The following is a 549,244-nucleotide window of genomic DNA, read 5'->3' as shown; positions in this document are numbered from 1 at the left end:
GAAGTGTCATCTGGCGCTGCTACCACGAAAGCGAAAACGAACCATTCGTTTTTATTCCTCCTCCCGCCCCCGTTGGCTCGCATTGCCTTCGCAGAAGGAGAACAAAAGCAGCCGAGAAGATACGAGATTTGTCTAGAAGGTAGGTACGTACGTACGCAAATTAAAAGAAGGAAGCATGCATGAGAGAGAGAGAGAGAGATCTCCTCCCTTCGGCTGCAGTAATAAGGTCATGCCGTAGCATGTCGGAGGACCCACAAGGAGGCCCATGCAAAGTCTCCATCAGTATCTATTACGAAAGGAGAGGAAGCGCGTCCTGCGGTCATGACTGTTGGGGAGGATGTTGGAAAGCGGCACCGGAAGACCTTTGAACAGGGTGCAGAAGCTGCGTTGGGTACTTCTCCCGTAGCTTTCGGCCGCGGCCTTTGGCGCGCAGGGCTTTGGCGTGTTCTGGCGTGGCCGGAGCACACCACCGAGCTCCGGGCGTACCTTTTCCCGGCCCCACCCCCTCTGTCCCTTCCCTTGGGGCCCGCGCGCGTGGGGGACACGTCCTCCCCGACGTTGACGGGTCCTCCCGCGGGCCTCCCCTCCCACGTTCGCGGGACCCACACCCATCATTCCCGCTAATTACCGTGCACCCAGACTGCGACGACCCCTTCCTCTGTTTCAAGGAAACCTAAAAGAAGGAGCTGCTCGGCAACTTCTTCCGCTGCTTCACCTCTTTCCTTCTCCTTCTCCTTAGAGCTCCATACTAATCAGCACCAAACCAGTAGTAGATTTCACCGGGATCTAATGCTTAGGAAGTGTTCTCAGAACATATACATGCATGCAGCGTAAGCAAGCAAGATTACAGTGCATGCCAAAACTCGGAGGTGGGTCAAAAGACACATTTATACTTGCCGCTTGAAAAGTTTGTCTTGGTTCACTGCATCATCGGGAATGCGTATGCCTGCGCAGTTAAAGTAGGATGGCGATATGATCTTTATGGACGGAGAACGACTTCTCGGTCGAGCAAAATGTGGTTGTCGTCGAACTCGGAGTGGAGGTTCTGCATCGGTTTCTCCACCCAGCTGACTCAGAAATAGTGTACGTAATCATGTAAGCATTGCGAGAAATGTGAATTAGGTCAAGTTGATGCACTTCTCTTTCACCTCGGATAGACTGTGATGCTACTCTCTAATAGCCGTAGGAATCCATAGGCACGCGTAGCATTGGTAGTTTGAAGTTATCTGTATTTGGACAACTTTGAGGCAATGAATGATCCATTATGAATATGATAGAATAGATTGATTACTGCGTTTAAAGAATGAAGATGATTCAACGCCTGGATCATTAGATCATCGTGATGTTCTACCAGTCATTTAAATGTAAGCACCATTGTTAATGTCTGCTTGTGGATAGAGTGTTGAGGCATGGAGTCGAGAGAAAACAAAGTTAATCGAACGATCGATTTAGGATGCTTTAATGATTGATTTTGACTACTGGTTATCATTCGAAATAAAGACAAGAAGAATCCATGGTTCTCATTTTTGATCTAACTCTATGTTTCTCATGGCACACATTAGAAGCATTATTGTGATGTCATGGTAGGATACGAAATGATTTCAGAAGAAAGTTCGCTGTTAATTGCCTTGTTTTAGGAAAAGGTGATAAATCCATAAATAAAACCACTTTGTGACTTCATTTCATTAAAATTTGATGAACCAAATGTGAATTAAAACATCATTAAACTACATTGCAATAGTATGACACAGCTATTGGAAAAAAATAAAATAGAATATGTAGTTGTGAGCACTACTTGATTCAAATCAGAACTAAATTCATTAAAAAATAGAATTAATAATTTGATTTATGGAAGGAAATTAGCACAATAAATCTACTCCATCTCATATATCCATCACGTCAACGTAAACTACTACACAGGGATAATCGGAAATAAAGACAAATTATGCATAGCACCAGTCCAAGCAAGCCTCATTATATATGCAACATTATCGTAGAACAATGTCGTATGTTCTTGATGAAGCCTCCCGATTGCTTTTAGTGTCACACTTTGTTGGGTTCAACTCGAGAAACTAGTCAAACACATGAAAGGAAACCAGCTATGATGATCATGGGAAGAACAACGAAGTGGTAAACCATTAATATTTACCTTTACCTCTTAATTGTGGAGCATTACACAACAAAAAGAAAGGCATCATATGTGTGTGTATATATACATATGATCGGTGCAACATGCACATGCACGGCAAGATCATGGCGTCTGTTTAGCAGCGACATGCATCTCGGCATCAGTTTGGTGCATGGAATGGCAACAAGGGACGTAGGAGTCTGGGTTTCTCTTTCCGTGCAAGCTGATGCAACCAGGCATGCAATGGCATCGAGGCGTTACTGCTCGCTTTCTCTGAAGCTTGTGTTTGTTGTTGGCTGAGAAAGGCAAGGAGCTACAGTGGGTTGGCTCAATCCTTAGAGCGCACACATAATGGGAGCAGCCACTCTCTGCAGTCCACGTACCGTGCTGACACTTCTGCACAAAGCGTCGTCTGCGCGAGCAGGAGTGGCCGTGGAAGAGCCATCGCGAGAGAGAAAGAAGGCCACCGAAGTGAATGAGAGAGAGAGAGAGATCTGGAGTGGAACGTACGTGTTGACATATTAATAACTCAATGGCTGCACATAACAGGCATGAATACAGAGACGAACCCTTCTCTCTCTTTCTCAGTCATGACCGCATTTATGAGCAGAAGAGTTGCTTAATATGTGGAGGCTAAATGAAAAGACGCTACTGCCCATTTCCAGCTCTCTCTCTCTCTCTCTCTCTCTCTCTCTTACTGACCGTCTGTCCCTGCCTTCTCTGATCTGCCATGCAAGGTGTGCCAGCTTTAGTATGGTTAAGAGGGAGAATCTAATTTACAGTTCTTCAAGTCTTCTGTACGTGCTGGCAACTGCACTGAGATTAAACTGACTAGGCATGGAAGACTTTAGTGAAAGACAGAAGATACAGACACATACTGATACATAGATCCATTCTCTCTCTCTCTCTCTCTCGTGCACGGGACACAACGACAGTAGACAACAGTAACCTAAAGAAAGATGAAGTAAAGAAACTGATGGAAACCTCCGATTTGAAGTACCTTAGCATGCATCATCTACCTCCCTCGCTCTCGGATCCTAAGCTTAATGAAGTCTGTTACGATGAGCGCTGTCTCCATTGCCCTCCTCATCACGGTCCTCGCCATCTTCTTCTACCTCATCCTCCTCCTCTTCATCGACGCTCATCGTCTCCACGAGGTGAGGCGCATGGCCGCTGCCGAATGACCTCACGTGGTCCTTGAGAGATCGCTTGTGCTTGAAGTCGGAGCCGCAGATGCAGAACCACAGCTTCCCGCAGTTTTTCTCGTGGGTGCGCCAGTCGCCCCGCACCGCAAATGCCTTGCCGCACCTCCGGCACGCGTAGGGCCGCGCTCCGTGCTTGCGCTTGTAATGCGTCTGCAGCGTCCGGAAGTCCTTGAGCGGCCGTGACCTCGGGTGCTCGATGTTGTTCTTGCACCCCTCGGCGCAGCAGTAGCACGGCAGCTTCAACAGAGATGGTGACGGCACTTGCCTCGTGACGCCACGCAACGACTCCGATCCTCTCCGGTACTGCGAGCCGTGCCCCCACATGTGCATCTGCTCCGAAACTATCACACAGAGTTAGGATCGCAGGAACAGTATTAAAGGCTTGTAGAGACACGCGTGCATGACGTTCGTAGACCTGCATGTTGTTGTATCGGTTGAAGGTTTTGTTGCACACGGTGCATGAGAACTGGGTGGTGCCGATGAGGATTTCAGCGGGAGAGGGGATCCAGTACTGACGAGGAACGGGGTTGAAGCCAGCGGCGGTGGTGGCCACGCCGCTTGTGCTTGCACTAGCACTCGCATTGGGCGGGCCGATGGACAGCGCGATCGTCACAGGCGAGTCATCGTCCCCCCGAGTGGAAGACTGGGAGAGGTACTGCTGCTGCTGCTGCTGTATGAAGCTGGTATGTAACCAACTAGAAGCAACGGAAGTGGAAGTAGAAGAGGAGCAGGAAGAAGAAGCTGGTGAGGAGCAGGAGGAAGGGGTGCCTTGGCATCCAGGCGGCCAAAGAGAGAGCAACAAGACGGAGCGGTCTTCTTCCTCATCATTGGTCTTGGAAGACAAGGAGGTGCCACCTTTGGAGAACATGTTCGTCTAGAACGGAGAAGAGGGAGGGAGGATGAGGGAGTCGGAGAGAACAACAGGAGAGGAGGGGGTTTATATGGGTGTAGGGTTGGAGAGAGTGAGTGATTGGAAGTGAGGGCAGAGCACGTGCAAGTGGATGAGCATCGAAGAGACAAGGGGCCGGCCGAGGTGCGGAGGAGCGGCAGCATACACCATACTCCCTAACACGCACGCTCTGGCACCGACCACCGAGTCCGCGAGGGATCGGCAGCGTGCTTTCCGAGCGCCTTCTCCTCCACTTCTTCCTCCTCCTCTCTCACATCCTTCTCGGTTTCCTTCTGTGGACACAGTCGTCCTCGCCCACACTCCCTCTCTACCACCTCCTTCAGAATGCTAAAACCGTGAGATGGCGGGCCCACCAAAATGCCCAATCCAACATCTGGTGCAAACCGGAGTACGTCTTAGAGTGTGCTCATTGTTTAATTGCCGGCTCACTCTTAACTCGTGGTCTCGCTCTCTCTCTCTCGTGTGCACGCACGCGCCTGCGCTTAATCGAGCAGCAGCATCCCATGCAGTGGAAGGTGTACTAGTTTAATACAATCTGTGTACGTGGAGGGTGATGGGTACTCCATATCATTGATCAAGACAAATCAACGATTCAAGTACGAGTCGAGTGGGAGTAGGTGGCAAGCAACGAGAAGGTTCGAGCCTGATTTCAGGTTAACGCTGAAGTACTAAATCTAATACAATTAATTCTCATGTCAAACTTGACTTATTGTCTTCTTTTAATTTCAGGTCGAATTGGCTATATAATTAAAATATTAATAAACTGAAAATACATTACAATATCAACTCTATCAAATAAGAATAACACCTTAATGACACGTGATCAATATCTAAATACCATAGAGTCAATAATCCACACCCTAATGTCACATAGTTGAGTGGATTAAACATTATCTAATATTATCCACATTCTAATTCTCTGAATTATATTGACTTCCATATTAAAAATGATATTATCGTGAATGCTGTCGACATAGTTTTATAGGATTCGAGAAAAGCTGAAATAGCGCCCCTGTTTTCGATTTGTTCTCACGCAGGCCCCTATTATCCCTAATCCTCAAAAGATCCTTCGTTCCCTTCCTCGTCGCCGCCCGCCCCTGCTGCTCCGCTCGTCGCCGCGAGATCCGCCCTTCCCCATCCCACTGCGACTCTCTCGCGACGCTCGCCGCTGCCCCTTGTGCCACCGGCTACAGAAATGCAGCCGAACGTCTGCGTCTCCGCCGCCCCACGAAGCAGAGGAAGGGAGTGGGGTGACCTACGGCGGGGCCGACGCCTCCTCAAGCGGTTCGCCGCCATTGATCTCCATCCCTGCTTGAGCTGACGACTTCTTATGTCGATCGTTCTCGAGGTTGTCGTCAGCCCTGTCGTAGGCCACCCCCCTCCCTTCATCTGCTTCATTGGGCGGCGGAGGCGTAGGTACGGGTTGCCTTTTTTTGTCGGCAACGACACAAGGGGCAATAGTGGGCGTCGCGAGGGAGATGCAAAGGGAAGGCGCCATCGCACGACAGGTAAGGGCTCGTGCACGCGGAGGTGAGGGCCGCGACAGGGAAGGGCGGACATCACGACGATGAGCGGGAGAGCAGGGACGGAGGCGACGGGCGGCGTCGGCGAGGAAGGGTATTTTAGGGATTACAGAAAATAGGGCCGTATATGAAAGGTGAGGGGTGCAAAAAAGACCAATTCCATATATATATATATATATATATATATATATATATATATTATTACTGCCCACCGGCAATATAAGTCAATGGGCCAACGGGGCATCCCATCGCTCCCATCTGCTGTAAGTTATACGAGAGATCGACAGGGAGTGAGAGGCCATTCTGTTCCGTTCCCTTCTATAGCAAATCCTCTTCACTGAATCAGACCATAGACTCGGGAAGTGAAGGCAGAAGGAGATGGGGTCTCAGCTGCGGTGGCCCGTGACGTGCTCATGGCCATCCCTTCGCCCTCTTCCCCGAACCCTCCCGACCTGCGCTATTCGTCGTTGCAGGTTACGATCTTCTTGCTCTTCCTAAGACTTGTCGAGGATCTTTCTCTGGAAATGGATTTTGATGGTTGGGGCGGCGGCCAACGATGTCCGTGTATTCCGTTCCTTCGCTTGGTCGACGACTGCTTCATTCTTCTCGCGGAAAGATTTTCTCTTCGATCTTATGTCTTGTCAAGATAGGATGCGACCGGTCTCTCCAATCTGAAGTCGTGTTTTTACGCTTTTCTAGATTCTTTTGGAGAATCTTTATTCGGTTTGGGGCTTTGCGATGGATTTTTGATGCGGTGGTCAGTTGTATCTATGTGTTTTGTTCCTTGACTTGGTTAACGGTTAGTTTAGTTTTCCTGATCTTCGTGAGTTGCTACGAAAGAGAACGATCGGTTTCTTGAATCTAAAGCTATGTTGATTTGATCACCGATGAAGGTTTCTGTCAACTGTTTGTTTCTTTCTACCAATTCCAAATTCTTTGTGGGTTGATAATAATGATTAGGAATAAATGTGAAGGAGTCGATGAAGTCATTGGGATGGACGTTAATATTGGAAAGGCTTTTTTTTTTTTTTTCTTCTGTTGAGTGTGATGTTTACCTGCACCCATGGATTGCTTTTTTCTGTTGCTCTTAAAAGTTCGGCCCTTAGTTAATACTGTCCTATATTGGATAATTAGTTCTTTGAATACTGTTGTGGACACGTGGTTTATATTGACTGGATCTAATTGGTGGATGGTAATTGTATCTTTGAGCAGTCTTTACAAAAGTTATATTTCTTTATGCATAATGCTATTTCAGATGGGTGTCCGCACTCAGTCACATGTATTATCATCTAAAGACAATATTAATTAACTTCTTGTTGCAAGTTATGGTTGCACAGAGAAATCTCATGTTTTTTTCCATAACATTTATGTTAAAGCTTTTAACTAATATCTCACTAATGATATTGAGGCAGTGCGTCTTTCTTTCGAACTAGGAAAAGTTGATCATGATAGAGAAACACTAAGGTGAGGAGGATCAACAACTAACAGATTTTGTCTAGATTTAATGGTGTAATTTCCACTATTGTGCAGAATTTAGAACTCATAGCTTGACCTACAACCTTATTTGTTGGTATGATAATGTTTTGGAAGAAGCCAACTGAATGCTTCTTATGACAAAAATAAATCACAAGGAAAAACTGATAAAAATAGCTTGACAAGCTTAAATGCGTGAGAAAATTGGTAAGTAGATTAAGATCATGATTGTTTGAGAAAAGTCGGTGAGAGAGTTATAACAGCTTAATGGCTGCAGCAGGAGGCCTTCTTATGTCACTGACCACTGCAAGACATTTGTTAGAGGCCGATGATCCTAGATGTTTCTTAAGACTTAGAAGACCCTTCCCAACCAAGTCAACTAGAGCTTTTGTAAAAATATGACTTATTGTGCTTGGCTTGTATTGGTCAACATTCTCGCAATGTGATTGGCTTGTATTGGTCAGCATGTGACCCTTGTCATCAGTTGTGTCTTATTGTGCTGTTGGCGAAAAGATAGTCCGTGTTCAAAACCATTGAAAAGCGTAGTCCGTGATACTTGGTGAGAGTCTATATTAGGTAGTAACTATTGACTTTGCCAGAACAATTGTCTGGTCTCACTGTAAAATTTATCATAACTTAGGATTGTACATGTGGAGAGTTGGAACTTGTAATATTACAAATTAGAAGTTTAAATGTGGAAAATTGTCTGTGTGATTTGGACATGGTTGCAAGAATCTCTGATGCACTTGTAAGGCAAGATGAGTCAATATAGATGATGGGATTGGATGAGAGAAAGATAGAAAAAAGAAAACTTGGTCATCAATTTAAGGATAGATGCCATTCCTTTTGATTGTTCATTGACATCAGCCTCAATAGAGCTAAACTTCAGCAAGGAATAGACAAACTGATATTAATTGGGAATAATAGTCTCTTGTTATCATCATAATCAGAGAAGTTATCTTTGATTCTAAAGTCTAAGCTGCATCTGTGACCATACTCTGTCTCCAAAGTCTAGGCTGCATTTGAGGCCATGGTAGTTTGAGGAAACAAAGTTATTAAAAATGGCATACAGTTCTGCTTCTTTTTTGCTTGATGTAGTAGCTTGAGTGTATCGTCTAATCTTATGTGCCTAGTCATTGACTGACTATCAAAAGCAATTTGGGTAGAGAATTCTGATCTTCTTTTCTCACTTGCCATTGGTGATTCACCATTGCTTCAATACTTAAGATTAGGACTATCCGTTCCTCTACTAGGAGCCACTGACACCTATCAATTATTTTATTTGATCAAATCATAAGTTTATATATACAGTAAAATCTTTTTGTTCTTTAAGTTGATGCATTTTAATAATTAGGTTAGATAGTCAGTTGATGCAGTACAAGACTACCAGTCTCCTTTCTTTTATGGAATATTCTTGTTGCTTGTTGTGTAACTCTGTAATAACATGCAGTCTCACTAACAGGAATTCTCTCCATTTTCAATGTCATTGCACACAATCCTCAGTGACATGTGCCAGCTATTTACAAAAGTACTCTTCAGGTGTGCTCCATATCTTTTACTCACTGAGAACATTGTGACCTTATTATATAGGATTTCTTCTAGTCTTGTCATTTATCTTCAATATTTTAAAAATGGATGGAAACATCCGTTTGATAATTATACTTGATCATGCCGTTTTCACATTTATGAAAGATGTTACATGGAAACATATTTTCTTTAACAATTAGATGTGCCCATGCTGACACTGATGTTCATGACAAAACGTGAATATATACTTATAGTATGGCTTTATATATCTAATATGTTTGTAAAAGTTATTGGTAGAAGATATATGTCTTATTGTGATCCAGTGACCTTAAATATTAAGCATGGTAGGAAATTGTAATTCTCAACTTATATGGTCCATCAGTTTCTCTCTTCTTTTGGACCAAATCCTATTTACATTATTGTGCTCCATTTACCCTGTACTTTGTTATTTTTCATGTTCACCTTTCTATTAAACATAGTGTATTCCGCTCATACATCATTGATGTCAACATAGTTCTGTGATTTATCTTCCACATCATGTCTATTTCTACCAGGCACACATTTGAGATTTATGCAGATGGGCTATTATAACAAGCAAAAATACCTTATATTCTGTGTTTCTAAAAAAGTGTCATATTTTGTGTCTTTCTAGAATAGTGTTATCTTAATATCCCTTAGATCTGTCAAAAAATTGGAGGCTCTGTTCATAATGATGTTTTATATATAGGCGTTTGTCTTTAAGAATTTGTGCTTTACAAACTGTATATACTAAACATGCATGGTTAAGTGCAAAAGTTATTTTTTTCGTTCCTAATTATGTTTGTGCCAACTCGTGATTTTAAACTGTAAATAGGAAACATGCATGGTTAAATGCAAAACCTACTTTTTTCTGTCATGACATGTGAACAGTTTAAGCTGTTAGGCCTATCAGAGAACTGCGGATTATCGAGTTCCCAGAATTATTGCTCTTCTTTAATGTTTGGCCTTAAAAGTACAACAAGAAATTTAATTCTTCCTGCATGCAGAATGACCTAGCTTTCATGGAAAACACTTGCTTGCTTAATTGGCTTGCCTTAGAAGTTAGAATCTTACTACTAGCTTTTAATAGGTTGAGATTGTGTTGAGAGCAATCTTAAAATTCATTCAGATGTTCAATGATGAAGACTCTAATATATATCTTTTCTCCTTGGTGTTAATGAGAGGTTTATATGTTGAGAAAATGAGCTTATACACAATCTCATCCATGTGTTAATGCAAAGGTTGAATATGTTTTCGTGTTAATGCATTTGATCTTTGATATTTATGGCTTCTTGGATGGATATAAAGAACACAAACCGTTTATATTAAACTGACTCCATATATGGAGGATGTTCTTGTTATTTACTTAAACATCCAAAATTAAAATATAGTGACAGTTGATGAAACTAATTTGTGTTCATTTTTTGGTATTAAAACTCCCTGTTTCTTTTTCTCCCAGGAAAAACAATGGCCAAGTCAGCAACAAGATTGGATAACATACGGACTCTCAGTTTGCACATCTTGCGTTTTAGATCACTCATCACCAACTCTGCAAATAACACTAGCAAGAATATCATCTTTGATAAAAACTATATTGTAATGCTTACTTAATTACACCTACTTTTGCCTCCTGATATGTGTGCATTTTGCTTTGGTTCAATAATTTTGTTGCTGGATGATTGTGATGGCAATTTTATGCTTATTTCAATTTTCAGTAAGCTATGCAGGTGCTTATTATATTCCCTAATTCAATGATGCCACTACTAGAACCCATATATTGAGTCAATGGTGTACTGAAGAATTTGGCTTGTTTCATTGGTGATGTGAAATAGTAATCTCATACTTTCAAATTTCAATATCTGCTACTTGGTGACTGTGAGAACAATTCATAATTACGTGATTAAAGGAGAAGATTAGACTGAAGCTTTAACTGGCTATTCAGTGGGACTGTTTACTGCAAATCCTCATCATATGCTTCATCATTATCCTCATCATACAAGGGAATCCTGGCAACATTTAGGCTTAATTTTCTGTTTGTTCTTTCTTTTCTTTTACCTTTATGTGATATGTATCTGAGTTCTTTGTGGTCTTGAATACCTTGTATTAGGTGGTTTTCATACTGTAAGACTGAATGTGATGGGAACCAACTATATGAAGCCCTAGAAAAGTCGGGAACTTGAAGTTCTCTCGGTGATAGTATCTTGAACTCCGTAGATCTTCACCGATATAAGTTTGTTCACTTTTTCCTACAATTTGGCAATGGAGTAGTGGTTGCTTGTCTTACGATAACAAAACTTCCAACATGTGGACAAGAGAAGGGGGAACAATATCTCGGAGTCTCAGACAATAATAATATTTTATTAATTAGACCAAAATTTTGCAGTAACTTGATATAAGATGAACTTAAAGGACTTGAAGAGTTTATTGACAATGATAATAGCCAGTTTTTAATAATAAGCGGCTTTTCATTTGTTGATGAGTTGATGACTCATGACTGACAGATGTTGGCCCTACTAAAAGAACTTTATTGTTAAGCTTCACGTCATTAGTCTTTAATATCTTTATTTGTGCATCAAATTGTTTTTGTTATTGTTATGTTGTGAGCCATTTAAATCTAATATCTTCGTTTGTACAACAATTTGTACTTTTAATCTACGAATAATTCTCAGAAATGATTCTCTGATGAGAATAAGTTTTTTTTTTCAGAACAGTGGAAGAAATCATTTTGTCAAGAATCATGGATATTATTCATAGTCAGAAACTCAGAATATCTTAATGCTATCGAACCACTTCTAAACACTTGATGTGCGGTGTGTAAATTTCACAATCAAACATGTACATTATGATTATGGAACAAATTTATATCAGAAGCATTTTATGATTTTTAGTTCTGTATATATTTACTTTGGATAGTAATTGTGAAACAAGTTTGTACCAAAAGCATGTTACAATTCCTAATTGTAGTTCCATCTGTTCTATTTTCTAAGCTTGTTTGTCTAAACATTTTGCAGGTTTTTCAAGTTAAAGTACTTTTACGCTGCGTATCATTCTACTTTTTGTCCAGATTGGCATGGTCAAATACTATTCATTTAGTATTGAGGACAATTTGTACATTACCATGGTGTGGCAGTACCTTGCCTTTTGCTTGTTTGTCCAACTCTAGCTCTATAAACAAACCCATTCCTCTTCAGTTAAACGTATCTTTTCCATCATTCCAAGAACTTAAATGGAGTATTGCTCGACTTTATTATTTATTCAACATCCAGCTTGAACGAAATATTGGCATGTAAGTCTAGTAGCAGGATATTTCTACTAGCAAGTTACCATTAACTTCTGAATTGTCCTTTTCATACTTTTTTGCTGTTGACTAGCAAGTATACTTTAATTCTATACTATTAAGTGCCACTAAGGGAGCTCTAAATCATCTTTACTATATTGCCAAACAAGAATTGCTACTTTTTTGTGGCATGGGGGCAATGCATTTCTGGCATAATGTGGTTCCCTGTATGCTGGTCAAAACACCCTTGTGCCTAAGAACACTAATTTGTTTTTGCAACCTAAAAACACAATATAAAACTTGGCCTAATCATATGTCAGCACTCTTACACGATTTGAAATGACATGCCTTGATACATCTGGTGTGGTGCATCTTGATTCAGGCTGGTACATACCAAAATGACATGTTGATCCTTGTTGCCACTAGGAGCTTTTTTTTATTCAACTATGTATTAATAAAAGTGAAACTATATATACCACTTTCCAGCATGTTACAAATTTACACGATGAATCATCTACACTAGGTTTTTCTTGTTGAAGTAGTGGACTTTATAAAACTTTTACTAACGAGTTAAATCTAGAACCATTTTCTCTTATCTGCTACTCATATTACTTGTAATTGTAGGTTTTTTGTGGTATTACTTGTGGCATGTTTCTCATTCGTTATGATTGGAGGCATCCTATTCTACAAATTCAGGTTATCGTATATATTTTCATCTGGTCCTTGTCATCTTACCCTAGATGTTCTGTTGCTTTATTGTCTCTTATTGCCTTGATATTTATGTTGTCTTTCTTCTACATAGAGCAAATTTATGTCAAGAGTAGAATATGTTTTCTGTTGCATGTACTCATTCCAGAACTCATGCAAGTGTAATATTCCATTTAGTTTCATGGCTTGATTGTTGGACCATACTGAAGGTCTGTTGGTTCACTAACATATGTTTATTGGAAAGCTGAAGTTGTGTCCTGCAGATTGTAAAAAGATGACTCCATTGTAAACCAATTTATTGCATTTTGTGTGCTATGTAGCAAACTTGATTTTGTTTGTTCTCAATTTTTGTAGTAGGAATCATTTTGTGATTATAAATTCCTCAACAACTTGAAGGTCTGAAACTCAATAAGATACTTGCAGATTTTGGCCATTTGTATCGATCAAATTCTTCGGTGGCCTCCCTCCTATATCAGCCAAGATTATCCTTTTTTGAAATCATTACATCGGTGGCCCCAACAGTAGAAAAATGAAATGTGTTATCTTTTGGAAAAAAAAATAATATTGACCAACTACTCCATATTGATGGAAGACAATTTGCCTCAGCATTTATCTGAATAGTTGCATCGCAACTTGAATAACATTGCTCTTTGAATGAGAGTAACCGAGTATATGAAAGAAAAAGGATTATACGAGAATCCAGAGATAACATGGATTTATTGAGAAAGTACTCCGATTCTAGAGGGTATAGGCCAAGACCCTTCATTTACATATTTATAAAATTAAATTACTAATACATTTGTAAAGCTCATTATTAATATTTTTTTCCTACTCTTAAGTCCTAATAAAATAGGATGCTCAAATACAAAAAATACTCAAGGGACATGACTTCCTGTTTTAGAAAATTTGGAAGCCCATAAAAATTCACATGTAAAGAGACCTTTTGAACTCTCAATACTCAAAGTCAAACGGCTAAATAACTTTACTTAAGCCATATGATACCTGAAGTTGGATGTCTTAATATCAATGTGATTCAGATAGGACTTTAAAAACAACCACATGATAATGAAAATACATCCAAAAACTATAGGAAAAATAAAAGACCGAACCTTGACTGGATGACGCAACCCTGACTTAAATTAGCTTAACCCAGAACTTAAAATTGTCCTACACCAGTTAATTTTATTGTGTTCTTGTCCTAAGGATCTTTCTTCTGTCAATGTCTATTATCAACAAATGAAGCACTACCAGTTGAATTCCTGTACTCTGGATCAGTGCTCATGTGTTCTGGAGGATTGAGGATTGGCTGCATTTGTGATTTTGCTCCACTGTAGTTTTAGTATGGGATCTTCCTTTTTTATTTGATTTCCCATCCCATTCTCCTTTTCAGTTAGTCTGGAAGCATTACTTCAAGTTGTACAATTCGAGGAACTTGTAGGATTTGCATTAGTTTTGTCAGTATGATTGAAGTGTGGCATGTTCAGTTTGCCGGTTGTGCACCATGGTCCATAGCTCTTTCTATTTTCTTTAGGTAGGTCATAAGTTTTTGTATCTGACCTTGTTTTTGATCTATTAAATACATGGGAATGGATTGGAAGAAGGATCAATGAGAGGCTAACAATAGGCTTGTGGTGTGAGACTGTGGAATATGTTATTGTTATTACAGAAGTGAACAAGAATATAGATCATATGAAGTATAAGTGATAGAGAAAGTTGGAGGTTTGGAATTAGTTTGTGAGTTAGGACCAAGTTTACGATATAATATTAAATCTGTGATGGACAATTATATTTTATAGAAAATCATGATTGCCACAACTCCTAATCAGTTATATTTTATGGACCAAAATGATAGCGGATGAGTGTACGATAGAAAGAGAATTAGAAGAGAAAAGAAAGTTAACAGATTAGAGCAAGAAGACCCAGTTAGAGAGGAGACACCTAGGCCTTTGACCAACCATATCTAATCAATTAAGAAAAGTTGTGTTACCCGATATTTGTAATTCTCCATCTCCTAATCCCAACTATATAAGAATCTGAAACAAGCAAAAAGATTTTTTTTTTCTAATTTAGGAATCATGGAAGCCCAAGATCTCAAAGGGACTACAATAACTGGCTAAACTCAAATAATGATAGAATCACTTTCTTAACCAAACCATGGTTTCAAATACCGGTGGGTATAGTAGGTGTGGACTATGAATCACCTGTTTGTTTACCTATCTGACCATGGACTTGTAGCAGATCATAAGGTCCAACACCAGCCGATAGAATGTTTCATTACATTTTAGTGACACTAAATGGTGCATATCTGTTATCTCACTAGTCCAGTATCGATTGGTATTAGTTTTCTATTGGTTTTTCGAGTAATTCAGGTGGTACACATTGATATAAGGCTCGATATACCATATACCAGTGCCGTAGAGGTTTCAGTATTGAGATCAGTAATGAAACGAGATCTAAATTCTTGAATTATGCTATACCTAAACTGACTCCTGTCACTGAAATAACTTAAAACAGGGGTCTGGAAATATCATAAAATAATAACCTAGAATATATGGTTACTTTAAATTGCTTGCTAAGTTGCTATATACTTATGGGATACTTGTTAGGTATAATGGTTGTAAGATATTTTCTTGGATACATCTTAAAAACTTCCTTGAGATGTTTTACTTTTTAGGTAACTATTAAAAAAATACATGTTAGATTATGGTTTATGTCATTGAGTTTAAGCATCAGATTATGAATTTTGATGATAATTGTTTATCATTGAGTTCTTAATCTCTTTTCTACATTCTAGACATGTTTTATTGCTATAAATATTTTCTTTCATGATTTATAGTTATGCACTGCCAGAGCATTACTTGTTCAACTTTGTCATGTATAATTTTTAATTTAACTTATTTTTTATTATGATATCTGTGTTCTTTATTTTATTTTCTTGTCATAACTACATAGTCCTAAGCTGTAACATGTCATGTCAGTATCTTGTTCCTTTAACCACACTTCATTGATGACTGCTAAAATAAATGGCTAAAAGTTCATTTTTAAAACTGCAGAAAATGGGAAAGCCCAATCACTCAGTGTGACTTGATCTCAAACATAAATTACCTATTGTTGATCCCACTAAAAACATGCCCGGAACCACTCAGCCTGTCATTGACTTTAAATTTTTAAATAAATATTTTATATTTCAAAGTTGTCTATAAATACTTTTCTTCATTCTAAACTGCATCTCCTGTACTTATGGTTGTTAAATTTGCTTCTAAGATAATGTCAGTTTTTGAATTCTTTTTTTTTTTTCTTGACAAGCTAGTGTTCTGCTTGCTTAGATGTTCATTGAGATCAGCTTTATGCCTTTATCAGTTGTTGATTATCAGTACCTGCTTCAGCTGCTATCCTAGACATCTCTGTATAACTATTTGTGATCTGCTTATTTAGGAACAAGGATCAGTCTTTGGAAGATTGTTTTTGGGAAGCTTGGGCATGCCTTTGTACATCTTCTACTCATTTAAGAGTATGATCAAGTATCATAGCAACAAACTGATATTCTTTGGATGTTTTATGTTTTATCCCCAAGTTATCATAACTCATACATTTACCCTTTTTTTTTGTAACATGGTGGTAAATGATAATGGTCTAAAATTTAGGCTGTTATGTTGTTTGGCAGCAAAAAACTCGTGTTGAACGTATTCTTGGTCTTGTCCTTGCTATCTGGGGAATATTATTCTATTCCCGATTATTAAGTACAATGACTGAACAGTTTCGAGTAAGTTTTTCTTAAGAATTTTACTTTTATTTTTTAAAAATGCAAAGTGTAAGGTGTACCATTTCAAGCTAAGAACATATTCCTGCACCAATATATGCTGGCAGAACAACATGCAAAAGATTAGAGAAGGAGCACAGTTGCAAGTTATGGAAAAGGATCATATTATTATCTGTGGAGTAAACAGTCATCTGACTTTTATACTAAAGCAGCTTAATAAATTTCATGAGTCTGCCATTCGCTTAGGTACAGCCACAGTGAGGTAATATTATTTGCCTGTCAATGTACTCCATCTTAGAGATGTGTCCTTGGGAGTTGGGACATTACTCCTAAGTCCTAACACCATATTGAACACATTACATATCTGTAGGAAGCAAAGAATTCTTCTGTTGTCTGACCTTCCAAGGAAGCAGATAGAAAAACTCGGTGATAGCATCACCAAAGATTTGGACCATATTGATCTCCTGACTAAAAGGTGCAATATTGCTACTGAATTTTCGATGATATGTTTATCAAATATTATAAAACTTCAGCTTCATTAGAAATCAAGGATGATTCTTTACTTGCAATGTCCTTTTCTTTCTCCTGATTAATCACTTCTTATATGTATGCAACTGCTGCTTTGTACTCTCGTTTTGGTTTAATGAGAGCATATATTAAATCTTTGCTTAAAATTGATGTCAAATAAATTTGACATCTACATGCGTATTCTATTTAACAGTAACCAACCTTTATGGCGAAACATAATGGATCCTCAAATGCAGATTTGTCTTGTTACCACCCAATAACTCTTTGGTCATCATATCTTATCAGTGTTACTTAATGTTCTCTCTTTCACGCCATCACTACTTCAAAGCTTGGTCTAATGTGTTGGCAAGTGTTCATATCATATAGTACACAAGGGGTTCCTTAAAGATTGAAGTACTTGCAAGTTGCAAGAATAAAGATATATTCTGTCAATATTGGTATTGTGTGTCTGTGTGTTGATGCATTTCGCTCAAAATGTACCATGCAACCAGTTCATGTCATACCACTTACCGGAGACAAAAAAGAGCAATGAGTGCCAAACCAGTGAACCATGACCATGCAACCAATTGATATTATACCTGTTGCTGGAAATAAGAAAAAAAATATTTGAGTGCCAAACTGCTGTGGCCCATGCATACTTCTTGTCAGTACAGAAACCTGAGCAGCAGTGAAACTTCTTTACTTTGGTGGTCAATTAAAAACCATCTAAGCCTTCCTTTCTTTTGCATTCGTCACTGGTATATTGTCCAAGGATGTGAACCGAACCATGCCCGTTCAAAATATCTATCAAAATCCAACCCAATTTCTTTCTTCATCTTATCTTTCTACCACTATCTTCCATGGTGCTCATTTCTCCTCCACTTCTCTCATTGATGTAACCTTCTCTCATCTTATTGGGTGCCCGAGAAACAGACAATTTAAATTTTTTATAAATTGATTTTTTGCCCTTTCATTGACAACATAATCAGCAGGAAGATGATGTTATGTTGAACTTTTGTACGATATCAGTTGTTGGCTAATGTGGGCATGATACATGCGAAAATGGTGCCTTGAATAGAAGTATTATAGTTGGCTAATTGGATGATTTACAAACTAAGCAATGGAAGGAAAGTAATAACACGATTCTGATAAGTTTTTGCTTTTGTATGAAACTCTAACTGTGTGAGATGCCTTTTCAAAGTCTAATTTGATGACCAACATCTGAATTGCATTTGTGTGACTGAAGCAGATAATCTCATGCACTGCCCATAAATTATCTCGTGATTGATCTTCCTTTGTTTACAGCATTCTGAGCTGATGAGCTTTTGCAATATTTTCATCAACTATTATGCCAGCAGCTTTGCAAAAATTTTGAAAATGCAGTTGAGCAAACTTCTGGAGCAGTAGTCTCATAATGCATCTTTGCATTCAGCATCAGGGCAGTACTGGGATGCTCCATCTGTCCATCATATTTTTACTTAGTCTTATACACACCTCTTGCATAATAGAGAGGTACCATATCTTCAGTTCCACACTAGGTTTGTTTCAGTTCTTTGTAAGAAAGGTAAAATTGCTGATCCATATCAGATGAATATAGGATGAAGATCCATGTGAATTACCTCTAAAAGTGATAATTTATTTTAAAATTACCAATGTATGCTTTAGATCTCTGCATTATTAGGAAGTTTATATCATTTTTTTGGCTTCTGATACCATTGTTAGTTTGTTACCAAACAACACTATGTGGAAGCCTAGGAGGATTATGTTTGGATTATAACACTTAAGGTTCTGAATATTGTATCGTACCAATATACTGATCAGCTATTGGTACGGTACATACCGAGCTGCACCGAACGTATCAACATATGATACACTAAGATGTACTGATGTACTGCTCATACCGGTCTTCTATCGGACTGGTATGTACCGCTCATACCGAGTGATACGGTACAGTATCGCAAACCATGATAACACTACAGACATATGAAATGGTTGATAATTACTCTGTTTACTTTACAAAACCAGATATATTGACAATGATGCTGAATGTCATCCTGTAAACTTTATTTCATTAAAGTCATTAGCTTCTTCATAATATATTTCCTTTATTGTAATGTTTTTAGAAAATGTTGTCATTGCAGTTGCAGTCTAAGCTTGACAAAATCTTTTGAAAGAGCAGCAGTAGACAAGGCACGTTCCATAATTATTTTGCCAACGAAGAATGATCGGTTAGTATAACTTATAATTCTACTTATTCAAAATTATCAGGCTTTTCAATGAAAAAAATATTGTAATCAGAATTATTTAAGTCATCTTACCAAATTGTCTAAGACATTTATTTTTATGCTACAAGAAGAAATAGGTTGAGTAATTAATGCATTGTTGGTAAGTTGGAAGTAGCACCAGCCACCAATTAATGATAAATGGATGAAAATTGTTTTGATTTGGAATTGTCAATGCATAGTTAAGGTGATATTCATACCACCATATAACATAAGACACAAGGGTATGTCCATGTCATAGCCAGAGTCAACCCTGATGGTTCATCTTTTATTTTGTTGATTGACTGGATAGAAAGCATTTTGTTTCCACTGACTTAAAAATGGATTTCATCTAGTCCATGACTCCATGCAGTATTTTCTCCAAGGGTGACTTGTTTATGAGTTCCGGTGCAATTTTAAAGTAAGATGTGCATTACATGTGGTGAGGTCTAGTAAACTGTAGTTGCTGGTTTTATGAGAGGAGATCAAAGACAGCGGCAATTGTGTTGTGAGTCTAGGGACATTGAAGTATGTATTCCCTGATAGCTAAATGGTCCATAGTTGTGTTACGGGTTATGGCAAGAATCTTTCCTTGCGATTACTGGTATAGGACACCACTTGGCTTGAATCTTCAAGTTGGATTTTACACAAAAAGTTGCTTGCATATACTAACATTTTGTTTTGGTTTTACACAAACTGTTTTGAATTAACAGTTTTTGTTGAATAACATTTTGTTATTCAACAGTTGCTGGCAATTTGGTGTGGCAATTGCATATGAAGTTGCGAGTTGTCATATGGATCTCTTACGGAAGTCAGTGTAAACTCAAAATAGTCAAATCAAACAATGTTGTTGGAAACTGTAATATGTTTTCCTATAAATGACATAGCTAGAAATTTTCATTTAATTTTGACATCAAGAATGCTTGATCTTTTCGTGATATTCTGATGCTTGCTGTTTTCATAGTCTTGTTTTCTATGCCACAATGATAAGGGGAATCCATAACTAGGATCAAGAATTGTGCTCACTAACAACTCATAGTCTGTTATAATTGTTTTGACTTTTGAGAACTTTGCAATTCTAAGTAAGATTCATGTGAAATTTGTCAATGATATATTGGCCAGATGCAACTAATATGCAATAAACAAAATGCAGAACCCTTTTTTCATATGATGGCTTGCATACTGGAATAATACTAAGAAATCAGAAATATAGCACAAATAGTTGTTGATTATCCTATGAAAGACCTATGAGGTCTTATGAGATAAAAAACGGTGCATATTCTGGTTCTCGTAAAACTGACTTAGTTATGAGATGGAAAATGATGCTCATAAAATTGACTTAGGTGTCTTATCTGATTGGTTAGTGTATTGTTGCACAAGTGATCACAAGTGATGAGTCTCATGTTCTTGTCCACGTGTGGGTGACATACACTGTAATAAGAATCCAATATAAAAAAATTGACTTAGGTGTGTTGAGCTTGTCCGGGTACACGATTGCAACATTTTTCAAGCATCATGGGCATGCATTTCAGGGGATACATTGCAGCATCTGAATTTATGCTAAAAAATATTATTGCATCTATAGATGTTCACAAAGATTTCTTTCAGTTACATTTTTTGAGAATACTCTATGTTAACACACCAGTAGCATATTAGACTTTAACAATGCTGATTGTTATGTGGACTATTTCACTGCCAGTAGTTCCAAGTGATTTCATCCTAATCTACATGGAATTTCGTCTTAGTTCTTTTCTAATGCTTTACATGTTGATAATTTGCTTATTGAAGTTAATATAATCAGGTATGAAGTTGACACAGATGCATTTCTCTCATTGATAGCTCTTCAGCCTCTTCCCAATGTGGCATCTGTCCCTACCATAGTGGAGGTATATTATTTGTGCAGCTGAAAAATTTTATTTTTAAAAAGCAATTAATTGAAATTTTATGTTGCTAACAGAGAACAACCTCTTGATTTTTTAGTTCTTATGTTAGTTTAGTTTCTGAATTTCTGTAACATCGAGAAGTTAGTGCTCCAACATATGCTAATAAAAGTCCACTTCGATAGGAAACATAAAATGTTGAAATGATGGTGATAAGATCCAACAAGTTTCCTTCCTTGCCAGATTATTCAGGTTGTGGGGCATGATAACCTTGACATTGTCTGTGATAAAATCACACTAGCATTTCTTGCCATAATCTGGAATTTTGCTTGAGTCAGTGCTTATTTATTTATATTCGAAGTTGTGACCTTGACAATTATTTTTTCTGAATGTAGGCTTCCAGCTCTACTACATCTGAACTTCTTAAGTCAATCACAGGCCTGAATGTGCAGCCAGTTGAGATGGTTGCTTCCAAATTATTTGTTCAGTGTTCTCGGCAAAAGGGTCTCCTCAAAGTTTACAGACACTTGCTTAATTATCGAAGTAATTTTTTCCCTAACTGCATGATAATAATTGAGATCGACTAAAGAAAGAAGTGCTATTATTAGTGCAATAAAAATTAAAAAAAATGTTTTTATGCATTAGAAACTCTGCTTGTCAAACTGATTGCAAGATGTTCTTCTGTAAAATATTCTAAAATACCATATTTATGATGAAAATTTTTTATCCATATATTCTGTTAGGAAGCATTTATATGGTCATATATTTTATTTTGTTAAGTAAAGTATTACTTAAATGAACTTAATATAGTTATAAGTTATAATTCACTTATATGTTTTTTTAATGGCATATCTGTTTTTTTTTTAGCAGAATGTAGTAGCAAATGCCATATTCTGAAATGTTGAAGTTTCTTCTTGTTTTCATCCTTAAACTGTTAATATTGTTGATAACCATTTGCCACATTGGCATGTCCATTAAGTTGCTTCCTAGTTAAGCCTTCTACTTAATTTTCATTTCTTCCGTTTAATAAGATTACAAGCATGTAGCTCGCAAGATTATTTCTCATTATACAGTTAATACAGTCACCATCTCTTGTTTGATTGATTTTAGATGGTTTGCCATGTCAAAAATTTTTCTTGCTTGTAAGATGTTTGCTTTTAGTATTAAGAAACTAATCATTTCCTTGCTAAATCATTTTGGTCTTTGAAGTGATTTACAAATGTATCCGAGTTATTCTGGTACAAAATATTAAAGACAATGTATTATAATTCCAGATATTGACAATAAAGAAACCTTCTTTTGTACAAATGAAAATTGATGTCTTTTAGAGACATGATCTAGTAAAGGCTTTGCTTCTCTTTTTATCCCATAAAATGTTACATGACTTCTATTTGTCCTTGAAGCTTCATAATCTATCCATTATTCTCTGCATTAATTCATACTGGGCCTATTTTGGATTACAATTTGATAATTCTTAATGTCTGTTACAGTAAGTCTATATGAAAATGATCATGCTTGAACTAGAAATCCGGAGGATTAATGAGCTAGTAGATATCAAAGTCCCAGATTCATATACATCCTAAACTTTTTTGATTGCATGTTTTAACTATAAAATTTGGGGATTTGGTAGTTGATGGGTTTGATGTCCTCAAAATTGATCGACGGGGTGTCCAAATAAGATTATGAAGATAACATCTTTTCATTAAATAAATGGAATTCTTTTATGATTTTAGTAATGACAGTGGATTTCCTTACCTCCATGGAGTCTTGATGTTTGTTTTCCTTGCTTACAGAAAATGTGTTCAACCTTTGTAGCTTTTCATGTCTAATAGACTCCAAGTACAAGTATGCAAGACAAGCCATCCAGGAGGTAGAACTAAAAAAAATTATAAAATGCTTTTTTCTTCTGTAGATTCTGAGGTATAGTATTTATCTAATCATTTTTTTTTTACTTTCTCCAGGCAGTGGTGTGTGGCCTCTTTAGATCTGGAAAAATATATTTTCACCCAAATGATGATGAAGTGATTACACAAACAGACAAAGTATGGAACTATGGATATCCTTTGATACTACTGAACATCATATTAATTCATGCTTCTCTAGACATCAATCGTACAACAATGTCAATAAAGACTAACTGAATAATTTGTGTTCACCCATTGGCGGATGGTAGTAGAAGTGTAGAACTATGATAATTTTCTTCCAATTTATACTTCCACTGGAAAGGTTTCATCACACTAGTATTTGCTGCTAGACAGGGAAAAATTGTACTAAGTGTTATGTACATGAAGTGTTTTCCTACTACTAGGAGGCAGCAAGGCCATGCATCGAAGTTACTTATTATTCAAACATGATATTTATTTAATAATTGCCCTAGAGCATGAGCCTTGGCACCAAGATAAGGTTGTTCTTTTCCATCTGGGTCACTAGCGTTTTAGTTATAGGAACAAGCCAAGGGGAACAAACTTTTGACTTGCAGGAGTACAGGATGCTCATTAGCTGTGCTGCCCGTTTTGTATGATTCCCATCCCACAAGGATCCAAGATTTATGTTCAATTAGCCAGTAGGAACTTACTAGGGAACATGCAGAAAATAAGAAAGGCTTTACAGATTTGCTAGGTATATTGAGATAAAAGAATAAATGAAACTGATTAAGTACATGGTCAATATAAAACAAAGTTGATACTTGATACAAAGAAGGGCATGATCTTTTATGTTTCTACATGATGCCTAATGATTGTTTAGACGTTTTCTAGTGGTTCATCGAAACTATCACCTTCTTAATATAATTTATCAAATCTTATGAGTAAGTTTTTTGAGTTTATGCTTGTTGGTTAGTCATAACCACCAATTTCTCATATACTCTAATTAATCTGGTCACAACCTAGATGATCCATATTTGTAATGTTTAAATCATAGGACCAAACAAATTTTCTACATAAGGCCATCTAGCTAGAATAATGGATCAAAATTGGCAGGGCAATCAGTCATGATAATAAACCAAGCATTGTTATGCTTTTTAAATAAGTATTTTGTTAATTACAAATGTAGTAGGTGTTTTTCAGTTGGTAACATTCCTAGACCTTTATCATAACACGATTCACAAACAGTTTCCTTGTTTGCTATGCTTTTTTGTCTCCTAACTTTTATTTCAATCATAGCTGCTTCTTATAGCTCCTGTTTATGGGAAAAAAATGCCACAAATGTTGCTCCCGGATGCATCAAATTTGCAGCATACTTCAAATTATCAAAATCTAGAATGCTCAGAAACTGAAGTTTGCTTTGACACCAAGATTAGGAAATCAAGGCTCGAAAATATAGTAAAACGCCCTTCAAAATCAAGTTCCAAGGTATGACGGTAGTCAAATGGCTTTACAACAGTATTTTAGAAGATCATTCATTGCTTTTGACAAGTTCCAAACTTTGTGCAGACTAGTGATTGGCATCTTGGACCACGAGAGTGCATATTCATGATTGGATGGCGACCAAGAGTTGCTGATATGATTCGAGAATATGATTATTACCTTGGACCTGGTAGTACATTGGTCTGTTCCAAATACTTGGAAATTAATGCAAGTGTTATTTTCACATGACTATATAAACTTTAGAGAAGATAAGAAAGCATTTTTTTCACATGACTTTACATAGCACTTGAGAAACATTTACACGAATATTGTACAAGGTTATCTAGAAAGCTGTTGACCCAATTCCTTGCATTTGACCGTGCTATTTCTGTTCCTTTATTGAGCACTTACCTAAATAAACTAGAATAATGTTGGTTAACTTCCAAAAGATTCTTTTCATATCATTTGCAAATCTAATATATCTGGGAATTAGTGAATAAATATTTGAAATGAATTTTTAGTCATGGAAAATGCATACTGAATTTTGTAGGAAATATTGTCAGAAGCTTCCATCAGTGATAGGAACAGTATAGTGAACCCTGTGCTCCAAAGCCAATTAAAGAATGTCAAAGTTTCTCACAGGGTATCTCTCTATATATACATATTTAAGCATATCGTGTACTGTATTAGTGTGTTTGTCTGCATGTTTGTCTTGCTCTAACAGGCTGTTGGTTTGTGATGATGTTATGCATAGATGGGCAATCCCATGTATTATGAAACACTGAAGGAAGCTATATTAAATATTAGGAATTCTTCGTTGAAGGGGGATGATGTCCCTCTATCAATTGTTGTGATATCTGACAAAGAATGGCTTGCTGGAGGTAATTTCTATATTAATGCCCATTTTCAAAGTATATACTCAATTGACATATCTTCTTCACAGATCCATCCCAAGCAGATAAACAAACAACTTATTCCCTTCTTCTTGCTGAAATTATTTGCAAAAAACATGGGATAAAGGTTTGCTTGTTCACTATTGAAGAATTCCAGTTATTTGTGCCAGTGCATTTAATAAATTTGCTCTTCTGGACTTTTTATAGCATGCAGCATCTGATTAATTACCTACTGCATAAGATTTGTGTTACAAATTGTCTCCATACACCAGCACTCTTATATCTATTTCTGTTTTAAAAAACAGCACTCAATTAGTTCTTGAGATCATTTATTTGTTATTTTGGTTCTTTGAAAACATTTGGTTCTAGACCATGCAGCACAGGTTAAGCATGGATAAATATTGTGGAGCAACTTGTGAGAGAATTTCAGTTGCAAATCTTTATAACATTTATCTTTTTATTTCCTCTAATTATCTATATTGGTTCATAGGAGCCATATCAGAAAATTGCTGTAGATTTTGGCCTTCTTGTAAACTTTACAACAATAAGAAATTTACTGGTTGATTTCGGTTCCTGCTCCACTTCCAGACAAAATGAGAATCTGAGAAAGCATAGATCATCCATGTGCTCCCTTTTCTCCATTTGTGTTATTCTTCTTTCATATCGAATTAAATTTTGTTCTACTGCATTTGTTTGCTTTTCAAATTCCACTTCATAACTTGAATTCTCACACTCTTCTTTTTTTCAGGTGGAAAACCTAGTTGCTGAAATTGTTGATACAAGACTTGGGAAACAAGTAATTCTCTAACTTCATTAGCTACCCAAAGAATAAGGAATAACAATTTTATGAATCGTTTCATCTTCTGTGTAGATTTCAAGAATAAGACCATCCCTTTCATTTATTGGTGCTGAGGAAGTGATGAGCCTTGTAACTGCTCAAGGTATCCCTTTTTTTTCTTTTAAAGTTTCGTCACTTTTGGTTATGTTTGCAGACACCATCCCTACTGTTTATAAACTAAATAAAGCACACCCTGCCTTCTGGATGGCAGTGGCAGAAAGCGCTGAGCTGAATGAGGTTTGGAAAGACATCCTTAATGCTGAAGGAGATGAGATATATCTGAAGGTATTTTCTTATCTTCTTTAATTCCAGTCTCAATTGGTTGCATTCATTCTAATCTCAGGAGTTTCATTGTATTTGCCAAATTCTGCAACTGGAACATTTGTTCATAATGGGCCTGGATCAAACTTCATTATGAATGATTGTGGTTGGAGACGGGCCAGGCCATTACCAGTGTGTTGTTCAAGTAAATATTGTCTGAAACACATTATACCTCGCCAACAGGATATAAGCTTCTACATGAAGGAAGGTGAGACGCCATCTTTCTTGGAGCTATCTGAAAGAGCAATCCTACGCCGAGAAGTTGCAATAGGTTATGTGAAAGGAAACAAGCAGGTAGTTTATTTGTACTGCCTACCCACACAGTTTCACTATCACTAATTTGGATGCCATGTTAACTTCCTCCACATTATGTTAGGTTATAAATCCAAGAAACAAGACGGAACCTCTTTTCCTGGAGAAGACAGATTTGCTTATTGTAATCTCCGAGCTTGAAGGCGAACAACCGCTCATTGTGTAAAACGTTTCTTTTTCTTTGGAGTATATATTATATGGCAGTGAAGTTGGAAGATCTTCTGTTCATGGTCGTAGTGGTGGGTTGTTATGTGCAAGGATGATCGTCCACCTTTTGTGGCAATCAAAAGTATCAATATCGAAAGACAAATCTGTGCTCTGAAATCCTAGAGCATTCTGGTTATGCAGCAGCAGCTGGATTTCACAATCTGTATATTCTACATCCTTTGCTTTCTTTTGCTAGTTATGGCTTCTGTGCAGCTGGGATCGCTTCCTTGTTCTTCTTGAGAAGTGCAACACACTAACCCACTTCAACCAGATCTTGGCCCCGGTAAAGAGGCTCTGCAGTTCCTCACCCCGAGTACTCGACTCGCGAGATCAGTTTTGTCTCTCCCCAGTCCAGAGGTTTTGATCTTTACAAGTGTATGCTCTCATCACAGATCTTCTGTCGTTTAACAGATCCATGGTCCATGTTCATTTGCAGAATTCTCTCATGAAGATGTCCGTGCTTGGGTTGTGGAGATACTACTTCTGCCCGGCAGGTGTTTGATCAATTGCATGGATACGATGTCGGTTCAATGCAGGTTCATGCCATCCGGGCCTGCTGCGTGGGATATGGAAACTCCCTGGTGAGTTCTCAAGTAGTTCTTGCACTATAATGCTATCTTAATTTGATTCGTGCAAAAAGTATAGCATCATGTCAGAAGACCCAACCTTGTGTTTTTGGTGGGTTCTATTCCTAGTCACGATGGGCAGAGACTTGGTGGCGAAACGAAGTTTTCCAGCTCTCTTTATCTTATGATAATGAAGGGTGCTGTGTGGTCAAGACATGGATAAAGCATAGATGACTTGACTGTGCCAGCGTAATGGTGAGAGAGGAAAGTTTCTAGTGGCTCACTCTGTCTCTCGCCCCATTGATTGGATTTGGTACGAACATTTGGTTTCTGAGGTTGGAAACGTGACTCCATCCATCTGCCCAACCATCGAATCTCATGTCATTTGCTCGAGCACTCCACCACCAAAGGCGGCCCCCGTCTGTGGCGGGCGTCTCGATTCATCGTTCCAGTCAAATTGGCTCCAATTTTCCGGTCACGTGGAAAGCAGAAACGTCACGCAGATTGGCTCCATTTTCCACGCAAATCCGAGAAAACTTGCACCAGCGACATCTATAAATGCCGGCCTCCATGCCGCCACCGTTATCATCCGAAGAAAAGCCATCATGACGATGAGCGCCAAGGTGAGCTCCGTCGTCGCCGTGCTGCTCTGCGTCGCCGCGGCGGCCAGCGCGCAGCAAGCGTCCAACGTCCGGGCGACGTACCACTACTACTACCCGGCTCAGAATAACTGGGACCTGAACCGTGTTAGCGCCTACTGCGCGACGTGGGACGCCAATAAGCCCCTGGAGTGGAGGAAGAAGTACGGCTGGACCGCCTTCTGCGGCCCCGTCGGCCCAACCGGCCGCGACGCCTGTGGCAAGTGCTTGCGGGTAACAACTCCACGCCGCAGATACTATACGTTCTAAGCCGACCCATCCCAATCCACTGAAGCAGTGTTGGGAGAGCAAAAGGTCGAGCACTCGACGCTGACCCATGTCCCTGGCGAGCGTCTTGCAGGTGACGAACACGGCGACGGGAACTCAGGCTACGGTCAGGATCGTGGACCAGTGCGCCAACGGAGGGTTAGATTTAGACCAAGGCGTCTTCTCTCAACTGGATACCGATGGAGGCGGCTACAATCGAGGCCACTTGATTGTCAACTACCAGTTCGTCAACTGCGGCGACTGATCTGTTGCCTCTCTTCCACACCATCTCGTGCAAGCATATATAAATACATCGATCTATATAAATAAGCTTGCTTGCATGCTCAGTTCGTGATGCTGTAATGCTATCTTACCATCCAATAAAATGACAACGAGGAATGACTGCCTCTGCTGTCTGTCTTTGCATGACAAAGAAGAAGATCGTGGAATTCGCTGATGTGAGACGATAAACTTGGAACAGTCCTTTTAAACAAAACCATAGTACACTGCGGAACACTATTTTTGAGCACAAAAATATGGATTGAAGAGTTAAACAGTCTTTACCAATTACAGTTTTGGTGCCAGGGAAAGATTTCGCCATCAGTGGCTGCATGTTTCGACAATTCTAATGTTTCAGCATGCAGAATAACTTAAAACAAGATGTTGGAGTTCATCATGTATACATAGAGAGCAGAGGAGAGACCCTCCCTACACAGCAGGAAGAAGAGAGAAGAATGAATCTTACACACTGCCTTCAATTTCCCATTTGAAGGGGAAATTAAAGCAGTTGCTGGGGATCAAGAATGAAAACATGGTGAGAGGTAAGAAGAGATGATGAATCGTGTTTCCAACTATTCGGATGTGGAAAATCTAGGCTACACTCATGCAGCATCCCGGCGTCGAACTCACTGTCTTCTCCCAGCCTCCATCGAGTTCAGAATCAGGTTTGTGTCCCTCAAGTGGATCCCATCTTGGCCCTCAGATGAAACATAAACAGTCTCCATCTCTGACGGCCTCGACTGAAGAGGGTTTGCAGTCGGTTGATCGTTGTGTCTGGAGTCAGCCATTGCATGCAAGTATGCATGAGGAAACCAACCTGGAAGAAATACCAGATATGAATTAGGAAGACGGAAAATATATATTATGCAGTGAACTCACAGCAAGCAGCATTTTTGACGGAGTTTGATAGTTTTGGACATGGCAAACCAAGTTACTAAAGCCATTAAATATCGACATGTCGCTTTCCCTGTGAAATTTGGTGAAATGTTGATTTCGATATACAAATTCGTGAAATGCACATTAATAGCAAAACGTAGCAATATTAGGAATCCTATAAATGAATAATGACTGCCTAGAATTTGCAATACAGTACGCACATTAATAACAAAAAGTAGCAATATTAGGAATCCTTTTAAGTGAATAACACAAACTGTAACACTTTGGCTTAGCTCCACTTCCCAGTGAGCTAAGATTGATTTATAAGGGTCTCACATCGGATATAACCTAAGCCTAAGCGATTTGTTTGGGTCAATAGTTAAGGCTCAATCAGTGATTTTAATTTAATAGGTGCTCGGGCGAGGCCTGAGCGCCTTGTGTGTGGACCAGGCGATACGCTTCGATGAGGCACCACTTGGGCGCTTGCCCGAACCCAAGCGTCGAGGCGCTTCGGGCAAGCGCCGGGTCCAAATAAGCAAACTAAACCCGATTTTTAAGTTTGGTTCGGTTCAATAACGTAGTTTCTTACTCTCAAAAGCCACCCTTCATTATCGCGCTACCCCGAGCCAACCTTAGCGTTGCTTTTGCCTCCGCCGGCGATGGTTTATGTTGTCTCCAACACAGACACAGTGGACTGAGCCTTCCTTTGTCGTCGACGGACGAGTCTGACGACCTAGCAAGAGCTTGTAGCTTCCTTTCACTGTTGCTTCGTATATAGTTCCTTCCACTATCAAGGGAGAAGACCGCAGGTTCCTCTACCACCAACGGATGCTCTCTGGAGCTTTCGTCACTACAGCTACTGTTGTTCGCAGCTTCTGTCGCCGCTGTTGCTGTATGCAATTTCTATTGTTGCTACTGCTATTATCTGCAACTTTTACCGTTACTGCTATCCACAGCTTTTGTCGATGCCGCCACTGTTGTCCACAACTTTCACCGCAACTGTTGTTATTATCCTGTCATGGACTTAGCTAGAATTGTCTAAGTCATGAGGCACCCTTATAACAAAGTTACAGATTTAGCTAGAGTTGCCTAAGTCGTGAAGCACCTTTGTGTTAACTCCTCGGACTTAGCTGGGATTGCCTAAGTCAGGAGGTGTCCTTGTGACATATGTGTCCGCATAGGGTCAACATAGTTGCAACCTCGTACAGGTCCCGACAGACCTGTAAAATAGAAAGGTGATTGGATTGAAAACGAACGATGGATAAGTCCTGACGTTTCATGAAGAGGGAAGCTTTATAAGTAATTCAATGAGCACCTTGAGTATAAGAGAGAAAAGAGAAAAAGAAAAAAACGACTTTAGAAGGTAGAATGAACAGTTGCAAGTCCACAAACAACTGCTCACCGGGTGCTGGGCGCAAAGGCAAGTTCCCGTCAAGTTAACGTGTGAACTTATGAAGATTATTCAATGCCCGATAATATACCGAAGCCTCATCTAGTCCTGTGCCAACCAGGAGGTTTCAGAGTGCTGAGATGGCTATCATTTCGCGTGCAGCTGCGGTATGTAGAAAACAGGATGTGACACACAAAAACGGAACCATTTTGGGTAGTTTTGCCCGCGTAGTGAGCCGTCGCACTATAGCATGGCAATCTATTCGAACATGCATTTTTTTCAAGAAAAAATACACAAAATTAAGGTAAAACATACTGCCATGTCTTTGTACAAGCATGCAAAAGCGACGAACGGTTCGTTGAACGAAGTTGTTGCATATGCGTGACGACCGTTCGTGACAATTCACAATCCGACCACAACTGTCCTAAACTAATCCTTCGCCGTCGCTACTGCCAACTTCTCACCATTACTGTTGCCACTTTCCATCAGTTTTGATCGTTAGCGACGCTTTTATCTTCATTTGTTATTGTTAACAATTGTTTTCTCTCCCTCTAACTATGGTTAACATTAAGTAATATACTGTTAATAGTATATATTTAATTTAATATCATATTTTTTATCTAAATAATTATATTTTTAATTATATTATATATTTTTTTATATTTTAATATTTAAGAGCGCTTTGTTTCATTCGACGAGCACCTAGTGCCTCGGTTATTTCAAGACACGCCTAACACTTTTTAAATCAATAAGTTTAATAAAATTAACAGACGAATTATCCCATCAATCATCATCAGTATCTATACAACTGGTATTAAAGCCGACGGGGCATCCACTACTATTAACTGTTGGGTTGTCACACAAACTAGATAACTCAACGAGTTTACCTTTGGATAGAAATTGAATTAAAAAGAGTGATATTTTACATGCTAAACAAATATTTGTATGCATGAGGTGAGAAACTCACACCGGTACATGAAATGTACTAAGTACCATTTGTGTTTCTTGAGAAATCAAACTCATAAAACAGAGACTTGCAAATAATATAAAAAAGAGTACGTATCATCTACATCATAAGGTGGTGGGAAGAATTGCAGGTAACAAAATGAAGCAATTACCAATCCTGCATAAGGAAACAAAAAATATTCAGTAATATGGAATAACTTCAGCTTAAAAGTTTAGCTTGATTTCAAAACAAACCTAGAAAACCTCCTGCGAACACATCTTGCCAATGATGCCAGTAGTCATCAACTCAGGAAATTGCAATAAGAGATGCACAAAGCAGAGGAAGGAACACAATGCACAGTTTTGCAACGTGGCCCCGACGATCAAAAGCCTTGAGTTTGCCTGCAAGATACCATGATAGAAAACTTAGACCTGCAAAAGACCTTGATAAGAAAAGAAGTTAAATGTAATAAACTCAGTGATGAAAATAATAGAAGATAAAAATAATTATTAAAGAAGTTTTATTGAAGAAACTTTATTGAAGAAGTGAAAAAGCTTAAATACATTAACACGTCTCTCTCCTATTTATATAGATTAGAAGGAAGGATATCAATAGAGGATTTTCCTTAACAAAATAGAGAGATTTTCTCATATAATTGGGGAAACTTTATTGAAAAAATTTTATTGAAGAAGTAAAAAAACTTAAATACATTAACATGTCCCTCTTCTATTTATGCAGATTAGAAAGAAAAATTTTTCTCAATGCATAGATTTCCTGACCTACAGCTTCATAAATCTGGTCGTGGTCGACCAACGGCGGCATCCTTTATTGCGTCAGTTAAAACTCATAGTTATAAGTACAGAGAAGAACGAAAGAAACTTCACGCAAACGAAACTGATCACTCCTGTAAAGGATGAGGAAAGGAGGTGTACCGACTACGGCATTATGCAAATCATACACATTCTTCCTTTTGACGTAAATTCCAATGTATATTCTACATCCTTGCTTTCGTTTGCTAGTTATGGCGGCTTCTGTGCAGCTGGGATCGCTTCCTTGTTCTTCTTGAGAAGTGCAACACACTAGCCCAGGTAAAGAGGCTCTGCAGTTCCTCACCCCGAGTACTCGACTCGCGAGATCAGTTTTGTCTCTATCCAGTCCACAGGTTTTGATCTTTACAAGTGTATTCTCTCGTCACAGATCTTCTGTCGTTTAACAGATCCATGGTCCGTGTTCATTTGCAGAATTCTCTCGTGAAGATGTCCGTGCTTGGGTTGTGGAGATACTGCTTCTGCCCGGCAGGAGTTTGATCGATTGCGTGGATACGATGTCGTTCGGTGCAGGTTCATGACATCCGGGCCTGCTGCGTGGGATATGGATACTCTCCATGGTGAGTTCTCAAGTAGTTCTTGCACTGTAATGCTATCTTAATTTGATTCATGCAAAAAGTATCGCATCATGTCAGAAGACCCAACCTTGCGTTTTTGGTGGGTTCTATTCTTCGTCCCGATTGGTCGGGACGAGAGACTTGTTGGTGGCGAACCAAAGTTTTCCATCTTATGATAATGAAGGATGCTGTGTAGTCAAGACGTGGATAAAGGGTAGATGACTTGACCGTGCGCGAGGAAAGGTTTTAGTGGCTCACTCTCTCTCTCTCTCACCCCATTTGATAGGGGTAATAATGACGACATGACGTATCACGACGACGGCCTCGCCTGGGCGCCACTCTGCCTAATGAGGAAGGCAATAACGCTGACTCGACACGCGCTGACATCATCCGCTATCAGGCAACGACTTCCGACCCCGAGCGCTTGACCACGGTAGGGGAGGACGACAACCGACCTTCGCTCATACCCTGCGACAGTTCGGTTCTCCACACAACGTCAATAACAATGTCAGACGCCATCGGAGGTACGATCTTGCCTCACACAGGCAGGCACATCAGGTAACACTAAATTACCCTATAAATACCTCCGAGTCCTAAACGAAAAAGGGGGGACCTCTGGACGGAAAAAACTCCCTTCCACATCATCTGACTTGATCGTCGGAGGGGTCAGGCCGAGCTTCCGACCCGACCTGTGTGCAGGAATGAAGGCGAGGTCGCACCTTCCATACGCCGCACCGGCCGAGGCTTCCCCCCCACGTTGCATTCCCTCCGGACTGTCGTGACCGGCCACCCCGGCTGCCCCGAGGAGCGTCGCATCGGATCCCCGCGCATTCGGACCCGAACCAAGCCGCGTCGCCCCGAGACCACGGCATACTGTTGTTTCCCGCAACACCATTGATTGGATTTTTTGGTTCTAACATTTGGTTTCCGAGGTTGGAATCGTGACTCCATGCATGTGCCCAACCATCGTATCTCATGTCATTTGCTCGCGTACTACACCTCCAAAGGCGGCCCCGTCTGCGTCGGGCGCCTCGATTCATCTTCCAGTCAAATTGGCTTCAATTTTCCGGTCACGTGGAAAGCAGACACGTCACGCAGATTGGCTCCATTTTCCACGCAAATCCGAGAAAACTTGCACCAGCGACATCTATAAATGCCGGCCTCCATGCCGCCACCGTTTTCATCCGAAGCAAAGCCGTCATGACGATGAGCGCCAAGGTGAGCTCCGTCGTCGCCGTGCTGCTCTGCGTCGCCGCGGCGGCCAGCGCGCAGCAAGCGTCCAACGTCCGGGCGACGTACCACTACTACTACCCGGCTCAGAATAACTGGGACCTGAACCGTGTTAGCGCCTACTGCGCGACGTGGGACGCCAATAAGCCCCTGGCCTGGAGGAAGAAGTACGGCTGGACCGCCTTCTGCGGCCCCGTCGGCCCTACCGGCCGCGACTCCTGTGGCAAGTGCTTGCGGGTAACAACTCCACGCCGCAGATACTATACGTTCTAAGTCGACCCATCCCAATCCACTGAAGCAGTGTTGGGAGAGCAAAAGGTCGAGGACTCGACACTGACCCATGTCCCTGGCGAGCGTCTTGCAGGTGACGAACAAGGCGACGGGAACTCAGGCTACGGTCAGGATCGTGGACCAGTGCGCCAACGGAGGGTTAGATTTAGACCAAGGCGTCTTCTCGCAACTGGATACCGATGGAGGCGGCTACAAACAAGGCCACTTGATTGTCAACTACCAGTTCGTCAACTGCGGTGACTGATCTGTTGCCTCTCTTCCACACCATCTCCTGCAAGCATATATATATATATACATCGATCTATATAAATAAGCTTGCTTGCATGCTCAGTTAGTGATGCTGTAATGCTATCTTACCATCCAATAAAATGACAACGAGGAATGACTGCCTCTGCTGTCTGTCTTTGCACGACAAAGAAGATCGTGGAATTCGCTGATGTGAGACGATAAACTTGGAACATTCCTTTTAAACTAAACCATAGTACACTGCGAAACGCTATTTTCGAACACAAAAAATATGGATCGAACAGTCAAACAGTCTTTACCAATTACAGTTTTGGTGCCAGGGAAAGATTTCTCCATCACTGGCTACATGTTTCGACAATTCTAATGTTTCAGCATGCAGAATAACTTAAACAAGATGTTGGACTTCATCATGTATACATAGAGAGCAGAGGAGAGACCCTCCCTACACAGCAGGAAGAAGAGAGAAGAATGAATCTTACACACTGCCTTCAATTTCCCATTTGAAGGGGAAATTAAAGCAGTTGCTGGGGATCAAGAATGAAAACATGGTGAGAGGTAAGAAGAGATGATGAATCATGTTTCCAACTATTCGGATGTGGAAAATCTAGGCTACACTCATGCAGCATCCCAGCGTCGAACTCACTGTCTTCTCCCAGCCTCCATCGAGTCCAGAATCGAGCTTGTGTCCCTCGAGTGGATCCCATCTTGACCCTCGGATGAAACATAAACAGTCTCGATCTCTGATGGCCTCGACTGAAGAGGGTTTGACTGAAGAGGGTTTGCAGTCGGTTGATCGTTGTGTCTGGAGTCAGCCATTGCATGCAAGTATGCATGGGGAAACCAACCTGGAAGAAATACTTGATATGAACTAGGAAGACAGGAAAATATATTACGCAGTGAATTCACAGCAAGCAGCATTTTTGAGGGAGTTTGATGGTTTTGGACATGGCAAACCAAGTTACTAAAGCCATTAAATATCGACATGTCACTTTCCCTGTGAAATTTGGTGAAATGTTGACTTCGATATACAAATTCGTGAATATGGTATGCACATTAATAGCAAAAAGTAGCAAGATTAGGAATCCTACAAGTGAATAATGACTGCTTAGAATTTGCAATACAGTATGCACATTAATAGCAAAATGTAGCAATATTAGGAATTCTGTAAGTAAATAATGACGACTTAGAGTTTACAATACAAATTGTAACACTCTGGCTTAGCCTCACATCGCAAGTGAGTTAAGATTAGTTTATAAGGGTCTCGCATTGGAAGTAAGTAACCTTAGCTTAAGCAATTTGTTCGGGTCAATGGTTTAGGCTCAATAAAGTTAACAGACCAATTATCCCATCAATCATCAGGGTCTAAACAATTGGTATTAGAGTTGACGGGGCGTGTACTACTGTTAACTTTAACTAAACTAGGTTGAGGTCGGATTGTGACACAAATTGGACAACTCTAGGAGTTTGCCTTTGAATATAAATTGAATTAAAAAGAGTAACATTTTACATGCTAAACAAATATTTGTATGTATGAGGTGAGAAACTCACACTAGTACTTGAAATGTACTAAGTACCACTGTGTTTCTTGAGAAATCAAACTCATAAAACAGAGCATACAAACAGACACTGCATATAATATAAAAAAGAGTACATACCATCTATATCATAAGGTGGTGGGAAGAATTGCAGGTAACAAAATGAAGCAATTACCAATCCTGCATAAGGAAACAAAAATATTCAGGAATATGGAATAACGTCAGCTTAAAAGTTTAGATTGATTTCAAAACAAACCTAGAAAACCTCCTGTGAACACATCTTGCCAATGATGCCAGTAGTCATCAACTCGGGAAATTGCAATAAGAGATGCACAAAGCAGAGGAAGGAACACAATGCACAGTTTTGCAACGTGGCCCCGACGATCAAAAGCCTTGAGTTTCCCTGCAAGATACCATGATAGAAAACCTAGACCTGCAAAAGACCCTGCACATGGATAATAGAAATCCTTATAAGCAGAACTACAAAAAATCATTTCTTGTGGAGAGATCCTATACAAAGCCGATCCAAGTCTTGACTAGTGATGAATAACGAAAAAAGCTTACTCATGAAGAACATTGGAAAAGACTAAACAGGGTGGCAGTAATTAGAGCTTTGAGAGGAACAAGAAGTAAAACACAAATAACACATAAGTTGGAGTTAATTAAATGGTCAGGCCTACATTACTGCAAGATAGTAGTATTTTCAGATATAACAATAGTAACAACAAAGCTTATAAGTTCTAACTATTTGGCGTCTGCTACATGGATCTTTTGCCACCATTAAGTTATGTAAAATACTATATATTTAGTTAAGTTTAGAGTAGTTAAATTTTTATTTATAGTTTTTATTAAAGTCCTTTTAAGTCTTCCTCTAGCTATTCTCGTATCACTAACATTAATTATTTCACTTCTTTTGACAACCGTATCTGAAGGTCTCCTCAGCACATGTTCATATCATCTTAAATGATTTTTTCTTATCCTTTATTGAAGTGATACCTAATTATTCACGAATAAAAGTATTTCTTTTTCATCTTTCCTGGTAACTCCACACATTCATCTCAACATTCTTATCTTGACAATATAAACTTTTTGTATATGTTTTTTCTTAATTGCCCAAAGCTCAAATCCATAAAGTAGTACTTCAAGATACAATAATACGAAAACAGATGAAAATCTATCAGAATAGATTGACAAAAGCTGAAGTTAAAACCCTCAATGACAAGAAAACTAGTTGGCCAGTTTGATGCTTTAGCCGACCAATTTTATGCTTACATGACGAATGTCCACTTGGAAAACTCTTGTGCCCTTCTTTAATAACACTATTGTCCCCATGGCATATAACATTTGTCGTTATGTTGTCATAGACCTGCATATTAAGAGTATGAGCAACATTATTTTAAACAAAAGCTACATAAACTAGTATGTTTATCGATGGTAATAGACAAAAGAAAAATTCAGGACATGATAAGAAAAGAAGTTCAATGTAATAAACTCAGGACCCACAGCTTTTCCATCAGGAAAACATCGCCAAAAGAAATCTGGTCGTGGTCGACCAACGGCATCCTTTATTGCATCGGTTAAAACTCCAGTTATAAGTACCGAGAAGAGCAAGCCTGTTTACAGTTACATGCGCATTAGTCAACTGCAGAATGAAAGAAACTTCATGCAAACGAAACTGATCACTCCTATAAAGGATGAGGAAAGGAGGTGTACCTAGTACGGCATTATGCAAATCATACACATTCTTCCTTTTGACGTAAATTCCAATGATTATTGCAAAAGGTAATAGAATTCCAATCAACTACCAAGAAGATGTTATGGTTCCACTAAGCACAAATGTGATATTAAATGTAAAGACGTGATCCAAAACTGTAAAAAGGTGACGACATGTACCGGAACAGCCCAAAATGGTACTGTGTTGCTTTTCAGTGGATATCTCAGATCTGTCATCATGTCTCTTCCAACAAACCTATGAAAAGGTTCTATAATATTCAAGCATCCATCTATTATAGCAAGGAGTATGAGTATGAACCAGTCATGCATGTGAAATCTTGCAACTTGTGTTCCATGGGATCTCACTGTGTGAGTGCCTAACTGAATGTCTGGCATTTTTTCCTGAAGGAAGAAAGAAGAAAAAATCAGTAAATTAAACAGTAAAAGATGCTTAAATTCATGCAGTTTCCTCAATTATGTGTGATCTGCCCTCATCAGTTTGCAAATATACCCAAACAACACAGTTAATGCATCCACTAACAACAGGGAAAACTGTGTTTTCAAGAAATGATAAAGAAATGGAAGAACTTGAACAAGAAACATAAAGGGGAAACTATTTTCACTGTGAGAGTGTTAGATTTACAGAACTAATGGTAAATTGATTCAACATAACTGATGTGAAGGCTTGTTATTGTCATTGTTATGTTGATAATATGGCAAAACTTCTAATACAATATGCTTGAATTATACAATCTAAAGAATAGTTAACATTAACTAAAGCACAAAGAAGGATGATGACCATAAAGTTTGTGTCATGCCCCAACATGATTTAACTCTGTAATAAGAAAATTATATCGTGCATAAACCACTCATTAAAAATCCATATTTACAAAGGTAATTTTTTTATTAAATCAAATATTAATTGTATTTACAAGAATAAACTTTATCAACTAGAAAAAGAGGGGAACTTGTTGATAGTGCTATTTAAAAACAAAGAAGTCTCCCTCATGTTGTGTATGAATCACGAAAAAAAATCATAAAAATAGTCTTCAATGCTCATGAAACATCTTTAATTATTTTATACTAATATTTTCATATCGAATGACAATAAATCAATTCTTCATGAAAAACGTCTAAACTAACCTAATTGGACTTGAGTGGATTAATTTGTACTAAACCAGCTTAAACAAAACAAGATAACTTTGGAATCATCCTAAATCGATCATGAACCAATCAAAACAGGTTTGGTTGGTCAATTCCAAGGCGTAGATTGGGCCACGGACCACATGTGGTGCTGGCATTGGGCCCTTGTGGGCAACGAGCATGCTAAAAGGGGTCAAGCATCGGCTCGGGTTTGGTGCACAGTTTTAGGTGGGGCTTGGACTAGATCGCAAGGGCCTGAACTGGGGTCATGTGGGACACACGTGCCCATGGAGCAAAGGAGGGAAATGGGCTCGAGTATTTTAAGGTGATAATGACAAATTTTCATGAGTTTCATTAATTTGGTTTATTAAACATGATTCAATATTTGAAAATAACAACATAATTCAGTCATCATGATCTTAAAATACAAGATATTCACTATCCGACAATCCTGAATCATAATTCAAAATTTTTAAACTAATGAAGTTAGCATCATTATACATCCAAAATTTTTCAGCAATATAAAAAACAATAAACAAGAAAAGGGAGAGGACCTACCTCTCACTTCAAGATGATCCTCTACTTATTCCCTCTCGTTGTTTGTCAGAACAAGGGAGAGAGGGACATCTTTAAATAGGAGAGGGAGAGCACTCTAAAATGGTAAGAATAAAAAATTATTTTTGAATTAATTAATTTTATTTCAAATGCATTCGCACGATCAAGGAAATTAAATAAAAAAATAAGGCTAAAAACCTAATATGAAATTCTTATTTTAGGAAAAGCAGAAAAATATCACGTGATTAAAAAAAAAGTCCTACTTGTTATTAGGATTGTAAGTACAAACAATATTCTTCTACCCTAAATGATTCCACATACAGGGAAGGAAGATATGTGGGGAATTACTGGGAACTCTTTTATCATAAAGGGCAGCATGCAATCAATGATCCTTTCCACGAACTGAAAAGGAACTCTGAAGTACTAGCCCCTTAATTCTACATATTTTAAGCAATGATAATATTTGGTATTAGAAGCCAGATTTGTGTGTATAAGACCATTGAAAATATTTTCAGAAAGTTAGATGTGCTTAAAGTTGTAAACCACAATAGGGAAGACTTGACTTGTATTTTAACTGGAGTAAAGGATAAGAATCCTTCATATTACTAAAGAGTACGAGTGATCTTATTCAAGTATTTGGTGCACGGATCCTATCATTAGCAAAATGCAGGATTACCTACTAATAAATTTTAGAAACTAGGCTGTTGAATGGGTACCAGTGCCACCCGTTTGATAGAAATTCCCTTCTCATACTAACTGGAGTTTATCACAATACAAGATTATCATACACTCTCAACAGGTGAAATTGACTCCTAAGCTTATTCTAGTATTGTCACTATACATATACTTTTTGGTTTTTGGTTGACCTGCGACCTAAGTGCTATCCAGCTTGCAAAACCTCAATCAGAAGGATCTCCAGAAGCAAGTTGAGCCCTTTTTTAGGTTGAGATTTTAGACTTCTTTTCATTAGATGAATTACTATGTTTCTGGTAACTCTGCATCTGTCTCTTTTTCCTGCACTTGGAGAAGGGTGAAGTACTGATTCTTGGCCATGGGAAGTTCTATTGGGGGGTTGGGGGAGAAGACCTCGAAGACAAACAGAAAAAACGGAAAGCCAACCCAAACAAGTTGAGGGTGAAAGGACTCGGGTGCTATCATCTTAGAAACGCATAAATTTAGGCAAACTGTCTTTCTCATTAACTTGTAATCTTTTCTCACTTGTATGTACCTAATCAACTGATGTAACATAAGTCAGCATAAAAGTCAAACCAAATCTCTAATAAATGTATAACTTCCACAAAAACAGAAATAAAAAGAAAACCTTTGTTTTCTGTTTCACTGAAGCACACAACAGTCCCTCAACCAATAATTGCATTCCTCACTACTATGCCTACAGTTCGATTATCATCATAAAATACCAAAACTATGAAAGAAATGCAGTTCTTAAAAAAACAAAATTGTGTCCATCAATTCATTAAATAGGACAGCAGAACTTATATCTCAATACAACTGCTCAGCTCAAATGCAACATACACATGCAAAATACAATGGATCAATCCCAATAGACATCCCTTTTAAACTTTTTTCTCCAAAAACTCCATAGTATTTTGCATTTAAGGTTCCTATATCTCACGAGCAATGGGTCTTTTATGGACATACAGCAACATTCTAAATTCGTGGCAGTTCCTCATCGTTTGCGGAAAACTACTTCCCCCTACAACTCGTGGCCAATCCTTTCTTGGAACTTGGGTCAGAAAATCTACTTAAGCTGTGTTCTGTAGGCAACGGTTGTAGGCATCGCAAGAGATAAGGGTCTCAATCGGAGGAAAACTAGATCCAATGCCTAGGTCAAGATCAGCAGATCAACTCTGGCATTTTCACCATAGTCGTCACATCATCCGAACTCTTTGATAGGCCGATAGATCTCTCTAAAAATCTCTTCTTTTTTTTATTTGCAATTCCAAGACTCGGGAACCAATTCATCCGAAGATCTGGACATGCTGAAGGAGGACCGAGGAATTACAACCATCAGAAAACCAAGAACAGAACTCCAACATGCAAAAGCACAGATCTTAACTGCCAAAAAAGGCAGCAAGACGCTCCGGAAACTCGGGTTTTCCCGCACCCAACATTCCAAGCAACATCAGAAATGGCTGTCCACTCGGTGAAAATTCCAAGAGTGGGAAAGCAAATCCAACAAACCGCAGACAAGAATTAAGAGCAAGAAGAGTCAAACATTCAATCATCCTCTTACCGATTTCCTTTGTCGTATCAGAGATAATGTGTTGTGCGGACACGGAAGCAGCGGCTCGTCAGTGCAGGCCGACACCGAGCCCTCTCCTTCCCCGTCCTCCGCTTCTGTAATAGACATATCACATCAATCAAAGAAGCAATTCCAAGAAACAGGACGAATAGGTCAGAAAGGGACCCAACCCGGAATTTTCCGGTTCCTTTGGACTCCCAAACCAACCACGAGAAGGAAGACGACGTGGTAGAATCGTAATCAGACACGAGAGAGAGAGAGAGATGGCACTCTTCACACATTTAAGGGCACGGCGTTCCTTGCTATTTACTATGAGGGGTTGGGGCGTCCGTCCATTTACGGTGTTGCAGTTCGAGTTGTGTCGGATTTGGTTGCGAATCACTCGTAAGACACTTTGTTAGATTTGGTTACACCTCTCGTTAGGTTTGTCTTTGCCGTTGGATTTGGTAGTAGATATCGAACGGTTGTGTGTTCTTTTCTATTGGATCCGGTGGTAACTGTTTGTTTCATTATTGTATTGGAAAGGAAACATAATTGAAGAGAGAGAGAGAGAGAGAGGGAGAGAGAAGCGAGTGGTGGAGGTAAGACCACAGGACGGTGGCCGGAACTGGAGTCAACGAACGCGGGTTAAGGGATCGATGTGGGGAAGACAGTATTATCTTTAAGGAAAACACTTTGGGCACAACTCAACCACGAAGGTAGTGAAAACTATAATATGAAGCCATGATGGATCAAGAAAGTAATAAAATGTTCTTATCTCATATCACATACATTGTCTTAATCAATTTTTATAAAAGACTTGGTAGGTATGTTGGATAAGATTTTTTTTTTCATTCTATGTAGGCACGTCATATGCGTAAAAAGATATTTTACTTAATTAAGACACATCATTTTGTAATACTTATATTTTAAATGAATACACTATGCATTCGGAAGATGTTTTATTTGGTTGTGACATATTAGGCACTTTGACATAGTTTACGTTCTGAATAGACACATCATGTGCAAGGATCACACACAAGAAAATTTTTTGATTATGTCAATCAATTAAGGATGATCGTGGATCATTAGTGAGATCATCAAAGTGGTACAAAAGTGAATTATACTACAATGGCTATTCCAAAAGAAGCTTCAAATCCAATAATTTCAGTAATCTAACAGACAAACTTCCTTCACTCACTATAAGACAACATCCCGGCCATGGTTTATATATATGAAGTAGCATTCGGTTACTAGAAGACATATCCAAAAGAAGCTGAAGTGTGATGATTGGATCTCCACTTAGTAAGTAGACAGTCTATCCGATGCTGAAGTTTGTGTATGATTTCTTTTTTTTCATCCATGGTTGGAGATGATTGACAATTTCAATATTTTGTTGGAATCAGTAAAGTTCGATTGCCTGTAATCATCATCATCAATGCTCGAGAGAAATGGTTGGATACTTCCACATGATAAACCTTTTGTGAATGATTTAGTTCTTAACATGAATCTGAGTCCAGTAAAATTAGCATGCGGGCAATATTCGTAGACCACCGATATCTACTGGTCCGAGTAATCGTATCGGTTCGATCAGATCAAAAAAATTAAATTAAATTTTGATGATCATCCATCTGTATGATTATCAATAACCTCTCGCGCCGATCAGTATATTGGTAAACCATGTGATAATAGGTCTCGGACCGAAACTTAAAACCTTAGTTGAGAGGTCATGACTGGCTTACTATTGCAGAAAATATTCCTAATCAGGTGGTAGGTCAACCATTCTGTTTCCATCAAAAGCACTGTAATGTTTCATCAACGACAGAAAACTAGTGTCTATGGAAACAAAAGCAGGGAAGTTGATGAGAAAACCTAACACCAGGGGGCCTAAATTTAGCCACACAACTGACTATGACATCAAGGATTCATTAGGAATAATGAGACAGCACCGGTTACATTATTTGGGCATACTTCTACTCATTCAGAAATATAGATGATGGCATTTTACAGATCCGGCTCTTCTACAACACTATATGAAATTTAAGATTTATGTGTGTTTCCAAATTGTAGAACATACTAAAAATTGCAGCTAGTACTTTACAAGAGTCGGCCAACCAAGCATCAACAAGGAACTTACTCGAGTGAAAGTACTCCTTGTCGTCGGAAGATACCAAGTTGGCCAGCGGGGTTGTGCTGAACATCAGCGTAAGGGCCAAATGCACTGCCTCAGTTTCACGAGAAGGAATATATATTTATGGTAACTTGCAATGGAACATTTATGGCAGCCAGTAAAAGCTCATTTGACCCCGGTTACTGGTCAGACTCGATTAGCTGATCAACTAAAAAGATCCACTTCCATTGCTGATTTAATCGGGGAACACTGGAACATTCACTTTGGCACTGAAGTTTATGACTAGTGTACATGAAGTATTGGAGTAAATGACTGGACAAAGTATCAACCATGACTAGCCCGTAATGGTTGCCTATGACGCATCTCTTATTGCTAAATTGGCCATTCGAACACGATTCAAATTTGATGATGGCCTTCTAACTGCTTCCAGAATCCTACTATATGCTACCTTCACGGGGACACATGGAACTACAGGCACTTGCCTCTCCAGTTTCATCAAGCCACTGAATCCATCACTTCCCCTAGCAAGCCTTGTGTTGCAATTCTGACGACCAAGTCTTTGTTCAGTTGCAAAAGAAGATAGTGTTCTGGTTTTCTGGCTTGACAAGGTTACCCTTTTCAATGACTTCTTGTGAATCTTCCCCAAGGGTGGTCGGTGAGCGGACATTAGCTTATTTTTAGCTAATCTGGACTGGTCCTTAGAAGGATCTGAAGTTCTGCTTTGTTGCTCTGAATATCTAGAAATCCCAGCATCATCATCCTCCAAAGAAGATGCCACCGGATTAGGACGAGGGACTCGTTGCATGGCTGTTCTTCTGGCAGTCCTCCAGACAGGTTGGTGTGCTACACTTTCATCCGGACAAGAATAATTGCTAGAAGTATATTGACCAGCAGAACCATCTTCTAAAATTTCAATCTGGACAGGGTGCCCTATAATTGCTTTTCCATTCAATCTGCTCATTAGAGAAACCAGAGGGACATGCTCACCTTGATAGCTCGCTTTAACTTTCAGATTAACATCAAACAAAATGGACCCCATCTCTCTGCTTGCCTGAGCAGCATAAACAGTATCATAGCACTCATCAGATTCTTCCCAAAATTTCGTTCGAGCTCTGTGATGTGACCCATCAGCTTCCCAGCCTGATGTCGACATTGAATGAGAATCATTTTCCAAATGGTTGAAGCCAAAGTGGCTTCTCCTGAGACCCCTAGATGCTTTAGAGGCTAACGGATATGTTTGATTGTTATATCCATTGATTTCATCCTGAAGAAAATCCTCACCAATCAAATCAGCCTCATCAGAAGAATAGTTTTCCTCCGTTTTAATATGGCAAGAACCATGCTCCACATCCCTCTGGCCGGGATGTTCCATCTCTACCATTCTTGAACTGCTACACTTGGCCCCATATGCTGTTTCCCTTGCAGAACTGTTGCATTTCTCTGAACCAATGATACTGATCTTGTGATCCATTACGTCAGCTGACATCTTCACTAGATTACGGATGTTGCGTTTTCCTTTCATATGCCATTTGGAAACTCCCACCTCAGCAGAAGCATCTGCAGGATGTTCACGAGGATGGACTTGGGAAGTGTAGCCAGTAAAAGGCACATCGTCATTGTACATATCGCCAAATTTTTCTGAAATAAGATATGCAGAAGGGTCACAATCTTTTCGTCCAGGTGGAAGGGAACAACTAGCATCTGAAACCAAACCAATAGAATACAGCTCTTAAGGAAAACATAGCAAAAGAAATTAGCATCAAAGGTCACAGAAGGCTTAAAATGATACCCCACATCATAATTTCTGCAAATAATACTAACATCATCTTCACACCATCACAAATTATTTTTAATACCCAATAATGATTTGCAAATTAAATTCAAAACAAAAAGTGGCATTGACTCTGATCTTATACAAGTATAATTCAAATCAAGTAATGGAATCCTGAAGAAATGATCAAAATGAGCCAGATACAAGCAAGCAGGACTGCATTTGTCTACCACATATATAAGCCTCTAGATGCACCAACAAAAGGAAACAAGTTGCTATGCATATTTTTAAACCTCAAGGTCCAGATTGAATATGTTGAAGATTTCACCTGTTTCTAACAAAATGTCAGACTGTTAAGATCAAAACCAACAACCGATCAGCAAATCATAAATGGTATTTTTTATCTTTAAATACATCTCTGAATGTTTTGAAGTGGGCCTAAGATCATCAAAAGTTTCTGCTAAGTCTTTCAACCTACGCATCTGGGAAAAGATGCAATTTTCCATATTATAATCCAGACAAATCTGCCCTCTAATTGATCTGTCACATCCCTTTTTTTTACAACACAACTAAGAACAAGACCATCTGTCCAAGACATCCATCTAGAGCAATTATAGGCTGATTTAGTTTATTCAAGAGTCAAAATTTCACGTCTTATTCAAGATGAGAAAATTGTTTGAAAGACAACTAATGAGCTCTAGTAGCTTAAACTAGGAATTATTAAAAGCTGGAAGCTTCAAGTACTGCTACGTGGCGATATTGAAAAGTCTTTTCCACTCAAGTCTCAGATATAATACAATCAGAATGTCTACTCAGATTTGACACAATCAGAAGAAGTCTTCTCTGAAAATAAATAATAAAAAAAACATTTCAGCAATCATGCTGAGTAGGATACTCTCAAATTAAATTCAAAAACTATAAATTAACTTGAATCATCATGCTGAGTAGGAGTCCACCATTGCTCGTCAGACATCGATGGTGGACTCCCCCAACAATGAATGAAGAACCATACATCGAGTAAACTATACAACAACAACCACTCAGCTCGTCAAAATAGAGACACGTTCCTTCCAACAATGAATGGAAGAACTATCTAGCAGCCACATTTATCAACCCACTAATCCTCGAAAGGAATCACTCTATTAGCTCTTGTGTGTGTATATATATACATTACATCATTCATTTATAATTTCATTAATTCAAACATGAATCCAAAAAGACATTTAAATGTATAAAAAATATCCATACATGATATATCACATGGGAAACTCAGTCTGTTAATGGCTCCCTACCATGATGGACTTGGAGCTCTTTTTCATATGTCATCATATGCGTTATAATATCAAACTCGATGTCAATTAGTGAATAAACTTAAGAAATGGTTAATAGTTGTCAAAATTCATCCCTTAACATCAAATGAAATCCCTTAGATTCAATAAATCAGGAGATCAAGGGGTACTGAGCCCACTAGATGCTAAGATTAACCTGAACCCAACCTAAACCAATCCAATTTCTAACCTGATTTAGATTCAAGATGAATTTTCCTGAATCAATTTGAACCATTCTAGAACCATCCAAAAGCGGCTTCAACTGGTCTGATTTCTAGTTCAACCGGTTTTAAAAGCTGAATAGGCTTGAACTGACTCTAAACATTCTAGAATCACCCAAAACTGACTTGAAATCAGCTACCACATTGGTCATGCCATGTTGGACTGTGTTCAACATGTTGGGAAATGCTGGTCTAGCCTGGACCAGACCAGGCATCTGGGTCATACTGACTTGGTGGCGGGATGGGTTAGACATGACCAAAGTCGAGTCTGGTCCACTTTGGTCGGTGGTGGACCTGACTCATACCAATTCGGTCCCTGCCAGGCTGGAGCTCACTTTTGATCCAAGACAAGCTAGGGTCTGCCCCGGATCGAACCAACATTCATCCTCTTTTTAAATATGACTTCTCTTAAATTCAAAAAAAAATTAAACAAATTTTTTGTCATATAATCTAATGAATATGTGAACATATTTAATCTAATCTAACATGAATATCATTAAATTTTGTTTAAAGACACAAACAACATTAAATATGGTATATTAATTTTAACATCATGGTATAAAATTTTTGAAACAATTAAATTAACATTAATAATACTAAAATTTAGAAACATATGTTATTTTTAAATATAAATTTAATAAATATCATAATTTTATGAAATATTAAACAACTAAAGAATCAATATATTATTTCAAAATTTAGACCAAAAGAAAAGATGGAGAACATACTATTTTTTCTAAGGCAATGACCACATGGTTCTCACCAGTGGTCTTCCCTAACAATCAAACCTCTCCCCGGCCAAAGTTAAGATAAATAGTGAGGACATCATCTAAGTTTATATAGGGAATGACGAAGGACCTCCATTGATGTAGGGACGTTTGTATCCATATCAGATGCTATTTTTAAATAAAAATAAAATAGATTTTTCCTTGTTAGAATACATTGTAAAAGTATGAAATAAATCCTGAATGTTGAGATATGTTCCTTACGAGTGAATGAAAATTTAAAACAAAAATAATGATGGTGATTACTGACAACCTCTGCATATGATGGTAACAACATTACAACTACACAATATCTGATGAATGAAAGTAATCCCTTTTCGAAGAGTCTTTAACTTTTTGCTGATCATCTAATATAATATATGGAAAGAATCAAGATAACTTGTTAAAGTAGTCTTCATATTCAATCAATGTCTAATTTCCTATTTGAATGTTGAAGAATTCTTATTGTTTCTTACGACGGACATGAGTGGGAAAATATTGTTCATAAATTCTTCTTTAAAATTGTTCCCATGTGATAAATTTCCCTCCGTCTTCTAAGATCCTTCTATTAGTTGTCCATCCACCAAGCATCTGTTTTCCCTCTAGAATAAGAGAAGTAACCATCACCTTTTGCTCTTCCATACATCCATTAGCTTCAAATGCTTTCTCTTCCTAGTGTATCCATCATTCATCAAATAAAGGATAAGGTCTGCCATCAAAACCAGAAGAACCAAGCCTTCAAAACTACTCAAATCTAGAGTTAGCACCATGATTAACTCCAGCATGTCCTCTACACCATGATGTGATGGTGGCAGTTGCTAAAAATAATCTCTCATGGCAATAAGAACTTCATGATCAATCTGAGGGGCATTCAAAGCTTCAGGATCACCTAATGGATTTAATGAGCATATTGAAGCTGCCACATTATAGTCAGGAGGTTATACTTTTAAAAGGAACATTCTAAGACCCTAGCGCTTGCTGATCCTTAACCATATTCTTATAACAGGAAAAGATGTCGCATCTCATGACGAATTTTTTTACAACTCTACTCAAAACATGACCATCTTTCCAAGACGTTCATACAGAGCCATTATTGGCTAATTAATATATTCAAAAGTCAAAACTCATGTCTTATGAAAGAAAGGAAAATTGTTTGAAAAGCAATTAATGAGCTCTAGCAGCTCGAACCAGGATTCAGAAAAAACCGAAATTTCCAAGTGGTGCTACTTATCCATGTAGAGAAGTCTTTTTAACTCGAATCTCTGGTCTAGCATGTTTAAAAGGTTGCTCTAAAATTAGATAACTAACAAAACATTTCAACAATCATACTGAGTAGAAATCTCCTAAATTAAGTTTAAAAAATATAAATCAACTTTATCTGAAATGAGCAAGTAATCTCAAGACAACGTAACCGTGAAGCAAAGTCATTCAAAATCATATGCAATATGAATGAATCATAATAGACCAGACAAATGCTTGGACTAACACATCCTGAAGCTGAACTCTAACTAAACATTAATTCCCTATATTATTATGCTCACCTAAATATCGAAGTTGACTGAAATTAGGACTACATAATAAATCCAGTCAACATAGCATATAAAAGATATTATTCATACTTCATTGATATTTTGTGGTATTAATATGCTGAATTAATCATTTAACTTAAAAAGTCTAAAACTGACCAGAAACATAATTGATTAAGGATTTCCCGTTGCAGTGTCCTGCCTGATGCCCTGTAATGCCTGTACAGTATTCTAAGGTAATAATAGTATAGTGCATTGGTGCATGCAGATCTTGTGCCTATTTATAAAATCAAGAAAGAAAATAACCATTGTAAATATGAAGTGCCACAGCTCAGCACCTGGCAGCATGCGGCAGTCTTATTAAAATGTAATAGCAAGTACACCTGAGCCCTAACAAATCAAGTCGTTAGCATTATTAAAGATATCACTATAGAAATTGCTTCAGAATTCATCCATGACACTAAAGTGTAGAAGGCTTTGTCTGCTATCTGAAACAGTTCCAATAAACATGCAACACCATCAAACATGATACAAAAATGCCGAAATAGAGTAAACAGGTGTAGCTTTTAACCAAGTGAGCCTGCAACAAAAGTAAAGAAAAACAAACCAGAAATAAAAACTTAAGAGCTTGATTTATGATGAATAAAAAGACAAGTACATGATCCATTCAAGTCAGTACCTCCTAAGGTATCTCCATCCTCCATCCTAGTCTCCAAGTAATCCCTTGGGGAAGAATCAGATTCATCCGTCTCAATCATCTCAGATGTGCAACCTTCTGCCAGCGAACCAGGTTGGTTAAGGCAATTATCCAGTCCAAACTGGTCAGTTGGTGTTTGTGTTTCTTCAGAAGAATATCCTTCATCATCCTGATAATTAACTGAATCAGCAGGCAGATAGATGCATCTGCTTCGTTTTGCCCGACACATAACACCCAATTGGTCTTTTTCCCCTTGCATTACGACAAGATTAGGATAGCGATCAATCTGAGATGAATGAGAAGCCTGCAATTTTGCACTACTTTGTAAAACTTGATGAAGTGGCCTACGTCTATCGCGTTTTTTCACTAGAGATTCTTCAATTGTAGCACCATGTGACCTTTTCCTTTTGATTGCCAAGGTACTTTTGCTACTCCTGACATGATCCATACCTCCTACTACATTGTCAGAACAAGGAAAATCATCCATGTAGTTGTCAGAAGATTTCCTGGTAGTCAACCAAGAAATAGAGTGTGGGAGCTTTTTCTTTGGAGCAGTCCTCAGGCCAAAATCCTGTAGTCCTCTCATCCGAGGAATAGATTCAGAAAAATCTTTTTGCCACCCTATTTGCTTATAATTTTTTCCGTCATATATATTTGTAGAATTGCTAATATTCTCTTCCTCATGCAACAAAGCTGCTTTATTGGGAACTGTGGGAGACTTGTGAATGGAATATTTACTATGTCTCGAAGATTCATCATTTCTGGAGAATATATCTGATGATGACATGTTATTGAACTCTTTTTTCAGTGTAAAAGGTTTGCCGGTAACTCCATTTGACATGATGGCTTGTTCATGCTGATTCATCTCGAGCTGCTTTCTCTCAAGTTCAAGAGCATGGAGAATAGCATCTTCTCGACGTGCATATTTCTCCCTTTTCTTTATAGGAACTCCTAGAGAAGCTTCAGCCTTTTCAATGCAGGCATCAAACTCCCCACAGCGAAATGCCTTTACACGTTTGGATTTCTCCAAGTTATACCAGTCCCTGCATATAGGTCCATCTTATTATTAGTATATGTTTACAAACAAGATATTCTATTATCCATTGATCAACAATGGGGTTGCACACAGAAATAAAAAGGTAAACAAAATGCAATAATGTCCAGAAAATGAGCTAAGTGATAAATCTCACCTATCAAATCAAATCTAATTTTTAAGAACAGGGAGACTAGAAGTTTCTAAACATAACCAAACATTTAAACCAGAGGAATATATCACTATTCATCACCTCAAAGTAATTATGCTGTTTTATTTGTGTAAAGGAAGTTGAAATATTATCACACCAAGTGAAGGGAAGTTAAATATGAAGTTAACGACTTCCATTTCACCCTAAACTAGAAGTCAAATGATGTCATATTACGTAAACACCTATAACAAACAAGACAAGGGGCCAAGTGCCAGTATATTTAAATCATGATCAGAGCAGCAATGCTCAAACTAAACCTTGATTTCTAACACAGGCAAATATTAGTGGCATTTGAATCATATCAAGTTGCCTCAGATGTGATCTTCAAAATGAACCAGTTACTGAATCTTGATCATGTTTGCAAAATAAGCAGGCTTGCATGTAGAGAACTGTGCTAATATGTACGTAGTTTCATCAACATATCACAAAATATAAGCTAGAAATGATACCATCATATATTAAGCAACTCTAACTTGGAAAGGACATCCAAGATAAATAAGAAAAGTTGGTTCTTTATTGACCTTGCAAAAATGCATAGGATAGCTGACAAGTAACCTAGCCTTCATTGCAGATGCCAAAGAAATTCTCATAGCATGGTTGCATTCCTATCATTTACATTAACAACCAGTTCTCTTTGTATTAAGTCATATGGTCTACAACACTATTTAGCAAACAAATCTTCAATATTTATGAGGACAAGTCACAGACAAATTTAAATTCCACAAGAGACATGAGTTACTTTCGATGAAAACAAATTGGCTATTTGTTTGCTGAGAAATTCGAGAAAAGAGTGCAGAGAGAAAGAAAAACATGGTTTTTTATTGACTACGGAGAGCATTATGATATAATTTCTAGTGAGATAACATGGATTGTAGATAGAGATAAAGATACAAATTTATTGTAAGTTCACATCTACAACAACATACTTATGGAGAAACAAATTTATCATAAATGAATATCTTCTAACATTTATAAAAAAACTATATAGAGCATATCTTTTGTTGTTGAGATATCATAAATGACGAACAATACCTTATGGATTTGAGTGTTGGGCAGTTAAAAAACAACATATACAAAAAATTTGTGTCGATGAGATGAGAATGCTGAGATGGATGTATAGAGTTACAAAGAAAGATAGGAAAAAAATATTTTTTCATTCATGAATAACTAGGTATAGAATAAAATGAGAGAGAATCGTTTAAGATGATATAGACATGTAATTAGGAGACCTACGGATGCAGTGATTAGAAGAGGTGACTGATGTTAGTGGTACAAGGAAAGATAGAGAAAGACCTAAAAAGACTCTAATAAAAACTATAAATAAATATTTAAGTCCTCTAAGCTTAATTAAACATATAACTTTTTGTATATCTCAATGGCGACAAAAGATACATGCAACCGACCCCAAATAGTTAGGATTTACGGCTTTGTTGTTGTTGTTGTATAGAGCATATCTTTTACTAAAGAACACAAAGAAAAACAACTCTTATGCAATCGCATGAAAATAAAATTGAGCTGATATAAAAGAAACAAAAAGGATATTTTGAGAACTCTCAAACATCTTGCCAAATATTATCTTTTCCTAATCTTCCAACAAAGAGCAAAGAGGAAATTTGCCTTATTGTTTGGGTTAGATTTAAAGGAGAAGGTACACATCCTGAATAACTACAACTTGGAATCATAAGTCAATCTTCAAGTTTCATTTTCCTAACAAAATAAGCAAAGAAGTTTGTCATGTAAAGTAACAAGTAAGCAGAAGCATGGCAAGGCAAGTCAAGGTCGTCAGTTCAGGATTCACCCAGTGAAGTTTTACTTTGTCAATAAAAATAAAGAAGTACATGTATCTATATATGAACATCAAAAAGCTCAAAGGATGTTCTACATAACATGCATAATTAATGTAAGGCTTCCACAGCTCAGAAAGTTCTTAGCTTCAATTTAATTTTAGCTGCAGTCTTCCCCGAGTATCAAAATCTATGCCACAGTTGAATTCCAACTGTAGCAAAACAACTAGCGGTTCTTGTGAAAGTTTTGAAGTACACTATGGATTAACAAAAATTCCACAAAGAAAAAAATATTACAGAAGTCGAAAGATGAACAAGGAAAGCAGAAATCTCACACGCTGGCGTCCTCCCTACCCAGGAGTTTGACCGGCGTCCCGGACCTTGGCGACATGAGATGCGACGCCGACAGCTCGTCGGGGCCAAGAATCCTCCCCGGCCACCACGAGCCGTTCCTCCGCCGTACCCAAACGATCGTGCCGACGCTGCAATCGACTCCATTCCCCCCTCCATCCCCGTCCTCAGAAAACCCCATCTCGTCCCTTCCCACCCGCCCGCAACCGGTCCAGAAAACCAGAACGAAGCCCTAGAACCCGATACCACCGCGGCGGTGATCGAGGGGCCGTCGCCGGCCAATGGAGCCGGAGGATCGCAACGGCCGGAGAAGGTCCTCACAGATCCGATCAGTCCGTTCCCAACCAAGATTTCCATTCACATCAAAGAATATCTCATCCTTCTTTCCTCTCCGCTGACCTCCACTCCTTTGGATTTCCTCGAGGTTTTCATCATCACCACCTTCTCCTCCTCCTCCTCCTCCTCCTCCGCCGCCGCCGCCGTTATTCTACCACCGGATCGAAGAACCCCTCCGATCTCCCTCACCGACTAATCGAAGAAGATGCTTCTCTCCCCCCCTCTCTCTCTCTCTCTCTCTCTCTTTCTTCCTGCCTTGTTATTTTCCTTTTACTTCTTATTCTCTTGTTCTCCTAAGAAAGATGGAATGATAATTTAATTAAATTCAAAATAGTAAATGGGGGAAGAAGGTGACGACGACCTTCGGAGACCGCTCTTTAATTCTCTGCTCTCTGCTGCTTCGATAATTGTAGATTAAGAATAATTAAACATACAAATAGGAATCCCCGTGGGTTTTCGACCGGGTTTACTCGGTTGGCATCACGACCGTGCGATGGAAGATGGAGATGGAGCGGACCAGATTTGTCCTACGCCAGAGGACGTCCGTCGGATTGGAATCGGACGGACGGATGGACGTTCGTGGATTCGTGACATCCGCCGCATCGGCGGGGTTGTCGGTGTTCGGTCCGTTGATTGCCCGCAGTAATTAAACCCAGACGCACATGCCTAATGAACTTGCAGCACTGAACCGTGTCCACATGACTTCTTTATGCCAACGACGCTTAGCATGCTGATACATGTGACCAACTCATGGTTATGACTCAACCACATCATACATGTATGCGGCGCCATAGTTTGGCATGCTCGAGCTCGCGACATGATGTGTTATGCCGTTCGTATTGAAGATTATATGTGGCACAGTCGCGTGTATGCATCCATCCGCTCGGCCAGTTTAAGATTGGTTTCTCTGGAGGCGTATTGTATTGGTACATAACTCCAGTGTTCCCACTCTTCTCGGCTCTACCGAGAAACCCTACCGTAGGGCTTAGCGCGTGTGACATGGCGGTGAGGTTTCTGATCCCGCGAGCATCCAAAACCCTGAGCCATCACTTGTTGCGTTCCCCTCCCTCTCGGGTCGATTCCATCCCCTCCGAAGCCGGCGTCTCCGGATGCCTCCGAGCTCTTCACTCCGTCGTTTCCCGCAGCTCCCGCCCCTTCTATCGTCGTGGCATCTTGCCGCCCTTTTCGAGGTTCATGGTCTCCGCCTCCTCTCCGCGGCTGGACCTCGCCGAGGCCGTATCCTCTGCGCTCGACATCGATATCAGGGTTCCTGCCACCGTGATCACTGGATTCCTCGGCTCCGGGAAGGTCAGCTCCCTCTTTCCTTTTATTTCTCAATATCAAATGTTGTTGTTTATGGGTCTGTGGGGATGATGGAGAGTGGTTTGGTGTCACAAACTCAGAAAAGTCTTTTCATTTATTAATTTTTGAAGGGATACATAGTGGCTCGGTTAAATAGTGAAAATTGAGTTACATTAGAACTCAACTGGCTAATCTTGATGCTTTCTTGTTTTTATCTAAAGGGCTTAGGTATTGATCCCAGTAACTCAACTTTTCAATGAGATTCTTGAGGAATGAAATCTGTTACATTTTCCTTCAAGTATCTTGCAAATTATGCTTTTGGGAAAAGTATGACACCTTTTTCTGAGTACAATTGATCTAAGGCACAATTGTAAATAACACCAGAGTAATCCAATGTTGCTTTAGGGCCTCTATGTTGTCAATTTGAACACTAAGAAAAGTGATTTTTGTTTTGCAGTGGCTTTGCGACAGTTTATGAATCTTGTTATATTCTATAGTTGTTTATCTCTTGCTGTGGCTATGAAATACCTATCGGTTGAAGTTGTTGTCAATAAATGCAGACAACTCTACTGAACCACATTTTGACCTCACAACATGGGAAGAGGATTGCTGTCATTGAGAATGAGGTATTAAAAGTTTCTACATTTTTCTCTTCAATACTATCTACATATAAATTGACCTCCATTATTCTTTTCGATCTCATTGTTCTTTTGTTTCAATCATATAAATAAATTCATAGTTTTTGTAACAAACAACTTGGTATTGATGTCATTTCTTTTTCATGGAAATATTAATGTTACTTATTCAAAAAGTTTATTTTCTTTTGACATTTAAATTTCTCCCAACAATATATCTTCAGCAATGCTCCATTCGGAACACTGAATCTTTGTGGCAAAAACTTAAACTAATCATCATTGACTTCTATGGGTGTCATATCTTTTACTGTTTATCCTACCATTGCCCTTAACCTCATCCTGAAGTTCTTTCACATTATCGGCCTTGTGACATTCCAATCCTGTGTTCAGGTTTTCCTCTCTTTTACATCCCTGTACCCTCATCTGTATAAGCTTCTAATTGTTTGTTTGACTCTTATCATTACCACAGTGGTCAAACATTAAATCTAACTGTAGTTTGTTCTTTAGATAGTCAACATCTGTTATATTTACTTGTAAATGCAGATAGCTGGTTTTTCTTTTAGACACTTTTCAGGCTTGTATTTCTTAAATCTTACCTTTTTTGCATCTGAGAAGCCATCATTTGTCATCACCAGTCCTAATCATCGGGGTTAAGCTTTTTTTTATTGATTTCCATTCATGATATTGCATCTCAAGGTCTATGCAGGAAGCTGTATCTGTCTTTCTGTTTGGCAGTTAGGGAAAGCATGCAATTGTCTTTCTATTGTAGGAGTTAGTGTAATCCTGAGATTTACTGTGTCCAGAATCTGAGTACTTTCCCAATATTGATTCTTATTCTTGCTAAGGATCTGTAGTTGTTTGTATGTACAATTTTGTAATCACATTCTTATGGAAGCTGTCAAGCTATAGTTATACTTCTTTCAAATTGTGAAGTATTCATTTGTCAAGAATCTGATTGCTTGAATCACTGTAAACTCTGTTTTTAGTCTAGGCAGTGATTTAGCATTATCTTTAGGTTTTTGGTATTTATTCTTATCTTGCTCTCTATTCAACATGTTTCTGTGTGAACTCTTTTATTAAGTTTAGTAGTAAGCTTTTGATAAAATCTTTCTTGAATACCTTCATAAATAGATTTGAGATGCTAGACTGTTTGAATTGTTAGAAAAAAGATCTGCACGAATGTGCCATTCTTGTAATTGTTTTCCCATATTTCCATGGACAAAATGCAATCTTATCTTGACCTTGTGAATTTTTTCAAATGCAACATGTCAATTATTGAATCATTGGTGAGGCTGTTATTGGGCATTACACGCAGCACTTATCTTTATTGTGTGAATGGAAATGAAGCACATTGGATGATTTTTTTTTTATGCATTGGATGATTGATAATAAGCTTGTAAAGTAACTTATTTACATTTTTGAATAGTTGTTTAGGAATTAAGCATACATATCTGAATGGTCTTTTCTCTCTTGGCAGTTTGGGGAGGTAGATATTGATAGTTCATTGGTTGCTAGCCATTCTTCTGTTTCTGAGGACATTGTGATGGTTAACAATGGTTGCCTCTGTTGCACTGTGAGAGGAGACTTGGTTAAAATGCTTTTGAAGTTGGTGAAGAACAAGCGGGACAAGTTCGATCACATAGTTATAGAGACAACAGGTGAAGTTATTCCATGCAAGGTCATTCTTACCATATGTGAATAGTTACGTGCACTTTGTTCTACCTTTTCTCTGGTCATCTCTGCATAAGGATGCAATTACTTAATGCACACTTGCTGGACTTGATATTCCTAACGCTACTGCTCATTCTTAACCATGGTTGTTGATGCTTATGAAGTCAATATGATTCAGAAGGTTACTGTAGTCATGATCCACTTCATCGCCTTTTCTTTTTCTTTTGCTGCGTGTTCATTTTATGTAAAAAAAATTTCACCGACTTCATGGGCACATCTCACAAACACTACATTATGTGATTTTGATTTGAAGTCTGTGTATCAAGTTAAAGATAAGGACAGCATTGGAGTGAGAAGGCTACTGTTGACCCTTCAAAGAAGCTTCCTGTCTTCTATATAACCATTAACCGATCATGCTGAATAGCTTCAGTTTAGATGAAGTTTAGGTGTAGTTTCCTTTTGACTATGAGAAAAGAATATATGTTTCCAAAGTGAGATGCTGACTGGTTGATTCCATAAAAACACCAAATTTTCATGTGGCATCAACCCGTGAAGCATTCTAGGCTGACATACGAACATGAACTTGTGCTGATACACAGGTCACATTGCTCAGTTTCCATGCTCTAAGTACATCATGTAGCTATAATTAAGTTCTTAGTTGCTTACCTGTACATTCTTTTTTATATTGATATTTGTTTTTTTTTTTTGTGCAGGTCTTGCAAAACCTTCTCCTGTTATAGAAACTTTCTGCTCAGATGAATTGGTCGCACGATATGTGAAGCTTGATGGTGTTGTCACTTTGGTAGATTGTAAGCATGCTATGCGACATTTGGATGAAGTGAAACCAAGGTGGGTCGTAAATGAGGCAGTAGAACAAGTTGCATATGCAGACCGCATTATATTGAATAAGGTAATCGTATTTCAGCTGATAAGCTACTTTCTTCATTTAGCTAGCCATCAAAGATGTTTTAGCTTTTTCCTGAATTTATTCTTGCTTTTGCAGACAGATTTGGTAAATGAGGCTGAACTGGATGCACTAACTAACAGAATCAAGGTAAATTTTGTTCATGAACAAAACTTTCTCCAGCTAGCTTAATGTGTAATACTTTTAATATAATGATGTCATTTGTAACTGTTGCAGCTTATAAATGGGATGGCACAAATTAAACAAGCCAAACACAGCATTGTGGATATGGATTTTGTTCTGGGAATTGGTGGCTATGATTTAGACAGGTGTCTCTATATAAATCAGTTGTCCTTGAATTGATAGCTTTCTGAAGTTTAGCTTATCTGCTGTTGGCTTGCTAATTATATGGTTTCATTTAGCTAGGAGGTTTTGAGTTTTCATATTTTTGCAGAATTGAGACTGATGTTCAAGTGGAAGCCAGCCATGACAAGGGTCATCATTGTGGAAATGGACATGGTAGTGCCTTTTTTATGTAATAATGAAAACTTTCGTTATGACTGTATTTTGAAACGAGCTACAAGATAGTCACATATCAGTAGAAGAGGAGCATAGAGGTCATGTGGAAACTCTGGGGCACTAATTTCTAATAGTCATCGTCATTTGATAATCATAGAAACATAACCTTAAAGGTAGTCATGATATAAGTGTCATTTGCTATTCTGCATGTTCTTTATCTGGCATATAGGTTTCACTTTTGGAAATTATTCTCTCTGCTATAATGTTGTTGATTCAGTTGCTTGGCAAAGATAAAAGAAGCTATGAATACTATGAGCACTTATTTTCCAAATATCTCTCAATATTTGGCTGGGCAAATTGATTAAAGGTCATGGCCCATCATCACCAAGTTTCTCATGTAGACGTTCTGGGTAAAGATTAACTGAAGTCATTGGAAAGCATGAAAACAATACTTAATGTTTGTGTGATGCGATGTGAAGTAATTGTTTTTCTTTTTCTTTTACTTGAGTCAGCTGCTAGAACCTGTAGTGCATTGGCTGTTTGTGATGGTTTCTTGTCGGGTTTTCTTCTTCCAGATCACCATGGGGAACATGGGGGACATCATCATGACCATGTGCATGATTCATCTGTGACCAGCATCAGTATAGTTTCTGAGGGGACCCTGGATCTTGATGAGGTAGCTTTTAATCTCTTGCTGTATGTTAACTATTTCTCTATGTATGCGCTTCAGTTCTTGATCTTTCTGCATCAATCTGGCTGAAGTACATATGAATTATCTGTCTGTTGAAAAGTGAACATGAAGTTGTGATTGCTAACTAATTCAACTCTTAGGTTAACGATTGGCTTGAGAGACTTGTTGATGAAAAAGGGGAAGACTTGTACAGGATGAAAGGTGTTGTATCTGTAAATGACTCTACCGGTCGATTTGTCTTTCAGGTACTTGGATCTCTTGCTTCCTACCCTGCATCCTAATTTATCCGCGCTTGCAGATGCATATATCATATGTTGATTTTCTCGGTTGCCACTTGGAACAACTTTCCCAGCTGTTTCTGGGTTGCCACTTAAAACAACTTTGCCCAGCTGTTTCTTATCTGCTATCGTCATAATTTCTGTTCGTTGTACGTATCTCAGGGGGTGCATTCTATGTTGGATGGATGTCCTGCCAAACCATGGGGACCAGATGAAAAGAGGATCAACAAACTTGTGTTCATAGGTAGAAACTTGGATGAAGCTGCTTTGCGGAAGGCTTTCAAAGGGTGTTTAATATGAGTGCATGATCCAAAGATGAAACAAGTAGTGTGTTCCTTAGGGTTAAGATTGGATTGTAAGTCTCAGTGGAGTGTTGGAAATATCTTACACAGCTCGAGAGAGAGAGAGAGAGAGAGAGAGAGCCTATTAATCATCTACGCGACATGATTGAATTGTAATGCTGACATATTACATAAACTTTACCAGATATTATTGGGACAACTCTCTTTGCCTCATTTTTTTCCTTCCCCTCTCCACACGAGAGAACAACTGTCTTAATCTTTTTAGCTTCGTATGTCGTTTTTGTTCATCATGATCTGTTTTGCAGTGTGATCTCATCCACTGATCTACTATGACCCCATGAGCAGGTTCGCTGACATATGACACGATCACATACTTCATGATTGGAGTGGGACCTCCCACAACTGTTTGGTGGCCAGCGAAAACAAACGCTGGAGAAGAGAGAAAGGAGACTGATGTAAGGCTGGAGAGGATGGCGCCGACTGGTGATGACGACGAGGGAGGGGGAATAGAATATTCCCAGCCCCGCCAAAGACGTCGCCTTGCTTTCCGCAAAGGGCCCTCGCCGGCCCACGCCGACATGGCGCGCTCGCGTGCATGGCGGCACGAATCTTCCGCTTCCCGGTCTCGGCGGCGAATATGCACTCACGTGCTCTCGCTTGTGCTCCTCCGCGGGATCGCCGTAGCCACCGACGCTTCTGGGGGGCCAAGCGCCAAAATCTCTCCTTTTCCGCTGGTGTTGACGTGCTCCGCGGTGCAGTGGAATATCCGAATCCCTCGGTGCGGTGGACGAAGTCGACATCTCTCACTCGTTTGAAAGGGAAAGACTTTTAATGTCTTTATACTGCTTTCATTTCTTTCTTCGCTTCTCTTATCGTGTTGCGGGTTGTCAGATTCGTCGGCGAGAATCCTCCGGGAGTTCTTCTGCTCTCTCACTCTCTATTCTCCACACGAACACACTCGCATACATTCGTCATGAGGTTCGAGGATGGGATGATGAGGCACCACCGCACGCGATCGGCAGGAGCAGAAGCATCAGCCTACGAAGCTGCAGGGGCGACGCTGTCGAGAGATCCCAAGCCTCGACTGAGATGGACGCCCGAACTCCATGACCGGTTTGTGGACGCCGTCGCCAAGCTCGGTGGACCAGACAGTAAGTACTCCTCTGATCCTGTTCAGGCAGGATTAGGACATAATACACCTCCATGTCACAGCTTCTGATTCTTAGCATCATCACTGTGGTAGAGAACGTCTTTAAAGACTGATTCTTAGCCTGATTGAGTTAAGCAGCCCAATTCAAGTACTGCATCTGGTCAGATTATTCAATTATTACTGTGTGTTTTCGAGCTGATTCATGATCATATAGCATTTGGCACCGGTGCCGCTTCGTCGTTCCTGATCGCCGACGTGAAAATTTCTGCAGAGGCGACACCGAAATCGGTGCTTAGATTAATGGGCATGAAGGGATTGACGCTGTACCATCTGAAGAGTCACTTGCAGGTTCTCTTTCCTTCCCCTCTGTTTTCTGTTGATTGATCTATCCGTTCCAAAATCCTTGTTTCATCTTCTTCCGCTCTTCTTTTGCTCAAACTTGTGTTCCTTTATTGATCTCAGCCTGCATTTGCTACAGAAATATAGACTTGGAAGGCAAACTGGACGAGAGACGAAGGCGGAAACCTCCAGCAAAGGTATATATATTATATATACACACACACCCCTTAGTCAAGGATGCATTGCAAACTGGGTATACAATTTCTTGTTCCGAATTGGGGTTCTATGAGTACAGGAAGCAACCCAGCCGACACAAGCTATTCCGCTGATAGCAGTGTCTTCGGAGGACCAGAATCCGTAGGGTATGTTTTGTCCCTCGTTCTTCCCTCAACAGTTCACCATTGTTTATTGAGTGGAATTAGACGAGTACAGCCAAGGCGTCGTGCACACTCCACTAATTAAGATGATGATGATGATGATGATGGTACGGTTTGTATTTCCACTCATGGGCTGATCATAATCATGATCTGTGAAATCACACAGAGGAACTCCACTTGCTGAGGCAATACGGTATCAGTTGGAAGTGCAGAGGAAGATGAACGAGCAACTTGAGGTAAAGACCACTGGCACCATTCAGCAGTGTTACCTCATCGGATTCTCAAGGAAAGAACACGCATGGCAGGTACAAAAGAAGCTGCAAACGAGAATCGAGGCTCAAGGAAGATACTTGCAAGCGATATTAGAGAAAGCCCTCAACAGTCTGTCCCTCGACATGAACGCCTCTGCTAGCGTGGAAGCAACCAGCAGCTCCCAGCTCACAGATTGCAATCTGGCACTTTCAGGCTCGATGGACGATGCAACCAAAAACTCGACCTCGCTCAAGAGGAGTAACACTTCAGCCTTTCAGCTTCACCGGGAGGGAAGACAGGAGCACGAGGACAGCAAGCTCGGCACCGATGCAGGCACAGTCCTCTTGGATCTGAATGCGAAAGGAAGCTACCAACTGTTTGGTGTTGCCAGTGGAAGCGAGTTGAGTCTGCGAATCCAACCACAGGGAATATAGGTGGTCAACTGCCACTAACTGGTAACGGTGTTCAAAAATCCTGGGCTCGAATTCTGTCTTCGTCAAAATAAAGCTCCATTCATGTCAAGAAAATTGCAGTGCTGACAGATAAAAATAGTTATGATGGGATTCTGCAATTTTGATTGTGTTAATCTTACAACACGGACTTCTCTGATCAATGGACTCCACCCACCTATTCGAATTTTGAGGAGTTCGCACTTACATATCCATTAAATCATCACCGAAGAACTAAATTTAGAGAGAATCCAACCCAATTCGATCATGCCGCTGACTTCTTTTGAGCTCTCGGAAACAAAAGCAACATCTGTGTTGAGCTTTAATTGACGATTGACGAAGGAGAAAGGAAGTCCACGACGACTGTTAAAGAGCATCTAAGAAAATCCTGTTGGTGATGATTTCTTGGTCAACAAGTCAAGAGAGCACATAGCTTGACAAATACGCTGCATCATCAACTCTTGTTTTGTTGGTTTGAAAGACCATAACACTTCATGATGTATTTTCTTCTGCCAGGAAAAATACATCAAAAAGCTTCTTCTATGAGCCATTGGACTCACACAGGCTTCTCCTCCATCTATATATCGATTTATTTTAGATTTTATTATTATTATTTTTAAGAAAGAGATATTATAGTAAACGAAAAAAATTCATACGAAACGGCGATGATGATGATGATGATGAGTTGAGCACTTAAAATAAGCGGATCAATGATATTATCATCGTATCAATATTTTATGTATATAATTTTATAGGATGATGTTTTAAACTTTGAACCGATCAACATATTAAATTTGTGCTTTATATGCATTGTAAATTAGTTGGACCTACATTTAGTTTATGGCCCGGTCGTTGTAGCTGTCTATTTCATTCTTTTCTCATGTTCTTTGTGTTGTCATGACATTAGGAAACTAAAATGCTTCGACACTTGCAACAACACTCAAAATCTTTACATCTTTAACTTTATACATTATATCTTCATCATTATAATGGTTTGGGTCTAATTATTTCTAAAGTGTGAATAGAATTTTATTTGGTTAATTACATATTATCATGAATCTTATTAGCGTCCTTGTATTTAAAAAACTTATATTATGATCTTTATAATTTTAAAAATGAAACAAATAATCTTATTTATTCTAATATATCGATGAAAAATATAATAGGTGACACAATGTGTTGGATCGATATGAAAATAATGAGAAAAAATAATTTTAATATCTTTTTTGTCTCGACATAGACGCGAGATGTTGAAATTATATTTTTACTGATAAAGTCATTGTCGATCTAATACGTAATATCACATGTTATATTTTTCATTAATGCAGTAATATCGTCAAGACAAATGAAATTATTTATTTTATTTTTAAAATTATAAGAATCTCAATATAATTTTTTTTAAGCACAAGAATCATAATATTAATAGAATCTAAGTATAAAGAATAATATGTAATTAATACTTTTACATTCTCCAATATTATTATTATTATTTTCCAAGTGTGACTCAATATCATAACAGAAGCCATTCTTCAATTTTTCTTTGAAGGATCCTGTCAATGAACATTATGGTTCTTCTCGTTTATAATTCACTCTTCCAAGATCAGTGAACCAGACAGTAAGTAATCTGACTCTGCATGTCTTGTAGATTATATCTTGCTGACAAAATAGAAAGCAGCTATTCTCTTTCTGCCTGTGTGAGAGAGAGAGAGAGAGAGATCCAACCAATCCCACGCCTAGTTCTTAGCATCATCCATATGACCACCCCAATTTAAATACTTCCTCTGGCCAGATTATTCTACTATTACTATGTGCTTTGGAGCTGATTCATGATCACATAGAGTTGGCTCCAGTGGCGCACTGAGGATGCTTTGTCGTTCCTGATCACCTACGTAAATAATTCGCAGAGGAAACACCAATACCGGTGCTTAGATCAATAGGCATGAAGGGAATGACGCTGATGATGATAGGGTTGGTGTTTCCGCTCATTTGCCGACCATAACAGAGGAATTCCACTTGCTGAGACAATAGGGTTTCAGTTGGAAGTGCAAAGGAAGCTGAATGAGCAACTTGAGGCTCAAGCTCAAGCTCAAGCTCAAGGAAGATCCTCGCAAGTGATACTGGAGAAGGCCCTGAACAGACAGTCTGTCCCTCGACATGAACACGCCTCTGCTAACTTGGAAGCATGTTTCAGCTTCTTAAACACATTGTTCAAATCACAGCAATCTACTAAGAAAAAGCTTACCCTATCACAAGATAGCGAGTAATACACATGATCGAATAGGATGCTTCAGAGATGGGGTCTAACATGAAGATAGCAATCCTTGTTCCTCGTGCAAGGATCATCTACATAGCAATCGATGCCATCAGACTTATTTATGACCCATATTCCGCCGGCGAACTATCTACCTGTCGACAACGAGCAGCAATTTAGTGGTAACCGAGCGGTGCCGGTGAATCTTTGAGTTCCAATCCCTGGTAATGGATGTCCTGCAAACACAACGCCGTCACTCGATGACCGCAACAACTACAATAATGGCGTCGGAGAAGCAGACAGAATGAAGCGTACCGAAGCGAAGTGATTGACGTCACGATGGTGCGCCTCGTCCGCGCGGACGACCACGACCACATCCTTGAGAGTGGCGTCGGCGGGGAGACGCCAGTAGTCGATGGCGATGGAGGGGGCGGGGACGTTGTCGATCTTGCCGGCCTCCAGGTCCCTTAGGTACTCGGTGTAGGAGTGGATGGCCTCCTCCTCCAGGTAGCCGGTCACGCGATGGGCGAACTTGGGGGAGACGAGGTAGCCCAGGAAGTAGGCGTTGAAGAAGACGCCCTGCACCGCGAGGACGATGGCGCGCTCGTACCACCGCGGCTGCGCCACCTCCATGAAGGTCATCAGGTGCATCCGCTCGTTCTCCGCCTCCTCCAGCAGCGCGCGGATCCACCCGCCGCTCTGCTCGAAGCGGCGAAGGGAGCGGAGGTGGAGCAGCATGCCGCCGACCATCCCCGGCACAGCCGCCACCGTCTCCAACATCATCGCGCGGCAACCATACCTCCTCTGTTTCAAACAAGCGCGGTAAGAATAGCGGCAACTACTGACGAATGAAGCTTGCAATCGTCTTGATGAACCCGAACGGCAAATACATCACGAATCGATGAGAAGAGGAAGGACGGTGGCTTTAGGTCATCGAGGTTCCGATTTCTTGGGAAAGACGAACAGAGAAGAAGCGGCGTTACGTACCTGGAAGAAGATATCCGTGGGGACTCGGAGGGCTTTCACCAGCCAGTACGCGATCTTGTCGAGGAGGGTCGCGGGAACGTGGTGCTTCTTCAGATCAATCGAGACATCCGCCTTGTACGTCTCCCATGGCTACGGAATCGGTCGTACTCGATCAGATCATTAGGAACAAGAATCACCGAGAACGGCAACGAAGAAGAGATCATGGTCACTAACCCAATCGACGAACGGAATCGCTTACCATGAAGCAAGACCATCTCCAGGGGGTGCCGTCCACGTTGGTGATCTTGGAGGGCTGGACGCCCCAATAGCTCGCGATCGCATCCTTCGCGGCGGCGGAAGGCTTCGCCTCGCCCTGCCCTCGGTCTCCACCAACAGCCGGAGTCGCCGTGGTGCCGGCCATCCGGACGGGGAAGAGGCGCTGGTGCAACGGGGTGGGCTCCGACGCAGTGGCCCGGGAAAGGAGTGACGAGCAGGCCGGCCCTCCAGCAGCAGCGGCGCCGCGGACCGCGGAGGCGCCGGAGAAGAGGCGGGGCCCGAGGTGCCTGAGCAGCGTCGACCCGGCCATCCGAGAACTCATCATCATCATCATCTCAATCGAGACGCAACGAGAAGGAAAGTTGAGAGGGGAAGAGGAGACTGCTAGTCGCACCGGACGACGCCGACATTATATCGCAACAGCGGCGATGTGGTGGCGTTCGTGGTCTTCGTGTCGGTTCCCTGGAGTCTGTCACTCGCGAAACGTTTACCGCATACTAAATCCATCAATCGTAGCCGTTGATGGAAAGTCAATGGCCAGCAGCCGTCGACGAGGAAGCTGGCTGCGGGGGTGACCATTTTCTGTGACATATTGCGGAGGAGCGTATACGTTCCGAGATTATTGGTGGTCTATTGGTGGCATGCCGTTGCTAGGAAGCTTCCAGGAGGCCGACGGGGTTCCCATCAATTTACCGGATAAACCCTCCGTGTCAGAACGACAATGGTGGTAATTTGGTCATTTCAAGAGGCATGTTTTCTTGGGCCGCAAGGCAGAAGCCGCCCCCAAATGCAGGGAAACAGAGAGGGAGGGAGAGACACGGCGGAGCACGTGACTGTGTTGACTGTTGCTTTACGGAATTTTTTTTTTTTTTTTGACGAATTCGTATCATTAGACGCTTGAAACCATTTAATTGCAAAATATCCGTCCTTGATTTATCTTTGATATGTAAAAAATAAACAGTATAATATATTTTGAAGATGTAAAATAGTTTAGAACTTACGAAAAGAATAAATGTCCATCGTCTGAAGCAGATAATTCCTCACACACTTATAGGTCATACTAACGATGAATCGATCAAATATTAATTTATTATATTGATGCTAAAAAAAGGGTCTTTGAGACTTTGGTTCTTCTACGGGAGGAGAAAGCATTGGTAAAGATATTTAGTTCCATAGAAATAAGGAAACCAATAACTCGTAAGTTAGCTAAGTTTCTTTTACATGTAAAGATATCATTTAGAGTTCATCAACTTCGAAATGATAAAATCATGTGAGTATACCTACCGCTTAAAATAAATAATTCCTCCTACCTCAACGATGCTACACCTCATTTTATTTACCTTCTATTTCATATAAGCTATTGGAATTAGGATGATATTTCAACCGTTATAATTGAGAGTGAGTTAGTCTTTTAGTAGACTAATCTTTTATATATTAAAAAATATAACATGAGATTTTTATTTTTTTATACTAATACCTTTTTTTTTTTTTGCAAGAGATATCCTTTTTCATTTTTTCAATTAATCTTTTTTATCATATTCCAAAAAATAGGTCCGACAAATCGAAATAACATAACTTTCTCTTTTTCGATTGATCAATTTATAAGTTTAGAATATAGTAACATTATTCGAACTTATCGTAACTTAACTAACATAAAAATCTCTTTATTTGATATTTGATCATTTTTGTTCGTATAGAAATAAGAATATTTCTTTAAATTTATATTTTTATATAAATTTTGAGTCGATTTATCTCGATTATATTTTTTTATAAAAATATAAAAAAAATTACTAGAAGCCTATTTAACATTACCCACAAGCTATTTTGTGAAGGGATATTGGACCAATTCACTCTATATAAGGAAGACCCACAAGCTATTTTATGAAGGGATATTTTAGGATTACAATAAATAAAAGGGGACCCTATTAGTAAAAACATAAAAAGAAGAGGAAATTTTTCCAATAATTAGTCCAAAATAAAACTAATTGAACTTGAAAATCATCTCTTGTTTTTATTATTATTATTTGTCTTAATTTTTTTATTCAACTAACAATTTCTCTTTTTTTTCTTTTATTAAATGCCAGTAATATAAATAATAATAATAAAAGAGGAAATTGAGAAACGAGGGTTGAGCCTCGCTGCTTTATCCGCTCGGCTGCAGTTGCCGAAGCCGCTCCTCCCCCATCTCCTTCTCATTCTGCTCTCTTACCGGTCTCCGCCATGGCCTCCCTCTCTGTCTCCGCCCCCCTCAAGCACTCCTCCCTCCTCCCTCCTTCCTCTTTCTCCCTCTCTCCCAAAACCCTCCTTTCCCCCAGATCCCGCTCTCTCCGATCTATATCCCCTCCTCCCCTCTCCCCCATCCGAGCCCTTGTCTCTTCCGCCTCCCCCGCGTCGAAGCCCTTCTCCCATGGCAGCCTCGAATCCCAGGGCTACTTCTCTTCTCCGCTGTCCTCCCCCTTCGATTCCTTCTCGCCGGCTTCGTCGGACCCGCAGACGCCAGCCGCGGCCATGAGGGGGGCGGAGTCCGACGTGATGGGGCTGTTGCTGCGGGAGCGGATCGTGTTCTTGGGGAGCAGCATCGACGACTTCGTGGCCGACGCCATCATCAGCCAGCTTCTTCTCCTCGACGCCCAGGACCACACCAAGGACATCCGCCTCTTCATCAACTCCGCCGGCGGCTCTCTCAGGTACACTCGTGGAACTCGAAGCGCTTGATTTTGTGGCTCTTCCTTCTTCTTATCTTTGTTTGTGGTTGGGCGATCTGGAGTCGGACATCTTCTTGTTTGAGTTTATGCGGCTTAAACCAAAACCTTTTTTCTTGCAATTTAATTGCTATCTTTCAACTATGGGCTGTTCGAATGAAATTGACTTGCAAATAATTGAATACCGAGGAGATCTGTTTGACATTCATGTATAAGATGGTGAGATTGGCTGTAATTAGGGCGATGCGGCATGCTACTACTTGGATTGTGATGTCCAAAGCAATTTATTGTAGAAGTCAAACTTTCTTTGACGAATATGGTCCGTATAAGTAGGGAGTTGAAGCTAATTGATATAATTTGCATGATTCAATCATTGTTATAAATATTATAAATATTTAGCATTCTCTAAATAGGATACTAGAAAAATGACTTTCACCATATAGCTATTGTTGTTCTTATAACAAATATACTTCATATCGATCTCTTCAGGAGAAGTTCTGCCGGTCTTGAAGAATATCTATCTCTTGGTGATGACCTTGCAATGTAGAATGATTGGCTATTTGCTAAATGGCAGGATATGGCTTTTCTGATTCATGGTGCATACGGTGTGAGCCTATGATCACATCTGCAGAGAGCAGTACAAAACCATGATTTGTTAATGTACCATTCTATCGACTAAAATCTTTGTTACTGCTTCCTTCCCCTCTTGGATTTACAGGTGCTCTGGTTCTTTTCCTTAGTTGTGCAACATTTCTGTCGAACATTTAAGTGCTACCACTTTGTAATTTATGCACCTTTCCATGGTGATTCTGACAGATCTAGGTTAGTTTGGTTGACCATTGCTAGTTTGATACACGCTGAAACTGAGGAATGCAAATCAATTTTATCTTCATGATTTCTTATGTACTTGTTATGTCTTCCCTTTATGATGAAGTGCAATATTTTCTTGAACTTGGTTCGCAAGTGCTATTTTAGGAATGTAGATATATATATATATATTTTCCAGAATTGTTGTTTTGCATCAAGTTAAGGTGCAAACACTCTTTCTATTGTCAACCAGCCTACTGCCGAATGTAAGAATGTTCTATAACTACAATGAACATAGAATAGTTCGATTCGAAAATCGATGGTTGAGCACTTTTGCCCTAAATCTTTTTTTAGGATTCCTATGTTGAATTTCTGAAAGTCTAACAAAAATCTGTTCTTGTTCAGCGATGGATTTTTTTAATAGGAAGCAGCTGAAGATTTTACTCACATAACTGTCATTTCCTTCGATAAGATTCCACATCATAATGCTTGACATAAATGTTTACTTTATGATTCAATCTGCTGCGGCATCATGTTTTCCCTGTTACTTTTGACTTTTAAGTTGATATTATCTACAGAATCATGTCTACTGCATATTTTTATAATGAGCTTAAGGCTGTGCTCTTTTCTCAGTGCTACCATGGCCGTTTATGATGTGGTTCAGCTTGTGAGAGCAGATGTCTCTACCATAGCACTTGGTTTTGCAGCATCTACGGCATCTATCATCCTCGGCGGTGGTACCAAGGGAAAGCGACTTGCGATGCCCAACACACGGATAATGATTCATCAGCCTCTTGGAGGAGCCAGTGGTCAAGCCTTGGATGTTGAGATTCAGGCCAAAGAGATTATGCATAACAAGGACAACGTTACCAGAATCATCTCAGGTTTTACTGGTCGCACCTTCAAACAAGTTGAGAAGGATATAGATAGGGATCGTTACATGTCACCTATCGAGGGTGTTGAGTATGGGATCATCGATGGTGTTATCGACCGGGACTCCATCATTTCCCTTATGCCGGTGCCAGACAAAGTGAAGCCCAAACTGAATTACGACGAGATGTACAAGGATCCTAAGAAATATTTTACACCTGAGGTTCCCGATGACGAGATATACTAGCTGAGTAGTTTTCTTTCCTTTACTTTTTCTTCTTTTATCGTTCTTCGGGTTGGTAACCATGGACATGTGTTTCTTTTTACATGTTACATTTTTTTTTTGTTTTCCGCCGCACCGATGCAGTGATGATATTACCTGTTGTGAAGTTACCTCAGTGGATGATCTCTAGGCGGAAACATAAACTATGTTCAGTCAATTTGGCAAGTGATGTCTCTGCGATGTTTTATTGTGCAGTTCAAACTCTTCGTGGATCTTCTTTTGCCCCAACAAAGAAGAAAACTGTTTCAGGCTGGTAGTTCCGCTGGTCTTTTCCTGCCTGATGTGTTTGTTCTTTTATTTCTAAAACTATTTTATTTTAAGTGATTGAAATAATAAATGATTCTTTAGTAAACATAAATCTGAATAAATTCAAAAGTTTCATAATCTTGCAAATAAACGAATTTATAAACTATTTGCCAAGACAAAGTTCCCTGTAACCTCAACGCTTTCTGGATGCATAAGCTCGACATCTCATAAGGCTGACATTAAAACAAATAATTGATAGATACGTACTTCCGAATACTATGAAACAAATACTTGATACGTACTTTAAAAGACTGTAAACTTCAGATCTTATAAGGTGACATTAAAATAAACACTCAAAAGGTACTCTAAAATAAAATATAATATTGAACTGAATGATTATACGATAAAGTATCTAATATAGAATATAGTCTCTGTGTCTCATCTCCCAACGAATCCCTCAACATTATTATTCAATAGTCAAGTTTTGATATGCTAATGCTATTTCAACTAGTTAGTAACTTTGACTCTCTGATACTTACCTTTCCGATCACTTGTTTTGCACCACGTAAACCGGGTGGATGTCTATTAGAGTTTTAATAAATATCATCACATAACTGATTTTAGTTTTACAATCTTATCCTCTATAAAATTTGTTCGAATGTTTTAGTTTTTACTTAGGAAGTAGGTTTGTGTCACCTTCTCGATGTCAAAATGAAGCGAACAAGTTACCCTCGATACAACAAATCACTAGTGGCAAATATTTAATTGATTATTGTCCACTTCTAAATACTCTTTTGTAGGACTTTCAAAAATATAAAAGCTGCTCTAGTGAATTAACTAAGAGAATAGGGTACTTAATCTCACCCATTCTCTCTCAAGTTGAAAGGCCAACACTTGACTTCATGGTAAGCTTAGATAATCTTTTAAGAAAGAGCATAAACTCAAGATGCAAAAAAAAAAAGACATTTAAACAAATATTTGATAATCACTATAAAATACAAAGATTGACTTTGCAAGTGATAAAATGTCTATCTGAGCCCATCATGAACAAAAGTCCCCACAAACAAGTGCCTATACGATACTATTGAGAACCAAATAATATATCATTCTTACTACTCAAAAGCTCCATCCAAACATATGCCACTTGAGGTTCAAGAGTCCGAGAGGATTGATGTTTCAAGTCGAATCTTTAATTTAAGAAATCCTTTGTGTAAGTTACAAACTAGAGATTTTGTTTTAGGTACTCTTACCTTTGCACGACAATCACACACAAGCTTCACTTGAAAACTAAAAACGTTAATAAAATACAACTAAACCCCTTACATGTTGCATAAGGCACGAATAAGATCGAAAGATACCATTCAATAGAAACCATTTGTGAATTATTCACAGTCGGATGTAGACCATAGATAATAGATTGTGCTCTCACTAGTTGATAGGGGAAAATATTATTGACGTCATGATTAGCCTAACATGTCTGGATTCGTGAATGCAGGATTATCTAAAGTGACTCCGAGATGGGATGAAAGTATTGTGCTCTTGAGGTGGAAGTATTACGCTCCCAATGTGCCACCTACACAAAGACAAGGGTCAGGGGAGGTATCCCGACCCGATCCCTCCGACCTTCAAGTTAGTAATACGAAGTCTATAAATGTGAGCTCGTGTAGTTCAAGAAAGGAGAGAGTTCTCCTATCTTTTCTCTATTAAGGATGTGTTTTTATACCCTAAAGGAGGGGAAGAAAATTTGTAATGTCTTTCCTTATAATAAAGGAACAAATGAAGTTTAGGATTTTTTTCCTTGTTATTAAGTAAGATAAGGGAGTTTAGGATTATCTTCCTTGTCATAAAGGAGAGAATGAAGTTTAGGATTTCCTTCCTTAACATAAAATGTGTTCGTGATTATCTTTCTTGCCATAATGAATAAGAAAGAAGCCTGTGTTTCTCTACTCTAAATCTTGGTACATGTAGATGGATGGAGGATGACTTGGATGACACAAGGCAACTACGTGTTAAATGTTGGTAAATTCCCTATAATTTGTCCCCCCTCCCCCCGAAGGCGTGCTTCGAGGCTCTTGCAAGTGAGATTTAAAGCATGTTGTTCTGTTTTTTCTGTTATGGGAATGTTCGGGGATCTCATTTTGCAAGTTAAGTTTTCTCGATTCGGGTTTCTCGGGATTATTGGGCTCATAATTCCGTCATAGCGATTTTTCCTTAGTGACAATTTGGTTTCTCGACTCAAATACCTCAAACACATTTGGTTTGTACTTCTGTCGTGATAGACTAATTAGGCTTCTCGATTCACATGTCTCGGACGCATTCGACCTTACTTTTTCATTGTAGTGGATTTATTTCGGTGTGAATTAGGTTTTCTTGAGTCACGCATCTCAGGTGCATTCAGCCTTATGCCTCTATTGCGACAAATTTATTTCGATGTCGATTGGGTTTTCCCAACTTATGCATCTTAAGTGCATTTGACCTTGTGCCCCGTCGTAATGGATTTATCATAGCGCAGGTCAGGTTTCCCAACCCATATGTCCCAGGTGCATTTTTCCTTACGTTTTTGCCATAGTGAATTTATCTTAGTGCGGATCAGGTTTTCTTGACTTATGCATCTCGGGCTTATTTGGCCTTGCACCTCCGTCATAGCGGATCTTAGGTCTTCTCGCTATAATGGGTTTCAAATCTTCCTTTTGCCATGGTGGATTTCATATCCTTTCTCTACCGTAGCGGATCTCAAGTATTCCTACTGTAGTAGGCTTCAGACCTTCTTTCTGCCATGATGGATTTCATATCCATTATCCATCGTAGCAAATCTCAGGTCTTCCCATCGTGGGGAGATTCAAATCTTCTTTGTGCTATGGCAGATTTTATGTCCCTTCTCCACTGTAACGGTTCTCGAGTCTTCCCATTGTGACGGACTTCAAATCTTTTTTCCATCATCGAAGATTTCATGTCTTTTCTCTGTTGTAACGGATCTTGGGTCTTTCTGCCATGATGGACTTCAAATCTTCTTTCCGTCATGGCAAATTTCATATCCCTTCTTTGTCGTAGTGAATCTCAGGTTTTCCCGCCATGGCGAACTTCAAATATTCTTTCCACCATAGTAGATTTCATATTCATTCTCTACCGTAGCAGATCTCAAGTCTTCCTATCATGGCGCGCTTCAAATCTTCTTTATGTCGTGGTAGATTTCATGTCTCTTCTCCTCTGTAGTGGATCTCAGGTCTTTCTATCATGACATGCTTCAAATCTTCTTTTTGTCATGACGGATTTTGTCTCTTCTCCACAATAGTGGATCTCAAGTTGGGATGAAGCAGAGTGATGGTGTACTAAACTCCACCGTTAGGGAGCGGGGCACTCCTTTGGTTAGTAGTTTTATAGATCTCAAGGGATTCAAAGATGTTGGCATCGCATCGGTTGAGGGATTCTGATAGGTGTTGTTGTTAATGGCGATTGAGGCTTTATTTGTGATTGAGATAGCAACATTGTTTGATGGGCTAGATGAGGCAGGAGTCGGGCAACAACTTACAATATGCTCATAAGCATCTACACCCGATGAGCGAGGTTCAAGAACACCTCGATGGGAACAAGCAGGTGACTCGAGTTCATCCCTAGGGGTGAAGGGTTTAGGTCGTTGAACAAGCGCCTATGCCTCATCGGTGTCTACCAAGGTGAACGTATCCACATATGAGTAGGCGAGCAATTGCCCTCCTAGTAAAAGTGTTTTGGATTGGAAGCAGAGCCTCATCGCTTGAACATTCGTTGAGAGATTGGTAGGTGGACGTTGTTGCGCTATCGAGCCCTCCTTACAGCACCAAAACATTAGAGATTGAAGTCTTAGTCAGCCCGATGTGGTTCGGACCCATGTGTGCATAATTATCTGAAGTGGCTCCGAGAAAGAGGTGTCAAGCTCTTGAGATGGCTCTAAGATGGATCCAAAATCGAGGTGTTGAGCTCATGAGATGGAAGTATTAAACTCCCAAGATGGAGGTATTGCGCTCTCAAGGTAAAAATATTATGCTTCCAAGATAGAAGTGTTACACTCCCGAGGCGACACCTGCACAAAAACCAAGGCCAGAAGAGATTTCCTGATCCTTCCAATACTCAAAATAGTAATCAAAGGTCCTAGATATGAGCTCTGAGTAGTTTAAGAACACGGAGAGAAAAAAAGTTTATGATATCATTCCTCGTCATAGGAAAAGAAAAAAATTAAAATTATCTTCCTTATCATAAAAAAAATAGAATTCTTTTTTATTATTAAAAAAACCTTAAAATTACCTTGAAGAGAGAAAACAAAAATCGTGATCATCTCTCTTACCATAATGAACAAAAAATATATATATTTCTCTAATATGGATGAAAAATATCTTGAATGACGTGAAGATTGCAAGTCAACCGCTGATAAATTCTCTATCATCATGATAAAAAATGATCATCAATAGATTATGTCATCAAATCTGCAATTTGCACTGGGAGACACAGAGACAAAGCCAGAGATGTCACATTATGAAAGAACCACTAAGTGTATGGTGTCTTCAAATACAATTTTAAGAAAAGGGAAAAAAAAAAAAACTTAGGTTGCATGTGGGAGAGGCATTAGCTCATCTGTTGTCAGATCTCCAAACAATTTTCCAAACATGATAACTCGAAGATCAGATCATTCATAATGGGGGACGACTAATGGCTTGTACAAAAAGAAATGCTAAAAAAATATATTTTTTTTATTTTACATATTTACATCAAGATGTCAATCAAGAAATCAATCGATAGAGTGCTTGTCGGCCTTCCGTGAAGTATATTGTGCAGAAAGCAATAGTAAGGACAGGAAGGCACTGGCAACAAATATTGCGTCGAACCAGCGATGGTAAAAATCAAACTGTATGTCACCTCCCAAAACATCAGTAATAATTAACCTGCCACCAACATCAACAGGATTTCATTAAATCATTTTACCATAACAAAAGTTGAACAAAAAGCAAGCTTCTCAATCAAAGATATGTTCAACATTTCAGGAACATTCTGGCAGGAATATAGATGCACAACATTCTGGAACAAATGACGAAAAGACCCAGACTTGCTGATTGGCTTTTTTTTTTTTTTTTTTTTTCCTTCTTATCCCAAACAAGATGAATAAATGTACATTGACAGAAATGTTAAGCTCTGTAGAGATCTGCAAGGTTGGCTTCCTCAAGATGTATAGAGGAGTTGCCATTACAAAGATGCCTAGAGCTAGCCTTTGCAATTAGTTCTGATTTGAAGTTACAAAGAGGAAAAAGATTTAACCAACAAATAAAACCCAGAGAAAGACAATTACACAACAGTAATAGTCTAACCATTTGATCTTAATAAATGGGAGCAAAGAATAATTCTTCTTCATAAACATATTGGTTGATGTGGGCTTATCTATAGTATGCCTTGAGTGCTTCATGGCTCGTGGATTATAATTCATATGATGCAATTACCATGAAAGCATTTTGAAGGGTCATGGAAGAGGCCCAACGTAAAATTGAAAAGAGCAAACAATCAATTTGAAGAAAGCCATATTTCTATAATCACCACAAAGTACTAGAACCTCCTGCATTCTCAATGGCACACTGAGTTAAGAAGTTTCAAAGTAGATATTAAGATTTCCTTCATGCTCAAAGAAATTGGACTTCCAAGTGAGAACATTAAGAGTAAAAGAGCACGTTGTCAGATATTAAAAAGATTCGAATCTTTACTATGGTTTTCTCTATCCTATACCATTTTGCCTGGTCTCTGCAAGTATCACATACTGCAGAGTGAACATTTAGAGAGAAATAATAATAATAATAAAATCTAAAGAAAGGTAGTGACAAAAGTTTAGAGACCAAGTAGTGTGCTCGTTTGGTTGCATTGTGGGATGACTCTTTGTGGTATCCAAACTTTTTAAGTCAACAACTTTGTCCTTGTTAGCAACTCCCAGTACAAGCAAGTTTTATGTCAATGAATGAAAAAATGTGTAACAATTTACCGCAAAGTGAAGAATGAAAGAAAGATTATCTCAAAGGAACTGTAACATCACGAGATCCAGTACTTAGTTCACATTGCGATCACATTCTCGGACAACTTTCTAGTGAAGATAAGCATACCTGTATTCAGTTGCTAGACTTTTTCTAATAAGAAGGATCGATGACACGAAATACATGCCCATAATCTCAGACAGGAAAAGGACAACATTTGTAGATGATCCACTTCCAACTCTAGAAACTGCAAAGAAGAACTGCAAATAAAAGGATAAAAAGAGGTATCAGTCATATTGAAGGTCCAGTACAATCCCACAACACGAAAAACAAAAAAAAAAAACATGTCAATATATTTTCCTTATAACAAGCCAGATTCATTTTCAGTTTTGATCAGAACATAAATGACGAAATGCAGCATAATATTCTATGTAAATGTAGCATAATATTCTACATTAATGAAATGTAGCATAATGTAACCATATTCATTTTCCTTATAAGCCTTATATTCTACATTTTATCCCTGGTTAGAACATAAATGAAAAGGGTTTATGTATGGTTAGAACATGAAAAAAGTTGTCTCCTCCGAAAAGAAAAGGAAGTTTACCTTCATGAGATTTGTTAAGAAGCCTCGGACAGAAATGACAATCAACATCCCAATGAATAGCAAAGATATATACTGTTAAATAAAAAGATGACACCAGCAAATGCAACATCAGTCCATACAACAAAAGAATATAGAGATGAAAATAATATAAAGGGAAATGAAGCAAGCTTTGGTTGTGCAATAATTGCTTAATAAATCAAAACCTTCTACAAATTGCTGAATATATCGCCAAACAGATGACCATGATTTCCCAAGAAGAACAGAGGTTGAACACATTATTGATAGCTTTATAGTGTAATGGTTAAAGTCCAAAGTGCCATGAATGAGTTTTACGCAATTGCCATAACAGATTAAAAAATAAGACAATTATAAAACCAAGTATGCTTTATGCTTTGGAATTCTCAGCAATTAGGAATTATATACAAAAAGTTTGTTGCTCAGATGAAGATGTTGTGGATATATGAGTTCACCAAAATTAATAGAAGAAAAATATTAACATTCACAAATAATTAGATATAACTCTTAAATGGTGAAAATCATTTAATATGATATGAACATGTCCAAACAAGATCTACCGATATCTTAGATGTACTGAGATCTAAGAAAACTTTATTAAAAGCAATAAAGGAGGCCCCATTGTTTTTAGTTTAACTAGCAATATTTTTCTAGCTGAAGCTCAACGGTCAAAAAGACACAGGTCCTTGACCCTAAATAGTTGGGACATTATGGCCTATTATCATAAAAATTGCTCATCTATAGGTGAAGACAAGGTCATTAACTAGGCTTCTGTTTGAATTTGCTCATACAAGATATAATGTGGCAAGGTATTCCACCCAATCATTCAACTGCAGCTACACAGCTGACATTTATACCAAAGAATATATTTGCAGCATGGTAAATAGGTTAGTCAAACTTTGTTTTTTAATAACTCAGACATCAGATGTCAAGATGTATAGTTGACCACTACAAGACCATAAAATTTCACACAATGAGAGATCATGCAGCAAAATGGTATTTTTAAATTTCCAAGTAAAATTCACAGATTAGCCGATATCATCATTTGGAATACTGGACTACAACCTGCGACAGAAGAGCAGCATTGATTCCTATGTCAAACAATTGCAAGAATATACTGATCACCATTGTCACTGGATCCACAGAACCTGCCTGTCACATTGCAAGAAAGATGTAAATCTATCTACTAGAAGAACATACAAAAATGATCGTAATAAAATAAAAAGAAGTAATCAAACTGAAAAGTATCTAGTAGTAGAAAAATCAATTTAGGTCATAAAACAAATGGGAAGCTTGATACAAAGGTCATGTACAATCCATACCTCCTTAAAAACCACACTTTGTAGAGACTGCAAAAGAAAACCAAAAGGAATCAAACTAATGAAAGCAGTGCTACAGGAAAAAAAGAGAAGAAATTACTTATTTTAAAATGAATAGATACATAACAAAAAATAGGTCATCAAAGATGTCAAATGTCACTATTTGGCATTTGAAATAAGATATACTAGATATTATGATGCAACAGCATCCAAATGAGACCAATGCATGCTCAAAGACTGTCATTTGCACATATTACTGGAACTCTCATCTTATAAGTCTAGATATATGTAGCCTCATATGTGTCTTAATGGAGTCTCATGGATGCCAAGCTTCATGATCTATACGACCCTATTTTTCTCACTCTACATGTATAACATGTGCAGAGATTAGTAAATATATCTTTTTAGCTGTTCCCATGTTCCTGAATAGAGTTATGTAGGAAAACGAAGATACTGCATAAGAATTCACATTCATACATTCTCTTCTTTTACTGATTATATGAGACATTCGATCAAGATTATGCTTATTTCAACAGCAACAAGATGGATTTGTCAATTCCCTTCATACCTGTCCTTGGATTAAGATGCTCATTTAGTCCCTAGATTCCCTACTATGATGAAATGAGCAAGTTGTCTACATCATGTCGGATATATAGCAGTACTAATTCACTAAGTACTAACTCCAATCATCTAAACACCACAAAACAGTAAGATATAAGCCATGGAAGAAAGAATGTTGGGGATAAAAAATGAAGGCTCAGATTTTCACAAGCAACCATCACCAATTGCATCCAAATAACACATAAGTCAGTTGATACCTTTATCATCTTGTAAACACAATAAACAGACAAAGCATAGCCCAACAAATTCTGCAGGTGCCCTTTCCAAGTCCGTGAATAAGCAGCTGCTACCTGAAAGTAGCGTTAGTCAGACAGCCCAACAACAACGATGTAATAGGACAATATCATTAGACAATTCACATGACAAAGAATGACCAGCAGCAAGGTGAAAATTTAATCCAGAATATAAAGATATACAAACAGTGCAAAGTCAATGTATAGATTCTGAATTCATATTTTGTAATTAGAATATGTAAAATGGGAACTCCTGCAGTAACAATTGCAAAAATTTTACTGTTGGTGTTAAAAAAATGCAGTCTAAAGAACTTCCAGAAGTAATCTAAAGCAAAATTTTCATTGTTAAACCAATTAATTGAAAAGGACAATGAACATATATTATAGGTGGGCTGGGAACTGGCCCATTGGATTGATAAGTCAGTATTGGCTGGAACAAGCTAACGATCCAACATGATCAACCTGGGACTAACATGAAACATCTAGAGATAGCATCAAATAGGCTTGTGACAGGACCAGATAAGCCCATCTCAGGTTGATTAGGATCCTGGCTTCCTGAATTTTGGGTTTTGTATGCCGTCTCATGTTGATCTGAATTAGCATCAATCAATTTCTGGAACCTTGTAATAAATGCACTACAAAGATGAAAATAACTCAGTGACGATTTCTAACATGAACCCCAAGGCCCATGAGGTGGCTTCATGTTGATTGTACTAGTCTCAAGTAAAAGAAATCATAATGGAAGTTACGTTGTAGCATAAGATGCATCATAACTGAACATCTTTGCTATAGAAATTGAAGGGCGGACCAACACTAAGTGATGGAAATCAGAAAAAAAAATACTGAACCATGTGTTGCTTGATAAAAGTCACCAACCCATTTGTTGGAGGTTCTAGAAAGCAGTTTTGTCAGCACCATGGTTCCAAAATGACCGAGGTGCTAGCCGCTTGCCTAGGTGCTCACTTGAGCAAAGCGAGATGCTCGACAATATAAAAATTGGAAGTTGCCTAGCACTGGGCTCAAGCATGCGCCATGGTTCCATCCAATATGATTTGGTTCAGGCACTCACCTAAGTTGCCTAACAATTGGGCTCAAGCATGCACCTGGACTGCACCCGATTAAAATTTAATAGGAAATATACTTCATGTAACGAATATTAACAACAAACCTTAGCCTTCCTAAGTTCATATATATCAAGGAACAACTGCTTTGAAAGCTCTTCCAAAGCTTGTACCTCTGCTTCCCAGGTTTTGATATCTTCAAAAGATTAGCAAAAGAATTAGGATAAAGATATTTCTACCAAGAACCAAAAAATATGCTATAAAACTTTGTCTACAAAAATCTATGAGAAAAAGATCAACAATTTTCTACCTAGTGTTCAAACTTGATAGATGCAATTCTTCTTTTCCAAATATCATAGTAAGAAACATATACCAACACAAGAGCAGACATAGACTCATAGAGAATTAGAGATAATATCCATCATAAACACATTCCTGATCAAGTGGTACATAAAATAGAAACCAACATAAAAAAATAACTCATTGATTAAAAGAAAAAACACTAAAGAAATTGACAAGTAAAAGATTTAAGGACTAGTCTTTTCCTTAATGACTCCAGATGATTGAGACTTGAAGGCCTGTTGTTGTTATTGTTGCATCCTTAATTATAAGACAAATGCGACAAAGGTAGCATCAAAAGTCAAAGGAACCAAATAGAGATAAGTTTGGTTATATTTCCTTTTTCTTTCATTGGAGATGTCCAACTTTATGCACATTTATTCAGTTCTACATTATTGAAATGCTTAAAAGGGAGATAGAAAACCTACAGAGGTATTATCTAATCGATAAAAGGTGGCACTGATTCAAGAAATGAGAATGCAACATTTTAAAGGACAATAATATTCATATTTCCTATATTACAAACTCAACGTCTTAGCAACAATAAATGCTATTTCATATACTGTTGACCATCAACTATCATATTAGTGCACTACACATGATGTGCACATATCCTCATCTGTTTCCACCAAGCCTATTGCTTGCAACATTATAAATCTTACTCTTTGCTGCAACTGGTGCAACCAACTGTACAGTGGGCTCCCCACGTCTCAATTGTTCCCCAAAAAATTTAATGTAGTTACTGCTAATGATTCAACAAGTGTTTCCAGTCAGTTGTCAAAATGCCTGCAGCATTCGTAGGCTGTAACCACTGTGACAGCACAATGATGTATTTGACAAAATGCTGTTGCATCTAGAAAGACCTATACTGAAAATCTGGAGATCGTTTAGTCCGTGACCAACCTAAATCAAAAACATAAAGCTCATTATGGGCTTTAGTGCATAAGAAGCATGAGATCATTGAGGGCAAATTTGAACTTTAACTGATAATGAACAGGTTAAAGTTCCATGTTATATAAAGAGTTTCCAGTTTCAGTGCTCTCAGCTAGTTTCCCACTGAAGTAGTCACAGTTGGAACCTACTCTTGCATGTAACATGAATCCATCAACAAACAATAATCTGGTGCTCCAATTACCTCCAAGATACCTTTCAGACAAACTTCCAATCTTAAAATGTTCATTTCAACATAGTTTCATGGATATCATTGCTCTGCGATTCTCATCACCCATGCAACATTCTCCACCTACACCAATTGTTTCTCTTCTGCATTGTGTAAGATCCGTCTCTAACACCCCCTACACCAGAACCTGCCAGTCCTATAAAGAATGCACACTGGTAAAAAGTTGTTGAAATGATTGTGAGAAGGTAGTATAAAGCATAAACCATGGTTCATATTCTGCTTGGTATGAATAATACCAACCAACGTTTGTTGTACCACCCGAGTTGGTACGGTACGGGCGGTATAGACTGGTCCGACTGGCAACCGAGACGTGAATCACCCGAGTTCCCATCGGCATACCCTAGCATACCATGTGTTGGCACACCGGTACAAACTGATATATATACCAACCCAATATATCTCCGTGATGGGTCTGGTACTCGAAATGGTGAAACCTGGTACCAACCAAAATTTACTGATGTGACCAAGGACTGGTATTGGACCATATTGTCTAGCACTGATCAATATTATCTTTTTACTCTTTTTAGGGTGATACCAGGGGTACAGATCAGTATACGGCCAGTATTGTCCCAGTTTGAACAATATCTGACAAATATTTAAATTATTGGGAAACAGAATCATACCTTGCTCCCTTTGATCTTCTTGTACTGACCGAATGACTGTTCCAACTATGCGCTTTAGGAAAGAACTAGCTTTTAGCTTCTGCAAAGAAAATTCTTGATGAGATGCATACGTGAATAAAAGAAAATTATACAAAAAAAACAAGGTTAAACATCTTGAAACTTCATAAAGCACATGCTTAGTATATAAAGCAGAAAAAGAAACAATAGGATAAATTTATTTTCTTTCCATGTGATAATTCTTTCACAAGTAGTAGAAAAATGACCAAGACACAAGACTAGCTGACTAGGTAACAAGTATTCCAAAGAACTTGATTTCCAAACTTAATTTACAAGACTAACATAGAGAAACCAAAAAGCACAGCCAGACAAGATCAAAGGATCTGCAACCAAAATAAAAAGAATATACTATGATCCCACATTCAAGATTGAAGTGTCAGCTCTGCTTTGATATGTACCTATATACCAAGTTTTTAAATTTCTAACTGATACCTATATAAGGAATCTATCGGAACGGTGCAGTACCGATGCATCAAGCAGTATACCAACCCACACCGATGGATACTAGTCAAAGGCTAAGAACCAGTTGTCAGATCGGTAACCAATGCATCAAGCCGCTGCTCTGCCACCTCATTACCCCACTGTGTTGCAGCACTCTCCTCTGCTTCATCTCGTCTTCCGTTGCCTCCTTCTCCTCCTCTTCCTCATCCTCCTCCTCTCCACCATCTACTTCTCCTTCCATTCTTCCTCCTCCCCTCCACTCTTCTCCCCCTCTTTCTGTTTGGTCCATGCCCATCAGTACGTCAGTATGTACCAAGGCCATACCGGTCCGATAAGTGAACAAAACTTGAAATCTTGCTTAACAAAGCCCTAGTGACACAACAAAGAAATATGGTGTGCTCATTAACTTTGCTCTTGGAATACGGGGTGACATAACATGTGGGTGTGGTTTATGAATAGAACCGCTTTGCTTGGATCATGGCATGTAAGAGATAGACATGATAGGTTTGTCATTTTTTATTGTTGTTCTCTTTAATCATAATTAGATCGCTTACAATGTCAAATAAATTTCTATGATTATTTAAATCAGAACTTATGCATTTGATTAGGTCAAAAATAATGGCCGTAGAAGACCTTTAGATATCATTTTACCGTTTACTCCTTTGTCGCTCTGCTCTATCTTAAGTGAGTTACAGAATAGGAATGTCTGATGTGATTACATTTGTCTTTAACTGGGTTATGTCTATAAACAATGACATTTAAGAAATTGTCCCAGCTTTCAACAATATTATCCACACTCCACAAACACAAAGGTAAGGTGTCTTATGAATCAGGATGCAAAAGACCCAATAATGGTTAAGGTTTAGGGTTGTGCAGAAGTGCCAATAAAAAAAACAGTCCCAACCAACACTCAGTCTGATATATTTTTGGGTTTTCTACAATGACCGGTTCAGTTTTGTTCGAGAAAGTGAAAGTCTAACTTCTGGTCCGATTTGATTTGGCATTCAAGCAGAATTGTCCAAACCAAATAGTGCACACCAATATATGTGTATTAATATGAAAATATTTCAAACTTTTAATAAGAAAAGATTTCAAACTTAGAAATATTGAATCTAGCAGCGTTCGATCATATATAATATACTAACAACGTATTCTATAATCTATTTGATCCTTATGAATAGACGATACTTTATGCAAAGTGTAATTATTTATAACACAACATCTTAATAAACAATTCATTCTAGAATTAACAAATCATCAAACTGAAAAAGTTGAAGTTAGGTTCAACTTTTTTCTTATAGTTCTATTTGGCTAGATTTCAAATTCTTAGTCCAAACAAGAACCGTTCTTTTTTTTTCTTTTTTAAACCAAACTGAACCAATCCATACCAAGTAAGCAGAAAGATAGCAGGTAACTATGGGATTGGTGATGTACAAAGCAAACATATGAACTAACACAAATGAGAAGATGCCTAATCCAACCAAATCATCATATCTGCTCTCAACAGTAGCCAACTCAATGGAAGACCTATTGGGGAATTCCACATGCTATTTATCACATATCGAAGATTTTAAATGAAACATGTATACGTCTTTCGTAAGTGGTCCAAAAGCCCCTCAAATAAGTACACAATTAGGATGCAAAGTTAGTTTCTGTCACAATTGTCATTTATGATACATATATGAGGCCACATGTGTGCCACATGGCTACAAGTAAATCAAATTTCCCATAGATGTCATTTACAGTACGTATCATATGTCTTTGATATAAATTTAGAGGTAGCTAAAAAGGGGCATGATTGAAATTACAACACCAAATTAAATTCAAGGTAACCTATTATACCATATGCCTAGATATAACAAAAACAACAACAACAAAGCCATAATTTCCAACTATTTAGGGTGCATTTGTCAAGAATGAGATTCGAACCTATACCATATACTTAGATAGGTGGCTAAAATATTGCAACTATAGTTTCGCAATCATATAAAACACAACAGTAAGAATCTTCAAAAAGGAAAATTGGAACCAAAGTCCAAAGCTCATAATGACATGGAACCATGTGAAGTTTAATGCATGCCACCCCTGATCCCAATTAGAACCAAAGTCCAAAGCTCATAATTAGTTTCATACATAAAGAATCTTTTAACTTTGTGGCCCCTGCTACCCCTCTAAATCCACCACTCATCCCAATTATCCAAATGGCAAAAAGTTCGATGAATTAGACGAGAAAAGAAATACATGGGAACTAGGAGACGAGGAAGCGATATAGACTTTGTTTCCAACAAGAAAGTCATGTCCAAAATCATTTCGAACAAGAAAGTCATACATGCCAAATCATAGTCCTGGCCATTATATAGAAATCCAAATTCCACAGATTTCTCCATCTCCTAAAGATCAGATTTGGTGTTCAGTTGGGGAATTTCGAGCATGGGAATACATGGATGAGGATCTGTATAGGATATAGAATCCCAATGCAACCATGGTCGGCAAACTTGACCAACACTAACCAGTTTGTGACTCTAGATACTTTTAATTTGGCTATTTCACAACATTCAAGCTACTGCACCTTTAACTTTTGGTGTGGAAACACGAGAAACATTTCTGTTAGATGTACATTACCTCTTCAGATCCCTGAATCCGCTCCATCTCCATTTGGGATAAAATGATTTTCTTCTTCTTTGAAATGCAGGTCTCTATTGATTGCATCAATTGTCTCTCCAAAGCTTTAATATCTGATTCTTCAATCTCCCTAAAAGGAATTTCAAGATATCAATAATAATTCAATTGGACTGGAAATAATAAGTTTGCAGCTGTATTCAAGAATTAAGCATCTTGCATGACTAGATAAGCACTTCAGCATTATTGAAGCATCTTGCTTCTGAAGGCAATCAAGCATTCTAGCATGTGGTCTAACAGATGGTTACTCATTTTCACAACAGTTCAGGACGGAAGATCTGCTGAAAACAATCAACTAGAGTCTTTTTAAGGTATGGCACAGGTTTTTAATACCTTTTCAGGCTTCAGACAACTCGAGAGTACAAGACGACAGTGCACGGCTAAGTTTCAATTAATATGGTACCTCACAGATCAAGACTATGAAGTGCAAATAAGATAATTGTGAGCTGCACATTGTAGTATACATTGGGGAACCTCCCATCCCTATGCATAAATGTAAAGGAGTATCCAAGATCATTGAACAAGTAAGCTACGTAAAACACCCAAAAGGCTTAAACCACTAAAATAACAATAGTCCACTTACTATTAATTCTAAAAGGTAATTGCATTTGTCAAGTTCAACTCACAAAGCAGAACCTCCTTGTATGTATCATTTTATAGAAACATTTAACCAGGAAAAAACACATAAAGTAAATAATTCTATGAATTAAATACACCTGATGAATAGGGATAAATAACTGTATGGAAGATTAACAGCACCAAAGCCAGATAGTACGGCCATGACAGTGACACCTATGACACCAATTCTGCTAACTAACTGAGGTGTAGTGAAGAAACCTGCAAAGAAAAGAATCGTAGCATGCACTTTGTTAAAATTGGTATTCAGCAGCTTTAAAATATTTATGACATGGTAAGAGCATATTTTAGATGTGAACGACAGACCCAAAATTTCTTATTTGAACTTTAGGAGAAATAAATATCTTCCACCTATATTTGACACTCATGCTTGCAAAAAATGAATTCTTAGAAGTTAGAACAGAAATAAGGTACTACATGCCGTAATGCCATGAGTAGAAAGATAAAAAAAAAGAAGCTACCATAGGCGTGGAACTTTAATATGGCAAACCACAAACACACAACATTGACACTTTCCTTGACAGACGTCAATCAATTTCCAATCCATGCTGCAGATATTTCAATTTCTTAAGCAGCCACTACACTGGCAGACCAATTAAACTGGTAACTAAATTGAGTATCTCATCAAGGCCTAGAAAGTAGCTGAATTCTAGGCTCACAGTGGACCGTATTTAGGAATGTTAAATGCATAGATTAAAACTCCATGTGCATCTTAGATAACAACTTTGCCATTCAGAAAAAAGAATTCTATTTTTCAAGCACTAGTTTATTTATTTCTAGTTGTTGCATAACATTTTTTAATAAAGTTGTTTGTTGCAGCAGCTCAATCGAACTTGTAGAGCAAGTGATCGTATTAGGGACAAACTACTATTGCTGCAAATTTCTAATACATTATGACATTATGATTGTGACGTTAGAATAAATCAAATCACAAACAAATGCAAATGCATTTGTCCTATTTGTAAACTAAAACTGGTTAAGGATCTTTAAGGACTCGGAACCAGCCAAAGAAGTGTAACTTCAAAGGACAACATATGAGGTCAAGATGTCACGAGTCTGGGAAAGCCTAAGTCAAGACTAATGGGCTAAGTTAATGAAACGATTACCAAACAATGGAATACCTCCATCAAATAGAAAAGTTTTCGAATCAAACCTTTTTCTGGAGAAGGCATAGGAAAGTGAATTCCCAAGCGCCAAAAAACATAAAGAAATGCAAGCAAGAATAAGGTAGCTCCAAATGCAGCTCGTTCTTTCCTCACCGCTGTGATAAAAAAAAGTAATTTGTATCAATTAATACATCAATGAACCAAGCATAAACAAATAATACAAGCCAACAATAAATTATTGGACAACCACACTTAAACACTTTCATTTAATAAGATGTAAAGTTGGATGTAAACTACATTCACCTTGTTAAAGAGCTTGAGAGAGACCACACACATTTGAGATCCCATGGAGAACATAAAGAAATAAATACACAAAAGCAACATTATATCAGTGTTTTTAAAAACGTTAGGCGCCAAGGTCCCAAAATGCCCGAGGAGTTAGACACCCGCCTAGATGCCCGCCCGAGTGAAACAAGGTGTTCTAAAATATTAAAAATATATTATGATTGATAGATATGATCATAAAAATAAATATGACACAACATGGTTTCTACTAATGGAAGCCTATGCTAAACAGGGTTCTAACCAGTGCTAAAGAGAGAGTTCTAAAGAGTGGATCAATATGGTGCTAAATAGTTCTAAAAGAGGGAACTGAGAAGAGGAGTAATTGAAGGCTGTTGAGGAAAGAGAGGGCAGCGGACGAAGGCGGTGGCCATGGGGTGGGGGGGTGGGGGGGCATTAGTTGGTTTGATTGAACCAACTTGCGCATTTAATCGAACCAGGAGTGAACCCCGACCCAACTTCACTCGGGTGCTCACCCGAGGTGCTTGGGCTCAAGCAAGCGCTCGAGCGGTGCTTCATCGAAATGTCTTGCCCAGAGGTTTTGCGATGTGCTCAGGCAAGGAAAACACTGCATTACATCTTCTACTTGAAGTTCGAGACAATCGAGTTGGTAGGACAATATTAAACTATCATAAAAAAGGTTCATAATTCATATTAGTTTAAATCATCAAGTTAATACTTCGTATATCACAATTAAACAGTCAAATGACCTTTCTTTGTCCCACTGACCTCTTGGAGTTTTCTTAAGAATGTCAATTATAATACCAAAATCTCACTTGCGCACAGACCAAAAATCACATGCTGCAGCAATAACTTGGGGTCAAGTCAAACCCACTAGATTCTACCAGATTAATAGTCTAACATCTAGAAATATTCTGTGTCAGTGAAACATAGCTCAGTTGGAATCGGAATGAGCTTCCCAGACTGGGAAACAGCACATCAGTTATAGCTCACAACTACAGCAAATCAATTTATTTCTCCTTATGTATACCTCCCCTCCCCAAACTTTCTGTTAAGTGTCTCACCAATCATAATGGAACAATGACCAATGAGTAGAATGATAATAATATCCAACAGTCATATAACCCACTTTCTAGAAGTGAGAATTGGCTAGGATGATAATAACATCAGGTATAAAGATATAAGGTTGTTCATTCCAGAAAATTTTGCCTATATTCAAATTTCTCGTTACATTTTTTTTCCTTCTACATTCCTTTAAATTCTAAATAAGCATAGGGCGACCAATTAAAAGATACAGCCAGTATTTATTTTAAAAATGTTCATGACATGATTTCAGTATATATCACAAACATGAAAATTGAAAGAAGAGTTGCAAAGGTTAATGGGGCTGCAGAACATACCACTGTTCCTGAGAATCAAATAGCAATGATAATACGGCAATACAAAAACCAGCAACATGATCAAACAAAATAGATCAATCTTCCAGTTTATCCATCTAGCCCTGCAAACCAAAAGACTACTAGATGAAACGCATGTAAGCCAAATCCCAGATAAACCTGTACCAGCATCAAGAAATAAATGTAACCAACTAAGACAAAAGCATTTCATGGGGAGATCTATACGCAATGGAGTAGTATCAGCCAAGTGTCACTATATTACAGAAAGATCAGCCACCAAAACGGAAGATCTACTGCGAAAGGCCTAGGCAAAACTAAGAGAGAAAAAGAAGATAACTATATAGCTAAAACTGCTTCAAAGATCGCCAAGGAACACTTCAAGGAATTGAAATCAAAGGGCCAATCGTATTCGAAAAGACAATCCCTGGAATCAAGAAATGAGCCCCAGAATCCAAAGAACACTTCAAGAAATTGAAATCAAAGGGGAAATTGTATTCGAAAAAACGATCCCTAGAATCATGAAATGAGCCATGGAATCCGGAACCCTAGAGACGCGTAATCTTGATAGCAAATCAAACAAGAGGGAGAGACGGAGAGAAAGAGGCGAACTTCTTGGAAAGTACGGGGAGGATCTCGAAGAGGACGAGCTGAAAGAGGTTGCAGGAGAAGGCGAAGACGAGGCTGAAGAGGATCTGGACGAGGGCGCGCTTCTCCTCGTACTCCTTGTACAGGCGTCGGTTCAAGAACCAAAGCCCGCCCCATGCCAACAGGGACAGCGAGCCCACCACCACCGTTCCCTCGTACATCATCCTCCACCCCGACTCCATTGCTGCCGCCACCGCCGCCGCACCACCTTCTCCACGCTCCCTCGCAGCTCCTCCGGTGGATCTGATCTGAGGATTGTCCGCGTTTTGAACCATCGTCTTCTTTTGTGTGTGCGTGGAGGGCGGTCCCATGCATATGACGTGTCAACTTAGGGGTAACTTAAACTGATAAATTAGTAGACGAATTTTCGGAAAAAAAACCTGTAAGTTTAAGAATTTTCTATATACAACCCCCAATTTGAAATTGTTTCGTGGAGTGTCCTAATCCCATGAATATATTATTTTATTTCTTAATAAATATTATATATATATATATATATATATATATATATATATCTTCTTTTTTTTTAAACTCCTATCATCGTCTTTTACACTGCTCGAGGGCTCATCGTTGCCACTTGCAATCCTCACGCAAGGAAGGACTATCGTTGTCGACACTCATTGCTCTCGCACAAGGGCTCATCGTTGCCATGAGCAACCCTAGTTACTCTCCTTCGTAGGTCTTACACAAGTGTTCTTCGTAACCACTTGCAATCTTTGCGTAAAATTTGATCATCGATCAATATCATAATTCGTATCGGATGTTAATCTCTACTGTTTAAATTACTTCAATATATTAAAACATAAAAAAAATAAACATACAAATTTTTGGGGGTTTTAATCCAACATCGACAGTAAATATTTAATGATAATATAGATAAAATCATGCAAACAGATGTTCAACCCTCATCAATTATGATCCTACTTATGATTCATCAAAGTTTCCTGTTTCCAGAACCCTCGAGCTTTGCTCTACGGCGATGAAGAGCCGAAGCCCGTCAAGGAAGTAATCATACATGATCATGCCCCCTTTTCCTATTCAGCTCGAGATGCCAGTGGTTCCACTTTGGCATCTCAAAGGTACAACAATTCAGTAGAATAAAGTCGCAGGGCTGCAAGACATTGATACGCGGACCCAAACTTGAAGCAGAAACAAAGCAATATGCTCCCAGCATCATAGAACTGATACCTGGATTCGTGGGATAGCATCGCCATCTCAATAATTGGACCACCACATAGGTCTCACATGTTGAGACACAGAAACTGTCTGCATGAGCTTTCCAAGCAGCCTTTTTTCTAAGTACATATTCAAATCCAAAAACCACATCAGTTTCAAGTGTCACACACTAATAAACTTACTCAAAATGGAGTTGACAAATGCTCAATAGTCAACTAGGACAAAAAGGATTGAGCATAAATGATGATTAATAGAACTGAAAACTACTAGGGCCATCAAGGAAACTTCCACTGGTTCAGCTTCACCGGCGAACCACATGTTTCAATCATCTGCAACAACACAAAAATGGTGAGTTAGGGAGCTTGGGGGATGATCAGAATCAAGGTGACAATGCATAAGAGCAGGACACACCGATCGGGGATCTGGAACTGCTGGTGGAGAAGTCAGAGGATGTCACAGGTATGGAGATGGACAGCTGTGTCGTGGAGAACGATGACCGGTTTGATCTCTCGTCTTCAAGGTCAGACCAAGGACCTCTTGTCTTTGGCCACTCATCGAAGAAAGGTCGGAGCTCCTGACTTTGCTTCACCGGCTCCTCGGACCCAAACTCATTACCGAAGAAAGAATGCTGAGATTGGTCCTGCTTTGCCAATGAGCTGACTGTAACCTGTCCGAGATCGTTGAATGCAGGAAGCTGCAGGTAATTGCTCTCGAAGCCCAGGGCATTTGGCATCTGTGATGGCATCAATCCCCATGAGCTGTCCAGAGGAAAGTCCATTTCGAGGCCTCTTGCACTTCCAGAAACCTCCGGAAAGAAACCATGCTCGCCAGCCTCGGATTTATCTCCATAGGGATACCTGCATGTTCGAAGATAAAAAAGCATCATGTACTGGGAAACAAAGCATCGCCTTCTTGTAACTATTAAGATCTGTACGGAAGTTGCAAACGGAATAAATTCAGACATTCAACCGGTTGGGTTTTCTAGTTAAAATGACAAATGCTCAATATAAGTTGACTCTTTGTCAGTCAAAACTAGAACCGTAAAAAAGTAGCTTAGCAACCGATCCACAACTTTCAGAACTGGGAAGCGCTCTCTCTTGGTAACAGATACCAGAGAACAGTGAGTCATTTTCTTGATTAAGTTTGCCTACCAACTTGATTCGAGCAGGTCAGCCTATGTTGTACCCTCATTATATGTAATAAGATCAAAGAGCAGATTGCTGACGATTCTACCTGAAGGGGAATTATTATAACCATGCATCAGAATTGCAAAGGATCAACAAAGCATGAGCAGCCACATCACTTGATCATCGTCCGATAAAAATATAGCTGCATTTATTCTTCACATAGGAGTAAGAAATGCATAACAAAATCATCACCACCATCAAGCCATACAAAGACTTCCATACCAATACATTATCCATATATTGAGCTAATGAATTATCAAAAAAACATTACTCAATGCACACTATTTACAAGTTTGAATGGCTTATGGAAACTAGGCGCAATGCAGAAGGAAACGATGATGTCCAACAGATGAATCAGGTCAAAATTATAACAAAAAATGAAAGCACTATGCTGATTGTGATTTCCTATTTAGTCACCAGCAAGATGCAGCAAGCAATTCAATTCGATCAATCATTATGGACAAAAGCTTCAAAAGCTCAAAAAATTACATTACCAAGTGTAATAAGGTAGACAGAATAAAAAAGAAGTTACAGTTCAGTCATGAAAAGTATGTATATGAAACATTTGAACTAAACTTCTATTCCAGATGCTAATAATAACCAGCAAACCTGGAGATTTGAGACAAAGAAGGCAAGCATAACAGTAGGACGGGTAATTTGTCTATGAGAACAGGTGGCAGGTTTAGATTCTATTTCAAAAAATAAATGTCAGATCTTTCATATGACTTGCACTTGGGCAGGAGACAATTGTCTGGTAAGCCAGTATCACTAGCTGCAACTAACTTCTCAGAACCAAAAGAGAAGCAGAAAAGCTAGTCAGCTTACAACACTATTTCATCTGTCCATGAGACTGACTGACAACTAAGCGCAATTCTACCCACATTTTGGGAGCAAAAGAAGCTCCACAGACACATTGGCTTCCCTGACAGCAGAAAGCCACTGCCCTGCGGTAATCTGAGGCCATTAGCATTTAGTTCAGTACATCAGGCAAATGTCACACCACCACAGGATACGAACATGCATTTCTCATATACGACTCAAAAGCAAGATCAGAAGGCACGCCTCCCTGAAATCTAGAAGCAATAGACTTTTGACAGATTAAAACCAATAAGAGGACATCACAGTGTGCTATTCAAGTTGTTTCACTCGGTCCATAAAACAGAGTAGTCACAGAATGAAAGAAGAGACCTGAATTCTTTGCTGCCTGTTTCATGGGAACCCGTGCCAGGCTGCAACTGGAAGCAGCTCATGCCGCCAGAGAATGGAACCTGAGCACCGGTACCAGGGTGCATGGGGATGCTTTTGCTGTCACTTCCGCCGCTCCCGGAAGGGGCAAGGGAGATCACGGTCGATGCCGACTGCGACGGGGCGACGGGTTGCGATTCCACAGGCTTTCTTGAACGGTTTCGGCCTCGGTGCATGTGGCGCTCGCAGTATCGGGATTCAGGGTGGGCGTCCTTGGAGCACCGCCACTTTTTGCCGTCTGTCCGACGGCACCGCCCAGGCTCCGGGTCAAACTTTTTCCCGAAATAGGAGCAGTGGCCATCTGAAGCTCAAGCCCCCAAAAACACAGAAACAGTAATTAATGCTCGGAAGAATCATCTGACCGCCAGAGGACAGAGGCAGACTCTAGTGGAAACGGAAGATAACACGAAAACGAAAAGAAACCGATACGAGCCGAAGAAAGCGATGCGTACACAATTAGTCCAACAGAGGTTAAAGAAGTCCTAAAAGCTGAACAGAAATCATAAATCAGCTTGGGAATTCCAGGAAATAAAATTGCTAATGAACGATCCATCCCGATCAACAAGAAAGTCCACATGTAACTTCAACCAAAAACCTGCAAGGAGTATTTTTGCGATGAGATGCAAGACAAAGGCGCTAAAAAGCAGAGCAAGAGACGAGAAAGATAAGAACTTGATCGAAGCGACTGCTTAACTCGGAGGGTTAGAGATGTCGCAAGGTAGAAAGCAACGAGAAGGAACTACTAAACCAAGACTCTTTTGGATGATGAACAAGGGCCGGAACGGAGAAGATATGCGCCAAAAGCAAACAAATCCAAAGATTGAAACTTGATAATAAAAAAAATATATATCCTACGGCAATGTGGAGCAATCAGGAGCAACACGAAATGAGAGGAGCGCTATCTTACATGCGGGGTGTTGATATAAACGAGCGGCCATGGCCTCCAAGCTCCTACGAACCAGAAGCAGGAGCTCCGGCGGCACGGGAACCCCCATGAGGATGTGCTTGAAGATGAGCACCTGGACTCGCAGCTCCTCCAACTGCGACGCCGTGAACGGCGGCCGGCCTTCTATGGCCGCCGCCGCCGCCGTATTATTCATCAGCCACCCCGATTCCTCCCTCACCCCTCCTGCTCCTCCTCCTCCTTCCCCCCCTATCCTAATAAACCTGTCCCCCATCGCCTCCCCTCTGCAAGGCAGCAAAAGCTTCAAGAAACAAACAAAGAAAAAGAAAAGAGAAAAAGGAAGCACAGAGAGAGAGAGAGGAGAGAGAGAAAAGAAAAAGCAATGAAAAAGGACGGCTTCTCAGTCGTTCCCCCGAGAAGAGACAGCAAGGACGTACCCGTGAGGGAGAGGGGGAAGACAGCAGAAAAGGTTGGGGCTCGGGAGAAGGGCGGTGGAATCACCATCCGGTGCGCGAGGCACACAATAGGGTTTCGCCATTTCCGAGCTGGATGGATCGATGGGACAGCAGAAAACGCAGACGAGAGGACGGTGTTCTCTGTGACAGAGAGAGAGACACACACACAGAAAGCGACCTGTTCTGTTCTGTTGCGGCGACCGAGATGTCTGTAAGAGCTCTTTATAGAGCCGCTTGCTTCTTGTTTGTTACTTAAAATCGGTACGTGTTACTTCGATATTGTCGATATTAATTAGCACCAAATAAAGTAAGAAAAGGAAAAATCCAAATTAATTACCTTTAACTGCAGTCGCTATTTATTAATTTGTTCGAATCAACATAGTATTTATAAAATGTAAAATACCTAAAATACTTCTGTCATATTTGCGAATCATGAGCGTATTAATACATCTACTGTCGAATTGCTTCCTTGTTATGTCATGTCCGCGTCACGGGCGTTACCAGTCGCGTATATTTGTCGGATACGGGTAATGGTTTGCCATGTGGATGCTTGTTGTATATTCTTGTTTGAGCGTTATCGATTGACTGTGTTGTGTCCATATATACACATATATGAATATATATATATATATATAATGATTTAAAAAAAAAGAAAAATAATAATTTTGGCTGCGCATTGCATTTCCAACGTCATAAATACTCCTCCAAGCCTACACCCCAACCAAAAACCCTCGCGCTCTTCTGTACTTGCTTTGGTGTCTGCTCGCCTCCCCTCCCTCGCTCCGACGGCCGTCGCCACCATGTCCCGCTCCATCATCTCCTGCCCCATCACCACTGCCGCCATCGCTCGATACCCCATTGCTTCGTTCCTTTCCAAGCGCTGCCTCCACCTAAGCTCCTCCTCCGCTCCCGCTTCCGCCGCCGCCGCCGCACGCCCGTTAGTCGGTATTCGCCTTCTCCGCCCCTCTCCTACGTTACTTGGGCTGGCCGCGGTGGGAGTGGCCTCCCGCATTGGTGCGTTCCGATCCATGGCCCGCCGCGCTGGCGATTCGGGTTACTCGCCCCTGAGTTCGGGCTCCCGTGGTGGTTCTGGTTTCAGCGACCGCCCGCCGACGGAGATGGCGCCGCTGTTCCCCGGGTGCGACTACGAGCACTGGCTTATCGTCATCGACAAGCCTGGAGGCGAGGGGGCCACCAAGCAGCAGATGATCGATTGCTACGTTCAAACCCTAGCCAAGGTCCTCGGCAGGTAACAATCGTGTAACGCTTGCTCGTATTCTTACAACAAGCCCAGTAGTAATTTATTGAATCGATTCTCTCTTTGGCTGATTGATCGCGTCCTCTGCATTTCAAATTCTTTTCCACTGTGTTAGCGAGGAGGAAGCGAAGAAGAAAATATACAATGTGTCTTGTGAGCGTTACTTTGGATTTGGATGTGAAATTGATGAGGAGACATCCAACAAGCTCGAAGGTAATTGTCGTAGTTTAGTTCTCGGATGTAAATATCATTTCTTTTCTTTTTCCTTTTCCCTTATTAAAGAAAGTTGAACTCGCAAAAGTGTTTCATTTGCGGGTGATAAAGGTGTAGCGGTGGCGAGTGTAGCTTGTCTCAAATAAGTGGCGTGTGCTGTCTCCCAAGAGCAGTTTTTATTGCCACCTGAATCTTCTTCCGCCATTCTGGAAGTCCAAACGTTTTATTTGCATTAGCTTATCTGCCCATGCTTGTAATTTGATTCATTAGTCAAGGGAAATTCTCTCCCATTTCTGTGAGAAGCACCCATTGTAATAGGTGTCTATGATTTTGACAGGTCTTCCTGGTGTTCTTTTTGTGCTTCCAGATTCCTACGTCGATGCTGAAAACAAGGATTATGGAGGTAAGCATACTAGTTTCTTTTGAGTGTTCGTAGATGTTTTTGAATTAAGATTAGGTTGCATTGTTATGCGCTAGGTTAAACATCTTCTTCACTAGGTTACTTTCCTTACCTGGTTGCATAAGATCAGTTATATTTTGTTACTGATCAGTTGATAATTGTCAAATATGGACACATCTTTCTTTCTTTCTTTTTTTTTTCTATAAACCACATTATTTCAGATCGTCCTCAAGTGAAAGCAGTGCTATCTGCAATTCTTTGAGGAGATAGTACATCAATTACTTGTTGCTTCAACTGTATAATGCACCTCGGCAGAATTAAATGGTCTTATTACTGAGAAGCCAATGGGCACATTAACATTCTCCCTTATGGTGCCACACTTTTCATATTCAGGGAAATTGCAGACAATGTAAAACAAAACTTCATGATTTCTGTTCTTTGCATGTGCAGTTCTTTTTGCCACTAAAAAGTAGAATGTGGAATCAGTGATGTTTGATTATTTTCTACGATGGCTATTATTGTGTGTATTACAAATGACTTGGAAAGATGGTTTATGTTGTTATAAGGCTGCCCAAATAAGAGGATAACATCATGTCTACTGTTCCACAGTTTGAATTTTTTTTCTCCGTGGATAGTTGTAAACTAAGGGAGTTTTTAAATACCTATCCTTTCAAAGTTTGGAAACTGTGTATTTTCCTTACGAATTTTGATCTATCCCCCTAAACATTAGGATCCTTCACATATATCCCTCCCATTGACATAAGACTCGGGTTACCATGACTAATTGTAATTAGCATTAGTTATCTTGTGTTATAAGGATATCTAAATACTTAGAAGTACCTCAAATGTTCTTATAATCCAAAGAGTTGTAATGTATTAATGTCATTTAGAGTTTTCATACTATCAGTCGCATGATAGTTAGTGGATGAAATGACATACATGCAAGTTTTTAGGTTTTACAAAGATATACAGGGTGAACTCAACTTTAGAGGGATAAATATGAAAAACATTTATTTTGGAGGGAAATGTATGCTTTTTTGCCTAGGACTAATGGTTGTTACGACACCTGGACATCATGTAAAAGCTCTTGTGTATGCTACACTTTGCTTCTTTTGATTCAAGACAATAATTTTAAATATTTCTGCTTGATCTGCAATATCGCGTTAATCCATATATTATGTGATTGATGCCATCTGCTGGTTATGGATCGTCAGATATTGAACACATGAAGGAGATTATCATTCTTTGTGTTAGGTAGAAGCTTGCTAGACATTTATGACTTACTGCTTTTTTCTGCCAGTACAGTATGCCTGTACTGATTTACATTTTCTTATCCACAAGATTTCTCTCTAAAAGAATTAGACGAGTCACTTAAGAAAACACATTTGATACATAACTGAATTATCTTAGGAAGTAAACTGTTTGCTTTCACCATAATCACGTTGGACAAAGTGTACTCACTCCTACTATGTTTTGGTAATTGCAGCTGAATTATTTCTGAATGGAGAAATAGTTCAAAGGCCTCCGGAGAGGCAGAGGAGGATCGATGCAGCCACCACCCAGAGAAATGATAGAGATAGACCCAGATATAACGACAGGACTCGTTATGTTAGACGGAGGGAGAGTCAGCGATGAACTGCTCCCTGGTAGCAGCTAGATATTAGGCTGTATACACTGGGAATCTAAGCACTCGTCCCATAATGGTAGCATTATGGTGTGAGATGTTTGGTGATGCCATATCTTGATGCAATTTTCTTCATGGTGTTTTCTTCACCCTGGACGTGATCATGAATGTTTGATTTAAATAAAGACTTTGGCCTCGAGTTGTAGGATACTGCGTTTTGTTAGTCCAGTTGGAATTTACTATCAGATCAAAGCTCGGTACTTGTTTTGATGCTCAAAGCTCGGTACTTATTCTGTAGTTCTTTTTAGCTTGACTTGTGTCAAGCTATATATATATGATAGGAAGTTCTCGAATGTATTTTATCGTACATAATTCACAAAAAGATATACCTCATTTGCTTGTGCTTCCACCAATACAGAATCTGAGAAAGATCAATCAAATATATAGAGGATTGGTTGTATATAACACGAAATGTGAAAATGATTTCTCCATAGGAGTAATCTTATCCTTGTATATAACATGAAACATGAAAATTGATCAAAATCCAAAAACATAAAGGCAACCTTACTGTTTTTTAGGGTATAAAATGTGAAAATTGATGATAACATAGAACATCAGATGAAGATTTGGCAAGTTCAAGCCGAATAGTAGAGAGAGAAAGAGAGAATTATAGACTGCTTGCCTTGGAGGACCAGACAAATGAAGGCCAATTCCAAAGCTTGCAAGGATGGTGACTATTCTCATATTCTAGGCTCATAACTTTGAGCAAACGTTAAGCAACTAAGATAATTAGAAACAATTTTATGACTTTTTATGACCCCCTCTGGAATTGAACAATGCTGAGCTTGAGTACAAGATGTTCCTGATCCAACCACTACCTGATTTGTCCATACTCGATATCAACCATTCATGATCTTCTACCGCCTTCTCCGATAATGGCTCTAAAAACTCACATTTAGCTAATATTTCAGGTGTTGGCACTCCATCAACTAGATTTGTGTCTAATTTAGGCTTCCCTTTTGTGGATTCCGTAGGTCCTCCTGGATACTGCTCAAAGGCAATGGGAGAAGCTCCTGGGATAACTTCCTGCTGGAAAGGCAATGCGCTCGCGATTTGCAAGCAGAACTCCAACCACTGATAGATTAGTGGAGACGGACTTCTGACTCTGCCACCAATTTTATCGGTTTTGAATCTGGTAGCATAAGGTATCACCTGAAAGATTAAATACTCAATTTAGCATCTCATCAGTGGATTTTATATACTTGTGAAAATGGAAAGCTTTCGGGTAAATGCAGCTGACATTCTGCAGACACAAGTTTTGACCAATGAAACATAGCTTATGAAATATATTTCATCATAAAAATATCTTAGTGTAATTTAGATCATACCCATAGATCCGCCCATAGACTACTCCCTGACTTGGGAACGATCACTGCAACATTGGACATACGCTTGGCAACAGGAATAACATCACTACTCCATCCTACAGCAACCCATACATCTCCTGAACTAAATGCCTTTAGGTAGTGAACACTGTCAAATAGCCGAACCTACATAAGGAAAAGTGCATATTATAGTTTCAGAATTAAAGCAATGGCAAGCATTATTTGGAAACTAACATGACCAAATAGGAGTTGCTACCAAGACTAACTCAAAAGCTTAAATATAACTTGTAATTTATAATTACAGAAGTCTTTCTAAATGGTGGACTTTCACTTCTATAGTATACTAAATATTACAGGGTAGTTATTATGATTTAAACTGTTGTTGATGACTTCCTTATCATTTTGCTTCAGTAAAGCTAATTGATTTTTTTATTTTTTTCATAAGTCAAGAAAGAGAGCAAGAAAAAACAAAAGGTTACATTATATACTGGTGATCCTCATGGCCAAACCAGCTATATCAAGGACAATTAAGTGGTAGATCTAGTTGTCACATAGGTAGATAATGAGGCAGGAGCTCTTACAATAACTGTTTAGCTGGAGTCAGTAATGATGTATCGAATGGCAATGGAGATGGTGATCACATGTATTTGTGTCTATTTTTAACAATATTTTGTTGTATGATGCTGAATTTGAGTTATCACTGACAAGCTCATTTAAAGCTTCAGGAGGAAATGGGCTTCATTTAGCTTGTTCACATGACTACGCTGATTTCTGAAGTGGCTGTCTTTCAGTTTTGAGGTTGTTGCACAGATATAATTATCTGTGGAATATTATGGAATGAGAGTGCTTGTAAGTGATCATGTGTACATGGTCTCATGAGATGAAAATGTTTGTAAGTGATTCTAAGTGGCCTCTTCTTAATGGGCTATGCTTTATGTTTGCTCAATGAGATATGCAGTATGCTTTCAGATATGCCAGTAATAGTTCCTTAGCTGGCATTTGCAAATGCCAGTATTTTATTTTTAGTCGCATTTGGCCTTATACCAGCAGTTCTAAAAGTGAGATGCAACTAATGACATTGGCATAGCTCGCCTCAAAATGGTAGAATAAATGCTGGTGATTGTATTAATGGAGCTTTTACCAGCATTTGAAATGTATGGTAGATGCCTACTCTTTGTCATGCCCACCCAAACTCATTATTCTTTCTTCCCAATTACTTGAGTAAATATTAAACCTGTTCTTGACTATTCATATTGGTATTATAACAGAAATAACAATCGGGAAAAGATATTTGGGAGCAATGACTTGAATAACAAGGCAGTTATGCATAATTTAATGTGTCTCAACAATCTCTTGAAGAAACATCAACAGCCTGAATTCACAATCTTTACAGCATACCTGCCTTTGAAGCACTCTTAGATTATGTAGCACTGCTTTCCTCCCACCAACAACTTGGGTTTCAACATCCTTGGTGTTGTATGATGATCCCATATATTTCAACACTGCACCAATGACCTCCCTAGAAGAATCAACCATTGCAACCTTCCCAGCGAGCTCAGCTCTCCATAAATCACTCCAGTCCTGCAATAATAATTCAAATATCCTAGAAAACAGGATAAAGATAATCCGATATAAACTATTGTCTATGTTATTCAGATAATAATTACTTCATATGTAGGTATAAAGAACATATCAGAGGAAAAACCAACATCACGAACAAAGCCATAAATTTTCAGTTATATGGGGCCAGCTACATCAAAGGAAAAACAAATCTTCCATTTTTGTATGAAAAGGAATACAGAAATGATGCTCACATTTTCTTCAAAAATTGAAATTACCTCAATCGGTCTTAAATTGTGCCTTCTAAATTTCTCCTTCTTGTATGCTATTACCATAGGTCCCCAACGATATGGGGCTCCCCATATATAACCATTTGGATCCAATTCTCCTTTATCATTCCTGCATAAATGAACCTGAGAGATTTTCAATAAACTACCGTGCAAACTCTGCTACAAAAGGATTCAGGAATACAAGACATCTTAGCATTTAACAATAGTTCCACATCCATAACAATTATATGGCATCCTCATAGATAGCTGGCAAGCATACTACTGTGATAGTATGACAACTTAGTGATATATCAAACCCAGAGAACCATAATAGAAAGCTCTAAGGCTTAATAATCAATGGGAAAAATGAATCCAATTCATGGAACAGGTTCTCACCTTCCATTTGTTGCTTAAATTTTTAAACCATTCTTGTTCTTCTATATGTTTAACAGGTTCAATTAGACCCCTGATAATTGCAAAATTCAGCCAGGAGTCACCAAGGGAAATAATATCAGCTGCCATGGCTGATTTTGGCTGCAGATGACCTTTATCAGAAGCTGATGACAAATCAGAGAAGATGGATTCAAGACCTCCACGATATTCAAGGTTCATATGTAATCTCCTTCCTTGCACTTGAATGAAATCCTGTTTGCCATGAAGACTTAAAGTTAATATTACAAATTGCTACAAGCACTAGAATGATAAAATCACAACCATTTCCAGATATACTTGTATTTAAAAAAGATTGCTTCATGCAAACTTGCAACTAAAGAAACATAATTGAATTATTAGAAAAACCCAAGCTTGGTTTAATTTGCAGGATCATGAACATAAAACCAGTGGAGAGCATGTTATGAATAAAATACTAGCATCCCCACTTTTTCTTTCCAAGAAACATACTGAGGCACCAAACCTTAATCCACGAAGGTGGCAGGGATCCACGAAGGGCAACAATTCTTAGCGGCACAGTCAAAGCATATGTCTTCGACTTCCAAGCCTCCAATGCCGCTTTCAACTCCTCATTCTCCGCTGATTGTTCTATGATCGCATCGGAGCTCTCCGTTTCATTCACTTAAAAATCACAATTTTAAGATCACTTCGTCAGTAAGAGGGATCATTTTGCGGTTCAAAGAAACCCCAAAACAATTCCAAGACTGAATTAAAAAAACAAAGTTATACGCTCTAGAATGGCTATGAATAGCCCAAAGATACATACATATATTCACTCCAATCAACCTCAAATAAAACCAGATAAGGCAACAAGGTGGGATCTTTATGCAAGTACAATCACTTCCTGATGGAAGAAAAGAAAGGTTGGCACACCTGACGAACTGACGACGGTAGGGGGAGCAACTGCGGCAGAAGCGGGGGTAGAGGCGCGGGCGCCAAAGCCGATGAGGAAGGCAGCAGCAGCGGCAAGGTGAACCAGCAGGCCTAAATGCCTTCTGAAGGTTTCGGTGAGAGATAACAGCGGTAAGAAAGAATTCGTGGTCGCCGGTGATCCATCCGACGCTGGACGACGGAGGGCGGCGGATGGCCGAAATCCGCGCCTCGGCTTCGCAGTAACCTCCAGCCTTCGAAGGCACAGGGAGGGAGATGTCGCTCTACGGTTTTGAACGCGGAGGTGGGGATGAGAAACAAGCAAAGACTGAAGGAGAGCCACTGAATACATCAGAGTGAGCGAGAGGGAGTTCCGTTTGCGACCTTTGGGGACGAAGGGTTTGGGAGACTATTAGTGGAAATGTGGATCTTGTGGTGGGTAACTAAACCGGCCCATTTCAAAGGGCCCATAAAACTAAACCGGCCCAATTTAATGGACACGTTGCGGTGACTTGCTCCACACCAACAGAACCTGTGGGATGCGCGGGCCAGCGTGAATTGTGTGGACCCAATCAATTTGATCTGTCATTTGGGGCCTACAGCCGCCGACAACTCCATTAATATTCATTGCTGGTTAACGTACCGCACCCGATCCCAGGCCAGCTGACCCAATCACGACTCGGGTCTGCTACTACTCCGGTTATCTTACCCGCTCACATCATCGCTTCCGCCTAACATTATAAAGTTGGTTCCCACGCTACTATCACCGGTGAGCGGATAGAAGGACCCCACTCGCCCGTGACAGGATCAAACCGGGGGTATGTGGCCGCGGCGTCAAGTCTTTCTCGACTTGTTGACGCTTTGTTACCTTCTACGGATAAATTTGTACTCGCTAAACCCACCACGCACCCCACCACCGGACGCCACTCTGTAACTGTTGTTTCGTGCGTAATAAACTCCGCGCGTGTAACGGCCATGGCGTGAAAGCTACGCGCTCGCGGCGGCCACTCTGTCGTGGAATCTGCGCGGCCTCTGGTTCTGCTCACCCAGGCAACTCCGCGGGAAAATGACATGGCCGTCGGCGAGTGGGCAGGAGAGACGGGCCCCAGCGTGAATATGCGATATCATTGTGTTGTATGTTGTGGGCGGAAACAGGTGATGGGAGGCCGCTCGGTCGTCTCCCCTGCTCCCTCGGTCGAGTGTAGCAGTTGCTGTGGCTTCTGCAAGTTTGTCCTTTATAATTCGAGCAGAATGGATAGCTCGCCAACAGCTCCTCTTTCTCATCGTCTCCGTCCCTCTCTCTCTCTCTCTCTCTCTCTCTCTCTCTCTCTCTCTCCTTTTCCCTTGCTGTAGCAGGACACTCACCGAGTGTGATGCGAGAGTAGTGTAATAAAGATGATGCATATTTATAACACCAAATCTTTCCGTCCTCTGCAGCTCTGCTGCTGCTGCTGCTGACTGTGGTGGCTCGTCGCAACTACTCGGCGTTCCCAAATACCATCTGATTCTGGACCAACAAAAAGAAAATATCCTCTACCAGATCGATTTCTTATTGGCTTTTACTGCATCGGGATCGCGATGGGGATGGGGATCATGATCTGAAACCCTTCTGCAGCAGGGGAGGTGGAGAAAGGAAGGAGAGGCACCATGGAAGCGATTCGGAAGCAGGCTAGTAAGTTGAGGGAGCAAGTGGCCAAGCAACAACAGGTGCGTCTTGCCGTTCTCTTTTCTTCCATCTTTCTCTTTCTTGGCTATTCTTGTCCTTCGTGCTGGTTTGGAGATTGGGTCGAGTACGAGATGTCTAATTTTGATTACTCACTTCCAGATTGGGTCTAAAATGACGAATACCTGAGGATTTTGAGAGCATTCAGGCTTTTCATGTTGGCGGTTTTGCTGTCTACTGTGAGATTTGTGGGTTTAGGCAGTGGCATATCGACTATTTATATAATGGGAAGTAAGCTTCTGGATTTGTATTATGGATCTTTTAGGTTTTGCACCTTATCCGCAAATTTTTGAGACCTTAGGTTGATGATCTTGGAGTCTGATACGACATGAAAGAGGCCCTTTTGTGAATTTTTAGCTTTATCAGAATTGTTTAGCAGTCAAAAGCTCATCATTTCCTGCTTATTTGAGGTCAATCTATAATGCTGCTCAATTTCGGCAAAATAAGATCTCCAAACTCTGAAAATGTGGCTGTCCCAAGTCATGGAAATTTGATTATATATGTAGTATTCTAATTCGATGATGCATGCAGGGTTGCTGTTAGACATGGCTAAAATTTGATACTGTATGTTAATAGATTGAGGTGTCGCATCTCATCAAATGGCATGACATTGTTGCAGATACTTTTTAATTTTTTGATATCTCGTCAGGTTTCAGATTATGAGTTTCTAGTCCCATTGCTTATCAATATATACAGACACATTTAATGACAAAAGCTTTAGGAGAAAAACGAGAATGGCAGTCAGAGGTGGGAAGAACAGGGTTTTGAGATACTTGAAGAGAAGAAGGTGGGGAACCTTCTTGATTTAAGGATCTAAGAGTCTGCAGTAGCAGGTGAGCTGGCCAGGCATAGAAGAAAATATAAACGTAATTCTCAACAACCTAACTATATTTTTACATAACTATTCAAATTAGACAGTTCAGAAGATTGAACCTCTTGCTTTGACTGTTCTTCAGTATTGTTGTCGTTTAAAAGTATTGATATTGCAATGTAAGTAGCAAACCATACAATTCTCTTGTTCCATGGAATGAATTGATCTCGATAAACTCCCAAGTATGAAACATGAATTTGGGTTTGCTGTTCTCTCCTCTAAAGGGATGTGACTTATGAAATGGCATGTGAAAACTATCCTTTGCTTCGGGGACTAACAATTGTGATACTGGAAGATCTACTAAAAAGTTTTAGATAAAATTTTATGAATACATGCCTCATGAAATTATGGAATATAATATCTCTCATATAGTCTGGTGACAAGTTAAATCACAATCACATTCCTTTTGCTGCTCTGTTAGTAAATCTCTCCAGCTTAATTGTAATATTTAGTTTCTAATAAATGCTAATTTCTCGTTGAGCTTGATTCAACACAAATCACAAGATTAATATATTACGGATTTTGTCACAAAGCAAAACTTGTTCTGTAACTTAATAATTTAAACTATTGTCTTTTCTAAATATTATTTTTTTTTTTTTTTTTTTTTTTGAGACACTAACAGAAGTTTTATCATGTTATGCAGGCAGTCTTTAAGCAAATTAGTGTTCGTTTTAGTCATGATTCTTCTCTTGTTGATGAAGCTGAACTTCAATGTCAGCAAAAACTTCAGATGCTATATGCTTCTACAAAAGCAGCGAAGGTAAAGAAAGAAATTTGGCTAGGACTTCCAGTTTTCTTATTTTCTTTCCAGATATAGGAGATGAAATGCTATTTGAGCTGAAATTTTCATAATTGTTTTTTATTTTTAAAAATATCCCTTTTATATAGCATCTTCAACGGGACATTGTACGTGGTGTCGAGGCATTCATTGCTATTAGTTCTAAGCAGATGGAAATAGGTAATATATTGTTACATATTCAGATTAAGGTGCCACTGAAAATTTTATATTGTCTAAACTTGATATTTAATATTTACAGTAAACAAGCTAGCTGAAGATTGTTGCAAATATGGAACCAAGTATCAAGATTTTGGCTTTCCTTTAGCATCTGCTGCTCTAAACTTTGGTACTTCTCACAGTATGATGGAGAAAGAGAGGGCTAATCTTCTCACAATACTTGGAGATCAGGTTTAGTCATTTGACTCTACTTGTTGAATGATTATGGAACTTGAAGTAAGAAGTTCTTTGATTTGACTACAAGTTTTCACTTTTTGACTTAATCATACAGTAGCTTAAAACCAAGGGAGTCTCATTATATATATATTTTTCTTTCAAGAACTGTCTCAATATCAACATCACCAATATCAGTCCCAAGCTTAGAATGAAAAGAAATGGAGGGTTAGGTCAGGCTATTGATAGTCAGCATGAAACTATGTTAAATCTCATGTGAATGTGTCCCATTCATTTTCATTATAAGGCTGTGTCATCACTCAAATGTATCTTAACAACTAAACCCGAAGTGCTAAGAGTGGGGCTAGGATGTTGCTCACAACAATCTATCACTTTTGTGCCCAGATGTGGTGCAAGATAGATGAGTAGTCTTGCGTTGTATCAGATCAACAAAGATTATGAGTGTGACAAAAAAGATTCTTAGATATTCTCAAGTTAGAGGTGTAGATTCAAGGGGTGAGTTAGTGGTTGTGTAAGGAATTTCATAAGTTAATCACCACAAAAGGGCATGTTTTAAATACTAACAAAATTTTAAAAATAAGAGGAATTTTAAAATAAGCACACTAGCTAAAAACCAGCAAAAGTTAGTCAAATTGGTTAACTACAAGACCTATGATAGTCTTTATGATAAGGTAGATACTAAGTATAGGAAAAGAATACTTTTTACTTTGCTAAAGTTGGGGAAAGGAAGAGTAGAGATCAAGGTTACATTATACGAAGATCAACTGGTGCTTGTCAATAATATGAAAATTAAGGAAAGATGGTGAGATTTGTTATAAATTATTAAATTAACATCCTAGTGCTGAAGTAGCTTTAGAGATAGACAATGGTTTGAAGTTCGAAAATCAAAGATATTTTCATAAAATTAAAACAAATGAGATACATGAAGTTAAAAGAGAATGAAATTGGATAAGTGTGTAAAAAACTTGATGGTGTCTTTTGAGGTTTGGAAGAATTTAGGAGATAAGGATATGACTAATTTATTTAACAAAATTTTGAGGATAAAAAAATAACTGACGAATGAAGGAATAATTTCAGCATTAATTTGTAAAAATAAGGGAGATATATTCAAAGTTACCTCCAATTATTAAGGAATTAAACTAATGAGTCATGTTATGGAACTTAGGGAAAGGGTGGGTGATTGAAGGATAAGTATCACCTTAGATCATTGTGTATCAACTTGTATATTTGGTTCTTAAGGACTCCTTTTCTTTCTCCACAGGTCTATGAACCAATACGAGCAATGATAATAGGAGCCCCTCTAGAAGATGCCCGTTTCTTGACTTACCGTTATGACCGGATTAGACAAGATGTGGAAGCACAGGTAAATAGTATGATTAGGGTATTTGTCCATGGAGGTGAAAAAAATGTAACTAATGAATGAGTATATGCTGATTAGACAGCAGAAGTTCTTAGACGTCAATTGAAGTCCAAGGAAGTTGTTAAAACCACAGATGTTTCAGCCAAACTTCAACATGCAGAATCAAAGTTACAAGAACTGCGGACTACTCTATCAGCATTGGGCAGAGAAGCAACTGCTGCTATGATGGCTGTTGAGGATCAACAACAACAGAATACTTTTAATCACCTGCTTGCAATGGTACTGCCCATTCTTTCGTGGTCATAATTTTTCAACTTGTGCTCTTATGCTTTTTCCTATTCGTCATTTTTTATTTTCCTCCATATATTTAATTTCCATATGGTATGTTTGCATATGAGATTTAAGATACTGGGCCTGTCCAAATTCTTGATACTTGTGGAAGGCCACCTGAGAGAGAGAGAAGGCAAAATTGAACGCTTTGATGGAATATCTATTTAAACTTGTGGAAGAATTTATATTTTGAATTCAAATGAAAATTTTTACCTATTGCATGGGTTCTAAACAGATAAGTATACTGGGCTTTTTGTATAGCAGATAACCTCTCTATGAAGTTAATTGTTGCACACGTATTTTATGAACCTATACTGTATTATGGGGCCATTGTTGGAAAACTTACTGTTCTTCCATGTGGGAAGCCACAAACCGGGTGTGATCTCTATTGATCATTGGTCATCAGATGTGGGGTTACAGTTTGCACAAGATCAATCAAATTGGATGTCAGATGATACAACAAAGCCATAAAGTCCCATTGAGATTTGTAAAAGGTCATATGTATAGTTAAGTTAATAGTATTTAGTTCTTTATTTATATTCTTTATTAAAATCTTTTTAGGTCTTCTTCTACCTCTCCTCAAACCACTAACAGTAATTATTTCATTTTTTCTGACTACCATATCCTTCGAATCTATAGGTCTCTTGAGTACATGTTCCTTCTAACTTAAATGTTAATCTCTTATTTTATCCTTATAACTATACCTTTTCTTATCTTTCCTAATAACTCTACATATCCGCTTCAACATTCTCATATTAACAACACAAACATTTATGTATGTTGCTTTCGTAATTGTCCAACACAAACTTTTTATATTGGTTGTCAGATTATATCTTTCAGAAAGACTCAAATAAAGCTAAAACAGGCTGATTGATATGCGTTGAAACTCCTTAGTAATCTATTTCTCGACTAAGTTTGGCCAAAATCAGTCAAGTCAGGGTGGTTCAACCATAAAATATGGAGTTAGTCAAGGAACTTTCACATTAGATATTCCTCCTGCTTCCTATCCCTAATCTCCTATGTGCTACCCTAATTTGGGGCATACAACATTCAATGCCAGGATCAGCATTGCCAACATAAAAGCAGTCCTCGGATCTAAGCTTGTGAACCTTTCTCAGATTAAGGGATCCTTCACTAGCATCATCATTGATTAACATATAAAATGATGCAATATCTTGATCCATGTATTTAAAGAACTAGAACATGAATGCTGCAATTATATCTGAAACAGAACCATATAGGAACCTTTCCTGTAGCCTTTTATGTCTAGAGTTGTTAGGTTCTCTTAAAGACAGTTTTGATGAGGGTTTCATTTTCTGAATCGGAACTTTCATATGAATCATTTTGTAGCTATGTTAGCCTGGGAATGCTATTTGTAGATCATTGGTGGGCTATGACAATAACAGATAACTACATATAGTAGTACCAAATACCTGTTACTGTTTGGTTCCTATATGGCTTGTTTTTGCATATTTAGTCTTTATCGCAATTTGATTGAAAATGGTTTCTCATCACCAAGGAAGCAGAACTTCCCAGTAAACATGGGCCATCGTGCTTTAATGTATAGCCTTGATTATTTCTGCTGGTATCTTGAACCAGTGTTAACTGCATAGCAGTTAACCTTCTATCTGAACGTATCTGACCCACATATCTTATAAACACCATAGTGTAGTTAGCTTGAGTTAACATAGAATTCAAAACTTTAATTATGTCTTTCATATATTTTAAGCAAAAAAGATTCCACTTAAAGCCCAAAATGCAGATATCATAAATCTGCATGTGCCTGAACATAGAGGTAAATATTTTGAACATCACCAAGTTATTGATATACCAAGTTTATCAGTAGGTCATTAATGGTACTTTGTTCTCATCAGTTCCCATCAGTGTGCATGCTGGTAGGAACTTTTATCATTACAAGTTACTTAATGATTGATAACCTCATGTGTAAATATAGCGTACCCTCATAATATAGAAACACCCTAGTAAAGAGAACTTTTGAGTTAACATAGTATTCAAAGCTTTAGATTTACATCCTTATATATGTTTTCAAAGAAATTTCTACTTAAAGCACATAATGCAACTATCATATTCATCCTTGTGTCCTAAAAAAGAGGTAAAGATTTTGCAACATTACCAAATTATTGGTGTACCAAGTGTAATTAGAGGATCATCACCAAGTTTTACCTCTAGCATGACAGTCACATGTACATACATCTGTGCATGTGATGTAGGTATAGCCAGTGCACATACGCATATTGGACGTGTGTAGAATGGAGTGTCTAGTTTTACCTTTAGATTTACATCCTTATATATGTTTTCAAAGAAATTTCTACTTAAAGCACATAATGCAACTATCATATTCATCCTTGTGTCCTAACAAAGAGGTAAATATTTTGCGACATTACCAAATTATTTGTATACCAAGTGTAATTAGAGGATCATCACCAAGTTTTACCTCTAGTATGACAGTCACATGTACATACATCTGTGCATGTGATGTACGTATAGCCAGTGCACATATGCATATTGGATGTGTGTAGAATGGAGTGTCTAGAGCCAATTATATGGCTTCTTCTCTGCAGCTGACCTCTAGTTCTTGTTCTCATCAGCATGTGTATTTATATTTATGTTTACACATGATGGCCTGTAGATATACGTGTATGCATATGATTTTATCAAAATGAAAGTTTATGCATGTGATACAGGTACATATATATACATATATATATATATATATATATGTATGTATATACATACATATGTATGTATATACATACATATGTATGTATATACATACATATGTATGTATATACATACATATATGTATATACATACATATATGTATATATATGTATATATATATATTCTACCTGAAATTGACATTCTTATTGCTGATGATGTTCAGGTTGATGCTGAGAGGGCTTACTATCAGAGTGTTGCCAACATTCTAGATAAACTCCATGATGAGGTACCCAGCTAGAGTAGAGGAACTTTGTGACAGCATCTCGTGATTTCATATTCTATTTCTAGATTCCCAATACAATTTATACATTGTAATAATCATAAAAGTTGTTTTATGCTAATCAGCATGTATGACTGTTTACATGTTATTGCAGATGGTCCAAATGAAGGATAATCATGGGTCCGTGAGACAGGCTGCAACAATTGAGACCATACAAAATGACGATTCCAAGACAAGTCAATCGCATCATGTGTCTGTGACACAGGCTGCAACAACTGAGATTATGCAATCTCAAACAGGAAATGAAGATTCCAATATGAGTCCATCTCATCAAGAGTCTGTGACACAGGCTGCAACAACAGAGACTGTTCAACGTCAAACAGGAAATGAAGATTCCAAGAGAAGTCAATCTCATCATGTGTCAGTGACACAGACTGCAACAACTGAGACCATGCAATCTCAAACAGGAAATGAAGATGTCAAGACAAGTCGATATCATCATGAGTCTGTGACACAGACTGCAACAACTGAGATGCAATCTCAAAAAGATGACAATGATTCCAAAGCAAGTCGATCTGGCGATTTCCAAGTAAATGGTCAGAATCCAATGTATTTTGTTGCACAAGTAAGAATTCCACTTAAAATTTGAATTTCCTTTTTTTTAAATAGATTTGTCCATAGCTTGCAAAACCTTGCATGATGTAGAGGATAATTCCTTTTCCTTTGGCAATGTCCTTGCACTTTTTCTTTATAGCATTTTTTATCTTCAAAATATAATTTCTGTTGAATGCAACTTTTTGCAGCATGACCATGTAGAGAAATGCGGCAAGGACCATTTGTACTGAATATAAGTATCCAGTTATCTTGTGTTGGTACTTGGCAGTTTGTTCAAGAAGTTGTTGAATAATGCTGTGATGCTTTAAATTTATAGTTGACATGGCATAATTCTATATATGGTGGATTTATTTCTAATGAATCTGTGTTACTTGTTTGTGAGGGTAAATTCTGGATAATGATATTAGTTTGATTGATGAATTTCATTTTGGCATTCATCTTATTCCCTGTAATTTATGTAGGTTATCCACTCATTTGATGCGCAAGCTGATGGAGAGCTAAGTCTATCAGTTGGTGATTACGTTGTAGTTCGCCAGGTACATCTTCAAGAGATGGACAAATTTATCTGTATCATGCACTTTGGTTTGGCCTTTCCGTATGTCAATACTCTATTATTTGCATCGCTCTACTATTATCATATGTTTTGATTATGCTGAACTGCATAAATCTATGTGAATTATATTGGGTATTTAGATACATTCTCGTGCAATCTGAAAAAACTTTGGGGGTGAAATACATCTTCCGAATATTTTTTACTGTAGGTTGTAGCTTGGACCTTTTTTTTTCCCCTTGAAAGAAGACTCAGTTTGAAAACCTTTCTGGTTCCTGTGTGCTCCACAACTGAAAAGGAAGAGCCAAGTATGTTGTGCACATTTGCAGAGTTAACGTAGTTGCCCTCATAAAACATGCATCTGCAAACTCCATGGGACGATAGCATATCTCATAATACCATCACTTTGCAATCATGTATCATGAAACCTGAGATTGATTCCTTGTTAGGAAAACCTACCTGGGACGATAGTTTTTTTTTTTTCTTCATCCAACCACAATATATCAGAAAATGGTTATTCTAATATTTTCCCTTGTGATCCTCTGGCAGAAACCTTTGTTAAACTTTATAGGCACGCCCACATAGTCTGCAGAAGTTGTATGCCTCAAATATAAAAAGTAAGGATTACATAGAAGATAAAAACTTAATGGTGCCTTCTCAAGGCTTCTATGCTTGTGTAGGAGTTGCATGCCATTAGTTTTTTTTTGTTCTTTTTTCATTGTAAAACATGCACTGCAAATCTTGTATTAATAAATACAGTTTCTTTTCAACTTAGGGAATTGGTTGCATTTAGAAAACTGGAACAACAGACCTGAAAATCTATGTATAGATTTAATCATTTCAACAGAAGTTTTGATCGTTGCAAGGCTTCGCAGGTGGCACCTAATGGATGGTCTGAAGGTGAATGCAAGGAAAAAGCTGGGTGGTTTCCATCCGCTTATGTGGAGCGACGAGACAAAGCTCCAGCAAGCAAGGTGATAAAGACCCACTAGCCGACATGATCGCTGTATGCAAATCAATATTCTTGTAAAGATGCATGTTGTCCTGTTACAAAATCTCCTTGTTCTTTTGAGCCTGCCATTAGTTTCTCTAAAAGGTTGGAATTGTTCTGTGAAAAAACAGGATGTCTTGCGAGTGTAGTTTGCATACATGTTTGTGCTTAAAACAACAGCATGATGTATACATGTAAGAACTTTTCGTGCCTTTTTATTTTTTTGTTGGAGATGGATGTAGCAAATTGCTTGAGCTTTTTCGTTGCAGGATTATATTTTCTTCAGACCAATTATTTTTGTGATGTGGTGATGTAGTGTTCAGTGTCTGAGGAGTGCCAGTGAACAACAAAAGAGGTTTCATGTAGGAGCATATCTTGGTCATATTATGATTAACTTTTTCTTAGTCTTCTAATTAAAAGGGGTTTAACCTCCTTTTAGCCTTGTCATTTTGAATCTGCTCATGAAATGTATCTGCAAGCTAACATTATATATATATAATCTATTTATATTTAGAAATAAGACTATATTTTGATTCTTCCTAAATCCTACATCCATGGAAATCTCGTACGGATCGATGGAAGGCTCGTACATTTAGGTAGGGTTTGGCGTAGTGGCAATGAAATATGAAATGATCAACTTCACCAACCCCACCAGCTTCCAAACGATTCTCCAAAAAGATGTGGTGGGACCAGAAAGCCAAAATTAAAGTCTCAGCTCTCGAGACGTCCACTAAAATGGTCGCATACTTCTCCAGCTTGATGTCACCTGAAAGCGAACGTGCAGCCACCTCCAAGTCACTACTCGGCCCGAATCTCTCGGCTCTTCCATGGATCTAAATAGACATATATACATTCAAACCAACACAACACCTCGATCAGATTGAGGTAATCGTTGGTAAGAGGAATATCATCTGTATTAATTGGAAGAATCCTCCGATTTATGTATCTGATTATGGCTGAGAACCGCTCCGGGGAATCGCCTCCACCACCGCGGCGGACGTGTTGCTTCGGATGTTACGGCGCTCGAGAATCCACCAGGAAGGGAAAGAGCAACGAGGTCCACGGTGCAGCAAGTCTCGATGAAGCAAGGTGGGGGAGCAACCAGGGAATTCTTACCGATTTCAGTACCTTTTCCGTGGAAGAACAGCGGCGACGCCTGAAGCGGGCACTGGAGGAGGAGGAGAGGGCGAGCAAGGAGGCCGAGAAGGTGGTCCGGTGGGTAAAACAAGCATCAGCCAGGATAGATACATCAACTGTCAACGACTGAGATCAGAATCATCATCAGCTAAACCAGCAGGAGGTAAGAGCGGCTGTTACTCTCTGATGTAAGCTAGGAATTAAGTTCAGACCAAAACTTCTCTGCCTTCCGTTCAGAGATCAAGAAATCTGGACAACCAAAGAGCCAAGGGTTCAAGTCATCTGCAGGGCAGAGTACAAGCAATTAGTCCTCAACCTAGTTTTGACGGTTTCATTTCCTATATTTTCATAATCGGAATCCAATTAGATAAGCGTCAAGATTTCGTTGATATATATATATATATATATATATATGAATTGTCGATTCGATCCAAATCAACTTAAATATAGTATTACTTATCAGATGTTGTAGGTTTAGAGCGTGATAAAACATCCGAGTGAATATAGTATTATGCATTATAAGGGGAAAAGGTTATTCATCAAAATGCACAATGAATGCTAACGAGAATCTAAGATAGGTAAGATTATAGTACTCAGGAAATCTATATCAGAAGCGAAAGGAATTTGAATTATTAATATATTTAAATATTTTGAGTCAATGATTGTATGTCTGTCTATGGATAAATAATCTTATGAGGTTGAACCTTAATTTTTTTATATGAATTCATCGTGTTAGCTCAATGAATCAGTTATCTTTGGAACAAATTTACGGTCCTATGTTGGTCAGATGAGTCATTGATCACTCTTATATATATATATATATTATATATATATATATATATATATATAAGATTTTAATTTCTATCTCGTATTCCTAAGTACAAAACTACCGTCGTATTTTGCCAAGTAAACTTTTCTAGCATCAAAACTTCGACCTGATTGATCCCCAGACTGTAATCAACATTCTGTGAGCTAATCCTGAGCCTCGCTCTGAGCTCCTTCCCCCGCTGCCGGCCTTCGCGCCGGCTGCACGTAGATCGCCCTCGTCCTCAAGTACAGCGCCAAGCTCGACGCGAGACCGACCATTGTAATGCACGCCCACCACAAGAACGTCTTGGCGTAGCATTTCCTCCCCATGCAAAGCACCATTCCGTCACCGAGTACCAGTGGGACCATAGACTTGCCATTGGCATCATATATCAAGGCGGCAAGCAGGCCGTAGAGGAGAGATCCCAAGGGGATGTTGGTGATGAGGATGTTGTGGTTGACGCCCAGACTGTTGGGCCCGAAGAGCTCCGAAGTAATGCATACGGCAGCGGCGAAGATGAAACCGGAGCTGAGCGCGATGAGAGCTGTGCCGGCCAGCAAAGCATGCGTGTCGCCCACCTCCGCCAGCAGAAAGAACGCAAGCGGCATCGGCACCACAGCCGCCGCCAGCCACCCCGTCCTTGCGAAGTTGATCTTCCTGCCATTGAGCTCCAAGATTAATCAGAATTATATGCCGCGAGAACGAAGGCTGAAGCACGTACGTACCCGCGAAGGAAGTCGGGGGCCGCGGAGACCAGGCGACCGAAGAATGAACAAGATGAGTAGACCGTGACGAGCATCGTGGTCTGCGACTGCCTTCCCATCGACTGCGCGATCTGACCCAGGTTATTGCTGTAGACCAACCCTACCGTGGCGGCGCAGAAGTAGGACACGTAGTATAACCAGAAATCAATGCGGGATACAAGCCTCGTGGCGGTGTGCTCATCACCGAGCGCCGCCAGCCGGTCACAGCACCAACACCACCACCACCAACAAGACCGTCGCCCGTCTTCTCCATGCGAGCAGTCGTCGTTACCATCGTTGACGTTGAAGGCGTCACCATTGTTGACGCTGACGTCTATGTCGTCCTCGCTCCTTTGGACGAGCTGCTTTTGGAGTTCGAGGTCTTCGACACCAATGAAACTGAAAAGAGAGCTAGAGAATATGGTTCGGCGAGCCCAATCACGAGCACAAATCACGCCGGGGACGCAGAGCGGGAGTAGCAGGAGCAGAACGGCACCGACAAGGAGCAGGCGGGCAGTAGACGACACGGAGGAGATGGAGTTGAGGAAGAGGAGATAGAAGCCGGTGATGAAGGCAAGGATGTTGAGGAGAAGGAAGATGTATGAGTCATGACGAGCGGAGTCCGCAGGAGCCAAAAGGAGCAGATGGGTGGGAGGTTGGCGGACGATAGGGAGAAGGGCGATGGTGGAGACGAGAAGGGGAAGAGTGGCGTTGAGCAAGAGGTAGACAGAGCAAGAGCCACCGACGGCATTGACAACGAGGGTGTAGAGGGAAGCGCTGACGCCATTGAAGCTGGTGGTGAGGGAGAGAGCCAGAGAGCGGTTGACAGGGAAATTGCGAACGCACAACACGAAGCAGACTGTGTTGAACCAGCAGATGCTGCATCCTGCAAGCAGGCACAAGAGGAATACCTGATACCACTCAACAATGAAGAGTTAAACTCAGTTTCAGTCAAAGAGAAAAATCATCGAATACTGTAGATAATGAAAAGTCAAATCGATTAATTGTTCATGCAATCTGAAACGATATTGATAATTATTTTTTTTACTGAGTCTGTTCTGAAACCCCATCATCATCTTCCGCGTGTACATGTCGTACCCACCAGTCTTATAATGTTTTTCACCCCGACAGCAGTCTACCGGTGAGGTGTCCACGTTTAGTCGTAGGAAACAAGAAAAAGAAGTGCATCAGCCTTATTTTGGTCGTTGCACGTGAAACACGCCCCAACCGACTTCTATAGTTTATATTGCAGACTGGGTTGGCTGTTACCAGCTTCAGGACATTATTGATCATAATAATATGCTATCATCATGATTCTTCATGAACGAGAAAAACGTGAAGCACCCCGAACTGACTGATGCGTACAAGAGCAGCTGCAAATCCAGCCTGTGATTCATGTGCAAGCACTAACAAGAGTTCACTATTCTAATAAAAGAGCCAACCCTTATGCATCGAAAGTGCTCCTTCAATGCATCTTCGGCTCAAATATACTATTATATAAAAGCACGATCTGATCACTTTTTTAGACTAAATCTGTTCTCATAGGAATCGTGCCATCTGTTCACATGCAGCATTGATTATATGCCTCACGGTGTCCTCTGCGGACAAATTTCAATCCGAGGCTGGGGTTCATCGTCTCGGCCAATCTAAATGTCTCGAAAGCGTAAAAATCATATAATGACTGATAAAAAAAATTAATTATAAAAAATATTAATGAAAAATATAAATTAGGAGGATAATATAATATCAGTAAGGACTAAGAGAATTATGTTACATATATTGAATATCACCTACAATCTAATAAACTTAAATCTCTTGGTTGAATTAATGTCAGACCTAATGTATGATAACATTAATTAATTTTAAAATAAATTTAAAATTTATATTATATTATATTATATATACTGAGGATGACCCATAATCTATCATTCATGTATAGGATATGACAGCACAACCTAAATATGATGTATGTTAACGTGAAACAGAATTATCATAATCTTCATTTGGCATCAAAGATCGTCATTTGATTGAGATAAAACAAATCTCAAACTAAAGTTAACATTTTTTACTCTTTCGTTGGGATCACTAACAATATTGACTTAGAGGCTTATTCATCCAAACGCTGGGAGCCAAATTGGGACTCGAAATATGAATTAGCTCGAAGACACGGTCCAAATTTGTTCGAGAAATCAATAATAATAATAGTAATAATAATTTGATCAGCAAAAATATTTAAAATGACAGAAATATAAGAGTCTGACTAGTGGATTGGAAGTCAAACCATCTGCTATTCCTAGAGGCACGTCTAACCTACCCGTAGTCTGGTCGCTGGACGAGAACCCGAGCCTATTGGAGAGCAAAAGAGGGACCACCCTCCAACATTGCCATGTGTCGAGTCCTTAACCCATGTCTCCAACGGTGACTGCACAAGGCACCCCGTCGTCGAGACACAGACACCTGTCTCATCCGACGGTGGACGAACTACTGGCTTGGCGATGGATCGACCAAGCAAAACGGAACGGTGGGCAAGGCGCCCAACTCCGATACGATCGGACTCTGCTTTGGGTTCTCAGGAGAACTATCAGCAGGGATAAAAGGGATGCGATGAAAGGAGTTCGCCGTACGCTACCTCGCCGATCTCACGAGCCACCCCCGCCAATGTTTAATTAAAAGCAATTTAGTTCGAAGTTTTGAATCGAAAACCAAAAAAAAAAGTATAAAGGAAGTATAAATTATTCACCAAAAATTAATCGAAAAAAAAGAAAGGGAAATGAACTCACCGGGAAGTAGGGGAGGGAGATGCGATTGGTGATGAGGAGCCACTGGGCGCCGTACGCGCCGAAGCCGACGGCGGCAGCGAGGAGGAGGACGAAAGGGAGCGGGAGGTAGAGGAGGGCGAGGCCCGAGGACCAGCCGAGAGCCTTGCCGAGGTCGGAGGCGGTGGCCAGGTAGTTAAGCTGCACCTGCGATATCCCCATGGCCGCCTTCAAATCCGACGAATAAGCCGAAAAGTCGAAGTTGGTTCCCGTGAACGCCTGGATCCACACCGTCGCCATCAATACCATCCACTTCCGCGTCTGCCGCCCCATCATCGCCCCATCCTCCATCGCTGCCGCCGGAATCCGTTTTCGTCCTTCACGAGCGGTGGCGGTCTCCGATCGGTCGGGAATCGACGGGGAATTTGGGCCGTCGAAGGAAGGGAAGCCAAGAAAACTAACCAACCAAGAGATCAATGTAGCCATCATTCCCCGGAGCTCGTTGATTTAAACGGAGGAGCTTCTTCCGGTCTGATGTCATGGTGTTGCAGTCTAACAAACCGGCTTCCCTTCGCCCTTCCACTTACCCTTCCAACCTAAAAATACTGAAGAACTCGAGGAAGAACCAACGTTGCATCCATCGGCTATTATTAACAATACTTTATAGACCCAACGTATTCTGCATGATCCGATGATACAAGAAGTATGTGGAATCCAATTTTAGGGTTCAGATATTTAGATGTCTTATCATTCCCAGTGTCAAACCCGAGGCAACGATCGATTTGAGTCCCATTTTGTGTGGAATTGAGTCGACCTCTCTCTTGCAACCCCATTGGCTACCACGTCATCCAATGACGGTTGAGGTGTCGATCGATGACGTGTCGGCGAGTAAGGTATCATAACACCGGATCAGGTATGAATGATATTGGTAAGGATTTAAACTCAGGAGATTTCCCTCTCAGATCATCTTATACTTTGAAGAATACTTTGAAGAATAATTATGCATCATAAAAAATTATTTTTATTAGAGAATAATTAGCTACGTCCTCGTTAGATTAGTTTTTTATTCAGTATATGTTCAAAGAACCTTTAAAGAAACTTAGTAAATAATAATAATTATCAATTCTTCACTAATAAAAATCGATTTTATCGAGACTAAATTATATATCTCATTTCGTAACAAAAAATCAATCGAAAATGAAAATGATATGAATATATTTGGAGGTAATAACTAAATAAAAGAAGAATCGATTGATAAATTTGATAAAAAAATCTTAAAAAATTTAAAATTGACGATGCAATGCTGATTAAAACTCTTATAAGCATCCAATTAGTTTAAACGAGACATTTGAGAAACCGAAGGTATTTTTTTTTTATTTGAAAGATATATATGAACCAATAAAGATCAGTATAACTCAACTTATTTCACACTAGAGTATGGATCAAAACTCGACTATTCAACGGCAACGATGGAGAGCATACAAGAGCCAAGATGCATTTTGTAATTGAAGTAGAAGATTGTAGATTGTAGATTCAACAAAGGTGTAGAAATATAGCATCCACAAGCTTTGATGAAAACTTTTGAAGAATAAGTGGAAGAGAATGTCATAAACAAATTTATGAATAAGATGTTTGATATATATTTATGTATATACATGTCTTTCAATTTTATTCATGTTTTACATAATATGTAGAGAATTTACGGTTGGTTTGATAGCCTCATTTTAATTGATTTTTATGACTGTTCAATCTTATAGCAATATATTGAGTATAATCATTCCACATAAACAAGATTATTCAGAAATAAATCATCCATAAAATCATTTTGGGAGTTTTTCTGGCTCTACAAAGTGACGTAGAATGTCAGTCATTACATCATTTAGGAATTATCAGGGTGTCACTCGGTTGGATGAGCCTTTATAATAGTATCTGGGATTGTTTTATTATATTGTTCCGTAATAATATCATGCACTTATGGATATTTTTATATGTTTGTGATTTATTAAGTATTTATTAAAAATAATTACTCGTTGAATCGAGTTAAATGTTTTATTTTTTATTCGATAAAATCAATTATGTCCATGACACCCAGCTAATAAATCAATTAAGAGATGCCATCAGGTAAAAGAGCTCAATGAAGTTTTGTTTACGGTAAATAATTTTTATTTACATGTCCTATATATAATTTTAAAACAGTTACGATTTTTATATTCCAATGAAATAGTCGGGAGAGAGAGAGAGAGAGAGAGAGAGAGAGAGATGGCGTCGGGCGACATCAAGGGTTTCTACCGGCAAAAGAAGAAACATCAGAAGGGCGGCATCAGCAAATCCGCCTCCGCCTCGAAGAAGAAGAAACCTAGCAAATCAGGCGGTGGCGCCACTTTGGGGGCCACCGATCCTCAGACACCGGCTCTCTTTGCGCATGGCGCGTTTGATCTCACAGGTTGTGTGTTCCCCTTGCCCCTTTCCCCTTTTGTATTTGATTCCCTTTCCGGTTTCCGCTCTCCTTCCTTGCATCTCATACCATGTGCTATCTCTTGGGTCCGACTTCAGATGACTATGGCGAGGACGAGGAGAGGCTGAGGCAGTTCGACATGGACATGAGGTACGGCCCCTGCATTGGTCTGACGCGTCTCCAACGCTGGGAGCGAGCCTCTTCCATGGGCCTCCACCCCCCAGCCGACCTCCGCAACCTCCTTACTCGTGCGTCCGGGCCCAAGTCCCCCGATCTGGAGTGCCTCTGGGAGGGGCGTGTCTAAGGAAGTAGGAGGATGGGGAATTATTTCCGGTGAGATTTGATTTCCATGGTTTCTCGAAAAACAGACAACAATTTCGTCCCTTTCATGCTTCTTGTTTGTTAATAGTTCCATGATGACTGACAACTTACTACACAAGTAAACGAAGTAGAGGTTTATTAATGCTTGTTGCAAGTTCATTTACTCATTGCCATAGAAACCCTTTAGTTGCCTGATAATGCAAACCAGGCAAGTATTAATGTTATTTAGAAAGCCAATCATTACTGTTAAAAGGTCATGACACTGTCTTATGTGGAATTAAATTCACCTATAGCATCCTCGACCTCATTACTACAATTGTTTACTATGCATTCTGTAGTAAGAGCAACTCAATAGTATGCAAGAAATTGCAATCACTTGATATGCTTTTTAAGTGCCACAAAGTGTAATCTTTTTGTTGACACTTTATTTTTAAGCTAGCAGACAAGGTGATGTAGTTTGCTTCTTAACATTTATTATAAGTTGGAAGCATTTGGACTTCACATACTAGGCCAAAAGCAGCTCCTCTGGGTATTTCATTTGTTACAATTGAGAAGTACATTAGCAGGATAACATTCTTCTTAAAAGTGCATCTTCTTAACGAGAAATGAAATGTGGTTTTCCATCGTTTGAGTTTCTGCTTGCTCCTCCCCGTTGGCCGTGGTAGTTGGTGTTTCAGCAGAGCTATGTTGAAAATTACCTTGAGTTGTTGGAACATCGACGTTAATCCTTAGTCATGTTGAACATGTCAGTTAAGGGTATTCTTGCAGATATTTTCCTCGTAATCATGATGATTGATGGTGTCATATAAAGTTGATGAACTTTAGTAGCTTCACCAATGGTTTCATTAGTCATTATGCCTTTTGAGCTACCATAATTAAAAAACACAAGAGCCCCTATTTTTTTATCCTTCCTGTTTTCATTGAAAAATTATATGATGATTGATTAGATTACTTTTATTTGCAAAACACCTTTTCTAGGACAAAAGGTACGACTTGATTGCTTGACTACATCTATTAGCATTTGATTTTCCTTGCTACTTATTCTTAAATTTTGAGGAAATTATTGATGTTTATTGTTTCTAGCACTAAGTTGTATTTTGTTGATGAGAGTTTAATTGGGATTGATTTTGAACTTAAGTTATTAAATCTGAAGTCTTGGACCAATTGCTTATTGGAGTAATAACACTAGACAGAAATTCTGTTAGATAGCAAAGTTATATGTTGAAAGAAGAAATTGTACCCAAACAAATAAATAATATCTTTGCCCCTTGTGTAGGTGCTGTTTGAACCCTTGTGTAGATGCTGTTTGAACCCTTGTGTAGGTGATGTTTGAACCCTTGTGTAGATACAAGGAGTTGCTCTCCAAGAAATCCATATGCTTGGCATGCTACCAAATTGTGCCAGTGTTTCCAGATGTATCTCCCAAGGATATGCGAAGGAACTTGCACTGCAATCATTGTGATTGTTAGAGGTCTGATGGATAAGCCACAACGCTATTGCAAAACAACGAATAGGGGAAGCACAACACTAGTGCAAGAAAATAGAAAATATGGAATGAAGTAAGAAGATTACGTTTCAAGTACAAGAAACATGTAAATTGTTAAAAACAAGAAATTTCAGTTATGTTTAGAACATTTAAATAGTTAAAGAAGTATAAATATAAGGTACAAAGATGGAAGTCCATACTCCAAGGTTCATGCATGATCTAACTTGTGTTGAGTTGATTTGTTGAACATGTTCCTTGACTCTATAAGGTACTAAGATGGAAGTCCATGCATGATTTCTTCAATGCACTCAGATGAGAGGGAAATCTCCTAGGTAAAAAAAGAAACTAGTACCTTTTAATGTGATATTCAAGGACTACAATAGACTGCATGCATCACATAGACTTTAGAGTAGAGATTGAGAAAGAGATTCTTTTGAGTTCTCCTTCCTCTCTTACCTGAAATATCCATGAGGTGCCTTATGAAGTTAAATTTTAGCATAAATATCTTCCATGAAGATTGAGTTAACTAAATTATGACCTACACTTCTTTGACTTATACTTTAAGTATCACAAAATTTATCGAATTCTGGATTCCATTGTTGCATGTTAATGGCTGTGTACTTTCGTCTTTATTTTTTATGGGAGCTTTAGGAATTGCCCATATCCTATAGCGACAAACATATATGAATAGTTTAACATAGGAGAGAATCTATTGGATACATATGGCATTGTATCTCCGGAATAATACTACTCATGTCTCTCAAAGATAAGTACTTAAACCTTTACATAAGAGCATAAATCATGAAAAAATAGCTTGGAGTAAAAATCTATATATATGTAAATGCACCTGTCTCATGGCTAACCTAGTGGCTTATTATTATGACAATAAACGTTCTAAGAGATCGTCTTATGGGTTACATATTATCTTTTTCGATGGCTTGTGGATCTTAGTTTTGTTTAAACATATGGTAATTTAGTTAGCTCACCACTTCTATAGTCACATTTTAAGAGATCATCCTTATATAGGTCTGTCTCAGCTAGCTAAATGCGACCACTTATAACTAGTGAGCGAAGTTGTCATATGTCCTTGGAAACATCTTCACTAGGTTTGTGAGGATCTTTTATCGCATTTTGCCAAAAGTGGTGATGAGTGAGTTATGTGAAGATCCTCGAATGGGAAAGTGACATGTAGGAGCCATGTGAGTGCATATGAAATTTAAATAGGCGCTACTTTTTTAATTTGGATTTGATGTTTCTCCTGCATTGGTACAAAACAAGTAGTGTGTACCGGTCCAGGTGTGAACCAGTACATAGATCGCCCTCATCTTATGCGTTCTAATTCAAACCTTAAAAATAAAAATAAAAAATATACTCTATGGGTGGCATTCGTGAGCCCTTCCCGTTTCGCCTCCTGTAGTTGCCCATCGTCATGACGCCCACTGTCGATCAATAGTCATCCATTTCTCTTCTTCACTTCTTCGTCTTGCCTCCTCCCTCCTCTTTTTCCTGCATTGGCTCCTCTCCTTCCTCTTCCTTCGTTGTCTCCTCTTCTGGCGTTCTCTTCCTCCTACTTCCTTCTCTTCCTTTATCGCTTCCTCTCTTTCTTCCTTTTCCTCCATTCTCCTCTTCCTTCACCACCTCTCTTTTTCCTTTCTATTCCTCCCACTTCCTTCTCTTCCTTCATCGCCTCCTCTTCTTCCTTTCTCTTCCCCTTCCCTTCTCTTCCTTTCTCCTTTTCTTTTACCATCTCTTCCTCTTCTCTTTCTTCTTCCTATTCGAAAACACCGATATCGATCAATACGTACTAGTCCGACCCTACTTCTAGTTCCACACATACCATACATGCATAACTAGAATAGGATGTTATCACACCCTTTTATTTATGCTATCAATAATAACATAGTAGGGAAAGTGGGCCAATTTGAAGCATTTCAACTTGCTAAACATAATGATATTTGACACCTGTATATAGGTTATTAACACATACTCTCAAATCATACATGTATTTTCTATTCAAACTCATGTACATAAAAATATGTCCACAGGTGATCATCTATATCTACTTTGGCATGAGCCTATATCTGCTTAGCTCCTTGTCCATCATATGAATAGATTCACATTATCCTTTTCTGCAAAATAGGGTCTACAATGAGTGATAATTCAGTAAGTATAAACTTTCAATTTAACATATTAAGATGAGCATGCATTGTGCCATATATGCAATCTTTTAAAATAAAATTCCTAAAACATTCCATTGTGAACTCATCTTCTTATGACCTATTTAGCAATGTATAACCCCATAACGTGATAGATGCATAATAAAAAGGTAAAACTTTTATTCAAAATAAATTGTAATACATATGTGCAGAGTAGGTCATACTATATGCAATAGGTGATCATAGTATATCCAAGAACTTTCACATCATATTTATGTGGACTCTCATACCGCACGTCGTGCATACAAATGCATAAAATATTTCATGGTAAATAAATCTTCTTATGTCCATTTTGGCAACATACCAGCCTATAATATGATGGATGGATAACGAGATATAACTCTTATTCAAGGTAAATCATAATGTACGTGAAGTTCGTTACGCAAAACAGTGGTTTTTAGTGCCTATTGCTTCTCCATAAGATTTCAGTATATTCTTGATCAATAGGATTATCTTCAATAAAGGTTTTTAGTGCTCATCTCTCTTTTTCCTGAGTACAAAGCTTAAGGTCAATATTCTCACAAGAAGGATGATTGGAAGAATAAGATATTTCTGGGCTTCTAGATTTTGAAAAAGGAAAGTTTAATAAACTCTATTTTTTTTGGGATTTAATCGAAGTGTCATTAGCAATTTTGTTAATGTCAGATTTAACCACATGAAACTGGTAAGCATGAAAGTCAAAGAGATATCCAACGAAGACAGTATCAATGGTCTAAGATCCCATCCTTTTCTCTTAGGTTCAAGGATATTGAACTTGACTAGGGACTCATCTCGGTTACCTTTTGGTGCTTAGAGTTCAATTATTTAGCGTATGGTTGGTTTTTCTTTCTCGTGCTTAAGTTGGGCATGATGCTCCATTTTGTAGTGCCTTCTTGACTTTAAGCTGGTTAACCTCTACCCATCAACTTAATATGGTGATAGTTGAGCTATGTGATGGAGTAATCTGAATTAAGTTAGTCACTGCCTGTATGCTGCTTGATGTAGTCTGTATAAGAGATCTTTGGAACTACTAATCATTCCTGGTTTGTCCTGATTGGTGTTTGGGTTTTACTGGATGGGTTATTTCCTTCTTTTGAGCAGTTGCAATTTCTTGAGTTTTGTTTTATTTGTGGACAGGTGTTGCAGTTGGTGCTGACGGTCATAAATAGGATCCCAATGTTTTGTTTTTCTTTGAACTCTCTCCTCAAGTCTTAAAGCCTTTTATCAGTTCTTGTGTCATAAATGATATTGTATCAAGCATAAATGTTGCATTATGTATATACCTGTTGAGTTGATGTACATAAGAATTGTGTCCGCATGTGAATATTAAGATTTATATGGGTTTGTTAGTCATTGTGCATGTCATGTTGGTGGATTTTGCAGTCAACCACGTCAAAGTAATGGATGTTCTTGAAGATTGGTCAGACATTTCGTTGCTTCTGCACCTAACGCTCTGCGGATCTCCCTCTGTTCCTTGTGCGGTGGAAAGCCTTGAAGTTAATTCTCACAGAAGATCAGAAATTTCTTTTCCCCAACAATGTAAGTAAGTCTCAATCAGAACCTGAAATAGAATTAGATATGGATGATGCCTAAATGTTATCAATGTATGAACTCAAGCACATGATGCCAGTTGCTTATGTGCTGGAGTTCTTCAGATGCATGGACAAAACTCTCGTTGGTTTTTGTTATTCGTAGATCCGTGATCAAAAGTTGATTTAACATTTGAACTTATTCCCAGACCTGTCTGATTTATATCATCAAAACCCATCTGATTCATTGAAGGCAACAACGTGACAGTCTCTGTTCGGTGGTGACACACCATGTGAAGTCAATAGTGCATGATGATGGTGGTGACTAATAGATTGTTTTGGGTACATGAGATTGACAATTTTGAGCAGTGATAGAGCCTGCCTTTTCGTAATGTCGACACTAAGAACCTTTTTGTAATGTCGACACTGATAAGTACTCATCATTACTTTCATGTTATAGAGGATATTATCAATAGATATATGATGATAATTAATATTTGTTTTCCATTCTGGAGTCAATAGTACTTACGCCATAGAGTCATAGATTAGTGACACTGGTCACAGTTCTGGAACACTATTCCTCAAGAAGGCAATTACTTGGGCACATCTTGTTAATGACATTCAAAAGATTTAAGGATCTTGATGAGTGATGAATTAAAGGAAGAGATGTCATCATTAATATTACCTTGATATTTTATTTTGGTCAAATCTTAGAGTTTGACACCTAATCCAACATCTCAGCTGTTCTTTATGGGTGAGAGAATATTAGAATCAATGGAAGCAACTTTGACTTTGCCATAGAATTTTTATTTTCGATGCTTATAGCTTAAAAATTTCTATTGATTTATGTCTTCGATATACTTTATTTTTATCTAACTTTAACTTATATATTAAGACAGTAGGAGAAAAAGAAAATATCCTAAAATATAATTTTTTTCATTTATTTATTTGATATACTAACATAGTACATAGGCACTGATAGGCATTTATTATATTATAATTAGCATACGATAAACACAAGACAATGATCCTTGATTTGAATTTATCAGATTATAATTAATTATTTAGACCAGGCGGAGGTGGGAAGAGAGAGAGAGAGAGAGAGAGAGAGAGAGAGAGAGAGAGAGAAAATTAAATTAGCTTTAAAGGATAGAGTGGAGAAGGTATGGGAACTTAGATCCAAAATTAAATCGAGGTTGTCAGTGGAAAAGTCCATCCACTCTTAATTAAAGAAACTTATAATTCATAGCCTCTATTTATTATTCACAACTACTCACTGTTGTTGTCATCTTTGTCAACTCGTTGTCACTCCCTCGATATTATTGTTCGAGGAGGAGGATGAGAAAGAAAAGGATAGAGAAGAAGATACTGTTTTCATTTTTTATAAAGAAATAATTTAAAAATATTTTTAAAAATAATAATAATAAGAAGGGGATTGTAAATATAATAATAATAAGAAGGGGATTATAAATAAAAATCTTCTAATAGAGAGAGAGAGAGAGAGAGAGAGAGAGAGAGAGAGGAGAATTTAATCCTCATAGAAGGTGGGTGCTTATGGTGTAACATATTCCATGCCAAAAACGTTGACACATGTAGATAGAAACAAGAATCAAAATCGATCTTTGATCCAAAGTGTTCCATTTCGACTCATTCAATTACGGTATCGTTCATCACAGTTTTTAGTGGTGAAGTAAATAGAGCCATAAATTCTTCAATCTTATTCGGATCTTTTTTTTTTTTGGTTCTCTCTTGATTTTTAAGATTTCCCAAGAAAAGTCCAATCATTTGTGGGCTTTTTTAGTATAATTATCTCCCTTTTTTTTGCTATCTTTTTATCAATATTTTTTAAGATAAAAAAAATTCAAAATTTTAACTTTTCTCACCGAGCATCTCTTTTTTGTTTTATTTTCATAGTGTATCACTTATTTTCTAAAGGATGTGATTGTTCTTAGTCTTCATTTCGTTAGTTATTGTCTTTGTCATTTCATAACCATCTCTATCTCACCATTCTGGTCATCTTTGCCTCTCGTCTTCGTCTCGTCACAGCTTTATTTTACACTTTTCTCTACCTCTGCTTCTATGCTACCATTGTCGCTCTCATCGTACCTTATGCTACCATGCCATCAGGATGGTAGCAATGGTGACCCACAACTTCTGTAATGAAAATAATAATTTTTATTTAAAAAATAATGAGAATATTTACTATTGATAACCTTAGGCAATCACTTACTATTTGAAAAATAATGAGAATATTATTTTACTATTTATAATCATCTTCACCTCTGTGCCATCGTCGATGCTCTCATCGCACCTTATACTAGCGTGCCATCAAGATGATAGCGGTGGTGGCTTATAGTATCCACGGCTTTACGAAAATAATAAATTTTTTGATAAAATTAATTTAAACTATTATATATAATTAATTAGATAGAAAGACCCATCTAAACTTACTATTCATAGCTCCTATATATTATTCACAGTCACTTACTTTTCATAATCTTTTAAAAAATAATGAGAATATTATTTTACTATTTACAACCTTAGTATTATCAAATTTATCTCTTTTTTTTCTTTCCCAAAATCTCTTATTTTATCGCATTCCTTATCGATATCATCATCGTTGATGACACTTGATGTCGACACCATCATTATCAACATTGCTTACCGACATCGATCATCACACCCTCAACGTTGCTGAGGAAGAAAGAGGAAGAGGATGAGAAGGAAAAGAAAAAAGAGGCAGGAGAAAAATAATATTTACATCTATTTATAAAGGAATAATTCATAAATATAAAAAAAAAATTAAATAAATTTTATAAAATAAAAAAAAACTATTTTAAAATAAAATAATCTTCTAATAAAAAAAGGAGGGAGAATTTAATGCTCATAGAAGGTGGGCGCTTATGGCCTAACATATTCAAACTTGTGATATATGCAGTTAAGAACATGAATCAAAATTGATCTTCTTGATATAATTCAAAGTATGAGGTAATAATTACTCATTAAATTTTAGTGTTGGTTAGATTTTCTATATCTACTCATTAAATTTTAGTGTTGGTTGGTTAGATTTTCCATATCTACTCATTAAATTGTAGCATCGTTCCTTACTATTTTTAGTGGAGAAGTAAATAGAGCAACAGATTACTCAATCCAAATCCAATCTTTTTTTTGGGAACTCTCTTAATTTTTATCAAGAAAAGTCTAATCATTTGGGGGCTTTTTAATATAATTATATCCTTCTATTTCACTATCTTTTTATCAATAATTTTAAAAATAGATAAAAAAAAAACTTAAATTTTTACCTTTTCTCACAAAACATATCCTTTTTATTTTATTCTCGTAATGGATAATTTATTTTTTAAATGATAAAATTGTTCTTGGTCTCAATCCTATTAGTCATCGCCTTCATCATGTCGAGAGCATCTCTATCTTATCGTATTATCATTGCCACCCTCACCTCTCGCATTTCCCCGTCGCACTCCAACCTCACACTCCTTTTCATCTCTGTCTCTATACCACCATTAATAATCACATTGTACCTTACGCTATCATGTCATCGTTGTGATAGTGGTGATGGTCGGTAGTAAGCTTTAATATGTAGTCGGCTTTCGTAATGAAAATAATAATAATTTTGATAAAATTAATTAAAACCATTAAATATTGATGACCCACTTAAAAAACAAAGCACATGAAGAAAGAGGACTATAACAAATGGACCTAAAAGAAACACGGAGAGTTCATTGATAATTTAGACTCATGGCGGAAGCATTCAAACGTCAAAGACGAGTAGTATGGAGGATTAGTTGGATGAGATGTGAGGAGAGAACACATGCTTCCATGGAATCAATTATATTGAATGAAAGACCATGCGACGGAGTTTATCTATATATGATGCGATAGATCCGAAAAGATAACAATTTATATTTTCCATCTTTAAAGCTTAGAATTTCTATTAATTTATGATTTTGATCTACACGCAATTACAGAACTAACTCAATTAGGGCATAGAACGACATTAAGGATCCAAGTCGATCTCATTGTTGTCCGCTCTGACTTGTGAGTTGGGGTACGATTGCCAACTATTTTTTTGGTGGAAAATGTAAATAAACCCTCTAATAATTTCACATGCTTTCTTTGTCATCAATTTTATGGGAGATCAAATCTTTTTACATACTCTCTCTCTCTCTCTCTCTCTCTTAATTATCTTAACTATCACTCTTTCTCTCTCTTCATGTTTTTTTCAATAATTTTAGGGATAGGAAAAAAAGAAATAAAAACATAATTCATGTTTACCTTATCGTGTGTATATAATACATATATATATATATATATATTCATATTTTGAGTATTTTTCAATCAATATATATCATTTTACTCTTTTATGAATAGTATTATAATTTTAAAAAAAATATTTAAACTGTCTCTTAAAAAAATTTTATTGCTTATAATGTTTTTGGCATATTATAGTGTTTTTGCCATTGCAAGCACTGTAAAGTCTATTTGAAAACAGTTTAAATATATTAAATGGAAACAAGATACATTAGAAACTATTTATATATCATTCTGATTCAAATAGATATTTATAATAATTTATGAATAACATCACCCAAATAAAAATTAAAATTTGACTTGTTATAATATTTTGGTTACCACAATAAAAACACTATAATAAATACATAAATCATAACCTCTACCAACCAACTGTATATCATAATGGTTTATGAGTAATGAATGACACCTAAAAAATTATAATATGATATCACTTATAATATTTTTCAATAGTTTTTATGATGTTTATAATACCAGAATAAAAACACTGGAAACATTGTACTAATTTAAAATTGATGAGAAAATTTTTAAAAGATATTTTAAATTAAGGTTATTTGTTGAGGAAAAAAAAAGTAAAATAGGGATATATCCATTAAGAAATACTTAAAATATAAATATTTGTTTAAAATACACTGTATATATTCAATATAAATATTTCTCTCTCTTGACAATAACTACTTCAAAGTACTAAAATATTTTATTTCAGGATAATGACAAAAGGATTCAAACATCAAAGCATAATAGTTGCACTGTTTCAGTTTGTGGCCTCTATAAATGATGAGGCTTCCTCCTCTGCAGCACAGCAGCATCTCATCTCATCTCCTACGAATTGCCGTGCCTGCTCGCTCGATCGCAAGATAAATGGCCTTAAGGTTGAGCCCTTCTTGTTTCCTTCATGGCTGCGGTCCAAAGTCTTCCACTGTTGTGTTACTTCCCCCTTTTCCTTCCTCCTATAAACCCGGCCACTTTGCCATGCTTGCCGGGTGAGACTTGCTTTCCGGCAGACCTTGATTACCGATGACTACACTCGCTGTTGTCACTATTGTTGTTGTTGTTGCAGGATCAACAAGAAGAAGAAGAAGAAGAATGTTGTACGTGCCATTAGTCCGGAAAAGCTTGAGGTCGTTAAATCTATGGAAGGATGGATGGAGGATAACGTGTTGACGTTCCTGAAGCCGGTGGAGAGCTCATGGCAGCCTCAGGATTTCCTGCCGGATCCTTCGGGGGAAGGCTTCTTGGATGGGATAAAGGAGATCCGTGAGCGGGCGGCAGAGATCCCCGACGCGTACTATGTCTGCCTCGTCGGCAACATGATCACCGAAGAAGCTCTGCCCACTTACGAGAACGTCCTCAACACTTTCGACGGCACCCGGGACGAAACCGGGGCGAGCATGACGGCGTGGGCGAGGTGGACGAGGAAGTGGACGGCGGAAGAAAACCGCCACGGCGACGTCCTGAACAAGTACCTGTTCTTGAGCGGGAGGTTGAACATGCGGCAGATCGAGAAGACGATACAGTACTTGATCGGATCGGGCATGGTAAGGGTTTGAGCCAAAAAGGCTACGTTGCACGCAGGGTGACGGGGTGGGTAGTAACCACTACTTGCTCTGTGTTTTGGACAGATGATAGAGGCAGACAACGATCCGTATCGTGGCTTCGTCTACACGTCCTTCCAAGAGAGGGCAACCTTCATCTCCCACGGAAACACAGCAAGGAAAGCCAAGGAGCACGGCGACGTGCTGCTGGCGAAGATCTGTGGGCTGATCGCCGCCGACGAGAAGCGCCACGAGATGGCGTACACGAAGATCGTGGAGAAGCTGTTCGAGGTCGATCCGGAGGCGACCATGTTGGCGTTGGCGGACATGATGAGGAAGAGGATCAAAATGCCTGCTCGGTTCATGTTCGATGGGCAGGAACGGGACATCTTCCGCCACTACTCCTCCGTCGCGCAGCGGCTCGGGGTGTATACCAGCAAGGACTACGGGGACGTGGTGGAGTTCTTCGTGGAGAGGTGGAAGGTTGGGGAAGTGACGGGGTTGTCGGGGGAGGGGAGACGGGCTCAGGACTACGTCTGCAGTCAGACCAGCAGGCTTCGCAAGACGGAAGAGAGAGCTCAGGAACGGGCGGAGAAGAAGACCAGCATGGTGCCCTTCAGTTGGATCTTTAACAGAGAAGTTGAGATTTAAGAGTTGCACACTGCATGGTCTGTCACAATCTACACGCTCTCAGCAAAAACCATATATATATCTATAGCTTATAGCTATGTTTGTGCTCATCTCTCTCTAACTCACATCCCTATCCCTCACCTGTTTTACTTCATGTGTTTCCATAATAATAACAACAATCGGATGATCAGTAAACTCGGAAATAATGCCAGACTCCCCATTCTAAATATATTAGGAATCATCGATTCTTGTATACAATTTTCCGCACAAGCACTACGATCCTCGTGTTGTCGAGGAGCCATGGTTTGCTTGTCTCATAAAAGGAATCAGGACATACTGCTAATCGAGCTAAATATTCTGCTTTGTAACAATAACTCTCAAACGTCGTAGACCGCTAATGTCGCCAACCTGCTGAAGCATAAGCCATGTTTGCATCAGGAAGAATTGGCATGCCCTTCAATTTTCGTGCATGGTTCCTCGGCTCGCCATCACCGAAATCTCATGCCCTGTAAAAGCACATGAAGTGCATAGTTGCGGTTGGTGAATTCAAAGGGATATAAATGGATGAATTAGAGGACAGGCGACATGAAGCTAAATACCTCAGCAGGGGAATAAGGCAATCGATCATATGTTTTGGCTAAACACAATGCTTTTGTTTTTGGTATATCCTTCTGTAGATTCTAGCACCTTCTAGCTCTGCATGTATCTCTCTTTCTGTTCGTATACCCATGGGGTTGTGCAGCACCCATCCTTGGGTGTCACATAAAAAATTGTTGTCAATGGTATCGACATGCTCGAATACATCCAAACGAGCATCAAACTGGTTCCTCATGTCGAATGCCAATTCAAGCACATCTGATTGCACAAAGACCTACAAAAAGTGATAAGATTGCTATGTTGAAGCGCAAACAAGTTCAAAAAGCTTTGAAAAAAATAGAGGATTAACTCCCGCATTTAAATGGAAACACTGGGAGCAACCCAGCAATGAAAAGGTAGGCCAACAAATGAGATAGAAAAAAAAAAAAACATAAATGTTCTTAAAGTTTGCAATATTCATGAGATATAATGTCTATCACCTTCTGACTTGATGCGATGGCAGGTTCTCTGTAATTATCAGCTTGTCACTTAACATAAAAAATGAAATTCACACTTTCAGATGTCCCATTTAGATTCTGCACAAAGGCAATCGTGCAGCTGACTTAGCTGATTGGGTCGGACGAGTTAGCAGGCTGCTTGTGATGCAGTGATCTGAAGGATGTGTTTTCTAAGGAGTTGTAGCATATCATATCCAATGATGATTTTGGATCTTTTTGGTATGTAAGGGTTCACTGCCTTCACCTCCCTCCTCCACTATCCTCCCGAAAATTAAAAAAAAAAAATTATTGTTAAGCTACCTGAAAAATGAAGAGGGTTCTGAAAATTAAAATTACATGAAAGCAATTTGTAACTGCATCAAAATTTATTTGACTTGTCTTCTTGTGGTGAATACAGACATCAGAAGCCAATGAAGTACCGACCGGTCAATAACTTCACCAGAATAGTTAGGTAGAACTAGCAAAATTACATGGACATACCATTGGTGTTTAAAAAGTCAGTCATTTAACAAGCTGATTGATAACAAATAAATTCTCTTATTTCATCAACCTTTATGGTTCTTAAGGTGATGCTTTACCCTTGAAGAGTAATCAGCAAGGCCAACTTTTTAGTAAAAAATTGACCTAGCTATGATTTTTCTGAAAGTGATTAACTTTAACAATGGAAGGAAAAAGAAAGTTGTTCTGCTTATCCCAGGTATAAGTCATCACACCTTCAATTCAATAATTTGGAAGAAAATTTTGATTTTTATATATCTGTGCCGGCTATGTATTTCGAACTCAAATAGAATAGAAGCGCAAGTTAAGCGAGCCATACCTGCCCTCCAATGCTCAACCTTTTTGAGATGGAATCAACTAAGCTCGCCTGTACAACTCTTCTTTTGTGATGCCTTTTCTTGAAATGAGGGTCCGGGCACTGCAAGATCGAATGAAGGCATAAGCTCTCAATCAAACCCAAAATTTGGTCATATTCAAGACAAAGAAACAACTGCATTATGCAAAAAAGAAAAACCTGTCTCACTTCAAACTAGTGACAGAGAGCCTGAGTTTGCAGTATCAAGAATAATCTCCCTGTTAAATTCTAAAATGGGAAAACTAACTTAGGTAAAGCTCACCAGTATGGAGACCAGCATAAGAGGTCCAGGATAGGTGGAAACCAGTGGCTCGAAGGATACCGTGGCGTTGGCAAACATAAAATGACTGCTCAAAAAATGAACATCTTTTAGTTCCACAAGTAGCTTACAATCCTTCATTTGAATGATGTGCGAGCAGGTGATTTTATACACAAGAGCTCACATGTTTGCAAGACCCAATTCTTCGACCCAGAACTGTGACCGCTCCACTAGCTACATTAACAGCAAAAGACTATATTACTACGGAAGAATCAGATGAAGATAGCTTAAGCAGTAGCATTTAGAACCTTTTGACGTATCTCCAGCCCCAGATAATTTCTTCTTTCGGGGCAATTTTTAGCAAGCCAGATAAGGAATCTACCACTGCCTGCAAGGATTCATCGTCATCATCATTAGAAACTTTTGGGAATCAGAAATACTCGTAATTTTTTCACATCAAACGGGAAGCAACAAGCAAAGACCATGGCATCTTATTATATGAGGAGGAAAACGAAACAGATATAGTGACCATGCCATTTATTCTCACAGAGAACGACTTCATACCACTACCAATATCCACCATCAACGGGAGCGACGGATCCCTGAAAACTTCCTTCCATACCGGAATCTCCACTGGTGTCTGTGATTCACCCCATAATAAAAAACAGAAAGAAAGATAATAAAGGAGAAACAAAGAACTCGGACGTGAAGATTTGACAGGTGGAGTGATCAACACTCACAGCGAAAGAAGAACTGAGGGGATTCACATGTTGTCGAATCCGAATGTGACCTAACTGCCATAGAAGAACGGAATGTTCCATCAAGACGAAAACGCAAATAGAGGAGGGAAAAGAGAGTCTGGAATAGGAAGGGGAATTGGGATACATTAGGAGCGGCGCCGTAGAAATTCTTGAGGTTGAGGTCAGCGTACTCCACCTCAACCACGTCGGGGCTCCGCTGCGCCGCACTCGTCGACCTCCTCCTCGTCCACCCATTCGTCGTGCCCTCCTTGGGCTCTTCGCACCAGAATTTCCTGCAACAGCATCGGAGGTGAAGGGTCGGGGCGATGCGAAGAAACGGGGAGGAAGCCATGGCCGAAGCCGCCGATCCCAAGGTATGTGCAGCGCACCAGCCGCCGCCGGTACACCCGAAGACCAGCATCGTTGATCGGTTTATCCTTTCCCCTCAAGGCTTGGGTATAGGAGTTCGGGTTTAGGGTTTTTGGATTTAGGATTCGGGTTTCAGGTCCACAATTTGTTGTATAGCATTTAGAATTTAGAATTTAGGAATTGCTAGAGTTTAGTGTTTGAGAGTTATTTAAGGTTTATTAGGTTTAGGTCTTAAGGTATTGATTTCAGGATTTAAATTTTAAAGTTAGGATTTAGCATTTGAAATAGGGTTTGGGGTATAGGTTTTTTATTCATCGGGATTAGGATGGACGAGTCTTAGTGTTTGACCAACCGAAGTAGGTCACTTATTGATTCAAGTCCATTCACGGATAGTCCTTTTATACTCGAGTCCTCTTATTATACTTAAATATTAGGAAAATACTAAATGTCACGATCTGGGCCTGATAGGCTAACTGACCCATAAACTTTGTTTAGTCTAAATCACTAATTAAAATACTAAAACTAAAGTTGATAATAATATACTCATTAAATTCTTATAAGTGAATCTTAATCTTGCGATGTGGGACTAATTGGGAGTGTTACATGTCTTGGGTTCAACGCATCATGATCACAATTAAGTTCGAAAGAGACACATTATTTTTTTCATAACTAGTAGATGACCATATTTGAAGTCTGGAGTAAACGACTTATATTTTGAATAGGTCTTGTCGAGAACGCTCTCAACATAGTCTTACATGTTTGGACACGATAGAATCAACCAGCATCAACTCAGGACAAGGATGGAGAAGGATCGTAACATCTAACTCAAACAAATAAAATCCAACTTAACAAGTTTTTTATGTTTCAAAATTTAGGAATTTTGATTTAGAATTACATTACATGAATTTTGAACAGTGAGAATTCACTTAACATGATGTTACATATATATACACAAATTTTATCAGAAATCTAAAAGAAATGTTGAAGGTGATCATATGTTTACATATTGAAGAATTATAAACTGTATGCATTTAAAGTCAAAATGTTTATAGAATATACTTAATATTATTATATTTTGCTATACATATGTTCATTTTCATGATATACTATTGTAACTTATATTTATTAAATTGATTTTTTAAATCTGTTTTAGTTTGACTCGTTTTATACATGAGCTTTAACTCAACTTATATATTATAATAAATAAATTACAAACGAGTCAAGCCTAAACCAAGTTAAGACTTATAATAAGTCAAATCAAACTCGAATATTCTTTCAATCTCGTGTCAGGGTTTATTTAGTTGGCTCATCATTTACATTTACAAGATTACTTGTTCAACACGAGAGCAAATCCTATAGGGAGCGCGATGCATTCTCTATCCCCTCTTTCCTCTTCCTGTTTGATCTGTATCATCGTATTTTTATTTTGGTCACAATTACATATACATTACCTCCAGCGACAATGACACTCCAAATTTAAATACAGCATATATGTTAATACCATAATAGAGATGTTAACATTTTAGTCCACAATTAGTGAACTAAAAAAATGATGTTAAAATATAAAATAACTATTGACCGATAGTAATTACAAAACCAGAGTATATATATGGTACGAGAAAGTTATGATGGTTTTCGTGCGACGGGATTGAGCCAGCGATGCGTATGATCCACGAAAGGGCTTCGCCCATCCCATCGTCGGCCACGACGTGCACTAAGGCGACGAACGATATAAGTAGCACGAGTGCGCTCATACCAACATTAAAGCATTAGATCTTATCAAAACTCTAAAATAAAGTGTGCTTGAGAGAGAGTCCTTGTGTTGCACTTCTTTTTTGCGCTCCGAGTGATGAAAACCTCTACCGTAGACCTTTGAGGCAATGGTTTTTAGGCTTGGAATTTTTTGTGACCACTTAATAGTCAGCCACGTGGGGCTCGAGAAGAGGTTTCCAGATTGGGGTCGCAATAGTGATTCCGAGATTGTTCGAGAAAGTTACAATGGTTTTAGGTCGAGCCGACGATGTGTGCGACCCACACAAGGGGCTCCGCCCATCCCATCACTGCCTGCGACGTGCACTTAGGCGATGGACGACACTCACAACATAGATGTGATCATACTAGCACTAAAATATTGAATTCTAACTTTGAAGTTAAGCGTGCTTGAGCGAGAATAGTTCTAGGATGGGTGACCCCTTTGGAAGTTCTCGTGTTGCACTTTTTTTTGTGCCAATGTGACCCACGCAAGGGGCCCTGCCCATCCCATCGTCACACGACACTTAGGCGACGAATGATAATTGCAACATGGTTGTGATCATACCAACACTAAAGCATTGGATCCCATAAGAACTTCAAAGTTAAGCATGCTTGGATGAGAGTAGTATTAGGATGGGTGATCCCTTGGGAAGTCCTGTTGTCGGGGTCGAGCCAGCGACACGCACGACTCACGCAAGGGGCTCCGTCCAACCCAACGGACGACACATGGATGCGATCATACCAACACACTAAAGCACCAGATCCTATCAGACACAAACATTATGGATGCCATCATACCAACACTAAAACATTGGATCCCATCATAATTTTAAAGTTAAGCGTGATTGCTTGGGCTCTTTTTTGTGTTGGTATGACGGGTGATCTCGGAAAGTCTTTATATTGCACTCTTTTTTGCTCGTGATTGCTTCGGCTCATAGGTTATATATATATATATATATATATATATATATATATATATATATATATATATATATATATATATATATATATATATATATATATATATATATATATATGCAGAGATATTATGTACTGAATTATATTAAAAATTGGTGAAAAAGGAACAGAGAAATCAACTTCACCTATTAACAACCCGCCTGTCATCGTTCCATCAGTAACCATCCTAGTACTACCAGCAAATGGTCCTATAAAAGGACAGCAAAAGGGAAGGAGACGAAGGAAAGAGAACTTGTTCTTACCAGAATCTAATGAGAGGAGCAAGGCTTCGTCAAACCAGCAGCAGAGATTACTTAGCTCTTCCTCTCGGGGATATCATTCTTCCCGCTCTTGTTGCCCATTGTGGTGGCCTGCGAATATAAGAAAGTCCCGAAGATGGCGATAGCAGACCCCAAGGCGTTCAATGGCCTAATGGGATTCCTGAAGACCAAAACGGAGGCCACAATCACCACGACTCGCTTCATGGTGTTGCCGACAGAGAAGGTCAAGGGGCTGATTTCGTCGAGCGCCTGGTACGACGACTGGTTGTAGAGATGGTAAAAGATCCCGGACAAGAGCACCCAAAAGTAGAAGGTCCACGGGGTGGGAACCGCCACCAAGGCCCTGCGGAAGCCCTCCACCCACTGGGAGCCCTCGACGAAGATGGCGACGGGGAAGAGGTAGAGAAGGGAGACGATGCTGATCCAGCCGTAGAGGTTGAGACCGTTGACGTGCGTGAAGTCCTGCAGGCTCTTCTTGGAGTAGATGTTTCGGAACACGAAGCCGACGTTGCTGATGAGGGCGCCCCAGAGGCCCTGGGCGTCGAAGGAGACCTCGGTGACGGCGGCCAGGGAGCACCCGGCGACGATGGGGAGGACGGAGAGCCAGACCGGTAGGGGGTAGAGGCGGACGCCGAGGAGGGCAGAGAAGAGGACGGAGAAGACGGGCTCGGAGGCCTTGATAACGTGAGTGAAGGAGACGGCGACTTTGGAGAAGGAGACGCAGGCGGAGATGTGGCCGACGGTGTGGAACAGGGCGGGGCCGAGGAGGGCGAGGAAGAAGCGGCGGCCGAGAGGGCGGGGAAAGGGCTGGAGGCCGGAGAGCCAGAGGGCGGACATCCAGAGGGAGCCGGCAAGGAGCTGGAAGGAGGCGAGGAGCCAGGGGTAAGGGAAGACGTTGAGCACCTTCTTGTTGTAGATGTTGAACACCACGTTCTGGAAGTACCAGAAGCCGAACACTATGGCCAGATTCAGTCTCGGATTGCTCTTCTTCTTGACACCGTCGCGGCTGTTCCTATCATGAGAGCTGGCGTCTTCCGATCCTCCTCCCGTTGGATCTTGCGACTGAGGAGCAGGAGAGGCATTCGGATCTCCATCCGGATCAGGGACGCCGGCGGCGGCGGCGGCGGCTGCGGCAGCGACGGGCCTGAGACCTGCGGAGATTCTTTTGAGGCCGATCTGGAGGACGGATTGACGCACGGAGAAGCACAAGAAGGGGATTGTTTTACTTGGGAGGCCACAAATACTAGCTGCGCGGAATCTAATGGGAGCTACGTGCCTCAGGTGGTGGGTTTCTGTGTGGTAACGGTAGGAAGAACGAAGAGGAGATAACGATGGCGGAAGCAGAGCATGTACGGAGGAGATCATGGCGGTCGCTCGCTTCTCTCTTTACCCTTGGCGTCTGCAATGTGTCCCTCTGCCTCCCTTGGCCTTTGCTCTGCTTCCGTCTCGATCGAAATGAACCGCCAGGAGAACTCGGCCAGATATTATTGGGATTAGATGGGGAAACGGCCACTCGTAAAAATCACCGGGCCGCGGTGGCTCCCGTAGAGACGAAAGAGATTACTGATGTATACAGACACGGCACAGCGTTTGACATCACTAACATTTGATGGCTCATCGGACGGTCAGCAACTGCTGGGGACCAGTATCCGGACAGACCACAAACACAAGTGTACCGGAAGTAGATGAGCCATCAAAGTTTACTTAACGATGGGCTAACAAAGTTTACCTTATGCGTTAGTCTTCGAGTCTGCGGAGTGGCCGGCATCACATCGGAGATAAAAGCGTCTATACCCCCAAAGCTAGCTGCGTATAACATATCGAATCATTATAATGTTTTGTTTTGTCTTCACCACTTATCATCATCTGGTTGGGCCCAACCAAGTCCAACTAACCCCAAAACGAACATCGATTGTAGTCAGTTATACTGTTAGTTTACGAATTCAAATTGGAAATTCAAATCCTTCGATTACGAGCCCGCTCATATGCGACGTATAAATAGCTACCGCGACGATTTGGTTACCATTCCCTCCGCGGAAGAGGAACGCGCGCCTCGGGTCGATGAGGAAGAGAGCGGCATCAGCATCGGCGGCAGCCAAATCTGTGACGAAGGGTAAGTCGACGGGGCACGACGCCTTCTTCACTTCGCCCGATCCTTCCTCCAAACCCTACCATTTCGATCTCCCGTCGTTCCCTACTGCAACTGCCGCCTCCTCCTCCCTAAACACCACCCCTGCCTCCTACTTGCGCCACCCCCCATCACCTCCCCCTTCCGCCAAGGACAAGACCACTACCCTAGCCACCATCTCCGATCTTAAGGCCTTGGCCTCCTCCCGCATCGACTCCCTCAAGCGACACCTTGACCTATGTCGCTCCGACATCCTCAGGGACTTCGACGCTTCCAACACTCGCCTCTCCAAACGCTTCAAGGTACGAATCTTGTTACCTAGCTTTTCTTCTTTTGTCTAGATTGTCCGTGCTGGTATCATATGATTTAGTACTGGTTCTATCTTTTTCTGGCCCCTGATGTATTTAGAATGAGATTGATCTTTAGGGATTGCATGTTTCTTGATCTTGCCATTGATTACTGTCTAATTATCTTTAGGTTGCCCTGTTTTGTCGATGAACTGTCTGGATCTCATGCAAACAGGAGATTCCTCTGTGATATCTTTGTTCGTTTCTTCTGTGGCTGACGATAGTGTGGATCAGACACTGTTGTTGGTGTCAGCAATACGTGATTTGGAAATTCATGAAATATGTACGAGAGGATTTTGTTTTAAATATTAATCTTCCAATGGTTTTATACTCACCTATGGGTGATGCATGATCTCTTGTTGTTATTGTAAGTTCATTTTCCTTTACCTGACTAAACTTGCATAATGTTATTGTCCTTATTTTCTAGTATAGATAGTCTAGTTTGGTCCGGTATCCTATGGTTGATGCTATTGATGATCACTCTCTGGTTCTTCCGTGTATCTACATGTTGAGTCGGATATTCTTGTCTTTCTTACTTGAATTCTGATGTGGTACCAAGATATTTGTGTTTGGAGACATTATGTTTGTTGGTCTTGCTATTTTCTTAGTCTAATATTTTCTTGTCACCCTCTACCAATGTTTTTCTGCCTAGACATTGTGTATCTGAAGGGTGATTCTTGTGGTTCCTCTGCTATTTTTATAGACATTCCAGAATGTTCAGTAGAATAACTATTTGTGAATCTAGATTTTCCAGTTAGCTTATCATGATCTACAGGTGTTCCCTGAAGACCTTAGTTTGTCATAGCGGTAAAAGCTTGTTCAAACACAATCATAATTTGTGGAAATATTTTAAATGGAATGACAATTCTTTTATCTTGAACCAAATTCTTGTCTTCATTGTTTCATATAAAGAGATTTAATATGTACACTTTCTTTATTCTTAATGAAGGAAAAATATCTCAATAAGATTTAGTTGGACTGCCACTTATCCAAAAACTTAAGCTTATAAGAAAGGGCCCAACTTATAAACTCTAATGTCTGTCTCATGTCCAAGATGACTCGACACACAAATCTAAGTGTAAGGGTGATTAAACAATGGGTGAATTAAAAGGGATGGAGCTAGTGTTCATACTCATGCTTCCACTGGATCCTTGATAAAATTTTAGTTGAGTAACTGCTTATCCTGAATTCTTAAGATTGCAGGAAATTTCCCTACCTGTCTATGGACCCTTAACAAAATCTGAATCTACAGACTCTTATGTTTTAAGCTTTTTTGCCAAGCTATAGCTTGATTAAGTCAGGTAACATGCTGTCTCTGTAGTTTAGACATATAAGTGCTTGCAGAATCCTTTATTTAGTCTCGTCCTTCAAGCTTAAGTTTAGAAGAAAGATTAGACACAAGTAACAGGCACAAAAATTCTCTGGATTACATTACACATTGCAATTTTGTACTGGAATTGATCCTTTACTGTTTAGGTGAGCTACCGTTTTACAGGATCTCACTAGAAATTCATGTGATAATATTTTTCTGAAGCCATTTTTTTATAGATATAATCATTTCTTTCAATACTCTAAATTTATTCACTTTATAGTGGCATATTTTGAAGGTTGTTTTGAGCTTCAAACTTTTAGTAACTAAATTGATACTTGTCTCTAGATAATTACATTCAGACAAGAAACAACATTTTAGTGGCAATTCTTTATCCCTTTCTAATTTGTAGACTGTATTAGCTTCTTAGAATTATTTGGATTCGCATGATATCTTAATTATGTATTTGTTCTTATTGCTCTCTCTCTGTAGATCCAAACAAAAGCTTGCCTGCAATTAACAGAGGAAGCAGAAAAGGACTATAAGAAGATTGCTGATAGGATTAGTGAACATACAGAAACAATAAAGGTGCCATGATGTCCTCTCAGCTCTTGCATCATTTCTCCTTCCCAACATAAGTATCTTGATCTAATATTGTTTTCTCAGGCCTCATATGCAGAAGTTATCAGCGAAGCTCATTCCACAGCCTCTCGTGGTACATAATAGTTCCTAATGCCAAAATTTTGGTCTAGTTTGCTCTTCTTTTTGTAAGGAGGATTGGAAATTGCACAATAAATATGATGCTAAAAACAATCAGATATGTAAATATTGGCTCATCGTCAGAGTTAGCAGTGCTTAATTATTGAGGAGGAATTACATTAATTAGAATGTCATGTCTTAGTTATTCTGCAGCACTGAATTTGTAAGATATATAGCTTTTGACCAGTTCAACGTCGTTGGTAGGTTAGCAAAGAGAAACTCCCATGCTGCATTTTTTTTCAATTTAAATCCGATCAAAGAAGGTACAATTAATAGCAAGAAACAAGATCACGTGAACATGCCAATTTGCATCAGTTTGAGTGCTTCATCTTATTTTCTGTTGCTCTTATTTTCCATCTTTTCTATGACTTTGTCAGTTTGTAAGGTTTCCATCCCTGAGCTGATACAATCGATGGAGAAAGCTATTGAAGGATTGCGTAGTCGTTATAAGATTCCAGCAACTCCAATTTAATCAAATCTCAAAGTTTGCTTTGAGATTTTTCTGGGTATGCGCAGCTATTTTCTGTTTGCTTGTTCTCAAAATGATATAGAATCAAGAATTACTAATTATAGCACCGTGATGATGAATAGTTCAAGTTCTTTTCGGTCTTAATTTCTTGTATTTCCAATCACTACTACATTGCCAAGTTCTCCCTAAGATCACAAACTTTTATGCCTCTTATATGTCTACTGTTTACTTGTTCTCGAAGCGACTTACCTATTCTGTTTTCTTCCCAGACCCATTTTTCGCTTTACTCAGTTCCACATGCTAGCATACTTCCACATCAATCTTTACCGACACAATGTGTATATTTCAGGTTGCATTCTCAATCGCTGGATGGTTTGAAGGCCACTTTATGATTCGTGTGAATAAAAGATTTCAAAACCACTAACAGAGAAGTGTGATCACTGTTACGTGTAGCAGCTAGGTTTCTAGCTTGAGACTACTCTGTTACATACGATCAGTAATCTTGCCATCCCTTTGTATTTTGCACCAGAATGATTGATGCCTTATCTCAGTTGTTTCGACAGAAATCCCCCAAGGGTTCAGATTTGACATTTCAGCAGATTTAATAGTTAGACACGTAATTATATATTACTTCACATACTTGGATTTTATTAACAACGTGATTATTATATTTTAAAAATTTATATTAAGATCTTTATAATTTTAAAAATAAAATAAATAATTTTATTTGTTCTAACATTATTAGTTGTATTGACAAAAAAAACATAACACGTGATATCGTTTGTTAGATTGATAAAAGAATATTTTTAATATTTTTTTTATTTTTAACCTAAAAATATTAAAATAATTTTTATTAAAAATGATTAAAAATAAAATATATTAAAATTATATTTTTTTATCATTTTTGTACCAATCGTGTATGTGATGTTATATATTGTATTTTTCGTCAATAAGATTATTTATTTTTATGAATCTTACTATAAATTTTTAAATATAAAAAATAATACTAATACGATCCAAATACAAAACTAATATGTAATTCGCCGTATTCGCCACTCCAGACAAGCCACCAAGTTCAGTCAGACAGTAAGATACAAGAAAAAAAAACTTATTTATTTAACTTAATTGCTATTAAAAATTCGATAATACCGAATGGCTTTTCCATTTTAATTACTGTTATAACTTGTCTGTTTTAATGATAATTTGCGTGTCGGATAAGTACACTTTGACAAGTATCGATTGATTGACGTCATATAGAGGTTAGGTTGGGGAATCAAAGAGGCGAACTTGGCTCCTCCGGCCCACCCGTGTGTGCGTCCATCATGCTTCCAAAATAGTGCAGGGTTTTTGAGTGGCGTCTTCAAGATCCGTGCCTACTGTGCGTCAAGAGCCGGCCTAACCCCTTCTGTCTCGTTCCCCGGCGTCGCATGCGCTCAACAGCAGCCGAAGAAGAGAAGAGCAAATGCTGGGTGGCGTCTCGAGGCGTTGGGTCGCTTCCGCGGTTCGATCCGCCGGCGCTGGTTACTGCCGGATCCTTGCGCCGGTCTGCAGTTCCACCTCCTCGCCCCCTTCGTCACCATCCTTCGTCCTCCGTCCGCCGGTGAGAAAATATATGTTTTCTAGGACAGAACATACACTTTCGCTCTCTCTCTCCACCTCTTTTTTCTGTTCTTCGTCTTCTGTATTTTCCCATTTAAATTTCTTTCCACTAGTAAATTAATGGGTGTAGTTTATCCTGATGATGATGCACAACCTTGTACTTGTCGAACTACGATGGGGCACGTACACAAGATATAGAATGTTGTGATTTATGCTTTACCTTCCTACGAGTTTCTTTACTGCACTCGGACGAGCCGTAGTGCCTGCGAGTTGCTTGTTGAAATGGTGATGTAAACTTGGATGCTTTAGGGTGGCAAAAGAACAGATGAATCGGTCTGAACTGCTCTTTCAATTTTATCCTTAGGCAGAGAAAAGAAGTAAGAGGTCTAATAGAAAATGCAATCTTGAGCAAGCCACATCTGAATTCCTTGGTTTGGTCCTGATCAGATTAGATCTACTCCGAAAGAGTCAAATAATAAGGTACGTAAAAAAAGGCATATATTTTTTTTCATCTTTCATGGATGCTATTGTGAATCTGTGATGCCAGTTCCAGTGACAGCAGGCAGTCTAGGCTGCGATGACTGAACATAAGAACTGATATATAGGAAATAGTATTTGAGAAAAAGAGAATATAATGCAGCAAAATTTAAGGATAGAAGAATAGGAGCATTGAACACAACATCAAAAGATTAAGAAAAAAGGAGAAGATGTGGAAAAAACCAACATAGAGTGACCTTAGGCCTTGTCAAAAAAATTGTGGAACAGTGGTAAACTACTTTTAAGAAAATAGAAAGAACTTATTCACACTTAATAATGAGTAAGTAGAAAATTCTCTGGAGAAATGCCAGAGCTCAATCACATAGAACAACCTCTAAACCACCCATGTAGGCTCTCAAGTTGATTCAGAAGCACTACACCTACAGTTTTTTTCCTCTTGCACCTTCACATTCCAACAAGTGATTATATTTCTGGGATTAATGATGGATGTCTTTCAGGGGTGATGGTTCCTGTTTATACAATTGTATAATAGATATATACAAGAAATGCACTCATAGGCCTTATGCTTAATTGTCATTATTTTGTTGAATTATCACAAGATTTAGGAGTTCAAATTTCAGATATTTGATTTATTATTTTGTTATGTAGGCAAACAAGCTTGACGCTCATGGGGAGTTGATAATAACTCATAATGGAATATTCAAGCCTTGGATTGATGGAAATAAATATTTCTTAAGGTGCATGACAACAGTGGGCAACCCTGAGTTATCTTCTGGGCAAGAGAGTTCTGTTGCCTCACCTGAAACTGACCAGCCTCATCGCATCAAATTCAAAAGGCTTGACAAAACTGCTAAGCACATAATGAATGTAAGCATAGTGCAGTAGATGCCAAATTTTTAATGATATGCCTTATCTGATAGGTGGGCACCTGGTGCACTGATAAGCGGGTACCCTGTGCACCGGGCTGCCCTTTTTATCTCTCTGATTAGTTTGCTTGTGTTGTCCGTCTCAATAGTTTGAGAGATAAGTGTTGTGTTATTATGGTTATTGATATGTAGTAGTTCTTTCTGACACATGCAGATTTTAGATAAAGAAGCAGTGGATAAAATGAGAGATGAGAGAGATATTCCTGACATAAGACCTGGGTATATTATCCAGCTAAAAGTGGTATGACAGTTTTTGTGTTTTATTATAAATCTCTTCCTCTCTCTATTTTCCTTTGCGATTCATGATATCAACAGGAGGTGCCTGAAAACAAGCGTCGAATTTCAAGTATGAAAGGCATTGTCATAGCAAGGCGAAATGCAGGTCTGCATACCACATTCAGGCTGCGAAGGCTAGTATCTGGTGTTGGGGTTGAATCTGTTTTCCCATTGTAAGTTTTTTTTTTTTTTTTGGAAGAGCCTTATTCTATGTTTTAGACATTGATATGTGCGATCTAAATTTGCCATATTTTCAGCTTTTATTATCTTCTGCTGATTGTTCCTCTTTAATTTATCTTTTTGATTGAATGAAATGAACATTTTCTGTTAATGTAACCTTAGTGTATAAGTTGTTGACACTATTATCATGGTCATTCAATTCTTGTTCCATCTATTGAATGGGTCAGAACATACATGTAAAGAGAGACATATTGAGTTGCTGTTTGAGTGATCATGTACTGATTTTGTGACTATCGATTATAAATCTCATGAATACTAATAACCTTCTTTTATGTCAAGTATAATGAAATAGAACTTAGAAAAGAATCGAGTTTAGAAACAAACACATCTTGTCAAGAATGATATGATATCCAACATCAGAATCTGGATATCTTTTGCTTCTTTTCGCAATAAAAGAAACAATGGGAGGAATGCCAATATTTAACATTTTAATGTCTTCATCAGTTTATACATAGAAAAACACTGAGGATCTTGACAGATATTGAATACAGTGTATTGTGTGGGGTTTGTTATATGTGCAGTATTTGTCCTTGAGGATCCATTCGATGTGATTTTGCTGCATTAAAAAAACTCTGGTACTTATTGTTAGATATCCCTGTCTTAAGATTTCCAATTTGTGGACTACAAGTGTTATTTTACATTGATCAATGGACCGCTAATAAGAGGAGGTCAACATAAAAAGGTGGTCCATTTCACCAGGCTTCCCACCAATGCTGGACCTAGGGAGGTTAATGAAAACAGCCTTATCCTTGTAAGCAGGGAGGCTCTGCTTGTAACTAGAGCTCTAGATAACTAAATCACAAAGTAAAATCTTACCATGACACCAGGAGTTGGCCTCCCTGGAGGACAATAGTTTCACTTTAGTTGGTGTTGAACTTAGAAATTTTGTTATTTTCTGAGAGTTCTAACTACTACACCCCAAGAACAAATAAGAATCAGTATAACGACCTTTCCTCAAATCCCTCGATGGAATTAGTATAATAAGTGACTTTGATAGCATAATGGCAGTACCTTAACTGGGAATCATTGTCTTTTTCTTTTAACATCAGGGTTACATAATAGCAAAAGGGTAATATTTTCATGTCTAAATCATGTGAATTAACAAATTGGCAATAGGGTGAGTAGATGCTTTTATATTTTCCTTGCCCTATTTCTTTTATGTATACCCATGTCAATTTTGAGCTACAATATCTAACTAGATAATGTAAATCAACAAAATAGTGCACCCATGGACTTAATTCTGTATTTTTTTCTTTCACCATGTTTCTTTTTCTTTGCCCTTGTCCTTTTCAACCAATGATTTCTATTTACATCATGTGAATCAAGAAAATGAGATGCCCGCCAAGACAAGGTATATACTCTCTATTCTGGTGTTGTTCCTCTTGGTTTGCCCTTGTCCTTGTGGAGCAATGGTTTTCTTTTTTTTTTTGTCAACATCATGTGAATCGACAATCAGATTGTTAATGCATGCTTGGGTATAGGATATTGGATGGTGCAATTGGTATGAGAAGTATGTTCTGTTGGGGATTTATATGTTCTTTCTTCCCATATCTTTGTATGCACCTGATTTTAACATAGGTTAAAGCAATATGATAGTAGCAGGAAGAAACCAATGTTCAGAGATATAAAAAGGCTGTAACGCACTCAAATTTGAAAAGTCCTATTTGGCACTTGCAATTAACTTTTATTCTAAATTTATTTTGAAAAATCAATATTTTTTTAATAATGTTATATGTTTATTGTTTATTTTGTCTCAAAACAAAAAAGGTCCAAATGCAGGAACCATGTTTCCATCCTTGCTCAGGATTAGGAGGCTGTTGTAGCTTTGTACTGTGATGTAAATTTATATTCTTTGACCTCACTATAGGGAGACTTGTATATGCTTTTCCTGTCACCTTGAAGTGTATTGGTTTTTATTCAGTTCTTACATTATGTTTGCCATTTTGTTGCAGATACTCGCCTAATATAAAGGAAATAAAAGTAGTAGACAAGAAGAAAGTGAGAAGGGCAAAGCTTTACTACCTCAGGGATAGGATGAATCCATTAAAAAAATGATGATATTTTTTGTCATCTTTTGCATTTTGTTCTTTTGACAGTTCCATGGTTCTTATAGTCATGATTCTATGAATTCCATAATCAGTAGCTGAGGAGTCTTGTCTTCCTGATGCACATTCAGGGCTGTTTCTCTTATCGATGCTGTTTCTCTCTTATCAATTCCGAAACATTATCTTGCAACTCACCTATAAACTTTTGTTTCTGATATCTATGGAATAATGCCTTTTTCATTATACAACATTTTTCTTGAGGAGGAGGCAAAGCTTTCATTCTTATAGCGTGCATTTTTAACTATTTAGTAATTTGATGTATATGGCATTAAGTGAACTGTCAAATTGACTTGTTGAAACTTCAACTGGCCTATGGTAACAGGGACTTGAAGATCAACTTCCAAGGGGTACCGGAGAGGTATGCCTCCAAACTTGTGTTCCATCTTCTTACTTTTTTAGTCTTGCGGGTGGGTGGTGCCAATTGCACTCTTTTAGATATATGGTGCAACTCAACTTGATCGTCGGTGTGATCGATCGTGCTCCTCATTCAATGCTGATCTTTGGTAAGCTAGAATGAGATCATAAACCCTTGGTTGGATCTGGGACCTCTCTTTTAGTTGTAAACCCGACTTGGTGATCATGAATTCGTTGCCTTAAGTCGGTTAGGAGCGGAGTCCACCTCCAACTAACCACGAAGCTCGGCAAGATTGCCCGCCGCCGTGTCTCGCGCACACGATCCGGCCGACTTCAAAGGACGGAGTCAGCCCCACATGACAAGGGGCACCGCTAGATTTCGTCATCCCTGACGAACGCCCCCCCCCCAACCAGTGGCCGAGTCGAATGCGTGCACTGGTTGAGTCCTAAAAGAAGGGAATCTCGTGCCTTCCACGCTCCGTAACCAAGCCAAGCCGTCTGACTTTGGTACGCGGTCAACCGTGGCGGTGGGGGATGTAGCCTGGGCCTTCACGGCATCATCAAGGTGAGTGGAATCCTTGCCTTCCTCCCCAAGAAAAAAAAATTACTTTTTTTTAGATTGTATTTGTCATCCATGACGTAACCATCTCAGGAGTCTCTCGTCTTCTTGTTGAACGATCGTTGACCACTGATTAAGGTTGTTAGTGTAAACAACTTTATGTCATGACCTCGAGGTTGACGCGACTTGGTTCGGGGTCCGAATGATGAAGATCTTGCGCGGCGTCCCTCGAGATCTCCCGGTGGCCGATTGCGGTCCGGTCGGGTCGTCGCGTCAGGAGGAAAGCTTTGCCGCAGCGCCGGGAAGTGGCGACCCCGTTCTTGCACCTGCACACAGGTCGGGTCGGAAGCTCGGCCCGACCCCTCCGACGATCAAGTCAGTGGATGCAGAGGGAATTTTGGATGAAGAAGTCCCCTCTTCGCTTAGAACTCGGGGGTATTTATAAGTAGGTTTAGTGTTACCTGATGTGCCTGCTCGCAGGAGCAGGATCGTACCTCTGATGGCGTCTGACATTGCCGTTGGCGTTGCGTGGGGAACCGAACTGCCGCATGGCATGGGCGAGCCTCGGTCGTCGTTCTCCTTTGCCTCGGCCAAGCGTGTTGGGTCAAACGACGATGAAGTCGTTGTCTGAGAGCGGGTGACATCAGCGCACATCACGTCGGCATTATTACCGCGCAGGTTTTGGGCAAAGTGTCGTTCAGGCGTAGCTGACGTCGTGGCGCGTCATGTCGCCATTATTATCCTCATCCTCTGTTGGGGAGCTCTTAGGCAGATGGAAAGGGAGGTCTTAGGCAGATGGAAAGGGAGGTCAAACCATGGAAAGCGTGGTCAAACAGGGATCTATCTACATGAGGGTTTAAATTCGCTGCTGGTAGTACAACCTCCCCGTTATCGTACAACTCGTGCTTCAGCAAAGCAACGTATACAATTCTCGCCAGCTCAAATCATCTCTCGATTCTTAACCCACCCTGGATTGAGTTTGACCTTTTCTCCCTCCCTATATATACGCCACCACTCTTAGATTCCTCTCCTCACATCACGATCACAGTGCCTCCACAATAGTAATATACGCACCAGTTCGTTCCCACGAGCCATGAATCGTAGGGTGGCAGCAGCAGCGGCGCTGAGACAGCTCGGTCCACGCCTCTTCTCCACCGCAGCGATCTCCCGCTCAGCTGCCGGAGGGACCTGGGAGCCAACGTTAGGCGTTTCACCGTTGGCCCTGAGTAGGTTCCTCAGCACTGCGGCGTCGATCGGCGGGGACGGGGCGGACGAACGAGCCGGCGCCATAGCTTCCGCCAGTACGAAGAGGGAGGAGAAGGCGTTGGCGAGCTACTGGGGGGTGGCGCCTCCGAGGCTCTTCAAGAAGGACGGCACGGAGTGGCGATGGACTTGCTTCAAGGTTGGTCATCATCTACTTCCTCTCTCTCTCTCTCTCTCTCTCTCTCTCTCTCTCTCTCTCTCTCATCTGTCTTAGCGTCGACATGTTGATGAACAGCCGTGGGATACGTACTCGTCCGACGTCTCGATTGACCTGCACAAGCATCACATCCCGACGACGTGGGGAGATAAGTGTGCTCGTTGGCTCGTCAAGTCGCTCCGCGTCCCGACCGACATCTTCTTTCAGGTAAAGAGAGAAGGCTTTGTTGCTTCTCTATGATTCATCTCCTCCGCTCCAATGTCATATCTATATGAAAGTAATGTGTTGTTGCCGCAGAGGAGGTATGGCTGCCGTGCCATGATGCTGGAGACGGTGGCGGCGGTGCCAGGGATGGTGGGCGGAATGCTGCTCCACCTCCGCTCCCTCCGCCACTTCGAGCACAGTGGTGGATGGATCAGGGCGCTGCTGGAGGAGGCGGAGAACGAGCGGATGCACCTGATGACCTTCATGGAGGTGTCGCAGCCGCGGTGGTACGAGCGGGCGCTGGTGTTCGCAGTGCAGGGCGTCTTCTTCAACGCCTACTTCGCGGCCTACCTTCTCTCCCCCAAGCTCGCCCACCGCATGGTCGGATACCTGGAGGAGGAGGCCATCCACTCCTACACCGAGTTCCTCAAGGACCTGGAGGCCGGCAAGATCGAAAACGTCCCCGCCCCCGCCATAGCCATCGACTACTGGCGCCTGCCCGCCGACGCCACGCTCAAGGACGTGGTCACCGTCGTCCGCGCCGACGAGGCGCACCACCGCGACGTCAACCACTTCGCATCTGTACGTATCAACCTTCTATCTATGTGTTGCGCGCATTAGCTCCTTCTCTTATCCGTGTCGGTGCATCGGCAGGACATCCATTACCAGGGGCATGCGCTGAGGGAGCTCCCGGCTCCGGTCGGGTACCACTGATTTGGTTGTTCATCGGTACCACGGAATCTCGCCATCGCGTAATCAAGTGGTAGGAATAAAGCAGCTGTGTGTGGTCGTGATATCTAACCAAGCAGAACTGTAGTGACTTGGATTGTACATACAAGTGCAAGTTTGATTGTTATTTACTTTTGTTTCCTTTTTGTCGGTGATGCAGTGCCAAGTTTGGTATATGTCATTTGGTCGATTAACGTACGATCGCAGCTTTGTTTCATCACCTTTGCGTTGCCATCGCCATCCCATTCCGTTGTGCTTACGATGGCAACGACACAGAGGCGACGAACAATGGAGGTTATCTGTACTACCAATGAACAATGGAGAGAGAGAGAGAGAGAGAGAGAGAGAGAGAGAGAGAGAGAGAGAGAGATCCTGACTTTAATCGAAGAGAAGAAGTCTAGGAAACCTGTATATGGTGTTTCTCTTCGAGAGGATAACGAACAACGATTGAGCAGATATTTCGAGCCAAGTAGACGACAGCCATTCTCCTCTTCCGTGGAGAAATGCTAGTGTTAGGGTATAGCAGAGGAGATTATTATTTCCAATACCCATTTTAGCATTTATAATTTTATTTTTATTTTTTTATTTTTTAATTATCTCTTTTATAAATATATATATAAATATTTTCTTTTTTTCATTCTCCTTTTTCTTTCCTCCTCCTATTCGTCTTCTTTTCTTATGTAATCATCTTTTATTCTACTTCTTTTTTCTTCCCCCTAAAATATCAAAATATTTTTTAGGATCGTCAGCTTCGTCCCATCACCCTCACCTCCCTTCCCTTCTTCTTTCGACTTCAAGGCACTTGCGACAAGTTGACCTATTGGACCCTGTGGCGACTCCCCCATCGAGATCCTCGTTTTCGTCCTTTACGATGGCTTCCACTTCCTTCGGTGCAGTAGCATTGCCCCACACGATCACGCGCTCATCCATGGCTTTATCGCGAGGCCTTGCAATAACAGAAAAGATCAAACATAGAAAGCTAAGCCACACAAACCATGAAAAGGAAGACTAGGCTTAAAAGACCTCTCTCAATAAAACATTAACAAACATATGTCGAGAAGCCATCAACATGAAAGTTACCCAATAATGTCAGACATCATATATTATAAATTGTAGCTAAAATTCCAACCAGTTAAAAATGAATCCCAAATTTGCCTCCATGAATTATAAACAAGCCGAGAAAAGGTTGTACCACTGAATGATTGTCCTCTTTTCTTAGTCTCTCTTTAGGTTCTCCTCTCTAATATGTTTCCACCCTGCCAGTGCTTTGATTGTTCCACAGACAATAACAATAAGAGCAATGATATATAGCAGAAGGTGAGACTAAGTTTAGATCTGTATCATGCTTTTGGATAAGAAAAGGTAAAGAAGACAAAAGGACACACCATTCAAGTCACAAGAGATCTGCGGTGGAAGTCAGAGGAGTGTGGCTGCTGAGATATGGCCTGGCAATGGGTCTATCATGAACCAATCTATGGAATGGGACTGCTGGCGCTTGTGGGAGGCAAGTGAATGTTGGCTCTGGATGGTTGGGGGAAGTCACCATTGCCACCACAGCTGCTGGAGGAACAGAATCTGCAGGAGAGGAGGAGGAAATTTGTAAATAAAAAATATCAAATCAATTTTGAAATTCACATTTATCCCCCAGCTGAACTTTATCACCCCTGGACTTTTAGTGGATGAACTTACATGAGTGTAAATCGAGTATGCATGAACATATATGACTTATGCGTAATCAACAAAATCATCAAGGAAAGAGTCTGGTCACAGATCTGGTTGGGTGCATACTAATATAGCATATTTTGACATCCACCCCATGCGACACATAAGCTGTCACAGCAGACTCGGCGTGGCGTCCCTAAGTTGACGTGTCGCACCGAGCCAACTTAGCACCATGAGCTCGAGGCCAGCCAATCGCATGATGCCATCCCCCTGCACCCACTCCGCTCGAGGTTGTACGGGGTGGTGCAACCATGTACCAGGCCACACAGGAGGCGAGAAGCAACGCCGAACGAGACTGAATCGAGCAGATTAGATGACGCTTGCACCCAACGCACGGGGCGATCGCCTAAAGCGTCAACGGTCATTAAATACCAGCGTACGATGACGACCGAGGATCATTAAAACTGCTACGTACGACTGCACGTAGGAACAAATATAAAAGCCACCCCCAGGAACAGCACTGGGGGTTGGACCTCATACACACACACACACTCCAACTCATGCTAACTTAATCATCGGATGGGTCGACTCGGAAAGCCCTTCCGACGCCGACTTGTGTGTAGGAACCCAGCGAACGACGAGAGGAGTCACCTTCAACCTCCATCCGTGGGAACCTGGGTCGCAGCCCTTCAACCCGACTCCAAGTCAATACACTCCAGCTTAGAGATCGCGCTGGTGACCTTGCGCATTGGGACAGACCAAGCCGTGCTGACACCGCAGCCACAGCATAAAGGTGTAAAACACATACTACTTGGAACATCAATCAACATTATAACTGAGAGGTGCCTTGCATGCTATAGAAATGCAGAAGGAATTGGGCTAATCACCATGAGACAACTAAATTAGATCCAGTAGCAACATATGATTAATACAAGAAAGATACCGTAGACATCAGCCAACTGGAAGACAAAAAAGAAGTTTCTAGAAGAAACTTTGGATAGCACAGTGATTGTCATTAATCAAATGTTTCGATGATAATTTAAGATCCCTTCAGCAACTATCTCACCTTATTCTTTCAAAAACAAAAGAACATTATCAAAAGGAAGCAAGTCAGCTTTGCCCTAGAAGTGAAAATTTTCTTGCCTTGTGTCTCTTTTTAAATGAAAAGAGTTAGAGAACTGGGTGAGAAACTGAGTACATGTTGCTATCAGCAACAAAAGTCATATTCAATCATATAAAACAATACTTCATCACAAATAATTGCAAAAGATTCAGTTCAATTACAAACCATGTGTAAGTACAGCTTTTTGGAAAATCTATGATCAAACTGATGATATCTTGCTTCTGCGGCAATGATCAATACTAGAAAAGAAAAAGGAAAAAAATCCTCCAAGATCTTTGTCTCTTGGGTGTAAATTGTTCAAGAAAGAATCATTTTGAATACAGGACTCAAATGGTTGTTTGTCTCTTGGGTGTAAATTGTTCAAGAAAGAATCATCTTGAATACAGGACTCAAATGGTTGCAGAAATGGGCTTTAAACATCTGTGGTAAGTGGATAACTCATTATTTCCAGCATGATAAGCTACGTTGGGATGTCCAGATCAATACTAGTCAATGCAGAAGTTTCCTGGTGAACAAAAGATATTAATTACCTAGTCCATGATTACTAAAAAATGAAATATAGTAATAAGGAAGCCTATTACTATATTTTTTATTGACCTGTAGAAAAAATATAGATTTCCATATGTTCCTCTTTTAGAACATGCCGAAGTCGTGAACAACTTTCCAGCCTAGGAATCTCTCATATGATTTTGCCTGCTCTATAGCTGACACAATCCTCATGCTTCCCATGCTCAATGTGGCAGGACCACTTTTCTGCCTTGTTCTATTGAACAACATCCAAGTGATAGAAAAAAGATATGGCTATCGCCACTAATTGTCTTCACCGCTCAAAACACACACTTACATTTGTGTCATTTCTACACTCATCTCTCTTGTCAACAAATTTTTGGATTAAATCCCATCAGATTGAGCTCTTGTTCAAAACCAAAAAACAAAATTCATAACACCAAGGGGTACATTCTGATTAATCCTTTTTTCCTTCTGGTCCTCCTTAAATTCATCTTCTTCTTTAGTTTCATATTAAGATCTGACAACTATCTTTCTTCAAAATGACTAGCACTTTTACATAATAATGATATACAAGTGGCATTCAGAAACATTAGATTTCATGTCAAACAATGTTACAACAAATTGATCAAATTAAACCAACGGAAATTGCAAGATATGGTTGCACGTATCACAGCTCACTTCTCCATGATGATAAAGAAATGTGAGGATGAGGATGACAATGGTGATGGTAACTAAAATTGAAGTCTAGGTACTAGAATTTAAAAGAGTTCTGAGGTGACTAAGTAATGGTGATGGAAAGCCAGTGCTGCAAAGAAATGTACCATCTCTTGAATTTTCTTTTTCACTTATAGTATACATTGTGATAAAAAAAAAAATGTGCTAAAACCATGATCATTAAGTATCAAAAATATGGTGGTTACAAATTTGACAATGCAAGAAAGAGAGAAAGACGTATTGGCTTATCAGGATGCCGACATCATAATAAGCAGAATTCCCAGACAGGACAACATAAACCAATGGACTAATTTTGTTCACTAAACAGGAAATGAGTGTTACCAACAACAAATTCAGTGTTACATTAACGTTCCGTAATCTACACCATTTAGCACACAACCATCTGATTTATGGATTTCCAACATCGAACAGAATTTATCTACAGCGTCTGTTTCAAAAGAACAAATGCATCACAGAACAGGTAAGCAGAAGTAATCTTTTATTGGATATACCCTACAGTCGACCACAGAAATCTTCATGGTTTTCCTTGCTCGCACACACAAACACTGTGCATACTGGCAAACTGCAGTGGAACTCATTATAGTCCCACTGATTTAATCTTAGTTGCACAAGTCGCTCTCTGGATGAATCAAACCCCAATATGCATCTAAATTATCGACAAACTAACCAGAGATAACCTGAAACAGCGTGAACATTCGGGAGAATGGACCAGAGAACTCCCAACATTACTAACACACAATCCAACGAATCTATGAAGTTCCACAACCCAAAGAACAGGAAATCGAAGAAAAGATCTACATACAATATATCTAAATCGAAGAAAACGATCCCTCGCTCACCGATCGAGATTTTGAGCCCCGAGATCGGTCTGGGAAGGGCGCCGAAGCGGTTACAAAAAGGGTTCTTCTTTCACCGTGAGAAGGGGAAGATGGCTTAAATGGGCCGGGGCCCGGGCCCGGGCCCATGTGAACCCTGGGACCCACCATTCGGTTGCTTAATACGTACTTACGACCATCTTTGACCAAATGAATTCCAAGTTCTTAGACATCGGTTTGCAGGAACTATAACACGGCACGTACTGTTAAACCAAGACGACATCGTACTCGGACACGTCCGTCCACGCATACGTTTTCTTGCCTCGATTGCCTTTCCAACTAAAACTGTAACGTCCATAGGTCAATTATATTTACTCAGTGGTCTCAAGCAGATACAAAGAACCGTATAATACTGTTGGGAAGATGAAAGGCATGAGATGCATTTCCCAACTTCCCAAAGAAAGAATTCGCAGCAAAAGATGCCCCAAGTGAAAAGAGTGTGGGGTGGAGTATTTTTACTGTGGGTTTGGTGATAACCATATGATATTCCCTCATTTGGCCTTAGTTTAAATGATGAATGAATGAGTCCCAATTATAATACAACCACCTTGGATAGGTGTTGTATTATAATCTTCTCTCTCTGTCATCAACTTTACGTGATGGCCTTCTTATTATCATAAGCCATCAGAAGCCTGGATGAGTGTACATAAGCTGGTGAAATTTCTCTGTGAATACAATATGTTTAGGCTCCCTTTGATGATTGGAGAGCAGCAAGGATGGTCGGCATAAGCGTGTAGTCGATCATAATTTAGGTACCTGAGGAGTCTAAAATACTCTTCGGATGCAATGATGATAGAACAGATTATATAGTTTTATACAGACGAACTTGTCAGCACGCAAAAGGAAACCTGTTGAGACTTCGTGGAGGAGGAAGAAGGTTTCCTTGCCTCATCATCACCATCATCTCATTTCCCTACTTCTAGTTTCAGCTGCTGAGCTTCGTTGCCTCTTCTTCCAGCCACTATACTTCCTGGAGGACATTGAGATATCGGTACTTATTTTCATGCCTTTTTTTGTTCCTGTAACTCCATGAAAGATTATTATCCTCAACAAAATGTTGGTGATTCTCTTGAAACAATGCAGATATCCAGTAAGATGTTGGATGAGAATGGCTACTATGATCCCAACCACGGCTCCAACCCCATACAAGCATCCTTGGTTGACAGCCCCAACCAATCTGTCACATACAATGATCACAACAATGGGTTGGATGATGGCAATATCAAGCTCCCCACCTTCTCCCTCGAGGACCTCTCCCATCATGACAATCTCCCCTCCGAGGATGCAACTCCGGAGATTGGCCTTGACCACCTGCAACACCCGATCATTTTTGATCTGGATCAAGAGCTACAGAGCAACATCGTCGAGGAGGGACCCCCTCCTCCGGTGGAGAGCAACAGATGGGAGCCGTCCATGGAACACATCCAAGAGTCCTTCACCATGAACCACCACCGTATCATCTACGAGGACCAGCAACAGGGTGTGGCAGAAGAGGACCTCCAGAACTACGCCATTCCTTATCCCGATCCGCCGTACGCAGTTGCACCCGATCTCTTCAACATCCTGCAGCTTCCGGCGTGCACGGTGGCTCCCACGATGTTTCCTCCCACCGCCTCGATCTCCTTCGGTAACCCGAGTCTTCAACCAGCGTCTTTCTCGTTTGATGTATACAACAACGATGTCCCGGCGACTCATGACTCAACCCAGCAAATGGGATATCCTCCTCCTCCTCCTCCTCCTCCTCCCCCTCCTCCTCCTCAGTCTCGTTTGCTGAAGGACTTGTTCAGCTCACTGCCACAAAACTACGGATTGTTTTGTGGGGTCGATGAGAGGGAAGCAATGGTAGGAGGAGCCATCGGAGGGGGAAATGTCTTCCAAGAGATGGATTTAAGGCGCTACGATGGCATTGGCTTGGACTATGACCGGAGGGAGATGGGAGGGTTGGGTAAAGGTGAGGGGAAGACTAGCTTCGCCACAGAGCGGCAAAGGAGGGAGCAGTTGAATGAGAAGTACAAGGCTCTAAGGCTCCTCATTCCAAACCCAACAAAGGTATCGGAATCTTAGCTTCGACCTCTCCTTCCTCGCACTATTGCTCTATATCTCTGACCTCCTGCGACACCGTTTCAAGGCCGACAGAGCCTCCATCGTCGGCGACGCAATCGAGCACATCAAAGAACTCCTGAGAACAGTTGAGGAGCTAAAAGTGCTGGTGGAGAAGAAGAGACACGGCAGGGAGAGGAGAAAGATCCTGAAGATGGAAGACGAGGCCACCGCCGACATGGAGAGCTCGTCGATTCGGCCTCTTAGCGTCGAACGTGATGACCCACTTAGCGGCGGACTGAGGAGTTCTTTGCTGCAGAGGAGATACAAGGACGGCGCAGTGGACGTCCGAATCATCGATGACGAGGTGAACATAAAGCTTACACAGAAGAAGAAACCCAACTGCCTGCTTGACGCTGCAAAGGCGCTGGACGAGCTCCACCTCGATCTCGCCCACGTTGCCGGAGGAAACGTAGGAGACCACCATGTCTACATGTTCAATACCAAGGTCGACTTCGCATCATTTCTAATTACCCATTATATGCGTTCTTCTTCCATTATATTACTTCCTGTTTATTGAACTTTCTTTCTTTCTTCTTCTTCTTCTTCTTCGTCGTCGTCGTGCAGATATCTGAGGGGTCTTCGGTGTACGCAGGTGCAGTAGCCAACAAGTTCCTTCGTGTCTTAGAAGGACAACACGGAAATCAACCATGTCCCGTTGCATTCTAGTGCATGTCCTTCGATGTTTGTCCTGTCGTTTCTTGGTTCCCTTACACTGGTAAGAAAAAGAACTGTCCCAATCGGACAATCAACCATGGTATGTTCTATCGACAACAAAGACGATTTGAGTCTGGTGTTTAAGATCTTGACATATTTCATCATCATAAATTCATAGTAACACATTCAAAACAAATGTGACGCCCATTGAATATTTGGTTATCATGCAAAACAACTATTTTTGGTGGTATTCTTTGAAACGCATGCGTCTAAGATAGAAGCAATAAATAATATACTCAACAAGCCCTTTCTGTGCAATAATACAATATCCTATATCTTGGGCGGAAAGTGATACACATTATTCTCTAAAAAGAAAAAAAAAAGAAAAAAAGAGCACTGTGAAATTGATTCGTAATTGATGCGACCATTTAACGAGAATAGATTATAAGACATGATGCGTGTGGATCCGTCGGCGAAGAGGACACAGAACGCACGTAACACGTAAGATCTGATCATCCGATAGGTGTGAACCATTTCGAGGAACTCCTGCCCGTCGGATCCTAATCCGACAGCCCACGATCTCCTCGGTCGTATGAACCACTGAAAGAAGTCGCGGCGAAAGCACCCTCTTCCGGTCGATCTCCATCACACGGCCGTATCACTTGGTGTAGGATAACGTATGTAGTTCATACGGGACAACGACGCAGGAAATGGGAATAGAAAGCCAAGCCAACTCCTGGTTCCGATCCCTCGCGTTTTATTTCTTGCTCTCTTAATCTCCCCGTCATCATCTATTTACTATTTTGAAATAATTACCGTTTGCATTTCCTCTCTTCTTCACCCGTCTCTCTCTCTCTCTCTCTCTCTCTGATGTGAAGGAAAACAAAAGGAGGAAAAAAAAAGAAGGCGAAAATAAAGAAAGAAAATAAAAGAAAAAGAAAAAGGAACGGAATCTTGGTCCCAGAGGCGGCATCTCTTCGATTCATCGGCGAGGGAGATCGGAGGAGCTCCTTGACCCCAATCGAGGGTTGGGTCGCGGCGGTGTCGGTGGGGGAAGAGGTGACGATGGCGACCTCGAGGAAACCCTAGGTTTGGAGGTCCCGGTCGGTCGAGGATGAGATCTTCTTTGATGTAAATGGAAATTCTGGGTGGGGATCCTCTCTTCTTGATCGGATCTGTGAGAACCATCACCTGCAGCTGCAAACCGCCGCCGGCATCAGCGGCGGTCAGCCACTCGATCGCCGTCGCGGTCGTGCCGTTTCTAGGGCTTCGTTTTGGCTTTTGGATCGTTTTGTAGGCGTAGGGAGGGAGGAGATGGGGGTTTCGGAGGCCGGAGATGGAGGAGGGAGCGGCGTCGATTGCAGTGTCGGGACGATCATCTGGGTGCGCCGCAGGAACGGCTCTTGGTGGCCCGGGAGGATTCTTGGCCCTGAAGAGCTGTCGGTGTCGCATCTCATGTCACCGAGATCCGGGACGCCAGTCAAGCTCCTCGGTAGGGAGGACGCCAGCGTGTGAGATTTCTGTTCTGCTTGTTCATTTATCGACTTCTATGTTGATTTTATTTTTTTCTACTTGTTTTTCTTAATTTATGCATTCCTGTACCCTTCTCTGGATATCAAGAAAAGGTAGCATGGATGAATGCAGTACTTCAAATTTTCATCAATCTCGATTTGGTGTTTTCTTGGCTGATTCTTGCTTAGTATGTTCGTTCTTATGATTCTAATTTTCTCAATATTTATTTGCTATTGTGTATCAAATTTACTCTTTCCACGGTGCTGTGTGCTTGCAGTGCCTGATGCGACTCAGTACCTTCCAATTATCTAGTTCCGCTCTAATTTCGCAATCTTTTTATATGAAATAAATGCAAGCCAGCCTGTGGACCGATTGTTTTCCTACAGAAGAACTCTCACAATTAGGAACTCAACTGAGGCCTAGAGTTGGTCACCTACGGGATGGGTTGAAGCTAAATCAAGTGGTAGCTAGGAAGCTCTTTCTTCACCGTGGAAGCATTATGTGTCCATGCGGTTAGAATATGCATGTCATCGATAACATGCTGTTTTCTGAACAAAGTAACATCACTGCTGTGGGGTTCAGGTTATGCTTCCTGGGTATTGTGTGTTAGAAGAGATGGTTAAGCTTTAGAGATGGATGACTTTTTTTGTTCAATTTTTTCTGCTATCATATAAACTTTAGCTCTCATCGATGGGAAAGTAATTCTGTGAAATGCTTTTCCTTGGACTTTCCTTCGGCATGAACTTTCATCCACTGAACCTGATTCTTTTGAGGTGGAGAGAGCCCTACACTGTTAAACAGGAGCAGACACAAGTAGCCTGAGCATTGGACACTCGGGTTATAAACTCAATATGTCTCTAGCATTATTTTCTTCATTTGCATCTTCTGTTGTGTTTTCTCACCCTTGAAACGGAATGTAGAATTTAGTGCGGACCATGATCCCATTGATTTTCTTTATCATTTTCTATTAGCCTCTAATTCCTGATATAGTTGTCACCTCATCTAGATTGTTCTAATGATCATTCTGATTTTTCAGAAACAAGTATTGAAGACAGAATGACAAATTATATAGTAGCCGTCCTATTTCTAAATTCTGGAGAAGTTGCCTATGTTGGTTAGATTTTCTTGTATTTGAACCAAATACTTCATTTCTATTTTATAAAACCACACTATGAACTAGTAATTATACATTTAACTATAAACAAGTAGTCTTTTCCTGAGTACCTTGTGTTGGCTTTACAATTTTTTTGGCTAATTAATATTCCTCAGTGGCGCTACTTCTTGTGTAACAGCAAGATTTTACATGTTTGCTTGTTTTTCTTTAACATTTTTTTAGGTTGTTACTTTCTGATGTATCTTATTATCGTATTTTTATCAGTGCACTTCTCCAGCATCTTGGTTGCTGATAACTTGTCCATAAGGAATGTAACTTTGGTAACTAATACCATTTCTTTTGTCCTTTCCACATCCTCAGATCTCCATCTCGGAATTCTTATACTAGTACACCAATCCTGATTATAACTCTAAATCGACCATTTATACTTCTCATCCATCTCAATTATAAATAATAAGGATTAAGCTAAATCGTATCCTTTATTGCTCATTGGTTGTGTCCTTTACCATAAGCCAATCTTGTGGATCATAATCCTATGTGCTAGGCCAATCCAGAAAGTATGCACCTTGACTTACATTGTCATGCTTTTGCTGAATTATTGATTTGCATGACATTCTTTCTTGCTCATATCGTGTCACTCCATTTGTCCCTGAAATCTGCTGCTTTATTATCTTTATACTGGACCATAATATAACAACCACACTACATTATGCTGAAATTCCATTTGTTTCATATTTAACATCGATCACATATTCAAACCTGCCAAATAACTTTTTTTAGCAATCTTACCCTTTTTTCTTTCACTTCTTTGTTAGTTTCGTATCATAGTTTAAAATATTATCTGTACCAATTATTTACTGACCCGACAGACACTTGGGACATGAACTGAGTGATTTCACCTTGTTCAGTATGAGCTTAACCAACTTACCGTACTGACTTATCTGACTATCAGCAGACCGTACGAACTATACAGATGGTAAGCCTACTGCTTGGTTTGAAGTTCTTGACAGTTTTTGTAATTGTCTTATCCTTTGTTTTTTTGTTTTTTCTCTTTCTTTCTTCTCTTCCTTCTACCACTGTGATGTAGAACAAGGTAGAGAGAGGAGAGTAGTAGAGAGAAAGCAGGAGAGCAAGATAGCAAGAGAAGAGTGTAAGAGACTGGAAGAGAGAAGATTCAAGCCTTTTTTCATTTGAATCAGTAGTGTTTGATTCATTAACAAGCTCCACTATTTATAATGGTTTAGGAGCATTGGTATAATTAATGAATATAATAATTCCCAAGAGTAATCTACCAAGGAATTAGTATGATTTTTAGAAATCTAAAATGTGACTTCTAGGATACTTAAATAATAAGCGAGTGCATTTAATATAAAAGGAGTTCCTAGAAAGCAATGATTTAAAAAACGCTAGGTTCTAAGGTTCCAAAACGCTCTAAAATATTAAAATATAAAAAAATATATAATATAATTAATAAATATTATTACTTAAATAAAAATATTCTATTAAATTAAAACAAAGATTAGCAGTGTTAAAATCTAAATAGTGTATTATTAATCTAATAAATAAAGATTATTTTGAATAGTAACTAATAATATACTGTTAATAGTATATTTACTGTTAACAGTAGTAGGGAAGAGTAGAGACTGAAGAAGTCGCGGTGAGAAGCCGAGTTGCAGGCAGCAGACAACACCAGAAGCTGTAGAGTCGCGGATAGTAGGAGGTAGCGAACAGCAACGACAGTGGAGTCGCGGATAGCAGGAGGCAGCGGACTGGAACAACGACAGTGGAGTCGTGTCGCGGACAGCAGCAGGCAATGGACAACAACAGCGACCAGCAGCGAAAGCTGAGGAGACTTGGACGACGACAAAGGAAGACTTGGAGGCAACGAGAGAAACCATTGGCGGCGGAGGTAGAGGGAGAAATCGTCGACGACGGAAACAAAGAGAGAAGCGTGTGTAGGGTTGGGAGTCGGGGTCACGTGCTGATATAACTGCATGCGTTAGTTGGTTCGATCGAACCAACTAATACAAATTAAGCTGTTCGGCCGCCTTATATCAATTGGGCCTCGCTCGAAGCGCCCGACGCCTGGGCTCGGGCGAGTGCCTAGGTGGCGCCTCATTGAAGCATGTCGCTCGGCCCTTAAACGAGGTGCTCGAGCCTTGCCTTGCCCGAGCACTTAGGCAAGCACCCGAGCGCCTTTTTAAATCACTGCTAGAAAGACCAAAAGACTTTTCAATTTTCAACACAACTCTTGGAATTTCTAGCCGAACTAATTGATGACTTTTTTGTTGATATCTTTGTCTTGAATAAACTTTTTTGAGATCCTTTGCAAAACTCGATGGTTCTCCATCATTCTCCCTCTATAAAAAAGAACTTGACCCCGGAGAGTGATATGCAAGGTACTGGTCCAATAAGTCTGCTGCAAAGTCTTGAAATTCCCCCAAAGTAATCTAAGTGGCATCGGAAGTTGGACCATCATGCCACTTGATAAGAAAGTGTTGAGTAATGCTAGTAGTAGACGCAACAAGACGGTCATCAAGAATGACCTCTACCTCATCCCTGTGTTGTGGGAGAATCGGTGCTTTGGGAGGATTGTCACTTGCAGGAATATCGATAGATAGAGGAGGCTCAAAAGTACCATGATATAGAGTTAAATCCTCTACATTAAAAACTAGACTAATATTTAAGTCGAAAGGTAAATCGAGCATATATACATTAAATCCCAGTTTTTGGATAATGAGAAAAGACCAATGACTCGGGCATATAACTTTTTAAATGAGTTTTTAAGGAATCTCTCAGGACGAATGCGAACCAAGACAAAATCGACAACTTGAAACTCTTGACTTCTATGATATACATTAGTTGTAAGTTTGTAACTTTCATTACTTATGACAATTTTTTGTTGAATCTTAGCATGCAAATCATGAATATGTTGAGCAAAGGAGTATGTTGGTTTTGAGGCATGATACTCAAGGAAGGGGTGCAAAGTCAATGAGAGTGTGAGGAGTATAGCCGAGGACAGTTTGATATGCGCTTTTTTCGATAGAGTAGTTGGCTGAGTTATTGTATACAAATTCTGTAGTGGGTAAGTTGAAGTCCTAGTTTTCGGGTTTCTCCCTAACTAACATCTAAGAAGGTTTTTCAAGGAACGGTTAACAATCTCAGTTTGACCATCAATCTAAGGGTGAAAGGCTGAAGAGAACTTCAGTGTTGGGTCAAATAGTTTTCACAAAGCTTTCCAAAAGTAGCTAACAAATTTTACATCTCTATCAGACACCATGGTTAAGAGTAAATCATGTAATTTAATCACTTTTCGAAAGAACAATTCAACAATGTGTGAGTTGTCGTTGGTCTTGTTACATGGGACAAAGTGAGTCATTTTTAAAAATCGATCAACAACAACCAGAATGGAGTCATGATCACGAGCTATTTTGGGAAGTCCAAGGACAAATCTAAATTCACATTTTGCCATGGTGTATGTGGAATGGGTAAAGGGGTGTATAGGCTAATATTGTGTTTGCGAGTTTTAGCAATTTGACAGGTGTAAATGTAATGCTATGACACCACTAGAGCAACATCTTGCTGTAAGGAAGGCCTGTAAAATCTATCATCGATTAATGCAATGGTTTTGCCTCGGTCTAGGTGACCTACTAATCTACCCACGTGTATTTCCCAAACAAAAATGTCTTGAAGGGAGGATCGGGGAATACACAATCTAGTAAATAAAAAAAGGTAACCATCCCTAAGAATGAAGTCCATACATTCACGATGGTTTTCATCTTGGACTTCTCGATATATGTGACTAAAGTCTGGACATTGGGTATACTCTTCTTTTAATCGCTTGATGGTCAGACAATAAGATAAACTCTTGCGACAGAAGGTAAGATTGCCAATACCTAAGACATTGCACAATCGCGTAGAATTCTTTGTCGTAGGTAGAATAATGCTGTTTTGCATCATTGAGTTTCTCATTGAAAAGGCGATAGGCTTACCCTCTTGACTAAGAATTCCTTGTATGCCTATACCAGAGGCAACACAAGTGACCTCAATGGGTATACTAAAGTTAGAGTGCTTAAGAATAGGAGTCGTGGTCATTTTCGTTTTGATGTTAGCAAAGGCTTTGGTAGCGGCCAAGGTCCAAGAAAACTCACATTTCTTTAGACAATCAGTGATAGGTGTCATGATAGAAGTGACCTCAATGGGTTTACTAAAGTTAGAGTGCTTAAGAATAGGAGTCGTGGTCATTTTCGTTTTGATGTTAGCAAAGGCTTTGGTAGCGGCCAAGGTCCAAGAAAACTCACATTTCTTTAGACAATCAGTGATAGGTGTCATGATAGAACTAAACTCTCTAATGAATCTCTTATAGAAAGAGATTAATTCTTGGAAACTTTGAACTTTAGGAAGGGTTTTAGGCTTAGACCATTCTAAAATGACATGGATCTTTTTTGGATCAGTGGAAACACCCTAGGTAGAAATGTTGAAGCCTAGGGAATAGGATATAGGTTTGCATGAACGAACATTTTTTCTAACTGACATAGAGCTTAGCAACTCGAAGGGTAGTAAGAACCTGTTGAAGATGTTCCAAATGATTCTCATTGGTTTTAGCAAAGATCAAGATGTCATCAAAGTAGACTACAACAATTTTCCTATGTAGGGTTGTAAAACATTGTTCATGAAGCGCATGAAAGTGTTTGAGGCGTTGGATAACATTTTTTCTGAGTGAAATAGAGCTTAGCAACTTGAAGGGTAGTAAGAACCCGTCGAAGATGTTCCAAATGATTCTCATTGGTTTTAGCAAAGATCAAGATGTCATCAAAGTAGACTACAACAATTTGCCTATGTAGGGTTGTAAAACATTGTTCATGAAACGCATGGAAGTGTTCGAGGCATTGGATAGACCAAAAGGCATGACTAGCTATTCATATAGGCCATCTTGAATTTTAAATACTGTTTTCCATTTGTCACCAGGTCTAATATGAATTTGGTGGTATCTGCTTCTCAGGTCAAGTTTTGACAACCAACTAGATCCAGGGAGAAGGTGTAGCATATCCTCAAGTCGAGGAATTAGGAAGCTATATTTGATTGTTATTTTGTTGATCGCTCTACTATCGACATACATCCTCCAAGACTCATCTTTCTTTGGGGTTAACAAAGCAAGGGCATCACAAGAACTGAGGTTGTGTCGTACAAAGTCTTTAACCAAAAATTCTTCAACTTGTCTAACTCAACTCTCTCCTTATGATTCATTATATAATGTAGGAGGGAGCTGTGATCCTGAGACAAGGTCAATGACATGTTGAATTTCCCATAAGGATGGTAGCTCACCAGGTAATTTCGAGGGTATGATATCAAAAAAATTATTTAATAAGGATTTAACCTCAGGAGTTTGGTTAGGAATAGTACAAGGCTAGGAATTTTTTTAGCAATAATGGCCATACAAAATTTGTTGTCTAGGCTCTCTATTTCAAAAGATTTAGGATCCAGTAAGTGGAGTCCCTTAGTGGTTGGGGCTTGTGGAAGAGACTTGGGAGTGTTCCTATTTTGTCCTTTTCTAACGGTTTTACTGGTTGTAGAATATAGTTTTTGCCTTTATATCGAAAGGCATACGTGTTTTCTCTCCCATGATTGGTGACATCAAGGTCATACAACCAAGACAGACCTAAAAGAATGTGAGCAACATCCATTGGTAGGATGTCACAGTAGATCTCACCCTAGTAATCACTCATTTTGATTGGTACCGAACATCTTTTGGTCATGGGTAAAGTGGTTTTGTTAACCCAGGCTATTTAAATTGGTTCGGATGTGACTCTACTTTAAGGTTTAGTCTTTTGAAAATCACATTCTAATGAAATATACGATTTTTCTTTCCGACAAAAAATATTAGTAAAATTTTTAAAAATTTACTCGACATTGAGAGCTATGTGGTCCACCAATTCTGTAGGGGCAGTCGCCCCAAAGTCGTAAGAGATTGACATTGGAGGTGTAAGGATTCTTGAGTGTTGATCGAGGCTTTTGCTGCTAGTTGGAACACAATGTGGTGTAGGTCAGGTTTTTTGATGGGCTCTGATACCAAACTGATGTAGAACAAAGTAGAGAAAAGAGAGAAGTAGAGAGAAAGCAAGAGAGCAATATAGCAAGGGAAGAGTGTAAGAGACTATGAGAGAGAAGATGCAAGCATTTTTTTTCATTCAAAACTATAGTGCTTAATTCATTAACAAGCTCCACCATTTATAGGGATTTAGGAGTCTTGGTACAATTAATGAAGACAATGATTCCCAAGAATAATCTCCTAGAGAATTAGTATGTCTTTTAGAAATCTAAAATATGATTTCTAGGATATCTAAATAGTAAATGAGTATACTTAATTCAAGAGTACACTTAATACAAAAGGAGCCCCCAGAAATACCAAAAGACTTTTTAATTTTCAACATAATTCGTAGAATTTATATTTTATAGACCAACTAATTGATGACTTTTTTGTTGGTGTCTTTGCCTAGAATAAAATTTTCTGAAATCCTTTGTGAAGCTCGATGGTTCTCCATCATGCTGCCTTCTGATGCTCCTTGCTGTGTCACTACCATCATCTCCTCTTCCTCCACTCTCTCTTTTTCTCTCTAATCTGAGCAGTATGTTCAAATGCGACACATACTGAGTGTCTGTATGCTGGCCCGTATTACTACCATTACTGGTCTGACCATCTAGTATCAGACTGAGATTGTATTCCATGTTTAATATCATTGTAAACTTGTGCGCTAACTACCATAATCTTGGAATGGCTTCTGTAAGGTTTTGCTTGGTCTCTAGCCATATTATGCATCTACTGGTATCTCCTATTATCATTGCATTTTTTCCGTTAGATCACAGTCTTTCTCATTTCTCATCGACTATCTTAGCTTACCGTTGCTGGTTTGCCGCCTATGTTTCTTGTTTGCCTGAATCTAACTTTATGAAGACTATAATCTTACTGTCGTGTTGAAAAAGCTATTCCAGGCATTGGTTGTTTTGGCTGAAAGGCCTGACCAATTAGAGTTGTTATGTCTTTGCAGCCTCTAGGTATGTAGCTCTATTTCATTGCAATATATCCTCTTGCTTGTTGTCTTGGTGATTGTATTTTTGTGATTAGTTTTTTCAAGTTGTTTTGGTCTTGACTTTTCTGGCTTGTTTAATTCATAAGTTGTTGAATCTTGCAACAGTTCCATTATAAACTTCCCTACAATACTCCCACAGAGGATGTGTTTTATGAAATGGCATGGCATGAATGTGCTGACTGAAATCCATTCATATACATGACTTGCTCCATAAATTGAGCACTTAGGAGTTAGTGATTATGATACCTGAATATCCTACTGGTGACTTACGTTGGATTTTTCACAAATTTGTTCAGATTAAAATTAGGTTCGTTTTGAAGTTTAGGTCCACTAGGATATATTCAGTCTTGATTTTATTTGATTTTGGGTACAGTTGACTAAATTAATTTTATCTTTTAGTATTTTCTGGGAGTTCTCATTGTATTGTAATAAAATATCGCAGAGAAGTCGTTCTTGGAATTATTTGAAGCCTGTCATCAAATAAGAGTGTATGAGATAAAAGAGTTTGAGTTGATATCCAATATTCTTAATATGAAGGTGTTTAACTCATATTTTTTGCTGGCTTGATTAAGGTTCTTTCTTTCCTTTTTTATTCTCTAATAAGAGTCCTAATGAGGAAAGTAAAGGCAGGTTATGTGGTACTAGAAGAGTATCCATTCCTTCAAAAGACAGATTTTTTGAGATTGAAAAATTTTGTGAAAAAATTTGACTTGACCACCAGTCCTATCTGTCTTCTTTGCTTTCTTGTTCTTTCTCCTATCTGTTTCCTTTTTCCTTTCTCTTTCGTTTGTTGGAATGAATATTGCAGCAGGGGTCTTGTCTCTCTTTGAAAAGCAAACAACCTCAAGCCTGTTCGGAATGCTAATGACAGTTCAATGACCTAATCTTTTTTTAAAGAGACTAAGATGCAAACTACCAGCCTTATTGTAACCTCTAGGTGTATCTGTCCTTTTATGAAACCAGTAACATAGCCGTGGGGGTTGCGTGGCCACGTGCTCCGTGCAGGCGGGTTGAGAACAGCCCTCTATCCTACCTTGTGCATGTTAAAACTGAAAAGCACCACTGTACCTCATATTATTTTCCGTTGTTGCCAGTCTAACTAATCAGGTAGCAAATTCCATATGAGACTTCTGTGTCCTCACTTCCCATCCATTTTGCCTTGAAGTAGGTGAAATTTCGTGCTGTAAAGAGGGAATAAGAAAATTAGTTGCTAATCCTTTATTATATATATGGTAAGGATAAATCTGGGTTTTAAAACTTAAAAAAATCTTTTATTGATTTTGAAATAGGAATAACACAATATAAGATTGAGCCCCCTATTTTAGGCTATTATTATTAAGAACATGAAGATTGTTATACGAGTTTAGTCTATGGGTGTTATGATCAAAATTCTTTCTGTATTTCTCTTTACTATCTCTAAGAAAATAATAAATTTGAATACTCTCTGTGATATTTGTTGAGTGTTAAGGAAAAACATTCTTCCAGATAAACAACTCATTTGAGACGTGATTCTTGATATTTCATATATGTTTTGATAGAACAAAGAATAGTGATATATGTGTTAAGGGATTATAGCCTGAAAATGTTCTTTAGGTTGTTTGAATATTGCCACAATGGTCAAAGAAAATTCCAGATTTCTATATGTTTTGACAAGATTCATGAGATTCTTCAAAATATATTCATTTTAAACTCTTTTCTATTAGCCCAATTGCCATATTCAAGGTGTTGAATGACAGTTCTTTATGTGCTGTTTAGCAGAATTATATGCTTTATATAACCTTTATATCAATATCAAACTTTATTGTTTATATCCATTTACGGTAACATACAATATTATTTCATCATAACTATATATGGTGCATTCCCCCTCCATTAAAGTTCTAGTGCCACCCGTCTAAGATCCATCATGTGATATCTCTAGAAAATATATCAATAAGATTCTTCTTTAGTCAACAAATAACTGTGTAAATCTCTCTCTACACTCTTACATTCAATTAAAAAATAATTAATTTTTCCAATCAAAAGTAGCTGATGCCTGTTGTGGAATTTAACTTGGCTCAAAAATATGTATGATTCTCTTTTCCAGATAGTGTTGTAGACTGTATGATTTAACACAAAGATTCATGTTGTCGTTTAAATGATAGAGAATGCAACCATGTTATGAGAATTTCATTTATAATTTGCAATGAAGGGTAAGCTATGTGTCACCCATTTTATCATTTCTGCAGGTTAATATTCTTGTTTATCTTAGATTACATTTGCAAGTTAGAGTTGCTCGATATACATCTGCTAGGAGTATCTAAGCTTATCCTTTTTGGCTATGATGATGTACTTGCACATTAGCGAAGTTTTCTTTAGTTTGCTTTTAAGCAAATGATCAAGATTGACAGTAACTGATTCATTTTGGGATCCGCCACAAAGTATGTTATTGTGTGCAAAGCAAGGCTCTGTATATTATTATATTTTGAATATCGAGTTATGTCATATGCAATCTCATCGTTGACCAATGACATAGAATCTCTTGTTGATTTATATGTATATACTCATTGTATGATGTGTTTCAGTTGAAATATTTAAGGTGAACCTATTGGCAGGGACTGGTACAACTTAGAGAAATCCAAACGTGTTAAGGCATTTCGCTGCGGGGAGTTTGATGCCTGCATTGAAAAGGCTGAAGCTTCCTTAGGTGTTCCTATAAAGAAAAGGGAGAAATATGCACGCCGAGAGGATGCTATTCTTCATGCTCTTGAACTTGAAAGAAAGCAGCTTGAAATGAAGCAGCAAAAACAAGTGATCACCTCTAATGGAATTACAGGCAAACCTTTAGGTACTTTAAAAAGAGAGTTTATTAACTTGTCAGCTTCAGATACACTCACAGGAAATGATGAATCTTTGATAAATAGTAAAAATGCCATTCGCAAGACTCAGATGCTTCCCAGAAAAGCAGGTTTGTTGCATGAGGAAGAGAATATCAACAATTCTATGAAAATGGATGACGATCATAAAAATAGTAAGCAAATAGGAAGGGAAGAAGATATTTCGGATACCTTTCATCGGATGAGAGGACTGCAGGATTTTGGTCTGCGGATTGCTTCAAAGAAAAAGCTCCCCAAGTCTGTTCCTTGGTTGACTACCAAGGAACCTGCTGAGAATAACATGGATGCTTTTCCTAGTGCTGGGCATATAGTGGGTGGTAGAGGTCATGTCAGTAGCGTCAAAGATGCCTTGGAAATCAATAGAAAAAGGTCACATGGCGGTGTGATTGAAGAATCTCTAGCGAAAAAGCGTGATAGACGTCGGCCCCTTCATCAAGTTTTACAAAGTAGTGCAAAGTTGCAGTCTTCTGATTCTTCCCAGTTTATTCATTATCCTGACATTGTCAGAACACAAGGGAGAAAAGACCATATGGGTATTATATGTCGGGCAAAACGAAGTAGATGCATCTATGTGCCTGCTGATTCAGTTGATTCTCAGGATGGAGGATATTCTTCTGAAGATATGCAGATACCTGCAGACCAGATTGGAATGGATAGCCTTGACCGACCTGGTTCTTTAGAAGAAGATTGCACATCTTCTGGAATGATGAAGATGACTGACTCTGATTCTTCTCTAAAGGATTACTTGGAGACTGGGATGGAGGAGGAAGATTTTTTGGGAGGTACCATGCTTGAGTTGTTCATCTATTATTTTCTTTTTCTTCATCAGGGATGGATCAAGTTCTTGAGTTTGTGTTTCTGGCTTCTATTTCTTTGCTTTTATTGTAGATCGCTTGGTTAAAAGCTAACTGTTTATCTGGTGTGATGCTGCTGTGTCATCTTTGATGGTGTTGCAGATGTCATTACAAGAACTGGCGATGTGACTACAGGAACTCTTAGATGAACTCAAGTTCATTGCACTTTCTTTTTCTTAGCTCCATTTCAGAAGTAGCCAAAATCTTTTATACTTTGGTCTCAAGGATGAATTTTGAATCTTTTGTTTTAGTACCAGGTCCATTTAGAATAGCTAGGTATACTTATTTGTTGTTACATAACTAACCTTCTTTTTTATGTTCCAAGGATTGCAATATATTGCCACATGTTTTGTTCTCTGCTATTCTGACTGGCCATGTTGTTCATTTTCTGGGCCTTATAAATCTGCATGCTTTTTTCCTAGAGCACTGGATGGGCATTAATGGGCAATAAGAATGGCGTGGCAAGAAAAACCCTAATTAAACTATGTTTTCTGGTGAACCAAAAAGAACTAAAATATGTTTCCAGTATCTTTAATGGCCCCACAATATTTGTTTTGAATTGTAGCGTTCGCTGGTCTAGCTTAGTTTATTTGAAGTTACGAGTGCAGTTAAGGTCAATTATCTAACAGTTTTTGGGCTTGTTTATAAATTAGTTGAAGTATCACTTTTCAGTAGTTATAGTTTATGTAGCTGTAGCCTGAAAATGCAGGGATTAGTGGCTATGCATAATTCTGCATCAGGATGTGTCGGTCCATGTCTAATAAACTTTTAATAGCCACTGACCGATGCTTTACTTTAGTCCTTTTCTTCTTTTCTTTTCCTTATAATCCTCTTTCTGTCTCTAATTCCTTCCTCGAGACTATAAATTCTATTTCCTCTGCTATTTGCCTCCTTATCTTTTATCTTGTTGTTTATTCTTTTTGGAGATTAAAAACTGTAGATTGAGTAGATATGCAGACTTGTAAAGGATTTTAATATGAAAAAATGGAATATTGTTCAGATGCATAGGTTGAAAGTCGTTGCACAGCGTTGCAATAATCTTACTTCAAAAAATCCAAAGATGCCTTTAAGAGAAAAAAGAACACCACTAATGATTTTTCTGCTGGTTGTTTGCATAACATCCTTAAATCTAAATGGAAACAAATGATATTTTCATAATCTTTAATTTCGATCTTGAGGGGCCCAAATATGCATATTAACAATGTGTTTTAAATTGTTGGTGCATCTAGAGCCTTGTTATGGTATACAAACAAAAATTACAGTCCTGCTTGATTTTTTTTTTCAGGATTTGGCCATTGCAACTTCTAAATTAATGATTGTGTATTAATTTTAGTGTTTGGAAATAACTTGCGATGGTGTGAAGATGACGTTGAATTCATCTGCAGAATTGATGATTTGAGATCGCATGTTAAGTTTTATGTGCTTTTGATGCTAATTGATTTTGCTATAGTTTCCTTGAGAACCATGTCTTCAATGGTTTCTGATAGTGGTCAATTGTTTGAATCTGGACCAGAAGATCGTGACGCTTCTGCATCTCATAGTTCGGAGAAATTTGAAGATGTGGACAATGATGAAGTGCCTTTTCCTGGCAACATTTCCCAGTTGCATCCTTATGGACATTCTGCAGATGCTTCTGCTGAGGCGGGAGTTTCCAAGTGGCATATGAAAGGCAAACGCAACACCCGAAATCTCGTTAAGAGGCCAAGCAATGTAAGGGATGGCAAGAATTGTGTCATTGGTTCTGATAAATATGATGCTTCCTTAAAGGAAGCTGCATATGGAGCCAAGTATAGCACTTTGAAATTGGAGAAGATGGAACCTTTCAGCCAGAGGACTGTAGAACCAGATTCCTACCATATCAAAGAGGAGGATAATTATGCTTCTGATGATGTTGACTTGAGTGATGGGGATTTTCTTCAAGAACAAGTCATTGGATATAGTAATCAAAGATACCCTCTAGTCTCCAAAGCAGCCAGGGATTCAGGGAGACGCCGCATTGGCATGAACAATTTGGGAAGTGATTCTCATTTAATGATGACTCCAGGCTGGGAAGCTGATGGACCGTCTTATGTGACTCGAAGGAAGTATTGGGAAGAATCTGGTGAGTGCTATGATCCTGTTTATTCTTCTCATATCAGCAGAGAGATAGGATCGAATTTGTTTAATGTCGATCTGAAAGTTAAAGCAAGCTATCAAGGTGAGCATGTTCCTCTGGTTTCTCTAATGAGCAGATTGAATGGAAAAGCAATTATAGGCCACCCTCTCCAGATTGAAATCTTAGAAGATGGTTCCACTGGCCAATATTTTTCTAGCAATCCTGATGAAAGTACAGCACACCAACCTGTCTGGAGGACTGCCAGAAGAACAGCCATGCAACGAGTACCTCGTTCTAATCCAGTATCATCTTTGGAGGATGACGAAGCTGGGGTGTCTCTGTATTCAGAAATAGAAAACAAACATCTACCCGACATGTATTCTGGTCATTCCAAAAACCAGTCCAGGTCAACAAAGAAGAAAGTATTTCATGATCTCCGACCACCCTTGGGTAATAGCCAGAAAAAGTCATTAAAAAGAGCAAGTTTGTCAAACCAGAAAACTAGAACACTATCCTCTTTTGCAACTGAACAGAGAAACAGTAGAGAGAATGGTGATGTGAGGCTTGGTAGGGATCGTGATATATTGAGTGGTTTGATGAAACCAGAAGGACAATTGCCTTCAGTTACATGTGTCCCTGTGAAGGTAGCATTTAGTAGGATTCTGGAAGCAGTTAGGAGGCCATCAACTGCTGTGACCCATCATATTTGAACGGCCGATCCAACAATAAGTTCCATCATAGGTGACAATTTCATGCAATATGTCCAACTACCTGATTCAATGCTTCATGTACACTACTCACAAACACTTTGGCCCGAGGTGAATGTTCCAATGAAGTTTTCCGATTAGATCGGTCACAAAGGTGGGTCCTTATATTGATAAGCTAATTCTGTTTTACCAGTCACCAAGGGCAAACAAGCGCCCTGCTTGTTGCTGTAAAATGTCACATTGCAAGTTATATATTCGGCTCCTATGACAAGCTGCTCTTCTTTAGCATAGCACTTCTAGTCAACCTGGCATCTCGGTACTCAAAGGTGTGTTCTTATTCAAGAACTTTCTCAGTGGTGTTTGGTTGGCCGACTCGTGTAAATTACTAATTGCAAATTTTAGTATGTTCAACAGTTTGATTAGTATACATAAATCATAAATTTCAGTCATGTGAAAGAGCCAGATCTGTAAAACTTTATATGCATATGAGTCAGTTATTTATTGTCAAATGCTTATCAACTCTTTTGTGGATGCGTAGGCAATTTAGCTACTGCATTTGATGGAACCTGGTACCATCTCCCTGTTCCACATGAAACTGTCGTCAGCTCAGTAAAACTCCTCTGGCTTTTTTTTTTATATTTGGTTTGGCAACATCACATTTCTCTTCGATGTTTTTGTAGACACTGGGATGATTGGTGTGGTGTGAGGGAGAATTTTATACATCGCTACTGTTTCTCTTTTCAGGTTCTAGGTGATATGCTATGCAGCATTGAGGTAGCAGGACATGTTTTCTTTGACTTACAAGACATATCGGACAACCTCTTAAGTTCTTTTATTTATTCGTATCTAAAATAATTTATATATTTTAATAAATTTTAATCTTAAATTATACGTATTAGTATGTCACAGGTTTTATTTAATGCTTATTATTTATATATTATATTTTTAAAAATACATGAGTTATTTTAGATATGAATAAATCATAATAATTTAATATTAACCCAAAAATCTAACTACAAATACTTCTACCGGACATGGGGAGAAGTGCATGCCTTTCTATTGACTAACCGCACCCGTTGGATCCTTCCTCCTGATCTCATCACCGCCATTTAATTCAAACACGCCCCCACTTCGAATTCAAATTTCAAATCTTGGAACGTTGTAACCCTTCCCCATATTCTCTTCCTCGCTGCACTTCCATCTCTGCCCTCTCCGTGACACAAGCTCTGTGTCTCCTCCTCCTCCACCGCCATGGCCGCCGAGAGGAAGCTTCCCCTCCAATCCAGCGCCGCCCACAACTCCGCTGCGGGGGGCGGTACCGCCGAAGCCCCCGCACCGGCAGGGGGCAAGAAGACGATCGAGCAGATCTACCAGAAGAAGACGCAGCTCGAGCACATCCTTCTTCGCCCGGACACTTACATCGGCTCCGTCGAGAAGCACACTCAGCCCCTCTGGGTCTACGAGAACGGCGAGATGGTCCACCGCCCCGTTACCTACGTCCCCGGCCTCTACAAGATCTTCGACGAGATCCTCGTCAACGCCGCCGACAACAAGCAGCGCGACCCCTCCATGGACACCGTGAAGGTCGAGATCGACGTCGACGCAAACCGCATCAGCATCTACAACAACGGCGATGGCGTGCCCGTCGAGATCCACCAGGAGGAAAGGGTCTACGTGCCGGAGTTGATCTTCGGCCACCTCCTCACCAGCAGCAACTACGACGACAACGTCAAGAAGACCACGGGTGGGCGAAATGGCTACGGCGCCAAGCTCACCAACATCTTCTCCGCGGAGTTCATCATCGAGACCGCCGATGGGAGGAGGCAGAAGAAGTATAAGCAGGTAACCACGGTTTCTTGATCTGGACCTCGATTTCTTGATTACTATTTTTTTATTTCTGGCACCAAAAAGCTACGAATGAGGCACTCTGCTCTCGATTCTGCCACATCCTTTGCTGATGTTTCTGAATTAGGATTTCCGCTCCCGATCTTGACGAATCCTCTTTTCTGTATCTAGATATGGTTTCAAGAAACAGATGTTTGGCGCTCAGGAATTTCATGGTTTCTTTGTCCTGATCAAGCTTCTTGATCGAGTGATCTGATCCTTAACACTATGAACATGTGTTCTTTTCGGCTTTGGGTTGTAGGTTTTCTCTGACAACATGGGGAAAAGGTCCGATCCCTCAATTACCAAGTGCAAGGAAGGGGAAAACTGGACAAAGGTGACCTTTAGGCCAGATCTTGCCAAATTTAACATGACTCGTCTCGAGGAAGACGTGGTTGCACTCATGAAGAAGAGGGTTGTTGATCTCGCTGGAACCCTCGGCAAGTCCGTCAAGGTAGAGTTGAATGGGCAACGGATACCTGTAAAGACTTTCTCCGATTACGTCAACTTGTACCTTCAGTCTGCATCGAAGTCCAGAACTGAACCACTTCCAAGGTCTGCTGAGAACCTGCACTTCTCTCATTCTCATTTCAGCCTTTGATTATAAGAAAAATGATCTTTTTTTGGTGTGGATTGTTCGACCAGGATCGCGGAGAAGGTTAATGAAAGGTGGGAGATTTGTGTCAGTCTAAGTGAAGGGCAGTTCCAGCAGGTACACATGGAACTTGTGCTTGATGATTGTTGTATCTGCTACTGGATTTGACATTGTTTATGGATTGCATAGTGTCTTATCAGTTGCCTCTCGTTCATACAGGTTAGCTTCGTGAATGGTATTTCAACGATCAAGGGAGGAACTCACGTTGAGTGTGTTACTAATCAGATCACCAACCATATAATGACCGTCGTAAACAAGAAAAACAAGAATGCTAACCTTAAAGCACACAATGTGAGAAGTCATCTATGGGTATTCGTCAATGCCCTCATCAATAACCCTGCCTTCGATTCACAGACCAAAGAAACCTTGACTACTCGTCAGGGAAGCTTTGGATCAAAGTGTGAGCTCTCACAAGAGTTCCTTAAGAAGGGTTAGTTCTACTCCTGACATGCTGCTGTTCCAGTTTTTTCTCTAGACGGTGATAAAAAGCATTGCGATAATTTGAACAAGTTCTCTTTTTGCAGTTGCTAAATCAGGAGTCGTAAACACTCTGCTTACATGGGCTGATTTCAAGCAGAGCAAGGAATTGAAGAAAACAGATGGTGCCAAAAGGCAGAGGATTACAGGCATTCCCAAGCTCGAGGATGCTAACGATGCTGGTGGCAGGAACTCCGATAAGTGTACCTTGGTATTGACTGAAGGAGATTCTGCAAAGGCTCTTGCTGTGAGTCATTTCAGCCTATTTAGTCATGTACACTTTCAGCTTCCCATTCCAAAGCATAATCTCAATTCTCTACTTCATCACAGATGGCTGGTATCTCGGTAGTAGGCAGGAACTACTATGGTGTGTTTCCGCTGAGAGGGAAACTGCTGAATGTCAGAGAAGCTAACCATAAGCAGATAATGGATAATGCAGAAATCCAGAACGTAAAGCAAATACTTGGTTTGCAGCATGGAAAGGAGTATGATAGTACTAAAGGCTTGAGATATGGCCATCTCATGATAATGACAGATCAGGTTTGGTGTCACCCCTGTGCATCACTCTATTCTTACCATAATATAATTGCATTGCTGGCAAAAAAAGTTACTTCCATTTCTGTGCAGGATCATGATGGCTCGCACATCAAGGGCCTCCTCATCAACTTTATTCATACATTTTGGCCCTCGTTGCTAAAAGTTCCCTCATTTATGGTTGAGTTTATAACACCTCTTTTGAAGGTATTGTCGTTTCCACAATAGTCTGAAATGTTAGAGAAATATTATGTATGAGAATTAAGAATATATCTATCATCTTTCATGCAGGCAACTAATAACAAGAACAAGACTGTTCTATCATTCTATTCCATGCCAGAGTATGAAGCATGGAAAGAAAGTTTGGGAGGGAATTCAAGTGGTTGGTCAATTAAGTATTATAAGGTTTGCTGATTAAAGCATAACTAATCTCAATCTGATCTTCCTGAAGTATTATTTTCTCTGTTTATTGTTTATGGAGAGATCTTTGTTTGCATATACTCTAGAATTAGATTTTAACATTGTCTATCCTTGATTCAGGGGTTAGGGACAAGTAAATCAGAAGAAGGCAAAGAGTATTTTAAGGACATAGACAAGCACAAAAAGGAATTTGTATGGGCGGATGAGCAAGATGGTAATGCTATTGAGTTAGCATTCAGCAAGAAAAAGATTGAGGCTAGAAAGAATTGGCTCCGCCAATTTGAGGTAAGTTTCATGATTACTGCTAGCCATAGCCAATTGATCTTTCAACTCTATTCTGAGAAACACATTTTATCAAACTATTTCAGCCGGACAATTATCTTGATCAAAAGCAGAAGCTTATCAAATACAGTGATTTCATCAACAAGGAGTTGATCCTGTTCTCCAGGGCAGACCTACAAAGATCAATACCTTCAATGGTTGATGGCCTGAAACCAGGCCAGAGGAAGATCTTGTTTTGCGCCTTCAAGCGGAATTTCGTAAAGCAGGCCAAGGTATACCAAGGAAGGGGTGCCTTGAGTACTTTGCTTCCAAGCAGTAGTTTTAAGTGTTTAAAGACAAGTTCTAAAATCTTTTATTTAATGCATATTTCATTGTCGTACAGGTTGCCCAGTTTGTAGGTTATGTTTCTGAGAAGTCAGCATATCATCATGGTGAGCAGAGTCTTTCTACTACTATAATTGGTATGGCTCAAGATTTTGTGGGCAGCAACAACATAAATCTTTTGCAACCTGAAGGACAATTTGGTACTAGACACCAGGTAAATTTGCTCAAGATTTCTCTTTATATCTTAATTCGGCTCTATGCTTTCGTTTCTAACTCATTATTCCCCTCACCATTCATAGGGAGGCAAAGATCATGCCAGTGCAAGGTATATCTTCACTTGTATGTCACCTGTCACGAGGTTCTTGTTCTCCAAGGATGATGATATTCTTCTTGACTACCTAAATGAGGATGGGCAATCAATTGAACCCACCTGGTAAACATCTAGAAAGCACTGATTACATTCTATAATTTGATTGTTTGGACTCCCTTGAGCTTATCTATGACTCACATATTTTAATTGTCAGGTATATGCCTGTCATACCTACGGTTTTAGTCAATGGAAGTGAAGGGATTGGAACTGGATGGAGTTCCTACGTTCCTAATTACAACCCAAAAGACATTGTAGCTAACGTTAGGCGATTGTTGAATGACGAACCAACGCAACCCATGGACCCATGGTATCGAGGTTTCAAGGTATGTTCGTTTTTTATGCTGTCCTTTTCTACTTGAGGTTACTATAAGAGGAACATAAACAAGATTCGGTTCCAATTATTATATCAGGGTCGGATAGAGAAATCAGCAACAAAGGAAGCTGGTGTGACCTATACAATTACTGGTGTCATAGAGGAAGTTGACAACACAACACTGAGAATAACAGAGTTGCCGGTCCGTAGATGGACCCAGGACTACAAGGAATTTCTTGAGTCCATGATGACTGGGAATGATAAGATCAAGGAACCATTTATCAAGGTAAATTGCTGAAAAATGGTTTTTGTGTAAGTTCAGAAATTATACATGAAGAAAAGCATATGTGATGGTGCATTATCCACAGGATTATCGGGAGTATAATGATGACAAGACGGTCCACTTTGAGGTAACTTTGACAGAGGAGAATATGAACATTGCCAGACAAGAAGGGCTGGAGAAAAAGTTCAAGCTGACTACAACAATTGGCACCACCAATATGCACTTGTTTGATTCGAAGGGTGTCATAAAAAAATACGATAATCCCGAGCAGAGTAGGTTTCATTCTGCAAATATCAAGGTACACGTTCCTTGTCAACTTGAATTAGTTGCTAACACTCCAATCTTATTTGCAGTTCTTGAGGAGTTCTTTCATATGAGATATGAATTTTATGAAAAAAGAAAGGTGAGCTTTCTGTCATTGTTGTGCCGAAATTCTCTGGGTTGTTTCTTGTAGTAGATGCTAATAACTTTTCACCATACTAATGCAGAAAGCACTCTTGGACAACCTCGAGCTGGATTTACTGAAACTGGATAACAAAGCGAGGTTCATCCTTGGTGTTGTTAGAGGTGAGATAATAGTCAGTAACCGGAAGAGAGCAGATCTGTTCCTTGAACTGCAGCAGAAAGGGTTCACTCCTATGCCAAAGAAAAAAAAAGGCATTGATGCTGTTGTCGCCGGAGCTGTGGAGGAAGAAGAAGATCAAGAAGAAGAGAGCCCTGAGGTGGGAAAGGGTGGAGTAAAAGCCAGCGATTACGAATATTTGATGTGCATGCCGATAGGAAGTTTGACGTTAGAGAAGGTTCAAGAGCTTTGTGCAGATAAAGACAGACTAGAGGGAGAGGTTGATGAATTAAGAAGAACATCTGCAAAATCTCTATGGTTGAAGGAACTCGATGCATTAGAAGAGGAGCTGGATGTAAGTGTTGTTACTGATCTTTATGAAATTACTCTTCTGTTTCATTTGTCATGTTACAAGTTTGCCTATACGTTTTACAGAAGCTAGAACGAAAGGATGCTGAGGCTGAGGGGGTGAGGAAAGAGATGAGAATGAAGACCACTGCCGGTCTTGCACCCTCTAGACCAGGACCGAAGAAGCCAAGAAAGAATGCAGCAAATAACTCATCCGTTGTTGGATCGGAGGCTACTGCAACTGATGCGGGACAAAAGAAGCCTAGAGGGGCAACCAAGAGAGCTCCTGCTAAGCAGGTTGATTCAATTGCAGTGATGATAACTTCATATATTTGAAGTCCACTCTGTCTCAAGTCAATTTTGTTTTCTGACTTCCCTGTTAGCGTGTGGTGGTTGAGAGCGGCGACGAAGACGATGATATTCTTGCACTGAAAGATCGGCTTGCTGCCTACAATCTCGACTCTTCTCCGGATCACCACCCAGGTAGGCGCACTGGAATAGCATTGCGTCACATATATTATGGTAGCACATGGTGCAAGACTCAATGTCTGCTATGTTGCAGCAATGGAAACAACAGATGCAGTGGTCGGGCAGGGAGAGGACAAAAAACAAGCGGACAGAAATAGCGCTGCAACAAGGAAGGCAACTTCGATCGACCTGTCGGATGACGAGGATAACGAAGCTGGAAATCACATGCCCGCCATAGACGAAGACAACGATGAGGATTTCAGTGTGGTGGAAGCACCTAAAGGAGGGAAAGGTAGAGGGAAAAAGCCTGCCAAAGAAAAGGCTACCACGACCGCGACAAGGAAGAGGGGTTTGGCACTGCCTGTTTCGAGTCAGAAACGCATCACCGAAGTGCTTAAGCCCGCGGAAAATGCCACCACCAGGATCTCGCCACAGAAGAAGGTCCGGAAGATGAGAGCTTCTCCTTTCAACAACAAAAGTGGATCAGTGCTGGGTCGACTCAAAGGTTCACCCTCCGGCAGTGAAGACTCTGGCGGTTCCTCAAATGGCGGCCCTTCACCGATCAACGAAGTGGCAGCGGCAAGAACTCGACCGAGGAGAGCGAACAGTACGAGAGCTGTGTATGTGCTGAGCGATTCAGAGGTGGAAGAGGAATCAGCCGATTCAGACTTCGAAGAGTAGGAAGCTTAAATTGTATGAGTATAGTAGAACCGTGTTATTGTAACACCATGTTGATGTAACAGTTACTCGAGGGAAAAACTTGGACTGTATTCTGATGTTACTTACTGATGTGTCCACATATATTGGAAGTGGTCAATGGCAATGTGGTGGGGCCGGCTTCCATGAGCCGTTCGGTGAAGCCATTTCACGGAGAAGGTTAAGCGGGTAGGTACACAAGTCTCTTTTGGCATCGTTCTCGGGCCTTGAACCCATTGCGACATCCGAACCGTTTGATCTGAATCAGATGATCATGTGGACAGCACAAGTGCATCTCAGCCATACATGCCCCACCCCTCCGCCGCTCCATTTCTCTCGCTCGCTCGCTCGCTCTCTGGTAGCCGAGAGGGGGGAAGGGGGAAGGGGAGCAACGCCGTCCCCCTTTGTGACGTCGCCTTTGCGGACCTCAAATTCCTGGTGAGGCTTTCTGAACCTTTCGGCTTTGCCTTTTCCTTTTGATGCTTGCTCTTCCATCCCCTTGTAATGTCCGATCGCTTCGTTGATTTGCTGTAAGCTTCCAGCGTTTGGAATGTCGGTCTCCACTTCGCTACGAGAAAAGGAACCCTAACCCTGATTCCCCTATTGGAAGATTATTGTCATCCAATGAAGATCTGATCCTGCTGAAGAAGGTAGAAACCCTTGCTTTCGATTTTGTGAGTCAGCTAGGGTTTTTCGTTCCCTTCTTTTATCAGGTTTTGTGCAGGAGTTCCGATGGTACGGTGGAATAGGTGGGATTTTGCTGCTAGGATTTGGGGAAACAAGGGTTGTTTGCTTTCTTGGATTGACAGATTAGGGAAATGAGAGCAATTTTAGGAGGATGGATCTGAACCTCTACCTGGGGCTGCCTCGTTCCCCTCGTCCCTGCACTCTTGGTCTCGGTCCCGATCTCGCTCTCAGTTCATTGTACTTGCCGTCGTCTTCCACCACTACCGAGGACGTCCGTGTTCCAGTTCCCATGTCAGGTGCCGTGGAACCATCGGATTCTCACCCTCCATACTCTCCTTCACATGCCGAATACACCCCTGACATGCCGGCTGTTCTCCCATTTCATAGGATCGACACTCCAGAGTACACCCCATTCCCTTCCAATGAACGATATGGGGAATCCTCGTCTGCTATTCCACCAATTATTCGAGACCCTGAAGGACCTGATGTTCCATATTCTCCTTCCAGTGTACAACCCCTGCCAGCTCTGCAGGAACCCGATGAAACTGCAGTCCAGGATGATGACTCTCATATGGTCTATTACCCTGCGTCTCCACTCAGACGTGCTGATGAACCTGTGTTTTACTCGCCACCTTATGTTTCTGGATCGACAAATTCACAGGACCACGAAACAGCCACCTTTCGCTTTTACCCATCAATGCCCATGCAAACAGGTCAGATCCTGTGTCCGGAAGATGGCCCCTCTTCGAGGCCTGAGCCTCTTCACACCACTGAGGCACATTTCAGAAGACTGACCGAATCTAGCCTTCGATGGCCAAACAGACAATTTAGATCTTTGCTTCAGCATGCTGGTGAGAGGTCCAGTTTTCTGTCGCCATCAGTGCCTATTCGTGAACAGCCAGTGTGTGATACATTGAGCTCCCAAAGATCTTTGGAACATAATGGGAAGCATAAAGTGAGTGCTGAAAATGATACAACAGAAACTTCACAAGAGGAGAGGGAAGAGAAAGGTAGAAGTGCTGCTAACTTTGAGTGCAATATATGTTTTGATATGGCTGTAGAACCTGTTGTTACCTCATGTGGACATCTGTTTTGCTGGCCATGTTTATATCAATGGCTGCATGTCCATTCTGATTTTAAAGAATGCCCTGTTTGTAAGGGAGTCGTAACTGAGTCAAACATCACACCTATTTATGGTAGAGGGTCTCTGCAGCCTACTGTTGAGAAAAATAATGAGGATGAGGTGTCAGATCTTACAATACCACCAAGACCACGTGGAAATAGATTTGAAAGCTTTAGGCAACTGTATCGCCCAGTTTCAAGGAGACTGGGGGAGGGAATTGTATTGTCATGGAGACGCCTTCTTGATCAGCACATGCATAGAGAAAACAGGCACGAAGACCCAAGCCTGCAGGAAATATTTGACAGTGTTCATCGTAGAGCTCTAAGTAGGATGAGGGCAAGAAGACTGCAAAGAGAGGTAAATCCTGAAAGTGGATCTATCACTGAGGATCTTGGATTGCCCATAAACAATGTGCCAAACCCTATCAGAAGTAATACAAATTCTATCTTCCGAGATGGAGCCAATCTTTGGCCACAGAATTCCATGTATGACCATGGCACAGATAGAGAGATTGGTAATATGGTTGGACAAAATGCAAGTAGTAGCAATGGATATGGTCTATCTACTTCATCTGCTGATCCTTTAAATCTGGAACCACCAACAATCAGGCATCACGCTGAATCAGTATTGGCTGCTGATCAGGCCTCTGCTTCTAGCACCATGGCCATGATACAGGGAGATGCTGCTGCCACTGATGCTCTCGCAGAACCAAATAGTGCAGGATATTCTCGGTCCAGTAGAAGGAGAGTTAGAAGCAACACTTATGGTTCTTTTGATGTTGATGAAAGCACACTTCACTCATGTAAGAGAAGAAGGCTGAACTAGTCTCCTTGTCTTGTTGTTTAGGCATCTTCTAGTTATTCGCCTCTTGGTATGATTGTATGCGGAAATAAATCCAGTAGAGTGTTATACTTAGTTGTTTGGATAACATTTATATTTATCTGATTATCTTGGGTCAGGTTGCTATTTGATTTCCTTCATTTATTATACTCTGCACAACATGCATCCTGGAAATTTGATAACCTTTACGGCTGTATTACAATGTCGATGACTAGTTTCTGTATCTGAAATACTGATCTGATGGACTACCATAATTTATGGTTCTGATCATTGAGTTCTACTGTTGACTTTCCAGTTCTACTTTTGTGATGCTATAATAAAATTGGTATGCAGAAAACCTATTGAAATTGTTAGATTTTTATCTAGCTATTTTCTTTCAAATAAAATCATTTTTTTTATGTGGCAAGATGATCTTTTAGAGGAGACAGAGAATTCGTCAATCCTTTTATCAATTGTCTTTGTTTTTTTCTCTCGTGTGCATAATTGTGGAGGCATAGGTTCTGCATAAGCCTTTGTGCAAGTCCAATGTCTTTGATGTGTATCCAAATATCTTGACCGATATTTCTTTCATCCTTGTCATCCAAAGCCAAGATCAGTTGACTTTTTGGTTCATCTTGGTATTAGCCGTTAACCAAGATGGTCTCCTGAAGTGTCTACAGCCGTTAAACCAGTTAGGTTGGGTCGAGGAATGGTGTCATGTGCCGTAGGAGTGTACCAGTACCTTTCTCGCATTATGAGAATTGTATGTGCCAGTTGGAAGGCCTCTTGTGCCTACCAATCGACCTTATCATGTGCCGTCTTGGCAGGCCTGAAGCCATTTTGTTTGATGAGGAGGAACTTGTAGTGGTATTTTTTTTGTTGCAGGAACAAGCAGCTGTCAAATATGTTCATAATTCTGGGAATGTAGTTGTGATTGGTTATATTGGCAGAAACTTATGAATCTAGTCCATTTGATAACAAGCACAAAGTAACCTGCAACATAAGTTTCATCAAGTGTGGTTGTAAGAATTGCATTTCATATGGTCATTGGTAGAGAGGATGTAGCATAAAAAGTCTTCTGTTTTGGTGAAGAAATCTTCTGTTTTAATTTGAAAATTTGTTCTGATTGCTATGCTTTTAAATAGGTATCTGCATGTGTTGACTCCAGTAGCATAAAAAGTCTTGTTTAGGATATCTGTGAAAGATGTTAATCTGCATTTGTTGTTTATGTTCATCTGGAATCATGTCTGGTTACCAACTTGACAATTATGAAGTCATTTCTTTTTTTCCTGCCAAGACATTTGTATTTAAACAATCCAACCTATATCTACACAATTAGCTACTATATATATTTTCTTGATGTACTGTTACATTGATGATTCATTTGACTGCCATGAACATTAGTCATCAGATTTGTGGACACAATCAATGGTTCTGAGTTTATCGCATCATGACTAAAGTGGTCGGGACTACGATTTATCACATTGAAGTTTATTCAATAGAAGAAACTTGGACTGAATTGGATGATCACATTAATTAGGAGGACCCAATAGAAGTAATTAGGAGATGATTTTGATGTATTCAAACTCTCCTAATTATTTATCTTAGATCTTTGTTCTCGTCTATAAATAGATCGGACCTCTCAATGACTCAATACACAATATTCGAATATACGGATATACGAAGATATAAATACGATATTATTGAGAGATTAAAAAATCTTTTCTCATCTCTCCTTAATCATGTGAACTAATCAATGATAGATTAAAGATCTTTTTCTTATCTCTCCTTTATCCTTAATCCATTGTTTATAAAGACGAGTTTAATTCTTCTTGTAGATCCATGTATATCATTATAGCTTTCAGAATCGAATAATATCAAAAGATACGTATCGTAAATTTAAATATATTATTATTTAATTTTAAAATTTAATATTAAAATTTTTCATATAATAGTAACGTAAGAATGATTTTTATAAGGTTACTGACCCAGTCCTACTTTTAAGTTTACTGACCCAGTCCTACTTTTAAGTTGAATTGGACTGAGAACGAATCCACCTACATTGAAGAGCCTATGATAGTATCCCTTGGTCAATTGTCAATCAGGCCAATGATAAATAATAATCCAGTATCACAATGGAACCAAATCCCATCCAATGCTATCTGATTGGTAAGAAGCAACTAAATGCCACGAGATACATTGATTGCTGGATTATGATATGTATATTTCTATGGAATGTAATCAAGCTTTTATCTTCTTGAAAAGAATTCTGTACAAAGAGCTCCATCTCTGCGGAACTAACCTAATGCAACTTCGACGAATAATAACTATCCCACGACCTGCCCAACCATCTTCTTAATCAGCCTGCCGCATGCAACTTAGGTTCACACCCTCACTTCAATTATATCACCATCCTTGAGCTGGGTTTGTGGTAACACAAGCTGTCCATTTACCCAGACAAGCTTTCCATCCTGGCCTATTCTTCTAGCAGCATCGGCGGCAGTGCTACCAGATTTCATTCTCATTATTTCACCATGCGGCCAACGTATAACCACCACCTCACCAAGACCAACAGAATTAGATCCTCCGTACAAGCTCGATTGATGCTTTCGTTCTCTTGACGATGCTCCGAGCAAGATCTGCTCTTCCCACTGAAGCATTGTCCTCAGGAAATGCACCTTTATTGAAAAATAATCTCCGTGAGAACTTTGTGATACATGAGCAGTTGTATGGGTAAAATGAACATGGAAAAAAAAATATGCATTGTTATCCGGCCGGCTCTTTCCTGCTAGAACAAGTATCACAGTGCTGACAACATACAACCGTCAAAGGTAATCATGAAATGGGGCAGGAGTGTTGGTGATATTACAAAATGGACAGATTACTAAGATGTGATTGCTTGCTACCTCAGATTTGCATGTATAGTTTGTTCCAAATAATCTAGTTGCCCGAATGAAAAGCAAGCTCCAAAATATTGAGTTGATAAAAATTCGAACCTTGTTGGTGATGCCATCATCCGCAGGAGCATAGCTACCAGAGTAGAGGGTTTTCTCTGAGTAGTTTGAACCAGATGGAACAGCAAGGATTTGTTTCCCCTCAAATACAGCAGAAACGACCATCCAATACTCAGCTTCGTCCTCCTCCTTTAGATCTATTACTTGGATGAAGGTAGGTAATAGTCGTTGAAATTGGTCTTGCTGGACAAGAAAAAGAAAGTCTTACAATAATCAAACTGTTAGCTTGGAAATGAATATGCAATTTCATCCTGGTGGATAACTAATATTAATTTATCATTCAAGTTCTAGCTTTGTTCTTTCGCCTCTCTGTCATTTGAAGGAAACTTGTCCTTTTCCAATGCAAGGAGTGGCAGAAAATAAGTGAGAGATATTCAAATGCTTGAGACTAAAGAAAATTGCCATATTGATTTTTAACAATATTACTTGTGGGAGTTGGTTTTAGTGACACTTCTTAATAAAATCAGATGTAGTGTGACTTCCACCTTATGAAATATCCCATCTCGGCATAATGTATACTTCTCCAGGCATGTACACCAGTCCCCATGTCCTGGTGCGAACCACCACTGTTCGGAAACCTAAACAACCAACTTAAAGTTTTAGGGAAAGAAAACTAACAACAGAAGCAAAAGACATACTATCACAGCAAAACCCAATTACATTAAAGAATGGCAATTGAAAGGCAAATGTCACTGACCAATAGATTAGCAATTTCAACAATGGACTATTCTAATTCAAGAAAAGAAAAAAGATAATTAAATGTGGTTATATGATCTTTCACAAGAACTTTGATTGTTATTTTGACATAATAAATGTTGTCATGAGAATAGTAAGGGGTAGCATTCAGACAACCCTCACAGTCAAGATGATTGAAAGAGCAACTTTTGTTAATCTATCAATATCATATACCACAATGTATATTTTGATCGTTTAAAACAAAATATATAAATCGGATAAATAATCTGCAAGAGTAACATAATTACCTTCTTATAGAGTCTAGCATAAATTTCCCAACGCTTCAATTGAGAAGAAGATCTTATATCTGCAACGGCTTCAGAAGCTTCAAGAAAGCTCACAGCAACAAGTAGCTCCCTTTTATCATGATCTACCCTGGATTAGCCATGCTTACATGATAGCATTAGACATAAGAAGAACCTAGTAATGTTAATAAATAAATTAAGTTACAACAGATACCGAACCTGACAATGACTGCTGCAAGTAATTGACTTCCCTCCACCCTAAGAACAGGGTGTCCCACTTTAATGGAACTGTATTTCCAGGGGCTCTCATCTTGAGTATACACCTCATCCTCCAAAATATTTGATTGATAGGGAGAGACATTAGCTACAGAATCACTAGGACTTGTATAGTCAACCTCGTTCTCCTTGTATAACCAATGAGCAGCAAGTCCATATTCTGCATGGTCATGCATCCGCTAGATAGGAAAATGGTGTGTGTCAGTATTAGCACAAATCTAGAATTATAACTACATGATGTTCATAATTAATGCTTTGATAAGTGCTGTACCTGTGTTCTTATTTGCACCTCCAAAGGTGAGTTATCAGGACCCTGCACTGCAGTATGGAGCGACTGCAAGAAATGAATGAAGAATAACAGCATAAGAAGAAAAAAGTAGAACCGGGAAGAGAACTGGGAGACCTAGTCAACCAGCCAACTACCTCACATATACAATTTGATGCCAATGAAAACCTACATGCATGAAGTTTAAAACATATGAATGAACCTAATCAGAATTTCTAATGAAGAAAATCTAATATTACAAAGCAAGTCCAGTTTCGCACTCTCAAAGATCAACAAAATAGAGTAAATACATCAAGTGATATGCCCAAAAAACTGCACCTGATAAAGTAAAAAAGTAAATTAACTGGTCATACTGACATGCTCTTCAGCTTAGGAAAAGAAACAAATATTTTCACAACTAGAATTCTCACACAAAATGAACTACTTTACCTCCAAATAGTTAGACTGGACCATTCATCAATATTTCCATTTTCTAGGTCTTGTACGATAAAGACCAATCCGCTACTGATGTCTGCTCCCAGGCTTGCCTTTTTATCTAGCCAAGCTACTTGTCCACTCGAGAACAGCAATTCCCTTTTAAGGTTCTTGATTATGCATGTCCCTAGTCCTCTTAGATAATGTACCACTATTCCAGCCTCATCTCACCTTAGTTTATCTTTGATATCTAAGCTCTTTGTGTTTATCAAAGTGCAAAGTTTATGATAAATTCAGTTTGGAAGCACAGTATATGTGCAGATATCTTGACATTTAAGACTATTTGACATGGCATTACACAATTTGTGATATTGTAAAACATACCAAATAAAATGGACAAAGCTATCACCATTTAAACAAGTTCATGCCAATAAGAACGTGTGGCCTAAGAGATCTCTAATGCCCGTTAAGAGGTACCATCAAAATGCAGTTAATTGATTCCACATTGTATTAGCATGACTAATCATGCAACAATATTTACCTGATAACCACTAGGCTTCGGATTTACAATATAGTCATCAAATTCTCCATCAATTGGGGTCCAGAGCCTGCAAGCAGGTAGCAAATTCAACAAAGCAACAATCAACAATCTCACTGATTAACATTTTACTGGACAACCCTCACATACTTTGACACTTTAATCATTAGTTGGTAGCACTCTGCAGCATTGTTTCTAGAATACTGAAAAACATGCAATATCAGTTCAAATTTTGGAAGAGGGTCAACCTATAAACTCTATGGTTTATACAGTCAACCTATAAACCTATGGTTTATAGGTTGGAGGGTCAACCTATGGTTTATAGGTTGACCCTCCCATTACGAGCATTCCCTCCCAAAACTCATCCTTGGCCTCTCATAGCTCTATGGTTTGGGGCCTGCATGGTAGGTTGAAACAACAAACCATGTGGGCTCCCACGAAAGGCTGGTGAAAGGCCTATAGGAACAGAAAGTAGATGGGATGGAAATCAGAATTTCTTTACTGAATTTCCTGCAGATTAATGATCTATAGTAGGAAAATCTACTATACATCCTATTTACTTGCTCAAACAATTAACAATGTATCAACTACCAAGTGAAATCAATCAATTCAGATTATCTAAGAGGATAGTTAAAGGAACATTTAAGAAAACATTACTAGAAAAGTAAAGAAACTAATGGCTCTTAATTTGACTAGTGATCTCACCCTAAAAAAACTAGATGATGGAAATATCAATCTAGCCAACCCCAAATAACTGGGGCCTCTAGATTGCTGTAAAGGACCTCAAATAACAAATTTTCTTTTAGGAGTTCTGAAATGTTTGACATTACCCACAATAAAAAAATTGGTTCAGCTTACAAGTAACCAGAAATCTTACTTGTGTATAATGTCAAGAAGACAGTAGCAGTTCTTTACAGCAGGTCCGTGCAGTTTTCCATTCTTATCCCCAATAATCACCCTTAGTGCACGAGCATCATAAATTTTCCTAATGCCAACACCTTTGCGTTTCATCTTTTCAAAACATAGGAAGAAAATGATAAGCATATTCTAATACAAAAAGAAACATATATGAGAACCCATTTCATTAGACAGCTATTATACACTTCATCCTAGCAGTTACATAGGTCATGTTTTCCAAGACAATTGAAAGAATGCACAACTTTGTCAACTTAGAGATCCTCATGGAAATTTGATGGTTTGCACAAGGATAAAACAAAATTCTGTTCATATACCAAAACACTTTTGACATGCATATGAAATAGAAGAAACAAGAACATTAAATGTTATCCTAATACAGCCATTTTGAAGATGTTTTTTACCTACAAAATCTATTAATAATACACATGCATTGCACAACTAAATAAGAATCGATACACATGGGGGTATAAATTATAATAAGGTCATTTTAATTCAAAAATTATTAAGGGTATTTGCACAGTCATTCCTGCAAGAAAAATCAGGTTTAGGTGATTATTCCAACTATCTGGAGTAGGGAGACAAATTATATAAGGCATTGATTCAACAATTTTATGACATCAGTACATCCTTAGATTGGATATTTTTCTATTTTACCCAAATGTTAGTGAATTGTGACATTTCCAAAGCAGGATATATCATACAACACATATAGAAAGTAATTCTAAGACATCAATCAATCCTGACAATGGCTTAAACCATAGAATTGTCACTGGAATACTGTTAGTGTTTCCTTTAGCCATTTGTTTGTCTGGATACTTTGTCATTCAGGGTTTCTGTAATTTCAAGTTATTGACATTTGTCAAAATAATATGTTTCATGTTGGTTCCATAAGAATTTCCTTCACGTTGGTCTCCTTCAAAATACTTTTTCATTTCTCAAGGAAAATATGTAAACATAAACATATATGTATATCTCTATGTACCAGGCATGTCTCAAGCATATTTGAATAAGTAAAAAAAGATGAATGTGATTAATTAAATTTACTGAATGAAACTTGGATATACCTTGCAATAGATACTGTACAAGCTTTTCAGCCGACTAGAGAGAGAGACTTCCATCCCTGGTATGTAGCTGAGCAGTAGAAAATGTTACTATAAAACTTATAACTGATTCTAAGGTAATAAATATGAGAATATCTGCCCACAAGCATGAATTAGAATAATGATAAATATACCCATAAAAGAACCAGTTGATCATAAGGCAAAATCAGAAAAGGATAATGCAATCTTACGAGGTTGATATGTGTAACTCTCTTTCAAGTGCTTCCTCACAAATTGCTAAAGATGCTAACGCGAAAACTGCATCACTGAAAACCTTAGGCTTTGTTTCATGTGATTCTGAGCATTTACTAAGATTACTAAGAAAGTTAGTGCGCTTCTTCCGGTCCAGAAACAAATCAAATGGCAATACAGCCTGTAAAAGATCCTGCAGATAAACAATAACCAGAAATATTAGTAATTAAGTTATTGCAAAAAGTGAGAGACGTCACATTTCAAAAGAAATTGAAGAGTATATTGGTAATTCTACCTATGAGCAGTGAGATCAAATTTGTCCTTTATTTTCAACTAAATTGTTAATATTTGTTAAAATAAGTCCTCTAAACATTGTCAACTAAGAAGTTGAGAAGGTTTAAACCATAATAGATTAAGTAAGCACTTTTATATAAATATAAGCACTTATTCACTTAATTGTAAAATAAGGAAAAACAACTTATCATCAAATTATAATTGCCTGAATTAGTATGAACTCATGAAGCAACTATACATTTTAATTGTAGGATACAGGAGATTAAATAGAATATTAGTCTTTTGTCCTAACTGTCCAGAAGATAATTAGAAAATTTTAATTGACACCGTTTATAAAAAAAAGATAAATTTTGATGCTCATTTTACCTCATTTAGAAACACATCACATACTAACTCAAGCCTCATGGATAAAGCCTATAGAAGGTTGAGGCATATGTACCAAATAAAAATACTTGTGTTATGTGAACAAGATGTACTTTACTTATTGTGTCATATGCAAGGAAATTCGTCTAAATTTTTCAAAGATGACTTGGAGTTCTCTCCCTATAGTAAATTAAGCTGTTAATTTACCATTGAACACTCATATGTAGCTTTGGTGCTGCTCATTGTTTCATGGTCCCAGTTGCTATTAACCCCATTTTACATGTTCTGTTTCAGATTTTCAAAATTTTAAGAAAAATCAGGAGCCCTGTGGTTCACCTCTGACCTCACTATGAATCTAAACTTTTGTGAAAGCTTTCCTTGCTTAAAGTATCAGCATATTGTAGCAAAATAAACATCCAAAAATACATAGAGATAGGTCTGGTCTACCATGTTTGTGCTACCTTCTCCAGAAATGCTTAGGACATGTTTTGTGTCATTTGACTTAAGGAGAATACTAACATTTTTGGAATTTCTTTTACATCCTCCTCAGGAGAATCAGAACCACATAATTGAGCATTTGCATGCATGTAAAAACATGAAGGTCCTTGATTTTCTAGTAAGATACCAGGCATGACATGCTGATGAGGAACCCAGCAAAGTGCCAAGGCAATTCAGCAAAAAGACATCTGTGCTACTTCATAGTGACCCATACTAGACTGAGAAAGGTACCCATGATTAAGTAGAGAATAATTAATTATGGCCAATACATGGGTTTGCACACATGTAAACTGCCGAGATATCACTGATATGATATAGTGCAGCATTGCAGTTGTCCATGGACCAGCATAACCATTTATGCATTTAATTAAAAGATGACAAAGGAACCCCAAACTCAAGGTTGTTCTCTCACTCAAGTGTTTGCATCCTGCAGATCATCTAGTCGTCAACTATCTTGACATATCTTTTACTATGGTTGTATTATAGGTCCACATAAAAGTAACTCGCAGCAGCATGCTAAAAGAGTTGTATTTGTTGATCTCATCGGCTTAGTTATCTTTGCATCATTCATGACCTAACATCCCAAGCCATGACATGAGGAACCTCTGATTTACTTCCTTCAGCTGCTATTAGATTAGTATTGTCTTTCATTATCTATATTGTTCAATTTGCTTGACACTAAAATCTCGAACTGCTGCAATATTTGTTTTTATTTATGAACTAAGCTTTTCAATTTCCACTTTGGGTATAACATGCTTCCAGAGTTGTTAAATGACACAAATCATTTTCTTGCAGCTAAAATATTGTTTTCTTCATTTCAAAAATGCAAATTACATAACATGTCCTAAATATTGAGGATCCACTCACTAAAATATAGAAGTGGGAACATCTGTTGTTTCAAAGAAAATTTCAAGTCATTGAACTATTTATATTTCGTTTTAGCTTTGTATTACTCTTTACAATAGTATCTTAGTAGCTACATCCAGCACATGTCATATAAGTAAAACTTAGCTTGAAGGTCCTAGTTGTTAATTTGAAACACTGCAACCAAACTATAGAAATTCTTGCAAATCATACTCACTCTCATATTTTCTCTTTCTTCATTGTTTTCGATAGGCCAACCATCATGAAATATTATACCATCATCTTTTGATGGGGTTAGAAGGCCAGCCTTCATAGACACTCTCCTAAAATTACGAATCTTGTTATTTGGAGCCCACATGGAAGCAAGCTCAGCTCGGATTATCCTAAATACCCGTGGCTGCAAAAGATTCAACATGAATGTTAAACTGAAGAAAATTGCATGTTAGTTTAAGAGTTACTAATAAGCTATGTCAAAGTGAAATTTACACAGCTAAATGACAGCAAGGTTTCTCTTGCCTATCACTACTCATACAGCTAAAAATTATAATGCAGGAGAGAGAGTCAGACAGAGCAAGCTAACCTAATTCAGGAAGTATAACAATTGCTCCTGCATCTGCAGGTATTAGTTTGCATATGAATACAAGATAAAGAAAAAATTTTATATTGTAGATCTTTTTGGCTGAAAAAGAAGACAATTATTTCCAAACAAGCACTTCAAAGCACACATAAAGATGATGATCAATTGTTAACTTCCAGAAAGAGTAACTCCGTACTGTAATTCATGGCAGTGGTTAGTAAAATAGTGTGATGCCTTACCTTGCCCTGCAAAGAGTAAGCATGTTGTTCTACTTGCTTCATATTGCTTGGAAATTGATGCTGTATCAGCTATTTTGTCTTTCCATGTAGGGAATATAACAATATTGTTAATGTTTACTCTTCAAATTGGATTCATTTTTCAGTGCAAGCTTCTTATCCAGCAGTAGTTGACCAAGAAGTTGCAATTTACTCTTCTAGACTCAATGTCATTTCAGCAATTTTGTCATAAAACTAGTTGCAGCTTGATTAAGAAGAAAAAAATATTTAGTACCAATCTTTGCAGAACAGGATATTAGGAGGAAAACACAAAATTTTGTTAATAACCAATGAGGTTCTAGTTGAGGATAAGCCTTGGAACAAAATAGGTTGCTCCTTGTAACATAGATTAATAGGGTTTAGTCATAGAAACAACCTCTCTATTTGTAGTTGTAATCATGGTTCGTCTTACCGGTCCATACCGATGTACTGACGAGCTATCGGGATGATACGTACCGAGCTATACCTAGCCGTACCGAATATACTGATATATGGCACATGGGGGTGTACCAATTTACTGCCTATACCAGTCTACTATCGGACCAGTATGTACAACTTGTACCAAGTGGATAGTACGGCAAACCTTGGGTGTAATATTGCATCTTGTAATCTTGCATAAAGTTTCTTTTTGTATCCTTTCTTCTCTCCCTACTCTTTTTTCCCCACTTCCTACTGTAATGTCATTATGCCAGCCGCATGGACTCTAATGTCTGTACTGCACTGACATGTATGACAAGGCCACATCGAACCTTCAAACATGTTATTGTGCAGTTCTCTAATGAACAGTACATGGTGTAAGCAATCACAAACACGATAAATACTATATTTCACTCTCGAAGTGGATAATTTGTGGTTCTACCATCTCAATCTCTTCAACAAACACATGGGTTTAATTTCTTGTCATCATATCATCCAAATTGTCATGGTACAAAAAGAAAAGAAATAAAGGATATTAGGCTATCAGCCAAGTGCAAGTTTTCCTAGTGAGAAATAGCTAACAGATTAACCATGTTATTTACTTACATTAGACAAGACAACTAGCAGTTAATGCTTCTGAATGAGAACACAGTGGGTGGGACAAATTGAGAGAACTGAATGCTTCAGAATGACTAACAGTTTTTGCCATTAAATATGAAAAAAAAAGCATGACAATTGAGCAACAAATAATCCTGAATGTTGATCAACTAGGAAATCTTTTCATTTTTTTTCAATAGTTTCTGCAAGTCCATATCAGAAAGACACTGGAAACAGACCTGAAGGACTGCAAAGCACAAATCTTCCAGTTCTGATTTTAAAGCCCAAACACCTAATCTAGAAGCAAGAGAACACCAAACTGCCAATGTCTCCTGAGCCACTGCCTGAGCTTTGGGCAATGATAAAGCATAGCTGAAGGAATTGACAAAAAACTGAGAAATTTAAGTATATCAAGAAGCATTCCTTATGATAGTTCAGACACTGAAAAGATTGTACCATCATTTGGCTTACCAAATTAATATTTCAAGCTAGTATCCATGATAGTCAAGGAAAAGACTTCAAGACAAATCAGAAATAGAACAAATACAAATGTACTTTAAAGTTTAAACATCAGAATATTGAAAAGCTAAACAAAGTGACTTTAGAATGAGAACCTGGTTCTTGAAAATTATTTAGTTCCTCTCAAAACATAGATTGGGTTACTTCAGCAAGAATAGGTTCCTTGTAAATGTAACAATACGGATTATATGCACCAACTCATGATTCAAAAATAGATGCACCCAGTAGATTGGTGTTCCTTTTTCACCAAATAAAACATGCTTCTTTTTTTTCCAACAACTGGCCAAAACTGCCAAATGTATGTGTGATAACCTCAACTGGAGAAAATGGAAAACTTCGCAAGACACATATCTTATATCATCTTAAGATTTTACAACTAAATCAAGCCATCTCATATGCACATTCAGGTAAATATATATACCAATTCCATAACTACTTGAACAATATGATTTCTGTAAGTAATATGGTTGAATACTTTTAAACTCCAGATGGACAAAGAGAAACTGACGATATGATGAAATCATCCACATATTATAAACAAACAGCTATGAGAAAGAAAGATCTAGCAGTAACACCCAGCAAACTTACATTGTCCGCATATTATGCAAACGATCTGCCAGCTTGATGAGAACAACACGAGGGTCATCAACCATCCCCAAAAGCATAACTCTTAGGTTATTTGCCTACAGAGCAGGTTAAAACTTTCAAGATATTAATAAAATATTAATTTAAGTGATGTCTGTCAACATATATTTTCAAATGTGAAGTCAGTCATAGATGTGGATAATAAAATCAAGCAACATTTCGTACCATGATACAGTTAATTCACAAGATAGTTTGTTTTCTTTTTTATTTCTGTTTTTCTTTTTTGTTGTCCATATGCATTTACACGTGTGAGAACTCATGGAAGCTTTTTCTTACTTCTAGAGTAACCTAGACCAAGACACTGAGTGCCCAGTTAGGAAAAACTAAAAATAGGATAACCACATCATATTCAACATCATAATGTACAATGCAATAGTCGTAGAACACAGAACATTATAATAAACTGAAATGTCTAGTATTGCAACTTGTTGGTGTGTCATGACAAGATACATGGATTTAAGAATACCAAGAAAAAATTGTAGTTCTGTGCAGCATTTGCTTTTAAAAGTCAAAGCATGAAAGAAAGTATAGAATAAAAGTTAGTGAGAAATTAGCTCCTAGCCGCCTACAAAAATTGATGGGTAGCATGCCACATGCTGATGGCATATAACATAAGGCAAATGTAGCTTACAGTATTATGCAGCAAATTTTATTTTCAAGATATGAAAAGGTAAAAAAAAAGGTAACATTTGGCTTATAGAACTTGAAAAAGTTTATCATGCAAGATAAAAGATTTACTATGCAATCTCAGATAACCCCTGAGTACATTTAGTTGATTATGTAAGTGTTCAATATTCAAGTGAGAAAAATCATTCTATTGAATGGATAGACCAAAAGTATGCCCTATCGATTGATATAGATGCTGAACAAGTAAAGAACAAACAGGATCAACAGATATAACAAATAACAAAAGGGGGTTGATACAAGGAAAAGGAATAGTAAAAGAAGAAATAAGATAAGGTACTGCCCACAAACACTTTCTGTTCTTATAAGAAATTACATCATGTCTTTCTTCTTTTTCTTTCAATTGACAAACTTTTATTTATGGAACTCTCTAAAAATGCAGACCTACGCTGCAGCTGAATTGGACATGCATCAATGGGTTACTATGTGTGCACCTTGATGTTGTCTAATTAGACAAGTGCAAGAAAATCAGGGACATGGATCAAGCAATCACAGGAAAAAGACAAATGGTTATTATGTGGCATTTGGTAGAAATCAGTGGTCCCAAAACAGTCACTTTGTTTCTTATAAGTAATCTTCACATCACTACAAGCAGTTACTAGTAAACCTTGCAAACTTTACTTTGGTTAGCATATCAAGAATATGTCTTAGAAATATCACGCTTCATTAAATTGTCCAGTACATTCTTGGACTTTAATTATATCTTTTAACACTTCATGAGGAATAGTCAAATGATACCTGAAACAAATTCTAAGCTTAACGTGTCATTTTGGCATTCGTTGACAACCTAGAGATGTCTCATTATCTATGAATTTTCAGAGAACCTGGTTTGGATAAGTAAAAGGAAGAATGAAATAGTAAAAAGGAACATCACTAAATCATCTTTAAGTTTGTTATGCCTGAAATCTAGAAATAATCAAAACATCAAATGGCTCCAGAATGAAGCCAGGATGTCTCAAAATATAGTTCCAATTTCAGCACAAAGTACAAACCTAGTCCTTATCGGTCTACAAAACTTTATCACTATGCTCTGTACTTGTTCTTCAGCAGAAAAGCATCTGCTGTGGCCAATTTTAATTTTCTTTAGTTAATGAAAATTCAAACCAAAATAGGCTAGATAAACTTGTGCACCTCCTTGCATATGATGTAACTTAAAAGGACGAGTCAAAAAAGGAAAAAAATTCTTAAATATAACAATGTTAGGTGGCCCAACAGAACCTCAGTTATAATTTCGATACAAAAAGGTCTCATAATAATAAATGTTTCAGGAAAAATCATAAGATAACAAATTTGTTAAGACTATTTAAGATTTCATATAAGGACATTAAACTAGTGCATAAAGAGAGTGATGATAGCCATCTCAAGGACCAAGAGGTCCATGATGTTGGAAAAGAGAGCAGTGCTAATGAAATTTGATGACATTATAAGAGAAGTAAAATAAAAAACAACAGCAAGATCTGATAGGAAATGAGAGAATGTAGGGTGTGGTTTACAATGGCATGCTTTCTCTTTTAGCAGGAAAAGTCCAATATGCTAACTTCAACTTAGAAATCTGGCTTAGAGATAGACGTCAAAGAAAAAATACGTAAATCATTTCTCAACCTCTAGAAAAGAGCATCTTAACATGCTGAGAAAAGTACTTAAGAAAATAACTCAAACGACCAAGGTAATCGATGAAATTTGTAATTATACATGAACATTTATTGGTGTCTTAAAATGCAAACATTTTATGATACTAAAATATATACACACATAATGCTACATAATAAAAAGTTTTACATGAATATCAAATAAAATCCCAGAATTTAAGTTTCATGCTCCGTGGGTAAGATATATATCTATATAAGAGAAGAACATATTACCTCTTCAGAACCAAGGGTAGTTTGGTTTACACTTTCACGCCTATGTCTTCGTAACAGCTGCACAGTGCAATTGTTGATCATAAGCAAGAAATTAAGACATAGATGTTGTTCTCAGACACAGGGTTACCAAGAAAAATTAGCTGCATACTGTCACAGTTACAAGTACAATCCCAGCATAAAAAGACTGATGCACTTTATATTGCCTATTGGTTCAGAAATTTTTCATTTTGTCAAATTGCTGCTAGATGATATGAAAAGTTCAGACATCACAGTAAAAGATAAAATATTTTCATATGACAGTGTCTACATAGGATGTTTAAGTATCATTCAAAAACAAGTTGTACATGTGTCGGAAGAAATAGTACATATGATGTGCATTGCAGGAGAATAACTTTGGTCGACTGGATCTCAGTATCCATACTTCAGGGATTCCAAAACAAGAATGCTTGTAAAAATGCTTAACACTTGTCCCTTGCCAGCTTAAAGAAAGCCTTATATAAACTGAAGGCATCCAAGACATCATCTAATAAACCAGTAATTAGTAGCTCTCCATTCCAGACCCAACAGAACCTTCGCCACAATCACATGTTCATGTAATGAACCAATTGCTATCTGACTAAATTAAAGTCAGATTATGTTACAAGTTCTTGTAGAATCTAATATATGAGTTAGTGTGTACCAATGATTATAATTTAAGTCTGATATCAATATCAGTCAATGACCGAACCGATACAGTCCTGATCCTGTACAGTGTACCAAATGACAGTATGGGTTGATGCTGCTTGAACCACTAGAGAGAGAACCGGGGGGGAGGTGGTGACAACACATACGATAGGCAGCAACATAGACGAAGACGAGGAGGAGGAGGAGGAGAAGAAGAGGAGTAAGTGGCAGAGGATGAGAGAGAGAAGCAGCAGAAAAAAGAGAAGCACAACTGAATAGCTGTCGAGCATCTAAAATGAAAAAGAAAAAAAAAGAGAATCAACACTCGGACTGAGCAGTAAACTTGCCACCGTGTATAACTTCATATCAGTCAGCTCACAGATGGTAAACCTTGTTTCACAGGCAAAATTGCATGGCTTAGATAGCTTAACAAAAATATAATGGCATACCTGGTTTATATAGCTTAATTTTGATACACCAGCAACTAAATGTGCCACATCATCACCAAACTCTTCCTTGATTGTCCTGAGGTTTTCTAATGTGTCATCAGTCACATCATGAAGTATCCCAGCTACAACTGTGTTTACTGCCTGCAATAAGATTATATTTATTTTGGTTTTTAGGGGACAAAATTTGTTTGACTTCAAAATGCAAATCAAACATAGGATGATTGACAATTTAATGTATATTTATATATAAATAGCCTTCAAGAAAAACCTAGGTATAAGCAAGAACATAAGTATACAAGGGAGTATATACTCTATTTCCACTTATTGGAACCAAGGCAGCTAAAATTTTTCCTGTATGGATGCAATGTGTAACATAAGGCTCTCCAGTTTTTCTTAATTGGCCGAAGTGAGCTTTGCTTGCAAATGCAATAGCCTTCTGCACCTGGAACACAGAACAAAGAGTAAACATGAAGCCAGAATATATATATATATATATATATATATATATATATATATATAAAGTGTGTGTGTGTGTGTGATGATTAGGAAGAAAATACTAAACCTTTGCATCTTTAAAGATTGGGTATCCTGTAACATCTACTCCTTCCAATATTAGAGTATCTGCATTAAAGATCCTCATCATATTAAAATTTAGATGGCAATATTGACAGTAGTATTAAGAGAATCAGACAGTGCATTACAAAGAAGCAAGTCTCAAGCAAGAAAGCAAGATATGGTGGCGATCAATGATCACAAAGTATAGTCTATAACCATGCAAATCCAAACATAGAAATTTGGTCCTGTCATTGAGTAACTATAACAATCATTATAAACTTGTTTCACTGTAACATATGAAATCATTTACTATGCTTGATTACGAAAACCCAAAGAGATCATAAGCAATGGCCATAATATGAATCATGGCACAGATGCTGTAGAAGAAGTAAACTGAAACAGGTGGGAACTGCAGTTCTTTTATTTTCAACATTGGGACCACTGTGTTTCATTTTCTGCAATGCAGCAAATACCTTATGTTAGATGACGGGAAACACACCTACAAAGTCAGAGCATAGAAACTTTTATCTAGGACAATTACAGTTGAGCCTTAGTGTGAATCAAGTCCAGTTTTAGGCCATGTCAGAATTTCAGATTATAAACAATTTTCAATTTCCAAGAAGCTGTTCAACCTAAAAGATATAATCAAGATGACTAGGATGGTGATCTGCCATGAGGCATCCTGAACAAATTGCTGCTGAGACTGTGATAATAAATCAAAATGTCCATGGTCTGCCAAGATATTGTGATTAGATCATGGCCAATGCAATTATTGGTAGAGATTCTTCACTCTTCACGGATGAGAGATAAATGCAGCAAGAATTAGCTTGAGACAAGTCCTGTACTGGGTTAAGCTGGATTCTCATTTAAAATTTTAACATGATATTCCATTTACAGGAGATCTTTTAAGTCCCTAGTTAAGACAGATACTTGACTATTGTAGCTGTTTACCAGAATGCAAAAGAATTTAATGCATTTCAGACAGGATTTTGTCAGATTGTAGATTTCTTTAAGAAAAAATTTGTCCCATAATGTTTTCTTACCCTGCAGTTTTAATTAGCATTCAAGAATAGATGATCTGTAAATGAAAGCTCGTGACTGATTGGAAGGATTCAAAGAAGACTGGAAGTCGGTTTTGACAAGCCAAAACTTGTCTACTGTCTTTTTTTTCTCTTCTCTTTCCTTATTATTTCTGCTCATCTAAGATACTGCTGTAATAAATTCCTCTGGAGATAAACAAGCAAAGAACTATATTTCCCCTCTAGCCATAAGTGTGCATCAAATTGCAGTATGCGATTTGTTATTGGCAACTTCAAGGTGGATGAGAGATAGATCAACAAGAAAGGTGGCAACGAGAAGAGGATAAATAAATAGAAGGCACCTTTCCTTGTTCCCAGCGTGCATTCTTTAATCTACCTGACTCCATAAAATCATACCTCTATCACTGACAATAAAGATCACCATATAACAATAGCAAAACTGATTCATCATATCCAAACTTCTGTATAGCTGATCTCCTATCATCATAAATGCAAATTTTCAGGCATAGTCATGAATCAATCTTCTTTATAATTGGACAAACCAATGAATACAGCATCACCTCCTAGGAATGATCAACCCAAGAGTCTTCCCTAGCATGCAAATTCGAGCACCATTTCACCCCAAATAAATAAAGGTCTCATCTAGACAGTAATCAAACTTATTTTCTTGATAAAGAATAAGCAGACTTACATGTTTCTTTTTTTTTTTGCAAAGGGTAAATCGTGAAGGTGAGATTAGAGCTCAAGACCTTACGATAAGCTGTCAAAGTCTTTACCAACTAAACTAGCTAGCACCTTCAAGTCATTGGTCAGCTTAGTAGCTTCCCATATGCAGCGAGGGCCCTCCGCCTCCAATGTTTGTGTTCCTTAGTGCTCTCCACACCAGGGTTGGTCGTTTGTCCCTGCCATCATCCCACCCGAGGGCAAATCGACATTGGGGTGATGCCGAGACAAGCCCAACTGGTATCCGTTGACGCGTTCACAGTTGTCCTCATCAATGGGTCTCGACAATGATCCTTCAGCAGGTTCACCTATAGAAACCTTGTTACTACTTCTCCTTCCTCTAAATGATAAGGTTTAGTGGACTTCTCATGACGTCACGGGCCACCACCTCGATCTGAACACTTCACTAGACCATTCAATCGGTAGGAGCGATAGGCGATGTGTACAAAGGGTAGAGACATAGCCAATGCGAGCTGATGACTCGTGCTCAATAAGAATTCCTCGTTGAAAGCCAACAATTGCAATTATCTATCCCCATTACGATGAAATTTTCAAAGATTACCCAGGCTTGTCAGCCAAGGTTATAGACTCGTTGAATACATTAGTGTAGCGCAAGCAAACTTAAATGTTCCCCAACTAACTAAATCAACAAAACCATTATAGTAAACAATAAAAGCCTTTAGGTCTTCTATTAAGTCCTTCGCAATAATACAATTGGACCCATTATAGATAATTCCTTTCATCCATAATTAACATGTTTCAGCTCATAAAATGGATGATGAAGGATTTTGTTCAGATATTGGATATTTGATCCGATGCTACAGCTGCTTTGATCTTGATCTATTTACTTTCTTTTTCTTTTTTCCTACTGTCTTCACCTTCATTCACTAGAAAAGAACAACTAAACATTTGCAAGATAACATGAAACATGGATATAGATTCCTCAAAATTCCTCCCACAGTCACACAACTATACCATTTCATTCCCATTTTCTGTTACCAAAAAGATACATCACACGCATTCATCTATCCGTATTCCGTGACCTTCTAAAGACTAGAAGATCGAACTAAAGGTCAAGACGGCAAATCCGACGCCTCAACTGAGAACAACAAAAAGAAGAAAGAAGGCGAAAATATAAGAGGAGAAAGAAAGGAACCACACCAGGTTTTTCTTCCACCTTGGGCCACAAGAAATCGACCTTGGTGGAGAGGCACGCCCCGGAGGCGATGGCGACAGCCGTGACGGCCACTTGCGCGAGCGTCGACCCCACCGCAGCGTGGCTCGCGCCGGAGCCTCCGGCGGCCGCTGCGGCTGCGGCGATGGCGTTGCCGGCGGCGAGGACGGAACCGAGCGGAGGGGAGGAAGCGGCCAGCCGCGCGGCGACCTGGTCGAGGACGCAGCGGAATCGGGGGGCAGAGCCGCGGAGCGCGGCTGCCGGGAGCAGGAGGAGGCGGGAGCTCCGGTGGCCGATCACGGCGGTGCGGCCCAGTCCGGCGCAAGAAGACATCATCCGTGGAGGATCCGATTCTTTAGGGTTTAACGGTTGAGGGCTTCGTCTCACTCACTCCCTCCCTCCCTCGGTCGCATCTTTTCCGCGAACGATGTCGATGGGAGGGGGTAGTAAGCGGAGGAGGATGAGAGAGAGAGAGAGAGCGCGCGATGAGAGGGAGGAGGCAACGGTGTGTCCGCGTGTGTGGTTGGGGGGTGGAAGAGGAGTTGGTTTCGTGACGTCATAATTAGGAGGCACTCGACAGTATCTTCTGGTGAATAAAATGGGAAGGTTCCGTGGTCCCTTTTTGTCTTCCTCACTCTATTATCTTCTTTTCGTTTCCCCCGAAGAAAACGTTTCCCGGCACAGATAAAACATTTTACGTAATTCATGAATTAAAAAAACACTTTTTTGGACCTCACGTACTTCCTCCTCTCGGCTCCCTGGCTCCATCTTCTCTCCATCTCCGAGTCCTCCCTCGTATCGGCGTCTTCTTCTGCTACAAGAAAGCGACTGCCCGACGCGATGGCGGCCACCACCTCCTCACGCCCATCGGTGCCATGGTGGACAAACTACGCTGTCGTTGGTGAAGTCGTCGACAAGCCCTCGGGCGAGTATGAAGTGCTCTGCAACAACCTTCGTGGAAGCTTATGCGAACATGGGGCTCAGCGAGCTCAATCTCCATGATGCTGATAGGAACGTAGAAGGAAAGCTGGTGCGCAGGAACGATGGAGGAGTTCTCAGTGTTCAGGTGAGAAGGAACAGAGTGCTTACTTCTGCTACGTGCTTTACGATCCAGTGTTAGCTATGATGACTCGTTGCAGGTCACCGAGCTCAAGGGTGGGGGGGTCGTGGTCGGCCTGGCGTTCGATCACCGCGTCGCCGACGCCTTCTACACCAGCATGTTCCTCGTCGCATGGGCCGAATGCGCACGGCCTAAACCAATCTCCGCCGCTCCTTGCTCCACCCTCGCCGCCCGGCTCGCTATCGCCCCTCCCTAATCAGTAAACTCTACACCACCTTATCATCTCTCCCTCCTCCCGTCTCTCCTGACGGTCCATCCCATCACCGCTTCGTTAGCCGCATCTACCACGTTGCCGCGGCTGATATCAGTCGCATCCAAGCTCTGGCGAATTCGAATCCGGCCATAGCCGGAAAAAGGACTAAGATCGAAGCCTTCACCGCATTCCCGTGGCAGACGGTCGCCAAGGGCATGGGGAACGGCTCCGGCCGGCGCAGGGCCTGCAAGATGAGAGTGGTGGTGGATGAAGTCTTACTTCGGCAACGCCGTGACAGTCACCTTCGAGAATCTAAGAATCGCGGATCTCACGTCGATGGAGTTGGGCGAGGTGGCGGAGTTCGTGCACACGATGATAATGGAGGTGGCCACGCGGGGGCAATTCTTGGAGTTCATCGAATGGGTCGAGGAGCAGCGGCCAGAAGCAGTGAGGTCGAAGATCTACCAGGAGGAGGAGGGCGACGGGGCGGCGGTGAAGGTGTCGTCGGGGATGAGGTTTCGGGTGGCGGAAGTGGATTTCGGGTGGAGTAGGCTGGCGTTGGCGTCGGACCACTTCTCGTGGGCGTGAACGTGGGCCCTGTCATGCCCGACGCCGAGCGTGGGAGGGGAAGGAGACCGGTTGGTGTACACGAGGATGCAGAGGTGGCAGGTGGAAGCCGTGGAGGAGGCTGGCAACATGCGATTACTTTGTGGAGCTGCCGCAGGAGGAAGAAGGTCCTTGGCAGGTCTCCGTCTGTCGTATTCATCATCTGATACGGCTTGTTTGGTCCATAAAACTTTTGGTCTTCCCACATTTGCGGTGTAGGTTGACCTTGACTTCATCCGACTCAGCAAAAGTCAACACTTGGCTGGTCAACACACTGCAGCAAACAAGGTTGAAACGATATCAATGACGATCAGAACTGAACAGTAAATTCTTCACCCCACTGCAACAAAGACCAGACAAATTATTTATGAGAAGAGAAAAGAGAGAACAAATTTCTATTTTTCATCAAGTTGAGACAGCAGCATCATTCCTTTGTTACAATCTGCAACAAAGTTGGGACTGCGGCTGATGCTATTCACATTCCACCAAAAGCTTCTCATACAGGTAGACCTAACCCCGGTAGTAGCAAATTATTTAGGATTCATTTATCTTGAAAAGAAATACACACAAGCTTCATAAATTCTGTCCAATAAGGAGAACATAGAACTTGATCACAGTTAGTTATTTAACTCAATATTCTATACCTGCTGTAGCACAACACTTGGAACTATATAACCTCCGATAACATATCAAGCAGTAATCATGTCATATAGAATGAAAAAAAATCTAAGTGACGAGGCAACTGATTTTAGCCATATATGCTGCTTGCCTTGACTGCTAAAAGATCAATCAAGACAATCAGGCAAGGAACATTTTATGTCAATCTGTGAAGAATTCATGGTTATGATTCAGTCAGGGTTAGGCCTGAGAAGCAGTCATGATCTCACTTGCCACTCTGCTTAGAGTCTGATTGCCCTTCTTGTGGCTCAGAACTCAAGCTCCTGTGAGCATTATCATCGGCGTGTTGGCTGCTCTCCTTTATCACTAAATCTTCTTTTTCTTTTGTTGTCTGCCCGGTCCTCTCCTGCATATAGCAATATCATTTCTGCTGCTTGCAAATTGCAGGCAGAACAACTGGAAGCAAGTGAAGACAAAGTTTAGTACCTTGAGGGAGGCATTTTGAGCAACAAGTTGATCATATTCTTTCCTGATATGATCTACTTCTGCTCTGAGGGCTGTATTCTCCTCCTTCAGAACCTCAACACGCTGAGCCAATTCTTCATACTCTACCTGGAAGTAGAAACTTAAACCAATGGCAGCCACTTACAAACCTGGAGATTACCAGTCTCTCTGGATGCATAATACCTGCTTGCGCAACCTTGATCGACGTGCAGATTCCCTGTTTGACTGCTTTCTTCTCTGCCTTTTGAGTTCTCTTTCATCCTGAATTCATCAAAAACCATATATTTAAACAACACAAGTGTCGAAAGGCCAGTTCCATTAACACAAAGTTCAGCATCGTGCAGGAAAAGGAAAGGAGAAATGCAAATAAACTGTAGCATCACTAGCTCTGGAGAATCGGAAAGGCATATGAAGACAAAGGATAAACATAACAAAGGGAGTAAAAGGGAATTTTGAAGGGTGTTTAAGTCATTATATCTTAATTTTAGCAAATAAGTCTTGGATCATCAGAGCAACAAATTAGTAACAAAAGGCAGCAACTTATTTATAATGCAACAAAATGGAATAAAGTACCATTTCTCGGTTAAAGAAAACAAAATACCTTATTCAGAAATGTTATACTTTTTATGACCCAACGGAATGCTGGATATTTACTTCAAGGTCAGTGAGAACTATCTCTTTGTCTTGAAGAGAAACACAAAAAATGGTTCAATCTTCACTTGTTACATGTCAGCACGAACAGTTATCCGAGTATGTTCATTTAACAGAAATTTATATATGTAAAGCCAACCTACAGCTGGTATAAGAATCCTTAAAAATAGGACATGATATGACAAGGTATAATAATGAAACTATACTTGTCAAACATAATAGCTTTTGCTTTCTCAAGCTTATTCAGAAAAAATGTGTGGTTAAAACCTAATTGTAAGTGATGAATGTTAATTATGCAAGTATGGTTAACTTATTCAACAGGAATAAGCTATCTTTTGCATCACAATGCTCTTGACATGCTGAGGATGAAAATACAAAAGTGCATGTAAGTCTATGAACAAGAAAGATAGTAACACTAAATGGACCATAAGAATTGGCCAATATCTAGTACCTATTAAAATGATATTACTAAATACAGAGCTCTAGAAGTCCTATCATTCATGGGTCAACATCAAGTATCCGTCAAGTGCCCTTGTTTTAATTTCCAATAAATAGGATAATAATCCAAGTATCCAATGCATTGACAAAGAATAGATCTAGGATAATAATTTAGAGATACTTGTGAAGATCCTCCACTGTCAAACGGGCATCAAAGTTGCAAACACTAATTGCAGATATTATTTATTCATCATCAAATAAAATGTTTATCTAAGCTCAGAACAATAAATATATTACAGTCAAATAACTAGGAGTGAAGCTGAGAAAAAACCTGTAGCCAAATCTCTGATGCAACCTTTTCGTTGCCTCCAACAAGTGTACTAGTAACTGTTGCTCCTGAAGCTACTGTTGCAGGAACCTTCCCATATACTGGAGGGTTTACGGACGGTGTTGGACCAACCCAGTAGTCCAACCCTATATTCAAGTTTGTAGTGGGACCAGCAACTACCCCAGGTAATCCAGCTGCTAAAATAGGCATTACAGGGACTGTCTGATGTGATTTTGTCTGTGTTGATGCAGTAGCAATGCCACTTGTGCCATTCTGGGATGTCTCTGCAAGACACATGGATGATAAGTCATTAATATAAAATTCATTAAATTAACCAGGCAAAAAATTTATAGTGCCTACCATCCAAAGGTTCATGTCTGCCACCTGTCTTTGGTTCCGAGTCCTATACAATTTTCTCACAACATTAATGCTTGATCCACCAAAAGTATAGTTTTCAAACAACATAATATGGAAATTATCTCTATAATATGCAAGCTACATGGACAAACCATAAAAGAGAGCATTTCCACACTTAATCAACTGCTAGCATTTCAACAGAACATGCTTGCCTCAAAATATACTTGTTAATTCAATAGTGAAATTTAAACAGAAATTGGATAGACTTTAATTAGCAAAAAAGAAGGCTGACAGCAGGAAAAAAAATCTCATAGTCAAAATTTGTCAGAGTTTAACAATAAACAATCAGCCAAACATCCTCATAATAAGGGGTTAGCTTAAATAAGTCCTATTTTTCCATCATCTGCTAAGGTTGCTATTCATAACAATTATTGCTAGGTCACAACATCAAGAGTAGCTTTTTGATGTTTTGGGCCCTCTCTCATATGTATAACAAATCAAAGTAATATTAGACCATATTTTAATGACCTAACATGACCTCATTCCAAAGGACCTGATGAATAAGCAAAGACTAAGCTTGTCACTCAAAATTTAATAAAGCATATATTCTTACTCGAAGCAACCTATAAACTGTAACTGTTGCTCCAATTCTGAGCGGCCAATACTTTGAGCAAATGCTGAGGTTGGAGTATGCATGTTATCACATTAAAATAGAAAAATAATTCCCAAAAAAATCTGAATACACAAATTTGATATCTGTAATGAATATACAAATTTGAAGTCCGCAAATATTCTTATTCGAAGTAACCTATAAACTGTAACTGTTGCTCCAATTCTGAGCGGCCAATACTTTCAGCAAATGCTGAGGTTGAAGTCCGCATGTTATCACATTAAAATAGAAAAATAATTCCCAAAAAAATCTGAATACACTAATTTGATATCTGTAATGAATATACACACATTAAATTATAACTGGGCATCAACTGCCAGAATTTGACTCACGAAAATGGGGTCTTCAGAAACGATATTTTGTTCTTCCCACTTTATAACAGTTGATCTTAGAAGATGCCATACAACAATAGCTAACTTAATCTAAGGATACATGTAAACATTTGAAGTTCATTGTAGAAAGTTTATGTTTGACTAATGAAAACAGCTCGAAAAACTACACAAGTTAATAATTACTGTTTCTTAAATGTGCTATTATTTCAAATGACCTTCAGCATTCTGGTGTTTAATAATGCAACATTGTATGTTGCAACTGACAACAGTAGCCATCAGTTAAATTTGCATTAATGTATGGGAAACACAGAATATCTAATACAACACAGGTTCTGTTATGTGGTGACAGCTTATGAATGCACTACCAACAGGAAACTCTAAAATGTACAGTTTATATTGTTTTCCATAAACAATTAGGAAAGCATTACAAAGGAAATGACTCACATTCTTAGAGTTAGCATCACTTCCTTCACTTGAGTTTTCACTGCCGCTATCACCACTGGAAACAATCGAATCATATCAATTATAAAAGCAGCACATCACGATAATAATTAACCAGTCCAATATGCCTTTACCTTTGTGAGAAGATTCCATTAACCGCTCCTGATGTTTTATCCAGCTCATTCTTATTCTTTTCTGTTACCATATTCAAACTTCCAAAACTTCCCTTCAATTTTTGAATTGCATTCCTTTCTTTCCCTTCAGATGATCTTGCATCTCCTTCTGTGCTTGCAGGTATGCTTCCCTGTGAGATACAAAAGCATATCACACAACTCACCACCCTTATACTGAGTTCTAGATCACAATAAATTTTATAGTGTGGATTAGCTTGGGAACTCACATGGGCTTCAGCATTGCCATTTGGAGAAGTCATAGCATAAGGACTAAACGGGTGCAAACCCTACTCACAGATTAAGGAGCATAGCAAGTCATTAGTAACATTTGCAATGCACTGAAAAAAAAGTCATGCATTTCAAAAGTAAGAAGTCTTTTGCTTAGTCATGTTCTAAAATGACATACCGGTGGAGTAGATGGATGTGCATATATTCCATGAGGATACATAACATATGGAGGTGGTGGGGTCCCATAAGGTGGCATAAGGTGCTAAAAGGAGAAAAAAGATGATTAAGAATACATTTCACCAGTGTATCATAATTAAGTAACAGCAACATGAGAAACCCACCTGACTTCACTCAAAACCGTCACCACTGTCATCCTTCCATATTCACTCTTAACTTTTTTTAAAAAAATTTAGGTGCTTAAAATTTACACTCAGACTAACCAGGCTAATACCACAAAATCATACTAACTTGGAAGACTCCCACTAGTCAAAATAAAAACATCATAGATGAGAAGCCAAGAATGTTAAAGAAATTCACTAGACATACATAGGCATGTAGTTACTGATTTCATTTAAATTACTGAACTTAGCACATGTAGACTAATGCTGGTGATGGGATCGGCATAAGGAGAGGCGTGCTACTTAATGAAAGAAATCAATGTCCCTATTCTGAAGCAGTGTGCAGTAAATAAGCTAACTTCGTGCTAGATTGTTTGTCTTTGTTCATGAATCAATACTCTCAACAGACCTTTTCTCTTCCACGACAGATCTGTCCTCATATGGAACGAGCAAAATTTGGATAAAAATATCTTTTGTCACATTTAAGAGGTTACATTTTCCAATTGCAAATTGTCTCCCCAAATTTGAACTCCCCATATATACAACTAACCCAGCAACCAAGAGTCAGAAAAGTGCATCTGAAATTTGAGAGGAAAAAAAGGAGGCTTTTTTTTTAATGTAATAGAAGAAAGCACCTGAGGTCCCCACATGTAGGGATGAGCCTGAGGACTTGATACGATCGGAGAATGGAAGAAGCCATGTGGAGGAATCTGCGAGTATGCCTATTGGTGTCAGATAAAATACAAAGTCATGAGTTCACAAGATCTGTTGGGAGGTTCCCAAATGTCACAATTCACTGAAGCAAGAAAATTCCCATCATCACCTGAAATCCAGACCAGTCAGGACAGAGTGAAGCACTGGGATTGGAGCTTGTGGCCGGTGGCTGCTCCTGAGAATGGAGAAAAAAACATAATAAGTAGATAATTAAACAAATAAAAATCAAAGTCTTAGACTCTTGATTCAAACCAGACCATCGAATAGGATAAAACTTGCAATTGCAAGAGCAGAATAAAGTACCTGCACGGCAGATGTCTTCGGCCCCTTGGAATCCGTCTCGCTGCCTCCCATTGTCTAACTTCTCCTTCTAACTCTACGTAACACTTACTTTGACTCTCCTTTCTTCCTCTCCTTCTTTCCCTCTCAAGCCATCCTATTTCTCACTCGATCAATTCTAAAGAGCAATATTCTCCAATCTAATAACCGAATTGAAAACGTCAACAACCCAAACAATTCAATTCTCAATTTCCCTTCAAATCTCGCTGTAAAACCCTAACTCGTGGATATAAATACTAAAATCTTGAACTGAAAAATTCACCGACGAAATTCGAAACGGAAACAAAAACAGATATCTCCCGAAAAAAAGCACGATTCTATTGGGAAACACATAAAAAAACGTTCGATCGAGGAGGAGGAACATACTTACATGAAATCGAACACTATCGCAGACGAATCGGGACTTCAAGCTAGATCAGGAACCAAAAACCAGCGTAAATCTCTCTGTCTAGCGAACTGATCTCCGGCGGGGGAGGAGAACGAAGAATGACAGAAGAGAAGGGAGGAAGGCAAAGTGGCGGATCCAATGGTATTCCGATGAGAGCAATCTCTCGCAACAACCACGCGAGCGAGAGAGAGAGAGAGAGAGAGAGGGGGGGGAGAGAGAATTGTGTTGTTTGTTATACAACATGTAGTCCGTAGCACAAGCTAAGGAAACGGGGACGGATACGCTAAGCTTTGGGCTGACATGGGCCGGGCTTCGACAGACTCTACGATATACGAGTCATGGACAAAGTGGGACCCATCTCCATGCCACGTTAGCGATTCATGTGCGTTTCCCACAGCATTAGCACTTTTCTGATTTGACACGTATGCACACAATATAACAAGCTTCTCAACAGGCGTACATGTCATGACCAAACTACATGCAATTCACATAGATTACGTGCAGAGGATTCATTCATACATACTTGTTATAGTAGAATAAAAAGGCTCACACTTTGTGTTAATTAAGGTCTAAAGCGTAAGCAAACAATGACTGTAGAACACCAATCCAAACGAAGTAATATTGCAACATATGTTTATATCCTTGTCAACGTCTAGTTTTTGCACGTAAGGAAAGAAACCAAGAGATCCTTTCTTTCTTCCTCACCTCTTCCCTCCCCTACAACGGTCCATGTTACCGTTGTAGACCTCCCGATTCAAATCTTTTATACCCCCTCCTCTTCTTCTTCTTCCGCCCACCTCCATTCTTGCGTCTCCATCTTCCTTTCCAAGACTTGGAGGCTTCATAGTTGTCACAGGCAATGGAAACCCCATCATCCACGGGAAGGAACACAAGATCTCGGGCCGCCGCCGAATGCACTGTCGCAAGCAGGCAAGAGGAGTCGCACTCGAGATCGAGAAACGGAGAGGAACGGGCGGGGCTTATTGACGTCACCAACGACTCGCCCGTCGTCGGGCTCGCCGCTGGGCGGCTACTGGTGGAGAAGACGGCCTCGTCGTCGTCGGTCGAGAGCCGGGTTCCAGCGAGTAGGACCCCCGTGTCGGGCGAGGAGGTGCTCCGTGGCCAGGTGCGGACGCTGCTGCAGAAGGTTGAGGAAGACGCTGAGCTTATCGATAAGCTGCCGGTGGGGCATCCGACGCCGCTGTTCTCCTCCATCTTGGACCTCGCTAGATCGCCGATGCGGCTTCTCGCCCCGACGCCGGCCAATACGCCGCAGATCCCCGACCTGACTGGCTCGAAGGAAGGCTTTGCTTCCGTGGGGTTCGCATCGCCTTGTGTTTATCCAGAACAAGACGACCATCTAAAGGTATCCTGAGAAGAGCTCGCCTCATCCTTTGCACGGAGTTCCCTCCGCTATCTCTTCCTTTGATACATCTTAATCATCGTTTAGTTCCATGTTTGGCCATGGTTTTTCACGTCCTTTGATCTCCCATATATTGTTGTGCGTGCAGTTCGTTCAGGTTGTGGCGGCTTTCCGCGCAGAGGAACGCCTCGGTCCTCAAGAACTCCTCATCAACCGGACGCTGACGTTCGACTCCCCTGAGAAATCGGGCGACGAGGAGGAGGAGGAGTTGGATGGCTTGTGCGACGGTCTGAAGAAGATGCGGGTGCAGGATGTGAAGCATAGATTGGCTGAATTCACAGGGAAGCACACGAGGTTCATCTACAATAGCGACGACGAGATCGAAGGAGAAGAGGAAGTGATGGCTGCTTCGCCGAACGTGTTGGTGTTGAAGGGGCTGCCTACGCCGGAGGGGAAACACCTCCGCTTCCAGGAGGAAGACGAAGAAGACTAAGCTCGAATCTGCCATAATTGGACAGAGAACGGGTGCAATTTCTATCGGATAACATCATCTATTCAAGAAACAGAGAACGCTTTATATGTTCTTTACTATATCTAAAATTCTATCAATTAGATTTTTAATAAAGTTTACAAATTAATTAATACCTCTATTTCCTTTTGTTGGTGAATTTTTAAGCCGTAGCCGAGAAGTCACCGTGGCTTGATCCAATCCCTAATGCGCAAAGCCGCCCACATAGACACTCGAGTGGAGAGGGCGAACGTTGGGTCGAGTCGGGTTCGAGCCTCATTGGGCTTGTCGAGTCGGGTTCGAGCCTCATTGGGCTTGCCTCTATCTTGACGAGTGACTTGCCTCTCTGTTGTTGAGCTCATGCAAACAGGTCGAGGTCGGGAGGTGGATTTCTCGACCGATCGCGACCTTCCCTCCTGGCAAGCAACTTGCCTCATCGAGCGCGCCCATCTTTCTTGGCGAGCGACTTGCCTCTCCATCACGGGGCTCCTGCAAACAGGTTAAGGTCGAGAGGGAAATTTCTCGACTTGACCCTTCCGAGGCTTAAATTAGTTTTTGGTAGAATGAGAGAAAGAGAGTTGAGTATCCGAAAAAAGCCTCCCCCGGTGCTGACCAAGCGATGGATTTTTATATTTACACATGGGAATTGGTCGTACCTACTTCACTAATAACCGTTGATCCCTTAAGCGGCAAACACATATCCTCCATGCAAACACTTGTCGACCTGCATGGATCGGCACCGAGCGACGTCGCCCTAAGCTTTGCGTGGCATACCTGACAACTCTTATCTTGAGTTTTGTAGGGCAGTTTTGTACTCGACAACATCGTCCTGAGTTTTGCAAGGTAGCTTCATACCCAACAATGTCATCCCAAGCTTTCTAAGGGTAGCTTCGTACCCAATGATATCGTCTCAAACTTTTCGAGGGAAGTTCGTACCCAACGTTGCACTTTGCATGGTCTTGTACACGGGAGGATGGTCGTTTTGTCCGAGGTGTCACACCAACGTGATCCGCCACATCGGCTTCGAAGCTCCATGTTGGTGCTATTGTGGCTGTGAATTGCTGCCAAAGGGTGTGCTATCAAATTATGTCATATCATTTTCCTATAATACGAGAGACACTATATCCTCTTGGAAATTATTTCATTATATTTATTAGATCTCAAGGATGTGATAATTAATATTCACAACAAAATGTATTGTCTCGTGAGTTTTTTATTTTATTTTATTTTATTATTTATTTGTTTTTAAGCTCCAATGTGCATTATTAGCAGTACTTTGCGTGGCCAAAATGCAATGAGCACCCAAACTAATCGGGATTCCAAATCTGTGGGGCGGCAAAAAAATTTCCTACGAAAAGATTCCAAATGCATTGCATTTTGCTGCCATTGCACCGATCGAGCAGCACTTGACCTTCGTGCGACAAATCAGACAGCGTATGGGAAATGAACCCCGGTAGCACGGCCATTTCGAAGCGGGGTCCATCCGGTAGCCATGCATATCATTGCGGGACCCAGTTGATTAGCCAACGTAAGGCTCCCGATTATCTATTCTTTGTCTGGGCCAAGACAGATGAGCCAGTATTTCTTTTTCCCTTTTATATAAGAATAAATGGGAAGATATTTTTGGTGGCAGCGAAACGACCACCGCTGTCGCCGCTTCGTATTCCGACCACCCGAACACGAACCACAGCGCTACCAGATGGCCGCCCTCCTGCCTTCCTCGCTCCCAACCTTCTCCTCTGCCGCTCCTCAGAAGTCGAACAGACCGCATCGACTTCTATCCAAGACCCTCGCCCTCCCCTCCCTCTCCTGCTCCTCCGCTGCCATTAAAATCTATAGATCGTCCTCCTTCGCTGCCGCTTCCGCCGTCCCAGGCGAAGACCGTGAACCGAGAATCGCCGACGAGTGGGGGGAGAAGTTCGAACCAGATGCCGAGCCGCCGTCGGCGCCTGATCCCCCCAGAGACGAGGACGAATGGGGCACCGAACCAGGGGCCTCGGCGTCCTTCGCGGCTGGCATCACCGACGAGTGGGGAGAGAAGGCGGAGCCGGAGGTCGAGGCGCCGTCGCCGGCGGATCCTCCCGTGGATGAAGACGAATGGGGGCGAGAGCCCGGGGGAGCAGGGAATTTGTCGGGAAATGGAACCCCGACTCCTTCCGAGGATAACCTTGGGGACTTGAAGCGGTGCCTTGTGGACTCGTTGTATGGGACGGAGTTGGGGTTTAGGGCATCGGTCGAAGATAGGGCCGATATCTTGGAGCTGGTCAACCAGCTGGAGGCAGCAAATCCCACTCCAGCGCCGACGGAGGCCCCCGAGCTTCTTGATGGCAATTGGATTCTACTGTGAGTTGTTTGGATTTTTCTCTCCCTTCTTTTCCTGTTCCTTAGGGATTCAGATTCGTCAGTTCTCGTTGGGGCTAAGAAAATGACGGTAATTTAAATTCGCATAACAATACATTGCACAGTAATTGGTATGTCCTGTTCTTGATTATAGTTGTTTTCTTCTCGCGAAATATTCCTGGTCACCAAGAAAATAGACATTAGGGACCTGCGTCAATCAGACTGTTCAAGGTTGAACATGGGTTTGCATGTCAATATGTTAAATTTATGGCATGTAGAGGAAACGAAGATGGAATTGTGGTTACTGTAACCTGTAGATATTGGCATGATTCTCTACTTTTTCTGTCTACCAGAAGAGGGTCTTTCATTTAATTTGATTCATCCTTAGTACATGATGTAGGATAATCTTGAAGGTTCCTTTGAGATTCCTAAAGATGAATATGCAACTTGCTGAGTACAAATATGAGCTGTAGAAAGATTAAAGCTTAGCAACTACACTAAGCATAGTTAACTGTCAGCACTCAATTACCAGAGTTCTATGATCCATATCAATCAACAATTTCATGATGTAACAAAGGAGAGGATATGAAAGAAACATGCTATTTAAGGCAGGAAAATGACTATGAGATCAAGTAGCTGATGTGAACCCTGAAGGGTAGGTGCTGCATGCCCTCTAAATAATTTGCTACAATGATGAAGTTTCCGTTGGGTCATTACACTGAATCCGTCTCAACTTTTATGAGATATATATTCTGTTGCATATTAACAGCAGAGGCCACCTCTTTGCTACAAAATTTATGTTCAACAAAATAATTGTCTCGATATTGAAAGAATCATGGCATTAGATATAAGGCTTCATGTTGTGTGTACTATTTTAGCTAATTAGAGGTTGTCTTTTACTTGCTCTAGGTACACAGCATCTTCTGAGCTATTACCTCTTTTAGCAGTGGGGACAACACCATTGTTGAAAATTAAAAGGATATCTCAAGCAATTGACTGCCAGACTATGGAAATTGTGAATGCTACAACTCTTTCCAGCCCTTTTGCCACTTTTGCTTTTAGTGTTTCTGCTTCCTTTGGAGTTCGAAGTTCATCCAGAATCCAGGTATCCTCATATCAGTCACAAGTGATTTCTGATTATGTTTTTTTCTTCCCTTCAAGTAACTAGTAGTGCTCTTATCAAACACAGCTTAGACATACTTAGTATATTGATTTAGTTGGAGAAACACTTACTGTTCAGTTAGTGACACTAATACAGAGAAGAGCAACTGCACTTGTTGAGTTTGCATATATGTCTGTGTTAAATAGGAAATGCTTTTAGTGTTTGGATTCTTGAAACAATGGATTGAGGAATGACTTTGGAATGTGATTTTCGTTTTACTATGTTGAATCCCATGTTTTATCCAGAATACTGGTATCCTCATTTTAGTCACAAATGAATTCTCATTATGCTTTTTTTCCCTTCAAGTAACTAGTATTTCTCTTAAAATTCACAACATAAACATATTGTACATATTTGCTTTAGTTGGAGAAACACATACTGGTCAATTGTTAATACTATTCCAGAGAAGGGCAAACTGCACCTGTAGTGTTTGCATGTTGTTGGAATTGCTGTTAATGTTCAATTCTTGAAAAAATGGATTAAGGAATATGTTTGTAACCTTTTCATGATTTCATGGTTTGAGAAACTGTACAAAATTAATTTTAAATTGAAATTTTGCTCCATGTATCAACTTTAGAGCAAGGAATCCTTTGGGGAATCTTGATGCCCCTCGGAAGGAATAGTGTTATTTTGATGAGCTGAATTTTGAACAAGGTATGCAATACCGTACTGTACCGGTGTTTCGAGGTTGGCTTGGTATGGTATGGTACCGGCATATCGAGCGATACACCAAGGCATACCGAACGGTACACCAGGGCTTACCGAGTGATTTCCTCTTACTGTAGAACTATAGCATTGCTACAGAGTATTACTGTAGCACTGTAGCACGGTTCGTCTGGTACCGGGCGGTCCGCGTACCGGTATGCCGTCGGACTTTGCAATGCTTGTTCGTCTGGTAGCGAAATTTGCTTTTTTTTTCACAAGGAACTTCAAGCTTGTTCATGCCGGTGCAGGTCCAGTTCAAGGAAGGAACTTTTCAGCCTCCGGAGATATCATCAACACTGGATCTGCCGGAGAAGTTTGATATCTTTGGGCAGAGTATCAACCTGAAACCTGTTCAGCAGACGCTGAACCCAGTACAAGAGGCTGTTGCAAACGTCACTCGTTCCATCTCTGGCCAGCCACCTCTCAAAGTCCCTCTGCCTGGAAATAGAGCTGAGTCCTGGCTTCTGATAACATACCTCGACGAGGATTTCAGGATCTCAAGAGGTGACGGTGGTTTGTTTGTTCTTGCAAAGGAAGGAAGCCCTTTGTTAGATCAGCTGTGATAAAGCTGATTGGGAATATCAACTGTATCCAACCAAATCTTTAGCCAATCTTCCTGTTCTTTTTGACTGATCTATACCTAATTATATTTTCTGTGAAGGGGGATTGCATCACTCCCATGAACGCTATTCCATGATTTCCATCCATACACGAGATGCAAACGATCATCATATGAACTGATCAATTTTGATTCATCATGGATGTTACATCACATTTTTCTGGGGTACAATGAGCTCTTGACTGCAATTCTGCTGAATAATGGATACAATGAATCTCATGTTTTGATTCATAATTAGGTTGAAGGTGTGATGGTCATGTATCGAATAAACTCTTGTGGATTTTTCAGCAACTGTTAGGTATGTTTGGCTGAAATGATGTATCATCAGCATCAAATCTATAGTGGAGCTCCAATATCTAAATAGATCAGGCTGTTCTCATGTGAGGAACTGCTTTCAGTATCTAATTAGTTTCTTGCAGAACAAAAGAAGTAACTAAGGATCAGATCTGCTAACATTGATGTAAGAAGGCAATCGACATGAGTTCCAATTTGGACCAAGAGGAAGGAAAAAGTCCTCACAACCTGAGTAATCCCTGTATATATTGGTATATAGTCACAAGCACTCATGCTTCTCATAATAAAAATGACTGACCTATTGCCTTCAGTTGCCAACAGAGGCTCCTAAGATTCAAGTGCATCATTAGCAGCATCGATCATATTGCATTTATATATGCTGGACTCTTGAGTTTAAGAACAACAAATCAAGATGAAAAATATGCAACATCTCATTTCATGGGGTCGAACCAACTACATTCATATTGAACTGAATATAAAAGAAAATATGATAGTACAGTAGATGGTAAATATCATAGTTCGTCTTATCAGTCCGTACCAATGTACTGATCGATCATCGATATGATACGTATCGATATAGTGACACATAAAATGGTAAGACGTAACAACAAATCAATATATACTGTTCATATTGATCCTTCGTATCGATACATACCACCCATATCGAACGATATGTCATGATACGACAAGCTTTGATAAATATATACATATCCATATGGTGCATTTGTGATGCAGTATGAAATAACAAATGCAATACTTATATATATAATCTCACAGGTTTTGGCAATCCATTGACATCATGCACAGTTTTGGGTTGAAAAGAGGCAAGTGTTGGAACAAAAATGAAACTCAATACTGGATATTATCATGTTTCATTCTGAAGGACTCGAGGAACTTCTCAGCACTTTCTCTACTTTGGACATGGAACTTGACTTTAATGAGAGCATGAGGTGTTGAACTTAACAAGTCCTGGAACTCTCATCCCCTACTTAATTCAAGGTTCATGTGTTGGGTATGAAACATTTAAACAGCTCACATGTGATCTCAAGAGTTTAACAGTATAATATAACATAACAACTCGATCATCTCCAAATTTGACTCGCGCAATTCTGAATAGTTTTTAGCACTTCAGTAGTAGGATAATAAACTTACAAACAGGCATAGCACAGTTTTCAAGCAGCTTCCAAGCCAAAGCTAAGAATTCAAGATAAATAGAAAACCAGAAATGATGTTGCTACATACATATACATGATTTTCTCTAAGTCGAATTACCTTTGATGTAGCTCAATGCAAAACATAAAGGAATTTGTGTTGCATGTCCAGAGTTATATATGCGCACACAGTAGCAAGAACTCCATGAACTGTGTGTGACAAGAATGCAGAGGCCATCTTGCAGTTTGAATTTTCAGCACCAAAGACAATAGACCAAGCAACCAATAGCAGAAAGGCCGTAACATCACAAAGGACTAATCTGTGTGTCAAATGAAAGACAAGGATGCATCTAACATGATTAAAGCAAGTCCGGATGGAAGTTTGAGGAGTACTCTGAATTAAAGATAAAAACATTCATTACTCGGAACATAAGCAAACTAAAAATAAATCATTTAGCTAAGACAACAACACTGATCCTTCGACAAGGACAATTAGATCTGTTCGTATCTTAAAAATGCGACCCTGATATCGGAAAACTCAACCAGAGTTGAGTGACCATGGTTGTGAACAAACAAGACTATATATCCATGCGGTGTGAACAAGCAAGACCAAGGCAAAGTAGCACAGCCACGCATGCCGATTGACCGACTTTTGTGCTGCAAGACAGCTTCTTCCAGCTCAACTTATGTTCCTGCTCATGATCATGTTTACTCCGTCATGAGCAGGAAGCCATAAGCTAAACATCATCAGAGAAGCGAAAGGTATCGGTTACAGAATCACGGCAGCAGCGAGACAAGCAGTCTTTACCAAACAGAATCAGATGGCAGAAGAGGAAGAAATGGAGCAGGATTCGTGCCACAAAAGAGTGCAAGCAGTTCTTGTTTGATGTCCCCATGGCCCCTAGTGATCATGAAGAAGACAAGCAAAATTGTCTTGATGTGAAAGAATGACCTCCTAACACCCAACTGCCTCACCTAAACCTGAAGCTGAAACAACAGCTTGGAGAATTTAGTGCACCGAGAGAGACCAAAAACAATCTCCCTTCACAGCTGCAGTCACCATCCTAATGCTAACCCTGCTTAGTTGGTAACAGTAGGATCTGTGAACTTGTCATGCAATGGTGTGATAGAAGTCATCAAATGGACAGTTTCATCGAGACTGCAAGTTGTTTCAGATTAGAATCAGATTGCACGGTTTCTACGAGCTCGAGTAATTGCACGAAAGAAACATCAAAGATGAAGATCTCAGAAATAATCATAATTAATTGAAAATTTCATCATCTTGTACCTAAACGAGCATCCAACTGATCATGCACAACAAGAACAAGGCATTGACATGAGGATGATGAATTTAGTGTGAGTAGATATAGAATATTTGTTTATTGAAATTGATGAACCTCCAACTCCAGTATATATGTTTACTGCAGAGAGAGATCATGCAATGGCATTGACATGAGGATGATGAACAAGAAGAACACTACAATAACAAAGGTACAACAAACATAGGAACATATATGTATGTATATATATATATATATAGATAGGAGAAGTGTAGGGACTTAGTAGGACGGAGGTGGCCGAGGAGCGGCAGCAGATGCCCAAGCGCCGAGAACCTCATGGGGCATCGGACCATTAGGCAACAGATTTGGCGGCAGATTGTACAGTGGCATCGCCGCTGGATCCCATCCCCCATGTGGCTGCTGCGACGACGATCGAACGCCAACTCCACTGTCACACGGGTTCTGCGGCAATCCTTCTGTGCTCGGTGGAGCCACCGCCGTGGCTGGCTCTTCGACCACGAGCGGTAATTGCTCATATGTCGCGTTGGAGAATGTGGCTGCGACCATCATCACGGGGCCCGACGCGACCAATTCGCCCACAACATTGCCTCCCACCACCTGCCCCTGGCCGCAGGCTAAGTAGACTGTGAGCCCGGTGGCCCCGGGTGGCGATGGCGCTGGCAGGAAAGCCCCCGAAAGAGCAAGGATCTCGAGGCGGCCGTGGAGGGTGACGACCCCCGGCGCACCGGGCTGGCGGAGCGTGACGTCGGTCACGACCCCGCTGCCGTTCAGGATACAAACGCCACGCTGCCTCCGACGGGCGAAGGCGGCTACGGCGTCCATGATGTCGGTCCCGCTCGCGACCTCAAGGACATGCGAGCGGAGCGCGCTGGGGTTCTCCTGCGTGATGATGATAGGCGGCTTCGGCTTATTCTTGGACCCGGGCGGCCGTCCACGCGACCGGCGGCCGGCGGTGCTACTGGCTCCTTCGACAGAACCGGCCTCGAGCCCACCGGCGGACTGGTCCTCGGCAGTGCCGCCGTCGTCGTTGGGATGGTTGTTGCTGCCGCTGCTATTGGTGGTCGTAGTCGTGGTGTTCGGCTCTTGGTCTCTTCTGCCGAAGTGGTGGCTGCGGTGGTCGTCGACGCTGTTGGGATTGCCGAGATGGAGGGCAGGGACCGATGTGGCAGAGGCGACCCCGGGATCGATCCCTCCCATCGCCACAGATCCGTTCCACCACCGGTTCGCCAGCTCTTCAGCCAAGCACAAGCACAGCCCCAACGAGGAAAGAGATGATAACTATCGTATATGAAAGCTCTCTATGCTGTTCGCATAACCATCATTTCTCCAGCTTTTGTACTTCTCTTCGACTTTTACCCTTCAGAGTTCTGTTCATTCTTCATGCACATCTCTCACTGCACTCTTCCCTTTACTTCCATCCTTTCCCCCGTCGGTCGCTTTCTCTCAGCCAAATCTCATCTCCGCTAGACTCTGAGAAGGAAAAGAAAAAAGAGAAAGAAATAGCAGCACTCAGAAAACAATTACAAGAAGGAAGAAGAACAGAACCGCATGAAGCTCCTAACAAACACCTACAAGATTTCTACTTCTGATATAGAAGCCAAAGACAGCAAAGAGGAGAGACGATCCACAAAACTAGAGAGACGGAGGGAGCAGCTCCACAGGCTTCAGACATAACAAGAAGCAACCGGAGATGGTGTTTTTGTTCTTTAAAAGACTCTGCATCAAGTACAGGATAACCCACACCCAGAAAGCGACTCCCCTTGCGCCGCTGCTCCCACTCACCAAAAGCCATCCATCCTCCTCTGTATCTTCATCTCGCTCTCATCATTACACCAATAGCGAGAAACGTATATCGACTGCACTACTGGTATCCCTATGAGTCTACTCCCCATCTCGTCAATCTAACAGAGCTGATGGGGTGAGAAGGTCAGCGAGACGTTGCTGTCTGAGTCTCCTCCGCGTGAGAGACTGGGAGGAGCGTGGGAACACGTCGACGTCCCGAGTCCCGACGCAGCATCGAATGCCCGAATGTTAGGGAAGGAGCGGGGTAACGTGCACAAGAGAAAGGGTAGAGACTCCTTGGCACCAAGAAAGGTCAAGGGAGAGAGCAAGGCTCGCTGTTCCTCCACCGGGGCAGGTAGTCTCGGACAAAAACTTCAATCACGGTAGCTTAAACCACAAGCAGTCCGGCGTCGTTCCACGACCCCATCATTAATGGGCGACGCAGAATGACCCCCGTCGCTGTGTCGCTGTCGCTGTCTTCATACGATACCCTCACGAAAGGTGGAACAGATCATAGACTCCACCTTATAGTCACATCCATCCCTTAACTCTCATCCGTGACACCATTAATGCGTGTTCGCGTTCCTTACCCGACTAATCTAACAAAACATATTTGACATGCCGATATCGGCTAGACGTATAATGAATCATGATGTTATAACATTTCATTTTTTTTTTTTTGTTGTAAATTAATACATTAGTTGACCATCGAAAATTTTAAATTTATCAAATTATAATTATTTAATTATGTGAAACTTATCGATCTCACACAAGAATTATTGTCTATAGATAATTTTTCTATAGATCGGACGAATCGTGAAAAAAGAATAACAAGCACAAGATAAGATCCGAGATCGTCATTTTGTCAGTATGATGTGGTGATAGATTGAGACGGAGAAACACATAGATAGTGAGCACATCACTCGAGTACAACTGTTACATTTTTTCATTAAAGAGAAAAAGGAGAGGTCGACCTTACTAATAGCATATAAAATTTTTTTAACTACACGAGAAAATCTCGATTGAGAAAAATCCTTCCCCCTAACCTGTATAAATAAGAAATATATCAATAAACTTCTCGTCAATTTTTGTATTACATTCTAGTTTATCATAGTATCAGAGCTCAAGGGGGAGGATCCTTGGGCAATGAAAGTCTTTGACTGGAGAAGGGTGGGAAGACATTCTAAGGCACTAGTCGTCGTAGTCTGTCATAGCGATCACTACAATCTGTGAGAGATCTATAGTTCTTGTCGCACATCTGTGAGAGATATGTAAGTCTATGACGACACAGTGTTGCGGCTATGGCTTTAGGGAGTCGTAGTAAGGAGGGTCAATGTTGGAGGTGAAGAGGTCCGTCGATCAGATCATCAATGACTATAAGCATAGTTTGTTACAGAGTAGATGGGGAAACAATGTTGTTGCTACAAAGATGAGTGGAGAAGATAGCTGCAACAAGGTACAGAGATGGTTATGCTACTTCCTGGGGCGTTGTTCCGATGCAAACTAGGCCCAGCGAATGCCCTCAACCGCTTGGTTAAAGGACAATAGTCAATAGAGTGAGGTAGTCGGACGATGCTTTGCAACCAGGCAAGTGGGTCAATAGAGTGAGGTAGTCGTTTCGTCAACATGATGTGGTGATAGATCGAGACAAAAAGACACATAGATAGTGATCACATCACTTGAGTATAATTATGGTATATTTTCATTACAGAGAAAAAGGAGAGTCGACCTATCTGATAGCATATAAGATTTTTTTAACTGCATGAGAAATTCTCGTTATTCTGTTGAGGAAAATTCTTCCTCCTAACCTGTATAAATAAGAAATATATCAATAAATTTTTCATCAATTTTTGTATTACATTCTAGTTTATCGCCGTTGGAGTAGCAGAGGAGGCCAACTAGAAGCCTTTGGAGCTCCGACCAGAGTGGTGACGTCGCTACTCATTGGAGTTGGTGTGGCAGTGATGGAGCTCGAGGACTTTAGAGGTGTCGCAGGAGTAGTGATAGATTACGTTTGTGGGGAAGGTTGATTGTTGTGACAAGGCAGAGAAGAGGAGCACTAGCAGCAAAGAACACAGCTTCTCGCTAGTGAGGAGATGTCGTTGGATAGCGAGGAAGCAATGATAAGTCTTTGCTCTAAGACAAGGGCTCTTAGAGCAATGATCAACATCCTCGGAGAATCCAGTCCAGTACCAAATCCAGCTCACAAACTATAATATCTTCATGTGCGACTACTGTAGAAGCATGGTACAAGCTGTAAACAACCTTGACAAATCATTTGCATACTCGTATGCTTAGTCTTCTATCTAGTCTAATAAAAACAAAATAAGATGAAAGTACTACTGCTGATTATCTACAAAATATTAAAGTTATCATCGATGACTTAGCTTTGATAGGTCATTCCCTTAGTGACGAAGAAGTCATAATCCATACCCTTAATGGCCTAGGAGACGAGTACAAGGAATTGGCAGCCGTAATTCAGGCACGCGACTCACCAATGTCATTTGAAGAACTCTATGATAAGTTGATTAACTATGAGACGTATTTGAAGTGCGAGGACAGGTTGCTCAGACCAACCATCACAACTTAAGTCAGTCAAAAATCCAAGAGAAAGAGCAACCAGTATAATAAAAACGTCAACAAAGGTTTGGCCACGATGTCTCCTGACCCTATGGGTCCCAAACAAACTCTCCTTCATCCACATCATTAATATTTCTATCAAATTGGCAACTTCAATGACCATCAGCCCTAGCATCCTGATCTCACAAGCTAATAAATAGTCGTTTGCTAGTTGTGTGATAAGATCGAATACTACGCAAAAATCTATCGATCTCAACCCAGACTCCTTATTCCATCACAGTGGCCTCAAGTGAATCCATGACTACTCCGGCTACTAATCAACCTAATTAGATTGTGGACTCTATCGCCTCTCATCACATCACCTCTGATCTTCAGAACTTGTCCATCCACAACAACTATGACGAAAATGAAGATATCATCATTGATGACGATAAAGGAATTCCTATTACTGGTTCCACAATGCTTAATTCACATACCATAACTTTTACACTCGATGATGTTCTATGTGCACCTCACATTAATTAAAACCTTATTTCCATTTCTCAATTCTATAAACACAATAATACTTCAATTGAATTCTTTCCTGACTCTTTTCTTATCAAGGATTTGAGCATGGGGGCATCATTGTTCCAAGGCCAGAATAGAGACAACATTTACGAATGGTCGTCAGCTCTACAAATAACCCAGCCCATTGTTCACTCTTTGGTTGCAGCTCCAATTGATGTGTGGCATCGTCACCTTGGTCATCCATCGTCTCTTATCCAGTAGAAATTATTTTCTCTTTATTCTCTTTTCATTTTTAAATCGAGTAGCTTTATATCTTATTATGATGCTTGTCTTAGTAATAAAAGTCATAGACTGCTCTCTAGCACAACCTTCATATCATGCTTTAAACCATTTAAGATTATTTATACCGATGTTTGAGGCCTTGCCCCAACCATTTCTTTGACAAGTTTAAATTTTATATCATTTTTATCGATTATTTCACTAAGTACACATGGTTATATCATCTTCACCATAAATCTAAAGTTTTCACAATCTTTACCAACTTTAGAAAATTGATCGAGAACTACTTTCAGTCTATAATCAAAATAATTTACTCTGATGGTAAAGGCGAATATCAAGCCCTAACATCTTGTCTCTCAGCTTGTAGTATACAACACATCAAGTCACCCCCCATATACTCCTCAACTAGTTGGCTCTGCCGAACGTAAACATCGACATATATTTAAAACTGGTCTCACACTTCTACGCTCTCATGCCTCCAATCGTTTGGTCAACAACCTTTTAAATTGTAGTCTACATTATTAATCGTATGTTTACTTCAGTTTTACAATATCAGTCCTCATTTGAAACATTATTTCATAAACTTTCAAACCTTCATAAACTCAATGTATTTGGCTGTCTATGTTATCCATAGTTATGTCCATATGCCTCCCATAAGATAACATCAAGATCTAAGTCTTACGTCTTCATAGGATACTATCTTGAACATAAAGCTTTCCAATGTTATAACCTCTAAACCTAAAAAGTCTTTATATCATGTCACGTTATTTTTGTGGAGTCTACCTTTCCTTTTCAAAACTATAAGTCTCTTGTCATGCAAGTCACTCTAACAAACATTCATCATTGGAGTATACCTTTGATCCTATCGAATGAGCCTCCCATGACACCGTCTAATCCATCCCCTCAGGATCTATACTCTACTGCTACTCCAATTCAACAACTCTGCTTATTCCCTCCATTACTTCCCCCACTCTCTTCTTCTCAAGTTTCCCCTATTCATAAGGCAATATATTTAGAAACACAACCAGTGTCTTTACCTCCTTCTAGACCCAATGACACTAAAGTACCTCGGCTTGACCCGACCCATGTCAGTAACTCTCCACTGCCTATACCAACAACATAACATCACAATCTCATGGCCTCCGAACATCCAATGACAACACGCTCCAAGAGTGATATTTTCAAACAATGTCAAGTCATTGACCTACATGTAATCACAGAATCCTCACTTAAGACTATTGAACTCACCACATTCACTTAAGCCCAAAAATCTCCACACTAGCATAAAACCATGTATAAATAATATAATGCCCTCTTCCATAACTCAACATAGACCCTTGTACTCTTTTATCACACACAAAATATCATCGGGTGTAAGTAGATCTTTCGAATTAAGCGAAACTCAAATAGATCCGTTGTCAAAGGGTTTCATTAACGACCTAGTATTGACTTCACTAAGACATTTAGTCCTATTATTAAACCCATAATAATATGACTTGTTCTGAGTTTGGCCATCACTAAAGGCTGGCAATTACGATAATTGAATGTTAATAATGTCTTTTTATAGGGAACTCTAACTGAAAATGTTTTTATGCAGCAAACTCATGGTTTTATCCATCCTCAGTATCCAAGGCATGATTGTAAAATATAAAAAGCTATTTATAGATTTTGTCAAGCTCTAAGAGCATGATACATCGAACTTGGCTCATTTTGACTTCAATTAGTTTTATCAACTCCAAGTCTAATATCTCGTTATTTCTACGACAACAAAATGGAGGCACACAATTTATCTTCTAGTGTATGTGGATGACATTATTGTCATAGGCAATAATCCTATAGAGATCCAATCAGTCATCAAACAATTGATAGATTAATTCTCTCTTAAAGATCTAGGAACCTTGAGCTGCTTTTTGGGAGTAGACGAAACATATACATTTTCATGTCTCTTTCTATCACAAAGAAAGCACATTCAAGATTTATGATCAATGACAAATATACATAAAGCAAAAGAGGTTTCAACTCTCCTCTTTACTAGCGAATTAGTCAAATTATGTGATGGAAGTCCTACTACGGAACTCACTCAATACCGATAAGTAATTGGCTTCTTATAATACTTAGCTCTTACCTGTCTAGATATTTCATTTGTGATCAATAAATTATCATAATTTATGCATCGATCATCTACTACACATTGGTCTGCAGTCAAACGAATCTTGTGATATCTTAAAAGGACACTTAATCATGGCCTATTTTTTTGCAAACACTCTCTACTTCATCTCCATGCCTTTGCAATGCTGATTGAGTAGGAAACTTTGATGATTAAATATCTACATCGGGGTATATTGTCTTCCTTGGAACTAATCAGTTGGAGTTCTAAGAAGCAAAAGATAGTTGCACAGTTTACAACTGAAGTTAAATACCGTGTCATCGCCGCCGCTATTGTAGAACTCAATTGGGTCACGAATCTAATAAGGAACTTAACATTGACTCCACTCTTCTACAATATATTGTGATAATATCGGAGCTACATACCCATGCGCTAATCTAGTATTCCACTCACACGAAACATATTGTCATCGACTTCCACTTCGTGCGAGATCAAGTTGTCCGACATCAACTACGTGTTCTCACATACATACGGCTGATCAACTAGCATACTCACTTGCGAAACCTCTAGCCCATAAACTAATTTCATTGCATCGGTCTAAGATCAATATCCTTGACATGAGCACCATCTTGTGGGGGCATGATAGCAGATAAGATTTTCTGAATTACACGAGGAAATCTCGTTACTCTCCTCTTAACTTGTATAAATAAGAAATATGTCAATAAATTTCTGATCAACTTTTATATCACACTCTAGTTTATCACTTTATCTCACAAATAACTACTGCTAATTGATTGATCAGCAAAGTTAGACCGCTTGAATGAATATCTTATCCCCTATCGTTTAAAAAAAAAATTAAAAATAATATTTTGATATTGGAACTTGAGATTCCATCCTCAACTTTAATTTCAGAATTTATGTTATATTATTATTTTTTTATAAAAAAAATAAAGAGTAATAAAATGTCAATTTATTGGAACATAAATATCTTTTGCTTATCAAAGATGAAATTTTATTTTTTTATTTTTTTTTTCATATTTGAGAAATATGGTTTTATACGTTTTCACATTTACGACAGATTGATATCTGTCCACATATTCGAATCGATTAATATATTATTATACAAGTAATATATTTTAGGTTTAAATTTTAAATTATGTACATATTATTTGATATAATAATTTTTTTTAAAGAAATAGATAGGAATGAAGGAATTTAGGTATGAAGCTATCGTGATTTTTCTTATTGCCTGCCGTTGCCGCCGGAAGCCAAATGATTGCAGTGTGTAGTTGCTGTTTTTGGCAATGGAATCCGAAGTCCTTCCTCTGTTCTCTCTCTCTCTCTCCAAGTGGGGAGAGTAGAAGTGAAGACAAAGCTCTCTCCATCTCCAGATGGGGGGAGTAGAAGCGAAGGCAAAGCTACTGGGGAATGGCAGCCTTCACCAGCCGACAGTGGCAGCGTTCTCACTGCAGCCCGTCCCATTCGATTCCATCCAACTCACTGCCACCGCTCCTCCCTCCGCCTACGTGCATGGATTTGGTTGTTCCCAGAAAACTCGCACTGCACGTGCACCAATCCCGACGCCAATCACCTCTCTCTCTCTCTCTCTCCCCCCTTACTTTTTTTGTGCATCTCCGAGGAATTCCTTCGTTCCAAGCATTAAATCGATTGATAGAATACTATGTGGTAGCAAAACACAACTCTTTTATCTCGCAAAGAGTTGTGTTTTAGATAAATGATATGGGTGTGGATAAGGACATGCGATGGAAACATTTTTCGTGGCTGAATAGTAGTATACCATCATCTCAAGACCAAACTTTGGTTGGACGAAGAAATCATATGAAGTGACTCGAGCAATGTTCGAGTAGGCCCTCATGCCGCTCCAATAATTGAATCCAATCGTTCATGCAATTTACATTGAATCTGAGAACCATCTCTTTTGGACTCGTCAACTGCGTAAGCCAAAGACTGTCGGTGGGGTATGGAGGTGTCATCCTCTCCGATTCACGTAGAAAATTGGGACGCAATTTAAGTCAGTCACTACGAGAAGCGATGAAGAGAGGATTCATACGCAAGCAACTTCGTGGCGGCGCCCACCACGCTGTTGGAAGTCACACGAACCCATGTGAAGTAGAGATCGCGTCCTTCGATGATTGGCTCATTCGAGGTGTGCGCGTGTGGCTCACACAGTACGATTGTTGCCGGACAGTGTTCCATTTAAATTTGGTGCATGACATGGCAGCTGACACCTTTCATGTCTAAGTTGATGGGGGCATCTATATATCTATCTATGTATCTATCAAAAGAAGGTGATCATCTCCAACAACACCACCACTGCATTCACCATGGCAGTAAGAATGCCTTGTTGAACTCATCTTTACCTACGTCTCTTGGGTTCAACTTCTTACTGCCAAACTTTGATTCATGATATTTTTTCTTGACATGTACATCCCAAAAATCTTCCTGATTGCATTTTCCAGAAAGTCTATACACGAAAATTGTGCATGTATTTATTTTTGATGATGAACTCAATTGACATAGTAGTACGTAAATTGTTTAAGCATACAACTTTAAGTTCATCTACATTCATACAAGATAACGTTAACACATACAAGCGGATATTTCAGTAATCCAACTTGATGAGTGATCAGAACTTGCGTGGCATCAGTGCATATTTTCGCTGCAAAAGCTGCATCAGCGGCAAAAGAATGTGCGTTCTGTGGAAGCCTTTGGACGCCTGTTTAGAAGAATATGCCATTGTCTCATGTTAGAGTAATGAAACGAAAATTTATTTCTTCGAGTAAACGTAAACCGTAAATGGTCATCTCGTTCATCACTATCCAAGTATAGTGTGTTACAAGCTTGGCATCAGCCTACCTCGATTATGAAATGAGCCCAGAGTTTGTTCGATCGACTTTCCAGAACTCCCTTCAGGATTGTCAGCTCTAGTCGCCTAATGACATGCACAATTTCCAGAAAGAGCTCATAGTCATTGCACTGCACCTGGTGAGATACATAGCTTAGTAAGGAGGTGGAAAATAATAATTTACTCAAAAATATTATATGGTACCTCTATGAGGATTTGTCCTGGTTGGTCAAGGTTTTCAACTAGTATAGGCCAAAACTCCGGTTGCTTCCCCTCTTCACAGGCCGAGTTGGCTCCATTAGCTTGAGTTTGTGGTTTTGCAGAACTGCAAAGCTCACTTTTGGCCTGCAATTTCATTGTCCGCTGGTTCAGTAAAAATACCATCTATATGCAGTATTGTCAAAATTTTAGTCAGCATTTGTGTCATCCAGCTTTCTTTTTTTTTTCCAATAAAACAACTTAAAAATGAAAATTTCCTCATTGGTAATCAGTTGTAGTTGCAGCAAGGTCAAGATATATTATGTAGTAAACAGAGTTCCGGGCTCAGATATCCTCCGAAGTGAGCATCAGCATTATGTCAGCTTCTCTTAGTACTGTGGCATGGCTATAAAATATGGCTGCCATCTCACAGGTGAAGGTTTGTGCGAGAACATTAATCATATCCCTGGAGTGATGGGACGATTGTAGTTGTGGCTTGAATAGAGATATAATCCGCACCACTTTCTTTTGTCAAAAGAACCAGGGAATGAAAAATCACAAGGATTGATGCTACATATTTGGTGATCTCATGGTAGCGATAACCATATTTAGAGTCATGGACACACAAAACAATCTAATACCTCACAAGTTTAAGTTTAGCGAACCATGCCAATTTATAAACTAAGTGTGTGCACTCCTTCGGCAGCACCTAAGGGGCATAGTTTGAGATCCTAGAGAACCAGGTAAAGCAATTAAATGGTGCACAGCAACTACTATTAATGATTTTAGACAATGCTACCAGAAGTGCTTATGATCATCAAGACCTCCATGATGGTTTATCTACCTCTGTGTCCGCAGTTTGTTTCAGTTTTTCAGCCTGAGAAGAGATACTTTGCAGGAATACCATATGGCTAACAGTTCTATCCAACAATGCATCGATGCTGCACTGTACAGAAGAAGGAAATGGCGTTAGAACACATGATTTAAGGACCAGAGGACATGCTAGGAGTACTCCTTAACCAATGATTTCTTAAATGACTTACCTTTGATCCATTAGGAATAAGCTCGCGCAATTCCTTGACTCGCTCTTGGATCAACTGCCTGTCTCTTGGTCTTGGTTTGTGGCTGTTGCCATTTCTAACTCCTCTTTTGTTTATCATGGCCAACTTTCTGCTGTAGCGTCCTTTAGCCATGTGATTGTAATTATCTTCATTAGTCGACTTACAGAAACTCTTGCATGAAGAAATAGGAGAACTCATGAATCCATCAGCTTTTGATACAGATGTGGACCTCTGTTGACTGGTCGGCAGTACACTGCAAATGTCCAAGACACTGGATTCACTTTTGTTTTCTCTTGGGGAAGAATCAACCAGCCTCTCTGATAAGTTATCACTGAATGATCTCAAAGATTTGCCATCAAATGTGTCATCATCTGAGCCACAGAGTAAACTGCTTACCATTGCATCAAACAGATATTCTGTCTCACTTTCTTTAATTAGCCATGAATTAGATACATCAAATGTGTGATCATGATACTCGGATACCACACCTTGGAAGGTAGTAATTGAATTATCAGATCCATCGTCCATTGGTACTGTTGTATTCAAGAAACAGCCATTGTATTCTTCCATAGAAGTAATTCCAAGTGCCTTGTGTAGCTCTGAATCAATTGGAAAGGAAAGAAATCTGCCATTTACTAAGGAATTTGTCTTGCTAGCATAATTCTTTTCTGATTCCTTGTATGTCATATCTTCAGCACTTAAATCATAGCCATACTGCTCTTTGTCAGAAATTGATATACAATCTAAAGGATCTGGTTGTAAACTTATTTTTGTCTCATTTTCGGTGAACAAAAGATCAAACGTATCACCTTCAGGCATGGTATTTGGGTGGCTGAAGTACAGTGGTTCTTCAGTGGAGGCTAGCCACAGATGATTGCACGCTGCATTAATAACATTTTCATCTATATCTAGTATTGTATCTGTGTCAAGAATTTTCTCCAAAATGTTCTCTGACGATGGAGAATTATGGTCAACCATGAAAAAGGGCAACATGTTAGAATCAATAGTCCAAGGCTGTTGCACCTGAGATGAATTGAATGAACTGAAAATTGATGTTGAACTGTTTGTCAAGGAAGGCACATTAACTGGTGATAAGATGTTTGAACAATTAATGCCTGAATCTAAGGAATCACTAGTCTCCAAGTCATGGTAAAGAGCAGAGAATAAGCATTTAATGTGGAACACCAATGTTGTATCTTCCACAACCTGAATTTTAGAGGGAAAAGAAAATTTGTCAAGATGGAATATCCTGATAATTGGATATACCATGGAAATGATAAATAGTAGCAAAGCTCAAAAATAAAATGCAAAAATTAAACACTGAATGCAGTCAACTGGAAGCTATCACTAACAAAAAAAAAAAACAAGAGATTTCAAAATGAATCACCACTTTTAAGCAAATTTTCTGGGCTGCATTATATGCTTTGTCACTGATGGATGATGGGCGATGCCTTGGTTTAGTGACAAAGGATATTGCTTGCCTTAACAACAGCCCTGTTAATGTAATGAGAAAAAAAATGAAGACAATAAGATGCAAAACGAAGAATAGAAAATAATGGAGCTATCAATTAGTTGACCAAGAGAAAGGTCTCTGTAGCAAAACTGTCTAGGAAATGGCCATGATAAAGGTGACGCAAGATTTGCTTAATTGTGCTTACTTAAGTAAAAGAGTTTCTCTCTCCAATAGGAATAGGTACTGAAAACAGATAGTGGAATCATGATCCCAGAGTCCATATTGGATTGTGCTATGGACTGGTCAACAGAGGAGGTAGTTGTTTGTAATTGAAAGATAAAGCACTCGTCCAAGTAAGAATTTTTCTTGAAAAGTACCGAGTATATCTTTACCCGAAAACACCTTGTTGTACTTGGGAACAAAAGGTATTTTGTTTAACTGGTTGATCATAAATGCTTATTACCCAATCTACTGGGGAAGGTACTCTCATTAATGGTTGACATCTAATATCTCTAAGAACTGTAGGCATATACTAAATATAAAAACTAGATCTGAGGAACCAAATATTTGACTACAGTCATAAACTGATATAACCAGATCAAAGGAACCAACCGTTTCTAATGAACCAAGCTGAACAACTCCATAACAGGCAACAGGTACAAGCAAAATAGTCTGCAAAACCATCGAATCATCCAAATGTGTATATTAGTAAAGGCTTAGGCAGAAGGAAAGAGGATCACAATATTTAACAACTCTGAATAAAACAGATGACCACTACCTTAATGTCTGCTGCCAACTGCAGTTGCCAATCCTCGCATGACTGTACAAGGAAAAAAAATTTCCTCAATTTGCATTTCATTCCATGTAAGAGAATAATGGTAGCCAATTTTGAGATAGCTGTGACCCAACTAACAACTCACATCTAAGTGGTCTTCAGATTTCGATTCATCAGCAAAGATCCAGGAATGCCTCCGGGTAAGTGCCACTTTCCCCACAACCCTGTAAGACAAACATGCAAGCCTGTAAACTAAGAAATCCTCGTTGAGGATTCAAAAAGTGATACGCTAGAAGATTCCAGATGCAGGATTTTGGAGATCAAATTCCATGTTGAGTATTTTGATCAACAGGACTTGTATTTTCATTTAGACTATCAAATTGATAGGAAAAAAAATTCGAGCAGCAAAAATTGTTTTGATATTGATAGTTTAGTTTGCTTCAAAAGATAGATCTCGGCCATTGACATCACTGTGCTTCACTTCAAAGTTCTTTTGTTCTAGATGTCACTTTTTTTTTCTTTATATTCAGAGACTTTTTTATATTTTGAGGTTGCATTAGGTCAAGCATTGATCATCAGCTTTGGTTTTTTGTGGTCTTTCCTTGAAAGAGTTCCATGCACATCAGGAGCATGTCTCTCGGTTTTGACTGAAGACAGAAGAGGGAGAGAATCCTCAAGTGATAACTATTCTCATTATCGTATATTTGGACTATGCCAAACATGATTAGTAATCTTCGAAAAAGAAACAGATAATAAGATATTTAGAAAGGGGAACCTTCTTCCAGAAGTGTGAATGTAAGACAAAATCTAGACAGCATTTGCTTATTTCAGCTATAACTTTTTCACAACTGTGCTACCATTACAATATTACGTAAAACAATCCCAGAACTCCCAGCTTTATTAGCACTGAATTCGCACAAGAGAAAAAGCTTTTTAACAACTGAACTTCTCATTCAACTGAAATATTTTAGTTAGACATTTTTATTAATATGTCCATAAAATGCAACAAAAGCCAGTCTATTACTCCTAAACACCTAAAAAGCTGAAAAGTCCAAGATGACCATGGAACACCAAATTAGTTGAGGTTAAGGCTTACAACAAGACTTTGTTAGCTGACATATGCATACAAGGAATGAAAGAATAAACTATCTGCTTAAACTGACTGACAGAGAGAATTTTAATAAAAGATAAATAGCAAAAACATCTAGTATATTGAAAATAAGTTTAAAGTGATCTTTCATCCATTTCTGCATAAATCAGATGCTTAAACAGACACCCAAATGACTTAAAAGATCCAAACCCAGTGAAACCAGTAAAACTACAACATTATTATCTTTACCTGCAATGCTGGAATTGTCATCTTTCACAAATATGGAAAAAGTGGTAACAAAGAAGACAGAAAAAAGGAACAAAAATGACCTACCATCCAGAGTTTGAGATGTTAAAGTTCTTGAGATTAGATATATCGAAACACTAGAATAACCTCCTTAGAGTCTTGACTAGTAAGGTGACTAGTTGAGCAACCTAAAGAGGGCAAAAGGAAAATGGGGGTGAGAATAACTAACGGCTCAGCCTGCATACCCTTCCCCAAGTGAATAACGATGACATTTCATATTTGCCAACGACACCTTGATTGGATGAGTAGTACAATTTTGATATTGGGCATCATTAGAATCCACAAAAGAAATCATCCCACGGTTAATATGGAGGGATCCATCAGACAGAGTATCTTCCAATTTAATTCTTGCATTTGCATCATCAAAATAGCTATCCTCCCATGTCAACACCCTGAAATAATAATACATGATATGATAGATCAGCAAAAAAAATAATGGTGTTGGATCTCATAGATAGTATGAGAAGAGGTATGTAACCTAGGTGAAAGTCACACCGGAAGCAAATATTTTTGCTGATGCTTGTGACAAAAAAATAGTAATTGTCTCGACTACTTGTATACCAGATAAAACTAGAACATAAGTACCACAAACAGAAGTATCCAACCATCTCACAGTTATATAAGTAGAACAATAAACAAGTCAAAGTTATGCGGCAAACCTAGATTCGGTATAAGTTACATTATTCGGGGCAAAAAACATGTAAAAGAAGAAAAAAAAGGAAGCAAGTAGCATGCTCCCTAACATCTTCAATACAAAATGTGTATTTGAATGAAATATGTTGACCCAGGAAACCAGCTAGTCTAAAGGCAACTTGTGCCTGCAGCAGCATTATAAAATGGACATAATGACACCAAATTGATCATAATAAGACAAAATATGAAACTAAACATACCTAGATGCAAGTTAAGAAAAAGACTTGGTGAGCTTCTGAGTAAGCCCGGCTATAGGATACATATGCAGTAACAAGTTCAACGAAAACAGAACTAGTTAAGAACAGTTACATGGATATCCTTTTATCTCGAACTAGAGAAGCACACTGAATGATGTCTATATAAAGAATCTTACGTTCTTGTCTCCTGCTTAAGCTTCCAAAAGACAGCATAGTCCCACCGCGTGTTGTGACACAGATTCCTCAGCAACTGCCTAAGCATGGTGGTATTTCTCATTTACAAACTTGATATCTGACCTCTGAGAAGGTGAAATTTCAAGAAACCAGAACTTTCTCAGCTGGCTCGGTAGCAGCCCCGTCCTGCTTGCTTCCTCCGTAAACCAGCTCGTCCTTTGATCGGTGGCTCAGCAGAACCAAGTAGCACTAAGCGCATATTTGGCCCCGCGTGCTGAGTTATAAGTAGGTTGCGTCTCTGTTTGCACTCAAGCACCCACTAAGCGACACAAGAAGAACCAGTGACCGAGAATTCAAGAAGTCACTCGACACCGTTGTTCTCCTGGGCAGGATGGAGCCTGAAAAGCTAAATTTTCTATCTGATACAGAAGACTGCTAAAGCTTAACACCTACACAACACCTCCCTCGTTCATGGTCTAATCCGATGATTATCGATATTTTTCTTGTTTGTTAATAGCTAACACAGATTTCTATCATCTTTAGTGTGGCACCATGTTATCAACGTCAGGGTGTCGCAGTTATTCCAGGAAAAAGAAACCCCAGCATAGAAGCACTGCTATAGGCGTCTTGATGGCCTACTTTTTTGCAGAGAGACGAGAGATCTTTGGGAAAACCAAGAACTTCCCGCCCAAATCCAAACTTTTTAGCATCTACTCAGTTACGAAAGTAAAGATCTCGAGAAAGAGAGCAAATTAGCAGACGAAAGACAAAAGCATCACCGATTTCGCCATCCGAAGCCTTTTCCGCTGGTTGGAACGGTCCCTGAGCCATCCGAGAAAATCCTTTCGATGTAAACGTCGTCCCTACAAGATTTCTACCTCAGGGAGCAAAAAGCTAGAGACTAGACAATGGAAGATTCCGACTTGGATTCTTTGATCGTTTCGCGGGCGGATGGGGCTTCCGCGAGGGCGAAGACGACGTCTTACGGCTCTTCGCGCTCTCCGTCCCTTTTATGCGCCTTTTGCCGGACGTGATACCGACGAGTAAACTGTATTTAAGAATATGAGCAAAATTAGACGTACCTAATGTTTCGTACCCTTCGATTACCGGCATCAACTTCCTCTATCGTGAACGGTCTTTCAATGGGTCCCACAATAGTAAACGTACATTTAAACTCGTGGTCTTTTGCGATTGGCGTCGGGACAATGTGAAGGACAGATTACCCAGCGCCGCACCAGCAAAAGGTCCCACACGTGGGGCCACCCTCAGTGCAAGTAAGTCAGAGGGGTATGATCGTAAATTTAAGCGCCGATGAGCTTGGCGATTCGTGTCGGCATGATGTGCGATGACTTGTGGACAAGCATGATGGATTCGTAAATGATGCTTCGATTTTGCTCCCTCAAAATAACTATTGTCACTAAATCAAGAACTTGAGATTTATTGATTCAAGAAAGGCTAAATTATTGTTATTATAAGGAAATTGCACTTGAAACATCTTTGAACATGTCATGCTGATGTCTAATTTTGGTTTAAAAATAGGAAATCAAGATAGAATCTTCTTTTAGTTGTGACAATAGCAGGGAAGACTTTGTTTCGAAAGGCATCCCAATGTTAATTTAAGGATGGTTGACTCTTCCCGACAAGATTAGAATACTCATTGGGCGGCTGCAGGCAGATCAATCAAACACGCCATTTGATGCAGCATCAGTCGACCTCGTCCTGTCGTCGCTCGACACGACAAGGCTAATCGAGAAAGGGAGAGGCTGCAGCGAGAGAGAGAGAGAGAGAAGGGAAGAGCTCGCGTGTCTTCTGAGAAGGGCCCCACAATCTGTTAACCAATGGGAAGGCAAAGATTGCTAAATGGTGTCTCGGGTGGGACACATGGAACTACGGGAATGTTGTGGCTGTCTGCTTCACCTTTGTCTTCTTTTGAGATCAAAGAAAAGAAATATAAATTAAATGGAATAAAAATAAAAAAAGGGATGAGGTCACCACGCAACCACTGAGCCACCCACCACCCACCGCCCACACAAGGTTTGGAAGTCAGAGAACCCATTTGAGTGAAGCATCCATGTCAGAAGAGGGCAAAGATGGTATGGCACGCAGTGCTGAGGTGGCATGCACACTGAGAGAAAGGTCAGAGGGAAATGTTGGAAAATTGTCGAAGGAGATCAGCAAGATACCAAGACAGTTTCATGCTTGTCTAAAAGCAGATACCAAGACAGGTTTTGACCAAGTTTAGAGTTGGGTTTAGTGTTAGGGTATAGGTTAGATTTAAGTTTATGGTTAATTAAGATTAGTTTTAGAGTTAATCAAGCGATATTTGTTATATAAGGAGATCATATATTCCTGTAAAATCTTAGATCTATAGAAGTGGATGAATGAGATCAACTACATTACTCAGTGATCCGCATGGTAGATGCGACGAATACCTACTCAAATCATTGTACAATCTTCTCTCCACATGCATTAGGTGATAAAAAAAAGAGGTCGACCCTTCTTGCTATCCACACACTCCAAACTAGGATTATCAATTGAAGAGGAGAAAGAGAGAGAGGAGAATAAGAGATGGTAGACAAAAAATATCTAGTCTATGCCCCTTTGGTTCTCTCCTATTTATAAATGTTCATATTAACTAACAATAATAGATTATGCTCTATTGGATACTGGATCTCCATCAAATTACCCAAGTCTTTTGGATTTGTGGATCTCTATCAAATAATCTCTCATTGGCTCTTATTGAATCTTATTCATAAGATTCAATAATTATGGGGCTTACTGGATATCTAATACGATAGGGGCTCCAACGGATATCTCATATCCGAACCTTTATTCGTCGCAACACATATCATATGTGCGTGACCTTCCAGGCCCAATATCAAGTTGGTCATAAATCATACATGTCAAAACTCGTTTTGACTCAATGAATTATTATTTCTTATAATAACTCACTCGACTCATCGACTACGGACGTACTGTGCTACTATGTCATAGTCCTTAAACGATATAGGGGAATCCAATCCATTGGACCTATTTGTCCTTAGTTACCGTGTATCTATGTCCCTCATTCATCTAATATCCTAGAGATCGTATACCGAGTATGGTACTATCAGACCTATATGGAATCTACTCGAGTCTCGCTCTAATCGGATTCTTCCCGAGAACTATTTATCTGTCAATCTGAATGACCATGGCTAGAGATTTGCCTATGTAAGAACACATAGGATATTTCTCTCATGACACCGAGAGCGGATGATCCTCTATCAACACTCAATTATCTTCGTAAGGTTGTCTACTACTCCCGAAGATCAATTGTGCTAGATTTGAAACTTTCAGACCTATAAGTTTGGTATCAAAGAATGAAGTACTCGTATAGGATGTCCTTAGTGTCTTAAGTCTAAGGATCAAATACACAATTGAGACGACGGAATCGTTGTCTAACAATGAGGTATCATCAACCATCTAGTATTCCGTAAGTGGATCATTCTCTATTGAGCACTTGTACCATATTCTTAGTGTTTTCACATGAGCAACTATGAGACCTCGATCATATGGACGAGTACATATGACACACTATGTAATCTTTTGATGTACTTCTCGAGTAACTTATAACTGAAATTTTTAAGGTATGTGTTTAAAGGTGAATCAGTCTCATTATCGTAAGTGATGACACATGTGACACACTATACAATCTTTTTACTTATTATTAATTATTGATATTTTTTATTTTATATTACCTATTGTATATATTGTGATGTTCATAGATCTGTGCAATGGAATCGAATAATGACTAATGACACAGTGTGTCACACGTGTCATCACTTACGTGATTAGCTTGCAGGGCACATATGACTAGTAGATAGGCCTTTGCTGGGCTCTTTAGCTCCCAAAGATTCATACCTACCAAAGGATTACGAAGCAAGAGTTAAAGAAAAATAAAAAAGAATCCAGAAAAAAAGAATGACTATATCAGATGGGGCCAAGGAGTGGCTTCCACCAAAGGGCCTCCTCCTCACACTCCATCGGCCCAGTTGATAAGAACCTCATAAACTTCTCTAGGCCTTGGCTTCGGCAGTATTAATTAAAAGATAGAGTATAAATTTTTTTAAATAATAAAAAAATAATATCTTAATACTCGTGGCACATCACAAAATGAAACTCGGCTTCAATTCCCAGAATTCTAATTCCAAAGTCAACCAGAGGTTCCATAGTTTTCCATGGTTGACCCCTTCTTCCTTCTTCCTGTACTCGGACTCAGGAACACTCGCTTGGCTCTAGTGCTACACATACGATCCTTTCCTTCTTTCTAGCTTCATATAATTAACTTTTAATGATTAATTTGCTCCGAGAAAATCGATAATCTGTCTATTCTACTACTGTATTTAATTTCAACGTTAGCTTTCTGTATTTAATGTACTGTAATCATGAATCGTAACCTAAAATAATACTCTTTCCAAGTCAACGTCTTCGCCACTCGCCACAATGAAGTCGACATCGTACTGAGGCTTCTGTGCCGTCAATGTGTATCTACGTCTCACACTGAGACAAGTATCGCAACCGCGTTGCGTCTCCTTCCTCGAACTAGTATGGCCAGACTGAGTCAATGGTCTGTGCTAGCAAACCCTGCGTTCTATATATGTCCAGTGCGTCGTCCTCCCTTCACCACGCCCATTCCTTACTACAAATCACAGGCTCCTTCTTGCTGCGTGCAGAACGCAGAGAATGGAACTTCCCACAGAAATACGCTTCTCCCACGCAGGCGTCCCGTTCCGAGCGACTTTGGTAGAGAGAGCTCGTGCAGGGACGAACTCTGTATGCAGCTTGTGCCCCCACTCAATACTGGAAGGCTGCTCCTTCTATACCACTAATCCGCCCGACTTTCAGGTGCATGCCGAGTGCACCCGACAGTATCTATCCAGTCATATGGCGGCAGCGACGGTCGACGGCCGCAATACCTCTTTTGCTCCTCCTGACAATTCCCGCTCCCTGAATCCGGGATCACACTTTGGCCGTTATCCTTCCTTTCCTCCCTACCATCTTTTATCTTATTATCCTTATCCCTACCCTAGTTATTACGCTCAACCGCATGGCTATGGCCCTGCTCCTCCCCCTCCGCCGCCGCTGCCCCCTCACCATGGTCCCTGGAACTCGGTATTGTATCCTCCCGTTCAACCACAACATGTCTATGCTCCTTTTCCTGCTCCTCCCCGTCCCCCGCCGCTGCCGCCTCCTCACCATGGTGCCAGCTGGAACTCGGTTGACAACGCTCCCCCTCCCCTTCCTCCTCCTCCTCCTCCTCATCATCATCATCACAATGATACCTGGACTACGGTGCTCAATACTGTCCAAACATCTGCAATCGCGGCATTTATGCAGATGCTTTTCCAGTCCATATTCTCTAATGTGTTGTTCAATTAGACAGCTCGATCGAAACATCTTCGTCTTCCTTGTGTTTAGCGCACCTGCGTGTGTGTCTGCACGTCGATCTGAAGTATATGAATGATGTAATATATGTGTTTGGCTCATTACGGTGGGCATTGTAAGTTTTCCTATTCCAATAAACATGATCGATGTTATCCGTATGACAATGTTATCTATCCACTGTATCTTTTAGCCAATAGATGATGAAGGAACTGCATGGGTTGCTGATTGCTCGCAGACCCGAGGAGTCATCGTCTGCTCACCGAGCTGATTGATTTCCAGGACCTTAAAATCATCCTCGAAACTTCGACATCCGAGAATCTATAATAACGATAATTAAGCTTTACCTTATACAAACAATACCATTTTATTTTATTGAATTTGACTATTAATTCGGTGTTATCGTCTGACTGAAAGATATAATTGTGTTAGTTGAATAATAACTCAATTCAAATTTATTTTTGGATAATTTATCTAAAAAATTAGACTAATTTATTTTTATCACATGATATTAAGATTTTAATTTTACTCTTTTATTATTTTTTTGAAAGAAATTTAAATCGATTTGGACCGGTGAACTCATTCACTGAACCGGTCGACCCTCCTCGATGGAGTGACGACGACGACGGAGGAGCGGGGCAGGAATCAACGGGATGATGATGACTGGCCTACGACGACGCGAACGCGGTGGCAGAAGAGACGAGAAGGGACGACGCCGGTCCTATGCTTTGACCGGATCAACGGCGCGAAGGTCGAGACGCGCTGTCCCCGTACCACGAGATAGGCGACTGAGAAGGGAGTAATGAATGCATCGTCGAATGGCGAGCTGAGGACAAGAAATGCTATCGCATATGCATCGGACATGTACCGGCAACGAGTGACATGCCTCACTAAATCGTCGTGATACAAAGCTACATATATACTACAAAATACAGACGTGATAATTACAGATTTCACATTGCAATCACAAGGATAAGGCCGCGGTGCTGCTCCTGCTTGCTTCGATCTTCCATGGATCACTTCACCTTCTTTCTTTCTGCAGGAAGAATCCCCAAAACAGATCCACCACGGTTCCATTCCCACCACCATTTTCTATGTACAAATATTCTACATCCATCTTCTCTATCTCCCTCGACGGTTTACGGTCACCCATAGGATTCCTCCTCCCGCATATCACTTCACCACCTCCGGCGCCGGCACCGGCGGAGCCGCCTCGGCTCGCTCCACAACGCATTCTTTGCTCAGCTTCTCGAAGATCTTCGCTCTGAGGGCTCTCCCCGACTCCACCCTCTCCACAGGCTCTTCCCCCTGCGCCAACCCACCGTCCGCGTCGTCCGCCCACTCCAGTCCGCCGCCACTCGTCCCCGCCATCGTTGGAGTCGATGGCAGACTGCAGAAGCCGGCATTGAACCCCGCTGCGGTGCATCTTGGCGATCCGAACAGACCGTCACCTAGTTGTAAGTTCCAACAGCTAGGCGCTGGATTCGCCTGGGTGAGCTGTAGCTGCTGCAGTGCGGCCACGATCTCGTTCAGAGATGTTCCCACCGGCCACGACGCCCGCCGGAGTGCCGTCCTGCTCGGTGACATCGGCGGGGAAACCGGCGGAGACATCAGCGTCGAGGTCTTGGAGGACATCAGTTTCTTCGATATGTAGCACTCCAGCGCCTGCTGTTGGCGTAGCGGCGAACCATCATAGGACTCCACCGCGGGTAATGTTGGCGTCTGCTGATGCTGTGAAAGGACGCGGAGCTGGTCGGGCGCGTGGGCGAAGAAACAGACGCGGCGGGCGCAGGTGGTGCCGTCCTTGCAGGGCTGCGTTCGGTAGCGCGCCGGGTGGAGCCAGCACTCGAACACCCCGTGAGCGAACTCGCAGGCGTCACCGCGCTTGCAACCGCCCTTGCGGAAGTCCGGGCACGCCGCGCTGGAGTAGTGGTACTTCCTGGGGTCTCGGCGACGCGCCTTCTCACCAGGGTGGACGAAGGGACACTCGGTCCAGTCGTGGGAGCGGCCGCGCGCACACCGCCGCACCTTGAACTCATACATCCGGAACTCGTCCGACGAGTAGACGTCCACGGCCGAGTCGGGCTCCTCCACGTCCTCCTCCACCCATCCCGCCTCCTCGCCGTCGAACCGCAGCTGGCGCTGCAGCAGCGCGAGGGTGGACGCCCCGTCGGCGGCGGCCAAGAGGTGGTAGTCAATCCCCGCCGCCGGACTCTCGAAGGGCGACGACCACGGCGGAACAACGACCGTCGGATGACGACGGTCCCCTCCTTCTGCCCCCATCATCATCATGGCCATCATCTCTCGCTGGCTCTCCTGCTACCTAGTTTGTCGCAGCGCTCAAGGGGTGATTATAAACTACGAGGGTGAACCCGGTTGGGGTTGCAGTAACCGCGGTTTGGTTAAGCTTCGCGAAACCTGAAAACACGACGTCAAAACTAACGGCGCCCGAGGGGCCGATGCTTCGTCAGAATAACGACGTCAGAAAGAAGCGGAAGCGAAGAAAGACGGAAGTGGGACACGTGGATGCAGCAGACCGTCGAACCGTGGTTCGTGTAGCCGATCTGGGGCTTGGCACTGTTTTCTGTACGACTTGGGTTACAACGGTGGGCCCCTTCCGGAGTGCCAGTGAGAACCAAATCCTACGGCTCGATCCAATACCACGGGTGAGGAGAATGGTGCTGTGGGTCCACCAGTTTTGGCAGAGGATCTTATCCTCCTCCAGCATGGGAAGAACGCCGATGCCAACTGCAGCACTCGTGGCCGCATATTATTATGTTGGGCCACGGTCTTTCTCGGCTCCTACTGCCACGTGGCATGCGTGGAGAGGCAGAGCTGGGTGATGCAGCGACGTGGTGGGCGACGCGGGTCATCATGCGTGTGCCTGCTGCCTTTAATAATCGTGCGTCTCATCGGATCCCCGACGTCCTCGTGAATCTACGGATTAGGTTACCAACGTTCCGGCCTTCGAATGTACGCTGCCCGCACGGTTCCCCGCTTGTGGTGGGTCCCCGAGTGAGCCCACTGTTGCTGCAATCGTAAGGCAGCATGGATGCCTCCGGATAAGAACAGCACTCGGATTCCGGAACAAGGAAACAGGTCGTATTTCTGTGTGCTACCTACTGGGGGTTATCACACCTCCTCCTCCCATACTCTTCTTTCCGATGGCAACCGGTCGGGGGAGAAGAGAGAGAGAGAGAGAGAGAGAGAGAGACTCTGTGGGAGCAAAACAAGGGAACCGGAAGCTTATCCTTCTCGACTCTTATCCTTCTTTACTATGCAAGTTTGAGTTTTATATTTATGTAGGTGAAAACTGCACGATTTCGACCAGCAAATATAAAGTCCCAACGCATACGGAACGGGGCGATGGTGTGAGCGGGACGTGAAGCTGATCCCCAGCTTGCATGGGCCGAGCTCGATCCAAATACCCATAGTTTCATCCGGTAAAAGGCTGGTGTGCAATCGAGATCAAAACGAAGAGTATGAGATTTTATGATTCTAATTAATTGATTAAGATATACTGAGATCCTAATTAGATTCTCTCTTAATTATCTTAGATCTTGAACCACTATATCATATTCTAGCAATTCCTCATCCACACATTAGCAGCATATAACTCCATAACTCACATGCAGATTTCTGCATGCATGGCAGGTAGTAGCTATGATTGAAACTAGACGCTTTCTCCGCCGTCCGTTCTTCGGCGGCCAAACCTTACGAGGCGACTCACCGAAGCTGTGGGTGAGTGAGATATTTGCGAGTCTCCATCGATCCTGCCATGGCTGCGAGTTGCCGGGTTTCCAAGCTTGACTCGGCTCCACGTCACGTGGGTCCCTTGTCTCCGAAGAAACCGACGATCCTTGATGAGACGTCATGAGTCGCCGGCAACATGATTTTTAGTCTGAACGATTCTTTCCAACCTCAATATATTACGTGATAGATAGGACTTGAATTTCTGGCGTAATGTGTTCTTAATTATGAAATCTAAGAATATTTTACCCCACTCCAGTCTACATAACATGATTTTTTTATTAGATACTATCGATAGGGAAATCGATCATAATGAATGCAAGATTTAGTTACTAATGGCTCTTATATTGTTTCCTTTTCTTACTCTTTCTTAATAAACTCTCCAAACGTATCATTGTTTGGGTTATTCTTTTAGTATAATTTCTATCATTTTGCTTCGGCACATATAAATAGTTTAGAGTTATCGGATAGAAATGATGATTGATGCAGGAGCAATAAATGACAGTCATAAGTTAGAACGATGAACACCTCATCTGTGATCCACCTATGGCATATATTAATCTAAAAAGCCAATGCTATTTTATTCTTTTCATGAATCATGCATGAGAATAAACGTAACCCAGATGTATGCACTTGTCTTGTTCTACGTAAAATATTATGACCTCGAAGGCCAAGTTGAGGATGAGACAATCATGCATGTTGACCTTGTGGTGTCTCCACGCCAGTTCCCAGTCATTCCCAGAGCCGTCTTATCCTCGTCCTTACTGCGCTTCCTCCCTAAATTTGCCTGGAATTTACTATAGATTCCATGTTCTCATCCGCGACAGCAATAATTTACTATAAATTGCTTGTCGTAATCTATCACGATGATTCACTATGCGTCACGTGCATTAATCCCGTCGAGATAATTCACTATATTATATGCAGTTGACCAATTCAAATCTTTTGTCCAGCTCAGCTCTGCGTCACAGAACAGCTGTGTGCTCCTCCAAATGGCAGACTTCTCCTTTTGCTTGCTTGCTTGCTTGCATCGCCCCCTCCCTTTATATGCCCTCTCTATCTGTCACCACCGCCAAATACAAACAATACCACATCATTCCTGTTGTTCTTGTTGTTGTTGTTTTCGAGTTGTGTGCGAAGATGACTATGGTCGTTGGTAATTTTTCTTCTCTTGTTTTAGGATTTAGTGTTGGATTGCGTGGATGTGATGGGGCTTGTTCTTGTTGCAGGAGACTCGAAGGAGATGGGTTTGGGTGGTGGCTTTGTGGTGCCAGATACCAACTCGTTTGGACAAACCTTCAGGTATCATTAGCTGATTACTGTATTAGATTCTTGTGGTCCACTTTGCTGTTGATGTGATAAAGATGCTTGTGTTTATGTTTCAGTGGCCTCATATGAGTTGTTGTTTCGATGATCTGTGATCACCTCATTGGCAGGGACTATGATGCTGCATCCGAGAGGCAGAAGTCAGTGGAAGAGTTTTACCGAGCGAACCATATCCATCAAACCTATGATTTTGTACGTCGGTCAACATCGTTCCTTTTTTCTTGTTAGCGAGCATCGAGCAGAAGCAGCAATGGAGGTAATTAAGATCGAGGTGTATGTTTGGTGAACAGGTGAAGAAAATGAGAGAGGAGTATGGCAAGTTGGATAGGGTGGAGATGAGCATCTGGGAGTGCATCGAGCTGCTCAACGAGTTCGTCGACGAGAGCGATCCCGATCTCGACGAGCCACAGATCGAACACCTGTTGCAGACCGCTGAAGCCATCAGGAAGGACTACCCTGACGAGGATTGGCTTCACTTGACCGGCCTGATTCATGGTGAGCTGCTTGTTCATGGAAATTAGTCCCGTGGAGCTTCTGAGGTAGAATGACGTCGTTGGACTCTGTCCTGCTGTGAAACAGATCTCGGCAAGGTGCTTCTCCATCCAAGCTTTGGTCAACTCCCGCAGTGGGCTGTCGTCGGTGAGCACTGCCATCTTCTTACTTCTCTTTCATCCGGGAATGTTCTACCAAGGTGCTGATTCTGTGAGCTAATTCTTGATGCAGGTGACACATTCCCTGTTGGCTGTGCTTTTGATGAATCCAATGTTCATTTCAAGGTACCGGACTGCTTCAATGGATGATGCCAATCCAAAAATCTCATGCTCTGATTGCTTCTCTTGGTTGCTGCAGCATTTCAAGGAAAACCCAGACTACGACAATCCTAAATACAACACCAAGCTTGGAGTTTATTCTGAAGGATGTGGATTGGAGAATGTACTCATGTCGTTTGGGCATGATGACTACATGTATCTGGTACATCATCAGATTCTCTCTCTCCGTACCTCAGCTTTGATGAACTCAATTATGATCACAAAGTTCAATCTTTAGGTGGCTAAGGAGAACAACACTACTCTTCCTTCGGCTGCTTTGTTCGCCATCCGATACCACTCTTTCTACCGTAATTCCATGAACTCATCACATCCTTTCACTTCTCTACCATAATTTCAGATCGAATGAACATTACTCTGTGTTATGCTGTTACATTTCAGCTCTGCACAAGCATGGAGCCTATCAGTACCTACTGAATGAGGAAGACAGAGAGAATCTGAAGTGGCTACATATATTCAAGTAAGATCTCAAGAATCTTGATGTGCTGATAAATCTACTCTCTCAAGATTGCCCTGCTAACAGCAAACCATTGTTTGGATCCAGCAAATATGACCTGTACAGCAAGAGCAAAGTCAGAATCGATGTGGAGGAAGTGAAGCCATACTACCTTTCCCTCATCGAAAAGGTCAGTGTCTTGGATTTCTTTCTTTTCTCTCTGCTCACCGCTGTTGCTAAGTAGCTACAGTTCCTGCTGCAGTACTTCCCAGCTAAGCTGAAGTGGTGAGGTCCCCTTGAGCATGATTCACTCCGTGGTCATCGAGTCTGAGGAGACGAGGAGTTCCATTTTCCTTGGATTCATCAATGGTCATCTCACATCGAGCCCCTCATGCTTTCTATATCTATCTCCATCCACCATGTACTGCACTCATGAGTAAATAAAGCACGTTCCAAAGAGCTTAGTTTCTGCAGTAGCAGTCATAATTGTGAACTGTGGCTTATATTATGTTGTTGATGTGCAATGAACAATAATATTATCGGATTTCTATTTGTGCTATACATGGCAATGTAAACCATATCTTATATAGTTAAATCTATATATAAAATTTCCAGAAAAGAATTAAAGTTATTGGCGTTCCAATTTAATAAGAGATACATAAGCTCTAATTTATTATTTCCAAAATGACCGTAATATCCCTCGCATTCTAAACTGATTACCGGTGTGGTACGCTCGTAAATAATTATGTAAGGGAGTACAAAACCGTCAAAGAAACGGTTGTGAACGAAATACAACCGTCAAATATATATGTATTTGGCTCGTTTCGTTTTATACGAGTTCAGAGAGTAAGGGTTCTCTTGCGGCCGCGCTCGCGTCACGGCGGCGCAGCAGAATTCGAAGCTACGGGTTTCTCTCTTTCGTAGATCCTTGGAGTTTCCTATGGAGCTCGGTTGTTGATCCATTTCTAGGGTCTGCATCGGTATTTAATCGGTTCGGCCTACGACACCGATGGCTACCGTCAACACTTTTGATCTCCTGGCCGATGACGACAACGACGATCCTTCTCATCTTATCGCTGTCCGGCTACAGAAGGTTGCCTCCAAGAAGCCCCACGCACCTGCGGCTGTGCCGGCGACCAAATTCCCGAACAAGCCCCTCCCTTCCGCTCAAGCAGGTTTTTTTTTTTTTGCTATTCTTGATCCTTCCCGATTACCATTTGCTCGAAAAATTGGCATTTTGTTTGTTCTTCGAGCTCGTTTTATCAACAATTAATTAGTTAAAGGATTTAGGAAACGGGGACGTCAATGGATTTGCCAGGGGCTACGGTGGCGGTGTTTCTGAAGAGGGTGATGGTGATAAGCCCTCTGAAAGGGGGCGTGGAGGATATGGGGCGCAACGGCAGTATTTTCGTGGTGGTCGACTTGGTGGATATGGCAATAGTAATGGAGAAGGCGGGTCTGACTCCGAACGACCCCCACGTAGAAGGCGGTGGAAGCGGTCGGGGTTATGAGATGAAGCGTGAGGGCACAAGGCGTGCGAACTGGGGAACCAAGGATGATGATTTGATTGCACAGTTATGATTAATCTTTTATTACAATAATATCATCCATCAATGCTTGTTTATGTATTTGTGCTGATCTGAGAATAGTTGGAATAGAGGGACCGAAGAAGAGGCAGACATGGATGGGAAGCTTGCAAATTCTAAGGAAGAATAGGATGGTGGAACACAAACAGAGGTGAATAAGGAAAGCATGGAGGCCACAGCAATTGAAACTGATGAAAAAGAACCTGAAAATAAGGTACCTCATCATCTAATCTGATATATTTGACCCTATTTATTTGTAGGTGTAGTTTAGATACTCTTAGTATTATTCACTTTTTTTCGGAGAATCAATGCAGTCTTCTCTCCCAACAGCATTTTTGTTAATGATAATGATAAAGTTGGTGGATTCACTTATTGATTTAAAGAAACTAGAAGCATCTTATTTAGGGTCCAACACTGAACATCTTCACATTACATTTAAGATGAGGTAAATCTTGTCCTTGTTTGCTATTGCCTTTGAGAGAACTAGGTGGCTTGCTATAAAGCTTATATGTATCTGCCACTTCAGTTCCGTTGCAGGCATACACTAAAATCTACTTACAGCCCTATCTTTGAAATTTTCCCTGTGCAACAAAATGTTGCTTGCAAGAAGGGCCTTGGAAATTGTATGCTTTCAGTTTTCTTGAATATTGTTTTGGTTGCAAAATATGTTTTGTGACTTTCTGTTAATTAAGGCCATAAATCAAAAGTATAAAAAAATCTGCATGTATGATATCGTTTGATGAACCAGGAGCATATCTAGTATGCTCTTATTTATGGCTGCGGTCAATCGAAGGGGTCATGGTGAGACCCAGGAGCATATGAAGTGCTTCATTTTTCTTGACCAAAATACATATTTTGTGGTAGCATCAACGTTTATGGATTTTGGTAGTGTTTTCAGTGCCATCTATAATTTAGAAAGCCGCCACATATTTTGCATGGATGTTTTCAAGGAGGGAGCTGACAACTTGAGACGTCCTGTAAACGTACCACTATATTGTTTGAAGTAGCAAAGCTAGTACTTCAGTTAGTATCTTTAGTGCTACCAAAGAATGCATTGCCAGTTCTACATGTTCAAATGTTTGTCATAGATATATACCAGGGAGTGGATTTCTAACTGCATCTTTGAAAGGAAGTATGGCTTGAATAGAAAAGGAAGAAATAAATGAAACCACTCATTGAATATTTTCTTTTAGATTATTACATTTTAACTTTGTCTGGAAAAAAATGTGCTTATGTTTTCTGTTTGTGTTCACCTGTTGAACTGGTTGATGTGGGAAATTACATTTTATTAAGTTGGTAAGCTTAGTCACATCACTATTTGTAGGCTCCACCTCCATGTAATAGATCGTTAGCAAAATCAAATTTTAATGTTACTAATTATTTTAATAGGGTTCCGACAAGGATATGGGAAGAAGAAAATATAGTGCTGATCGGGAGGAGCGAGGCAAAAAGGCATTGTATTCTCTGATAAATAAGTTTGCTTTGAACAGAACCAAACCTATGTGATTTCCTGCTCTAGTCCGAGTATCACAGAGTTTCTGAGACCAGCTGAAGAGGAAAGATGCTACAGTCTTGGTGGTCATGGCCATGGCAGAGGCCAAGGTGATCGTGGGACATACCGGAGCGATTTGGCGGTGCAGCAGTAAGCCCCACTTATGCTCCTTCCATTGAGGATCCTGGACAATTCCCCACACTTGGGGGAAAGTAGAATACTAGTATGCCAATGCCTTTTTCCCCACCCTTCTCTTGCATCTCTTTCAAAATTTTGTTTATCTAATTTAGAAACTTGTCTGACTTCTTTCTTTTAATTATTCTGTTTAGAAATTCTATATGGTTAATACTCAGGTGGTACAAGTTCTTGTACTAGCAGTGTTCTCTTTGACCACTCTAGTATGAAGTATGTGGTTGGATAAAACTAGCATTGGAATAGTAGAATCTGATCCAAAACATTGCATTTCTTTGGATCTCTTTGAATCTTCCTGCTGCTGTTTGCATTATCTGATCCAAAACATTGCATTTCTTTGGATCTCTTTGAATCTTCCTGCTGCTGTTTGCATTATCTGATCCAAAACAACCTTATTCTGATCTGATACAAATTTTCAATTCAGCCAGATATGTTATACAGAAATGTGCTGTGGAATTATATTTCTTCAGAATAATTAACAAACAACTGTGATGATCTATATAGCATGCCCCTTCTTTGGCTTTACATTGGTTCCACTGCATGACAAGAAGGGGAACCAATGTATTCGTTTGATGTCACTCACAGTCATCCATAAACCTGCCTTGATCCTATCCTACATATGACATGAGCAGTTGACATGACAGCTTTTGTGTGTATATATATATATATATATATATATATATATAATATATATATATATATATATATATATATATATAGGGAGAGAGAGAGAGAAGTGAACAAGTCCAAATCGTGCCCAGCTTGCACGATCCTCTCTCTCTCTCTCCCCTCGACTCGCTCCTCCATCTTCCCTTAAAAGAGAGAGAGAGAGAGAGAGAGAGAGGGAGGGAGAGAAGACATGGAGCCGAACTGCCACCCTGCCCAGGGATTGACACAGGAGGAGATGGCAGAGCTGGAGCCGGTGATCCGAGCGCACCACACCTTCCCGCGTGCGCCGGGTACGTGCACCTCCCTCATCACGCAGCGCATCGACGCCCCGCTGTGCGCCGTGTGGCCCGTCGTCCGTAGCTTCGACCGGCCCGAGCGATACAAGCACTTCATCAAGAGCTGCCGCCTCGTCCGCGGCGATGGCGGCGTCGGCAGCGTCCGGGAGGTCACCGTCGTGTCGGGCCTCCCGGCGTCCACCAGCGTCGAGCGGCTGGAGATCCTGGACGACGACCGCCACGTCCTCAGCTTCTGCGTCATGGGCGGGGAGCACCGGCTCAGGAACTACCGCTCCGTCACGTCGGTCACCGAGCTCCACCGGGAAGGTAAGGCCTACACCCTCGTCCTCGAGTCCTACGTTGTGGACATCCCGGAGGGGAACACCGAGGAGGACACCAAGATGTTCACCGACACCGTCGTCAAGCTCAACTTGCAGAAGCTCGCGGCGGTGGCCATGGCCTCCTCGCGCGCTGAACCATGCACTGCGTCAGGTCGGACCTGATGACGCTAACATGCACTGCGTCGGTTCCCTCTTTCATATGCTGCCTCTGTTGTTTCACTTGAACTCTTCGTATCTTTAACCTTGGTGTTTGCTGTACTGTAGTTTGAGATAAACCCCATGTTTCTTTCCTTATCCTTCATCTCACTAAGAAGGTATTGTTGATGCGCATCTGTACAAGATTTTCCAGTGCCTGCCGATGAAAGATCTGTAGAAGGCATGGGTTAGAAGAGGAGGATGATGATGAAGAAGAAGAAGAAAGTAGAAAGGTGAGGGGAGGCACAGGAGACATGTGAGCAGACCTTGGGAGACATGTGACACTGCATCAGAATCTAGTCTGTGAGTGTGTGCGTGAGCAGCCCCTCTTTCCAGGCTCTCTTAACTGCTACTAACAAACCAGAAAGGGACTTCCCTACTCGGAGGTCTCCTCTGCAATCCTCTGTTTCGTTTTTACTTGGGAGTTGCTGCTGCTAGGAAACCTCGAAGGCCATGGCAGTGTCGATCTACCAAGGGAAGATCTTTAAGCTTTTAGATTGTCTCGGTGTCTAATCAAAATTGAGTCAAGATTACCAAAAGAGAAATCCATATTAAAGTCGAGATGAAATAGAACATCTGCGAGGGAAAAAGGTGAGACCAAGAAACCAATCTTCCCACTCCTCAGCAGCTTATTATGTTCTTAATATTAAGGTTCCCGATTCACTTGAATCATCTCCTTTCTTTGCCTATTAGTATTAGTGAACTCTGTCGAAGTCTGTAACTGATGCATTAGGGCAGGCCAGAAGAGTATCTGCTTTCATTAGTTGTCTCTCACATATGTGATTCAGAATCCACACTATATCTTGTTAAATCCCCAGAGATTGTCCAATCCATGACAAAGAGTTTGGACTGGAAAGCAATAGAAAAGTAGCAACATTGTCTTGTACATGAATCACACAACCAGGCTGTTTTGGTTCGACACTGCATAGCTTGAGCATGTAACTGAGTCTTGGTTCATATCTGGAAATATTGAAATGAGACAAACATTACCTCTGGCAGATCTTAAAAGCTGAAGCTAATGATTGAGGGCAACACTTGATTACTTTGGTCTATCATAAAAAATCGATTTACACAAGTTATTTGAGGACAAATGAATTTCGATAACAGCCCTTAATAAGCTCGCTTATTCTCGATGATATCTACAATCCTACACTAATGAGCCAAGAAACTGTCTGTATAGGAGATACATGATGCTTTACATTGTTTGGCAAAATTGTGCCTCTGCCTATCGACAAGTCGTATGTTTCGTGATACTAATCTTCTCAGACTTTAAGGGAGATCCGAGTCTTGATGGGCTTTAGCTTCAGTCCCATGCTTTCGGGTGACAGCAGTTCGGGAGAGATGCATAACGGACTGAGAGGACTCCGCGGGCTGTAGCTCAGCTTGGTCGGTCTGTACAAGCCGTACCCCATGAGGAAGTACTCCAAGGGGATCAGCATGGCATGGGGCTGCTCTTCTGTCACAACCGAGCCACATGCTTGAACCTGCAGCGTTTTGACAAGGATGCCAAGACAACCATGAGAGGATGAGAAATAGATCCCAGATAAATGTCGATGATAGGAGGATTTCACCGTAAAGAAGGATGCAAGACGGTTTGAGATGATTCGATCAAGTAGAATACCTCTACCAATGCGCTGTATCTCTTGTCTAGTTCTTTGGTCATGTTCAGGGCTTCTGAGTGAAACGGAGAGTTCTCACCCACAAAAATTAGAGTCCGACACCGCAGTTTCTTCAAATCTTCCATCAAGTCATGTCTCCTGTTTAAGCATCAGAGCACTATGAATTCTTCACTACATTGTCTGCAGTAGATCTAATAATTTCCAGAGCTAAGAGAGTAAGGGTATACCCATTAATTGACTGAAGAAATCGCCAAACATTTTCACTCTGCTTCTCATCAAGCAACTGCAGATTGTAAAATAAACATATTGTGAGAAAATAATCCGAATATATCTCGATCAAATTTCAGAAGGGAAACAAACAGTAGATGAGTTACTAACACTTCTACAGGCTAGTACAATGTCTGACTCAGGAACTTGTGAACTTCCTCGTACTTCCTGCGACACATTTAGAAGAATAAAGAACCGCATGATGCAGAAAAAAATTGCCAAGGAGTGAATATACCTTACTGAAGTATCGTTGGAGTAAGTATTCCTTGACCAAGCCACACATTCCATAAAAATATAGTAAATTTGATACTACCTGAGATTTCACATCTGATCATTAGCACCAACTCTCCATTAAGATCGGAACATTATCGGTTAGAATATCAAATCATACCTTAGTATACAACCATTCTGTCCATGAAGGAGCCTTGCAGAGAGGTGAGACAAGTATTAGTCCAAGGACACGCTCCCTATATTTAGTCTGAGAGATGCATAAACAGGCTCTTAGGCTCTAAATTAAGTGTTTACAAGCTAATATGTTAAGGGCCTTAATTGCAGCACTTACAGCAAATAGAGTAAGAATATAAGCACCAGCCGTAACCCCAAAGCACATGGCAGAGCCTAACCTGGAAAGATCAAATTTAAAAAAAAATGGAAAAAAAATTGTTATGGAGCAGTGACCGTGGCGTAGAAAAAACAACTTATGATTTGTAAGCATTGAGTTCACCAAAAGATAATGCCAAGAAGAGAAGGAGAGGGAGTGAGAGAGAGAGAGAGCAGATTACCCGAAATAATCAAGAACCTCTGCCACCTGATCTGCTAGCTGGTCAACAGAGAGTGTTGGTTCATCTGCAGAAATTGGAGCAGCACCTAACTGCAGGATTCTTAGAGTAGATGACCAGCAAAATCATGTTAAAGAAATATCCAGAATGTGAACCACAGACATGTTTAATAAACGCATGTCAAAACATAAGCTGCAACGGAATTACCGACCTCATGTCCTGGAGGACTAATATGGTATATGCAGAAATTATGAAGCAGCAAAGAAGAAGCTTCCGGACAAAAAAGTAATCCTTGAAAGCATGACATATCTGAACAAATCAAGAAGAGTAGAAGTTATGTCCATTTCTTTTTTATTTCTCTTAGAAGTTAAACCAATTGCATGGTGAATGACAGAATTAGCAAAGTTTCAGAAGAACACATTCTTGCATCTTAGCCACAAACTAGGTTAGCCCCATGCACAGTCAAGAATGCAGGGCAAAGGTATCAACACACCAGATGATTAGGACAAAACAAAAATGGTAGGAAGAAAAGAATCAAGAAAGGAACAATATAGTAGCAACAACAAGAACAACAATGACAAGCCACAACTACTGGAAGTCAGCTAGGGAGAACACAACATTTCTAGAAATGAGTGATCGAGTATTCGATGCAAGCAAAACTAAATATGACATCAAGTAAGATCGCTAGAAAGAAAAACCTTGTGGTACATTGAGTTAACAATGAATGTGATTGAACTAATAGAATAACAAATAAGTGCGATGCCATACAACTTACGATTTAAAGCAACATCTGGATATGTCACAAGTGCAGGCTTTTCTAGATCCCCATAAACAGCAACTGAAATAGGGCCATGGCTTGTTAATACATGATGTTCCTGAAGAAACAAATAAATGTGCTGATGAGCAAACAAAGAAACACTATAGAAAAAGGACTTAATAATTTAGAATAAGTGATTGCATGTGCACAAGTAAATGGCAAAGAAGAAAGAAATCGAAGCAAAAATATGACATTAGACAGAAAATATAGCAACCTTGTTAGTGGGAATGAGAATCAACTTTTGGTTTGAAAATATAGCAACTTTGTTAGACAGAAAAAAAATATGCTGAGAAAGATAATGAGAATCAAGGACCTCACTATAGGAGACTTGATAGTGGGAATGTTAATAATCATCTTTTGGGTTGAGATTCATCTAAGCAGAAGAGACTATAAGTAACACACACACACACACACACACACATATATATATATATGTATATATATGTATATATACATATATATACATATATATGTATATGTATAAATATATATATGTATAAATATGTATATATATATACATACACATATATATACATACACATATATATACATACACATATATATATATATATATATATATATATGTATGTAACAGGTAATTGTTAAGGAGGAAATAGGCTAAAGAAAGGTAAAGGTGTGTGTTTTGTGAAGACAAAGTGAAATGACAAGGAGATAGCACAGCATGATTCAAGACCATGCATGCCCTGAGATGTTATTGAACACTGGATATGTATAAGATTTTGGAAAAAGGAAAAATAGATCTAATTTGGCCTCCCACAAGCTTACAAGATCAGAAAAATAAGAACCACAAGAATTTGACAGGTGATCTGACTCCAAATGACATGTGCCACAACTGGCAATAGCTAAATCCCCAAACTGGTCGAAAATGACTAAAAACACACGAAAATCTCATGTTGTGGAATCGTTTCTGTATTATTATAGCCTATCCCTTCCAAAATTAGCACACTGAATCATAACCTTACCCATATTTAGAGCTGTCTATCATTAGACTAACGAAGTAATATTCTCAAAGCATCATCATCGAGTATAATCTGGTACGCCACTCGTAATATCTGTATGCATAGCTAAGCCTATATTTCCCAGCTAGAAACTAACCTACCGCCTGATGCTTCAAGAAAAAAATGATTCTATCTTAAGCAATGAATAGAACGACAGGCAAAACAAGTGCGTGCTTTTCCCGTCATAGCAGGTTCAACGATGGAGACTTACAAGACGCCTTGTCTGAAACACACACACACACACAGACAATGGAAAAAGACTCCGCAAGGGAAAAGAAAACTGTTCTAATAGAAAGCAAAGCAAGCTCTCATCCAAGATAAAGCCTTCAAATTTTTCATAGAGAAAAAGAAATGCAAAACTTTCATCAGCAAACCTGCATAAGAAGATCGATCATGTTGAGAAAACAACACAGAATGGAAAAACAAATTAGCAAACAAAATACACAACTGAAACCCATAAAGGAAAAGAACATCAAATGCAGCAAAATAAGACAATGAATTAAGCAATGGATGAAAAAGACTACTTTTTTTTTACCCATGAGAAGAAACAGCCATAGCCTAAAGCAAGCATTTTGGCGCAGGGAACGATTAATCCCTCTCCACGCGACCAATTACCTCGAGGAGAAAAGATAGGAAACTCATAGAAATGCAATTTACCTGCTCGGAACGCAAAACTTGCGCCACATTCTACGTTTCACCCCATCATTAATCGACCCCAAGAAAGCTCAAAGCAACGGAGAGGTAAAGGTGATAAGCATTGAATCAGTGAATTCCTACCTTCCCTCCGAACGAGATCCTCTCCACATCCACCGAGACCGTCCCGCTCGATTCCCCCATGGCTGCAAAATCCAATCTTTCTCCTCCTCCTCCTCCTACCTCTTTTGCTTTTCTTGCGCCTTCCACCTGTGATGGCTTGGCTTATTAATATACCGTCGGGCTCCTCTGCCTCCTCCTCTCGGCTTAATTCTGGTCAAACTTAACCGTGGTTTGAGGGATTAGCCCATCGACCGACAGGTCAAATCGAATGACGATACTGCCCTTCACAAGATACGAACCGTCCGATGAACTGTCGGCCGCGATCCGAGCCGATGGCGCCAGGACGCCCGCCACGGATCAGGAACTCCGGATGTGGCACGTGGTGGGTTGGGGGTGGGCCGCATCGCGCTGTGCCAGGTGGGACCCACTGTAGTACACCCAAGGCAAGCTCGCCGCGTGGCCCAGTTGGTGTGGGTAGCGGGCGGAGTGAGGCGGAAGCGCGTGCGGCCCCCTCCCCTCGTGCTCGATCATTGCCGAGGGATCATATCGAAAACGACGACTTAGTTCACGACGCTTCTGCAGCGTGCTTCCCGAAGGTGCACCGACAGCCTGTGTCGTATGCCAAGTCGTGCGTCAAGAAAGGTCACGTCCTGGGCTTGAGAAACACGTGGCCTCTGAGATGTCCTAAGGTTGCCTGCGCGTGCGTGTCCCACTTCGTGACACCGTTTAATCGTTTGAACTTTATTTAGTGGCAATTCACCTTTCAACTCTACTATTAAATTTTATCGAATATTTATAGAAACAATATAAAAAACATACAACTAATATTTCATGAGAAATCTGATTTCACCGTATTACCTTTCAAATATAATTTTTTATTTTTTTATAATGATATTAAAATTAAACCAAGTTCATATGTTCCGAAATGATAAAATCGTACGGATACGTCCATCGTCCAAAATGAATAATTTCTCGTAAACGTACGAATTGTACCCATGACTAATCGACCAAATGATCCCTTGTCAATTTTGAATTTTTTTTTTAAATTAGGGTCTTTCATGCGACATTGGATGGATGGTAACAGCAATGAAACAAAGATTTAGTTGCACTGTCGTTGAACGCTCTCTTGGCATATTATATATACTTCTGTAGAGGAAGAAGGTGGCAAGTCGTTGGCAATTGCAAGCGACATGAGAGTGTGGTGAAGGAAAAGGCCGGCGTTTTCCACGAGTTCTCTCGTCATTTTGCATGTGTGGCATAGTCAAAAGAGAACTGTCCTCACCTCACCAAATACAGAGAATAATTTACATTCATTAGACTAAGATAGATATTTTCACGTGAACTCGAACATGAAATCTAATCATTATTGAAATGAAATGTCAACCTAATGCCAATTCTATACCGAAACAATGAATATAAGAATATAGTATGTGTAAATTAAGCTGGATATATCAGCCTAATGCATCGTTTCGATACCTAAATTTAGATACGTAAGTATAAACTAATAATAATAATAATAATAATAATAATAATAATAATAATAATAATAATAATTACACCGATCAGATAATAAAATAATGGGATGGGATGGGATGAGCGTCTAGTTATCAAAATCAATTAGATTACAAAATAATCTACTCTAAATTGATTGGAGGATTCTCAAAAACAATGGTTTACTTGAAAAAAAAATCTAGTGATAAATAAAAAAGATAAATTAGTACTAATTAGGATATTAGAATATACTATATTACATTTTACTACAAGAACAACATATTACATTTCACTTTAGAGATACGATGAATAAGGTGTTTATTTGTCTTTCATATGTATAAAATATTTACGTATGTTTGTTATAAATGATGAGTTATAAGATGATTTTGTTGTAACTCGGATGATCAAATTTCTTCCCTTGATGTTATATTGGCAAGTGTGGGTAATCCCTTCATGATTCTAAGTATGAATACCTTCGGTTTCATTGGTATCAAAGTTGATAGACGTAAGAAACAAGATATTTGTAAAATTAACTCCGGTATTGATTTGCTCTAGATATGAAAATAGGTTGACCCATAATGGCCTTAGTGCAACTGGAGCATTGTGACGGACAAATCAATTTCTAAAACGTGTGTAGGAGGGGCACCTCGATACCTACATCATCTTGAAAGATCAAGACACTCGATTTGATCGAAATTATTTACGTAAGTTAGGCTCGAACCATGTCATACTAACCTGCTACGACCAACATCAGACCACATCACTAGAAGATGGCTTTGAATAATTACCCATCAGCCTTCTTTTGGTTCTCTAGGATCCAATTCTCATGTTTAATTTAGTTGATGCGCTTTGAAGTTTTGGTAAGGTTAGATTTGCGTATATTTGGCTCATTTTGATATGATAGTATCAATGATGTAGTTCGAATCTTAAAGATTTAGATCATACGTCCGCGGAGCCGATCTTTATCGCACGCATGGGAGTTTGTCACGAAAAACCGGAGACACGCGTCGGGCTCGGAATGGGCTCACCAGGTTCAATGATGGAGGAGGCCGACCAGTCGATCACCGCACTCGTAGGCGCTAGAAGAAAAGAAATCAACGGCCTTGCCACCGCGAACCAGTCGATCCCGAGGCCTCTGCCGTAGGATGCCATCGACGGGACGGCAGTGATCGCTCTCCGCAGTGCCTCGAGATGGGATCGCATTCGGACGACGGAAGCTTCTGGAAGCCAGGTGGTGGAAGACGGAATGTGGCGACGGAGAACAGGGTCGCTTCGCGTGTTGCCTGCAGAGGCCGAGACGGCCCATCCGTTCGCCGCTTCTTCCCTCTTTCCAGAAACTTCTATCCGCCTCCCTTTCAACCACGCCCGCCCCTTCTTCGCTGGTGCTCACTCCTCACTCCGACGGAGGACAGGAGAAGAAGAAGGGTTGTTGGCAGTGATCCGTTTCTTGGTCCCGGGTTCTGGTTCAGATTGGCGACCCATGGAGAATGCGGTGTTGATGGTGAAGGAGGAGGAGGAGGAGGAGGAGGAAGGGGAGGCGATGGCGGCGCCGCAACCGCTGACGGGGCTCCACGAGGCCGGCCCGACGCCGTTCCTGTCGAAGACGTTCGATATGGTGGAGGACCCTGAGACGGACGCGGTGGTGTCGTGGAGCCGCGCCCGGAACAGCTTCATCGTCTGGGATTCCCACAAGTTCGCCATCGCCCTTTTGCCCAAATACTTCAAGCACAGCAACTTCTCCAGCTTCGTTCGGCAGCTCAATACCTACGTAAGCTCCGCTCCCCCTGAATCTTGTATTCCGTCTTTATGTCCTGCTGATCTCGAAGCGCCACGTTCCAAAGCAAGAGTTTGGGATATTGGTAAAGGTCGTTCCTTGACGAAAAGAATTCTCAGAACAATGTAAAGATAACGTGGATTTTCACTGGTTTGATTGAAATCGAGACGGAATGGGATGAGACCTGGCAGGTTCGGTTAAAAATCTTCACTTGTCGCTAAGTATTTGTGGGATTTGGTGGTGGCTCTGACGGATGCAGGGGTTTCGGAAGGTCGATCCGGACCGGTGGGAGTTCGCGAACGCCGACTTCTTGGGCGGACGTAAGCACCTCCTTAAGAACATCAAGCGTCGGCGCGGCGTCGCCCAGAGCTCGGGCCAGAAGCACGGCAGTGGTGCTTGCGTCGAACTGGGGATGTTCGGGCTCGAGGCCGAGGCGGATAGGCTGAGGAGGGACCGCAACGTGATGATGCTGGAGATCGTGAAGCTGCGGCAGCGGCAACAGAGCTCTCGGGCGCAGCTCGTCGAGATGGAGCGGCGGATGCAAGGCACCGAGAGGAGGCAGCAGCGGACGATGGCCTTCTTGGCGCGGGCGCTCAAGAGCCCCACCTTCATCCGCGAGCTCGTGCTGCGAGGGCAGCAGCAGAGGCAGCTTGGCGGCACAGGGAAGAAGAGAAGATTGCCGGCGAACCCAAGCTCAGAGGACCTCCTGGAACTCGCCATCAGCTCGGAGATTGACAGTGTGTCCTTGTCTTCAACGGAGACCGACGGAGCGACGCCGGAACCAGTCGATCAGAGCACGGCCGCCATCAGCGATCTGAGATGGGAAGAACTACTCAACGAGAGCATCCTGATGGAGGGTGACGAAGAAGAAGGAGAGCACTCCGAGGTGGAGGCGGAGGATCTGGAATCGGCTGCAGAGCAACTGGAATGGGAAGAGGACATGAAGGATTTGGTGATGCAGATGGATTGCATGAACTCGAACCCTTAACACTGGTATCTTCCTCGTGCACGTATCTCAGTGCATGTAGACATGATGACATTATTAGGTAGTCTAAAATATAGTTGGAGATGTTGATAGAATCTAAGTGTTATTTCAGTTATATATCCTGCGTTTGTCGAGTCCACCATTGTAAGAAAGTTGGAACCTTTTTGGCTGTGGATATTCCTGGAATCTACAGTTGATAGTCGTGCTTTGTGGTGTCTACAGTTGACTTTGCTGCAAGTCATAGCTGACTTCTTTGACTGTTTTCTTTGACCTCTTCTTTTATGTGGAGACTTCAACTGCAACAGTTTCTTCCTCCTCATCAACTTAGTTGTAGTTGACTTAACGTTTAATCTCATGCGTGTTAGTCATCATCAATCTGACTCAAATTGATCTAACAAAAGTCAAAATTAAGAAAAAAAAAGGCGAGGTTTTCAGTAAAATATAAAAAAAAAACAATAAATAAAACCCGGTACTTAATTCTGCATTCCAATGGAAGCCACGGATGATCATACTGAAACAGTAGCCTATCCAAGCTGCTTTGCATTAATATTATGATGTTCATAATACCTTTGTAAATAACACAAATCAGTAATATTAGACAAAGAGTTATATAACACATGTTACAGCATGATCTAGTGGTGTGTCATGGTTCTATGAGAGGCAACAACTCAGAGAGATGAAGCAAACATGTTTTGACACGAAGAAACCATAATCTGCGTACAAGGTATAGAATCGACTAGGTGGGAATCATCTCATCTTCTTGTTCGGGCAAACCTTGTCGATGGATGTAGATGACGATGAGGATGAGGAAGACAAGGCAGACCTGTCGAATTCCTCCTTGTCTTGGCTAAATGCTTTTGACAGGACTTCCTGCAACTCCTGAAATCTCCTCCTCTTCTCCTCCGAAGTGTGGTGTCCGAGGCCAGTGATTTCTGTGAGATCGTCGTCCATGATCTTGTTGATGACCTCTGAGCACCGAGGGAAAAAGCGCTTCCCAAGTTCCACTGTGACATGCCATCATCGATTTCATCAGTTGAATAGTACAGAGTGCAACATCACCAACAGAGCAGCTCGTTGAATCGAGCACGTATAACCCAAAGTTTGTCTACTGCATGATTAGCTAGCTACGGCGATACGAAAGTTAAAAAGCGTGAAATGATGAATCGAGAATTTCACTTAGCATTTAGTGCCCATCTTACATCATCTATATGTTTCACCTCCTCCACCGGATTGCCTAATTCTACATAGCCAGCAAAAAAATGAATGGAACTGTAACTACTAGTGTGATTGTATATATTATTTTTCAAATTATCATTAGCTGATATAAATATATTTTTTCTCTTGAGGATCAAGCGCAAGAAAGCACTGAACATGGAAAGAAAAGCTTAAGAAAATACCTGTTCTGGAAAGTGCTCTCATTCGTGCCAGATGCTCTTCCTTGATCTTGAATGGTGCTTCGTTTAGATCCATCGCAGTCCTTTGATTTCCAGTAGAACGGTTGCTGGTAGACCCTAAGGTGAACTCCGATGTGCCATCAACTTGTGCAATGTCCATAGCAACTCTTGCCTCCATGGGGAACAATAGTCTTGCCAGAGCAACTGCATGATAATGCAAAACATAAAAGAAATTAGAAAAACGTTATGCATAAAATAACAAAATATAATATTCTGGTATTCTCCTTGTTGTGAAGTCATACAGTATGGAGTAACTAGTTACCATTTCTGTCAGGATTTTGACATATTTAGAAGTTTTCTTTTCGGACCATTTCCAAAGGGCGACTAGTTTCTCCCCCAAAAAATTAGCATTCTCCTTAGCCTAAAGAATTTCTTGCAATCTTTTTATAAAAATCAGTTGAAACAAACCAAGGAATTGGGCGACATTTTAACAGTGGATGCAGAAGATTGTTAATCGGTATCAAATCTTTGCTGAAAATATGCTAATATATGCAATAAGAAAAAATTCTGCAGAAACACATACAAGACTCAAAAATCGAAAGCTTTGAATCACATAATGCATGATTACTTACGAGCATCTTTGAATAGAGACAAAGAACTTGGACATCGGAAGCGCTCTTGTTTCCCGTTACAACATTCTGAACTGAACTTTGCTTAGAAGAATAAACAATGAGGAAATAGAGTTGTACATAAAACCAAGATAAAGAGTATATAAATTTTTAACAGATCCTATAATTTTTGTTTAACAGCTCTAACTCAAGATTTGAACTTAGTAAGTTGGATAGCCAACTGCAAGCCTGCTTGTATAGGTTTGAAATAGAAATATTGTAGCTTCGCAACAGCATGAATATGCTGAACTTTTACAAGGCTCAGTTGATGTATCTCAAAAGTTTCAAACTAATAACCATAAGATGATCATCAGATGCTTGAGTAGTAACAACAGGAAAAAGAAACATTACAGCAGCAAGAAGAAGATGGCATAGAACAAAACAAGGCAATAAGTTATACATGCAATTGAGGTAACTGCATCTTCGAAGGCCAAAGTCTTTAGAAACACTAAAAACATCAGTATAAAGAAATATGCAATTTATACAACTAACTGATCTTTGTATTATTCAGGACCTTTGAATTAAACAGAGCATTACGGAGATATAACATTAAGAAGTAGATTTCGGCACATATGAAAGCATCTGAAGCAGCCAAGAGACATAAGCAAAAGATATTAATGAATCGATTTGGAATTGGATCAGGATTCAATAACTAAGGAAAACACTTGAACAATTAAATACTTCTCGAATAAATAAAAATCACACTGAAGTTTCAGCAGATTTGATCTCTTAATTTCTTTAGAACACACCAGAAACATAATATATAAATGGGCAGTCTAGAGAACCGGGTTCCCGCCAATGAAGGATCTCCAAGGGGTCTATTTATATGCAGCCTAAATCACAAAGTATGATTATTGGAGGTCTCTCTGACCTCCTGTTTAATATATCCTTTGTGTGACTGACATTTGTTACTTTATATATAAAAAATTACCTATGTAGGAAAGGTAATGAAGATTTAATAAAAAAAAGAATAGCATACGATGATTGGGAAAACAAGACTTACAGGGGTCAAACTCCACTCTTCCACACTCAACGGGCACACAAAACAAATGACGATTCAAATACATAAAGGCCACTTCTGTATTAGCTGATTAAGAGTGGACAAAAGTACGACACAAGCTAATTTGCGAAAAGGGGGAAAAAAATAACAACTAGTGATATATGATCGACCTTGCAAAATGGTGGAAAAAGAACTGTACAATTAGATCAAAATCAAAAGAAGGATTAACTAGGGACCTGATGGAATTACCTCGATTCTCAAGATACAACAATCTTCCCCGCAAGTCATCACCAGCCACTGCAAGTGATACAGAAGCTTCACCTACTTGTGGATCTCTTCTTTCAGCTTGCTCTAATATCTCAATGCACAAACGACTCTTAGGAGATGCTTCTCCTTCTTCAATCGACCTGAGGTACTCCACAGACTTGGTAAGTCTCTTTGCAATCTGAAGTGCTTTCCTTCCATCCAATGTAAGATCAGATGGTCTGGCTCCCTTTGTCAGAAGTGACACGATGATCTTAGGTTCTTTACGCATTGCAGCTATGTGAAGCACAGTATAACCTCTGAAGTCTCTATGGTTAACATCTGCCAGTGCAAGATCTAACAGCTCTGTTGTGATTTTTGAATCACAATATGCTACCGCATAATGCAATGCACATGCATCATCTAGCGTTGTATTCCCCTCCTTTAATAGCATTCTTACTAAGTCAACATCATCACTGTCAAGAGCTCTATGTATTCTCTTGACGTGTTTATCAGGAAAGCTGCTGCTTTCAGGTCCCACTAGCCCAAAATTCAAGCGTAAATCCATAATTTGCTTAACAATATCAGGAGGCATCTTCTTCTCTAGGGTGATGGTATCTAGGTCTGACTTGACTACAACGTCTATGCATTTGCTGAGCAGATTGGCGCATGAGCTATCGCATAGTTTAGCAACAGAGAGAATTACTGGTATGTCATCTATTGCCATCTTGTCCAGAATACCAAGGAGGTGCCGCTGCAATTAAACAATTGATGGTTAACCGGCATTTCAAGAAAACAATGACGATAAGCATACATGAAGAAAAAACCGATAATGGAAACTTCACATATCTAGATAAAAACTTATAGTAAGTTTTAATCCTGTAATGAATATATTTGTGCTTTAAGAATACAAGAAAAAACAAAAACACTAACCCAAAAGACGTAAAGAATGGCACAACAAATTTTCCTCCGTCTAAGAAGGTAACTATGCGAAGGCATAAGTCAACTACGGGATACCAAACTAAGGAGTCGCTACATGTGAGGTGGTTATATATGTTGCAAAAATTGTAGTTATGCACTTCATTTTTCTTGTCTCTCTATTTGGAAGGATAAGGTTAGTACTACATTGGTGAAAGCCGCAAGCATCGATCTGCGCCTTTTGTGTACTCGGCCATGTGAAATTTGCTTCCATGCGGCCGTAAACATAAGCTGATAACAACAACAGTAAAGACATGATAATAGAAAGAGCACATCCGATAGGAATGAAGATCGTAAACCCAGATATTTATACACTCTTGTTCTTGTTCAGAATAACATCATCATCCCTGGCCTTCTATTTTTAATCATGGTATCTACATGACACGATTCAAAGTCAAATTGGCTCTCATCATGGAAAATTAAACTTGTAAATAAGGTGTTTAATTCCTGTTGAAATAAACATGAAAGGAGGATTTACTATAATACCTCAAAGATTACTTTTTTGCTTACTATGACAAAAGAAATCGAAGACTGCATCTCTTCCTTTTTGCCTACAACTTAATAGGTTTTGCTCGAAGTAATCCTCTAAAAGAAGCGAGAGATGAGAAATTTGGTACAAAGAGATGACTAGCCACGAGACCTCCAACATTAGCTGACCAGTAGTAGAAATATCTATGTTGCTTGTGTATCAATCGGACCTCAAAGATCCCATCTTGCTGGTTGCAATCCATGCTCATATACCCACCCAAAACCTCAAGAAGTTTGAGAGAGAACAGCAAGATGGCATGACGGAGATAGACTTGAGCATTCCATTAACACACCTGGAAGAGGTTGACCAGCTCGGCGATTTGGAAGACGGAGGAGGCGTAGAGCACTTCGGCCATGAAATCGACCGCCGGCCGGCACGCCTCGTGCCGGCACTCCTCGTCGACGCAGGCGCACACCGCCTTGGGCAGCGGCGCCACCCTCCCGGTGTAGAGGTACCCGAGCACCGCCACCAAGGCGTCGTACCCGACCTCGGAGTCCTTTACCAGCTCCTTCAGCTCCATCCTCACCGGGGCCGCGGCCGTTCCCCTCCCCCGCCTCGCGAACTCCTCCCGGAATACGATGCTCCGGGCGGATAGCACGCAGCGGTGTACCGCGACCTCGCGGGGCGCTGACCCGCCGTCCCGTGGGGGCCCGACCGCGATGCGGGCGTCGGCGAGGAACTCGAAGTCCGGCGACTGGAAGGCGGAGCCGAGGTGGTCCGACAGGCGACGGAGTCCCTCGACCTCCGCCGCGGGCGGGGCGGAGTCCGGAGCTGCAGCAGCCGCCGCATCGCCGGAGAAGTGCACGCAGCTGCTGTTGTCGGAGCCCGAGAAGGCGGTGGCGGCCGTGAGGTAGCTGGGTTCCATGTCCCGCCGTTGTACCGCCGTCGTCCAACGGCGTGCCGGCATATACTCGGGATACGTCGCGCGCGTTACAGAAGGGGGAGGAGATCTACACGAGATTACGATGGCAGGAAACGTCGGCTTTGGGTTCCGATACAGCAAACGGATGGCTGTTTGACTTTATGGTGATGATTGACCGAAGAGAAGGCGTCGCTCCATCTCCAAGTACTCCTCTAATGTTCGATCGATCATGCATGATGCGCACGTGTGGAACAAGAAGACGAAGAAGAAGAAGAAGAAGAAGAAGAAGAATAGTATCCAAATGTTACATCTCCTCTTACAGAGACGGATCGCGTAAAAGGTCAATCAAGCCTAAGCAACTATAGAGTTGGTAGACAAGCGACAGCATTAGCTATAAACGTCGTCACGGTAATTGAGCTGGATCACGAGGAGCAACTCACAAGCACCAAGACAGCGTCACATCATCTAGACATCGTCGATTCGTCAACTTAACCTTTCAATCCTCCGACGCAGATTTATTCTCTTGCAGCGTGCCCAAAGAGCGAGATGAGGAGGTCAACGGGCGGGGGAGGGGGGCGGGGGAGGAAGAACACCTGAGGCGACTTTTTGAGGTAATATTATATTGATCGATGCAAAGTAATTTTGCTTTCGTCAGTGATTAGGAGAGGGATTAGTAAGAATCGACGCGATTAATAAAAGGAGATTAGGTCCAAAAGGAAAGATGTGGGGCCGACAGGCAGCTAATGCTTACCTCGCGACGCCCCTTGTTTTGTTTGGGGCCATTCAGCGCGTGTACCACGCGTTCGCAGCCACCTTCGTACCTCACTCGTTCTGTGTTGTCTAATCCCGGGACCCACCGAGGGCTCTGATGGGGCCCGCGTTTCTTCCGATTTGATTTGGCATCATCATCATCCGATCTAAATATTAAATGAATGTAAGATTGTATGATTCTAAATATTAAATATTATTTGGAGCTGATTTTAATACCAAAACTTATTATCGAAAAAGGCCTAAAATCTTTATTCGACTCTATCTTCCTATCAAACCTTCAAAGGAGGATAACAAAGGTGAGGAGAGGAAAAGGGACTGTGTCCTCCAGTCAACTAGCTTTCCATTGCCCACAGTTCCTTTCCTTTTTTCTCTCACGGGAAAAAGAGGCCACAGGTTCATGCATGTCATGAGAGAGAGAGAGAGAGAGAGAGAGAGATGGGAGTAAATACTAAATAATTCTGCAATAAACTACAAATTTCAGCTTGAGAGGATCGAGCTGCCATTTCCACACAGGTTTGGAGAAGCATCGCCCGTCTCTCTCGATCACTTCCACTGTAACTTGGTACCGAATGCATTGATAGCCGGCCATCTCCATTAAAGTCATGCCTGCGGCTTTACCGGTGCTCATCTTATTCCAAGGATGAAAGATTGAGCTTTGGAAATATCTATTACTTTATTATAAGTATCCTATATTTCTAGCTCTTTAATTTATATTCTTTGTGTGCTCTCAAAGTTTCCTCTGTCGATGAGTAATCGGACATGATATCGATCGAAAGGAAGTGGAAACACCAAATGAGATCAAATCATAAGAGGAATGAGCGCGTTAGGAGGGGTGATGGAGGGAGCTAAGAATGAGTGCGTTTGATCCATCAATCTCTTCAATAAAGTTTAGCCAACAATAAGTATTTAACAGATAATATTATTCAAATCTGATGTATGATTACAAATAACCTAAACTGATTTGCACAAAATACATGAAATTTTTTTATTTCTTTAGTGGCCAAATCTCACACAATTTAAACCGATAACTAACATGACAATAAAAACACAAATAATGTATATGAACAATAATACATGGATATTTTATACGTATAAATTTTGAACATATTAATCGTGTGATTGTTTTTTTTTATTAGAGGTTATAATTGTGTATAGGCATCAAAAATATTAAATATAAAGAAAATTTTATTATTTTGTTTAGTAAGTTAGTATGTTTTAATTTTTAAATTAATTACTTTTTGCTGCACCTCTATTGATAACGGTAAAGAAAATTTGAGATCTTACTTTAGTCATGTATATAGAATATGGGTAGAACTAATAGTACGATGTTACATTATGTCTTCGGATGTATCAATTTTTCGAGATACTCACTTGATTACTTTAAAAGTTCTATATTTGTCACAAAAAAAAATAAAAAAAAAATCTTGCAAATTTTCTATGATTGAGTTGTTATCCAACATATGATGTTAACGTATCGATATGAAAGCTAATCATTTCAATGATTTTGTGACTTTCGTATGATTATTCAATGATTTCGTGACTTTCATACGATTGCGATGTGCAAAAAAAAAAAAAAAAAAAAAAGTGAAGACTAAACTTGTCAATTTTTAGATAATTTTTTAATCGAACATAATTATAAATCTCTCAATTTGGTTTGAGGATTATTAATCTATAGAACAATTTTTTTGGGTGATGACTCTCATCTATAGTTTTATTTTCTTTTCTATCATAATAATGTAATGCAAGGGTAAATTTTTTTATGCTTTGTGTTTTAGAAAATAATTTTTTATATTTAAAAATAATTTGATTGACACATGAAAATCACTTATTTCATTTGCTGATGTGTCATTCATGAATATCACTCAATCACATAAATAATAACTTTTAATTTTTGATGTAATCATCTTGTCACAACATCACCACCAACTTCTGAAATTTATGCTTATATAATCATGATCTTATTTATATTTTAAGGAGGAGCTAACCCTATCAGATGAACCTGCAATAAATATATCATGGATATATACATTAGTAGATATGATTTTATTTATATATTTCAATTGCTCCAAGTTTAGAGTTCTTAATCAACATTATGCTCTCTCCTAATTAAGCTTAATTACAATAACCAGGCGGTAAGTGTGACACGTATTAGGAAACCACTCAAAAATTAGCGCACATGACTGGCATTTTCCCTAAATTAATGAATGAACGAAAAAGCAACCGCACACCTATACTCGTTACTCGTTTACCGACCGGTCGTCGAGTTCAAAGTACCCGTGGGGTACAAAAATTATTCCCCAATCATAAGGCAGGTAAGAAAGTGGGTTTGTAGTAAGTTTGACATCAACTTGCTGTCCTCGTTGTCCTGTACTGGATCCTGTTCGACGGAATAGCCGCACCTGCGCTGTCGCCTCGTACTGGATCCTGTCCACAAGCCGGATCGCCACCCCCTACAGCACCGTGCAAGAGCGACCGCGTCCTTACGCGTGGCACCGACCGAGGGAGAAGTGGGTGCCGACGTGTCTTCGAGGAAAACCCCCCCCTCCGCCAACTCCTCCTCCGCGGTACCGTCGCTACCCTGCGACGAGTGGGAGGTATATGGTGCTCCGCGTGAATGGGACCCCCTCGACGATCGACGGGGTGGGGGAGTTGGGTAAGGTTCGAGCGTGGCCGCATCTGCTCTGCGGTCCAGCTAAAAGTTACGAGCTTAGGTTCCGTTAATCTCGTTTTGAACGAACAATTTAACTCCGCTTAATAATACCTGGGAAAAAAAAAGATATAATAGCAGAGGCAAAATTTGAGGGCGATGTGCGAAGTCCGGGAAATCCTCGCGTTGCGTCTGGAGAGAGAGGGAGAAAGCGAGAGACGGAGGGAGAGGCAGGGAGAGCCTCCCATCTCTCTCTCGTCCCCTCTCCTCTAGTCTCTAGCTTTGGCGGTCGCTACATCGTCGAGGAGGAGGTCTTCGTCGGGCGCGATCTCCGACGCCTATCGGGCGGTGGCTGGTCCCTGTAGAGTTGGCATTCCGGAGGGGCTTGGGCATCGGTTCCAGGTGCGTCAAATCTTTTCCCTTTTGCGTCCGGCCGAGTCGTCGATCTTGGCTTCCTCGCTCGTGGTCCCGATTCGGTTCTTGCTTTGTGGGATTGTTTTTGTGATTTTGGTTGGCCAAACGCGGATGAAGCCATCCCTCGGCGAGTTCTTCGTCTACTCTGCGGATCTAAAAGTAATACCGTCGCCGATTCCGTCTTCCTTTGAGTTTCCTGCGATTAGGTCTGCGGTTCGAGCTGCAATATCTGTTTATTCTTCTCGTTATCCTGGTTGTCGAGGCTCGGTTAGCGTTAGGGCACCCGAACACTTAATGCTTCTCCATTTGCCGTTCAACGACAGGAATTTTGATAGGATACACGAAATCGATCTTTTTCGGCGTCATTATAATGAATAGGGCGGAGCTCTGAGTCGATATTAATTCCATAATTGTTGTAACTTTCAGATAAATATCTGGAATCTTGTCAACCCATAAACATTACACGCATTGTGTTGTAGATTAGAGAGAAAGTTTCCAACTCTGTTATGACGGGGGATGCTTCGTGCTTGTCTGTAGCCTGAGCTTAAAGGAAGTCGAACGAGGGGAGCGATGGCACGGCGAGTAAGGAAAAGGGATCGGCTCCGCTGGAGCCTGCTTTATACTTTCGCCTGTGCCCGCCCGGCCGTGTTAGCGGATGATGAGCAAACCCCCTTCCTCCAAGGTCCCGGTTACTCCCGCATTGTCCACTGCAACCAATCCCAACTCCACGGCAAGAAGCCCCTCGATTACTCAAGCAACTATATCTCCACCACGAGGTACAATGCCATTACCTTCCTCCCCAAGGCGCTATTTGAGCAATTCCGTCGTGTAGCCAATATCTATTTTCTCCTCGCTGCCATCATCTCCGTCACCCCTGTGTCCCCATTCAACCCCATGAGCATGATCGCGCCTCTGGCCTTTGTTGTCGGCCTCAGTATGGCGAAAGAGGCACTGGAAGATTGGCGGAGATTTTATCAGGACATGAAAGTCAACAGCCGGAAGGTTAGCGTCCATAACGGGCAGGGGCAGTTTGGTTACAAACCTTGGCAGAAGATTCGGGTTGGAGATGTTGTGAAGGTCGAGAAAGACCGGTTCTTTCCGGCTGACTTGCTTCTACTTTCGTCAAGCTATGAAGATGGGATATGCTATGTGGAGACTATGAATTTGGATGGTGAGACGAATTTGAAGGTCAAGAGGTCGCTGGAGGTAACATTGGCTTTGGAAGATGATGAGGCTTTCAGGGATTTTACAGCCACCCTAAGATGTGAAGACCCGAATCCTAATCTCTACACTTTTGTGGGTAACCTTGAGTATGAAAGACAAGTCTATGCACTTGATCCAAATCAGGTTCTGCTCAGAGATTCAAAGCTTAGGAACACTAGCTATATATATGGAGTGGTTATCTTCACTGGTCATGACAGCAAAGTTATGCAGAATGCGACAGAATCACCATCCAAGAGAAGCAGAATTGAGAAGAAAATGGATAAGATTATATACATCCTCTTTACTGTTCTCGTACTCATTTCACTGGTTAGCTCCATAGGGTTTGCTGTGATGACAAAATATGATATGCCGAATTGGTGGTTCTTGGAACCAAATAATACAACAAGCTTGTATGATCCTTCAAAGCCAGCGTTATCTGGTATTTTTCATATGGTCACAGCCCTTATTCTTTATGGATACCTAATACCTATTTCACTCTATGTTTCTATTGAAGTCGTCAAAGTCTTGCAAGCGACATTCATCAATCAAGACGTTCTCATGTATGATGAGGAGATAGGAAAACCTGCACGAGCTCGGACTTCAAACTTAAATGAGGAACTTGGGCAAGTCGATACAATTTTGTCGGACAAAACAGGCACTTTAACTTGCAATCAGATGGACTTTCTCAAGTGTTCCATAGCTGGAGTTTCATATGGTGTACGTGCTAGTGAAGTGGAAATTGCTGCTGCAAAGCAGCTGGCGTCGGAGGCCTCTGGTTCTCCTGAGCATCACGATGACACTGAAGAACTTGGGGAGGATAATGCGGGTTTTTATGGGACATCAGAGATTGAGTTGGCAAATGGGATTACTTGCATGGTTGAGAAGTCACATAAGCCTGCCATAAAGGGTTTCAGTTTCGAAGATGACCGCCTAATGCATGGAAACTGGACAAACGAGCCCGCTGCCAGTACCATTCTCATGTTCTTCAGGATACTTGCTTTGTGTCAAACAGCAATTCCTGAGCACAATAAGGAAACTGGTGGTTTCACCTATGAAGCAGAATCACCCGACGAAGGAGCATTTCTTGTTGCAGCCAGGGAATTTGGCTTTGAATTCTGTAAGAGGACTCAGTCTAGCGTATTCATCAGGGAGAAATATTCTCCTTCCGAGGACCCTGTGGACAGGTCATAGCTCAATCTATATATTTTAATCAGTAGGTTATCATTTATCTCTATTGTTAATTCTTGGCATCTTAAGCATTCAGTATCCCACAGGGAGTTCAAGATCCTCAATCTGTTGGAATTCAACAGCAAAAGGAAGAGAATGTCAGTAATTGTGCGTGATGAGGGTGGGCAGATCATTCTTCTTTGCAAAGGTGCTGACAGGTATGTGTGACTAGTTGTCTTACTTGATGGGGTTGATACATTTGATTGTTGATATATCTTTATCATGGTGCGAGAATTTTTTTATCCGTTTATGTTCTCAAATCATTTAGTGCAAGTGGAATGAATATGTCCTCAATTATTACTCATCTTCGGTGCTCCTTTTTTTGTGCAGCATCATCTTTGATAGACTGTCAAAAAATGGAAGACTGTACGAGAATGATACAAGCAAGCATCTGAATGAATATGGCGAAGCAGGCTTGCGGACATTAGCACTGGCATATAGGATGCTTGATGAATCTGAGTATTCTGCTTGGAACACCGATTTTCTAAAAGCAAAAACTACAATTGGACCAGATAGGGAAGCTCAAGTTGAGCGAGTCTCTGAGATGATGGAAAGGGATTTGATTCTTGTTGGTGCCACTGCTGTGGAAGACAAATTACAGAGAGGAGTAAGCTTCTGTCCCTTGCTTTTATACTATCGATTTGCTTGTTCTTTTCTTCTCTTGACAGATAACTCCTGCACAGGTTCCACAGTGTATAGACAAATTAGCGCAAGCTGGTCTCAAGATCTGGGTTCTGACGGGTGATAAGATTGAAACTGCAATAAATATAGGGTATGTCTCTAGCCATTCACATAGCCGAAGACCTATCGTTACTGATGGGTTGACTGTTTGCTATAATTACACAATCGATGATATACAGAACACCGCTTCTCTGTGCAGATTTGCTTGCAGTTTACTTAGGCAAGGCATGAAACAAATATCTTTATCCATCACAAACATTGACCTACTGACACATGATGCAAACAAGGTACATCTTTATCATATGCATTCAATTACTTCCCTTCATCTTGTTCTATGCAGAAATTTGATTTTATGATAGGGTGTGCGTTTACATTTGATGACTGATCAGGCAGCAAAAGAGAACCTTTCGATGCAAATAACAAATGCCTTCCAAATGATCAAGCTGGAGAAGGACCCAGATGCAGCCTTTGCTTTAATAATTGATGGGAAAACCCTAACATATGCTCTGGAGGATGATTTAAAGAATCAGTTTTTGAGTCTAGCAGTTGATTGTGCTTCTGTCATATGTTGCCGTGTCTCCCCAAAGCAGAAAGCAATGGTACAATATGTCATCTTTTGACTAATGTACTTTGATGTGCCAAAATCTCCACCCTTCATATTTTTATAGTTGATAACAGTTTATCTGTTGCTCTAGGTGACTAGATTGGTAAAAGAAGGTACAGGAAAAGTTACATTAGCTGTAGGTGATGGTGCAAATGATGTAGGCATGATTCAGGAAGCTGATATTGGTGTCGGCATTAGTGGTGTAGAAGGGATGCAGGTTTGGCAAAGGATGAAATAGTTGCTTGAAAACTCAATTATTTGTTCAATTCTGACCTTTTAAGATGTCTGACTCACTTTATGCTTGGCATGACTGGATAACCAATTGCTATATGGCCATGACTACTTTGATTCTTGCAGGCTGTGATGGCTAGTGATTTCTCCATTTCCCAGTTCAGATTCCTTGAACGGCTTCTTGTTGTACATGGCCACTGGTGCTATAAGAGGATAGCACTTATGGTGAGAACCATTGATCGACTGATTTTTTGCTTTTGCAGTTATTACGTTCTCTATGTAAATGTGCATGACTATGCTGTTTACTAGCTTGATATTTTTTGGGTTGTTTGCAGATTTGTTACTTCTTCTATAAAAACATCGCATTCGGGCTGACAATATTCTACTTCGAGGCATATACTGGCTTCTCAGGGCAGTCAGTGTATGACGACTGGTATATGCTACTATTTAATGTTGTGCTGACCTCATTGCCAGTCATATCATTAGGAGTCTTTGAGCAAGATGTTTCTTCTGAAGTATGCTTGCAGGTATGTTTTCTTATTAGTTTTGTTTTTCCAAATACAATCTCATTATTGTAATGTTTTGACTTGTCAGACAGATTCACCATCAGTGAGGATTAGTTCTTCCTTTTTTTTTTTTTTTTTCTTTTCTGTGGCCCAATCTTCTGTTTGTCTAACGTCTTCATTACATAATCTTCTTGTCATGCACATCATTTATGGTCTTGTTCCTATATGACACAAACTGGATTCATCATCATCATCATCTTCTTCTGCAGTTTCCAGCACTGTATCAACAAGGGCCAAGGGACCTGTTCTTCGGTTGGTACAGGATTATCGGTTGGATGTTTAATGGTCTCTCTGCGTCCATCATCATATTTCTCCTCAACATCGCAATCTTCTACCACGGAGCATTCTGTGCCGGTGGTCAGACCGCTGATTTAGCTGCCGTCGGCACCACCATGTTCACCTGCATTATCTGGGCTGTCAATGTGCAAATTGCCCTTATCATGAGCCACTTCACATGGATCCAGCATCTCTTTGTGTGGGGCAGTGTTGTCGCGTGGTATCTCTTCTTGGTTGCCTATGGATTGTCTTCACCAACAATCTCCGGGAATTCCCACCAAATACTCTCGGAAGCCCTCGGACCAGCACCCGTTTACTGGTCTGCCACACTTCTGGTTACTGCAGTCTGCAACATTCCATATCTGGTTCACATCTCCTTCCAGAGAACCTTCAATCCACTGGACAACCATGTGATCCACGAAATCAAACACTACAAGAAGGATGTCGAAGACCAGCATATGTGGAAGAGAGAGAAGTCCAAGGCAAGGCAGAAAACCAAGATTGGTTTCACTGCAAGGGTGGATGCCAAGATCAGGCAGCTCCGAGGAAAGTTACACAGGAAAGTCTCATCACTGACCATTCATACTGTATCCTAACCTGTCAGCCACCGTATCCATATCTGCAAAAATTTTCTTTTTTTTCGTTGCCCCATTGGTTAGTTTTGGTCTTTCACATTTTGATTACCCACCAATTCGTTTTACACTACGCTTCTTGGGGATGCTCGACACACACTTCCCCTGCTTGTATAAATCCTGCAGCTTTATCACATTTATAGCCATGTCCAATCGAAGCTTCATGGAAATAGATGAGGTAACATAGAACCACAGCTCTGTACTTTGTCACTTATCTCAGATTGCTTTCTTGAGATTACTACTGGTTGTAGTTGCTATGCAGGTAGAAGCTGGTATTAGCCTGACCACATCTCAGTCGACATGTTTCTTTTACTTGCCAAATTATAGTTGGCTTTTGCATATATATATATATATATATATATATATATATATATATATATATAGTTGGCTTTTGCATATATGTATATATATATATTATTGCGGGTTTGGGTAGTAATCCGGATCCGTCACACACGCGAACCGCCCCTCGCATAGCCAACTACCCAGAACCATTTCCTTTTCTCTTCAGATTACCCACCACTCTTACCTCGCTTCTTACTGATGTTACGAAGGGTCCCACTGCAGTCTAGCAGGAGGGCGCCAACGGGTGCACCACACGCGTATCGACGACTCCAGAACAAAGCGCCCGTGACGCAACCCGTGACGCGACCTCGCGTGTTGCTTATAGAGGCATTCCATGCCATCCTCAGATGTGACGTCCTCATTGTGTCGACATCGTTATCTCATCAGATACCTGCGTTCTCCTGCAACGACACGTGGCAAATCCGACGAATTCGAACCCCCCGTTGGTGATCACACGACGGCAAAATGGAAGTCAGCGGATCATCGTTGAGACATCCGACGTCGATAGCCGTCCGATCCAACTATATTAACGCCCAGATCTCGCAGTTACCGTCACGGCGTGACCCCTTTCCGTTCCCGTCATGGAGTGGCCTTTACTTCCTTAGGATGACGACATCTCGTAAAGTTGCAGCATCCCCAATAACACCCTCTTTACTCTCTTCTAGAGCTGTGTCTATCGAAACCCAAAGCCGAGACGAGCGGGTAGAGCGATCCAACGCAATGTCACTGTTCGAGGTATTCGATCTTATTCCTTTTCCTTGTAATCGGTGCTCGACATGATTATTTGGAACTTATTCGTTCGCAGGATCTCGAGCCTTGGTATTTCCTCAATCGATTCCGCGACCATTTGCACGCCTTCTCCGGTAAAAATCGCGTTTTTTCCTTGGTTTCTTGAGTTTCGATCATGTGATTAAAGGTGTTTTCTGTCATGTGGTGGCGATCGACGAAACGGTATCGGCGTCGATGTCGACGGCGAGCTGCGCTGGGGAGGCGGCTGACGAGTGCCGGGACGACGCGGCAGCGCTGACGCTGAAATTGGTGGCGATCGTGGCGATCCTTGTGGCGGGGGTGGTGGGTGTGGCCATCCCCCTGGCGGGCCGGAAGCGGCGGCTGCTGCGGACCGACGGGGGCGTGTTTATTTGCGCCAAGGCGTTCGCTGCCGGCGTCATCCTCGCCACGGGGTTCGTGCACATGCTCCACGACGCCCAGTCCGCGCTCACCAGCCCATGCCTCCCGATCTCGCCTTGGCGGCGCTTCCCCTTCCCGGGCTTCGTCGCTATGGCGGCGGCGCTCGGCACGCTGGTGTTGGACTTCGCGGCCACCCAGTTCTACGAGCGGAAGCACCGGGAAGAGGCGGCGGGCGTGAAGGCTGCCGCAGCGGCAGCTGTGGCACCTACGTCGGCAGACGAAGAGGAGTTCGGAATCACGGTCGTCGTCTCTGTCGCTCCGGACGCCGACGTGGGTAGCGAGAAAGATCCGATGCACATCGTCGGAATGCACGCTCATGCGGCGGCGCACCGCCACAGCCACGCGCGTGACCATGGCCACGGGCACGCGCATGCACACGCCCACGAAGAGGGAGACCACGTGCGGCACGTGGTCGTATCACAGGTGGGCATCTCACATGCTTAATTCACCAAATCTATCCCATTATCCTTCCTAATGGAAGAATGGTCGAGTTAATGATGTGGTTAGATTCTGGAGCTTGGAATCGTCTCCCACTCTGTGATCATTGGCCTCTCGCTGGGTGTTTCCCGGAGCCCCTGCACCATAAGGCCACTGGTAGCGGCCCTCTCCTTCCACCAGTTCTTCGAAGGCTTTGCTTTGGGCGGATGCATCTCCCAGGTGGCCATTTGGCTTTTACCACTGCTTTCATTCGTCTCTGCGTTCTGCACTCTTTAACTTTGCCTGGATTCTACCTGCGACGACACCAGGCGCAGTTCAACCACCTGGCTGCGGCTCTCATGGCGTGCTTCTTCGCCATCACGACGCCGGCGGGGATCGCGGCGGGGGCCGGCGTCGCGTCGTCCTTCAACGCCAACAGCCCACGAGCGCTGGTGGTGGAGGGGCTGCTCGACTCGGTGTCGGCGGGCATTCTGATCTACATGGCCTTGGTCGATCTGATAGCCGCCGACTTCCTCGGCCGGAGGATGAGCAGCAGTGTGAAGCTTCAGGTGGCGTCCTACGCCGCCCTCTTCGTCGGCGCCGGATCCATGTCGATCCTTGCGATCTGGGCTTGAGACGAGACTAAGAGCTACTTGGAAGATCACCACCACCACCACCACCGCAATACCTTGCTTGGACTTCTCTAACATCGAACGCTTAGCTGGTCCATCCAAAACGCATTAGGAATGTATACCAAAGGATGATCGGTGCTTGCACCACCGCCGATTGATCCTGTAAAGAGTGCACGTGCCTTCCTTTTTCTTGTTGGTAGTGACTCTATTTTGTCTGAACTGCTGAAACTAATGTTTGATTTGACTTTATGGATATCCAACTGAATGATACCAAAATCAATTCAAAGCGAGTCAATCGGTTGCCATTCTCATCCAATAAACCTAAATGTGAATTATATCTAATTCTGTATTCGACTTGATCCCAAATAAAATCAAAAGGTATATAAATATAATTATGTAGGTCAAAAATATATGGCACGGACAAAGATGTCGTTTGGGGTGGCGGCTAATGGAGGAGGACGAGCGGTACCTGCTGTGGAGAGCACGATCGCCGACTGCCTCTTGCTTGGTCAGCCTCTCTCTTCTTCCTTCCCCCTCATCTCTGCGTCTAAGTTTTGATCGATTGGGTTTTCTCGTTTCTTGTGAATTCGGGTTTTCGTTGTTCTTTTGTGTGATTTAGGGTTTTGATACGATGTTAAGAGATGGTGGATCTTGCCCTGTTCTTCTTGTGATTTGGTTTCTGTGATTTGATGGGGGAGTGAATCTTCATGACATCGACCTCCTTATGGGATCTCGATAAGCGGATCGAGGTGTCAGGACGTTCCGTATGCGTTCTCTTCTCCTTTCCCATCTCTCGTTCTATCTGTTTACTGCGATTCTGGTCTTCGTTTCATTGTTCTTTTGTGCGATTTAAGATCTTGGTGTGATGAAAGAGATGGTGGCACGCGCCATGTTCTTCCTGCGATTTGGTTTCTATGATCTGATGGGGAGCGATAAAGGATGACATCGACCTCCTTTTGGCATGATCGAGGTCGCGGGAACATTCCGCTGCGCAGAGAGGGGAAGGATCGAGGAGGAAGGTGGCACCGGGTTAGTTCTCTTCTAAGACAATTCTTGAATCTCGGACCCGTGACTTCGATTTGCTAGCAAAGAGTACCTCCTTTCTCGGGCTGCCGCCTACAGTGCCCAAGTTTTTCACCAAGATCGGGGCTACGTTCACGGAAACGAGAACCGAGGAACAGGAAAAGCGGCGCACCTCGGCCGGCGACGAACAGAGGTCGATGTATCTGCTGCGCCGCCACGTGCAGCTGAACAATAGGGGCCTCGCCACCTCGGCCGCTGCCCCGCCTTCGCACAGAGACGGGTCAGCGATTTGGGTGGGACGGATGCGGTCGAACCGCGGTATAAATAGCACCACGGTGCCGGTCTTAGTGGGTAGCGGTTTGGTTCTTGTGTACCTTAGCTGGTCAGGGCTTTGGTGTACCCAACGACCTTTTATTATGTTTTTGCCGCTTTACCGGTGTTATTATTACACGAGATTTAAGGCAGAGAGAGATGACAACGGCGTCAGAATAATTATATATTTATCGCTATAGTTACTTAGTATTTATATCTCGATCCTTATATTTAAAAAAATAGTATCGAGAATCTTATATTTATAAAAGTGAAATATTTAATCTTAATTCTTTCAATATCATTAATTTCGTCTTGAATGAAAAGGGTGAAAAAATAATTTTATATAAAAAAATATTTTTTTCCTATGTAGATCGTAAACCACCAATGGTGTCAATGGCGCGTAAGGCTGGACTGACGACGCGCGAGGGGAAAGAAGAACGGGACGTACGACGTGTAGCAGTCCTCGATCTCCCTCTTGGAGTCTCATCGCATAAGGGAGTGGTAGAATTCTATCACCTTCGACACTTGCCTCACGCTTACTATCGTTGACTTGGACCCCATTGTTGGCGGTGACAGAGGTGGAGGCGGGGGATGTGGCTACGCTTTGCCTTGCGATGTGGATTTTACTGGTGGGGGTTGGTGATAGAATCGATAGGAGGCACGTCAAATTGGGGTCTTTGCTTATTGCGATGTGAGACGAGGTACGTGAAGAAAATGATACGAAGCCGACACACAAGGGTGGTATTCCAAAGGAGATCCGTGTGTCGTCGGAATAATTATAGATTTACCCCCTATAATTACTTAGAATTTATATCTCAATCTTTTTAATAAATAGTATTAAAAAACTTATATTTATAAAAATAAAATATTTAACCTTAATTATCCTCTTAATTTCATCGTGCATGAAAAAAATAATAAAAAATAAAAAATTTTACTTTCCTCCCATGCAAACGGTAGACCACCAACGACGTCAATGATGCGTACTGCCGACAACGCCGGTGGCATGAGAGGCCGACGACGTGTGAGGGGAAAGGGGAACGAGACTTACGGTGAGAAGGTGCATGGAGCGGTTCTTGATCTTGTCAATCATGTTGCATGCATTGGAGATGGATGTGGTAGCGGGAGGCGCCTCTTGCACTCTGTCGCAAGACTTCCTCTTAGAGTCCCATCGCATAAGGGAATGGTATAATTTCACCACCACTGGCACTCGCCTCACGCTTACTATTGCTGACCTGGACCCCATTGTTGGTGATGAGGGAGGTGGAGGCGGAGATGGTGGCTACGCTCTACCTTGTGGTGCAAATTTTACTAGTGGGGTTGGTGATAGAATCGACGGGAGGCACGCCAAGTTGGAGCCTTTGTTTATTGCGATGTGTGATGAGGTATGGGAAGAAGACGATGCGAGGCTTGCGCACAAGGGTGGTATTCTAAAGGAGCTCCGGGCGTCGGCCTCACATGTCATTGGCCTTGCGCGCATCTTACATTGTCGATGGTCTACCGTCTATGAAATTATTTTTTTACCGTTTTCATTCACATCTTTTTTACCCTTTCATTCATGTCGAAATTGATAATGTGAAAAGAATTTAGGTTAATTATTTTACTTTGATAAGTGTAAAGATCCCAATACTATTTTCTAAAATACAAAGATAATCCTAGATAACTACATACATGAGGTAATTTGTAATTACATCCCAACAGTGCCCCTGCCCAGCATTCAATTTCATGTTCAACGTAGGGATCTGCATTTCTTTCTTGGTAAGAATTAGACATCCGCTAATCAAAATCATATCCTATTTTGTGAGTGTCTTAATTGATCATTGATCTATGTCATGAGTCGATCAAACCCACTTCCGTCAAACATACTCCTTCAAAATGACTTCCGATTAGATGAGTCTCTTCCGTCATAGATATCACTTACAAGGCTATATGTATATATAAATAATTTTAGGATCTGATTATTAATAATCAAATTCTGAGTAGCTTCAAATTATGATCAATCGGATAAAATTTAAAAGATAACATTTTAGATTTTTAAGTAAATATATCACCACTACATAAATATTTTAGGTGTATAAAAAAAATTATAGGTTGAACTTGAGAAACCTCATTCTGAAGTAGAGGAAATCAGTATTTGCGGCAAAATCACTCGCATGAATTCCCATGCGCGTACTTTTATGATAGGTATTAGGTATGGAGCGGTATTAATCCTACATAGCAATCCTTCTCTCCTCCTATAGGGTCGGTTGGTTTGCCTTCAACCCACAATTGTTGCGAGGGTAGAAAGTCGGATATATAAATTTTAATTAAGAAATTAACTAAAACCAAGAATTAAAAGACGGAGAAGAAATTATATGCATTCATTCCATCAGCCGCATGGACTCAGATTAACTTTGAGAAATCCCTGATCCTAAAAAATGTTGTCCATCCTTCCAATCAGGGCCCCAAAACCCGAGCACTATGTAACAACTATTTAACGGGAGAATCGGCAACATATACGGATCAACCTCAAGGAAGGCAGGAGAAAAGAGAAGAGGAAACAAGGGGCGAAACCTCTGAGGCTCCGAAGCACATGAGGGAGAGCACCACCTTCAAAATCTTGCGTCGTCGGAGATAGGCAAGCAGAGAAGGAGGTGGATCTCCGCGGCCGCCGCCTTCGTCGTCGTCGTCGTCGGGCGATTTGAGTACTGGGAATGGCTAACGGACACAGAGAGGCGATTCGATGGACTCTTGCTATATATTTAATCAGGCGTCAGCCTTGGGAGCACGATAAGAGATGGTCATCGCTCCGAGGACCAGCAGACCGGGAAGCGTAGTACAGGTTAGCGGATGCAGGCTTATGCAGTAGTGATTAGGGACCGCTAACACAATCCATCACAGTCTAATTGACTCTAAGATGGGGTAATATAGATTCGCATGGAAGAAAAATAATCAATTGCAATTACGAATCTATTACCTTTATTCGATTTGGATGTATATATATATCTCTTCATTTAAGGATGATATAACATGGACCAGACTTCTTTCCTCGATCAATTAGGTGTCCCGTTAGAGGACGAATTTGTGATGACTAAGTAGGGATAGGATACTACCTCATCTTCGTCATATGAGATATTTATTGGATGGTTTTAAGTTAGTTTGGTAGGTGCCTGATCACGCAAGCCCTTGCACATCCAAGGAAGATATTCTTCAACCAAAAACCAGCAAGAAAATGTAAGTGACAAAGGTACAGGATGAACAGCTAAAACCAAGGATGTCTGTATCCTTCCCTAACTTCGTACAACTTATCTAGAAGATGCTTGATTTAAAAGCGTTTAATCCAATACTCAGTAAAAGTTACATTCAGGCGGATAAAGATAACAGAACAGTTCAAAATCAAACAGAAACAAGAATACATGATGCTATATTTGCCTTTATAAACTACTAAGCTACAAAGTTCTCTGATCTGCAGTTGTTGCGATAAAGCTTTTCGTCATCTCAAGCCCAACTCATCCCTCCAAATCTCGAGACTTCCCAATTTATTAATGGGACCTGATCAGTCTATTTTTACCGATGAATATATCTTGTGGACAAACCAGAAACAGGCATAAAAGCCAATTGTGCCGGTCAACACGAAGAACGCATAAGATCCGATCAACATGTACCCAAAGTAGAGGATTCCAGAAACCACTTTGGTAATTTCCAACTTTGTGAAGAAATAGAACGCTGAATATGCAAAGAGGTAGAATGCAGACGAACCTGCAGTCAAGTATGCCCTCCACCACCAGTGATAGTCTTCACTGCATAGCTGGAAGTAGCACAGCACAATCGTAATCTCAGCACAGGTCACGATGAGGATGATGAAGACTATGAAAAGGAAGCCGAAGATGTAGTAGAACTGGTTCAGCCATATTGAGGTCAGGATGAAGAAGAGCTCAATAAAAACAGCACCAAACGGGAGTATCCCACCGATTAGTATAGAAAATGCTGGTTGCATATACCAAGCCTGCTCAGGTATCTGCCTGGGGATCTTGTTTGTCTTCACCGGATCCTCGAGAGCTGGCCTCTTGTAGCCTATGTAGCTGCCAACAAATACTAGGGGCACAGATATGCCGAACCATAGCAACACCAAGGCAAACATTGTCCCAAAGGGAACTGCACCGGATGATTTCTCCCCCCAGATAAGAGCATTCAGCACAAAGAAAATGGCAAAGACAATACCAGGAAACATAAAAGCAGTTTTCAAGGTGATCCTCTTCCATTCTGAACCCTTGAACATTTTATAAAGGCGGGCTGAAGAATACCCGGCAAAGAGACCCATGAATACCCACAGGAGAACCATAGCAGTCATCAAACCCCCACGGTTGGAGGGGGAAAGAAAACCTAGTAATGCGAAAATCATAGTGACCAAAGTCATTCCAAAGAACTGAACCCCGGTTCCAACATAAACACAAAGAAGCCCGGAGTTCACTGGCGGTCTGAAGACATCACCATGGACTAACTTCCATCCTGTTTCTTCCTGGGCTTCGTCCTGAGTCTCTAACTGGTTGTAATTAGCTATATCTCTGTAAAGGGTCCTCAACATAATCATGGCCACCATGCCAGACAGAAACAGAACTATCATTAAAGAGTTGATAATAGAAAACCAGTGGATTTGATCATCATTCATGAGAAGGTAAGTGTCCCAACGTGAGGCCCATTTGATATTGCTGGGCTGCAACAGACAAACTCAGATGTAAGGAACACACTTGAAAAGGAAGGTGCAGAAAAAGAAGGTACACACCTGAAAGGTAACATCATATGAGAATACAACATATGTGTCAGCAGCCACTTCTTGGAGTGCATTGCTACCAGGAGTTATTTTAGTGTCTGAGTTGCATGTAGTAACTTTGGGGTTTTTATCATCCCAGTTACCAGACTCATGCTTCACACTGTTTGGAAGAGCAAATTAAATAGTAAATTATTATGAATCAATTAATTCTGAAAAGATAGATGAACAGAATGTGTAAGACCACGGAAAGCATAGATAACCAGCTTGGATGAGCTAATTTGATGGTTTCTTATTCAATACATAAATGATGTTGAGAACATCAATGCAACATAGGATTTCACAAACTTCACCCAAAATTTTCACAAAATGCCTTGTGTTAATTATAATGGATATGGATCCTAATAACAGTGCGAAAGAGATACATGTACAATATAAAATGGACATATAGATCATGATATGGACATAGAAATAGAAGAAAAAAAATTAGAACAACAATTGGCCAATATATAAATGAACAAATAGAATTCTTTCATAAGTGAACACCATAATCGAACTTTTCTACTGCTGAAATATGATCCATCATCCTAGGCCATAGTGAACCACTAATGCCTTTTGTAACTTTATAATAGGACTACTATATACAAAAAATGCATATTTGTTGTCTTGTATGCTATTTTAGTAAAGGACATCCACCTTAGATATTAACTTGTGCTATTCCACTCACATACAAACATCACCTTTGATATGTGACACACAACTTTCACTATACCATTGATGACATCATTATCATCAGCCAACACAACTTTGGTGGGCTTTCCATATCTGTCCCTTCAAACTTTTGAAAATAGCAAATTTGCCCCTCCAGATTTTGGTATAGCATATATATCCCTATGAATATTTAGATGTTGCATATATATCCTTTTAATATTCTAATCCTCCATAAGTTATTCCCATTAGCATCCATCAAATAAAGATTAACGACTTGTCATTTTTACTTATTTGATTCCTCGTCTTATAAAATTAAATATAGAAGGACAAATACAAAAAAATATTAATTTAAGAGGAATGTATAGGAAACTTTTTTAAAGGGGTTAATTGGAGTTTCAACATCACTTAGTTGAATGTCAAAGAGACCAACTACAATGGCACATCTGCAATTTTTTAAATTTTATGTGCTTAACTTAATCTTAGAGGGGCACATACAAATATCATTACCTTTGGAGGGATACGTCACACACACTAAAATATAGGTAGAGACTCAAGACTACAGATACATAACGGGGAATGTGCAACAGGTTTTCCTATTTCTTCCAAACAGATGTATAGGCACAGCCACGTTTGTAGCAGCATCTGACATAAGAAAATCTCCGAATAAAAGCACCAAAGGAAGGCTTATCAAAATATTTATTATGAAATCCAATAAAATTCAAATTCAAATAACTATAGCAATCTTTAAAAGAAAGAAATAGTTCATATTTGAACTGTGGTATGCCAAAACAAAGTAGAACCCATCAACATAAATAGCCAAATCCAACCAATACATCATAAAAATATATACTTCAGCATCAGAACTTTTCATTTTATGCTTTTATGCTATTAGTTATGCTCTATAGAAAAGAATTTCAAATTGCAGGCCAAACAAGCTACTGATACTCAATAAACAAAATAATGGTTACGCTGCAGCAAAAATTTTAAAGCAATGCAGGCAATTGGAAGACACCCATAAGATGGTTAATGCTGAAGGGCTGAAAATAATTGAGACAGCAACATAATGTTGCAAAGATCAGAACCTCAGAGATAAATCTTTTGGCTATCCTATTTAACAATACACTGCTAGAACATCACTTGTTTGGATGGTTTTTTGTTTTGTTTTATATCTAATATTGTAACAACATAGTTTGGCAGAGCTGCTGCTGTGTAGTTGTCACTTATTATTACTTGGAAAATGACAAATAATTTAGCCATACTGACGACTGCTTTCTGCGGTACGTTTAACTCTACAGCAAGATCATGTTCCACAACAACTACTACCAAAGTTAGCATAATTGCTTGACATTGCTTAAAAAGGAGAACTAATTTGACTGCAGAGCTGCATGAAATATCAGTACCTGCTTGGAATCACCTCAAAACCAACAATACGAGCACCATCTGATTCTGGATCTTTATGGTACATGACTTTGAAACTGAGGTGGTTACTAAGGTAATATTTACCATCCTTGCTCTGATCACAAACACTGCATGTCAACTAACTAAACAAGCTGCTAGGTGTTCACAACCTAATGTGACAAGTGACTTACTTTATATCCAACATGAAAACCTTGTTCATAGCTTGTATCTTGACTGCCATCTCTTCTTAGCCTAGGAACTGCGACAGGAAGATTGTCCAGGATCCTATAAAGTGAAAAACAAACGTGGGGATGATATGTTATCAGAGAAGCATGATTATGTGTATCAAAAACCATGCAAAGAAGCTGGAGATTACAGTAAGCATAATATTTACCAGATAGCAAAAGCTATATACAAAGTGGTTTTAGGACTATGATGGATTACCACTTTACAAGTAGAGCAAAAACAGACCAATAACTTACATGTTCACTCGATATTCATCATCAATTTTTTCCTTGAAGTTCTTAGCAGCTTCAGAGCTAAGTTTTATTAGACAGGCTACTTTGCAACTTTCATCCCTTCTCATTTTAAACTGCAGATATCATGCATACCAAATGGAAAAAAGAAAAAAGAAGGTTAGACAAGTAGAAACCTTAGCTTATTTCTATTTAATATTCTATTGTTGTCGGGAGCAAAGCTCTGAGAATACATGAAAGTTCAAATAGGCATTTTACAAAGTATTTGTTGTCTATCCAACAGAAAAGAGAGCAGGTACTTACTGCATAAACAGAATTTTCAATGCGATCACCACGAAGGACCTCCCCCAAATTCTCAGCGCTGTTCATTATCTTGGGAGGCTTACAGTAATCCAAGAAATAATAATCATAAGGAAGTTGCGTTTTTGTGGATGAGAGTTTGTTCACTTTGACTTGCAGTTCATCATCCTGGCAAAAAGGCGAAAAAGGAAAATCACGGTTGACAACATTTTGTCAAATAGGAAACATAAGTTTTTTTGGCAGATCATGAACAGAGAACTCTGAAGAACAAAATCTAACAAAATATGCAAATAAAAGAGGCGTAAGTTGATTGGAAGTTGGCGCAAGAAAGTGGCAAGATATTCGATGCATCACACTTTTTCTGCTACCTCAATGGACTAACAGGCGACGTCTCCAAAGGTGAACCATTGAACGTATCACACGTTTTTCTAACAACTACTCATCATTATTAACCCTCGCGACCAAAGAAGTACCAAACGCAGGGAGATCCCCTGGCCAACCTTTGGATCAGTTAAGTTCCTAAGACCAGATTCGCCAAATCAAGCTATAAAAACCCCCTCCCCAGATTAAATTTTAAGGGGATCGAAGAAGCGATGCGCAGATCCAAGGAAAGGAAGAAGAAACACACAGTATCAGCCCTGATCTCGAGATGTCACACAAAAGATCCTAAACCCTCGCCAGATCATGAAGTGATCACCTTCTGGAAGTCGCGAGGAGCTACGCCGGGGAGGTAGAAGGCGCGGGCGGAGGGCAGCACGAGGTACAAGAGGCAGGAGAGGAGAAGAGCTGCGACGACCTCACGGTTCGCCTTCGCCATTGCGAGAGAGAGAGAACCAGACGCCCTCACTGCGGGGAAAAGGAGCGACGGAAGGACGAGAAGCCCACAGAAGCAGCGAGGACAGATCGGGAATTTTAGTTTTATTTGACTTCGACTAAAACGATCGGAACGCCCAACACAGACCCAAAATCTGACCCTCCTCGGCGAAACGGGAGTCGGGAGTTCGGACGCTGATGGGACCCACGGACTTGGGCTTGTATTTGTACCCTCTTCTTTGCCACGAGGTATAATGGGCAGAAATAATCATTTTTTATATTTTCTTTTTCGAGGTATATATGGATATATTATTTAGCATATATTATCCCTTTAATATAGTTATATAATATATATTCATGTTCATGATCAATAATAATTTATTTAAATTAAAAAATACATAATGTTTAGTATAATAATTTTTTTAATAACTATTACTGAGATTATGGTTTCAACTAAAAGTAAATTAGCTAACATAAATTAACTACATTGATACATATACGGAAGCCTTTAGGTGTTAAACATAAATTTATAGGGACAGTTAAAATTCATTTGATATACTTACGATTATGGAAGTAAATTTTTAGGGGTCGATAAGGTTATTTAGTTCAATATTAGTTGAGAAGTATGAGAACCAAGGGTTCATAAGTCCGTTGGATATTTCTTACTCTTAGATGCGTCTTTTAGAGTTCACATATTCCGAAAGGATAAAATCGTGTGAGTACACCCATCACTTAAAACGGATAATTTCTCATGAACTTACGGGCCGCACTAATGATTGACCGACCAAATGATCCCTTATCAGATGTGTTTATATCAATTCAAGATTGAAAGGGAGAGATATCAAAATTACTCTATTTTGATGTTACATGGATGCTATTTTGCTAAAAATCATGATACTATAACTTGTAAAAGGATAGGGTAGAATTTAGTCTCACGAAAAATAAATTCGAAATAACTCTTTCTAAAACGTGACAAGATTGATAAGGGAAATTAGTAACATGTTTATGTCCACGTGTATGCATCTCATCAGCTATGTGCATGCTTTTTGCCTAAAATAAAGGGAGTGAGTTGGTCCGAATGGGAGCTTCCACGTGGAACATGTTCAATCATGGAAGTTGATAGGTTTTAGTGGATTTCATATACTTTTGTGACTCATTTCAACTAAAAGTCAACATAATTTTATCCTTTTTTTTATTGTCATATGAAATGCTCTTTAGAAACTTTCTATTGTTGTTATAACAATTTGCTCAAAAAAAACTTTCACTAATTAGCTTTAAACAAATAGTGCCCTTCACTAATTAGCTCAAAAAACCTTTCATTATTTTTCTCGATTTATTTTCTTCGTCTATTGATGCTATCTTTCACGACTCCTTCTTCGTTGCTCCTCCATCTCTATTTTTTTTTGTCTATTTTTCAACGAGGTATGTGAGGAGGAGGAGCAACTCACGTGAAATTTTAAATTTTTTATTAGAATAAAAAGATAAATAAGAACATCTTAATAATTTTTTGCTAAGTAAAAGCTAATTAATATGAATTTTTTAGGTAAATTACTCTAATTATTAAACAGGTCTTGAGTTCGTAGTTTTCTCCTAGAGAAATCTTTCGAGAGTTGGAGACTACCCCGAGTATCTCGGACTTCCTAGAGAAATCTTTCGAGAGTTGGAGACTACCCCGAGTATCTCGGACAGGACAATAGCTCGTGGGCCACAAAATGCGAGCCTGTAGAGACTCTCTTAGAGAAGTTTGTTGGATCATTGTGTACAATGGATGCAAGACAGGCAAGAAAGGCAGCAGTGACACCCAAATCATGCACAGGTAAGCTAACTCAATTTAGTACGAGGAGCTCAACAAGAACGAGGCATCTAATGCTAAGAGTGTCAGTGGAGGACTACAGCACGGCATTGAGCGTTTAATTTATTGATGCAGTGTTGTCGGAAGCTCAAAGTTGATGCCAAACACACATCTTAGAGAATATATAACACGTCTACTAGTATGCTGATGAACTTGCTTCTCAGTCCATATAACTTCATCTGAGTCTAGGATGATTGAGGCCTTGCAGAATCTGCTTCTCTTGGTGTTATGTGTGCTTGCATAGGCTGGAGCTTGTGAGTTGTGAGCTGAACGGTGGCAACATTGGCTTCTTCTCCTTCCTTCAGTCTCCACTGGAACTCTTGCACGAACCTCGCGATGGCCACGCAAGAAATCAGCATCGCTTGCAGTGTTCCTGCACATGCCCGCTTTCCTGCGCCGAAAGCCATTGTCTTGTGCATGTCCGTCTGCTCGAACTTGTCGCGTAGGAATCTCTCAGGCTTCCATTCTTCGGGTTCCTCCCATTGCATTTTGTCCATGTTGCAGGCATAAAGATTGACCGCTATCTGTAATGGTTTAAGCTCAGTGAAGACCAAATAAATGCTGTAGTGAGACGATACGAGATAATCAATACTAGTGGTACAGAAGAAATAGAGAGAAGGTTATGATTTTATCGGAAACTTTCAATAGTCAAATGATTTTAATCTAACTAAGATATTATTCTTTACAAGCCTCAACAGTGACAGAAGTCCAAGAAGCCGACCCAAATAACTGGGGACATTATGCTTATTGTTGTTGTTGAAAGACCAAATAAAGAAAATTCATAATCTAGTGTCAGCCAAATGCTCACCTCAGAGCCTGCCTGAATGTTGAAGCCTCCAAGCTGGGTATCTTCAGTGGCATACCGGAGGGGTATAATAGGGACCGGAGAATGTCGTCTGAGAGCCTCATGGAACACAGCATTCAAATACGGCAACTGTGGCAAATGCTCCTCTGTGACTTTTTCAGACCCACATACTTGTAGAATTTCATGATAAAGTCGATCCTGAAGAGCCAATGGACTTTCAATTCGATGCTAATAAAAGCAAGAGAGAGAGAGAGAGAGAGAGAGAAGAAAAGAGAAGATAAAGATGTGGTTTATATAGAAACCTGGCACTCTGGATTCTTAGCAAGCTCAAACATAGCCCACTCTGTTGTGACCACAGTTGTATCGGACGCCTCAATTATTGCTTCCCAGACTAATGTTGTCAACTGCTCCTCCGTTAGCGTGTTCTCAGACAGCAGAAAGTCCAAATAACAGTTTATCTCCTACAAATTAGCAAGAATTCAGATCATCTGATATATAAAGCAATTGCAGAAGACTGAACAAAACAAAAATGAATTGATGGAGAAGGACCTCTCCTCGTTCTCTACGTTTCTTTTGTTCCATAATCAGGGCCCTCGTCACCGCCATCTTACGAGTCACCATTCCTTGGATCTTCGTCTCGAAGCTTCTATTTGGGATCCAGCTGAGGTATGGGAAGAAATCCCTCCAATCTACCGCAATAGCACCCATCATTGGATCTACAACTAGTATATTGAAGATTTCCTTCTTTGTCATCTCCTTCCCAAGTTCCTCTACAAAAATGGATTCCACATCCTGGCCCAAGGCCTGCAAAATACTCCGTAAATGATTTGGTTCTGATTGTCAGCATAGAATAATGCAAGCCCTGACACAAATTTACCAACACACACACAGAGAAATAATAGATCCAATTAATGTACTATTTATTGACTTGCGTGTTAAGAACCTTTTCCTTGTATCCTTGTACTATGGTGATATTAGACCATCTAAACATCCAGCAATTTCAAGTTTAGACTGGCTTGATATGTCAAGATGGTATACAAAAAGGAACTACCTTAATAACAAAAAAATTTCATCGAAATAAGGAGTATGAAGCATTATACTTACTTGTTTCAAGGATAATCGGAAAATCTCAGCCTGAAATGGTGTTCTGAATTCTATTGCTCGAGAAGGATCACTTTTAATTTCTGAATGCAGAATATTTAAGACGTTACAAATCATTGTGTCCCTGTAACCGCGATTGTGCTTCTGATATCCAATAGCATAGAGAATTAGTGTGCGTTTCAGCTAAAGTGCATAAGGCATATTATAAGAGCAGTGAATCAAGAGACTGTTGGCCTGCGCACCTGAGCATTAGCTCCTAAGAGACTTGTCAACACATAGCGCTTCACCATCCGGTGGAAATCCCCATAGTCACTCATAGCAACCATTGATTTATTGGAAGTGAGCAACATCAATGCCTTTGAGAGCTTTCGAGTTGAAATGGATGAGAATTTGGTCACCATTGCCTGGAAAAAGTGATTCATTGTCATGTCTCATTTCAGTTGTAAGAAATCACAAAGGATATTATTAATTAACAAAATCATATAGGAATAGGGCAAAAGAGATTCCAATACTTGACCTTTCAGGTTGGGGCAACTAAGATCCTACTATTGCATCATTATACTTCTCTCTCTACTAATGTCACTATTTGTCTGTTCTTAATTACAACATCACAAGAACAGCACCAGCATTTGAACACAATAATGTCCACACATCAAAACCAAAGTCTTTTATTTATGCAAATGCAATTAGAACATTATGTTGCATACTCAAGTGAAACTACAAGCATCAGCAAGTCTCCATCAGTCACCACATTTGGAGCCGTGTATAAGATGACACTAATAGATTACTGATGCACGTAACCTACAAAATCAACCATTTATATGATGTTCCAGGCTTTTATTCATCATAGTCTCAAGTTATTCACTATAATTTCGTCATGAAGACTTCTTGTGTAACTTTTAGAAGGAAATCACTTCAAAGGTTTCTTCTCACTTATGGCGTAGGATAGCAGTGAAATACTCAAATGAACTGGTTGGGATTAGAACCAAGGGCAGGTCCTAAGAGCTTTTCAACAATCGATAGCAGCAAAGGTTCGAATTCTTCTCAAGTTATTCATCATAATTCCATCATGAAAACTTCTCATATAACTTTTAAAAAGAAATCATTCCTACGGTTTCTTCTCACTTGTAGCATCAGATACCCTTGTTTTGAGATTTGAGAATCCCAAAAAGCTAAAGAACTTGAGAATTGTTGATCCTACTATCGCAAATTCTCCTTCCTCAAGCCGCCCACGTAGATGTAGGTTATCAGCTCAACTACATAAGTTGTTAATATTCCTCTTGATATCCAGGTCCCCACTGCAAAGTTTTGGTCATCTTGTTCTTGTTATTGTGGTGACATCAAGATTATGCCACTTCCTATATGGCTCTCCAGCTTTTAGTAACACAAATCTTTAGCACCCATAAGGAATATAACAAATCTAATAAGTATATAATACAGAAAGAAATCGAGCCCTTCATCTGGTGCCTTGGGTACATACCACCAAATAGACCATCGATTTAGAATGAACCTGAGATATGTTGTCACATCCCAGATTAAAAAAAATAAACCATCATTTCATTATTCATAATTTCTATAAGAGTCTTTTTTTATCTTTGAATTCAAATCCTTATTTTTACAACACTATATATATTTTTAATTAAAAAAAATGAATCACATCTTCTTAGTAGGGGGCCACAAGTGATGAAAAAGTCTTCTCCACCCAAACCTTAGATCTATTGCAAAGTAGTAGGTTACTCTGAAAATAAATATAAGATGAAAACAAACCAGCACCCACACATATTAGTAGGAACCTTTGAAAAATCATAAAAATAATTTTCAATATTCGTAAAACATATATAAATGTCAATAATTTAATATGAAATAATAACATATCAATTTATTATGAAACTTATGTATCAGAAAAATAATGATAATTCTTATACATTAAACAAAATCAAGTATCAATCACATGCAACACATCTTGATGACATACATAACAATCAGATATCAAAAGACATATATCATACTCGATGGTGCACTCTCCTAACAACAAATGGAGATACATACTCTACCGGATGGATTCTTCCCAACAGTGAATGAAGAAAATCTATATCGCACTCCCAATAGCAAATGGAGTGGTATCTCTCACTCACCCAAGTAGAGACACGTTCCTCCCAATAGCAGATGGAGGAATCATCTAACTATCATATCTGACGGTCTACTAATCCTCAAAGGTAATCGCCCTACTTGCTCTCGGCAGAGATACATAGTCACCCATGATCATTTATTTACATTCATCCATTTATTTATGTATGCATCCAAGAAGTAGTATGATAAAATATTATGAGGGACTATGCTTGATGTACTAGCCTGCTAGACTATGTCCATCAGTGGCACTGCACTATAATGGACCCGTAGTTCCTTTCATAGATAGCATTTCCAACGTGGACAACTCAATATAGTCACATATACTACATGATAACAATCACATCAAAATCATCAATTTAATCTAAAAAAATAAGAGAAAACTAATAATAATTTTCAAATGACAAATTCAAATAAAACTTTTAAGTTCATCAAATCATAAAGACACGAGACATCAATCTCTCAATTGTCCTCAATCAACCAGAACCCTAATTAGAATAGCTCAATTGACTTGAACCAAACTTAGTTCAACTAGGATCTAACGGAACCAATCTCAAATCCTTATAGAACCGATCTAGAATCACCCTAAATTGGTCTAATTTAGATTTAATTAATTTTAATTAGGTCAAATAGGCTTTAATTGATCAAGTTGGTCTGGAATTACCTTGAACCGATCAAACCCATCTGATTCAATCAACTAACAAGCTTAAACCAATAAAGGGAGAGGAAATTGGACTATGTCGCATAGTGCTAGCCCAAACCGAACCGACCCACTTGAGTCTTGGACAGGTCACATGTGTTGCATATGTCTATCCCAGATAACAGGTTAGGCTGAGGTATAACGAGCTGGATAGAGGGATGTCGATGTGTCTAGCGCCAATTGCATAGTTGGGCAAGCCTAGCTTAACGGGTTGGGCTGAGCCTCACTCACGAGTTGGGCTAAGTCTTACTACTGAACTGAGACACGCTTGGCTTGCGGGTTGGGTTGTGCCTAGCCACATAGGTTGGATCATATTTGACCATATAGGTTAGATCATGCCTGACTACATGGGTCGGGTCATACTCGACCATATAGACTGGGTCGTGCTTAGCCACATGGATTGTGTCTTACCTGGCTACATGGGCCATACACAAAAATAAAATTTGAACTATTTAAGTTCTAAAAATCATGTCAAAAAATAATTTAATTAATTGATAAAAAATTTAACTTATACATATGATTAAGGAAATTAATTTTAATCATTTAAAAAACAATAATTTAAATAAAATAACCCCATTATTTATAGTAATTAAAGAGAGAAATAAAGGTACCTCTTTGGCAAGTTCAGTGGAATTCAGAACCACCACAGTGGAAGTGCCGGTTCTGATGGTATAAATCGGCCCATACGTCGCGGCCCATTTCGCGAACGTCAGGTGAGGCTTCTTCTCCTTCAGCTGCAGCAAATTCCCAATCAAGGGCCACCCAGGAACAGCTGCGACACCACCACCATCGGTCACATGAATCAGACAAATCCACAAGCACGAAGGAAATTATGACCCAAAAAGAAGTGGGGAAACGGCCGAAAGCCGACACCTGGAGGACTATTGGACCGCCGTCTGCGGGCGACGAGGAGGATTCCAGCGACGACGACGGCGGCGGCGGGGGCGCTCCGCAGGAGCAAGTGAAGCGCCGCTATTGACATCTCCATCGCTCGCACGTACCCACCACCCGACTAGTCTTCGGCGTGCTACCCAAAGAAGAAAGAGAGAGAGAGAGAGAAGTGGGAATGATAGATGGCAACAGCAAGAGACAAGGCGACCATTTAAGATGGACGGCAGGGTTTTCGGCGGCACCGCCTTTTGCTGCTGCTGCTGCTGCTGTTTTTTCTCCCATCATCGATTCAGTGGTGAGAAGAGATGCACCTTATCGGCCGTTCGATGCATCGTTTTCGAAAATAGGACGATTTTTGGATAAATTCTCCTTTTTTTTTGTCTAATATAATTCTTTATTTTAATAATGCCTAAAATTAAGCCCATAGAGACTCTTTTATTTATTTTTCTGAATATATAAAAATAGCTTGGATTTATCATCTTTTATTTTTGATATATATATATATATATATATATATATATATATATATATATATAATTGAATTCGGATGACTTATGAATCAATATGATTGAGATACAAAGATATCACCTTAATTCATAGAAACACATCAAGCGAGGTGGCTATTTTTAGTCTTTGGAGGAAAGCCGGCGCAGCATCTTCGACTACCCGTTATCGGTAGATTCTCCCCCACAAAAGGCCTAAATGGTACTCCCCATGGATACTTCCATTATAGGCATCACCCAACGTTATCTCACCTTCCATTCGATCGTGTACTGCCAAAGGAAAGCAATCAAAGAATCGAACATTGGCTTCACCCACAAATTGAATTTGATTGGGGCTGGAATTCTAAAGAGGCCCATTAATCAAGTGTGGGTTATGCCTCAAAGCTCCAAAGAAAAACCCAAGTGAGTATAAATCACTTGCATGTCACAATGGAGAAGTGGATTGAAGTTTTCTTATCACACATTCTATAATATTATGTAATGTTAACAATTATATAAAATTGGAATGTTTTTGAGTCCTTTTTTTTTTAATCTCTTTTAGTATTCCACTCCCAGTAAAAGAGGCTAATCCTTTTTCTGCTATTAGCTCAAGCTTTTAGCTGTAACAGTGCAGCGTAAAATGGCATAATGGCTTCTTGACCTCCCAAGTAAGCCCGCCAGCCATGAACCAGTCTCGGTCTCGCTCTCAGTCTCAGTCTCTCTCTCGACGGTGGGACAGAGGGACGACATCACGATGACCACAGCCGCCTCTCTTTGTCTGTGCTTGCCTATCTCTGCTGCCTCCTACTTTGACCCAATTCTGAATCATCTCGAGCAAAGACTTTGAACCCCTACTTTTCTACTCGAAGTTGTCATCTCTCTCTCTCGCTCCGTCTTTGAACCCCTACTTTTCTACTAGAAGTTTGTCATCTCTCTCTCTCTCTCTCTCTCTCTCTCTCTCTCTCTCTCTTATAAATAGCGAAGGGGGAACCCATTTGTCTTCCTATCGTAGGCCATGGAAGATGTTATCCAAATGCCTTAGCTTGGAGCCGCACGCATGTCCTGTCGCCTTCATGGACACCGTCTTCCTCCTCCGCCCCGAAGCCCGCAGTCGCTTCCTCCGGACCGCCGCTCGCGCACTGGGATGCACGTATATTTGCCTGTGGTCTCCGCTTTACCATCCATCATCCGAGTATCCATCGATTCCTCTCGGTTCACAGACCAACTCATCTCTTTCTTAACTGTGATCGGGATGTATCTGACTCGAGTAATTTCCAACCAGTTGCTTCACCTCCATGGATGGATGGCACCACGAGGACGACAGCAGCGGTCGGCCGAGCTCCTCGTCGGGAAGCCCCTCCAGAAGGCTCTTCGCCGCCTACTTGAGGTCTCTCTGCAGCATCCGATGCAGGTGTTCTGCCTAACGCCCTTCATCGTTTCGCTCCATGTGTGGTATCTGACATATATATGGATTGCTTCTTCCCGCTTCTTAAGCTGTGTTCCTGGTTGGGCTTTCAAGAGCAGCCTTCCCTACATCGAGCTGAAGGACTCGGACCTCATGAACTCGGCATCAATGCAAGTACAACGGCAATTCTATCAGGTATATATGCGTGCCAAGAACATTAATGGCTGAATTGAATGCATCCGGAATGCTTGCTTACTTTGATGTGGTCTCATCTTTCAGGAAGCTGGAATTAAGGTTGGCAATTCTCCGTCTCTTTAATCGTAATGGATCATCTTCGACATAACGATTGACTCCTCCCTTGACAGACTGCAGCTTTTCTTGGATGCACAAGCGGAGAGATCGAGTTTGGGATGACGACTTCGAGTGATGTAATCGATCGAAATCCAAAGGATTTGTATCGATCATTTCTGTGTCATATGTATAACGTGGAATTCCTTTTGGCAGGCAAACATGCATGCGAATGTTGAGAAAGTGTTCAGCGAGGATTTCATACGACAGTCGCAATTAGAGCAAGAATTCATTCACCAGACTCAGTTGGAAGAGTTGTTCCCACCTCCCGACTCCTCCGACTCCTCCTCGCTTCGATCTTTTTCGGTGGAAAGTCCAGAGTGCTCGTCTCTCCTTCTCGCCAATACGAGCACTGTTGCCCCTCACCAAATCCCCATGAGCGTCTACGATCGACACCGAACCGTGCTGTTTCCATCAACTGCCGTCGATGATGCTGCGATCGCGAGGGCGATGATGGCTGTCATCTCTTCGAACTCTTCTTCGGCTGCCGACCGGAGTTGGTCCGGCCGCCGAGTAGGGGCATTCAAAGCCTACGCTACTCCAGCCTTTGCACCAAGATGCGACCCCACTCCAAGCTCGCATGGCCAGAAGATGATTAAGATGCTCATCAACCTACTGAAGAAGATGAATGACATGAGGTTTGAAGCCCGGACGCAGGACGCCCGGCCTACCAGCAACCAGCTGCACCACATGATATCGGAGCGCAAGCGCCGGGAAAAGCTCAACGAAAGCTTCGATGCTCTCAGAATGCTACTTCCACCGGTGTCCAAGGTGCGCTTCCCAGTTCATCATCCTTGTTCGCATCCATTTACATACTGATTTCTTCGATTCAATAGAAGGACAAGGCGTCGGTGCTTTACAACACCAGGAACTACCTGAACGCATTGAAAGCTCAAATATCTGAGCTGGAGCGTAGGAACCGACTGCTAGAGATGCAGGTTCGGCGTCCTGATGAGAAGGAAGAAGACGGCGATTCGAACGAGAGAGTACGAGTTCAGATAAGCCGGCAGGCAACCGAATCGACCCCAGAAGGCGAAGGAGTCAACCTCGTCATAACAGTGAGGGCGGGTTGCAACATGATCGATTTGATTCACGACGTACTCCAATGCTTGAAGCGGATGGGAGCCACTACTTTATTATCGGTGGAGGCGATCACAGGATCGCCGCAGAAGAATGATCTAATAAAGGCAAGCTTCACCGTACGAGTAAAGGTAATTTTAATTTCAACCTATGCAATTAAAGCTTTTAAATTGGAATTATTTATGAGTATTTTCCTTCGAGCTCTAGAAAAAAAAATCTATAAACCTGTTAAAGTTGAAGATAATAATAAATAAAAGGAAATTAAATATTCTGCTAGCGAGGACAGAAAGGACCACTTGATGTTCACGTTTGGAGGTTTTGTGGAAGATCGAATAGAGATACTGTGTGCCAAGGTTGACTGCCACCGAGCATCTGAGTCAATGAGCCAACATCTAAATCACAGCGCCAACTCCTGTCATAGTATGATGTCATACAAGATTCATTCAACTAGATCGCTATTGACATTTCTTAGATGCCCCCCTTGACTGCAGAATTCAAAAGCAATATATTATGGTTTGTGATTGTAATGGATCACATGCAAAATTCTCACCTGGTAGCTGAAGCAACGCACAGGAAGTTTCCTCTTCCCTGCGGTCCAGTCCCGGTTTTCTCTGTCTTCCGGAGAAGAAGACACCGCTGAATGAAGAGAGAGCTGACGTTGATTGATGTCACGCAGGGCGCCGATTGCGACGAGGAGACGCTCGAGGAAGCTGTGACCCAAGCTGTGGCTGCGGTGTTGGAGCGATCAGCAACACCCACTTCATAATACTTTTTACTCTTCGCCCATCAAATTTGACCGACTGTTGTAATCGATAATGGCCAAACAAGTCATTTCCTGTGAAAGAAGCTGCAAAACAAAGATGGTGACTGCTTGGATAAATAATGCAGTGACTTATTGTCATCGTAGCAGAGAGTTTCCCCAGTCAATGGACTGAAGACAATCATAACGCTACAGTTGGAAAACATTGAACGGATCGTCCCAACAAATCTATGCAAATAATCCTCCATGACTACACTCTATACGGAGTTTAAATGAAAAATCAGAAAACTCTGTAAGGATCCTCCACAACTACACACGCTAGAAGACACTTCATCCATTATAAAACACGTTATAGAACATTTTACTGTTGTTTGCACTCGGCGGGCCGATCGAGTTGCTCCCCTCCACTCTTCTGTATTTCCACAATTTAGAATATTAACAAAGCAAATAAAGAGAAACGACGAAGATTAAGACAAAATTAAAAGAGGGGGAAGTTAATAATAATGCACCTTCTGCCTTGTAGCCGACTGCATTGGTGATACAGAGAATAATAAGAGCACAAGTCAGTGTCTAATAACCCAAGTGTAAAACTTGCAAACAGGAAACAAGATCTTGCACGTATTAGACATACCTTTTTCTTGGACTTGCCATTCTCTTCTTCATCTTCATCTTCATCATCCTCATCCTCATCCTCATCATCTTCATCTTCATCTTCATCTTCATCCTCTTCATCTTCACCATCCTCATCATCCTCTATTTCTGCGTCATCATCTTGAACAGCCTCCCCCGTGAACCATGAAACTGCATGGGGAATTATCTTGTCTCTAATTGTGGACCTGCAGGTTTAACAGTACCTTTGACTTAATGTTGTGATGAGTGACAACCAGGGAAAGAACCGTTATGTATTGTGAAATGGTGACTTAATAGGGAATGAGCAAGACTTGATATTTACTTGGCAGGTTCTAAAATGTCTTAAGAAGCCTTTAGCATCTATAACTATTGACATTCTCATTGCACCTATTTATCAATTTTCATTACAAGATAGTGGACCAGCGGACAGCTAAGCCAAACTACAGAAAGGGCTTACCCAATATCATAATCTAATTCCATCTGACTCTGCAACTGCTCAGCCTGCCCAAAGAATGACAATGTAGTTAGTTGTGCTTTTTCTTATTATTCTGCTAATATTTCCTCAGGCTGACAGATGACGATAACTTACAGTCTCTTCATCAATATCAGCATCATCATCTGGTACTTCTGGTGGATTAAAGAAGTTGAAAAAACTCTCACAATCTTCAGTTTTTGTTATGGGTTTAGCATTCTTTGAACCCTTCTTTGGCTTCTTCTTAACAATTTTCTGAGTCACACACTTCCCTGGAAACCATTCAATATCCGTACTGGAGTAGAAGATGACAATTCACAAAAATCAGTAATAGATCAACCATGATAAGATACACAATGTCAATGAGATAAAAAAGAAGGATTACCCAATTGCCTTCTCCAAGATTGGTTCATGTTCATCGATCATGTGATACGTTTTTGTCAGAACACTGTTCTTGAAATAAGGGTTAGAATTGAAAAAAAATTCAAGTTTAAAACCCTTAGGATTATCAATTCTGCACCATTTTATGTCCTTTAGATACTTGAGAGCTTCCTCATCACGCTCTTGAATCTAGATGAAGAAAAGGATAATAGATACACCAACAATGTGAAGACGAGAAAAAAAGATGTGATAATTTGCAATTGATTACCTCCTCAGCTAGCACTTCATTTGTTTTCAGAGCAGTGAGCCAAAAATCTGGCACACCTTTTTCTGAGGCAATGCGGAACAATAAGCATCCATAATATGACTAGAAAGCTAAAACAAAACATTCCACATCTCAGGTGTGTTAAGACTTAAGATAACCTTCACTGGCTTTATCCTCAGCAAGGGTTTCAACCGAAGATTCATTTTTAATGCCGTCAACTTCGACAACACCATTCACAATCTCATATCTCTGTAGTTCATGTCGTAGAATGTTAGCCGATATTAACAACATTTAATCCTAGACTCAGTAAACAAACTACACAACTGACAAAGGCGCATAAAAGCAACTAAACATTAGGTTTAGACCTTAGCCACAGTGTTTTTTCCTCCAGTAGTCAAGTAAACTAGAAAATCATATAACATTAATGGCTCTTTAAAAAGTACCTTAGAATACAAGGGCTCATAAAGTTTCTGGTACTTAGCTTCTAGTACAGCCCTTTCCTCAAAAAACTTTGCCTCAAGCTCATCGTGTTGGTTCTGCAGAAAAGAAACAAGAGAAGGTGAATGACATCCGGAATTTGGCATCAACTTTGACTCATGACACGTTAAAAAAATTGATGAGGAGAGGGGCAGAGGAATATTGCTAACACAATTGGCAAGCATCCTATTTCTTCCTAATCCATCCAATATCCCTCATGTTCATTCACGAGGTACAGACATGGCACATCTAAAAAAATATATAGGTCAAAATTAAAGAAAGGTGTGACATCCATTTCAGGCTGGTCAATGGTGGTAGATGAGCTGCCAAACTTTAGTAAATAATTAGACTGCAATCCCATATATTATATTGCAGGAAAGATCAATGGTTATAAACACCACCACTAACTTTTATCTTTCTTCAATATTTCCAAGTTGAAACCCCTAATATGATACAAAAGGAGATCTTAAATGTTCAAACACAAAGTCTTCAGGTGACATTTAGTAAGTTAGAAGTTTCCAAGAAAAAAATGCTGATTATTAATCAAGTGAGATTGCTTATGTATACAGTATCCACAAAGAAGCAAGTTCTATGTTATCAGATGCATAACCACATAGTAAAAATAGCATGTTACATCAAACTAACTTCTTGATTTATGAACAAAGAAAGGATAAATGTCAGGTCAAATTTAGTAGATTAGAATTTCGCAAAAATTAGTTTAAAAGTTTAGTAGTCATATTCAAACGAAGATAAATGTTGATTTCATTCACAATCATATATATGGAAATTAACAGGATAATCCACTACTTTCCACCATACATACATACAGAAAAAACTAACAATAAGAATCAACATAAACTAGCTAGAGTAATCAAAAGAATAACATGCACTAATAGAGTAAATATGAATGGCATGATATAGTTCAAAAAAATGATCAACTTCAGGAAATGGCACTACGCACTCGTCTATGTACATTTAGCTCTAATACAGCTTGTTAAGGTACATCTCTCCTTACAGCCAGATTGGTTATTCTCTCTTTCCTGTCACATTGGTCATTAATACAACCAAAAACTTCAGTATCATATTTTCAAAAATAGAAAACTAGTAAGGAGAATAAGAACTAGGAAGAAAAGTAATCAGGCATGTAGACACCAAGAGGGAGCAAATGCAATATGAACTCCTCCCTCTTGCCCAAATCTGTTTCCAAACCATCTTCTCTTCATGTATTTTCAAACTATCCTCTTTATCATCCATACCACATCATGAACCGGTCAAATTAATAGCAGCAGTGAATGCAATTCAGGTGCTTCACCATCGATGGGTTAAATTGCAAACTATGAATCTGACATATCTAACATTCAAAAGTGTTGTATGATCGGGCCCAAAAACTGAAACGCTGGCAGCATTGAGGAATCAAACAGATACATCTAGACGTAGGCACGATCATCTGGAAGTTGGACAAAATTAATCAATCTTAATTGCTCGCGACAAGTTTTGACTGATTCTAAGGAAATCCCTCAATTTAAAAAAGAAACAAAATCTAACATAACAGTCAAGTAAATTGACTGATTGATTGAAAGTAGAGTTCCAAACCCGATAGTCAATCCTGAAACCATCCTAATCTTACAAATGTTAACACAAAAGCTACCACAATATTAGCTAACACACGAAAACATTCAGCTGCATATCTAATGCAAGAAATATGAAAAGTATTTTTATCCAGTGTAAACTAGAATAGGAACCCCCTTCAACCAAGAAGAAGAGAATAATAAAACAGGTTAATTGTAGCCCGCATAGTGGCAGACCAATTCACTAATTTGATCAAAATGTATTTAAAAAATTCTTTTATCAAACTAAATGTAATCAGCCAATGTAATCAACCAGTCAAGAGTAGAAATGATAATCTTAGAGTGCATTTTTCGAAGATAGGAATACTGAGAACAGGTTGATACCAAAGACATAAGAAGAGAAAATCAGATGCTGAAAAGGAGTTCATCCTCCTCAGACCTCACTATAATGCAACACATTAATACCAAAGGGACCACTCCACTGGTCAACATAATATGTATTTTTACCTCCTCAAAATCCACATTTTCTAGTTCTTATATAGTGCTTCATAATTGTTTCTTACAGGTCCAAGATAAATGGTCCTGACAGAAATTATAATTTTGCAAACTCAAATGAGAACAGAAGAATTGAAAATAAAGGGAAAGAACATTCTAAGATATAATGACAACAGATAATACTTCAATTAGCGAAGCGCTGCTTGAAGTCAAGTATCTGATTCTATGACATGATAACGTAAAATTGGCTGCAGATGTATGTTTTCTCTTTCACCTACCTCTCTAAAACAAAAGGCAAAGCAGCAACTACTAGAAACAATCCATGGAGTTAATGTAGTCGAGTTTAAGATACAATGTGCCGGTAAAGAAGAGATAGATGACGACAGACTTAAAATCATTGACAATTTGGAGAACTATTTATAGCAAATCGAGCACTTTTCAATAGAAGTCATCTTCGAGTTTCAAAGAAGTCGAAGTTGATTCGGAGGATGACATTTGAAATTCTAACAGGAAAAACAATGGAACAAGCATTTTTCACGGAATAAGGTTTTACGACTTTGAAAGGGAAAATAGATCTTCATTCCCACTGACCAATGTATGAGTATTTATGATCCCAAAAATCAAGCACCAAAAACGAACATATAAACAACCGGTCATGCTCGTCATGCATATTCGGATATTATTTTGGCGATATATAAATCTTCCAACGTTAACTTGCAGTCAAATATCCGATCACAATCTAAACAGATAGAAGATGATACGAATCAAAATCCCGAGGAAAACCCAACCGAGTACGTAAGACAGAAATATACAAAGCAAAACAAATCATCCCAACACAGAAATATACAACAGAAGATCTCGAGTCCAGAAGAACAAAGCAAACCTGAATCTCCCTCAGCACCTCGACGCGCTTCCTGACCGCCGCGCTAAGCGTCTCCAGAACATCCGTATGCTTCCCTGCGAGGCTCTGGAGCTTGTCCTGCAGCCAACCAAAGTACCCACGAAAACACGTTAAACAGCAGAAAAACAGACCTATCCAACCTCAAATCTCCCAACAAACGCAGAGGTTAATATACTCGATCGAGAATGACCAGGATCGCACCTTTAGAGCATTGACCAGACCGACTCTATCCTCCTCGCTCATAGCTGGAAGACAGAAACAGTTCGACGTGATAATCAAACGGGAAAAGAAAGAAGGCGAACAGAGAGCGAGAGCGATCGAATTGAAGACAGAGGGTTTGGGGGAGGGCGAGACCGGCACGGAGATCGGAGAGATTGAAGCCATCTTGGTGATTGTCGTTGCTCATTGTCGCCCTCCGCGTCTTCCGCTTCTTCGCCGAGATGGGATGCTCCAATGAGGCAAACCCTAGGGCGGGGGATAAGAGCCGGAACGAGAGGAGGCAGCCAGAGAGAACACGGGAGGCAGATTTACGCACAATTCAACTATAGCACGCATAATTCAAAAATTTAGCAGAACTTTGCGCACACGTACCTGTGTACTCGTCATTGTATCCTCAATTTCATTGGTTACATGATTATATCATATCTGGGTCCCACACGCAGGCACAGAAAATTCTCTTGCAACGAAGCGGGTAAATTCGGCGAGTAACGTTAGTTTGGGGGTCAACACAACTAAGCGGCGCCATTCTGCCAAATTATTTTGTTTGTTTTTTTAATTATTTTGTTTGTTTAATTGTGGATTTTTAGATATATATCATCGTAATTATAAATTTTATTATAACATATAAGATCCTTCACATGAATTTCTCCATTAACATTTATTACGAAATATTCATTTTCAACCATGTATATATATATATATATATATATATAATCTAAACTAACCTAAATGATATATATCATTTGATTTTGGAATGACATATACATCAAAATATTAAAATTAAAATTAAAATTAATATATTTATTAGATCCTTATAAATCAATCTTAATCTTTGTCTATTTCAAATGTGAGATTAATTAGAATATTACGTAATGATTTAATAATACGAAGACACTCAATCTCCAATAATGTGGGTGACTATTGCAAAATTAAAAAATTATCTGTAATAATTATGGAATACTAATAATATTTTTTCAATTGTGAACTGAAATGACGATATCTTTGGAAGTGGTATGAAAGGATGGATCTTATCATTTAGGCCAAGCTTTGCATTGCAACCATCTTGTTCTTTCTTATTATGAATATAACTCAAGGTTTCCAACTCACCAAGAATAAGATCAGTTAAGATACTACATCTTAAGAACATGGTGAAGGCTAAGACTAAAAGATACTGATATGGACATTGATATGTTTTTGCATCTGAAACATCAAACTGCAATGATGATCACTCATGTTCCTTCTCCTTCCTTTCTCTTTCAATCTTTTTTTTTTTTTGGGTACAGAACAAGAAGGGAAAAAGTAATTGGGAAAGAAGGATACAATGGCTTTGTGGATAAGATTGGTTGGAAATCCTGCACTTATTGAAACCTGGTGGGGCAAATATGTTTCACCCTATAAGTGGCTTCAGACATGAACAGATGAGTGGTCTACAACACCTCAAAGAACATTGGTGAACAAAGGTGTCAATTGAGTGTTTGATTTGGCTGCTCACCTTCTATCCTTCACTTGATGCAATGAGATGAGATTAATTCGATGATCACACGTGTTTGCGCTAATCCAAGATGGATAGATACAAAGAAGCTCATTAGCAAGTCTAAACTTATTTTACTGATATCCAAATACAGATTTACCAAACACATTTTCAGCAACTTGTTGATGAAAAAGAAATGTGTTGTGTGTAGCTAATAGCAAGAAGACCAAACTTGGTTCATGTGGTTGGGAATGTGTACAACCCAATCATATTGCCATGGCAGGAGTTCATATATTATAAGTCCTGAGCAATCTACACAGCAAAAAGATTTCCATGGATGCTGGTACACAAGCCATTAACAAGATTACAAGAAGGATGCAGTATTAGTGTGTGAAGCCTTTCCATCATCAATCTGGATGTTGTTCTATTTGACTTTGGAAAAGTACATGGTGCATTGGAGGTCTAAAAGAACAAAGGCAAGAAAAGATGACAGAGGTCAGCAAAGGGAATAGTACTCTCTGCTGAGCTGCTGTGGACCTCTTGTTCTTTTGACTTATATTTCAATTATAATCTGAATCATCAAAGATGACACTAATGCTTGATTGTTTTCACATTCTCAGCAGATCTGTATTCTTAAACCATGACCTATAGTATCTTTGCACCTTCTACACATCAAATGGCCATACTTATAGCATAATAAATGGCATGGTAACATCATCTGCATCTTGTTCATATCTCTGTCTGCTACATTGTAGAATTTCTATCTTATCCTGAATTTTACTTCCACTGTTTACAGCACTGCTAGAATTCATGTGCAATTTTATTATGTGATATAAGCTCATTGTACAATTTCTATTTTATCCTGAATTTAGTAGCTTTTATTACTACCTAAAATTATCATGTTCTTTGAATTAATTAGCCAAATAGAAGCTAGCCATCAGGTTAGGCACTGGTCAAATGAAAGCAGAGTATGGAGATGGAGTGAAGGCTTTTGTCAGAACACATTGATAATGAAAGGATATAAGCACCAGTGAGAACTAGGCTTTCCATTGCATCTAGATTAAAGAAACTGATAAAGGGACAATGTACTATTTTGTGGCCTTCTTCTCTTAAACTATGCAGTGGGATTTCAACAATTTTTTTCCTCTTGCAACACCAAGTATCCATAATGTATCAAGTTTTACAATTAGGAATGCCTTAGCAGCCAAATATTATGGTCACATCAACAAATTATTTCTCCTTGAAATGGTGGCAAGCCTATTCTGAACCAAGCTACCATGAATTTTGTGCAAAAACACTTCAGCCTGCTAATTCCATTGATATGAGATAGTTTAGGCCAATATCTCTGTTTAATCTCTCTCTCTCTCTCTCTCTCTGTGACACACACACAAAAGTAAAGAAAAAGTTCAAGTGTGCTACTACAACCATTGTTCCTTTTTTTCAGCATAAAAATTGCTAGCAAGTGTAAGATAATTATAGAATGCATTGGTAGGACAAACTTATTTGGACTTGGAAGGCACCTGTAGGAAGACAACTAAGAACCTAGTAATTCAGTAACATTTTCCTTTTCTTTAGGTGGAGTCAAAGGAAAAAATTGAAACATTATGGTGGTTGAGGCAGCTGTCTCTAAAGTCTGACTCCTGTCAACTAGTGTCACTAAATGACAAAAACAAGTAGTCTTTACTATGCTAAAAATTAGGTAGTGAGAAAAAAATTAAATGCATGGTTTCTGGCCTAACATTGTGTGCCTGGAGTTGTTAGGGCATCCCCACATTAAGGAAGGTAGGATTGGCATTCATCTTGCAAGGTGTTTTCTGCAGTGGGACCTTTACTTACAGCAAGCTGCCCTCCTTCCAAACAACATGGTCCCAAACACAAAGGGAATATTAAGGACCAGCAGCTATAAAAGTGAGAAGCACTGTGCACCAAAAAGAAGAAAAGAAGGTAGCATTTGGTAACATTGGAGGTGGTTTAGGTTGATCTGAATTAACTTTCTACAGCCTCAGCAGGTTGAGATCTTTTCTTGGTAGTTTGAATGAGGACATCCATGTTAGCATACTGATTCATCTTCTTTGGCTTAATTATCTCCTTCATGCACCTTGACTTGCCAATCTGCTTGTCCATCTACCAAATTCTTATGCATGAAAAATCTTACTGCACTGATCATTATCAACCTATGAAGTGCACTAACAGAAGATGATTCCCTACTATGAGAACAAAGGCTAGGTCACATTCACAGTGGACTTTGGAATCTTATTGGTCGATGATTCTAGTCCAACTGTTTCTTGGTGAAGTAGAAAGTGATCATCTAATACTGTTTCTAACACACCCAAAAATCTAGTTTATACAACATAACTTTTGAGCAACCGGAATTAATGTTGGTGTTAATATGAGAAGTCATAATGGAATGGTTCTAGTGAGTTGTTGAGAAGAACAGCAGCTGTTTCACCCTTTTGTACTGATGATTAACTACAAGAAGCATTTTTATTTTCAGAAATAGAAGAAGTAGTCTAAAAGATGACAGAATTAGCCAGATTGTTGGAACCAAAAGCAATCACTTCCAAAGCCTGATACAGATGGCAGATATAATGAACAGCAGTGAGTTGTTGAGAAGAACAGCAGCTGTTTCACCCTTTTGCAGATTAGACAATGAATGTACTGATGATTAACCACAAGAAGCATTTTTATTTTCAGAAATAGAAGAAGAAGTAGTCTAAAAGAAGACAGAATTAGCCAGATTGTTGGAACCAGAAGCAATCACTTCCAAAGCCTGATACAGATGGCAGATATAATGAACAGCAGTGAGTTGTTGAGAAGAACAGCAGCTGTTTCACCCTTTTGCAGATTAGACAATGAATGTACTGATGATTAACCACAAGAAGCATTTTTATTTTCAGAAATAGAAGAAGAAGTAGTCTAAAAGAAGACAGAATTAGCCAGATTGTTGGCACCAGAAGCAATCACTTCCAAAGCCTGATACAGATGGCAGATATAATGAACAGCAGTGAGTTGTTGAGAAGAACAGCAATTGTTTCACCCTTTTGCAGATTAGACAATGAATGTACTGATGATTAACTACAAGAAGCATTTTTATTTTCAGAAATAGAAAAAGAAGAAGAAGTAGTCTAAAAGAAGACAGAATTAGCCAGATTGTTGGCACCAGAAGCAATCACTTCCAAAGCCTGATACAGATGGCAGATATAATGAACAGAAGTGAGTTGTTGAGAAGAACAGCAATTGTTTCACCCTTTTGCAGATTAGACAATGAATGTACATTTGATTAACTACAAGAAGCATTTTTATTTTCAGAAATAGAAGAAGAAGAAGTAGTCTAAAAGAAGACAGAATTAGCCAGATTGTTGGCACCAGAAGCAATCACTTCCAAAGCCTGATACAGATGGCAGATATAATGAACAGCAGTGAGTTGTTGAGAAGAACAGCAGCTGTTTCACCCTTTTGCAGATTAGACAATGAATGTACTGATGATTAACTACAAGAAGCATTTTTATTTTCAGAAATAGAAGAAGAAGAAGAAGTAGTCTAAAAGAAGACAGAATTAGCCAGATTGTTGGCACCAGAAGTAATCACTTCCAAAGCCTGATGCAGATGCCAGATATAATGAACCAGTGAACTGATACAGCTTATCTGTTGTGCTTAATTCATATAGATTAGTGTCCCACAATATTTTATATGGCAAATTGCTTCATGTTCTAGTTGGTGCAATGTCTTGTTCAAGACAGTTAATGCTGGCTCACATGTTTCAAGTCCAGAGTAGTGACAAAAAAGTTGTAACTTTTATTGAGCATCAATCGAGGGCAAAAGATGTCTTTACTCACAGAATAAAAATAGCTTCTGTGGCTACATTAACACCCACAAAAATTAAGAGGAAAGAAATCAAAGCATTGATCCAGAGTGTTTAAACACTTGTTCTCTCTCAATCCGAAGACTGCATAAATTATGCCAAATTTCTCTTTCTTTTTTGATTGAGATCTCCACTTGCTCTGACCTGATTGCATGATACTATCATTTGGTTGAAGAACTTTTGGTGTATGTGATCTCAGTGATTAATGCCACAAATATATCAACAGGCTTTACATAATTACCCTGAGAACACAAGATGAATCTGCATATAATATTACTGAGATTTACTCATCCTTGTTCTTTCAGTGACAAAAGTTCAATTTTCTCATATTTGAACCACATGTTGCCGACAGCAGGTGGTGTTCTCTCGTCTACTTCCCTGCTGCTACCTCCTAATAATTCAATGCACAGCCACTTTTTGATGAGGCGTTTGAGCTGCTCCTTCAACCTGCACGTCAATCACTTTTTGTAGTCCTCCTTTTTTTGATGGGATTTAACATCTTGTAGCAGCCACTTTCTAGTTCATATGTTTGGGAATTTGACTGTAAGAGTATGAAATCTTCTGGGAACCTCAGTATCTCGATGTCAGCTCTTGTCTCTCTGCTTCCCTGTTTCCTAAGAAATCAAAAGTGCATGGAACTTCCAAACACCACGAGCTTTGGGTAGCACAACATACATGGAACAGACCGTCAGTGGTTGGATGAAGCCTCGACGGGGGTCCCACGTTCCCGCACCAGTCCTGTTCTCGCTTTCACCCCTCCGGTGTTAAAGAGCAGTGATCCCCCGCTCTTACGGCACATTTCCTCCTCCTCTTCTCTCGCTCTCTCTCTCTCGCTCTTATTCTCTCTGTTATTGTGCTGCCATTGTTTAATGGATTCATCGACTCATCTCTAGCCAAGAAGATGGAGAGACGTATGAGAAGGAAGAGACTGCTGTGGCAAAGAGAGCAGAGAACAAGCAAATCATTTCTCGGAACCCTCTACCCATAGTAAGGTAAAAAAAAGGGAACTCGTTTGAAGCTAAGAACAATAGTTAGCCACAATGGGCGTCGAGCATATACTGGTTAGACGCGGCCGAGGGCTGTCGCCGATGCTGCTACTGGCGGTCGCTGCAGCGGTGGTGTGGCGCTTCACTCCGGTCGATGCCTCCGTTTCTTACGACCGCAAGGCCGTGATCATCAATGGGCAGCGGAGGATCCTCTTCTCTGGTTCCATTCACTACCCCAGGAGCACTCCGGAGGTAAGGATTCCGCTCTTGCGGGAAATGTGGCTCCTTGGTGCCGTTCTGTTTCTTTCGTTGCACAAAGCTCCGATTTTTATACCTCGAATTGTCTACAGATGTGGCCAGATCTTATCCAGAAGGCTAAAGATGGCGGCTTGGATGTAATCCAGACCTATGTATTCTGGAACGGACACGAGCCTTCCCCTGGCCAGGTTTGCAGCTTATGGAACGGAATCTTCCCCATCTCTTTCTCCAGTCTGCTGCTCTTTTTTGCAGTAAAGTTAGCTGAGTTTTGCAAGATTTTTCTTGATTTATGGCAGTATTATTTTGGAGGAAATTATGACCTGGTTCGCTTCGTCAAGCTGGTGAAGCAGGCCGGCCTCTACGTTCATCTCCGAATTGGTCCTTATGTTTGTGCCGAATGGAACTTTGGGTAAGCTTCTTATTCACAGTCTTGAAAGAGTTCTTTTACCAGTTCCTCGAAGAAAGGTGTAGAATCACATGTCTTTACATGTAATCTGATGATGTCTTGTTCTTCTTCTCTTCTTCGGAGAACAGGGGGTTTCCTGTCTGGTTAAAATATGTTCCTGGTATCAGTTTCAGGACTGATAATGGTCCTTTCAAGGTACAATTTTCACAAAATATACTTTATCTTATTCCATTTTTGCTTGATCGCTGATTAGTTTTGTTCATATAAAAGGCAGCAATGGCAAAATTCACGGAGAAGATTGTCTCCATGATGAAGTCTCAAGGACTATTTGAATCTCAGGGTGGCCCCATCATCCTCTCTCAGGTATTACTGAATCATTTTCCATTCTACTGCATCGGTTTATTAGCCAATATAGCGAGACAAACAGGAGAGATCAACATAATGATCTTAGTTCTCTTCTGATTCAGTTTCCTGTTCTTCCATGTGTTTTGCCAAATTTGAGCAGATTGAAAATGAATATGGTCCACTGGAGGAGTATTATGGTGGTGCCGCAGCCAAGAATTATGCAAGTTGGGCTGCTCAAATGGCAGTTGGCCTCAAGACTGGTGTGCCATGGGTCATGTGCAAACAAGATGATGCACCCGATCCAATTGTAAGTTCAAAAAGAGACCTTTTTACTGTCTTGAATTTTCACTGCATCAACTATTTTGCTTATTGTGCATCGAGCTGGTTGCATCACTTGCCTTTTTTTTTTTCTGTTGATTTGTCACATCGCGCGGAAGACTCTTTTCATTTTCCTCCTCCAGCTTTTCCTTTTCAACATCAAGTTCTTGGATTTATATACCAACTGAAACAAAAATGGCACCTAGTTTCCAATTACTCCAACTAAATTTGTCGACGCTCAAGCTTATATCCTAGTGAAGAATTTATAGTTTTACACAACTTTCTAACATTTTATTCTTGAATTTTATATTTACAGATAAACACCTGTAATGGATTCTACTGTGATTATTTCTCACCAAACAAGCCCTATAAACCTACCATGTGGACAGAAGCTTGGACTGGCTGGTAACTTTCTTTGTTCTTGAACTTTAGTTCAGCCCAACATCACACTGAAATTGAACTCATTTGCATTTCAGAAAAAAAAATGGCAAACTGATACCTTCTTGTTATTTAGTGCATTTATTCAACGTATTCATTGCTAACAGGTTCACTGCATTTGGGAGTCCGGTTCCTCACCGGCCTGTTGAGGACTTGGCTTTTGCTGTTGCACGGTTTATACAGAAAGGTGGCTCCTTTGTTAACTATTATATGGTAAGAAGTCAAACATTCGTTTTTCAGTTCCCAGTAATCATTTATTTATACACATTCTCTAAGAAAAGTAATTTGCACATTTCTGTCAATTCCAGTATCATGGAGGAACAAACTTTGGTAGGACAGCTGGTGGCCCCTTCATTTCAACAAGCTATGACTATGATGCCCCAGTTGATGAATATGGTATGGTAGCTTCTCTTTTGTGATTCTTTGGAAATGATATGTAGCAATTTTCATAAAGATATGGTTTTAGTCAAAATGGTGACCACATTGACGTGCCAGTATTAGAGTGACTCGATCATCTACCTTCTTTTTTTCTGCATCTGAAGCACTTGTAACATGCATTTGACAATTTCATCGAGATATAACTTTGTATTGTCATCCTGCTTTTGAAAAGAAATGCATGATTCTAAAAATGGTATGATTGCTCACCTAGCAATGTTTTGAATTCAAAACCTTTTTCTAATAGGGGTTAAATCACCTCTAGGCGATGAATGACAAAATAATGTGATTTGACTGCCAGTTGGTTTGCTTCTCCTATGAGCCATTCTTCATATGAAAAATCTGTTGTTCTGCTGCAAGGATACTATTGTATACTTCTCTCATTGCTCAAACACTTCAAATGTTATAAACTTCCCATTGATACGATGAAATACAGCATGTTTCCAAATCTGTCACTCTCATTCTTTGGAATCCTTGAAGGACTGGTGATGCAACCAATTCTGTTATGAGACTCGATTTTATGTAAAATTTTAATTCCCTTTGTCTAGTATTTACCATTTTTTACTCTTTCTCAGGTCTCTTGAGGCAGCCAAAATGGGGCCATCTGAGAGACCTGCATAAGGCGATCAAAATGTGTGAACCCGCTCTTGTGTCAGCAGATCCCACTGTGACAAAACTTGGAAATTATGAGCAGGTTCATCTTTTATGTGTAGATGTACAATTAGCAAACATATTCCAATGGTCTGGATTTGGAACTAAATCTATAGTCAATTCCTTCCAGGCACATGTCTTCAGATCAAAGTCGGGCTCTTGTGCTGCATTCCTTTCTAATTACAACCCAAGATCATATGCAACAGTTACTTTCAACAGAATGAAATATGATATTCCACCTTGGTCCATCAGTATCCTTCCTGACTGCAAAACCACAGTATTCAACACTGCAAGGGTGAGAAATTTCTGATAATTATTTTTGTTCATGGTTGCATTTGCATTCTACTCCTTGCCTTTGCACCCACAAGTCAACTCTTCATTTTGAGTTATTTGTTTCATGGCTTGAAAAGATTATATACTCCACTACATTGTTCTGTGGTTCCTAAAACTTTATTGTATCATCTATAGTCTCGGTGGAAAGAGTCCTTGGTTTCTTGTTGGATAAAAGGGTCTCCCATTCAAGAGTCTCAAGCGCATTCGTACTAATCATGATCCAGGTTGAAGCTCCAACATTGCAGATGAAAATGACATTGCTTGGTAGGTTTTCTTGGAAGTCCTTCAGCGAAGAGACCAACACACTGGATGATAACTCATTCACAAAAGATGGGCTAGTGGAGCAGATAAGCATGACAAGGGACCAGACAGACTACTTGTGGTACACTACATCGTGAGTAGCAAAGTTATTATTACATATTTACAACGTTAATTTGCAGTTTCTCTTTGGTTGAAACAAAACCAATGTCTATAAATTAATATCTTACTGTGCTCCCTTTTCAGTGTTGATATAGGGCCAAATGAACCATTTCTAAAGAATGGTCCACACCCTGTTCTGACTGTAATGTCGGCTGGTCATTCTATGCATGTTTTCATCAACGGAAAGCGAGCTGGTAAGTTACTTTGGCTTATGCAGAGCTATATTTGAAAATATGCCCGATATTTGATCGGCTCCAATCTACACATTTAACTTCCTTTTTCCGGCAGGGACTGTTTATGGTGGTTTAAACAATCCAAAACTGACTTATAAAGGAAAGGCAAAGTTGTGGGCAGGAAGCAACCAAATCTCCATTTTAAGTGTAGCTGTTGGTCTACCTGTGCGTACCTTTGTTTGGAAACTTTTCATGTTATATGTATCCATCTAAAACATACTATGGTAACTATCCTTCTCTGAGATATTAATGTGTATCAGAGGGATATACACAATATTTTGGGGAGCACATGAAATTTTATCTTTTTGCACTTATCTCAGCAAAATAAATTGCAGAAATTCTGGTTATCTTAGTTCCTCTTTTCTGATTTCTTTCAGAATGTTGGTAGTCATTTTGAGACATGGAATGCTGGAGTTCTTGGTCCAGTGACCTTGCATGGCCTTAATGAAGGAAGAAGAGACCTTACCTCACAGAAATGGACTTACCAGGTTTCCCTATGTGCATGATTTGCCTAGCTTCTTCCTAAAAGTTGCAGATTAGTAAGTTTGATATTTGTGTGCAGGTTGGCTTGAAAGGTGAATCTTTGAATCTTCATATGCTTAGTGGTGTTTCTTCAGTTGAGTGGGGCGGTGCATCTTCGAAACAGGCCTTGACTTGGTACAAGGTTAGTACAGCAGAATGCAGGCATTCTTGCAAAGTGCAAATTTCCTTTCTTTGTTGTTCAGGACCGATATGACTAGCATTGTCTTAATCCCTATGATCTTCCAGGCTTTCTTTAATGCTCCAAGCGGCGATGAGCCATTGGCTTTAGATATGAGTAGCATGGGCAAAGGTCAGATATGGATTAATGGACAAAGCATTGGCCGGTACTGGCCTGCCTACAAAGCATATGGTACTTGTGCCAGTTGTGATTACCGTGGAACATACAATGAGAAAAAATGCCAAACAAATTGTGGGGAGTCTTCTCAAAAATGGTAAGAAATCTATTCTTCTTTTCTACCCAATCAAGTAGCTGGTCTGCGACAGTTAGATGACCAGCTAGTGATTACAATCTCAGGTACCATGTTCCTCGTTCCTGGCTAAACCCAACTGGAAACCTTCTGGTTGTGTTTGAAGAGTGGGGTGGTGATCCATCAGGCATATCTTTGGTAAAAAGAACAGCACTATGAACAAGCTTGCTGCTGAAAGCCATCTGCGAACATTGGCCATTGATGGTGATCAAGTTTAAAAAAAAAAAAGAAAAAAAAGCAAAGCTAATCTTCCTCTTCAACGCCCGTCTACACGATGACGGCAGAAGTTACTTCTGGTGATCGGTATTGCCTGGTTAAGTGCGAGTAATCGTACACAGGCCAACATTTCCAACATGGCTTTGTCGACACTAAAGAAATTATTGGATGAATTTTGCATCATACAGCATGTAGGAGTCTGAATGTAATTTGAATTCATGTGTGCAAATCTAGGAAATTGATAGTGGAAAACCTTTGTCTTTTATCCTGAAATGGGTTGGGAATAATGTCCACAAAGTGGAATGGCTGGTCTTGTTATTGCAGGAACTGAGCATGTAAGCATTTTGATTCATAAAGGAACTGCCTTCCTTCACCTTTGAAATCTGTAATTTTCAGACACTCTTTCATCATAAGATGAATATATCATCTCCTGCAAGCTAAGTCTCTTTCATCTTATGTTTCTACTACATAGTGCTCAGCAATTTAGTTCTTTTACAGCAATGAAACAATGACACTAAACCAGTCCTCCATTCTTGATCTGATAGTGTTCTTGAATTGTCATCACATCAGTAGGATTCTGTCCGAGTTCTTGAACTGTTATATCATGGCATCCTTGTCGATATTTATAGTTTAAATGTTTTTCTTAATTTAATTAAAATTATTTTATATAAAATTTAATGACAATAAAAATGCCCAGTTTTCTGGCTGATGCGCGACGTTGATGTTTATACTCGGTGGTCGGAATGATTCTGTCGACTCTGACAGTGCCGGGCAGCTAAAGAAGAGATGGCGATCGATGTTTATTTGGATTGAAGCACAAGCGTGGATTGACCAGTACAAATTCCTCTTCCGTCAGCTGCTACAGGCATGAGTGGCTCACACGAGCGTCTGCTTCATGTTCTGAAACCTCGACGCTTTGTCTGAGAACTTGGTCTTGGTGTAGTAATCCAGGTAGTCTTGGAAGCGGTAGCGACTCGGGTACACCAGCTCGGCCGCCGGGGAAATGATGGCGTCGGCCCCCGGGTTGTAGAACGTGGCGATCGACAGCCGGCTTCCGGTCCCGTCAGCGAGCACCCGGTGCCTGATGCTCTTGTAGACGCCATTGCTCACGACCTCGACCTGATCGCCGAGGTTCACGAAGATGCGGTGACCCTGCGCCGGCGGCACCGCCACCCACTCGCCGTCCTTGAGGAACTCCAGGCCGGGGACCGTGTCGTCCTGCAGCAGCAGGATGATCCCACCGGCGTCGGTGTGGCCGCGGAGCCCCATGACGAGCTCCGGGTTGGAGCATTTGGGGTACATTGCCACCTTCGTCCCCACGAAAGGCTCGGCGAATGCGTTCTTCAGGTAGGTATTCGCCAGCCCGAGATTCTCGCTCAGAAGCTCCGCGAGCTTCTCGGTCAGCTTCACCACATGTTCGACGTATTGCTTCATAGCGTCACTGCACGAGCATGCTGCGGCGTCAGCTTGGGGTTGCTCTACGTGGTTATACTCCATGGAAGAGAACTCACCGAACCAGTTCGGGGAGATCATTGATGTTGGAATCCGGGCGATGGCGGTAGAAGAAGCTGGTCTCCCAGTCCACATCCGAGGCTTTAGTTCCACGTCGCAGTCCCTGTGCCAGCCCCGACTCGTAGAAGCTCTCCCTCATGCTCTCCTCGTAGTGCTGCTTCACCAGCTGCTTCACCGCCTCCATCACTCCATCCTCAATCCCATGGGTCTCGAGCTGCCATGCCGGACTCATCAGAGTAACCAAACACGAATACCAATGCTTGCAGAGATAAAGATGCTCACAACGTACCCAGAAGAAGCCCCACTTCTGGCACGCATCATGGAGGAGCGACATGGTTTTGCTTCTCTTCTCTCCCTCCAGCTCTCCAAGGTTGATCACCGGGATCTCCATTTCCGCCGGCTTTCGTGCCTCTCGGGTTATTCCTCCGACTCGGTAAGCACGCTTCCTCGACCCAACTCTTCACATCCGTAGTAGATGCATTCACCAGCCATACTTATAGTAGCTCATCAAGCATTATAATGGAGTCCAAGTTCATCTCGCCCTTTCGCCCATGTGATGGCAATTTACCTGAGTAGCTTTATGTTAGAATAGCAGCAGCAAAACCAGTCCAAGTACATCACCTAATCATCCTTGACTTGTACTAGAAACAATTCAGCTCTCCTGTGTTCCATTTTCTTATGCCAAAACCAGGGGAAGGCCACTCAATTTCCTTCTCATCTTCCGGTGGGCGGCATGGGAAGAATCCAGTCTTAACTACTCCATTGAGAACCTTGACATGGGAGACCGATGCTAACCGCGCTGCCTTTTGTTCTGTTTACATTTGGAGTAGGATTGTGTCACTGTCATTGGAACATGGCCCGCAAACCTTATGAGTCTTGCCTTGGATTCGGAGACTGAGAGTATCCCGGAGAATCCATTATCAAATTCCTTGATGTTCTTGTAGGCCCAAGCCGAACGGGAACGACAATCGATGGCTCCACCTGGATCTACATCCCCACTGGCTTCGAGGTCTAAGCATCCGGAAGCTGGATCAGATACTGGCCAACCGAGCAACATGGACTAGATTTTGATGTCGAAAGCATGCTGATTTGGGGTAGAGCTGGTCATAATTTGGTTTAGCTTAGATTTCTTTTGGATTTGGTATGATTGTGTTTCTTTCTGTAGACAGGAACATCAGCATGACTACCATTTAGGAAGGTGGGTCACACTGCATCAGCTTCGACCGAACCCCATCAGCTCTTCTAGAGCTGAGACCAACTGGTCAAAACTTGAGAACACTTTCTATCTCCGTGTTTCTGCATGCCCACCGGAAGATGGCAAATCCGCTGGTTGATTGAACCTTCAGGAAATGCAGAGTAAGATGTCTACTGCATTGCAAATTCTACAGTTGATTGCTTTGGCAAAGGCATAAGGTCAAAATGAAGCAATTAACTCACTGTTGAGGCCATTATCCTCGAACACAATCCGATATATGTTCCAGAATATGTAAATTAGTTGGATGACAATAATTCTGCATTACGAATATGAATTCAATACCTGCCCCCATCAACTTGTTCTATCATCATCAATTAAGTGGATCCTGTGTGGCATAGATGATGACCTAATAATTGTTTTGCAAGCAGACAAGGGGGCCATGATCTCCATCCATCTGTTTTCAGGATTTCTCCATGGAGAGCAGAATCCAGTATCTTTTCAAGTGGCCATGGGGAAGAATTTATGAGCTGTGGAGCGATCTGCTGCGTTCTGATATGTATCCTCTGTAAGTTCATCAATGATCAAATCAAGGCTTCATAAGAAACAACTTTGTTGATTTGAGTCCATGAACATCTAATCCAGTGTCAACTTTACATTCTAATGGCAGGATGTTGTTCAGACTTGAGCTAATCAATTCCTTCTGCTGACATGCCTGAAAGTATAAAATCAGAAAGTAGAAGACAGTCATTACTGTTTACGCTCGAAATCTGCTGAGTCTGATAAAGAGTTCCCATGAATCAGTAAGCAAATTCCAATCATCCGAGGTTCAAGATGGCGACATTGGTTTAGTCAATTCCTTCTGCTGACATGCCTGAAAGCATAAAATCAGAAAGTATAAGACAGCCATTATTGTTTGATGTTAAGGTCAATAAGTCAAATATATAATGAACTGACATGAAAAAGTTGATGCCTTTTACCTCTAAACGATCTCCATTAAACCAGTGTCGCCATCTCGAACCTCAGATGATTTGGAATTTGCTTACTGATTCATGGGAACTCTTATCAGACTCAGCAGATTTCGGGTGGTGGCATTCTTCAGTGGTGGGATAGTGGTCACAGAAGACCAACATGACTATGAAAGAACATTTTCTACTTAACTCTCCATGATTTATTTTGCATAATATAATTCCAATGAAATACTCTTAACTAGCCATAATTTATTATGATGTGATTAAGGTCAAGCTATATATCATATTTAATTTGATTTTTACAAGAAAAACTTGATTATTGAATCTGTAAAAAGGTATAAAGGTGTTGAGTCCTGCAACTTATGTAAAGGTAATTACTTGTGCAAAGATATCTGCATTTAACACAATAACTATAAATATCACCAAGCAAATCTCAATATGAAATATTAGGTAGCAGCATATGGCAGCTACCTAATTTACAAGTGCCTCTAATGTCATAAAATCAAATAAATCAAAATAAAAAACTTGCTAACAACCAAAAAATACTGATGTTTCCGAAAGAAAAGGTGACATTACAGTGACCTAATATCACAATTGTTTCTAACTTTAAGACGGTAAATGAATGAGCCTTCTTGAAAGTTTGAAGCATTATCTTTAATGTGAGAATCTTGAAGTCCACAAGCAAGGTCCGCATATAAGTGTCTTTACAGTAAATTGAAAGGACACTTAGGGGACCCTAAATTACTTGGCACTTGGCAAAAGTATCAATCCAGAAATGAAGCAAGCACAGATTCTGGTATGTTTCTAGATCACAACATGTTGTTATAGAATATAGATCAAGTATGTGAAGGAAAGCACCTGAATAACTGTGCAAGGAAGGATATCACCTCCGTTTATTGTATTCTCTGTACAACTTCTTGGGGCAATCTGTGTGAAATCAGAACTGCTTTTTGTGTGCTACAGAAAAAGATCATAAGTTTCTTATATGAAGGCAGTAGCATCCCGACAGATCTCTAGCACAAGAAACAATCAAAATGCATCAACAGTTATTGGTCGCATGTTCAGGGATCAACTCAAAGCATGAAGAAATCCACATAATATACAAAGAGAAAAAAGTTTCTTCTGCTGGAACTGATAGATACAGGATAACTTTTGAAGCAGTTTATCAGTATAATACTAAAACTAGGGAAGGAATCATGTCTTAGTTATTAACTCTCTTAGTTTGGCATCAATCTACAGGAACACATGAGTGAAATAACTGTCTTAGCAATCAGAGTAAGTCAGGTTGCACAAACAATTCTCAAAACCAGAACTTTTCTGCTGCTTCTGAATGACATCTGATGCATCTAAATTATATGTATGATATACCGATTGAGAAACTGAAAAAAATGAATTCAAGAATTTTACAAACAAATGATATCTAAGTACCCTTAGCACTCATCTAACTGATATCAAGACCATATATAAACTTTCAAAGGTCGGTGTGGATGAAAAAGACTGAAGCATGGAATTGCATCCCTTAGTGCCGCAAATTATAAAGCAGAAAGCCCAATTAAGGATCAACATATTGACAATAAAAACACAAAATGCAGAAAACTTGTAAACATATATCAAAGATAGGATGCAAGAATTTAGAAACCTCAGCTTTCATATTCAAATGAGCTGTACAAATTTTACCACATTTGTATTCAGGGTTTGGATATTTTTTGGGCAAGAAACAAGCATCTAAACTGCTAGTAACCTTCTAGTTTTGACAGAAAATTTACATCTACAAATTTGGGTTGCGTATGGCGAAACTAATATTGCTTCATGCAATATATAGGCATCAATATCTAGAAGATGCTGATCTCCCATCTGATTTGGATATCCCTCTTGAACTTCTCAAAGCATCTGCAAACTTTTTCAAGTCAGCTTTCTCAGGAATATAAGTACCTTCTTTGCCAATCATATTATTCTGGCTGCAATTGCTCAATGTATCCTCTAAAAGTGATATTTTCTTATACCTACAACATGTTCCAGAATTTCTCCTATGAAGTATACCTTCTTCCTCTCTTGCTTCTTCCAGATCAAGCCTCTGCAACCTCTGGATGTCCAAAGAGTGCCTGGAATTGATTTGAGAGAAAACATTTTTATTACGTTGCCTTTCGACTGCTTGTGCTTCCGTTCCTCCCAACAGATTTGCTGCAGCAACATCCTCTATCATGCGTGATGGTGAGCTATCATATGAATCTCTAGCAATTGCATCATCAATAGAACAGATAGAGGCAGATGCTCTTGTATCAGAATTTACAGAACTTGGACTTCTATCTGCTGCTGAAGCTCTCTTTCCCCGGTTTCCGTTTCCTAACACTAGCTTCTTAAGCTTGCTTAGCAACTTTAGTTTATTTGAACTACTATGTGTTATTGCCGATGAGGCATCGGTTGGTGTATCTTCAGGTTCTCCAGCAGAAGCTTGTGACGAAGAAGAACACTCTGAATCAACTTCAAAAAGATTTAAACTTTTCTCATCAGCACCCAAATTGGCATACTCCAGTATGAGTTGTTTGGCCTTTTCTTCAGATTTGGGACTCAAGCATTTGCTAAGATCTCTTGCGACTGTTTTTCCCAGAGGTGGCTGGTAGTTCCTCAGCTCGTATCTCAAGCAAGCATTTACCCATCTAAGATACACCAGCTCCTCAACATCAGTACACCTATCAGTTTGAAGTTGTTCGATGTCCTCCATCAATTTGTCATTCACCTTCCTCAAGTGGTTGGCTTCCTCTAACCCTTCCATCTGCAGGCATGTTGCAAATGATTTAAGCTATCGACACTAACTTCAACCAAATAACAGGGAGCAAAACTATCATAGCACACATCAACATGGTGATATTTGGAGATGCTCAAACAGTAACAACATATGAAAGATTTGGACAGGTCAATAGGAGAAGGAAGACAGGACAAATTGAGAGCACACACAAATGATATGAACAATTAGTAAATATGAACAATCAAGCTACATAAAAATATACAACCATTTAGCCATAGAAGAAGAAAAGAAATATGTAAATATGTTCCTTTTGTATATCAAGAAGCTATCATCACAAATGATATGAACAATTAGTGGGTTTGACAAAGCAAAGTAAGCAACTATTTTCCAGCAGCCTAATCCAACAGAAAAAGAACCACTACGAACCTTTGCATCCTCATGAACTGAAGACGCAATCATTTTTGCAGTTTCCAACTCCCTTGACAAACATGAATTCTCATTTACCAACATTGAATTGATTGTTCTGAGCTCTATGCACTCATCTTCCAACTCCTCCAACCTCTTCAACTTCCTTTTAATCTCTGCATCAGTTTTCACATCCTTTTGCTCCCTATGCTGCAATGAATTGATACTCTGGTGAAGAGAAGCTATTATGTCTTTTGCCTCATCCCTATCCGATTCCATCTTCTTCTTCAAATGTTTAATCTTCTCTCTTGAACAATCAAGTTCACTAATTACTCTTGAATAATCTGACAGCTGAGATTTTAGCCTCTGATTGTCAGCCTGCAGAGAGTCTATCTTTAAAATGTACAACTTAGCCTCCATTGCACTAATCTTCAATCTATTCTCAAGCTCTCCCACAGCAGCTTCTTGCTCTTTCACACCTTGATAATCTAGCAACCGAAGCTCAAGACTCCTTTCCTTCTCCCTTAGGGACAAAACCAACTCCCTGAGACTTGTGATCTCTTGCTCCATCATGATCTCTTCCGTGGTATCAGGCTTCTCGGGCACCGTGATATTTCTGGCGATTTCCAGTTCTTTACTTTTCACCTCAAATTCTTGCATTACAAAATCGTTGAATTCATGCAAGAGGAAGCCCTCATCATCACCCGAGTTATAACTGGTAGGAGACAGCCCAATCATGGAGATGCCATCGATTATCTCCCCCAAATCCTCTTCCTTTAAATACAAAGTCTAAATTAGCACAAATCAAACCAGGAAAGACGGTAATTAATTATAAGATTTCCAAAGCTTACACTCTTCAGGATGCGGAGTTCCTCTTGGAGGCAACCGCCACTGTTTTTCCCACTACTTTCCGGCTCTGCACCACCTGTTTAAGAAAGGGGGGAAATCTTGATGCGGTCAAAGTCGAGTTTTGATCATTGGTTTTGTATAGCTCTCCAATTTCTCGCATCAGACAGCCAAAAAGATCAAATCTTGACGAAAACGCAGACGAACGCAAAGAACCTGGGGACGAGGATTGAGGGCATCGCGGACGAATGGGAAGCCGGGGGCGGCGCCAGAGCTGGGACGCGATGAAGCCGGCGAAGGAGAGAGCAAAGGCGATGGCGATCTCGACGAGCACAGGCTTCACGTCCCTCTTCCCTCTCACCACCAACGCCATCCTCCGACTACCCCTCCGATCGCCATCCCCCGCCGCCTTATCCGTCTCCACATCCATCTCCGCGCTCCAAGACGGAATTTCCGCAGAGACACCTGCGTCCGCTCCCCTCAAAACGAGAGGGAAAGAAGGCAAGGCGACTCTTTTTGCATCATGTCCTCCGTTTTGAGCTCACTAGCCTCCGAAGCAGAAGTCTGCTGCGTTGCTTTGGCTTCCGTCAATGGCGAGAAGACGTCGCCCAAGAAAGAAGAGCCGAAGTCGCACGACATTAGAAGTAGCGATCGCCGTTGGGTCATCTCTCTTAGTTCTCATCCATCTTCAAAGAAACATTGAGACTCGAGAGGTACTCATTTGCGACGCGCACCTGTCTAGTTCTCGGTGGAGCCCAGTTACAGGAAAACGGCTCTCTCCAATCACATGAGAGGTAGAACAGAGAGGGAAAACAAAACGAGATAATGAATGTCTACTAGTGATGTTGATGGTATCAATTTTGTCCTCAGTGAGACAAAATGAGGGCTGGCTTTAGGAGCTGCTTCTTTAATGCCTTGCTTTGTCTTTTGGCAAGCTTTGGGTGTGTTCTTGTTTTGTTTTGGTTGCCAAACTTTTTGTTCCATGCCACATCATCTTCTTGCTCTTGGATTGGGTTATATAGATAAGGGACATGCTTTATTATGTTAAATAAAATAGTATTTTTGTATCCTATTCAATTTAGGTTTTGCATATATATATATTTACAAAACTTAAAAATCTAAATATACATCATTATGATTAATGTATTAGTTGATTGTTGGCATAGTCATACTGAAAACTCTTAGCAACATTAATACAGGTGCAGGTTTTCATGAGATATTTAATTGGTTACCGTAAATCAATCTTAAATTCTAGAGTTAAAAGATCTATTTTAACTAATATGATTTTGATCATGAACTTATTAAACCTTTATGGTTTACTCGTATCTAAAATAATCTTTATATTTTCAAAAATATAACATATAATCTTTAGACGTTAGAGTTTACTTACGTACAATATCAACTCATAATAAATTATTAATATAATAACATAAGTAATTTAGGATTAAGATCCATTTTAACCATGTGATTTTGGCCATTGACATTTTAAACCATTATGGTTTTCTCGTATCTAAAATAATCCCTATATTTTTAAAAACGTAGTATATAAGCCCGTCCCATTAAATCTGAGTTAACAGACGTTAGAATCATTTTACGTGACATGCTGACTCATAATAAATTATTAATATAATGATACGTATAATTTAAGTTCAAAAAACTAAGACCTCCATTAATGATGTGAAGAGATGTCATTATGGAAGTGACCATCAATAGTAGCATCGAGTTGCTATTACCTAACAAGGCATCAGAAGCTCTTAAGCTCGTCATCAACGTGGGAGACGCTACGTGCATATGATGCGCTGCTAGGTAATAGCGACTTGGTGGTGCTACCGGTGGTTGCTTCCATGATGATGTTTCCTCCCGCAATTGATGAATGTCACAATTTTTTTTTAACTTAAATTACACATGTCACTATATTAACGATTTATTATAAGTTAGTATGCCACGTAAGCGAAGTCTAATGTTTGTTAACTTAAACTTAACAAAAAGAACTTATATACTTCGTTTTTTAAAATATGGATGTTATTTTAGACACGAGTCAATCATAAAGATTTAAAACGTCCATGGCCAAAATCACAAGAACTATATACTATGTTTTTTAAAATATAAAGGTTATTTTAGACACAAGTAAACTATAATAGCTTAAAAATAAAAAATCACAAGAACTAAAATTGATCTTAACCCTAAATTCTATTATCCTTTTTGTATGTATAACTTGTTTTGAATTAAGTGAGACAACCTAAATCCAAAAATATAAATATTGCACATATAAGAATCAAATATGGAGTGAGATAATCCGTTCTAATTTTGATTTTGAATTAGATTACTATAATATTTAAAATTTAAGTTGTTAAGAAACGCTTGAACATATATTAAACTCTAACCATTATTTAGGGAAATATTATATATATATGTTATATAAATTATTTCCAAACTTTGAGAGGATTTATTGCCACGCACCTACCATTAATGACTCATCATTATTTTATTGAAGTCATGTTCTACATGAGCTAAGTTACTTATTCAATTGTGAAGCCAAGTTGGATCTATCTTACACTTCAATATCTAAACAAGAAAAGGAGTCGAAACTAGAAGACAAGCTGGAATAAATAATGTTAGGTACATGAATCCGCATCATATGTTATTTTCTTAAAAATATTCATATTTTAGGTATTTTTCAAAAGATATCAATCTTCAAATATTTTATCTAAATGTATTATTGAGGTACTAAGAATACTATTAATGTTATTTAAAAATATTATAAATAATATAATATTATATCTCTTTAATTATAATATCATATTTTTTATGTTTATAATTAGTTTGGTTAAGATTAGGAATTCATTTTAATCATTATAATGTTTTCGATTAGGTCTCACAATATTTTTATTGTGATAACTAAAACACTATAACATGCCAAATCACTCTACAAGTTGAAATTTTTTTTTAGAGTAATTTAAATTTTTTAAATTAAGAATTCAGTTTAAGAAAAAAATAAAATAGAAAGTAGTAATTGAAAAATACCTAAAATGTGAGCATTTTGTAAAGAAATCACCAAATAAACATCTAGTTTATGGACATTTATAAGTCTATGCATAAGCACATCAAGCATATCTTACACTTCATTTTATCATTATAATGGTTAAGGTATATACAACTGTTTCAAAAAAATTCTCTTTTTTAGAAATAAAAAATATAAACCATAAAAAAAACAGAGTAAATCGATGAGTAACTATACATAAACTTTGAGAAGATAGCATTTAGTAGAAAGTGACAATGGTTAGAATATTTTATGCAGTTCACACACCATCAGGTTATTGAGACAACTGCAGTTCTCAAATCTACATCACATATCTGAGAAGAGGTTAATGAGAAGCATTCAGCTCATTATTATAGTCTTTTGGTAGTCACATCTATCTACCTCCACTGTCCAAATCCAAGTGGATGGTTTCATAGTTCATGCAAGGAATCATAACAACTGCCAGTTGGGTCATCACAGCAGACATTTCCAAATTTATCATTTTCTCATTATAGGAAAATCATAGAACAAAACTAAATATTGTATATAATCTTGACAAAATGTTAGAATTTAATATGTATCATTCAAAATATGCACCAATGAGGGCTGGTATAGTCTCAGACTCAGCAAAAGAAGTTTCATCAGGACCTCCAAAACTTAGGGCAAGTAAAAGACTAATGCATCTTTGCTACCCAAGCTTTGATCTATGTCATGATCAGTAAATTTTGAAAATTTAAACAAAAAACAATACCTGGAATTTAAGAATTAGGAAAAAAAATCTACTAGTACATATTCCTCTACCATAGCTGTTCTCTTTCCAAAAGATGCAATGCATTGGAGAAGCAAAATTAAAACTACAAGTATCATGCAACTTGATTAGAATGTACAATACCAACTTGATTGCATCCTTAAAACTATAGGAATCATGCAACTTGATTCGAATGTATAATACCAACTGAGAAGTGATGCTGGCATGTGTCCAGCCACATATGACAGAGCAGGTGAACTCAACAATTGCAGAAAACAATATGAACCAAAATGATGAAATGCGAAGTCATATGACACACCCCTGTAAGATGGATACTCTGATGACATATGAAGCATTAGTAGAAAACAAAGTCAACAGACCTAATCAGAGTGCACATTCAAGTAGCCTTGATCACTGCCTTCGAGTAGTAAAGCAGCTTTACCAACAGAAAATATCCTTTAAGTTGAGCACCTGCAATCTCAAATAACGTTATCGTGTTACATGTATTCAGCAAAGAAAACATGCTAATTAGCTACTCAATTGTTTCGAGTCATAAAAGTCCTTCCAGATAACTATTGTCATCAAGAGATCCAAATAAAAATTCCTCATTTATGAACTGGCAAACATCAAATAAGCACATATAAAGATATGATGAAACATTCTATCAGTTCCACATGATTTACCAAAATCACATCCTAGTAATGGGACAGCTACTTTAACATTTTTGAATTTGAAGTTTTGGAAACATAACCATATCTAGCAAGCATTTCTGCACTTTTTCAAGTCATTCACAGTTGCATTTGTCAAAGAAAGTAATGTCATTGTACATTGTAAAACATAATTTCTCAAACCTCATATAAGCAGCAACTGTGCTGAACAAAATTTTCATGAAGTAGTTGATCTCATCACGTTTACGCAATATTCTGATGACAAGAAATGTTGAAACGATAAGAAAAACGACAAACATAAAACACTTTAACCATACTATAATTCAAGTTTCAAAGCTTGAAAACATGGTGGAGCAAAGAAAAGCTAATCAACTTAAAAACAATCATTTTTACTAAAAAATAATAGTCTTTAAATGGCATGACCGGATGACAGCAATTATGGTCAACATAATTGTAATGCAATTGATTGGTAAAGTCAGTACAAAAAACCAAAGAAGAAATGGGTAGATCACAAACATCTAAATCAGTGACAACAATATAATGAATTATGCTAGGCTAAGGGCATCTTCCAACAAAAAGATATTCATTTTAATATCCAAAAAGAAAAAAAATGAAACAATCACCCCCAAGTTGTTCTGGTTAGTCATTTGGGAAAAAGGACAGAACATGAGATTGGATGCCATCGATATATAAAGTTTAGACATCATGAATAGACAGAGGCAGGAAAAATAGTCCAGCACCACATACAAACACCTTGTCATGTAAGTGAAACCGTAGCTGATAGTATATAAAAGAGATGCTCAGCATGATCCAAGGAAGCTAAGAACATGGAACAGGAATTCTTAACAAAAAGAGGCAAGACTACACCAAAAACAACTATCAAGCTTACAACGGAAAGGCAATCATGCAATTACATTGAACATCATAACAAGACAAATCAAAACATTTCAACTCAACCACGTATGCTATTCAACCTAATACAAAACCGATGCAAAAGCTTCAGTTACCCATTCAATGGCTTCCCTTCCCAACTTAGCTTTGGTTCACGGCACGAATTAGGGCTTGCTAATGCGAGCCTTTCTTCCGTTTCTCCATGGGCAGTTCGGAGCAGCCATGAGACCTAAAATAATCACCATCTTGCCAGGAGCTTGGGACGAGCCATCGCCATGGTTTTGTTTCTTGATGTTGAAAGCATCTTGGTCTCGATCCTCAGAAAGCTCTCTCTTTTGGTTATCACCGGCCTTCTTCCCGGATCGCGACTGCTGTTCCAACAAAGATCGCTTCTTTCTCTCCGCATCCGCTGTCTCGCCCGACACCGACCCGGACGTAACATTCCTCTCTCCAGTCTCACCTATAATGGCGGCAGGTTTAACTGTAGCTTCATGAGTGTTGAGGTTACGCGATTTCGACTCGCTTTCGGCCTCCGTAGTTGATTCGCCATCCAAATTCTTGACCTTCGAAACAGCCGCGCTTTCCAAATGCCCATCTTTGCAAAGTACAGCTGGGTCGTCCGCCGCTTTCGGAATGGGTCGCTCAACCTCACCACATGCATCCACCCCATCCGATCCCTCCGTCGGGGACTCCGACGAGCCCGCCCCGTTCGAGACCGGCGGAATCTCCGGACAGACGAGTGCCTCCGGCGTCGCCTCGTCAAGGCAGGAGCCGGAGTCTGACGGGCCGGAGGCGTCTCGAAAGATTGGGCTGCTTCCCTGCGGGAAGGCTCGGCTGGCGAAGACGCTCCGCCGCCTCCCGTTGGGGCCCCGGGTCGTGTGCTTGGTTCCCATGCGGAAGGGGGCCAAGAGAACCCTAAGGTTTTCGGGAAGTCAACGAACGGTGGGCAGAGCAGAAGGTAGCGGAAGAGGCGTCGTGGATAATGACTCTTTAATGGGCCGGGCCGGGCCGGGCCGGGATGTGAATCTAATGTCGCATGGCCGGTCGGTTTTCTGGTGCAACGTTTTGGTTGGCTATATTGATCGTGCAACCCGAATAATCCAGCACGAGGTTTCGAAGGGATAATTTATATTGGATCAGAATGCTTGCACCAAATAAATGATGGATCTTATCAGTGTTTAACGTGAGAAAACACTTGGATCCACCTCCACTATATATATATATATATATATATATATATATATATTGCCCTTACGGTCCTTGGAAGCCTATAAGAAGGACGTTCCCGAGAGCCCATGGTGGAAAAGGTTGTGGGCGATGCTATCCCTGAAGTGAATGGCGCTGAAGGAGCGGAGGCCGTTGTCGGCTACCATCTCGTCGTCCAGCAGCTCGAACCGTAGCTCCGGCTCTATCTCCTCCTTCCTCATCTCGCATAGGTTGTGGAGGACGCAGCAGGCCCCCAGCACCACCGGGAGATCCTTCAGCTTCACCTCAGTCCTCTTCTGCAGGCATCCCCACCTCCCCTTCAGCCTGGCGAAGGCATCCTTCGCCACCCGCTGCACCGCACCGACCTTCTCGTTGAAGGCGTGCTGCGCCCACGTCAGGTTGGCCTGGGCGTAGGGGACGAGCACCCAGTCCAGCAGAGCGTGGCCGGTCCCGCCGACGATCCATTGGTTGTTCAGGAGGCCGCTGTTGGCGCGCTGGTAGAGTGCTGACTTCTCGAGGACCTGGTCGTCGGGCATCGACCCGGGCCAACCGATGCAGACGTCGGTGAAGACGCCGTCGGGGTCGACGACGCCTTGGAGGGTGACGGTGTAGGAGCTCTTCTGGTTGCGCTCGGTGTGGCGGCGGTTGAAGTAGGCGGCGACGCTGACTCTGGGGGCAATGACGGGGATATGGGTGGTGTACATGGCGCCGACCACGTTGGGGATTCCGGAGAGGGCCTCGAAGCGGGCAGCGGCGGCGGCTGCTCCGGCCGAGTCGGGCCAGGCGAGCGACCGCGGCATCAGCACGTTCCGGATGGCGGCGCATACCTCGAGCACGAGCTTGTGGCAGGTGGAGATTCCGAGGCCGAAGCGCCGGGAGACGAGCCGGAGGGGCTCGCCGGTGGCGAGGCGCCACACGCATACAGCCACGCGCTGCCGCACGGGGATAGCGGCGCGGAGCGCGGTGTCCTCCTTGGCCACGGCGGAGCCGAGCTCGTCACAGAGGAAGTCAAAGGTGGCGCGAGACATCCGGAAGGCGCGCCGGAACTCAATATCCGGGAGCTCCGGGTCGATGTACCGGTCCCACCAGTCGCTGGACCGGTCCCTGACCCATACCCGGCGCTGCTGCTGCTGGGGCTGCGGCGGCAGCAGCTCCGGCCTCTGTAGCGCCTCGTCCTCCTCGTCAGCGGACGACGGCGAGGGAGAGGAGGACTCGGAGGGCTTCGAAAAGACGTGCCGCCGGCTCGACGAGGGGTCATCCACCCGAGGGCGCTTCCCGGGGTTGGGGTCCATGGCCGAGGGGGCGGCACCGTCGTTGAAGAAGGAGAAGTAATAGGAGAAGAGGTCGTCGTCTAACGGGGGGGCGGCAGCGGCGGAGGGCTTTCGATGAGCGGTCATGAATGAGTCTTCCAGCGCCGGTAAGCTGGTGATGAGCCTCGGGAATGAGAGGCTTCGACAGCGAGGAAGCATTCAGTATATAGTTGCGGCGAGCGAGAGCGAGACAGTGAGAGAGAGGGCGCTCGGGCGTGGCGCGTGCACGCGGTTGGGTCGTCCCGTTCACCTGGTTCGGGGAAGGAGAAGGGGGGAGTCCCCGCGGTTCGCTCACGCGGGTACGTGGACTGGTCCAGTTTCCCTCCGCCTTCAGATCCCCACGTGGCCAAAAATCCGGCCGTCCGTTGGCGGCGAGGCCCCCGCGTGGACGGCTGCACACGAGGATGAGAGTTCGTTGACAGGGACCGGCGCAGCGTTTGGTCGTGGTTTCAACGGCGAGTTCTTAGACCGAAAGGCCGCCGAGGACAGAGAAAGCCGGACGCTGCGGAAGTGTAGCAAAATTCTAACCGTTCCCTCTGTGTACCCGCGTCATGATTCCGTGGAAATATAGATCCACGTATGGGTCCCGCATCTGGTTCGCTCCCTGCAGCCGTCGTAGGATGAATGGGTGCGAAGGACAGGTGAACACGCTTCTCTCTTCGTGAAACTCGTGTGGCTCGAGAGAGTGCTAGCTTGTCATTGGAGGATCGACCGCGTCGATGCGGGCCCCAATATGAGAGAGCCAGTCACACGTCAGGCAAACAATAAATTCCTCCGTACAAAACCGTACGCTCCTTGCGGCGCGGTGATGACGTGGCACACCGGTGATCCAAATCAGAAAGGATCGGTCTCTATGGACTTCATTTACAAATAATGACATCATAATTAACAATATCACTAAACTAAATCCCAAAAAACGACTTGCTCGATGGCTCTTTCTGTCGCTTTTCCTCCCTCCCCCCTGTTTCCCACGTGTTTGGCTGCTGTCGGCAACACGTTGCTCACGTGATCGGCGTTGGTCTCGGTCCTATGTCTCCACATGGCAAGCATCAGCCGCCGAATAAGTGATTCTTGCTCCCAAGTCTGTCCATTTAAAGCATGATCGAAAGTCAAAAGGCAAAATTAATTGATACTATGAAAAAAGATAACGGACGAAAAGATTTTGTTCCCATTTCAACCTGATTGCAATGGTGAGAAGAAAAGCTATCGATTGATGTTACAGCCACAGGCATTCTTCTGATGGAGCAAATAAACCAATGCATTTGGATGCGGAGTGTCAATCTAACCTATCTGCACAAGATATCTTTTCATATTCTGGTACTGTAATTTCAGTACCATTTGATAATTTTGTTACAAAAATGTTCCGGACCACTGAACAAACAGCTCTTCTGCAACCTATCTGTACATCTTTTGTGAAAATTTCTTTAACCCGAAAGATACACAATTTTAAGGTACATATATGTTAAGGTAGTGTAAATCATTGTACAGGGTAGTAGCTTGCAAACATCGATGGAACAACCATGAGCAATTGTCGCAGGCAGTCGTTGGCCAGAGGACAATGATTGCAGAAACAAAACTTCATCCAGCAACCACTGACGGTGGCACAATGGTACTCGAAATGAGTCAGGACTTTGATCTTTATAATCTAACCCAAGGACTCCAGCTTCTCCACCATCACCAAGAGAGAAGAGTTTCCGTCGCAAGCTTCCTTCAGCACTACCAATCTCCTGGCAACTTCAGTTTTGTAAGTTGGCTCTTGCGAAAACATTAATCCATATCGAAGGAGAGTCAACAGCATGGTCTGTAAAGATGAAAATTAGATCAGTTATAGAGACCCAGACCCAGCATTGATATGGTATGTCTCACGATACCCGATACACAACGTTTACTTACCTCCTGATGTGGCTTTTGTGAATAGCTTCTTAAAAGAGATTTTGCTAACTTATTTCGCATAGCTAGCTTCTCAGATGCACTCGTGTTGAAAATGAAACAAGAGAGGTGATGCACTGCCAGCGTGAAGCTAACAGATTCTCTAGAGGAAGCTTTTTCCAGGCATCCGGAGGTCCATGACTTTGCATATGCCTCCAAAATCTCTTCTTTGTCCTGTAAATTGTATTTGGATGTCAGTTACTACATGTTAGAAAAGGCAAAAAGAGATGGCATGTTAGCCTGCATCGATCCAGCACAAGAATATGTAGGAAATATCTTCAGATGGCTGAGGCCCAGTTGCAAATGGTTCAGAATGTCAAATTTTCAACGAACGCGTTGGCCACAAAATGGACAGACAAATCGATTAGTTCAGGACAAGAAGCCCCTCAGCAATGATGATTTATACACAGGAATTTACAGATCCAATTAGTCAGATCACAGTACAGGAGAAATTAATCAACCATGTAGTTCGAGAGAGTACCTCAACAGGTTCCAGGTAACCTTCGGCACCAGCTATGCATTTTCCTATTGGAGGTAAGAGTTCAAGTGCATGGATATTAGATAGTGCATTCCACATGGCAAGCCTGACACTGGCTTCAACAGTTCGATGTAGATAAACTGCTACTTGCCTACCATAGATTATGTCACCATATGACATTGCACAAAACTGCTCAACGATATCCTCAACAAATGTATTGTAGCTTTCATGAATTGTTGTCTGAAAATTAAGAACTTCCTGGCTGCCACTCACTTGAGCTTCCGATGAGGAAGCTACAAAGTCTCTATATTCTTCATCTTTGCTTGTCATATTTCCACATTTTAGTTGATCAATGTGCTGACCATACATATCTTGCAAAGTTTTAAAAACATTCCCACTTCTCTCTTCCCCAAGCACATCCATATTTACATGCAAAGCCATAGATAAAGCATGTAATTTCCAGACCAAGGGAATGCCAGATATCAGAGAATCTCTGGATGTAGAGCACAGAAAAGAGGACATGACTTCCAGACCTAGAAGAAAAAACAATCCACTTTTTGCAACATCAGCAGGTGAGCATGTGGCCATTTTCTTTAAATCACCCATGATACACACAGCACTGAGAAACCAATGCATAGGTAATGGCAATCTCTGGTATGCCCACTCTACCAACAAACCATTGCTAGAATGATCTCCGGAAACTGCAGCATGTGGTTCTATTTCCTCATGAATTGTTTCCAAAGCATGACTCCTCTTATGTATGTCATCATTATGCACTTGAGTGGCAGTCTTCCTCTTGGCAGTTAACCACCTTTCTCTATAATAGAGTTTCAAAATCTCACTGAAAAAAATATAATCCTCTTCACCATACTGCCAGTCAGATACATTGGAAAACTTCATATGATGAAGGAAATGATTCACACAAAAACCAAGATACCTCAGCACGGGAAGATGGAACAAATAATCCAATGCCTTATCTAAGGTGGCTTCATCCCCAGGTCCTGCAAGCAAACATATCTCAAGCATGGAATTTATTCTCTGCAGAGTAATGGCATTATCAGGTCTAATAGATTCGACTTGAATTGGATCATTCTCAGACACAACAGGGATGATATTATACAAACTCAAAATCAGTTGTGAATCTATTTGTGCCAGCAGCACATTCAAGGACCAAAATCCTCCACCACAAGAACCCCAGCCAAATCCAATTCCAGGTGCAGGTCCACCCCTACCAAACATCTCAACAGACTGCAGAACTTGCTTTTCTGAGGACAGAACATCTATAAACAGAGTGAGAACTTGCAAAAGATCATTTTGAGCAGACCTAATGATACCTTCTTCTAGTGTCTTTTCAGGTAATCCCAACATACCCTCTGTGAATGACTGACCATTGTTTATAGTTTTGGCTCTCCGAACATGCTCATCAACTAGTTGAGAAATCTGGACTAATCCTCGAAGACAACTTACTGAAGATAATGATACATCAACATTCTTCTGTTGCCTCAATAAGCAAAGGACTCTTGCAAGAGATCCATTTTCAGTATAAAAATCTTCAAACTCATATTTGCTTGAACACAAGATATCCAGAAATCCATTCTTTATAATTTGAAGGCCTATCTTGAGAACAAAATGGCGCAACCATGGCAGAGAAGAATTTTGTTTATCCATATTTTTATGGGTGCATGGGAAGGCAAATGCCCTATCAAGTATACTACAAAGCATATGAAGAACTGCTGAAATAACCCATAACAAAGAAGCCATAGGTGCAACTTCAACATGGCTCATGCTCTTCTTCGGGTCAGCAATAAGTGAAGATATATAAGGTATATCTCTTAATGATAACCAACTTATAGCCAGGTCAATCATTGGAGAAACATGGTTCCAAGACCAAAATTCTGCCGCATAGATAGAAAAATCAATAGTTTGTTTATTTACCTGATCCATAGAATGAAGATTAGGTAGCCTTTGAGCTAAGGCCTCCAGAACTAGGTATGCTTCCCTTGTAATGGAAGTGAATTCACCCAAAATGTCATTTCCAATTATCTTGGTAAATGTAGGAGGGTTAAGCCATAAACACATAGCAGGGAAAAAATCTACAAAGTATGTAATGCAGAATCCATATTGGATAAAGACCCTCCACAAGCGTAACTGTTCGACCATTAAGGCTGAAGTGAGTTTACAGTACTCCCTTCCAGATTTTACCCAACTCTCAAGGGTAAACACATTTTTGTACCAGTGCCACATTGCCTGTTGAAACACTCCATGTTTCACAAAATCTAAGCATACTCGTTTGTTCGCTTGAGATAAAACCTACATACAGAAGAAAGTTGCTTAATAACAATATCATCATGTCTGAAGCAGCAACCTGTCTGATAAAAGATCAGAAAAACAGTATGAAATCATCATTTTCCAAAAAGAATCCTCAATCGGAGAAATGTAAGAATGAGATTTCAAAATTAATGAAATAAGGTCAAAAGAATGCTTATATTCAATAGCACTAGCATAAGACTGAAACTTAGATAGGGCAGACAACACGTTACAGAATTTTATTATACAAGTTACAGATTATGCAATAGAGGGATCAGACATCTCAATACTCAATTGACTAGGGTAACAAAGGCAGTTACAAGGCTGACTTGAACATTAATATACAAATCTGAATATTATGAACTTAAACAACTTTTTGTAGTGAACTGACAACTTTTATAGAACTAGCTTCCTCTGAACAAGAATAAATTCCTAAAAGACTACAAACTAACAAGGGCAAATAAACATCATAGCAGAGTCAGATAACCAGCTTCAATGAAATAACATTGATTTTCAGCTGTGGTTGGAGAGTTTGCATATGAAGACAACATGTACACTGTCAGTTGTGATGCCCATACAAGTTAACACGAGTGTTTAATCTTGTGCTTAGCTCACGCTTCAACCAAAAAGATGTGTAGAGTGTTTGCACATGAAGACAATATGTACACTGTCAGTTGTAATGCCCAAACAAGTTAAACACAAGACCCTTCTGTCTGTACTCCTAATAATAGGTTCCGAATTCTCTGTGAATGAGTATATTTGCTTAATGATCTAATAGTTTTTAATCCCCATCATTAGCTCCCAGAATAGAGGTAGTGATATACAGAAACCAAGCAAGTTAGTTCACTGTACTACAATATACAAGAAAGTTGCATCACAGAAGAATTTCAAAGCAAATGACCCTAAATGTAATCATTCTGTATTAACAAAAGACATCATGAACACTTCAATTCGCTCTTCTGTATACCAATAGATGTAAAATAAGCATCATTACAGTCCATGTTTGCTTTACATCCATAAGCATGATAACCACACTGTGCAAACTGTTTGTCATTCCAGCATTCATTGTTTATGGCATCATGAATCAGAAAGAATATCACATAAATTAACTTGGACCATATCACTAACCAAAAATACCAGTTTGCCAAACAAAGTTTGTGTAGCAATAGTACCCCACATTTCATGCATATGCCTATGCTTAAATTGGTGGCTGTATAAAAATATAGATATACAAATATCTTTTAATGAGAAGAAACAGAAAATGAAGAATTATGTGGTGATAAAAAAAATTTCACAGCATACTACTATAACAGTATTACACGACTACATCATACAGTCTGAAAACATCTTATTAAACAGAAATACAGAAGCGGATACAATCTATTTTACTGTAACATAAAGTAGATAGAAAAACATAATCAACAAAAACTGACTTAGATCTAAAAATAGCAAGTGCAATCAAAGAATGACTCAGATTTATTGCCAAAACTAATAATAAACATGAAGTGTTTTATAGTTTACATACTGCTCATAAGATCATGCAGAATTTGAGATTCAAAAGAATATATCATCCAAAGGAAACATATCATTTCAGTCGAGCCAGGATCTAACCTTCAAAAGAAGAACAGCTTTTATCTGGGATGGATATCGTTCCACACCTTGCTTGGTGAATATCTTAACAACCGTTTGGATAAGGTTTGGGCACTTCATAACAGCATCAGCACAAGTTGGGGAGTGTCTGGCTACAGAAACAACTATAGAAACAAGGGACTCTTCTAAAGCTGGAAGAGGGTCCATCTGAATCAACAGAAAAATATTTAAAAGACACAAACCATTGGGAATTTTAAAATTTTCAAGAAGGAAAAAATTGATGATGGGAAAAGAACAATGAGCCAAAATTCACCTCCGCTTAATATGGACTATCGATATAGAATTTTTGCTTCAGAAAATAAAACAGAAATAAACAAGAAAAAAAAAACCATATCTAGCATATACACATTCTATAGGCACCATCAAATCACGAGATCTTAATCACAAACACTGATGAATTGTTGTAGTCAGGGCTGATCTCTAATTGTCTCATGTAAATTTTATGCATTTATTTAAATTACTTTGCTTATCTGGCAGCAACAAAGTTAACAATAAAACTAATGCTGGTTACAACATGAAACCATGATGTTGTGGTATAGCTGCCTACTTAGGCTACTAAATTAGTTTTAGTTCACCAAAATATTTGAAGTACTACCAAAAAAACTCAAGGTCCTATTTTAATCCCCAACATCCTAGAAAAAAAACAAACTGCAGCAAGTCATCTAGATCAAATTACAAAGAAAAGGGGCACAAACCTACATGAACTGTCTGATGTCATGATATAACAATATGCACTCTGTAATGTAGAAAGCAGACATTCATAATATGCTAACCTCCAAAAGATAGCAAATTCTGGGGAGTACCCCCATCCTAACAAGGCCAGAAGCAACATCTTGACCTGCCACAACAACATCATCTTGAATTGTATGTTGCTCTTCATTTTCATCATCTTCACTATTCTGTTCATTAGTAAGGAGAATGTTTGAAGGTTTTGTGTTGTACTTCCAGTATCCACCGTGAAGAAAACCACCATCAGCATCAGGTCTACTCCGAAATACAGGAGCCATAAAAGTATTCTTCTTACTAGTGGTTACTTTCTGCATTTTAACAGAAGAATGGGTAATATAGAAAACAACAGATAAATTAAAAAACAACTCCTAGAGTAATGTAAGTTCTACCTCTGCAGTATCAAAGAAGATCTCATTTATGTCAAAGCTCAATATGGACTGAATTGTCTTGCAACAAGCCATTACCACAGAATCATGGTTATCATCCAAAGCAATCCTGTAGATGAGCTCAAAGGATTAGAAACTGAGACAAGTATTCATGTACATGACACAAATTGAAATTTGTCAAACTCAGATATTATCAATAAACAGCAACTAACTCATACATGTTTAGGAAAAAAATAGAATACTAAGTAATAACAAGGTTCCAGCTACTGCATCACAATAATATTAAAATCAATGCAGTCAGAAAAAATATTATTAATACAGAACCAATGTATCCACTAAAACAGAAAGTTCTCTACCAATATTATTCACCATGTGGTTTAGCATGTCAATCAACATATTCTTACAATTATTCGTTTTATACATTATCTCATACTGTATGAAAATTCTCTGCTGGAGTTTTACTGCAATCAGCAGGAGCCAATAAGCTATAGCCTACATGAAATATAAATCCCACAAACTCAAATGCCATTGTCTGATCCCATTACGCAGCCTTTCCCATTAGAGAGGAACTAGGCTGAGAGGAATCTTTCAAGCATGAAGAAGCTTATTAAATGCATTAAACATATTTACTTGAGCGACTCTCAACTTAGTCTTGAATTATAATTCACCATGAAGAAACATCATAGCAACCACAAAAAAATCCTTCATCCTTACTAGGAATCTAGACCAGGGAGGAATATAGATATTCAAACTATGTTCATCTCTAAGAAAATGTGTCAAAAGAGAAAGCTGGAAAAACCTATGTCTGTGTATATTGCAAGAATATCAGAAATTCCATATAAAGCAACATAAAAATACTTTAAAACACAAATCTTCAAACTACGAATTTTTTCCCCTAAATCTCAGTTCTGTAATTGCTAAATTTTTACCTTAATGAAAGAGCCATCTGAGGTTCTGGACCAAGGACAAAAGCCCAAACAGCTTGCCAATCAACAAAATAGTCGACAGGGTTTGTTTTTCTGACATGAGAACAGTTATCCATATGTTGTAAGTTGTGTAAAGCCTTGCTGAGTACAGATGCTAGCAGCTTCAAGGCAATAGCCCGCTGTCCAGGAATCTGGAGTTGAAACATGTAAAATGATTGAGATATTATTTGAGAAGAATATCACCATTTGAAAGGTATGGTAAGAATACAAGCATAATAATCCTGATACTTGAATTAAAATATCGGTGTATAAGAGGTATGCACCATGCGATGGTAGTGGTAATCCAACAAAAAAGTCTTTTATGCAGAAAACAAATAATAGAAACAAATTGTGTAATAGAGATCTAGTCCATGAAAATGAAAAATAGACTAAATGTGGCATGATTCAAGAAATAGTAGGAGTTCTTTCCAAGAAGTTGCATTTTACAACATTATTAATAGTACTAATAATCTTTATCTAAATATGGAAATGTCTTTTCCATATTTGAAGAGTTTGTGATAATAAACACATTCATTAATAATGTTAACTTAAAAGGATGACCTCTAAAGCTGTGGTGTCTCCCTTGACACGCAAAATAAGCATATGTTGAATGGACGTCCACCTTGGTAGAGAAGGCTTTCTGTCGATTAAATATTTTGGGGCTTCATGTCATTGTAATTTATAGCATTAAAACAATAATAAAAGTCCTTAGATGGAAGTCTAGAAGATAATCCAAAAGTATCTCCCATGCATCTTTACAAAGCAATAAAGAACATCATTCCTCCTTAAATCAATATCTTCCCAAAGTAAGCAATATTTTGAACATGGCCAACCAGTCAACAGCTAGTTTTTTACTTGTATAGATGGAAAAAACGAACTGAAATTAGATGACTGCATTTCTGGATCAATTTCTTCATTAGTAGTCTGAGAAAAAAACTCAAACTCTGCATGAGAAGAGTTTACTTGGCTCTACTTGTCAATGTTAACAACCTTATCCCTACAAGTAGAAAAAATTGTTTACTTGACTCAAACCCTAGTCACAAGGGTTGCAAATAAGCACTTTACTGTAGTACCATGACACCCCAAAAGAATCTGGGAGGGAATAAACACTTCTCCTACCTTGAGTTTGATGAGTTGGACTAGTTTCCATTAACAAAAAAAAAAGACAGAAAAGGATGAGTTCAGCAACACTGATCCTGTCATGATATGGAGCAACCACTCTCACTGAGCCTCAATAGGTTATAAAGCAACTCAAAGTTAGAAAATGAATCACAATGACTACCCTTCATATCTATCTACACAATCAATCCATCATGATTCTTCCTTGATCAGGCATCTTTGTTTTCTTCATGGATGAATAGCAGATTAGTCCTATACTTAACAAGAAAACAAAATGGAGCTGTCATTCTGGCTTTACCCACAGAGCAGAAGAATCTGTAAAACAAGATGCTAAAAGAATCACTTTTTCTTAAGCTCAGGAAAGTGGCAGCAAACTGACCATACTCCTAGTGAGTGCTACTGCCTCATGGATTGTGTACCCAAGAGCAGCAGGATCTCCCTCAGTTCGAAGCAAGTCACGCTCAGCTACGCTCTCAACACTACAAGGACCCACGTCAGGCTTGTCACCTAATAAAAGGAAAGATAGCCACAAAACAACATCACCACATGGTTTAAAAAGCAAAGGAAAACTACCAAGCCAATGAAGGAGTAAATAGAGAGATAAGCAAATGTACACTCACAATTAGAGTGGATAGATTTTCTAGAACTCATTCTCGAAAAGAAATACAACAAAAACAACAATGATAATGACAAGGACACATCAGATGAGCATAAGTGCATGCTCCGGGTAGGTTTTCTAGATTCGTTCATAGAAAAGAAATAGAACCAAAAATAACAATGAAAATGGGAAAGACAAACCATAAATGATAAACCCCATCTATCAATTGATGTGTCCTTACCCTAGTGTACAAAATAAATGATAATTTGATTTACAAAAAAAATTAATAATGTGTCCTTGACATCTAAGAAATTGAGAAACACCTTTCTTATCCCTGCCATGTGTACTAGTTAAATAAATGGTTTGTTGTTATTCACTGACAATGGCAACCATAAATGGCAGTTATTTATTGAGAATATATATTCAAATCCCAACTACTTTTGGCATAGGCATTCCTTTCTTTCCATTTGAAGACCAAACAGTGTCAAGCTTGCTTCAGTTATGCTACTGCATCAATTGGTAATGGAGTCAGGATGAATTGATATGAAAAAAAGGGCTTATGGATGACATATTTAACCCAAGTGGAGCAAATGTGGGAGAAGAAATTAGACAAATGTACAAGATGGAGAAAGATAAGAGGAAGAAGAGAAAAGTAGATGAAGAAGCAAGAGGGAAACAGAAAAGGGTAAGAAAATATTAGGCCAAAAAAATGAACTTCATAGGTGCATGTGGTTTAATAATGATATTCCTTATTTATGAAAATTTAGTTGGTTCTAATTCTATCTTAGAAAAAACAAGTTCCAGACTACATAAAACTAAAACTAAATATATGATGTGCAAATTTAGAAAAATCAAGAAAAATTTAAGGAAATTTTTAAGATAAAAAAAGAGGAAGTTCTTGGAAGCAAATGGTTGAGACATTTTTCATATGTCATCCAGCATGAATGGAAGATTGCTAAAAAAATATTGCTCATAAAATTAAAGTAGGATGGTTTAATTGAACAGGAGCATCAAAAGGTGTCACTTAGCTTAAAAGAAAATTTTAATAGACAGTTGAATGACCATGGATCAACAGGACAGATCAATACTTACTGCATGATACATATACTGCACCATCCATGGACTGGAACATGGAGTGCCCGATTTCACTTGCAGAGCGAGCCACACTGCCAAACAAGCTAAAAAAATCAAGCTTACCACATGGTCCAAGCCCATTATCTGGCCTTGATTGGGCAGTAAGCCCGATTCCTTTTTTAGTTTTTCCCTGATTGAAATCTAAAAATAACATCCCTGGCATGCCATTGCCACCCACCACCCTTGATCCTACCAAATTAGGACTCCTCAATCATCGCCTTCTCGCCTCTGCTGCCTCCTCTCCGCTTCTACTTCTTTGCCACCCCCCATCCTCTACTTCTCTGCCGCCGCCTCCCTTACTCTTCTTCTCCCCTCACTCCACCCCCCCAAAATAAACCCAACCCCTCCTTTCCTCCCCTCTGTCTCTTTCCCTCCTTATTTGTACTGTGATACGTTCGACGTACTATGTGTAGTACATTGGAACTAACTGCGTCCTGTGCCCAAAACTGAAAACCATGTTATGGGCAGCTCTATATTATACGATACTTTACACTTAGGAACAAACATACAAAACTTCAGTTTCTGAGACATAGATGTTGAGATGAATATGTAATGTCCTTGGAAAAGAAAAAAACAAATTCAGATACATGCATTTGAAAGCAATTAAGAGTAGTTCCAACTGAGTATAAGATGAAGACAAAAAAATCTACAGTTCCATAAAGATATTTAAAAGATTATGCACCAGCGAGAAAAAGTGAACAATTTAAGATCAATGGTACAAGAGGAGGACAAAGGAAAATTTTATAAGAAATGATAAAAACAAATATGATGACTTGGTTTGACCGATGATATAAGCCTCCATAGAGCTCAATGGTGTGACAAGATCCATAGAGCTGACCACATATAATTGGGACCTTACAGGATGTCTAAGGATATGACATGATTTCATTCTCACATCTCATTGCACTAAGAAATAGGTGCTTTCTTATAAAATCCAACTAGACTTTTACTTTCCTAGGTGCTTGTTCACTTCAAATAAGACTATAAACATTTAAAAAAAAATGGAAAAAAAATTAACAGTTTAAACCTATTCCATCTCAAACTCTGTTTCGGACAACTAGGCAACCAAATTTGGATTGACAAAGGCTCATTCACAACCCAAAAGCTGAGTAAGTTGCCCTAAATAAGCTTGAACTATTTCCTGATCGATGAGACTCATAGATCAAATGCATCCCAAATGCAGTTTATCTTGATGTTTTTATTACAATAAAGAAATTTTTTTTGACAAGAATTACAGTAGCCAAGAAGTTACAAACTAAGGCCAAGAATTAGTCTCAACATGAACTACAGAAGACCTAAAATAAACCCCAAACCCTACAATATATCAATCTTTCACATTACTAACTACTTTCTTCATAGATCATCTTATTTATTGATTAAAAACAAAAGTTGGGCATACTAGTATTTTTTCTGTTAGATCCTCTATGGGACATTCCAGAGAAAAAAAAATTGAAGGGTACAAATTAAAATTAATAACTAAGTACATCCTTTCAAGAGTGGAATGTCACAGGAGAAGCAGAACAGCTGTCCAAAATAAAATTGTATCATGTTTCTTCACAGCAGTCAATCAAAGAATAGCTTGTGTCTTACCTTGCAACTCAAAGATTAAAAGGTTTGGTAGCATGCAATTAATTCAGTTTAACACACAAGTAAAGATATTTGTTTCTTATTATGCAATCTCCCTAGATAAACTGTTCAAAGACATATTGTTATCATTCGCCGGATAACCAAAAAAACCATGACTTTGCACACTGGAAGACAAAATCGTTGATACCAAGTCAGGTCATTTGGCAATAATTTATGCTACAAAGGGAAGAGAAAATACCACTAAGAATGTGCTGAGCAGAATCAATTTCCAAAACATTGCCATCCAGTGAAAACCTTAACGACCTAACCTTCTCAACTCTCTCACTCCAAGCCTCCCATGAGCTATTATTTGATATAGGCTTTGTACTCTTTCCACTTTCAGCCAGCTTGGTACTCACCAGCACCTGTTGTCCCTTATTCTGTTCATGCTCAATATCATTCCTGCTCCTTAACTTTTTCTGTCCATGCTTCCTCAGCATCTCTACTAAAGCAGGATCCATCTTCTCCATTATCTCAGCTCGTGCCTCTGCTATATCTTCCTCTGACATCTGCTTTAGCCGGGACAGATTCTCAGCGTCTATGTCATCCATGAGAGAGGAAGACCCTTGATTGTTGGCCTCGGTCATCTCTACATTGTTAATAACATGATTTTGCCCAGGCCTTGCAGGGACGTCATTTACAGCACAGGAGGAATCCAAATCACTGTCTCTTGGTGCATCAGACTGTAACTTCCCCATGATAGACTTTGGTTCAATCGTTGTGGTGATCGCTGCTGAAAAGTTTCTGTTCATCAAATCCCTCAGTGTCATCTCCTCACTGTCCAGCATATCAACATTTGGTGAAGAAGTCCTAGGGATAGCTTCCTTCTTTCCTTCACTTATAGCAGCACTGCTCTTCTTTACCTGAATTACTTTTCCAGCGTCAGTTTTTGCTTCCTTCTTGGATTGTGGTACAGAAGCATCATCCTGCGGAACAAATTCCTTCCACCTGCTAAAGTCGAGGGATTCCTTCTTCTTCCTCTCGATAGGGTCTGCAAATGACGCGATGGGGTCGTAATCGGTATCATCCTTGTCGTCCTCAATGTCATCCTCCTCAGAGTCAACACTCGCAGAGCCGACTGGCGCCCAGTGCTGCAAGATTCCGGAAAAAGAACAGTGAGCGACATCGATGACGATGTCGAAGAAAGTGGTAAGAAGGATTTGCTTTCCCCCATTCCTACCGGACCATGGGAGCGTTGGCGAGCGACGGGAAAGGGTAGGACGGTGGGACGGGGAAGGGGAACAGCGTAGGGCTTGCTGCTGCCCTCGCCGGAGGGGGGGAAGCCCTTCTCGACGATACCACCGACGAGGGCAGGAGCGTGCTGTAGGTCATGCACTATCTTCTTAAGGGCGAAGGCGGGGCCTCTGGGCTTGTTCGAGGTGCGGGACTTCTTGGCGGATTTCTCCGCTTCCATGGCGACGCTCTTCGTCTTCCGAGAGGTACCCAATTAGGGTTTATGACGTGCACCAGTGCCAGCGAGGCCGACGGCTAGCCATGACGGTGCTTAAGAACGGAGGAAGGGATCTTATCGGGTCGGATCCAAATCAGATGCCCCAACATCCGATCCAATGCAATAAATCCATAGGTCACAATTATACTATGGATTAGAAAGAAATGTGTGTACTATGAAGTCACACATACAAAAATTATTCATGTTAACGTTTTTTTCTAAAATTTAATGGAAAGGATAAACCTCTAAGAAGTTTCTTAAATATTTTTTTTGCAGAATGAAAATTATTTTGTAGTTATTTTTTTCTTAATTTTCTTTAGTTTTTCTTTCCAGTATATGACGATTAGATTTTTTTGTAATATAAATAAATTTAAAAATAAAAATAAAAAATAATCAAACAAAGAATAAAACTCTAATTAACACATTGACTCCTTCCATGCAAGATGACCAATCTTCAATAAAAACACCTCCTCTTCTTATTTCCTTCCTCGAATCCGCATCTTGTTACTGACAAGATCATGAAATATATATTAATGCTACATTGTTGATTGTTTGGTAAAATCATATGGATTCGTTGTCGTTCATACATTCTTCACCTAAATCTATCAGGTAAAATGCACTCTGCTAAACTTATTTTGCTTAAAATTTTACTAAATAATCCTTATCAGAATTTTATTTAGTTGAAACTTACCGAATGCACATTACTCGAACAAGAAAATTCAGTCTTCGAATAAAGAATTATTCGAAGTCTGTTGTTTCTTTCCTGGGACCACTAATACTAATTAACTTATCTAAACACAGCATCTATATGTCCACTTTAAGCATAACATGCTTCTGAAAAAAGAAATGAATCTGTTGTTATGAGTGTAAGAAGCAATGATGTCTCAATTATTTGGGTTGGGTTTGATTACATGGATCTTCTCCATCATTAACTATATACAAGACAATCTCTCTATTAAATCAAAGATCATTTAAATTCCTTCTTATTGTTTCTAGTATGAGTCTTTCACTCCAGACGCTCCCTCTTCTCACTCCATTAACACTAATCAACTCACTTCATGTAACTATAACATCTATAAATCTTTAGGAAACATGCCTAATAATATATTGTTAGTGTCATGGAGCCTTCCAGTGGAATCTACACTTCAAAAATCTTATTTCTTCTCATGGCCAGAACTAACATCCCAAGGTTCACAAAATGTAGGCAGTAACTCCATTCCAAAATCCCAAACCAATTTTTTTTCCTTAATCTATTGTTTTAGAACTCTACCAAGCCTATCTGTTGCAAAGATTGGACTATATATCACCAAAACTAGACCAAAACTACAAATTGCATCATGTGGGAGTCAAAAAATAAACAATTAGCATTTGAAAGATTGAACTCCAGACCAAACAACAGATTATGTCAGGTGGCAAACCATAGACAATGGTAGCATGTGTCGGTGCATCCATCTTGTAAGTCAAAATCATTGTGCACAGAGGAAGATAGTAGTAATCAGCAAGGTACCTATCTTCACAAAGATAGATATGAAATGAACATATAGTTAGTACAGGTCGAAACATAATCCAATAAACATAGTTGTCCAAGAGACATTGTCAATCACCCATTCGACAAATGATGATTGCAGTATTCAAACCATATATGCAATAAGGTTACATGGGGTGGAATAGGAAATATAATCTGACATATCAATCATTATGCTCCCCCTCACAGAGCTTACCATGAGGCTTCATGTTCTTCTTCACTTCACTGTGCAGAAAGGACAGTACTTGACAGTGTGACAAACAAATGGTTGATCTAGAGAAAAATGACGGCGAGTGTGATCAGGATTATAATTGTACACACTAATGCCTGCAGAATATAAGGCGAGAATTAGATCAGTTCTAACTTACCTACATAAGAGATGCAAACACCTCATCGATACTTAGATCCCACAAATACGAAGGAATATTACGATGGTTACCTTTATTCCTATGACAGAAAGCAAGCTCTTGAATGTTCACTGAACAAGGACCAGATGCAGAAGAGTCACAAAGTAACTCCTATTGTAGTCTAAACCAAACTACATAATCTGGATGCAAGATTGGAGTAATGCATGATTAACTATTTACTGTAGTTCCCTTTGCCTCTCTCATATCTTCCGCAAAAATCCTCAAGCTTTACTGCTTTCATCATGAAACCACTCAAGGTTAACAGCCTAAAGTTAATTCTTCCAAGGCTGCCATATCTAATTTCTCGCAAGAACTAGCGTGTGTTTATGCTCGGTCACCATGTTGGTGACTGTGAGTAGAAGTTCAAACCAGGTGTGCCACAATCTGTGCCCCAAACCAGGTGAAGAAACCCAAACTAGGGATGTCACAATCCGAGCCCAAAACCATGTGAACCTTACTGCCAAAAAGGTCTAAATGCAAAAGTGGTAGCCAATCCTTCCAGTTCCTGATGTTAGACAACTAGATTGTTCCTAATCTACTTTAGGTAAGGGCTAACCACACCCAATGGTGCTTGGGGTAAGTGTCTCTCCAAATATAACAGAGTCAATGCTAGTATATTTAAATTAAGCTCACTAGAATTGTCCATGCATGAATTGTTGTTTATTGGTAACTTCATCTAGTTTGTGGTAGTAACAGCTAGCAAAACCATTAACGGCTTATAGAAGATAGCTTGCAGCAATTGCCTGATGGACCCATAAATTTAAAGAACAGTCAAAGAAAGGATTTTTATATCATGTAATAGTAGATATATAGATAGATAGATAGATAATAGAAAGAGAGAGAGAGAGAGAGACCGCTATTGCTGAAGCAGCAAGGCCAATTCGTTCTCGTGGATCCTTGTTATAATATCTGCATAAGTAGAGAGTTGCAGCACAGTACCATATCAATGGGCACAAAAATCCTAAAAGCAAACTGCAAGAGAGATTGACATAAGCATGTCAAAAAAAGGATGTACAGGAGGAAAATCCATATTAGGAAGAGTCCATACTCACGATGACCATCCAATGCCACAACCATAGCATGGAAGTGGTTTTTCAAACAACGCCAATCTTGGGTCTTCTTCATCTCTTATCAGAACATATTTTCCACCACAGTCCTCACAGTCAGAAGATTTCCCTGTATTCATCATAAGATCTCAGTAAGAATTACACTTTGATATGGTACTCGAAAGAAAACTCATTGAGTTAAAAGCTTAAATATTTCAAGTTTTACAACGAATACTATTTCCCCAATGGTTGAATTATTTAGTCACAGAACCATTGGATATCTTTAATTTTGATGAGCCTGATGAGGTTTCAAATGCACAATAATCACAAAGGCTTCAGGAAATCTATCATTAAAAAGTACTGAATATACTTCAGGTTTATAGCTACTCTGCAATAAATTAAGCCTTCATGGCCTTTGGTCTCAAATCACGTCAAACAGAAATTCACTCAACGCCTTAAAGAATAGTTAAAATTAAATGAATCAACTTCCATACCGATGGTGTTTATCGTGGGACATTGTTTCTGTACAGGCAGAATTTGGCCTGGTACATCCAAATCCCTGATAACTAGTGTGTTGGTGTCAATGTTCAGTATATAGTACAACAACCCCAGATTTCTTCATTCTGGAATCAAGAAACAGAACTCTTCTACAACCAAGGGAGCTCAATTCCTTCCAGTTGTTGGGAAAATATATATGAAACAACTACTTTGCATTATGCATTGATATTTACCAACAAAAGTAGACCCAGGGACCTGTATTGGAAAGTTCATCAATGTTCATATATCTGTAGTTCCATTTTATAAGAAGGAAATACCATTCAGTGTGCAATTGAAAGAGATGAAAATTTGCAAGTGCACATTTTACTCACTGTGTGGTGTGTGTTTTGGCCTACACTAACATCTGAGAAATCATAAAACAAACTCATATCCGATACCAAAAGCTATCATTCAGATTGCACAAGAATGAGAAGAAAAGGCTTACTAGAGAAATATCAAGCACTAGGACACAATTACCTTTCTCCATGTATGCATGAACTGCAGGATCAAATAAACAGTCAGTTCGTATGCGTGGATTGCTTTATTGGAGAAAAAAGCAGTTCTTGACCTTTGTAAATCTTAGTACACCTGGTTATAGTGTGATGGAATTGTTGTAAGTTTTCATCAAAAGTTGAGCTTATCTTTTACCACCAAATGATACAAAAGTAAGCATATGAGAAAACAAAATCATGAACAGATGAAAAAAAAAAAGAAAGCTTGCACAAATATCCCCAGTACAGAATCCGTTCACAGAAAAGGGCATAACATTCTTAGGGCACCATGATATAGCCTACAAACTGGAGGATTAAATTTACTAGATTTCAGTTTATGAAGCCATAAAAAGCACCAAATGGTCTAATAATAAGCACTCTGCCTATATCTACGAAAGAGGCATCTTGGAACAGACAATCGTAATTCAATAATCAGACAATCAAGATAAAAATCTGCAGAAGGATATGTTCACTAATGTGGATGAAATGCCAAAGTTTTGCTACACACTTCATTTTTATTCCAGAGTTCAAAGTTATTTAAGCCAGCCAGCCTATATTACACAGATAACCTATTTTTGTAATCATAATCAATCTTGATACTTACACCAAAGTCTAAAAGAAAAAACTTCATCCTTACTTATTAGAAAAAGAACAAATAGACCCATAATAGATTTGTGTCTTAACAGCCTTAGCCATATCAACAGGTCAAATTTTCACATGTTCAACCCATGAAAAGGGGTTGTGCGACCTACTTAGATCTCTGGAACATGAAACTCTGATGGTAAAATTGACATGCCTGACGCTAACGTGCTACGTGTTACGTATTATTGTCAAAAACAAAAATTTTATCCCTAATCTCAACTTCCCTAGCATCCAATTTTTCTCTCTTCCCGAAACCCCTGCATGAATCTGAGACTCCCTTCCTACAGCAGACAGTTTTGCAGAAAGCAGATGAACCCGCCAATTCGTCTACTCCTAACGCCACCTCCAGGGCAACCAGATTAGAGACGAAGTGCCATCTCATATCTACCCGCAAGATCCGGAACGACAATGGACTCTATTCATTTAAAATCGAGTATATCCGAAACTACAAGATCGAGAAGAACGAGATTCGCTCTTCTCGATTCGCAGAACGAAGAACAGGAAATGAACTAAAAGAAGAAGAACAACTAGAGATTTGAGATGATTAACTCAACCGCGAAATAGATGGTGTGAGATCAAAGGAAAGCTCACAAGCAACAGCGCCAAGAAGAAGAGACTAGACGGAGGTCGATCGAGCCGTGCGCATCCTCTTTTGTGGGTTAAGGTTTTAATATTGTGCTAATCCGACACCGCGGTGAAGGTACCGCCCAAGATATCCATCGGATACATGCATCTTTTAACGGGTCGGATTTCTTGCCTTCGTGATATCCAACTTGAGGTAAAGATATGTTCACAGGATTGCATGTATCTTGTAGCGGGTCGGAATTTTTGTATAAGTTATACCAATTCTGAGGTGAAGACACCATCCGGTACATCCATAGGATGGCATCTATATTGTTGCGGGTCGAACTTTAAAACATCCGTAGTACGACATGTATATTTTTGGTGTTTGCGATATCCAATTCGCTTAAGTCGGAAATAATTACGTCCTTTCCTTTATTCCCAAAAAGTACTCTTTGACCATTTGGTCTAAAAGTGGGCCCCAAAAAAGTATCTGAGAAGGGTATTCGGTCAATGAGTCATAAAATCTTTTGCCCTTTGTTCCATATGACTCGCGTTCGACGCCAATCTTACCTTAGCGTCCACTTCAGAAAGCTTGTGTTCATCGTTTCGTCTCTCCAAGAATTCCTTAGGCAGAGTAACCTTCTTCCTCTCCTCGAGAAACCCTTCTGTTCTTTTCTTATAATCGAATCCTTTCTGTAACTTTGATTCGAGATCAGGCCGCATCTCTGATGCTTCACTCATCTTGCATGCTTTCAGCCGGAGGACGAGAGAAAGACGGTCTTCTTCTCCTGCCTCTTGTCATCGAGATGAGACAGTGGACCAAAAGGCGGCCATGGCACGCCATCGCCGCCATCTCTGCCGTCTTCGGGGTGAGCGTCTTTAGCTCCAAAGTCCAACAGGAAAGAAGGAGAGAAGCGTGCGATGCAGAAGAGTCCCAGGTCATCTTGAAAGCAGGCAAGCACAACGACGCAGAACGCGGAGTTGTGTTCCACAGCATCGGCTCTATGATCTGGTCAGCCAAGGTTGGTCGCAAAGATGGTGAGGCACGCCATGGCGGAGAAGATGGCCGCCAGGCGCAAGAATCGGCATCCTCGTCAAGTGCAAGCAGCATGGGTTCCAAGAACTCGCCTAACCAAAGAACAGGACGTTAGGAGATGACGCGTGCATGGAGGTTCTTGTTCTCTCTTTCTTTCCCTTGACTGTTGCTATTGCATCCATACTTGGAGTGAGATTTGATTCCTTGAGAGTTGTGAACTCATTGTAAAATCACATCTAGGCCAACGTTTTCTCCAATCGTTGTTGATGGCGTGATGTAATGATCGTAATCTTCCTCGGTTAGGATATATATATATATATATATATATATATATATATATATATATATATACACACACACACATATATATATTTACACATATATATATGTATATATATATAAGCCTAAATGCAAGTCAATTAAAGAACGAACTGAGTGAGACTTCGAAATTAGCAAATATAAGCCTCTCTTATGATCTAAAGATAGAATGAACTGAGAGAACGAGATTGAGTCGGTACGAGTAAAAGATGGATCGACGCCGGTGGTGGTGTTTTCCCCTCTCCATCAAACTATATATAGATTGCCAGGCTGTGGCTCCCCTCCCTTCTCGCCACCTTCCTTCTCCTTATATAATAGTGCCATCGAACTCTTCCAACCCTCATCAAACCCACCACCAGTTCGGTCGACTGTTCTGGTCCGGTCTGGTGCTCCACCAGAGAGAAGAGGGAATCGTATAGAGTTTTTGGAAGGAGAAATCGTACACCAAGGAGGGAAGGAGGAGAAGGTTTGTGTGATGGAGTCGAGGCCGAGGTTTTTCCTCTTCTACCTCCTCTTCCTGGCCTCCGCTGCCTTCTCTAATGCCCACATCGGGGACTTCGACGAGTACTGGCAGAAGAAGGCCGACGCGGCACGCGACAGAGCTCAAGGATCCTACAACCCCGACCCTGAGTCAGTCACCCAAAGCTTCAACGAGGCAGTGAGCAAGTAGGTCCACTTATTCTCCGCTCGTGTTATTCTCCTCCTCCAAGAAGAAGAACAGCAGAACCATTACGGTATTAGCTTTGGAGTAATGATGATGCTGCATGCAGGGATCTGGAAAGGAACGTCACAAGGAGGAGCCTTCGCGGCAAGCACAAGTTCAACGGCCCATGCGTAGCGACGAATCCGATCGACAGGTGCTGGAGGTGCAAGAAGGACTGGATGCAAAACCGCATGCGCCTGGCCAAGTGCGCCAAGGGCTTCGGCCGGCACACAACCGGCGGGAAGAACGGGGACTTGTACGTCGTCACGGACGCCTCCGACAACGATCTCATCAGCCCGAAGAAGGGCACGCTCCGGTACGGCGTGATCCAGGACCGGCCGCTGTGGATCGTCTTCGCCAGCGACATGATCATCCGCCTCAACGAGGAGCTCCTTGTCACCAGCGACAAGACCATCGACGCCCGGGGGAGTAACGTCCACATCATGGGCGGCGCCGGCATCATGCTCCAGTTCGTGCACAACGTCATCATCCACGGTCTCCACATCCACGACATCAAGGCCGGCAACGGCGGCATGATCAGGGACTCCGAGCACCACTTCGGCCTACGCACCAGGAGCGACGGTGACGGCATATCCATCTACGGTTCCAGCAACATCTGGATAGATCACGTCTCCATGTCCAACTGCATGGATGGGCTGATCGACGTGATCCAAGGCTCCACAGCCATCACCATCTCCAACTCCCACTTCACAAAACACAACGACGTAAGTCACGACCCCGTCAATTACCAGTACCTACGCGCCCGTGCATTTGAATTCTCATCTTATGCGCTATCGATTCAGGTGATGCTGTTTGGTGCCAGCGATTCCTATCAGGGAGATGCCATGATGCAAATCACAGTTGCCTTCAACCACTTCGGGAAAGGCCTCGTCCAGAGAATGCCGAGGTCAGAGATCAGACACATCCACCCTGCATTCGTAGTCCTCCTTCACCCTGCACGCTAACTTCTCTTCACAGGTGCCGATGGGGCTTTGTCCATGTCGTGAACAACGACTACACGCACTGGTTGATGTATGCCGTCGGCGGCAGCCAACACCCGACCATCATCAGCCAAGGCAACCGATACATTGCTCCCCATTCTCTCGCTGCCAAGGAGGTAGGCCAGGCCTTCATCTTCCACCCTCTGCATGCACCGCCATCGCGTCCTCTGAACTCCTAGCGGAATGTCTCGTCTTGTCTCGTAGGTGACCAAGAGGGACTACGCGCCGCAGGCGGTATGGAAGGATTGGACATGGAGATCGGAGGGCGACCTGATGCAGAACGGAGCGTTCTTCGTGGAGTCCGGACCTCCGAACAGGATGAAGTTCAACACGAAGGATCTCATCAAGGCCAAACCGGGGTCCTTCGTCACTAGACTTACGCGCTTCTCGGGTGCTCTCAACTGCTTTCCCGGCCGCCCATGCTGAAGATTCTTCAGAGATCGCGTGGAGGCAGAGAGGAAGGGAAAGATGTCCCGGAATAGCTTGAACAAGTGAAAGAGAGCACGTACGTGCTCCTTCTCAGAGAAGAGAGCCATATGTAGGAAGTGAAGGTTGAGAAGAGATTTAAGTATTATATATTTAAATTGTTTGAGACGGTAGAGGCCTTGTTTTGGCTCATGTCTCATATATATTTCTATGTTGTCTTCTTTAAATTTCTATCTGTATTAAACAAAAAATAAAATATATTCTTTGTAATTTTACAAGTCAATATATTGCAATTGCAAATATATATATATATATATATATATATATATATATATATTCACAAATATCACTGTTTAACATCCATTTGAAAAAGTTAACCACTACAAATCAGAGTCAATATTGATTCATTGAAAATAAAATGTAGAAAATTTATGATATTTTATTATACTGATATTTAAAGTAACCAATAAAAATTAAGAGTTAACTAACAAAGATTAACTATAATAATACATATACAATAAATTTATGTTTAGATGTATAAATTAAAAAAGAAAAAAAAATACTGAGTCACCAAGTATTTAAGGTGTCCAATCTAGGAAGGTCCTCACCACATCATTCCTTAAGGTTGAAGGGGAAGCAATCAAGAAGATACAAAGATGGCTATGATGTTAGACTTTCCACACAATCCCAAGACAATTCATTTCTAATCAATATCAATTTATGATTTCTTCACTTGGGATGATGTGCATATCATACATGAAGGTCATGTTTTTGCAAAAGAAAGAGATGCAATATTTTTGAACTGTTAATTTATTCTTTCTTGTATGAAATTATGAACCAACTCATGGGCCTATTTGGGCATTGATTTAGGTAAACAAGCATAAAATTAGTCTTAACATTAACATGCATTACTCCACTTAATCATCATTCTTCTTTTCCCAAGCTTGAGATTATGTTTCACAAGCCTTTTTGACATAGAATTTTGCATAATATTTTTTTTAATTTATTTAATAATTTGAATATTTCCAATTAAAACTATCCTTTCTTTTGAAGGATAAAATATGATCCAAACAACTGTTCAATTATTAAGCTGACATGAGTTTCTTCTTTTCATGCCCTCTTGACATAAAAGTATTGTTTGGGCACCAAAAATGGCCCCTATTATTTCCACTTCTCTTCTTGCTTAGCTTGATGTGTCAAAGCCATGCAAGAGTGGGATTGTTGTTTCACCATTCCATCAAATGCATTAATATGTCAAGTGGCAACCAGCACAAATGAAATCATAGTTTCTTGAGGGAAAGAAGGCACCAAAAAGGTTCTTTCTAATCACAACCTGAAGCACTTAGGCCACTGTTGTGGTGCATCAGATGGTTTGTCCTTTACCGAGATTATGGAGTGCTTTAAGATCTAAAGCAGCCGGCGCAGTGCCACTAGTGAGTGACCTTCTTTGTCGAGCTCTTTACAGCTTGGAAGATACTATACAGAATTGGAACTGTCAATCAGGAGCATTCAATATCCGAGAGTAAGCGAACCCAAATCTCTGCATGCGTTTTGGGCTCGAATTACTTGTACAGAAGCCGCGTTCTTGCGACCGACAGATTAAAAGCTTAAAGTGTGAGAAGTCAACTGAAATTTTTGACCATATCTACGTCGACATTGCTTTTCCTCTTTACTCCGGTTGTGCAACGTGTATCATTTTCTTGACGATCATATCATATCATCAACAATATCTAAACTGAGGTCGGGAATTCTATTGGGATTTTACGTTGATTGTTACTCAGCATATATCACTTGATTTTACTAGTGTTTTTCTATTTTTATTGATTATGAGTCAAATTAGTAATGTTTAACACATGGTATGTAATTTCGAATGGTACCATTCAGTACGGACGATACGTACTGGTCTGATAGTATACCGGTATGTGGACTGTTCGCTACTAAACGAACCGTGCTATAGTGCTACAGTAATTACTAAGAGGAAAAATATTTAAAATCGCTCGATAAATCCTGATGTACTGCTCGGTACGTCCTAGTGTATCGCTCGGAATGTCAGTACTGTACCATACCGAACCAACCTCGAAACATCGGTATGGTACAATATTACATACCTTGATTTAACATATTATATCAAATTCAAAATACATCATCTAACTTTTTCGATACCCAACAATATGTTTATTGTTTTGTTTTTGGATCTTAGCTTTGATACCATGTTACCATTTTAAGATCAATCATGAGTCTAACTCAATCCGAATACACGTTACATCGAATATCTTCGGCAATATGAAAATATTATTTAGCAATTTTTCAATCTCGCTTGTACATTCATCTCATTATGTATTATGCATCCATCAGTAACAAAATTGGCAGCTCACTTATGTTTATGAAAAAAACTCAAACTCTTCAGTTGTGTTCTGAGTTCTGACTATGCTTTAGAACTTTTGAAGTGATCAGTATGAAATTGATTAAATGTCTTTTGTTGGCTACAGCATGGTAGCAGATAATAAAGAATGCATTAGAATGATAATGATCATAAAAGTGATATCTTTTGCAAAAGGTGCATAGGACAGAGGATGTAACAAAACCATGAAGCCAAACAAGACCATGAGAAGAAAAGGAATATGAAGAAACAAGATGGGGATGCAACTTCAATGCAATGAATCCCAAAAAGATTCAGAAGATGGAGAAGACAATTTAAGCTGACAATTTCTTGCTTGCTGAAGCTATTAGAAATTCTAGTGTTGCTTAAAATAAAACTCAGAAACCTGACTGACAACTATTTGTCCAACAAATAATGGATCCAAATAATAGTTGGGACAAACCATTCATCAATCCTGCATTACTTTGCTGTCAAATGCATCTGACTTTAGGCTTTGGAATTTGGCAAAGTTATAAAGCAGTGTTGCTGCAAAAGATTCAATGAGACAACAATGGATGGTTCATCATTGCCACTAGGTTGGAACTTTAATTCTGATTGATGGGGTGGTCCTAATCTTGATGGTTGACCTGATCAAAGCAAATCACACTACAGTCCAAATAGAACACTGTGCAGCAGCAAGGTACATCTGCAGAATAATGCATGCATGAGAATACTATGACAAGGCAGATGGCCTGATGCTAAATTTGCATTGGATGGAACACTTGAACTTGACCTTGGTTTGTTTCTGAGGGAAACTTCACCTTGATTTTGTGCAGACCAGAGATTGATTCTAGATTCTTATATTCATATGCATCAGTGCTCTTTGTTCAAAGTGCAAAACTGACAGGACCTAAAGGAAACCAACATATATCTCTCTCTTGGCCAAATGAATTTTTCTTTGCTCCAACACAAATTGGAGTTTTTCCATGTCCTGTTCCATCATATGCATGCCATCCCTACCCATACACACCAAGAAGGTAAAAGGTTGATGACATAATTTACTTCCTGCCTTGACTGAAATGATTTTGGTGATGGTCTGACCAAGCATAGCAGTTTCAATCCCTTGTATTTTAGTTGACCTTTCTACTGTCTTGGTGCAGAAGAAGTCAAGAAGACACATTCCAGTTCCCTATACCAGTGAAATGGGAACAATCACACCAAGCTACTGATAGGATGGTCATGACAATAAGGTTTTGTATTAGATGTGTATAGATATTCAAACAAGAGAATAGGATGTGATTCCCTAACCCTTTTTGTAGTATATATTTCTGTGGCCAAGCAACGGAAGATAAGAAGAACCTGTCATCCATATCAACCTTTTCCTAATTCTAGGTGAAATTTTGAGTATCAAAATGAAAGAAATAGGAACAGGAGGAACAAGACACTAACCTGCATCTTATGGAGATGATGATCAAAGGATAGGAAGGAAGCAGAACCAGTAGGTACACTGTTGACATGGACTCATTCTTTGATGACCAGTCACTTTCACTGGTAAGGTTGGGAACTCAAGACATTTGTCTTATGTAGGGCCTCTCTGCCTTTAAATAAGGATTCATCCTAACTCTCTCCTTAGTCACTTGCATTGTTTCATCTTCTTCTTCCAGTCAGAGGTCCAACCAAGTTGCTGATAGAGAGCAGAAACCAAAATGGTTGGTCACCTTTCTCTCTGCTCTAACTATCTCTCTTTATTCTCAGGATCCTTTTGTTCCAGTGAGTCGATTCCTGGCTTTCTTCTTTCTTCACAGCAGGAAGAAGGGCATGAATCTGAAAGATGGGTTGGTTATGTGGATTGGAGGAACAGACCTGCCTTGAGAAGCAAGCATGGAGGAATGGTTGCAGCCTCTTTTGTGCTGGGTAACCTTGCCACATAGTAAAAAGTCCTTTTTTCTAAGTCTTCAGTTGTTCTTGCTAAGTGTAGAGTCAACTCACTCCTAAGAATTTCTTCTCTTCTTCTTCTTCTTCTCCTTGTTATGGGAAAAAGTTCATTTTTCTTATTCTTCAGGTTTTGTTGCTAGTGTACTTTCAGTACAGAGTCAACTCATAGGAACAAGTCACTCCTAGGAACAACTTCTTGTTTGAGTTGCCAAAGGTCTTAGCTTCCTTTGTTCCTGTATAGGTAGCTCCACAACAAAAGCCTCCAAAATCATCATTCACTTTGTTACTTGAGTTCCACATGCATCTCAAGCTTGACACTCTGATCCTAAATCAGTATCTGAGATGTCCTGCATAACTTTTTAAGAGCCAGAGGTAAGGCAACTTTTGCCCATAATTGATTCAGATGTAGCTCTTCTATGACAAGCATCATAGAAATCCAATCCATAATGACTGACCAATTACTCCATAATCTACCCTCAGGTTCTGTAACACTAGAAACAACAAGTCCACTTCCTTCTCCTCAGTTTCTGTGACACAAAACTGCAAGATACAACTCTCCTCTGTCTTCCTTTGCTTTGTTTCCTGTTTTGATGGAACACAACATGACAAATGAGCATTTGCATATTTGTATTTGTGCATGAACAAGCTTGATATTGAGAGGTGCAACTTGGTGCAGTGGTGGAGATAATGGAGAATATGGCATTTCTAGCTAATGCAAGCAACTTGGTCACCTATTTGGCAGAGTTCATGCACCTCTCCCCATCTGTCTCAGCCACCACTGTCACCAACTTCATGGGGACAGCCTTCCTCCTGGCCCTACTGGGGGGCTTCCTATCTGATGCTGTCTTCACCACATATCACATCTACCTGCTAAGTGCTCTTCTGGAGTTCCTGGTGAGCTCATGTTACATTCATCTTCCTCGAATAATATTTCTCTCAGAGAAACATATATCATTATTTCATTTGCTCTCACCAGTCTTACATTGTTCAGACATGAATCATTGGAATATCTTAACAGCTTAATCCTTCGAATCCTTTCTCGTACAGCAGATTGAGTCCCCTCTTTGACTGTCATGAGTTCATTGTAGCATCAACTTTCCTCAAGAACATATTTATAATGTCAGAATGCATCTTCAACTATTTGATCTGAGATCAAATCCAGCTCCTCCATCTTTGCTAATCCATGCTCTGGTTTCTTCTATCTAATTAGAATATGACACCCTGTAAATCTTAGTTTCTGGCCTACCACAAGCCTTTGAGTGCACGCATCCTGAATCCAAGAATATTTGCTCAAGTGTGACCGATAATTCAAGCTCGTAGTCACAGAGATGATGTTTTTATCGATCATGGCAATTGCTTCCTCGATCTTGCTTTTGAGGGGAGGAAGGACAAGTGGCAAAGGAAGAAAGCTCAGGTTCTCCACTGATCCCATTGTTCCTTGCTTCAACGTAACAGGGACTCGTCATCCTCACTGTGCAAGCCAAGTCTCCGACGCTCAAGCCGCCTGCATGCAGAATCCCGGCCGCTTCCCACGCTCCATGCCAAGAGGTCTCCGGCGGCAAGGCGGCGATCCTCTTCGCCGGCCTCTATCTCACCGCCTTGGGCGTGGGCGGGGTCAAGGGATCACTTCCCGCCCATGGCGCGGAGCAGTTCGACGAGAACACCGCCCGCGGCCGCAAGGCCCGCTCCACCTTCTTCAACTACTTCGTCTTCTGCCTCTCCTGCGGTGGCCTCGTCGCGGTGACGCTCGTCGTCTGGGTGGAGGACAACAAAGGATGGCAGTGGGGCTTCGGCATCTCCACCTTAACCATACTCCTCTCCGTCCCCGTCTTCCTCGCCGGCTCCGCCACGTACAGAAACAAGATACCAACTCGAAGTCCTGTCACAACCATAGCCAAGGTGGTGTCACTCAAACTTGCGCAAGCTGCAACGAGTTGGGATTTTACTGACACGTCTCTGTTCTACCAGGTCCTGGTCGCTGCGATCTTGAACCGTAGATGTCGTCATAATCCGATAAATGCCGTCATCGACATGGCTCCGAGCCCTGTGAAGACTATCGAGGTGGACGCGAAGGAAGAAGTGAGGGATGACGAAGGCCCAAATGCAGAGCTGAAGTGCCTCAATAGAGCCGTGGAAGGAAAGCCCATGCACGGAGCGCTTCTGTGCACCGCGAAAGAGGTGGAGGATGTCAAGGTCGTCGTCAAAGTCCTGCCCATCTTCCTCTCTACCGTAATGCTAAGCTGCTGTTTGGCCCAACTCTCGACCTTCTCGATCCAGCAAGCAGCAACGATGGACACCCGAGTCGGGGGGCTCACCGTCCCGCCGGCGTCGCTCCCCGTCTTCCCGGTCGTCTTCATCATGCTCCTCGCGCCGCTCTACGACCACGCCATCGTCCCCTTCGCACGCAGGGTGACCGGGAACGAGACGGGCATCAGTCACCTGCAAAGAATAGGCTTCGGGCTAGCGCTCTCGATCGTGGCAATGGCGGTGGCGGCGTCGGTGGAAGCGAAGCGGAAGCGGGTGGCGAGGGCCGCCAGCCTGCTCGACTCCGCCGAGCCACTTCCGATCTCGTTCTTCTGGCTGGCGCTTCAGTACCTGTTCTTGGGCTCCGCGGACCTGTTCACGCTGGCCGGAACGCTCGAGTTCTTCTTCAGCGAGGCGCCGGCGGGGATGCGTTCGCTGGCGACGTCGCTGTCCTGGGCATCGTTGGCCATGGGGTACTACCTCAGCTCGCTGCTTGTGGCCGTCGTGAACGACGTGACGGGCCGCGGAACCCGCCAGGCGTGGATGGCCGGACGCAGCTTGAATCACTACCACCTCGAGCGGTTCTACTGGCTCATGTCTGCTCTCAGCTCCTTCAACTTCCTTCACTTCTTGTTTTGGGCTAACAGGTACAGGTACCGATCAACTGGGAGCAAGCTTTAGTGGTATCAACGGAGGAGGAGGAGGCGATGGTAGTGATGAGCTCAGTGTCGAAGTGATCTAATAAAGACTTCATGGCAAGATCGCGGCTGAGTTGGGCATTTCATTAAATAAAAGTCATTCATAAGATGTTTTGGCCCATATATATATATATATATATATATATATATATATATATATATATATATATATATATATATATATATATATATATATATATATATGTGGCAAAGTGCTGAAACAATTGCTATTTATAAAGTATTAATACTTCATAGATATATATATATATATGATAAAATTAAGTCATAATATCGGACTATAAAAATATCTCTATGTATTTTTATAATGACAAAGAACTATATCAAACTCATAATAATACATTATTACATATACTAATAAATAAAATAATTATAAATTCAAATTAAATTATATTAAACTAATACAAAATTGTTTGTTTTGGTTAAGGTTTATTTTAACCCCTATGATTTTATTCATGGACCTTTTAAGCTCTTATGATTTACTTGTATCTAAAATAACCCTTATGATTTTAAAAACATATCATATAATCCTCTCCCGTTTGGTCTGAATTAACAAACGTTAGAATCTATTTACATGCTATGCTAGAGTCACAATATTGTGAGTCACTTGCCAACTTCAAAGCACACACCATCACATCGCCCACCATGATATTACATGCCATTGTGAACGACACTCACTCTTATCCAAACGAGTATCACCGTACCTTGTAAGCCACCTCCCTTGTGAAGCATGGTATCACGAAGATAAAGAGTAGGTAAAAAATGAGCAGTTGAGTTGGTCTATGTAAGCCTCCTACACTCGCTCGCTCTCCTCGACCAGCTTGTCGAGGAAAAGGAAGCAACAAAGATTATAGCGATAAACAAAGGCAGAGAGGCAGAGGCAAGGGAGAGCTAGACTACTGTATCATAGGTACGATGGGTGGGGGAGCAAGAGAGGGCGAAGTGGGAGATGGTGAGGACGAAGACGCCCAGGAGGAGGTAGAGGAACTAAGAAACCATTACGTGCTTAGCTTCGAACTAATCAACGCATATACATCTGAGGTAAGATCAAAAGCTCCTAAGCTCGCCATTAGTGTCGAAGAGACTGCATGCGTATGACGTGCTGCTGGTGGTCACTTCCACGATAACACTTCCTTCTACCATTGATGAAGGTCCCAGTTTTTTTTTTAAAAAATTAAATTATAAATATCATTATATTAATGATTTATTGTGAGTCAGTATATCGTGTAAGCACATTGTAATGTTTATTAACTCAGATTTAACGGGAAGACTTATATACTATATTTTTAAAAATATATGAGTTATTTTAGACACGAGTAAACTACAAGAGATTAAGAGGCTCATGACCAAAACCACATAGGCTAAAATGAATATTAACCCTAAATTATACATGTCATTATATTAATAATTTATTATGAATCAACATAGACTCTAACATTTGTTAACTCAAATTTCACGGAATGAGCTTACATACTACGTTTTTAAAAAATATAAAAGTTATTTTAGATACCAACAGACCATAAGAGCTTAAGGTAAATGATCAAAATTATAGGAGTTAAAATGGACCTTAATCTTATTTATTTTAATATTGGTATTTGATCGAGTATGTGAATCCCAATCTATACTGATATATATATATATATATATATTCTTTTTTTGTCGGTGGAAATGCTTTCAATTCCTTCTCTCTGAGGCTTTTGGACGCACTTCTCGCCTACGCCTTTTGGATCTCAGGTTGCAATCTGCTCCGAATCATTTGGGGCTCTCCGTTTCTGTTTAATCGCAATCAGGAGGGTTTGTCTATCGAGATTTAGGTTTCCTGTCAGTTTTATCGGTGGATACTGGCGTGATGCTCGATTCGGTTGGCGGCTACGTCTCGGATCTGAGAGCGCTCGGTCTCGATTCTGGGTTTCTTGGGCCGAGGAGGCGTTTATTCTGATCGCAGAATTTTGGGGGAAACCGTCATGTTTTGGAGAGAAAGAGAGAGGGACACGAGTGATGGGGAGCAGAACGGCGGTCCACCTTGTGGCCAGGTCCGTGTTCTCGTCGTCGGCGATGCAGGTATCTGATTGATGTAAAAAAAGCGCTGATCTTTGGATGGTTAGTCAGTTTCCTCGTTGATTTTTGTATATGTTTTCCGGCATGAGTATTAAGTGGAACTCTGCGGTTCTTTCATATTGCACTCTGGCAACGACAAGTGTAGGAAACTGCAAATATGCACGATTACAGACGCCTGATTAGCCATCCATTACTTGTGGAACTGATAGTTAAAATTCGAAGGACTCCTCATGCCCTGATCCGGTTTAATGAGATAACTGACACATTTATTATTTCTACATAGCTCAATTGCGGAAAATTATCCATGTAGTGGACCCCAGAAATTCAAGATCTTAAGGCTTGTTGTTGTTGTCGAAGAATTTTGGAAATCTCATAGTTCATATATTCTAAGTCTAGTTATTTGCTTTATCTTTCTAACCCAAGATGCCTTATTTTTTAATGATCAAGCTGCTATCTAATACTCTAATTGATATTTTGTGCACCTTCCTTGACCTTGACATATTTTTCATAAAGATTGGTACTTCCAAGTTCCAAACATACCGACAGTAAAATGATGATAAGTGTATATATTCATGAACATCCATGCACTATGTACGCATGAAGATAGTTCAGGAGTCATGTGGTGTGTGATTCTGTGTGGATAATGTTGTTGTAGTGTAACCATTTCAATATTTGATCTTGTATTAGGTGTTGGGAAGACATCTTTAGTGCACCTAATATTGAAAGGCACTTCTATTGCTCGACCTTCTCAAACAGTGGGCTGTTCAGTGGGTGTGAAGGTAAAAATTATTTCTCTCTTTTTCTCCAAGCATAGGTATGTTTACTATGTCAATTTTCTGACAAATCTCATAATTTATCTTACCCAGCATATTTCTTATGGAAGTGCTAGTAGCTCTTCTAATAGCATAAAGGGTGATGCACAAAGAGACTTCTTTGTCGAGCTTTGGGATGTCTCAGGGCATGAACGTTATAAAGATTGTCGATTTCTTTTCTATACACAAATTGATGGTAAGTCTTTTCTTTCACACTGTGACAATTGTCCATCTGAACTAGTTACCCAGTGCTGGATTCGTCTTAGTTGCTCAGGAAAATCTGTCTTAGATACTGTTTCTGGTATGTTATTATTACCATCGTATTCTCATCATTATTTGCATCCCCAAAAGCAACAATGGTGAAAATTGTACTACCAAGTTATTACTTTTGGGTGCTATTACTGATTTTCTTGAGTCTAAATTTTATCGAGTTGATTCTGCATATTATATCCTTAATTGCTTTCTTTGTGATAATATAAATATTTTAAGAATTTGAATAGTTTTTCATTTATCCTTAAACACAAAAACAAGAATGACGGTTATCTTAGTTACAATAAGCCTAGTGTTCAAATAACAAATTAAAATTGGTATTGAACATAGTTGAGCCTTGCTAAACTGTCTTATATTGTGTGAGTTTCTTGGCCGCAATTTAGTGGGACTATAAAATAATGAAATGTCCCTTTGGCATCTTCGAGTTTTTGGGCACAATTTAGTTCCTAGAGTGACGGAACAATCTTCTTTGAATGTATGGAGGTTTTTTGCTGTATCTCCTATATATTTGACCCTGAAGTCATGCATGAAAAGAATAGGAATACTCTGCATGCTGTTGTTTTAGTAAGTTCATAACTGAATGTTGAATTGTCATATATAAATTCCAAAGTTTCTATTCGCATAATTTAAGTAGGAAAGCACCAGCAACTGTTAGTTCAAGAATAAGAAATTTGTTCAATTAAATAAAATTTGTTTAATTAACAACATTGCTGGAAGTGTTTCCCATGGGGGTAGGCTAAGTAGGAGTTGAATGAAATTAAGTCACTTTCAGGAACCAATCAGTTGAATGACATTAAATCAGGTTTTAGGCACCAAAGTGCACAATCTTCTGTTGTTAACACAAGTTAAAATTTATAAGTTGAAGAGTTGGAACATTGACCAAGGCACTTAATCTAATTGCGAGTAGGCATATATGGTCAACAAGCTTGATACTATTCTATTTTTGGGACCTTAATTTGATTGATGGGTTTCTTCATTAGTCAGCCAGCTTCTTCAAATTTTCTCATTGTAAATATAGAGGATATGACGGTCAAAACTTTCTTTTTGTCTATATTATGTTGAACTATATAAGCTGTGCAGCTGGCAGTTTCATCTCCTGAAAGACAGCTTTTTCATGGGCCCTTGAACTTGTTAAGATCCCTGCAGAAAAGCTATCACCCTACTTGGTGCTATAAAATTTGAAAATTATGGCTTACTGCAGCTTGTTTAATTTTAATGACAGATTTCTGTTTAGAAATTATTTCCTGGAGTTAAAAGGGATCCTAAATGAATCACTAGCATACGGACTACCCTTTTTTGTTCAGGTGAACTTTTTTCCTGGAGTTGAAAGGGCTTTGCAGTGAATCACAAGCATACAAACTAAATTAAGACTGCTACCCTACAAACTAGAATTTGTCATTAGTCTTCCATATGTAATATACACTAGTGATAAGGGAAACCGGTTGGTTCATAGAATATACTTCTTCTTTTTATTGTTTGAATTAATTTGATGTACAACTGTATCTGCATTAAATCGTAGTCACTTTTTCACTTGAAATTCCTTCATAGGTGTTATATTTGTTCATGATCTCTCCCAGAGGAGAACCAAAACAAACTTGCACAAGTGGGCTTCTGAGATCACAGCAAATGGTACATTTTCAACTCGTCTGGGTTCTGGTGGTCCTGGAGGCCTTCCTGTTCCTTATTTAGTTATTGGTAACAAAACTGATATTGTTGCCAAAGTGGGTACAAGGGTAATGAGCAGTGGCAATCTCGTCGATGTTGCTCGCCAGTGGGTTGAGAAACAAGGCCTCCTCCCCTCGAGTGAACAAATTCCATTGACAGATAGCTTTCCGGGCAATTCAGACCTATTGGCAGTAAGAAGTGCATTTTCAAATTTTGAGTTACTTTAGTACTCATGAGCAATTTAGGCTTTTGCTGCATCGATATTTAATTTTTCTCCTTAGTTTCAACTACTGTTCCTCTAGGGACATAGACATGGAAATTTTGATGGAACTGTTTGCTTTTGATTTCAAAGAAAAATTTGAATATTATATCAGAATATTCCACCTAGAATAGTTTATTGTTATTTCTCAAAGCCCTATGAAATGTTTCATGTGTTTCTATGTATAATAGGTACCATCTAGAGCTTCAATAAAAATTACAAGCACAACACACTATTTCTTTTGGCTATTTCTGTTAATTCATATCTGATTTCAGATTGGATATAATATTATTATCATAAAACAATATGATACACATATTTAGAGATGGTGTTGGGTTTAATTGGCATGGTAAACTTAATTCTTTTGCTGTTAATTCATATATGATTTATATCAGTTTGGATAATTTATTATTATTGTGGCACAAGAGACTGATAATAAATTAGATACTGGCAGGTCCAATATTGCTCCTTGGTCAGACCAGTGAGTAATTGACACTTAGAAGTGAAATCAGTATTCAAATCCTTGATTATGACTGTATGGCAGGTGCATAATGGTGAAGCGACATGGAACTAAGAGGAGCAATTCCTTTCCTAATATTTTAAGAGATTCCTCTTTACAGATTGCAATTTAATTGTTTAGTCTTCTCTTTTGATATTTGTGCCTGTTTAGTTATATATTAATCTCTTAGTGGTCCGCATTTGCTAGTTTATTATAACAAATTAAGGTTCTTCTGGAAAATTTGTTTGAATTTTCATAATTTTTCAAGAGAAACCTCTCCTCTGACAAACATATTGATCACAATCCTGTACATGCAGCCGCATAGACTATAATTTGGAACCTTGTGTTGATGCTGTTTTGAGGATTCGGATTATTAGATGTGATGATTTCCGATCAGGTGGTGGCTTTCAGTATAGTTTCAAAAACCAGCAAGTTATTATGAGAATTGATTGTCGTAAAGGCAAGATTTTTACTAGCTTAGAGGACTGAAAGAGAGAGAAAGAGTGAGCTGAGATAAGAGTCCAACTGACTAATATCTGTTTTCATTGAATTGCACAAGGTAGAAGTTGCAAGATCAATTAATCTCTCAAACTTGGTCATAGAAGAGGCTGGCCACTATTCATAGATATTATTGAATTCCGTATCAATTTCCATTGTTATCATATAATAATACAAGCAGCTTTAAACTGACCTAAATAGACACTAAATAAACCAAAAGTGAACATAAATTATGGAACACCACAAATATTAATGGAATAATCAAATTAAATCATAAGCCAGCACATGTTACATGAACTCTGAGTCACCATATGAAAGCTTTAGGTATGTCAAATTTCTACATCTAAGCACAACATACTTGGTATGCTATCTAAGCCATGACAGTAATTGTAAATCCATGTCAATCACAATCATTGTGAAACAAAAACGATCATACGAGATACATATACAAGAAAGACATGAGATTATCATTGGCAATACAAGTTGCTTATGCACATGGAAATCCAAATCAAAGCCATTCTTTTTGTGGTTTATGTCAATGAAAATGAAAGTGAATGATATGATTAAGGACCTTCAAGCAAAACAAAGTTCATTTTGCTGTTATTATCCATTTTCAAATTCATTGTGGAATTTGTCACTAACTGCTGTCTTTTATTGCTTAGTTTTTCTTATTGTTTTTCAACACTGGATTAGCACATTAAGCATCTGGTTGAAATTTTTCAGCATTTTGATGTATGTTTCTAACTTGACTAATCATCTCCAGGCTGCCAAAGAAGCCAGATATGATAAGGAAGCTGTGATAAAGTTTTTTCGTTTGGTCTGTAATCTGTATCACTCTATTAATTTTGTTCTTTATATTATACTGTGATACTTTTATTGATAAAGTGTCATTATTTGTCTTTTTAGTTGATCAGGAGAATATATATTTCTGATGAACTACCAGATCCTAGTCCATGGTCCATAAGCCCATTGCAAAACCCCATTTATTATACAGGAGAAAATTTAAGTGATGATGATCATTATCACAGAAGATTGAGGTATATTCTCCCTGAATATTAAATTGTTGTAAGACCATCCACATTCCTCGTCTCTATTGCATCTTTTGTATGCAAAAGCAAAAGTCTTTGTGTCCATGCCTTTGTTTCAACTGTCTTTCGGTTAATTTGGAAATTTTATCTTTCTGCATCTCCCTATGTTTTAGCCTCAAGGCCTTTAAATTCTGTTCTGTACTACTCCTTAAATGTTAAAATAATGGTATTAGCTACTGCAATATGCTTTGAGATATAATTACCTGTTCTTTTTCGGTAAAACTAATTATGTGGTCTGATTTCTTCACTTCTGCAACTTGTATGTTGGCTGTACATTAATTAAATTCTTATGGACATGAAGGCTGCTCACTGAAAGAAGGATCAGGTCCTGATGCAGGAATGCATTGTAAGCGAGGGACTGCCAAAAGCCCTATTCCTACATTTTACAACAATGAACAATAAGATCAATAAATTATGTGCTTGCTGGTTAGGAAGTATTAGATCTTTGATTAATGGAAGTGGAAAGTATGGGTGGTACTACTGTATTTCCAGATTAGAGAGGATGGATGGAAAAAGCTGATGGAGGCTGGTCTGAATTTTAAGAATCCTGATTATAGGTGTGCCAACAGCCTCTTATCTGAAATATTAGCATCTGCAAATTTCTGAGAACCCACAATTAAATCATGTCAATTTCAAGAAACACAATTTAAAGCTGACGGAGGCAGGTCTGAATTTTAAGAATCCTGATTATAGGTGTGCCAACAGCCTCTTATATGAAATATTAGCATCTGCAAATTTCTGAGAACTCACATTTAAATCATAAGTCAATGTCAAGAAACACAATTTAAAATAAAAAATGATGCATCAGATCCCGAAGAACTTGTTATCTACGAGGCTGCATATGAAAAATTACTTGGTAATTCTCAATCATAATCTGAATCATACTAATTACTTAGCATTTCTCCATCATAATGTGAATCATATTGAAAGATTCTTGCCCATCAAGTACTTCATGATATAGATTCTTGACATGGTGTCCTCAATCAGACACCATTTGATTCTCATTTGTGAGATTTTTAGTTGCCTTTTTCCATGTTAAATATTCTAGCCTCAAACGGGAAAAAAAACCAAACAACTGTCCATTTTTATGACCTTATCCTCTTAGTCACTCATGATTTGACCATTGGAAGCTGATTGAATTTGCAAGAACTGCTCGCTAATATCTAAAGAGAAAACCAAAATGGCAAAGCAAACCACATGGCAATAAAGTCAAACTAGATCTATACATTGTCACACATAAATCCACAAGTACTGGAACTTAACTTTCATTTCCCACTTGTCTAATATATGCAGATAGATGACTGGATCTCCCCCATTATGCTGTAATAGCAGACATCTATTGACTATGTCTACGGTTATCATTTATGTTCTCCAATTATCATGGCCTTAGCAGATTCTGGATCCATCTCAAACATTTGATTTTTTTTTTATTCAGTGGATTTAGTTGCATAATTAATTACAATTGTATGTATCATGATTGTTTGATCTAGATTTGCTTTACCAGATGCAGCTCTGTTTATTCATATCTATTGAACACATTAAACCTCATTCAACTCATTTGAATTGTCCTTTTTATCACTATGAATTTGTGTTGTCAGATCAGATCTGTAAGTAGTCACCAACTCTTGCTTTGTCAGCCTGTGGAACAGCAGTAAATATGTTCCTTTTTCTAATGATGCAATGAAATTTGGAATATCATGCTGCAAAAGCATTAGTTAAAACTGACTTAGCTGACTTGTGTATTTATCAATGAGAATTTTGTTTCTATTTTTAGAGGAATTGCAGTTGTTCTATCTGAAATTCATGCTGAAACTTCCTATAAGTCTGAGCTTGTCGATTTCCTGAATCTGGGCATGAGAAGAAACTAAAGAATAAATCTATTTATGTTCTAAGTACAACTGCAAGTGTTGAAGTGCTGTCTTATGAAATGAATATTTCTGAACATGCACATTCAACATTCTGAGGATGGCTAATGTTCTACAAAGCCATGCAGCCTAGTTCCCATCAGGGAAAAAACTAGTTTGATCTTTACCAAGTTGTTCCTGATAGAACAGCCAAGTGCTTCTTTATAGAATTTTAAGAGATCTACTTTCTCTTCATGGTACAATCTATATCTTGGTCATTCTGAAGAACTCATACAATTACATGATCTAGTTGATCAATGACTTGTTAGCTGGTACTCTAAAATGTTTTACTGTGACTATTATGTTATGGTATGTGACACACTTCCTGCTTCTGAGACAGCTTGATCTCTTGAGAGGCCAGCTGACACCTGGATTACTTAAAATATTCATAGCTGTTTTTTTTTGCTTTGGCATTTAATTTCTTTTATTATTGTACTAATGTAAACTCTTTCTAGCAGTTCAAGTAGTGAAGGTTACAAGTACGATGTGCTTCCGCTGCTGCCTGCTCACCGAAGCCTTGCACCAGCTCCTACACTCTATCCTCAGCAGCCTATGTCGATGCCGGAGAACTACAGTTTCCACAGACTCTCAGCCACTGGGTTACCCAGAATTAGTAGCACAAAATTGAACAAAGCTGATACCAACATTTGATTTCTACTTGGATTGACAATAATCCTCTACAAGGAATAAAAACAAAAAAATGCTTCTGAGATTGTAATTGTATGTGAGATTAGTTCTGCTTGTAAAGTTGTCTCTTTGGTGCCTGCCCATTTGGTCCTACGAGCAAGTGTTGCATTACTTATCATGACGGTATAGTCCATCATTCTTGTAGAGGATATGAATCATTTGTTTCTTCATAAGAAAATAATAAATATATCCTTTTTTGACTAGTATTGAAGAACCATGTGTTAGGCGAATGGTGGTTGCTGTTTTTGCTTGGATGACCATGTAACAGTTAACATTTTGTGATTTTGTCACCATATCATATTGTCACGGATTTAATATGTTTTGTTAAATTGTATAATACTTTTGTTAAATACATTTGTTAAATACATTTGTTAAATTGGTTAGTCTCAAAATTTTATACGGTTCCTCGAGAACAGAGAAGACGAATTAGATAAATCATTTAACTTGGGATCTACAAACAGTTATTTCAGTAAGTGCTTATAGGCAATGTAAATTACAAATATATACCTCATAAGCTTTGAATGATCGCGCGACAAAGGGTTTAAGGTGGTTTGTCACGACCAGAAGTTCTCATAAGTGCTCACATGATACTATTGTGGAACAAGATAACAAATCAGCACTAGACACTACCCGAAAGGTCCATCCATCCATATGTCACTCGGGTAACTCTCTAACACTCCACACCATTATGTGGAGCTAGAAAATTCTCAAAATAGTTATTTAGATGACCTGTTTTTGGACAGTTTTGCCTCTGTGCGATTACTATATATGTTTACAAGTCTAATATGACCATAAGAGCTAACTAAAATGGGATTGTCAAACCTACTATAAGCCCTCTACATGTTGTGCAAAGTATGAATAAAACCGAAAGATATAGACATATACAACCATTACATCGAATACCCTATTTATAGCTTTGTCCATGATATTCTCTCTCACTTATTCCTTCGACATCCTCATCAAAACCTTTACAAACGTTGCATCTCCTCACCTTTGTTTAATCTTCAATCTTATGCTTCAATTGCACCACGCCTCTTGACTTACAACTACTCTTCATCGCTATTGTTAAGTAGTCGAACTTTGATCTACCACGCTGCTTCAACTCTCCAATAACTCTGACTTTGGTATGGGGTCGACCAAGATGTGCTAATCCTTATTGGTTCTTACGAATCCTTTAGATGAAGAAAAAAACCTTCCTTGTTATGCATCGCTCTATCAAACATCTCATGTCGCTTGAATTGGGTGGATATCTATTAGAGTTTTAATAAACTTTAAAGTTTCTAAAGTATTTCCTCCATAAAATTTGCTCATTAATTCCTCTTTTACTTAGTTGTTGCTTCCAAGTAGGTTTGTATCACTCCTACTTTCGATTATCATTTTATTAGGAAATAAAGCGAATAGTCTACTCTCGATAGCATCGATCATCATTGGTGAGGATTTAATAATTGTTGTCTTCTACTTTCTTCAAATGGTCTTTGAACCGGGGTACTCGGTTTCACCCATTTTCTTAAGATTTGAGAAAGCAAAGTTTATTTGACTTTGCCCGCATCTTCGAGGGTTGTACTATATGCATCGAGCTAGTTATTATCCTTCGTCTGCTCTTTGCTCACACTTCCGAAGCATTTGAAGTGTTTGCACTTCTTGTGTTGAGTTAGCGACTACGATTCATCTTCTCATTGCCATCGAACTTCTAGAATGCAAGAAGTTTTGCTAAAAAATAAAATAAAATTTTGCTCCACTCATCGGTTCCAAAGCTCCTGGGTGCTATGTTGGTTGACACTCTGCACCACTATACGGAGCTAGAAAACCCTTAAAATGGTTGCCTGTATAGTTTGTTTCTAGTCAATTTTGTTTTTACGCGATGATTATATACAACTTACATTTAGAAATAATCACAAAAGTCAACTAAAATGAGATTGTCACCTACTATGAGTTCTCTACGTATAAATTATGAACAAAACTGAAAGATACAAACATACATGAATACTATATCGAATACACAATTTATAATTTTATCCGTAATAAAACGATACATTATGATACAACAAACCTTGTTTATGATATTCGTGGATAAAAGATTAATCTCGTTCATAAAAGGCTTGCCACCTCAAAATCTCGTGTATTGATAAGTTACTGAACAAGTAAACGCATGAGCAAACTGCCATCGTGCCTTAGTGGAAAAAATATCGACTCCAGATCTACCTTTACAAGATATAAGTCGAAACGATGGTGCAAGGACAACCAATAGGGACGACAGTGGATTGGCTTTTTTTGGGTCCCGAAGCCTCCCACACCAGAACAGTTAGTCGGATTCAAAAGCTGGACACCAGAAAATCGATAAATACTTTTATCTGCTGATTAATCATAACATCAAACCTAGCCTAGTGAGGCATTTATATACATGCACACAATAGGCATCTGCTCACGTAATGACCGAAATAGAACAGATAATGAAAGAAGAGAAACATCTACGATCACCCACTGAATAGTAGTCTGCCAATCCAATCATCAACTGACACCAAGGTTTCATTATTCGTAGAGGTAAATTAGCCCATGTGAAGCTACAAAAGATACAGAATACATGCATCAGCCAGTAGAATTAGCATGGTTTGAGATATCATTCAAACTGTACCCGATAACCAACCATGATGTAAGCAAGGATTATTTCCTCAGTTTGGATCCAGGATCGGCTAATTGTTTTAGACTTTGCAGACGGTAACTAGTCCGATACGATTCGATACCAAGTAGTAGCAAACACTTAATACCGGACAATAACTTTGCTCTGTTCAAATAGAGAAAAAAGAACAAACAAACTAACAAAGACGATATGTCTATTATAGCAAACAAGCAAGCTAGATAGGCGTAGTTCACGACAGCAAGCAAGGAAATTGGATTACAGAGCTTATGTTGGATTGCAGTTTTTACAGCAAATAGGCAATCATTTCACTAGCAACAGTAACAAACAGCTTCAGGATAAAGCAAGCGCGATGTTCCACCTGGTCATCAATCCGCAGTCCAGCTTTGTTCGACAATCTCACGCACTTTTCTGTTGTATTCACGCTTGTTCTCACTGAACATGCGTGCAGCCTCCGAGTTTGCAGGCGAGTTGGGATTTGGATCACAGAGCAAAGACTGCAACAAAAGACCAAAAATTGGTTACACCACCAAAAGATGATAATCCTGATGTAAGCCTTGGACAATACTGAGTGATGAAGATTCGACTCATAGAGAGTTGACCCATGTATACCTAAGTACAATGTTTGTCCTTAAGTAACCACCAACATAAATGTGAAGACCTACGAAGTTTACTGCCTCTCCATATGTATCTCAAAATAATAAAAATTGTTATTGTTGTCCACAAAGCTAGACAATTTAATGTAAACATTAACTTTCTAGAGAAATCTACAAGTACAATGAATGCTACCACCGTGCCCATAACATAGGGAATAAGATCGTTGTGCATTGCAAATAAACTCAAGGTTGTTCTAGTAAGTAAATAGAAAAGCAAGGATGTAAAACAAAACTATGCACTGATATTCATATGGTAGCTAATCATATATTGGTAAAAACTTCCAAATAATTAATCCCAGTCGAAATTGAGTATTCATGAACTTCAATGCTCAGAATCCTCATGAAAAATGCTAACTAATGACTCAACAAGAATTCATTTCCTTAGATTTTGGTGGCCTTTGGATAACGAAAGTTTATTAGCTTAAATAATTCAACTTGTGTTGGAGAAAAAGCACCGTTGCAGCATTAGAGATCAAAGTTATCAAGCACTTCGGTAATCATAGACAGATAAATTCCTATATTCACTGTTTTATGTAAAACCTCTAATTACAAGACTCTAACTTCAATTTTCAAATGTGCCCTTTATATGAATTTGATGGAAGACACTACTCAGATTACAAATATAAATAAAATTAAAATATCAAAATACATAAAAAAAAAAGTTGACGATACAATGGCATGCATCATGCCCGAAAAAATAAATATAACAAAAAGGATTTAACAAACTAATGGATTCATGTTGCTATCATTTGCTGCAAATAATACATAAGGAAAAGACCAGTAACTTGTTAAAGAAACTACTTGCTCTTGTTGCATTACTTGAAAATGATAAATTTACTTGGATTTTTTTTTTTCAACTCCATCATATTACTCCAACAACAATTATCTGCAAGAAAGAACCATTTAAGAGAAAAGGCAAGCTGTAGGTGCTTAAGTAGCTACGTATGCCATATCTATGCGTTCTGTTGTTTAACCTGACGCTTGAAACGTTAGGTGCCTAAACAGACTATCCCGTTGGCCTAGACGGCATCCGATGACAACATTTAGAAGATAGGATTTAAAACACATGAGCACATAATTATGAAATAAAAACAGCAATACAGATAAGATTTGAAAACATCAGCTTGTTTTTATCATTCCACATAAGGAAGCACCAAAAACCAGCTCAACCTGACTTCTTCTGTTCAATAAGTAGACCAAAGGTCACTATCATGCTCGTGCCTAAGATAGGTACCAACAGCACCTCTTTATATTTTGTAAATAAGGTTCAACAAAGGAGTAATATAAACCACAAGGCCTAAACCATGAAACACATCTCTTTTTCTTGCTTTTTCTCTTTTTTCTTCTCTAATTCTGTTTTCACTTTCTCATCACCTCTGATATTTTCGTACTCTATGCCTGAAACCACCACCTAACAACCTTTCCCATACATGACTAATCTTAGCCCATCACCATCACTCCTCCCATCAAGCCATTAAACACTAATATATATTGCACTTCAAGGAGCAAAAACAAAAAAAGAAGATGAATGTAAACCAAAGTAAAAAACTTTAAATAAAACTCGAAGGAGAACAAAGGAGAAATTTTAGCATCAATTAAAAAGTGGAAGATCTACTACCTGGATGGAAGTAAGAACAGCAGCTACATCATATATTGGGCTCCATTGGTTCTGCAAAATATCCAAGCATATGCTTCCATCCGCATAAACTGAACATTTTGTTCAAAAAGCATTACAACGGACCCAAAGAATGAGAAACACCAATATTAAGCAATGCTTCTAACAATCATGACCAGTAAACTTTTGTGGCATAAGATGACATAAGAAAGGACAACTTCAGTGACACGATGATAACATCAAATTAAAGCAACTCTCATGCATACAGAAGGAATGACAAAGAGGCACTGACATAACATTGCTACTCTAGAGGATATAGGTTACCATGAAAACTTATCACTTTGTTCAGTTCAACCACTGCATATATTGAATCTCCCTAGATCCTGCAATGGCAAGAGCCTCATGCACTAGGTTGTCTTACTGGTTCAATAGCTGACTTGATAAGAATTGAAACATTGAGACCAAGAAAAATAGGTATCTCTTATTAAGATCCTGATAAAGTACCAATCGAGAAGGCATATAAAATTAAATTTCAACAGAACTGTTTTGATCAAATCATACTATTTGTTGGGCACAAGCACTTAGAGCATTCTATAACTCCACTACTGAGACAAACTTAAATAATAAATTTTATAACCAACTCTTTTTAGCTTAGCAATATACTTCATAAAATCTCCTACAGCAATGACAATCTCTTCCTACGCTTTATTTCCATGTATACCAAAGCTTATATCCAATGTTATCAATTTCCATACATTTTTCACACTCTTACATAGTCTATTATAAACAAACTAAATTAGATCTCCTCCTAACCATCAGAACCACCAATTCAAATCCTTTTCTTGCAAGGGTTCTATACTCCACATATCTAGTTTAATCCCATAATCACGGAATAATTTGTTCATGTGCATTTATTGATGAACTAGTCTTACAGTCAATCTCAAGACTGGAAAAAGGAGGGTTGCATTAAGTAACTGATAACTTGTGCAAAACTTTATCATATCATGGATCTAGAGCAGCATACAATATAAATACAAAATGTTCAACACATTTTTGAGAGCAATAACATCTGTCTTGGAGTTCAACAATAGATCCCATCATTTAATAAGCAAGGAGGCAGCAGAAGGTTAACCACTCCTATAACTAACTCCAGTATCTAGTGATAATATCATGGTGCATTTTGTCTTGGCATTCAGCTTATTCCGCCATAAGACCAAAATAGAAGCATGCATCTAGACGTTCCTGGAAAATGAAAACAGAATCAGCAATTCCACTTACTATTAGGATGAAACATTCGAGAAACAAAGCGTACAGTTGGTGGCTTATTTGGATAGTCCTCTGTAAATTGAAGTGTCAGCTTAAACGTCCCTGGTTAGATCAAATATTTCAAGATCAGACAATACAGAAACAATATCAAGTTATTGATCACTGATGAATTTATGGAAGCAGGTATATGGTATAAAGCCACCAAATAAAGAAAATAATATGAGTTGAAGCAGGATATGCCAACATAGATTAGCACATAAGTACGACTTGACCAATGGAGGATCTAAACCCCTCCTGAAACTCATACATCAAGCTGATTATTAAAGTAGAAACAATCAAATGTCAACGTGAAAATATAGTTCAATTTAGATTATATAAAATTTGAGTCATCTATGAGGATGTCGTACGCCTTCCGAGTTCCACTGATTTCTTAATTAATATTCAAATTTCTTCTGTAAAAGAAGATAAGATTGTAGTGATTGTCCATGATGCAAGGGCTGATGAAAATTGAGCTACAACAGATTCTGTAACACCTTATCTTGGAATAAAAGGATATCACCCCGATAGTAGATTTAGTTATTTGGAATATCAGAAGAATATGAATAAATGTTACATAGAATTCCAGAATTAAATATAAAAAAAATCATATTTTGGCTATTTCTTCATCTAGATCAGTCTAAATGCCCAGATATCTAGATGCATTGTAGTCACCAAGATTTCAGACAAAGTCCCTTCAATTTCAGTTAAGAACCATAGCCTAGGCATCAAGGCCAATCCCAAGATATGGTTTGGATTTCACAGTACAATCTCCATAGGCCTATTATATATGCATACATAATTACATACTATAGGAATAATAAAGACCAGAATCCATTATACAAGCTGAAAATGAGCATCCCAGGAAAATGGAACAATTTCATTACTGAACTTACTCAATTTAGTAGATATTATCACACATGCTTAACTCAAATTACTGGAATGGTTTCATCTCAAAGGACACCTTTATAACTTTTATCTACAAGGGTTATCTATTGGTTTTCCTATTGTGTTATAGTATAGAATCAGCATGGATACAATTAAACATGCTTAAAGACTTCTGAACATAAATGAACAATAAATATATTGATAACAATTTTATCTATCCCATGATATGCAACAAAATGTATCAGCTAGGCATCAAACTTAAAGACTGATAGAAAAGATGTGATCAGGAACAAGTGACATTTTCTAGAACAATAGAAACTCAGTGTGATGTTCCAACTCTTTAAGCAAATACTGTGGCATTATACCTACCTCCGTCCCAAGGTGTGTCATCTGGGCTGCAGTTCAAAACAAAAAGGTATCAGTAAAATCACCCATAACGTTAACCAAGAAACCATGACAAAAGATTCCTTCCAAACATACCCAAATATTACAGCATTCCAAAGCATGATGTTGTTGTCATGGGGAGCACCACTGATACCTGCAGGAGGGTCCTGCTGCAGACGCTTAAAGTCCCTCATCAGCCTCTTCCTTGCCGGAGTGGACATCTTTGTTGCCTAGATAAAAGATATTGTCATGCTCCACACAAAGTTAGTATAAGAAACACGAAGTTCACATAATGCTCTCTCTTCGATCCACGTCTTTTAGAAACAAAAGGTCACCATTCTTATTTTGGATGGTAGAGCAACTCTCTCCCCTAACTGGAAGTATGGAGAGCAATCATTTATCTCACGCAAGCTGCACTTTTCCTCATTGATATGGTAGACAACCCCTGTAATGGCTGCAGATCTGATATAGACTCAAGATGTCTTGTAACCCACTCATAATCTAGAATGATCATTTGATCATATTGGGGGGCCTGGTGCCCCATCTCAAGAAAAAGGTTTTGAAAGATATCATGGTTCTTGTTACTGACAAACAAAATTCAAGTAAGCTACGGATACACAAAAATTTGTTTTTGTGACAACTTGGAATGAGAACTGCATCTTATTTCATATAAACAAAAAAAACCACGATAGTAGGAATTGATTTGATTCAATTCAGTTTTTCGTAATATCTTTATGAAACCCCAACACACAATCACAATCAGCACGAAGGCCCTCTTTGTGGTTAATACATCAACCTAAATTAAATAGCACATACAATATCCAAAAAGTAAGAATATTCTATCGGCCATAAGATCATCCAACGCCTACCCAGATACCAGTTTCGGGAATCATAAAAAATTTCCCGCAATAATAGCAAAAAAGGAACAACCTAACCAGAGTTTTCCACAACAAAAGATGTCAATCGGTGCCCTCCGAACAAACAATCACGATTGGCACAAAAGCCCTCTTTGCAGTTAATGCATCGACATAAATCAAAGAACATATACAAGATCCAAAAATTAACAGAGCAACTCGGCCATAAGATCAGCCAAGACTTATCCATATACAAGTATCCCGAATCATCTTCCTACATAATAGCCAAAAAAACATGGCCTAACTAGGGTTTTCCACCAACAAAAGACACGAACTAATGTGCTCCGCACAATATCAATCTCACCACCAAATCGCGCGGGTAAAGGGGGCAGTACCACGCGAAACGATCAGGAAATCAACATAATACACGAATCAGACATGTTTGCTCTACCTGTAACCCAGCCGCGACGGTAGATTCTACAAGGGACGCGGGCGCACGAACAGTAGCTAATTCAGCGTCGCCCTGCCGCCGAATCGAACCCCTCTTCGCCCTCGATTTCAGCAAGAAGGCAACAAAGGAAGAATCCTTTCGATTACCCGTAAAAGGGCGAAGAGGGAGGGTAAGAGAGGAGAACGGGCGAATAGCTATCGCACATCAGGAGCGAAGAATTTATAGCTTGGAGATTGGGAATTTATTTGGACCGTAATTTCCGTAACACCACTTTGCAAACGACTGGAGACACGATTCGAGGGGGCTCCCCATTTCGATGTGGTGCGTCCCACTTCATATATATATATATATATATATATATATATATATATATATATATATATACTCATGCTCATCAGTTCCTCTGTAGATTCGTAGCATGACATAAATATTTAAATTAATAATGATTGAGTGACATTTATTAGATAGATGCTAATTTAGTGACACATACAATGGATGCAAAATAGGTGAGAGAAATATATGTGCCTATATAACAATCTATGAGCAAATTGTCTACAAAGTTCTTGCCTTTTACAATTGTTTTTGCATTGAGAATCACCGATTTTGGTTATTTACATGTACTTTTCAATATAACAAAAATGTCATCAAATCATTTTATTATTATTTTACTCCGTTCATTTCCTTTCTTTGTCAAGCTCATTCAATCAACTGATTTAATCCAATCCAACACTTACATAGGTCCAAAAAGATTAAATAGTAATATGTTATTTACTTATTTTAGATATATTTTATGATAAAATATAATTTAGTTTAATTTCAAGTATAATTGATCAACTTCAATTCAATTAAATTAAACTTTCACCAAACTATCTAGTCATTTTGCATTAATACTATGTTTTATATTTTTGGAGGATTTTATGAAATTTAATTATGATCGAATGTAACCTAGTTTAATTACGAGCGTTGCTGGATCAACTTCAACCAAATAAATTAAAACTTTGACAAAACTATCTAACATTGATGCTAATATGATTAACACTATATTTTTTTATTTAAAAATATTTTATAAAATTTAGAGTTTTTTGTTTATACTATATGATTGAGTATAGTTGGATTTAATTTTGAGCGTAACTTAGTCAATTTTTACTAAACCAACCAAACTTTCACAAAACAAATGAGATGTGATTTTAAGTTGATGAGTATCAATTTTCTTTACTTTTTAAAGATTTATAATAATTAATTATTAAAATTTAAAGTTTTTCTGAACTAATAGAAGTATAACTTAGTTCAATTTTGAGTGTGATTTAGTTAACTTTCACTAAATTAACCTAAACTTTCATAAATATATTAGGACATGGTTCATTGACATAATATTTTTCTATTTTTAATATTTTATGATAATTTATTATTAAAATGAGAGATTTTTAAAGAAATTTTTTTATCAAATATAACTTAGTTCAATTATGAGTGTAAATCGATAATTTATATTAAATCAATCCAAAATTTCATGAGATAATTAGGATATGATTGTAAGATAATCAGTATTATTTTTTTATTTTTAAATAAATATTTTATGATAATTAATTATTAAAATTAATATTTTTTGAATCGATAATGTAATAAAATGTAGCTTTTTTTAGTCCGATCAAATTCTATTAAACTAATTTAAACTTTTATAGAATCATTAATATCGTATATTCTATTTTACGATAATTAATTATCAACATTAAGGATTTTTTTTAAATATATTATATGATCAAAAGTAACTAAGTTTAATTTCCCATTAAATCCCCCTATATAAATGCACATATGACCGTGACACGCATGAATACTCCTGCGACGTCTCGGTCGGCGTTAGGGGTTTGTGGATTCGAGCTCGAGGATTAACCCTAGAAGTCTTGCGGCCTCCGATGGGTTCGGAGTTCGACATCGAGCGCATCCTTTGGACGGAGCAGGAGATCGGGGGCCGCGTCGCCGAGCTAGCCGCCGAGATCTCCGGCGACCTCATCGGGGCGGCGGGGCCGCCCGTTGTCTTCGTCGGCGTTGCCACCGGTGCGTTCCTCTTTCTTGCGGACCTCGTCAGGCGGATCACCCTGCCGTTGGCCGTCGATTTCGTCCGGGTGGAGTCGTACGGGTCGGGTACGGAGTCCAACGGCGCCCCGAAGATCTCCAGCGACCTCAAGATCGATATTAGAGGAAAGCATGTCGTGTTGGTACCGATCGGTTTCATTCTTAATTTCGTTGCATGGTTGAGGATTTTATTCTTGTTTTTATGGTCCTTTTGTGGGTGTTTGTTCACTGAACTGAGTCTCGACGCAGATGTGCTACATTTAAGGTTCATGCTTCGTTTTGGTTGCAAACAAATATTCCTTTCGAGTTTAGTTCGTTAACTGGAATAGTTGAAATGGCTTCTTTTGGTTATTGAATTTTATCTTTGCTCCGAATTCAGTCCTTTTGGTTTATTATACTGTGATATTGAAGGCCTAGCAAACTTTTATACTGATATACCGATCGATGAGTGAAGCCTGAACTCAGAAGTCAGAAGATGCGGCTGGGCTGTGTTTCCATTTAGTTGATGGTAGAAAGGGCATAAGCTGGAGAAACATGTTGAAACTTTATATAACTCATATTAGACATTTAAATAAAGCCTGACCTTTTTTTTTTTTTTTTCCTTTTTATGATTTAAATACAACCTTATGTTGCAGGAGCATGTTTACTTGGTTTTCATGAATAGTAGGTGATAGGTTGTGATGCAAGGACATAAAACTTGTGCTATACCCACATAATCCTGTTTTGAGGAAGCTATTATAAATGGGACTATTGGAGCTTTGTTTCCTTTGTAAAGAAATTCAAGAGCCAAAATAATATACTTATTGACATACATAACATGTTTTTCGCAGGAATTTATGAAGCTTCTCCTCAATTTCGAGACTAGATTTTGGCTGATGTTGGCCTTTCAAGAGTTGTTCTAAAATGCAAAGCTACTTTATTTTAATATTGTTTGCACCACTGCCCAGTTGAAATGAAAAGGTGAAGGCTTCTCGCACACTATCGCTTCATCCTAGGTTACTTACAAACTCCATTGTGAAATAGGAGGCCTTAGAATAGGTCATATTGGAATTCATTATTGGGATGAGATTGGTTTAAAAAGTTCACTTCTTTGTTTTTCAGTACCGTAGTGCAGTTGTAGTAACAATCAAGGATTGAGGTTTCTCCCGGACAAGGACATTGTGACTTCTAAAATTCTCATGACATAAGCTAGACACTTTGTTTAATTTGCACAGTAAGGAGCTTTTGTTTCTTCCTAACAAAACCCAGCTTTTAGTGCAATGATTTTTTAGGTTTGAATTTGACCCACAACAGATTCTACAAATTTTTGCTATGGGCACGAATGCAACACACAAGGTGTTATACTTGGCATGTAGCGCATACTGCTGCGAGTTTGTTAGCTTATCTTGTTCCCTATCTACTTAATGAGCTCTTTTCTTACTGAGCTATCCTACATCTCATATAAGAAATATTAGGTGGTCTGCTCATCCATATACTTAGCCATGAGAGGTATTGGATGTTTTTGTTCCTAAAATGTTCCAGTAGAGTTTCTTTCCAAAATTATCTGGTTGTACTCTTAAAATGTTCTTTTTGTTTTTTTTTTTATCAGGAAAAACCTTGCATGTTCTTTGGTGGTTTCCTTATCAGATGTAATATTTTGTAGGTTGAGGATATTGTAGACACAGGAAATACTGTTTCCTGTCTCATTCCACATTTGAGAACCAAAGGCGCTATCTCTGTGTCGGTTTGTACTTTTCTTGATAAACCTGCAAGAAGGAAAGTTCATTTCGAGCTTGTTGGAGGGGGAAAATTCTATAGGGGGTTTGAGGTGAGTGGCTTGCTTTATATAATATCAGTAATAAAATTTTGTTCATAAATATTTTTGTTGTACGACGACTTATGTCTATGTATATAGGTAACATGTGATCTTCATGCGGTCATGTCACAGCATTAGCATTTACTAGTTTACTTTGTAATGATCAGATGGCTATTGAGTTTGTTATCATGATTCATCTTTTAGCACTAATTTTTTTTATAAGTGCTGTCTTTCACTGAACTTTGATGCTACTAACATGCATATAGTTTAGTGCTATTTCTTTAGATAATTGCTTCCTGCAAATTGTATCACTTCATAGATTCAAGCTTCTTTGGAAGCATTCATGATGTCATCACACGAACTGTGACATTACTTTTCAATTTCCTTGTTGCAGTGCCCAGATAGCTTTGTTGTGGGTTATGGCATGGATTATGATGAGCTTTACAGGAACTTGCCTTATGTTGGTGTGCTCAAGCCTGAAATGTACAACAAATAAAGCAGCTTGACCACATCCCTAACTTTTATGCTAATACCAGCACAGCTGAAAATTTAAAGATTGCAGTGATATATCTGGAAAATTTGTCTTTTCTTCAACGCTAGTACAATTTTGTGTTAAAATGTATTTCCTTACTGGTAATTTCATTCAATTAGCAAATTTTATAAACATTTCTTTGAAGCATTTCGTCATCGCTAACTGCATGTGGCATGAGCTTCGGTGTAGGCTTAATAACTCACTGTATGGACCAGTTGCAGTTGGAAGTTTTATCAAGAATGGAGTATCAATCAAAAGGTCTGCTGTTGAAATTCATCTGAAGATTTTCAGGAAGATTGGTTTAGATGGCTGTCTTATCGGACACAATATTTTGGTGTCTGGGTTGATTTGGTGTCTGGGTTGATTAGGGCTCCTCACACTTGGTCTATTTAGCTCGAATGCTTTACTCTTGTGCTTGCCTCAGTGATGCTTCGTATTTTACCCTTGATTATGGTTGTGTTGTTATCTGATCAAATTCTAGATGGTTTTTACAGACCTCTTAGTCATTTCATAAGTCATAAATGCTGCATCTTTTTGTCCTATTGGTTAGTTTATTTGATTCAAGAGCATTCATAACCTTTGTGGGAATACATACCTATATGGTCTGACTCTCTACTTTAACTGAAAGCTATTGTCTTAACTGAATTGGAGTTTCAAGTCTTAATACCATGTGGTTGTGGTATCGATTTGATTAACCAATTACTCTCTAAAATGTTTGGAATTGTCAGATTCAATATGTTCTGAATTGTTCGATCAATTTTCTTTACATGATGTGCGGACTCGAATTTAAGATAATAATTATATCGGTCTCCCAATTTAAAATTTAGTGTACAAGTTTTCATATACACGGTATCAAACTCGGATCGATCATAGATTTCCTCAAACTTCGATTGGTGAAACCATATGTTTAATTAAAAATATTTTAAAACATAATTATATAATATAATAATCGAAAATTTAGGCAACCTTAATCACGATATAAGAGGACTTGGGTAGATAGGAGAAGTAAAAAATATATTAAAAATTATTATGGTTCACAATATAATAATCACGATATTGTGGACGGGCGCTTTTCGTTCTCGCCGGATGCCAAAGAGGGTTTAAGCCGCGGTTTTTGAGCAGGAACTCTTCCATGGCGAGCCTCCATTCCGCCATACTCTCCCCCCTTCAATTCCACCAAAGACCCTCCAATTTAGGACTTCGGATCGACTCGACAAGAACCCTAACCTCCACCATAGCTCCTCCTCGCCTCCTTCAGCCCTTCCCTCTCTCCACCAAAACCCTAGCCTCAGATCGGCTCGTCCCACATCTCCCCAAGATTTCGTGCTCCCGGACACCCCAAATCCCCCCACTCAGCCGTCAAAATGCGAACTTCTTGAGAAGGATCGCCGGCGGAGCCGCCGTCTTGCTTATCGGCTCGCTTGTCTTCCTCGGGAGACTGGGTACGCGGTCTGCTTTGGCGCTGGATGGTGCCCAAAGGAACAATTTTTCGGCGCCGTTGGAGGAGAAGATCGATGCGTCGGGAGAGGATGAGGTAGAGATGTACGCCAGGGTGTTGCAGAAGAACCCAAAGGACGTGGAAGCGCTGAAGGTGGTTTTGTATGGTAAGTTGAAGAAGGGGAAGAGAGAGGAGGCGGTGAGACTCGTGGAGCGGCTGATCGAGTTGGAGCCGGATGACGTGGAATGGAGGCTGTTGCAGGGTCTGTGCTATGAGTTGATGGGAAAGCTGGACAAGGCTAAGAGACTTTTCAAGGATATATTGAAGGAGAGGCCTCTCTTGATTAGAGCTTTGCATGTAAGCTATTTTTTTTAACTCATTAAGTATCATGAATAGCCCGATCAACTTTTTCACTTCTTAGAGGTTGCCAATGCTATGAATAGGATGGAAACTCATACTAAGTTGTGGCGGGGTTCAAATTAGGTTGGTTGAATTCAGGTTCATTTAGAAGTATCCTATGGCTAAGGTATTAATGGTTAATAACATTAAATTTCATTTCTCAGAGGCTGCCAATGCTATGAATAGGATGACAATTCAGGAAGTTTGTGTTGAATTTGAAGTAGGTTGATTTTTGGTTGATCTAGTTGTTATCCAAACCTGAACCTTCGATAGTAGGTTTGAGTTTGTTATTCTATATCCGAATTGTTCGATTCGGTGTATGGTTCAGGTTGTAAGCTTTTGAGGACCTGTACAAGGCAATAAAATTTTCATCCATCTGTTTTATTCAAACGATTTTTGTATTTGGTTATTGCATTTCCAAAGGGTGATGCTTCATAAGTTCCCTTCTTTTCTTCATAAAAGTAATACTTTGTGATTCTGTGTACTAGCAACCATCAACAGATTATAAGAGACCCCTCGGTGAAATATTAGGTTTAAGAGATCAAAGACATGCAATAATTTTATTTGTAATTTGCTTGCTGAGTATTAGCATTTGTATGCAGGTTACAGATACTCGTGTAAGATTCATGATGTAGGATAAGATGCTTTTTCATAGAGTGATTCTGAAACCACCCAACAGGCTTTTGTTCCATTTGGTAATCTGGCAGAAGGTGTTTTTTTTAACAACTCTTCATATCCAAACTCATGAGATGTTGGATACATATTTGCTAATTTGCAAATCGGGCATTTGTCCAACTATTGATTATACCATGCCAAACAACAATAGAAATTCATAGAGTAGATCTTTTTATGATTTTAAAGTTTTTATGAATTTAAATTTCCATATTTGAGTTCTTGTAAGACTGCAACATACGTATCATGTTGCTTTGTAATATTCGTTTGCCCAAATCCCCATTTTTTGTCTTATCAAATTGGACAACTGGATGCACATCTATATCATGTTCTCATGCCCCTTCCTTGTGGCCCTGGTTTCAGTTTAAAAAATTTTGTTCTTTTGTGTGTTACTTCAATAAATACTTGCTTCCTCCTTGAATAAGAAATTTTGGTTGTTTGACCTGCAAGAATCAGCTATCAAATGCAAAGAGTTTGGCAAATCGGGTCCAAATAGGAGTTCATGAATATCTTGTGCATTGAAATATAAAATTATCTTTGTTTGAAATTCAATCTGATTGTAGATTGTGATTCTTTGTGGGGGTTCTACATGTAGACTTAGTTATATGACTGCCAGCAGCTTTCAAGGGATGGACACTAGTTCCTGAAGTGGGGATCTGGATCAACAGGATCAGCCAAGGTTGGGGTATGGTTCAACATCTAATCCATGAATCATATCGAAAAACTACAGTGAAACAGCAAATTAGATTGAAGATAAAGATACAAGGTAAAGAGAAAATAAAACCTAAGCCTGCATGCACTGCATGGTCAACATAACCAGTAAAAAAATCGGCATATGTACTGAACTTAGGGTGTAAAAATTGTTTTGTTTTTCTTCGTTGTATGTGTTTGAACATTTAATCAATCAGCAAATTTAGCTTTTTCCTCAGCTTTCTTCTTTTTTTTTCTTTGTTCATCTTCTTTCATCTCCTGATTCTTAGATGTCATAGATTGGTCTGTCTGGGTTGATTCACTTGAGATAGGCTTATTGCAGCAGACTCTTACTGATCTCATGAACCCTACACCGGAAGATCTAGAAAATATGAGGGTTCCAACAGTGGGTTCAATTGATCTTTGTCCACAATATGTATTCGATCAATCTAATTTGGATCAAGTTATTTTTAGAACCTTCGATATAGATATCTTTGAGTGCATAGATTGTCATCATGTAGGTTTCCAGTTGCCTAGGAGATCACTGTGTCCTTATGTTTTCTTATAGAGTTGCAACCTATATAGCTCTATGGTTCATGAGACTTAATGATTTAACATATTCGATCCCGTCTGTTTTCTTGAGCTTTCATGAAAATACATTGCTGAGATGTACCTTCAACTGGGAGGTAACCAACTTTTTAGTAGTTTTGACTTTTGAATTCATATAAAATTATGAAATTTACTGATTATACTCTGTGTGCTAAAAGCCCTCTTTATACTAGTTTTGTGTTGTATTAAATTGCTTTGTCCTTCTAATAAAGTGCCGCAAAGAAAAGTCAACAGAAATATCACATTTAATCTTTTCTTGTTTCTTAAAGAAATGCTTCAGGATCTAAAACGTGCAGCTCTTCCATGTTAGGGTCTTGCCTTAGCCATGCACAAGAGTCGTGAAAGTGCAGCTGCTTTTGAGATGCTGCATAAAGCTTTAGATCTTGCACGTCGTGAGAACAGAGTCACTGACCAGCGGAATATAAAGATCCTGATTGCACAAATGCATGCCATAGTGGTACTAACTTTTACCAATTCCCCCTGAAATTTATTTTGTGGTCGTCATCTTGCAAATATATATATGTGTCAGCGACCAGTAGTTTATCCTTAGTGTCAAGGCTTATATTTTGTCATTCAGGGTGACCTAGAAGGTGCTTCTCAGCATTTTCAAGATCTTGTCAATGAGGATCCTCGTGACTTTCGACCGTACCTCTGCCAGGTATAGTTTCTCATTGGATATCTTTCTGTTGTAGTCTGTAACTATTAGTTGCATCCAATTGTGGCGACCGTATCTGGAAGACTAATGTTTGATATTCTTGCTCAAATTTATGTGCATGCTTCATGGTTGCTGGTTTTGACTTTTCCATGAAATCTACATCTTTGTAGCCACAAGTGGCATCTTCAAGTTCTTCATGTCATGTGGTTGTGTAACTTACAGCCTTTCTGCATCTCATCATGGTATGCTTTAGGTTTATCAATGTGCTAGCATCACATATCCAAAACTTGTTGTTTGGTTTTGCTCGTTTTATGATTTTTCTCTTTAAGTTTTGCAGCTTGGGAGATCCGGGCCCTAGCTCCATTTAACTTTTGCCATCATAAATAATGACTGTTTTACTTGTTAACCTCATTGCAAGAAACTAGCTTACCATCATCATGGCTGCAATGTCTCATGCTGACCTATATTTGCATTATGCGTGCAGGGTGTCATCTACAGTTTATTAGACAAAACGAAGGAAGCCGACGAACAGTTTGAAATATATCGAAGCCTTCTGCCTGATGAATTTCCTCAGAGAAGCTTCATTGATGATGTTATACTGACAGCAAAAACAGAAGCCAAGCAGCTTGGGAAAGAACTCGAATCTGAATATTCACCCCGAAAATAACAAATATAAAGAAGATATATTATCCCACATATTGTTGGTAACATCTAGATTCATTGCTTTCTTCTGGAAAATGAAAGGAGAAAAGGAAAAAGAGCAGAGAAAGACTCGTGTAATTGTGTTTTTGGACATTGTAGTTGATTATATTTACTGTTTAAGATTGTGTTGCATGACACTTGAAGGATCAAGTTTGTCAACAACAGATTCATCGACTAAGAACTCCCAATGACATGCTGAATCTTCTGAGCTTCAACTTCCAGTGCTGTTGTGGATCTGATCAGCTTTCACATGAGACAGATAGAATCATGTTACAATAATTTTTGAGAACTTAGATCATGAAAATTATGGTTCCATTCATTCTTGCCCATGTAAATAATTGTCTAATCTAGCAAATTATAATTAGTATGTCATAAATATTATATGTCTTTTCAAAAGCTAGTCATTGATCGCGAGTGAAATAATTACCATTGATTTTTATCTAGTGTTGGATGATTTTTGAGTCAATGTGTGTGTTTTTTTGGAGTTTCCCTTTTTGCTTTCTTTTGCTTTTGCTCTGCCATCCTTATCGACCTTATAACAATCACGATCGGCTTCCCCTCTCTCCTTCCTTACAACACCCTTTCTCTTTTAGCTATATTGCTCTCTTGAACGAACGGTAGTGAGGGATAGAAGTGGATGGGAACGTGCTCCTTTAATGTGAGGAGATTGAGGGTGCCCTCCTTAAAGATGGCGAGGGTTCAATCAGCGTGATTGATGGGACAAAGTTAAAACATAATTTTTATTTAAAAAAAAAATAAGGGCGCTCTCACAAAAATAAATAAAAAAAAGGATATTATGCACAAGAAAAATATAAAGTTAGGTTTGCTTTTTTTTTTTTTAGTTGGAACTCGAGTTAAGTGCTTGATTAGATATTTCGATCTTTACACCTTAAAAATTTACATTAAAATATCTATAATTATAAAAATAAAAATATCTAAATCGATTTATCTTGACGTTATTGATTTTACCGATGGAATCACGAAAATAAAAGATAAAAAAGATAGTTCTAATATTTCAATTGGTGGTAGCGGGTGACGTCAGTGATGGCGGATAACGATGTCGTTAAGGGTCATGGGTAACTATCGTGGATGAGGAGAACGACGACAAGAGACGAGGACTGTTCTGTATGTGCATCGACGTCGATGTAGATATAGAGCGACCCTCACATCTCATTGTTGTTCTTCTCATCCACAATAATCACTCGTAGCTTCTACTTATGTCGTCGTCCGCCACCATTGACACTATCTGTTACCATCAACTATGATGTTAAAATTATCTTTTTATTTTTATATTTTCATTGATAAAATTGATGATATTATCAAAAATAAATTTATATATTTTATTTTTATAATTATAAAATTTTAATATAATTTTTTTTAAATAGATAGATTAACTATGAATAATATGTAATTAGTCACTTTTCGTCGCACAGTCTTTTAGTAATACGACTCACGTGGAAGTCGCTATGCCGAACACCACAGCATTTGGGAGGGAACGGAAAGGCGGAAATCTCAAATCTCTCTCTCTCTCTCTCTCTTTCTGTCACGCGCACACACACACGCAACTCAATCAATCGTTTCGGAAGGAGTTCGAGGTTCCGCCCCTCTTTTAGAGATTAGGGTTCTTCGTCGGCGAATAATTTACCACGCTAACGATTGTGTACAGGTACGGATCGGGTGCCCTTTCCCGCGGATTATAAGTTTGTATTTAGGTTGCTGTTTTTATTTTTTTTTCTTTTGATCTCCACTGTTTGATGCAACGCCTAACTCTTGAGTTTTTGTGGTTTTCTCTTTGTTGTTTCCCGTTCGTGATTCGTGTTGTTCGGTTTCCTTTTTCTCGTTCCAGTTCTTTTCTTGTAAATTGAAATTAATTTTTTGTAATCTTTTCTGGCAGTTCTTCTTCTTTTACGGAGTACACTATACTTTTAAGTACATCGTGATCATTCGAGCCAAAAGGTGATGATTTTGGGTACCGAGCCTTTGTTCCCGTTCAAGGCAGTTTAAGAAATCATTCGTTCACGCCCCAATTTGGTAGACTATGAAACAAAAAGCTTTCTTTTTTTACTTTAGTTTTAGCACCAACCAATTTCCATGCTTTTTTCCTCCATTTCTTACCTTGATATTGGAGTAATTGATTCATCGTAAAACCTAACCGTGTTTTACTATTACGTTTACGGTTGTACTTGTGAATCCTAACTAAGACGAGTCTTAAGGATTACGCCCGCCTATGGTTGAGTGACTATAGCCTGTTTTCACTTTTCGCCAAAATTCCATTATCCCTTGTTCATGAGTGAGATTCACTGAATTAGCTTAGCACCAATGTTATCACCATACCAGCAAATTTCCATGTTTCTTTTTCTTTTTCGTGCTTGACACTTGTATTAGATTCAGCCTAAAACTAGCTTTCACCATCTTTTTCCTGTATTTTGTGCTGCCTATTATAGCATAAAATATGCTTAAATATAGGGTTATACTTGTTAAGCTTAACAAAATGTCTTGGTTCAATGATCCTCCTTAAGTTGGCAATTATTGATCTTTGAAGAAGTGTGCTACACTCAAAAACAAAATGCTTTTAGTGGAGTGGAGGCATCTAGTTTACGCCTTTTTAACTTTCTGGCTCTATAAATTGTACACTCCTTAAATTGGCAACGAGATCTAGAGTTCAATTATTATTAGTACTTTAGTAGGCAGTTGAAATATATGTTGTCGGGTTGCTTGGATCCCAACAAGCGGAGGAATGGTCCCTGTTCTTTTTGTGCATTAAACACACTTGTTGCATGCAGATATATTGGTCTTCAATTCCAGAATTGCCAGGCCCTATAGAGGATGAGCATGCTAGTTTGCTTGAGCGCAACTGGTATTCATTGGCATACCATGTCCATTGCTAAGTTGGAGATTTATAGTATGGGGTTTTTCATCATCCATATTGCCATCAAGAAGGTTCATTGATTCACATGTTTGTCAACTATAACAGTCCACCTAGCTAAGCTTACATTTCGGTGTAATCATTGGAAAATGATTCTGAGATCTGTTTGACTTGTATCTGACTTTGTGGCTAGTTAGACTTGTCAATTCATCAGTACAATAAGCACAGTCTCAGTCTCTTGGTTCATGAAGCAGATGATGTATTCTTCTATATTAAGAATGCAAAAGCAAGATGTTGATAGAAGCTAGTGACCTAAACGTTTGGTAGCTTTTGATGGTTCGGTGTCGTATGATCATTCAAGCAGGATGTTGTTGGATGCTGGGTCAGTTAAAACACATGTACCTGATTCCTACCTATTTCATTCTTCACGCTTATGTGCCTCCTAACAAAATTTTACTGGACATTGATTCAGATGAGGTGGAGGCCAATGTCAAACAGCGAGGATCTGTTTGGTTTTTTCGTTTCCTCCACTTCTTGCAACTACAAAAAATTACCTGCTGGTGGAGAAACAAGTTTGCGTAAAGGTGTCGGGGACATCAGGAATTCTTTGAAAGAAGTCTGCGGTTGATGCGGTCCATGGAGTTGGTTCACCAGCCTATTTTATCGCCACAAGTTTGAGGTAAGAAATTGTGTTTGTTGTGATTGTAGGTAGCAGGCATTAAGCTTGGCTCATCATTGCCATGATCTTTGAGAAGTAATATATGGAGGAGAAATGGTTGTTGCTTGCTCCCGTTGATCAAGTTCTACAGAAATTGTCATCTAAATCAAATCATACAAGAAGAGAAAGAGCGAGTTTTTTCTATAGGAGGCTATCGACTGGTTCATGCGTATTTGGGGTTGATGTAGCAGCTGGTGTTTGCTGTCGAGGCGAAAATGTTGATCAGGTGAGCTCTCTCCTATTGAATTTTGCTGCCTTTTTTTTTGTCAAAATTTGGAACAAGTTGAAGTGACAATTATTCCATTCAAAATCTTTATCATCGCATCAGATTATATATTTGAATTCTATATTTATCTTCATTTTGTGCAATTCTCTTTTTTCTTGGCTTGCACCATCTACTTGGATTCGGTTTCATATGAAACCTAAGTCAACCCACACATGATAAAAATATTAGAATTCATAAATATATTGAGTCTTTTCATAAGCTTAGGCTTTTGTAGTCACTGGTCATCCAGTTCAAAATTTCTATCATGGAGATGCAAAATCTTAATTGGTGCAATAACCTAATCATATGTGGACAAATAACTACGTTATAACTAAGTTTGTAGAATTATGAGGAGACCCAATATATATAATCCGACTTCAATTTCTAACCATCTTTATCACCAGTATACACTAAAAAAGATTAAGATATATATATTTCATATTTGAACTATTTCTTTTTCTAGTAATCACATTGCAAAACTTAAGCTGTAAACAAAGGTTGGCATCATGGAGATCTGGATATTGTGCAACCCAAGAATTAGAATTTTGATCCAACTAGCCTGGATGAGCAGCTCATATCAGTATCATAAAATTCTGTGGGTTGGTAGAACAAACATTACGGATGATTTCAAAGTGAAACTTGAACTGTATGTATAGCTCAAGAAGAAAATACTTCTGCCATGTAAACACTGCATTTGTTGACTTGGATAAATCGAGCAAAACTATGATTACTCTTAAAACAAAATGGTAATAGCTTTTAGCCTTGTTGACATTTCCCAAATAATATAGAAAAAAGAAAATGAAAGTATAAATTCCGCAGAAAGCTAGAAAACAAGGAAACTTACAGTGGAAGTGGTCAAACGATAGACGAGGCAAGAACATCATGAACCCAACAGTCAAGAAAACTAGCCAACAACTGGTAAACATGTATTAACCATCTTGCAGCAATAAACCATAATTAGACATATCAGAATGCTTGGATTCATTTTCTTGATGCACCTTCCCCAAAATCAGAAACCAATCACACTTTCCCCCTTTATTCTAGTTTTGCAGAAAACAAATATATGCATGTATGTATTTATGTTTGTATTTGGGGTCTTACCATGGAAGCCACAGACTGCAATACTTCTTCACATGGTTGCTAGTTTCATAACAAAGCTGGAGCGAGATTTCTGTAATGCTTTAGTTTTAGTAGCAAACAAAGGGCATGATTTTGTCAACGGGCCATATCTACCGTTATCATGTTCATCCAAATGGATTGCCCCCAACAGGATTGACAGAATTCGGAGTACTTGCTTGGGCGTAGCTGATAGCTGGCTGTTGATGGATACCTGAAGTACCACAATCAGTTCCTCTGTTGTCAGTACCTAATCCGCCTTGATTACTGCAATGAGATGCATAAAGCGTCCATTAATGTCTGTAAAAGTCAGTCCTTTTCTGTAAATAATAGCATATGCAATATTACACAGAAACACAAGTTAATTGAGTAGCAGGTGACAAAAGCTCTTTTGTTTCCGATGGTATTTCACCTAAGGGAACTTGATTAAGCTTTCAAACATGATAACTAGTTTTAATATGTTCGGTCTTATTGGCTTAAGAATATTAAATTTTGATGATGATATTAAGTTCCTTTCTTAGAAAATTTTTTTTGCAGGTCATTAAGTATGAACCATGTATCTGAGATCACTATCAGATATTACTTTTAATCAAAACCATTGTTTCTAGGGGAAAAAGCAATTGGAGCAGGGAAATGAGATTCATCCAACAGAAGATTTCTTTCTCTTGCTCTTTTCTCATCTTCAAAGAAAATGGGAAGATCTGATGACACAAGAGCAGCTTCTTACTAAATACTATATATAGTTTTTATTTTAGCTCAGTGGCAGCAAGCAATAATGGGAGAAAAAGTGTAAAAGTTATATTAAGAAATATATTAACCCACTCAGAGGGCAAATACCTGAATTTTTATATAATTATCAGGGAAACAAAGCAATTGATTTCCATCTTAATAACAATAATGTTATCACTAAAAATAATCAAAGGCTATATTGCTTCCAAAAAATATAAAATCGGCAAAGTAGCCATTATATCTCATTAGAAGACTTACCCCACTGACATCATGGCTAGTTCACGAGGCATGTTGTTTGGAACTTGATGCATCATGAAGGTACCTGAAGTTTGAATTTTTAATTAGTGACGCCAGAACATAACTGTTTGCAAGTATTTCAATGGATATAAAACCTGAGGGGCATCACATATTTTTACCTGGAGAGACACTTGTTGCATAGGGCAAGTGTTCTGAGGGATTCCATCGTGGGGAAGGGGCTCCAAAACTAGAAGTTCGAATTAAAGCGAGTGGGGAAGTCATGTTTGGTAATGGCACTTGCTGAGGTGTCACTGATGGGAACTATATCATGAAAGAAGAAAACCACTGAAAGGTCGTAATCATATGACAGCTACTGTATAGGAAGCATTTAAAATAAATGCAACATAACTAAGATAATCAACATCATATTGTCCGATCTATGTAGCAAAATATGCAACCTTCTACGTCAATATTCAAATATGGATCCAACAAGCAAATGGATACCAAATTTTGTTGATAATTTAAGATTCTTCTAGCTCAGTTCTGAATATCTGATAATTGATGTGCTTAAACTACTAAATGTTGTAATCTATCAAATAAAAAAGTACTAATAAGAGAGTAAAAGAGAAAAAAAATCTGTGAAAATCTGCTTCTGTTAGGTTGCCAAATCTATCAAAATTATCTTAGGACTATTTACATTATAAGATCATGAAGGCATAATTAGAGAAGGATCCAGAAAGCCCCAAGAAATCTGTCCAACAACACTTGTAAGTTATAGAGATATTCTACAACATCCAAAAAAGGAAAATTCCTAAAAAAAAAGGATGCACAGAGAGAAGAGAAGAGAGAGAGAGAGAGGAGAGGCAACATTCTAAAGTTTAAAGCAGAGAAAATGTGGAGCAGACACAATCTTCATCACAACTGATTTGCCCAATATATCAGCCACTAAAAATTTCTTATGAAATGGTTCTTTTAAGAGAGACTGATATTAAACAGACATCATGTTTACTTGAGCAAACTTTCTGCTTCTATTAGTAACACAACGAACTAGTGTTTTTCAACTGCAGGTTTTGGATGCGTCAATCATTACAATTGACTGCTGAAATATGATCTTCCAAAAAATAGATCTTCTAGAATTTTTTACACTAACATCACTGTATAAATATTTTCCTTAACAAGAAAAAAAACGTACAACTAGTTCTTATGAACTCTGTAGGGTATATCTATAAAGGGAAAAACCTTATATGAAACAAAAAGTGAGAAGTGTTCATGTTCCAAGAAAACAAACGTAAGGGAACTTCAAAATTCAAATGATTCCACTTATAGACAAACATCAAGCTAGTGAGGTATTGCTTCTCATGCCAGATAAAAGTTAATTTTTTTAACTAGATACTGAATATGTAGGTCACATATAATTGTTCGACAGCAAGAGAGAACTATCATACCGTTGGAGCTGGATCACTAGTAAGATCAAATGGGTTCACAGACTTTGAAGTCTGTGTGTATGTAGCCGCAGTCTAAAGGAAAAAAATATTTCAAAGATAGCCTCAAAAGATTGAAAAATATGAATCAGATGAATATGATAATATGTGTGTTAAAGTAAAAGTATATACCACTCTAGTAGGAAATTGCATGTTATACCCTATGCCAGGATATGGCCCTCTTTGCCAACCTGGAGCTGATAGAGGTGTAGTTGGATAAAGAGAAGTGAAAAAATCCTGCAAACATTAATATTCATGAGGAAATATGGCAACACTGAAAAAAAATCAGCAATAAAATATATTAATAAGATACCGCTGGTAGTTCTTTCCTTCCACCATGTGTACTCCCTGCAGAAGTTGGTTGTGAAGAAATTCCAGCATTTGTTTCTTGAGATGACTTAGTGGTTATCTGAGGTAGATGGCCAGATGGGTTGATAGATGCGGCAGTGAAAGATCCTTGCTCGTGTGGTGCCACTGATGACATCGAAGTCTGAAAAGAAGTATGCACAAGATGAAACATTATAAAAACCTATGAGATGAACATGAAAATCAAAGTCCTTTACCTGGTCATTTGAAGTTCCAACAGCAGGTACATTGGATGGCTGATTACTGGGACTACCAGTGGATTTAAGTAATGACAGTTGTTCCTGGTGAATTGTGGGCAGGTTTTCTCCACCACTGGCTTTGGGAGAGGAATCAATACCAGAAACAGATACAGTTGATACATTTTCTTTAGCTGCAGGTTCTGAAACTGATAACTGACCAAGAACAGATACTAATGGGTTTGCATCTGGAGCTACTTGACTTACTTTTTGCTGACCTGAAATATCAGAAGCTGATGAATTTCCACCATCATCAGTATCAGAGGTAGTTTGTTGAGGAACTGCTTGTTCTTCTGTTGTAGCAACAGGAAGATTCGGATCCACAATTAAATCCATCAGACTTTCAAAGTACGATCCTTTCAACTGTACTGAATTTGCATCAGCGGAGCATATGCTGCTTGAAGATAAATTACTCTGCAAACAATGATGATGAATGACTCACATATAGGTTTCCAGATAAAACAAACTCATAATCTATTTATGGCTATAATAAATAAACAAATAGATTTCTTAATTCTTAATGATTAGCATCTTAAGATAAATATATATAGTTGATATATACCAAACAAGATTTTACATGTGGCAACACACCCTCATTTTAAGGCTCTTAGGAGCTCATTTATGTATGTGCTTAGATGACAAATTAGCAATTAAATAGCCATAGAGTTTAGTGATGTTCCCTAGGCCTTATTTGAGGCAACAAAGAAAAAGCTATACATAATTGGCCTTCACATGAACTACATTTCATAACATGTACCAAAAGAAGTCCATCAGCCTACCTTTGGATTTGTAGTACTTTTCCATATATGTGTAGCTGCATGAACTGCACAGGAGTATCATCAATTCGACACAGCTCTATGAACCTATCTATGCAATTTTTGGTATTTTCCCTTAATTACATCATATAATTAACTTATGACTTATTGCTTAATTTGTATGGTATATGTATATCAAGTTATGGTGCTTTTTTTTTTAAATATTGTTAAGTTTGAATTCCAACAATGTCCGTATAACAACCTCAATCATCAACACAAGGAGTACTTTCTCTAAATTAAAAATCCAAAAAATGGTCATGTTCCTTTTCGACAGTTCAGAGGGTGAGGCTTGATGTCATGTTTTGGTTGCTCCTTTATACTGATTCACCAGGGTTTAAGACACCACAATAACCTCTCTATTAGACCAGCATGTACTAATCGATATTTACTTTTCTGAATATGTATCAGCATCAAAACATATAGCTCAATACCATTCAATTAATTTTTATTTTTTGTAATGTTTTACAATGACACCAATAGGTACAGGTCAGTATACCACTGGTTTGATATATTACTAAAACCAGTATTTTACTGGTATTTAAAATCTTACATTTATCCTTGCAGACCCAGCACCGGTAGAGGCCCTGTTGGGCTGCCCTGCCAACAAATGTTGTCTGCTTTGACAGACAAATTGGAACTATTCAGCATCAGAATGACAGTTTTGCAAGTTCAAAGAAAAAAAGATAACCTCTGGTATTTTGTTACTTATCAAATAGAAAAGGTCCTGCGACACGTATATCATAGGTACTAAGCATGAATTGCATGAAACAAAATCCATTTGGCAGTAACCATAGACACAAGTAGCAATCAACAAAATAAAACAGTATAAAAACCCACCTCCATTTGTGTAGAATCATCAGGGACCATTTGTGTAGAATCATCAGTAACCATAGATATAGCTGTTTCACCAATCTTAAGTGGTGGTATATCATCAACCGAGGTATCCTTCGCTTGGTTCACCACTGGGTCACTCGACTTATTAACATTTTTCTGATGATCTGGTGATTTCCCCTCTGGATTTGGTGCTTCCAGAAACCTAGGGGCTTCAAGTCTTCTGTTTTGTCTTACATTTCCAACTTTATTATCTCTACGCCTGTCATCTACCACCTCAAAATAAGCTGGACTTCTCTTGTATTTACCTTGATCATATCCAGGACTTCTTTCTCCATAGTTATATCTGAAAATACGATCACTATTTCTACCACTAGGACTATATCGATCTTCATATGGTGGGCTTCTCAATCCACTTTTATATGATTCTGCTTTCTGGTTTTCATTATAGTTATCCCTTTTATCCTGCAAGAGAACAAACACAAAACCATTATACTAAACAGAGAACTGAGAAAGGACTTCCAGCAAATTTCATATCATCCAAATCAACAATTCCTTGGTTATCACACCTTCATTTTCTGAGGTCTGTCTCCAACACTTTCCCCAGTATACCTCCGATACACGTAAACATTCTTAATGAAATCCCTGAGTCTATCGATATTACTGGAACTCAAAATAACAGCAAGGGAATCAACTTTACCTTCTGATAAAATACTAAAGAACCAAAACACAGAACCAGCAGTAACCTGCTATGAGGAAATGAATGATGTTGTGGGTCCCAGTCCTTAAAGTAAAGTTCTCTGGCACGCTGTTCAGAAATCACACACAAGTAGTCTTGAAAATAGTAGCCCTAAATTAATACATATTCCAAAAGTGAAACAGACGTAGATGGTAGTACCTCGTTTCCCCCTTCTTGAAGGGCTGCCACTTCTTGCGAAGAAAATTTAGCCATAGATATGGACTTAATTCGGTGGGTAAATTCCCGACTGGTAAACAAAAAACATTCATGATAAAGCTAATATTAGGAACAGCTAACATGCAGATGAAGGAACAACACCATGATGACGTAGCATAATACTTACTGTATTCCGCTACAGTTTGTACAGACAAAGGTCCAGAAATTTGTGCACACATATTGTGGCCCCTGTCAAGGTTTCTATGTTAGCTTCACAAATGTTAATAACAAGCAACTTAACAAGAACAGTATCAAGAAACCAATTTGTAGAACACCTTAAGTTCATACTAAGATGAAATAAGCAACTAAGTTGCAGCATGTCCTTTGATATACATTGATGCTCTCTGCATATATAGCAAACTCAAGGGCGCGCTGTAGTAAAATAGTGAAAGATACAGTGCACACATGTTTCAGTCCACCCTTGCTCAATTTAAAAGAAGGTTTGCAACAAAAATGTGGCAGCTAATTCTGGGTAATAAGATCCAAGGAATGACTGCCTGACCGCTCGAAGATAATTAGATCCATGAGTTTTCCGTGTATACCAGACTGCAGTAGCTGCCTGACATATAGCATTCTAGACGAATAATAGAGCAGTATGAGTGTAACAGCTAATGTTTACTCATCTTGGGTATACTGGTCGCACTAATTATGATGTGAGCACATACAAAATGTAGAATGGTCACACTAAAAGTTAAGGTTTCATAAGATCTATCAACAACATTTCTCTGCATATGACATCAACACGAAAAATCAAATCTGTGTTGTCCAATATCTTGAATGACATAGTCTGTAGAAATATTTTTACATTTTTCACATTTTAGTATCTTACCCATCCAAACTGCCTGCAGTTACAGTCAGGTTTTTATTTTTTCACATAGTCCATAAAAATAGTTTTATCTGTCTATCTGAATATCTCCTATTTGAGTATAGGACATATTGCAGACAACCAGGCATCACCTTATGAAACAATTATTGGGAAACGATAGTAACAGTGATCACAACATGATGATGACAACTAGAAGAAGAGACATTGCACCTGCCTAACTATTTAGGTTCAGCTGAATGGACCATTTCATGCTATTATTAATTGATATAAAACCAGATAATCGAAGTGTTACCTTTTGTTGTTGCTATGCATCTTCGGTCTTCCTACTTCTGTTCAACCTCAAATTTGGATTTACTTGCCTCAACTTGTTGATGCATTTGCAGATTTTCTTTGATCATTTCCAGACATCATAGGCAATTTTTCTTCAATTTATTCTCAATATATTTGCTATAATCATCATCTATTCTATCTTTCATGGTACAATCAGATATCTAAATAGATATCATTACCTTTCCTACACTAAATTATAGAGTATGTCTGAATCAGCACCCATGTTATTTTGGAAAATGTTTCTTTTAATTGAAAAATAGCCAATGTCCACCCAATTTTCCACATGTTCTGTTTTAGTTCAACATCTCACACTGTCTCCTTAAATCTCCTTCCTTGATCATTATGCAAACTTCTGAATTGTGTTTTACTTCTTCTATTTCTTGAAATTTCTTGATCATCAATTTCAGGTACACATTCATTTCATGTATAATCTCCTGATCATATTCTTCTTTTGTCAATCTAGATCCTACATAAAATACAATCCTTGAATTTAAGAAAAAAGAAGAAATGGTAGTTTTTTTTAATGATTGTCTGTCCAACCTCATAATGGTAAGGAACATCGATGTGGTGATTTAGATCAATTTTTTTGAATGCATCTATTCTACATCTTAATCCATATTTACATGATATTATTATAATTTTCTTCCATGTCTTGGACACCTTTGATTTACTTTCATCTCGAGAAACAATTGTTTCACATATTACATTTTATCGACTAGTTATATTTTGAGTCTATGCTTTATACTTTGCATTTCCTTATGCATAAATCCAGCACTAATATTCTAAGGTTTGAATTCAAATTATATGCAGGTATAACTTGTAATCTTTTCTTGACTTTTCATTTATTCTCCTAGAAGTAAGATAAGAAGTCAATTGACTATGATTCATCCAGTCTAAAGAAAAGTAGAGTTTGTAGAAACTAATGGGAATATGGATTGCGGGAAACTCTTTTCAAAAAAGAACTTCCAATAAGACGTACAATAGCAGATAAATAATTAACAACAGCTACACCCATTGTCATTTAGAACTGAACAATTTCATCTGGCTCAGAAAAATATGCCAACAAATGTAGCCATTTCATCCATCGGGCTCATACCATATCACATTTGACAAATCACTCTAAATTGGCAAACCATATTGTAGATCTAGGTCAGCGTCAAATCATTTCGATCCTGAAATCCAAGAATTGACTACACGACATGTTTTATGTGTGTCCAGATCAGGAAAAGTAAACAACCTTACCAGACTATTGCAATTGATACACCTCCGGTTGGCAGGGAGCTTCAGAAGCCCTCGAATTATCTTCTCATTCTTCTTCTCCTCTTTCACCAGATTCGCCATCCCGGAATTCCCCTCTACCTTCTCCTACCGTCAGCAATTCCGCTCAAGGTTCACGTCTAGAATAAAAGGAGAAACCAAAAGACATGCTTAAATTTGCAGGCCATAACCGAGCACGCCTGCATCAAGAAGAAGAAAAAGGATTAACCCACTAAGAAACGAGGCGAACAACCCAATGTGACAGCCATAGCCATATAAGAATCTGAGCAACGACGATAACCGGTAAAGGTCGTCGCGGATTAGGCTTCCTATTGGGAAAACGAGCCAACAATGAAGAAGCTCGGATACGGCGATCGGCCAAAAAACAAATGGAATAACTCAAAAACCTGGGATTTGCCTGCTATGGAGAGAGAGAGAGAGAGAGAGAGAGAGATTGCTGTTGTGCTTCTTCTCCAGGCAGAGTCAATTTATATTGACAGGAAACATTAGCCGGCTTCTCCGGTGGACGAGTCGCGGCCGGTAGGTTCCGCTGTCGCATTGCGAGCGGGGGACCCATCATCGCCCGAAGAAGCGGGAGAGTTCAGTCACGGAAAAACTTTTTTAAATTAAAAAAAAATATTATTGAGGGCGAATTCCTGGCTACTTAAAAAAAAAAATCTAGAACGCCCAACTTTAAAAATTTATCGCACAAATTTTTTTTATATAAATAATCATTTTACTTCTAGCCTTGTTGGACCTCACTTACCTCCGTTGAAATCGTCGTCGCCTTCGCTCTTGCGTCACTCTCGTCGTGCTCACTTGTGAGCCTGGTGCAAGGAAAGAAGGGGGACGAGGGTCACTGTCACCTCTACGGACCCTATTGACACTCGTTGGACCCTCCCCTGCATGCATAGAGGCGACAATGGGTTCAATAGGCACCAGCAAGGTCAGCAGAGGTGACTCTCATGCCCCCTCCTGTGTAGGGCTATAGAGGAGCACGATGAGAGTCAACGGGTAGGGTGGTGGGGGACGACTCTCCACACAATAGCAATATCAAAAGGAGATTAATACACTCAAAGGATATTTAGTGATTCCTCCCCAATTTTTCAACCCTAGTTCAAAAGAGGATTTATACTTATATCTATCCATAACCTAGTAGCCATAACCTCGATTCTAACTCAAGAAGAGCAACGAATCTAAAGGCTTATGTATTATACTAATCACATACTCAAAGACGTGAAATCCCAATATCTTAATTTTGAAAATCTAATATACGGGTTGAACCTAATAGCTAAAAACTTTGATCTTACTTTTACGCTCATCATATCGTTGTCATAACAAATCAGCTAATGCATTAGATCCTTTGTAAGCCCAACATCCTTTGCAGGCCCTCATCGACTTTATGATAGAAATGAACTTCATTGAGGAGATGTTCGAAGATGTTAAATGCTAGACCTTATACATAGAAGGATTGGCCATGCAAAACAGTGGAGGGGTGGGTCTTGTCTTAAAAAGCTCAGAAGGGGAAGTATACGAGCATGCGCTCTATTTTAACTTTTAGGTTACCAACAATGAGACAGAAAATATAACCCTTTTGTTACGACTAATACTCACTAAAGGCATGGGAATACCGACTTTAAACATATACAATGACTTCAGCTATTTATTATCCAAATCAATGACACATATGAGGCTCGTGACTCCACTATGACATTATATATTGCGGTGGTAAAACTAATAATGGTCGATATCTTAATGTTCAACATTGAGTAAATTTTAAGAAAAGACAACATGGCAACAAATACTCTTTCCTAATCACACATCGCAAAACATCCTCCATCATCTAGAGGAATCACCATGAAGGTCTTGTACCAAAGAAACAAACATAAGAATCAGATGTCAATATTGACTTGGAGGCTACTTAGATGGGGAATCCTATGAGATATCTAAAAATTAGGGTCCTTCCCGATGAGCCAACTAAGACAAGAAAAATACATAGGCAACAGGCATGGTATTACATACTATATGGGGTGCTTTATAAATGATTGTTATCACATCCCTTGTTGTATTGTCTCTACCCCAATGAAGTTGCTCACGTATTGTCCAAGATCTATAATAGGGCCTTTGGGGAGCATATTGGTGCATGAACTTTGGCGTTCAAGATCCTATTATAATATTATTATTGGTCGACCCTCAAGCATAATGCCAAAGAGTATGTCCGAAGCTGCAAAAGATATTAGTGTAACGCCCGAGTCCAGAGACTACTTGTAGTAGAGTCAACCCCCGTTGATATGGCCTAGCCTTTGACACAAAGGGGATTAGATATTCTCGAGTTTTTCCCACTGGCCAGAGGATAAAGAAAATATCGGATAGTCGGGGTGGATTACTTCACTATGTGGGTCGAGACCGAGATATTAGCATCAATCACATAAAAGCAAGTTGAAGGGTTAAAAGAACATCATCTCTTAGTTTAGAGTGTCATAAGTACTAATCATAGATAATAGAATGCAATTCAACAATGCTAAGTTCAAAGAATTATATGATTACTTCAAAATTCGCCTAAGTTCATCTCAGTAGACCATCCACAAGCTAATGATCATATCAATATAACTAATCGAGCTACATTAGATGGCCTTAAAAAGAGAATTTCAAGAGCTAAGGAAGCATAGGTGGATAAACTCTCAAGCATATTATGGGGGTTTGAGCTACGTCGAAGGTTTTCACTGAGCCAAGGAAGCTGGGATGCCTTAAGAGTTCATTTGCAAGGTCTTTGACTGCAAGTACAAGTGAGAAATCCTTGAAGCAACTGATAGGTATTTATAGGAGGTCAAGATGATGTTTCACTCGCCTGATCATCCCTTTGACTCTTGAATGCTTTGAGTAAAGTAGGACATATGGCACCATCAGTGTGGCCTAGGATGTGTGACACCATTGTAGGGCTCTAGTGGTCAAACAAATCATCACTGTGATCATGACCAAATCTATCATGATTTACATAAGGTGGCACATCAATAGGTTATTTCACCATGGCCCCTCTTTGTTGTAGGTAGGTACGATGCTACAGTTGTATCTAGATCTGCTCATATTTTATTACTCATCGATAGAGAAATGTGCCCTATATGTGCATTGGCTGGACCCTCGTGCTATCATATAATAATGACACTAGTGACACACGCCATTACACTTGGCCTTGTGGCTCCTTCATGTTCCCCTGCGCCTGTTCGCTTGACCCTATTATACCATAGCTCCCAACCTTTTGGCCCTTTATATGCCACTACGCTTGGTTATTTGACCTTATCATGCCACTACACCTAGCCTCATGACCCTTCGTGTGCCCTCGCACATGTTCCCTTGACCCTATCACACCATTATACCCAGCCTTCTGGCTCTTTGTATGTCACTGTGCTCAGTCACTTGGCCCTATCATGCCATTGCACTCACCCTATGACCTTTCATGCACCCCCATGCTTGTTCATCTAACCTTATCGTACCATCACACTTAACCTTTTGGCTCTTTATGTACTACCGTGCTTAGTTATCCGACTCTATCATGTCATTGCACTTAGCCCCATGGGCCTTCGTGTGCCCTTATGCCTGCACTTTTGACCCTATCACTCCATGACATTGAGGCTTCTATCTCTTTATGTATCATGGTGCTTGATCACCTGACCTTATCGCGCTACTGTACTCAGCCCTATGGCCTTTTATGCACTCCCATGCTTATTTGCCTAACTCTATCGTACCGTTGCACCCAACCTTTTGGCTCTCTGTGCACCACCACACTTGACCCTATGGCCCTTCATGTGCTTCCATGCCCGATCATTCAACCCATAATATGTTATTTAACTTAGCTTCTCAATTCTTTGCACATTGTCACCTTGGTTTTCTTGAACTAGTACATCATCATTCATTGAAACCTTGGATCTTCAACCCTCACATAAGATTCCGGTAATCATCAGAACTATGCCATTGCCACTTGCTTGATGCACTTCACCACGATGTCACAACAGATCATGCTCATCCACTTCGTTGCTATCACTAGCAAACTAGATCAATGAAGAGCCCGATGAAAGAAAGGATTGAGTCGAAAGCCTTGAATCTTCGACTATCATGTAGGACTCCATTAATCATTGAAACTATGCCATTATCGCTTGCCTAATGCACCTTACCGTGCTGTCACAATCGGTTGTGCTCTTTCACTTCAACCGCTATCACTAGTATACTAGATTGGTAGAAAACTCACCTTAAGGACCAAGTCGAGCAAATTGACTCGTGCCAACTTCATGGTAAATTCGGGGTCACATCCCCTGTTCTCTTATACAATCAAACCTTAAGCGAACAATAATTCTCAACCCAAATTCACGATACTCCCTAGCCCAGGAAGTGATGGGCTTATGTTATAGTGGATATGATATGGTTGACACGCTAGCATCACATATTGTTGATATGTTACCATTTGTGTCATATCACAAACACATCATCACTAACGTTATGCGCTATCCAACAATAATCTTAGCTCTATATGAATACACCATCGACTGACATGTGTCAAGTTCATATTTATATAAACATTATGACTAATCGACAAACGATATAATGTCTATTATGAATAATTATAATCAACTAGTGCAACTACCTTGAGCGGTATAATAGCCCCCAAGCTCCGCTATAAAAAGGGTCACCCAGGTACACTCAGATACACCGAAAAAAAATAGGCCCGTTAGACTAATTTGACTTATTCAACTAGTTTAGCTTACCCAAAATTAGTATTGACTTAAGCATCGAAAGGATGTTGTCGAGATCGCCCTTCGACTTAGTTTTATAGGATCAAGAGTTCTGTTTGACAAGTTCTCCTAAAGACTAGCTCAAGAGGAAATTAGGCTGGATTCCAATTGGCTTTTATCTCAATCAATCCAAAATTAACTCTAATAGTTTTTTAACTTAATTTATGCAATGAATTATATTTATTAAAAAACTAGGTTTATAAGCACATTGACAAAGCTTTTAAAATGAAAGAAATTTCTCTAGGAGTGACTAATGTGAATATCTATTGTAAAACCTTATATTGTCCAAAACTAGATTTCATAATGAGTGTGAGTCTAACCTCAATCTAATTAACAAAATCGTATATTGCATTAAAGAGAAAATTTCCTCAGAAATAAAGATCTACATATAGACCATTATACCAAGACATATTCTTACCTTCGTTCATGCATGATTCCAGAGGATGAAGATGATATTTGCAACATTAACAACCAAAAAAAAGAAAAAATGTAAAGAAAATAAAAATAATTTTAAAATTATTATCCTTTGTAAGAAAAAGGAAAAAATAAATTAAAAATAATTGCGACATCAAACACTACATGAAACCAAAAAAAAAATACAAGAAGTTTCAAACTCTTTACTTTTGATAAGATCAACTGTGGTATTCATTATGTCTAAGCGAAGTTAAATCGACACTTTGTTTTTCGAGCGTTATTACATTCGGAAGAGAAACTTGATCAAACGATAAAAATTTTTTAAGGTAGAGAGCAGTTGTTTCTTGTATCTCTCGTCCAATGATCATATCGGTGTATAAGCAAAAAAATATTCAAAAACAACTTAAGAGCTTCAGACTAATTATGTGAATTCAATATGCTCATAATAAGAAAATATTTCTTTTAGGTAACATATGTTTAATTGACACAACATCATTGTGGGAGTTGAGTTAACTCCACATATTTAGTTTTGATTAACAAAAAATAATGATCACATCAACTTTCATTCAATAATCAATAAAAGGATATCATTTATATTATTTTTACTTTGTTAAATTATGTGGTGTCTCATTAAACCCAAACCCTGTTTTGAATTAAAAAAACTAATTATAATCCTTTTTTTAGTATTTGTAATTTTTTATTTTAAAATTTTTAATTTTTTTAAATAAAAATATTATTTTAAATTATTAATAGTAAAAAAATTATGAATAGTAAATAAGGGCCGTAAGCTTCATCCAAATCTTAAACTACCAAAATGACCCCAAATAGAATGATAGAGTTATACCTGATAAGATATATTTTATAAGTAGACTAATTATATATTATCCTCTACACTTCGACCCTATTAGTATTGCAGTCCCTATACTTAAAAAATTTATATTGAGATCCCTAAATTTTTGAAAATAAAATAAATAATCTTATTTATCTTAATATCGTCAACTACATTAACGAAAAACATAACGTGACACCACATATTGAGGCGTAAAATTATAATCTTAATATTTTTTTTATTTCATGGGATCTTAAAATTATCTTTTTATCAATAAAATTGTTCGAAACAAAAAATCATCACTCTTGTGTCAATCCAAATCATGATATTGTGCATTATATCTTTCGTCAATATAAATAAGTATAAATAGGATTATTTATTTTATTTTTAAAATTATAAAATTTTAATATAAATTTTTAAAATAAAAGAATCGTGATATTAACCTAATATGGTTAAGTATGAGGGATTACGTGTAATTTGGCCCCGTCGGCTGCTTTCCAAGTGGGAGCAAGTGCGAGCCACTCGCTTCCACTTCCATCCGCAGGACTCCATCTCTCCCCGTTACCTGCTCCGTCCTCAAGTCCCTTGCCCCAAGCCCTGATCCCTTCCTCTCCGATCGCTTCGATCGTTCGGTTTCTCGTTGCCATGGCCGGCACCGCGGAGGATTTCGTGAAGGGCCGGGTCTTCCCTAACGGTGTCGCCGTCATCACCCTCGACCGCCCCAAAGCCCTCAACGCCATGAATCTAGGTTCGTACACCCTTCTTTTTCTTCTGGGCTCAGCACTCCAGTTGATGACGATCGCAGTTTTATTGCATGTCGAATTTCCTTGAAACAAAAAAAGAACTATTAGATCGATTAGTTGGTAACACCATCTACTTTAATTTCAGAAGAAAAGTCAACGGTTGGATGCTTGCTAGATAGGGTAATTTTTGCAAGCCGTTGCGGATTATAGCTGCTGAAAATTTATCGATGGTAATAAAAAACCACCACGTTTTCCGATGAGCGTATGCATCATTATATTGATTCTATGTACATAAATTCTTGAGTTGATAAGGAGGAAAATTTCACTAACCAATGGAACTTCCTAAACATTATTTACATGATTCAAAAATGGGCAATGATCTTTTTCGTAGCTGGTGGAGCTGTTAAACAAGTGAGCTCACAGCTGGATTGCTGCAAGATATCTGTGTTGTGGTTGCTAGCGCTCTTTGTAAGAGGACATGTCATAGGACAGTGATTGCTATGATCTGAATCTTAGCTCCTTATTGCTTATGATGGGTGTATGGAATATTCCAGCAGACATTTGTATGAGTTAGGTTATTCCACTTGCTGATCTTTACGTTTTGCATGGTTTTGGTGATTGACTAATATAAAATGATGCAGAGATGGACTTGAGATTTAAGGGTTTTCTAGATGAGTGGGAATCAGATCCCAGTGTAAAATGCATCTTAGTAGAAAGCAGCTCACCTCGTGCCTTTTCAGCAGGTAATTTATCTGTACCAGCTTATTTTTAAATGTAAATTATGAACCTCAACTTCTCCAAACCGTCATTATTCACTCCCTCATTTTTTTATTTTTACACTCGAGAGAATTGGATTTGACATAGACATTGACTTCGTGACCACCGCAGGAATGGATATCAAGGGTCTTGTAGCAGAAATTCAGAAGGACAAAACTACATCACTTGTAACAAAGGTCTCTCAAAGAGAAATAGATTGCATGTTTTGCATTTGTTTTTGGTGCATGATGTTTTGTTGTTTATCACTGCTTTTGTTTGCAATTATCATTTGCATCAGGAAAGTAGACTTAAATGCATCTTCCAGATTGTTAAGCAAATTTATCTCATTTGAAGGAGATGGCAAATTTGTGTAGATGTCTCAAGACTTTTGGTTAATATAACAACAGATTGAGCACTTGGGAGCACAAGGCATGCTATTCTATTGGTGTTCTGGTGCTACAAAGTTGCATTTTGAAAATTAAATTACATTACATTTTGAAACTACAGATACATGGATCTTTCTTCATAGTGACGTTATTTGTACAAGTTAACAACTTCTACGCAATTGTTCTTTTACCAGAGTAAATGGTGACATGGCCAAAATATGTTAATTTCCACCAAGGTATAGAATTTTGTATTAGAGGTAGCAAGAAGCATAAGGTTTATTGCTTCAACAAATAGTTAAGATCCTCCGCTTGTCCAAACTTTCTTTGTGTTTCCTATTTTAGCAGAAATACATCACTTGATCTAAAAGTCTCTCAGATAGACAGATTGCATATTTTTCATAGTTTTTGGTGCATGATATTGTGAATTGTTTTTCATTTCTTTTGTTTGCATTTATAAGTGGCAGAAGGAAGGTAGTTATAAATGCATCTTCTAGGTTGAAAAAGGAACCTTTTTCATGTACTGCAGCAAGTGTAAAGCTGGAGAGAGGATACCTATATTAGGCAGCTGAAAGCTAGTGTAAATATTACAACCTGATATTTCCACATCAGCATATAGGGAAATGGAAAATTTATGATTGATAGCTTCAATATAAGCATTTTTGGGCCTGGGGGGTATGCCACTCTATTTGTGTTGTTCAGCAAGTATAGTTGAATTGGGGTACTTCACAACTACATTATGTAACAGTACATTTTTGGAATGACATACATGAATATCTCCTTTTGTTAGAGATATCTACACAATTTAGCACTCTCTATGCATATAATTTTGTAGAAGAATCCATGCTGACATGGCAAAAAATTGTTCTGTCTATTTTTAGGTGTATGAGAATTGTTTACTAGTGGTAGCAAGAAGCAGAATAACTCTATCACTTTAACGAATACTGACAAAATTTTCTAAATGCTTCTTTTTTACTTATGAGTTAATTCTTTGATCTTAATATTCTAACACATTTGAAGTTCTTTCTCTTGCACTCTCCTTTTTCTTATTCAGTCAAATAGGTTGCTTCTTTGAGGTCATAGGTCCTATTTATTGTACATCCTGGTTTCTACTGGATAATCTTCATGTGTTATAGTATCTTCATGATCTTTTAAAGGCTGTTGTTTTACTTACATTTCATTATTCGTTATAATTCATATACTCGACAATCTTATCAGAGACACTTTTTGTCATGTAGAGTCTGAAATTTGATTTCGTTTGACTTGATCGGTCAAAAGATTTATTTGCCTTGCAGGTCTTTGCTGCAGAATATTCTCTTATATGTAAAATTTCTGACTATAGAAAGCCTTATATATCCTTAATGGATGGTGTGACTATGGGGTTTGGTATTGGGTTATCTGGCCACGGTCGATATCGCATAATCACTGAGGTACTAAAATTTTCCAATGCTAAATTTTATCACACTATGATAGTGCTTTCTGGCATTGTCTATGGCAAGTTATTTATTATTTTTTCTGTCTCTTGATTTGTGAGCATGCCAGAAAACTCTCCTTGCCATGCCAGAAAATGGAATTGGTTTGTTTCCAGATGTTGGATTTGCTTATATCGCTGCTAGAACCCCAGGAGGAGGTGCAATTGGTACGTAGTTTATATTAACATTTGCAATTAACTTCTAATTTTTTGCTTTAATATGGCAGCTTTCCAAGAGGTTCAGGCCCCTATATATATAACTGAACTTCCAAAGGCATCATTTTTTCTTTGTGCTTAAATCAAGATTTGAATATTTCCATGTTGTTAATTTGTTTCCAGTGCATGCAAGATTTCTCAAATTTGGACTTTATTTTGTTTTAAAATCTTGTGATAGTTTACATTTACACTAACCCAGACCATTAGTCCATCAATTTTAGATCGGGTGGAAGCACTAGCAAGGGTGGATTTGTTGGTGGCATACGTGTAGAGAGAGCCTGTCTTAAGTATAGTGGTGGTTGTCACCATTAATCTAGAAGTGGAAGACACAATAGAAGTTGAAGGGGCCAGTGTTTCAAAAAGGCACCCGAGTGCTCTCCTAGGCACTCAGGCGTGGCGATCCCCGAGCGCCTACAGAGTTGTTGGGCGACGCGCTTTAGTGAAGTATCACTTGGGTGCTCGCTTGAGCCTAAGCACCGGGCGCCTTGGGTGAGCGCCCGGTTGAAGGCGAGCAATCGAACCAGATGGTCAACTTTGGTTCAATTGAATAGTAAATAATAATAGTAAACACCCCACCCCCACGTGCGACCCTCGACCCATAAACACTAGGTAGTTCGTCGCCCTAGTCCTGCTGTTGTCTTCGTCATTGTTGCTTCTGTGTGCAGCTCCTACCGCCAAGGGACAGGACTACAACTTCCTCTCATTGACAGACACACATGAAGCTTCCTCCATCCCTAAAATTGCCATCCGCAGCTTCTCCGTCACCACTACCATCGTCCGTAGCTTTCTCCATCGCTGTTGTTGTCGTCCATAGCTTCCTTCGCCGCTGCTGTCGCCATCCAAAGGTTCTTTCATCACTGCAGCCCTCTCCTTCCAAATGTTCAACTACAAGTGACTCATTTTTTCCCCCTCTATTGTTATAACTACTATTAACAGTGGATTAAATACTATTAATAATGGATTGTTAATCCTTTAAGATATTAAAACTACTGTTATCATATAGTAAACTAAAACTGATATTAATCCTTAGAATCATTGACCTATTTAGAACTAAATCCTATTTAGAATTAATAATCATTATTTAGCACTGTTAATCACTATTTAGAAATATTATTAGTCTCTATTTATCTAGAACTGTTATTATGGTTTCAGGATTAATGGACAAGTGTATAAAGCAATGCAGAAGATTCGTCAAAAAATTTAATTTAATATCATATTTTTATTTATATAATCATATTTATCAATTGTATTATATATTTTTATTTTTTAATATTCTAGAGCTCCTCACTTCGATCAGACGGGCGTATAGGCGAGTACCTAGTGCCTCAGGCATTATGAGACCTTGACGCCTAGCACTTTTAAAAACATTAGAAGAGATAGGGTGTTCGTTTTGGATTTCATCATTGGCATCGCTTCCATCTCCTTTTGTGGTATCATTTTGTGATGTTACCCTCATTGTCAGAATCCCTTCCATCACCTTTTTGTGCAATCATTTTGTGATGCTTCCCTCTCTTGAGTCATAGCTTGCCATCATTTCATGACAGTATAAAGTTTACGAACTAAGATCCTTTATGGTTATATTTTGGATCATCATGTGTTCTTAAGAATGACTGCATACTAAAGTTTTCTTACTAAGCGTGAACTATATAATCATGGGAGACTATGGCATTTCGTTGCATTACACAGGTCAATACACAGTATTTGGACCACAAATTGTATCTACGTTTCCCGCAATCAATTTCCTTAGACGAAGGATCCTTAGAAGCAATTGTCCCATGTATTCTTCTATTCTTAGGATGTTTCTGGTGTGGATTTCTTTTGCTAAATTAGATGCATTGCCTTGGTTACAGGTGCTTATCTTGGACTGACTGGGAAAAGAATATCGTCTCCTGCTGATGCGCTGTATATCGGTCTTGGAACACATCATGTCCCATCTGGAAGCTTGGCTGCACTCAAGGAAGCTCTGCTAAATGCCAACTTGTATGTGATGATTGTTCAAATTGATCATATTCATTTTATTTTATTGATTTTTTGCTTTTTGGGTGTGGACCTATGGCACACTGCCAAAACAACCATTGAATAACTTGAATGAGTTTAGGCTCTTTGTTTAATTTGTTAATCATTTCATGGAAGTTGCAGAAACTAAGAATGTAGAGAATTAACTTCATTGCTTGATATTTTCAATTTTTCTTTTACTTGATCAGGGATTTTTCACTATGAACTAGCTCAGAAAATAGTGTTAGATTAGCTCAAACACCTATTTGTAGATCATTTTTGGTCTAAAGCAAATATTTGTTGGCTGCTTGGCTCCTGTTATCTGTTATAAGCATGAGTCATGCTTCACTGAAATTGTTTTTTGGAGCAAAAGAAATCTAGAGAGCTGTTTCTTTTATTTTGTCCAAAATAATTTTCATCTAAAAGCAGTTAGAAATCATTGTGATTGGAATTATTTGGATATACTCTCTTCATAGGATGTTTCTTTAAAATTCTTCAACCTGAGTTTCTGTGTTTCTAATCCAGTTCCATTAGACTAAAACTTTTTTAAAAGGCCATTTTGTTTCTTAACATCATATTTTATGCCTTCTCCATAGAAACAACTAAGAATTTTGTTTCTAGTCACTAGGCCCTACGCTTGAGAATTTTGACCATCTGGTCTGTTAGTTTTATGATTTTAGTAAAAAATGTGAACTCACATTTATTCACATGCTAAGATGGAATAAAAATAGTAGTGTGCCAATAAATGTATGGGTTATTCGAATTGGGAAATTTGAACTCATTAGATCTAATCTTTATGCATCTTTAACTAGAAGAGAGGAATGCAGTACACTATCTACATGGGAGAAATACTCAAAATTGAACAACTGTGGAGTTCCTTGAATTCTCAAGAATGAAACATGAGACTACAATAACATGATTCTTGCATATTCCCAACCTTCTAACATGTAAACAACAGTGATTTAAAAAGGCGCTCGGGCGCTCGCCTAGGCCCCCGAGCACCTCGCTTCATTTCCAGGCGACGCGCTTCAAAGAGGCGCCACCTGGGCGCTCGCCCGAGCGCGAGCGCCTGAGCGCCTCACTTTATTTCTAGGCGACGCGCTTCAAAGAGGCGCCACCTGGGCGCTCGCCCGAGCCTAGGCGCCGGGCGCTTCGGGCGAGCGCCTAGGTTAAACCAGTCGACAGAACCAGCGTTTGAGGTCTGGTTCGGTCTCCGATGCTTTAGTTGGTTCAATCGAACCAACTAAAGCATCGATATCAGCGTGACTTCCCTAACCCTGCTCGCCGTTCACGCTACTGCCACCGTTGCTCGCTGCCGCTACTACTGCTGCCGCTCTCGCTGTCGCTGCTTGCCGCTTCCGCTGCTACCGTTGCCACTGTCTCCGCTCGTCGTTTTCGCTCCCGCTCCTGTTGCTCGCTGCTTCCAGTGCCACTGTCGTTGCTTGCCGCTCCCGCTGTCGCTGCTGCTGCCATTGTCATCACTCGCAGCTGCCGCTCCTGCTCTTCTCAGTCAACACCCTCGGTCTTCCGACTCTTCCCTTATACTCTTCTCCTCTTTCGATAGTATACTGTTAACAGTATACAGTGTACAATTAACAGTATACAGTATATTGTTAACTGTATACTAGTAATAGTATTTGTATTTATTAGATTAATTTAATAACATATTTTTATTTAAAAATTTAAATAATTATATTTATTAATTATATTATATATTTTTATATTTTAGCGTCTCACTTCGTTCCGGCGAGCGCCTCGGGCGTTTTTGGACCTTGGCATCTAGTGCTTTTTAAATCACTGGTAAAAAGTGTGTCCATTAAGTTTATAATTTCTGGACTTGGCTTGTTATAGAAGTATCTTGTGGATTCTGAGAACGTTATCCATTTAAACAAAACTGTGTGTAACGACAGCACTTTATTGTTTCTTTATGATTGCTTTTCTATTTTTCTAATTATGGTGTTTTATCTAGGAGTAAGAATAGGTAGGATATATGGAAATTTCACCATATCTGAACCTGGACCCTACTAATTAGGTACCAAACCCAACTCAGATGCCTACTTTGCTACAATTAAAGGGTACTTGGATCCAGTTTAAGCAATTTGGATTGACAAGGGTATCCAGGAAAACCCAATCCTCTGCCATTGTCATGAAACAATGAGTAAGATACCAGTGAATTTCATCCTACCTGAACCCTTCTGGTACCTAGTAACTAAATATGCCCAAGGACCCAACTCAGGTATCTATTTTTCTACTCAAACCCATCCTGTACCTGATTATGAATATCCAAGCTTGGTTTAAATGGGTTGAATAAACCCAAATTTCCAAAAAAAATCCAATTTGCTGCCTTCCTAGTTCTACATGCATCTCCTTATGTCAATATTTTAACTGGGGATGCATTTCATTTTGTCCATCCTAGAAAATTGTGCTTGCAGCCGTTGGTTTGCTATTGTGTTTTCTAAAATTGGTGTTCTACCTGTATTCTCTTTCATCAATAAATCGGTTATGCATTATGTTCTCTGTGCTGTAAAGCTATCCTCACAGACATCATGTTGCTCTTGTATTTTCTGATATTGTGTATTATCTGCATGTTCTGTTGTCAATATTTTTTATTGGGGATCCATTTTATAGGTTCCTTCCTGTAAAACTATGGACATGTCAAATTTTGGTGTTACATGTTCTCAGTAAAAACAATGGACTCTTTTGACCTGCAATATTTTCTATTCGCAGCTCCAGTGAGCCTGACAAAGACATCCAGGCACTGTTAGCTGAATACGAGAAACCTGTTTTAGAGGCTCAAATGAAAACATTCTTGTCTCAGATTGTTTCATCTTTTGGTGCACATAGATCAGTCGCTGAGACAATAGAAGAGCTGAAAAGGCATCAAATGAGTACTGACTCTACAGGTATGTTCTCATTGAACGAGGATGAAGATAATAATTAAAGCTGGTGTTAACTCGATTTCCATGAATCTTGGGTCAAATGTCATTTTTTGGATTTCTTTTATCTGCATTCTAATTTGTCCCTTTGTCTATTACCATCACAGAATGTTGTGCAAGGTCAAATTTATCTGCCAGATTTGCTTTCATTACCTAGTTTCATGTTCAAGTTTTTCTGACTGTTTGAGCATGGTAGATTGCATTTAGGGGGTCACTGATGCTTTTAAGTGAATCATAAAATTTTATATAATGCATAAAAATAGACTGCCTCTTAAAGGAGATATCAAGTTCTAAATGTCTGGTGAGATGAAGATTTGTGTCATTGCAACCCATGCTGACTTGCCTCATATATCAAGCTCACTGGTTACTGACGTTTTGAGCATCATTGCTAAAACCATTTGTCTTATGCTTTCTACGAATTTTTTGAAAATAGGTACATCCTATTTGCTGTTAGGTTTTTGTTCTGAGTATACAGACTGTTAGATTATCATGTAACTGGAATGAACTTTAACTACTTTGTTGATGAACTCATCTAAATGATCAATTTGGCTGCAGTGGCAGAATGGGCTAGTGATGCTCTTTCTGGACTTGGTAAAGGTGCTCCTTTTTCTCTTTGCATTACCCAGAAGCATTTCTCCAAAGTTGCATTGGCACATGAAAACAATGATCATTTATCAAAAGTAAGTCCTTCAAGCATGCTCTATTGGATGGTTTATCAACGTATGATTAAGTCATATAGTCATTACTGATATTGCAACTTCAGCTTAGTGGAGTTATGAAGGCTGAATTTCGGATCGCCTTGAGATCCTCAGTTCGAGATGATTTTGCTGAAGGTGTCCGAGCAGTGTTAGTGGACAAGGACCAGGTACTTTAGATATCTGAGAAATATTTTTCTGCTTGTTTAAGAGAATACTAGGAGCATGATTCTGTGACTAGGAAAGTGATTTTGGCATTTAGGAAGTGGTAAGCTCTTTCTGGCTGAAAAATCTGGATTTTGTAACCTAATAGTTCTAAGCTTGACGTCTTAGGAAAAACTTGTCTAGTCTGAATCATGCTTCCATAACAAAATTGTTTCCAGAACTAGTGCAAACTTTCAAGATATATTGACGGCTCAGCAATCTAAAATATAACAACACATTGAAGGAACTAGGTTGCTGTTATCAATCTATGAAAACTAGAAAAATAATGATCTCTCATAGTGGGTTTCTAAAAGTTGAATGAGTATTATGAGACTATATTGGTGAGATGGCTTTCTATATCATATATAAGCTTTGCATCTCTTCAGAAATAGGATTTATTGACTTAAATAAATTATCATAGGGATGGAGAAATATACTGATATGTAGACGCTAAGATGATATACATGTAAAATCCTTCTTTCCCATGTCTCATGCATGCTTTTCTTTGGGGGATAAGCAAAGAGAAGTAAACTTAAAAAACCGGGATCAGATAGTCATCACTGATCTCATATGAGTGAACAAAAATTTAAAAAATCAGAGGGCTATTATCCCCCTCCATATACAGCTCGATTTGTTTATCCTGGCATCTCATGTTTGTTACTGAAGTGCTTACTGCTAATTTTCTTACTGTGGGGTTATCGACCTTATCGTCTCTTTAATGTTCTATGATTTTTGTCTGCAGAATCCAAAGTGGAACCCATCGAGATTGGAGGATGTCGACGTGGCTGAAGTGGAGTCAGTTTTCGATCCTTTACCTGCTGAAAATGAATTAGATGTATAATGACCTACAAGATATGAAGTCATCATAAGGCAATCATCCAACAAAACATCATTAATAAAGAACACATGAACTGAATACTGCCTAGGTATATGCCTCTTTTGTCATCTTATTCATCGCTATGATTGCAGCAGGCTACTAAGAACTGTTTTGCAGACATTTAAGGTGGTCTGTTATCGTTTACAAATGTTGAATTTGGAAGCTTTTGCCTATGAGAAAGATGGCCGACCATAAACTAACTATCATGTCCTCCCATTGTGTACTGTTCATTATTCAAGCAACTTCTAAATATTTCTTGACTCTTTACCTTACTGTAGAATCTAAATGATGATGTAGGTTGTCCAAAGCTCTTCTAATTATAAAAGAACTAAGGTGATGAATCAAGTTAGAATAAAAACATAAATTGAGTCTCTTCAAAAATTATTATTTTTATTTCAGATATTTGGAACATCTGTACTATTATTTTTCTTAGTTGTACTATTAAAAGATAACAACTTCCTCGGTCTCATGAATTGAGCGGTTGATCGATGCGTCTTGTGGTTTTACTTATAGCAAATGATAGCTATTTCATGTTGCAAATGGATTTGCGATTTGAGATATGACATGTCACACTTGCCGTTAGCTTGCAAGTTAAAATAGGATTTGCCTTTTGACTCTTTCTGTCCTATCCAAACACCTGTTGTCACCTCTTCTACTTGCAATGAAGGTTCTTTTGTATTACAATATACCGTTTGATATAGGTGATATCTATTGATCGGATCGATACAGACTGTATATCGATATACACTTTTTTATATATCATGTGTTAGTATGTTTTGTTTAATTCGGTAATATGAACCATGGTTGCAACCCATGTACAGTTCCTTAACTCCAACATGCTTAATTGACATGTCACACTTGCATGGGTTAATTACATATTACCCACTTAGTTAGAACCTCTTTAGCATTCTGACCCGTAGAATCCCTATAGTTATAAAAGTGAAATATCTAATTTTATTTACCCTAACATCGTTGGTTTTACTGACGGAAGCATAGAAACGATGGGCAAAAAGATAATGTCAATATTTTAATTATGTTTTCGATTGTGGATGAGGGAGAGCGACGATGAGAATTGAGGCGAAGTGAGAAGGCAAAGAGGGTGACTCAAATGCTGATGCTCTACATCTACGTCGGCATCTCTCAGTAACTATGTTGGCGACTTAGGCTTCGCGCTTGGTGACTTAAGCGATCCGCAACACGTCGATGGCGATTATCTTTGCAAGCACTCCGGAGCACACCTCTAATCGTCGAAGCGTTACCCAAATGCCCCTTTCCGCTACCACATCTTGCTCCCGAAGCTTGATGGTGAACCACAACACAACTGCGAGGGCCACACGTAGTGGTAGGGTCGCTTTGCGTCTACTCCACAACCCCATCCTTTGGCTCTAGCCTAGTAGGATAGCCTCCACCCTCTCCTCAACCACCCCGGTAGTTGCTTCATGGTCGTCCGTTGAGGATCTATAGGCTTCTACGCCCGAGGTGTCATCGTGGACTCAGAAGTGGAGAGGCAAGAGCTAGAGGTCGAGGAGGCCACGAAGTACGAAGGGGAGGCAACGGGATCAGGATCGCAGAAAGCGTAAAGGGGGCAAACCCACCGTGGACCTACACCGAAGACGTAACAACTAACGTTGAGAGAGTGGCAAGTGGCATAAGTGACCTAGTAGACGTGATAAGCCACAAGGAAGTTGGCGTTGTGGATGGACACGTTACAGGCCCAACAAAGGAAGGTCGTGTTTGGCTCGACAACTATGTCGGCACCGACACAAATGTAAAGCAGCAAAAGGGCCACTCAACATCTGCATCGATGCCAACGCAGATGCAGAGCAACGCCGCTCTATGTCATCATCTTCTTCTCCCTTTGTCTCATCTCTCGCTATCGCTCTCTCTCCTCATCCACAATAACTACTTATGGCCCCTAATGGTGCCGCCATCTGTCATCATCGAAAACATAATTGAAACATTAAAATTATCTTTTTACCCATCATTTTTTTGCTTCCATCAATAAAACCAATGACTTTAGGATAAATCGAACTAGATGTTTTACTTAAATTTTTGAAGTGTCAAGATCGCGATACTAAAAATACCTAACTATGAGAGATAATAGATAATACGTAATTAATCCACTTATACGTTAGGTTAACAGATAATACTTAATTAACGCACTTGTATGTTAGGTTGCAAGTGAATTGGATTTGACGTTTCCAATTGAAGACAAATACTCCCAACGTATAAATTGCTTATAAAGTATTAAGCAACAGATTGGCATCAAAAAGTTGAAGACTGGCTTAACAATTATTCTCCACAATTCAAACAAATAGCATCTACACTACCATACGACACAATCGTGCTTGATAATTATAACTTTTCCAATTTGTCCAAGAAGGAATATATTTATTGTCAGGTACACTAGAATTGTCCTCAACATTCATATACATTTAGACCAACTGAATAGAGAATGTCAATGAATAAAAGCTTAGATACGCCAAACACAAGAATTCATTGTCAAAATAGAATGCTTATGATCAAACATGTTTGTCCACGGTGGATACATCCATCAACAGGTGGAACAGCACATTCCTCCTACACTTACAAAGCAGATAATAAAATTGCAGTGCTCTTTAACCTATCCATACATGACATAGTGAACAATATATCTCTGAGATCTTCCCGTTCTCCATCTTGGTGATGCATAGCTTTATATCAATAGAACATGGTTTCATCCACAATTAATCCAGCATTGAGAATATTCAACTATAATTTTGCCGGATGTGATGTTGAAGCATAATTTATCTGGTAGTATAGGCAAACAGAATATAGACATTTATCTGGAAGCTGCGAGAACCGCCCAAAGCACCCAATAAAAAACAACTCTAGTGTTATCAGGATCGATCAGCTACAGGCTACAGACTCTTCAATATGTACATTTACAAATGCAGGCTTTCTCAGGAGAGTTTCCAGGTCTAGATTGTCGATCCAGATTGTCGATGGGTAATCTCTGCCAATAAGGCATTACTGCATTTTTTACCATGTTTCTATACCACTTCTCACCCTTATTGTCCTCCAACATGATGTTCACTCTTTGACCCTCAAGATGTGGTGGTGCTCCCAGCCTCAGATTTGCAGAGAGGGCAGAGAGCGTTTATCTTCAGCCATTTATCCACACAATCCTTGTGGAAGAAGTGGGTGCATGGAAGTTCACGAAGTTCATCATTGTCAACATATTTAGCCAGGCATATGCAGCAAACCTACAAAAAAGGCAGAGCAGACTGAATAAACCAGACAATTAACATTGATGCTAAATTATTTCGGCAACAATATGGGCATCTATGATCATCATCATTGCTACCACAAATTTAGGCGAATGATCATGCTCACAACAGATCCATAATTTTTTGCAGATACAACTGAATGATGAATATGGACACATGTCAAGAAATACTTACAGCATCTTCGTTAGAAACAAATCGCTCTCTGTCAGTGCCAGGAGCCAATATCCCACCATCACCCTGACCTTCTGAGTTACTTCCGGACTCATCCCTAGCCCGCCGCCGCTTAGATTTGAACTTGTACGTTGGCAATGCATTTATTGACTCAGATGTAGCACCTCTGTCATGGCCCATATCCTCTCTAAAGCCCATGACAGAAATTATGCATGGCAAGCAGCAGCAGATAATTGCACACAGAATGAAAGGCATGGCATATCCAATACAGCTGAAAGTAAGGAACACTATACATAACCTGTAATTGAGAAAATATACATAATCAAATATCGATAACTGTATATGATTGAGATGTGAGTATTAACATATTCAAACCTGTACATATTAGGTGCATCCTCGGAAGAGGCATGCCCACCAAACATCCACACATTTCCAACAACAAACCAGACAGCAAAGAAGCAATCCAAAGCCATCTTGAAATGATCCACAAGTGCATTAATCCTGCAAAAACAGCAAATGAAATACCAGAATTAAAAAGAGTAAATTCTGAAGAGTAACTCAACAAAATGAAAAAAGAAATGAAGCTGCAGTTGATTACAATATAGAAAGTAAGCCCACAATATATACTCACAAAACATGACATCACTAATAGCTCGAATATGCATTGGTCTCAATTAATTAGGTCACCATGGAATCAGTACTTAATACAAGTGAAACTGCATAATAGTACGGACAGTTCATGTGCTTTAAGGATCTCATTTTGCAATTGGTTATTTCAATGTCTGTAGCCCAAAAAACAGTTACTAAACTGATTCACCGCTTCCATCTAAGTTTGTTGATCTCCCTCCCAAGTTCCTTCCGCCTGTTTCTTCACCTGAATCTTCCAGTTTGAAATTTCTTATTATATGTTTCTCGGTAAGGTTTTAAACCTACAAAGATCATATCTTATAAGCATAACACATGATATACTTTTACACACTTCATGTAATTCTCAACTCTCACACACATTGAATTCCAACTAGCATGTCAATAGAAGTACAAATAATATATATATGTTACCCTCACTAAGTGATATAATTTGTGATGTCTATGCTTTATAAATATGATAAAAAATACGCTCATGTTTTCAACCTTTAAAGTTGAAATACATGCTTTACAAAAATGTTATTTATAATGTTCTACGAAATATTAGTTGAGCATGCATAAGCATCAATGTCTATCTTAAGCATATTTTGTAGGCAAAAGACATGATCCTTCGGGGCAACAAGCTAAAGTGTGCTAGCGAACTTAAGTATAAGGTTAAATTATGGTAATAAGCATGCATATAGCGACTAAAAATGATAGTTCAATTTTAATTGGCCTTAAGTGAATCTCAAAGCTTAAATGAGTCTGACCATGATTAAAAGGAAAGAAGTTTGAGTTTCAAACATCATGTATATCTAGGATAATATGCTACCTAGGCATGGATTGAGTAATGAAAAATTAAATGGAGATATAAATAAAAAAGGAGTGTTATACTAAAAATTTTGAGATACATAAGTGAGATTGAAAGATGAGTTTAGACCAAAAATGTCATCTTTATCAAACCAAATTAGACTTTGTTAAAACATTAAAATTATATTAGTAAAAAAAAATTGAAATAAGGTCTAAGAGTATTGAACCCTAGACCTCAAGGTAATCTCTTAAGCACCTCTACCATATCTTGGCCTTATCCTCCTTACCCACCTGATAACCCACGATCCTCTCTCATTCTTCAGTCATTCTCTCAACTTTCCATTGTCTTCATGGAGACCAAGAAACCCAAGCTCTAAGAAAGATTGAGGTAAGAAAAACTCAATTCTTCCCTTGCTATCTTCTAGTTATCTACAAAATTTCATGATAATTCAAGATCGTTTGATCAGCTAGAATAATGAAGTAAAATTTCTTCGCGGAATTACGCGATGGTTTGGTTGATACTAACTAGTAATTTGATTATAGAGTGAATTGTTGAAAAATTGATAATAGAATTTAAATAAATTTTTTAGTTGAGTATAGTTTATTTAATAAGGGATTTTATCAAAATTTTCTATGAATAAATATTATTAATTATTATATATTAATAATTCAAAAAATAAGGTTCTTAATCAAGACATCTCATGACTCTATGCTCCTAATTTGGTAAGTGTACTATTACCTAACACACTTAATTATTAAGGAACGTGGTCTTTCACTGGCATATTTATTTTTAAGTTAAATCAGATAAGTATAAGTTTAATTCACTACAAAATACAAGTCATATAAATTATTGTATTTATAATGTATTTTGAAAAATATATCTTGAATGATATAATTATCGTAAGTTAGAGATGAGCTCAATATTAATGTACATATTACGTAAGCATAAAAATATATGAATTGCGATAAAAATGTATTGTGTGCATATATATATAATGACGTACAGTTTAAAGGGGTGCACGTGTTTTTTATGACACGTGCGAACCCATGCCAGTGCAAATATGGACGATGATTTGTGGGCATTTTTATGTGTATAAATTTTAGACATGTTATGTGTATGTTTTTCATTTAGTTAGAGATTATAATTATGCACATGTGTCAAAATCATTGTATATAAGGGAAATCGTGTCACTTGATTTAGTAAATTAGTATGTTTTACTTTTAAGATTACCTACTTTTCCACTACCTTCCTATTAATAGCAATAAAAGATCAGAAAAATAACTTCCTATTTTAATCATGCATGTACGGGTGAGACTAAGAGTAGGGTGTTACACTTAGCAACTTAATTTCTTATCAATGTTCTTGATTTAACTAGAGATATTACCTTGTATGAGCTTAATAGTAGGAAAAGCTCCATGTAGCCAACCCCTAATAACTCGGACATTACGGCTTATTGTTGTTGCTGCTGCAGTAGATATAGCCACTTAATTTCTTATAGAAGCTTGTTCATTTCATTTACTTCAATAATGTTGACTTTTGTAGATAGAAAAAACAAAGAAGAATACAAATTATACTATCTTGTCTTTAGACTACCTAGGGAATCTGCATTGGCATTCTTGGCACTTTTGTGTTGCTAGTTACTGCAAATGCTCCTGTTTGCGCTCTAATTTAGGAGGCTGAGAATAATATTAAACTACAACTGTCCATACCATCATCAGCACCATAAAAACTGAACAGGTCTAAGTGAACATGCATGAGAACTTGAACATTGAACCTATATCCATTCGATACAATCTGCACCAGTACCATGCTTATAACACATTGCTATCTCTAAAATTTCTGGTTTGATCATAATCATACACATTCATCATCATCTACAGTCTAGGTCGGTGATTGGCAAGATAACTAAATCCAGCTAATGTAAGTCCAAACAATTATTCAATAAGCCAGGCCTGTGTCAACCAACCTGCTGATGAATGAGGCCTAAACCCTTCTTATCTCACTATTGCTAAAAGTGCAGTTCAGTTTGTAAACTAGTGACTCAGGGAAGATTCAAATGGAGGAGTCCTAAATGCTAATGCAGAAGTCCACTTTAACCTCGAAATTAGAAAAGTGAGTTGGAAAAGGAATGAATGATAGATACACCTACTAAATCCTACTAAAGACTAATTTCCTGGTAAAGATCTTCAAAAATCATTATAGGGTACCACAAAATTAAAGAAAGCATATATCTAAGAATTTCCTCCATCTTTACAACGTAAGATTATTTCTCAATGCTTACCACTCCCCAACCACCCTCCCCCCTCCCTTACTTTTTCGTTTGTATCCCATCCATCATCATAAAGATAAAACCAGCAAAGCATAGATACAAATCAATAAAAAGAGGTGGAACTGTGAGAAGACAAATAAAGTGGTCTGCAAGGATTGGATAATAAGATATGTAACATGGAGTTCACATGAATTAATTTATGAACCTTTTTTTCTGGGAAATCACGTTCAACAATTCTCAATTTTTTTCTGGAGAAACAAATGATCTTCAATGTATTCTATTCCCATTTCTGGTCAATGTCATTTGCAAAGCATGATAACTTTGACTTGCATATAACTCTTTTTTTATTATAGCTTCTACCTTATAAGTTTTAGCTGATAATTATGAAGTTTGTAAAAAATTCTCTTTCTTTAAGCTAAATATATGTCACCATTCCATTTGCACTTTCCATGATTAGACCTGTCAACCTCCCTGGCTAATCAATTCCATCTAAAAAGAAATCATCCAGGAAAGAAATCACTAACAATGGTACACACAGATTAGTTCAATCTTCTATCAAGTGACAATCTGTGGTACAAACAATGAGCAAACCCAACAATTATCTTTTGTGAAAATTCTGATGCACATATCCAATACAAAGAGAAGCAATCAAATTTCCAGACATTGAGATCTAAACAATAGCAGCAAAACTTGAAAAAAGAAAGATCTCAAGAGCTAATATTAAATTTCACCAAAATTTTAACACCACATAATACAAATTGAGGCAGCAATATGCATGTATGACAATACTCAAACTTATCTTTGATATGAAGCAACTATAGCACATTATTTTGTCAAACAAGTAAGCTCAGAGCACAAAAAACAAAGAATTTGAAAGAAGTAAACAAGCATTTACAATGCCCATATAGGTATTTCATGCAACAGTACCTTGTATTAGCAATTACCATGTCTTGTCCGACTTGTGCTATGGGAGCAACGGCATTGTCACTTTCTCGCCCTGAGGCTTGAGTAACAAAACTAGTTGTATAAGCACTGGATTCAGGAGGGTTGTTGTGAGTGGTTCTCTGATTTGGGCGATCGGACTCTTGCGTAGATCCCTGGCCATTGCGATGAGTGTAGCGCCAATATAGATGGGGAAGATTAGCAAAACAGCCTATTGTATAACCTATGATCCATTCAAATAATGGAGCTTGTGGATGTTCATATCTCGACAAGGAGAGCACGATGATAGCGGCTATAATTTGGCTCACATTAACAACAAGTTCAACTGAGATCCACAAACCCGAATTTAATGGGCTTCTACCACGTCGACCATAATTATCACCTCTCCTAATTAGGGAAGCATTTCTGGAATTAGCAGCATCTGGTGATACTGGAGATGCTTGCAAGACATGAGGAGTTGTGTTGGTTGAATTTCCATCCAGATTATGTGATTCAGAAAACAAATTATCCACATCTCCATTAATGCCTCGTGGTACATCAATTATGTGTTCATGTCCATTAGAAGTAGCTGCCCGATCCATCAGCAAAGGATGCCTGTCAGTCTCACCCTCACTATGTAGTTCCAGAGAGGGAACAGCCATCAACATTCACCACAGCGAGTGAAAAAGAAACTAGCATAGGAAAGTAGCAATAAAAAACATTTAGCCACTTTCCTATGCGTCTTCTTGAAAGACAGGTGGAGTATATTTCACAGAGTCCAAGGCACAGATCTGTGGCAGCAACAGATAATTCCCAGCTTTGACTTCAGATCAGTGAGAATCTGATACTTTGATGAATTATATTTCTTTATCTTGGAACTATTTTCTTTTCAACTATCGTAAATAGCCTTTGAAGTTTGAAATGAGAACTGCAAAATGGGACACATGTTGTTCATACAAATAAAGTAGTTCATAGATCATGAAAATGTAGCTGAATCAACCTCAAAAGACAGTGAAATCTAAGGCTTAAAATAATTAATTCCTATGCATGGAGAAAATATTTTCTTTAAAACTCTGAAATTTGGGATCATAAGAGCAAGGCCAATATATAATACAGTCAGATAATATACATCACGTCCTTCTTCTGGAATACAGGTAACCCAATTGTAATCCACGAATGCTCATCAATCTTTTAAATACCTAATGCTGGAAACTATGGCATGCACTTCGAGGATTAATACCAACTTGATCATACTAAGGTAGGCGGATCGGGCCTTCCTCAATATCATTCCCTTTATGTCATTTCCAACCAAAATATCTCGATTGAACCGTTTCATTGTGCTATATGACACCAAAATCCGTAGTCTTTCCCACAATTTTAAGAACGTCGACTCCATCAAGGCACCAAAATGACACGATAAAAAGATAAAACAAAGGAAAATTAAGAAGAAGAACAAGAAATAACCTGCAGCTACAGTACATCGTCAGAAACACAGGTCTAATCAACGGGAAATTTCCAGGTCATCGACTTTTTCCAACATCCACACAAAAACCCTAACCGAAGCATCCAACGGCAACAAGGAAGGAATCATCAACAAAACCATGAGGAAGCGAGCTCAACAACAATCCACCAAGATTCGACCACACACCTCGAAATCAAGGGGCGCCTCTACAATTAAAGACAACAGAACCAGAGAGACCGAGGAAGGGAGGGATCGGAGACCGAACTCACCCGGCAAATCGCTATTCCTTCGCCATCAATTGACTGCGGCCCGTAACTCGATCACGGCCTAAAGCTGCCGGCCCTTTTTTATATATTTTCGATCGAATAATGGTAAATATCAAAGACGGTGCCTTTGAGGTCGGAACTCAGAACCCGTTCCGTTCTCACCCGTCGAAGCTAATCCTCCGTCGGCAGCTAAGGAGGAACAGAGGGAGGTCGACGTGAGGAGGAGGCGGAGGAGAAGGGAGAGGAGCGGATCGGAGGAAGGGCAATGGGGGCGTCAGCGACCGCCCTCACGCGGGTGGGTCCATCGGACGATGGAAGGGGCTAAAGGACACGAAGGAGCGCCGCGCGCCGGCCCGTGCTGAGCTTGGCCAACGCACGTGACTACCCAAACTGGGCCGCGAAACTTCGGCCTGTAATGGGCCGGTGTACCGACACTTCCTAAACCGAACCGCCCCACTTAAACCGGTCGGGGATCAACCCGGGTAGAACGGTAGGCACCGGAGTCGGTTCAGTATCATATAAGATCATGTTATTATTCTATTATTAAAAGGTAATGACTAGGAAATAATTTATTTTCGAGTTATCGTGTCTATTCGATCGATTTAAATTGTGTTATAGTACCCTTTTGATTGGATTTAGGACGGACGATTTGAAGTGGACTATCTGAGCCCTCTAATTTTTATTATTTTTCTATGATAATTAAGAAAGGTTTAGCTTCCAAGTTTTGTTTAATCCATGTTGGTTGTATGTCTTGTTATATCACACATTAATCAGAATTTGTGTGTATCGGATACATGTCCACTCGTATCACAATATCTTTTGAAGTGTTCTTGTCGTTGTAGGTCAACTCTCTCCTAACTCGACTGGTCATTATTGATATGATACGAGGAGTTCAATTAGTCTTGTTCAATGATTAAAACGACAGAAAAGGGCAAGTAAAGAACAGTCTCTTTGAGTAGAAGCCAACGAAACTGACATGATTTGTATCTTATGAATTAAATGGCATGTGGTGTTCTTATGTTGCTGTTGCCCACAAGTTTTCCATAAGTTTCATTAATGGTTGCAAACTACATGTCATTTAATTAATAAGGTATGACATAATCCTTTGTTACGCCTCTCTCTCTCTCTCTCTCTCTCTCTCTCTCTCTCTCTCTGTGTGTGTGCATGCTGTAGATCATCTTCCCTACGTAATTAGCGAGACTAATCTCAGTTCAAGTCAGAAAAATGCCATTTCTTTACATTAATGCTACCAGGCTTTAATTTTATAGCTTGGTTTTGGTTTCATCAGATAAAATTTGAATTGCAGATATTGTTTTAGTGATGGAATAGTCAAATATCATTTGGGGAGAATTCAGAAGGTACTTTCATTTGCTATTGCTTGATGGATGAATTATATATATTTTTTTTGTTTAAAAATCCTTTTTTTAATCTTCATAGAGCACCTTTTACAGCTTGATCTTTTAATTTTTATTAGATCCAAGAAAACATTTTATCATAGCTTTATACATCCAATTTTCATAATAGAATATTTTAGAAATAAAATATATAACTCACATGCTTAATCTATTATTCTGAAAGAAAACTAAAAGAAATGCTGCTATTGTTATGATGTTGTTGTTGATTTCATTTAAACTCAAACATTAGGAGTCATCACAATCCGAAACAAAGTCAAATTCAAACCTATTGTCAGTCTGAGAATGCAGCAAACTTCGTCCTCATTCAATACTCACAACATCCAGCGAAGCTTCTCCCTTTTCCACAGACATCATGATGTAGTTATATGTCAATCTCTTAGCCTCTGGAAGAGGAGAGGGAGACATTATGGGGTAGATAGATCTCGCTTTTAGCTTACGGAGGACATGATTTGCATCGATTGAGGTTTCGTCTGAAGTGAAGATTATGGTTGGCAGTTCAGAATGCCTTCAATTCAAACACGAGTAGAAAAATGGTCATACAAGTTATATATGTCATTACAAGAATATTTCTTAACCTTATATGTCATTATATATATATATATATATATATATATATATATATATATATGGAAGGTTTATCTAAATTTTCATAAATAAAAGTACATTATTTCTAAGATCAAATTTATTAAACATTTAATGAAATGCTCAACTAAAAAAATGATATTATTACTTTTTATCCAATAGCTGATGGAATGGTGTTGAGGAGATGATTCATATTCTTAATAAACTATGAATTATATGAGAGAATCTTTGATAAATCATGAGCTGGATTCTCACCGAATCTTTCAAGGATCTAGAAGACCACTGTATACTTCATTACCTTGTAAAGTATAGAGACAGAAAACCTGCCCCAAATCTTCTTTGAGACAGTCATCCCCCAGCTGAAGTTTGTGTCCCTGCAAGTTCATGAAACAGCAAAACTATATTGAGGATTGAATGCTCTCGTCATCAGTATCCTAAAGAACAAACACAGAATACTCAGGAGGATAATTCACACCTTGTCCGATTGCTAGTGTCTTCGATCTCAACTATGTCTTGTGAGAGATCTGTGTCGGTTTGATAGATTTCTACTGTTGGCTAAAAGCAGTGAAGATGGCTGGCGACGGCGCAAATGAGGGGCGTGGATCGTTTGAAGGATAACATCGACGGCAGACATGAAGTCGCATAGAAGAATTTAGTGTCGCGAAAACTCTGTACACGTAATTATGCGGGTGGGTATGGCCGCGTACGTGTATAAATACGGTGGTGGGTTTGGCTCCCTCCACAGAACCTCTGGCTTTGGAATTTGGGAGGACGACAAGAAAGGAAAGGCTTGTCCTTTCTGTTTCCCTCCATCTCGATTCTTCTGTCACGGAAGGTGGAGGCAGTTCAGACTGTGGAGGAGGAGGAGGAGGAGAAGGGAATCTAGGAGAATCTTGCGTGCTGATTCGTTGCCGGGTGCAGGAACCTGGTGGAGTCTCTTTGCCGCTTGAGTCCTCTGCCTCGCGAACATCTGAGGTCATCGATACCGGATCTGTCTTTCCAATTCTGTTGCTTTCTTCCTGCATATGTGCTTTCTTCAGGAATGGTTCTGCAGTATGTTCGATTGTAGTCGGATTTTTCAGCGGTGTCTTGGGGTTTTTGGCTTCGACTTCATCATTACTTTATGAAGTTTCTTTTCTTTTTGTTGATTTGTAGGGGGATTTCGCGAACTACGATTTAGGTATGATGCGATGTGAGCTAATGTTCTTGCTGAGTGACTAACAGATGGATTCTTGACAGCCGGATTGCGTTTGGTTTTTTTTTTGTATTGAAATGTTTGGGTCGATTAGTGGAAATATTTAGTCTTTTCCGAATTCCTTTCGGTAAAAATTGTCGGAATTATTCAGTTCGTCCGTGGTTTGATTTTTCTGGACATTAATGGTTTAGTTTGGAAGCTGGTCAAATGTTTTTGACACTCGGTACTGTTAGATTGTCCAGTTTCCTCTTTTTTTTTCTCTTGATTTCTACGGGAACATTTGTCGCCTTTGGTGAAGTGGTGGTAAGATGTTGTTCATGAGTTGATGCATGAGATCTGTAAACTTTGTTGGGTGGTCTCCCGCCCATGACTTTGGTGGGACACATGAGAGTTAATTAAAAACTCTAAACCTAATCAGTTAGATGAGAAAAATCTAAAAGGTAGCCGTAGCAGGAAGAAAAGAGGCTTTCATCTGTGAAGAAGAAAGATTCAATGATTGGTGAGTGAAATTGATTTTGATTGGTATGATTTTTGGTATATTGATCTGGACATCATGCTCTCTGAATTGATCGATGTAGATCTTAAAGATTTCTTCTGCTATTCAGTTTTTCTCTCTAAAATTTTGAAATTCATCTGAGTGCCTGGATTTCATATAATATTTGATATTCTCTAATTAGTCCAGGGAGCGTGAACTTTATAATCCCATTATTTTATAGTGAAAGTTTTATCTGGTTTGTAGGTGGTTTTTCCTCTTCATATTGAAGGATTTTTTCACATAAATCTTGTCTCGTTATTTGCTTAGTATTTTATCTTTAATCTGATTAACTTGTACTGTTAGATTATTTATAATATATTTGGTGTTACATTATATCTTGTTTGATTCACATAAAGAGAAAAAAAAAAAGATTTTGGTGTTTGTCACTTCTGCAGATTCAGTACTTCATATCTAATCTTTTCCCAACAAACTTTGATCTTCCTGTGCTCACAAAATTGTCTTTTTTGACTTCTTGTGATCCTCAATTCAGACAAAAGTATCGGAATCTTTTGTTATCCGTCATGCTTGCTTCCACGAAAGTTTCGGCCTTCTTCCCTGTCCCATCTTCCTCCTCTGTGGTCTCAGCAAAAGCATCATTGAAGGCCGTCACCGACAGCCCTGAAAACTTGGACGTCCGTGGCATTGTAGCCAAGCCTATTTTGTCATCAGGCACCATGGAGGTCAAGGCACAGGCCCAAGCTCTTCCAAAGGTTAACGGGACTAAGTTTGGCCTGAAAATCGATGCCCAAAAGATTGAGGAAGATGCTCCCTCAGCATCGAGGACATTCTACAATCAATTGCCGGACTGGAGCTTTCTTTTTGCTGCCATAACAACCATTTTCTTGGCCGCAGAGAAACAGTTTACCCTTATTGACTGGAAGCCCAGGAGGCCCGACATGCTTGGTGACGCATTCGACCTTGGGAAAATAATGCAGGATGGATTAGTTTTCAGGCAGAACTTCTCCGTCAGATCATATGAGATAGGGGCAGATGGAACAGCTTCTATAGAGACTTTGATGAACCATCTACAGGTTTGGTGGTAGATTACTGCTTGGTTTCACATATATTAATGCTTGCTCTTATTATATATAAAAATATATTATGCAGGAAACAGCCCTTAACCATGTAAGAAGTGCTGGGCTCCTGGGTGATGGCTTTGGTTCGACACCTCAAATGAGTAAGAGAAATTTGATTTGGGTTGTGACCAAGATGCAGGTCCTTGTAGAACAATATCCTTCCTGGTATGTTCTTTGTCTAAGCCAGTACGTTTGCTTTTCTCCTTGATTTGTGACAAAAATAATTGGTCTTGAGTGCCTTTTTTGTCTTTAGCTTGAACTATAAGCAAGTTCATGAATGCAAGAAATTTTCTTTAGATCTGAACATGTATGCTTGCTGCTTGTCTGATTCTGGCTACTGTAGATTTTCTTCACTAAACCATAAGCAGAATTTGGTCTGAATGATCTTTTCAGTTTTCAAACTCTAGTTTGTTCTGGTATATGCTGTCATCATTCTTCTTGGATCACTGATTCATAGAGTGAAAGCTGTTGCAGTAGCAAACTAGAAAATTATTATTGTGTTAAAAAGTATAAATTGACTGAGTTATTGGACCAGTTAAGGTCTTGATAATGAGTCATTTATAACCTTATATGTGCTATGTGCCAACCTTTACTTCCTTTCCCTTCGAATCCTGCACTATGTTGTTGGTCATGACTGCTCTGGATTTTCAGCATCAGCTGCTAGATTAGCTCACTCATTTTTCTTTTCATGTTTATAATTTATAAATGAGGGAAAATATATGTTAACTTCTTATTAGAAAAACCTTCTATCTTTGAACTCCTCTGTTGAGGTTTTGTTATGTTGTTCAAACTCTGGTGTCACCGGTCGATTATGATGTGTCTGTAACAGATTTTGCTTCAAGGAACAACTCTGCAGAAGTTTGACTTGATCAGGTCAAGTGGACAACCTTGATCATTTTCCATATATGTTGGACTTATAGCTTCTTAATATTTCTGACCAAGATGATTGAGTTGAACTTTTAGTACCATATTTCATTGCTTTCTTTAAACATATTGTTTCTGTTGTTTAGGTTTTTATTTCATTTTTTGTTCCTTCCAGGGTGGATCACCATTGCTTGATCGAGCAAATTGAATTATTATTTATTTCTTCTACAGAAACTATATAGTATGAGAACTGTAGTTGTGCATTGTTTTTGACTTTTTGTATTTCAGGGAGGATGTCGTTGAAGTAGATACATGGGTGGCTCCATCTGGGAAACATGGGATGCGCCGTGATTGGCATGTTCATGACTATCAAACAGGTCAAACTGTTCTCAGAGCGACCAGGTGTATATATGTATTTAACGTTCATTGAATTTGTTTTGAAGATGTTGTTCGGTGGTTCAAAAGTTCACAAGTATGCATCTTGTAGTGTCCATATGCAAATATTGTTCAGCTTATTTGACGTTTCCTGGTTTTGGTCTTCGCCTGCAGTGTGTGGGTAATGATGAACAAACAGACTAGGAGATTGTCTAAACTTCCAGAGGAAGTTAGGGAAGAGATAGGATCCTATTTTGTGGACCATGATCCTGTTATAAATGAGGATAGCAGAAAGCTTCCGAAGCTTGAAGATAATACTGCAGATTATGTTCGCAGGGGGCTGACTGTAAGTCTGCATTCTGTATCTTTGGTTCTTATTTTCTTTATCAGCTTGTTTCTGTTTGTGCCGTACGAGTGGTCTCCAAGTATCTTGCTTTGCTACTAATTGCAGCCTCGATGGGGTGATTTGGATATCAATCAACATGTGAACAATGTCAAGTATATTGGCTGGATCCTTGAGGTAATTTAGTTGACTTATGAGCATATAGTGGGCACATTTGGGTGGGTGTCTTATCTGATTATTGTAAGAAATAGCTCATTGCTATGGCGAACTAGGTTGATTCTTTGTTGAGAAACTAAGAAGAACTAGGTTGATTCTTTGAAGTGATTCTCTTAAAAATGTTTAATTATGTTGAAAAATTCCTGACCAGCATTGCTATGGCTTTTAAAATTGAAACAGTTGAATTATGTTGGATCATGTTGAATATTATCCATTTGCACCTAACAGTATTAGATTGGTGGACCTGCTACAAATACATTGGAAGCATGATCAAGTATTTGTGTAGTTCTAAATGATAACCCATGTTTTCTCTTTATTACGCAGAGTGTACCAACCTCAATCTTAGAGAGCCATGAACTTGCAGGCATGACTTTGGAATACAGGCGGGAATGTGGGAGAGACAGCATGCTGCAATCACTCAGTGCTGTCTCAGACAAGAGTCCTGATGGTTCACCGGATGCCAGCATCGAGTGCCAGCATCTTCTGCGTATGGAATGCGGGGCCGAGATCGTGAGGTGTCGAACAGATTGGCGGCCCAAATGTGTGCAGGGGCTTTAGAAAACGAAGCCACTTGGAGCCGGGAGTGCATGATGGATCAATCAATGGATGGGTTAACTACTGATTTCCATCATCCACTGGGGCAGGATGGAGTCAGCTAATTGAAGCCCTCTTTCTATATCTCTTGCCCTACTGCCAAATACCAATCTCTGTAGAAAAGAGATGGAGATCGTATAGAATTGCTCGTGTTATTTGTTTGTTTCATTTTATTCACCCTCATATTTGTCCCTTGCCAATAAGATTTTCACTTTGGAGTCATGTCGGTGTCTGCTGTGTAATTAATTGTCATTGTTCATAATTTGTTTCTTCTGAAATCTGGACAAAAGACATATACTATTCAAGTGGTCTGGTGGCTTTCTGCAGTTTGAGCTCCTCATTCTGGCATGTGGGTCTAACAAAGAGGTTAGAAGCCTGTCACTGTGAAAAAACCTGCGATTTGAATTTGTTGCTTACTTTTGGTAATGGCATTCCAACAAAAGACAAAGATATAATTTTAACGTTCAATTATAGTGACGAATAACGGTATCACAAATAATTATTGTAGATGAGGAGAATCGTTCTGCATTTACATCGATGTCGACCCTTTTGTTGCATTATATCTGCGTCAACGCTAATGCAGATGTCGAATAATTTGTTGCTTACTTTTGGTAATGGCATTCCAACAAAAGACAAAGATATAATTTTAACGTTTCAATTATAGTGACGAATAACGGTATCACAAATAATTATTGTAGATGAGGAGAATCGTTCTGCATCTACATCGATGTCGACCCTTTTGTTACATTATATCTGCGTCAACGCTAATGCAGATGTCGAATAATCCTTTCGTCGCTCATTATACTTGTATATTCAGAGTTACACGTGATCTTATGAAAACCCAACGATGTTAAGAATCGTCTCGTTCATCCATTTTTCACTCGTTTGGCGCATAAACATTCCCAAACCTAACCATGTTTTATCCCAGTCAATCTCATGAAGTAATCGAGTTAAAAGGGCAGCATAACCAAGATTTTTGTGTATATAAAAGGAGAAAAAAATATGGATGAGGAACAATATACTTTTCGAGATTGTTTGTATGTGTTTCAGGTTTCATACAAGAAGCTCTCACAGATTACAATTGTATAATAATTCAGCTGAAATTTTTTTTCCAAAAAGAAGAATAGATTACTGCAAAGATCTAATACAGGCTGATCCATGCTCTCCTCAGAGCACAAAAAGGATGCCAGCACAGAAGAACAGCCAATCCTCCATAAACAGGTGGATTTAGAAGACACAGCAAAAGGTGCTAAGTTAGCATGTTACGTTCTCTGAAAATATGATAAAATTTATAACCCGCAAAACATAAAGAAAGTTACAAAATACTCCTGAAGTAGTTGAGTAGGCTCCATGGTGGTTCCTCCTCTTTCACAAAAGATAATTCAGCTGAACTTATACAGCACTACCAACAAGCTGTGTTGGGAATTACATTATCTTTCACTATGGAAAATCCAGATTGAGTACAAGAGCTAGGGCAAAAAACACATACAGAACTAGCTAATTCAGTTTGCTTCTGGATAAGGATACAAGTTTCTATCATGGTAGACGGACCGGACTGCAAAATACATATAATAGTGAAGGAAAGAATTATTGAACATATGGTTAGAAGATATACATGCATGTAACAGAGGTAATCAGTGTTGTTAACAGTATTGACACTGCATTCACAGCATTGTTGTCTAGTATACTTGCTCCAGAGATCTTAACAACAGTCGGACCCTCATTTCCCACCACCTTCATAAGGAAACCAGAGTTCACAGTGAATATAGATTTTGACACATTATTTCCAAGAGCTTCGATACAAACAAAAATTGAGAGAGAGTTTTTGACATAGAATCTGAGTGAGACGAGGAATCCAGATTAAAAAAACATTCATGTTACCTTCTTGCGGACTGTGCAATACCCGCTGAATTGAAGCGTGGCACCCAAAAACGAATCAATCAGGCTTCCGAACAGCCCAGCAGCTGTAGCAATGGGCACAACAAATAGCTGCCTCTTGGCTATATCTGCAGAACATTCAGTTGTAACCATTCCAACTAGGGCAAAAGCCACCCCAATAACAAAGCCAGCTGCCACAGCTGCTAGAAGTCCATGTACAGTGACACCACCATTCGTACCTTTTCGGACTTTCTAACAAGAGAAAGATGTGATAAATAATGACTATCAACCATCAGACACTAAAAATTAGAAGAGAGCATCAGCTTTTATAAGGTGCACAAATGTAAACATCAGATGGCCAGTGGAACAAAGAATCTTTAGCTGGAAAGAGAAGAACTTCATATTGTTCTGTTGTGAAAAATAGTAGCTTATACTATAAAATTTTTCACAATTATGTCATAAACATCCCAAGATCATCTCTTCTAGGTGCATATAATTTTCTAGCACAAAGAAAAATCCCCACAAGTCATGCTCCAAGTTTTAATTGTAAGACAAATAACGTCAAACTGGATTCAAGGATAACCATGAATAGTTTAACTTGGTTATAAACCAGAACTAATTTGATGGTTCCGAACATAGGTGACATGGATGCATAGTGCATTAGGAGATATTTTAGGTCTCAAGAACTGTTTCAAAAGTCCCAGAAAGATATCCACATGCCTGACATGAAGATTAAAAGTCATCAGATATCAAGATTAGCTCAGGAAAATTTAAAAGACGATCAAAACATTTCAAGTATGATCAATAGGCACTCACAAACCTTCAATCGTTTACACGAAACAAGCATGACATGACCAGTCATACATCTTACGATGAAAAGCAACAGATTAACCATGCCATAGTAGAAGCTGCATTAAGGTGAAAACCGCAAAAGCTAGAAAAATCTCTTCTTTGTTTCAGTCAGTCATTCACATTTATTATAAAATAAATTTTAGGAAATAACTGCATAAGATGTGGTGATTAAAATATGATAAAAAATATATATTCATACCTTGAAGGTTGTGATTAGTCGTGGTTGTGCACTGCTAAGCATTCCAAGTTCAGAAGACCAAGTATCCCCATTACAACAGGCATAATGCCCAACAATACCTCCCAAAAGTGCAGTTATTACAGTTGAATCTTTAGAATCCAAGCACCTATCATGGCCTTGAGTTATTCTAGCAAATATCACCACCAAAATAGTTGCTATTATACTATTTGACAGAACTTGTATCCTGTAAAGTAGAATTAGCCAAACCTGCATTAAAAAGCATGGCGAGAAATTTGCTGAATGGATCATTGATGCAAATATCACACAATTGCAGTCTGGTGCCATAATTCAAGATATGCCCAACAGTGATATCGAAATAGAAATTGCTGACTTCTGTAGACTTAATATTACTTAATTAACTAAAATCGTAAGTGCAAGAGTCAGTTCAAATTTGAATTCTAAAGTTTTACAAGAGAAAAAAAATCTAGTTTATCCACTTCTTGAGGTCAGTAAACTTGAAAAACATAGGGTACATAGACGATTATCATGCAGAATAAGTATGTGCATTATGATCTCTCATGAAAAGCTACTAAATGATTAAGGTATCTAAGTGTGTCATGTATTTCAAACAAGTGCTGGAATTTGGGGATTGGTGACAATTATTCTGTTCTTAATATACTGTGTTAAAGGGAAATCTCATTAGAGCATCATGGCTTTCGTATTGATTCTGACTAAGTCTTCCTGTCCCTTAATTCACCATCGATCTAATGCACTAAAGGACCTTTTTTTAGGATGTCCAAAGCACCTTACTTGAGCTTCCCTTATTTTATAATGATCGATACGACCTGAAACTTTCTATTAATTAGTCATTCCATTTTTATTAACCACCCAACTTCATTCAGAGATGAAACAGATAACAACTCAAATAGCATATGAAATAGTTGATGAATTTGATGAAATTCACAAGACAAAAGTTATTCAATCAATTACAGTATAATGTTCTCATATAGCCACTACCTGAAATAAAATACGGAAATACAAATTTCGGATAGCTAGCACCAAGCTAGAGGTCATTGTGCTAAGCTTCTAGTGTAGGACATGCGGCGAATGTTAAATGTAGGAAAAAAAGGACATCAGGAATAAGTCCATGATTCCAATGATGAGATTTCCCAGGTAGATTTGTGCTTGTGATTATCTAATAGATCATTAGCTTATACTGGAATTCTTCTCCTCATATCTGCCAGCGAATATAGATCAGATGGTTTCTGTGTTAACTGATAAGAGATGTCAGGATCTCGTTAAATCATTGTAAAACGGATCCAGCTAGATTTTTAACTCACATTATATATGCTTCGCATATATAACAATCGATGATACCCAAAAGTTGAAATTACCCTGATTTCCATAATCATCTACTAATAATACTTGTATCTTGAGATACCTTAAGAAAAGATTCAAAGATTTCCGAAGATGAAGATGTAATCTTTGGAACGAAGGTCCATAGATGTAATCTTCAATAATCACTTTTTTTCCGTCATAACGCTAAAAGAAAAGGAAATTATCTGGGCTTAGGGTAGCTTCCGGAGATTCTTTCTCGCAACACCGGCTTAAGAGCTCAGAAAACTCACCAGTTTCGCTGCCCTCCCTCTTTGAATTCCGCATCAGTTGCCCTCTTCTTCGCCTCTCCAAGCCTCGTGACCTTCGAGGACGTCGAGAAGAACACCAGAAGCAGAGCCGCGAACCTTCGAAGATCCCAAAAAAGACGATGAAGTAAACGGCGGATCATCAGAATTCCACATACAAAAAACCGAACGAGGATCCACACCTATAGCCGGCCAGCATGTGGATCACCATGATAGGGATCCCGACGAGGACAGCAGAGGAGTCGACGGACTTGCGTTTCAGCGCTCTGGCGGCGACCGAGAACGAGAGCAACAACGAGAACCCAAGGCGGATCAGGAAGCCGTCCATCGTCCTCTTCGTTGCCTCTCCGTAGGATTCGAGATCGACAGTTAGGTTTTCGTGGGGGAGGAACTTAGGGTTTGGACCAAAGAGGGGAATCCGCAGGCCGTAGTATTAGTACGCGTCGGGAGATCGGCTAAGCAGATTCCCTGGCGCGGACGACGACGTAAACGGCATGAGACTTTATTTATTTATTTATTTATAGTTATGTTCTTGCCAATTATTTTATTTGTATATACATTTTAAATTGATTATTTTCTTTCCATTCCTATTGTTAAAATGAAATTTAATCACAATTAAATTTAAGCTCGGGATAGATTCGTGTAAGAAAATAAATACCTAAACTACATTCAAATTTGGGTATCTACATAATTGGATTTTGATTCAAATATGAAATTCATATTGCATTTCAATACTTATATGTAAAATATAAGTAGATCATTTTTTTTTGTCAATCCGACCATAAAAAAATTAAATTTTGATAAATTTTAATTGAGTTTCAAAAGGTTTGGTTTATTTACAATTTAATAATTGATAGTTGATTTGAATTTATTAGACTAATGAATGTTAAGGAAAATGATATATGAAAGATTAAAATAAGTGAAGAGAAACATGTGTAAGAAAACTTGTAGAGATACAGCTGTCGAGGTCCAGATCATCGACTGGAGCAGCAGCAAATGCCCAATCCACATTACCTTAACTCAATTTACATAATTAAGAAGGATGTCGACAACAAATCAACATAGCAAATGGGCAATAGCCATTCCACAAGTATACCAATTACTAGGAAATTTGCCCCTATACCCCCAATACAATGAAGGAAAAAAATGAAATCAAGTGAATTTGGATTGAAAAGTCTGTATAATGCAATACAACTGGTTTCAAGAAGAGCAGCAACTAAATGTACTGGCTCCATCATTTGTATCCCCCTGTAAGACCACAGGGTTCCCACTACCTAGCGATGACAGCTCTTTTTTCTGTTCTTGAGATTGGAATACTTTCCGGCTTAGGATGTGGTAGATCTCTTTCACTAGGGTCTGAAAGGCTGCTGCAACATTGGAGTCGTCCAGTGCAGATGTTTCGATGAAGAAGAGACCTTGAGCTTCAGCCAGAGCCTTGCCCTCTGCTGTACCAACTTCCCTTGCATCCTTGAGATCCGTCTTGTTGCCGACCAAAATGATCACGACGTTCATATCAGAGTGTGCTGTTTCAGCGATCAAATACATCAAATGAAGCATCCGTTAGCTCAGAGTCTTTCAATAGATAACATATAGATCAAGATGTTGGTTCTAGGATACTTGCAACTATATCTAATCAACAGCATACCAAGTAGTTATGGACCCATGATTGACATGATTTCTGGCAATTCCAACAATTAGACTAAAATAATCGAATGCCAACACTGTTACCATTCAACAATTTTTTGGTGCTTACTATGTAGCTCATTCAGCCAACGACCGATGCTGTCAAAAGTCTGACGTCTGCAGATATCATACACCACAAGAGCTCCTACGGCACCACGGTAATATGCAGATGTCACGGCCCTGAAACGTTCCTGACCAGCAGTATCCCAAATCTGAGCTTTAATTTCCTTCCCATCAATTTGCATCTTCTGAGTTTGGAATTCAACCCCTATAGTTGACTTGGAATTTGGATAAAATTCATTCCGCGCAAACCTCGCAAGCAAATTTGATTTTCCAACTGCAGAGTCACCAATCATAACAATTTTAAAAAGATAGTCCTGGTTCTGCTGCTCATCTCCGTTGTTGTCCATCTTTAAACTCTCCTAAATTGCTACTCCCAGTGCAGTGCTCATGGAAGAACCATAGCTAACACAGCAGTTGAAAACATGCAGGGTGAGCCATCTTAATATAGGAGAAAGAAAAAATGAAAATATAATCCTCATCAAGTAAGCCATCACGAGTCTCTAATTTTAGCAGTTTAATACAACAAAGAGCTAATCAAAATTACCTCATGAACTCCAACATGATTTTCATAATTCAAATAATACCATTCAAATAATGCCATATAAAGGCAACCTGCAGTGCACATGTCCATTTGAGGCATGTGAGGTGTCACGTTTAAGCTCATTGCCAGACCTACAGACTTTGAGATTTAAATCTTGACTTTCTTCCTCTCCCTCCTTTTTCTTCTATTCCTATTCTTTTTCTTATTTCAACTAGAAAATCAGCTGTGACAGGCTTGGCAGTTTTATTCTGAATGATCTTTTTCTTCCGGCTATTAAGACTGAGAAACTGGATTGGCCTTGTCAATATCAATATGATCATATAGGGAATTGGCGAAATACCATAAATCTTGCCTAACCTAGCTTGCCTAAGTGCCTATTTATCATGTAGTGGTCCTCTTTCAACACAACATTGTACTTATCACTATTGATCAAGCCCAGCAATATTCATAGTAATGTAGAGAAACTTCTTACAGTATCCTTGTAATTTGTGGCCTATCCTACTTTGTGCTCTGAAACATTACCAAACAGTTTCAACCCTAACGTTGATGTAAAACTTCATATCTCCACATTTGCCCTAACTCTCAAGTTGGAACCAATTCCAATTTGATTAAAAAAAACTATCCCTGCCGCCAAATTTCATAATATAAGGGGAGTCCACTCAGAATGAAGGTTAATGCTTGGATCATCACTAAAGAACAATTGTAGTCAGGAAAACAGGGATGACAACAATCTGCTTTATATGGATTTCTCTCAAGGGTGGAAACCTATTTTGCAACTAATTCAACCTTTTCTCTTTGCAACATTATGGTAAGGCATGAAGTGGTAAAGGGTTATCATGGTGAAAAAGGCACCGTAAGTACAAAGTGGATCACTAATATAAACCACAATTTTATACTGTTAAGAATTCAAGTAATTTCATGTAGCAAGGATCAAAACCAAAACATCAACAATACAATTTATGACACAATTTAATCTAAAATACAGATACCATCCAACATCAATATATCAAAATGTTGCATGATCATCAACAACACAAATATTATCAAATAGCAAAATCTCAAAATCATCCACAACATATCATAGTACCATCTATAGAAGGGCCAATTCAGTGTACAAGGCTCCTGCTGACACAGGACTACGCAATCCAACCTCTAATATTTAAAGAGACTAAATTTATGACTCAACCCTAATCTCCTAGATCATAAAGGAGCAATTGTATCAAGATTCACTTTCATTATAGTCCTATTTATAATAAACAAATATGATAGCAAGCCTATCCATGACACAAACATAAAAGAAAAAAATATGTCAAATAAAAATGCTCTTATTCATCATATTCACTAATTAGAAGATTTTCCTCCCCATCGAGCATAAGAACACGATGTATGGAACATAAACCTCCAATTTATGCCCTCATCCAGATTATCAATTTATATGAACCTCCCTATCAATCACAAGGGTTGGGGCTTAAAGCGTCGCTAAGGCTAAAAGCATAGCAGCCACTGCAATGATTGATGGCCTGCTATAACGACGACAACAAATTCAAACCGCAATAGCATCTAAGAAATTAATTACAGCAAATTCCACTATAATGGATAAACACAACTCTTGATGTAAATATCCTGAATCGATGCAAAAAGGAAAGACAGAATTACTGTACTTAATCTATATTAGCATTAAGCTAAGCACTCACACCATCTTAAAGATGTTCCAGGAGAAGTTTCGTTCCAGTCTTGTGTCAGTTATTTCTTATCTATAGTTGCATGCCTAGCTGAAATCCAAAAACATTAAATAAAATAAGAAGAAATGACAAAAGAAAGTGTAACTTGGTCTGTCAAACTGAAGGTAGTTGAGAAACTAGATCTTGGATTGCCTTTGCAGTCAACCTAGCTTTCATCGATTCAAAAAAAATCTACTGCAAAATATGTCTGACGAGATGAGAAGATTTCTGGAATTTCGAGGAAGGCGGATTCTTAAAGAGCTCAAACTTGCAACTACTTGTTAAGTAGCCTCGAGGCGAACAATCTTCATTACATACAATGAGTTCAGGCCAAAAATTGTTTGCACAGTAGACACTAATCAGAATTGGTAAAGTTATCAAAAAAGTTGTTTGACTTATTCTAAACCACAGGAAAAAGTAGACACCGACGAGAATAAATTGAGGGAAGTAATGATACCAATCATCACAAAAAGGCACGACTTTGCATTACAGAACAGCGAAAAAGTACAAGAGAAGCAAGAAAAAGTCAAAAGGGCACCGCACTGATCTAATCTGGTAGAGAATCTACAGCGAAAAATCGAATTTCCAAGAAGGAACTAACTAAAAGACCTAACGCTTTTGACCAAATTCGTCAAAACAAATCGCTTTTCAGATAATTAAGAAAAACCCTAAAACACACAGAACTACTACTCTTAAGTTAAAAGTGCGATCCGTCAATCTGTAACAGATACAACCCTAAGAACTGAAATCGATTTTACCAAGTCCGGATAACGAGAAATGGCGACGTATTGGGTCCAAGGTCCGTCGTCTATTCTTTCCCCCTTTCGAAGCCCTCGGTTCGCTCGACGAAGAAATCTCCAGGAAGAGGAGGAAATGGAGAGGGATCGAAGAGGAGCTCTTTCTTGAGAAGTCGAAGCGGGTTGCATCTTTTTAGTCGAGGGCGGTGACGAAACCGAACACAGACGGCGGTGAGGGGAACCATACCAGTGGCTGTTCAAAGCGGGGAAGGTGGAGTCTGCATCTCTACCCCTCGTTTGACCTTCTCTCCTCTGTACCTGTTGTATGTATAACAATGGCGGTTTCACGATTCACCTTCTCTCCTCTATACACTTCAGTAATAGACTCCTTTGGTTTTTATTATTAGGCAATTTTGATAATGAATCGAATTATTTCAAATCCAATTAATCCACTAGTCGTTTCAATCCATTCAAATTGCCTTGACTTAGGTCAAATCGACTCAAGTCAATTCCTTTGCAGGAACACATGAATCATCTCTCTCCCCCTTCTCTTGCTCCATCTCCGCTAGCTCCTTCTCCTCTCACTCTCCCGCCTCCTTTCCCTCCCTATCAACTTCCTCCTCCTCTCGCTTCCCCTTAGCTTCCTCCTCCGACTTCACCTCTATTACGACCACCTCCTCCTCCTCTCACTCCCGGCATCCTTCCTCTCCCTCTTGGCTTCCTCTTTCCCCTTTTTCTCCCACTTTACCTCCACCACCTCCTCCTCCTCCTCCCACTTTTTTGCCTACTCCCCCTCTTCAAAGACTTCCTCCTCTTCACCATCTTACCCTTCTCATTAACTTCATTTTCCTTCTCCCACTCAACCTCCATTGACATTTTTCCCCTCTTTCTTGGCCTTTTCCTCCTCTACCTTTGCCTCCTTTTATCTCCCTACCCCTCTATGACCTCTGCCTCCTCCCACTCCTCCTCCTCCTCATAGTTTAATCTAGAAAAATCTTATTATATTTATGTTGCAATGGGATTACAATTGAGTTAGACTCATTTACAAAACTTATTAAAAAATTATTAATTTTATCTAAATTTATTTTAATTTTATGATAAAATAAAAACCTTGTATAATTTTTGTTTAAATCGTATTTCTAATAAAATTTTCTCAAAGTTTTAATAATTAATTATCCTAAACTTATTTAAAAAAATTAAAATAGGTTAGGTGATCAAGTTTAACATAGTTTAATTTTGAGTGTAACTAAGTCAATATAAAAAAATAAAATATAAAATATAAAATTTTATAATTAGTTTATGATGAATTTAGAATAATTTTATATAAAACCAATATATTTCTTAATATGTTAGTATAACTCAAATGTAGCACGAGTGTAACTCGAGTGTAATGATTTTTTAAATAATATTTTTTTGAGGATAATTGGAGTTTCTTAGTTTTATGATGAATCTAAAATAATTTTATAAAAAATAAATATATTTTTTAATATGTTCAGTAAATAAGTGTATCTTAAGTGTAATTTGAGCATAATTTGAGTGTAACTCAAGAGTAACAATTTGAGATATAGTTGTTAAATCTCGAATTTTGATGATAATATCAATTGGTGAATTAATGATCTAATTCATGTGTTAAGATAAGTAATACAATACTAATTATAATTATGATAAATACAAAATAATTAAAAAATAATCAAAGTTGGGTCGAAGTCAATGATTGAGCATCGAGCTGGATGAATCGGGTGATACACCAAAAGATCGAATGATACAGTAAAAGCTCATCGGGAGTTCGTTGAAAGTTTACTGGAAGATTGTCGGGAGTTCATCGTAAGTTTACCAAAAAGTTAGATTGAATAATTGACGTATCAAATAACTTAGATTATTTGTAGTAGGACTTTAATTTGAGTTAGTTTTAAAAAAAATTATACTAACTCAATTAAAACTCAACAAAGCTGGAGTCAATTGGATCGATTGAATGACTCATTGAGCCACTTGAAGCACATCAATATCAATTATGCTTTACTAGTTACATCCTCTCCTTCTCAAGCTACATCTCCTCATTCTATCAACCCTTAAAATAATAAATTTGGGCTAAAACAGGACTCAGTCAGGATTGTAACCAGAAAAGCTAGATGATTTGTAGGATGGATTTCATTACTGGTTCTATGTTGAAGTCCTGACAAGATGGAACACATTCTACAAGTATCACAATGATGTAAGATAAATTCTTGGAAGCCATGTCTTGGATCTCGGTCTACTCGTACCACCCATAATAATCTCAGAGAAAAAACAATAAAATAATAGTACAAACTGGTATCTGAAACCTAGATCGGAAGATATGTAATTGTTTCTTTTTTCTTAAATGCACTGCCCTTATCTTACATATGCAATTTGTGTTTTCTTTAGATTTTTTTTGCATGAAATTAAGATAATTCTATATGAGTGTATTACTATAACTTAATTTACTCACAAATACTACTTTACATCATAATTTTTTTATCACATCATATTCTTTTACTATTGTTAAAAATCATTCTTTCTCGTAGTCCTAATATTACACCAGCTTGGCATTTACAACATTATATCATGATGAGAATTCTAACCTATCTCGTGAAATTGCAAGGAAAAAAATCTAAGTATAGATTTGATGGGGAGTTTAGGCAACATCATAAATCCTAATGATCTGGTAAAATTTAGGCATTGGTCTGTGGAGAAGACTTGTACGCCGGATGATAGTGAAGCATATAAATTTGCTGGAAAGCTGCAACATAAGCTAGTGCAGGCAGGAATTAGCTTGATCAAACATTTACTGCATAAACTTTTCTCGACAGATCATTTTGACATCGTCATGTACGACCTTACTCTCTGACTATCAATAAATATACCTCCTTTTGCAGGATGACCTGACATAGTTGAAATAGAACATATGAAATCCAAGGAACAAAAGTTAGTGAGAGATCACAATGGAAGTGAACTCACACCTATCCCTGTCAAAGTATTATTTCATCATGCTTTCTTCATGATTGGTGAATAATATATTTCATCACCATTCTTTGCACTATACTATCATCATTATAATCGCTAGGTTGATGTTTTGTTACCCTTTTTCTTGATCACAAGTGGTAAAGAATATACTAATATTTATGCTGAGTTTTTCTATCAAAATGATAAATTTTCACCGCATTGGCAAGATATCAATACAATCTCAAAGAAAATGTTTCTAGCTATATGATCCGATTGACTTGTCTGTTCTTATTATGAGTTGCAAAGTTAGTTATCTAACTCAAAATTGATGTAGATATCCTTTAAAGTAAACAATATGAAACATTTAATTAAAGATGTTTAGATAATCTTAGCTATAGTATAAACTAAGATAAACGGGTCATGTGAAATTAGTCAGGCTAATTAGTTCATTCCAGGTTTTTGGTACAACTTGTATGAAGTGAATTGGGTCAGTCAAGCTACCGGTTCCCGGAGGCAAAGGGTGGAGAAACACAAGGTGCCATTTCAGGCTCTCTAAAAGTCACATAAACTCGCTGGAGTCATCTCCCACTCCTGTTGACATTTCCATGTTGACACACTGGACTCTGAATGTAGCTTCCAATTGATGGTATGCCACCTCAATATTTGTAGTATCTGATGCTGCAAGGCTTGTTTAATATTGTATGTCTCGGTATTAAGTGACAATAGATGCTTAATTTAGTTGATAGAAAAAAAAATGAAGTCGTCTCGGTCTTCGCATGGAAGATTAGGCGGCGTTTTGTGACAAGACAAGAAAGAGGAGAAATGATGTATATGCTTCTACTTGTATAATATGTTTCACATGCACAGGAATGATGAGATAGTGATATGAATTCTTTTTGTTCTTTGAATATTATTCTTGCACAAGGAATTTAGTTAAATCATTCAGTATAATTTATGTCACATGCACAGGGATGATGAGAGAGTCGTATGAATTCTTTTTGTTCTTTGTTTGAAGTAGGAGAGTGAGGTGAGATCTAAGTCCAGGCAGGAAAATAAGTCTTCCATGGTCACAAGGTTACTTTGAATTCTGAGTACCCTGAAAGGTTTAGGTTTTTTCTCATCGATTGGAGTTGCTGCCTTCATACATGCAGGTGGGGAACTAGTTTTGTCATCATCCCTGTGCAAGAATATTGAGTTTCCCTTGTTCACAATTCCAACACAGCATCCACAAGATTAAGAGAGAGAGAGAGAGAGAGAGAGAGAGAGAGGTGTGTAAAAACAACACATGCAGCAGTATGTTTAGCAGAGAGATGTGTAAAAACAACCCATGCAGCAGTATGCTAAGCTGCAGAGTAGCAGCTCTGCTATGAGAGTGAAGTGCCCTGCTGTTGAAGGTGTCGGTGGTATTTGATACTGAATGTTCATGGATGTTCCATCTGCCCATAGATCATCGACAGACAGAGGATAAGGGAAACTGACCGAATGCAACCTCAAGAAAATAGATTCTTGCATTTCGATGATCGTCGAGTCAAATGCACGATTTGATATGAGGGCATCCTGTTCTATTCTATCCGGGCCATAGCTATAAGGCTGAAAGAGAAATGTTGGCTGCGGAGAGCAGAGAGATGAAGAAGCTGATGACAGGGATATAACACGATAGCAGTGCACACGCCAATGCTAGAGGAGGGCCACGATGAGTGTTTGGTGGACACATACGAGGGACAAGGAAGGAGGAGGAGAGATTTGTGTCAGGAGAAGGTTAGGAAGGATGGGATGGCCGAGGAAGCGATCGGAAGAGGATGGGGGCACCGTATTGGGGGTGGAGGAGCATGAGGACGGTGGGGGCGTGGACGTAGGAAGGGGAGAGGCGGAAGGCGAGGCGCTGGAGGAGGATGGCGACGGTAAGCTTGGCCTCGAGGACGGCCAGGTTCTGGCCGATGCACATCCGGGCGCCGAGGCCGAAGGGGATGAAGGCGGTGGGGTGGCGCGCGGCGCGGCTGGCGCCGTCCGCGAACCGGGTCGGGTTGAACTCGGCCACGTCCGTGCCCCACAGCCCCGCGTCGTGGTGGACGCCCATGATGGGGATCAGCAGCTCCGTCCCCTGCGGGATGTGGTACCCGCCCAGTTCCACATCCGCCTCCGCCCTCCGGATCGTAGCCACCACCGGCGGGTACAACCGCAGCGTCTCGTTCAGTATCATCCCCAACTGCCCAAAGTTTACATAGAACGCGTAACCATATGGATCGACGAAGAGAGAGAGAGAGAGAGAAGAGTACCGTCTTGAGCTTGGGGAGGTGGTGACGAGAGGGGAGGTCGATTGGGCCGCACACGCGGAGGACCTCCGCCCGGGCGCGCTCCTGCCACTCCGGGTGCATGGCCAGGAGCACCGTCGTCCACGTCAGCAGGTTGGTGGTCGTCTGCTTCCCTGCGAAGAAGAAGGTCTTGCACTCCTCTACGATGTCCCGCACGGCGAACATCGATGACGGAGGAGGCCGCTCCGGCGCCGGGACCGTGCCCTGCTTCGAGCCGCTCGCCTCGATCATCAGGCCCAGCAGGTCCTTCACGTCGCCATCGGGCTTCCCCTTCTCTTCCTCCTGCTCGAGGAGCTCCTTCCGCCGGCCTATTAGCCTGATCAGACTCCTCTTGATCTCCTTCTCCAATTTCCACGAGTTGCTATTCTTCTTCGTTGGTATGAACCTGCCGCAAGTGTAATGGTAGTGATAGGAATCAGACCTCCATGGGCGACGGGGTGACAAAAGAGCGGTGACCGATACCTGTAGCCGGGGATGAAGACCTTGCTGAAGGCCTCGGCCGCGAAGGCCATCTGTTGCGTCTGCAACTGGAAGACGGCCATGCCGTCGTCGTAGCTCCTGCCGAATGTGGTCCGCGTGATGGCGTCCTCGGTCACCGTCTGAAACCACTCCGACACATCGATCTCCACCTCCTCGCCGGAGGACGGCAGCTTCTCCACCATGCCCAGCACCGTCTTCCCGACAAACGGTATCAGAAGCTGATCCAGCCCATGAAAACACCATCAATGCATGGGGACAGGAAAGGGTGGCACCTGCAGTCGAACACGAAAGAGACGATATGCTGACCTTTAGATTCTCCATGTGGAAGGTTGGGGTGAGGACCTTCCTGTGACGAGCCCACTTCTCCCCTCGGAGACTCACCAGCCCCTCGCCCTCAAGCCGCCGGACCAGCGGGTGGGCCTCATACCGCTCGAAGGCGTCCGATCGCGACAAGAAGACATCCCTGATGAGGTCGGGATCGGCCACGGTGAGGCGTGGCGTCGGCCCGAACCATAGCAGGAATGTGGAGCCTGCAAAAACGAGTCCGATTCAGCCAGTGCTCTGTCTCATGAAGAAAAGGATCAAACCAAGAAGAACAGTCATTGAGGTTAACGCTTGTTGGGGAAACAGATAAGAACGAAGGCAACAGTAGTGGGACAGAGAAGACGACCACAATAACTACTATGCATTTCCTGTGCAATAGCTGAAAGGGTCTCCCACAGCAAATACCTCCAAAAACCATGACACAGTATCGGATATAACAAAAGACATTGAAGTCGTAATCCATGAAACAATCAAACCAAAAAGCAACCCCGAGAAGAAGACCAACGAGGAGGAGACGTGCAAGAATTCAAATCAGAGTTCCTAACCACAACTAACCCCGAGAAACCAAAGCAAAAGGAATAGAGGAGGGAGGAGGAGGAGGATGAAGCGAGCACCATAGATCTTCTTCCAATGGTGGTAGAAGGGGAGGACTCTTGGGAGGATGTTATGGGAGTTCTGCGGCATCATCGGCTTGGAGGAGGCCTCCAGCATCAGGCCGACCATCTCCTTGACGCAGCCGGTGAAGAAGCGGTACCGGGGTCCTCGTATCCCTTGTCTTGCGAAGTGTTCCTCCAGCTTCCTCGGCCGCCACCACAGCAAGTGCAACACCTTCAGCGCCGCGAGCATGCATGCCCCTGTGACGCCCAGGGACAAACACCACTTCCATGACCACCACTCCATGCCCTCTTGTCCTCCTCCTCCTCTTCCCCAGACACCACCAACCATCACAACAACAACAACAACAGAGACAAAGCTGCGTTTATATACACACACGTAGAGAAAGAGAGAGAGGGGGTACCGGCGGCGTTGGGTACGCCGTCAAGTTAGAATGTCAACGCCGTTGGGTTCTAAAGGTCAACGAGGGGAATCATTGGTGTAATGACGAAAATGTCCACAGAGCTGTGCTGTCTCGGCTTGCCCACCTTATTGTTCTTCGTATAAATATGGAGGAGACGGAGAAGAGGAGACAAGGCATTTATGCTGCAACAGCAGCAGCAGCAGAAGACCACAGAGCTTATTATGATTGCCTGCAGTGAGTCCCAGAAAAGTGGCGTTAGAAATTGGAGTTCGGCACGAAGTCCACATGCATTAGCTGCCACTTCCTCAGCAGCAGTGGTTCTCGGGGAGCAGCCAGAGGTGAGGGAGAGAGAATGCACTTGTTTTGTCCATGTTAAGAAATTGGTGCCCACAGGAGGGTTTGACAGATTAAAAGATTTAAAGGAAATCATAGGCAAACAGTAAATCAGATAATGTTATTTTGAAAAAGAATAGAGATAATATAGAAAATTAATGGTAAAGAAGGCAGTTACAGAGAATAAATATGCTATCAAATGATGGAGAATTTACACATTTGACACGTAATAATCACCTAAGCTTCATTCTTTTAAAGACAATTGTAAGCTTCATTCTTTTAAAGACAATCAAGGTGTTAAAACATATCAAAAATAGGAAAAATTGAAAAGACTCTCTTTTCTCTAGCTACTTGAGTTTACATTTTGATATTTCAGATTATTAACTTGAGCGTCGAAGGGATCAGATCGAGAAATATCCATCAACCCTAGTCTTTGTATAGATGGGACCCTGAGAGCATAATACTTCCACCTCAGAGCCATCTCGAAGCCACCCTGGAGCAACCTTGGATCCACCCCGAAGCCACCTCAAAATTGCCTCAAATTCACCTTGGAGCTATTTCGGAGACACTTTAGACAATCCTATGCATATAGGTTCAGGCCACATTCGAGTCACCAAGACATCAATAACATTTTTCTTTAATAGTTTGGTACTAGAAGAAGGGCATGATATCACAGAAATACTCACATACCAACCCTCTCAACAAACACTCTAATGAAAAGACCCACCTCCAACCCATAATACTTTTACTCATGGAGACAATTGTCATCCTTCCCACATGTGGATACGTCCACCTTAGCACAAACGCCGATGAGACACTAGCGTTTGTTCAACGACTCAAGCCCCTCACCCCTAGGGATGAACTTGATTCACTTGCTCGTTCTTATCGATTTGTTTTTGAACCTTGCCCAACAGACGGTGCCACTATCTCAATCATGGACAATGCCTCAATCGTCATTGACACCGTCACTGGTCGAAAAACCCCTAAGAGACATGATGCTAATATTTCAGAATCACTCGAGATTCATTATGATGGAGAAGAGACATGAAATCTATCACGGTGGAAAGAAGCTTTGAAGCCCACCATGGTAGGAAACCCGAGATCCGCTAAGACGGAGAAAGAATATGAAATTCACCATGGAAGAAAGAAGATTTGATGCACGCCACAACAAGAAGACCCAAGATCCGCTATGACAGAGAAGAGATATGAAATCCACCATGGTAGAAAGAAGATTTGAAGCCTGTCATAGCGGGAACACCTAAAATTCGCTATAGTGAAGAAGGGACATGAAATCTACTATAACGAAAGAAGTTTTGAAGCTCTCTATGGCAGGAAGACCCAAGATTCGTTACAGTGAAAAAGGGACATGAAATCTGCTATGGTAGAAAGAATATTTAAAGTTTGCCATGGTGGGAAGACTTAAGGTCTGTTACAATGGAGAAAAGACATGAAATCCGCTATGACAAAAAGAATATTTGAAGCCAACCACAATAGGAAGACCCGAGATCTGCTACAATGGAGAAGGGACATAAAATCTACCATGGTGGAAAGAAGATTTGAAACCCATCACAACGGAATAACCTGAGATCTGCTATGTTATAGGCGTGAAGCCAAATGTGCCTAAGATGCATAAGTTAATAGACCCAACCCATGTTAAAATAAATATGTTATGATGGATGTACAAGGCCAAATATGCTTGAGACGCATAAATCAAAAAAATCCAATCAACACTGAAATAAATCTGTTACGATAGAGGTGGAAAGTCGAATGCTCCCAAGATGTGTGAACCAAGAAACCCAATCGATCTACCACGATAGAGGTACAAGTCAAATGTATCCGAGGTGTGTAAGTTAAGAAACCCAATTGTCACTAAGGAAAAACTATTATAACAGAAGCATGAGCCCAATGACCCTGAGACACCTAAATCGAAAAAACTAACTCGTAAAATGAGATTCTCGAACATTCATATGATAGAAAAAATTAAACGACGTGCTTCAAATCCCTCTTGTAAGAGTCCCGAAGTACGCTTTCAAGAGAGATAAATGATAAAGAATTTATTAATAATTGACACGTAGTTATCATATGTCATCCTCAGTTATACAAAGATTCAAAGTAGAGAAACATAAATTTTATTCTCATTCATTATGGCAAGGAAGATAATCACAAACTTCCTTCTCTCTCTCTATATAACAAGAAAGACAATCCTAAATTTCTTTCTCTCGAGAAGGCAATCATAAACTCTCTTCTCTTCTTTGATAATATGGAAGGACATCACAAACTTTTTTTTCATTAAGGTACAAAAACATATACTAAGTGGAAGGTCTCTCCTTTCTCGAACTCAACCGAAGACTTCAAATTACTAATTTAAACGTCAAAGAGATCAAATTGGGAAACCTCAGTTGACTTGGTCTTCGTGCATGTGACATCTTGGGAGCATAATACTATCACCTTAGAGCTATCTCGAAGTCACATTAGAAATATTTCAAACAATCTGACATCTTGAGAGCATAATACTATCATCTTACAGCCATCTCGAAGTCACATCAAAAATATTTCAAACAATCCTACATAAGTTTGAATTCCATTGAAGTATATGGTTTGTGTTTGATAGCTACTGTATAAATAAAATAGAGATAAAGGACAATTTAGGTAACGTTGCAATAAACTTATCTGATTTAGGATGTATCTTTAATTATATATATGTCTTTGGAAATAAATTTTAATATATATCCTTCTTAACATTAAGCATTTTTATCAAATGCATGGCATTATCATTAATTTCCATCCAAGAAACCTACTTTAACAACACCATGATTAACAGTAATTTTATTTGAATAAAATAAAGCATATAAAAATAAAAAAAATCTAATATTTTTACCACTATGATGAGCTATATATATATATATATATATATGGTTTTATTAGCCGGGAATTTTAGGTACGGATCAACAAGCTTGTTAGATTCGGATGCGCAGAGTAGATGGATCCGACCCGATAACACCCTCCAAAAGTACCGGCAAATGTGTGGAGGGGAAACAAGAGGTTGATGATGGAAGGCACCACTTAAACTGGGGCATTTCAACAAACAGCTGATGTCCGTCTCCGATATGTCGCTCCTTCCCATCGCTTTGCGTGACCCACCATGGGGAGATGGGAGATGGTCACACTGCGTACTCCTGATCTTCTTCCTTCAACCTGGTGTCCTAACGAAACCAGGAGAGGGGATGGGGCCTTGTCCTCCTGCTGTGTCGGATCGGGCACAACCACAGTGATCGGGTTCGGTGTCGGGAACCATCCAACCCCACCTTGAGCTCAGCAGATGATCAAGACAAAGCAAAATCTCCATCCGAGGAACCTTGCTCTTTCTGGGTAGTAGATTTAACGTAAGTTGCTGATTTCTGTCTTGCTAGCTATGGGTTGTGTTTGCTTGTTTGCGGTGGTAATGCTTTGGATGCATTGTGACTACGTAAAATAGCTTTGTTGGTCTGCCAGAAGGCAAACCATTCAAATCGGTGGTTTTTCTCATACTCCTGCTATATCGGGTCTTAGGTCTTGACCTCTTTCATCCTTCCCTCGTCCCGAAAGTTTCGCGGGGACCTTTACTACTTTAAGACGACGCAGGACCGCCCGTAGGCGGTTTGCAGAGGGTTGATATCACTTGTTAATTGGCTTACATCACTGCTTGTTGTTGATTTCGTGAGAAGTAATCATTCTTCAAGGTTGTTGATTGACAATAGTATAGTTTGGAGACTTCGCTGGCAATGACTTCCCTCATCAAATAGTAGTATAATTTCGTACCAGGTTGTTCAAACGCATGAAAATGTCTTGTAATATCATTTGACAGTTCGATCTTTGAAGTTTCTGAGAGTGCAAAGCTTGTCACACAAGATGACAAGAAAACCATGGACTAAAATAAGTAGGCCACTTTGTGACCGTCTTTAAAGAGGTCATGAATTATGCTTCACTCTACATATTTTTATTGGTTTCATGTCCTTAATCAGATTGTAAATTATGCTTCTTTCATCATATTTTTCTTCTCCCTGTCTTTTTTAGGTCCAAACTTCTCCCATGTCCCAGTCTAGGTCCTACTGCCACAAATGAGATTGATTCTTTTTCATTTCAGGCTACAGTAGGCTCCATCTATACGTTTCTCAAGCAAGAAAGCTTGTTCAAGTAAAAGAAGCTGAGAATATAATAACATATCCTTAAACAGAAGCATGGTGTGGACTTTAAACAGGGTTGGCATTATTATCTGTATTCTACTCCAACTAGTTAACGCAACCAACTCATAGATATAGCCATCCAGTTCACTCCTGTACCAGTTTCGGGACCCCCTGATAAGGAGAAGAATTCTGCCTTATATGTGTTTTCAGATTAAAACAGATTGTTTGCGCTGGAGAGGTCATAAGATTAGAAGAGACACTTCCAGAGTAGGTATTATCTGTAGATCAACACTTTTAAACATCCAGCAAGCCTGTGATGCCAAATTATTAATGATTAAGTCTCTATCCTTCACCACAGTTCTTTTAGGCTTTGGGTTTCATATTCATCAATGTGCAAACTGTGTTATCATTAAATAATGCAGGCAAAAAAAATGTTTGGCACACCTACCTACTACCAGGTGGTACATGAATATTTTGGTCAATATGCATCCAAAAAGGGTTGGCAGTCTCATCTAATATTTCTTCAACTTAAGCTAGATGAATTGGCCAACTGTCTTATGTAATATTGGCTGTTTCATTTGTCCACGTTGAGATTCTTGGGGACAAACCCGTCCAATATCAAAAGGAAATCATCACCTCGGGAACCCTCAGATGTCGACTTATTTTCATGTAAAGGCTTGTGCATCTCTTTGAAGCTTTTCTTTTGTGATCTATTAAATGCATGACACATCCTCTATTATCAGTCCTAGATATATTACTAAAATCTAAAGCATTTACAAATGTCTATGAACAGTAGGGTCCATCCTGAACCAAACCAATGTAATGGTTAGTACTTAATAACTGTTATCTTTATTTAAGGGAATTATAAATTATAGTGCATTTTATAATGATATCATGGCTTACATCACAACAATAACACAAAATAAGAGACATGCTTACACTTATCTTCGATTTTATTTCAACTAGGGCTTGACTTTGTGTTTAAGTACCATCATCCCCTGGATCATATTAAATTTGTGGATATGGAACCTGAGAAAACTGAAAGGGATGTTTTTGATACTCACAGTTTCTGCTAGAAGATGCATAATTTCCAACTTTTTTCTGCATGATATGAGAGTGGGAAGGTCTTAATCAGAATCATCTATAGACCATGCGATAATAACATATTGATTCTGATTTTTTATTTGTGTGATTTAGTCGATCATAATACTCAATATGTCATGACCCAATTTGATACGATAATTGACCCATTAACTTAGTAGGTCTGAATCACTGACACAAGTTAATTATAACAGGCACTTTGATCCCATAAACCAACTTAAATATCCTTTTACATTGATGTGGGTCTAAACCAAAGTAATATGAAGCCTAAAATGTCTACCGGTTGCTCCATGCTGTTGAACCAATATGCTTAAGTTTAAGTTAATACTTGTTTAGATCCACTGTATCCTATAAATCAACTGAGACCTCCATTCACATTCATTATGAGATAAATCGGGGAATAACATAACAAATACCCTATCTATGTCTAAAGAATTCTTGATGCAACTGATGAAAGCGAAGTATTCTTCCTCTACAGATGCAATTTTATTGCCTTCACAAACTATAGATATCAAGAGCCATGTTATATCAAGTGTTCCACCCATTCTTCGAATGTGAGAATCATTTACTTATGGTCTTTGAATTTTCTTGTTATCTGTTGTATTGATTGTTATTGAATTTGTTTATTTTGGCCAATACCTAAAAATAAAATGTTATTATTCGATTTATTTATTGTTTATAGTAAAATTTTATTATGTTATTATGAACCAGAAAGTCAGACTTGATCTCTCGTTAACAAGGAATTTTTCTGGTAGCTGGTGGTTAAGCTGGTGATGACATGAAGCTCTCCAGGAATTTGAATTGATTCATTCATGAGTCTGCTCATTAATTATAATCTCTATTACTACAATTTGCCAATTTTCTTCTGTCATTCGTTCATCCCAGCCCAGCCACTTGCTACGGCGGAGGCACGAGCTCGATTCCTGCAAACAACTCATTTGTGATTATTTGTGATGACAGGCGAAGCAACATGGATAGTGGCTCAACTGGCAAAGAGATTACTATGGAATGATGGAGAAAGAGGATAATAGTCTTAAATCTTTCAATAGGACTATTCATCTTTACCAAAATATACATAGATTTTCTGAAATGACAATCTTATTTTCGTTCTAAAATGGTTGCATCACCATCTATGCATACTGGTCAAAAGACTTGATTCATTCAGCCAAATCAAGGGCATGCGTTGCACTCCAAGTCAAAGTCGATGAGCATGCTAAACTCAGTGCTCTCCACGGGCGACATGACGATGACCCCATCAAATGCTGAAATCCAATGAGTTCAAGTCCACCATCCATGTCAAATTCATATGGTATGTGTTTTCTTGCTTCTACTCATGTTCTTCGTCGCAATTCATGGATATGTAGGGTAGACGATTATTTTCTGTTTGCTTTGACAACGTCAGCTATTGCATATTCCTTGTTTGGTTCCTTACTTGGTCAGCTTCTATTCATTATTTGTCAGGATTGACAATTTTTTCTGGAAATTATTAATTAAATATATGTATGCTTGTATAAAGATTTGAAAGACAAGTTTGCTTGTATGATTAGAAATTCAAATTTGTAGAGGTTGCTACTGGAAAAAGAAATAAGGATTGGTTATTCTATAAATACATTATATAACATAACATCAAATAACATTTTGATGGTAGTATGATAGATCTAGACTTTTCTTTAGTAGATATAGAGAGGTGAAAGAGATTTTTTCCTTCTTTGAGGATTATGTGAGAGTGCACATGAGTTTTTGGACTTGAGTTGGAAACAGGGTATGTATGGTCATCAAGTGTACAATACAATGCAAGAAAGTTTACTCTCACTCATGCCAAGGAAACTCTTGAAGGGCAAGGCCTTCGATTGTTGGTACAAGAGGGAAATTGCCAAATTGACTGCCAAATATTTGACATTACAAACTGCATCTTCCAGCAAGCAAAGTTCAAAGTATTGGTATCAGAGATTCCAGTAGCCTTGGGGGTGTCAACAAGCCATCTCAAGATTTGTGATGTCAAGGCCTTTTGCATGGCATTGTTAAGAGCCTCTTATATGTAGTTTAGCATATAAATTGGTTGCATACATGCTGTTTTGGTGGGAGATGATAGATAGACTTCTTTGCATATGAATAGGTTGCATACACTCTGTTATGGTGGAAGATAATATACTTCTTTAATATAATAGAATTCTTTGCATATGAATATGCATACATTCTGTTTTGGTGGGTTTATTTATTTTTGAATTGTTAGCTCACAATTCTTCTAAAAAGTACTCTTTAAATTCTTATTTTACAAAAAGAGCCCCTTATACTTCTTTTAAGTTTTGTCCTTTGACATTAGTGTAACCATACCACTCGGTCCAATAAAGTCATTAAGCTTAATTTTGTAAATAATAGTTTCTTTACGATCCATATTTTCTCAAAACCCATGTCGTTTTCGATATCTCCTCGTGCTAGTATTACATTTGCTCCGATACTAATTGTATCCAATAGATTCATTTCCCTTTGAATCTGAGACTAATCGAGATACATAGGTATTGGGTGTATAGTACGAAGTCAGTGACCACTCTCTCTCATTTGCAAATGAAATATCCAAAATGTCCAATAAAGTAAAATTACGAAAATGCAGTCAAATAATCGATATAAGCATGATTAAATGTATTGCATTTAATTTCTTTATCCATTTCAAACCCGTTTAATGAATATAAATGTATTATATTTAGTTTTTGCAAGGTTATTATAGTGATTAACGTACTCGATTGATTGCACGTTCGAAGCATGCAAGCGTGTCTTATAAGTAACTTAATATGATGAATGAAAATTGATTTAAATATTATATGTAGGTATAATTCTATAGAAGACTTCTTTGTGTTCTGGTGGAATCAGCCTTGAAAATTTTCCGAGTGGTGTGTCTCTCGGGCCCCAGCCCTCCGCATCAATTATCAGAGAGACCTTGTCACCCCGGAAATTTATCTCGGTGATTCGATCGATCTCGAGTAGCATTTTCCCGTTTAATATGTAGCAATGAGAGCAGGTAAAGTTATAATTATTGCGATCATGGTGCGATCGGTGGGTCGTTTAATGTAATCAAAGCCGTTAACATCCATCGGACGGCTGGTGTTTCAGTCTGTTCTTTCTCTCGTCCCTCATAAATAAGAACACCCCATTCGCCGTCGCTCCTCCTCTCTTCTCTCACTCCGTTTAAGATTGGCGATGATGATGTAGATAAATACTGTTCTCGGTGGTCTTTATAGAGAGCATTGTTGTTGATTTCGATCTTCGTTTCTTTTTTCCATTTTTTGTGTCGGATTTCCGATTAGGGTTTGTTGGGATAGGATTAGGGTTTAGTGGTTGGTTGTGATTCTTGAGTGTGGACTCTCCTTGCGTTGTTGAATCGATGGACAAGAAGAAGGTGGCGGTTCCTCTTGTGTGCCACGGCCACTCCCGGCCGGTTGTCGATTTGTTCTACAGCCCCGTTACGCCGGACGGGTTTTTCCTCATCAGCGCGAGCAAGGGTGAGTGATTCTTCTTCTCTAATCTGATCTTATTCTTCTTCTTTTTTTTTGTGTTACCCGATCTGTTGGTATGCACTCAACTGCTATTTTGCTTTTATAACGAGAAGAGAAAAACTTAATTGTGAGAAAAGACTGTAAACTGTAAATTGATGTTGGTCATATGTTGTTTCGGAGATCCTGCCTAGCGGTGATTGGTGGAGAATTTCTCACTGAGACAAATCATCGTACAACAGAAAAATGCTACTATTTCTCCATCTTTGCTTGGGATCTAAATCTACCATTATAAATTTATTAACTGATAGGAGAAATCATAGTTGCCTTGAAGCAGAAATATGGAATTTCATGTCTATGACGATGGAGATGGTGCTGCCATCTCTGAAGAAAGCATTGAAAAAAGAACATACTCCTTACAGTTGACATGTTTGCATAAACTGTTGCTCAGCTTCTTATTTTTGGTGACATTATCCTTCTTTGCACCCATTTGAGCATGGCCTCAAGTGAATGTAGCAGAAGTTTGTTTCACTGATTGATTTTTTCTAATATCCTCTGGAGAGAAAGGATGCCATAACTAGATTGTTGAATACTTGTATGTTCATTGTTTCATGTGAGTGGCCCGTTTTGATGTAATCTTTGTTTTCAGAAGCCCCAATAAGGCTTTGAGATCCAGTATTAAATGGGTTAGATGATTGTTCGGATTGGAATATACAATTAATGATATAAGTATGATCTAAAGGTTTAACCTTGCTGTTAAGAATAAGACAGTAAGATCCAGAAGTATATGGGGAAGATGGCAGAGTGGGAGTAGGGTTTAGTTCTGAATTATACCATCAAATAGCATAAAATCAATCTTATTCTGCCTCACCCAATTATTCTAAATAATGAAAAGAATAATTTGATTATTTTACTGCGTTACCATTTTTCATGCCAGATTGACTATCACTTTTCATGCTAAATTGGCAAAGATAATAGTTGGCTTCTTTTATAACTTATAACATCATTGCTAAATCTGAGTTAAAAGCAATGGGCTATTGAATGATTCAAGATTGATCCATAACAAGATTGAAGGGACTCTAATAGTACAAATAAGCCTAATTTTATGTGTGGCACAAATTAGAATGGTCTCGAGAACATGATAATTTCAAGGTTGATTGTCACATTTGTTTTCAAAACATTGATTCTCTTTCAACAAAAAAAAAGAGAATAATTGATTCTCTTTAATTATATTCACTTCTTGCTTTTGAGTACAAGAGTTCTTATAATGCACAATGTCTCTTGGAACAAATAATTTTAATGTGCTTTGATTTTGTGCTATTAAAGTATTTAAGATAATGGTCCATCTTTTGTTGGTTCTAGTAAAGACTTTATATGGAACTGCTTCAAGTTATGTTTCCATATTCTAACATTTAATAATTGGAGTCTCATTGTCCATCCTTTTATTCTCCTTTTGTTTTTAATATTTCTGCAATCTGCAACGATTCTTATTAATTTTCTTCCGTGGAACAAATCTTCTTTCCTACCATTTGATCCCAAATTTCAATCCAAAATTTTGTTTTGTACCTTTATGTTATTATGTCTTTGGATTCATAACCACTCTAGTTCCTGAAGAGAATTCATAAAGCTCGTAAATATATTCATTCACATTTGAAATTAAACTTTGACTACATATGAGCCTCTAAATTAGGTCTATTTACAATTTAACTCTTGTCTTATTGCTCTTTACACAATGGCAGGTTATAATTTTCTTTTCCCTGGATAGGTTTGATTAGAAATGCATTTGTCATGTGTTGATCATATTAAAGAGGAGTTATTGAATAAAGTCTTTGTCCCTCTGCGGTTAAACAACTTATAAAGTTTGGAGGAAACTATATATTAATCTCTTTTTCTTTGAATTTTCTAAAACTTTTAGCAAGATATTTTAGATTGTTAATTAACTTTTCAATATGTAGATGCAAGTCCAATGCTGAGAAATGGTGAGACTGGAGATTGGATTGGAACTTTTGAAGGGCACAAAGGTGCAGTCTGGAGCTGTTGCCTCGATACCAATGCTTTACGTGCTGCTAGTGGATCAGCTGATTTTTCAGCGTAAGCCATCTTCTTATTCTAGAATCTGTCTGTTTATCATAGTTTATTTTTCAAAATGTATGAAAATTGTAACAATTTAGGCTGGCCTTTTTTACGTTGTGCACAATGAAGCTACTGTGTCCTATAATATTTTGTTCTTGTATATTTGCATGGTAGTTTGGTCCTCTAGTTAATAGCTTGGGAGGCTGTTCAAAAGAAGTATCCCAATTTTTTCCCTTGTCATTACAGTTAGATGACCGAGTATTTCCATGACTTTTAAACCTATGATATTAATTGTATAGCCATTTTCCAGGTCAAACTACAGGATGCTTTTTTAATGTGTTGCTACATCAGATTCTGGATGCAATACTTATATGAACATAGGCATTGAGATTTAAGAATATGTCTTTGGTCTAGTGTTAAGCAGCTTTCCTTGCTCTTCTAATCTTCTTTTGTACTTAGTAGATTGTCATGATATGTGATTATATTTCACGTTTTGCAGAAAAGTATGGGATGCCATAATTGGGACTGAATTGCACTCCTTTGAGCATAAGCACATAGTCCGAGCATGTGCTTTCTCTGAGGTAATTGAGTATCTTGCTTCTTGTCCTTAAGTAAATTTTTAATCCACTTTGCACATATGGCTTGATTTATCATTAATTATGCATTGTTTTACTTTACCTAATCTGCCAAGTGTCTTGTGGTGATTTCTTGACTGCCTGTAGCATTCGAGTAACAAAGCCTCTCTTTCTATGTGCTAGGTGTAAAAGTATGTTTAAGTATGAATTTATGTTGTAAGATGCAGCAAATTTGTAACTGTTATAACTGTTAATGTGATTCAGTATCATGTTAAACAAGAAGACATTTGTTTGCCATATGACACAATTACAGCTAATATTACACAAATCTGATAATAATGAGTGCTACAGATGGGTCAAATTTGCATAGTTTTGGCCCATTTTAGCTTCCACATACAACAACATTCATGTATAAACTTTGCATGCTTGAATCCTTCAAACAGGAAAGGAACTGAATTAAGTAGTTCTACACACACACACTTTTGGGTGGTTGTCGGTCTATGTTCTTGGTATGTATATAGTGTTTTGTTTTGTCAGGTTTTGCTAGTGGTTTCTTTAGTAGACTATGCTCGTGATTCTGTATCTTAGTCTTCTGGCATAGTCTAAGACAGGCAACAATGTTTTTTCCAGGATACACACCTGTTGCTGACAGGTGGGATTGAGAAAATTTTACGAACATTTGATTTGAACCGTCCAGATGCACCTCCACGAGAAATTGATAAGTCACCTGGCTCGATTAGAACTGTCGCTTGGCTTCATAGCGACCAGACAATTTTAAGTTCCTGCACTGATATCGGAGGTGTGAGGTTTGTTTCTGTTTATTCCTTGTACTTTTTTATTTGACTACCGTATCCTTCATTTAAGGCATGACACTGCAACATTAAGTGGTAGACCAATTATTCCTTGCATCTTTTTTGCTTGTAGCTTGTGCTTAGGTGTCCTTCTGGATGCATGTTGTTCTAAAAAAATGACAAGTTTATTATATTAATGAAATAAAAGCATACTGTTAGGATTTAGAAGACTGTGTAAAAGATATTATTTTTTATTTTAGTATAAGATGGACCCTCAAGTGTAATACATATAAGTTTCCATGTTCTAATTCGCTTGTTTCATGAAGATCTTCTACACTATTATTTGACATTTTTGCATCTATGAAGATTAATTAAGTTTTTTTTTCATTTTTCTTCCAAAAATTATCACACAGGTTGTGGGATGTAAGAAGTGGAAAAATTGTGCAAACACTTGAAACCAAGTCACCTGTTACCAGTGCTGAAGTTAGTCAAGATGGTCGTTACATTACTACTGCTGATGGCTCTAGTGTCAAATTCTGGGATGCAAATCAGTAAGCTAGTCTGCAATGCATTTGGAATTATCTTAGCTCATCCATTCAAATATCCTGCAATGCTTGAGAAATCATTTTATAATGGAAGCCATATCTTGATACTTGTTCTCCAGTTTTGGACTTGTAAAGAGCTACAACATGCCATGCACTGTGGAATCAGCGTCCCTGGAACCCAAGGATGGGAACAAATTCGTTGCTGGAGGAGAGGACATGTGGGTTCACGTCTTTGATTTCCACACTGGCGTAGAAATCGGTGAGGTTTTGGGTCTTAATTTAATCGGCATCAATTGAATGCACTTTGTTTGAATATTTATCTCTTGCATTAATGGTTTTGATCACATATATATGTTATCATGGGGATTATGTTTTCCATATGCAGCTTGTAACAAAGGTCACCATGGACCGGTTCACTGTGTGCGCTTCTCCCCGGGTGGTGAGTCATACGCCTCTGGATCCGAGGATGGGACCATAAGAATTTGGCAGATGGGTCCAACCGCAACAGATGATAATGAGCCTTATGGCACAAATGGGCCAACCGGGAAAGCAAAAGTTGGGGTCAACGAGGTTTCTCACAAGATTGAGGGCTTCCACATCACCAAGGATGGTCCCAGCGAGAAATCAACAGTTACCTGAAGTGCCTTATTCCACTGGGTACGTTTACATGCTATGGTTTATCCACTGGTTCGCATTATCTAAGTGCCTTATTCCACTGGCTCTGATGCGTCAAGCATGATGGGATTTTTAGGTTAAGCAGCCCCTACGAGATAACTGATATCTTTCGCTTTTGATATAAATTTGTTGATTTATGTGGTGATGTTCTGTCTGGATAACTCTGTACCTCCTCTTTTACGTTGTCAAGAAGCTTACTTTGTTAGCGTCGTCTGTGCCCAGTGTTTTAACCTGATAGTTAATTCGAGAGTAAACAGTAAAATGTTCCTGATTTAACGAGAGATATCATGGATATTGTTGACTGTTATTATCTATCAATTTGTATGATAAACCATAGTACTTATAAGAATTGAATAATTATGGATTAGTTTCTGAGGCATAATCGTTGCAGAATATTACGATTTATTATTGTCGTTATAGAAAATAGCCACATGGGGTTTCTCTTCACTCCCATCCACAAGTGGTAAATATATTTGACGTATAGATTTCTCGATTTCAATCGTTCTTCTCATATACGATTTTTTGTGTTTGGGAAAGTGAAAACTAGGCGTTCCAGGTGGAAATTTTTTTTAATGATGTTTCATGAAATTTTAGCGATCCAAAAAATAAATCACCTAAGTTGATTTTTTAAAAATCAAATCGAACCAATTAATTTATTAAGATTATATATATATATATATATATATAATAGAAGAAAAATATGACTATGCATTTCTATGTATTTGCCTTCTGAGTGACTTGATAAATACAAACATATGATAAAAGAGATTTGTTGTGTTTGAAGAAATGCATGCGAAAAAAGTTGAAATAATTTTAATTTTTAACAGAAAACAATTCGATCATAATTTATTATAACCCCTTGTCGGTTACGAGCATTGTCTACCATGTTCTTTATTAGACAGAAGGATTCAACTTACATCGGGCCCCAAGGAAACTCCGTGGTTTTGCCAATCACAGAACAGGTATGTGATTTGAGTATTAATTATTTTTTCGTGGCTCATGTCGAGTTCTTTGGTGCAACCCGCTTCTTATAAATGCTTCGGTACACCGCCCCGCCCGCCCGTGTCTTCTTGTCTTTGGCTCGGCGCCGCGAAGGTAGAGGGTCTTTCGAGGACTAGGGTTAGGGTTTCGGCTGCTCTTTTTCTCTTGCGATGGAGGAGATCGCGGAGGGTGTGAACAACCTCCACATCGCTGCCCCCGATTCCTACAAGAACAACAGGATACAGGTGTCGAACACCAAGAAGCCCCTCTTCTTCTACGTCAACCTCGCCAAGGTACGGAACCCTCTTGAACTGTAGCCCTTTGGTGTCCGGTGGAACAGCCACGATTTGCTTCTTGTATTTGAATCGGAAGCTCGTTTTTCTGTTTTCCTTCTCCCTTTTTGGTTTTCATTTTGGTTTCCTTTACCTTGCGTTTGTTAGTATATAGGCTTTCTGGCGGAGACAGAATAATTTTTTTTAATGCGACTTTCATCTTTCAGTTGATTCCTTTCGGCTTCAAGTCCGAGTTCTAGGTGTCCTTTCTTTTTTACCTGTAATTTTATTCATATTTCTTTGTTATTTAATTTTGAATTTATTGACGATGCTGCTATATTAAAACTTTGGAATGCAGAGGTACATGCAGCAACACAATGAAGTTGAATTGTCAGCTCTTGGAATGGGTACTGTTTCTCCTTTGCTTTGTGTACTTGACTTCTTTATCATGTGAACGTATTCTACTTTACGCTTGATCATCACTTATGCTTGTTGTTTATGGCTGTCTCAATCAATCCTCTCTGAGAGATAACATTGACAAACGTTCGTTAACATTAATTACACAGTTGTGCATATATCTGAATAGTGAAATCCTTCAGAATTCACATTGTTGTTTGCAAGCAACCAATCATACTGTTAAACCGAGTCCTCGTGACTTTGATTTTCTTCAATACCAACTTTACCAAAAATGGGTGTGAAATATGTTTCATTACTCTTGACCTTTCTCTTCAGCATGTACTCCTCCCCTAAAAATTTGCACTCTTAAAGGAGGAGGTTGCTTAGGTCAATAAATTCCACATTTTGGGATTTTTTTTTCCTGTAGATCATGAGTCCAAAATGTATGAATTATTTAGCAACTTCCTCTTATAACTTCTTTATTGCATCATTGTGTTATCAACACTTTTGTTTACTTTCTAAATTCTCATAACTAATCAGTTGTTGACTAATCGAATTTGCAATAACAAAGATGAAGGTGAACAAAAAGGAAACATGGATGAGAAGGAAAAAGATAGAAGAGAAAGTAGTTGAGTGGCTATTTTTTGTGTCTTTATTGTATTTAATCCCGGCATTTGTAAACTTTATAGATTAAAACTTTTGAGGTTGTGTGTACTACTATTTTTTTTAATTATTTACGTTATGAAAGGCCCTTAGACAAAACAAATTTATGTTGTTGCAAGCTGTTATATTTTTCTAACTCATGCTCTTGCATATAAGGATACTGTGAACACTTCATCGAAAAGGGCTAGAGTTAGTTGTTATGATGATCAGTTGGTAGGTTTTAGTATATTGGATTTACTCTTCAAAATGAAGGGAGACTGGTGAAGATGTTATCCATAAAATCAAAATATGTTGTCTTAGTAGAGAGGAGAAAGTGTCATGTGATTGTTATGTCCCTTTTGGAGTAAAAGAAGATATCTGCAAGGTAAATCTATGATAAGCTGTGCTTTATGGATTAAAATGTTGAACAGTTGGCAAATAACTTGTATAACACTGAGTAGATGAAGTGATGATGTTGAGATGAATATGAGTTTACTAGATAAGGATAGGGTAGATAATATCTGCATTCATGAACAATTAGGATACAAAAAGCATATGCTAGTTAAATGAGGTGAATGATTTAGGATTAATTGCAGAGGGAGTTGTAGATGAAACCTAGAAAAACTTTGTTAGAAACAATGTAAAGGGTTCTGTTGGTTCTTAATTTGACTAGTGAGAATGTCCTCGGTTGAGCTCATTGGCGAGAAGAGATCCATGTAGCTCATCCTAAATTGTTGGGACCTTATAGCATTCTCAAGATGGCTTTCAAGGTTATGCCTATGTGAAGCTTGGAGAGGGCATAACCTAAACGGGAACCCAGTGCAAGTCACTGGGGGAGTTTCAGTTATGTTATAGACTTCATTACTTTTTGGAGTAAATTATTTGCTTGAACATTCTAGAGCTAGCAAGTAGGAGATTGTAGATGGCAGACATAATAATTTTGGGCTGTCTTTCATTTTTCCTTTTCATTCTCCTTAATGGTGAATTGCATAAATGTTGAATTCTTGATGTGGTGATGCCAAAGGAATTTGATAAGCAGTTAAGGCTGTGTTTGGTTTGGGATTACTATCCTGTTAAAATTTCCGAACCCATAACTTCACCTTTTCCGTTTTAGATCTTTGGGATGAGTTATCTGGATTAGTATAGAAAATGAGAGGGGGGTTATTTTAACCATTTAGATGGAGTTGTTTCATCCCATGTTTTCCAAATTAAAATACTTTTTGATGGGTTATTTTAACTTAACTCTATAGTGTTTGATAGGTTAAGTTAATGACTACCACCTGAATCCTCCTTAACCCAAAGAAAATGCAGCCTGAAGGTTCCTTTTTGACATAAGAATCATAAGCAGTGGAATTTGAGAAACTCAAACAAAGTTTACCCCTTTTTTTGCTTTTCAATATCCAACAAAGTGCCACCATAGTGTACCCAGAAAGACTGATTCCTTTACTTGGAAATGATGAACTTGAACGAAGTGCAGCCTTAAGGATTCTTTCTGGCATGAGAATTGGAAGCAATGGAATTAGATGATCAACAACATCTACCCTATTTTGCCACCATAAATACCTAGAAAGAAGGCTCTGAATCCTCTACTGATTGATAATGATTAGGGAAGCATGCAAATTTTTTTAACTTATGGAACCATACAACGAATCTGCACAGGTTGTCATCGTTATGGTTAGGTCAAATACCAGCATGAGAAGTAAAAAAATGAAACATTGCAACAATTGACAATTCTATATGCTTTGACATTGAACACTCAGCTTGCCTTTAATCTGGTTCCTTTGGTGGCTGTAGGTGCGTCTATACTCTCTGCTGCTTTCAAATTGTATATCATGTTATAAATAATTGCTCGAGCACGTTTTCCCATCTTTTTAAAAGCTTTGTTTACATGTTCCTGAAGACTTGCTGTTCCGAGTTAACATTTAAAACTCATAGTAGTTTAAGCATATTCACAATAATTTGTTCTAATATTTTGAACTTTTCAGCAATTGCAACTGTTGTCACCATTGCGGAAATTCTGAAAAACAATGGTCTTGCTGTTGAGAAGAGTAAGATTCTAGGATCTTCTATGCTTTGCCCTTTTTAGATGAGACAATGTTTGTTTTCTTTTCCCTTCTCAAGTTAAAAATTGGGCCTTAATTTATTTGATGAACAATTTTGTGCAGAGATTACAACGTCTACAGTTGATGTGAAGGATGAATCCAGGGGCTGGCCCATCCAAAAAGCAAAGGTAACAGTTAAGTGGTTATCCATTTACGTGGTTATCTATTCATTGATTTGAGCCTTGTTTATGTGGTTATCTATTCATTGATTTGAGCCTTGTATTCAGATCGAGATATTGCTGGGAAAGACTGAAAACTTTGATGAATTAATGGCTGCAGCAGCTGAGGGGGATAACAAGGAACAAAGCTGAGAAAACCTCTGTTTTTTATTACATATCATTTCATCATGTCCCCGCTAAGTATACAGTAGATCGCTGTGGAGTGGAAACATTGCTTGCATGCTTTCTCCTAGTTTGCGGATTTGGTGAGTGGTAGATGCCATTGTAGTGCTTACCAATAATGTTTTAGAATTTAAGCTAACCTCCTTTTATTCGGCCGAGGTGGCATATTGGTGTGACATGATTAATCGTTTGAGGTGTCATGTTGGATCCTCTGTTAGGAAGCTTCACTGTAGAAATTGAGTTACATGTGGGTGCTGCATCTTTGATCCAGTATGATTGCGTTGTGCTTTCTTTCATCCCTTCATCTTGATGGATTATTTTTGCGATGTGCTCAGATTATTTTTGCCCAGAATCCTGACGGTTCAGCTTGTTAACCACGGTCCATTTGTGTTGCAACAGGGATCGTGTTCTCTCAATTTGGTACTTGCAACACTAGCCATGTGGAATCACTATTCTCTCAATCCAATTGAGAATATTCTTAATTAGACCATTATAACGATGCAAAATGTCTGTCATATGTTTTATATAACTGTATTTAAAAGGTTATCAACTTTAACTTGGATTAATTTTATCCTATGATCTTTTAAATATTTTATTTTTTAAATTTAAAAGATATATATTGAAATTAAAATATTTAATTTTATTTATTCTAACATTGTCGGTTTTATATATAAATGTTGAACGATGTTGCTCTGCTTTATATTTGTGGCTTTGGCTTTGTATTGTCCTGCATCTGCTCAAATATCATAAATAAATATCATAAATGGTATTTGATTTTTGCATACATAAACAGGTAAGGACAAATAAATTGCATACAAGTAAATAGTATAAATGGTATTTGCTTTGCATTGTCTCTTGGTATAGCACGTGCTTTTCTTAAAGTCAAGGAGAACCACAGGGCTTCTTTGAGGAAAGAATGTCTTTTGACAAGAGACTCTCGAGTTGTTGAAAGGAAGAAAGTTTTGTCTTAAATTGGCTCGAAAAGCTCCCCAAAGGAAAAGCACTCCCGGCGGCAGAACAGCGGCGAAGGATCGGGCGGTGCATGGCGGAGGCCGAGGAACGACAGACTCCCTGTTGCTGCTTTTTAGCCCTTTAAAGGAGGTCAGGCCGTGAACGTGGGTCACACTGGGCTTCCTCCTCGTGGAGGAGTTCAGGCTGGAACATGACACTGCAGCTGCCGCTGAGATTCCTGTTGCCATTGGGATATATGAGACCCCACAATTCACATTTCCATCGTCTTCCCGATCCGAGCAAGATGACGAATGGAACTTGACAAGAGTTGTAAACTTGGCACAAGTATACTTACGCTCTCGTTGTCGTTTACTCTATATACAATTTGATTACGAAATCGACGACGAACTCAGCCGGGTTTTGGTCGAAAGTGGTCCGGTTCATGAGGAAGGTGACTTCGGCTCGGTTCGGATGTGAGCTATACTTCAATAACCCAACCCGGAGTTCGGCTTTGTCTCGATCTCATACCGTGTCGACTCCCCGTCTCCGCTTCGCCCAAACGCCGTTGAGGCGTCGACAGGTTTCCGTCTCTTCCGCGAACGAAGCAAGCGACCGTCAAGAGAGGGTAATTGTTCGTCCTCCTCCTCTTCCATCTTCTTCCGCTCCTTTTGCTTCGCGTCCCGTTTGGGTTGCTGCCGAAAGAGGGGGGATGTAGTTGATGCCTACTATGTGTTCGACTTCTGTCCTGTTTTGGAAGTACCGTGAGCAAAAGGAGAAACGTTTTGCTGATCCACGTTTCATTTTGAGAATCTTAATGATGGTTCGTTTTCTTTTTATTATATTACGGGGCCGTACTTTGGGCCAGTCTCTAATTCTTGCGATGAAATATATGAATGGATCAACTCAGTAGGTATCCTTTGAAGATAGGCATTATTTGAAGTATGTATAATATTCTTCTGTTCTCATCTTAGTGGTTTGGTTTGATGAGCATTATCCATCTTCTAGAGTTTATAAAGTACCAGATGTTAACAAAAGATCTGGAAGCATCGTAAAAATAGCTACTCATCCTTTTGAATAACTTCATCTTTTCAATTTCCACATCGCTTTAATCTTGGTGTTTCAAGGATTTGAACGTGATCCTAATACTGCAATTTGTCATGCATAAGATGTATCAATGTATTGTTGCTTTGGGCTTTAACTAACACATTATTTAAAGCGAACCATCCAACAAGCATTCAACCTGTTTTATCTGTGACAGAATGCACGGAAGTATGTTGTTTGGAACATGACAAATGGTTTTTCTTTCGCTGTTTCAGAATTGTTGCTTATCGTTTTGTGGTCGGACTAATTGACCATTTTAATTGGACTAATAACCCATAAAACTAACCCTTGGTAGGGTCATAACTTAGATTTAGTCCTTGTAGCTTCGTTTTTTTGCTGTTCAGATAAGGTGAAGGCTCACTGAAGGGAAACAGATATGAGAAACTTGGGTTTCCAATGGGGAAGGAACCTTGTTCGAAGGTACTACCAGAGATATGATTTTCTCATCTCCTCTTCTTCAATCCCGGTTCTCCGCTTGCATCCTTTGCAACCTTCTATATCCAGAGGGTTATTTCTATCAGCTCAACAAGCATACTCCACTGGTACAGTCTGCTTTCGTCCTCTTTTTATCATTTTCGTGTTATTTTTTCACTGCTTCTGGTCTTGTATATCTTCATCAAGAGAAAATCTTTTAATACAGAAACTAGTTGAGTAAACTACCTGTCTAGTTGTTTCTCGGTAAATGGTAATAAAAACTTTACTACTAAGCTGTACACCTCAATGCCTCTTTTACCGAAGTTGTTGACAAGTGTAGTGATAACTAGTAATCTAAAGCTGTGGTATTTTCACAAAAAATAACGGGAAAGCAGGATTACTCTGAAATAAGTGTGACTCTTTCTTGTTTATACTGGCTATTTAGATGGTCCTGTCCATCACACATAAATTGTTTAAAAAGATTAGATAGTTATATTCTCTAATGCTGCTGATTGTGGCTTTGTTTAATCATTTATTGGTATTTCTTATTGTTATATAGGTTTGATATGTCAAATACTCTGAACATGACAGAACATGTTATTGAGGCCTACTTAATTTAATGTCCAAGTTAATCATGTATATTCATGTTTAGCTCTAATTGTTGTGGATATTCATGGCAGAAAGATAGTTTTGTTGATTATGCTTAACCTATTATGGCAGAAAGATAGGTTAATTTATGCTTAACCTATTATATAGTCTACTTTATTTAATGTCCAAGTTAATCATGTGTATTCATGTTTAGTTCTAATTGTCGTGGATATTCATGGCAGAAAGACAGTTTTGTTGATTAATGTATGCTTAACCTATTATATAAAGATGTACCATAATGTGATTCATTCATTGGATCCCACTCCAATCTTAGGCCTATGATATGAAATTATCTGGCAAACACTCAAAACCATTGCAATAATTTCTTATATGCCCAGATAAGTTCACTTTTTTTTGTGTAATCCATCTAGATGAGTCTTGTGATGATGCTCCTTTCAATTGATAGAATCACATTCTGAGCTTCCAGTTGACCTCCTGAGGATTATGGAACAGAGAATGATAGCAATTGAACAGAGAAGTTCCTACCTTCAAGAGCAAATTAACCAGGTAAAGAAATAAGTTCTCACATTATCATCATTATGGAAAGACATTCCTGGCTGCAGACGAGTCACGTGGTTTCAGTCTAATTAACATTACATGTTCCTGAACTGGCAAGTTCAATATTCCTACTTCAATGATTCTTTTTCCATGGAGTTTCCACCTTATGTAATTGTTATACTGTTGTTAAGGAGTGTATTATTCTTACTATTGTTTCTTTCCAAGTTTATAACAGTCTCATGGGCTTTTCTTCAGTTCTGAGTATTCAGTAATCCCTGAGTTTTTAAGAATGCATAAACTAACATTACTATTGCTTTTCCATTTTGGAGGTTCCAGGTTATCTTTTTGAAAATGATCCTTAACAAGCTGTTTGCACATTTCCAGTGCTCCCATGGTTCACATGATGCTTTAATTCTTATGATGATGATACTATCTGGACATCCAGAAACTTAGCTAATTGCTGTTTGTGTTGTTTTTCATGTGTGAAGACAGGCAACGGTCTCGGCAGTTGATTATTCAAGAGCTAATAAAGAGCTTCGAAAACTTGGAAGCTCGATGGAATTAATAAAGGAGCTAAGAACCAAAGAGAAGGTTTTAATAAAACTATGTCCTTTTGTGATAAATGTTTTTGTTATTAAAATTCATAACCTGAATCTGAACATGCATGGGTTTGTTTCATGCTTGATTTTCCCCAGTTTGCTTCATTTCCGAGACAGCAATCTGATTGTTTATGATATACACGGAGGTATTGCATGACAGTAGTGCACAAGTGGCAAACAGCTACGTAAAAAGAAATGTGTATGTACCATGACCATCTCTACATTAGTCAGCTTCATGTTGCCTTATCATTGCACCTTTAACAAACTACCTAAGGTTGCAGCAGTTTATGGCTAACATTTTTGGAGGTCTGTTGGTTGTCCTTTCCAGCTAATTTGTAGTTACCCTGCCTTCTTTCCCATTTGCATGCCTATTGTTTTAGTGAGTATGTCTTTCTCTCTTTCACCCTTAAATGAAGTAGCGGTAGGCCACTTGTTAGTCCTACAACATTATATCTCTAAAATTTTTCCATCTACCATCGATATGAGAAACAATCTCTGAGAAGTTATTTTCATACCTCTATTATGACCATGTAACCTTATTTTGTCTGCTTCATTTTGTACTTATGGATCTCACTGACAAATAAAACAAATTTAATGTGCCAATGATGTCTGTAGAAGCTCTTTTGGATCCTTTGTTGCCCCCGTCTATTGATTTTAAATGTGGTCTCCACTTTTGCCCATTCTCAAGTACCTGCAATTCTCAAGTCAAGCATTTCCGTTGTCTCTTGGTAATAAATTTCAATTAGCATCTTGTTTTAAACAATTTATGTTCCTAGTATGGTCCTGAAGTTTCCTTTATAGTTTAAATCTCTTCATTTCAGTCGGCAATATACCAATGCTTAACATTGATAAGAGAATATGACATATGCTCCTCCTTTAATCACTAGATATTAGCAACAAAGGCCTTTAGTAGTTTTGTGCTGTAACTTATATATTTGATTCCCCGTATATTTGTGGTCTTGTTTTATTATATATTTGCATATTTCTTGCAACATGTATAAATTCAATACTTGTAGGATTCTTGCTTGTTTATCTGACATTCTGAATATCTGTCATTTTGATGTTAAAATAAGAGTTTTAAATGCGATTATTTATTTTATAAATTGTAGCTTCTGATTTGTAGATTTAGTTGGGGGAATAATGATTTAGTTAACAGGAGATTGATGGTCTTAAATCAGTGATGTCTGACTGTGTTGAAGACAAAGACATGTGGAACATGGCTGATGAGGAATTAGCTCAAGCTTTAGTGGAGGAGAGAAGATTGCAACATTTACTTCTTAAATCATTGCTTCCAAAGGATGATGCTGATGAGAGAGATTGCATATTGGAGGTGAGAGCAGGTAACATGGCTTTAATATTGTTTTGGTAGAACTTGTTTGTGCACCTTGGGGTTCCCTCGTTCCCAAGTTCATTTATGCCTTTCCGCTTGGTTAATTTGTTTCATAGTTATGATGTTATGTGGCAGGGACTGGTGGTGAAGAAGCCTCATTGTTTGCAATGGACATATTCAAAATGTGTGTTCTTTCCCTAATTGTTCAGACTCTTAAATTGTGATTGGTTCATTAGTGAAAAAAGGGGTCTGTGTGACAGGTATGAAAAATACTCGCAAAAGAGGGGCTGGAAATTTGATGTTATAGACATTATGGAGTCTGATTTAAAAGGATATAAGGTAATTCTTCTTTGCTCTATAACTAGTAAAAGATTATGGTTGGATCTTCAATAACTGAGAAAGGGAAATAAGATTCCTTTCACTAATGCTTTTAATCTGTCATATAGGAAGCTAGTGGAACAATATCTGGACCTCGTGCATATGGTAGACTGAAATTTGAGAGTGGGGTTCACAGAGTTCAGGTTTAAGGAAGATTGTTGTTGCCTCTATTATATTTTGTTGGCAAAGATTTTGAAGTAATTTGTTTGAGTGCTTCCAAAAGTCATATTTTGCTGATGTTTTAACAGAGAGTTCCAGTGACAGAGAAATCTGGTCGTGTGCATACGAGTGCAGTATCCATTGCTATACTTCCTCAGGCTGATGAGGTGGCTATCATTTCAAGCAATCCTGCTGAGATTTTCCTAAGTTGTAGATTAGTTGGATCTAAACTACCTTAATTTTAGCATATCTGTAGTTGAGGGCACTACTTTCTTTTCAAAGAAAAATATGATCTATATCGCTTACCCGTTGGTGGTAGAAGATGAAGTTCCAGATACCAAAAAATGAGCTGTCATCAGCTCCCCGAGAGTGGGAACATTCTGTACTCTCCCAAAATTACCAAAAGATGTGCCAAAATAGTTGCATTCTGGTTATTACAAGAAAATTTAATAAAGTTGAGCTGTCATGCCTTAAATTCAATGGTTTCCACTATGGCTTTCCGGCTCCAAGGAATGCCACTTGTTCCATTTAGCCCATTTACCACTTCTTGAGCATCCGAATGAACCCACAGCTTCTTTGGTCCATCCTTCGCAGCTCTTTTAGGTCCTTCAAGGCTTTCGGCAACCTTGACGCTATTCACCTGTGCAAGAGCAGCCAGCAGCAACCACCCTCTGATGTCTGTCTCTGATGACAGACCCTGTTTCTGCACAAACATAATTGTTCTGTGAGGAGCCATCACACTCTAGAATAGGCATGATCTACACTAGTATCTGCTGGAATATCTGCTCCTCAAAGATAAGCCCTCAATTTGAAGAGTTTTGGCACAGTAATCTGTGCCAGCAGCACACCATCAGGAGTACAATTTGATGGCTTCGCTTCTTTGATCAAGTTTGTTGATAATTCTTGTTGAGTGCAGCTTCTTATAGTTGTACTGCCAATATCATGATGGAACAGTGTTGTTATGTTACAACCACATCAGTTAGCTACAAATTCAACACAGTGGTGGCTCTGTCTGGCTTCAATTTTTGAAGCATTCATAAACTCTGGTAACTTAGGCAGGCTGTTAACTGCTCCTAAGTTCTAATAATTGGTGATAAGGCTTTGTTTTCTTATAATTTTTTTATTTAATTTCAACAGGAAGTTTTATTCATATGATCTGTTTCTTTGGTTTGTCTGCAGGTCGATGTCCAGCTTCGAAATGAAGACTTGAAGATTGATACTTATAGATCTGGTGGTTCTGGAGGTCAATCTGTAAACACCACAAACAGTGCCGTCAGGATTATGCATATTCCAACGGGAATTACTGTTGCAATACAAGATGAAAGATCACAACACATGGTATGGTTGCACATGTCATGTAATTTCCTCATCAACTTGAGAAAAGAAAGTTTTCAATATGACTCTATATAAGTAATCAACCAGGGATTTCATATATATGTCCTTATGTTTTTGGATCTGACTCTATATAGGTAAACAACTCCCAAATAGAAAATCAGTTTTTTCAGCAATTTAAATTTGCTGCAAAACAATTCTTAGGTTGCATCAGAATTTGTATACATCAGAATCGGTGTCACAGGGATAACCCATGTGCCAACAGGAATGACGGTTCTGGTAGAAGATAAAACATTGCATCAGATGGTATGGATTCGTCTCTTACAATAATCACCTTATGATAAAACACTACAGATTGCATCAGGTGGTATTGAAGCAGATGTTGCGGATCTCATCTTGAAAGTTATTGTTTGTTCACACTATGCTTGATCATGTGAAATGGTCTTGAATTATTTAATCAATATTATCTTCTGTTTCATGGAATTCTTATTGCTGTTATCATGTGACACATCTGAGTTGTAAATGAGTTCATAGTGTTCGCTTCTCAGCTCTTAACTTTTTTTGTTTTTTATCTTTCTTTTACAGAACAAAGCTAAAGCGCTCAAAGTATTGCGTGCAAGGCTGTATGAAATGGAGAGGTCTAGACTTCAAAGGAGCAGATCAAAACTTCGGGCAGAGCAGGTGGCCGGTCATATTTGCACTTTCAGTATCTTTTAACCCCTAACAAGTATTCTAACACCTCTCGACAGATTGGAAGTGGTGACAGGTCTGAGCGGATCCGGACATATAATTTTCCTCAGGGTCGAGTCACCGATCACCGTGTTGGGATCACCCATCACTCGATAGAAGATGTCATGGAGGGAGAGAGCCTAGACATGTTCGTCGATGCTCTTCTTTTGCAAGAGGAGATGGATGCCATTGCCTCGTTTGGCACTCAGTGATTCAGATATGGTTTTTTTAGCTGCTTCCAGAAATCCAAAGAATGCTTGTAGGTTTCGGCTACAGTCGATTCTGTAAATTTAGGTGGCTGAAGTAAGAAAAAGTAGTGTGTTGCAATCAACATTAGACCTTATCTTTTATTTGTGAATCTACAAACAAACTTTTATTTATGAATTTTAATTTCTTGATATCCTCCTCCTCCTCCTCCTATTCCGGAAGTTTATGATCACCATCCGTTTCTCACTGTTAGTGAGAACGGAGCAGCCCATACGCACTACAGCATCCAACCCACCAAGAAAATGAATGATACATACATATTCCATGTTGTCGTAGGATTATTCCCTATGTCGAAGGGCACCCAATTAATGTTCGTCCAGGGAGGGAGGACGCCCAATGGATAGGCAGCTTTTTGCGTACGCTTTGCCGTCTTCCAACCTAAGGATGTTAGTCTTTTCAGACATTTCAGAAAAATACATAATCAAATTGGATTGGAGTGGAGTTCTGAGGAGTCATTATTAGGATTTTGGGTGTCCTATTCACCCGAATCGAATCATATTAAGTAATTCATATTTCACAATTTCTCTTCTTACTTTGAATTATGAATGGACTGTCATATGAGTGACAGCGTAGCGAATTATGAGTCGGTACAAAGTTCATAAAGACAGCAGAGGAGGCAAGGAAGGAGACCTTTCAGACCATCTCGTTGCCAAAGGAATCCTATATGACCATAAGCCTTCTTCGTCTTTGGCATCCAAACAAAAGCTATGTTGTCTTCTTCCATCCTTTCAACAAAATCCTGCAAGCATATTACCACCTTTTGGCCCCCACCTCCACCTGGAATTCTTATCTCCATTATCCCAAATTCTTTACATTTATATAGAACACCAAATGATTAGATACTTGATGGTGATAGTAAACGTTCATTAAATAAATGCTTTACATGTGTCTTTTCCAAGAGCTGGCGGCAATGGCGGACAGTAACTTGCAAGAACAAAAGAGAATCCATCCAAGCTTGCGAAGTCATGCACAGTCGTCATCCTAGAATGACATCGAGAAGGTCCGCCACAGACATCAAACTTGTATGTTGCTCCGTCTCTTCAAATCCTTGTCTCGTTACAGTGACCTGATCCCTGATCATGCTGGAACTCTGGTGTGGACATCGTAGTAGCCTAAAAATTCTTATTTAGATTAAGAATCAAACCATATATGATTCTTTACACAATAATGTGGGGGCAATCAGTAACCCAAATTTATCTCTCTCTCGCACATGAACTTTTTCCTCACCAAAAATTTCCAAGAAGATATGCATGGAATTGTATTTCTTCTTCTGTATAAACATTCTGGACAACCTTGCAATAGTGATCTGGTACTTGTACCGACTGCCACAATCTCAGATCTCAACGTAGGGTGTTCTCTCTCTCTCTCTCTCTCTCTCTCTCTGATTAGCCAACCTTACAAAGGTCGGTGATGAGGGATGGTTGGATGTGCATAGTTAATGTAATTAAGTTATTTAATTAGATAAAATATATTATATATATGATTGGATTTTGATTATGATTATCGATAAAAAAAAAATTTATCGTAAACCCTAATCCATTACTTAGAAGATTATCTCAACAGGAGGTATTCTGTTACTTACTCATTACTCATCGTAAACCCTTTACTCATCACTCATATAAATATTATTAATAATATTTAGACTTCATTACTGTATATAATTGACATACCGAAATATTTAAAGATCAATTTATCATGAAGAGGGAACGGTATAAGTGTATATTTCCAATCAAACGTTATAAAAATAATTTTCTAATACTTGGAGAATTAATTATGATACTTCACTAATAATAAAGATTTAATTTATCATGGAAACTAAAAGAGAGTGTAGTTATTACTTGTCGCGTATGCTTAGAAATAATTCATTTGATGGATCTTAAGAATGTATGTTATGTTTTTACAATTCTAGAAATTTAAGATAATTAGCTGAAATTATTAAGATACTATTTTTCTTTTAGTGGTTGTAAACTCAATAAATTTATAATTCAATAAAAGTTAACTTTTAAATTCTATATAATAGTTTATACAAAATTAATATAAATATTGAGTTTACAATGATGTTATAATCAAACATTAAAATGAAACATAATTTCATGAACTCCTTAAGATTACATATATGTTTACATTTGTGGATCACTTCATGTTCTTATTTTAATAAAGAAATATATTTTATCATTTTTATAGATAATTTATTAAGATATGATTATATATATCTAATTCATGTAATCTCATACTATCGACACCTTTAGGTATATATAGATAAAATCAAAATATAATTATATAGAAAAGTCAAAATTATCAAATCTAAAAGAAATGATGAATTTTATAGTAGTTACGATGAATTTGATTATAATTTCATTACAAAAGCTTGATAAGTTATTCTTCTGTATTCGAATCAATATGAAGAGAAGCTTTAAAAACAGTTATGTATATTTTAAATAATGTTCTAATAAATCAATTACATCAATTTTTATGACTTATGGATTGATAAAAACCTCAACTAAAGACATTTAGATATTTGGAATTACCTTATAGAGAGATAAAGATCCTCAAATCACATAAAAATAAATTAGATTTAAGAACTATTTAAGATATTTTATTAGTTTTCTAGGAAAATTCAAAGATGTATATATTTTATTACTCTAATCATAGTATAAAAATAGTTAAATCTTGTAATACATGATTCATACATAATAGTGAATCAGTAGGAGTAAAAATATCTTAAAATTTAATTTTAATATTAAGAAAATACGAGTTGATATTATATTATTATTTTATATTCAAGAAATTATTATTTCTCAACTCACTAAATGATTTGATAAAGGTGATAATAAAACAATATTAGTAAACTCTCATATAAAATTGATATAATTAGTTATGAACTTGTAGAATAATCACAATCGACAATTTCAAGAATATTTCAAATGGAAATGAGACATGTCATTTATTATTATTATGTGATATATCTACAAGAATCAAATTAGGATATAGGAATAAAAAAGATCTCTCATTGTTTATACAGGAATCAAAAAGATCTCTCATTGTTTATACAAGTTGCTGGAAGTAACGATTTTGAAAGATAATATGATATAATAAAAGAAGAGTTAAATTCAATGAACCAGAATAGTATTTGAGAGTTCGTCGAATTACCAATAATTGTAAAAGATTCTATTATATAAATAGAAATCAAAGGACAATATCGAATGATATAAAAACTAGACTTATAGTCAAAGATTTTACTTATAAAGAATACATTAACCATAATGAGATATTTTTAAATTTTTTTAAATAAACTTATTAAGAATCGTTATAACATTAGTGCTCATTATAATCTTGAGTTACACTATATGAATGTAAAAATAAGTTTTATTAATGAGAATTTAGATTTATATAGGTTAACCTAATGAAAATAATATATATATATATATATATAATTTAGTATAAAAATTTAAGAAATTCATTCATGACACTAAATAAGCATGATATGCATAGTTTCTTCGTATCATTACTTCATACAAATTTAAGAAAAATATTATTGATCAATATTTATATATGAAGATCAGTAGGAGCAAGTTTATTATATTGGCCATATATATGAATAATATTTTGTTTGCTAGTAGTAATCTTGGTTTATTATATTAAACCAAAAAATTTTCACTAAAAATTTTAAAATGATTGATGTGAATGATTCATGTTATGTTATTAGCATTGAGATATAGATCTTAAGGATTACTAGGACTGTCTCAAAGAGTGTATATTGACCAAGTTTTGGAAAGATTTAGTATAAAACTTTGTTCAACAAATGATAAAAGTAAAAAATCTTAGTTAAAACAAGTATTTTAAAAATAATTTTAAAAAAAATTAAATAAATAAAAATATTCTTTATGTATATGTAGATAGAAGTCTAGTATACACTTATGCCTATACCAGATTAGATATCAATTTTATAGTTAAAATACTGGGTAGATATTAAAGTTACATAGGAATAAAAATACTAAATGACTATAAAAAAATAATAAGATATCTAGAAGGGACAAAAAATTATATGCTTATATATATATAATTAGATAAGCTTGAAATGAAGGTACTTTTGATTCTGTAAATTACCTCGATAATAGAAAATTCATTTTATGATTTATATGTATATTAGTTGGAATGATAATTTATAGGAAAAAAATATAAAATAATATATTATTATATTATTAACAATATAAGTTGATCTTGTGATATGTTTTGAGGCTACTAATCAAGCTTTATGCTTGTAAAATTTTATCTTGGTATAATCAAATTCAATTGCAAAGTTGATAGAGATACTTTATGATATATCATAGTAGTTTTCTTCTCTAAGAATAATAAATGTTATTGTAGCTCTATGTATTAAGGTATAGCGGAAAACTTTCGTCGATTCAAAAAGACTTCGTACGAAAACCGTTTCGGAAAGATCTTTAACTTGAGAGCAAACAGAAGTATAGTTGATGTAAAGCAACAGAGGCAGTTCGCAATTAAGATAAAGAGCATAATCTAAATACAAACCAAGATTTAGGACGGTTCGGTCAATCTTGACCTATATCCACTTTTGGCTTCCTCCTTCGACGAGGTCACCGACGTCTACTAGAGGCCTTCTTTCAATAGGTGAAGGCCAACCATCCTTTTATCCTAATTAGTGTGACTCAATGTATATCTAAAAGAACAATTATGTGTAAAAGAACAACTGAGATAAGCTAACTAACAATATTAATATTTTATCCTAATTAGTGTGACTCAATGTATTATGTTTATGGCATGCTAGTGCATGCTCAAATTATTATCTTTTTTATCTGATATACTTATAAGAGTTGTGTGAATTGATCCTCGCTCCTGCATGCATCGATGGCAACCTCGTATGCAAATTATTTAACCTTCTTCCAAAAATACTGGCGTGCAATTTGGTGATGTGATAGACTACCTCTATTTAACCATGCATGTAGTTACTCATAGTATCTCACATTTGAGAAAAGTCGCATGACAAGAAATCTAGCATATCTACACTGTCAAATAGACGACAAGGAATCCATAAAGGTATTAGCGTTAACTAGAAAGTTGGTTCTTGTCCATCACCACTATAGATAGCACCATGATCTTTAGAGATACGCTTGTCTCATCAATGGTCAATGCATTGTATCGAGAAGAATCAATTCCATCAACAAGAAACAATAATGTTTTTGAAGCAAAATTCTATTTATAGTTGCTAATTGAATCGCCCATCATTCACGAGTAGCTCAAATTTGACTTGGCTTCCTGCTCGAGGTTGACTCTTCCTGATCTCATTTTACAGGTGTTGATTGAGACAACAAAATTGATGAATGTGTTTTTAAAAGCAGGAAAATAAAAAAAACAGAAAACATGAAGCAAAACATAGAATGGGAGAATATTATATGCACTTAGGATCGATACCACTGTCTTACCCATCCCAGGTGGCTTTCCTACGATCGAGATTCCTGTCCCCACCTTCAGGCTTAGTGGAGGATCAGACATCGTTGGGGAGGAACCCTACGTACCGTTATGGGGCCTAACCTTTTCCGCGATGCGTTACGCGACGGCTCGTCCTCGCGAGTTCCCGGTCCATTTTGCGCCTGCCCGGTTCACTCCAACCGGACCGCTCCACCGTACTTCCTCTATATAATGGACAGCCTACTCTGCTGTATTTGCTTCTGGTTGTTGTCCTCGCACGGAGGGCGAGAGATCTGAGCGAGAGGAAGGCGGAGAGAAGATGGGCTCGGCGGCGGCAGATGCCAGTTTGGAATTGAGGCTGTTCGCCGCAAGAAGCGTCACCCGTTCACTGAAGGAGGCGCCGGCGATGGAGAAGGGGGATGGGAGGAAGGCGAAGCTGGAGGAGTATGTAACGAGGTTGGAGGAAGAGAAGAGGAAGATCGAAGCTTTCCAACGGGAGCTTCCTCACTCCATGCATCTGCTCACCGATGGTCGGTCGGTTTCCCGTTTATTGAGATGCTTTTCACGGAAAAGTTGGATTTTTGACTGGTTTATTGCTGGTTGCAGTGATCGATGGGTTGAAGAAGGAGCTCGGGCAATGCAAGATGGGCGAGAGTTGTGCGCGTGTCTTAGGAGAATTCATGCCCAAAAAGAGCAAATTCGAAGAGAAGGGAGGGGTAAATCCGGAAGCAGACTGCAAGGAGAAGAGGAATTGGATGAGTTCCGCCCAGCTCTGGAGCGATAACTCCAACAGAAGCAATTACGAGGAGAATGAAAATGAGAAGGAAGTCCTGGGAGAGGTATAAAGGAGAGATTTTTCAGATAGTTCCTGTGAAAAGATATATCTTTTCTCTGAAATGGATTATCACCATTCCGATCGCAGAGAGGCGAGGAGCTCAGTCGCCCAAGGAAGAAGGAGAGCTTGCACTTGGAGTCCAAGAGCCTGAGTGGTGGCAGCGCATTTGTGCCGTTCAAAGCCCCGCCGGCCCTGTCAGCCAGCACAAAGAAGCAGGAGAAGCCTTCCATCACTCTGCCAGACCTGCTGCTTCAGGCGTCTGCCATCGACAACGGAAATCTCACTCCTGCTGCCGTCGCTGAGGGCCACCTCGTCGGTGACCCAGTCTCAGAGGGCATCGGCAGAGCCCCAGCTCTGGCGACGGCCAACGACCGCATAAGCTCGCAGACCCAGCAGCAGCAGCCGAGAAAAGTGAGGCGGTGCTGGTCACCGGATCTGCATCGCCGATTCCTCGTCGCTCTTCGGCTGCTGGGCGGTGCTCATGGTCAGATCAAAATCCTACCTTTACTCTCAAACATTACAGTCCGAGTAGATAGCTTGAGCAGAAAAGCGTTTGTAGCTTTTGGGCAGTGAACAGTCTTGACATGTCGCTATAGATTGATGTGGCCTTCGTTCCGCTTTCTTCGTGCTGCAGTGGCTACTCCCAGGCAGATCAGAGGACTGATGGAGGAGGATGGCCTCACCAATGATGAAGTGAAAAGCCATCTGCAGGTGGGTTCTGAGTTCGACGGCAAGCATTTCCTTCCTTGCTCTCCTATTTCTCATCTTCTCACTCGAAACCCCAATTTTCTGTTTCAGAAATATCGACTGCGGATGACTAGTTCTTCGAATGCTAAGAATCGACCCGCTGCAATAGGAGGAGGTGGATGGGTTCACGAAGAGCAACATAGTGCTTCCTTGCAGCAGAGCGTTCCTCAGTCTGGTTCTCCAGAGAGTCCTCTTCGGCTACCTGTGGCTTCGACTACTGGAGATAGCTGCGAGGAAGAAGATAGGAAATCGGAGCGCCATAATTGCGTATGAGAAAACATGACAGGAGAGGTGAAACCGGGAAATAATGTACAGAAAGTTCTCGAGAGTTTTGTTGATAGAATAGCCGAAAGGACTAATGTGTTTGAAGCAGGATGACATGATGTTACATAGTAAAAGCGGGGCATAGCTCATGCTGGGCACGGAAATGATTGAGCTCCGGAAGACATACTTCGAGCAGGATTCTGAACTTATCCTTCGCTCTTCCATTCCTCAATCGGAAACTATAGTTTCAGTGTGAGCGAAACCGTGCTAAGGTCAGCGACTGCTGGTGAGTTCAAAGAGTATTGTTCTTCGGTGCTATCTGCTAACCGTTGCATGCATGAACGGCAAACAACTATGGACTCCACCGGCGGCCCCGAGTGAGATTTCGTTTCCAACTTCATGCTTGTGTGATTCATAGATCTCTTCTTTCCTATTTTTCCCTCATAATTTCTTGCTCATCGTCCATGATTCGGATCCCATCGCCATAGCTTGGTGGAACAGTATCATCTTCGTAGCCGCATCTCTTTCTTGGTCATCAAGAAATGATGAGGTTTATTTTCAGAAAAAAAAACGATTACCGGAAAAGAGCACAGTAACCTTAAATTCATCAAAATGTGTTTACAATCAACTCCATCGAATCCCTCCTTATCACAGCCTAAAGTAGAGGTTCATGGAAGAAACCTGTATCCAGAAAAACCGCAAATACCATCAGAATGATGTGTCAAAAACCTGGTCCGATCCTGCTCAGGTGTTTTCCATCTGACATGTATGACTGATCCCGTAAGCTAAAAGGCCTCAATTTGTATGATCGTAGAAGGTTTTATTATGAGTCGGGAACAAAAATTCCCGAGGATTATTAACCCAAGCAATAAATGAAGGCTGCAGCTTTCTGCTGCAGCAACACATGCCTCACTGACTCGTCCGTATGGAACAACTGAAATCAAAACTCTTCTTTTACTATTTTCCTTTTCGCAAAACGATGGCTTAAAATCATAATAAATAAAAGGGATTTTTTGAGCTTCCAAGAAAATAGTGGTAAGATGCTAAGATTGTGTTTCCGATATCAACGAATTCCTATGCTCCATTCACCCACCAGCCCACTGAATCAGACGCGAAAGCTTCCCCATCAAGTATGTGTATGTACTACGGAGGTTTCGCACCACTTGAAATGGGGGAAATGGAAACAAGACCACATCAATTCACAGCATGGGCGCGTTGAAAGCAACCATATCGATGCCTTGGTTTCCTTGAACTCTGCAGAAGACACCGAGTGCACTTATCATCCATCAAACAGAAAGAGGAACAAGAAAGCCTGATATGGACACACAAAGATCATGTCTCTCGAACTAGATATACTTTTGGCCTACAAGAACAAAATATAGTATATGGGTAAGTTGAAATGTACGATGTATCTATCAATAAGGGGAAGTGAAACATCATTTAAGAACTATGATTAATGGGAATAATAGTATGTATTATATTTCGCTTGAGCAGCAACGACCTTGGAACGAATATGCAGAGCATAATTATCGAAGCTAAATTGGATGGATGGATCGAACCATTTAAGGTCCATTTTTGTATGTGATCTATGAGTATAATCTTTGGAAAGATATGATGACATGGAACCTGCAGTGTGAGGACTTGTTGACCCATTGATTGGATGCAGGTGGGATGAGTCTGATATGGAGCCCCATTCTTACTAATTATTACTATCGTTTCTTCTTTTATTTTAAAGCTCATCTTGTTGTAGGCTTCTGTTGGGATCTGAAACCTCCTCTCCTCTCGAGAAGGCGCAAATCCATCCTACTAAAGCGGGCATCACACCTTGCTTCCATTTCTCTTTTTCTTGCCTTCAACTCGCAGTCTTTCTTCTTTTTGGTCTTTTCTTCTTCTTCTTCTTCTTCTTCTTCTTCTTCTTCTTCTTCTTCTTCTTCTTCTTCTTCAGAAGAGCATAATATGGGCATGTCAGATCTACTGATATCTCCTCCGACGGCCATCTTCCTTCCTACTTCGTAGAACGAAGGAAGGCTGAGGGGGGAGATAGAGGACTGTGAGATCTCGAAGCCTTGTACGGGAATATCTCGTCTTGGTTCTCGTTCTATTTATCTTCCTTGTCGGCTTGATCTGATCGAGAAGAACAGGAGATGAACCTTTAGGCTCGCGACGCGCTTCCACTCTCAAAGCCCTGAAGAGGAGACGACGAATTGAATGGGTGCTTCCTTTGCTGGAAGTCCGATGGGTATTCTATCGGATCTTTCTGAAGTTCTTTGCCGTAACCCTAATTCCGGTTGTTAGGCTTCGAGATTTGTGAATCGGTTGATGTCTTGGTGCTCTCCGGTGACGGGCAGATTGAGGAGAGGAGAAGTGGATGTCATCGAACTCGCCGTGCGCCGCGTGCAAGTTCTTGCGGCGGAAGTGCACGCCGGGATGCGTGTTTGCACCGTACTTTCCGCCGGACCAGCCGACGAAGTTCGTGTACGTGCACCGGGTGTTTGGGGCGAGCAACGTCGCAAAGCTTCTCAGTGAGCTGACGCCCGCGCAGCGGGAGGACGCGGCCAATTCGCTGGCCTATGAGGCGGAGGCGCGGCTGCGTGACCCGGTCTATGGCTGTGTAGGCTACATCTCTCTTCTCCAGCACAAGCTCAAGCAGGTCCAACATGATCTTTACAACGCCAAGAAAGATCTCGCCGCCTACATCGGCCCCGCTGCATTCGGCCCCTTCCTGCTCCCTCCCCACCACCCGCACCAGTACCAGCAGCAGCAGCACCTCCAAGGCCCCTCTCCCTCCTCCACGGCGACCTACGGCGCGCCGGGAATGGGGATGGGCATGGGGCTCGGCCTCGCTCCAACACAACCGAGCACGTCGCACCACCCGCAGATCTTGATGCGTGAACCGCAGCAGCAGTCCCCGCAGCAGATAGCGGAGGCGCAACAAATGGCCATGGCTGTGGCTGCAGCCAGGGAGCAGGAGATGATGAGGAACTACGACCAACAGCAGGAACTGGCGAGATTCAACGCTGGGTTTCCCGATGGTGGCAGAGATTACAACCAGATCGGTGATGGCACCATGGCCGCCATGCCGGTAGCTCCCTCTTCCGGGCTGGGCTTGGTTCCGGCACAGCCCTTCGATGGGTCATTCGCGGTCAACCAGATGCAGCCGCCGCCGCCGCAGCAGCAGCACCAGAGAGCCAGGAGCGACGACGGGAGGAGTGGAATCGGTCCCTCGACTTGAAACAAAATCAAACAAAACAAGAAGAAACGGACGAACGTTGGCATATTTCCATTTTCCCTCCTCCCTCGGAGGTACACGACTCGATTTCCTCATCCATAGACGGAGCTGCAGAAGGCTAGGGATGTACCCTAATCAACACCTAGCTAGCCTCCCTTTATAAACATGATTGCTTGGGTTGGCTAGACCTGAGATGGCACTCGAATCCTGTCACAGGCTGATCTGCTTTGCTCAGCATTTTGGAGAACACAAGGAATACGATAGATGCAAGGCTCATGGCTACTAGTAGTGGTGCAAACAAAGCATATCAGCAAAAGGAATGACGCAGGATTGCGGTGCAGAAGTGGCAGTCATAAGGAGTAGCTGAAATAAATTCGAAACCACCACCCCCCCCCCCCTATTTTGTTGACCATAAGGGGGTACACTACATTTACTTTGGGATCTCTCTCTATCTCTCTCTCTTTGGTTTTCTTCTCCATCACTTTGGTTTTGTTGTTTCTTGGTTTGTTTGTTCCTTCCGCGTGACTGCGGGAGTAAGCAGCAGCATTTGTGTACAGGAGAAGGTCAATAAGTTACTGCTGCTATCTTTGATTTGCATTCTAAGTATCTGCAGTCGATGCAGTAAGTTTAATGTATCGCCCAGATTTCTTGAAGGAAGAAAGATAAGGGTGACTGAGAAGAGCTAAAGCTGGAGGGAGGGAGGGGAAAGGCGTCGGAAGTCGAAATCAGGTCATGTCTGCCTTTTGGAGTTCACTGAAAGCAAGAAACAATCAATCCATCCTTTCTTTTCCTGCGCATAGATTTTCGCACCAGATAGGTAGGTCAAATCTGCAACCGTCCTCTCCCTTCTCCCTCTTTATCATATTGACTTTTCTTCTGAGTTCATGGAAATCTGTGCTTGGATGTGAACTGATATGAAGTGATTCCATGGCTTCCGTACCAGTGGAAGGATGGTGGGCAAGAAAGTGCGTTGAGAATATTAATTAAAATCATTTTTTATTTAATAGTTTAAATTTTAAATTATAATGATATTATAAAAATTAAGATTTTTAGAGGGATATATATTTTTTTTAAAAAAATAGATATTATTAGGTTGAGTCATCCGCAAATTACATGTCAAAAAAGAATAATCATATATATATATATATATATATATATATATATATATATATATATATAGGCTTCTCATAAAATTAACACACAATCGTCAAGATGTTAACTCATGAGAAAGTTAACTCAATGAAATTATTATTCTATAATTATAGTTCAAATAGCTCGATGCATAATCCAATAATTACATATTACACTATAAACATTCTCGAGGGATTTTCTTCTTTCATATCTTAACACTTAATCAAATCTTCTGAACCTTTTATTGAATTAAGCATCAAAGAGATCTTGTCGACATGACTCCAACATCATTTTTATAATTTTTTAGTCAAAATCTCTTAAATTCAAAAGTGAACCATAGTTAGTTTCGAACTCAAGACAACTATAATATGACTTAATAAGATATAATGACATTGATAAAAAAAAAAACAAGTGGAAGGATTATTGCTTAACACAAAGTTTATTCTAGGATAAGAAATTTATTTTCTCTAAAAGTTTATATCATCGATGTCTTCTCGTCACAAGTTCATCAGTTAGAGTCCAAAGTATCATTAGCTTTTTATTGTCAAATCACTTGGACGGTCTAATTCTCCCATGAATCACCGTAGAAGCGAAACAATGCATGATCGCAAGAGTTGGTATAAAAAAATTAAAGTAAGGCTTATGGATTGGGAACTTAGATTTGATGAGAGCTTTCAGCTCATGTGACCTGCCCACTTTTTAATCCATGCATGCAAACCGAGACAAGAAAAGAAATGCTTAGGAAGGTTGGAAGGAGTGGTAAAGTAATAAACTATGCCAACTAAGTTTCAATAGTTCTGTATTTCGATGTAGAAGTAGCTCCCAATTTCAAGAATGAGGGGGCATAGTGGCTGATATTTTATTCATTTGACCTACTAGTCTCAAGTTTGTATTCCCAGCATCATTCATACTAAATCTCCAATTATTACCACAGGATCGTATTCTATCATATGTGTGTATATATAAATATATACATATGTATACATATATACATATATATACTCGGGATTATATAAATAAATATTTTAATAAATACTTGATAAATAATAAAAAAATATAAAAATAGACTTTATCAGTTTGATTATGCAACAAAGGATCCAATGTGTTCTGTCGTGATCAAAAATCTTCACAAGTGTTTATACGACATTCCTAAATAATTAGATAGAGGAATCAACCCTAAACACTATCCCAAAGGTCTATTCAATCTTGTGCCATATGAATAACTCTAGGATTATGATATAACTGAATCAAAATCAAAAGATCCATTCAAAAACACAGGTCACTGCAAAATCATAAAATCTTGTACGGGGCTGACGCTTGCCTAGTGTCGAAAGGTCAAGGAAGTTGGTGACCTGATGATAGGAGAGCTGATGACCGAAGCCCGAGTGAATGGTGACTATAACTATAATAGTCCTAAGGTAGTGAAATTCTTTGTCGGGTAAATTCCGACCCACACAAAAGGCATAACGATTTGGGCACTTTTGAGGTTTGGTGAAATAGACATGTTTGTGAAGATATAAACTACCCATACCTGAATAGAAAGGCCTTCTGAAACTTTATTATTCCTAGGCAGCTTAGGTGGAAGGTAAAGAAGGCCTCCTTTGGGGGGGCCTGAGCCATTAGTAAGACACTACTCTAGAAAAGCTAGAATTCTAACCTTGTGTCAGGACTTATGGGCCAAGGGATAATAAGTCTCAAGTAGATACTTTCTATAGGGCATAGGCCTCCCAAAAGGTAACGAAGGTGTGCAAAAGTTTCCTCGAACCGGTCATTGGCTCTTGAGTGCAAAGGTAAAATAGAACTTGACTGCAAGACCCACTCGTTGAGCAGGGACTAAAGTCGGTCTTAGTGATCTGACGATGCCGAGTGGAAGGGCATATAGAGTTTCAAATAACAAAAGTCAATCAAAATGAGGTTGCAAGCCTCTTGTAAGCCCCTTACATATTGTTTAAATCATGAACAAATTCAAAAAACATGGACATATAGAAATATTATGTCGAACACCTTGCATACAAGGTTCTCCTTAACAACCCATTGCCTCCGTCTCATTGCCACCATGATGCCTCATTGCAATGAATGTTTTTCACCTCTACCCTATCATAAGGCGACTAGCCTAGTCGACTACGACCTTAAGAACTAACTCAATGCCAATAAGCTTCTCCCAAGGTGTTAGAGATATTATGGACGAGGTCCGACCGTTCACGTTAGAGGCTGGATTACTTGTCCTTTAATGCTTGAATCTTATAAGGAGCTCGATCACCACATCTTTGTCCTTATTGATAACAAACTCCTCACTAGTTGTCCCATCATTGTCATTAGTAACAATCTCTTTACTGAACATAAAAGCAACGATGCCTCACAAAGAAAAATAAGGCTCTCGAGATTTACAGAAGTAGTCAATGATTCACAATGGTATCACAACGATAGAGGTGGCAACAAGGATGGTGACAAGGGGCCTCTCCCAACGATAACAAATGGTTGTGAAAGATATTTACAAGATTAAAAAATAGAACCATCATTTGAAAAAAAAATATATATATATATATATATATATATATATATATATATATGAATACTTTTCAAGAAAAATAGAAAAAGGATGAACATTTTCATGAAAATCACTCAAATATATAACTATGCAAAACAATATGAAATATTTTTCAATTATATAATTATTTGAAGAGTAATATCGATTAATAGTGAAGTGTGAGTCAAATTTTGATTTGGAAAGTATGCGTATGTTAAAATTTAAAGTACTGATAGAAGATCACTAATCTTGAAGGCATATATATATATATATATATGTATGCGCGATGACGCCATGGTTGAAATGCCTTAACAAAAATAAAAATCGACCGTTCGATGGAACGGAGACTGTCCTGATTGGACTCGATAAACGGCAGATCTAATCCCGCATACAATAACTTCTATGCTAGCCAGTAGCAGCTATTGCGTTTCTCCATGGCAAAACCCCATCTGCTTCGCCCACCCAATAATTAAGCGCGGAGTTGCGAGACCGGAACGGAGAAAAAGGATGTCATGGTGGGCTCGGTCGCTGGTGAACTCCCTGAGGGGCGACGACGAAGAGGACGAAGAATCGGCGGATGAAGAAACGAGTAATGAGAAATCGCACATCGGATCCCGGTCAAGATCGCAAGAAGGTGAAATAGACGAGATAGAGGAGGTGAGGATTACGCCGACGCGGGGCGTTAAAGATGACCTCTCCGACCTCACCCAGACCCTCACCCGCCAACTCTGGGGCGTCGCCTCCTTCCTTGCCCCCACCCCTGTCGGGCCCGACGGCAGCGATCGGTCGGTTTCCGCAATGTCCGACGAGGCCGCCCTCCCTGCGGTGACGGCGGCGGAGTCGCCGAGGATCGCCGGAATTCGCAGCGATTTTGCGGAGATCGGTGGGACGTTCAAGATTGGGATATCGTCCGTGCTGTCGCACACTAAGGCGGTGGCGGAGATTTCTAAGATCGCGTCTTCGCTTTTGCCGTTTGGATCGGACGAGGAGGACGGGGAAGTTGATGGGGTTGGAATCGATGCGGTTGGTGTTAATGAGGAGGTTTTGGCTTTTGCGAGGAACATCACGATGCATCCGGAGACTTGGTTGGATTTCCCTTTGCCCCCTGGTGGCGAAGACTCTGATGGTATGCTTTTGCCTGCCCTTATTACGTTGTAATTCAGGGCATCTGATTTGGATAATTTATTGCTTAACTCATGATTTGGCATTAAGTCGTGTGTATCATTACGGATTCTTATTACATTATTCAACAGTTTGATCTAAATTATACAGTGCTGCCTAACAAATTTATTGCATTTTCCTATTTCCAGATATTTAGTTAAGTTAATGAGAACTTCACAGGTTTGATCTTAATAGTGTATTGGTGTCCTAGAAACCTATATCGGGATTTAATTTTTCTCATTCTTCTTGGAAATTTTCTTTATCTGATTTATTTAGGAATTCTGGCTAAAATTAATGATAATTTTGTAGATAGCATACATTGATTTGTCCATTAGGTATTATTCTATATGAACTAAGTTTTTCACTCAGGTGCCCAATCTTGATCATAAGGTAGTCTCAGAGAACTGCCAAGACTTTTTTAAATCTCTCTTCATTTTGTGTAACTGTCATTAAAGGTCAAAATTGTTATCCTCCTAGTTCCAATTTCTTCATTCTACTATTGGGTCTAGTGAAGTTGTTTTTCGATGGTAATTTGGTACAGTAATTTTTCTGCAAGTCTTAAAGTTATGATGACTCTGCATAAGTGGTTGGCAAAAGAATTTGAATTTTGGGACTAATGCATTTTGCCGGAAGAGGTACAAATAGAAGCCATCATAAAAAATGTGTCATCTACAATAAGTCTTGATGAATATAGCCAACTCTTCTAGAAATTGAGGTGCTAGTAGAGTGCAATTCATCAGGAGTTTCTGTATATTTTTTTTGCCTTAGGTATGTTTTCTTAGATCCATGAGAAGATTAGGATGGTGGAACCCTTGCATATAAAAGAAAAGAGATAGGCAAAGAGATTGCATTGATTGCCTCTAGATGTGGTGCTGTGATGTTAATTACTCACATTTCGTGTAGAATAATTTTTCATTGCTGACTTAGCCTGGTTGGATGATTAAAGTTTAGTCATGTTGACTTTCAGCCATTCTCAGTTGAGAACCCAGCTTCACTTAGGTCGTCTTGTTAATTATAACCATGAACTTATTAGATAAGACATAGTTTGCTAAGAATATTCATGATGAATTGCCACAGGAATTTAGCTTTTTTTGGCATAACAATGAAAGTTAGGCAGTGTCATGCACAATCTGTCACATCAAGCTCTTGAAGGCTGTCAGCACTTTATCATTTATTGTTAGTAATTTAATAATGGTCTTATTGGTTCATTGATGTAACTTAGGGGTTCATATTCTAATATCAAGCATGTTTGATTTGGTTTAGTTCTGTAACTTTGCCAGTGCAGGAGGTAATATTAGGTATGCTTTCTAAGTTTCTCTGTTGTCCGTCCATATATTCAAATGATGACTATGTTTGCTTTTTTATTCAGACATTGTAAGGAAGGAGTTGACAGAAGACTTTGATCCCACACCTAATGTGTTTAGCTTTTTATGTCAAATGATAAATAAGCTTGCATCATTGATCATTAAGAACTGTTCCTGTTCTGTCTTTTGAGTACTTATCCTCAAATACACTGTATGTGTTAACATAATACCAGCATCATTTGCTTGCTTACATATGGATTACTACTAGTGTAGTCACTTTCAGACATTGTTCTATTACAGGGATTTACATATGTTCCTAAGCATGCATATATATTTATTTTTAAAGAAAAAACCCTTCGATTACTCAACCAGTTTGACAAAATGATACAAAAATTGGAGGACTGTTGCTGGCAGAAACATCCCACAAAACAGCCTCCTCCCTATTGCGGCCAAGGTTTGCCGGCTTATGTACAATGATAAGGTGCTATCTAGATCATAAGTAAATTCAACTGAGTTGAAACTAGCAGCTAGCAGCTTTATATCATCAATTATAGTTTGCATGGGCCATGTTACTTGGTAACATGGCTGCTTCTCCTTCGGTCCCCTCCGTTGTGCTTCCTGCAATTTAGATCAAATTTTTAGTTGAGTTGGTTCCCTCCGTTGCGCTTCCTGCAGAGCTGCAATCACTGCTTCCCCCTTGGTCTAAATTGGTGAAGTTGCGTTGCTAGTAGCGCATCCGGCTGCCACCAACCGCTGCTGTCCATCCCTCAAGGAATATCCAATACCTAACCATGCATATTGCTCATGTGATTAACGTTGGCAATTTTTTCTTTTTTTTTGTGGTCAAGTTGTGGGTTGGATTCATTCATCTTTGCTTTCTAATAGTCATTGAATTTTTTATTTGCTAGATTTTGAAATGTCAGATGCCCAGCTAGAACATGCATTGGCTATTGAACGTCTTGCACCTGAATTTGCAGCTATGAAAGCTGAGCTTTGCCCTAGTCAAATGACTGAAGGGTGTTTCTGGAAGATCTATTTTGTGCTTTTGCATTCTAGACTCAATGTTCATGACGCCGAATTCCTGTCTACATCTCAGGTAAATCTAGTCTACACTCATTCTTTTTGTTTGTTCTGTTTTCCTTTTGGCTTTAGATCTCACTTTATGGATGAGAGTAGAATACCCAAATGACATAAGGATATATCAAATTTATAATCTTTTGCTATTACAATCTTATGCTGTAGAGTTTTGTTATTCAAAAATTTTGTGTTGCATGATATTAAGAATGGTACATAACATGACATTTTCCTGTATATTCTGTCATGGCTATGTGAATGTAGTTAACTATGTCAGTGCTATGATATTCTTATGACAAATATACAGTTGTTCGTTCAATGTTCTTTTGTATAAGAAATGTCACATGCGCATATTTTGTATAAGAATCTTCACATGTGCATATTTGGCTATTATTTGTCGTTTATAATATGGCAATAATGGCTTGTACCACACCAGTCTCTTGTAAAATTTGACCTACTTATTTAAGTCTTTCCTCAGAAATTTGCAAAGTGTGTTTGACTTGATTTTTGATGTCATTTTATCCAATTTATATGGACCTGCTAATTAGCACCTACCATGGACCCAGTGTCTAGCTCACTCTAGTAGCTGGTAAGAATCCAAACTGCAATATAACACCGCTACACATATTGTGTAATGCCTAACATTACAAAGTACAATGATTGAACATCATGCCTATAGTGATTTGTTCTCATTTCATCATTGTTTTCCCCATATCTCTATGACCTCACCCTCATCACTTCGGTTGGAATGCTCTAATTAGGTTTTTCGTTTTGTTAAACCCCTGACAAGATCTGTCAGCACAAGTTTTGACTTGATAACAATGGCCACCTTAATTGCAAACATAGATAAAGTAATCTATACTGGCTCATACTTTTGATTAACAAAATATAAAGGACTTGAATGATTGTATGATGACAATAACATTTATGTCACAAAGTGAATAAATCTTTACGGATAGCATACAAGATTTTGCAATTAGTCAACTTTTCACCATTATCTCAGTAGATGATCCCCAAACACAACATAATTGACAACAACTACAATTTGAAAGAACACTGTTATTACATAATCCAAATGGAGAAACCAAATTAGATTATCTTAGTAAATAATAACTACAGTATCAAAGAAAATAAAAATCAAAAGAAGCCTATTTGATAAAAGATGAGAGGTAAAAATGAAATCCTAAATTATGGAAGAACTCAATTATGGAAGGTGAAACATTAAAACCAGTGTAGAATAGTTGAAGTTGTCACAACTGGAAGTAAACTTACTATAATCACTTCTCAGGATTCTTAAAAAAAAATTAAAACATTGTTGATCTTCTCATGTTTGTTATTTACCTCAAATAAAAAAACTTTTAAGAAGAAAATAATAAATCAACAGTCAACAATAGTACATAAATAATGAAGAGTAAGAAAAATTACTATAATCACTTTCCTTTCTTTTCTTTTCTTTTCTTTTTTGTCATCTATTAATGGAAAAGGCCAGTTCCCACCAAAACACCCCCATGCATCTTTCAAAGGCATCTAAGGACACTAAATTTGCAGGTTCTAGCTGAGCAATGGGATATTGCTCTCATCATGGTCTCTGATTTTGTCAGAATCATTATGCACTGGATGGTATTTACCAGTTTTAAGTGTGAACTGGGATGTGCAGTTCAGATTTGGTATGGGGGTTATCATCCAATAACGCTTTAAATCAAATAGTAAACCCACCCAGTTGTTTTTTTTCCCCTTTAACAGAGACTCTCATCTTCTCCCACTCGCTTGCACTGTATGGTTTGGGGGAACAGGGTCGCCCATTGCTCACCGTGTGATACTCCTCCCCTCCTCCTGCTCCTCTTCTCCTTCTCCTCCTCCGTTGCTCCTCACACCTTGTTGGTACTATGACACATGTTCAGATGAATTGTGACATACTAAGTCAAGACAAGGTTTAGTTAAGTAGGTCAAGTTTAGAAAAGTAGTGTTAACTTGGGTGTTCGTCACATGAGCTCATGCTTGGGTTTTTGGGGTGTTAAATCTCAGTCTTGATCCAGCTTGAGGTTCACTTGAGTTTTATTTCTTTATGAACTTGCAATACTCTAGCCTAGGCTAGGTATTTCATGAGTTGGTCACTGGTGGGTTTGGGTCAACCTAACTTAATTGTTGTTTAGCAACATATTTGTCTTATTTAGACAATCTAAGAAATAATATTTCTCTTGCTTGCTAAATGAAGTTAATTTCTGTTAGGGTCAACCTCCTAATTTGCTGCCCTAGCCAAATTTTTGTATTTTCTAGCCATTTTTAGAAATAGTCTTTTCTGTTGCTTGCAAAATGAACTTAATTTTGTGTTGTACTGCAAAATCTGTTGGTAATAATTTTTTATTCCTCATGTAATGAAGTTGTATATCTATAACATTACAATAAAGTCTTGCATTAACTTGGCTGTAGATTTGTTTTATTCTAGATTTTAATATTTGACATCAGGAACATGATCAATCATTTAAGTGAAAAATGGGATTGGATTGAATTGATTAGATCAGACTCCATGGATCAGAGTGTCTTCGGCAATTTTTTTTAATTGTTTAGTTCAAGTTTTATAATTATTGATTACTTATATAAAATTTCAAGTTTGAAGTTAAATATTCAATTTCTGGTTAGAGAATTTTGGATTTATGATAATGTGATTACTATGTAAAATGTCGTTTTCATGCATGCTATATATATATATATATATATATATATATATATATATATGGCTATTAGCTGTTACATATAGCTTAACAGACACTTGTTGCATTTTGTTTGTATTATGTGATTGTATATGTTATTATGTAATATGTGGATAGTCTTGCATAATATTACATATTATGGTAGCTGATCAAAGTTGGGACTTCGGAAATTCTGATTTTATCTTGGATCATTTTGTTTTGGCTATTGTTGATCCCTTATTGGCATCAACCAATTTTTATAGCTATGTTTTGAATGCTACCTTCAATCTGCATCTATTAAGGGCTATCTTTTTCCATACCAATTCATGAAAGATTTTCAGCTTGCTGGTCTTTTTATATCTTGTGTTGTTCTGAATCTCCTTCGTTGTAGATGCATATAAACCATCTAAATTAATTCCAATCACTGTCTTCAGTTGATGGTGTTTCTGCAATTTAATTCATGTATATAATTTCCCTAATGTTCTCTGGATGTTTTCCTTTGTGTTGCACTGCACTTGTTATCCTTGGCTTGTTTATTATCACATTTGTGTGAATTGGCTTCTTAGAGGGATGATTATTTCTAGTTTTGATTTCCTTAAATCTATATGTGTTTCTTCATGTTGACATATCCTTTTTATTTTGCAGATTGTGGAAGCTAGATCCATTCTTTTGCAGGATTTGCACGCATGGACAAAACCAGAATCTGAGAGGTTAGAAACAGAAGCATCCTATGGTAAATATGATTTTGCAACAGTTCCTGTTGAAGAGAATGTCATGGGATCATCAAGCGCTGTTAATGCTGTATCACCCGCAGCACTCTCATTTGGAGAACCAGCTTCTGATTCCATGAGAGACACTGAGACTGGAAAGCATCCAGTCCAAACTATAGCATCTGATTCCATGGAAGATGTCGCGACTGAAAAGTATCCCGTACAAATTATAGCTTCAGGTCTTGTGGTGGATTTTGAGACTGAAAAGCATCCAGTCCAAACAGATGAGGTGAAAATTGTTGACAAATCTGTCATTGAAGAAGAGTTGGCAAATCAAAGTAAGAGAAAGGAGATATCTAGCCAAACTTCTAGAGACCCGGTGGAGAGGTATGAAGAAGACGGTGATGAATGGTTGGAGGATGACACTGGTGAAGCAAGCAAAGGAGGGGGTCTAACTATTCCATTAGGGCAGGAAGACGATGTATCCTTCAGTGATCTGGAGGATGATGACGATGGTGGTGGTGAAGCCCCAACGAACAGCTTGAAAACTGTGTCAGTTGATTCTCAAACAAAAGATACTGCAAGCTGGGTTCAGCTGAACAAAGGTTCTGGGGGTTCAATGGAAGGTGACAACTCCATCGGTCCAAAGACTAAGTTATCTAATGATTGGCTGGACGTTGAAGATTTTGATGTGGAATGACAAAAAGAACTGTTTCCTTGTAAAATTTTCACGGTGAAGAATCAATATGCCTTCGTATGCCAAAGATCTCACTCTCTCCAATGGCAGGTAGTATATGATTTGCTTGTGGTCTGTGTACATAAAAGTCAAGTCGCATGCAGTATCTCTGAAATTTCAAAAATCTTGCAGATGCTTTCTGATTGGTTTGTTCATTGAAACATCCTCTCCGTTGTTCCTTTTTAGGGATAACATTGAGTACATTTTCTTGATACTATTCAGATGGTAGTCGAAGGAATTTGTGAAGCATGTGAAATCGTGGTTAAAATGGGAATTCACTTGGTGCCTAGAGTTGCAGGAGAAAGCATTTTTGTTGCCCAAGATCGTGTATAGGTGATGCTCTCGAGAATTTTCCTCCATGAGTGGCACACGGATGCCTGTGCAACCAAGGTGGTAGCTTTTTTTTTTTTCACACTTATTACGATTACCATTTAGACAAACGTCTCCTCCCTTCGGGAGATGAGGATCTTTATATGATGCTACTATTGACACGCGACCCTCATGGTAGATTCATGTTTCCTTTTTTATTTTTTTGGTCTCGGTCTTTATACAGATAATATCTCGAAGAGCATTATATTTTCACCTTGAATCTATCTTGGATTCATTTTGGAGTCATCTTGACGCTACCTCAAAGTCATCTCAAAAGTATGATATTTTTACGTCAAAGATATGTCAAAGATTCTTGTGCACATGGGTTTGGACTAAGTTGGGCTAAACAAGACATCAATGACATTTTTACTTAATAATTTGATGTTAGAAAGAGGGCTAACCATTTCATCATAGTTGATGCGATGGTCTCCAGTAAGCACGAGGAGACGCGTAAAAGGTTACGACTGAAGTGACCACTATTGGTCTTTACCCCAAAGTCATTAAAATAGAGAAGACTTCGTTGACTTGAGCTGCCTCATATGAGACCTGAGTTGACCCACCTTAACATGTCGAGAATTGCGACTATAGACATAATATAGAGGACTATCGAGATATGAAAGAGCAAATCGAAGAGCTTATTCGTCGATGGCACATTGGGAAATTTATCTGAAGACCTTGATAATCTTCACCTCGACCTCGGAGGAGATAGCACCTCGATGTCATCATCGAAGGACTCGCTTGGGGAGGAGATACCACCTTGGACCGGAAAGCTTATACTCGAGCCACCATCGAGAAGTGCCCAAAATCAAAAGATGACTCGGAGATAACTTTCAAAAATGAGAAGACAAAGTACTTTGATCTGAACTATGATGACGCCCTGGTGGTCTCTGTAAAAATGATCAATGCTTGAGTAAAAAAGGTCATAATCGACACAAGAAACTCGGTTAGCAATCTCTACTTTGACGCATTTCAAAAGCTCGGACTCTCAGCTAAGGATCTCACTCCAATGGCTTCTTTGTTGACAAGGTTTACGGGTGACTTAATCTCCCCTCTTCGGACCATGAACTTGCTTATCACATTCGGTGATGCAATCATAGGCTAACCCAGACTCAACATATTAAGAGTTATGGTACCAACCTATCATATGATAATGAAGTTCCCGGCAAGAGCCGACATTGGAGAATTAATAAGTGATAAGGAGTCTCGCTGGTGCTATCTAACTACAATCTTTTTATCAAAGAATGCCCAACCTAAGATACCAACATTAGATCCTTAGGATTTTGCTAAATCTCTTCTGTATCTAGAGCCAATGGAGCCATTGGTTAAAGAATCTCTTAACAAAGCTTGTCCTGACTAGGTTACCAAAGTTAGGGCGACATTACCCAAAGAGAAGTAGGTATAGCTTGTCAACTTTCTCCAAGAAAATATCGAGGTGTTCGCATGATCATCAAGAGATATATCGAGAATAGATCCCGACATTGCTTAACACCATCGGAATGCTTTCCTGAAACTTAGTCTATAAAGTAAAAGCATCACAAGTTCACTCTCGAATGCTAACAAGAAATTAGCGATAAAGTAGATAAACAGTTGCAGGCAAGATTCATCATCAAAGTACAATACTCTCAATGGCTTACTAACATTGTATTGGTTAAAAAGCCTAATGAAAATTAGAAAATATGTATTAATTACATTGAACTTAACAAAATATGTTCGAAAGAAAACTACCATCTTCCTCGGATCAATTAATTAGTCAATGTCATCTCAGGACATGAACTCCTCACCGAATGTCTTTTTAGGATACAACCAAATAAGTATGGCACATTGGGATTAGGAACACACTTTTATCACAGACTGAGGTATATATCACTATAGAAATATATCATTCAAATTAAAAAAATTATAAAAATAAGATAATAAACAAGATGTTCAAGCATTAAATGGGAAGGAATCTCGAAGTTTATGTGAATGACATGATAGTCAAAAGCAAAATAGCTGACTCACTCTTCTTAGACTTGGTTGAGACATACCAAGTTTTTAAGAAATATAACATATGCCTTAATCTAGCCAAATGTGCCTTTAGAGTCAACTTGGGAAAATTTCTATAGTTTATTGTTCGTCAGAGAGGAATAGATACAAATCTAGAAAAGATTCATGTCATATTCAAGATGCATCCATCTCGGTTGATGAAGGAAGTGCAACAGCTGATAAGATGAATAATGAAACTTAGCTAGTTTCTATCCTAGTTGACGACAAGTGCCTATCCTTTTTTTGGGCACTGAAAAAACCAAAAAAACAAAGGATCGAGAAGTGCTCGAAGGCATTTGAAAAACTGAAGCACCACCTCGCCTAGTTGCCTCGGCTCTCTTCCTCCGTCCCAAGTGAGACCCTCAACCTCTATCTCATTGCCACTAAGTAAATTGTCAACTCAGCTCTGGTACAAAATGACTTGGGAGTTCAGAAACCTATCTACTCCATTAGTCATATATTAGGCAGAGTCGAGGAGCGATACCTCCCTCGTTGAAAGACTAGCATTTGCGCTAATATTGGCAACCAGAAAGCTTCATCCATATTTTCAAGTGTACCCTATACAAGTAATCATCGATCAGCCACTTAGATAGATTCTTTCAATATTTGATGTCTCGGGACGAATGTTGAAGTAGTCAGTAGAATTAGGTGAGTTTTCAATATACCTAAGGTTGCCATCAAATTCTACTATACCTTGTTCATAGATAGATTTGCCACTTTAGGAAGGGGCAGCATAGGACTCATTCTAAAAGGTCCGAACAAGTAGACATATGAGCAGGCCTTACGGTTTGAATTCAAAATCTCCAATAACAAAGCCGAATACAAAACTCATCTCTTGAGGCTTCAACTTGCCCGAGAGCTTCAAATATAAAATTTGACAATATTCAATGACTCCCAACTCATCGTAAGCCAGGTCAATAGAAGCTATGAAGCCTGAGACGAAATTATAATGAAACACCTTGCCAAGGTACAACTGTTAGCTTCAAGCTTCACCCAACTCAATGTGTTACAGGTACCTCGCATAGAGAATACTTAGGCTGATACATTAGTCAAGTCAGCCTCCACTCAAGATCAAAAGAAATGTTGGTCGTTAGTCAAGATGTTATTGACCCAAACCATCGAGGGGCATAGCATAGCTATGATCGAGAGGAAGCAAGTTGGATCAACGAGATCTTATGTTATAAAAGATACGAGACACTCCCAATTAACCCTACAATAGCTTGGTGAGTCAGGAACTATCAAACATTGTACTGCATGATAAATAACCACTTGTACCGTAGGTCTTTTAGCTAACCCCTCCTTGGATGCCTCACACCATTAGAAGTTAAAAGGGTACTTGTCGAGGTACACGAAGATATTTATGGAGAACACATAGGTGGATGAACGCTCACATTCAAGGTACTTCGATTGGGATTCTATTGGTCGACATTGCACAAAAACGCAATTGCCTAGGTTCAGAGATGCCACTAGTGCCAAAGTTGCGCTTGGATAAAAGCAATCCCTTTGAGCCCAATCGATTATACTTGGCCCTTTGCCCAATAGGGCATAAACCTCTTAGGCCCTTTCTCACTTACCTCCGGCCACAGAAGATTCCTCGTAATGGGAGTAGATTTCTTCACAAAGTGAGTAAAAGTCAAGTTGCTAATATTAATCACCGAGAAGCATGTCAAAAGATTTGTATGAAAAAAATCATTATTCATTTCAGAATCTCAAATGCCCACGTCACTAACAATGAGATTCTAATTTAATAATGCAAGATTTAAAAAGTTTTACCAATCCTATGGGATCTTGTTAATGTTCAGCTTGGTAGTTCATCCTCAAACTAATGATCTTGCTAAGGTTATCAACCAAACCATTCTTAAAGGACTAAAAAAAAGGATCATAAGGGCAAAGGGCACCTGGGTGGATAAACTATCAATAATTCTATGGGCCTCCCTGACAACACTAAAAATTGATTCAGGAAAATCATCGTTCAGTTTGACATTCGGCATTAAAGCTATCTCGGATTGAATACTACAATGAAGAAGCATTTGAAGAGGGATTTTGAATTGAACTCGACCTAATCAACAAAGTTAAAATCGAAGCATATCTATGAACACTAAAATATAAAAAAGTAATGGCAAAACTCTACACCAAACTCTGCACATAGGTTTGCATTAAATCGAACTAACCAAAACGGTAATGATATTTTCTACAAACAAAGTTTCAAACGCTAGTGTTTCTTCTAATGTAGAGACATCTAAAACTAATCCACATTCAAATAAATGATATAATAAAAAGATAACAAATACTGATACCAACAAAAGATCGACATATATTCCAAACGAAACATATCAACCAATGTATTTAACAATAGCATCGATTTGAAGTGCGGTGCGTACTGATTGCAACATCACAATGGCAAAAGAGCCTTGGAACACCTAACAAGGAGGATCCGAAGGCCAAAAGCAAACACATTCACTTAATATTCGTCCCCCTCATCACCATCCTCGCCCTCGGCAGACTCTGCGCCAACCTCCTCATAGTCCTTTTCGAGCGCAGCAAGATCCTCACGGGCCTCGGAGAACTCTCCTTCCTCCATGCCCTCGCCAACGTACCAGTGCACAAAGGCCCTCTTGGCGTACATGAGGTCGAACTTGTGGTCGATTCGTGAGAATACTTCGGCAACGCTGGTGGAGTTGGATATCATGCACACCGCCCGCTGCACCTTGGCCAGATCGCCGCCGGGCACGACGCTGGGCGGCTGGTAGTTGATGCCGCATTTGAAGCCAGTCGGACACCAGTCGACGAACTGGATGGTCCGCTTGGTCTTGATGGTCGCAACGGCAGCGTTGACGTCCTTGGGCACCACATCTCCACGGTACATGAGGCAGCAGGCCATGTATTTTCCATGGCGCGGGTCGCACTTTGCCATCATGGATGAAGGTTCAAAGGCACTGTTAGTGATCTCAGCAACGGAGAGTTGCTCGTGGTAGGCCTTCTCCGCAGAGATGACAGGAGCATAGGATGAAAGCATGAAATGAATCCTCGGGTAAGGGACCAGGTTGGTCTGGAACTCGGTGACATCGACGTTCAGCGCACCATCAAACCTCAGCGATGCGGTCAACGAAGAAATCACCTGCACACGAACAACGCACGTTAAACTTTTAAGCCTTGGCTGGAAACATAGGAAGTGGGGTGATGATGGAAGATACCTGAGAAACCAGGCGGTTGAGATTGGTGTAGGTGGGGCGCTCGATGTCGAGAGATCTCCGGCAGATGTCATAGATCGCCTCGTTGTCAAGAAGAACAGCCACATCAGTGTGCTCCAGAAGAGAGTGGGTGGAGAGGACACTATTGTAGGGCTCGACCACCGAGGTAGAGACCTGGGGCGACGGGTACACGGTGAACCCCAGCTTCGACTTCTTGCCGTAGTCCACGGAGAGACGCTCGAGGAGAAGGGAGCCAAGGCCAGAGCCTGTGCCTCCACCAACAGCATTGAAAACGAGGAATCCTTGAAGGCCAGTGCAGTTGTCCGCGAGCTTCCTGATACGATCAAGGCAGAGGTCGACAATTTCCTTGCCAACTGCAGGAACATCGATGTCATCATCATGCTTTGCACAAAGACATATATATAACAGAGGAGACGGAGGACAAGGATGAGGTGACTACTGGTGTAGTGGCCTCGGGCGAAGTTGTTAGCAGCATCTTCCTTGCCACTGATGAGTTGCTCCGGGTGGAAGAGCTGGCGGTAGGTTCCAGTTCTTACTTCATCGATGACGGTGGGTTCCAGATCGACGAAGACGGCACGAGGGACATGCTTCCCAGCGCCGGTCTCGCTGAAAAAGGTGTTGAATGCATCATCACCGCCTCCCACGGTTTTGTCGCCGGGCATTTGGCCATCAGGCTGCACACGAGAGAGCAGTGTCAATACTAGTAGGCAACACCGGGCCGTTTCCCCCTTGAGAACTGCTTGGACTAAGCGATCAGGTTTCTCTTGTTCGTGTTGTTTGATTTCCATTTCCCTACAGAGGTGTTTTAGTATATCTACGAAGTTCCGCACCCTCCCACCACTTTTTCCGTTCCTATTTCCAGTTACGTTCTATACGATCCCCGTTGCCCCAGCCGATGGTGACAACCCGCACGCTGCCTCCTCGTGCTCCCGTCTCGTCGCCGACTCGCCCTCGTCTACGCCCCTCCGCAGAAGCCAACGTTACACGTAGATCTACACCCACTGGATAGCCTAAACCAGAGCTCTGATTCTGAATGCTTAGAGAACCAAATGACTTGTACGAGATAGGAAAATGAAGGGAATTAAAGGTGAAAAATGAAACGAATCATTGGCGCTTATTGATTGAAACTTGAACCCGTCAACTATAAGAACAGATCGAATGATAAACTATGACTAAAATGACAAAAATATCAAGAAAGGCATAACGATCAGATCAATCGAGAGAAAAGCCACAATCCAACCATAAAGATCGCCTGTAACACAGATCTTGCATGAGAAAAGCCAAAATCGAACCCTAAAACTCGACTAGAAAACATAGATCTACTGCTCGATAGACAAGATCAAGCGAGTCAAAGTCAAATCGGCTAAAGCGAAGTTCGACTGCTTGATCCTGAGAGGAGTTCCAAATTTCTTCACCAGATTCACACATTAACAGAATAGGCTACAGATACAACCAGAAACCGCCTGAAATCCACAAATCTATGCGCTAAACGACATATCTAAACATCTGGCATCGATTATACCCAGAAAGAAAGTGACAAAAGAGAGATCGGACGAGGAAATCGTACCTGGATGCCATGCTCGAGGCAGTACAGCTCCCAGCAGGCGTTCCCCACCTGAATCCCGGCCTGCCCGATGTGGATCGAGATGCACTCTCTCATCTTCGCCGATCGAAACACACTATAGAAGGAGGGCAGAGATCAGACTAGGGAGACAGAGATGGGCACAAGAAGAACGGGGAAAGCAGGCGTGTGCTAAGACGCCTTCGGATGCCTCGAAGACCTCGCTCCCCTGGTGTACCCTTTTTATGGGAAGGACGAAGAGGCAGGGTGGTTGGCGGAGCGCGATCGTCGGGCTTGGCGTTCTAAAAGAAACCAAACTAACCCGCGGTAAGCTTACTAACGTGAGATGACCTCTGTTTTTGCCGCCAGGTTTCCATTTCGAATTCGAAATGGTGTCGCCATGTACCGACACGAGGGAGTGCCATCTTGATGGAGTAATATCAATTCTTGTTCTACTCACTTCAAGTTACCTAAACTTCTACCTGTCTCGTTATTGTTGGGTATAACTCAGTTGAGACGTACGACTTTTGTGGATTCGCCGAATGATAGCGTCGACAAGTGCTCTGTCTGAAAGAGGCAGCGAACCCAATTCCATACCCATGTGGGACCCACAAGCGACCAATTAAAATGCCCAAGTAATAGTTTAGAAGAGAAAATTTGAATTCGCGTCACTTAAAATTTCGCTAATTATTATGAAATAATTTTACATATTTATCCCTTTCACATGTTTGAAACGACACACTTACTTCTCCAAATTTAAATCCAACATATATTTATCCAAATAATTATAACCTTCCATCTATACCTTCAACTATTTAAAGCTTTTATATATGCTAGTCTTGTTATCAACGTTTTTGACTCCATTATTTTTAGACTTAAATTTAGAGGAACGAGTGCCTCTACTTGAAACTTGAAAAGGTGTCCATGGATCATTCTTAGTCTTCACATTTCACATCCATTTGGTATATTATTCATTTCTATATGTTTTCAAATTATTTTCAAGATAAAGAATTTTAATTTAAAATTAAATCCACTCGAAGAGAAATAAATAATAAAATAATCCTAAACTCTAAATCTTAAATCCTCAAAAAATCTAAGTTTTGAAACCTGAAACCTTAAATCCTAAATTCAATTTAAATTATTTTTAACAATGTCTAATTTCATAGAATCAGTCCTAATAACAATGAGAATTTATGATGGCGCTGCACAAACTCAAATTAAACCCGAATTATTGATCGAGCTGCAATGACAGAAGATCTCGGATATAAATACCATAAGACAAGTAGCACAATCGTTGTGCCAATAAATACACCAAAGTCCATCAGCTGTGTCTTTATTTGCACGAGTGCATCGGACATTGCCTGGTAGCCCACTGCAGGATCACCAGCCTTTACCGATCAGCCATAGCCAATCAAGCGCAACACCCGAGAATAGACCTGCTATGAGAAATGCTACCAGCAAATTCCCCAAGGCATTCTGCTCCGGTCCCTGCATCACAGAGAGAGGCCACAGAAGTTAGACTCGATGTAGAGATGTGTTGCTAAGACGATGCCCTACTTACCTTGTATCCGTTCGGTGCGTCCGTAAGAACACAAACAGTGAGATAGCCATTGGTGAGTCCTAAGACGGAGGTCAACATGATCATCCAACCTTCCGCTCCATACTTGGATGTGAAGTAAAATGCCGGAATAAATAGGAAGCGCGCCAGCGTTGCGGCCATGAGGCCTTTCCTCGATGTCAGCTTGAGGCACTTTATGAGAGGTACGTATCTACCGATGAGGTCCCATACGTTGTACATGGCGATCAGAACGAGTGCGTACCTGAAATGAATGGAGGACGAAGTTAATAGATCGCACCAGCCAAGACTTGTTTCTATTTCATGTGGTTCATGTCGAGAACAATTACCATGATCCCAGGTTGTGGGAGCCCGTGTCCTCGGATAAGAATCCAGGGAAGATTGACAGTGTCAAGACATAGATCAAGTAGATGTCAATTGCGTAATCTATGTTTTGTGCCAACAGCTGTTTGTTGCTTAGACGCTCCAGACGTTTGGGATCCTCCTCTGTCTGCAACAAATTCAACGATTGACATCAAATGATGCTTTTTTCTTGTCTTCTTCTTCTTCTTACAGAAGTAGATGATGATGATAGCATAGATGTGAGTCGCAGAGGGGAATCTTACGCCGGTGTCGGGGAGTGCTTCGATGCCAGCAGCAGCAAGGTCGGCAGCAACAGTTCGTGATCCTTCAGAAGCTGCTTTCGCTCGATAGTACTTAACGATTGGTAGTTTAGGGAAGACGAAAGCATAAAGGAAGACGCAAAGCAGCTCGAAGAACGCGGAAACTGCAAAGAACAATGCTGCAGGGAGAAGAAATAGCTTGAATTTAGATTAAATCCTTCATAAAATGGTTTGATATCACGTCACGTAATTTTACTTACTGGCTCCCTTGCGAAGACCATCTTGGGAGCCATCGAATGCTGCTTTGGTAATTAGTCTCAGTGCAGAGGTCAGGGTCCCGGATGCTGCAAGCCCAGCCATGAAAGACTTCGATGCAGCAAGAAAAGAACCTCTCGTGAGTGTCGCCATACTGTTTACATGCCTATGACGAAAGGGGAAGTCGAAAATAGCACAGCCATAAGATCGGCAGCTTACTTGAATGAATTCTGGGCACATCAAAGACAAATCACCAACCATCCCTCCTTGAACATGGCCATCGGCGGTACCAAACGCTGCACTCACAATACACACACCGATAAAGGCGCCGATCCCACCTTTGCCAGACGTTGCCACATCAAGCTGTATCGTAACATGCAGAACTTTATGCGCTTGGAATATGATGTCAAAACAGCAAAACGATGATGCTGATACGTACCACAACCAGCGCCAACGAGCTTACGAAGAACAGTATATATCCAGCCAAGTTGCGGAGCCTGGTATTGGTTTTCGCTTCATGATATGCTAGTACGGCAGTGGTTACGAGGGCAAAAGGTTGGTAGACGAGAGTGAGTACTCTCGTCGGGTGGTATTTCTGAAACATTAGAAACACTTGAGATGATCACGAGAACTAAAATATAAACTAGTATTCGAAAAATCATGTTTCTAGAGTTCATAATAAAAAGGCATAATGTTTGAATCAAAATGATTGATTTGTTCTGGTAAGGATTTTCTTCAGTGTCTTCCTACTAATTTGTGTATGAATGTTGCAGATGTCCGAATGGTGCAGAAGAAAATGCCCAAAAAAATGGTAAATCAAGGCAAAGAACACATACCGGAAAGAGATTGGCATAGTAATCCTCGATCGTCAGCATGCTGTTCCATGAGAACAGGGATCCATTTCCTAGAAGCCAGCTTATAAACAACGCAGTAAATTTCCCCTGTTGATGATTTCAAGAAGGTTTAGCTATTTCTTAAACGAAATGATCAACTCATAATAAAACGAAGGACCTGCTTTTCCATGGCTTGCCAGTTTGCGGTTCGAAAACTCATGACTGCTTCCCTCGAATGACTCCTGCCAGTGAAAAAATTGCATAGGAACACTTGAAGGAAATCTCCAAAGACACATATCGATTAAGCTACGGAAGTACAGGGAAAAACACATATATGTGATTTTAATTGCTATTGCTCCAACAGGCACAGGAAGATGATCATCGACCGAAGTGAGAAGATCCGAAAACAAACATTGCGGCGACAAAAGAATTCAAAGGATGGACCGCTCACCTAGCTCGGGAGGAAGAGAGGGGGGTGCTTGCTCACAGAAGAAACAGAGGAGCCACAAGTAGTGCAGTGGAAAGAAAAAGCGATCGGGACCTTATGAGCGAGCATGTGGTGGGGAGGAAGATTCTGCAAGCAAGGATTCCAAACTGATGTGAGATTCAATCTGACCGACCGTGCACCGGAGGCTTGAGTGGCTTCGAAGGATTCCGGATCCAAACGGGATCAAGAAAAAGTCAAAGATGCTGCGAGAGTCATTAATACTACTGATGCGGCCGATACTAAAGTTTCGGCGTCCTTTAATGATTGATGAGAAGTCCAACAAGCTTCAGATACGGTGTCCCGCCGATAGGGGCGGCTTTGACTCGATGTGTTCCCACGGCTCGCCGGTGCGTTCCCATTGGTTAGTCGACGTTAGCTTTCGAAAAAAGAGTCAATGGATCAAAAACAAAGAACTCGCATTGATAATTAGATTTCCAGAGGTATGGAGGAGTGGAAAGTCATGTTTGGCATTGGATTCGAGGAGACTAAACCACATTCTGCGTCCATTTTAGTCCATTTCTTTGTGCGTTAATCCGCCGCATGCTATGATTGTTTATTCTTTCGGAGTCCACCGAACGGTTGGTGGAGAATAAAGATAGAAAAAAGAGAAAGACAGAGATGACCAAAAAAACAAATTTGTTCTTTGGACCAAATTATTTCTTCGTACATTAATGTATATAATCTCCCTATATGTGGAAACTAACAATCAACGCAAATAATTCGAAATGGTGAATGCGATTAGCATATTTGTTGGATCATGACATTAAAAGCAGCAAATCTCGAACCCAAACAGAGTAGCACGGTCTGATGCGAAACGCAGAAAGAGGAAGAAGAGTCGGAGGAGGAGAAAGGGGCTGGAAAGAGGGGTGTGGTCGTAACAGGTGTCGAGCGCTGATGTCGCCTCTTGGGAAATTGGGTCCTCGAAAGAAGGGGAACCCTGAATTCGGAGACCCATCCCCGACGACGGGGGAAGGAACGATACAGGTGATATTGATCTGGAAATCGTCATCGGGGAAAGGGTCTTGACGCGGTTTACAAGCATTACTCTTCCACGTCGGAGAAGACGAAGGAGAAGAAGACTATGATTAACGACGAAATAAGCATAAGATAAAAGAGATAAGAGAGGGAAGGAAATGCAAACCCGAAAGCGAGTGCGTGCGTCGGATGTTCTACTATGCGGAGATCAACGGTCACGGGGCGTTCTGCTGCTGCCGCTGCCTCTGCTGCTGCTGCTGTTGCAGGAGGGCCGATGGCGGAGGCGTAGCGTGGCACGAGTGAGACGACGCCTAATACTTAATGACGACGGCCTCACTTCGGAGAAAGGGAGGAGTTTGGGAAAGGCTGCCTATTTTCTAAAAATGTGATGAAAAGCAAAGCAAAGATGGAAAAAGACTTTTCCAAATCAAGTAGGCATAAAAAATAGTGTTCTCGACTGATTGGGATTAAATTGATTTACTTTGTTTTTTTTTTATCTTTTGGAATCCGAGAAACAAATAAAATGACAGAAACGAGTGGATGGCACAGCTTTAATTGCACCACTTATACCTTTCCCGTATATGGGTATTAGATTTAAGAATTGCCAGTTGTAATTTGTGATTCGTGCATAGGTCCGAAGAGTATGTTTCGGAGGTAAGACAAACTAGTGTTTAAACTATCCTAAAGTGTGAAGGACACACATTCTTCCGACACGTTTTGGGATATATTCTTTAATAATTTTTTTTATTTAAATAATTTATGGGTCTCTTTTTCCTCTTCCATCTTTGTTACTCCTACTTTCTCTTCTTTCTTTAAAAGAGATCGAGTGATAATACAGAAAATATTATCCTGAGTAATTTACTACTATCTCTGTATGTCTGAATCATTATTTGCACACATACTAACTCAAGCATGAGAGATCTCATCCACTTAAATTAGATCAAATTTATGATATTAGCTCATAACATTTGTCAGAGAGAGTGTTATGGTTTCAAAATTACTCTCACAACGACTTTCTTGTATGTCTATTTAAATATGTGATTTAGTGATCAGATATATTTTCTTTTAGTCTAAAAATGTATACAAGGTCTAATAAGAATTAAACAAAATTAATTTTTCTAGCTCTTTTTAAGAAAGGGATGACCTATCGATCTTGCTTGGGTTGCTTAATATGAAAAAAGAGAAATATCATATGCAAGTATGCATTATTTTTTTTAATAGAAGCAATAAGATACTATTAACCCAAGATCAAACAAAATAAAAGATGAAAAAATTGAAGACGGAAGTAAAAATAAAAAAATTATATTCAACTTCTCAAAGGAAAAAATATATATTTATAGGATCTTGAATCCAATGTCATCATCAAGATAAACAAGCAAAAGCTCGTAGAAGCTAAAACTCAATTTTGTACCTTAGAGGTTAATTATTAGGGCTCCTTTATTTTTTTTTATTTCATTTTTTCTTCAATATCTAACTTTGTCCATTACAAGTTGCAAACATAAATCTCGTAGGAAGACTCTATCTTATTATTGATAAGAAGAAAGTCGATTTATCGATCACCCCTCCATAACTTAGGAGGAAAAGTAGGCATAATTTCGGATTAACCGAGAGAATTAATTTAACCATTCATATATAAATTTTGTCCTTTGAGCAAGATAAAATCATATGTGAAGTTTTGATTCGCTAAACCAAGCTCACAAAAGGCCTCTTAAACTGAAGGGGAGCTCCTAGACAACAATCTTTTATGTAAGGTTTTATTATAAGTAATATAGTGAAGCAAGGGATTATGCACTCCAGCCAAATATATGATATGTGTGGGACACCAAGTCCCATCTCAATAAAGCCTATAAGAAAATGATATTTAAGCTTTCAGATTTATTATCTTTGACATAAATAAAATTTTATTGTCGGCATGGGTAATAACTCAAATAAAGTGAGCAGTTAATCTATAAGGTAATTATATAAAATCAATAATAATTATTCAATCATAAATACATATCTCAAACTATCGAATGTAAGTATAATCACAGCACAATGACTCATGGTTGGTATTAGTATTTGATGTCCAACCATAAGCATACCCCATATGCTATCCTGTATTTTCCTCAAATAGTTGTCTTCACTCCCGCGTTGGCATTGATGATTAAAGGAGTCACCGGTTATCGGCGATTGGACCTTCTGGCAACACCTATTGCTCGCCCTCACTCCTCCTCCTCGCTGAAATGTCATTAATTCTAGCTATTGTTGGCGCTCTAATAACTCTGAAACATACATAGATAGACACACAGGCACTGCTGGGTTGGCATCCACTGTGCACGCAAGGACACGTTCGAACCCCCTATATTTGGTACGTACGTACGTACATGATGATGCTATGAGCTGCTTCTTTCAGCTGCTATTTGTAAATACGGTGATAGGGGACCAATTAGTCTGTCTCGATGCAGCCAAAGGGTTTTGTCCTTTCGGAGCCGGAGAGCTTCAAAAGACGCCTCTGAGGGTAAGGGAGGCTTGGCTGCCTTATGAGCGCTTGGCTCCCCCACTCCTCAATCGATGTGGGACTAAGTTGGCCCTATCATACGGCAAAAAGATAAACTCTTGTTTTTGAAAACATAAGCCAATCTGGAAACACAGCCTATCTTTACCAAATTCGCTTCTCAGTTTTGCTGTACCAACATTCAGTAATCACACACAGTTGTCTATCTATGATCATACCTAATGTGTTTGTTCCCTGCTTTGCCTCTTTTGTTGCTCTCCGCTCCCGTCTTTCCAAGCTCCATCCCGCCGTCGCTGGCGGCTAGCCATTGATAAGGGTAATAATGACGATAAGACTCAGGTGACGTCAATTGTCCCAAATAACGCCTCGCGTCTTTGTTGACCTGACAGCACCTGGTCAACACGGACTGGAACGTCGACCGAGGCATATTAACATCCTGCCCAGGCTTGATCCCTCACGTCATGCTAACGTCGATGTCAGACGCTACCAGAATTACGATCCTGCTCCCTACGAGCAGCACATTAAACAACGGTAACCCTCAGTATAAAAACCCTCGCGCTCCGAGAGGAATGGAGGGAGAGGAAGAAGAGAGACAATAGAAAAAATCCCCTGCGACTATTCGCTAACTTGATCGTCGGAGGGGTCGGGCCGAGCTCTCCTGACCTGACCTGTGTACAGGTGCGAAGACGGAGGCCTCCCAGAAAACACCCAGACGAGGAGTTTCCTCCCGGAGGAAACGACTACCCCGTTTTGATCGGACCACTGTAGTCAACCACCTTAGCGGTCTCAAGGATCGTCCCAGGAAGATCCCTCACCATCCGGACCCGAACCAAGCCGCGTCGGCCCCGAGGCCACGGCTTAAAGTTGTTTACACCAACAGCCACCCTGCCTCAAGTACCATCTCCCTCACGAGGACCTCGGCGCACTCGTCTCCGTCACCTCCGACGAGGACATCGATAACATGTTCGACGAGTACGATCGCCTCGCTCTCGCCGGCGTACAGACCCCCCGCCTCCGCCTCTTCCTTTTTCCCCCTCCCACCGCCGCCTTCGACTCCGTTGTCGACGTCCCGGGCTTCATTCATGACCATTGGTTCGTTGATGCCCTGAAATGCCGAGGAGACAGCGCGACCGTTCCGAGGCATCCTCCACTGTCTCCGAGGTTCCCGATGACCTCTTCGGCGTCGACACCAACTCGGGCGACACCCCGCCCATTGAACCTAAGGTCGAACCGGCCTCTCAGCCATCGGTTCCCCCCGTCCTCGATCTCCCACCGGTCAAAACCAAGATGGACGTGGAGGAAGTCCAGAGCATCACGATCGAACCGATCGCGCAACACAAGGCAGAACTGGTGCCTCACCCGATGTTGTCCCGATGTGGTCTTATACCCCCGAGCCGGTCCCGGTCTTCTTCGTGCCGGCTTCGTTCCACGGCAGGGGCATAACGACGCGGCCGGTCCAGTACATGCATCCGCTCGGTCCCATGCTGGCGGACAGGTGCCGATGTGGTTTCGACAGCCGTCCCCGGTCCAAGGCGCTCCGGTTTACATGGGTGGCCCTCCAATGTTACCAGGGGCCAGCATGGGTGGTGGATACGAGCATCCGGCGGGGGTGGGGACGGAGTCGTACGAGGTACCAGCGCGCAGCGTGCTGATTCCGGTAAATCAAGCCATTGGGGTACCTCTGGCCGGAGGAGCGGAACCGGCGGCGGAGAATCCAGAGAGGTGGTCTGGAAGAGCGCCACAGTGAACCTCGTTCAAGAAAGGTGAGTACGGTTAGTTAGGTTGTTAGAGGCATTCGGTTACTCGGTGTCTACATCGTCTTGTTGATCCGTTTTGATTGGATGTTTGTAAGTTGCCACTTGATGATTAATGGTGTACAGATGTATATATATATATATATATATATATATATATATATATATATATATATATATATATATATATACATAACAAATATGAGGAATGAAATAAGATAAATCTTTATATTTTTTTTCTTGTTTTTGTTTTCATGATAAAACTCATCTATTTATAGGGTTATAGGTGAGTTATAAAACTCAATGATTAAGGCTATATTTATAATTTTTTTTCCTATGTAATATATCTAATTTACTAGCAATTTATTATTTTCATAACCAGATAATTTTTATCATGATGTAATCTCTTCGTTCTCACTAAATTGTAGAAATTATAATTGTTTTTACACATATGATTATGATAAATATTTTAATCTTCTTTTTAAATTAAATTTAATTCTCTTAATACACCTGAAACTTAATTCATTTTTATCACACATTACAATTGATGTCTTTGGAGAATATCTTTGAAGCAAATAAATCTCTTAGACTTATTTTACATAATTCATATGTTATTTTATATAAATCTCTTAAACTTGAGCTATCTTCTGTAAATGATTATTATGTAGAATAAAAAGATATTAGTAATGATGGTGGTGAAGATTGTAAAGTAATTTTAAACTTAGTTTATTTTTTATGCGGGGGGCATCTGTTTAAGCCGTGGCCTCGGGGCCGTCGCTGCTCGGTTCGTGGGTCCGGATGTCGGGGATCTCGGGCTCCGTCCCTCGGGGTCTCCCGAAGGCCGAGCACGGTGGTTCGGGTCGGTAGGTCGGGTCGGGAGAAAGCTCCGCCGTAGCGCCGGGAAGAGTGGTTTGGGTCGGGAGGTCGAGTCGACAGGTTGGGTCGGCGAGTCGGGTCGGGAGGCAGCTCCGCCGCAGCGCCGGGAAGAGGCGACACCGTCTCGCACCTGCACACAGGTCGGGCCGGGAGCTCGGCCCGACCCATCCGACGATCAAGTTAGAGGAAGATGTGGAGGGGGTTTCAAGAGAAGAAGTGTTTTGGAGTGTCTCCCGCTTGTTTGTTTAGAACTCTGGGGTATTTATAGATGAGTTTGATGTTACCTGATGTGGCTGCCTGCAGGAGGCAGGCTGAGAGCGTCTGACATGGGGTTGGCGTGGCTTGAAGAACCAAGCCTGAGTTAGGTGTTAATGCGTCTCGACTAGTGTTCCGGCTCGGTTAACCGAGTGCAGTTGCGCCGATCGAGGCATGAGGCGTCGGCTGACGTCACGGTGTGTCACATCGCCATTTTTTCCCTTATCAATTTTCTTCTAATTTCAGTTTTTATTAAACTTCACGTCCCTATTTATAACAATCTTTGAATTATTATGATTAATTAATTTATAGATCTTCAATTTAGCCTCATAAAAATAAAAATGAGTTTGGAGCTCGTCCTCCAACTTGATTCTTATTTGATTAGTTATATGTGCATAATTCATGCACACAAATACCTTGAAATGTGAGATGCTTGATTTTTTTTCGATCGATACCTCTTGTGAAATCTTATTCTTCAAGCTTAGAATAGGGCGTCGATTTTATCTATTATAAGTACTGTAGATTTCTATTCAAGTTCACATGTAAAACAGTATTCGGCTTGCATTTGAGGTGAGAGATTATCTATTATAAGCAACTTAGATAGTGATGTAATGAGATGTTGATGGTTAACTTACTACTAAATAATTCAACTCGATTTATGTAAAGTGTTTGGTCTCACCTAATATCCTAATCTCTCGAGATGGTGCTCGTCCCGAGGTGTTCCTTTTATACGAAGATCGATGTTACGAGTGGACTCCTAAATTTGACTCCCGATGTAAGATTAGAGAATAAAAAAAGAAAAATAAAATAGTCTAACTTAGTTACCCATACTTACTCTCATCTTTTATAGTCAGTCTCGTCGAGCTGCTTCTTATTAGAAAAAGTAAATTATGTAGCAAAAACAATTTTTTATTTGAATGCCGTTGATATTTTTATTTTATTTTTATGACATGATTATCACGTGTCGAGGATGAATTTTCCCTGTATTAGGCAGCACGCAACATGGACCAGATGTAGTTCTTATCAGAGGAAGAGGAAGGTGACTGTTGACCTTTGTGGCCTATTCTGATCTCTGCAACGCCAATAATTCACGGAACCCACCGAGGCTGCGGTCACTCTCTGGCGCTCGGAGCAGCTCCGGCAATGAGTAACATGCAGACGATTCCACATAAAGCATTCACAACCAATTATGTAGTACGAGAACAAACAAACTGATGCTTCCAACTCACCGTATTATCCTTTCTAAAATTTACAGCCATTTTTATCCATTGCGATTCCAATCGAAAGAGTCCAAAGAAAGCTTCCTTCTTTCCCTTTCCCCTGTGGGCCAACGGAACACGAAATGTATCCACGTGGCTTGCACTTGTGGAATTTCCACGAGATGACGACCTCCATCGGTCACTTTGATACATTACATACACATTACCATATCGGTGGGTGCGCTGTGTCATCAGCGGTCCACCGGCCACGAGTTTCCTATCCGCTTCGACCAATGCGAACGAGCCGTCCGATAGCAGCCTTCCATGTAGATTCCGATGACTGCTGCGGACGACACAAACACAAACACCAAGCGGCTACAAAAAGGTTGACAGACAGATTCCAAATAAGTGAGCTTGTGGCAGCATAGAATGCATGTGACCTGTGGCAGCTCCCAACTTTGGTTGCCAGTAACTTTTCCTTTAGCACTTGCACGGACGTGACGCAGCTTTGTTCTTTCGAGTGTCTGTGCCATCGACTCCGACATGGCTTTCGGTCGTCACGACATTATCAAGTACAGCACAGCGCAGCACAACGCATTTAGGCACTGTTCATCTTAATCAAACACGATAACTATGTGTCGGTTCCAGATAAATCTTACAAACGAAGACATGTCAACTACGTACACGTCGTATCTATCTCGCTTCAGCTCCGGCTGAATCGATCGATGTTGGTGGCTCCTCCTCTCACGTTCGTGTGTCCGATACATGTTATACGTACCGACCTTCACTCTACAACACCTTACAATTAAAAACCAACCTCCATATAATCTTAACACTATAGGTACGTTTTAGTTGATCTACCGACCTTCGAACATTGTGACCGATACGTTGTTTATGGACATCGACTCCTGCTTACTTATCGATGAATCCATTTCGATCGGGCACCTGGCCGACACAAAACCTGGGTGAGCAGGTTGCGGCAGGAGAGCACCGTCGCTCCCCAACATCAACGCCACTGAAGACATCGTCGGTCTGTCTTCTGGCATCTCTTGAACGCATAAAAGCCCGATCTTTATGCACCTCAACACTTCATCCGTGGGGAAGGACTCCCCGATCGATTCGTCCACCATTTCCAGCACTCTGTCTTCTTTCCAGAGACTCCACGTCTAAGATCAATCGCAAGTATCGATGGCATCATCACCATAAAGGGAATCAATCGTATGTAAAGATTATAATTTCTTCTACTTACGTATGCCAGAAGATTTAGGTGGCGACCGGAGTAATAAACGCCGCGGTTCCTTTTGCCGCTTACGATCTCGAGCACCAGCACGCCGAAGCTGAACACGTCAGATTTCACCGAGAAGATTCCGTCCATGGCGTATTCAGGCGACATGTAACCGCTGCATTCGATGGAAGAGACTATCAATCGATGGATATCATGCGCGCGAAACAAACGACGGAGGATGAAAGCCGATGCTTACTATGTTCCCACCACTCTCATGGTATTTACTTCCGTCTCATCCCCTCCAAATATTCTGGCCATGCCGAAGTCCGAAATCTTAGGGTTCATGTCCTTGTCGAGAAGAATGTTGCTGGCCTTGAGATCCCTGTGGATGATCCTTAGTCTGGAATCTTCATGGAGGTAGAGGAGGCCTCGGGCGATCCCCACGATGATGGTGTACCGGCTTCGCCAGTTCAATAATTCACCTTTAACTTTATCTGAGCACGAGATCAGATAGCGGTGTCACAACATCCGAATCCAAAGTCTGATCGATTGGAATGGAAAAGATGTCGAAACCCACCGAATAGGAAGGCGTCCAAGCTTCCATTGGGCATGTACTCGTAGATCAACACCCTTTCCCCTGCTTGAATGCAGCAGCCAAGAAGCCGAACGAGGTTTCGGTGTTGCAACTTAGCGATCACAGTCACCTCGTTCTTGAACTCGTCCAGGCCTTGCATCGACGTCTTGGATAGCCTCTTTATGGCCACTTCTTGTTCCTCCTCCAGTTTGCCCTGCATGCCATCACCCACATCCGGTGTTAGGACCAACCGGGTGGCGGGTTGACGGTGAAACCAAAGGTCATACATACCTTGTACACCGGACCATATCCACCCTCGCCGAGCTTGTTATGAATGGAGAAGTTGTCGGTGGCATCCGCGATCGTGCCCAAATCAAACAGTGGTAGGTCCAAGTCCTTGCCTTCTGCTCCGTCGTCGATATGGTGCCCCGACAGTGATTTGGTACCGGACGTAGCTGTTTGCGAGATACGTCACGTAAAAGATGGGTTCCCGATCAGTAGTAACACGACAAACGAAGAAGCAAATACTGTACCTCTCCTCATCATTATCATCTTCTTCCTCCCAACGCAGCAAGCCACACAAGCTGCGAGTAGAATCGCCGGAGCAAGGACGGCGACGACGATCACGAACACGCGAGTCCGGTGAGAATGTTTTGTTTCCGAGTCCGATTGATCTGTGGGAAGACGGACCAAAATAAGATTTCCTTTTGGACCAGAATGACAGATCTTGGGAGACTCATCACGACTCTCAAGCATGTAGCTCGGAAGGGGACGTACCTAAATCGGCGGCTGCTACCCTGACATAGAGATCCTGTCCGCCACTGACATACACCCTGAGATCGGTGAGATGGGTCGTCCACATGATGCAGCCATTCCAAATCCCGCTGGAGTTGAAGCTGGCAGCGGCATAGCCTGTGCACGAGCAATTCCTCGAACACGCATCCCTGCACTGTTGCAGGTTCAGGCTCCTGTTGACCACTGCTCTCGACGTGTCCGGGAGCTTGGCGTTGCTCAGCTGGTTGAACCCATCGGTCCCGTTCCGGCAGTCCAGTGCCGTCTCCCTCACGCAGCCGTCCGATCCGTCCCTGAGATCCCAGTTGGTGGGGTTCTTGGGCCGGAAACCATGGAGGCACTCGCATATGGGCGAGTTATTGGAATCGCAGACGCCGTTGGGACCACACGGCGAAACATAGTCGCATTGGTCCCTGGGCGCGAACCAGAACACGCTCCATAGCTTGCTGTGTTCGATCCAAACCAGCCGCTGCAGGATTCCCGACGGCAGCACCGTCAACCTTGAGATGATGGAGTCGTCGTGCACGAAGAAGGAGTAGAAGACCTCGTCGGGTCTGATGATGAACTCGAAGGAGAACTGGCTGTAGGTCTTCATATCCGGGATGCCGCTGAACTGGATCCCGTTCCACGACCCCGCCCGCCACTGCTTGCTATCTCTGGACCATAGGAATCCTTGCGGATCGCCGTCCACGTCCACGCCCATGGTGTAGTTGCCGATTGCAGGATCGCTGAGGCTCGCCCAGGAGGTGAGGTTGCGGTTGAGCCCGCTGGTGAGATTCCAACCCAGTTTCATGTTCGGGAGGAGCGTGTCGGTGGGGAAGTCGAAGCCCTGCCATGCAAAGCTGTTGGGGTCTTTGCTGCTGCTGCCGGACTCCATAACGACGAGGTTACCGTCGTCGAGGAGCTGCGCCACGGGGTTGGCGAGGGCGGGCGAGCCGGAGGACCAGACGACGGTGGAGTTGTCGGTAACGAAGAGTGTTCCGTTGGCGGCCAAGGAAAGGCTCCCGGTTCGACCGGCCACCGGGCGCTGGCGGTTGGCGACCCATATGACGGTTTGCAGAGAGACCTTGTGGAACCATATGCCGACGTAGCGGTTGTCGGAGCCGACGGGGCTGAAGAAGCCCAGCTCGAAGGCACCGCCGGCCGAGATCAGGGTCGTGCCGTCGTCGAGGATGGGTCGGTGGGGAGTCAAGACGTCACCACCGGTGGCAATGGAAGAGGAGAAGAGAGTGACCGCGAGGAGGCAGAGAAGGATGGAAGCTCTCATGATTTGGTGGCCTCAGAAACCCAAGTGTGGGATGGGATGGGATGGGATGGGATGAGATGGGCTTCACGGGGAAGATGTGCTCTACCCTTTTCTCTACCTCTTAAACCGTAGTAACCAAAACCTCAATCATTGATACCTGATGCTGCACGTGCCGCTCATCCGCTGCGGGGGCCACCGCCACATGTCCTCTAGTACCCTATCGCTCCACCGTCAACATCGTGGGCGAAGGAGACGGACGGGCCAAAAAAAAACAATTAAAAGAAAAAGGAAAAAACAATTCGAAGCAGACACAGTTTGGGGGGTCGGGCGGTGGCTTTAACGGTAGGATGGGTTTGGGCAGGTAGAAAAGAAGGGAATAGATGCAGCCCACGTGGAACGTTCTTGGAATCAAACACTCGATTAACTGATGGGAGGGGGGGAATAATTCTTGCTTTGGAGCTAAGCACCGTCATTAGCGGTAGCTTTAAGACTGGCAGACAACAAAAACGGCACCTTATCGCTGCTGCTGCTGCTGCTGCTGTTGCGTACACACACCAAACGCAATAGAAACGGAAGGAATGAATTCGACGTGCACTAATTTGATCCACGTGATATTGGAGTGCAATATCATTACTTGCTCCCTCTGGACGCATCTGAATGTGGCCTCTAACCATCAACTCACCCACCAATAAAGTCTCACTCGTCCCTTCGGCGCATCAATCAACGTTCGATGTTTCATTCAAACCAATTTAAACTCGTGATATAGTATAATGAAAGTTTAACCTTGCACATTAATTAATACTCATAAATATGATATATTTTTTTATTAAAAAAAATAAATAATAATAAAGATGAGATTCCAACATATAACCTTAGATTATACTATCTTATCCATCAAATTGATTGATGCCTTCTAGATTGTTTATTCTTTTTTATATAAATAATTATTTCGACTGGCTTAAGTTAGATTGAGATAGTTGTTAATTAGGTGGTGAACTGTATGAACATTAAAAAAAATTCCATGTACGATTAGGTACAAGAATACTTGGGTCATTCGTTGGTCTCGTAGACGAATATAATGAAAATTAGATTATATTGTTGTCATTCTTTAATTAAAAAAATATTCATTATTTAAGTCAAAGCCCTTAATAATCAATGTTTGAGGTTAGAGTTATATATATATTATTTATTTATTTATTTAAGGAGTACATTGTGATTAAATGGTTCAAAATAATATATTCGTAAGCTCGCTTTAATCTGAGACCACACATAAGAACTCGAAGATGATTGATAAAATGATTTACACGTTTATTAAAAAGTTTAATTATAAAAAAATCAAAATTAATGAGATACTCAAGTTAGAATTAATATGAAAAGTGAAACCATAATAACAAACAGTACCAAAATTTTATATTAATAAATTTTAAATAATTTATGCTAAACAAATATTTCATAATATAGATAGAATATTTCCTTGGAGTTTAAATTTTGGTGGCTATCAATTGTTTGGGTCCCGCCTCCATATGTAGAGGGTGAATCATTTCCCTATAAATATGCATTAATTTTATATTTTTTTACAGAATATATATATATATATATAGGAAGAAACCTTGAAAAAATTATAAATACGACCTAATATTATGTTTGAATATCCACGTAATTGATTAACTATTTGATGTTTGCATTTGTTTTTGATAAGAAATATATTTCCAACATGCAAATGTCACCTCATCACCACTTGCATTTCCGATCGAAAGATAGATACATCCAACAACTAAAGAATATGATGGTACATGTAATTTAGCTTCGGAATACGATTCCTTATCCCACCGTAAAAAACATAAAAGAAAGAAGAAAATAGCAATCGAAGAGGTGGCGTTGTGATTTCGCTCTCCGCCATAAGCATAACGTGCGATAGGATGACGGGTCCAATCCAAATTTACATGTGAGAGGTGATAGTTGGCGCAGGCGACCGGGAATCGAAGGCGGCATTGCTGGTGCAGGAGGACAACGTGCGAGAAGACAGTGGCATTGCTTTGACTCCCAAGAAGAGACTCTTCGCCCGATTCACCACACAAACATGCTTCGGTTTGTTGGATTGTCACAAGAAGCTCATCGGTGTATTGTTTCTTATGTCTTTCTTTGAGTTGCGTGGTCAAACTAGAGAGAGAGAGAGAGAGAGAGAGAGAGAGAGAGAGAGAAGACGTTGGATTATCGCCACAAATGATCCGAAATGTGACCATAGTTCAAGATAAGTTCGAAATAATTCTTTTAATCTGATTTTATTGCATACACATTAATGTTTGGTTTGCTTTCCATTCCATTCATTGTTGGAAATATTTGTTTGTGGAAAATGAAAAGAGATAGATTGTGAGTATTTAATGATTGAAAGAATCAAATTATAGATACTATAATTTGATCTAAATGTTTTAGTTTTTTAGATGGTATGAAAGCAAGACTGTCAAAATTTGATCTTAAAAAAAAAGAGAGCAAATCAAAATACCATTTGATTGAATGAACGATAGAACGACCCATAACGAAAAAAAATACTGACTCTAACGACAAATAAGAGTAAGGCAACCAATATGTCAAAAATATTTATCTGTACAAGATGAAAATAGATAGATTAATAGAATAATCTAATATTTCCGAGGGCCGAAAAAAAATTCAGATTAAACCCATAACTTAAATATTTTGGTTGAATTAGTGTGTGACTCCAAATATGTTAACATAGACCGATTTGATTTAAAATCATCCTTTCTAACACCCATCACGTGCTCGACACAATAATTTGGTAGTATACTCTTTGGCAATAGTCCATAGCCATGATAGCACTGATGTGGAGCTTCAAAGCCGATGTGACGGATCATATCAGTGCGATGCCTCAGTCTTGAGCTATCCAAGGCCATGCAACCGGTACGAAACTATCCCGGAAAGTTTGAAACGATACCATCGGGTATGAAACCGTTCCGGAAAGCTTAGGATGACACCATAGGCATCGATCCGTATAGGTCGACTGACATCCTCATAAAGGATATGGGCTGACTGCTTAAAGGGTCGACGTTTATTAATAAGCTAGGTACGATTAGCTCCCATGTGCATATATAAAAACTCGTCACCTGGCCAGCACCAAGGGGTAACTTTCAAACACTCAACTCTTTATTATTCTATTCCATTCTAACTTAAATTTCGAAAGAGTCGACTCAGGAAATTCTCCTCTCGATCTCGACCTATACATAGGCATTAGCCATGAAGAAGTAAGCAATAAGACTCATAGCTCAACCCGACCCGACATGCACTTTCATTTCCCGAGTCTCCGCGTGGGTGGCCTTACATATTCGGGATCGGACCGAGCCGTGTTAACTCCTCAACCACGACGTAAAGGTTCACCAATACTTTTATTTTTAATATTTTGACTTAAAATTTTATTTATTTTTAAATTCATAAGATTAGGCTTCTCGATTATGAGCCAAATTATATATATAATATGACTATGGTATGTAATCTTTCACAAGGTAAAACTTTTTTATTCCTCTTTTAAGATTAATTTATCATATATGAATATTCTCTTAACCACTAGTGAGTGGCCTCCATGACTCTCTCTCTCTCTCTATTACAAATTCTAGCGCTGTCACCCCCTGTTCATTCAACTGCTTCTTCTTCGTCCTCCTCACAATAAAGATGCATATATTAGTCACATCACCAAGTTTACTGTCCCAAAATATTTCCTCCATCGCTCTCCGTGACAGTGATACACTTATTTGAGATCTATGTTTAGAGATTCCTTTGGACAAATGCATGACATTCGAATACGCCGTGGGTCTACCATTGCTTTGCTATTCGATAGAAAAAGTTCCGAAAGATTACAATACCTTTGTGTATTTTTGAAGGGTACCCCACCATTTCATTGTTTGCATAGAATTAAATCAAATAAAACTACCTCCTTTACAACTCATGCCGCGACGAACTGTACGAGAATAGGACGAGGTTCCACCCTAAATGACATTTATTTTATTTTTGGGTTGAATTTTATACCTTTACCATCGATGCATGATAGAAATGTTATTCTTGAATTAGGCTCTATTATTATTATTATTATTATTATTATTATTATTATTATTATTATTATTATTATTATTATTATTATTATTATTATTATTATTATCAACCCACCTTTGATCTCGATAATTATTACCATCATAGAAATTTTGCCTGATAGAAGACAGATAAAACGTTTGATCTCGATAACTATGTCTATTTTTATTTTTTATAATCAACCCACCTTTGGTCATTATGATTAAGAAAATATTTCGAATGACTATTAAATATTCAAATAATAATTTTTTATGTACGAATTTTGCTAGTATATTTGTTAATGACATGACTATCAAATGTTGAGCTTCTACAAATCAGGACAAATGTTCGCTATATCAATGATTATGTCATTCCAAATAACATTATCGTTAGCATTTTAAAAATCAAAGTAAGTCAGAAACTAATCATTTTTCATGAGCAATAGGGACGAATATTCTCTATATCAATGATTGTGCCATTTCAAATAACATTATCGTTAGCATTTTAAAGATCAAAGTAAGTCAGAAACTACTCATATTTCATGAGCAATAGGGATGAATATTCTCTATATCAATGATAGTATCATTCCAAATAACATTATCGTTAGCATTTCAAAGATCAAAGTAATTTCGCTGTCCACTTAAAAAGCTGAATTCATCTTTTTTTTTTTTTTTAGGCAAGTCAGAAACTAGTCATTTTTCATGAGCAATAGAGAAAATATAAGGATTTTAGGACTGCACCAGCTAAAATATTTTACACACACACACACACACACACACACATATATATATATATATATATATATATATATATATTCAAATAGGGGCTTCTCTTGTGTTGGATGCCAAAGGATGAGTGACAACATTTGAACTCATGATTACAATATTATCTGTTTTTTTTTTTTGAGAAAAAATTAGGATAACACAATATTTCATTCCTTCGAAAAGAAAAGGTAAAGGATTGCATGTGCAACATCTTTGGCATAATATTAAACAATTGAATGCAGAGATTTGGCTTGCTTTCCAAATCAATCATCTAAAAAAAATTACTCAGGTGATGCGGATGGCATTCGTGTCCGGAGTTACTTCGACATAAGCTTTCCTCGTTGGACTGTTGCGTGTGTAAATGGATCACCCCATTGTCAAAAAAGCAGTATTATCTCTTCTTCGACTTGTCGTCTCTTATTTTGCTCACCTTTTCGTTATTCTTTCTTTCGTTTTCGTCTCTTGATTCGACTCTTTCAATCTTCTCCTCTATTTATTTCATTTTAGTGTCTCTTTTTTGCTTCCCTAAAGATTCTCCTCTTTCTAATTCTTTATTTCATTTTAATTGTCTTCTTTTGGAACTTTGGATAAAGAAAGGTTGGATCTTTCTGAGCTTTTCTACCAGCATCCATGATGACTTCCATCAATATTTTTTGGGTGAGCTTATCAAACAGTTTCAGAAATGACTTTCTTTCTATTTAAATCATTGTTTAGCCTCGGTGAAGGTTGTCGTTTTTGTTGGCTGATCGCTTTGACCGAAGATTCTTTCTTTTTCTGAATTGCAATTGGTATTACAGATTTGATGATTTCAAGTTCGATTAGTAAATGATACGATAGCTGCCGGTGCTTTCTGATGTTATTAGTTAATGCCACCGAGTGAGTAGTTTATCTATCCACTCTCGGAACGAAGGAAGGAAGGCAAAGCAACGAAGAGAGAGCTCTCTCATCTCTTATAATATCTCGGATATTATTGTTGGGGATGAAGAAGCAAAGAAACGATAAAAACTGAATACTATGATGCAATTAAAAAGAATCATTTTCATCAACAAAATCAATGTAGTAGTTAAAGAAAAAGAAAAAATAAGTTATACTTACTTCATGAACTATGATACTATTTATAAAACATAGTGATAATTACCTCACTCCATCATGTTACATATGATTGAGTTAGGTATATGAACTACCTTATAACTTCTAGATCATAGGTCACTTCTTAAAATATGTCTATAACTATCTATAACATTATAACTACATAGATAATTACTATGAATCAATTCTCAACAATTATATCATTCGTATTTTCTCCTATATTACTCAGTTACAGAATCTATAAAATCGAGGGAAGTCTCCCCGGACATCACATCCCAAACAAATTCAATCCACCCCTTACTTATGGCTACAAAAGTAATGTTTGACCTACGAACATGAAATATCAAAACTGTGTTGACCTCCGAAGCCATCCTTTTATCCTTTGGATTTCAAGTACCGAAGAAGAGGCCACGAAATAACAAGGAATCCATTGACCATTTTCACTCGATCTTGGGAGTTGGAGTGCATGCACAAGTTGGTAGAATTCCTGCCTTTGCCATGGTCGAGAGCCGCTAATCACATAGCACCTTGCAGATCCCAAGGCCAACGATCCTTGCTGCCCATTCTTCAGCGCAAGAAACCGGAAACCTCATCATAAGATCTATCACATTCAAGTACGAAGCATCCCCGGCATTCCAAGTTGCCAACTGTTTGATCATTAGCAGCACCCATCTTGCAGATCCATTAACTATGCTATGGAGTGCGTTGAAAAGGCATACAACACCTGCACGAAGAGGCCCGGGCCCAATTGATGCATGTCCAAGTACCTTAATTTTGATCTCTTTCTTTCCTGTGATAATATAATATAGCCTAATTACTGTCAACAGTAGAGCATTTCACTTCAAAGATTGTTAACCTATGTATTAGCAGCCCACAAAAACTATCTAGTAGAACTAATAGGTAGGTTGCGGCTAGCGTAAACGTCGATTCTCTCATCATCTTGTGATCCATCTGATGAAAGAGATGAAACTATAGCCGTAAACAGTGCAATTGCTTGTGCGCGTGAGTGCGGTTGAGTTCCAGACGACAGTTCTCCGTTGACTTCCTTGCGAGGGTCAGAGATGCCACTATTGATCTCTCTCGAATGACGAGTCATGGGGGGGGGGTCGTCGAAGACAGTCCTCTCCTCAAAAAGAGGGTCGGCTCAAGTCGTGGACAAAAGAGAACGAAGCCAAAGTGCAAAGATGACACACAGCTCAGCGAATGAGATCTTGTTGCATGAGCAGAACGATCTCATCTCCTTTCTCCACTCACCCCCAAGTCAAAATTGATCCAAAAGCACAATCTACGGCGCCAGCCCGTTTGGTCCACTCCTTTTCCTCCTCCTCCTCCTCCTACCTCTGTCGATCTTAAAGCAAGCTCACACCACTGTCGATCTATGTACACAACTCTGCTGCGCCAAGTCTTGCATGCATGTGCTGTGCTGTGCTGGTCACATTAATGTCTTTTGTCGGATGTGCTCCCGCCCGCAAAACCCGAAGAGGAGCTCTGCTTGGGGACAGCCAAACCCACCTTTGGATTGACTTGGTAACTCTTCCTTCGGTCTCTCCTCCTGTACTGCTTTGACTACGGCATACCACGTATTAGCCATGGGATTGGGGTATAGGGTTGAAGAGAGGGGGAGGGGAGGGATGGATTCCGTGTAGCTCGTTGACATCGCCTTCGAGTCTTGTCATCACTACTACTCCTACAGTCAATTGCGGATCAACCTTATCCGACTCCTTCACCCTGCACAATCGATGCTCCCGGTGTGGTGCAACTGGTAACTCCCCATGCGTTGAAGACGCCAAGATGGCTTCCAATGCCCACCTCGCCAAGTGTGGCGATTGATTCCTCGTGGGTACCAGCGTTTGAATTTTGTGGTGATGCTAATCTGACGATTGATGTGGACGGCTACAGAGTCAAAACATCTGCTTTTTCAACGGCGGAGGGGAAGACATGTTTTCATCTCTTCTGCTACTGCAGAAGAAACTATGCAACCTGATCGTACCATGAATTGTCCGGCCACATGTTTGAATGGACGGGCAAGAATCAAAAGGTAATAGATAACTGGGTATCATTGGATGGCAACAGTGAGTGGATTGGATGTGATATCATGATCACGATAATGCTCCTCGAGTCTCCGAGGGCCGAGTTTAAGTGACTCCTTGGGAAGATTTAGGTGTGTATCGTGATGATGGCAAGAGCTAGAAGCCATCGCAACTGTCACGTCTACCTACTATGAGCATTTTGCTTGCTCATCGAGCAAAACGAAGTGACAAACAAAAGAACAAACATGGAGTACGAAAGAAAAACACAGGTCAACGATATAACTAAGAGGCTGGGTGGGGGGGGCGGCACTCGTGCTTCCAGTTCTCCGTGGCAAGCGTCGTCTCATGTCTCACACGCCATGTGTTTCCATATATCCAAGCCTCGAGCGAACGGTGGTTTGGATGTCAACCGCAGTTGAAAGGATTCTGCTCTGTGCCACACCATTAGGACATTAATTGTGGGCTTTTCGATGCCAAAAGGCTCATCCATTAAATCGTGTCATGTACGGCGCCCATCAGCACAGGTTCGTCCCTCTTGAGGATCCCGCGTTGCGTTGAGGACCCACTGTGCTCTGTTTCTGTCTACTCTTGCGAATTACCGCAACTCAATGTTGTTTATGACTTTGCTCCTCTGCAATACCCACCCTTGTCGGAAGACGAAACAAGAAAGCTCGATACGTGAAAACAGTGCCAGGTTCTACACAGTGAGGAGACGACCGAGAGGTGCTAATTAGTAGTGGTGCTTATGTCAAACAATTTGCCCGACAGTAGTGTCGAAACAGTGAGTAGATAAAAGACACCACCACCGCACCTTGGATCGCAATCGAGAGGAAAAGAAAAGAGAGAGGTGATGAAACCCTTTATGGAGCATTGGGATCAAATCGCTGGCCGACGGAAGAATAAGAATTAACAGAAGAAGGTGGAGAAGATCACAAAGGGCACGTTCAGAGGCCGTGATCGCAGATGCCTGCCTTTATGAAAGAAAGCTACGGAAAGGGACCTCCAGAACACTACAACAAATTGGCGTCGATCCAGTTACAACCATCACATCCATGTACATGCTGATGAGGAGGGAGGTGCTGCAGCCCTGACACACTTCGGAAAGATCGGATCTGTGTCTCAACTTTTAGGCCTGCCAAGTGAATGCCTGGGACGACAGAGACCGTCGAAGTGAGTGTGGAGCCTGCGATGGCTACGCTCGAGAAGCATGCAGAGTCATGCTGAAAGGAGCAAGACGAGTACAATCCCGACATGTCGTTACACGCACGCGTTTGCAGGTTTTGAGTCCACACGTTGCTGCTTGATACCCGAGTGCCCGGCCAAACTTACAACTGTTGTCGTGCGGATAGATGCCTGTGTGTTGCTGGAGACGAATAGAACCGATCGTTTGGTCAACACCATATCCCACAGCTTGTTTCTTGGGGGAAATCGTGCACATTGCGAAGCCAGAGTTCATGGAATCTGCTGGCTAACAATAAAAGAAAGAGATGCCTTGGCCGAATCAGTGTGCTGAGCTTTGACCGGTGTTGGATCTCCGGTGACGAACTTACCACGAATTCCGCGAGGAAATGGAGGGTGATATGAGGAATTAGACGGCAGGAACAGCACACACTAGACAGCAACATATGGATCGTTCTTTATGCATCGCGAGGTCACCTCCACGAGTAGTACTCCCCCATCGACAGGACGTACTTCCTATTGGAAGAATAGGGGACAGGATATTTCCCGAGTAATCAGTGCCAGCTGTGAGATCCCTGCTCCAAGGAACTCAATCAATGATCTCCACTCGACCGGACCTTTAAGCTTTCTTTCTTATACACGACCAAGAACAGCATAGCAATGAAGATCAAATCAGTAATTTTATATTGGCTCCTTCCGATCCTAAGAGTTAAGATCCCATGTACAGGACTGCAGGAATAATGAGAGCTGCGTCTTCGTCGAGATGTGTGCAAACCCACATGAAAGGTGGAAAACGGCAGTCGGTAGTGGTCAAGGCTAAAGGGGAGGCGGTGTGGGGCTTGACCGCCTAATGCTTCGTGTACAGCTACGAGAGAGGGGATATGATGGGAGACAAGGGACAGGACCAGGGTTTTGAGGAGGCCTCCTCCTGGCGCACGGTTCCTATTTCACCTCTCCTCCCCATGTCCAGTTGATAAAGCGAGTTCAACTCTCCACGCTCCACCTGGTCAACGGTCAACCCCTTCTTGTCTGTGTGACTTGTGCTCCCATCATTCGCCCGCCGCACACTCTCCTACGCATTCCACGAAGGAGAGGGAGAGCCAGCGGCAAGCACTAAACCTACTTTTCCCTGCTTTAAAGCTAAGAACCGCAATTAATTACATCCTAAATCTAGATCCGTGTGACCCTTGGATCGGTGTATGCATTATTCTGCTGGGATAAGGAGGACAGGAACGAGGACGAGCTAATCTTTCTTGTACGAACTCTACTCATTTACTTGCTAGATAATTGGCTGACGGTGGCCGCAATCAATGAGCGCTTAGCTTAGCACTCACACGAGCATCGGCCAAGGTGGAGCAGCGTGAGGAAAGCCATCACGTACGAGCAGAGGACAACCAAGCTGCTGCATTATCCAGCTGCGACTTTTGACATCACCAGCGATCGTGCATGCATGGCTTGCCCAACCACGAGAAAGACGAAGGAAGGTCATCGTAGGAAAGACGGATAGAGCAACCAGGAAGGAAATCTAGCTCAGGAATCATATCAACTGGGAGATGCTGACTCATGAGTGGGCTGATCCATATCAATCCTGCTTTCTTTTCGGATGCGTTTTTTTGCCGTGCATGGTGGTGTGGGCACTGGCACTGGCGAGCTTCGTCGTCACGTTGCTGCTACGTACATGTCCTATATCCGATTCCATTCATTGTTGGCAGTGGGCAAGCAGCTTTTGATTGATAGCTCCGTAGATCGACAACTCTAGCCAGTCGTCTCCTTTCCAAGCTCGGTGTGCATCAAAAGCTTCCACTTTCTCGGTCTGGGACATCACACGGAAAGCTTTCTTGGATGAGGATCATGTCTCCAGCAGAAACTTGGTGCTATTTTGTCTTTACAAGAGGGGGGAGGGGGAGGGAGAAAAAGTTTCTGCTACCGCATCGAGTGGTGGATGACATGCCCGTCATGTTGCCTACTCAAAAGTCCAAATGTGAAATGATCGGGTCCGACATCAACTTTTTCTCGGCATCCATCCATGCTCGGAGTTGCAGTCGATCGATCTTGAATTCATCACGCACCACACCATCAGCACCGAAAGCTCACATCGGAAGCTCACCAAATAGGATTTAGTCTCATAGTTGACGGGGACAAATTAAATCAGATGAGCATGAAGCGATCGATGGAAAGGGCAAAAGAGGGAATGGGTGGAGAGTGGACCGCTCGGCCACATCCATCATAAGGTACACAAAAGGGGCAGACACCCATTCCTATCAACCTTTTTGCCACACTAGTGGTAACAAATGAGGACTCCAATTGTTGTGAGCTCCAAAGACTGACTGACTCCCCTCGGATCCCATCGGCTTTAACCCCTTGTGCATGTAATAGTCTCGGTCAGGACCACCGTGTTAATTTGGCCCCCTCCCCTCCCCTCGTTAACTTGCTCCCGATTTCACACTCCAATCATTCACTACTCCTACCATCTCATCCCCATTGGCCACATATAATTGAAGCCACTGTGGATTTATTTTTGTTGCGATCAACGAACGAATCAATTCTTCTGTTAATATTATTTGGTTTCTAGTTTTGGTTCCTACAAGGAGATATAAAAAGACGCATCGATATCGACCTCACACACACCCAACAAAATGCAAATGGGCAACCACACTGCTCTCCTCGTGGGTCAGCGGCACATGAAGTGCCTACACTAATATGGGTGCACACCGCTGCGTTGCTTTGACGGAACTGCTGTTGCTTTATGTCGCCATGAAAAGCTTTGCTTTCTCGGGGAAGCTACAGACGCAATGAATTATTTCCTGCTTCTTTTGGTTTCTTCTTTACGATCACTGATCTAAGCTTTACCCCTCTTATAATCATCATGATTAATTTCAACGAGAGAGAGAGAGAGAGAGAGAGAGAGGGCATGTGAAGGGTTGCTTGTTGTGTAGAAGAAACGAATCTCGTATTTTGATGTTCAATACGCTGCCTAATTTGCATGGATCTGCGTGCACACAAAGTGCAGCTATGGCACGTCGTTGATGTTCTACCAAAACGAGTCAAGTAAAACGTGCATGCGATTCCTGCCATGCTTGCGGCTGGCCATCCACGTCCATTCTCTCCGAGTTGCCATCCTCTACCCATAATTCACCGGAGACATGGCATTCAACCATCGCGCCCGATTTCATCTGTTTTAACACCGAACGGACGGTTCTACCGAAAAGGTGAAGCGAATCGAAAGTAATCGACGTTCCATCTCTTGCACTGTTCGACGTTGACGAGCTCTGCGTGGGTGTGGGTGTGTGTCATGCCCGAAGCTCCGAGTGTTTGCGTACTCGGGAACAGCACCACGAAACCCGTCACGGAGCCGTAGGCGGGTGGTATTCCTTGCGGGATTATTTCTTTTTACCGGGACTTGCCACAGTTGCCGGTTCTTTTTGCAGCACCTCCGCGCTACAAGCACGCATGTAACCGGCGTACCTCCCGCCTGGTTTACCGGTCGAAATATCGTGATTAATAGTATTAATACCAGTGGTTATCGAAGCAATCGTCTTATATCGGTGTCTTAAGTGGAGACGAAATTTGTGGGAGTCGGAAAATAATCGATCATTAAAGCAAAGCAAGTCCTGTAGCGAATGATAATTGTGGGTCACTCCGAACGTATGACGTGTGGCACAGACGTTGAGGATACATGAAGCTCACACACACACACGCACACACATGGCGATGCCTGTGTGTGCGAGACGCACAGGGAGACCTCGGTATCGGTAATTTACGGCGACCAAGGATGAAAGACCACCACCTCATCTGATCACGCCAAGAAAAAGGCGTTCGTTCCCACTTTCAACTGTTTGGGTTTGAAACATGAGTGAGATGGATGCAACTATCCCCACTCCTTCCACCCCTCCCCATCATCTTCTCTCTATAAATACTTCTCACCCTCTCCCCATTCTTCACGCACACATCAAAACCCAATCCTTTTTCTCTCTCCCTCCACCCAAGCTTTCTTCTACTGTTTTCTCCTAAATACCGCCACCGCTGCCCTCCACCTTTCGACGGCCTAAAACGAAGCTCTTGCTTCAGCCCTGCCACCACCATGCCAGAGGCACCAAAGCCCATACTCTCGCCGGCTTCCGTTCCAGATGAGCACCGCAAGGCCCTCGAATTCATCGAAGATGTGACCGCCAACGCGGACCAAGTACAGCGCCGCGTGCTTGCCGAGATCCTGGCGCAGAACGCCCCTGCCGAGTACTTGCACCGGCACGGCCTGCCCAGCCGCACTGCTCCCGATCCTGACGCCTTTAAGCGCCTCATCCCGGTCGTCACCTACGAAGACATCCGGCCCGATATCCTCCGCATCGCCCATGGAGACACCTCTCCCATCCTCTCCGGCCGCCCCATCTCCGAATTCCTCACGAGGTTCGCTGCTCGTTCTCATATGTATCCCTCGACAAATGATGCACGACTAAGTTTGCTACATGCCCTCTGCGTCTTTCCATCAGCTCGGGGACATCGGGTGGCGAGCGAAAACTCATGCCGATGATCGAGGACGAGCTGGACCGCCGCTCGGTGCTGTATAGCCTGCTAATGCCGGTGATGAGCCAATTCGTGCCGGGCCTCGACGAGGGCAAGGGAATGTACCTCCTGTTTGTGAAGTCTGAGGCGCGCACTCCTGGTGGCCTAATAGCCCGTCCTGTCCTCACCAGCTACTACAAGAGTCGCCACTTCCTCAGCCAGCCTTTTGACCCCTACAACGTTCTTACCAGCCCCAACGAAGCCATCCTCTGCCTGGACTCCTATCAAAGCATGTACGCTCAGCTACTCTGCGGCCTAATTCATCGGGCCGAGGTGGTCCGCGTCGGTGCCGTCTTCGCCTCGGGCTTTATCCGCGCCATCCGCTTCCTGGAGAAGTACTGGCCGCGGCTGTGCCGCGACATCCGGTCCGGCGAGCTCGATGCCGAGATCACCGACCGGGCGGTGCGGGAGGCGGTGGTGCGCGTTCTGCGCCCGGATCCGGAACTCGCTCGCCTAATCGAGGCGGAATTCGGCAGGGGTTCATTGCAGGGCATCATACCCCGCCTGTGGCCCAACACAAAGTACGTCGACGTGATTGTCACCGGCGCCATGGCCCAGTACATCCCTACGCTTGACTTCTATAGCGGTGGCCTGCCATTGACCTGCACGATGTACGGGTCGTCGGAGTGCTACTTTGGCCTCAACCTCAATCCCATGTGCAAGCCAAGCGAAGTCTCCTACACATTTATCCCTACCTTTGCCTACTTCGAGTTCCTGCCCATTCACTGCAGCGGCAATGGCCGCACGGAGTTCGATCACCGGGAATTGGTGGACCTCGTGGACGTGAAGCTCGGCCTGGAGTACGAGCTCGTGGTCACAACCTACGCTGGCAAGTGATATGCACGCACATAAACATACATTCATATATCTTTATACTGTACACACAGCAGAAGTGGAGGTAATCAAAACGGGAGCTTCGTGTATGGCAGGGTTGTATCGATATAGAGTCGGTGACGTGTTGAGGGTGGCGGGATTCAAAAACAAGACACCGCAGTTCAACTTTATCCGGCGGAAAAGTGTGGTGTTGAGCATCGATTCTGACAAGACCGACGAGGTCGAGCTCCAAGCAGCGGTGAGCAACGCAGTCAACCATCTCAAGCCGTTCGGTGCGTCGCTGGTGGAGTACACGAGCTGCGCAGACACCGTCAGCATCCCAGGCCACTACGTGCTCTACTGGGAGTTGCGAGCTGGAGATACGACGGTGCCGGCGTCGGTGTTCGAGGACTGCTGCTTAGCAGTGGAGGAGTCACTGAACAGCGTGTACCGACAAGGACGGGTGTGCGACAAGTCGATCGGGCCGCTGGAGATCAGGGTGGTGGAGGAAGGGACGTTCGATAAGATGATGGACTACGCACTCAGCCAGGGGGCCTCCATCAACCAGTACAAGGCGCCACGGTGCGTGCGGCATGGGCCCGTCGTCGAGCTGCTCGACGGCCGGGTGCAGTCCACGTTCTTCAGCCCCAAGTGCCCCAAATGGGCGCCGGGCAACAAGCAATGGGACAAGGACGCCGGTGGCATCTGATGCGTCGTCATCTCGCTTTTATCGGAGAGCAAAAGTCGGAGACATGCATGTTAGCCTTTGATGAGAATGACCACCGCTTAATTTAGAGATCTACGCGTTCTACTTCTTCCCTTTTGATTCCTCCGCCATCTTTTCCCATGCTGTTTCTTCTTCTGTGTTCGATGTCATGGATCAAGCTATCTCTGTGTTCATCCCAACTCTGTACAAACATCGCCTGTTAAGGAACGTCTTTTCTGTGGTTCGGTTCTGGTGCTATGATGTTCTCATCAGGTCTCAAACTTCCATTTCACGCCAGGAAAGCCGGCCATCAGGCCCTCATGGGATGTCATCGGAACAACGTTGTCAGTGGAGTTCCTGCTCCAAGCCTACTAATTTCTCGGCCGGCAAGAGAAAAAGCGAGGTTGCTCATGGCCTAAAATTATGCGTCAGACAAGAAAATGCACACATGGTTTTCGTGATCTCTAGTTGGTGGATGGATCACTTTCTTCACTTGTTTCATGTCCGCACTCTTCTTCCAGCTTGACATGAGTTCCGTGGTGGAACCGACGATGTGCCGGACTATGTCGAGTAGGAAATTAATTCTGGGCAGACGCATCTCATCCGGCGATAGCTTCCACCCAACTTTCTAACTCTTTGTCTTTGCCTGTCAAATGTTTCGAGACCTCACACATGCGCTACCGCTCTACTGCATCATCCGCTTCCCAGATGAATGCAGCAGCTCATTCAAGCGAATGCAACATAACCTGGAAAACAAGTCTCCTGTAAATTCAACTAAGGAAGGCGCGATCTGTGAACGTCTTAGGCGTACCTAATCCGAATCCAACTTTATGAATGGACGGAAACAGATTCCTGACAGGAACTGCCCCAACTGGAGAGATGTCTGCAGTGAACGACATAGATGACAAAGCTGTGGGGGAGCATCAATTCCTCACATTCTCCTGCCAAGACGGTGGGTTCCAACCGAGTCCTGACAACCACCACCGGAAAGCTTATCCAGATCAACAAAACTAAAGATCATGTATGTACGTACGTATGTATGTATGCACATGCAGTATAGTGGCGTTGGCATTGGAAATATAACAACGGTGAACCCAAAACAAGCCCCTTGCATGTTCTTTGGGCCTCGCTCTCTCTTCCGCACAGGTATGCCCCCAGAAAGCAACCCACGGATCCTAAATGCCGATCGACCATCTTTCGTTATTACGCCGATCTTCTTTGGATATTTTTCTTTGGGAAGTAATTAAAAAAGCAAATAATAATAATAATAATAAAGTAAACTATTGAGAAAGCAACCACGTCTTGTTTCTGCCAGTGACAAACATAAAGCAAAAGGAATAATATCCTTTGGAATAGCGACGGATAGCAGTGAGCCGATCGAGTCGAACCCACTTGTTTAAAGTCTTTTAGATGTCTTATAGATAGATAGGGGTTGCCTACTGCTGCTGCTACTTTCTTTATTACTCCGACCGGATCTACGCTCGAAGACAAGGCTGGACCGTGCAGGAAGAGAGAGATGGTAAAAGCTAGCGACACGGCGGGGACCCTCCATCCACACGCGAGGACTAGAGAAATGATAACAAGCTTCCGGCTTCTGTGGTGGCTTCGCCACCGGCGGGCCGGCCGACTTCCAACCGTTCACGTGGCGGCCAGCGCGGCGTTGTCGTGTTGACCGGCGCCACTTGCTGTGCTTTCTATGATCCACACGTGCGTCCCTGTGCTCATCCGGACGGCGGCCCCCAAGCGTGTGCGGCGGGGAAGGGATGCATGTCCGTTGCCGTGGGCCGAGGCTGTTGTTTAAACTCATGGCAGGCTGCCGTGTCGTGTTCGTACGATTACTGTGCTGCTGTGTGCAGGATCCATGATGACGACGGACTTCGATGTGGCGCTGTAGCGGCATTATGGGCTT

At 39.7% G+C, this 549,244-nt stretch overlaps 75 protein-coding genes, 2 long non-coding RNA genes and 2 pseudogenes across 153 annotated transcripts; 44 read left to right on the top strand and 35 right to left on the bottom strand.

Annotated features, from left to right (window-relative positions):
• Positions 1-3,043: 3,043 nt before the first annotated feature.
• On the bottom strand, positions 3,044-4,225 carry LOC135640402 (zinc finger protein WIP6-like). Its single transcript, XM_065154792.1, has 2 exons — positions 3,749-4,225; positions 3,044-3,663 (listed from the first exon to the last, which is right to left on the bottom strand). Exons 1-2 carry the CDS (start codon positions 4,199-4,201, stop codon positions 3,172-3,174), a joined length of 945 nt encoding a protein of 314 aa, XP_065010864.1. The 5' UTR covers positions 4,202-4,225; the 3' UTR covers positions 3,044-3,171.
• A 1,035-nt stretch (positions 4,226-5,260) lies between these two features.
• Positions 5,261-27,235, top strand: LOC103986658 (putative ion channel POLLUX-like 2). Of its 9 annotated transcripts, none has more exons than XM_065155732.1 (24): positions 5,263-6,239; positions 8,702-8,778; positions 10,244-10,380; positions 11,796-12,070; positions 12,686-12,757; positions 16,205-16,280; positions 16,414-16,532; positions 16,637-16,791; positions 16,900-17,004; positions 19,178-19,264; positions 21,099-21,183; positions 21,573-21,720; positions 22,971-23,047; positions 23,139-23,219; positions 24,339-24,527; positions 24,609-24,722; positions 25,072-25,164; positions 25,276-25,402; positions 25,465-25,541; positions 26,163-26,210; positions 26,286-26,355; positions 26,464-26,537; positions 26,757-26,867; positions 26,950-27,235. In XM_065155732.1, exons 5-24 carry the CDS (start codon positions 12,710-12,712, stop codon positions 27,049-27,051), a joined length of 1,986 nt encoding a protein of 661 aa, XP_065011804.1. In that variant the 5' UTR covers positions 5,263-6,239; positions 8,702-8,778; positions 10,244-10,380; positions 11,796-12,070; positions 12,686-12,709; the 3' UTR covers positions 27,052-27,235. The 9 variants fall into 9 exon arrangements, 8 of the variants coding, with proteins under 8 accessions (XP_065011801.1, XP_065011800.1, XP_065011804.1 ...); XM_065155726.1 differs by having other exon boundaries at positions 5,266-6,239; positions 16,434-16,532; XM_065155728.1 differs by lacking the exon at positions 26,950-27,235 and having other exon boundaries at positions 5,262-6,239; positions 16,434-16,532; positions 26,696-26,774.
• A 997-nt stretch (positions 27,236-28,232) lies between these two features.
• Positions 28,233-28,970, top strand: LOC103986657 (pathogenesis-related protein PR-4-like). The gene is made up of 2 exons (XM_009404717.3): positions 28,233-28,530; positions 28,658-28,970. The coding sequence occupies exons 1-2, from the start codon at positions 28,264-28,266 to the stop codon at positions 28,826-28,828; spliced, it is 438 nt and encodes a 145-aa protein (XP_009402992.1). The 5' UTR covers positions 28,233-28,263; the 3' UTR covers positions 28,829-28,970.
• Positions 28,971-29,152: 182 nt separating this feature from the next.
• Positions 29,153-42,712, bottom strand: LOC103986751 (lipid phosphate phosphatase 2-like). 6 transcript variants are annotated; one of them, XM_065155737.1, is made up of 10 exons: positions 42,585-42,712; positions 42,406-42,509; positions 40,155-40,248; positions 38,634-38,855; positions 38,454-38,541; positions 38,244-38,353; positions 38,013-38,106; positions 36,997-37,185; positions 36,861-36,920; positions 35,478-36,050 (listed from the first exon to the last, which is right to left on the bottom strand). In XM_065155737.1, exons 4-10 carry the CDS (start codon positions 38,847-38,849, stop codon positions 35,845-35,847), a joined length of 963 nt encoding a protein of 320 aa, XP_065011809.1. In that variant the 5' UTR covers positions 38,850-38,855; positions 40,155-40,248; positions 42,406-42,509; positions 42,585-42,712; the 3' UTR covers positions 35,478-35,844. The 6 variants fall into 6 exon arrangements, with proteins under 6 accessions (XP_065011812.1, XP_065011809.1, XP_065011808.1 ...); XM_065155736.1 differs by lacking the exon at positions 40,155-40,248; XM_065155738.1 differs by lacking the exon at positions 42,585-42,712 and having other exon boundaries at positions 42,406-42,518.
• On the top strand, positions 34,608-35,349 carry LOC103986656 (pathogenesis-related protein PR-4-like). The gene is made up of 2 exons (XM_009404715.3): positions 34,608-34,905; positions 35,033-35,349. The coding sequence occupies exons 1-2, from the start codon at positions 34,639-34,641 to the stop codon at positions 35,201-35,203; spliced, it is 438 nt and encodes a 145-aa protein (XP_009402990.1). The 5' UTR covers positions 34,608-34,638; the 3' UTR covers positions 35,204-35,349.
• A 1,700-nt stretch (positions 42,713-44,412) lies between the features above and the next one.
• LOC135639565 (uncharacterized protein At1g51745-like) lies at positions 44,413-54,796 on the bottom strand. 2 transcript variants are annotated; one of them, XM_065153380.1, is made up of 3 exons: positions 54,195-54,796; positions 50,814-51,874; positions 44,413-46,225 (listed from the first exon to the last, which is right to left on the bottom strand). In XM_065153380.1, the coding sequence occupies exons 1-3, from the start codon at positions 54,389-54,391 to the stop codon at positions 44,877-44,879; spliced, it is 2,607 nt and encodes an 868-aa protein (XP_065009452.1). In that variant the 5' UTR covers positions 54,392-54,796; the 3' UTR covers positions 44,413-44,876. The 2 variants fall into 2 exon arrangements, with proteins under 2 accessions (XP_065009452.1, XP_065009453.1); XM_065153381.1 differs by having other exon boundaries at positions 44,413-46,162.
• Positions 54,797-55,447: 651 nt separating this feature from the next.
• Positions 55,448-61,047, top strand: LOC103986652 (uncharacterized). The gene is made up of 10 exons (XM_009404709.3): positions 55,448-55,854; positions 56,409-56,474; positions 57,961-58,141; positions 58,868-59,064; positions 59,158-59,208; positions 59,296-59,387; positions 59,513-59,577; positions 60,153-60,253; positions 60,409-60,513; positions 60,709-61,047. The coding sequence occupies exons 1-10, from the start codon at positions 55,546-55,548 to the stop codon at positions 60,844-60,846; spliced, it is 1,305 nt and encodes a 434-aa protein (XP_009402984.2). The 5' UTR covers positions 55,448-55,545; the 3' UTR covers positions 60,847-61,047.
• Positions 61,048-61,238: 191 nt separating this feature from the next.
• Positions 61,239-63,575, top strand: LOC135583190 (myb family transcription factor PHL11-like). 4 transcript variants are annotated; one of them, XM_065153384.1, is made up of 6 exons: positions 61,250-61,999; positions 62,213-62,346; positions 62,477-62,534; positions 62,633-62,699; positions 62,881-62,950; positions 63,020-63,575. In XM_065153384.1, the coding sequence occupies exons 1-6, from the start codon at positions 61,822-61,824 to the stop codon at positions 63,398-63,400; spliced, it is 888 nt and encodes a 295-aa protein (XP_065009456.1). In that variant the 5' UTR covers positions 61,250-61,821; the 3' UTR covers positions 63,401-63,575. The 4 variants fall into 4 exon arrangements, with proteins under 4 accessions (XP_065009454.1, XP_065009456.1, XP_065009455.1 ...); XM_009404708.3 differs by having other exon boundaries at positions 61,306-61,999; positions 62,270-62,346; XM_065153382.1 differs by having other exon boundaries at positions 61,239-61,999; positions 62,881-63,575.
• A 1,989-nt stretch (positions 63,576-65,564) lies between these two features.
• LOC135641592 (ubiquinol oxidase 1a, mitochondrial-like) lies at positions 65,565-67,341 on the bottom strand. Its single transcript, XM_065157084.1, has 4 exons — positions 66,892-67,341; positions 66,654-66,782; positions 65,982-66,470; positions 65,565-65,902 (listed from the first exon to the last, which is right to left on the bottom strand). Exons 1-4 carry the CDS (start codon positions 67,240-67,242, stop codon positions 65,843-65,845), a joined length of 1,029 nt encoding a protein of 342 aa, XP_065013156.1. The 5' UTR covers positions 67,243-67,341; the 3' UTR covers positions 65,565-65,842.
• Positions 67,342-69,039: 1,698 nt separating this feature from the next.
• LOC103986649 (ATP-dependent Clp protease proteolytic subunit 4, chloroplastic) lies at positions 69,040-71,764 on the top strand. Its single transcript, XM_009404705.3, has 2 exons — positions 69,040-69,595; positions 71,051-71,764. The coding sequence occupies exons 1-2, from the start codon at positions 69,129-69,131 to the stop codon at positions 71,532-71,534; spliced, it is 951 nt and encodes a 316-aa protein (XP_009402980.2). The 5' UTR covers positions 69,040-69,128; the 3' UTR covers positions 71,535-71,764.
• A 4,529-nt stretch (positions 71,765-76,293) lies between these two features.
• LOC135641632 (GPCR-type G protein COLD1) lies at positions 76,294-91,318 on the bottom strand. Its single transcript, XM_065157152.1, has 13 exons — positions 91,024-91,318; positions 90,418-90,518; positions 88,762-88,869; positions 87,689-87,809; positions 86,916-87,045; positions 83,796-83,874; positions 81,761-81,849; positions 80,557-80,649; positions 79,742-79,768; positions 79,485-79,571; positions 78,405-78,476; positions 77,927-78,057; positions 76,294-76,729 (listed from the first exon to the last, which is right to left on the bottom strand). The coding sequence occupies exons 1-13, from the start codon at positions 91,239-91,241 to the stop codon at positions 76,576-76,578; spliced, it is 1,410 nt and encodes a 469-aa protein (XP_065013224.1). The 5' UTR covers positions 91,242-91,318; the 3' UTR covers positions 76,294-76,575.
• A 1,012-nt stretch (positions 91,319-92,330) lies between these two features.
• Positions 92,331-95,971, bottom strand: LOC135640818 (growth-regulating factor 4-like). Its single transcript, XM_065155584.1, has 4 exons — positions 95,575-95,971; positions 94,611-94,968; positions 92,647-93,092; positions 92,331-92,564 (listed from the first exon to the last, which is right to left on the bottom strand). Exons 1-4 carry the CDS (start codon positions 95,843-95,845, stop codon positions 92,557-92,559), a joined length of 1,083 nt encoding a protein of 360 aa, XP_065011656.1. The 5' UTR covers positions 95,846-95,971; the 3' UTR covers positions 92,331-92,556.
• A 776-nt stretch (positions 95,972-96,747) lies between these two features.
• Positions 96,748-99,729, top strand: LOC135640598 (multiple organellar RNA editing factor 5, chloroplastic/mitochondrial-like). The gene is made up of 4 exons (XM_065155219.1): positions 96,748-97,275; positions 97,400-97,497; positions 97,835-97,900; positions 99,384-99,729. Exons 1-4 carry the CDS (start codon positions 96,827-96,829, stop codon positions 99,530-99,532), a joined length of 762 nt encoding a protein of 253 aa, XP_065011291.1. The 5' UTR covers positions 96,748-96,826; the 3' UTR covers positions 99,533-99,729.
• Positions 99,730-100,074: 345 nt separating this feature from the next.
• On the bottom strand, positions 100,075-104,440 carry LOC135640364 (uncharacterized). Its single transcript, XM_065154716.1, has 7 exons — positions 104,059-104,440; positions 103,649-103,806; positions 103,132-103,380; positions 102,745-102,879; positions 102,305-102,487; positions 100,910-101,071; positions 100,075-100,733 (listed from the first exon to the last, which is right to left on the bottom strand). Exons 1-7 carry the CDS (start codon positions 104,405-104,407, stop codon positions 100,323-100,325), a joined length of 1,647 nt encoding a protein of 548 aa, XP_065010788.1. The 5' UTR covers positions 104,408-104,440; the 3' UTR covers positions 100,075-100,322.
• A 792-nt stretch (positions 104,441-105,232) lies between these two features.
• LOC103986644 (SH3 domain-containing protein 1) lies at positions 105,233-114,931 on the top strand. 4 transcript variants are annotated; one of them, XM_065155719.1, is made up of 11 exons: positions 105,233-105,762; positions 105,881-106,009; positions 107,293-107,409; positions 107,538-107,607; positions 107,687-107,835; positions 109,100-109,201; positions 109,277-109,477; positions 112,434-112,496; positions 112,645-113,115; positions 113,567-113,641; positions 114,531-114,931. In XM_065155719.1, exons 3-11 carry the CDS (start codon positions 107,380-107,382, stop codon positions 114,645-114,647), a joined length of 1,278 nt encoding a protein of 425 aa, XP_065011791.1. In that variant the 5' UTR covers positions 105,233-105,762; positions 105,881-106,009; positions 107,293-107,379; the 3' UTR covers positions 114,648-114,931. The 4 variants fall into 4 exon arrangements, with proteins under 4 accessions (XP_065011791.1, XP_009402970.2, XP_009402974.2 ...); XM_009404695.3 differs by lacking the exon at positions 105,881-106,009 and having other exon boundaries at positions 105,236-105,762; XM_009404699.3 differs by lacking the exons at positions 105,233-105,762; positions 105,881-106,009 and adding an exon at positions 106,051-106,611.
• Positions 114,932-115,946: 1,015 nt separating this feature from the next.
• Positions 115,947-120,736, bottom strand: LOC135640896 (protein NUCLEAR FUSION DEFECTIVE 4-like). 2 transcript variants are annotated; one of them, XM_065155718.1, is made up of 4 exons: positions 120,115-120,736; positions 117,317-118,245; positions 116,719-117,248; positions 115,947-116,065 (listed from the first exon to the last, which is right to left on the bottom strand). In XM_065155718.1, the coding sequence occupies exons 1-3, from the start codon at positions 120,577-120,579 to the stop codon at positions 116,756-116,758; spliced, it is 1,887 nt and encodes a 628-aa protein (XP_065011790.1). In that variant the 5' UTR covers positions 120,580-120,736; the 3' UTR covers positions 115,947-116,065; positions 116,719-116,755. The 2 variants fall into 2 exon arrangements, with proteins under 2 accessions (XP_065011790.1, XP_065011789.1); XM_065155717.1 differs by lacking the exon at positions 115,947-116,065 and having other exon boundaries at positions 116,663-117,248; positions 120,115-120,735.
• Positions 120,737-122,313: 1,577 nt separating this feature from the next.
• Positions 122,314-128,278, top strand: LOC135585670 (uncharacterized). 2 transcript variants are annotated; one of them, XM_065154921.1, is made up of 3 exons: positions 122,314-122,533; positions 122,644-122,878; positions 127,931-128,278. In XM_065154921.1, exons 1-2 carry the CDS (start codon positions 122,350-122,352, stop codon positions 122,847-122,849), a joined length of 390 nt encoding a protein of 129 aa, XP_065010993.1. In that variant the 5' UTR covers positions 122,314-122,349; the 3' UTR covers positions 122,850-122,878; positions 127,931-128,278. The 2 variants fall into 2 exon arrangements, with proteins under 2 accessions (XP_065010993.1, XP_065010991.1); XM_065154919.1 differs by lacking the exon at positions 127,931-128,278 and adding an exon at positions 127,685-127,907.
• Positions 128,279-133,217: 4,939 nt separating this feature from the next.
• Positions 133,218-134,766, top strand: LOC135640375 (stearoyl-[acyl-carrier-protein] 9-desaturase, chloroplastic-like). The gene is made up of 3 exons (XM_065154735.1): positions 133,218-133,388; positions 133,466-133,943; positions 134,028-134,766. Exons 1-3 carry the CDS (start codon positions 133,267-133,269, stop codon positions 134,589-134,591), a joined length of 1,164 nt encoding a protein of 387 aa, XP_065010807.1. The 5' UTR covers positions 133,218-133,266; the 3' UTR covers positions 134,592-134,766.
• A 7-nt stretch (positions 134,767-134,773) lies between these two features.
• Positions 134,774-137,992, bottom strand: LOC103986639 (uncharacterized). Of its 3 annotated transcripts, none has more exons than XM_065154736.1 (9): positions 137,662-137,986; positions 137,517-137,570; positions 137,341-137,416; positions 137,085-137,164; positions 136,961-137,010; positions 136,780-136,867; positions 136,482-136,580; positions 135,170-135,441; positions 134,774-135,076 (listed from the first exon to the last, which is right to left on the bottom strand). In XM_065154736.1, the coding sequence occupies exons 1-8, from the start codon at positions 137,935-137,937 to the stop codon at positions 135,208-135,210; spliced, it is 957 nt and encodes a 318-aa protein (XP_065010808.1). In that variant the 5' UTR covers positions 137,938-137,986; the 3' UTR covers positions 134,774-135,076; positions 135,170-135,207. The 3 variants fall into 3 exon arrangements, 2 of the variants coding, with proteins under 2 accessions (XP_065010808.1, XP_009402962.2); XM_009404687.3 differs by having other exon boundaries at positions 136,780-136,864; positions 137,662-137,982; XR_010497300.1 differs by lacking the exon at positions 134,774-135,076 and adding an exon at positions 135,647-135,920 and having other exon boundaries at positions 135,304-135,441; positions 137,662-137,992.
• A 1,997-nt stretch (positions 137,993-139,989) lies between these two features.
• Positions 139,990-140,103, top strand: LOC135641886 (5S ribosomal RNA; annotated as a pseudogene).
• Positions 140,104-140,188: 85 nt separating this feature from the next.
• LOC135641876 (5S ribosomal RNA) lies at positions 140,189-140,307 on the top strand (annotated as a pseudogene).
• Positions 140,308-140,711: 404 nt separating this feature from the next.
• On the bottom strand, positions 140,712-142,349 carry LOC135639479 (xylulose 5-phosphate/phosphate translocator, chloroplastic-like). The gene has a single exon (XM_065153244.1). It carries the CDS (start codon positions 142,238-142,240, stop codon positions 140,909-140,911), a length of 1,332 nt encoding a protein of 443 aa, XP_065009316.1. The 5' UTR covers positions 142,241-142,349; the 3' UTR covers positions 140,712-140,908.
• Positions 142,350-142,479: 130 nt separating this feature from the next.
• LOC135639480 (uncharacterized) lies at positions 142,480-145,890 on the top strand. The gene is made up of 4 exons (XM_065153245.1): positions 142,480-143,305; positions 145,152-145,247; positions 145,326-145,374; positions 145,796-145,890. Exons 1-4 carry the CDS (start codon positions 142,937-142,939, stop codon positions 145,888-145,890), a joined length of 609 nt encoding a protein of 202 aa, XP_065009317.1. The 5' UTR covers positions 142,480-142,936.
• Positions 145,891-147,187: 1,297 nt separating this feature from the next.
• LOC103986637 (large ribosomal subunit protein bL19cy) lies at positions 147,188-151,750 on the top strand. Its single transcript, XM_009404685.3, has 5 exons — positions 147,188-147,487; positions 148,633-148,851; positions 149,065-149,151; positions 149,226-149,359; positions 151,379-151,750. Exons 1-5 carry the CDS (start codon positions 147,350-147,352, stop codon positions 151,479-151,481), a joined length of 681 nt encoding a protein of 226 aa, XP_009402960.2. The 5' UTR covers positions 147,188-147,349; the 3' UTR covers positions 151,482-151,750.
• A 1,555-nt stretch (positions 151,751-153,305) lies between these two features.
• Positions 153,306-154,995, top strand: LOC103986636 (ubiquinol oxidase 2, mitochondrial). 2 transcript variants are annotated; one of them, XM_065155057.1, is made up of 5 exons: positions 153,306-153,846; positions 153,943-154,071; positions 154,162-154,650; positions 154,723-154,831; positions 154,958-154,995. In XM_065155057.1, exons 1-4 carry the CDS (start codon positions 153,538-153,540, stop codon positions 154,780-154,782), a joined length of 987 nt encoding a protein of 328 aa, XP_065011129.1. In that variant the 5' UTR covers positions 153,306-153,537; the 3' UTR covers positions 154,783-154,831; positions 154,958-154,995. The 2 variants fall into 2 exon arrangements, with proteins under 2 accessions (XP_065011129.1, XP_009402959.2); XM_009404684.3 differs by lacking the exon at positions 154,958-154,995 and having other exon boundaries at positions 153,309-153,846; positions 154,723-154,943.
• A 775-nt stretch (positions 154,996-155,770) lies between these two features.
• LOC108953098 (uncharacterized) lies at positions 155,771-159,722 on the bottom strand. The gene is made up of 3 exons (XR_001978464.2): positions 159,630-159,722; positions 156,183-156,372; positions 155,771-156,062 (listed from the first exon to the last, which is right to left on the bottom strand). It is a non-coding gene; the product is annotated as an uncharacterized LOC108953098 (long non-coding RNA).
• Positions 159,723-160,517: 795 nt separating this feature from the next.
• On the top strand, positions 160,518-162,806 carry LOC103986635 (transcription factor EAT1). Its single transcript, XM_009404683.3, has 4 exons — positions 160,518-160,693; positions 160,786-161,751; positions 161,831-162,250; positions 162,370-162,806. The coding sequence occupies exons 2-4, from the start codon at positions 160,798-160,800 to the stop codon at positions 162,469-162,471; spliced, it is 1,476 nt and encodes a 491-aa protein (XP_009402958.2). The 5' UTR covers positions 160,518-160,693; positions 160,786-160,797; the 3' UTR covers positions 162,472-162,806.
• A 428-nt stretch (positions 162,807-163,234) lies between these two features.
• On the top strand, positions 163,235-179,154 carry LOC135640866 (uncharacterized protein At1g51745-like). Of its 3 annotated transcripts, XM_065155647.1 has the most exons (4): positions 163,851-163,970; positions 165,008-165,085; positions 174,768-175,831; positions 177,417-179,154. In XM_065155647.1, the coding sequence occupies exons 3-4, from the start codon at positions 174,946-174,948 to the stop codon at positions 178,706-178,708; spliced, it is 2,178 nt and encodes a 725-aa protein (XP_065011719.1). In that variant the 5' UTR covers positions 163,851-163,970; positions 165,008-165,085; positions 174,768-174,945; the 3' UTR covers positions 178,709-179,154. The 3 variants fall into 3 exon arrangements, with proteins under 3 accessions (XP_065011718.1, XP_065011717.1, XP_065011719.1); XM_065155646.1 differs by lacking the exon at positions 165,008-165,085 and having other exon boundaries at positions 163,235-163,970; positions 177,420-179,154; XM_065155645.1 differs by lacking the exon at positions 165,008-165,085 and having other exon boundaries at positions 163,236-163,970.
• Positions 179,155-179,702: 548 nt separating this feature from the next.
• On the top strand, positions 179,703-186,442 carry LOC103986633 (DNA topoisomerase 2). Its single transcript, XM_009404679.3, has 20 exons — positions 179,703-180,547; positions 180,852-181,144; positions 181,235-181,301; positions 181,404-181,674; positions 181,769-181,968; positions 182,052-182,261; positions 182,349-182,462; positions 182,547-182,660; positions 182,796-182,960; positions 183,044-183,229; positions 183,340-183,495; positions 183,581-183,714; positions 183,806-183,974; positions 184,062-184,250; positions 184,333-184,519; positions 184,601-184,650; positions 184,736-185,164; positions 185,245-185,454; positions 185,541-185,640; positions 185,720-186,442. The coding sequence occupies exons 1-20, from the start codon at positions 179,957-179,959 to the stop codon at positions 186,304-186,306; spliced, it is 4,422 nt and encodes a 1,473-aa protein (XP_009402954.2). The 5' UTR covers positions 179,703-179,956; the 3' UTR covers positions 186,307-186,442.
• Positions 186,443-186,612: 170 nt separating this feature from the next.
• LOC103986631 (uncharacterized) lies at positions 186,613-189,089 on the top strand. Of its 2 annotated transcripts, none has more exons than XM_009404678.3 (3): positions 186,613-186,759; positions 186,864-186,971; positions 187,046-189,089. In XM_009404678.3, the coding sequence occupies exon 3, from the start codon at positions 187,160-187,162 to the stop codon at positions 188,954-188,956; it is 1,797 nt and encodes a 598-aa protein (XP_009402953.2). In that variant the 5' UTR covers positions 186,613-186,759; positions 186,864-186,971; positions 187,046-187,159; the 3' UTR covers positions 188,957-189,089. The 2 variants fall into 2 exon arrangements, with proteins under 2 accessions (XP_009402953.2, XP_009402952.2); XM_009404677.3 differs by having other exon boundaries at positions 186,614-186,759; positions 186,857-186,971.
• Positions 189,090-191,086: 1,997 nt separating this feature from the next.
• LOC135640396 (uncharacterized) lies at positions 191,087-209,342 on the bottom strand. Its single transcript, XM_065154787.1, has 18 exons — positions 208,855-209,342; positions 205,938-205,996; positions 205,686-205,817; positions 205,376-205,516; positions 204,264-204,320; positions 201,661-201,755; positions 200,793-200,925; positions 198,905-199,084; positions 196,668-196,861; positions 196,441-196,507; positions 195,336-195,469; positions 194,462-194,528; positions 193,492-193,554; positions 193,164-193,399; positions 192,948-193,074; positions 192,450-192,542; positions 191,947-192,147; positions 191,087-191,628 (listed from the first exon to the last, which is right to left on the bottom strand). Exons 1-18 carry the CDS (start codon positions 209,201-209,203, stop codon positions 191,335-191,337), a joined length of 2,622 nt encoding a protein of 873 aa, XP_065010859.1. The 5' UTR covers positions 209,204-209,342; the 3' UTR covers positions 191,087-191,334.
• A 1,967-nt stretch (positions 209,343-211,309) lies between these two features.
• Positions 211,310-217,501, bottom strand: LOC103986629 (bZIP transcription factor 1-B). 4 transcript variants are annotated; one of them, XM_009404672.3, is made up of 13 exons: positions 217,288-217,501; positions 216,882-217,057; positions 216,688-216,753; positions 216,500-216,586; positions 215,705-215,788; positions 215,526-215,585; positions 215,260-215,429; positions 215,129-215,183; positions 213,686-213,728; positions 213,329-213,609; positions 212,092-212,169; positions 211,891-212,016; positions 211,310-211,810 (listed from the first exon to the last, which is right to left on the bottom strand). In XM_009404672.3, exons 2-13 carry the CDS (start codon positions 216,930-216,932, stop codon positions 211,670-211,672), a joined length of 1,242 nt encoding a protein of 413 aa, XP_009402947.2. In that variant the 5' UTR covers positions 216,933-217,057; positions 217,288-217,501; the 3' UTR covers positions 211,310-211,669. The 4 variants fall into 4 exon arrangements, with proteins under 4 accessions (XP_009402947.2, XP_009402950.2, XP_009402949.2 ...); XM_009404675.3 differs by having other exon boundaries at positions 216,500-216,574; XM_009404674.3 differs by having other exon boundaries at positions 211,448-211,810; positions 216,882-217,014; positions 217,288-217,426.
• Positions 217,502-218,126: 625 nt separating this feature from the next.
• Positions 218,127-219,274, top strand: LOC135640325 (uncharacterized). The gene is made up of 2 exons (XM_065154644.1): positions 218,127-218,671; positions 218,817-219,274. Exons 1-2 carry the CDS (start codon positions 218,165-218,167, stop codon positions 219,159-219,161), a joined length of 852 nt encoding a protein of 283 aa, XP_065010716.1. The 5' UTR covers positions 218,127-218,164; the 3' UTR covers positions 219,162-219,274.
• Positions 219,275-220,797: 1,523 nt separating this feature from the next.
• Positions 220,798-224,157, top strand: LOC103986747 (probable plastid-lipid-associated protein 3, chloroplastic). Its single transcript, XM_018826870.2, has 3 exons — positions 220,798-221,519; positions 222,426-222,621; positions 223,632-224,157. The coding sequence occupies exons 1-3, from the start codon at positions 220,876-220,878 to the stop codon at positions 223,944-223,946; spliced, it is 1,155 nt and encodes a 384-aa protein (XP_018682415.2). The 5' UTR covers positions 220,798-220,875; the 3' UTR covers positions 223,947-224,157.
• Positions 224,158-226,797: 2,640 nt separating this feature from the next.
• On the bottom strand, positions 226,798-228,829 carry LOC135640341 (AT-hook motif nuclear-localized protein 20-like). Its single transcript, XM_065154679.1, has 2 exons — positions 228,321-228,829; positions 226,798-228,218 (listed from the first exon to the last, which is right to left on the bottom strand). The coding sequence occupies exon 2, from the start codon at positions 227,943-227,945 to the stop codon at positions 227,007-227,009; it is 939 nt and encodes a 312-aa protein (XP_065010751.1). The 5' UTR covers positions 227,946-228,218; positions 228,321-228,829; the 3' UTR covers positions 226,798-227,006.
• Positions 228,830-236,491: 7,662 nt separating this feature from the next.
• On the bottom strand, positions 236,492-243,807 carry LOC103986627 (transcription factor LHW). Of its 3 annotated transcripts, none has more exons than XM_009404667.3 (10): positions 242,819-243,807; positions 241,938-242,144; positions 240,502-240,580; positions 240,360-240,401; positions 240,194-240,253; positions 238,111-239,334; positions 237,912-238,013; positions 237,074-237,214; positions 236,881-237,006; positions 236,492-236,740 (listed from the first exon to the last, which is right to left on the bottom strand). In XM_009404667.3, the coding sequence occupies exons 1-10, from the start codon at positions 242,917-242,919 to the stop codon at positions 236,651-236,653; spliced, it is 2,172 nt and encodes a 723-aa protein (XP_009402942.2). In that variant the 5' UTR covers positions 242,920-243,807; the 3' UTR covers positions 236,492-236,650. The 3 variants fall into 3 exon arrangements, with proteins under 3 accessions (XP_009402942.2, XP_009402943.2, XP_009402945.2); XM_009404668.3 differs by having other exon boundaries at positions 243,596-243,807; XM_009404670.3 differs by lacking the exon at positions 242,819-243,807 and having other exon boundaries at positions 241,922-242,045.
• Positions 243,808-249,102: 5,295 nt separating this feature from the next.
• LOC103986626 (zinc finger CCCH domain-containing protein 35-like) lies at positions 249,103-250,705 on the bottom strand. Its single transcript, XM_009404666.3, has one exon. It carries the CDS (start codon positions 250,536-250,538, stop codon positions 249,411-249,413), a length of 1,128 nt encoding a protein of 375 aa, XP_009402941.2. The 5' UTR covers positions 250,539-250,705; the 3' UTR covers positions 249,103-249,410.
• Positions 250,706-253,011: 2,306 nt separating this feature from the next.
• Positions 253,012-255,135, top strand: LOC135585904 (probable inositol oxygenase). 2 transcript variants are annotated; one of them, XM_065153472.1, is made up of 11 exons: positions 253,012-253,143; positions 253,217-253,289; positions 253,373-253,505; positions 253,604-253,808; positions 253,893-253,952; positions 254,037-254,089; positions 254,163-254,285; positions 254,361-254,430; positions 254,522-254,600; positions 254,685-254,766; positions 254,839-255,045. In XM_065153472.1, exons 3-11 carry the CDS (start codon positions 253,398-253,400, stop codon positions 254,863-254,865), a joined length of 807 nt encoding a protein of 268 aa, XP_065009544.1. In that variant the 5' UTR covers positions 253,012-253,143; positions 253,217-253,289; positions 253,373-253,397; the 3' UTR covers positions 254,866-255,045. The 2 variants fall into 2 exon arrangements, with proteins under 2 accessions (XP_065009544.1, XP_065009543.1); XM_065153471.1 differs by having other exon boundaries at positions 253,018-253,143; positions 253,424-253,505; positions 254,839-255,135.
• A 288-nt stretch (positions 255,136-255,423) lies between these two features.
• Positions 255,424-258,136, top strand: LOC103986623 (RGG repeats nuclear RNA binding protein A-like). Its single transcript, XM_065157574.1, has 4 exons — positions 255,424-255,751; positions 255,895-256,150; positions 256,235-256,376; positions 257,552-258,136. Exons 1-3 carry the CDS (start codon positions 255,586-255,588, stop codon positions 256,290-256,292), a joined length of 480 nt encoding a protein of 159 aa, XP_065013646.1. The 5' UTR covers positions 255,424-255,585; the 3' UTR covers positions 256,293-256,376; positions 257,552-258,136.
• Positions 258,137-258,577: 441 nt separating this feature from the next.
• Positions 258,578-259,425, top strand: LOC103986622 (abscisic acid receptor PYL2). The gene has a single exon (XM_009404663.3). The coding sequence runs from the start codon at positions 258,706-258,708 to the stop codon at positions 259,291-259,293; it is 588 nt and encodes a 195-aa protein (XP_009402938.1). The 5' UTR covers positions 258,578-258,705; the 3' UTR covers positions 259,294-259,425.
• A 917-nt stretch (positions 259,426-260,342) lies between these two features.
• On the bottom strand, positions 260,343-264,741 carry LOC103986621 (protein NDL1). The gene is made up of 11 exons (XM_009404662.3): positions 264,605-264,741; positions 262,767-262,866; positions 262,203-262,300; positions 261,995-262,083; positions 261,775-261,835; positions 261,604-261,690; positions 261,448-261,525; positions 261,324-261,380; positions 261,173-261,228; positions 260,948-261,083; positions 260,343-260,810 (listed from the first exon to the last, which is right to left on the bottom strand). The coding sequence occupies exons 1-11, from the start codon at positions 264,662-264,664 to the stop codon at positions 260,589-260,591; spliced, it is 1,044 nt and encodes a 347-aa protein (XP_009402937.2). The 5' UTR covers positions 264,665-264,741; the 3' UTR covers positions 260,343-260,588.
• Positions 264,742-267,305: 2,564 nt separating this feature from the next.
• On the top strand, positions 267,306-269,054 carry LOC103986620 (heat shock factor protein HSF30). Its single transcript, XM_009404661.3, has 2 exons — positions 267,306-267,842; positions 268,108-269,054. Exons 1-2 carry the CDS (start codon positions 267,321-267,323, stop codon positions 268,834-268,836), a joined length of 1,251 nt encoding a protein of 416 aa, XP_009402936.2. The 5' UTR covers positions 267,306-267,320; the 3' UTR covers positions 268,837-269,054.
• A 282-nt stretch (positions 269,055-269,336) lies between these two features.
• On the bottom strand, positions 269,337-274,939 carry LOC135639782 (BTB/POZ domain and ankyrin repeat-containing protein NPR1-like). Of its 2 annotated transcripts, XM_065153687.1 has the most exons (5): positions 273,938-274,939; positions 272,145-272,892; positions 270,860-270,925; positions 270,231-270,431; positions 269,337-269,837 (listed from the first exon to the last, which is right to left on the bottom strand). In XM_065153687.1, the coding sequence occupies exons 1-5, from the start codon at positions 274,550-274,552 to the stop codon at positions 269,581-269,583; spliced, it is 1,887 nt and encodes a 628-aa protein (XP_065009759.1). In that variant the 5' UTR covers positions 274,553-274,939; the 3' UTR covers positions 269,337-269,580. The 2 variants fall into 2 exon arrangements, with proteins under 2 accessions (XP_065009759.1, XP_065009760.1); XM_065153688.1 differs by lacking the exon at positions 270,860-270,925 and having other exon boundaries at positions 273,938-274,938.
• Positions 274,940-278,075: 3,136 nt separating this feature from the next.
• On the top strand, positions 278,076-283,953 carry LOC135582565 (probable phospholipid-transporting ATPase 7). 5 transcript variants are annotated; one of them, XM_065156672.1, is made up of 11 exons: positions 278,076-278,327; positions 278,877-280,726; positions 280,817-280,927; positions 281,100-281,376; positions 281,453-281,541; positions 281,650-281,737; positions 281,840-282,049; positions 282,146-282,271; positions 282,412-282,510; positions 282,621-282,812; positions 283,061-283,953. In XM_065156672.1, the coding sequence occupies exons 2-11, from the start codon at positions 278,910-278,912 to the stop codon at positions 283,721-283,723; spliced, it is 3,672 nt and encodes a 1,223-aa protein (XP_065012744.1). In that variant the 5' UTR covers positions 278,076-278,327; positions 278,877-278,909; the 3' UTR covers positions 283,724-283,953. The 5 variants fall into 5 exon arrangements, with proteins under 5 accessions (XP_065012744.1, XP_065012740.1, XP_065012743.1 ...); XM_065156668.1 differs by having other exon boundaries at positions 281,810-282,049; XM_065156671.1 differs by having other exon boundaries at positions 278,824-280,726; positions 281,810-282,049.
• A 749-nt stretch (positions 283,954-284,702) lies between these two features.
• LOC135641640 (zinc transporter 7-like) lies at positions 284,703-286,618 on the top strand. Its single transcript, XM_065157170.1, has 5 exons — positions 284,703-284,836; positions 284,907-284,964; positions 285,054-285,712; positions 285,797-285,946; positions 286,036-286,618. Exons 1-5 carry the CDS (start codon positions 284,708-284,710, stop codon positions 286,339-286,341), a joined length of 1,302 nt encoding a protein of 433 aa, XP_065013242.1. The 5' UTR covers positions 284,703-284,707; the 3' UTR covers positions 286,342-286,618.
• Positions 286,619-290,912: 4,294 nt separating this feature from the next.
• LOC135641061 (transmembrane 9 superfamily member 7-like) lies at positions 290,913-296,192 on the bottom strand. The gene is made up of 7 exons (XM_065156069.1): positions 296,000-296,192; positions 295,306-295,470; positions 295,009-295,118; positions 294,718-294,811; positions 294,529-294,641; positions 292,433-292,580; positions 290,913-292,363 (listed from the first exon to the last, which is right to left on the bottom strand). The coding sequence occupies exons 1-7, from the start codon at positions 296,117-296,119 to the stop codon at positions 291,206-291,208; spliced, it is 1,908 nt and encodes a 635-aa protein (XP_065012141.1). The 5' UTR covers positions 296,120-296,192; the 3' UTR covers positions 290,913-291,205.
• A 1,732-nt stretch (positions 296,193-297,924) lies between these two features.
• LOC135639969 (ent-kaurene oxidase 2-like) lies at positions 297,925-303,885 on the bottom strand. The gene is made up of 8 exons (XM_065154015.1): positions 303,574-303,885; positions 303,312-303,472; positions 300,116-300,277; positions 299,877-300,017; positions 299,322-299,576; positions 299,075-299,233; positions 298,776-298,970; positions 297,925-298,491 (listed from the first exon to the last, which is right to left on the bottom strand). The coding sequence occupies exons 1-8, from the start codon at positions 303,686-303,688 to the stop codon at positions 298,153-298,155; spliced, it is 1,527 nt and encodes a 508-aa protein (XP_065010087.1). The 5' UTR covers positions 303,689-303,885; the 3' UTR covers positions 297,925-298,152.
• A 1,140-nt stretch (positions 303,886-305,025) lies between these two features.
• On the top strand, positions 305,026-307,807 carry LOC135639385 (putative transcription factor bHLH041). Of its 4 annotated transcripts, none has more exons than XM_065153122.1 (8): positions 305,026-305,265; positions 305,356-305,484; positions 305,593-305,673; positions 305,758-305,772; positions 305,844-305,906; positions 305,983-306,597; positions 306,663-307,037; positions 307,583-307,807. In XM_065153122.1, exons 1-8 carry the CDS (start codon positions 305,131-305,133, stop codon positions 307,670-307,672), a joined length of 1,503 nt encoding a protein of 500 aa, XP_065009194.1. In that variant the 5' UTR covers positions 305,026-305,130; the 3' UTR covers positions 307,673-307,807. The 4 variants fall into 4 exon arrangements, with proteins under 4 accessions (XP_065009194.1, XP_065009195.1, XP_065009193.1 ...); XM_065153123.1 differs by having other exon boundaries at positions 305,147-305,265; positions 305,598-305,673; XM_065153121.1 differs by having other exon boundaries at positions 305,147-305,265; positions 305,568-305,673; positions 306,666-307,037.
• On the bottom strand, positions 307,755-313,375 carry LOC135639386 (nucleosome assembly protein 1;2-like). Its single transcript, XM_065153124.1, has 12 exons — positions 313,210-313,375; positions 313,057-313,100; positions 312,838-312,933; positions 309,858-309,950; positions 309,573-309,663; positions 309,418-309,479; positions 309,154-309,338; positions 308,886-309,063; positions 308,754-308,797; positions 308,298-308,502; positions 308,176-308,193; positions 307,755-308,078 (listed from the first exon to the last, which is right to left on the bottom strand). The coding sequence occupies exons 1-12, from the start codon at positions 313,259-313,261 to the stop codon at positions 308,028-308,030; spliced, it is 1,119 nt and encodes a 372-aa protein (XP_065009196.1). The 5' UTR covers positions 313,262-313,375; the 3' UTR covers positions 307,755-308,027.
• A 5,486-nt stretch (positions 313,376-318,861) lies between these two features.
• Positions 318,862-324,838, top strand: LOC103986611 (beta-galactosidase-like). Its single transcript, XM_009404648.3, has 18 exons — positions 318,862-319,645; positions 319,744-319,839; positions 319,948-320,060; positions 320,186-320,252; positions 320,328-320,420; positions 320,563-320,709; positions 321,037-321,125; positions 321,266-321,371; positions 321,467-321,554; positions 322,169-322,287; positions 322,375-322,539; positions 322,802-322,971; positions 323,082-323,191; positions 323,286-323,395; positions 323,608-323,718; positions 323,793-323,894; positions 323,999-324,204; positions 324,288-324,838. The coding sequence occupies exons 1-18, from the start codon at positions 319,448-319,450 to the stop codon at positions 324,397-324,399; spliced, it is 2,202 nt and encodes a 733-aa protein (XP_009402923.2). The 5' UTR covers positions 318,862-319,447; the 3' UTR covers positions 324,400-324,838.
• Positions 324,839-325,232: 394 nt separating this feature from the next.
• On the bottom strand, positions 325,233-326,573 carry LOC135641104 (1-aminocyclopropane-1-carboxylate oxidase 1-like). Its single transcript, XM_065156151.1, has 3 exons — positions 326,258-326,573; positions 325,968-326,182; positions 325,233-325,897 (listed from the first exon to the last, which is right to left on the bottom strand). The coding sequence occupies exons 1-3, from the start codon at positions 326,357-326,359 to the stop codon at positions 325,333-325,335; spliced, it is 882 nt and encodes a 293-aa protein (XP_065012223.1). The 5' UTR covers positions 326,360-326,573; the 3' UTR covers positions 325,233-325,332.
• Positions 326,574-329,761: 3,188 nt separating this feature from the next.
• LOC135641103 (protein CHUP1, chloroplastic-like) lies at positions 329,762-332,787 on the bottom strand. The gene is made up of 4 exons (XM_065156149.1): positions 332,345-332,787; positions 332,134-332,207; positions 331,304-332,056; positions 329,762-330,904 (listed from the first exon to the last, which is right to left on the bottom strand). The coding sequence occupies exons 1-4, from the start codon at positions 332,556-332,558 to the stop codon at positions 329,957-329,959; spliced, it is 1,989 nt and encodes a 662-aa protein (XP_065012221.1). The 5' UTR covers positions 332,559-332,787; the 3' UTR covers positions 329,762-329,956.
• A 3,256-nt stretch (positions 332,788-336,043) lies between these two features.
• On the bottom strand, positions 336,044-340,125 carry LOC103986607 (protein ALP1-like). Of its 2 annotated transcripts, XM_065157223.1 has the most exons (3): positions 337,571-340,125; positions 336,747-336,818; positions 336,044-336,366 (listed from the first exon to the last, which is right to left on the bottom strand). In XM_065157223.1, exon 1 carries the CDS (start codon positions 340,055-340,057, stop codon positions 338,723-338,725), a length of 1,335 nt encoding a protein of 444 aa, XP_065013295.1. In that variant the 5' UTR covers positions 340,058-340,125; the 3' UTR covers positions 336,044-336,366; positions 336,747-336,818; positions 337,571-338,722. The 2 variants fall into 2 exon arrangements, with proteins under 2 accessions (XP_065013295.1, XP_009402917.2); XM_009404642.3 differs by lacking the exon at positions 336,747-336,818.
• A 1,121-nt stretch (positions 340,126-341,246) lies between these two features.
• LOC103986745 (transcriptional elongation regulator MINIYO) lies at positions 341,247-354,394 on the bottom strand. Of its 3 annotated transcripts, XM_065156368.1 has the most exons (11): positions 354,072-354,394; positions 353,091-353,982; positions 349,913-350,040; positions 348,379-348,566; positions 347,453-347,558; positions 347,108-347,371; positions 346,296-346,481; positions 343,315-344,687; positions 342,381-343,218; positions 341,864-342,073; positions 341,247-341,771 (listed from the first exon to the last, which is right to left on the bottom strand). In XM_065156368.1, the coding sequence occupies exons 1-11, from the start codon at positions 354,303-354,305 to the stop codon at positions 341,616-341,618; spliced, it is 4,575 nt and encodes a 1,524-aa protein (XP_065012440.1). In that variant the 5' UTR covers positions 354,306-354,394; the 3' UTR covers positions 341,247-341,615. The 3 variants fall into 3 exon arrangements, with proteins under 3 accessions (XP_065012440.1, XP_065012439.1, XP_018683691.2); XM_065156367.1 differs by having other exon boundaries at positions 342,381-344,687; XM_018828146.2 differs by lacking the exons at positions 353,091-353,982; positions 354,072-354,394 and adding an exon at positions 351,224-351,511 and having other exon boundaries at positions 342,381-344,687.
• Positions 354,395-355,827: 1,433 nt separating this feature from the next.
• On the bottom strand, positions 355,828-359,668 carry LOC135639723 (large ribosomal subunit protein eL20z-like). Of its 5 annotated transcripts, none has more exons than XM_065153592.1 (5): positions 359,544-359,668; positions 358,334-358,444; positions 357,326-357,449; positions 357,128-357,245; positions 355,828-356,193 (listed from the first exon to the last, which is right to left on the bottom strand). In XM_065153592.1, the coding sequence occupies exons 2-5, from the start codon at positions 358,341-358,343 to the stop codon at positions 356,140-356,142; spliced, it is 306 nt and encodes a 101-aa protein (XP_065009664.1). In that variant the 5' UTR covers positions 358,344-358,444; positions 359,544-359,668; the 3' UTR covers positions 355,828-356,139. The 5 variants fall into 5 exon arrangements, with proteins under 5 accessions (XP_065009664.1, XP_065009667.1, XP_065009665.1 ...); XM_065153595.1 differs by having other exon boundaries at positions 357,128-357,182; XM_065153593.1 differs by having other exon boundaries at positions 359,581-359,637.
• Positions 359,669-361,235: 1,567 nt separating this feature from the next.
• Positions 361,236-363,239, top strand: LOC135640186 (pectate lyase-like). The gene is made up of 5 exons (XM_065154410.1): positions 361,236-361,573; positions 361,678-362,335; positions 362,414-362,517; positions 362,589-362,727; positions 362,816-363,239. Exons 1-5 carry the CDS (start codon positions 361,383-361,385, stop codon positions 363,035-363,037), a joined length of 1,314 nt encoding a protein of 437 aa, XP_065010482.1. The 5' UTR covers positions 361,236-361,382; the 3' UTR covers positions 363,038-363,239.
• A 3,771-nt stretch (positions 363,240-367,010) lies between these two features.
• LOC135640144 (protein NRT1/ PTR FAMILY 4.6-like) lies at positions 367,011-370,382 on the top strand. 7 transcript variants are annotated; one of them, XM_065154306.1, is made up of 6 exons: positions 367,011-367,105; positions 367,202-367,310; positions 368,008-368,225; positions 368,787-369,230; positions 369,300-369,524; positions 369,609-370,382. In XM_065154306.1, exons 1-6 carry the CDS (start codon positions 367,103-367,105, stop codon positions 370,254-370,256), a joined length of 1,647 nt encoding a protein of 548 aa, XP_065010378.1. In that variant the 5' UTR covers positions 367,011-367,102; the 3' UTR covers positions 370,257-370,382. The 7 variants fall into 7 exon arrangements, with proteins under 7 accessions (XP_065010378.1, XP_065010376.1, XP_065010377.1 ...); XM_065154304.1 differs by having other exon boundaries at positions 369,300-370,382; XM_065154305.1 differs by having other exon boundaries at positions 367,041-367,105; positions 367,205-367,310; positions 369,300-370,382.
• Positions 370,383-371,962: 1,580 nt separating this feature from the next.
• Positions 371,963-380,234, top strand: LOC135641795 (small GTPase LIP1-like). Its single transcript, XM_065157515.1, has 7 exons — positions 371,963-372,352; positions 373,037-373,128; positions 373,216-373,357; positions 374,980-375,287; positions 377,116-377,169; positions 377,259-377,389; positions 379,803-380,234. Exons 1-7 carry the CDS (start codon positions 372,256-372,258, stop codon positions 379,993-379,995), a joined length of 1,017 nt encoding a protein of 338 aa, XP_065013587.1. The 5' UTR covers positions 371,963-372,255; the 3' UTR covers positions 379,996-380,234.
• Positions 380,235-382,845: 2,611 nt separating this feature from the next.
• LOC103986603 (ubiquitin-conjugating enzyme E2 2) lies at positions 382,846-389,116 on the bottom strand. Its single transcript, XM_009404635.3, has 6 exons — positions 388,817-389,116; positions 387,608-387,741; positions 387,497-387,522; positions 386,216-386,305; positions 384,941-385,029; positions 382,846-383,163 (listed from the first exon to the last, which is right to left on the bottom strand). The coding sequence occupies exons 2-6, from the start codon at positions 387,730-387,732 to the stop codon at positions 383,035-383,037; spliced, it is 459 nt and encodes a 152-aa protein (XP_009402910.1). The 5' UTR covers positions 387,733-387,741; positions 388,817-389,116; the 3' UTR covers positions 382,846-383,034.
• A 1,540-nt stretch (positions 389,117-390,656) lies between these two features.
• Positions 390,657-393,347, top strand: LOC135582282 (uncharacterized). Its single transcript, XM_065155293.1, has 3 exons — positions 390,657-391,029; positions 392,529-392,693; positions 393,076-393,347. Exons 1-3 carry the CDS (start codon positions 390,727-390,729, stop codon positions 393,175-393,177), a joined length of 570 nt encoding a protein of 189 aa, XP_065011365.1. The 5' UTR covers positions 390,657-390,726; the 3' UTR covers positions 393,178-393,347.
• A 932-nt stretch (positions 393,348-394,279) lies between these two features.
• LOC135640087 (protein SLOW GREEN 1, chloroplastic-like) lies at positions 394,280-398,578 on the top strand. The gene is made up of 4 exons (XM_065154218.1): positions 394,280-395,008; positions 397,332-397,478; positions 397,599-397,679; positions 398,161-398,578. The coding sequence occupies exons 1-4, from the start codon at positions 394,346-394,348 to the stop codon at positions 398,341-398,343; spliced, it is 1,074 nt and encodes a 357-aa protein (XP_065010290.1). The 5' UTR covers positions 394,280-394,345; the 3' UTR covers positions 398,344-398,578.
• Positions 398,579-399,863: 1,285 nt separating this feature from the next.
• Positions 399,864-403,741, top strand: LOC103986599 (uncharacterized). 6 transcript variants are annotated; one of them, XR_010497334.1, is made up of 5 exons: positions 399,864-400,044; positions 400,273-400,334; positions 401,499-401,626; positions 401,717-402,188; positions 403,498-403,741. It is a non-coding gene; the product is annotated as an uncharacterized LOC103986599 (long non-coding RNA). The 6 variants fall into 6 exon arrangements; XR_010497332.1 differs by having other exon boundaries at positions 400,273-400,409; XR_010497335.1 differs by having other exon boundaries at positions 400,273-400,409; positions 403,272-403,741.
• LOC135582209 (probable ADP-ribosylation factor GTPase-activating protein AGD14) lies at positions 402,894-411,882 on the bottom strand. The gene is made up of 14 exons (XM_065154887.1): positions 411,708-411,882; positions 411,392-411,606; positions 409,121-409,182; positions 408,937-409,024; positions 408,785-408,846; positions 408,608-408,701; positions 408,045-408,503; positions 406,354-406,806; positions 406,104-406,280; positions 405,923-406,027; positions 405,755-405,826; positions 404,489-404,630; positions 404,331-404,394; positions 402,894-403,610 (listed from the first exon to the last, which is right to left on the bottom strand). The coding sequence occupies exons 2-14, from the start codon at positions 411,488-411,490 to the stop codon at positions 403,472-403,474; spliced, it is 2,016 nt and encodes a 671-aa protein (XP_065010959.1). The 5' UTR covers positions 411,491-411,606; positions 411,708-411,882; the 3' UTR covers positions 402,894-403,471.
• A 6,033-nt stretch (positions 411,883-417,915) lies between these two features.
• On the top strand, positions 417,916-427,909 carry LOC135641829 (3-hydroxyisobutyryl-CoA hydrolase-like protein 3, mitochondrial). Its single transcript, XM_065157586.1, has 10 exons — positions 417,916-418,181; positions 418,818-418,919; positions 419,065-419,129; positions 420,611-420,745; positions 420,858-420,954; positions 422,853-422,982; positions 425,725-425,900; positions 426,489-426,613; positions 426,697-426,798; positions 427,575-427,909. The coding sequence occupies exons 1-10, from the start codon at positions 418,079-418,081 to the stop codon at positions 427,671-427,673; spliced, it is 1,134 nt and encodes a 377-aa protein (XP_065013658.1). The 5' UTR covers positions 417,916-418,078; the 3' UTR covers positions 427,674-427,909.
• A 2,249-nt stretch (positions 427,910-430,158) lies between these two features.
• Positions 430,159-437,801, bottom strand: LOC135641521 (E3 ubiquitin-protein ligase At1g63170-like). The gene is made up of 5 exons (XM_065156914.1): positions 437,506-437,801; positions 435,781-436,702; positions 431,525-431,650; positions 431,153-431,447; positions 430,159-430,954 (listed from the first exon to the last, which is right to left on the bottom strand). The coding sequence occupies exons 2-5, from the start codon at positions 436,440-436,442 to the stop codon at positions 430,796-430,798; spliced, it is 1,242 nt and encodes a 413-aa protein (XP_065012986.1). The 5' UTR covers positions 436,443-436,702; positions 437,506-437,801; the 3' UTR covers positions 430,159-430,795.
• Positions 437,802-440,249: 2,448 nt separating this feature from the next.
• LOC135582145 (palmitoyl-acyl carrier protein thioesterase, chloroplastic-like) lies at positions 440,250-445,023 on the top strand. Of its 4 annotated transcripts, none has more exons than XM_065153450.1 (7): positions 440,250-440,474; positions 441,720-442,260; positions 442,337-442,470; positions 443,458-443,571; positions 443,719-443,890; positions 443,996-444,064; positions 444,428-445,023. In XM_065153450.1, exons 2-7 carry the CDS (start codon positions 441,751-441,753, stop codon positions 444,659-444,661), a joined length of 1,233 nt encoding a protein of 410 aa, XP_065009522.1. In that variant the 5' UTR covers positions 440,250-440,474; positions 441,720-441,750; the 3' UTR covers positions 444,662-445,023. The 4 variants fall into 4 exon arrangements, with proteins under 4 accessions (XP_065009522.1, XP_065009525.1, XP_065009524.1 ...); XM_065153453.1 differs by having other exon boundaries at positions 440,330-440,474; positions 444,468-444,606; XM_065153451.1 differs by lacking the exon at positions 440,250-440,474 and adding an exon at positions 441,069-441,193.
• Positions 445,024-446,113: 1,090 nt separating this feature from the next.
• On the bottom strand, positions 446,114-449,715 carry LOC135640212 (protein PGR-like). Its single transcript, XM_065154449.1, has 5 exons — positions 449,431-449,715; positions 449,234-449,347; positions 447,627-447,849; positions 446,579-446,827; positions 446,114-446,431 (listed from the first exon to the last, which is right to left on the bottom strand). The coding sequence occupies exons 1-5, from the start codon at positions 449,574-449,576 to the stop codon at positions 446,300-446,302; spliced, it is 864 nt and encodes a 287-aa protein (XP_065010521.1). The 5' UTR covers positions 449,577-449,715; the 3' UTR covers positions 446,114-446,299.
• A 487-nt stretch (positions 449,716-450,202) lies between these two features.
• LOC135640016 (ras-related protein RABA5a-like) lies at positions 450,203-454,701 on the bottom strand. Of its 3 annotated transcripts, none has more exons than XM_065154090.1 (4): positions 453,410-454,701; positions 453,230-453,307; positions 451,002-451,396; positions 450,203-450,771 (listed from the first exon to the last, which is right to left on the bottom strand). In XM_065154090.1, the coding sequence occupies exons 3-4, from the start codon at positions 451,339-451,341 to the stop codon at positions 450,449-450,451; spliced, it is 663 nt and encodes a 220-aa protein (XP_065010162.1). In that variant the 5' UTR covers positions 451,342-451,396; positions 453,230-453,307; positions 453,410-454,701; the 3' UTR covers positions 450,203-450,448. The 3 variants fall into 3 exon arrangements, with proteins under 3 accessions (XP_065010162.1, XP_065010164.1, XP_065010163.1); XM_065154092.1 differs by having other exon boundaries at positions 454,015-454,701; XM_065154091.1 differs by lacking the exon at positions 453,230-453,307 and having other exon boundaries at positions 454,015-454,700.
• A 3,524-nt stretch (positions 454,702-458,225) lies between these two features.
• On the bottom strand, positions 458,226-461,021 carry LOC103986592 (cytochrome P450 734A6). The gene is made up of 5 exons (XM_009404619.3): positions 460,685-461,021; positions 460,053-460,276; positions 459,729-459,964; positions 459,231-459,651; positions 458,226-459,160 (listed from the first exon to the last, which is right to left on the bottom strand). Exons 1-5 carry the CDS (start codon positions 461,013-461,015, stop codon positions 458,714-458,716), a joined length of 1,659 nt encoding a protein of 552 aa, XP_009402894.2. The 5' UTR covers positions 461,016-461,021; the 3' UTR covers positions 458,226-458,713.
• Positions 461,022-469,804: 8,783 nt separating this feature from the next.
• Positions 469,805-475,038, top strand: LOC103986591 (uncharacterized). Its single transcript, XM_009404618.3, has 7 exons — positions 469,805-470,182; positions 472,129-472,264; positions 472,746-472,827; positions 473,452-473,627; positions 474,026-474,163; positions 474,277-474,416; positions 474,543-475,038. The coding sequence occupies exons 1-7, from the start codon at positions 470,065-470,067 to the stop codon at positions 474,794-474,796; spliced, it is 1,044 nt and encodes a 347-aa protein (XP_009402893.1). The 5' UTR covers positions 469,805-470,064; the 3' UTR covers positions 474,797-475,038.
• Positions 475,039-475,887: 849 nt separating this feature from the next.
• LOC135639748 (uncharacterized protein At2g34160-like) lies at positions 475,888-479,862 on the top strand. 2 transcript variants are annotated; one of them, XM_065153631.1, is made up of 5 exons: positions 475,888-476,106; positions 476,444-476,492; positions 479,109-479,171; positions 479,289-479,359; positions 479,453-479,682. In XM_065153631.1, the coding sequence occupies exons 1-5, from the start codon at positions 475,984-475,986 to the stop codon at positions 479,534-479,536; spliced, it is 390 nt and encodes a 129-aa protein (XP_065009703.1). In that variant the 5' UTR covers positions 475,888-475,983; the 3' UTR covers positions 479,537-479,682. The 2 variants fall into 2 exon arrangements, with proteins under 2 accessions (XP_065009703.1, XP_065009704.1); XM_065153632.1 differs by having other exon boundaries at positions 475,890-476,106; positions 479,289-479,353; positions 479,453-479,862.
• A 722-nt stretch (positions 479,863-480,584) lies between these two features.
• Positions 480,585-488,089, top strand: LOC103986588 (peptide chain release factor 1, mitochondrial). 5 transcript variants are annotated; one of them, XM_018827790.2, is made up of 12 exons: positions 480,585-481,142; positions 481,942-482,160; positions 483,087-483,187; positions 483,671-483,769; positions 484,934-485,117; positions 485,243-485,291; positions 485,368-485,446; positions 485,554-485,628; positions 485,734-485,811; positions 486,824-486,982; positions 487,562-487,657; positions 487,726-488,089. In XM_018827790.2, the coding sequence occupies exons 2-12, from the start codon at positions 481,995-481,997 to the stop codon at positions 487,915-487,917; spliced, it is 1,278 nt and encodes a 425-aa protein (XP_018683335.1). In that variant the 5' UTR covers positions 480,585-481,142; positions 481,942-481,994; the 3' UTR covers positions 487,918-488,089. The 5 variants fall into 5 exon arrangements, with proteins under 5 accessions (XP_018683335.1, XP_009402889.1, XP_065012194.1 ...); XM_009404614.3 differs by having other exon boundaries at positions 480,586-481,142; positions 481,963-482,160; XM_065156122.1 differs by lacking the exon at positions 480,585-481,142 and adding an exon at positions 483,874-483,976 and having other exon boundaries at positions 482,124-482,160; positions 483,667-483,769; positions 484,956-485,117.
• A 5,560-nt stretch (positions 488,090-493,649) lies between these two features.
• Positions 493,650-495,403, top strand: LOC135639812 (myb family transcription factor EFM-like). Its single transcript, XM_065153739.1, has 5 exons — positions 493,650-493,932; positions 494,009-494,241; positions 494,325-494,721; positions 494,872-494,948; positions 495,036-495,403. The coding sequence occupies exons 1-5, from the start codon at positions 493,722-493,724 to the stop codon at positions 495,255-495,257; spliced, it is 1,140 nt and encodes a 379-aa protein (XP_065009811.1). The 5' UTR covers positions 493,650-493,721; the 3' UTR covers positions 495,258-495,403.
• A 1,492-nt stretch (positions 495,404-496,895) lies between these two features.
• On the top strand, positions 496,896-499,080 carry LOC135639368 (LOB domain-containing protein 36-like). The gene is made up of 2 exons (XM_065153099.1): positions 496,896-497,487; positions 497,597-499,080. The coding sequence occupies exon 2, from the start codon at positions 497,617-497,619 to the stop codon at positions 498,478-498,480; it is 864 nt and encodes a 287-aa protein (XP_065009171.1). The 5' UTR covers positions 496,896-497,487; positions 497,597-497,616; the 3' UTR covers positions 498,481-499,080.
• A 3,511-nt stretch (positions 499,081-502,591) lies between these two features.
• LOC135641047 (uncharacterized) lies at positions 502,592-510,059 on the top strand. 3 transcript variants are annotated; one of them, XR_010497553.1, is made up of 4 exons: positions 502,593-503,261; positions 505,509-505,696; positions 509,010-509,861; positions 509,997-510,059. XR_010497553.1 is itself a non-coding variant. In XM_065156043.1 (3 exons), the coding sequence occupies exons 1-3, from the start codon at positions 502,643-502,645 to the stop codon at positions 509,772-509,774; spliced, it is 1,503 nt and encodes a 500-aa protein (XP_065012115.1). In that variant the 5' UTR covers positions 502,592-502,642; the 3' UTR covers positions 509,775-510,059. The 3 variants fall into 3 exon arrangements, 2 of the variants coding, with proteins under 2 accessions (XP_065012115.1, XP_065012113.1); XM_065156043.1 differs by having other exon boundaries at positions 502,592-503,261; positions 505,578-505,696; positions 509,010-510,059; XM_065156041.1 differs by having other exon boundaries at positions 509,010-510,059.
• A 4,436-nt stretch (positions 510,060-514,495) lies between these two features.
• LOC103986585 (tubulin alpha chain) lies at positions 514,496-517,271 on the bottom strand. The gene is made up of 4 exons (XM_009404612.3): positions 516,984-517,271; positions 515,856-516,090; positions 515,399-515,769; positions 514,496-515,322 (listed from the first exon to the last, which is right to left on the bottom strand). The coding sequence occupies exons 1-4, from the start codon at positions 517,074-517,076 to the stop codon at positions 514,666-514,668; spliced, it is 1,356 nt and encodes a 451-aa protein (XP_009402887.1). The 5' UTR covers positions 517,077-517,271; the 3' UTR covers positions 514,496-514,665.
• A 918-nt stretch (positions 517,272-518,189) lies between these two features.
• LOC135639944 (equilibrative nucleotide transporter 3-like) lies at positions 518,190-522,047 on the bottom strand. 2 transcript variants are annotated; one of them, XM_065153970.1, is made up of 11 exons: positions 521,872-522,047; positions 520,695-520,817; positions 520,422-520,485; positions 520,247-520,351; positions 519,850-520,005; positions 519,630-519,773; positions 519,416-519,521; positions 519,159-519,334; positions 518,883-519,043; positions 518,539-518,797; positions 518,190-518,465 (listed from the first exon to the last, which is right to left on the bottom strand). In XM_065153970.1, the coding sequence occupies exons 3-11, from the start codon at positions 520,461-520,463 to the stop codon at positions 518,358-518,360; spliced, it is 1,257 nt and encodes a 418-aa protein (XP_065010042.1). In that variant the 5' UTR covers positions 520,464-520,485; positions 520,695-520,817; positions 521,872-522,047; the 3' UTR covers positions 518,190-518,357. The 2 variants fall into 2 exon arrangements, with proteins under 2 accessions (XP_065010042.1, XP_065010041.1); XM_065153969.1 differs by lacking the exon at positions 520,695-520,817 and having other exon boundaries at positions 521,872-522,008.
• Positions 522,048-528,296: 6,249 nt separating this feature from the next.
• Positions 528,297-532,218, bottom strand: LOC135581895 (receptor-like serine/threonine-protein kinase SD1-8). Of its 4 annotated transcripts, XR_010497541.1 has the most exons (9): positions 530,860-532,218; positions 530,616-530,756; positions 530,374-530,537; positions 530,086-530,296; positions 529,765-530,002; positions 529,533-529,683; positions 529,149-529,449; positions 528,968-529,072; positions 528,297-528,888 (listed from the first exon to the last, which is right to left on the bottom strand). XR_010497541.1 is itself a non-coding variant. In XM_065156008.1 (8 exons), exons 1-8 carry the CDS (start codon positions 532,139-532,141, stop codon positions 529,068-529,070), a joined length of 2,493 nt encoding a protein of 830 aa, XP_065012080.1. In that variant the 5' UTR covers positions 532,142-532,218; the 3' UTR covers positions 528,898-529,067. The 4 variants fall into 4 exon arrangements, 2 of the variants coding, with proteins under 2 accessions (XP_065012080.1, XP_065012079.1); XR_010497540.1 differs by having other exon boundaries at positions 528,968-529,449; XM_065156008.1 differs by lacking the exon at positions 528,297-528,888 and having other exon boundaries at positions 528,898-529,072.
• A 12,987-nt stretch (positions 532,219-545,205) lies between these two features.
• Positions 545,206-547,585, top strand: LOC135640578 (probable indole-3-acetic acid-amido synthetase GH3.1). Its single transcript, XM_065155175.1, has 3 exons — positions 545,206-545,660; positions 545,744-546,645; positions 546,746-547,585. The coding sequence occupies exons 1-3, from the start codon at positions 545,338-545,340 to the stop codon at positions 547,336-547,338; spliced, it is 1,818 nt and encodes a 605-aa protein (XP_065011247.1). The 5' UTR covers positions 545,206-545,337; the 3' UTR covers positions 547,339-547,585.
• Positions 547,586-549,244: the final 1,659 nt, after the last annotated feature.

This window comes from Musa acuminata, chromosome BXJ3-6, assembly GCF_036884655.1.
Source record: "Musa acuminata AAA Group cultivar baxijiao chromosome BXJ3-6, Cavendish_Baxijiao_AAA, whole genome shotgun sequence".
Classification (NCBI taxonomy): domain Eukaryota; kingdom Viridiplantae; phylum Streptophyta; class Magnoliopsida; order Zingiberales; family Musaceae; genus Musa; species Musa acuminata.
The sequence above is the reverse complement of the archived record's forward strand: the minus strand, read 5'-3'. Positions and strand labels throughout refer to the sequence as shown.

Bases quoted from the DNA above. Each gene is read 5' to 3' on its own strand.
- LOC103986639 (XM_065154736.1), bottom strand. From the start codon at position 137,937: ATGCTGGTCTTCGGGTGTACCGGCGGCGGCTGGTGCGCTGCACATACC. The intron at 137,571-137,661 runs GTATCCCAATTC...CTTCTATGGCAG, and splicing joins TCTACGGCGCCGCTCCTAAT to TTAGGTCACATTCGGATTCG. The intron at 137,165-137,340 runs GTATGAAGTCGT...GAATCCTTGCAG, and splicing joins GATGGTGGATATTGGTAGTG to GCAGTGGTAGATTCCTTATC.
- LOC135641795 (XM_065157515.1), top strand. From the start codon at position 372,256: ATGTTTTGGAGAGAAAGAGAGAGGGACACGAGTGATGGGGAGCAGAAC. The intron at 373,358-374,979 runs GTAAGTCTTTTC...ATTCCTTCATAG, and splicing joins TTTCTATACACAAATTGATG to GTGTTATATTTGTTCATGAT. The intron at 377,170-377,258 runs GTCTGTAATCTG...TTGTCTTTTTAG, and splicing joins TGATAAAGTTTTTTCGTTTG to TTGATCAGGAGAATATATAT.
- LOC135581895 (XM_065156007.1), bottom strand. From the start codon at position 532,141: ATGAGAGCTTCCATCCTTCTCTGCCTCCTCGCGGTCACTCTCTTCTCC. The intron at 530,003-530,085 runs GTGGGTTTCGAC...TCTCGTGCTCAG, and splicing joins CTTGGACGCCTTCCTATTCG to ATAAAGTTAAAGGTGAATTA. The intron at 529,684-529,764 runs GTAAGCATCGGC...CATCGAATGCAG, and splicing joins ATGAGAGTGGTGGGAACATA to CGGTTACATGTCGCCTGAAT.
- LOC135640402 (XM_065154792.1), bottom strand. From the start codon at position 4,201: ATGTTCTCCAAAGGTGGCACCTCCTTGTCTTCCAAGACCAATGATGAG. The intron at 3,664-3,748 runs GTCTACGAACGT...GTTTCGGAGCAG, and splicing joins ACCGATACAACAACATGCAG to ATGCACATGTGGGGGCACGG.
- LOC103986627 (XM_009404667.3), bottom strand. From the start codon at position 242,919: ATGAGAAATACCACCATGCTTAGGCAGTTGCTGAGGAATCTGTGTCAC. The intron at 239,335-240,193 runs GTTGGTTCCTTT...TCTAAAATTCAG, and splicing joins AGCTTGGTTCATTAGAAACG to GTTGTGGAAGATACAACATT. The intron at 237,007-237,073 runs GTACCATATAAT...GTATCTCACCAG, and splicing joins CAGGACAAATCCTCATAGAG to GTGCAGTGCAATGACTATGA.
- LOC103986636 (XM_065155057.1), top strand. From the start codon at position 153,538: ATGAATCGTAGGGTGGCAGCAGCAGCGGCGCTGAGACAGCTCGGTCCA. The intron at 153,847-153,942 runs GTTGGTCATCAT...GTTGATGAACAG, and splicing joins GGCGATGGACTTGCTTCAAG to CCGTGGGATACGTACTCGTC. The intron at 154,651-154,722 runs GTACGTATCAAC...GTGCATCGGCAG, and splicing joins ACGTCAACCACTTCGCATCT to GACATCCATTACCAGGGGCA.
- LOC135640341 (XM_065154679.1), bottom strand. From the start codon at position 227,945: ATGGGAGGGATCGATCCCGGGGTCGCCTCTGCCACATCGGTCCCTGCC.
- LOC135639385 (XM_065153120.1), top strand. From the start codon at position 305,147: ATGGACACCGTCTTCCTCCTCCGCCCCGAAGCCCGCAGTCGCTTCCTC. The intron at 305,266-305,355 runs GTATCCATCGAT...ATTTCCAACCAG, and splicing joins CTTTACCATCCATCATCCGA to TTGCTTCACCTCCATGGATG. The intron at 306,598-306,662 runs GTGCGCTTCCCA...TCGATTCAATAG, and splicing joins TACTTCCACCGGTGTCCAAG to AAGGACAAGGCGTCGGTGCT.
- LOC135641592 (XM_065157084.1), bottom strand. From the start codon at position 67,242: ATGATGATGATGATGAGTTCTCGGATGGCCGGGTCGACGCTGCTCAGG. The intron at 66,471-66,653 runs GTACGTAACGCC...TGTTTGAAACAG, and splicing joins CCACGGATATCTTCTTCCAG to AGGAGGTATGGTTGCCGCGC. The intron at 65,903-65,981 runs GTACGCTTCATT...TTGTGTTTGCAG, and splicing joins ACGTCAATCACTTCGCTTCG to GACATCCATTACCAGGGATT.
- LOC135640818 (XM_065155584.1), bottom strand. From the start codon at position 95,845: ATGGGGGACAGGTTTATTAGGATAGGGGGGGAAGGAGGAGGAGGAGCA. The intron at 94,969-95,574 runs GTAAGATAGCGC...CTTGAGCTTCAG, and splicing joins TTTATATCAACACCCCGCAT to ATGGCCACTGCTCCTATTTC. The intron at 93,093-94,610 runs GTCTCTTCTTTC...TCGAACATGCAG, and splicing joins ACAGGCAGCAAAGAATTCAG to GTATCCCTATGGAGATAAAT.
- LOC135641103 (XM_065156149.1), bottom strand. From the start codon at position 332,558: ATGGATGTGGAGACGGATAAGGCGGCGGGGGATGGCGATCGGAGGGGT. The intron at 332,208-332,344 runs GTTCTTTGCGTT...TTTCTTAAACAG, and splicing joins CCCTCAATCCTCGTCCCCAG to GTGGTGCAGAGCCGGAAAGT. The intron at 332,057-332,133 runs GTAAGCTTTGGA...TTGTATTTAAAG, and splicing joins AACTCCGCATCCTGAAGAGT to GAAGAGGATTTGGGGGAGAT.
- LOC103986656 (XM_009404715.3), top strand. From the start codon at position 34,639: ATGACGATGAGCGCCAAGGTGAGCTCCGTCGTCGCCGTGCTGCTCTGC. The intron at 34,906-35,032 runs GTAACAACTCCA...AGCGTCTTGCAG, and splicing joins CCTGTGGCAAGTGCTTGCGG to GTGACGAACAAGGCGACGGG.
- LOC135640087 (XM_065154218.1), top strand. From the start codon at position 394,346: ATGGCGAGCCTCCATTCCGCCATACTCTCCCCCCTTCAATTCCACCAA. The intron at 395,009-397,331 runs GTAAGCTATTTT...CTTCCATGTTAG, and splicing joins TCTTGATTAGAGCTTTGCAT to GGTCTTGCCTTAGCCATGCA. The intron at 397,680-398,160 runs GTATAGTTTCTC...TTATGCGTGCAG, and splicing joins TTCGACCGTACCTCTGCCAG to GGTGTCATCTACAGTTTATT.
- LOC135641047 (XM_065156041.1), top strand. From the start codon at position 502,643: ATGTCATGGTGGGCTCGGTCGCTGGTGAACTCCCTGAGGGGCGACGAC. The intron at 503,262-505,508 runs GTATGCTTTTGC...TTTATTTGCTAG, and splicing joins TGGTGGCGAAGACTCTGATG to ATTTTGAAATGTCAGATGCC. The intron at 505,697-509,009 runs GTAAATCTAGTC...TTTATTTTGCAG, and splicing joins AATTCCTGTCTACATCTCAG to ATTGTGGAAGCTAGATCCAT.
- LOC103986658 (XM_065155726.1), top strand. From the start codon at position 6,145: ATGGGGTCTCAGCTGCGGTGGCCCGTGACGTGCTCATGGCCATCCCTT. The intron at 24,528-24,608 runs GTATGACGGTAG...AACTTTGTGCAG, and splicing joins CTTCAAAATCAAGTTCCAAG to ACTAGTGATTGGCATCTTGG. The intron at 25,165-25,275 runs GTATCTCTCTAT...TGTTATGCATAG, and splicing joins ATGTCAAAGTTTCTCACAGG to ATGGGCAATCCCATGTATTA.
- LOC103986644 (XM_009404695.3), top strand. From the start codon at position 105,703: ATGGAAGCGATTCGGAAGCAGGCTAGTAAGTTGAGGGAGCAAGTGGCC. The intron at 112,497-112,644 runs GTACCCAGCTAG...ATGTTATTGCAG, and splicing joins TAGATAAACTCCATGATGAG to ATGGTCCAAATGAAGGATAA. The intron at 113,642-114,530 runs GTACATCTTCAA...AAGGCTTCGCAG, and splicing joins ATTACGTTGTAGTTCGCCAG to GTGGCACCTAATGGATGGTC.
- LOC135641640 (XM_065157170.1), top strand. From the start codon at position 284,708: ATGACGACATCTCGTAAAGTTGCAGCATCCCCAATAACACCCTCTTTA. The intron at 285,713-285,796 runs GTGGGCATCTCA...TGATGTGGTTAG, and splicing joins GGCACGTGGTCGTATCACAG to ATTCTGGAGCTTGGAATCGT. The intron at 285,947-286,035 runs GTGGCCATTTGG...CGACGACACCAG, and splicing joins TGGGCGGATGCATCTCCCAG to GCGCAGTTCAACCACCTGGC.
- LOC135640186 (XM_065154410.1), top strand. From the start codon at position 361,383: ATGGAGTCGAGGCCGAGGTTTTTCCTCTTCTACCTCCTCTTCCTGGCC. The intron at 361,574-361,677 runs GTAGGTCCACTT...TGCTGCATGCAG, and splicing joins TTCAACGAGGCAGTGAGCAA to GGATCTGGAAAGGAACGTCA. The intron at 362,336-362,413 runs GTAAGTCACGAC...CTATCGATTCAG, and splicing joins ACTTCACAAAACACAACGAC to GTGATGCTGTTTGGTGCCAG.
- LOC103986621 (XM_009404662.3), bottom strand. From the start codon at position 264,664: ATGGGGGAATCGAGCGGGACGGTCTCGGTGGATGTGGAGAGGATCTCG. The intron at 261,381-261,447 runs GTATATTCACTC...AATGTGTCGCAG, and splicing joins TCCAACGATACTTCAGTAAG to GAAGTACGAGGAAGTTCACA. The intron at 261,084-261,172 runs GTATACCCTTAC...ATGCTTAAACAG, and splicing joins TTTCTTCAGTCAATTAATGG to GAGACATGACTTGATGGAAG.
- LOC103986622 (XM_009404663.3), top strand. From the start codon at position 258,706: ATGGAGCCGAACTGCCACCCTGCCCAGGGATTGACACAGGAGGAGATG.
- LOC103986611 (XM_009404648.3), top strand. From the start codon at position 319,448: ATGGGCGTCGAGCATATACTGGTTAGACGCGGCCGAGGGCTGTCGCCG. The intron at 323,192-323,285 runs GTAAGTTACTTT...TTTTTCCGGCAG, and splicing joins CATCAACGGAAAGCGAGCTG to GGACTGTTTATGGTGGTTTA. The intron at 323,719-323,792 runs GTTTCCCTATGT...ATTTGTGTGCAG, and splicing joins CACAGAAATGGACTTACCAG to GTTGGCTTGAAAGGTGAATC.
- LOC135641104 (XM_065156151.1), bottom strand. From the start codon at position 326,359: ATGGAGATCCCGGTGATCAACCTTGGAGAGCTGGAGGGAGAGAAGAGA. The intron at 326,183-326,257 runs GTACGTTGTGAG...CCGGCATGGCAG, and splicing joins AGAAGTGGGGCTTCTTCTGG to CTCGAGACCCATGGGATTGA. The intron at 325,898-325,967 runs GTGAGTTCTCTT...ATGCTCGTGCAG, and splicing joins GATCTCCCCGAACTGGTTCG to TGACGCTATGAAGCAATACG.
- LOC103986626 (XM_009404666.3), bottom strand. From the start codon at position 250,538: ATGATGGCCATGATGATGATGGGGGCAGAAGGAGGGGACCGTCGTCAT.
- LOC135639480 (XM_065153245.1), top strand. From the start codon at position 142,937: ATGAGGAAGAGAGCGGCATCAGCATCGGCGGCAGCCAAATCTGTGACG. The intron at 143,306-145,151 runs GTACGAATCTTG...CTCTCTCTGTAG, and splicing joins GCCTCTCCAAACGCTTCAAG to ATCCAAACAAAAGCTTGCCT. The intron at 145,248-145,325 runs GTGCCATGATGT...TTGTTTTCTCAG, and splicing joins AACATACAGAAACAATAAAG to GCCTCATATGCAGAAGTTAT.
- LOC135582209 (XM_065154887.1), bottom strand. From the start codon at position 411,490: ATGGCGAATCTGGTGAAAGAGGAGAAGAAGAATGAGAAGATAATTCGA. The intron at 405,827-405,922 runs GTATATACTTTT...TTTTTCCTTTAG, and splicing joins TGCAATTTCCTACTAGAGTG to ACTGCGGCTACATACACACA. The intron at 404,631-405,754 runs GTATGATAGTTC...TTCATGATATAG, and splicing joins CTAGTGATCCAGCTCCAACG to TTCCCATCAGTGACACCTCA.
- LOC103986585 (XM_009404612.3), bottom strand. From the start codon at position 517,076: ATGAGAGAGTGCATCTCGATCCACATCGGGCAGGCCGGGATTCAGGTG. The intron at 516,091-516,983 runs GTACGATTTCCT...TCTCGTGTGCAG, and splicing joins GCCTCGAGCATGGCATCCAG to CCTGATGGCCAAATGCCCGG. The intron at 515,770-515,855 runs GTAGTCACCTCA...ATGTTCCTGCAG, and splicing joins CGCCCGAGGCCACTACACCA to TTGGCAAGGAAATTGTCGAC.
- LOC135639386 (XM_065153124.1), bottom strand. From the start codon at position 313,261: ATGAGCAACGACAATCACCAAGATGGCTTCAATCTCTCCGATCTCCGT. The intron at 313,101-313,209 runs GTCTCGCCCTCC...TCTGTCTTCCAG, and splicing joins TCTCTCCGATCTCCGTGCCG to CTATGAGCGAGGAGGATAGA. The intron at 309,664-309,857 runs GTACTTTTTAAA...CATGAACTACAG, and splicing joins ATGAGCCCTTGTATTCTAAG to AGATATGAGATTGTGAATGG.
- LOC135639944 (XM_065153970.1), bottom strand. From the start codon at position 520,463: ATGAGTTTTCGAACCGCAAACTGGCAAGCCATGGAAAAGCAG. The intron at 519,774-519,849 runs GTACGTATCAGC...GTTACGATACAG, and splicing joins GCTCGTTGGCGCTGGTTGTG to CTTGATGTGGCAACGTCTGG. The intron at 519,335-519,415 runs GTAAGTAAAATT...TTCTCCCTGCAG, and splicing joins TGGTCTTCGCAAGGGAGCCA to CATTGTTCTTTGCAGTTTCC.
- LOC103986745 (XM_065156367.1), bottom strand. From the start codon at position 354,305: ATGGAAGCGGAGAAATCCGCCAAGAAGTCCCGCACCTCGAACAAGCCC. The intron at 350,041-353,090 runs GTATTTTCTCTT...TCCTTTTATTAG, and splicing joins TGCTCAGCACATTCTTAGTG to GTGACAAGCCTGACGTGGGT. The intron at 347,372-347,452 runs GTAGAACTTACA...GTTAAAATGCAG, and splicing joins TCTTCTTTGATACTGCAGAG to AAAGTAACCACTAGTAAGAA.
- LOC135640212 (XM_065154449.1), bottom strand. From the start codon at position 449,576: ATGGACGGCTTCCTGATCCGCCTTGGGTTCTCGTTGTTGCTCTCGTTC. The intron at 447,850-449,233 runs GTGAGTTTTCTG...TCTACTTTACAG, and splicing joins GAGGGAGGGCAGCGAAACTG to GATACAAGTTCTGTCAAATA. The intron at 446,432-446,578 runs GTAACATGAATG...TTCCTTATGAAG, and splicing joins ATTGCACAGTCCGCAAGAAG to GTGGTGGGAAATGAGGGTCC.
- LOC135639479 (XM_065153244.1), bottom strand. From the start codon at position 142,240: ATGATCTCCTCCGTACATGCTCTGCTTCCGCCATCGTTATCTCCTCTT.
- LOC135640375 (XM_065154735.1), top strand. From the start codon at position 133,267: ATGGCCTTAAGGTTGAGCCCTTCTTGTTTCCTTCATGGCTGCGGTCCA. The intron at 133,389-133,465 runs GTGAGACTTGCT...TTGTTGTTGCAG, and splicing joins CACTTTGCCATGCTTGCCGG to GATCAACAAGAAGAAGAAGA. The intron at 133,944-134,027 runs GTAAGGGTTTGA...TGTTTTGGACAG, and splicing joins ACTTGATCGGATCGGGCATG to ATGATAGAGGCAGACAACGA.
- LOC103986637 (XM_009404685.3), top strand. From the start codon at position 147,350: ATGCTGGGTGGCGTCTCGAGGCGTTGGGTCGCTTCCGCGGTTCGATCC. The intron at 149,152-149,225 runs GTATGACAGTTT...TGATATCAACAG, and splicing joins ATATTATCCAGCTAAAAGTG to GAGGTGCCTGAAAACAAGCG. The intron at 149,360-151,378 runs GTAAGTTTTTTT...ATTTTGTTGCAG, and splicing joins GTTGAATCTGTTTTCCCATT to ATACTCGCCTAATATAAAGG.
- LOC135639748 (XM_065153631.1), top strand. From the start codon at position 475,984: ATGGAGGAGATCGCGGAGGGTGTGAACAACCTCCACATCGCTGCCCCC. The intron at 479,172-479,288 runs GTAAGATTCTAG...AATTTTGTGCAG, and splicing joins TGGTCTTGCTGTTGAGAAGA to AGATTACAACGTCTACAGTT. The intron at 479,360-479,452 runs GTTAAGTGGTTA...CCTTGTATTCAG, and splicing joins TCCAAAAAGCAAAGGTAACA to ATCGAGATATTGCTGGGAAA.
- LOC103986591 (XM_009404618.3), top strand. From the start codon at position 470,065: ATGGACAAGAAGAAGGTGGCGGTTCCTCTTGTGTGCCACGGCCACTCC. The intron at 470,183-472,128 runs GTGAGTGATTCT...TTCAATATGTAG, and splicing joins CCTCATCAGCGCGAGCAAGG to ATGCAAGTCCAATGCTGAGA. The intron at 474,164-474,276 runs GTAAGCTAGTCT...CTTGTTCTCCAG, and splicing joins AAATTCTGGGATGCAAATCA to TTTTGGACTTGTAAAGAGCT.
- LOC135640598 (XM_065155219.1), top strand. From the start codon at position 96,827: ATGTCCCGCTCCATCATCTCCTGCCCCATCACCACTGCCGCCATCGCT. The intron at 97,276-97,399 runs GTAACAATCGTG...CCACTGTGTTAG, and splicing joins CTAGCCAAGGTCCTCGGCAG to CGAGGAGGAAGCGAAGAAGA. The intron at 97,498-97,834 runs GTAATTGTCGTA...TGATTTTGACAG, and splicing joins GACATCCAACAAGCTCGAAG to GTCTTCCTGGTGTTCTTTTT.
- LOC103986635 (XM_009404683.3), top strand. From the start codon at position 160,798: ATGTTGGATGAGAATGGCTACTATGATCCCAACCACGGCTCCAACCCC. The intron at 161,752-161,830 runs GTATCGGAATCT...CACCGTTTCAAG, and splicing joins TCATTCCAAACCCAACAAAG to GCCGACAGAGCCTCCATCGT. The intron at 162,251-162,369 runs GTCGACTTCGCA...GTCGTCGTGCAG, and splicing joins TCTACATGTTCAATACCAAG to ATATCTGAGGGGTCTTCGGT.
- LOC135582565 (XM_065156668.1), top strand. From the start codon at position 278,910: ATGGCACGGCGAGTAAGGAAAAGGGATCGGCTCCGCTGGAGCCTGCTT. The intron at 281,738-281,809 runs GTACATCTTTAT...ATTTTATGATAG, and splicing joins TGACACATGATGCAAACAAG to GGTGTGCGTTTACATTTGAT. The intron at 282,272-282,411 runs GTTTGGCAAAGG...TGATTCTTGCAG, and splicing joins GTGGTGTAGAAGGGATGCAG to GCTGTGATGGCTAGTGATTT.
- LOC135640364 (XM_065154716.1), bottom strand. From the start codon at position 104,407: ATGTATTCAGTGGCTCTCCTTCAGTCTTTGCTTGTTTCTCATCCCCAC. The intron at 103,807-104,058 runs GTGTGCCAACCT...GTGATTTTTAAG, and splicing joins TACCGTCGTCAGTTCGTCAG to TGAATGAAACGGAGAGCTCC. The intron at 101,072-102,304 runs GTATGCTGTAAA...TTCCTTATGTAG, and splicing joins TAAGAGTGCTTCAAAGGCAG to GTTCGGCTATTTGACAGTGT.
- LOC103986633 (XM_009404679.3), top strand. From the start codon at position 179,957: ATGGCCGCCGAGAGGAAGCTTCCCCTCCAATCCAGCGCCGCCCACAAC. The intron at 180,548-180,851 runs GTAACCACGGTT...TTTGGGTTGTAG, and splicing joins GGCAGAAGAAGTATAAGCAG to GTTTTCTCTGACAACATGGG. The intron at 184,651-184,735 runs GTGAGCTTTCTG...ATACTAATGCAG, and splicing joins AATTTTATGAAAAAAGAAAG to AAAGCACTCTTGGACAACCT.
- LOC135640896 (XM_065155718.1), bottom strand. From the start codon at position 120,579: ATGATGGCTACATTGATCTCTTGGTTGGTTAGTTTTCTTGGCTTCCCT. The intron at 118,246-120,114 runs GTGAGTTCATTT...GAGTGGTATCAG, and splicing joins TCTCCCTCCCCTACTTCCCG to GTATTCCTCTTGTGCCTGCT. The intron at 117,249-117,316 runs GTACGTACGTGC...GCTCAATGGCAG, and splicing joins GCCCCCGACTTCCTTCGCGG to GAAGATCAACTTCGCAAGGA.
- LOC135582282 (XM_065155293.1), top strand. From the start codon at position 390,727: ATGGGTTCGGAGTTCGACATCGAGCGCATCCTTTGGACGGAGCAGGAG. The intron at 391,030-392,528 runs GTACCGATCGGT...AATATTTTGTAG, and splicing joins GAGGAAAGCATGTCGTGTTG to GTTGAGGATATTGTAGACAC. The intron at 392,694-393,075 runs GTGAGTGGCTTG...TCCTTGTTGCAG, and splicing joins AATTCTATAGGGGGTTTGAG to TGCCCAGATAGCTTTGTTGT.
- LOC135640144 (XM_065154304.1), top strand. The intron at 367,311-368,007 runs GTAACCTTGCCA...AACTTGGTGCAG, and splicing joins TGCAGCCTCTTTTGTGCTGG to TGGTGGAGATAATGGAGAAT. The intron at 368,226-368,786 runs GTGAGCTCATGT...TCAACGTAACAG, and splicing joins GTGCTCTTCTGGAGTTCCTG to GGACTCGTCATCCTCACTGT.
- LOC135639812 (XM_065153739.1), top strand. From the start codon at position 493,722: ATGGGCTCGGCGGCGGCAGATGCCAGTTTGGAATTGAGGCTGTTCGCC. The intron at 494,242-494,324 runs GTATAAAGGAGA...TTCCGATCGCAG, and splicing joins AGAAGGAAGTCCTGGGAGAG to AGAGGCGAGGAGCTCAGTCG. The intron at 494,949-495,035 runs GTGGGTTCTGAG...TTTCTGTTTCAG, and splicing joins AAGTGAAAAGCCATCTGCAG to AAATATCGACTGCGGATGAC.
- LOC135641632 (XM_065157152.1), bottom strand. From the start codon at position 91,241: ATGGAGTCGGGGTGGAGGATGATGTACGAGGGAACGGTGGTGGTGGGC. The intron at 81,850-83,795 runs GTATGATTCTGT...AATCTTTTGAAG, and splicing joins AGAAGATCAAAGGGAGCAAG to ATATCAAAACCTGGGAAGCA. The intron at 78,058-78,404 runs GTAAACTTCCTT...TTTTATTTGCAG, and splicing joins TCTTAACAAATCTCATGAAG to TTCTTCTTTGCAGTTTCTAG.
- LOC135585670 (XM_065154921.1), top strand. From the start codon at position 122,350: ATGGCGTCGGGCGACATCAAGGGTTTCTACCGGCAAAAGAAGAAACAT. The intron at 122,534-122,643 runs GTTGTGTGTTCC...GTCCGACTTCAG, and splicing joins TGGCGCGTTTGATCTCACAG to ATGACTATGGCGAGGACGAG.
- LOC135639368 (XM_065153099.1), top strand. From the start codon at position 497,617: ATGTCATCGAACTCGCCGTGCGCCGCGTGCAAGTTCTTGCGGCGGAAG.
- LOC135641061 (XM_065156069.1), bottom strand. From the start codon at position 296,119: ATGGCGAAGGCGAACCGTGAGGTCGTCGCAGCTCTTCTCCTCTCCTGC. The intron at 294,642-294,717 runs GTAAGTCACTTG...GTTTGTGATCAG, and splicing joins GTTTTCATGTTGGATATAAA to AGCAAGGATGGTAAATATTA. The intron at 292,581-294,528 runs GTACTGATATTT...TCTTCCAAACAG, and splicing joins TTTGAGGTGATTCCAAGCAG to TGTGAAGCATGAGTCTGGTA.
- LOC135639969 (XM_065154015.1), bottom strand. From the start codon at position 303,688: ATGGAGATGTCAATAGCGGCGCTTCACTTGCTCCTGCGGAGCGCCCCC. The intron at 300,278-303,311 runs GTACCTTTATTT...CACTTTTTCCAG, and splicing joins CCACTGAACTTGCCAAAGAG to GCAATGGTGACCAAATTCTC. The intron at 300,018-300,115 runs GTGCGCAGGCCA...ATTGGATATCAG, and splicing joins TCTTAGGAGCTAATGCTCAG to AAGCACAATCGCGGTTACAG.
- LOC135640578 (XM_065155175.1), top strand. From the start codon at position 545,338: ATGCCAGAGGCACCAAAGCCCATACTCTCGCCGGCTTCCGTTCCAGAT. The intron at 545,661-545,743 runs GTTCGCTGCTCG...TCTTTCCATCAG, and splicing joins ATCTCCGAATTCCTCACGAG to CTCGGGGACATCGGGTGGCG. The intron at 546,646-546,745 runs GCAAGTGATATG...CGTGTATGGCAG, and splicing joins CGTGGTCACAACCTACGCTG to GGTTGTATCGATATAGAGTC.
- LOC135582145 (XM_065153450.1), top strand. From the start codon at position 441,751: ATGCTTGCTTCCACGAAAGTTTCGGCCTTCTTCCCTGTCCCATCTTCC. The intron at 442,471-443,457 runs GTATGTTCTTTG...TTTGTATTTCAG, and splicing joins GTAGAACAATATCCTTCCTG to GGAGGATGTCGTTGAAGTAG. The intron at 443,572-443,718 runs GTGTATATATGT...CTTCGCCTGCAG, and splicing joins ACTGTTCTCAGAGCGACCAG to TGTGTGGGTAATGATGAACA.
- LOC103986747 (XM_018826870.2), top strand. From the start codon at position 220,876: ATGGCCGCCCTCCTGCCTTCCTCGCTCCCAACCTTCTCCTCTGCCGCT. The intron at 221,520-222,425 runs GTGAGTTGTTTG...TACTTGCTCTAG, and splicing joins GATGGCAATTGGATTCTACT to GTACACAGCATCTTCTGAGC. The intron at 222,622-223,631 runs GTATCCTCATAT...ATGCCGGTGCAG, and splicing joins GAAGTTCATCCAGAATCCAG to GTCCAGTTCAAGGAAGGAAC.
- LOC135639723 (XM_065153591.1), bottom strand. From the start codon at position 357,462: ATGATGAATACAGGGAAATCTTCTGACTGTGAGGACTGTGGTGGAAAA. The intron at 357,246-357,325 runs GTGAGTATGGAC...TCTCTCTTGCAG, and splicing joins TGTGGCATTGGATGGTCATC to TTTGCTTTTAGGATTTTTGT. The intron at 356,194-357,127 runs GTCTCTCTCTCT...TATATTCTGCAG, and splicing joins TTGCTGCTTCAGCAATAGCG to GCATTAGTGTGTACAATTAT.
- LOC135640016 (XM_065154090.1), bottom strand. From the start codon at position 451,341: ATGGACAACAACGGAGATGAGCAGCAGAACCAGGACTATCTTTTTAAA. The intron at 450,772-451,001 runs GTAAGCACCAAA...TCGCTGAAACAG, and splicing joins TTGGCTGAATGAGCTACATA to CACACTCTGATATGAACGTC.
- LOC135585904 (XM_065153471.1), top strand. From the start codon at position 253,035: ATGCCCTCTCTATCTGTCACCACCGCCAAATACAAACAATACCACATC. The intron at 253,144-253,216 runs GTAATTTTTCTT...TTCTTGTTGCAG, and splicing joins GAAGATGACTATGGTCGTTG to GAGACTCGAAGGAGATGGGT. The intron at 254,286-254,360 runs GTACATCATCAG...TTCAATCTTTAG, and splicing joins ATGATGACTACATGTATCTG to GTGGCTAAGGAGAACAACAC.
- LOC103986588 (XM_018827790.2), top strand. From the start codon at position 481,995: ATGAGAAACTTGGGTTTCCAATGGGGAAGGAACCTTGTTCGAAGGTAC. The intron at 485,292-485,367 runs GTGTGTTCTTTC...TCTGTGTGACAG, and splicing joins GCAATGGACATATTCAAAAT to GTATGAAAAATACTCGCAAA. The intron at 487,658-487,725 runs GTGGCCGGTCAT...ACCTCTCGACAG, and splicing joins CAAAACTTCGGGCAGAGCAG to ATTGGAAGTGGTGACAGGTC.
- LOC135640325 (XM_065154644.1), top strand. From the start codon at position 218,165: ATGGAAACCCCATCATCCACGGGAAGGAACACAAGATCTCGGGCCGCC. The intron at 218,672-218,816 runs GTATCCTGAGAA...TTGTGCGTGCAG, and splicing joins AACAAGACGACCATCTAAAG to TTCGTTCAGGTTGTGGCGGC.
- LOC135641829 (XM_065157586.1), top strand. From the start codon at position 418,079: ATGGCCGGCACCGCGGAGGATTTCGTGAAGGGCCGGGTCTTCCCTAAC. The intron at 419,130-420,610 runs GTCTCTCAAAGA...TTTGCCTTGCAG, and splicing joins CTACATCACTTGTAACAAAG to GTCTTTGCTGCAGAATATTC. The intron at 426,614-426,696 runs GTAAGTCCTTCA...TTGCAACTTCAG, and splicing joins ACAATGATCATTTATCAAAA to CTTAGTGGAGTTATGAAGGC.
- LOC103986657 (XM_009404717.3), top strand. From the start codon at position 28,264: ATGACGATGAGCGCCAAGGTGAGCTCCGTCGTCGCCGTGCTGCTCTGC. The intron at 28,531-28,657 runs GTAACAACTCCA...AGCGTCTTGCAG, and splicing joins CCTGTGGCAAGTGCTTGCGG to GTGACGAACACGGCGACGGG.
- LOC135639565 (XM_065153380.1), bottom strand. From the start codon at position 54,391: ATGGGGTTTTCTGAGGACGGGGATGGAGGGGGGAATGGAGTCGATTGC. The intron at 51,875-54,194 runs GTGAGATTTCTG...ACCTATATGCAG, and splicing joins GGTAGGGAGGACGCCAGCGT to GGACTGGTATAACTTGGAGA. The intron at 46,226-50,813 runs GTACTGACTTGA...GTTTGGTTTCAG, and splicing joins GGATGGAGATACCTTAGGAG to ATGCTAGTTGTTCCCTTCCA.
- LOC103986751 (XM_065155735.1), bottom strand. From the start codon at position 42,522: ATGTCTATTACAGAAGCGGAGGACGGGGAAGGAGAGGGCTCGGTGTCG. The intron at 38,542-38,633 runs GTACATGTCGTC...TCTTCTTGGTAG, and splicing joins TACCATTTTGGGCTGTTCCG to TTGATTGGAATTCTATTACC. The intron at 36,921-36,996 runs GTTTGTTTTGAA...TTCCTTATGCAG, and splicing joins GTTCACAGGAGGTTTTCTAG to GATTGGTAATTGCTTCATTT.
- LOC103986623 (XM_065157574.1), top strand. From the start codon at position 255,586: ATGGCTACCGTCAACACTTTTGATCTCCTGGCCGATGACGACAACGAC. The intron at 255,752-255,894 runs GTTTTTTTTTTT...TGGATTTGCCAG, and splicing joins CCTCCCTTCCGCTCAAGCAG to GGGCTACGGTGGCGGTGTTT. The intron at 256,151-256,234 runs GTTATGATTAAT...TAGTTGGAATAG, and splicing joins GATGATGATTTGATTGCACA to AGGGACCGAAGAAGAGGCAG.
- LOC103986652 (XM_009404709.3), top strand. From the start codon at position 55,546: ATGGCGGTGAGGTTTCTGATCCCGCGAGCATCCAAAACCCTGAGCCAT. The intron at 58,142-58,867 runs GTGAAGTTATTC...TTTTTTGTGCAG, and splicing joins CATAGTTATAGAGACAACAG to GTCTTGCAAAACCTTCTCCT. The intron at 59,065-59,157 runs GTAATCGTATTT...TTGCTTTTGCAG, and splicing joins ACCGCATTATATTGAATAAG to ACAGATTTGGTAAATGAGGC.
- LOC103986631 (XM_009404678.3), top strand. From the start codon at position 187,160: ATGGATCTGAACCTCTACCTGGGGCTGCCTCGTTCCCCTCGTCCCTGC.
- LOC103986649 (XM_009404705.3), top strand. From the start codon at position 69,129: ATGGCCTCCCTCTCTGTCTCCGCCCCCCTCAAGCACTCCTCCCTCCTC. The intron at 69,596-71,050 runs GTACACTCGTGG...CTCTTTTCTCAG, and splicing joins TCCGCCGGCGGCTCTCTCAG to TGCTACCATGGCCGTTTATG.
- LOC135640866 (XM_065155645.1), top strand. From the start codon at position 163,774: ATGGGGGTTTCGGAGGCCGGAGATGGAGGAGGGAGCGGCGTCGATTGC. The intron at 163,971-174,767 runs GTGAGATTTCTG...ACCTATTGGCAG, and splicing joins GGTAGGGAGGACGCCAGCGT to GGACTGGTACAACTTAGAGA. The intron at 175,832-177,416 runs GTACCATGCTTG...AATCTGGACCAG, and splicing joins GGAGGAAGATTTTTTGGGAG to AAGATCGTGACGCTTCTGCA.
- LOC103986620 (XM_009404661.3), top strand. From the start codon at position 267,321: ATGTGGCGACGGAGAACAGGGTCGCTTCGCGTGTTGCCTGCAGAGGCC. The intron at 267,843-268,107 runs GTAAGCTCCGCT...TGACGGATGCAG, and splicing joins TTCGGCAGCTCAATACCTAC to GGGTTTCGGAAGGTCGATCC.
- LOC135639782 (XM_065153687.1), bottom strand. From the start codon at position 274,552: ATGCCGGCACGCCGTTGGACGACGGCGGTACAACGGCGGGACATGGAA. The intron at 272,893-273,937 runs GTGTGTTAATGG...GTTTAATTGCAG, and splicing joins AGCTGGTCAACCTCTTCCAG to CGGCACCTCCTTGGTATTCT. The intron at 269,838-270,230 runs GTATTTTCTTAA...GGCATGTCACAG, and splicing joins GAGAGCACTTTCCAGAACAG to TGGAACTTGGGAAGCGCTTT.
- LOC135640396 (XM_065154787.1), bottom strand. From the start codon at position 209,203: ATGATGTCTTCTTGCGCCGGACTGGGCCGCACCGCCGTGATCGGCCAC. The intron at 205,517-205,685 runs GTATATACTCCC...ATCTTATTGCAG, and splicing joins TTCCAATAAGTGGAAATAGA to GCAGTAAACACAGTTGTAGC. The intron at 204,321-205,375 runs GTATGCCATTAT...TGCACTGTGCAG, and splicing joins AATTAAGCTATATAAACCAG to CTGTTACGAAGACATAGGCG.
- LOC103986592 (XM_009404619.3), bottom strand. From the start codon at position 461,015: ATGGTTGGTGGTGTCTGGGGAAGAGGAGGAGGAGGACAAGAGGGCATG. The intron at 459,965-460,052 runs GTCAGCATATCG...GGGCTGGATCAG, and splicing joins TCCACATGGAGAATCTAAAG to CTTCTGATACCGTTTGTCGG. The intron at 459,161-459,230 runs GTACTCTTCTCT...AACTTTGGGCAG, and splicing joins ACCTCCCCAAGCTCAAGACG to TTGGGGATGATACTGAACGA.
- LOC103986607 (XM_065157223.1), bottom strand. From the start codon at position 340,057: ATGACCGCTCATCGAAAGCCCTCCGCCGCTGCCGCCCCCCCGTTAGAC.
- LOC103986629 (XM_009404672.3), bottom strand. From the start codon at position 216,932: ATGGGAGGCAGCGAGACGGATTCCAAGGGGCCGAAGACATCTGCCGTG. The intron at 212,170-213,328 runs GTTTTTTCTCAG...TGATGAATTCAG, and splicing joins CATCAGAGATTTGGCTACAG to GATGAAAGAGAACTCAAAAG. The intron at 212,017-212,091 runs GTATTATGCATC...TTCTACTTCCAG, and splicing joins GATCAAGGTTGCGCAAGCAG to GTAGAGTATGAAGAATTGGC.
- LOC135641521 (XM_065156914.1), bottom strand. From the start codon at position 436,442: ATGTTGATGGCTGTTCCCTCTCTGGAACTACATAGTGAGGGTGAGACT. The intron at 431,448-431,524 runs GTTTGAATATGT...TCTCAATTACAG, and splicing joins GATGCACCTAATATGTACAG to GTTATGTATAGTGTTCCTTA. The intron at 430,955-431,152 runs GTAAGTATTTCT...CCTTTTTTGTAG, and splicing joins TTGTTTCTAACGAAGATGCT to GTTTGCTGCATATGCCTGGC.
- LOC135583190 (XM_065153382.1), top strand. From the start codon at position 61,822: ATGAGGTTCGAGGATGGGATGATGAGGCACCACCGCACGCGATCGGCA. The intron at 62,000-62,212 runs GTAAGTACTCCT...ATGATCATATAG, and splicing joins CAAGCTCGGTGGACCAGACA to CATTTGGCACCGGTGCCGCT. The intron at 62,347-62,476 runs GTTCTCTTTCCT...CATTTGCTACAG, and splicing joins ATCTGAAGAGTCACTTGCAG to AAATATAGACTTGGAAGGCA.
- LOC103986603 (XM_009404635.3), bottom strand. From the start codon at position 387,732: ATGTCCACTCCGGCAAGGAAGAGGCTGATGAGGGACTTTAAGCGTCTG. The intron at 386,306-387,496 runs GTAGGTATAATG...TGATCTAACCAG, and splicing joins TGACACACCTTGGGACGGAG to GGACGTTTAAGCTGACACTT. The intron at 383,164-384,940 runs GTAGTAGATCTT...CTTTTGTTGCAG, and splicing joins CTGTTCTTACTTCCATCCAG to TCTTTGCTCTGTGATCCAAA.